Here is a 576,716-nt window from a genome sequence, read left to right on the forward strand (position 1 = left end):
CCTCCCAGCCTTGGGGAAGGAAAATATTTCCAACTGGGGGGAAAAGATAATTTGCTAGCTCCATTAACTGGGGGAGCTCAGAACAGAAGCGGCTCCTGTCCAGGCATAAACCATCCATGGACCTTGAGCACCTTTCCCTTCTGCATGGACCTGGTGTGGGCCTATTTCGGGAGAATAGGCCCTTGTTGTCAAACTCCAACCATTTCAGTGGTGTGGTGGAAAGGTGGGTATTTGGCATTTGACATTGCTTTGTCTATTAAACAAGATCCTCACCTACCCATGACAGGGACCTAAAGACTGGTGGCTCCACTTGGGTCAATCAGCCACCCGTGACAGGGGCCCAGGGATAACTGGTACCTCCCAGTCCTTACAACAAAAACTTTGGGTGCCCATGGTCCCTCTGCAGAGCCCACCCACCAGCATGCTGTATGGAACAGAGACACGTTTTCCTCAGAGACACTTGGGGGTCGGTTCTCAGCCCCCTGCCTTGTTCCGAGTGTGACCCCCTGCTGCAATCAGATACGGGTATATACACCAATCACCCCTGCCCCTCTAAGACTGTAGGACAGAGCCTGTACCACACACTTGATGATCAGCTACCTGGAAACCTGAGCTGAATTCATACAAGAAAACTGAATGGACTCCTAGACTGAAATACCTGATAACAGCTCTAGCCAGCTGGGGACAGGACACCAGAGCTCCAAAGGCGAAAATAATCAAGCTAGCTCACTCAAGAAACCCACAGGGGTGTACCAAAACAAAACAAAGCAAGCAGCTACGACACAGTAAGCAAGCATAAACTAATACAGTAACTTATAGATGGTTCGGAGACAACAGTCAATATCAAGGCACATAAAGAAATGGGCCATGGTCACCTCAACAGGCTCTCAAAACAAAGAATCCAGGGATCTTCTAGATGAAAGTGCATTCCTGGAATTACCAGATGCAGAATACAAAAGTTTAATATACAGAACCCTTCAAAACATCAGGAAGGAAATGAGGCAATATGCAGAACAAGCCAAGGAACACACAGATAAAGTAACTGAAGAACTCAGAAAGATTATTCAGGAACATAATGAAAAGTTTAATAAGCTGGAAAAATCCATAGACAGACAGCAATCAGAAATTCAGAACATTAACAATAAAATCACAGAATTAGATAACTCAATAGAAAGCCAGAGGAGCAGAATTGAGCAAGTAGAAGCTAGAATTTCTGAACTCGAAGATAAATCACTTGGCTCTAATATATTTGAAGAAAAATCAGATAAAAGAATTAAAAAAATGAAGAAAACTTAAGAATCATGTGGGACTCTGTCAAGAGAAATAACCTACGAGTGATTGGAGTACCAGAACAGGGAGGGATAACAGAAAATACAGAGAAAATTGTTGAGGCTTTCTGGGAAGAAAACTTCCCTGATATTGTGAAAGATGAGAAGATATCTATCCAAGATGCTCATCAAACTCCACATAAGGTAGATCTTAAAAGAAAGTCACCAAGACATATTATAATCAAGCTTGCCAAAACCAAAGATGAGACAATTATAAGAGCAGCGAGGGATAAGAGAAAAGTCACCTACAAGGGAGAGCCAATAAGAATAAGCTTGGACTACTGGGCAGAAACCATGCAGCCGAGAAGGCAATGGGATGACATATTTAAAAAATTGAAGGAAAAAAATTGCCTGCCAAGAATCATATATCCATCAAAACTGTCTCTGAAATATGAAGGTGAAATTAAGACATTTCCAGGTAAACAAAAGTTGAGGGAATTCGTAAAAACCAAACCAAAACTACAAGAAATACTAAAGGGAGTTCTTTGGTTAGAAAATCAATAATATCAGGTATCAACCCAAGACTAGAACACTAGGCAGAGCAACCAGAAGTCAACCCAGGCAGGGAAATTAAAAAAAAAAAAAAAAAAGCCCAACACAGGGTAACGCCGATGTTATTATATAAAAGAAGACAACGTTAAAATAATAAAGAGGGACTAAGAAATGTAATCATACACCTTCCATATGGAGAGGAAGATACGGCGATACAAAGAAATAAAAGTTAGTTATAAATTTTGGAAAATAAGGGTAAATAATAAGGTAACCACAAAGGAGACAAACTATCCTACTCATCAAAATAAAATACAAGGGAAAAATACAGACTCAGCAGAAATAAAATCAACAACAACAAATATAAGGAAAGGAGAATATATAAAGAAAATCTACCCAGCACATAAAATCAAGTGGGAAAAAGAAGCTGTCAACACACAAAAAAAGACATCAAAATCATAGCACTAAATTCATACCTATCCATAATTACCCTGAATGTCCATGGACTAAATGCACCAATAAAGAGACAGAGAGTGGCAGAATGGATTAAAAAACAAGATCCGTCTATATGCTGCCTACAGGAGACATACCTTAGACTTAGAGACATAAACAAACTAAAACTCAAAGGATGGAAAAAATATATCAAGTAAACAACAATCAAAAAAGAGCAGGAGTGGAAATATTAATTTCTGACAAAATAGACTTTAAAGTTAAATCCATCAGAAAGGTTAAGAAAGGACACTATATAATGATTAAAGGGACAATACACCAAGAAGATATAACGATATTAAATATTTATGCATCCAATGACAGGGCTGCAAGGTACATAAAACAAACTCTATCAGCACTGAAAAGTGAGATAGGCAGCTCCACAATAATAGTAGAAGACTTCAACACACCACTTTCATTGAAGAACAGGACATCCAGAAAGAAGCTCGATAAAGACACAGAAGATCTAAATGCCACAATCAACCAACTTGACCTCGTAGACATGTACAGAACACTCCACCCAACAGCAACCAACTATACTTTGTTTCCTAGTGCACATGGAACATTCTGTAAAATAGACCACGTATTAGGTCATAAAGCAAGCCTTAACAGAATCCAAACATTGAAATATTACAAAACATCTTCTCTGACCATAAGGCCATAAAAGTGGAAATCAATAACAGGAAAAGCAGGGAAAAGAAATCAAACACTTGGAAACTGAACAATACCCTGCTCAAAAAAAGACTGGATTATAGAAGACAGTAAGGATGGAATAAAGAAATTCATAGAACCCAATGAGAATGAAAACACTTCCTATCAGAACCTTTGGGACACAGCAAAAGCAGTGCTCAGAGGCCAATTTATATCAATAAATGCACACATCCAAAAAGAAGAAAGGGCCAAAATCAAAGAACTATCCCTACAACTTGAACAAATAGAGAGAGAGCAACAAAAGAAACCCACAGGCACCGGAAGAAAACAAATAATAAAAATTAGAGCTGAACTAAATGAAATAGAAAACAGAAAAACAATTGAAAGAGTTAACAAGACCAAAAGCTGGTTTTTTGAAAAACTTAACAAAATTGATAAACCATTGGCCAAACTGACAAAAGAAAAGCTGGAGAGGAAGCAAATAACCCAAATAAGAAACGAGATGGGCGATATTACAACAGACCCAACTGAAATTAAAAGAATCATATCAGAATACTATGAAAAACTATATTCAAACAAATTTGAAAACCTAGAAGAAATGGATGAATTCCTAGAAACACACTACCTACCTAAACTGACACAAACAGAAGTAGAACAACTAAATAGACCCATAACAAAAGAAGAGATTGAAAAGGTAATCAAAAAACTCCCAACAAAAAGAAGCCCTGGTCTGGATGGCTTCACTGCAGAGTTCTACCAAACTTTCAGAGAAGAGTTAACACCACTACTACTAAAGGTATTTCAGAGCATAGAAAAGGATGGAATACTACCAAATTCATTCTAAGAAGCCACCATATCCCTGATACCAAAAACCAGGTAAAGATACCACAAGAAAAGAAAATTTTAGACCTATATCCCTCATGAATGTAGATGCAAAAATTCTCAACAAAATTCTAGCCAATAGAATTCAACTACATATCAAAAAAATAATTCACCATGACCAAGTGGGATTCATACCAGGTATGCAGGGATGGTTCAACATTAGAAAAACAATTAATGTAATCCACCACATAAATAAAACAAAAGACAAGAATCACATGATTTTATCAATTGATGCAGAAAAGGCATTTGACAAAGTTCAACACTCATTCATGATAAAAACTCTCAGCAAAATTGGAATAGAAGGAAAATTTCTCAACATAATAAAGGGCATTTATACAAAGCCAACAGCCAACATCACCCTAAATGGAGAGAGCCTGAAAACATTCCCATTGAGATCAGGGAGCAGACAAGGATGCCCTTTATCACCACTCTTATTCAACATTGTGCTGGAAGTCCTAGCCAGAACAATTAGGCTAGATAAAGAAATAAAGGGCATCCAGATTGGTAAGGAAGAAGTAAAAGTATCTCTATTTGCAGATGACATGATCTTATACACAGAAAACCCTAAAGAATCCTCCAGAAAACTACTGAAACTAATAGAAGAATTCAGTAGAGTATCGGGATACAAGATAAACATAAAAAATCAGTTGGATTCCTCTATACTAACAAAAAGAACATTGAAGAGGAAATCACCAAATCAATCCCATTTACAGTAGCCCCCAAGAAGATAAAATACTTAGGAATAAATCTTACCAGAGATGTAAAAGACTTATATAAAGAAAACTACAGTACACTTCTGCAAGAAACCAAAAGAGACTTACATAAGTGGAAGAACATACCTTGCTCTTGGATAGGAAGGCTTAACATTATAAAAATGTCTATTCTACCAAAAGCGATCTATACATTTAATGCAATTCCGATCCAAATCCCAACAACATTCTTTAATGAGATGGAGAAACAAATCGCCAATTTCATACGGAAGGGAAAGAGGCCTTGGATAAATAAGGCATTACTGAAAAAGAAGAACAAAGTAGGAGGCCTTACTTTACCTGATTTTAGAATCTATTATACCACCACAGTAGTCAAAACAGACTGGTACTGGTACAACAACAGATACATGGACCAATGGAACAGAATTGAGAATCCAGATATCAATCCATCCACATATGAGCAGCTGATATTTGACAAAGGCCTCAAAACAGCTAAATGGGGAAAAGACAGTCTTTTTAACAAATGGTGCTAGCATAACTGGATATCCATCTGCAAAAAAATGAAACAAGACCCATACCTCACTCCATGCACAAAAACTGACTCAAAATGGATCAAAGACCTAAATGTAAAATCTAAAATGGTAAAGATCATGGAAGAAAAAATAGGGACAATGTTAGGAGCCTTAAAACATGGCATAAACAGTATAGAAAACATTATAAAGAACGTAGAAGAAAAACTAGATAACTGGGAGCTCCTAAAAATCAAACACTTATGCTCATCCAAAGACTTCACCAAAAGAGTAAAAAGACTACCTACAGACTGGGAAAAAGTTTTTAGCTATGACATTTCTGATCAGAGCCTGATCTCTAAAATCTACATGATGCTGCAAAAACTCAACTGCAAAAAGACAAATAACCCAATTAAAAAGTGGGCAAAAGATATGAATAGACACTTCACTAAAGAGAACATTCAGGTAGCTAACAGATACAGGAGGAAATGTTCACGATCATTAGCCATTACAGAAATGCAGATCAAAACTACAATGAGATTTCATCTTACTCCAACAAGGCTGGCATTAATCTAAAAAACACAGAATAATAAATGTTGGAGAGGCTATGGAGAGATTGGAACACTTCTACACTGCTGGTGGGAATGTCAAATGGTACAACCACTTTGGAAATTGATTTGGTGCTTCCTTAAAAAGCTAGAAATAGAACTACCATATGATCCAGCAATCCCACTCCTTGGAATATATCCTACATGAACAGATATATGCACACCCATGTTTATTGCAGCTCTGTTTACAATAGCAAAAACATGGAAGCAACCAAGGTGCCCATCAACGGATGAATGGATAAATAAATTATGGTATATTCACACAATGGAATACTATGCATCGATAAAGAACAGTGAGGAATCCGTGAAACATTTCATAACATGGAGGAACCTGGAAGGCATTATGCTGAGTGAAATTAGTCAGTTGCAAAAGGACAAATATTGTATAAGATCACTATTATAAGAACTTGAGAAATAGTTTAAACTGAGAAGAAAACATGCTTTTGTGGTTAGGAGAGGGGGAGGGAGGGATGGTGGGAGAGGGGTATTCACTAATTAGATAGTAGATAAGAAGTACTTTAGGTGAAGGGAAAGACAGCACATAGTACAGGGGAAAAAAGGGGGGGGGGAGGTCAGTACAAATGGACTAAATGAAAACCCAAGAAGTTTCCTGAATAAACTGAATGCTTTGAAGGCCAGCGTAGCAGGGGCAGGAGTCTGGAGACCATGGTTTCAGGGGCATCTAAGTCAATTGTCATAATAAAATCTATTACCAAAACATTCTGCATCGCACTTTGAAGAGTGGCCTCTGGGGTCTTAAACGCTAGCAAGCAGCCATCTAAGATGCATCAATTGGTCTCAACCCACCTGGATCAAAGGAGGATGAAGAACACCAAGGACACAAGGTGATTACGAGCCCAAGAGACAGAAAGGGCACGTGAACCAGCGACTACATCATTCTGAGACCAGAAGAACTAGATGGTGCCTGGCTACAACCAATGACTGCCCTGACAGGGAACACAACAGAGAACCTCTGAGGGAGCAGGAGAGCAGTGGGATGTAGACCCCAAATTCTCGTAAAAAGACCAGACTTAATGGTCTGACTGAGACTGGAAGGACCCTGTTGGTCATGGCCCCCAGACCTTCTGTTGGCCCAGGACAGGAACCATTCCCAAAGCCAACTCTTCAGACATGGATTGGACTCGACAATGGACTGGAGAGGGATGCTGGTGAGGAGTGAGCTTCTTGGGACTATGTTGGCATCTCCTGCCTGGAGGGGAGATGAGAGGGTGGAGGGGGTTAGAAGCTGGCAAAAAGGACACGAAAAGAGAGAGTGGAGGGAGAGAGCAGGCTGTCTCATTGGAGGAGAGTAATTGGGAGTGTGTAGCAAGGTGTATATGGGTTTTTGTATGAGAGACTGACTTTATTTGTAAACTTTCACTTAAAGCACAATAAAAATTATTAAAAAAAACAATAACAATAATGGTTACTTGAGGGAATTAAAATGAGTCTAAAAATATAAACAACGATAATGGGTAAAATGGGGGGGGATAGTCATAATCAGAGTTGAAATGGTCTAAGGTCCTTGTATTACTTGAGAGGAAAGTAGAAATACCAACTTTAGCTTTTTTTTTTAATTTTAATTTTAACAATTACACACTTAAATATTTAAAAACCATTAAAATAATAAAAATAGAATGCATAACTTCCAACCCAGTAGAGGGAGAAAAAAGAGAATTTAAAAATGTAATTATTACAAGAAAAGGAAATGCTGAAGAGAAAAATAAGCAAACAGAAAACATAAAATTAGGTAAGAAAAACTAAGCAATAATATAAAAAAATGTGAAAAATAAAATTTATCTATTAAAACCAGATGTTATTAGGTTAGATTAAGAAAATCCCACCAAATCCAGCTACAAGTATACTCTGTTTAAAAGATGTTGTTAGGTGCTGTTGAGTCAGTCCAAACTAATAGAGACCCTATGTACAACACCGTGAAACACTGTACCTTCCTTACAATCATTGGTATGCTTGAGCCCATTGTTGCAGCCACTGTGTCAATTTATCTCGTTGAGGTACTTTCTCTTTTTTTGCTGATGCTCTACTTTATCAAGCATGATGTCTTTCTCCAGGGATCTGATTCCTCCCGATAACGTGTCCAAAGTACGTGAGATGTAGTCTTGCCATCCTTGCTTCTAAGGAGCACTGTGGCTGTGCAGGATTTAGAAAGAGATGTCTAGACTTCCAACATGGTTGCTTAGGCTGTGTAATGCAAACTCGTTTCACATCTCCTATGCAACCTTTGGAGCCCTGGTGGCTCAGTGGTTAAGAGCTCAACAGCTAAGCAAAAAGTCGCCAGGTCGAATCCACCAGCTGCTCCTCAGAAACCCTATGGGGCAGTTCTGTTTGGTCCTATAGGGTCGCTATGAGTTGGATTCAACTCAACAGCAACAGGTTTAATTTGGTTTTGATTTACACAACCTTCAAAGTTGAGTTGATCACTAATACTGTGAAAGTTTGGGTCTATTTGGGAAAACCCAAAGAAGCCCTAAACTCTTTATCTAGGATGATAAAGGACAAAAACAGAGACAGCATGTGTCAAAGGAAAAATTCAAGGATGAAGTGCCAGTTGGCTTCTGGATTACATTAAAATGTCTGAAACTTACTTGGTGGAAGTAGGGAGTCATGTGTTTTTGAGTAGAGGTTAACAAAGAAAATGGTGTTGTGGGAAAATGGAAGGTAGTGTACTGACTGCTGCATTAGTATAATATTAAAGTTCAATTAAAACAGAGAAATTGGTTTGGGCCAAAAGAACAAAAAAAGAAGAAACAGATGAGAAAGTCTTTTTCATAGAAAAATCAAACACATCTGATGTGATTTGGAGAATTGATACTTGGGGACAGAGCGTGGGGAAAGTTAAAGACAAGTTACAATCTGGGTGAATGATGTCTTTGGGAGCAAAAGGAAAGGTACAATAAATAGCAGGTTTTAGGGAAAAAAATAGAATTCAATTTTAGACAAGTTGATCTTGAGATGATAGATAGGAAACTGTATCAGTCAAGATTCTTAGTTGGAAGCAATCAAAACCAACTCTGATATAAGCAGCAAAGGAACTTTTTAAAGGGAGATTGGGTAGTTCACAGAATTGCTGGGAGATCTAGAGAATCAGGCATAGAGACTGCAAACCTGAAACAACACCCCAAATCATGAGATCACCCTCGGCCCTGCCTCTGTGTCCTGGACACTGCATTGGCCCTGGACTCAGCTGTCTTTAGCATCAGTACCATGCTGCAGTCAGACTTCCCAGTCCGTGTGTCCTTACATCTTGAGCTCTTGATTTAAGCAGCAAGTGGGCCTGAGTGGCACAGGCTTCCTAGCCCTACCTAGCTGCAAGAACAGCCAGGAAAGTGAGTACATGGCTTTCTCAGCTGTCATAGTGGGGTGCAGCTTGATTCCTATCAGAACTTATCATGTCTTGGAAGTGCCCCAAAATAGTAAAGAGAGCCATATGCTAGACAGCCCAAAGAGTATTTAAGTCCAAGTCCCCATAAGGGGTTTAGAGAGTTTGGATTGGTGTGCAGGTAAGAGGCTGGGGCTGGTAAGGTATCTCTGGACATGGGCTCCATTAAGCAGAGGGCCTAGGACATGATGGGGAGAGGAGGTAGCTAAGAAGTGAAGCTTACAGGAGATATTATTTAGGAGAAGAGAGCCAAAGGAGCGGTATCAGACAAGTTAGTCAAGAGAGGCAAGGAGAGGAGGGAGCTTCACTGGAGTGAAATAGGTCAAGTAAGAGTGAGAGTCATGGGGAAAAAAGTACTGGGAATGTATTGCAATATTTGGAATGAAGAGATCAGAGTTGGCTATTCCCGGCATTCAAACAGCTACAGGCAAGTAGTGAGTGGGAAGGCAGGAGGTATGGTCAACCCTTTTGTAAGCGTAATAAAACAGTATATACTCTACATTTGGAAGAAATTGTATTTGTGCTGTAAAATTATTCACATGCTCCATTAATGGCCCCTTAAGGGGAGTCTGGCTCTGGAGTGCTGTTTAGCAATTAGCTTTATGCATTTTCCTGAATACTTAATGTGTTTCTGGCCAGGGCCTGGGCAGTGAGGGGCAAGCCTTATCAATATTTGAAATCTCTAGTTAAGTATGGAAGTTCTGCACTGGTTTCTGTGGGTGGCCACTTGGTATCACAGGACCATAGCATGGTAGAGATCAGTTTACAGGTGAGACACCTGAAGTGCAGAGAGGCAGACGGTATTGTTCAGGGTCCACCAAGCCAGGTCAAGAAACTTCTGAATGCCGATCAAGCAGGAAATTGTATTTGAACTTAATCAATAAAAGGCAATTAGCTGTGCTCTTGGGGATGAGCTAGAAAGGAGGTGAGGCCTTGGGAACAGCATTAAGTTCCCAGGGTTTTCTGAACTTCAGGAGCTGCAGACCTGGCTGAGTGTGAGGGTGTGTTCAGGGCATGAGGGTCAGAATGTGGCTGGGTCTCTGCAGGTCAGGTCCCATTGGTTCCCAGTTGGGGCCCTCTTTATGTGATGTCATTCCTTACATGTTTCTCCGTTCCCTGCAGTCAAAACCCAGACTGTAGCAACATTAAATCAGTCTGTGACTTTTTAAACTATTAGAACGAACCCTTCCCCCAACACAAAACTAAAAAAGCAAAAACAAAACACAAGTATACCAGTTGCCATCAGGTTGATTTAGATTCATGAAGTTTTTAAAGCTGTGACCTTCTGGAAACAGATCACTAAGCCTTACTTCCCAGGTGCCTCTAGGTAGGTCCAGACCACCAACCTTTTGGTTAGTAGTGGAGTGCTTAACGCACTGCACTACTGAGCAACTCCCTTATGGACAATTCAAACCAAACCAAACCATTGCTGTCCAGTCAGTTCCAACTCATGGCCACTCCATGTGTTTCAGAAAGAATTGTGCTTCATAGAGTTTTTAGGGAGGGAAGAATTAAGTTTTCTGGCTGAACCCAATAAGTGCCACTTGTTCAAAGAAATGGTTCCAAAAGACATTTTAGGGGCAGGGAATGTCAGATTCAACTTTTCATCCTTGTAGGGCTAAGGATGCTCTGAATGGTAGATTTCCATGTTGAAACCTGGGACTACAGCAGTGATTCTCAAACTTTTAGAATCAGGATCACCTGCAGGGCTTATTAATACACAAATTCTTGGGTTCTACTCAGAGTGTCTGACTCAGTAGTCTGCTAGGGTTTTGGGGAGGGAGCCTTTCCTGATGAACAAGTTCCCAAGTGATGCTGATGCTGCTGGTCAAGGGACCACACTTTGAGAAGTGCTAGATGCAAGAAGATTGATAAGGGAGGGCAGGGCTCCTCATCAGCTATTCGTCCATTCCTTTGTTCATTAATCAACTCAACAAATGTTTAGTGAAGAACTGTCACACGTGTTCTGCAGTCGTTGGCTGGGCCTGGGCCCCCTCAACTATCTGATTTGCCCAGCAAACTGACGGCATTTCGCTAGGCAGGAGTGAACCCCCTCAGAGAAACATTCCCTTCTCTCCCACTCAAATAATCTCCCGCAGTGGTTTCGGTTTCCTTGTTTGGCCTAATTCGGTTTGGAATTGGAGCCCTGCTTCATATTTAATAGAGGCTTTGTTCTCCCTTCACACAATATATTGATTCTTATAATGGGGCCTTTTTGCTTTTTCCCAAACTACATTACCCACATTAACAGCTAGCTTAAAATGCCACTATGAAACCATGCAGGCCTTAGTGGAAGAGAAAAAAAGGAAATGAATCCCTCAGAGCTCCATCTCTTCCAGTAAGGCATTCTGTGGATGGGGAGGTCTGGCGGGGTGTGTATTTCCGCCTCTCATCGGCTACAATTCCCCAGAGTGTTCCGGCTAGCCGCCAAAGCTGATTCAGCTCTGCCTTGCAGACTAGGAATGCTGGGATATAGTAGGGGTGGGAGTCCTTGCTTTCTTTCTTTTTTTATTGTGCAGTAGGTGCAAGTTTACAGCTCACGTTAATTTCTCATATAAAAATTTATACACATATTGTTATGTGACCGTAGTTGCTATCCCTATAATGTGACAGCACACTCCCCCTTTCTACCTCATGTTTCCTGTGTCCATTCAACCAGCTTCTATCCCTTTCTGCCTTTTCATCCTTCCTCCAGACAGGAGCTGCCCATTTAGTCTTGTGTATTTTTATCTACTTGAACTAAGAAGCTCACTCTTCACGAGTATTATTTTCTGTTTTTTAGTCCAGCCTAATCTTTGTTTGAAGAGTTGGCTTCGGGAATGGTTTTAGTTCCGGGTGAGTCCTGGCTTTCTTATTCCACTCCTCACTTTTGAGCCATTAGTCGTGAGAGCCTGTGAATTTATATCTGTATACCATCGGGGTATTGGGCATTTGCCTCTTTGTTTTATTGAGAGGGCAAGAGGGAAGCCCAGCCCTGCAGAAGCTTCCACGTTGTCAATCAAACCTGTTTTTAGTGGATTTCTCTCTAGTTTCCTCACGATACTTTGCGGATCAGACCGTTGTGATCATAGGGATGGCACAGGACTGGACAATGTTTGGTTTTGTTGTGCATAAGGTCACCATGAGTTGGGATCCAACTGGAAGGCAGCTAACAACAGCAGCACCAACAACAATTTCCTAATTTCCGTGGGGTTATATGGCCATTCTGATGCTCCCAGCCTGTTCGCGTGACATTTTCATTAGTAGCAAGGAGATTTTGAACAGAGGTAACTACTTTTATTTGAGATTCTTTTTTAAAATTTTCTACTCCTTACAGGCAGATGCAGTGAGGAGAGAGGAGAAAGCATCAAAGGTGAGAAGAATTTGCAGAGGGCAAACCTGGTCCGGGCGACAGAATGCTTGCTCTGTGGGCTCTAACACTACAGCAGTCAGAGCTCTACAGGCAGTCAGAGCCTTCACATGCTGCTTGATTTAATTCAGCGAGGCCTATTTGTCGAGGGCCTGCCATGGGTGAGCTGTGGTGGCACACTTTGGATGGGCAGTCGAGTGGGGAGGCAGTGATGAAAACGTTAGGGTTTTTGCTCCCTAGGAACTCAAAGAAGTCAAGGCACAGACTTTTCACCGACATGTAAAACAGAGAGTGTTGGGTGGTACAGTGCCAGGGAGGGTACTATGGGAGTTGTTGAGAAGGGCCAGGAAGTGTGGGTATGTCCATCTGTGGTGCGGAGAGGTGAGAGCACCTCCATCAGGAGCTCAGCCTAAGAAGGTGAAGAATGTCTTCAGGGAATAGCAGAGTCTAGCTGCCTGAGGGATTGGATCTGAAGAGGGACAGAGTGAGAGGGAGGGGCTAATGTAATTGGGACAAGTGGTAGAGAATGTTGGATGTAGAGTTAAGAACTTTCAGTTTCACTCTGTATGGATCGAGTGTGGAAAGAATAAAGGGATAGAGGGAAGTTTGTCTAGGAAGAGAACTCTGGTAACCTCAGGTCAGATTTGTAGTGAGAGGGGGACAATACTGATGGGGAATTACAAACTGTGGCTAACAGACATAATCTAGGTGCCTAGGAGCACAGAAGACAGGAAGATCAGGTCATATAGGGCTAGCTTCATAAGAAATTCTCAGAAATACATAAAAGCAGAGAGAAAGGGCCAGCACAAAGAGAGGCAGACAGAGTAAAGGTTTTCAGGAGGCTTCAAGACTGCGCTATGTTTCCAGGGTCAGGGCCATTTTATCACTTGGAGTTGGTAGCAGAATCACTGTTAAGGTTTCATAGTATCTCTGTGATGAGGCCATTAACTACCAGAAAGATATTCATCCTGAGTTGTTTCTTCAGGAATAGCATGGACTTGCCCCTGATCTGGTAACACCAGTACCTATGCTTTACGACCAAAACTTTTTATGAGTGTGTGTGTGTGTGTGTATGCAGTCTGTGCCCCCAGAAGAGTCAGCAGGTAAAATGAGGTGGAGAATTTGACCTTATACCTCTTCAATAACCAAAGGGTCGGCAGTTTGAATCTACCAGGCACTCCTTGGAAGCTCTATGGGGCAGTTCTACTCTGTCCCCAGCTGATCCCACCAACCATTTTTAGAAGGAGCTAGAAAGTATCAGTATACTTACTGGTACACAGCATTGTTGTTAGGTGCTGTCGAGTTGGTTTCAACTCATAGTAACCCTGTGTACAACAGCATGAAACACTGCTTGATCCTGCGCCATCCTCACAATCATTGGCATATTTGAGCCCATTGTTGCAGCCACTGTGTCAATTCATCTTATTGAGAGTCTTCCTCCTTTTCACTGACCCTCCACTTGAGCAAGCATGATGTTCTTCTCCAGGGACTGGTTCTCTCCTGATAACATGCTTCTCAGGAGCATTCTGGCTGTACTTCTTCCAGGACAGATTTTTTTGTTCTTCTGGCAGTCAATGGTATATCCAATATTCTTTGTTAACATCATAATTCAAAGGCATCAATTTTTCTTTGGTCTTCCTTATTCATTGTCCAGCTTTCACATGCATCTGAGGTGATTGAAAATATCATGACTTGTGTCAGAAGCACCTTAGACCTCAAGGCGACATGTTTGCCTTTTGACACTTTAAAGAGGTCTTTTGCAGCTGATTTGCCCAATGCAATATGTTGTTTGATTTCTTGACTGCTGCTTCCATGGTATTGACTGTGGATTCAAGTAAATAGGAGTCCTTGACTGCCATAAATTCAAGCCAGATTCAGAAGAGAATGTGGAATGAGGGATATCATTACTGATGTCACATGGATCTTGGCTGAAAGCTGAGAATACCATAAAGATGTTTACCAGTGTTTTATTGACTATCCAAAGGCATTCAACTGTGTGGATCATAGTAAATTATGGGTAACATTGCAAAGAATGGGAATTCCAGAACACTTAATTGTGCTCATGTGGAACTTGCACATAGACCAAGAAGCAGTTGTTTGAACAGCACAAGGGGATACTGTGTGGTACACAGCAGGTTTTAGTAAATATCTGCTAAAGAAGCAAACACGAGTAGTTGAATCTCAGAGCCAATCAGAATTCAGAAGAGAAATTGAGTGTTATGATTTCAAATGCTGAGGCTGAATGCACACACATTTGTATGCACTGGTACACACACACACGCGCGCACACACACACACACACTCATTTGGTGTCTACCATTTTAAATGCCTCAGCACAACCATCAAGCCTTTAACACCAGGGAAATATCTTTGATTCTCAAGACCGAGATATTGGAGAAATGTCTCAACAGCATAAAAAGAACAGATTTTATTGTTGCCCTACACCAGAGGTTTTCAATCTTGGATACACATTGGAATCATTTGAGAAGTTTCAAAAAAAATACTGATGCTAGGTTCTGATTGCTGTCCAGTCAATTCTGACTCATAACCTTGGCCGTGAATTGAACCTGAGTCTCTTGCAAGGAAGGTAAAAGACTTTAGGGATGAGGAAAGGATAGAAACTTCCAGTCCTTGCTGCATTAGGGTGTACACAAGGAATACTTGGAAAGAAAAATAGGGAGAAGTTGATGCATTGAGGCAAAGTTCCTCAATACATAGCAGTCGTCTTCTTTTGCCCTGAAACAATGCTTTCTTCCAAAGAAACACAATTGTGGAGATTGTAATAAACATTCAACTGTAAAAATTAATACTAATGACTCTGGATTTGAAGTATTGGAAATATTTGGAGTCTCATAGCAACTTCTGAAGTGTTTCAGTGTGTCAAAGGACTTCTACTCTGAAACTTAAAAATGCCCCAAACAATTCCTAACAATGTGTGATGTTCATGGTACAAAATGACAGTCCCACTGAAAGTGAGGGGCTTGCATGGTGGGAATAAACTTTGCAAGACTCAGCCCTTGAAGGGCACCTAAAATGACTGCTACCACTCTGAAGCTGGCTAGACTCTAGGAAAAGATAAATTCTCCTTGCTGCAATTTCGGCATTTTTTTCCCCCTCAAACCTTGATTATTCCGTGTGAAATGATGCAGCAAGATGAGTGTTTTCTGTACAGGTTCATGCCAGTACTGAACACACTCACTGCTACTTTATGTATTTCTGGCCAACCCCAATAATCCAGTTAGGATAGATTTTTGAACTGCCGTTAGTGCAGATGTCCTACTTCAAGCACCAGCAGCAACAAACGTGTACTTCATGAGTAATCAAGGCAAGAAGATTGTCTGGACCATCTTTTCACAAGCTTTTTTAATGAGCAGTCACCACACCAGCTACGGGAAATATTGTGATGACCTTATAGCAGTGAAGATATCTCCTGTGTGGGCTAAGTTAACTGCGATAAATGAACTGCTTCCCTCCTGGAGACTTCTGCCCACATTTCTCCTTGTTCATTTTGTGTATAATGACAGCGATAGAGCCACAAGGGAGCCCCTGCGCTTTGATTTCCCAGGCTTCAAGATGCTATCCAATCAGGGAGAGCCCTTCACAACAATGGTGTTGAGACGGAATATCTTTTCAGCAGTGTTATATTTTGCCTTCTGTGTAGCTAATGGATTAATGCTTCTGACAAAGTCCAGATTTCCTAAAGGGATTGAGTCACAGGACTTTCATTCACCTTTCTGCACAGCTAGGAATGTCTTCCCCATTTTATTACTCATCATTCCTTACTCCCTTTGGCCTTATCAGAAACATTTCTCTCCCTTTTAATTTATAGATCCATAGAAGGCCAGGAGCAGTCCCACCAATTCACCGAATCATTCCTTAACTTCAAATGTCAGCCATTTCTAAAGGCAAAAGTGGCACCAGGCTAGGTTAGTGCCCTTGATGTTACTGGGAGGCATAACCAGTAACAGTGTAGTTGATTCTGACTTATGGTGACTCCATGTAGAGTAGACTGAGTAGAACTGTGCTCCATAGGGCTTTCAGTGGTTGATGTTTCAGAAATAGATCACCAGGCTTTTCTTCTGAGGCACCTCTGGGTTGACTTGAACCTCCAACCTTTCAGTTAGCAGCAGAATGTATTAGCTGTTTGTACCACAATGAAGGTGAAGGGGAAATAATCTTATTATTTTCTCTTTCTACTTATCTCTCAAACTTTTTCATAACTTGTTACCAAGAAACAAGATAGGCTTGTTTTGATTTTCTTTACTCTTTCTTCTCCTCTGACAGTTCCTTCACTTACATGTATACACTTGAAGGGCCAGAGGCTGAGGGAAAGAACTCTCAGTTCAAACCATCCTGTGGCATTTAGTGTGGGTATCACTGGTCTTCCTGCTTTCTCCTTTGACCCCCTTTGGTCATTGTTAACCAAACAGCCTGAGCAATTCTGTTAAAACCTAAGTCAGGTGATATGACTCCTTCACATAAAACCCTCCAAGGGCTTCCTTCTTCAGCATAAAAGTAAAGTCTTTGGAATGGCTCTAAGGCCCCATGTGACCAGTGCCCAGCTACCTTTCTGGTCTTAGCCTCTATGACTCTCCCGCTTACTCACTCTACGCTAGTCACCTGCTTGCCTTGGTGTTCTCCCAACATGCCAGATATTCTCCTGCCATTCCTGTACCTTCTGTTTGGAAAGCATTTACCCCAGAAATACGTGGTACACACTCTCTTCTTCAGGTATTTACTCAGATGAGTCCTAGAGTAACAATCTGTACTCTGGTTAATGTAAAACTGAGAGATTTATTGAAAGGAAAGAGACAGCTCGAGCTGGGACTAGTCTGAACTCCACTTGGTGGAATCCAGTAATCCAAGATGGCAACTCAGCAGTGATGTTTTATAGGAGGGGAACAATGGATATGAAACATGCTACTTGGTTGATATTTACAGATTTAGATCATTGAAAGGCATTACTTGATTGGTAGTAGATCATTTTAAGCCAGGAATTCCTGTGGCAGAACTTGTAGGTATATGACAGGGAGGGGGTCAACATGAATTTATGTCATCATTACTGGACAGTTCTCTCTTAGTATGGAAAATGGCTGACACTAGAGTGAAAACGAAACCAGCAAACAAGGAGTCATACCTAATCCTCAGACTGGCCATTTCAGATCTTATCAGTTACCTTAATCTTTTTTATTCTTTTTAATTCTCTTACACAGATGTCACCTCTTCATTGAGGCCTTCCTTGGCTATTCCATCTAAAATTGCCAATACTCTACCACACCCTTAGGATAAGACCCTCTCTCTCTCACCTTCTCTGCTTTGTTTGTTTACTTTTTCTTAGCACTTACCCCTAATATAATATGTGTTTTATTTATTTTTGTGTAGTATCTGTCCTCTAGACCAGAATGTAAGATCCATAAAGTGGAGATTTTTGTCTAGCCCCCATGCCTAGAACAATGCCTGACACATACGAGGGGTTCATTCGATGTGTTGAATGAGTAAATGAATCACATCACCTCATTGGTGGCTGGTGACTAGAATGCTTAAAAAAAAAAAAAAACAGCTAATAATGCTGAAGGCATTACTGAGTCCTTGTAGCATACGAAGTTTGTTGTGTGCCACCTAGTTGATTCTGATTCATTGTGACCTTATAGGACAGAGTGGAACGGCCCCATAGTGTTTCCTAGGCTATAATCTCTTTTTTTTTTTTTGTCCTTGGAATAATTCTTCTTCTTTTTTTTTTAATTTTATTGTGCTTTAAGTGAAAGTTTACAGCATAAATTAGTTTCTCGTTCAAAAATTTGTACACAAATTGTTTTGTGACATTGGTTACAATTCTCACAATGTGTCAGCACTCTCCCCCTTTCCATCCTGGGTGTCCCTTGTTCATTTGTCCAGTTTTTCTGTCCTGTCCTGCCTTCTCATCTTTGCTTTTGGGCAGCAGCTGCCCAGGCTCTGGGGAACATAGTTTCGGGGAGTTCCCCCAGTCTCTGTCAGGCCAGTAAGTTTGGTCTTTTTTTTGTGTGAATTTGAATTTTGTTCTACATTTTTCTCCTGGTCTATTGTGATCCCTGTCAGAGTGGTCAGTGGTGGTAGCCGGAAACCATTTTGTTCTTCTGGGATCAGGCTGGGGACGGCTGTGGTTGTGTCTTCATTCTCCTTTGCTCTGAATATGATGGTACAAATAGATGTACCTTAGATGGCCACTGGCAAGCTTTTAAGATCACAGGTGCTAGTCACCAATGTAGGACATAAAACATTTTCTTTATGAATTATGCCAATTGACCTGGATGTCCCCTGAGACTACGGTCCCCAGCACTCAGCTCCAGCAACTCGGTCCTTCAAGGTGTTTGGATGTGTCTAGGAAGCTACTATGATTCTGCCTTGGTCAAGTCATGCTGACTTCCCCTATATTGTGTGTTGTTTTTCCTTTCACCAAAATTGACACTTGCCTGCTATCTAGTATAGAGATTTCCCCTCCTTAGCCCTCCCCCTCCCTCATAACCTTTGAAGATTATTTTTTTGTGTGTAAACCTTTTCTTGAATTTTTATAAGAATGGTATCATACAATATTTGTCCTTTTGTGATTGACTAATTCACTTAGCATAATGTTCTCTGGATTCATCCATGCCGTGAGATGTTTCACAAATTCATCATTATTCTTTATCATTGCTTCCATTGTGTGTATGTACCATAATTTTTTCATCCATTTATTTGTTGGTGGGCACTTAGGTTGTTCCCATCTTTTAGCTGTTGTGAATAATGCTGCAATGAACATGGGTGTGCATATATCTATTCATGTGACAGCTCTTATTCTCTAGGATATATTTCAAGGAGTGGGCTTGCTGGATCATATGGTATTTCTATTTTAAGCTTTTTAAGGAGGCATCATATCGTTTTCCATAGTGGTTGTACCATTTTACACTCCCACCAGCAGTGCATAAGAGCTCCAACCTCCCCACAACTTCTCCAAAATTTGTTCATTTCTGTTTTTTTTTTTTTTTTTTTGGTTAGTGCCGGTAATGTCAGGGTGAGATGATATCTCATTGTAGTTTCTATTTGCATTTCATTAATGGCAAATGATTAAGAGCATTTCCTCATGTGTCTGTTAGCTGCTAGAAAGTCTTCTTTGGTGAAGCATCTGTTCATATCCTTTGTCCGTGTTTTAATTGGATTATTTGTCTTTTTATTATTGATATGAGAAGTATTCTATAGATTTTAGAGATTAGACCTGTGTTGGATATGTCGGAGCCAAATTTTTTTTCCCAGTCTGTAGGTTCTCTTTTTACTCTTTTGGTGAAATCTTTTGATAAGCATAAGTGTTTAATTTTTAGAAGCTCCTAGTGCATCTAATTTATCATCTGGTGTTTGTGCATTGTTGGTTATGGTTGTTTTCTATTTGTGCCATTTATTAGGACCCCTAACATTGTACCTATTTTTTCTTCCATGGTCTTTATCATTTTATGTTTGATATTTAGCTCTTTGATCCATTTCGAGTTAGTTTTTGTGTATGGGGTGAGGTATGGGTCCTGTGTCTTTTTTTTTTTTTTTTTTACAGACGTATATCCATTTTTGCTAGCACCATATGTGAAAAAGACTGCCTTTTCTCCATTTAATGGACTTTGGTCCTTTGTCAAAGATCAACTGACAGGAGGCCGGGCCGACATGGCAGAGCAGTCAGACACTTCCTGTGGTCCCTTTTACAACAAACACCCATAAAAACAAGTGAATCGATTATATATGATAACCTCGAAGCTCTGAACATCAAGGACAAGGTTGAGGAATCAGACTGAGCATCAGGGGGAGGAAGAAATGATTCAGAAGCAGCAAGGTATTGCCAGACATGACCTTGCGGGAATCAGCACCCTGGAGACCGGGATCGGCTGGAGCCAGTGGTCAGGTAGCCATGGTGTTTGGGACCCATTTCCCACACTGGGAGAGATTGAGTGGCAGAGAGTCTACTCACGCCTCCAGAATCAGTGAAAAGTGGCACTTAATCAGCAAAAGATAAGTACATCCATCTAAGCTACCGCGCAGAACAAAAAACACCCCTTTAGGAAAAACCTCTCTTCTGCTTACCTGTCCCCATCCCGCTGTGCACTGGATCCAAGCTGGCTTCAGTGATAGCCCCACCCCCAAGGCTGGAAGTAGGATGCATCACATGCCCTGAGCCTTTGTCTTGGCCTTGGAGAGGGAAAAATTAACAAACAATAAAAAATAATCTCTCGGATCCCTTAAGCCAGGAACTTAGGACAGAAATATATCCTTTGCCTAGGCACAGGCATAAGGGGTCCATGGACTTTAAATGCCTTTTACCCCTACATAGACCTGTGTGGGCCCATTTGAACAGCATAGGCCTTCGTAAGCCCAGTATAACAGGGTATATAACTGAAGTCTAACTTCTATTATTTCAGGTATATGGTGGAGAGGCAGTTTCATGACATTTGACACCACTCTGTCTATTAAGCAGGGTTCTCACCTACCCACATCAGGGGTCTTAGGACTGGTGGTTCCACCCATGCAACCTAGCCACCAGTGACAGGAGTCTAAGAATAAGTGGTGCCTCCCAGGCCTTACAGCCAACAGCATTGGGTGCCCATAGTCCAGCTGCAAAACTCACCCACCTACACGGTCTAAGGAACAGGGACATTGCTTTCCTCACAGACTCTCAGGGGTGGTTGTCAGCCTCCTGCCTTGCACAGTGCGTGACCCCCTACTGCAGCCAGATACCTGTGCTTACACCAATCACTCCTGCTCACCTAGGACTGTAGGTGGGAACCTGCCCTCATGCTTGGTGACCAATTACCTGCACACCTGAGCTGAATCCGTACAAGAAAAGTAAATGGACTCCTGGGTTAGGTGGGAGGGAGAAAGAAAAGAAAATTGAGAGAAAGAAAAAAAAGTGAGGTAGGAACCAGTGGGTGGGGCAGGGCAGATTCAAGGACCTGTTAGAAGAGGAGGGGGTGGTGTATGGGGCTAGGTGGGGGTTAGAAAGAAGAAAAAGAAAAAAAAAGGCTGTGCAGTGGGGGCGGGCAGGTGGTAATGGGGGAGACTCGGTGCAGTGGAGGGCCTGACTGCCAGTGGTGCTCTACCTGCAGCAATGCAGTGGGGAGTGGTGAGAAGAGGGGGCATGTGGCATACAGGGCTAGGTAGAAGGGAGAAAGAAAAGTAAGAAAAGAAAAAAGAAAAAAAAATTGGCAGCACCGTGGGGGCTGGCAAGTAGTGGTGGGGCAGACCTGGGAGCCAGTGGAAAGGGAGGAGAGGTGGCTTACAGGGCTAGGTGGAAGGGAGAAAGAAAGAAAGAGAAAATAAATAAAATGGCGATGTGGCAGAACCTGCCAGGTAGCTCCTATTGCAGATGACGGGGACTGCCTGGGGCGGGGGTGGGGTGGGGTGGGGTGGGTGGGTGTGGTTCTGGCTTCTGGCTTCTATTCACTGGAAGTGTGAGGGGTGAGAAAGTGTGTTTCTCTGGTTACCAAGTGCTCTGTGTCCTGTTGGGAGCTCCATGGAGTTGCCTTCGCATGCTCCTTGTCTGGGGGCAATTCTGGCTGCGTTTTAAGATGGTCTAGCTGTGCCGTACTAGTTGACAGGGGCCCTTCACTCTGTATCTCTCCTTGTTCTCTTTTTTCCATCAGTTTCTTCTTCCATCCGGTGTTTGATGTAGTTTTTATCCCTTTATTTGTTGATCAGGGTTCCAGTATTGACATTTGTATCCATTTTACTTAGTTTTTTGGGTCTTTGCTATAGAGTGGTGGTGTGCTGCATCTGTCTAGGTTTCCATGTTGGCTCCTCCTCCTCTCTTTTCTTGAATATTCATTAGAGAACTGATTTCTACATGCATACAAGGAAACTACCTGAGTTCAGAGAAAGAATCATATACCTCTATAACCTGACTTAGACTTTAACAGAATCACTCTGGCTGTTCTTTTAACAATGACCCAAGGAGGGTCAAGGGTGAAAGCAGGAAGGCCAGTGATATCCACATTAAATGTGATGATAGTCTGGTTTGACTGGAGAGTTCTTTCCCCTAACCCCTGGCCCTTCAATTTGTACGTGTAAGTTAAGGATGCAGAATGTTTCCTCATACCAGAAAATCCTTCTTGGCCCTTCAAAGTCAATCCTTGCCCACACTATACACATAAGAGACAATAAATTTTCTTATGTTTATCAACATACTTTAGTTTTACCTATTCTTGAATGTCAAATAAATGGAATCATATAGTGTGTCTGGGTCCTTTTGCTCAGCAAACTGATTTTGAAATTCGTGCATGTTATTGCATACTTATATAGTTTGTTCCTTTTTACTGGGCAAATCTTCTGCAAAAGATCTCTTTAAAGTGTTGAAAAGCAAAGACATCACTTTGAGGACTAAGGTGCTCCTGACCCAAGCCAAGATATTTTCAATCACCTCATATGTTTGTGAAAGCTGGACAATGAATAAGGAAGACTGAAAAAAGAATTGATGCCTTTGAATTATGGCATTGGCAAAGAATATTGACTATACCGTGGACTGCCAGAAGAATGAACAAATCTGTCTTGGAAGAAGTACAGCCAGAATGTTCCTTAGAAGCCAAGAATGGAGAGGCTTCATCTCACATACTTAGGACATGTTATCAGGAGGAATCAGTCCCTGGAGAAAGACATCATGCTTGGTAAAGTAGAGGGTCAGGGAAAAGAAAAAGACCCTCAATGAGATGGATTGACACAGTGGCTGCAACAATGGGCTCAAGCATAACTACGATTGTGAGGATAGTGCAGGACTGGGCAGCATTTCATTCTGTTGTACTTAGGGTCGCTATGAGTCGGAACCAACTCGATAGCACCTAAGAACAACAACATTGTTGAGTAATATCCCATTATATAAGTGTATGAATGGAATGCATTCTATCATATGGTTTGGTTTACTCATTCTTCTATTGGGAACTTCCCACCCATTTCTTTGCTCTTATAAATAAAGCTCTTATCAATATTTATGCACAATTTTTTTATGTACATACATTTTTGTCTTGGATGAATTATCTAGGAGTGGAATTACTGGGTCATAGGGTATACATATGCTTAACATTAAGAGAAACTTGCAGACTGGTGTCTTAAGTGGTAGCACAATTTCACAAACATACCAGCAATGCACAAGAGTTCCATTTGCTCCACATCCTTACCAGTATTTGGTGTTGTTGGGTTTTTTATTTTTACCCATTTTAATGCGTGTGTGGCAGTATGTTGGAGTCCCTGGGTGGTGCAAATGGTTAACATGCTCAGCTCCTAAATGAAAATTTTGAGGTTCAAGTCTACCCAGAGGTACCTTGGAAGAAAGGTTTGGAGAGTTCTGGAAAATTGGCCATTGAAAACCTGTGAAGAACAGTTCTATTCTGACACACATGGGATTACCATGAGTTGGGATCATCTTGATGGGAGATGGTTGGTAGTAGTATCTTATTGTAGTTTAATTCTTTTTTATCTTTGCTTCTCAGTTTAGGAGGTTTCTATCGACATATCTTCAAGTTTACTGATATTTTTTTCGACCATGTCTAGTGTACTGATGAGCCCATTAAAAGCTCTTATTTCTGTTACCATGTGTTTGATTTCTAGCGTTTCCTTTTGATTTGGAGATTTACTATATTTCTCTGTTTATATTGCCTTCTCTCCTTGTATGTTGTTCACTTTTTCCATTTGAACATATTAATCATGATGATTTTAAATTTCTAGTCTGGTAACTCTGAAATCTCACTTTTTCCATTTGAACATATTAATCATGATGATTTTAAATTTCTAGTCTGGTAACTCTGAAATCTCTGCTATATCTGAGTCTTATTCTGATGTTTGATTTTTCTCTTTGGATTGTGTTTTTTGCCTTTTAGCATGCCTTTTAATTTTTTTAAAAAGCTGTACGTGTTGTATAAAATAAAAAGAACTGAGGTAAATAGGCCTTTGCGAAGTTTTATGTTTAGGAATACTAATTAGTAAATTAGTGTTTACTGTTTGCCTTTGCCATGGGTGTCAGACGCTAAAAGTTCTTCTTTTTTCTTTGTTTTCTTGTTTCCTGTTGTTAAAAAAAAAAAAATTTTTTTTTTTTTTTAGAGACTACTGCTTAAGTAGAGTCTGAGTCTTTCTGTTGCAATCCCTTGTTATTATGCTGAAGCACTATTGATGTGATGGTAAGGTGTGGGGGAAGGGGAAGCATTCTAAAATACTATGATTAGATCTCAGTCTTTTAGTGCACTCGCTCGTGCCCCTGGGCTGTGCATTTCACAAGTTCTTCTCACTCTGGCCCCGCCCCCAACCCCTTAAGTGAGATATGAAGGCTAGAGGGGACTGGAGTAGGGTATTTCTTGTCCACAAGATAGTTTAGGCTTTGGTAAAGTTTGATTAGGCTCTGGTAACATAGTTTCTTTTGAGGGCAATCTTTTGTTAAGGAGAACAGAATGCTCCAGGTGTATTTCAAAATGCTTACTCTTTTCCACCCTCTGCTGGAAGCAAAAGGGGGTTTTTCTCAGTTAATGCCCTGAGAACCTGATGTGGCTCCTGGAGCTAAATTAAAACTCATAAAAAGTATGGAGATTCCCCTAAAGCTGAGTCCTCATTCTGGCTTATAGCGACCTGATAGGACAGAGGAGAGCTTCCCCATAGGGCTTCCAAGAAGCAGCTGGTGAATTAGCTTGGAGTCGTGACATTTGTCAATTACCTTTTAAGTCTTCCCACTTCATGGTGGTTCCAGTGGTGGCTTCTACTCCCAGCAAGCTGAATTTTTTTCTGTTTGCCCTTCTCTCCAGTTTTCCAGGAGGAATTTGCCTTTTGGTTTGCCCTGTAACCTTGATTTTCTGAGAGATCTAAGGAGAGTTGTTGATTTTTGTTTTTCAGGTATAATTCTTGCTGGGAGGGTGAGAATGATAACGTCCAAGTTCTTTATGTGTGCAACGGGAAAACAGAAGTTCTCTATTGTAGTTTTAATTTGTATTTTTTGACTAGTAATGATGTTGGTCAGAGTTACATGGGGATATTGGCCATATGTGTATAGTTCTTTGTGAATTGCCCTCTCTATTCAGTTCTGTCCTGAAGTACAACGCTGTCAGTGAAAGGATAATATCCATACACCTACAAAGAGCCCTGGTGGTGAAGTGGTTAAGAACTCTGTTTCTAGTTAAAAGGTTGGCAGTTTGAATCCACCAGTCACTCCTTGGAAACCCTATAGGGTAGTTCTACTCTGCCCTATAGGGCCCCTATGAGTCAGAATTGGCTCAATGGCAATGGGCTTTTTTTTTTTTTTTTTTTACAAGGAAGACCAGTTAATAAGACTATTATTCAAATTTATGCACCAACTGCTTATGCCAAAGATGAAGAAATTGAAGATTTTTACCAACTTCTGCAGTCCAGAATCGATCAAACATGCAATTGGTTCATTGATAATTACTGGTGATTGGAATGCAAAAGTTGGGGACAAAGAGGAAGGATCAGTAGTTGGAGAATATGGCCTTGGTGACAGAAAGAATACCAGAAATCGCATGATGGAATTTTGCAAGACCAACCACCCATTCATTGCAAACACCTTTTTTCAATGACATAAAGAGTGATTATACATACGGACATCACCAGATGGAATATATAGGAATCAAATTGGCTATATCTTTGGAAAGAGATGATGGAGAAGCTCAATATCCTTCATAAGAATAAGGCCAGGGGCCAACTTTGGAACAGACCTTCAACTGCCCTTATGCAAGTTCAAGTTGAAGCTGAAGAAAATTAGAACAAGCCCATGAGAGACAAAGTATGACCTTGAGTATATCCTATCTGAATTTAGAGATCATTCCAAGAATAGATCTGACACATTGAACACTAATGACTGAAGACCAGATGAGTTGTGGGAAGACATCAAGAACATCATACATGAAGAAAGCGAAAGGTCATTAAAAAGACCAAAATGCCAAGAAAATTTGAAGACAACTACCTGGCCAATCGATTGGAAGAGATCCACATATGTGCCTATTCCAAAGAAAGGTTATCCAACAGAATGTGGAAATCATCAAACAATATCATTAACGTTACAAGTAAGAAAAATTTTCTGAAGGTAATTTGAAAACGGTTGCAGCAGTACATCAACAGTGAACTTCCAGAAATTCAAGCTGGATTCAGAAGAGGATGTAGAGCAAGAAATATCATTGCTGTGATTAGATGAATCTTGGCTGAAAGCAGAGAATACCAGAAAGATGTTTATCTGAGTTTCATTGACTCTGCAAAGGAATTCAACTGTGTGGATCATAACAAATTATGGATAACATTGCAAAGAAGGAGAATTCCAGAACAATTAATTGTGCTCATGCTGAGCCTGTACATAGATCGAGAGGCAGTTGTTTGAACAGAATCAGGGGATATTGTGTGGTTTAAAATCAGGAAAGGTGTGCTTTAGGGTTGCATTCTTTCATCATTCACTCTGTATGCTGAGCAAATAATCCGAGAAGCTGGACTATATGAAGAAGAATGAGGCATCAGCATTGAAGGAAGACTCTTTAACAACCTGTGATATGCAGATGACACAAGCTTGCTTGCTGTGAATGTGAGGTCTTGAAGTACTTACTGATGAAGATCGAAGGCCACAGCCTTCAGTGTGGATTGCACCTCAACATAAAGAAAATAAAAATCCTCAATACTGGACCAATAAACAATATCATGATAAACGGAGAAAATACTGAAGTTGTCAAGGATTTCATTTTACTTGGATCCACAATCAACACTCATGGAAGCATCAGTCGAGAAGTCAAAAGACACATTGCATCGGGTGAATCTGCTGCAAAAGACTTCTTTAAAGTGTTAAAAAACAAAGATATCCCTTTAAGAATTAAAGTGCACCTGACACAAGCCAAAGTAGCTTTCAATAACCTCATATGCATATGAAAGCTAGACAATGAATAATGATGACCAAAGAAGAATTAATGCATTTGAATTATGGTGTTGGCAAAGAATATTGACTGTACCATGGACTGTTAGAAGAACGAAAAAAACTGTCTTGGAAGAAGTACAGCCAGAATGTTCCTTAAAAGTGAGAATGAAGAGACTTCATCTCATGTACTTTGGACAAGTTATCAGGAGGGATCAGTCCCTGGGGAAGGACATCATCCTTAGTAAAGTAGGGGTCAGCAAAAAAGAGGAAGACCTTCAATGAGATGGACTGACACAGTGGCTGCAACAATGGGTTAAAACACAGCAATGATTGTGAGGATGGCGCAGGACCGGGTAGTGTTTTGTTCTGTTGTACATAGGTTCGCTATGAGTCAGACCAAACCAGTAGTGCTTAACAACAACAATATATCAATATTAATTTATTGATATTGGTGGTTATTCTGCAGTTGTGTAAATGAGTGGCTTTGTTTATAGAAAATGCACTCTAAAGTATGTGGGAGTTAGGAAATTATGCCAGCAACTGATAGTGAGATGTTCAGGAAATATAAAGGTTTTGCATTATAATTTCAACTTTAAGTTTAAAAATTATGGAAAAATTACTCTACTTATCTGGAACAAAAGAGAAAGAAAGAAACCCAGGACTTAAAGAAGAAACTTGTTTACAGGACAAATAGTCTATACAAACTATAGCCTCATCTAATCTGAGACCAGTAGAACTAGGTGGTGCCTGGCTGCCTCTACAGACCATTCTAATCAAATTCACAATAAAAGGACTCTGATAGAATGGGAGAAAAATGTGGAACAGAACATCAAATTCATAAAACAAAACAAACAAACAAAAAACCAGATCTACTGGACTGGTTGAGACAGGGGACTCCCCAGGAGTATTGCTCCAGGATACTCTTCAAAGCTTGAACCAAAATTAACCCCTGTGGTCAACTTGTAGATAAAAAACAAATTGGCTCAAAAATAATGAATCTTACCCATAAGTACTATGCCTCTTTTAAGATCACCTACATGAGATCAAATAGTCAACAATTACTTTAAAACAAAAAGAATGCAAGGGGCAAGAGAAACTAGATTAATGGAAATTGAACAACCAGAATGGTAATAATGAGGATGTTCATGCATTGTAAAAATGTAACAATGTCGCTGAACAAGTTGTGTAGAAATTGTTGAATGGGAATCTAAATTGCTGTGTAAACCTTCACCAAAAACAAAACAGGGTATTGTTTTTTAAATATTATGGTAAATTTATTACAATGGAAACTAAATTTCTGATTGTCAATATCAGGAATATAAGGAAAAGAATCAGAACAATCAAGACAACATAAACAATAAAAATGACAACATAAGAAATAAGAAAGATTAGAACTGGTACACTCCCAGCCAGGAAACAAAAAAACAGGAAACACCCCCAAATACTTGGAAATTAAGCAATGCTCCTCTAAATAACTCAAAGAAGACATTAAAAGAAAGCATAGACAATACTTTAAACTTAATGATAACCCAAATACAACATACCAAAACTTGTGGGATGCATCTAAATAAGCGCTTAGAAAATTATTTATAGTTATTAAAAGTAGAGACATCACTAGAGATCCAACAGATATTACAATTATGATAATAAAGAAGTATTGGAGAGAATTGCAGAAGTGGAAGGCAGAGTTAGTGAGGCTGAAGATAAGATGCTTGGTACCAATATAAAAATCAGATAAAATAATTAAAAAAATGAAGAAACCCTAAGAATCATATGGGACTCTATCAAGAGAAATAACCTACGAGTGATTGGAGTACTAGAACAGGGAGGGATAGCAGAAAATACAGAAAGAATTGTTCAAGATTTGTTGGAGAAAACTTTCCTGGTATCGTGAAAGATGAGATAATATCTATCCAAGATGCTCATCAAACTCCACATAAAGTAGATGTTAAAAGAAAGTGACCAAGGCATATTATAATCAAACTTGCCAAAACCAAAGACAAAGAGAGAATTTTAAGAGTAGCCAGGGATAAAAGAAAAGTCACCTACAAAGGAGAGTCAGTAAGAATAAGCTCGGACAACTCGGCAGAAACCAGGCAGGCAAGAAGGTAGTGGGATGACTTATATAAAGAACTGAAGGAAAAAAGTTGCCAGTCAAGAATCACATATCCAGCAAAACCGTTTCTCAAATGAAGGTGAAATTAGGACATTTCCAGATAAACAAAAGTTTAGGGAATTCATAAAAACCAAACCAAAACTACAAGAAATACTAAAGGGAGTTCTCTGGTTCCAAAAAACCATACTTGCCAACGTTGAGTCGATTCCGACTCATAGCCACCCTATAGGGCAGAGTAGAACTGCCGCATAGAGTTTCCAAGGAGTGCCTGGCAGATTTGAACTGCTGATCTTTTGGTTAGCAGCTGTAGCACTTAACCACTATGCCATCAGGGTTTCAAAGGGAGTTCTCTGTTTAGAAAATCAATAATATCAGATGTCAACCCAAGACTAGAACAAAGGACAGAGCAACCAGATGTCAACCCATATAGGGAAATCACAAAAATAAATCAAGATAAAAAAAAAAGGAAGAAAAAATAGGGACAATGTTAGGAGCCCTAATACATGGCATAAACAGTATACAAAACATTATAAAGAATGCAGAAGAAAAACTAGATAACTGGGAGCTCCTAAAAATCAAACACCCATGCTCATCCGAAGACTTCACCAAAAGAGTAAGAAGACTACCTACAGACTGGGAAAAAGTTTTTAGCTATGACATTTCTGATCAGCGCCTGATCTCTAAAATCTACAGGATACTGCAAAAACTCAACTGCAAAAAGACAAATAACCCAATTAAAAAATGGGCAAAAGATATGAATAGACACTTCACTAAAGAAGACATTCAGGTAGCTAACAGATATATGAGGAAATGTTCACGATCATTAGCCATTACAGAAATGCAGATCAAAACTACAATGAGATTTCATCTCACTCCAACAAGGCTGGCATTAATCCAAAAAACACAAAATAATAAATGTTGGAGAGGCTGTGGAGAGATTGGAACACTTCTACACTGCTAGTGGGAATGTAAAATGGTACAACCACTTTAGAAGTCGATTTGGTGCTTCCTTAAAAAGCTAGAAATAGACCTACCATAAAAAAACCCAACAAAACCCACTCCTTGGAATATATCCTAGAGAAATAAGAGCCTTTACACGAACAGATATATGCACATCCATGTTCACTGGCAGCACTGTTTACAACAGAAAAAGATGGAAGCAACCAAGGTGCTCATCAACGGATGAATGCATAAATAAATTATGGTATATTCACACAATGGAATACTATGCATCGATGAAGAACAATGGTGAATCTGTGAAACATTTCATAACAAGGAGGAATCTGAAAGGCATTATGCTGAGTGAAATTAGTCAGTTGCAAAAGGACAAATATTGTATAAAACCACTATTATAAGAACTCAAGAAATAGTTTAAACAGAGAAGAAAATATTCTTTGATGGTTACAAGAGGGGGGAGGGAGGGTGGTGGGAGCGGGATATTCACTAATTAGATAGTAGATAAGAACTACTTTAGGTGACGGGAAAGACACAATACAGGCGAGGTCAGCACAACTGGACTAAACAAAAAGCAGTTTCCTGAATAAACTGAACGTTTCGAAGGCCAGTGTAGCAGGCGTGGGGGTTTGGGGACCATAGTTTCAAGGGACATGTAGGTCAATTGGCATAATAACATCTATTAAGAATACATTTTGCATCCCACTTTGGAGGGTGGTGTCTGGGGTCTTAAACGCTAGCAAGCGGCCATCTAAGATGCATCAATTGGTCTCAATGCACCTGGATCAAAGGAGAATGAAGAACACCAAAGACACAAGGTATTTATGAGGCCAAAAGACAGAAAGGGCCACATAAACCAGAGATTACATCATCCTGAGACCAGAAGAACTAGATGGTGCCCAGCTACAACCAATGACTGCCCTGACAGGGAATACAACAGAGAACCCTTGAGGGAGCAGAGCACTGGGATGCAGACCTCAAATTCTCATAAAAAGACCAGACTTAATGGTCTCATTGAGAGTAGAATGACCCTGGAGGTCATGGTCCCCAGACCTTCTGTTAGCCCAAGACAGGAACCATTTCCAAAGCCAACTCTTCAGACACGGATTGGACTGGAGTAAAAAAAAAATGATACTGGTGAGGAGTGAGCTTCTTAGATGAAAAAGACATGAGACTGTGTTGGCAGCTTCTGTCTGGAGGGGAGATGAGAAGGCAGAGGGGGCCAGAAGCCAGCTGAATGGGTACGAAAATAGAGAGTGGAGAGAAGGAGTGTGTTGTCTTATTAGGGGGCGATCAACTAGAAGTATATAGTAAGGTGTATATAAATTTTTGTATGAGAGACTGACTTGATTTGTAAATTTCCACTTAAAAAAAAAAACGGCGAACTAGGAACAGAAGGAATTTCCTCAGCCTGATAAAGGACACCTACAAAAATTGATATTGAACATAATACTTTATATTGAAAAACTGAACTCTGCCCTGTTATGACTGAGAACAAGGAAAGCGTGTCCTCTCATGCCACTTCTGTTCATCATGGTAAATGGAGGTCTTAAGCAGGGCAAGAAAAAAAGATAATAATAATAAAAAGTATGCAGATTAGAAAAGAAGAAGCAAAACTCTTTTTATTCACAGATGACATAATCTCTACCCCCCAAACCCAAGGAATCTTCAAAAAACTACTAGATCTAGTAAGTGAATTTATCAAGATTATGGGATACAAGGTCATTATACAAAAATCAGATGTATTTCTACATAAAAAAAAAAAGCAAAAGCTTGGAAAATAAAATATTTTAAAATTCTATTTACCATTGCATTTAAACATAAAGTAATATTATAAGACCTCTAAAACATAAATACTGAAAACCAAAAAACATTGAGAGACATTAAAGACCTAAATAGACATACAATGTATACAATTTTTAAGTCTTAGTATTGTTAAATATCAACTATTTGCAGGTTAATCCCAGTAGGCATCATTGTGGAAATTGACAGACTGATAATAAAATTTATATGGCAATTTAAAGGACCTAAAATACCCAAAACAATCTTGAAAGAGAAGAAGAGGCTGATTTCAAGATTTATTTAGCTACAGATTTCAAGGCTCCTCATCTAGCTACAGTGACCAACATATTGGTATGAAGATAGTTACATAGATCAAAGGAATAAAATAGGGAGTCTAGAAATAGACCCACATTGCATGTTCAATTGATTTTTTACCAAGACACCAAAGCAATTCAAAGGAGAAAGTAGTCTTTTCAACATACTGGAGTCAGCAGATTCCGTGTAGGAAAAAATGAACCTTGACTTACAGCTCACAACATACACAAAAATTAATTGGGGATAGATTATACTCATAACTGAGCCAGAACAATAATGGTTCTAGGAAAAATCATAAATGAATATCTTCACCACCTTGTGATGTGCAAAGATTTCTTAAACAAGACCCAGAGTGTACTATGCACAAAAATAATAGATTAAATGATGTGATGGTTAAGGTAGTATGTCAACTTGGCTAGGCCATGATTCTCAGTTTTTTGGCAGTTATGACGTAGCTTGGCAGTCATATGATATGTATCACCTCCATGATGAGATCTGATATAATGTGATCACCTCCATGATGGGATCTGCTGTGAGTAGCCCATCAGTGGAAAGGAAGTTTCCTTGGGGGTGCATCCTGCATCCGATATAGGTACACTTTGTGGCAAGGCTCTTTGGATTTTGCTTGCACTGGATCCTGTAGCTGGCTCCTGTTTGTTTGACCTCCGGTTCTTGGGACTTGAGCTAGCATCTTACCTGTGGTCTTGCCTTCTGATTTGGGGATCTGTCTGCCTTTGAAGCTTGTGAGCCAGAGCTCTTCTGTCTGACTTGCGGATTTTGGGTTCAGCAGCCCCTGTGGGCCTGTGAATAAGAAGTCTCCAGCCTGATCCATGGACATGGGGTATTTCAGCCTCTACAACCATGTGAGTCATTTCCTTATTATAAATCTCTCTATATATGTGTTTACATGCTTTACTTCTCTAGAGAAGCTAGCCTATGACAAACGGACTTAAAGAAAACTAAAAACTTTGATCATTAAAACTTACCATTAATAAAATTAATAATAAAGCCACAAACTGGAGAAAATATTGGAGGTACGTATTTCTAATAAGGGAATTGTATACAGAGTACATATACAGCTCATTCAATGCAATACTTAAAAAGACCAGGCACCTAGTCAAAAAATGAGCAAATTGTTGTTGTTAGGTGCCATAGAGTCGAACTCAGCAATCCAATGTACAGTGGAACAAAACAAAAAAGGATATAACCTTGAGGTACACCTTTCCTGATTTTAAACCACGAAGTATCCCCTTGTTCTGTTTGAACAACTGCCTCTTGATCTATGTACAGGCTCCTTGTGAGCATAATTAATTGTTCTGGAATCTCCCTCGCATAATTTGTTATGATCCACACAGTCGAATACCTTTGCACAGTCAGTAAAACACAGGTAAACATCTTTCTGGTATTCTCTGCTTTCAGCCAAGATTCATCTGATATCAGAATGATACCTCTCATTCCATGTCCTCTTCTAAATCAGGCTTGGATTTCTGGCAGTTCCCTGTCAATGTACTGCTACAACCATTTTTGAATTATCTTCAAAATTTTCTTTATATGTGATATTAATGATATTGTTTGTTAAATTCCACGTTCTGTTGAATTACCTTTCTTAGCAATAGGCACATATATGGATCTCTTCTAGGTGGTGGCCTGTTAACTCTCTTCCAAACTTCTTGGCATATAGACCAGTGAGCACTTCCAGTATTTGTTGAAACATCTCGATTGGTGTTCCGTCAACACCTGGAGCCTTGTTTTTTTGCCAATGCCTTCAATGCAGCTTGGACTTCCTCCTTTAGTGCCATTGGTTCTTGATCATATGCTACCTCTTGAAAGGGTTGAACCTCGACCAATTGTTTTGGTACAGGCATCCTGTGTATTCCTTCCATCTTCTTTTGATGCTTCCTGTGTCATTTGATATTTTGCCCATGGAATCCTTCAATATTGTAACTTGATGCTTGAATTTTTTTCAGCTTGAGAAATGCCAAGCATATTCTTCCCTTTTGGTTTTCATATTCCATTATAATACTTTACTTTGTCTTCTCAAGCCGCCCTTTGAAAACTTCTGTTCAGCTCTTTTACTTCATTATTTTTTTCCTTTAGGTTTATCTACTCTACATTCAAGAGCAAGTTTCAGAGTCTCTTCTGACATCCATTTTGGTCTTTTCTTTCTTTCCTGTCTTTTCAGTGGCCTTTTGCTTTCTTCATGTATGATGTCTTTGATGTTATTCCACAACTCGCCTACTCTTTGGTGCTTAGTATTCAACGCGTCAAATCTATTCTTTTTTTTTTTTATACTCAGAGTTGTACTTTGGAGCTCGTAGATTTGTTTTAATTTTCTTCAGCTTCAACTTGAACTTGCATATGAGCAATTGATGGTCTGCTCCACAGTCGGCCTCTAGTCTTGTATTGACTGATGATATTGAACTTCTCCTTTGTCTCTATGCAGTTTGATTCCTGTGTATTCTATCCAGTGAGGTCCACATGTATAGTTGCTGTCAAAAATGGTATTTGCAATAAATAAGTCATTGGTCTTGCAAAATTCTGTCATGTAAGCCCTAGCATCGTTTCTATCACCAAGGCCATATTTTCCAACTACTGCTCCTTCTTCTTTATTGCAAACTTTCCCATCATATATTGATATACTATTATCAATTAAAAAAAAATTTTTATCAATAGATATATTTAATTTAATTTAACATTTATATATTATTACCATCTAATTTCCCCCATGGAAATTTCAACAATGGTCCCAATAATGTCCTTTATGGCAAAAGAATCATGTCTTTAGAGTCCTTCAAACTGGAACAGTTTCTCAATCTTCCCAATGGTGATGCTTTTATTTATTGACTTGTGGCTTTGCATTCCTTCTCATGTTGCCCTTCTCACCTAGCATGTGTTCCACTAGCCTGTGCTGAGCTGCTGATATCACCACCACTCCATGACATGGACAACATTTTTACCCTGCTGGGGCTGTAACACTCCATGCTGGGCTGCTGTCCTCTCACTATTTTACTTGGTCCCATTTAATGTTTTCAGAAATTATTTCAGAAAGAAGGGAGACAGGAAGTAGAAGCCGAATAACCAAACCAAAAACCCAAACCCAGTACCGTCGAGTTTATTCTGACTCATAGCGACCCTATAGGACAGGGTAGAACTGCCCCCATAGAGTTTCCAAGGAGTGCCTGGTGGATTCGAACTGCTGACCCTTTGGTTAGCAGCTGTAGCACTTAACCACTATGCCATCAGGGTTTCAAGAAGCTGAATAGCAATACAGGAAGAAATGCTTGAGGGAGGTTTTTACATTTGAAACCTCTACAAATTTTCTTTCTTTCCTTTTTTTTTCCCCTTTGGTTACATTTTTGGTTTCCACTGGGATTCTTCCAGTCATAATTGAATTTTAGTGTGATCAGATTTCTGAAAATATCTCAAAATTTATCTCTTACTAAGGCATGAATAAGAGCAGTTCAAATGTATTTTTAAAAATTACTGCTGTGTTATACGTATAGATATAATTGTGTGATCAGATTATTATTATGACATATATTTGACTTATTGATGAATATACATAGCAGTTTATCACTGGAACACTTGTTTCTTCAGATAGTTTCACTGCAATAGTATGAATTTTCATGATATTTTATCTGGAACCACCAGGCTTTATTAGAATTAGGTGTATCAAATCTGCTAAGGTGTGATCTGATACTTTGGGTAGGATGCATAAGGCATGCAAGTCCACATGCTGATGTCATTACTGTAAGTCTGTGTTCTATAAACCCTGGAATTTTCAAAATTCTATTTTACATTATTCCCATCAAAAAAGGAAAAAAAAAAAGATGTGGTGTGTTTACAATGATAAATGTTGTACTATTTAGTTTATAGTGACAGAAGGGTTCTTTCATTTTGACTTGGTATTGATAAGAACTGAAATAACAACTTCACTATAGACGAGACCACTTAAATGTGTCCAAGGAAATACAAAATGAATCTATTCTCAGTTCATCCTTCCCTTTTCCAGATCCCCAAATTGCCTTTGGATAGTCTAAGGGGGGTTGTGATGGGAGAAAACTGATAATTTAACTGATTATGATTAAAATATCTTTGTGAATTTTGCAGATTTATATAACCATAAGAAAATTATGCCATGACCACCCAGTGCTTTGGTAGGGGACTGTGTAGGTGAGGGCCCCTGGAACATAAGCTTCATGGTTATCTGTCTTGGTGGGGCCTAGAGTGGGGTCTGTATTGCTGCACACATCATTGGAACCTTGGAATGCCTTTAACTATTATCGTATATTTCCCAGGCCCTGTCTTTGCATGACACCATGAGAATCTGACCTTAGATACAATTCATTCTCAATAAGTCCATGGCACTTAGGAGGAATGCAGAGAAGTAGTGAGAACTAAAAAGCATGCTGTTAGTTTGATGTAAAGGAGTAGAGTTTGGGCAGTCTTTTCCATGTAAATGATGTACCTCTCCAGTAAATGAAGATGAAATTAAATTCAACTTATGTTTAATTGAGAGCTGATTACATGCAAAGCATTTTATAGGTGATGTGGAAAAACATGGAAGTTAGACAAATAATATGAATTAACTAATCTTACTTGTGTGGCATGGCAAAATGATTGGTTAAATCTGGTTTGGGTGATTCAATAGAAAATATTATTTTGCAAATCAGGAAATGTAACTTTGCATTTGTAAGCCTTAGTCAGTACATCTTCTTGAGATGAATACTTATCAAAGAATAGATTATGAGTTACCATTTCAAAACTAAAATGATACTACATTCCAACAACTAACATGTAATGAAATCGTCATTGTTGGCCTATAGAGTAGACTTTCTAGGTCATCAAAATTTTGGCATTTAGCTTTCCCACTCATTTTTTCCTTCACTTCTGTCAGTGTGTCTTATTGTGGTGACTTACATGTTGCTGTGATGCTGGAAGCTATGACATCCGTATTCATAGACAGGCAGGGTCACCCATGGTGGACAGGTTTCAGCTGAGCTTCCAGACTAAGACAGACTAGGAAGAAGGACCTGGCAGTCTACTTCTGAAAAAAATTAGCCAGCGAAACACTGTCTGATACGGTGCTGGAAGACAAGCCCCTCAGGTTGGAAGGCACTCAAAATATGACCAGGGAAGAGCTGCGTCCTCAAAGTAGAGTTGACCTTAATGATGTGGGTGGATTCAAGCTTTCAAGACCTTTGTTTGCTGATGTGTCGCGACTCAAAATGAGAACAGTTGCAAACATCTATTAATAATAGAAACGTGGAATATACGAAGTCTGAATCTAGGAAAATTGGAAATAGTCAAAAATGAAATGGAACTCATAAATACCAATATCCTAGGCATAAGTGAGCTGAAATGGACTGTTATTGGTCATTTTGAATCAGTCATATGGTCTGCTGTACTGAGAATGATAACTTGAAGAGAAATGGCATTGCATTCATTATCAAACAGAACATTTCAAGATCTATCTTGAAGTACAACACTGTCAGTGATAGGGTAATATCCATACAACTACAAGGAAGACCAGATCAAAGAAGAATCAACACCTTTGAATTATGGTGTTGGTGAAGAATATTGAACGGACCTCCAGAAAAACGAACAAATCTGTCTTGGAAGAAGTACAGCCAGAATGCTCCTTAGAAGCAAGGACGGTGAGACTATGTCTCACATATTTCTGACATTTTGTCAGGAGGGATTGGTCCCTGGAGAAGAATATCATGCTTGGTAAGGTACAGGGTAGGTGAAAAGGAGGAAGACCCTCAATGAGATGGATTAACGCAGTGGCTGCAACAATGGGCTCAAACACAGCAATGATTATGAGGATGGCACAAGACTGGGCAGTGTTTTGTTCTGCTGTACATGGAGTTGCTATGAGTCGGAAAAGACTAGACAGCACCTAATAACAACAACTCATTATTCCGTGTCTTTCCTTTCTCTTGATATATAAGAGGCAGAATTAAATGTAATAAAATTAAATGGAAATTCTAAATCAATGAAATTAGGCCCAGCTATGAGGGATTGAATGTTTAGAGAACAAGGCTATTGCCTTATTCTCAAGCTTCCTCAATACTCAAATCCAGAATCCGTTTGGTGAGCTCTGCGTTGATAGGGCTTTATACTCAGCACTGCCCACATTTTAATTGGGATCCATTTAAGGATTAGCCACAGCCAGACCGTGCATCTGCTTCTAACATCCTTTCCTAGAATTCCGAAGTCTAGCGTTTTCTGTATGTATGTGCAGATGCGACAGAACAGAGAGGAGATGCCCAGGGGAGGCAAGGTTTCTGGGAACCCTCTCTCGGGCTCAGGAGAAGGCAGAGGAGAGAGCTTCTGTGAATGAAGATGAAGTCTGTGGACAGTACTGAGTCACGGTGTACTGGGCAGCCGCGTCACAGTCCTCCCACCCTTTCTCAGGACTTGGTGCCAACATATTTAATTTCGGGTGATATGGTATCAATAGTGGTCGTTTGAGACATAAGAAATTTCCTTTTTTATTTTTTTCATAGCATAATTTCTTTTAATTCAGACTTCTCCAAGACTACGGTTCTCATAAATTTACAGGCCTAGGAATTGGAAAATAATAGACATCTGTGTTTCATCCTAAATGAGACATTTCTATATCTGGAGTTACAGAAGGCTTCCTTTTTCCCAGAAAACTACTTCAGGGAGGCAAAGGTACAGACACAAGTGTGAAATTTGAGAATGTACTCTCTGTGCAGGGCTGGTATTTCACATGCTCTGCTAAAATGAAACTTCTTATCCATAGAAAGTAGTAATTATATCATAAGTCCTTAATGCCTTATTCTCCACAGAACAGACAATCCCCATTTTCTATGACCTTATATATTGGTAGGGGACTTTACCGTGGGGACTGAACCTTTAGAGCAAAAAGCCCAGCTCAGCATGGCACTACAGAAGACTCTATACTGCCCCCTAGTGCACAAAGTAAGAGAAACCTGCTCCCCAGGGACCAAGGAAGCCACAGCAGCAAATTGGTTAAGTGATTTCTTTTGTTGGGGGGAAGGAAGCTAGAGTGGTATTAAGTGAATGCAGAGCTGTAGAGGACAATTTGGTACTTCCATTCTTTAATTGCCCATCTCCCTATTTTGCAATGTCCTCTGTTGAGCTCAGGGTCCTTCATTGTTATTCACTCTAACCACCCTTCCCTGGTATGTTCTAAGGGTCCCTAGTTCCTCCCACTTTTAAGGAAGAAGCCACATTTTCCAGCTAACCTTGTTAAAGGGTCAGCCTCTGTCTCATCACACACCAGGCAGCTGTCTTTCTCTTGACAGCATTCCTCTCAGCTCTGTGTTCTCATTTGTGTTGTTCTTGTTAGTTGGCTTTGAGTCAGCTTGGACTCATGGTGACCCTAGGTATAACAGAACAAAATGGTGCCTGGTCTGGCACCATCTTCATGACTGTTGGTAATTGGACAATGTTCTCTTGTGACCCACAGGGTTTTCATTGGCTAATTTTTTTTTTTTCATTTTTAAAAATTTTTTTATTGTGGTGAAATATATATAGCAAAACATTTTCCATTTCAACCACAAAATGTTGTACAATTCACCAGTGTTAATCATATTCACCATGTTGTATAACAATCACCAGTATATGTTTCCAAATTTTTTCATTATTTTTAGTGGAAACTCAGTACCCCATAAGCATTTTAAACTTAACTCTGTTAGTACTTGATATATTCTGCTTTGGTTTTCTATCTTTTCTGCTAGATTGTACAACTCTGGAAGACACAGCAATGGTCTCAGTGATGCTTGTCTCACCAGCACAAAGCCTGCTAAGCATCTGGAACAAACAAGGCCTCAAAACAGTCTGTCAAATTCAAGTGGAAAGAAATATTTGCAACTAATTTTGTTGATAGTGGAGGTAAACATAGCTCAAGACATATCTTCATTAGTCTCCCTCTATGTAAATACCCATTAATTTCTGACTAACCGTTATTCTTGGAAAAAATTTGAACTGCATGAAGGACCTCACTAAACAGTAAAAGTATTAAATATTTTCTATTCATTTGATTTTTTCATTTTCTAAACTTCTAATTCTTTACCTTTAAAAAAAGTTTTTAATTATCTCTGTATTGCAAGTATACTTTTATTTCCTTTACTTTTTTTTAATAACTTTTATTGATCTTTAAGTGAACGTTTACAAATCAAGTCTGTCGATCACATATAAGCTTATATACGCCTTACTCCATACTCCCACTTTCTCTCCTCCTAATGAGTCAGCCCTTCCAGTCTCTCCTTTTGTGACAATTTTGCCAGTTTCTAACCCTCTCTACCCTCCTATCTCCCCTCCAGACAGGAGATGCCAACACAGTCTCAAGTGTCCACCTGATACAAGTAGCTCACTCTTCATCAGCTTCTCTCTCCTACCCATTGTCCAGTCCCTTCCATGTCTGATGAGTTGTCTTCGGGAATGGTTCCTGTCCTGGACCAACAGAAGGTTTGGGGACCATGACCGCCGGGATTCCTCTAGTCTCAGTCAGACCATTAAGTCTGATCTTTTTATGAGAATTTGGGGTCTGCATCCCACTGATCTCCTGCTCCCTCAGGGGTTCTCTGTTGTGCTCCCTGTCAGGGCAGTCATCTATTGTGGCCGGGCACCATCTAGTTCTTCTGGTCTCAGGATGATGTAAGTCTCTGGTTCACGTGGCCCTTTCTGTCTCTTGGGCTCATAGTTATTGTGTGACCTTGGTGTTCTTCATTCTCCTTTGCTCCAGGTGGGTTGAGACCAATTGATGCATCTTAGATGGCCGCTTGTTAGCATTTAAGACCCCAGACACCACATTTCAAAGTGGGATGCAGAATGTTTTCATAATAGAACATTGGCTAATTTTAAGAAGTAGATTGCCATGCTTTTCCTCCTAGTCTGTCTTAGTCTGAAAGCTCTGCTGAAACCTGTCTACCATGGATGACCCTGCTGGTATTTTAAATACAGGTGGTATAGCTTCCAGCAACACAGCAATACACAAGCCACCACAGTACCACAGACTGACAGATAAGTAATGGTGTCATCCCTAATTATCTCAAAGCTCATCCATACTCTGGATGGTGGTTAGCTAGGAATGAGTCAATGCAACACAGAGTATCACATGTTTCCAATGAATTTAAGCTTTCAACACATACGTAGTGTTTGTTGAAAAATCAGCCTCCTACAACCTGCTAGTATAATTAAGTCATTTTTGGAGCCTGGATTATTATGAATGTCCTAGTCCTCAGCATCTCTTTGCTTCCAGAACTTTACATTGCTCTTACCAACAGGCCATTGTTGTTATTTGGAAGGCAATTGTCATAAAAAATGAGACCTTATGTGCTGTGGAAAAAGCCCAGGAAGTTAATAAATAGGGAATCCTCTCTCTCTCTTTTTTTTGTTACTTCTACCATCTTTGATTGTTGGCACTCCAAGATCATATTGTCTATATCTGATAAGAGCAGTTGGCTATAAGGGCATTCTGATGATCCTCAAGTTATAGGGTACATTCTCACCTGCGTAAAGTAACATAATGCTTATTTATGGACACATACTGCAAACACAATCCACAATGACCATCTTGGTCACAAGAAAGACTGAATGGCACAGTGAATGTTTCAGCTCAGTATTGATGGGGACATGTTAGACATTAAAATTTTTTTTTTTTAGACATTACATTGTATTAAATACAGAATCTTATAATAATAGATTCTTAGACCTAGAAGTGACTTTACAAGTCATCTTGTCCATTCTCTTGCCTACTTTAGTGACCCTCAACAAACCACTTGGATGACCTCTGGACAACTCTAGGGTTGGAGACCTCACCACCTTTAGTGGTTGTTTGATCTGTGGTTGGGAAGCTGTATTTGTTTCCAATGCATAGGCCCAGTTTTGAGAGAAAACAAAAGCTCAAGTTCTCTCTTCCTCTGTATCTTCCCCACTAAATTCCCTAAATCCAGCTTCACTGTGAACCCTAATCCCAGCAACAAAAGGAGCTCTAGAGTGACAGAATATTTCTTCAGAGTTGTTAAATGCCACTTCGGCAATAGCATGGGGAGAGCAAAAAAAGCTGTTTCTGACAGTATGATTAGAGTTATTATCTTGAGGATGTTTGTACCTGGGGGGATGGGAGGCAGGGTGCTGGGAAAACCTGGTTAGGATGATTCAGGTTAGGATGATTCAGGATGTTGAAGTAAGAATCAGAGAGTTGATGAGCTATGTTCAAATGAGCTGCGTTCAATGGCAGAGATATGATTCTCATCCCACCTTGACTCCTGTTCCCTTTGATATTATTTGGGCTTGGGTTCTTAGGTCAACTCTAGAAGGTAGAGTGTCAAAAAGGAAATAAACTAATTGGAGATGAAAGGCTTTTGGATTTTGGTGATATGGGAAATGCCTGAATGGCAGTAACCAAGGTCACAGGGGCAGCATTCCTCCCCTTCCCCATTAGGTGACCATAAAAATGATTCATTTATCAAACAAATGCTCATTGATAGCCTCTTCTACACCAGGTACACAGCGATATGTGCACCAGGACAACAAAACTCCTTTTATAAGTTTTAAAGTAGATGCTTGCCTGAATTGGTTGTATTTTTGTCATTTGGGACTGTTAGTCATTTTTGGCAAAGAAAATCATCATGATGGGTCAGCCAGATACTGTAACTTTTTTCAACGTTAAGTAGAAATTGTCAGGGAAGTCATGACAACAAACAACAGCACTGGAAAGAGATAATCATCTTTAAGCTTAAAGAGTGAATCCCAACTTACGAAACAAAACTCATTGCTGTTGAGTAGATTCTGACTCATAGGGTAGAACTGCCCCATAGGGTTTCCAAGGGATGTGTGGTGGATTTGAACTGCTGACCTTTTGGTTAGCAGATGTAGCTCTTAACCGCTAAGCCACCAGGGTTTCTGTGAATCCCAACTTAGGTGACCCAGATATGAATGGTGAAGGGTGCTGGTTTTCTAAATTATTTTCCTGAGCTATGCGGCCCTCAAGTGAGAACAGCAACTCCTCCCTCCACGGCATTTAGATGATGCCTTCTTAGCTAGATGACCCAGCTAGCAGGTCAAAGAGGCTCATTGGGATCTGGTCAGACTGTGCTGTGTCAAGAAGCAAATCCTGAAGCTCATGCTTTCTGTAAAGAAGGAAAAAGCAAGAAACTGAACTAAAACCCAGTAAGTATTCATTGACCTTTTAGGACAAGGAAGAAGGAAAACATGGAACCAAAAAACTTGGGCAGCCGCACCTTGTGACTTCATCTTTCCAGTCCCAAGAACACTTTTTCCCATAGATTTTATGGAAGTATAACTAGAATGGTCCCCAGTGATGCCTGTCTCCTGATATTCATGCCCTTATGTAGTTATCTCCCCTTTGGGTATGGGCTGTACCCATTGATTGACTTCTAACGGATAGGATATGGCAAAAATGAGAGGAGGTCACTTCTGAGATTAGGGTACAAAAATATTTTGGCTATTTTTTGCTTGACCTTTCTTTCTCTATCACTTTCTTACTCTGATGGGAGCCAGATGTCAAGTCATGAGCTGCCCTGCGGATAGGCCCATATGATAAGGAACTGAGAGAGGCCATGAATCAATAGTGAAGAAGGAACTGAGGCCCTCAGTCCACCAGCTTGTGAGGTACCAGATGTTCACAGGATCTGGAACTCAGCATCATGAATGAACTTGAAAGTAATCCTCCCCCAGCTCAGCCTTCAGATAAGACCACATCCCTAGCCAGCTTCCATTGCATCCTTGTAGAAACCTTGAGTCAAGGGACCCAGCTAAGTCACTCCTGTTTAAGCTGCTAAATTTTTGAGTAATTTGTCACACACAGCAATAAACAACTAATGCAACCATAAATGTATAATTCAACAAATTTTTACAGCAACCATATCAAGAAACAAAACACTGTCAGTATCCCAATAACCCTTTTGTGTCCTTTTCTAGCCACTACACTTCTTCCAAGGGTAACCACCTGCTGTGGATTGAATTGTGTCCCCTCAAAATGTGTGTCAAGTTGACTAGATCGTGATTCCCAGTATTGTGTGGTTATCATTCATTTTGTGATCTGATGTGATTACTTATGTATTGTAAATCCTAACCTCTATGAAATTAATGAGGCAGGATTAGAGGCAGTTATGTTAATGAGGCAGGACACAATCTACCAAATTAGGTTGCATCTTGAGTCAATCTCTTTTGAGATATAAAAGAGAGAAAGGAGCGCAGAGGAGGGGGACCTCCTACCACCAAGAAAGAAGAGCTGGGAGCAGAGCGCATCCTTTGGTTCTGGGGTCCCTGGGCTGAGAAGATCCTAGACCCAGGGTAAGATTGATGACAATGACCTCCCCCCAAAACTGACAGAGAGAGAAAGCCTTCCCCTAGAGCTGGCACCCTCAATTTTAAATGCTAGCCTCCTAAACTGTGAGAGAGTAAATTTCTCTTTGTTAAAGTCACTCACTTGTGGTATTTCTGTTGTAAGAGCACTAGATAACTTAGGCACTGCCATCCTGAAATTTAACTCCATAGACTAGTTTTTGCCTGTTTTTGAACTGTAATTGAACGGAATCATACTGCATGTACTTTTTTGTGTGTGTGACTAAATTTTGCTCAATATGAGGTTTCAGTTCTTTTGTATTATATTTTATATTATATTGTATTTTATGTGTGCATTTATTTTATATTATGTTGTTTCTTTTAGTCTTATTGATGTGTATTATTCTGATGTGCAAATATACCACAATTAATTTATCCACTGTATTGTAGCAAAACATTTGGGTTGTTTTCATTTGGGGGAGGTATTAAAAAAAAATTTTTTTTTTTATCTTAAATGCTATGTACATTCTTATCTGTTGGTGAAAGATATTTCTGTAGCAAACATACCTCAAAGTTGAATTACTGATTTATAGTATGTGTTCAAATGTAGTAAAAAATCCAAACCAAACCCACTGCTGTCGAGTTGATTCTGACTCATAGCGACCCTGTAGGACAGAGAATTGTCCTGCAGGGTTTCCAAGGCTATTAATCTTTATGGAAGCAGGCTGACACATCCTTCTCCCTCAGAGTGGCTGATGGGTTCGAACTACTGACCTTTTGGTTAGCAGCTGAGTGCTTTAACCACGGCACTACCAGGGCTCCTTTTCAGATGTAGTAGATAGTGCCAAGTAGTTTTCCAAAGGGGTTGCACCAAGTCACACTCTTACCAGCAATGTCCAAGACCAATCTTTTATCTCACTATTGTGACAGAACTCTTTGCTGATTCTCAATTCAGCACAGGACCAAGTATGCCATGGGATTTTAATGGCATACTTTATGTGTATGATAATAATAATAACAATAAAGGTAACTTTGTGGATACCTAATTATCTGATGAATGATTTAAAAAAAATCAAGATACAGCCAGTCTCTTATTATTATTTGTTATTATTTTATATGTATTGAACACTAACAGAACAGGACAATAAGCCCTTGTTAGAATATATAGATGCTATACTTGTCCTTAAATTGGATTTTTTTTTTTTTAAAGGAGATAACAAGGACTGAAGAAAAGAAATGATGTAGAATGCTTTTGTATTATGTTTCAATATTTAGGTAATTTAAGTGAGCTCAGGCTTTTTGTTAACTTAAATTTCTCAGGCAATGGCTTTCATTTTTTGCTTAACATTGCTAATGAAGATATCGCTGAAGCCTATTGTTTTCATTATAGAGAGAGGTATAATGGTATTATACCTATTTTTCAATTTTGTGTCAGTAATAATATTTTGTTGATCTGTATGGGTTTTTAGTATTGTGCATTCCGTAAAGCTAATTGGGATATTATTGAAGATACCTAGCATTTCTTTTTAATGATCAGCATAAAAGGCAGATTCCTTTATTGGAGCCATAATTTTGAATTCATGGTTATAGTCAAGACAAAAGAATAATACTCATGAGCTCAGCCTTGTGTCTACAATAAAAGTAACATACAAAGAAGCAAGTTTGGTAGCAGCAGACCAACACCATGGGCATGTCAGCCTTGACAGGCTTGGTTTGGTAGGGAAATTCTTGGTCAGGGAGTGTGCTTGCTTCCATGCCATTGTCATCTGAAGATCACTGGAAGTTATAGATGTCTAAATTTGCAATATGGAAAATATTAGCCATAAGAGACTAGCACCACAAACAATAAAGGCTAAACAAATGAAAAAATATTATTAAAAGTAGGAAAATGAGCATGTCATTAGGGTGGGAAACCATTAAAAATTCATATCAAACACTATGGCTCAGAATATAAGGGCATAATATAAGGACTTTCTGTACCAGGTTTAAGAATCCCTTTTCTGAAGAAAAGGCATAGGATGTCAAATCAGGTACCCTTCTACTTTCTGAAAGAACAAGGAGGATATGTGAGAGATGAGGGTATGCCAGTGCATCCTGTTGAGATCTCAGGGAAATCACCTGGATATGGACCTTCTGTGGGTCTTTGACAGTATGCTGATGGAAGGATCTGCAAAAAGAGTTGGGTCCCAGTTGTGATCCAAAGGCCCTTGTAGATCAGAGCCTGGGCAGGAGAATGGCTAACTCATTATGGCCACTGGTGAGCAATGGCAACACATTTCTAGACAGCAAGACTCTATTCTAGGGTCATTGGCATCAATCGTGGACAAAGGGTGACTGATTTCCTGCTTCCATGAGTGGTTTCTCACTCATCTGAAACTCCTGATTTTAGGCCATTATTGGTCTTACCTGTCACAGTGGCTGCAAATTTTGGGTCTAGATAGAACTAACATAAAAATAAATTACTATATTCTATTTTGTTTCACATAAAAAACAGTTGCTATTGAGTCAACTCTGACTCAAAGAAGCCCCATGTGTGTCAGAGCCCCATGTGTGCTCCACAGGGGTTTTGATGGCTTATTTTTTTTTGAAGCAGATTGCCAGACTTTTCTTCTGAGGTGCCTCTGGGTGGACTTAAACTCCCAACCTTTCATTTAGTAGCTGAGTGCATTAACCATTTGCACCACCCCTGTTTCACATAATTGGAGTTAAATTGGTGTAAACCTGTGTGCAAATTAAGGCATTTTTGAATGTCGGGGTTGGGGAGGGGGGGAATGGAATGTAGGCTTGTGAACGGAATGCTGGGCCATTCCCAGAGGCTTCAGTTTGTGGGGAAGCCTAGTTCATGGGGGTAGTGGAGGATCTGACATCTCTTTGAGGTTCACGATGGGGTGGCTCCACTTTCCTAAATCTCTGTGAGAAAGGACTACCATCCTCATTGCGCCCTCTCTCATCTTAAAGTTTTCCCTAATGGCATTTAACTAAATCTTGGTGGAGAAGAGGGAGTTGAAGGGTCCAGAAAACCATGGCTTGAAAGGAAGAGTTAAAGGAACTGGCAAGATTTCAACAATTAGACATGGAAGTCCATGTGCTAGGTTTCTTCAAGAAATCTGTGGAGAGTTAGAGGAGCAAACAGATGTATCTATACATATCTATCTGCATATCTATATCTATCTAATCTACCTCTCTGTATACCTGTATCATGTATCTGTTTTCCAGAAAGAAAATATGATCTTTAAAAACACTGAGCATTGCATTAAAGAAGAGAATAATGTTAATGAGTGAGTTGCTTTCCTTCCTGAGATTGTTAGGCTAAGTGATCTGGTTAAGTCTCATGGCATTACAGACTACCTCAATCTTAGCCATTTAAAGCAACAACCATTTTATCATGTCTCATGATTTTGTGAGTCAGAAATTTGGGCAAGGCCTGGAAGCGTGGTTCTTCTGCTCAAGGTGGCATTGACTGAGGTCACTTAGTGATGTCCAGCTGGTGGATGGACCAATCTGGATTGCCCAAGATGATTTTCTTATTATGTTTGGTGCCTTAGCAGGGACAACAGGAAGGCTGGGCTCAGGTAGGACTGTTCACAGTAGCAACTCCATGTGGTTTCTCCAGCATGGCGGTCTCAGCGTAGTTGAACTTTTACATGGAAGCACAGGGCTTCTATGGAGACGATTTCAAGAGATAAGCAGTGGAAGCTACCAGTCTCCTAAGACCTGGGTCTGAGAACTGGCAGTGTTATTTCCACCACATTCTGTTGACCAAAGAGGTCACAGGACCTACCTAGAATCAAGGGGAGGAGATAAGATGTGGACATCTCTCAATGACAGAGTGTAAAAAATCTGTGGTCATTTATAACCTGCCACTTTAAGAAAACAAATTCTAAATCTAACTGTAACTTCTTTTCATGCTGCATTTTCTCACTTTTTAAACTTGCTTAAACCCAGATAGAAAAGAACCCTCTTTGTGTTATCGGCACTTGTTTTTATTAAAAGAAAATACTCATTTAGACCCCCTATGTTGGAGTCCTGGTGATGCAGTAGTTAAGAGCTTCGGCTCCTAAAGAAGAGGTCGGCAGTTCATAGCCATCAGCTGCTCCCTGGAAACCCTATGGGGCAGTTCTACTCTGTCCTATAGAGTTGCTATGAGTCGGAATTGACTCGATAGCAAGGGTTTCAGTTTGGTTTTTATGTCTGTTAGTTTCAGGTATGGTGAAACATTGCTTGTATAATTACTTAAGTCCTAAAGCAATGATTAGTGTGAACATTAATAGGAGTTCATGAATTGCACTAGCAGCCAGCTTACCAAGCGTCTTTTCTAGAGACAGAAGATGCTTAGTGTAACTCCTGGCAATTAGGATGAGCACAAATTCCTTGTTCTTCTTCCTCTGCAGCTGAGGTGTTTTGTCTTTTCCCTTATGTATGTGCTTGTTTTTATAAAGTGATTTTGGACAGACACATCACAAGTTTTTGTTTAATCTTATTTTCATTCTTCTGTAGACACCTAAGTACTTATGAAGGTAGAGCTGAGTCTGAATGAGTTGAGATGCTGAAAACAGAAGGCTAAACTTGCTCTAAGGTGGGAATGAGGTTCTCCAGAAACAATTAATTCCTTGGGTGCTAAGTTGGAGAGGTTTTCCTTTAAAAGAGACATGAGGGTGGACCCCAAGGTCTAGTGTGATGCCTGATGTTTAATAAATACTTGCTGAATTCATGCTTGCATGCATGTATTAGTGAATGATGGATAGACGGATGGTTGGAAAAAAGGATGGACAGCAGTTTGGAAGGATGGCTGGCTCTCTGGATGGTGAGGAGATAGGGATGGCGGGTTGGTTGAAAAGGTGAATGGGAATGGTTGGGCTGGTTGACTATTTATTGACTTTACAGTGACATTGGATGGGTGTTTATAAACAGTGATCTTCCACCTGGGATTTCGTGCCTTTTGAGTGTCAAAGAGTCTAGCACTAATTCTATTTTCTTCCAGATTCTCATTATAAATTGCAATATATTTTTATTTGTTGTTATACTGTAGCTCTTTGAAGAGGCTTGAAGTTGCTTTTTAATCCAACATCCTTAAAATTTGGGGGAGAAAACAAGAGATTTAAAAAGTATACCTGTTGACACAGCGATCCTATAGGACAGAGTAGAACTGCCCCATAGGGTTTCCAAGGAGCAGCTAGTGGATTTGAACTACTGACCTTTCAGTTAGCAGCCATAACTCTTAACCACTGCACTACTAGGGCTCCATTTAAAGAGTATACAGCGTATGGGTATTCTTGAAAACTCAATTAGCTTTTATTGTCTTCTCCTATCCCCAGATTGATTTGCCATGACATGTGGCTTCCTAGGTCTTATTAGCTTCTTCATCTACTGTTTGGCAATAATTGCGTTTACCTCCTGACTTGAGGTTAAATTATTTGAAATATATACATATATATTTGCATATATATAGTTAATTTACATATATAATATGGTATCTATTTGTCCATCTGTCTGTCTATAGTTGTGAGTGTCCTATTGTTAAGGTTTGTTTGCTACATTCCCTAGAAGTACTTTCTGGTAACACTAAGTATTGTTACCTTTCTTTTGTCATTGAAGGTCTAAACACAAATAAGAATTTGTACAGAAACAGAGAGGACTAGCACAGGCAGAAACTACAATTCAGGGTCTTTTCTGCCATTTGAGACACATTACTTGTTAGCATTGCTAGAATATTATTTTTAGAGCCATGGCATTACTAGATAGTGTGGGAATCCCAGTGTCAAAGGGATGGGCTGGTTCTAAGGCAGGGATTGCAGTAGATTTCATCTTGAGTGGCAACTTCATTCAGTTAGTAGTAACGGTCTGGAGTACTGTATTGAGAAGGATTATGAAGCCCAATCTGAGCTACAATTGATCAGTGATGTCTGCCATGAATATAGGATGCCCTATGTGTATTTGCCATCTCTCTTCTAAGACCATAACTGGTGTTCACCATGATAGGTATACATGCAGCATTGTCCACTGATGTACCACAATGATTTACGAGGTCACTCATGAGAAAGTGTCATGGATTGAATTGTAACCTCCCAAAATATTTGTCAATTTGGCTAGGTCATGATTCCCAGAGTTGTATGATTGTCTACCATTTTGTCATCTGATGTGATTTCCCTGTGTGTTGTAAATCCTATCACTATGATGTTAATGAGATGCATTAGCAGCAGTCATATTGGTGAGATCTACAAGATTAGATAGTGTCTTAAGCCAATCTCTTTTGAGATATAAAAGAGAGAAGTGAGCAGAGGGACAGTGGAACCTCATACCACCAAGAAAAGAGTTCCAAGGGCAGACTGCATCCTTTGGATCTGGGGTTCCTGCATGGAGCAGCTCCTTGTCCAGGGGAAGATTGATGAGAAGGGCCTTTGTCCAGAGCCGACAGAGAGAGAAAGCCTTTCCCTGGAGCTGACACCCTGAATTTGGACTTCTAGCCTACCAGACTAATAAATTTCTGTTTGTTAAAGCCATCCATTTGTGGTATTTCTGTTACGGCAGCACTAGATAACTAAGACAGAAAGTACAGAGATTTTATAGTTTCTGAAAGCTGTTTTTTGAACTAAATATGCAAACTTCTTCCTTCAGTGAATGTGGTTAATGATATATAGAGATGGAAGTGAGGGAAGCTAACTGTAACATCAATACCTATTAGAGTAATTCTCTTTAAAGGAGAAATGTTTGTATTCCCATCCAGGATGGGCTGTCTACTCTTGAGGGAGGAAGGTTTTTGGAACAGTGCAGCTAGTATTATGATATGCTGAAAATGAAGAGAGCTTACTTCTGTTGTGGATGCAAACATAATCAGGTTAACTTTATTTTAAGCTTCTATTACATTCTAGTTAATAAGAATACATGAAGTCAAGCTAGTTTAATAGTCTAGCAAAATGCATTTAATTTTAAAATTGGGTATTGGAAAGCTTGGAAAACGCCAAGAGATTACTTAATAGAGTTAGGTATGATGCGCCTATAGTGAGAACCACCTGATCTTCATGGATTCTTGGTGCTGAAGGCTCAGGAACAGCCTCAAAAAACAGTCTCAAAAGCCTAAAATTGTAGTTATACTGACCAGGGCATTCTGCTCTGCTTTCTTCCAACTCCCTTCTTCTGTCCATTTTTTTGCAAAGACTCATAATCTAGTGACCTAAATCACACCCTAGGCATATCAGTGGGAAATGCTGACCATAAATCAGCCTTGCAAATAAATACCAGGCAGCCTTGTCTCCTGGTGCATAATACAAATGCCGTCAGCAACCTCTGGCATTGGGTCTGAACCTATTGGCTATTTTCAAGGCCGACCCCATATTACTTTTTAGCCCCTGGGCGCTCAGTTGAGGTCTTGATGTGGGGCATGGGAAGGGCAAGAGAGTGGCTGCCAGTCCTCCCACGCGTCTGCTCACTAAATCTTTCAGCTCCTCCAACGTATTGGGCTTATTCTACCTCTGCCAAAGTACCTAGGCCTGCATTATAGTGCACAGGAGATGATTCCAGACAGAGAGATGAAGTACAATCACAAATTAAGGAGGCGAGTCCCTCATCCCTCCTGTCCCAAACCAGCCTCGTCACTTCCAAGTACTGTACCCCAGAAAGGGTTAACGTAAAGGATATTGGTTCCTGCTGATCAGGCCACAGTGTGAGGGCTCCTATAAAATGCATCATAAAACTACATTATTTAATAGATTTGAGTGTTGCTTTTTTATCTCCTCTTAGGTGATTAAGTTTCCCACAAATGCAATTTGTTAATACGGGCCACATCTTTGCACAAGGTAAATCTGTGAAATTTGGCAGGCAGTCACTTTGCTGCAGGTGCGAGATGAAAGACCTTTCCCTGGCTTTGCCAAGCAGAAAAATGATGTTGTGCGCAATTTGTGGGTGGGAAAAATATTCTGACACAGAGGGTAGAACCTGAATCCAAGAAAAAGGAATAGATTTCGATGGCCCAAATCACGTGCTTCCCTCCCTTTTGGGGAGTGTGTTACCCCTATGGGGCAGAATAAGGAGCCAGAAGTCTTGTTTTAAATGAAGCCTGGTATTGGGCAAACCCCTCAGCTAAAGGAAGTCCTCTGATATTTGAATTTGCAGCCATTTCAGATGATAAATGATGACCTTTACTCTTATGAGCTATGAGAGCTTAATTAGAGCTTAATTAAAGTTAATACTCAGAATCCTTTGGAAGCTGGCAATTAAAAACTGACTTTCATGCTGAATAGCCTGGGTTTGAAAAAGTGTGTCTTGGAATACATGGCACCCCTACTCTGGGGTCTTATCCAGTGCTATCTGGGCCTTTGCACCTAAGTTAAAGCAAGAGCTGACTATTTGTGTGTTGGAACATTCTTGGCCAAGACTGTAAGAGGCCTTCAGTGCTTTTACACAGAAGGTTGTCTTTGAATCTCCACACCCAGCTCGCCGTACACGTGTCTCAGGGTGTCACTGGTCATGCTGGCTATAAGCTTCCGACGGCCAGAGACCCAAGGTCGACACACTTCTTCCCACTGCACGGTGGCGTTGGGCCGGATTTCACTGAAACAGTAGAAAAGAGAGGACAGGTGTTACTCCCTGGAAGAGAAGACCCAGCTTCCCACCTTGGTCAGGTAGCAGTTTGAACCCCTGTCAGTCACTGCTCTCTGTTTCTCAGTTTATGGTGGAAGGGCTTGGTTGGCTGGTTTCGTAAATTCCAACACAAAGATCCCCCTTCCTGATGCTCTGCCAGAGCCCTCAGTGACCATACTATTGGCCATGGTGCCTTCCACTGACCTCCCAGTAGACATATCCACCCAGGGTGGGGAGTTGGGGTGAGCCCCTTGCAGCCATGAGCCAGCTGAACTCGAGCTTGTTCCCAAACCCTCCCCATCAGCCTCACCCATATGACCTACCTTCTGCCTCGTTCATGTTTAGTACTCTATTGCCTTCTGGGTTACAGTCCTGTATGAATCCCCCAGCTGCCTCGGTCTAGGACCTGACACATGATTAAGCTGTTACCAATCCCCTTGGGAGAGACTTGTTCCCAGGACCAGCCCCTGGAACATCACACTGCTTGCTGCCATCTGACTTTTTCTATCTTCATGTAAACCTTCATCTAATCCTGTTTCCACCATTGGGTCCTTCCATCCATGTATCTTTCTACTACTTGACTGTGGCTGCCAGTGCCCTAGAGCGTCCTGATAACTGGGCCAGCCTTTTCTGGTCCCAGTGTTCTCCTCATCCTCCCAGCCCATGCTCTGAGGTCCTCGTAAGCCTCCAGGCCAAGCCCAGTCCCAGGATGGCTGAGATTATCAGGCTCAGGGGGAACTGAAGCTTCTCTGGGGTACTTCACACATATCATCCCTTGCAAGCCTCCAGAGGAAGACAGCATAGGCGTGTTTATACGTATGACAGCCCAACAAGGCAGGTACTATTCTATACATTTTATAATTAAGAAAATTGGAGAGTTAAATAAGTGAAATAACTTTTCCAAGATTATATAGCTGATAAATTGACAGAGGTGAGATTTGAACTCCTGTTTATCTGATTTCCAAACCAATACAGGCAGTCCCAGGGTTACAAACAAGATCTGTTCCTGACTCTGTCTTAGAGTCGAATTTGTAGGTAAGTCGGAACAGGTACATACGGTTCTTATTTATTATCAGTTAGTCAAATGTTTTCTTAGCATATAGTAAATACCTTTCTATGCACATAAAACACTTCCAAACCACACAATGTATTCATGAGCATCACAAAGTAGCGTGTGTGTTCGTTATTATGAGTCATTGTATGAATGTAACCCAAATTTTTAATGTAATAGGCTTTATGACAGTCCGTTTTTAAGTACAAGTTATCAGGAAGTGGGACATTCATAATCTAAGGACTGCCTGCATTCTCTCTACTACTGCACATTGTACTTCACCTTTTCTGACCACTGTGCTTACTTTTTCACGTGTTTTTATTTCTCAAGCAAGATGTTCCTTTTCTTCAGTACTAAGAGCTTCCTACAAGGTGTTCTTTGAGAATCCCTAGGGTCTGCTTGCTGGGCCAAGGGAGAGCATGTGCTGGCTGGTCTACCATGGACCTCTGGGCCTGGCTATTTTCATGGAATTACTAAGACACAGCATGTCAGACTTGGAAGGGACTTTAGAAATCACTTAGTCCAAGTGTCCCATTTAACAGACGAGGAAACTGAGATCCTAAAGAGCCTAGGGACTCATCCAAGCTCACTCAGCCCAATGACCTAGACAGTGGAAGAGCTAGAATTAGTCAGTTGCATGTTCTTTCCAGATTCTGCTAGTACAATAGGGTGTATTCTATTTTGAATTTCATGCAAATCTGAAGGCCAGGAAGCAAAATGAGGGATTTTAACAAGACTTGCTGCATATCAAAAGACTTGGCTGCCTTCACACAGCACAATCTGTTCCATGTGCTTGGTACAAGGTAGCGTTTGTTACAAATAGGAGTAGTTCAGATGGAAACTCAGCTGGTTCTCAAAGTTACTCTATGGTTGCCGAAATTGTTGCCTACTGAATTTGCATTCCAATGGATTTGGGGACATAAAAAAAACAGTTGCCATTGAGTTGACTCCTGCTCATGGTGACCCTGTGTGTGTCAGAGTAGAACCGTGCTCCATAGGGTTTTCAATTGCTGATTTTTTTGGAAGTAGACTGCCAGGCCTCTCTTCCTAAGTGCCTCTGGGTGGACTCAAATTTCCAACTTTTTGGTTAGCAGCTGAACACATTAACCATTTGCCACACCCAGGGACTCTATATAAAGCTGCTGTAAGTAACAGTTTGGGGTGCTTAGAAGTTATGAAAATGGAAATTGTGATATATCTGCAACGATTAATACCAAGTGAATACTGACCTTGTTTCTACTATATGATAAATTTGGTATCAAAGTGAACACTATTATATGTGAAGTTTATTTTAATGATTATATCTGCCTGTCAGATGGAGCTATACAGAGAAGAGCTAATTGGGGTGAATGCATCCATTTTAATTGTAAAAAATCAAAGACATTGCTATCTAAATAGTGTGTCATGACCGTGTGTCTGTATAATGAGATTTTTTGTATGTGGTTAAAAGCATGGGCTCTGGAGCCAGAAAACTTGGGCCCAAAACTTGACTTTCCCACTTCTCCACTGTGTAACCTTAGGTCATTTATTGTACTTCTCTAAGTGTGTTTTCTCCTGCGTCGTTGTTGTTATTTGCCCTTGAGTTGACTATGACTCTGGTGACTGCACGTGTGCAGAGTAGAAGTGCTCCACAGGGCTTTCAAGGCTGCAGTCCTTCAGAAGCAGATCACCAGGTCCTTCTTTTGAGGCATCTCTGGGTGGGTTTGAACCGCCACCTTTTGTCTAGTAGTTGAGCACTTAACCATTTGTGCCATCCAGGGACTCCTTTTCTCCCCTGTAAAATGGGGATAATGCAGTGTTTACCTCCTAGGACTGTTGTAAGAATTAAGTGAATAATCCAAGCAAAGAGCCTCACATAAGACTGGCATGCAGTGACCATTCAGTAAATATTAGCTAGTTGTTGCTTTCTCAGTCACACCAGCTTTTTTCTTTCTTTATTTACAGGAAGACAAATGAGTGGTTCAGCTGCTCCTCCATCTCTCAGCAGCTTAATTTGTTGTTTGACAGAATTTACCAGATCAGCAGGTTATGGTGACATTGAGGCAAAGATAATTCTCAGGCTATGCCCAACCTTTAGGCTGAGTTGAAAGTAAAGGGAACAGTAGCTACGTGGCTGGTTTACTTAGTAGAGTCCCTGGGTGTGCAAATGGTTAGCATACGCAGCTGCTAACCCAAAAGTTAGAAGTCCAAGGCCACCCAGAGACACCTCAGAAGAAAGGCCTGACTATCTACTTCCAAAAAATCAGCCATTGAAAACCCTACGAGCAAAGTTCTACTCTGACAAACATGGGGTTTACCATGAGTTGGAATCAACTCAATGGCAACTATTTTTTATAAAATGGCAAATCAGCTAGCTCAGGCCTCAAAGCAGTGTTTATGACTTTGATGATCAGGCTGAGTCTTGTGTCAAAATCTCTTTCCCCAGATGGTATGTGGACTTGGCGGGTGGCTGGGGTCTGGGAGGGCCTGCCTCAGAGGAGTGGAAAAGTGGGAGTGAAGGATTGAGAGGAAGGTGTTATTGCCTCCAGATTAGAGACAAGGAAAGTCCATTTCGAAGACATCAAGTGGCTCCTCCCGGATTGTACAGCTAGTGAATGGCTGAGCCAGACTGCATTCCAGTGAGCTGATTCCTACCGTTCCCACCAGCACCCACGATGTGGAACTTCGGGACTGTGAGGGAAGTGGGACTCTGGGGAGAACTGAGGTCAGAAAAGGATGGCTTAACTTCAGGAACAGAGACATGTTGGGAGACACAAAGAAGATGCTCTGTGCTCAGAAAAGAGAGAAGAGCTGTTCAGGGGAGCTCTATGGAGAGACCCCAAAGGCCTCTGAGTCAGAGGTCAGAGACTGGAACGAGGCAGTCCTACTAGGCACCACCGAGTGCACTGGAGACCAAAGGAGCAGGGGCTGATGGCTGCCACTCTGGACTGGGTGGCGGTGGGAGGGGTTGCAAGGAAGGGGAACTGTCAAAGAGAGTCAAGAGGGCCCACGACCTGAGCTACCTGAGGCCCATCTGCCCTTGGGGGTGGGCTGTACAACCCTATCGTAGACAGAGCCTAAGTGAAGGGGAAACCTGGGTCCATATATTTGTGCCTGACCTAGTCTGCATCAAGTTAGAACTCAAGTGTCAGTAAAGCAGTAGCATTTCAGCTGACCATGGAGTACATTCACAAGAGAAGAGAGGAAAAGCCCCACATCTCAGAATTCCAGACATTAAGTAAGAAATCCTTCCTCTCTCATATCAGCAGCTAGTGGATAGGGAAAGGCACCTAAGGCCTTGGGAGCTCTCTCTGGGGCTACCCCAGAAATTGACTTTGACTCTGGCAATCTAAAATGTCTAAATTAATTGGATGTTTGCTAACTCTTCTTAATTTTTGTACTTTATAAATGTAGCTGTGCCAATCATTTTAATCAATTATATAAAAACTAAATCAGGAGACAAATGCATACACACCTACCTAGGTTGCTCCAAGATTTGAAAAACACTGACCTCACTATTGGTTTTCTCACCTGTGAAAGGTGGACACTGATAGTACTGAATAGGACGTGGAGAGGCTAGGATGAGTTACTATTTGTGCTGCACTTGGAACAGTGCTGGCACATGGTGAGTGCCAAGAAGTGTCAGACATGTCTTCTTGTCAATGCTGTTGTTATTATTCATCACCACCTTTGTGGCTGCTGTTTGCCTGACTCTCTGCAAAATAATTGAAGAAAGTAAGCTTCTCCTGCCTGTATGCAGGGAAACAATTCTCTGTCTGTAATCTACAATGATCGATTCAACACAGATAAAAGCTTTATGGTATTTCCCAATAGCTGTGCTATTTTTACCCTGGCTCCCTCAAGAAACACTTTGTGAAACAGCTGTCCTGCTTAGGGGTTTGGCCTGGACCATGTCATGCAGGTAACTACCTCAAACAGAAACTAAATCCTTGAGCTTATCCTCGTTCTTTGCTCTTATTCATAAAACTCCACGTGCTGATGTGCACAGATACAGATGGTCATACATGAAGATACAGGTGCATGTCTATATGCGTGTTTACTGATAGATTTATATACACGTGAAGATAAGATGCATGTCTGTGTGTTTACCAACAGATACATACACATGTGAAAATACAGACACATGTCTACGTGTGCATTTATTGACATAAATACACAGATAAATAAACACATGAAGGTAGAGAGGCACATGTCTGTGTGTGTTTACCAATAGATACATACACACACGTGAAGATACAGATAAAACCTATGTGTGCGTTTTCCTTCAGATGCATACACATGTAAAAATACAGACACATGTCTATGTGTGTGTTTATCCACAGATGAATACACATGTGAAGAAATGGGTGCATGTCTAATGTGTGTTTGCCCACATAAATATGCACAGAAAGAGAAAAGAATAAAACCATTTGCCCATATTTGGCAAGCGGGTAATATTGGAATAATCCTGTTTGCCTGGGGATAGACGTTGTGATGGATGATTCTCAGTAATGTGCTGAGCCATCAGGCTCTACCGGCCATTCATCATCTTGAATGCATGCAGGCAAATGGGATTATTATTACAATAAACTGCAACTACCCAGGGTTTGTCTTCTGTGTGTCTAACCCTCCATCTTTGTCCTACTCAGGAAACTGAAAATTTAAACCAAATTCACAAAGTCAGGGAATTTTTCTCTTGAAATAACTCACTGAACCTAATTTTTTAAAGGGAAAAGTGAATCTGGAAGATAAATTATTTGATGTTCTGGAAGTATCAAATGCAGAGACTTAAAAGCTGAGTGTCTGTGGCAGCAGAACCTGGGAGCATCTGAGGCAGGCGGGAGGCAAGGGGGAGCAGGGACATCAGGCATCTCAGAGGACAGGTGGCTTGAACCCTGAGCAAGGAACGAGACCCACACTGCTCTTCTTCCTGGTTTCAACTCCCTGCTCACCAGCTCCGCCTGCCCAAGCCCAGTGCTTTGAGCATGAGATCCCCTCAATTATGGGGCCCTGGAAGGGGGTATGGTGGGCAGGTGGGTGTGATGATCCCCTTGCCTACTCAAGATGTGTACCTTAGAAAGGAATACAGTCTTGAAAAGGGTTCCGGTTCTACAGAATTGCACTTTTAGGGGTCCAAGTTGTTACATGGATCTGTCCCTCTTTGATCAGATCTCAGCAGCACAAAGTACAGTGAAGTGTTTCTAAGTATCTGATGAGATGGAAGCATTGCTGGCTGGCCTAGGTCTTGGCTGTGTAGGTGTGTGCCTGAGTCAGGAGGACACAGAGCAAGTGGGGCGGGCTCCAAAGTCCCTCATCCAGCCTACGTAATATTTTGTGATGGTTAAGGTTGTGTGTCAGTTTAGCTAAGCCATGATTCTCAGTGGTTTGGCAGTTATGTAATGATGTAGACATTCTCCATGATGTGATCTGTTGTGATCAGCCAATCAGTTGTAATGGAAGTTTCCTCAGGGATGTGGCCTGCATCCAGTATATATATGGACGTTCTGACAAAACTCGCCCAGTTGCTCTGGATCCTGTATCCAGCCCATCATCATCTGACCGCCAGTTCTTGGGACTTGAACCAACAGCCTGCCATGTTGCCTGCTGATCTTGGGATTTTGTCAGCCTACACAGCCCATGAGCCAGCAGTGGCCTGCTGTCTGATCTCCCAATCTTGGGTTCATCAGCTCCTGCAGTGATAAGAGTCAGAAGAAGTCTCCAGCCTGATGCCTGACCCTCAGACTTGGGACTTGCCAGCCTCTACAACTGTGTGAGCCATTTCCTTGATATAAATCTCTCTGTCTCTCACTCCCTCTCTCTCTCTCTATATATATGCTTCAATGGTCTTGCTTCTCTAGAGAACCCAGCCTAAGACACATATATTTTCTGTTTCATGCTCTTTCCAATTTTTGACAGTTTCTGAGAAATAAGAGTCACTGGGTGGTGCAAACAGCACTGTGCTCAGCTGCTAATTAAAAGGTTGGAGGTTTCAGTCCACCCAGAGGGACCTTGGAAGAAAGGCCTGGTGATCTACTTCCAAAAAGTCAGCCATTGAAAACTGTGGAGCACAGTCCTACTCTGACACACATGGGGTTGCCATGAATTGAAGTCAACTCCATGGCAACTGGTTCTGAGAAACAGAGCTTCCATTGCCTGCGAGAGAGTCCATCCTGGATCTGGGTTCCCGTAAGTGATTGAGAATCTCTTTGTCTTCTTAGCTATAGACCTGTGTTTTGGTCTTAACTATGAATAGTACTTTAAACCAGAATATGGATGGGACATTTACTATGTCCATGTAGGGAGTGACCTCTTCTGTCATTTTACTGAAAAAAAAAAAAGCCACTTTTTCTCGTACTGGAGATGCCAAATATTAACAAAAAGCAGAGCCAAGGGGACTCAACCTACTGTAAGTCCTATACCTCCCAAGTGGTGGGCCATTGCCCTGTGTGTGGAGTCATCTTTTTCTAAAACACAGGATGTCCCTTTCTGTGGGCTGGTATGTGATCAAGGCAGCATTCTTGAAATCTGTACACTTTGGTGCAGCCAAGGAGCAAAGGTAGCTGGAGGTTTCCGGACTTACAAAGCTGCAGCTTGTCGTCTTCTGTTTGAGAATGAAAAATTGGATACAGCAGGGGGCTTTTTGGAAGAAGAAGCGTGTTTCACTTTGCCTAAGCGAATCTTGCATCTGATTAGAGTGGGAAGGTGCGAGAACGGGCGGGTGAGACTGTCGTCTCTGACGAAAGTAGGGCTATCTCTGCTGACCTCTCCCTCTAGCTGGGGTTGATTTCTAATTTAATTCTCTTTTCCTGCAACTTTCCTATTAGCACAGGAAGGTTGTTATGCTTCCTGCTTGCATTTTTTTAAAGCACTAAGATTATTTTCTCTGTTGTTGACTGCATCAGCCAGCATTAAAACAAAAACAAAACTCTTAAATGGTGAAGCAGAAGCTGTGAGCCCTGTATGCTGTTTGCAAGGAATGCAGGGAGCCCTCAGTGGACAAATCCTCTTTTACAGGTGGACCAGGAGTGAGTGAAACCTTGCACTTGTCTCCATAGACGGCAGAGTGGGGCAGATTCCTTGAAGGGCGCTGGGAAAATTCCTAACATATGCAGTCAAAAAGCAGTTTTCCAAGCAACAAAGTCCTCCACCTTCCTTTCAGTGCCTTACAAGGTCACCCCACAGGAAATGTGCTAGATTGATTGATGCTGACATGGACTTTTCTTTAGCAGGAATGAAAGTAATAAGCCTCAAAGATTGGGATCCATTCTGGGTGTCAGACTTGAAGAGCAGCACTGACAAATTGGAGTGTCCTGGGAGAGGGAGGGAGCTGAACCCCATTAGAAGCGAGAGGGATGGAGTCAGGGCAGGTGTTTGACCCCCAATAGAGAAGGCTTAAGGAAGCCGTGACAGCTGTTTTCAAACATTTGCAGACTGTTAGGGGGAAGAGAAATGGGTTTTACTCTGCACAGATCCAGATGACAAAACTAGGATTGTTGGTAGAACTAAGAGATAGAAAAGGTGCTTCCTAACACTTAGAGCTACCTGACCATGGAATGGGCTGTCTTGTTGAGTGATGGGCTCTTTGTCAATACATGTCACAGAGGTAGAGACCTATAGGGCATAGTCTGATGGTGCTGGGTGAGAAAAGGCTTAATTTCATTCATATTATTGCAGAGCCTGAAGTAGTATTTGATCACCTGGATGGGGAACCAAGTTGAGACCTTGTTAGCCTCAACCTTTTTCTACTAAACGCAACAGTTCTAGAGAAAGGTGCTTGGCTCGGTAAAATCTGTGAGGTGGGATTGGAAAGGAAGGGTCCCATGAAAAGAGGCATCTGTCAGCACAATATCTGACACATGGTAGGTACTCGATACTAGTAGAATTGATATATGAGGAGGCAGTATGACAGTCCCTGGGTGATGCTGATGGTTAATGCACTCAGCTGCTAACCAAAAGCGTGAAGGTTTGAGTCCATCCAGAGGTGCCGGTGAAAAAAGAATCTAACCCATTCCCATTGCCATCGAGTCAATTTGAAAAAAGAATCTACTTCTGAAAATTCAGCCACTGAAAACCCTGTGGAGCACAGTTCTACTGTGACACACATGGAGTCGCCACGAGTCAGAATTAACAGCAACTGGTAACTGGTAGTACGGCACAATGATTGAACACTGGGTTCTGGAATCAGCCACCCTGAATCTGAATCCTTGTTCTACTTTTAAAAGCTGCATAACTTGGAGCAGACCAGTCAACTTCTCAAAACCTTGAGTTTCTCAGCTACAGAAGGAAGATAATAATAACACCTACCTCATTAAGGTGGTTTTAAGGATTAAATGATGGAAGTGGGTCAAACCCATTTTTATTCCGTGCTCCACATAAATGGGCAATATGGGGGTAGTATCTTGTCAGGCATTTTCATGGAGGATTAGCTGTAAGCTTAGGAAGGAGTAAAAGAGAGACACAGAGATAGAGATAGACAGGTAGAGAGAGAGAGAGAGAGCTCTCCACAAACCCATCCCTCTCTCCTCACTTCCCACCCCTCAGCCCTTACCGGAACAGCTTTCTTCTTGGTCTCGTGAGTCCAGGACCATCCAGGTAAATCCAGACGTTTTGCAGAGTTTCCTTTAAAGGATTGGTGAACTCTACTGTCACAACCATGTCAGAACCAACTACTTTAGCTCCATGGACCTATGAAATAAATGAGTGAGGGGAGAAGGTAGCTCATTAGTAACAACCGAAACCTCTTTCTGCTCTCCTGTCTACCTAACCAGCTTCACATTTGCTTATGGTGTACAGTATGGGTACTTGTTGGCAATGGAACCAGTATGATGAGAGAACTTATTGCTCTGACTGGTGAATACTTATTGAGAAAAAGATGGAAAATTACTAACTAGAACAACACTTTTTTTCTCATTATAAATGCCAACCTAATTAGCATGCAGGTTAATAGCTGTAGCCACTGGGCTGTTCTTCGTCAGCGGGAGGTGGAAATCCATTTGGTGTAGAACAGATTTCTGTGGTGAGGGACACCAAGTGAACCATGCTTCTGAATGGGGCTCACGTTTCCTGCCAGGACTTGGAAAATTCCTGAATTCAAATGGTAGAATACACTCTGGGAAATCTCTACCTCTTTACTCTTAGGCACACTAGAAAGAAATATGTCGAAAGAGGAAATCCTTTCTTGTTGAACTTGAAGATGAAGAATCTGGATACTAAGACAAAGACTTTAATCTGGAGCCACCACACTTGAGTTCAGGAGAGATATATAAGGCAATTGTTGGAGAGTTGATCCATAACAGCTCTTGGCCACTGAGGCACTTCTGAAAACTATAGGGTATCTGGCAGAGCGTGAAGTGTGATGGCCACAGTTCCACGCCAGCTTTAACACTTACTAGCAGTGGGATCTTGGGTAAGTTACTGAACCTTTATAAGCTTCGGTTTTCTTGCCTCTAAAACTGGACTGATATTCCTACGGGATAATCTATGTACAATGCCATTATTATTATCAGCTCTTATGCTGTGTCTATGTACAGCACACTTGGAATTATATATCTTCCCAACACCAATACAATGTGTTGGAAAATGACCAGACAGCTATAGGAGGATTCGTTTACTTGTCTGGGGGCTGTGCATGCCAAACGAATGCACTTGTATAAGCTGTAGGTAACTTGGGAACAAGGTAATAATAATTGCTCTTCCCTCATGTGAAAGCGGTAAGCTGAGATAACTCATGTAAAATGGTTCATGTACTCTGTGGTATGTGATGAAGTCTCTGTCTGTTACAGCTTATACTTTTCTAGAGTAGCAATGCTCATGGAAATTTGTTTAGTTCATCTTATATTATAGCCCACTTTCAACTCGAACACCTAATACATATTTGCCCAATAATTATCTGCTTGATTAGTTAACTGTTTAAAAGTGGAACTTACTGGTTGTTTGAGTTTTCTGTAAAGCAACCTAGCCATTATTATACCTTGTTCTTTAACCAGTGTATGAAGTAGGAAATAGAGTCAGAAATAAGCATTTCTGATGAATGAAGGTAAACAGAAAGGACCTTTCCCGGAGAAGAGGACTCTTGTTTACTGATTCTGAGTCAAGAATAAAATCTCACGGCTTTACTCTTCACGCCATGGCTTGTGACTTACATCTGTGTCTATGGAATTTCTAAATGAAAATTTCAGCCAATTCCCTGTGTTTGTTACTATGTAAATTCCCGTCTCTTGGGATGGGATGGGTGAAGAGCTGGAGTCCAGGGGGTTTAGGGCTGGAGCAGACAGTGACCGCAATGGTGACCACAGTATGTATTGTGTACGAGGCATGGTGTTCAACGCTTGGACCAGCGGTTCTCAACCTGACATGCACAACAGAATCACCAGGAGAACTTTTAACACTACTGTTGTCTAAACTCACTCCACACAACAATCAGAATCTCAGGAGGTGGAGCCTGTGATCAGTTTAAGCACCCTGCTGATTTCTAAGGCCCAACCAGAGCTGAGAACCTCCGTCCACATACTGCCTGGAGTAAACCTCACAGCAACACTACGGATGGATCTTATAAGCTCTAAGTAACAGAGTTGCTATGAGTTGGAATCAACCGGATGGCAACAGGTTTGGTTTGGCTGGGTTAAGTAACTTGGGAACAGGTCCTCTGGGCCCCAACCATTTGTGTCAACTTACAAATGAGAAAACTGTGGTTTTCTCATTTGTAAGGGAAATAAGTCACTTGCACACTGACTCGAAACTACTAAGTGACCTGGCTGGAACTCAAGTTCAAGTCTAACTACAGAACCTGAGCTCTAAGACGCTGAGGCCAGAAGAGCTGGAGAAACCAACAACAAAACAACCAAAAAACATTTTGTAATGAGGTCCAAAATGCCAGCTGCGGGGGGAAGGAAGATTTCAATTGGTGGGGAGTGTCGGAGTTTGGAGCCACGATGATGAGACTGAGCATAAATAAGGTTCAGTGGGGAGGAGACTGGCTGAATAATTGCCAAACTGGGACATGAACCACAAGTTACTTGTATGGGCTGGTTGGGACATGGGGTATGGGTGGATTGGCCTAATTTGAAGGCTGTGATGGAACCAATAGGGTTTCTCAGCCTTGGCACTATTGACATTTTGGGACAGATCATTCTATGTTACGGGGAAGTGCCCGCCCCGTGTATTGTAGGATATTTAGCAGCATCCCTGGCCTCTACTCACTTGATGCCAGTAGCACCCAGTTGTGACAATCAAAAGTATCTCCAGCTATTATGAAATGTCCCCTGGGGGGCAAATCTGTCCCAGATTGAAAATCACTGGTATAGACAAAACATTTGGAAGACAGACGGAAATTGTCACTTTATTCTAAGATGTCCTGTCGCTCTATCAATTTAAACGTTGGAAGTATAGAATAGTACATAATTAGGATACTTTACATGGTACCTTGGTTCAGTTCCCAAGTGTGCCCAATATATTTTTTCTAAATTGAAAAAAAAAATTTTTTTTTACACACCTTTGGATTTAAAAAAATACAAGATGAGGATAACATTTTAAAAAAGCTCTGTAAACTGGAGAAAGTCAGACTAGTACAGATATACTATTGGCAAACGCATTTGCTATGCTCACTTTAATTCTTTCTGGGGAAAATGTTTTGGAGCCTTCTGTCTTCTCTATGATGCCCTATTACAACAAGTCAGGGGTTACAGCTCCCTAAGAAAAATCTGGTAATAGCTATCGATCCTTCCTCCACACAGTGACAAATATAGAACGAGGGGATTCATTCACTGACCCTTGAAGACTATCCCTGGCCTTTAGGACCTCATGCACTCCAGGTTAAGAACCCTTTCCATACTGGTGGGCTAGCTCTACATAGACTGCTATGGTGTGGAAAGCAAAGTGCCCCCTTCCAGGTCACTGATGACAGTGAATCAGATATTTTTGTATTTGAAAAGCTGGCCCATGGGTGTAAGCCTTCAGGAATAGGCTTTAGATATAAACATGTTTAGAAGATTAAATTTTCTAGGATAGTTTCAAGTGTCATGCCTAATTGGAGCCCTGGTGGCACAGTGGTTAAGAGTTATGGCTGCTAACTAAAAGGTCGGCAGTTAGAATGCACCAGCTGCTCCTTGGAAAACCTATGGCAGTTTTACTCTGTCCTCGGTCGCTGTGAGTTGGAATTGGCTTGAAGGCAACATGTTTCAGTTTGGTCATGCCTAATCAGTTTGCTTCCAGATATCATCTCTGTAATTAGCTCCTGGCACTGGCTTGTAAATACTGCCCAGGCTTCCCTGATCCTGAAGGGGGAAGAAAGCTGGGGAGGGTGGACAGATGAAAGGGGGGTTTCAGGTTGTGGTGTTTTCCTTTTAGGGCTTTGAGCCAATTCGTTCTCATAGAGACTGTGTAGGACAGAGTAGAACTGCCCCAAAGAGTTTTCCAAGGAGCTCCTGGGGGATTTGAACTGCCGACCTTTTGGTTAGCAGCAGTAGCACTTAACCACCGTGTCACCAGATTTTCCGTTCTCTGCTTGGGAAATTTAAATGCAGCTATTCCTTTTCCTTCCCCCACTTCTGAGGAAAAGGAAGCTTACACAGTTTTTTCATGTGTATTGATTTAAGTAATGCACTGTGCTGGGGTATCTGTGAAATGCCGAGCATTGTGGTGATTTCGGGGGGAAATGTCTGTTTGCATCTAATTCTCTTAGGAATCTGCACAGCTCCTACTTTTATCATACTATAGAAATAATCCCATATCAGCATAGTTATACTTTCGATTTTCTTGCTCTCATAAAACCCTGAGTAAAGAGAGCCTTTAGGCAATGCCGAGGTTAGATCAAGAAGATTATCCATTAGTCAGGTCAGAAAAAAGGACAAAGCATAAGCCATACTCAGTAGCATCCCAATTTTTTCCCATACATTTGATGGCACTTTTTTTTTCTTTTTAATAATCTGTTTAAAAATCTGCTTTTTAAAAATTGACACATAATATCACGCTTTTCCAAGTTAAACACCATTCACAAATATTGACATGCTGTTTCATGATAATGAGCAAATACTCTGATTCTTTAGTAAACAAGAAAGTTCCTAAAACACACACACTTATGCACACTTTTTGGAATAAGTGACTTGTTAGGAAATCACAAGGTATTTTCCACTGAGTATATACCTTCCAATACGTGTAACTGTGTTCAAAATTGAAGCTGAAATGAAGGAAAACATTTGAGGAAAAATAAGAAAGAATTTAGTTGGCAGTGTGATTCACCTGATTCCTTAGTTCATACAACAGTCCTTATTTTAAGTGTTTTCAATCATGTGTTACATGTATTATTAGAAACTGAACTTTTTTCTGCTGCTCAGTCTATGGCCCATGCTAGTAACAAGCAATTGATTGTGAACTAGGATCACCTGCACCAGTACTACTGCTGCTTCCAACTACCAACTAACCTTTAGGTTAGCATTTAATAAATAATGCTAATGGTTTTACTATGGTCAGGCAATGTTCTAAGTCTGTGCTGTCCAATATGGTAGTCACAAGCCACACATGGCTCTTTAAATAAAAATTAATTAGAATTAAATCAAAGTAAAAATTCACTTCCTCAGTTGCATCATTCACATTTCAAGTGCTCAATAGCCATATGATGCTAACGGCTACCACATTGGACAGTGCCGTTAAGTGATTTACATACACATGTTCACAACCCTATGAGGTAGATGGTATAAGTCTTCATTTCATAGAAGAGGAAACGAAGGCACAAAGAAGTTAAATAACTCATTCAAGTTCACACAGTAAGTTGGACAAGTGATACTTGAATGCCAGAGTCCTTGCTTAATAAGACCTTATACTGTGGTACAAACAGCATACTCAGCTGCTAATTGAAAGATTGGAGGTTTGAGTCTACCCAGAGGTGTCTTGGAAGAAAGGCCTGGCCATCTACTTCTGAAAAATCAGTTATTGAAAACCCTATAGTGCACAGTTCTACTCTGACACACGTGGGGTCACTATGAGTTGGAGTTGACGCGATAGCATCTGGTTTATACAGACTCTTAATACTGAATAATAATAATGATGATGATCATAATAATAACGTACATACATTTAGCAATTACTTAGTAATTCAAGCAGTGTATTTATCATTTTACTTACATTGTCTTACGTAATCCTCTCTATAGCCCTATTGACGTGGAAACTAAATTTTAGAAGAGAAATAAAATGCCGAAGTTATAGAGCTAGTAAGTTGGCAGAACCCGGACATAAATCTAGGTCTTTCTGACTGCAAAACATGAATCTTTAAACACTCCCTACTCTGTGATCTCTGACAGCAGAGAAGCAAAAATAGTAACACTTCCTGCTGGAAATAGTTTATTTTCTGAAATCCATTAAAGAATAATTTATGCATTACCTCCTTATGTTCTCACTAAACCACCAGTTGAGGACAATGATTAGAAGTTCACCCTGAACTAAATTTGAAAATACATACCTCTCAACTCTTTCTTTTTGACTTTTTCAGGGAGGCATCAGCATCATATGCCAGAGTGAAATGTGACGGGGTATCCTGGGGGCCTAGATATATATTAATTCATGATAATAGCATTTTCTATTTAGGGTGAAACAGAGAGATCATTCTTTAAGATGACCAGTAACCCAAATATAGTGGGATTATACAGAAAGGTTGATGGGATTGGTTATTCTTGATGGTTTTCTTTTTGTGTGTATCTCTTCTTAAGATTAAAAAAAAAAAATGTTGCTGTTGTTAGGTGTCTTTAAGTCGATTCTGACTTATAGTGACCCCATGTACAACGGAATGAAACCTTGGCTGGTCCTGAGCCCAATGGTGCAGCCACTGTGTTGGTCTTTTCTTTCTTTTCTGTCTTTTTAATGATCTCTTACTTTCTTCATGTATGCTGTCCTCAATGTCATTCCACGGCTCATCTGGTCTTCAGTCATTAATGTGTCAAATCTATTCTTGAGATGGTCTCTAAATTCAGGTGGGATATACTCAAGGTTGTACTTTGGCTCTTGTGGACTCATTCTAATTTTCTTCAATTTCAACTTGCATGTGGGCAATAGATGGTCTGTTCTACAGTCGGCCCCTGGCCTTGTTCTGTGGATTTGGTTTCTTGGGTACTGGAGAAAAGGACCATATGGGAGAAATTGATCCCTTCCACCGACACTTTTTAAAGAGGAAGTGGAGAAGTCTCTTACCTGGCCTCCTGTACCCCAGTCTGAAAGCCCCTGAGTGAGGGACCTCATCCTGAAGGGCTGTGGAGATGGGGTAGGGAAAGGGTGTGACCAGAGCTTGCCATGGAGTCACGGAGATCAACAGAGAGGTCAGGAAAGAGAAATGTGCTTGGCTGAAGATCTTGAGAGGGGAAATGTTTCTCAATGCTGAGTTTTTATTGAATAGAATTTTCTCCATTCTTGGCATGGCTGCAACTTATGTACTACACAGCATGGCCACCAAAGAACCATTTGTTGAATGAATTAATAAGTGAATGAATGAATGAGTGACTAAACAAAGGGTAAATACTGGAATGTTCTTTTAGCCAACAGAACAAATAATAAGGAACAAATGAATGCTAATAAAAAACCTTGGAAACAGTCAATTGTTCTCATCAAAGTTAAAAAAAAAAAAACCACAGTTGTAATTTTTGATTGCATATATGTAGAGCGGTTGTATTTCCTCCTACTGAAATTGTCCCTAGTTTATATATGACGGATTAGTTCTATCAGTGTTTGATGATGCCCTGCAGAGGATGCAGGGCTTTTCCCGCATGATGGTACTAAAGGGTGCGCCTGATTTCAGCTGTGAGGGCACCTGAGCTGTTTTAGAGTGGCACTTGCAGGGGCTAGTTCTTCCCCAGATACTGAATGAAAGTCACCTGAGTACCATATGAATCCCTCCCCTGTCTCCCCACAGCCTTACACCAGGCTCTTCAGACAGGCCTCCCTCTGATGAAGGTTCCGCTGAGAACCATGCGTACTCTCAACATGTGCTGATCACGTTCGAGAGATACTGCAACACCAGGCCAGGGTCACGTTTGCCTGAGGTCAGAGGGCCGGACACTGCCCGAAGCACGTCTCAGGTTGTGACTGCTGGATTCCCAGGCAGAGATGGGACTAGAGAGGGAGGGAGCGGATATCTATTTGTAACTACTGGATCCTGGGGAGTCCCTGGGTGGTATAAACAGTTAAAGTGCTCAGCTGCTAACTGAACAGTTGGAGGTTTGAGTCCACCCAGTGGTGCCTCAAAAGAAAGGCCTGCCATCTATTTCCCAAAGTCAGCCATCGAAAACTCCATGGAGCAGAATTCTACTCTAACACACACGGGGTTGCCATGAGTCAGAGTTGACTTGACTGCAACAGGTCTTTTACCAGGTCCTGGGACTAGGCCAAGCATTTTTACATACGTTATTACAGATGTTTGTTCTTACGACTTTGTGTTTTATGTATTATTGTAATTATTTCATAGTTAGAGTAGTATTACAATCATTAGTATTATCTACTTTGCCAAGAGGACACTGAAGCTCAGAGAGAAAGCGAATGTGTCGTGTATGTGGGTGTGCACGCATGCGCCAGAAAGCAAAAGGACAGGAGAAGAGAAAAGTCATAAGTAGGCATGAGTGGCAGAAGCTAATAGTAAGAGTTGGCCTTTACTGAGTACTTACTATGGTAAGAGCACTGTGCTAAGCTCTTTGTGTGGGTTGCTTCAATTATCCCTCCCAGCAACCCAATGAGGTCAGTACCATTATTGGCCCCATTTTACATATGAGGTGGTGAAGTAATTAGCCCAAGGCATCTCAGGTAGGATTGTGGACTTGGGTGGTCTGACTCCAGCATCTCTAAGCCACTGTGCTATTTCGCCTAACAAAAGGGGCTGTGTGCACACCTCTGGTTTCCTTGCTTGCATGAAAACCAAAAAACCAAAAACATTGCATAGCGACCCTGTAGGACAGAATGGAACTGCCCCACAGGGTTTCCAAGGAGCAGCTGGTGGATTTGAACTGCTGATATTTTGGTTAGCAGCTGTAGCTCTTAACCATTGTGCCACCAGGGCTCCCTTGCTTGCACGAGGGCATGAAAGCTATAAAACCTTCACTGCTAACCGTGAATGAGAGAAAACCACCAGAACTCTGTTTCTGCATTTAGGGCTACGGGTTCCAGACAAACCAGTCCCTAGTTTGAATTCCCTCTGTTGCCCCAATCCTCTCAAAAAACAGCCGTTCATAAGAAATTTGCTGAAAGATCTTTCCTAACTTAAAGCATCTTATAACAATCAACACACAGGAAGGCAGAGGAAAATTCTATGTCTGGTTTTAATAAAATATACTTTCCTTATCAAAATATTTTGATAGCATGGCAAAGGAGATGTGTGCTCATTAAAGTTTAATGAGTCGTCTCTCCCTGCCATTTTCCATAAGAAGATTACACACTGTGACTCATGCCTGGTGGGTGCCAGGAATAGTTAAATGGGTGCACAGTGTAACTCAATCCCAATCTTTATTGGCACAGAGATGAATGAAATCCCAGACTGGATCCATTAGGATACACAAACAGGTAGCCACCAACCTAAATGCTTTGGTTGACAATGAGTTTTTCACTGTTTCCGTGGTGGTAACCAAGACTTGGACTTAGACAAATGGGCCAGTTTTATTGTAGGTTGACCTACATTTGCTCTGAAACGGAGCTAGGTAAGATCAGCAGGAAACCGGTTGCCAGGCAACTCCAGTGGGAAGTGGCACCCTGTCCCAAGGCTGAGCCGGGGGCTCCCAGAAGAAGATAGTGCCCTGGGCAAAGGTTGTGAAGAGAAGGGAGAAAGTAAAGAGGTTCCAACTTTTGGCAGGGCCAGTTGACAATAATATTACATTCATGCTCTAAAATTTAGACTGAAGCTTTTTCATCCACAGAGTCAATTACAAAGCTCTCATCCTAAAATTTTAGGCTTCCCTCAAAATGGCCCCAAGCTGCCTTTCTAGGCTCATCTTTAAAAGGCCGGTTGCCCTTGAGTTGGCTCTCAATCTTCCAAAGGGTTTTCAATGCTGATCTTTTGCAAGTAGATCACCAGGCCTTACTTCCAAGGTGACTCTGGGTGGACTCGAACCTCCAACCTTTCAGTTAGAAGCCAGATGCATTTACTATTTGTACCCCCTAGGGACTCTGGATCATCCATTAAGCCACTGAATCCTCATAACAACCCTATGAAGCAGGTATTAACATTATTTTTATTTTGTTGTTGTTGTTAGGTGCTGTCGAGTTGGTTCCGACTCATAGCGACCCAATGTACAACAGAAAGATATACTCCCGGTAGTTTACCATCATCACAATTGTTATTCTTGAGTCCATTGTTGCAGCCACTGTGTCAATCCATCTTGTTGAAGGTCTTCCTCTTTTTTGATGACCCTCTACTTCATCAAGTACGATATCCTTCTCTAGGGACTGGTCCGAAGTATGTGAGATGTAGTCTCACCATCCTTGCTTCTAAGGAGCATTCTGGTTGTACTTTTTCTAAGACAGATTTGTTTGTTCTTTTGGCGGTCCACGGTATATTAAATATTCTTCACAAACACCACAGTTCAAAGGTGTCAATTCTTCTTCAGTCTTTCTTATCCATTGTCTAGTTTTCACGTACATATGAGACGATTAAAAACACCATGGTTGGGTCAGGTATGCCTTAGTCCTTGTGATGGTTAAGATTGTGTGTCAACTTGGCTCGGCCATGGTTCTCAGTGTTTATGTGTAATTACTCCCATGATGGGATCTGCTGTGAGTAGCCAATCAGTTATCCTTGGACCCCCGTCGCGGGTGGCTGGGTGACCTGAGTGAAGCTACCAGTCCTTACGCCCCTGATGTGGGTAGGTGAGGGCCCTGTTTAATAGGCAAAGCAGTGTCAAACATCTAACACCCACCTCCTCACCACACAGCTGAAACAGTTGCAGTTTGCCAATAAAGGCCTATTCTCCTGAAATAGGCCCACGCAGGTCCACGCAGGGGGGGAAAGGCATTCAAAGTCCATGGACAGTTAATGCCTCGACAGGAGCCGCTTCTGTCCTGAGCTCCCCAGGTTAGTGGAGTTGGCAGATTGTCTTTTCCCCAATTGTGAATTTATTCCTTCTCTAAGGCTGGGAGAATGGCTTAGAGCACACAACAGGACCTATCTCAGGCCCAGGGAAGCTGACAGCCACTGAAGCTGGCTTGGGGGCTGAGGGTGCAGTAAAATATACGCAAGTACTTAGCTTTTGCTGAGAGTGCAGTTCTTCTCTGGTTCTAGAGGTGTGAGTAGGCTGTGCCGCTGGCTCTTTCTCCCTGAGGAAACTGCAGCCAAACAGTCCCACCAGCCTACCACAGTCTGAGGGTTCCCAGTGATTTAGGTCCAGCAACTCCTCTCCGCTCCTGAATCGTCTCTCCCTCCCCCTGCCACTCAGTCCATTTTCTAACTTTGCCTTTGATGTTCAGGGCTCTTAAACTAAAAACCAAACCCACTGCCTTCGAGTTGATTCTGACTCATAGCGACCCTATAGGACAGAGTAGAACTGTCCTGTAGTGTTTCCAAGGAGTGTCTGGCAGATTCAAACTGCCGGCCTTTTGGTTAGTAGCTGTACCACTTAACCACTACGCCACCAGGGTTTCCTCAGGGCTCCTAGCCTGTCATAAATATAATTGTTTCACTTGTTTTTTCAGGTCTTTGTTGTAAGAGGGTTCACCGGAAGCATCTGACTACTCTGCCATCTTGGCCCCGCTTCCCCATAAGCCATTCCTTTGATATAAATCTCTCTATATATACATTTATACACTTTACTGGTTTTACTTCTCTAGAGAACTCAGCCTAAAACATTTGGTACCAAGAGTAGCTCTAGAGAAACAACACTGTAAAAATAAGTTTTCTAAACTGTTTCTCAAGTCTGGCTAGTCTTAAAGGTATTGATGACTCTGCTTCCAGCAGTAAAAAGGACACTGCTAATCCATGGCATGAGGTGGCAATACAAATACAAAAATATCACCACCAATAGATCAAGTATTGTTGAAAGGCGAGGCTCTGGGTGAACACATGTGTGATATATTTCTACAGTTTTGTCAGCATGAGAAGTATAAGAAAGCTGGTTGTTGTTCCTACTTTGGCTAGACAAACTGGTGAAAGAGATGCACCCATGTCTTCAGAGTCAAAGCTCAAGTGCTGCATAAATAATCTCAAAGTTTCCACTCGTGCTTTGAAAGAAAGCCTTATTACTTGTAGTAACGGAGCTGAAATTGCCGAAAATCAAACCCAGAGTCTTATTGTAAGATGGCTGAATTACAATTCTGGCTCAATTGCCAAGTTAAAGTAAGGGCATTGATTGGGAAGAAATGGGATCCTGAAACTTGGGATGGGGACATATGGGCAGATAATCAAGAAGCTGGAGACACTGAGCCCCTAAATTCTGTTGAATTACTCCTGCCAACAGAACCACTCCCATCCGAAAAGGTTACTTCATGTTTGCTAAACTACCCTGACCAGAAAAACCATTAGCCTCTCCACTCCCATCTAATGAGATTGGCCCTAGCCTAGCTGCCTATAAAGAGCCCTTGCCTGAGTCATTGCCTGGGGCATGGCCTGGGGCAGATGCTTTACAAGATGATGCTGAATGTCCTCAAAAGAATTCTACACTACCAATTCTGACTTCAAGACCTAACTCCTAAAAAAAAAAAAAAAAATAACTCCTAGGGAGCCCTAAAAGGTGAAGTTCAAAATGTGACCCAGGAGGAGGTACGCTACACTCTAAAAGAACTGCTTGACTTCTAATCTGTACAAACAGAAACCTGGGGAATATGTGTGGGAATGGCGATTAAGGGCATGGGATAATGGTGCAAGGAATATAAAGATAGATCAGTCTGATTTTATTGATATGAGTCCACTAAGCACAGATTCTTCATTCAGTGTTTCAGCTTGAGAAATTAGGAAAGGATCTAACAGTTTATTTGGTTGGGTTGCTGAAGCATGTATTACTCAGTGGCCTACACTAAATCAAGTTGAAAAGTACCAGACCTGCCTTGGTATACTATAGAAGAAGGTATCCAAAGGCTTAGGGAAATTGGCATGCTAGAGTGGATTTAACAGGTTAGACCCACAGACCCACACATTGAGTGCCCAGAGGACACACCTTTTACCATAACTGTGAGGAACAAATTTGTGAAGGGAGCTCCAGTATTCTTGAAGACTGCTGTGATTGCTATTTTATGTAAATCAGATTTGACAGTGGGAACTGCCCTAACTGAATTAAGACACCTAACTACAACGGGGCTGATTGGACCCTGTGGTGGTAGGGGCCAAGCGGCGGCATTCAATCAACAAAGACAAGGTGGGTGTGGTTACAGTAATGGACAGCAAAGTCAAAGCAGTAATCAGAATAGTCTGACTTGTATGGACTTATGGCCTTGGCTACTTAGTCATGGTGTTCCCAGGAGTGAAATAGATAAGAAATCTACTATTTAATTGATCTGTACAAATGGATGAATTCTAGGTCAGGTGAACAGCAGTCTAATTCGAATTGCCAGAATAGACAGTCACAGTCTCTCGATCCATTCCCAGATTTGAGCAAGTTTACAGACCCACAATTCCTTGAATGAAGGGGAGGCCAGGTCCCCTTGAGGAAGGACTCCAACACACTGCTAAAATTTATTACTGTTAATCTCTCTCCCATCCTTCCCCAAAGGGATGTAGGGCCTTTTACAAGAGTTACTGCTCACTGGGGAAAAGGAAATAATCAGGCTTTTTGGGGATTACTGGATACTGGCTTTGAACTGACACTAATTCCAGGAGAACCAAAACATCACTGTGGCCCACCAGTCTGAGCAGGGGCATATGGAGGTCAGGTTATTAATGGAGTCATGGCTCATGTCTGTCTCATAGTGGGTCCAACTGGTCTCTGAGCCCATCCTGTAGTGATTTCCCCAGTTCCAGAATGCATAATTGGAATAGATACACTCAGCAACTGGCAGAACCCCCACATTGGATCCCTGACAAATAGGGTAAGGGCTATTATGGTAGGAAAAGCCAAGTGGAAGACATTAGAACTGCCCCTACCTAGGAAAACAGTAAACCAAAAGCAATACCGAATTCCTGGAGGGATTCAAGAGATTACTGTCACCACCAAGGACTTGAAGGATGCAGGGGTGGTGATTCCCACGACATCTCCATTCAACTTGCCTATTTGGCCTGTGCAGAAGACAGATGGATCCTGGTGAATGACAGTAGATTATCAAAAACCTAACCAGGTGGTAACTCCAATTGCAGGTGCTGTTTCAGATGTAGTTTTATTGCTTGAGCAAATTATTATATCTCCTGGTACCTGGTATGCAAGTAATGATCTGGCTAATGCCTTTTCTCCATACCTGTTTCGAAGGTCCATTGGAAGCAGTTTGTCTTAGCTGGCAAGGCCAGCAATACTCCTTCACTTGCCTACCTCAGAGCTACCTCGAGGTAGCCCTATGTCATAATTTAGTGTGCAGGGACCTTGATCACCTTTCCCTTCCACAAGACATTACACTGGTCCATTACATTGATGATATTATGCTGATTGGACCTAGTAAGAAAGAAGTGTCAATGACTCTGGACTTTTTAGTAAAACATTTGTGTGTTACAGGGTGGAAAATTAATCCCATAAAAATTCAGGCACCTTCCACCTCAGTTTCCACCTCAGTGAAATTTCTAGGGGTTCAGTGGTGGGGGGGCACGTCGAGATATTCCTTCTAAAGTGAAGGATAAGTTATTGCATCTGGCTACTCTCACAGCTAAAAAGGAGGCAAAATGCTTAGTGGGGCCCTTTGGATTCTAGTGAGGCAACATATTCCTCATTTGGGTGTGTTACTTGGGCCTATTTATCAAGTGACTCGAAAAGCTGCTAGTTTTGAGCAGGGCCTAGAACAAAAGAAGGCCCTGCAACAGGTTCAGGCTGCTGTGCAAGCCACTCTGCTACTTGGACCATATGATCCAGTGGATCCAATGGTGCTTGAAGTGTCAGTGGCAGATAGAAATGCGGTTTAGCGATTTTGTCAGGCCCCTATTGGTGAATTACAGATCAGACACTTAGAATTTTGGAGCAAAGTCCTGCCATCTGCTGCAGATAACTACTTTCCTTTTGAGAAACAGCTTTTGCATTGTTACTGGGTCTTAGTAAAGAATGAATGCTTAACCACGGGAGACCAAGTCACCATGTGGCCTGAGCTGCCCATCGTGATCTGGGTGTTGTCTGACCCACAGAGCCATAAAGTTGGATGTGCACAGCAGCAGTCCATCATTAACTAGAAGTGGTATATATGAGATCGGGCCCAAGCAGAACCTGAAGGCACAAGTAAATTGCATGAGGAAGTGGCCCAAATGCCCAGGGCCTCCACTCCTGTCACATTTCCTTCCATCTCCCAGTCTGTACCTATGGTCTTGTGGGGAGTTCCTTATTATCAGTTGACTGAAGAAGAGAAAACTCATGCCTGGTTCACAGATGGTTCTGTGCGATATGCAGGCATTACTTGAAAGTGGACAGCAGCAGCATTACTTGAAAGTGGACAGCAGCAGTACTACATCCCCTTTCTGGTAACTCCCTGAAGGAGAGTGGTGAAGAGGAATCCTCCCAATGAGTGGAACTTGGAGCAGTGCAGCTCATTGTTTACTTTGGTTGGAAGGAGAAATGGCCAGATGTACAACTGTATACTGATTCATGGGCTGCAGCCAATGGTTTGGCTGGATGATGAGGGACTTGGGAAGAACATGATTAGAAAATTGGAGACAAGGTTTTATGGGGAAGAGGTATGTGGATAGAATTCTCTGAATGGGCCAAAGAAGTGAAGATATTTGCATCCGATGTGAATGCTCACCAAAGGGTAACCTCAGCAGAGGATGATTTTAACAATCAAGCAGACAGGATGACACATTCTGTAGAAAACAGTCATCATCTTTTCCCAGCTACTTTCATCGTTGCTCAATGGACTCATGAACAAAGTGGCCATGGTGGCAGGGATGGGGGTTATGCATGGGCCCAGCAACATTGGACTTCCACTCACCAAGGCTAACTTGGCTACAGCCACTGCTGAGTGCCCAGTCTGCCAGCAGCAGAGACCAACACTGAGTTTCCAATGCGGTACCATCCTGAGAGGTGATCAGTCAGCAACCTGGTGGCAAATTGATTACACTGGACCACTTCCATCATGGAAACGGCAGTGCTTTGTCCTTACTGGAACAGACACTTACTCTTGATATGGATTTGCCTTCCCTGCATGTAATGCTTCTGCCAAAACTACCATCTGTGAACTTACACAATGCCTCATCCACCATCATGGTATACCACACAGCATTACCTCAGATCAAGGGACTCGCTTCACAGCAAATGAAGTGTGGCAGTGGGCCAATGCTCATGGAATTCACTGGTCTTACCATGGTCCCCATTATCCTGAAGGAGCTGGCTTGATAGAACAATGGAATGGCCTTCTAAAGACACAATTATGGCACCAGCTAGGTGGTAATATTTTGCAGGGTTGGGGCAATGTTCTCCAGGAGGCTGTATATAATCTAAACCAGCATCCAATATATGATGCTGTTTCTCCCATAGCCAAGATTCATGGATCCAGGAATCAAGGGGTGGAAACGTGAGTGGCACCACTCACTATTAGCCCTAGTGACCCACTTGCAAGATTTTTGCTTCCTGTCCCTGTGACCTTATGCTCTGCATGTCTAGAGGTCTTACTTTTAAAGGGAGGAATGCTCCCACCTGGGGAGACATGACCGATTCCATTGAACTGGAAGCTAATAATGCCACATGGCCACTTTGGGCTTCTTATGCCCCTGGATCAACAATGAAGGGAGTTACCATACAGGCTGGTGTGATTGATCCTGATTACCAAGAAGAAATTGCATTGATATTACACAATGGAGGTAAAGAAGAGTATGTCTGGAATGCAGGAGACCCCTTAGGACATCTCTTAGTACCACCATGTCTTGCGATTAAAGTCAGTGGCAAACTACAGCAACCCAATTCAGACATGATTACTAAGGGCCTAGACCCTTCAGGAATGAAGGTTTGAGTCACCCCACTAGGCAAAGAACCACAACCAGCTAAGGTGCTTGCTGAGGGCAAGGGGAATACTGAATGGGTGGTAGAAGAAGGTAGTTCGTATTACTAGTTACAACCATGTGATCAGTTGCAGAAATGAGGAATGTAATTGTTATGAGTATTTCCGCTTTGTATGTGTGCGTCAAATATTTTTGTTTTCTTCACCTATGAAATATAAGATGTAAATGGGGCTAGGGCATTTTTAGTTGTACAAGTGTTAGTTGTATCATGTAAGGCACAAGTATGACTTTATAATTGTCTTTATTCAGAGATTATGTATGGTTTAAAGAGATGCATACATGCACCAAGTTGACAAGGGGCGGACAGTGATGGTTAAGATTGTGTGTCAACTTGTCTGGGCCATGATCCTCAGTGTTTGTATATAATCACTCCCATGATGGGATCTGTTGTGAGTAACCAATCAGTTGAAAGGGAGTTTCCTTGGACGTGTGGCCTGCAAATATTCTGGCTTTTTGCTCACTCTGGATCCTGTGGCTGCCTCCTGTTTGTCTGACCTCTGGTTCTTGGAATTGGAGCTATCAGCTTATCTGCTGATCTCGGGATTCGCAGCCTTTGAACAGAGCCCTGCTCTCCGACCTGCGGATCTTGGGTTCACCAGCCCCTGCAGCTATGTGAATCAGGAGAAGCCTCGCGGTCTTGCCTGCCATTCTTGTGATTTGCAATATTCACAGCCTGTGAGCAAGTGCCCTGCTTTCCAACCTGCTGATCTTGGGTTCGCCAGCCCCAGAAGCTATGTGAATTGGGAAAAGCCTCTATCCTAACCCACGGGCTTGGGACATTCCATCCTCTACAATCACAGGAGCCGTTTCTTTGATATAAATCTCTCTATATATTTATACACTTTACTGGTTTTGCTTCTCTAGAGAACCCAGCCTAAGAAAGTCCTCAAGGTAACATCTTTTCAACACTTTAAAGAGGTCTTTTGCAGCAGATTTGCCAAAACAGTGCCTCTTTTGATTTCTGGACTGCTGCTTCCATGGGTGTTCATTGTGGATAGAAGTAAAATGAAATCCTTGACAACTTCAAACTTTTCTCCATTTATCATGATGTTGCTTATTGGTCCAGTTGTGAGGATTTTTGTTTTCTTTATGTTGAGGTGTAATCCATACTGAAGGCTGTGGTCTTTGATCTTCATCAGTAAATGCCTCAAGTCCTCTTCACTTTCAGCAAGCAAGGCTGTTGTCGTCTGCGTAACACAGGTTGTTAATGAGTCTTCCTCTAATCCTGATGCTCCATTCTTCTTCATATATAGTCCAGTTTCTCAGATTATTTGTTCAGCATACAGACTGAATAAGTATGGTGAAAGGACACAACCCTGACACACACCTTTCCTGACTTTAAACCACGCAGTATCTCCTCATTCTGTTTGAACAACTGCCTCTTTGTCTAAGCACAGATTCATCATGAACACAATGAAGTGTTCTGGAATCCTATTCTTCACAATGTTATCCACAATTTTTTATGATCCACAGAGTCAAATGCCTTCACATAATCAATAAAACACAGGTAAACATACTTATGGTATTCTCTGCTTTCAGCCAAGATCCCTCTGACATCAACAATGATATGCCTTGTTCCATGTCCTCTACTGAATTTGGCTTGAATTGCTGACAGCTGCATGCTGATGTACTGCTGCAAGTGTTTTTGAATGGTCTTCAGCAAAATTTTACTTGTGTTTAATAGTAATGATATTGTTCGATAATTTCCGCATTCAACTGGATCACCTTTCTTTGGAATGGGCACAGATATGGATCTCTTCCAGTCAGTTGGTTAGGTAGCTGTCTTTCAAATTTCTTGGTATAGACAAGTGAGCGCTTTGAGCACTGCATCTGTTTGTTGAAACATCTCAGTTGGTGTTCTGTCAATTCCTGGAGCCTTGTTTTTTGCCAATGCCTTCAGGGCAGCTTGGACTTCTTCCTTCAGTACCATCAGTTCTTGATCATATGCTACCTGCTGAAATGGTTGAACATGAGCCATTTCTTTTTGGTATACTGACTGTGTATTCCTTCCATCTTCTTTGGGTGTTTCCTGCATCAATACCCACCTTACAGGATGATAATGAAAATTAAATAAGAAAATACAAGGGAAGTGTTCAATATAGTGCTCAGTAAATCAGAGCTGCTTTCAGCATTATCATCATGCATGCGCTTGTCTCATTCTTCCTCTTGAATAGAAACCAAGGGAAGGGGAGGTTCCTATCCTCCTGTTTTTTTTTGTCTCTCACTTTGTTTCACCCTGTGCCCGGCACCTTCATGGATAATAGCCCTAGGAGGTGCAGTCAGCTGTGGGTCTGTCTCGGGCTCAAAGAGATTGAAGGAGAGGTTCTAGAATTTTCCTAGAATATGGGGATATGTCCTAGATAACTCTGAGCCATTGCGGTTTTGCAGTTTTACTACAATGAGTATCCCTCCTCTCCCCTCCCCTGCCCTGGGGCCTCCCTCTCCCTATGTCACTCAGGGTGGACACTCACAACTGTAGGCATGGCTCTGTATTTCATAACTCCAGTCCATAAGCAGATATCCAGGTCCCCACTCCATGAGCCAGAGTTTCCAGAATCAGGGCCTTTCACAGCTCAGTGACACCTGGGTGGCTTTTAGGATATGAGGTACTCAGTCCAGACATATCTCTTCCCAGGGTCAGATTTAGTTTGTCCTTGGAGCTATTAGATTTCCTGAGGGATGATTTATGTAAAGATGCCTTGTCCCTTTCCTGAGCTAATCCATCACTGCCCAGGACCAGAATATGTGTCTCATGTTTGAATCCCAGCCAAATGGCCCTACCAGCCCCTCCTCTAAGTACACTTTCTCCACAACAGCATCCCCAGTACCTCTGTCCAAATAAAAACAAAACAAAACAAAGCGACTCTTTTAAAAGTACAGATCACGCTCTCCCCTGCTAACCCCCAGGTTAGTCAACTTGTCAGATAAGGTATTTTGATTCTGCTCCTGGGGAGTGAAAGTGCTCTTTAAATAAGCCCAGAAGATGACTAACAAATAATCATTCAAATTAATAATGCCTAAAAGATGAAAGTTATTAGTTTCCTTTATACATCCAGTTTATTATCAGCGGTACAATTAAATTCTGTGTTAGGCTGTGGTTTGAGCGCTTCATAGCTTGAAGAGGCTCTCTCCTGAGACCTTGGCAGGGACAAGCTGCTGGTTCATTTACAGGGAAAGCACGTGGGCCTGGCCCCTGGTGGGATTGGTCCCAGGGCTGAGTTCACTGTGAGCCCTGCTCCTGTGGGCTGAGGGAGGCATGGAGGAGGGCTGACACCTGTCTCGGGAGCCTGCCGTGATGAGCAGCCTTCCCACTCACGGATGGCTGGTCCTGGAGGTGGTCTATGGTGCCATATGGTATTGAATGCATGTCCTCTTGGGCTTTACTGAGCCTCTGGGGATCCCAGCACCCACTCTCATTCTTATCTTGTCTCTCAAGGCCTCTCGTGTACAGTGTGTGACGGGTCTGCCTGTGGGTGGTTCTGGGGCCAGAGAACCAGACACCAGGTGGTGCAGGCTTTTCTGGAGATGGAGCACCTGGCACTCTGTTCCTCAACAGGCACAAGTGTTTGAGTTTGGCCAAGCCTTGCCGAGGGCCTGCATGCGTGGCTGTCTTACAGGACCGTCCACATAGGACCAGACCACGCAGAGCAGTGAGAAAGCTGGCTCAGCCTGACTCACAGCAGCCTGCGGGACCTGGACAAGCTTGCAGAGCCTCTCTGCTCCTTAGTTGTCTCATCTGTAAAGTGCAGATACTAGTACTGCCTACCTCGTAGGGCTGCTGTGTGTTGAAAATGGAATGATGATGGATATGAGGTGCTTTGACAACAGTGCCTGGAACCTAGTAAGAATGCAATGAAAGCGGCCATTTTGAATGCTTCATTCATAGGAACTACCTTTACAAATGACTCACAGCAAAGGTCCTTTAAGAAACAAGACACCCCCACCCTAGGGCCATTTAAAATATGACACATTTGATACAATTTTGACTTATCTACCTCCTTTCAGAAACACTCCTTAGAGGACCTGTGCTAACCACTCCTAGCCACTTCAAGAAAAATGTTCTCCAGAGTCGAGGAGCAGTCTCTAACCACACGGTGCCACACCCCAAAGTCCCTGCTGGAGGCTGGGTGAGTAGTGTCTCAGGCACGTGGCCACAGACACTGCCAGAAGCTACAGCTGTGCTCCTGAGAAACAGGAGTAGACCGGCCACCATATTCATCCTCCATTCCTGCCCACCCATAACTCTCCTCTGCCAAGTCCCTTGAGCCCTTTGGCAGAGATTTCTCGTGGTCCCTGGCGAGGCAATGTTAAATCTACTAGCCAAACTATTCCGCAAAACTGTTGGCAAAACTGCAGTATAAGAAGTCAGAAAAGTGGTTATCTTGGTGACAAGTGGGTGGGAGAGGGTCTGTTGACTGGAAAACACAAGAAAAAAATATCTGGGATGTTGAAAATCCTCTATATCTTATTCTACTGGTGGTTACAAGGGTGCATAAAAAAAAAAAGGGTGCATACATATGTAAAAAGTCACCATCCTCAAGCTGTATATTTCAATTTGTGCATTTTACTGCATACGGATTATACCCCAATTAACAATATTTCTAGCCAAAATGCATTCAGGAGATTATCTAGGCAGTGCATCCGTCACACGCTCTGCTTGGCCCACTTTATTCTGAGACACTGAGAGTTCTAAGTCTCTGCATTTATCACACATCTTTATCTTCCTCCACAAGTGTTTATACCCACAGGTTATATTTGTATCTGCAGCCACATCTATATATTTAAATCTGGAGAAGAGAGAAGAGTGTTATATGTGCGTGTCTATATAAAGGCTGGTTTGCTTCTTTCAAAGAACAGGAGGATCCTGGATCTGTTTTTCAGAACAGAACACTCACTTTTCTCACGTTCACTAAGCCTGGATACCTAATCCACAGCCTTGTCTGTGATGCAAACACTGACCTTGATGATGACCTTGGGGATTGTTAGCACAATGGACTTCTGCTTGGCCAGGATATCCTGGGTCTCGTTGACACGGGCTGTGACGAAGAAGTGCAGGGAGGCCTGTTCCAACAGCTGGCCCATGTACTCGCCGGCTCTGACCAGCACCTCCTCCTTCTTGACTGGCAGGGGGAGAAACAATACACCAGCCATCAAGACCTGAAATGGGATCTATCTTATTTTCCCCCCAAGTTCTGCCCTCTTTCCCACATTCACACAGCAGCATCCAGGGACAAAGCAAAGGTGAGGGGCGAATAGAACAGAGTCAATTGGGGACAAGCTCTCCTGCTTCTTTGTCAATGAAAGAAGGTGCTGGAAACTTAATATTCAGTAAAGCCTTGCTAGAAAAGATGTGTCAAACTTTCAGAACAAAGCTTTTGGTGTTGTAAAATAGAATGCCACCACAAACCAAAAAAACAGCTGCTGTCAAGTTGTATCCAACTCAGGGCGACCCCATGTGTGTCAGAGTAGAACCATGCTCCATAGCGTTTTCAATGGCTGATTTTTTAGAAGTACATCACCAGGCCTTTCTTCCAAGGCACCTCTGGGGGGGTTCAAACTGCCAACATTTCAGTTAGTAGTCCAGCACTTAACCATTTGCACCACCCAGAGATTCACAAAGATGTTTAATATTGAGGAGCCAGGAGTTTTTAACTGTAGCTGCTTGGACTTGGGCAGAGGGCAACCCCACGAGGGCAGATGAGGAGTAGCCAAGGGCACTCAGGTGTTGCTGACCTCTTAGAATAAGCAGCATCTCACCCAGCCACGGAGCATACTTGGGGGCACAGCTGCGAACTGTGGCAGCCTTATCCTTGCAGCCACCACGTTTTCTCCCCAGCTTTTTCTGTACCTCCCTGCATCACGTTTTTTCTGTTTAAGAGAAAGAAGCTGTTGAAACCAGCTTTCATCAGAAACAGTCAGCCCTCTCCTCTCCCTGTCCTATTTGCAGCTCAAAACAAGATACTTGTGCCAAATGCTTGTTTCTGCAGATCACTGGTGCTGCTTTTTAGGTATTGGGGACAATGGGCCAGTGAGGGAGTGGCCCTGGCTCCCTTCCAATCACCATCTGGGCTGAGGACCGGGGGGCAGGGGATTCTCGCTTGTGGCTTGGCCACTGCGATGAGGCTCTGGCTGCCCTGCCTGCTTTCTCTCTCCTACTTCCTATAGCTCATGATTCTAAAGTGCAAAGGGCAGTCCTTGGCCAGGCCTCTGCACGGTGCAGCAGGGCTGCCACCTGGGCAGAGCCAGGCTGCTGATGACGCAGTGGCAGCCGCAGCCCAGGATGGGGGGCAATGACTCGCTCCTCCATCCTCAGCACAGAGCACAGCCTCTATAAACATCTCCACCTCTTCCCTGTACAATTCAGGGCTTCTGCCAAAGATCCCTCCTTCAGCTCCTCTGTGGAAGTTATCAAAGGAAACAGCTCTCCTGGCTGTCAGTTTAAAAGGCAGAGAGAAGCCCGTATTAGCCCTGGAGACTGAGCACCAGGCCCCTATCAATGATGGAACACTGTGCTTGGGGGAGCGTAGGGTGGTGCTCTTGGGGGGTGGTGACCCACCAGGACTCACCTTGGCTCCCAACCAAGGGTGTGTCAGGCCATCTATGACCCGTGGCTGGGGCTCTTAGACCCTGGGGTTGGTCTGTGGTGACGTACCCTAGGCCCTGAGGACCAGGAGACCAGGGAGGCCTGGGCAGCACCTCACTGCAAAGACTCACCACAAATGAGCAGATGCCATGAGTGCCTCCAGCCCTGTAATAATGGAGTAGTTCTCCAACTCGATCCACATTACAATCGCCCAGGGACACCGAGGAACCTGCTGTGCAAGATTCTATCCCAGACCAATCCAGTCAGAGTCCTTAAGGTTAGGGCCCAGGCAAGAGTATTTTAAAAATGTTCACCAAGTTCTAATGTGCAGCCAGGGCCAAGAAGCACTACACCAGCAACCAGGTGAACGCCACAGAACCAGTCCTGCCCAAAGCCTCAGTCTAAGTGGAAAACGGAGGCTCTAGGTGGTGCAAATGGTTAACCTGCTTGGCTGCTAACTGAAAGGTTGGAGGTTCGAGTCCACCTAGAGATGCCTCAGAAGAAAGGTCCAGTCATGTGCTTCCAAAAAATCAGCCACTGAAAACCCTATGGAGCACAGTTCTATGCTGAAACGCACGGGGTCGCCATGAGTTGGAATCAAGTGAACGGCGACTGGTTAAGTGGAAGGCATGGGCCTTTCCATCTCAGACCTCGCTACTCCAAGCCTGCAGTCCCCAGAGCAGCAGCACTATCATCTTCTGGAAGCTCATCAGAAGTGCAGGCTCCATAACCCCTCCCAGCCCTGCTGACTCATGCTCTGCACTTTAGTAAGATCCTCAGATGATGCTTGCTGAAGTCTGAGAGTTTTTGAGCTGTAGGTGGTTCTGGCAGCAGATGGAGTGGAGTTAGGGCAGAGTTAGGGAGGAGTTAGGATGGTCTCAGTTTTAAAACTGAAAGTCCTGGTAACCCCCTTGATCCCCGGCAAACCAGAATGGGTGATTGCCCAACACAGTGGTTGTCAACTGGATGCGAATTTGCCCCTACCAGGGAACATGTGGCAATATCTGGAGACATATTTGATTGTCACTATTGGGGGTGTGTGCTACTGGAACCTAGTGAGTAGAGGCCAGGGCTGGTTCTCAACATCCTTATAAACAAAGGATGCCTCAACAAAGAAGTACCCCATCCAAAATGCTGGTAGTGCAATGGTTGAGGAGCCCTGTCCTAGGCTAGGAGGAGTTATTAAAATGCATTGTTTCATCCTAGACAAGTGCTAAAGAACTGGCCTGATTCCTGGGGCAGTTCTGTTCTATTCAGAATGTTTTGAAGCTATGACCTTGTCTTGACCTTGGCCCCCAAATTCTGGCTTTTTGAATGACCCACTCATTTTGCTTTTTTTGGATCTGACCCTGGTCCCTGCTTTCTCCACAGCTCCCCTAGCAATTAGTTGTCCCCATGAACGAGGCTATGGCTCCAAGTGGAGGACGATCTGGGCTGAGCATATGTGGCCTGTTTTCACTTGGCCCCAGATTGGGCCTGATGGAGTAGCAGAGTGACAGGCTTTGAAGAACATGCATTTTGCCTCTAGCTCCCTCTAAAAAAAACACTAGCTACGATAATTAAAAAAAAAAAAATAGAGGACTTCCTTTGGCTATTTCTAGAGGCATATATTTGACCACTGGAAACCCTGGTAGCGTAGTGGTTAAGTGCTACGGCTGCTAACCAAAGGGTCAGCAGTTTGAATCTGCCAGGCACTCCTTGGGGGCAGTTCTACTCTATCCTATAGGGTCGCTATGAGTCAGAATCGACTTGACGGCACTGGGTTTGGTTTTTGGTTTTTTTATATTTGACCACTAGGTTCCTTTAGGCTGGTGGGATGTGCCTGCTCTCTTCCTACCAGTCTTTAGAGAGGTTCTCGCTGCCTTCACAATCTCAGCAACAGGACTTCTTTATTCTTTGAGATAGCAAATCCCCAAGATCATAGAACTAAAGAAACTGGGCTGTGCTTCAGAGCCCAAGAGAACAGTGTTCCTGAAATAGTATGTTATGTAAGTGCTGTGTTTTGCCACTGAACAAGAAATTGTTCTAGATAAAGTTTATTAAACGTGGCAAGAGAAAGAAGAATAGATTTTCACTATGTGAGTGGTGGAGCTGGGATGCTGCCAACATCATTTACGGTGTCTGGGGAAAGCCAGGGGAGACACAGACTGGAGCTGCCTCATCTCTTCCAAAAAGCAAAGAAAACTAAATATATCCAAGTGGAAATGATAGCACCTTTGAAGGTACTGGAAGGTTTAAGTTATTCAAATCTTCCAGCTGACTCCAGCCCACACATTCCCTTTAATCATCAATCTGGAAAGTATGCCTTCAATTCTCCTTGGAAAACTTTCTTTTTAATAGGGCCACCCAGAAATGTATATCTTTGACCTGCTTGATCAAGGTCTGGAATTATGTTTCTTTCTGCAATGTACACAGCAGTTCACTGCATATGATTAATGCTGTTACCTGCAGGATAAAGCACAGAAGTCTGCTGTTCCCTTCAAGGTATACAGGACAAGCTCTTGGGATGAGCTCAGTGGGTGGGAACTGTGTTAATACTGAGCCAGGCTTAGGTTTGGCCAGCTGTTCCCAGATACATGACTGAGAGGGATAACAGACCATGCTGCTCTGTCCCACTGCGGCAGTGCTGGTTTAGGGGGAGAATTCTCACTTCCCTTGCAGGAAGCTCTTTCAGTGCCTGACCAATGAACCTCATGCGCAGCCCCCACCCGTCTTCACTGGAAGCTTGCCAGTTGCTATGATGCTGCGCAGGTTTTGAGGGAGCTCCAATGACTACCCACCCAACTTGGAAATACAGTCAAAATCCTTACAAGAACCTACAATTCTTTACATGGTTTGCATCTGGCACTGTCCCCCTTGCCGCCTCTGCTCCAGGTCTCCTTGCCGATCATTGAACACATCAGACATACTCTTGCCTTAGGGCCTTTGCACTTATGGTTTCCTCTGATATCCACAGGGTTCACTCTGCCCTCTGTCAGGTCTCTGTTAAAGGTCACTCTATTAGAGAGGTTTTACCTGACCACCCCTGCCCCCCAGCACTCTTATCCTCCTTAACCGGCTTCATTTTTTCCATTGGACTTAGCACCATCAACACACGATACACTCACTGCGTGGGTGTTTATCGTCTGGTACCCCTCTGGACTGTAAACTCCACGAGTGCAGGGACTTCTGTTTTATTTGTTGCTATGTCTCCAGCACAAAACAGTACCTGGACTTGCAAAGCATTAAATAAAGGTCTGGGGAATGACGCAACAACCGTGGGACGTAAGGTAGCGTCATCTCCATTTGCAGAGGAGGATTTTGTGCTCAGATGGCGAAAGTTACTTGCTGAGGGCCACACAGCTAGGACGTGGCACAGTCACAAGGAATACCCAGATTTGTCTGATTCCAAAGCTCAGGCTCTCTACGCCCCATGTGTCTAACTGTTCTACAAAATGATGACAGCTGATCTCCTCCTGAGTCCTTAATACTGACTCTTCTTTTCTGTAAGTATTATCTTTCCTACCCCTAGGGAGGAAACCCTGGTGGCGTAGTAGTTAAGAGCTACGGCTGCTAACCAAAAGGTCGGCAGTTTGAATCCATCAGCTGGCTCCTCCTTTTAAACTCTACGGGGCAGTTCTATTCTGTCCTGCCCTGCAGGATCGCCATGAGTTGGAATTGACTTGATAGCAACTTTAAAAAAAAATTTTTTTACCCCCAGGGATAGGAAAGGTGCTAAATTTTCCAGTTTCCAAAGAAAGTATTAGGGTGATTTAATTATTACCTTCATTACTGAATCCAGGAAGATTTACTTCCTTCAGTTTTGGTTTGGTTTCTTGGAATTAGGATTTCAGGAACAGTTCCCCATTTTTCTGGGAATACCAAATCCAGAAAGCTTAAGAACAATCGATAACATGTGATTCGGTTATCCCAGGGGTGCCTATTAGTCTTGCTTGTCTCTGCTTTGTAAAAATTGTTATTTGTAGACTTTTTTTTTTCTTTTTGAGTCCACCAATGAAGCAGAGCCACATGCCAGATCAACAGAAACCCAATGTCTTGAAAGTGTTCACCCTTCCCGACCTGCTTGATCTAACTTGACATGTTCTGGCTGTAGCCCAGGTTCTTCCACCTGACTTTCTGCCAGTTGTATGACCAGCTGTGGTGCCCACCAATACTAGTACCCCAGGGAATGCAATTAGTCAAACTGCAATCCCAAAGGCAGGCTTCAGTGTTTTGATCCCAATATTGCTTCAAATATTCTGAATTTTTATAGTGAAAAGAGTCCTTGGAAGGGGATGTATGCAAGGGAGGCTGGAAGAAACCAAGGATGAGAAAAAGGCACCAGGAGCAATGGCAGAGGGAGCCAAGTCCTTTACAGCTCTGGGACAGCACACCCTCTGAATCTGTTCTCCTCTCCCAACATCTGGCTCTGTCCTGGCCCTACATTTTCAGACACATCATTTTTAAGAAACAAAGAAGGAGCCTGTATGCAGAGCCTACTTCTCCCTTTGTTATGGATTGAATTGTGTCCCTCCCACCCCCACCCCTCCACAAAGACATACTGAAGTCCTAACCTCTGTACCTGTGAATGTGACCTTGTTTGGAAATAGGGTCTTTGAAGATGCTATCGATTAAATTAACATGAGGTCATACTGGAGTAGGGTGGGTCCTAATCTCATCTCAGTAGCCTTGCAAAAGAGAAGAGACACAGAGAGACAGACAGAGGAAAAAGGACCCTGTGAAAATGCACGTGTACTCCAAGGAATGCCTGGGGCTACCAGAAGCTGACAGAGACAAGAAAGTCTTCCTCTAGAGCCTCTGGAGGGAGAGAGACAAGAAAGGTCTTCCTCTTGAGCCTCTGGAGGGAGCATGGTCCTACCAACACTCTGAAATCGTACACTGTGAGACAACGATTTTCCGTTCTTATAAGCCACCCACTTTCTGATACTTTGTTAAGGCAGCCATAAAAAATTAACATACCCTGTCTTCTAAATGGTCAATCAAAACACACACTGCTTCTGGGCAGCCCCCCAAAGCCTTTCCTAACTCGAGAGAGAGGAACCCCCAGGAAGCCTGCTTTCTGAGATGGGTCCTGCAGACCAGAGCTTCATAAACTTTCCTGTGTGGGTGAATGCCCGGGGGAGCTTGTTAAAATGCAGATTCCCAGTCAGCAGGCCTGGGGAGCAGCCTCCCATGGGATGCTGACACTTCAGCTGTTCTGATTACTTTGAGTAGCAAGATTTTAAGATACATTTAGTTTTCACAAGTTACCTGGGGCTCTAGGCTTTGAGAATTTCAGTGTTTGCCTCCATACTTGGGACTTAAAGACAAAAGTTGAGGCTTTTCTAGAATAGGTGGGTTCTCCCATAAATGAGTTCACTCTCCTTAGCTCTGGGGGAGAACTTTCACTTTGACAGAATGTTATTGGGGCAGGGGGAGGTCATCCCCGAGGTCACAGGGAGTCAGTTGAGAAGTTCTGGAGAGAACCACACCCTTTAACTTACAGGATAAAGGCTCCAGCACCACATCAAATGTCTCCTTCTTGAATTCGACCTTGGCGACACCGGTGTAGAAGGTGATGTTGCCCGAGAGATAGGCTGAGATGGTGTAACGGTTGGGGCTGTTGTTCTGAAAGGTGATGGTAATTTTGAAGTCTTTCCCCAGCACAGCATTTTCCACTCCAAAGTTCATGTCAACCTTGGACCGTGGTTTCAGGATGCCTTCTGTGTTGATGCGTTTTTTAGCTCCATACATCAGGGCAGTTTCTAGGGCCAGCCTCTCTTCTTCTTGACCTAAGATGAATCCAGAGAGAGTGACAAGAGCAGATGAGACCCATTAATGAGAAAGGAGCATTAATAAGCTCATGCTGCATGCTGGGCTCTGAGCCATGCCTCATTGGGCCCACAGCTTCCCTTTGAGTAGACGTTACTATTCCCACATTATAAATGCTGCAAAACCGGCTTCCAAGAGTCAGTGACCTGCCCAGGTCATGGAGTTAGTAAGTGGTGGTGCTGGGCTCTACCCAGAGAGGCTGTTGCTCTAAGGGCTTTATCTCCAATGCTACTGTTTTAGGGTCCAACAGGCATAACAGGCAAAATCTAACTCTTCTTGAACTGTGGGGCCAATGTGCTTCCCTCTATGTGGCTAGGATTTTGGGATCTCTAGGTGTAGATTTTGGAACTCGTCCTACCTTCTGCAATGTGTATTTTCTCCTGTTCATGATCATCCCTTCAAACTCCTTGACCCCTCCCCAAACAAGACCTGTCTTCCACTTGGGGCTGCCCCAAAAGCTCCTTGTTGAGCTGACTCCAGGTAGCTCCTGCCCTCTGCCTCCACCCTCCTCTGTGCTGTTTGCCCCACAACACTCAGATCTAGGCAGCTGCCATTGAGCTGACTCTAACTCATGGTGACCCCATGTCTGTCAGAGTAGAACTGTGCTCCATAGGGTTTTCAGTGGCTGATTTTTCAGTAGACAGCCAGCATTTCTTCTGTGGTGCATCTGAGTGGTTAGGAACCTCCAACCTTTCAGTTAGGAGCCAAACAAGTTAACCACTGGCACCACTCAGGGATTCCTACTCAGATCTGGCAAGGTGATGACAGAAGTCCCTGCAACAAGGGCTCTCAGGTCAAATCCCCTCGGGGAATATGCATTCTCTAGCGCTGCTCCCTGGATCTCCACAAACTTCATTAGCCTACCCAAAGTTCTGTGATTAAGCCCTACAGCAAAGAGACTTGCTTACTTTTCTTAAACCCATGATTTCCAGAACTCTGTTGACAGTTGACGCAGAACAGAGTTTTTGGAGGAACTATTGGCACCTGGCTGTGCACTAAAGTTTCAGTGCAGTTTAAGACATGTGTGCTGCTTTGAGGAAAATGTCTGTGTAGGTTTTCCAAGGTGGTAGTGGTGGAGATGAAGGGAGAGGGAGGAGGAGAAAGGCTAAGTGCTGGAAAAAGAAAAAGATAGCTTTGTTCAGGCAAGGAAGTGGGAAATGCAAGGCAGGCCTGGTAGCTTGCTGCCCAGATGCTGACAGACTAGGTAACGCTCTTTACCAAGCTCAGGTCTTGGAGGTGTAGAAGGACAGTAGCTGTTCTCTTTTCCACCCTAAATATCACTGAGCATATCTTAGTGCATTGAGGATGGTAAAGACAAGGGCACATTTTTTGGCTTGTAAAAACTAGTCAGGGAAATAGCAAAAAAACCCAAAAAACAAAAAAAACACTTTATGCTTATAATTATGCTGATTTTAAGATAGTGGCTTCCATGTTGCCTAGTTAATAATGAAAGGCAATGGAGACTGAGAATATCATCGGGAGCTAACTATATGGTAAGTGCTTGCTGTCCCCTATGTCAATTAATCCTCACGACTACCCTGCACAGCAGGCACTGCTACTCGGTGGGCCCTGTTGTGGCCATCACTTTCCTTCCGTGTAAAATGAGGGGGCCTACCTCCAGGGTTGTCAGGTGGATTAGAGAGGATTTGTGCAGATTGCCTGGGCATAAATCCAAAACCAAACCTGTTGCTGTTGAGTTCATTCCGACTCACAGCGACCCTATAGGACAGAGTAGAACTGCCTCATGAGGTTTCTAAGGAGTGCATGGTAGATTTGAACTGCCAACCTTTTGGCTAGCAGCTGTAGCTCTTAGCCACTATGCCACCAGGGCTCTACGTGGGCATAGTAGATGCAAATAAATGGAGGCTCCTATTCCTCTGCAATGGTGGAGACAATGCCAGCAGGTGTTGCAAACAAACATGAATGTGTGTGTGTGCATGTGCGTGTGTGTGTGCGTGCATTAACTATTTTTCTGTTGTCAAGACTGCAAGAATGTGTCGGAAACAACTGGTCTAGTTCTACCATTGGCGACAGCACATACTTACAGATCAATAGGAGTGAGATAACAACAAAGGGAAGGAGGGGCTACAAAAATAAAAGGGCCATGAAATATTTTAGCAGAAATCATTTGGCAAAAGAGCTTAGCGAGAGAGAGCATTAACGATCGCTGGTTTGGATGGGGGCCAAATGTGGGTTCAGACAGAGTGCGGGGCAAACTCCAGCAGCAGGATCAGAGAGGGGCTACTTTAGGGGAGGAGCTGAGATGGTGGGAAGTCCCTGGGTGATACAAATGGGTAACATGCTCGCTGCTAACTGAGAGCTTGGCAGTTCTAGTCAACCCAGAGTCACCTTGGAAGAAAGGCCTGGTAATCTACTTCTGAAAAAATCAGCCGCTGGAAACCCTATGGAGCACAGTTCTCCTCTGACACACATGGGGACAACCCGAATCCTGGTCCTCTCCTCTCATCACTAGCACATCACCTGATTTTTTTTTCCTTTTCACAGTACTTGTCACACCACACTGTGTGGCAGTATACTGCCCCCACCCCCCACAGAAATAAGCACTATGAGAACAGGGACGTGGTCTGTCTCATTCACCTCTGTGTCTCCTGGACCCAGGTCCCACCTGACAGAGGCTCTGACTGTCTGAGGTCTGGAGAAGCACTTTGCTTTCAGACAGAGACAGATCATTTGCCTTTGTGTTGTTATTAGTGGCTGTCAAGTCAATCTCCAACTCAGGGCGACACCACACACAACGGAATAAAACACTGCCCAATCTTGTGCCACCCCATGATCAGTTGCAGATCAGACTGTTGTTTATTCGTAGGGTTTTCATCAGCTTAATTTCAGAAGTAGATCGCCAGGTCCTCTTCTGAGGAGACTCTGGGTGGATTTGAACCGCCACCCTTTCAGATATCAGCCGAGTGCATGCTACATACCTGATACAATTAAATTCTCAGAAGTAATCATGGAATAGAGGGAGGGGATGAATATGAGAAATATTTCAGAGGAAAAATTTAGAGAATTTGCTGATGGACTCTGTGTAAGGAATAAGGAAAAGAGGAGGGCTAGGCCAACTCTCAAATTGCTAAATTTGTGTGGATTGTGGTTTTCTTCACTAGGATAGGGATTGCAGGAGAAATAGATCTAGGATAGGGGAGGGAGGGGAGAGTAGGTGACATTTGGGACAGGGTGAGTTTTAGATTTCTGTGTTGGGTTTAAAAGTGAAGTCTGGGCTGAAGACGTGGACTCGGGGTGACAGCACATGTGTGAGAGTGAACAACAGCTATGGAGAAAGAACAAAAAGTGGTGGAAATATCCAGTGATTGAATTCTAGGACGAAGGAACAGTGAGAAGGTGGGTAAAGAAAGGCAAGCTTAGAGCTGCAGAAAGAGATAGAAGAAAGAGTCAGGTAAGTGGGGTTAGAACCAGGAGAAAGTGGTATCATAGACACAAAGAGAAGAGAGAACTTCAAGAAAGGGAAGTGGACAATAGCATTGAGAGGTGTTGAAAGGTCAAATAAGATAAAGTCCGAAATGCATTTGTTCTGTTTGGTGATCAAGTAGTCACTTGCAGCCTTGAGAAGAACAGGTTCAAGGACATGGTGGTAGCGAAAACTAAATAACAGCATGGAATGAATGGTAAAGGAAGGCAATAGGACATCATCCCTAGTCTAGGCAACCATTCCAAGATGGCTGGCTGTGGAGGAAAGAAGAGAGAAGGAAGAGGCAACATTTGGTGGGAAATATATTGCTGAAAGGTTTTTGCTTTTTTTTTTAATATAAAAGGTTTTTGAGCACGTTTGAATGCTAGTGGGAAGGAGGCAATAGAAAAGATGAGGCCCCAAGGTTGGAAGACACTCAAAAGATGACTGGGGAAGAGCTGCCTCCTCAAAGTAGAATTGACCTTAATGACGTGGATGGAGTAAAGCTTTTGAGACCTTCATTTGCTGATGTGGCATGGCTCAAAATGAGAAGAAACAGCTGCAAACATCCATTAATAATTGGAGCGTGGAATGTACAAAAACACAAGAGACAGGGAATAATTGATGGAGAAAATCAAGACAGGTGCTTTGCTACAGGAAAAATTTGAAGAATTCTGGTTTTCAAAACTTTATAGTTTCTTAATCTTATATTTTGAAGAAAGTTATAAAATGAATTAAGTTTTAGTTAGTTGAAGTGAAAAGTGACCTCTCCATAATTTAATTAAAATAGTTGATCTCTATATTGATAATCATTTCTTTTCTATGTTTTTACTCATGTCCATGTTCTAGTGGCCACACAGCATTTGTGGATTGGAGAAATTGTTTGGGAAACTCAGTAGTGTGAACCAGGGTGGCAACTCTACAGTCATGAATGTTGCTGACCCTTTCCTTTCTGCCCAATGCAGACATCAATAATCAATTACCCTTTCCCACCATATTCAGATGCAGCCTCAGCATCCTTCTCAAAGTAGCATGCCACTAAGTCATTGCCAAAGCTAGAATGTGAAACGTATATGCCAACCTGAGTAAAAGGCTAATTAACCACTTGAGATCAAACTCCAGCCCCAGAAGCAGAGTACACTGAATCTTACAGTTATCTGAGAATTGAAGGGTTCCTGGTTAGGCCAGGAGACTCTGTGTGGTGCAAACAGTTAATGTGCTTGGCTGCTAACTGAAAGCGTGGCAGTTCCAGTCCACTTAGGGGCGCTTCAGGATAAAGTCATGGCAATGTACTTCTAAAAGGTCACATCACTGAAAACCCTATGGAGCACAGTTCTACTCTGACACGCATGGGGTGGCCATAAGTTGGAATATACTTGACAACAACCTGTTTTACTGGTGGTTGAGTCAGACCACTGCACCGTCCTTCTTCTGGAGCCTAGTCTTCTTGGAGGTCTGGTCATCAGATGCCTTCCTCATTTGAAATTGGCACATTTTTTATGTTTTAATCTGCTGCCCATCCCTGGCCAAGCTTGACTTCTCTTTCGTGAACCAGTGTGTGGTCCTTCCTCTCTTGGCATCTGACCCTGTCCCATTTTTAATTTGGCCTTCGCTGGCACCTCCTCAGCTGACAGCTCATAGCAACTGAGCTCTGCTACGTGGTTTAGACAAGACATTTGGTGGCTTAGTCAGCTCGCCTACTGCTTCTCCTAGCTCCCTGTACGCTTGCCTTTTGTTCATTACACTATTTAGGACTTCTTCCAAGTAGGAGAATTCATACTGCAATACCTGCCTTGCCATCTTTCCCTTGAGAATCCTTCCCCATGCTTCACCTGGCCAATCCCTATTTTTCCTTTGGTCTCACTGAACCCATCATTAAATTCATCCAGAAGTCCTTCCCTGGTCCATCCTGGAATGGGTACCCCTTCTCTGTGCACCTGTAGCATCTGCACCCCCTGGCCATAGCACTTGTCACACAGCAAGGTCACCGCTTGTCTTCCTGGTTGTCTCTCCAGCTAGATGGGAAGGCAGGGGCTATGACTATCTCTCATCCCTAGACAGTGCTTGGAGTATACCAGTTACCAGTTGCGGCCGAGCTGACACCAACTCATGGTGACCCCATGTGTGCCAGAGTAGAACTGTGCTCTACAGGGTTTTTAAATGACTGATTTTTTGGAAGTAGATCACCAGGAAATTTCTTCAGAGACACCTCTGGGTGGACCTACACCTCCAACCTTTTGGATAGCATCTGAGTGTGTTAACCATTTGCACTACCCAGGGATTCCTACCCAGGGACCCCTGATTGCACTATTACTGAGCCGATTCCCATCAAGTTGATTCTGACTCATGAGGATCCCACGTGTTTCAGAGTAGAACTGCACTCCATAGGGGTTTTAAGGTTGATACCTTTAGGAAACAGGCCTCTAGGTCTTTCTTCCAAGGAGTCTCTGAGTGGTTTTGAACTGCCAACCTTTCGGTTAGTAGTAGAGTGCTTAATTGTTTGTACCACCCAGCGACTCCTCCTGGAATATAAAAAAAAACAAAAAACAAACCAAACCCTTTGCTGTTGAGTCAATTCTGAGTCATGGTGATCCCCTATGTTACAGAGTAGAACTGAACTCCATAGGGCTTTCTTGGCTGTGACCTTTTGGAAGCAGGTCTCTAGGCCTTTCTTTTGTGGTGTTGCTGAATGTGTTTAAACTGCCAACCTTTCAGTTAGTAGCCAAGTGCAAACTGTTTATACCACCCAGAGACCTTCTTGGAACATAGTAGGTGCTTAATAGCAAATTTTGGATGAATGAATAAATGCTGTAGCTAGTTTCTTTCAGTTATTTCTGTGGAGTTTCTTTTTCCCCCCATTCCAAACCTTTTTGCCTGTAACTCTATTCTGAAAGGATACTTTTTTTTTTTTTTTTACTTTGCTTATATTGTTTCTAACTTTCCTCTTAGGAAAAAAGCCAAAGAGAAAACAAAAACAAAAAAATACCCTTTGTATTTGTGATATGTAATGGCTGATAACCAACAGAAGGGAAGAATAAACCACTTCAGAAATACAGTAAAAATTCACTAGCTCAGGTGACAAAAATCTTGAATTTCTAATATTATGCACAGGAGTTCTCCATTCTTTACAGTGCAAATTACTTCTGTAAATAAGAGCTGGGCGACTGTCTAGAATATTTAAAACAAACTCTGCTCTCTGTAGCACTTCAGGAATGAATGCTGATGAATATTTGGGTGTATGCTAATTACTAGTCATTTTTATCCATTCACTAAAATAAATGCCTCTCCTAAGAACCTCTGCTGATGAATTATTTGCAAAATATGTTCCACGTTCTCCATTGAGCTATGCAAGGCCCTCCATATACTGGTGACCATTCACTGTGAGCAGCTTTGTCCGAGGCCACAGGGCACCTCTGAGCTTGATGCCTGAGCCATGTCTGTGAGCCCTACACAGGGGGCTAGTCCACCTCTGCACCTCTGCTGTGCTCAACCTGCCTGGAAAAATCAGCCTGCCTTTCTTTAACCATAGGCTGTAACTCCTCTCCCTGGGGTTGGCTTTCTCTGCATGCCCTGGCTGGGCTGAATGTCCTTATTCTCTGTTCCCAAAGCCCCTCTGCACAATGATCCTATTACTTGGCCCTGGATGGGAGGTGGGTCCTGCTCACTGCTGCAATCCCTAGCACCAAACACAATTCCAGGCACAAATTAATACAGGCGCTCAGTATCAACCAAGACGGAATTATACCCAATGCTTCTGTTTGAAACCGTCTATACGATAAAAGTTAACAAAACCACCTTAATGTTATTGAATGATTAAAATTGGCCTTTAACCTAACTGATCTGAATTGGTGAGGTTGTACTGTACTATTGTTGCTGTTAGCTGTCATCAAATCGCTCCTGACGCATGGCAACCCCATGCACAACAGAACGCAATGTTGCCGGGGTCCTGTGCCGTCCTCAGGATCAGATGTGGGTTGGACACCATCCCATTGTGATCCATAACGTTTTCATTGGCTGATTTTTGGAAGTAGACCACCAGGCTTTTCTTCCACCATACTATCAATATTGTATTCTCTATGCCATGGGGTTTCCATGAGAATTCAATGGAGCAATGTATATAAAAAATAGTTTGTAAAGTCCTAAACAAAGGTTAGTAGTTATTTAAATTTCTATTACTGAACTAAAATCATATTAGTTATCCAGTGTTTTCTAATAGGATTATTTTAAATTAAGGTCTCTTCATATTTTTATGTGCAAGGGCATGTCCATATCCTGTTATAAATAGACCTGACTTCAAACAAAATCATTTCACAAGCCACAGGAATGGAATTCTGCTCAAAACAAACCAGAAAGCAAAACTACAGTGAAAAATTGTGGGTGTGATGTATCTTCAGAGTTTATACTTCTGCCCTTGCTACCAAATGCTGCCAATACTGCTGCATTCCCTGAAACACTCTTTGTAGTGGCAGTGAATATGTACTAAATGAAATAGAGAAAGGAACTCGGGCAAAGAAATCATCCTGCAGTTGTAGTAAATTACCTTCCTGGAATTTATAAGTATCAGTAATGTCTTGTACGCCATCTCCTCCAATTTCTTTGGTCACAATTAATTTCCCAATGTGGGTGGAATCCACAGTTTCAACCACATGAGTGCCATCTTTTTTGACTGTAATGTAAACAAGATCGCTGTTGACCTGAAAGCAGAAAAGAAGAGGATTACCATTGTTAAATGTCCTTGTCACCCAAACTTTCAACTCTCAGTGATATCATCATCTAGAGATCCCTAGAGTATGTACAACCCTTTCTTCAAGAACAATGGATTCATAGGGCCAAACTAGTTTTCAAAATATTCTGAAGAGAATCTAGTTTAGATTAATCATCAGATTCTTCTAAATTAAAAACCTGTATGGCTGGCACTATTGGTTGTCAAGACACCAATTTCTTTCTCCCCTTTTTTCTTGCTGGAAAAGCCCACCCACTCAGGGAGAGCTGAAAATACCACGTCCCTTACTCTCTTTCCCAGATGTATTTTAAGCTAGCAGTGGCCATGTGACCTGCTTCTGGGAAGAAGAGCGAGTCTAATAGGTGGGTTCTGAAGAAGATTCTTCTTCTTCATGAAAGAAGAGAGGTACATGGGCTGAGAGAGCTGCTCTTTTCTTCCTGCTTTCAGATGTCATGTGAGGTAATACCTGCAGCTGCTGCAACCATCCCGGGAGAGAACAGAGAAACGTTGCCAACGATTTGAAGATGGCTGAGTAGAAAGGTGAGAAGCATTTGAGTGCTTGACAATGCTGATAATTGGCTAAGCCAACTTTGGGATTATATGAGAAAAATAAACTCCTACTGTTTAAGTCATTTTAATTGTGTTACTTGAAGCCAAAAGCATCTTAACTGAAAATATTATTATACTATCCAGGAGGAATCCAGGCAATTTTCTGGTGGTTCAGAAACTAAACCATATTATTTGTGGGGCTTCAAAATAGCATCTTGGGGCCACACTGGGTGACCCTCAACTCTTCCAATGCCTTGTTTTATCACCTTACTTTCTAGAAGCAATGCCTCATCTGAGCCTGAAAGCTGATATCCCCAGATTCCCTTATTACATTCTTTTTTAATCACCTTCTTGGGGGTTCCGCTTATTGGAATGGACGCAGGCAGGAAACACAGATGTCACTGCTGCCGCTGAAAACAGCCACTGATGTACTTACTACATGTTTTCCAAGCTCCTCTCTAAGCATCAGTTCCCTCCTTTTTTAAATAGGGTAATAACAGTTCCTCACGGTGTGACTGGCAGAATCAACTGAAATACATGCATGCCGATTATTTATCACCGCACCCAGCATATGGTAAATAATAAATAATGCGAGCAACTATAATATGTTATATTATAGTATTGTCAGATGTTGTTCAAGGTGCTGGGGACTGAATGGTGAACAAATAGATTCCGTCAGTGTCCTATACAGGGTTTATACTCTCTAATAAGGGTGGTTCACTGCATCAGAATCACCTGGGGAACTGTTTAAAAGTAGATGAGTGATGAAGGAGGTCTTGAGTGGACCCTAAACGTCTTAATTAAAAAAAAAATCTCTCAGACAGCTCTAATGTACACCCAGGCCTGAGGACCCCTGAAATATAGTACAAAGGTAAAGGGAAGGTCCAGCTCGAGATGCTATGGAGCCCCGGAGGCTGTGAGCGGAGGGTTGGCTAGGAAGTGACACCCACGTTGTAACTTGGAAGACGAGTAGGAGTTAGTGAGCTCAGGAATGCATGGAGCTCTGTTATAGGTGAAGGGGCTGGAAGGACAAGGGTTCCTTGGAAGGTATTTGGGAGAGGCCCTGGATTAGCTGCAAGAATTTGGATTCTGATCTTGGATGCATAATTTTAGAAAGTCACATTCACCCCTCTGAACTTCAGTTCCAGCTCCTATAAATTGAAAATAATTATACTTGTTCTGCCTATTTCATAGGAATATTTAAGAACTAAATGATATAGGGTATATCTGAAAATGACTTGTAAACTTCAATGTTCAGTAAAATACAATGGCTATTATTAGGTAGTGGGGAAAGGAAATGATATACACCCAACTTTTAAAGCTGAGGTTAAAGAGAACAACTTTTCTCTACTTTCTCACAGAATGTTCTGAATTTACATTAAGTTCAACCCCTACTAAGGAGAAAATAACCAACCTCTTGAATACCCGCAATGTTTTGGTGACTTTCTATAAGTTACTAAATTTAAGCCTCACAACAGCAACCCTGTGAAGCATGTATTTTGACCCCGATTTTACTGATGAGGACACCATGACTCAGTGAGGTCAAGCGGATTGTTTGTGGTCACATGGCTGGGAGCCAGTGGAGCAGAAATCCAAACCCTCAGTTGGTCCACAGCCTGTTCCCTTGACTTTCACACCACACTGCCTCTCCCACTCATGGTCCCTGGGGACCATAAGCATCAGCCTGACATAAATGGTGAGATAGTCCCACACTCGGGGCTCAGGTTTCTGAGGGGTGACCAGTGGTGGCCCCACTTCTCAGGCAGGGTCCCCATGTCTGGGTGGTGCTAGCTGTATGTGAAAGGCTGACATACGAAATCAGGAATCAGGACAAGAGAAGACAGAGCAGGTACCCAAGGAATATTTGTAATTTGGGGAGGGAGGTAATGTTTAAAAAACTTTAAATGAGCTGCCTGAGAATTTTGGCGTTTCCTCCAAAGGGCCAGCAAGCACAGACAGCTACCTCCTTCACTTGCAAATTATAGCAATGATGATGATAAATATCCTCGTAATAACAAACCCTTACCACAGTTTATGATTTTCCAGGGAGACAAGGCTAAATATGAAAGCACCTAAACCCTTTGCTCCCCTTGAGAATGGCTTAGGAAATTTACATAGGATAAAATCTCAGGTCAGTTCAACACGACCATGCTTTGTGGCGAGAGGAAAGGAGAGCCGTATTTATGGGATGACTTTTGTATATGTATGTTGGGGCTGGGGGTGGGAAAAATGCTCTTTCCAAGTGATGGTGGCAAGCTTTTCAGCTTCAGCCGCTAGTATGGTGGATCTCCATCCTGATTGCACCTTAGACTCACCTGAGGAGCTTCACAAAATACCTGTGAGGCCCCACCCAGGACGGATTGAATCACTACATAGAAGAGTAGAACACGCAGGGTATACAGGGAAGAATATAGAATTTGGGAAAGTTACTAAATCTTTCTGAGCCTAGGTTTAATAATACTTTCCTTGCTGGGCTGGTGGAGTCCCTGGGTGGTGCAAACTATTAAAGTGCTTGGTTGCGAACCAAAAAGTTGGAGGTTCAAGTCTACTCAGAGGTGCCTTGGAAGAAAAGCCTGGGGGTCTACTTCCAAAAAATCAGTCACTGAAAACCCTATGGAACACAGTTCTACTCTGGCATACCTGGGGTCACCATGAGTCAGACTCAACTCTATGGCAACTGGTTTGTTTTTGCTGGGCTGGGAGGTAGATTAGCACTACCTCTGCAAGCCCTATGTTTAAGGCTAATTTCTTCTCTTTCTTTTGAATGCAAAGGGGTCTTAGCCATTGACTAGTCCTACCCCTGCATTTGAGGGGGCTAAATTCATGCAGATCCTCTGTATCCAACATGAAATCTGGTGCTATTTTCACTACACCACGTCCCTGCCCCTTGGTCTGACACAGGCACTCTTATGCAGAAGGGGGCCCAGACCCCGGGAATTCAGCAAAACTAGGCTGTGGCAGCAAGTTAGAGGGCATCTCTCTGCAAACTTCGCTTGTGTCCATAGAATGTGAGGATGTGTCTGCTGCTGGTAGAAGCTACGCCAGAATCGCTCGTTTTCAGGACCCCGGACAGCGTTTCTTTTGGGCTGTTCATTTGCTTCCGAGTAGAAATAACTACACGCTGTGCAGAGAAAACGCTGCTCCTCAGAGGACTAGGAAGCAGTGGGTACCTGCCTCTGCCAGGAGGCCCCCTGGCATGACAGCCATGTGCCCACCCCCTGCTCGCCATTCCTCCAGGTGTCTGCAGGTGTCAGTCGTGCTGTCAGGCCCCAACGTGCACTCTCTGCTGATCATGCATACATGTTACAGGTGTACCTCATTTCACCACCACGACTGCAAGCCTTGAGGGTGTGACTCTGGCTCCTAGCTCTCTGAGACACTGTCCTTAGCAGTGTATTTTGCACCAGCTCTTGCCTGCTTGCTTGATTGACTTATTCATTCAATAAATATTCATGGAAGGTTACTATGTGCCAGGCCCTGCTCTCAACAATGAGGATACAGCAGAGCCTACCTTCATAGAGTTTATATTTCAGACAGGGGAGAAATAATACACACTAAGACAGGGTAAGAAGGTAAAAACAGGGAAGATAGTGATAAGTCAGGTGGGGGTGGGCTAGTGAGGAGGAGGTGACTTGAGTGAAGTAAGAAATCATGCGAATTGGGGTGGGAGTGGGGGGACAGCATTCCTAGTAAAAGGAACAGTATGTGCAAAAAACCCTGAAACAAGAGTGTGCTTGGATATTTCCAGAAGAGCAAGGAGGCCAGTATGCCTGGAGGGAAATGAGCAAGGAAATGTGGGGGAAGGAAGCCAGCGGCCAGATCGCATACAGTCTAATGAAGATATATTTTCAGTTTTTTTGTAAGCAGAAAGGGAATCTATTGGATGATTTGGCACAGGGGTGTGACATTTTTGTTTACATTTTTAAAAGATAATTCTGGCTGATTTGTGGAGAATAGACTGAACTGGGTAAGAGAGAGAGTAAGAGACAGGAGGCAACTTCATTAGAGCTCAGTGCAGTGGGCCAGAGGGTAACAGTGAGATCAGGGAAGTGGTTGGGCTCATACTTTTGAAGGTATTACTGGCAAGATAAATGAGGAAGGTTAAGAAGGGGCACCGAGATGATTCCAAAGTTGTATTTGTTTTTTGAATGAATGGATGAATAATTTTAGATCAAAATAAGACATTAAAAACTGCCCTGCATCTAATAAATCCAAAAAAACCAAGCCCACTGCCGTCAAGTTGATTCTGACTCATAGCGACACTATAGGACACAGTAGAACTGCCCCAGAGAGTTCCCAATGAGCACCTGGTGGATTCAAACTGCTGACCTCTTGGTTAGCAGCTGTAGCACTTAATCACTACACCACCAGGGTTTCCCTGCATCTAATAAGTGGAAGTAAATAAGCTACAACTTTTGAGTTGGGAAAGAAGAATCTGCAGGGAAGTGTCTGTACAGATGGTCTACAGAGAACTGCGGGCCAAGAGCTGGAGATGGCATAGCTTCTGGAGCCATGGGGTGGCTACTGTGGCCCTGAGAAGCCAGTCATTGCAGCTGGAAAAGCGGCAGGGGAGGGAAGGCAAGAGAGCGTGGGTGTGCAGTGCGTGAGTGTGTGTGTGTGTGCGTGTGCATGCATATGTGTGTGTGCACATGTACGTGTGTGTAGTGCGTGTGCACATATTGCATAAATGTTTGTGTGTACACACCTTCACATGTGTTGTGTGTTCAGTGTATGTGTGCACATGCGTGAGCGTACATGTGTGTAGTGCACTGCATGCAGATGCATGTGGTGTATGTGCAGTGCACGTGTGAGTGTGTGTAGGGCTAAGAAAGACAGGTTTTTTGGAGGGATGAAGAGGGATGACAGAGCCAATTAGAAGAAGCTAAGATAAAAGGGAAGGGGCATCCCCCGAGTGCCTCATGAACATGATGTTCAGAAGACAATTCCAGACACTTAGAAATGTTCTGTGTTCTTCTCAACCCTTCAGAAGTCCCAGGCCACTAAGAGTTGGGGAGAGAAAAGGCAGATGGGCCTTGAGAACTGAAGGAACCCACCACATGATGAAACCACGAGAAGGGACGAGGTTAGCTAAACAGGCTTCAAGTCCTGAAAGAAATCTAGACATGGGAAGGGTAAATTTCTGGAATGGAGGGCAAGAAGAAAAGTGACAGAAGACAAGAGTCTTCCCATATGTAACCCTCGTATTCTAGGAGTCTGTTTTCACTCAAAAAATTAGTCAGTGAACATACTGTATGATCTGGCCCGGAAATGAGTAAAGAATGAGCAAGAAAGTAAACCTGCTGAGAGGCATCTCCTGCTGACGTACCTGGGGTAGCAGGGAGCACGCTCACACAACTGGGAGAAGAGACAGAGAGTGCACCATCTGAGTCATGTAGATCTGCCTTAAAGTTAAATACTACGTTCCCCTGGGGTTCTACTTTAGGCCCCCTTGAGAAAAGACTCCTCATACAGTTTTCAACAACATGATCTTATAAATGGCTCGGCCCTGGAGCTCAGCCCGAGCTGGAGCAACAAATCATACACTGTCAGACAGGTCTCCACAGTGGATAAAGAGGAATAATTATAATCTTCAAATGCTGATGACATTCATAGCACCCAGATCTATATTTAATAATAGCAAAAGGCATTTACATTAACAGCTATTAGGCAATTCACTTGTGGAGGGAAGTTCTCCCTCTCTTTTCCTCAGCAGCAATAAGGCATAATGAAATTATAAAAATAAGGCTTTGTGAATTTTACAGTGATTTTCCATTAAGAGGTTCTTGTAGCATCATAAACCTTAAGATGGTAGCTCAGGAGGTTTGTATAAGTCTTTGAATCCCAAAGTGAAAGCAAGGGATACAATTCCAAATACGGAATGCCCATTCTCCCAAGGGTTCTAGCGACCATAATGGTAATTCCTGTGGAAGAAACCCTCTTCCTGTGGTGTATTTCAAATTTCTGACTTTGCAGATTAAATATCCACACTTATTTTACTTCCTAAATTTTTCCTGCGCCTGCCTCCTCCTTTCATTGCTCTTGCCATTTGTTTAGTTCAGGCCTCTCCATCTCAGGTGTGGAGTAATGTCCCAGCCTTCTAGCTGGTCTCGCTACCTCTAGTGACATTCCCATCTGATTTGTGATCCAGAAGGCTGCCAGTGATCCAGGAGCTGGCTCACATTCCTCCCCAATGAGAACCCTCTTGCTTACAGGGTGACACCCACATTTTTCCCTGCCTTACCCCCTCAGCCATCATCTCTGACACTCCAGTGAGCTGCCCAGGTTTCTGTCTCCCACACGCCATCCAGTGCCCACCTGCCTGAAGAACTCTCCTCTGCCCAAAACACCTTGCCTCCTCTGGCTTCTTTCTAACCCCCTTGTCTGAATAACTACTGAGCATCCTTCAAGATTTGCATTGGGTAAATCTGTTGCAAAGGCCCTCTTTAAAGTGCTGAAAAGCAAAGATGTCACCTTGAGGACCAAGGTGCGTCTGACCCAAGCAATGGTGTTTTCAATCACCTTATATGCATGTGAAAGCTGGACAATGAGTAAGGAAGACTGAAGAAGAATTGACACCTTTGAACTATGGTGTTGGTGAAGAATATTGAATATACCATGGACTGCAAGAAGACTGAACAAGTCTGTCTTGGAAGAAGTACAACCAGAATGCTCCTTGGAAGCAAGGATGACGAGACTTCGTCTCACATACTTTGGGCATATTATCAGAAGGGACCAGTCCCTGGGAAGGATATCATGCTTGGTAAAGTAAAGGATCAGTCAAAAAGAGAAAGACCCTCAATGAAATGGGTCGACACAGTGGCTGCAACAATGGGATCAAGCATAACAATTGTGAGGATGAAGCAGGACCCGGCAGTTCTGTTGTATATAGGGTGGCTGGGAGTTGGAACCAATTTGATGGCACCTAACAGCATAACAACATCCCTCCAGACTCAGTACAGGCACTAATTCCCAGTACAGGCTGCTAATCAAAATTTTGTAGGTTTATGTCCACCAAGAGGCATCTCAGAAGAAAGGCCTGGTGATCCAGTTCTGAAAAATCAGCCATTGAAAACCCTACAGAGTGCGGTTCTACTCTGACACACAAATTGACTTGATAGCAACTGAGTTTTTCTGGATTTTATTATGCTATTGTACTAATATTTACTAGCTAGAAGATTATGGAAAGTTTATTTAACTACTCTGTGCCTTAATTTTCTTTTCTGTAAAACGGGAAGAATTATAATACCCATTTTTAAAGGCTGCTAAGAGTATCAAATGGTAGGCAAAGTGATTACACAGCATGAGCTCAATACGGGGTAGCTGTTATTTCAGTGTTTATTGGTCCAACTATAGCTGGCTAAGTCCTGTCTCTCAGCCTTTCCTGTAACTCGCCCTGAACCTGTTAGCCTGCTCCTTTACCTGACATGGTTTACATTTAATGTGATTTTCAGAACTCCCTTTGGCGTATTCTTTACAGCCTCATCTCCTTCAAGTCCCCTCCTCAGATTTTCTAGAATTTCAGACCCCTTCACCAAAGTGTTCCCATGAGGCCATTAAGTGGGCTGCATCCCTCTCTCCCTCCCTCCTTCCTCCTCACTCTGGCAGCTCTACTTTCCCTCAGCAGTGATGGCAGGAAATGCATGGCAGTTCTCAGACCAAGACCTCGGTTGGTGTATTTAGATTCTGTGTTACAGGGCTTACTGGGCTAGTCCAAGAGGGAAGCTGTATGCACAGACATTTCAATCCATGAACTCTCTCCATCAACTTTCAGCCGAGTGGTTTAGGAGCTCTGGTGGCACAGTGGTTAAGAGCTAGGCTGCTAACCAAAAAGTTGGCAGATCAAATCCACCAGCTGCTCCCTGGAAACCTATGGAGCAGTTCTACTCTGTCCTATAGGATTGCTATGAGTTGGAATCGACTTTATGGCAAAGGATTTTTTTTTAATTCATTTAATCATCTTATTTCTTAGTGGCAGTTGATACCTATTTTATGGATATAGAAAACTGAGCTAAGGTTAGTAAATCATTGCTTTCAGGGGGAAAAAGGAAAATAATAGGTAAGAACTGCACATAGAATTAAGAGCCTTTAGGTTGGAACGATGCCTAGTTAACTCCATAAACAGACAGCATACATTGTGTACACGGGAAATTTAGAAGTAATAACCCAGCATGGTATTCTTTCACGTGTTAAGCATTCCCCTGCTGCTTTTCACTCACCTCTGCAAAAACAAAGGGTGCATCAAACTGGAAGCAGACATGGCCGTGCTTGATGGCTTGAACAGAGGCTGGGCCACACCGGTACATCCCTACAGCACACAGAGGGAGGAGAGCGTGAGTAGCCCATCTCTGGTTCTATATGGACACAGCGCAGTTCATAGCACTGGGGATGGCTCTTCAGAGACAAGCGTTTCACAACTTCATCATTGATTTAGCCCAAATGCTCTTGACGGGTGGAGAGGGCGGAAAGCCAAAACATTTAATGAAGAGGGTTTGGTTGGAAATACTTCCTCAAACTAAAATGTGAAGCCATATTAAAAAATATGAAGGATAACACTTTTCTGCATTTATTCTGCCACCAACAAACACATACCCAAGTGTACTTTGGCCAAGCTGTTGTCTTACCTAGTGTTTGTCTCTTTTTTCAACAAGTCTCTGAAATGTTGGAAATGTTGATGTGTCCTCAGGGGTGGTGTTTGTTTTTTATTTTGAGTTTTGTCTTTAGTCTTTGGAAATTATGACTAATTTCTAGCCACAGTTGAAGTCAAGTTTAACTGGAGAATGTGGCATTCATCACACACGTTGACTAACGACCACCATGGATTCAGGAAGTCAGCAGTTTTAAGTTTACTTTTCTAATATTCTTTAGACTTTAACCCCTATCTTTAGTTGATAAGAGTAGCTGCCATTAGTTACCTCTATAACATAAGCCATCTCATGACATATAATCCAGAACACCAGGAAGTGTTGAACTCTCTTTTCAAATCCAGTATTATAATAAGGTTTCACTAGGAATATGAACTGAAAGTTTATGTTTATCCCTAGGTGGTGGAAATGGTTAAAGTGCTTGGGTGCTAATTAAAGGTTAGAGGTTCAAGTTCACTCAGAGGCAACCTTGGAAGAAAGGCCTGGCTCTCTACTTCTGAAAAATCAGCCATTGAAAACCTTATGGAGCACAGTTCTACTCAGATACACAAAGGGTGTCTCCATGAGTTGGAATCAGCTTGACGGCAACTTGTTTATGCTTTCATATGTCTATATATCCAGATCAAAGAATCCTATCAACACCTGAGGAAATAAACATAATCATGCCCCCAGCACACAGACTTTTTTGTTATTTTTTTTATTGTGCTTTAAGTGAAAGCTTAAAAATCAAGTCAGTCTCTCACACAAAAATTTATATACACCTTGCTATATACTCCTAATTGCCCTCCCCCTAATGTGACAGCTTGCTCCTTCTACTCTCTCTTTTCATGTCCATTCCGCCAGCTTCTGACCCCCTCTGCCCTCTCATCTCCCCTCCAGATAGGAGATGCCAACATAGTCTCAAGTATCCACCTAATCTGAGAAGCTCATTCTTCACCAGCATCTTTTTCTAGCCATTGTCCAGTCCAATCCCTGTCTGAAGAGCTGGCTTTGGGAATAGTTCCGGTCTTGGGCTAACAGAAGGTCTGGGGGCCATGACCACCAGGGTCCTTCTAGTCTCAGTCGGACCATTAAGTCTGGTCTCAGGCTGATGTAGTCTCTGGCATATGTGGCCCTTTCTGTCTCTTGGGCTCATAACTACCTCGTGTCCTTGGTGTTCTTCATTCTCCTTTGATCCAGGTGGGTTGAGACCAATTGATGCATCTTAGATGGCTGCTTGCTAGCATTTAAGACCCTAGACACCACTCTCCAAAGTGGGATGCAGAATGTTTTCTTAGTAGATTTTATTATGCCAGTTGACTTAGATATCCCCTGAAACCATGGTCCCTAAGCCCCCTCCACTGCTACACTGGCCTTCGAAGCATTCTGTTTATTCAGGAAACTTCTTTGCTTTTGGTTTAGTCCAGTTGTGCTGACCTCGCCTGTTCCTGTCGCCTAAAGTAGTTCTTATCTACCATCTAATTAGTGAATACCTGTTTCCCATCCTCCCTCCCTCCCCTCTCTCTTAAACATCAAAGAATATTTTCTTCTCTGTTTAAACTATTTCTCGAGTTCTTATAATTGTGGTCTTACACAATATTCGTCCTTTTGCAACTGACTAATTTCACTCAGCATAATGCCTTCCAGATTCCTCCATGTTAGGAAATGTTTCACGGATTCATCATTGTTCTTTCTCGATGCACAGTATTCTATTCTGTGAATATACCATAATTTATTTATCCATTCATCCATTGATGGGCACCTTGGTTGCTTCCATGTGTTTGCTCTTGTAAACAGTGCTGCAATGAACATGGGTGTGCATATATCTGTTCGTGTAAAGGCTCTTATTTCTCTAGGATATATTCCAAGGAGTGGAATTGCAGTTCTATGTCTAGCTTTTTAAGGAAGCGCCAAATCAATTTCCAAAGTGGTTGTACCATTTGGTATTCCCAGCAGCAGTGTGTAAGTGTTCCAGTCTCTCCACAGCCTCTCCCACATTTATTATTGTCTGTTTTTTGGATTCATGCCAGCCTTATTGGAGTGAGATGGAATCTCATTGTAGTTTTGATTTGCATCTGTCTAATTTTTTTTTTTTTAATGGCTAATGGTGCTGAGCATTTCCTCATGTATCTGTTAGCAACCTGATTGTTTTCTTTAGTGAAATGCCTGTTCATATCCTTTGCCCATTTTTTAATTGGCCTATTTGTCTTTTTGTAGTTGAATTTTTGCAGTATTAGGTAGATTTTAGTGATGGGTTGCTGATTGGAAATGTCATAGCTAAAAACTTTTTCCCAGTCTGTAGGTAATCTTTTTATTCTTTTGGTGAAGTCTTTGGATGAGCATAGGTGTTTGACTTTTAGCAACTCCCAGTTATCTAGTATCTCTTCTGCATTGTTAGTAATGTTTTGTACTCTGTTTATTCCATGTATTAGGGCTCCTAGCATTGTCCCTATTTTTTCTTCCATGATCTTTATCGTTTTAGATTTTATATTTAGGTCTTTGATCCATTTTGAGTTAGTTTTTGCGCATGGTGTGAGGTATTGGTCTTGTTTCTTTTTTTTGCAGATGGATATCCAGTTATGCCAGCACCATTTGTTAAAGAGACTGTCTTTTCCCCATTTAACTGACTTTGGGCCTTTGTCAAATAGCAGCCGCTCATATTTAGATGGATTTATGTCTGGATTCTCAATTCTGTTCCATTGGTCTATGCATCTGTTGTTGTACCAGTACCAGGCCATTTTGACTACTGTGGCAGTACAATAGATTCTAAAATCAGGTAGTGTGAGGCCTCCAGCTTTTTTCTTCTGTTTCAGTAATGCTTTTCTTATCTGCAGTCTCTTTCCTTTCCATATGAAGTTGGTAATTTGTTTCTCCATCTCATTACAAAATGTTGTCGGAATTTGGGTTGGAATTGCATTGTATCTATAGATCACTTTTGGTAGGATAGACATTTTCACAATGTTGAGTCTTCCTATCCATGAGCAAGGTATGTTTTTCCACTTGTGTATGTCTCTTTCGGTTTCTTGAGGTAGTGTCTTGTAGTTTTCTTTGAATAGTTCTTTTATGTCTCTGCTAAGATTTATTCCTAAGTATTTTATCTTCTTGGGGGCTACTGTAAATGGTATTGATTTGGTGATTTCCTCTTCGATGTTCTTTTTGTTGGTGTAGAGGAATCCAACTGATTTTGTATGTTTATCTTGTATCCTGAAGCTCTGCTGAACTCCTCTATTAGTTTCAGTAGTTTTCTTGAGGATTCTTTAGGTTTTTCTGTGTATAAGATCATGTCATCTGCAAATAGAGATATTTTTACTTCTTCCTTACCAATCTGAAAGCCCTTTATTTCTTTATCTAGCCTAATTGCTCTGGCTAGGACCTCCAGCACAATGTGGAATAAGAGTGGTGATAAAGGGTATCCTTGTCTGGTTCCTGATCTCAAGGGGAATGTTTTCAGACTTTCTCCATTTAGGATGATGTTGGCTTTGTACAAATGTCCTTTATTTTGTTGAAGAATTTTCCTTCTATTCCTATTTTGCTGAGAGGTTTTTTTTTTTTTTTTATCAAGAATGGGTGTTGGACTTTGTCAAACGCCTTTCTGCATGAATTGATAAGATCACGTGGTTCTTGTATGTTGTTTTATTTATATGATGGATTACCTTAATTGTTTTTCTAATGTTGAACCATTCCTTCTTACCTGGTATGAATCCCACTTGGTCATGGTGAATTATTTTTTTGATATGTTGTTGAATTCTATTGGCTAGAATTTTGTTGAGGATTTTTTGATCTAAGTTCATGGGGGGTAGTCTGTAATTTTCTTTTTTTTTGGTATCTTTACCCGGTTTTGGTATCAGGGATATGCTGGCTTCATAGAATGAGTTTGGGAGTATTCCATCCTTTTCTACACTCTGAAGTAGCTTTAGTAGTGGTGATGTTAATTCTTCTCTGAAAGTTTGGTAGAACTCTACAGTAAAGCTGTCTGGGTCAGGGCTTTTTTTTTTTTTTTTAATTGGGAGTTTTTTAATTACCTTTCCAATCTCTTCTTTTCTTATGGGTTCATTTAGTTGTTCTACCTCTGTTTGTGTTAGTTTAGATAGGTAGTATGCTTCTGTGAATTCATCCATTTCTTCTAGTTTTTAAATTCATTAGGTACAATTTTTCATAGTAATCTGATGTGATTCTTTTAATTTCAGTTGGGTCTGTTGTGATATCATCCATCTCATTTCTTGTTTGGGTTATTTGTTTGCTCTCCTGTTTTTCTTTGTCAGTTTGGCCAATGGTTTATCAATTTTGTTAATTTTTTCAAAGAACCAGCTCTTGGCCTTGTTAACACTTTCATTTTTTTTTTTCTATTCTCTATTTCATTTAATTCTGCTCTAAATTTTATTATTTGCTTTCTTCTGATGTCTGAGGGTTTCTTTTGTTGCTCTCTTTCTATTTGTTCAAGTTGTAGGGATAATTCCTTGATTTTGGCCCCTTCTTCTTTTTGTATGTGTATATTTATTGGTATAAATTGACCTCTGAGCACTGCTTTAGCTGTTCCCCAAAGGTTCTGATAGGAAGTGTTTTCATTCTCATTGGATTCTATGAATTTCTTTATTTCATCCTTAATGTCTTCTATAACCCAGTCATTTTTGAGCAGGGTATTGTTCAGTTTCCAAGTGTTTGATTTCTTTTCCCTGCTTTTTCTGTTATTGATTTCTACTTTTATGGCCTTATGGTCAGAGAAGATGCTTTGTAGTAATTCAATGTTTTGGATTCTGCTAAGGCTTGCTGTATGACTTAATATGTGGTCTATTCTAGAGAATGTCCCATGTGTACCAAAAAGAAAGTATACTTGGCTGTTGTTGGATGGAGTGTTCTGTATATGTCTATGAGGTCAAGTTGGTTGATTGTGGCATTTAGATCTTTTGTGTCTTTATTGAGCTACTTTCTGGATGTCCTGTCCTTCACTGAAAGGGGTATGTTGAAGTCTCCTAAAATTATTGTGGAGCTGTCTCACTTTTCAATGCTGATAGAGTTTGTTTTGCACATCTTGCAGCCCTGTCATTGGGCACATAAATATTTAATATGGTTATATCCTCGTATAGTTTCCCTTTAATCATTATATAGTGTCCTTCCTTATCCTTTCTGGTAGATTTAAAGTCTATTTTGTCAGAAATTAATATTGCCACTCTTGCTCTTTTTTAGTTGTTGGTTGCTTGATATATTTTTTTCCATCCTTTGAGTTTTAGTTTGTTTGTGTCTCTAGGTCTAAGGTGTGTCTCTTGTAGGCAGCATATGGACGGATCGTGTTTTTTAATTCATTCTGCCACTCTCTGTCTCCTTATTGGTGAATTTAATCCATTTACATTCAGCGTAATTATGTATAGTTATGAATTTAGTGCTGTTATTTCGATGTCTTTTTTTTGTGTTGTTGACAGGTTCTTTTTCCCACTTAATTTTTTGTCCTGAGTAGTTTATATATTGTCTTTTCCTCATATTCGTTGTTGTTGATTTTGTTTCTGCTGAGTCTGTATTTTTTTCTTGTGTTTTATTTTGACGTGTAGGATAGTTTGTCTCATTTGTGGTCACCTTAATATTTACCTCTATTTTTCTAAATTTAAACCTAACTTTTATTTCTTTGTATCGCCTTGTTTTCCTCTCCACATGAGAGATCTATGACTATATTTCTTAGTCCCTTTTTATTGTTTTAATGTTGTCTTCTTTTACATGATAACATCGCTGTTTCCCTGTTTTGAGTGTTTTTTTTAATCTTGATTTATTTTTTTGATTTCCCTATATGGGTTGACATCTGGTTGGCCTGTCCAGTTTTCTTGTCTTGGGTTGATACCCGATATTGATTTTCTAACTGGAGAACTCCCTTTAGTATTTCTTGTAGTTTCGGTTTGGTATTTATGAATTCCCTAAACTTCTGTTTATCTGGAAATGTCCTAATTTCACCTTCATGCTTGAGAGACAGTTTTGCTGGATATATAATTCTCGGCAGGCATTTTTTTTCCTTCAACTTTTTATGTAAGTCATCCCATTGCCTTCTTGCCTGCATGGTTTCTGCCGAGTAGTTTGAGCCTATTTTTATTGACTCTCGTTTGTAGGTAACTTTTCATTTATCCCTAGCTGCTCTTAAAATTCTCTCTTTATCTTTGGTTTTGGCAAGTTTGATTATAATATGTCTTGGTGACTTTCTTTTAAAAGCTACCTTACGTGGAGTTTGATGAGCATATTGGATAGATATCTTCTCGTCTTTCAAGATATCAAGGATGTTTTCTGCCAACAAATCTTCAATAGTTCTCTCTGTATTTTCTGTTATCCCTCCCTGTTCTGGTACTCCAATCACTCATAGGTTACATCTCTTGATACAGTCCCACATGTTTCTTAAGGTTTCTTCATTTTTTTAAATTCTTTTATCTGATTTTTCTTCAGATATATTGGTGCCAAGTACTTTATCTTCAAGTTCAGAAATTCTGCCTTCCACTTGCTCAATTCTGCTTCTCTGACTTTCTATTGAGTTGTCTACTTCTGTAATTTTATTGTCAATCTTCTGAATTTCTGATTGCTGTCTGTCTCTGGATTTTTCCAGCTTATTAAATTTTTCATTAAGGTCCTGAATAACCTTTTTAATTTCTTCAGCTTCTTTATCTGTGTGTTCCTTGGCTTATTCTACGTATTGCCTCATTTCCTTCCCGATGTCTTGAAGGGTTCTGTATATTAATCTTTTGTATTCTGCCCCTGGTAATTCCAGGAATGCACTTTCATCTAGAAGATCCCTTGATTCTTTGTTTTGAGAACTTGTTGAGGCAATCATGGTCTGATTCTTTATGTGACTTGATATTGACTGTTGTTTCCGAGCCATCTATAAGTTATTGTATTAGTTTATTTTATGTTTGTTTACTGTGTCATAGCTTCTTGCTTTGTTTTGTTTTGATATGCCCAAATGGGTTGCTTGAGTGAGCTAGCTTGTTTATTTTATCCTTTGGAGCTCTGACGTCCTGTCCCTAGGTGGCTAGAGCTGTTATCAGGTATATCAGTCTAGAAGTCCATTCACCTTTCTTGTATGAATTCAGCTCAGGTGTTCAGGTAGCTGATTAACAAATGTTGGCACAGGCTCTGTCCTACAGTCTTGCGGGGCAGGAGTGATTGGTGTAGGTACCAGTATCTGGTTGCAGCAGGGGGTCATGCTGTGAAAAAGGCAGGGGGCTCTTCATCCCCTATGTTTCTCTGAGGAAAGCATGTCCCTGTTCCCTAGAGCACGCAGGTTCTGCAGACCATGGGCACCCAGTGTTTTTGTTTGTAAGGACTGGGAGGTACCAGTTATCCTTGGACCTCTGTCGCAAGTGGCTGGGTAACCTGAGTGGAGCCACCAGTCCTTAGGCCACTGATGTAGGTAGGTGAGGACCCTGTTTAATAGGCATAGTGGTGTCAAACACCAAATACCCACCTCTCCACTGCACAGTTGAAACAGTTGTAGTCTGCCAACAAGGGCCTATTCTCCTGAAGTAGGCCCACACATGTCCACGCAGGGGGGAAAGGTACTCAAAGCCCACTGATCGTTTTATGCCTAAACAGGAGCCACTTCTGTCCTGAGCTGCCCAGGTTAGTGGAGCTGGCAAATTATGTTTTCTCCCAATTGCGAATTTATTCCTTCTCCAAGGCTGGGAGGGTGGCTCTAGGTGCTCAACAGGGCCTATTTCAGGCCCAGGGAAATCAGCAGCTGCTGAAGCCAGCTTGGGGGTGGGGGTGCAGTAAAATATACGCAAATACTTAGCTTTTGGTGAGAGCGCTGTTCTTCTCCGGTTCCAGAGGTGTGAGCAGGCTGTGTGGCTGGCTGCCTCTCCCTGAGGAAAATGTGGCTGAATGCTAATATCAGCCCGAGGCAGTCACTCCCGGGACTGGTGCCTGAGGGCTCCCTGCGATTCAGGTCCGGTAACTCCCCTCTGCTTCTGAACCGTCTCTTCCTCCCCCTGCTCCTCAGTTCATTTTCTAACTTTGCCTTTGATGCTCAGGACTCCTAGCTTGTCATAAATATACTCATTTCACTTGTTTTTTTCGAGTCTTTGTTGTAAGAGAGCTTGCTGGAAGCATCTGTCTATTCCACCATCTTGGCCCCGCCTCCCCAGAATTTTTAAAAATCATGTTAAAGTAAAATGAAGGCCTATGATCTGATTTTATAAAAATCTGGGAGAGGTCATAGCTGCCGCAGCTTAGCCTAGTTTGCAAGTTAGCAGGCAAATACCCTCATGCCCAAATTTTGAAAGGAATCACACAACATCAAAAGGAAATCAGGGTCTGAGGAAAGAATTTACAAAACAATCTGTAATTATTTTCTGAGTTCCTTATTTTCTCTACTGCCTTATATCTTATCACTGTGTGTCTGGGAGGGCTGAAGTATATTTTATAGGCTAGTAAAAATGCCTGCACAGATACTTTTTCTCTTGTCTTCAAAACTGCTTATCAATGCAGGAGTAGATGAAGTATATATGTTAAGTTTTATGTTCTTTTTTAAAAAGTTATATAGTAATCAGGATAAAGCTGACTATTGGAAAGAAATTAAAGTTGATAGGCAGGTATTCCATGCTGTTTGTGTACGCAGAAAGCATACTTCTGATGTTGGTATGCAATGGGAGTGTTTTCTGCATGTCAAATGCTATCATAAAAGCAAAATAAAGATCAGCAGTGAAGCAGTTTCCCCAAGAGAGGATGTAGCCTTACCATCACTGTTTTCCTGGGGGGTGCTGTCCACGACTTGCCAACCACCAAATCCAACAGGAAGGTCAGGCCTTGTCATCCAGGCCTCATTCCAGCAGTGGTAGTTCCTTAGAAAACACAACCAACCAAGAGGTTAAGCTTCCCACCATAGTCAGTGCTCTAAGACATCAGCAAGTCACTCAGAATCCTAGGGATATGTTATCTACAAATTACTGGAATGTATTAAGTTAATTTGGGACTCCCAGAGACCTGCTGGGAAACTAGACTTGAGTTTGCTGGGCAAATTCATTTCCATTGACACACCCTGGGGAAACTCACGGTCTGGATGCTGCTTTTCTTCTGTGACTATTGGCTTCAAGTTCTCCCAAAGATATTTGAATCAGTGCATTAACAGTTTTGATCTCAGCTATTCTTTGCTGCCTAATGAAAGTAGAACTTACTGTGTATTGAAAGGGTAGAGAAGAAAATCGAAATAGAAGGACATATATCTTTGTCTTTCTTTCATATTGCTTGGATTTATAAAAAAAAAAATTACTTTGAAATATTTAAGTAGTAAAGTACTTTATGTTTACATCTCAGACCATTGCCATAGAAAGGACTGCATTAACTACTGACTATAGTTCTCTATAATTTGTGGCAAATTTTCATTTGGTGTTAAATGAGAAGAAAAGGTTGTCAGGGTCAGTATCTCTTTAGCCTTTATCAAAGGTGAGTGACCCATGAGCTAAGGGCCATGCAAAACATTTTAGGACTTTGTGTATGATCCTCGAAGCCAGAGCATGAAATAAAGTATCATCACAAATTGTATTATTATGTCCTTGGGAAGACCTAAAATTTTATGACAGTACAGAAGCAAATGAGAACACATTAACCTATCAGCACTGTAGAAAATGTTCATATAGAAATAATGACTTAACGATGGGATGAGGTGATAACAGCAATCTTCCTTTACTTTATAGCACTGATGAAATCCACATGCAACTACTATCCATCCTTTCCCAAAACATCTTTCAGTGTCAGTAATTTATTCATATTCCCACTTCTCTCTGAGTTCAGCTCATTGATGATTGGCTCAGTTAAGATGTTTTGACACACATGTATGGAGTGGTACCATGTACCAGGCACTGTGCTAGGCACTAGGTATTTAAAGTTGATCAAGACTCAGGTTCTTCCTCACAAAAAACAAGGGGTAGAGAGAAATACATAAACCAACTATTAAAACTTTTATAGGTGGTGCAAATGGTTAACAGTCTTGGCTGCTAACTGAAAGGTTGGAGGTTCAAGTCCAGCCAGAGTGCCTTGGAAAAAAGGCCTGGTCATCTACTTCCAAAAACTCAGCTTTTGAAAACTATATGGAGCACAGTTCTACTCTGACACACATGGGTCACCATGAGTTGCAATCTACTCAACGATAACTCTTTTGTTTTTCTTGTGTGTGTGTGAGGCTTAAATGAGATAATACTATGAAGCAAACAGACAGTCGGGTAAAGCGCTTAGAATAGGGCCTGCCAGGTGGTAAGTGCTCAAAAATGGTAACTCTCAAATGTTTGTTAAAATTATCGTTTCAAGTGATGCATGCTAAAATGGAAGTTCATTGGTGGGACAATGGGATCTCAGTAAAGAAAATTTCCAGGTACTAAGGAAGGAAGGAACTCTGGTTGCATAGTGGTTAAGAGCCACAGCTGCTAACCAAAAAGTCAGCAGTTCGAATCCACCAGGTGCTCCTTGGAAACCTTATTGGGCAGTTCTACTCTGTCCTATAGGGTTGCTATGAGCTGGAATTGTCTTGACGGCAACTGGTTTTTTTGGTTTAAGGAAGGAAGGCTTCACAACAGAAGTGATGATGTGAGCTGAGTCCTCAAAGACAAGTGGCAAGTGGAAAGAAAAGGAGTAAGGACAGTGGGGATGTGAAATGGCTAATATAGCACATTTGGGAACTGGAAGCTACTTGTTGTGGCTCAAGGGTCTCATGTCTGCATATTTGTGTGTATGGGTAGAGAGTGATGACAGAGGAGGGTGGACAGGTCCTCACAAAACTAACAGGTAGGGGTGGTACTTACTATGTGCTGGGCACTGTTGAAAGGACTATGTCTACTAACACATCTGATGTTCCCAGAACTCTGTGAGAAAGATACTATTATTATTATCTCCAGTTTAGAAGCGAGGGCACTGAAGCACAGAGAGGTTAAGAACCTTGCCCAAGGTTACACAGCCAATTAGTGACAGAGTTCCAGGGTTCATGCTTTTACACACTGAGCTATGTCTGCTATAGGCGAGGATGAGATTGTGGGATACTTTTATCCAAGTTAAATATTTGGGCTTTATTCTTAGGCAATGAGAACTCATTGAAATAATTTAAGAAGGAGAGTTAAAGTTACAGATCTCCATCTCTGTGGGAGATGGATGGAGAGGCAATACTGGAGACAGAGCCAAGCCCTGCGCCCCAGCAGAGGCGCTGCTACGGTCTAGAATGTATCAAAGGGGTGTTCACTACAGGGGAGGCCTCTGCTGGGGAGGGAGAGAGCCATCAGGAGGCACAACCTGCTGGCGTGTGGAAATGTGAGGGAGCTGGATGAGTGGGGGAAGGCTGTCGTTTCTGGGGAGTATGATGGCCCCATTCACCAAGACTGAATAGAGGGGGAAGAGCAGAAGATGTGTGTTGGGGTGGACGTGATGATGAGCAAATGGCTCAGTTTTGGACCTGGTGAACTTGAAGTGCCTGTGGAAAATCCAGGAGATGAAACCTCAGGGGCCTTTTTATATACACATGACACTCAGAATTTAATGGATCCTTGATTGTACATGGAAGGGGTGAGGGCAAAAGATGAAGAAGGAGGGCGAATGGGAGAGAGGCAGGTGGGTTTCTTTCTTGAGAGTGATCTAGTTTGTGAGAGGGAGTAAAAAAAGGGCAATGGCAATTTTTAGGAGAGGAGAGATCAAGGAGTGGTTATGGAGGCAGAATCCAGTAAAAAGGGAACAGATAAAGATTTAAGGGTGAGGGTATAAAGGAGCTCAAATACCAAGGATGCAGCAGGATGGGGTCAGGACCACCAGGCGTGCACAGGTGTGGGAAGCAAGGTGTGTGTCAGGACCACCAGGTGTGGACAGGTGTGGGAAGCAAGGTGTGTGTCAGGATCACCAGGTGTGGACAGGTGTGGGAAGCAAGGCGTGGGCCAGGATCACCAGGCATGCACAGGTGTGGGAAGCGAGGCACGGGCCACAGATCACCAGGTGTGCACAGAGTGGGACGTGAGACATGTGTCAGGATTTCCAGATGTGCACAGGCGTGGGAAGTGAGACTTGTGTCAGGATCACCACGTGTGCACAGGTGTGGGAAGCAAGGTGTGGGCCAGGATCACCAGGAGGGTACAGGCATGGGAAGAGAGGCATGGGCCACAGTGGGAGGGAGGGGGTGCAGACGCGCATCAAGGGGAACACGTGGAGGAAGACGCGGTAGGACCCCTCCCACCTGAGAGCCTCCATCTTTGCTCTGAAAACTGGAAGGAAGGCCACCGTGAGTGTTAAATGATGACTCTGCTCGCTTCCGTCAGAACAGTAAAGGCAGCACCATCAGGCAGAGAGGTTCAGAGAAACAGCAATAACAAATTTGTAATCCCCAGCAGACGCCAGTGCTTGCCGCCTATACAACCTACGGTGGAGGGCAGCCCTGGCTTTGGGTGTTAACGCCACCACCCTAGACTAATAGGCCCCGGGACATCCTTATTTAAATTCAAATATCCTTGGCAAGGTTAGCCTTGAAAAAGATAAATATGCTTTGCATTTCAGATCTCTGGTAAAGACTTCTCTTTGAGGATAATATTTCTTTTCAAATGACCAGGATGGGGAAAGCCTTCGTTCCTCTCGCTACGGTATCTAATTAGTTACACGTGACCTTTTTCAGCTTCACTTATGCCTGAGATGTTATCTGTGTATTTAGGGCGGAATAGTTCAATAACCCACCACCTATCTGACAGTTTGTCGTACTGTGCTGGCTTGCATGTTGCTGTGACGCTGGAAACTATATCACCAGTACTATTTCAAGTATCAGCAAGGTCACCCATGTTGAACAGGTTTCAGCAGGGCTTTCAGACTACGACAGACTAGGAAGAAAGGCCTGGCAATCTACCTCTGATAATTAGCCAACGAAAATCCTATGGATCTCAGCCGGATGGAGTTCTATATAGTACTAAAAGATGACCCGCCTAGGTTACACAGTGGCCGCAATAGTGGGCTCAAACATACCAACAATCACAAAGATGGCAGAGGATCAGGCAACCTTTTGTTCTGCTATACATGGGGTCACCGTGAGTCAGAGCCAACTCCATGGCAACTAACAAAATCAGCATGCATGTCTGCATATCCCAAATTCCCCAAGAAAGGAGCTAATCTTTACAGACATTTCTTAATGCCATTTGCCTAACCTTCCAGTTTGGGATATACATACACTGCTTCCTGCAATATTACTTCATATTTTAAAGCTTCTTTATCTAGATCCATGAAACTCTTGTGATTTTCCTCTTATTATGAAATTCTACCTAGAATGCATGAATCCACTTGCTGGTCCTGTTTTGCACCCCACCCCAGCATAGAGCAGTGCCTGGCACACAGGAGGGCTTGCCGGGCACACAGGAGGGCTTGCTGGGCACACAAGAGGGCTCGACGGGCACGGGCTGGTTGAATGGTGAGGATATCTCCAAGCAAGGCAGTGGGAATGAAGCCTTTGCTTGTTTGTTTTTAAGATTTCATAGTTTCTCAGAGCCTTCATTGGAAACTCGAGGTCCCACACTCCGGTCACAGCATACACTGTCCTTGTAAAGTTAAAAATATGATACACCTCCAAAGTGACCTAGTTTCCTGGCTGCCTCTTTCTAAAGAAGCAGCGTAGACATTAAAATAATGCCCCATTTCATTCAGTTGTTTAATCAGGATGTCAGGATGAAAAACAACAAAAAAAATTTTTATAATGATGAGGAAGACAAGTGAAGAACACATCTTTGTTTTCTTTGACTTTCTGTATATTTTGTGCAGTGACAGCTAGTGATTTTCAGAACTCATTTTAAGTGATTTTTAGAACTCAGCAGAATTGGTACAAAGTATGCCGAGAATCTCTCCCAAGGCCAGGCTTCCTTAAACGAGCCAGCACCAGGCAGTCCTGGAGGCCTGGGAAGGGGTGCCACAGTGCTGGCTTAGTTTATTCTTTGACTCCTTGGAATTGACACATGGGACATAATCACACAATTGCAAAGGCAGGTACATACGAATGATCATCCTAGCATAATTTATAAGAAAGAAAAATCAGAAACAATCTAACTGTCCATATGTGATTAATTATTTTGAAACACAAAATAGAATGCTATTCAGCCATAAAAACACAGAGCTATACTTAGTAGGCCAACCACCCATCTCTCAGTTTATTGTACTATGGTGGCTTGTAGGCTGCCATGATGCTGGAAGCTATGCCTCTGGTATTTCTAATACCAGCAGGATCACCCATGGTGGAGAGGTTTCAGTGGAGCTTCCAGACTAAGACAGACTAGGAATAAAGGCCCGGTAATCTACTTCCAAAAATTGTCGTTAGTTGCTGTCAAGTGGATTCCAACTCATAGCGACCCTGTGTACAACAGAACGAAACACTGCCCTGTCCTGTGCCATCCTCATGATCGTTGTTATGCTTGAACCCATTGTTGCAGCCACTGTGTCAATCCATCTCATAGAGGGTCTTCCTCTTTTTTGCTAACCCTCCAATAATTAGCCCCCAAATAAGGAAATGAAAACCCTATGGATCACAACAGAACACTGTCTGATACAGTGCTGGAAGATGAGCCCCCTAGGTTGGAGGGCACTACACAGTAGTCACAACAACGGATTCAAACGTGCCAGTGATCATGAAGATGATGCAGACTGGGCAATATTTTGTTATGTCACACATGGGGCTGCCATGAGTCAGAGCCAACTCGGAGGCAACTAACAGCAACAAAAAATATTTACCAGGCAAGAAAGATGGCCATGCATATTAACTTAAAGAAACCATGCTACGGAAGACCGTGCACAGTGTATGCACTCACTGCGTATGTGCAGCAGACGGAATTCTCAGGGACCCCCACTGACACTTGCCCTTGCGTAATTCCCTCCCCTCGGGTGCACAAAACCTGTGAATATGATGGCAAAGGGGATTTTGCAGAGGCAATTGAAGTTACTAATCTGTTGACTTTGAGTTAATCAAAAGTGAGATGATCAGGGTGAGCCTGACCTAATCACATGAGCCCTTTAAATCTGAGCCTAGAAATCAGAGACAGGGATTCCAAGGAGCAGAGGCATTCTCCTGCTGGCCTTGAAGAAGATGGGAGCTGCCGTAAATTCTACAGCTACAAGGAACTGAATTCTGCCAACAGCTTTAATGAACTTGGAAGAGAACCCTGAGGGTCAGAGGCAACTGCCGTCCTGAGCAGAGGGTCTGGCTAACCCATGTCCAAACCCGGACCCACAGAAACTGTGTGCTAATAAATTTGTATTGTTTTAAGCTGCTGAGTTTGTGGTGATTTGTTACGCACCAATAAAAAATGAAGGCAATACACGAAGAGGCATATTAAAGGACGCTTGTCAAAATGTTCTGAACGGTAAGACAGTGGATGCTTTCTACTTTTGTATTTTTTTCTGCACTGTTTAAAATTTTTCACAATAAACATGTATGAATTTCCCAAGAAAATATTAAGAGGACTTTTTTTTTTTTTTAATTAAAAGAAGGCAGAGCACAGGTCTACCACTTATCTGTCAGTTTGTCATAGTGTGGCAGCTTCTGTGTTGCTGTGATGCTGGAAGCTATGCCACTGGTATTTCAAATACCAGCAGAGTCACCCATGGTGGGCAGGTTTCAGCGGAGCTTCCAGACTAAGACAAAGTAGGAAAAAAGGCCTGACGATCTACTTCTGAAAATTAGCTGGTGAAAACCTTAGGGATCACTACAGAATATTGCTTGATATAGTGCTGGCAGGCCGTGATGTACTCAAGCACATCAGGGGTCATGAGGATGGCATGGGACCAGGCAGTGTTCCATTCTGTTGTCAGGAGTCAGAGCCTACTCTAAGGCAGCTGATAAGAGCAACAGGGCACAGCTCAAACCTGCCCCATTTGACTGGCTGGTGAGGTGACACCCTCAGGCGCTGAGGTCACAGGATGGTGGAGAACTGGACAGAGAACACACCTTACACACCTTAGGCCAAGATGGGCTGCCAAGCTCTGTGTGCCACATGTTCAAAGAAAATAAAGTGGCCAATTTAAGCAACAAGTCCTTTAATGCCTTTAACTTGCCTATTAAACACTCCACAGGGTCCTCTCATTTACAGTCTGTCCAGAAAGTTTTCAGAGAAAAAGAATTCTTAAAAGGGAAGAAAGAGACATGGGCTTGTCACTTTGTTCCTGTGGTTTTGCTAGGGCTCAAGGGATAGCACAAATAAGACAGAGCGAAAGTCCTGGAGGAAATGGCTGGGAAGAACTTCAAGTGTAAACCAAGGGTTTGGATTCTTTTATTGCAAAATGGCAGGGGTAGAAGAAAGGCAATCATTCATCCTGTAAATGATTTGTGTGTTGGTAGCAGACGGCCACAGCCCACCTCTCTGGTTCTGCAGATAGACTCCTAACACAGGCAATATTGGTGACAAAATGACAGCACACTTTGAAGTCAGGGACGGATTATCCAATAAGCAAGGTAAGCACGGGTTTACTTGTGCTTACTTACTAATCTGTAGTGCACAATTTCACCTGTTTGATGTGGTGAAAAACAGGTGAAATTGTGTAATACAGATTAGTAAGTAAGCACAAGTAAACCCGTGCTTACCTTGCTTACTGGTTAATCTGCCCTGTTTGAGGTTCTTGTGCTCTAACCAATCCAATAGCGGAGGGGAAGGTGGTGGGGGTGTCGTTAGAAAGAAACAGGGAGAAGCTGGTGGATTCTGAGGCTTATGTAACAAGACATTCAAAGTGGAAATGAAAACCTCGGTGGAGAAGAGACTTGTCAGTTAGGAAAGGTTATTAGACAAGACAACAAAAGGGAATTATTCAGAGAAGGAGGCACGCTGGCGAAATCTGTCATGGAGCTGAGACTTCAGAATGCAGCTGTCCACTGTCGGGATGCTGGTGTGCTGGAACCAGATGCCCAATCAGGTGGATAGCTGGCCAGTCCCCCTGTTCTCACTGAGGCTCAGCGGCTGCTGTTCCCTCAGGTTGGGGGCCACCTGGAGAAGCTGCAGGTAACCAGTCATGCATAGCCTCATTGTACAGTGATGCCATGAGGGATGTGAATGGAGGATGCTGAAGGTGACCTAGCTTAGTAAAGGACATTGTGTAGGGACCAAATGCCTACCAAGAAAAAGCAGATGTAATAAAGGTGTCTACTCTTGCTTGTCCTTTGAAGGAACAGGGGTCCACAAGGCTCATCAGTAAGAGTCTCAGTTTAAGCACAGTCTGCTGTAGCATAAGAGATGCCAATGGAAGGTGTTACAGATGGAAGTGGACTTGAGGATACACTTAAATCCCGGAATGAAACTGTGAGATGTATATGTGCTAGGGGTGATAAGCAACATGATAACTGCTCAGGCACAGACAGGAACCAACCAGAAGTTTTGACCAACCAGGAAGGATGTTGGCTCTAAATACTAGTATAGTCCTACCAGGGTACACCAGTCCATACGTGTTCAATCACATACATAGTAAACTACTCTTTAACAAGTTTCCATTCACAAAGGTTTCTAGGAGTATGTATTTCCTTGGTCCTGAGAGTACAACCTTTCTACTCTCTTTTTAAGCTTCCGGGTACAGGCTTCTTGAATATTTAAGAGGATTTTAGGTGTTTATTAACATTAATTTTTGAAAATTAGAGGGTAACCATGTGTATTTCTTTTTTCTCCTTTCACTGTTTTCCTGCTTTTTATTTTTTTTAATTGTGTTTTAGATGAAAGTTTATAGAGCAAATTAGTTTCTCATTGAACAGTTAATGCACAAATTGTTCTGTGACATTGGCTGCCAACCCTGTGATGTATCAACACTTTCCCCTTCTCCACCCCAGGTTCCCTGTTTGCATTCTTCCAATTTTCCTGACCCTTCCTGCCTTCTAGTTTCTGCTTTTGGGCCGTTGTGTCCATTAGTCTTGTATACATGATTGAGCTACGAAGCACGTTTCTCACATGTGTTATTCTTGGCCCTTTAGACCTCTCTAATCTTTGGCTGAAGGGTGAACCTCATGAGTGACTTTATTGCTGAGTTAAAATGGTGTCAGGGGCCGTACTCTCAGGGTTTCCTCAGTCTCTGTCTGATCAGTAAGTCTGGACTTTTTTTGTGAATTTGAATTTTGTTCTACATTTTTCTCCCACACTGTTCAGGACCCTCTATTGTGAGCCCTGCCAGAGCAGTCGGTGGTGAAAACCAGGCACCCTCTAGATGTTCTGGGCTCAGTCTGGTAGAGGTTGGGATTTTCATATGTTTATCTTTTAACTTGCTATTTCTGCTGAATCTTTCTATTAGTTTACATCCCTGGTTAGGTTTACTCCTAAGTATTTTATTTTTTTAAATGATATTTCTTTCCTGATTTCCTTTTTGTAGTTCTCTTTATTGGTATATATAGGAATCCAACTGATTTTTGTATGTTTACCTCGTGTTCTGCTGCTCTGCTGAATCTATTAGTCCTGCAGAGTCTTGAGGGTTCTCTATGTATAGTATCATATCATCTGTGAATAGGGTTAATTTTACTTCTTCCTTCCCAGTTTGGATGCCCTTTATTTCTTTTTCTTACCTTAATGCTCTAGCTAGAACTTCCAGCAGAATGTTAAATAGGAATGGTGATAAAAGGCATCCTTGTCTTGTTCCCATTCTCAGGGGGAATATTTTCAGCCTTTCTCCACTGAGAATGATGTTGGCTGTTGGTTTTGTACAGATGCCCTTTATTATTTTGAGGAATTTCCCTTCTATGCCTATCTTACTGAGAGTTTTTGTCAGAAACTGGTGTTGGACTTTATTGAATGTCTCTTCTGTGTTGATCGAGATGATCATGTGATTATTTTGTTTTATTTATGTGGTAGATAACATTGATTTTCTAATATTGAACCATACTTTACATACTTGGTATGAATCCCACTTGGACAGAGTGTATTTTTTTTTTTTTATGATGCTGAATTCTATTGGCTAGAATTTTGTTGAGAATTTTTGCATCTATATTCATGAGAGATATTGTCTGTAATTTTCTTTTTTTGTGGTGTCTTTGCCTGGTTTTCGTATCAGGGTTATGCTGGCTTCATAGAATGAATTTGGAAGTATCCCTTCCTTTTCTCTGTTGTGAAATAGTTTAAGCAGTGCTAGTGCGAGCTTTTCTCTGACTGCTTGGTAGAATTCTCCAGTGAAGCCATCTGGGTCAGGACTTTTTTCTGTTAGGAGTTATTTTATTACCTTTTCAATCTCTTATTATTGGTCTGTTCAGATTTTCTACCTCAGTGCGTGTTTAGGTAGGTAGTATGTTTCCAGAAATTTGTCCATTTTCTCCACGTTTTCAAATTTGTTGGAGTACAATTTTTAATAGTACCGTTATGATTCTTTTTCTTTCATTTGGGCCTGTTGTAACGTCCCCCATTTCATCTCTTATTTGGATTCTTTGCTTCCTCTCCTGTTTTTGTCTTGTCAATTTGGCCAATTGTTTGTTGATTTTGTTATTCCTTTCAAAGAACCAATTTTTGATTTGTTCATTCTTTCTGTTGTTTTTCTATTCTCTATTTCACTTATTTCTGCTATGATCCTTATTATTTCCCTTCTTCTTTTGGCTGTGTTCTTCTTTTGCTGTTCTCTATTTGTTCAAATTGTTTTGTTAATATTTTGATTTTGTCCCTTTCTTCTTGTGTGATGTGTACATTTATTGCTATAAATTGACCTTTTGACCACTGCCTTTGCTGTGTCCCAAATGTTTTGGTATGATCTGTGTTTATTCTCATTTGATTCTAGAAAATTTTTTATTCCATCTTTGATTTTTCTATTACCCAGTGGTTTTTAAGCAAGGTGTTATTCAGTTTCCATGTATTTGATTTTTTCCCCCTTGGTCTTCCTGTTACTAATTTCTACTTTTATGGCACTGTGATCAGAGAAGATGCTTTGTGTTACCTCAACGTTTTGGGTTTTTCTGATGGTTGCTTTGTGGCCTAAGATGTGGTCTATTCTGGAAAACGTTCCATGTGTGCTGGAAAATAATGTATACTTTGCTGCTGTTAGGTGAAGTGTTCTATACATGTTTATGAGGTCAAGACAGTTGACTGTAACCTTTAGATCTTTATCTTCGTTGCGTTTCTTTCTAGATATTCTCTGTTTTACCAAGAGTGGTGTGCTGAAGTCTCCTACTATTATTGTGGAACTGTCAATTTCTCATTTCAGTGCTATTAGAGTTTGTTTATGTATTTTTCAGCCTTGTTGTTGGGTGCATAGATATTTATTATGGTTATATCATCATGATGGATTGTCCCTTTAATCATTATATAATGTCCTTTATTGTCTTTTATGGTGTGTTTTGCCATAAAACCCACTGCCATTGAGTTGATTCAGACTCATAGTGACGCTGTTGGACAGAGTAAAACTGCCCCATAGGGTTTCCAAGGAGTGGCTGGTGGATTTGAACTGCCAATCTTTTGGTGAGCAGTTGAGCTGTTAACCGCTGTACCACCAGGGCTCTTTAAAGATTAAAGATTTTGCCTTAAAGTTTATTTTATCTGAGATTAATATTGCCACTCCTGCTCTTTTTTGGTTGCTGTTTACTTGATAAATTTTTTTCCATCCCTTGATTTTTAATACATTTATGTCTTTGTGTATAAGGTGTGTCTTTTGTAGGCAGCATATTGATTGGTTATTTATTTATCTATTTTTAATCCATTCTGTCACTCTCTGTCTCCTTAGAGGTGCATTTAAGCCATTTACATTCTGTGTGATATTGACAGATGTGAGTTTGTCGCTGTCATTTTGCAGTTTTTTTTTGTGTGTGTGGTGCTGACATTTTCTTTGTTCCTCTTACTCTCCTGTGCTGAGTTCCTTTTGTTTGTGAAATTTCCTTTCATTTTTTTTCATTATTGTAGATTTTGTGGTTACTGAGACTATGTTTTTCTTCTTTATTTTAAATGAGTATGTTTGTTGACTTTCATTGTGATTACCTTGAAATTTACTCTTATCTTCCTAAGTTTGAATCAGTCTTTTATTACTTGATGTCTCCTTCACTCCTTCTCCATTTGAAAATTCTATACCTACATACTTTGTTGCAGTGGAATGGCTTTGTGCATCTGACTAGTCTGCCATCTTGTTTTCTCTCTTTTAATGATGTGTTTTATTTTTCCTTTGTGACACCAGCAAATGGTAGAGACAGAAGTTCAAACTGAAATTGGCTTAAAACAAACAAATAAGCAAACAAACAAACCACTCAGGAGGTACAATCCATCCATCCACACGAGCCATATTTGCTGTCACTAGTTACTAAAAGGCCCTCTCTGACCTCTGCTGGTTCTCCCTGCAGCATTTATTTTGAAAATTAATCTCCCTTTACCTCTCTCTCTGGCATAAAAGTTAGGAATTGATACCTCAAATGAATATGAAGAAACAATTGGATTTTTTTTTCATAACTCTGAAGTATAAAAACTTCCTATTATAAATTTTGGCAAAGTTTATCCACAATTATTGTATAGAAGGTGTCCTGAATTGAATTATGTTCCCCCCAAAATGAGTGTATCAGTTTGGCTGGGCCATGATTCCTGGTATTGTATGATTTTCCCATATGTTGTAAATCCTGCCTTTATGATTTTAAATGAGGGAGAATGGGTGGCAGTTGTGTTAGTGAGGCAGGACTCAGTCTATAAGATTGGATTGTGTCTTGAGACAATCTCTTGATATATAAAAGGAAGAAGTGAGCAGAGAGATGGGGGACCTCATACACCAACAAAGCAGTGCCTGGAGCAGAGCGTGTCCTTTGGACCCGGGGTTCCTGTGCCTGAGAAGCTCCCTGACCAGGGAAAGATTGAGGACAAGGACTTTCCTCCAGAGCCAACTGACAGAGAAAGCCTTCACCTGGAGCTGAAGCCCTGAATTTGGACTTTTAGTTTACTTTACTGTGAAGAAATAAATTTCTCTTTGTTAAAGCCATCCACTTGTGGTATTTCTGTTATAGCAGCATTAGATGACTAAGACGGAAGTTTTTTTTTTTCCCCAGTTCAACCAACAGGCTTATTAGGCGCCAGTTTCTGTTTTGCGTTATAAAGCTGTTTATATGTATGATACTCTAAAATTGATGGCACTTACTGATATAAATTTTTCTGGAGGTCTTAATCATCAAAAGTAATTAAATTACATTCTGTATAGCTTTGGTGCTGAATACTTTACTCAGTTCTTATTATTTGAAAATGGGTAATCTTTGAATGGTATGTATGAATGACTATCTCTTAGGCAGAATTTATGATTAACCAGAGCATGACATTCTCTTATGATGGAAAATACCTTAGTGTTTCCTATTTGGTTTATTAGATGGTTCCCACTTTCTTCCCTATTCTGCCTAGTTTCCTGAGACGTTATTTTAATGACCTCTGACTTTTTAATTTTCAAACTCCCTCTTTGCTCATTCTTAACTGAGACTTTAGTAGAATAGGGGATCCAGATACTTTTTGGAGATATTCAGTCTAGGTAGGCGCGCGATAGGAACGGGAGGAAGGACTGGTGCAGTGATTTTCAACCTTCTCAGATACAGTGCTGCTTCCTAATTTAAAAATATTTTTAACACACCTTTTTAATACTGAAGTGGAATTCACAGATAGCTTCCTACACACATGATTTCTAAATGATCAACATAATGCCCTGTAGTGCACAGAAGAAATAAAAGGATGCACATAAAAATAATATGTATTTCAATAAGTATATCTCAGGAAGATCAAACTAGATGCCGAAGATATTCCTTCAAAATTACATTCCAAGAGATTGGAAACTCCCCCACCCCCCTTTGGAACCACTTGAGTTGTGGTTAAGAGTGGGCTCTTGGGAAGTACTTTCAGAAAAGTAAGGACCTCTGAAAATCCACTCCTCTGTAAAAGCAATGGTGTAGTGTTGGTGGTATAGTGGTATAGCTGCCTTCCAAGCAGTTGACCCAAGTTCAATTCCCGGCCAACACAGTGGGTTGACATTGGAAACTCTGGTGTGTAGTGGTTAAAAGCTATGGCTGCTGACCAAAAGGTTAGCAGCTCAAATCCACCAGGTGCTCCTTGGAAACCCTACAGGGCAATTCTATTCTGTCCTATAGGGTCGCTATGATTTGGAATTGACTCAATGGCACCAGGTTTGGTTTTTTGGTTTATAAAAGCAATGAGGATACTAGCATATATGATCAAAATCAAGTTTTCCAGACTCTGGTAATTAACCAAAGGTTGTAATAATCTGAGGAGTGTTTATTCAAGAAAAACAGCTGAATCTCAGTAAGAACAGCAATATTTATGGCATTTTAAAATTCCTACCCCTCTCTCCATAATTTTTGGTAGTCTTGAAATCTAACAGTCTTCCAGCTATGGTATCTATTCAACCCTGCAGCAACTAATGAAAAGGAGAAAATTGGTTTGGAACTTGCCAAAAGTTCCACAGAATTGCCATTATTTAACTTGTCTAGCACCTCTCTGAAAAGCCCTATTCTCTGGGCTTGTTTTTATTTAACCTGACTCAGAACTCATTCTGTGCAAACAGCTTTATTCGTAGAGTGTTTGTTGAAAACAATTAGAAGTAATTGTTTAACATTGCAGCACCTGAAAGGGTGATACTAGTTGGAAATAACAAGAGGCTCCCCACCCTCCAATTAAAAAAAAAAAAAAAAAAAGCTTGGAAAAACTGGGAATGAGATGCCAATAGGGGAATTTGAAAACCACCAACATAGTCCTGGGGATCTAAAAGGCCATGTGCAGGGCTGTGCACATGCTCAGGAGGGACCTGAGAAGGCCCTAATCTCTCAACTCTGGCTGATCTTGAGGATTTGTGCAAGCTAGAAGTAAAAGCTAAGGCTGAATTGTAAACTGCTTGCTGGAGCACTGAAGATATACCCCAACACACACAGAGCCCCTTAGCAAAGGTAGGAGAGTTATTGATTTGAGGAATTCAAGGAAATCTCTGTACAATAATCAGCTGACCACTAAAAGCTACTGTTGCTAACCAAAGGGTCGGCAGTTTGAATCCACCAGGTGCTCCGTGCAACTATATGGGGCAGTTCTACCCTGTTTACATAGGGACACTATGAGTTGGAATCGACTTGACAGCAATGGGTTCGGTTTTTTTGTTTTGGTTGACTGAGCAGATGCTTCAATAACTGTACATGACAAAGAATACTGATTTTCTAAAATTAATCCAGAAAACCTACTAAAAAACACACTAACAATAACAATAACAACAAAAACAATAAACATCAATAACAGCAGACCCTGGTTTGAGAAAATCTGATTTGTAGACTTGCCATGTGTCATAGATTGAGTTGCGTCCCCTCAAACTATGTGTATCAATTTGGCTAGGACATGATTCCCAGTATTGTGTGATTGTCCACCATTTTGTCATCTGATGTGATTTTTCTGTGTTAATGTAAATCCCGCCTGTATGATGTTAATGAGGAGGGGGTAGGTGGCAATTATGTTAATGAGGCAGGACTCAATCTACAAGATTGGATTATGTCTTGAGCCAATTTCTTTTGGGACATAAAAGAGAGGAAAGAGTAGAGAGACAGGGGGATCTCATACCACCAAGAAAACAGTGCCAGGAGCAAAGAGCGTCCTTTGGACCTGGGGTTCCTGCGTGGAGAACTGGACAGACAGAGAAAGCCTTTCCTTGGAGCTGACGCCCTGAATTTGGACTTCTAGCCTGTGAGAAAATAAATTTCTCTTTGTTAATGCCATCCATTTGTGGTATTTCTGTTATTGCAACACTAGATAACTAAGATACCATGCTATATTATTAAAAATACCCAATTTTTATCAAAATTTTACAAGCCAGACAAAGAAACAGAAAAGTACGGCCCATACACACATATACACACAAACCATCAAAGAAAACTGTCACTGAGAAAGCCAAGACATTGAGCTTATTAGACAAATATTTTAAGTCATCTGGTTGGAGCCCTGGTGGCATAGCGGTTAAGAGCTCAGCCGCTAACTAAAAGGTCAGTAGTTTGAATCCACCAGGTGGTCCTTGGAAACCCTATGGGGACAGTTCTACTCTGTTCAATAGGGTGGCTGTAAGTCAGAACTGACTCAACAGCAATGGGTTTGGTTTTTTTTTTTTTTGGTGGTCCAGTGGTTAAGAGTTCAACTGCTAACCAAAAGGTTGGTAGTTAGAGTCCAACAGCTGCTCCTTAGAAACCCTGTGGGGCAGTTCTATTCTCTCCTATAGGGTCGTTATAAGCTCGATTCAGATTATAAATATGCTCAAGTAATTAAAGGAAACCATGTCTAAAGAACTAAAGGAAAGCATGAGAAGGATGATTCACCGAATAGAGAATATCAATGAAAAAACAGAAATTATAAAAGGAACCAAATGGAAATTTTGAAGTTGAAAATTACAATAACTGAAATGAAAACTTTACCAGAGGATCTCATCAGCAGGTTAGAACAGGCAGAATAAAGGATCAGTGAACTTGAAAATAGGTCAATTGAGAATAAGAGAAAGAAAAAAGGATAAAGAAAATTGAACAGAGCCTCAGCAATGCGTGGGATACTCCTAATGGTAGTCTCAGAAGGAAAGGAGAGAAAGAAGGGGGTAGAAAGATTATTTTAAGAAAGAATGACTGAAAACTTCCCAAATTTGACAAAAGACATGAATCAACATACCCAAAGAGCTCAATAACTCCAAGTAGGGTAAAACCAAAGACATTCACACCAAAACATATCATAATCAAACTCTCAAAAACCAAAGATAAAGAGAGAATTTTGAAAGCAGTAAGAGAAAAGTGAATTGTTACATACAAGGATGCTGAATAAGATTAAATGCCAATTTCTTCTCAGAAACCATTGAGGCCAGAGTAGGAGGGATGACATATTAAAATACTGAAAGAAAAGAACTTTCAACTAAGTATTCTATATCCAGCAAAATTGTCCTTAAAAAAAAAAAATGAGGTCAAAATTAAGACACTCCCAGACAAGCAAAAGCTGAGAGAGTTCACTACCACTAGACGTGTTCCACAAGAAATGCTAGCTCAGATGAAGTGGACAAATCCCTGGAGACATAAACTACTGACATTGACTCAAAGGGAGAATAAAAAAACTGAATAGACCTATAACAAGTAAAGACACTGAATAATTTAAAAACTTCCTGCAAATAAAAGCCCAGGATCAGATGGCTTCACTGGCGAATTCTATCAAACATCTAAAAAGAATTAATATTGATCATTCTCAAACTCCTTCAAAAAATAGAAGAGGAGGGAACACTTCCCAACTCATTCCCTGAGGCCAGCATTACTCGGATGCCCAAACCAGAAAAGGACACAAGAAAGAAGGAGAAAAGAAAACCACATACCCACATCCCTTATGAATACAGATGTGAAAATATATCTACAGATTCAGCACCAAACAAACAACCCACTGCAGTCAAGTCGATTCTGACCCATAGTTACCCTATAGGACAGAGTGGAACTGTCAAGGAGCAGCTGGTGAATTTGAACTACAGACCTTTTGGTTAGCAGCCAAGCTCTTAATCGCTGTGCTACAAGGGCTCCAGATTCAGCACAGCCCCTATCAAATTCCCAGCTGTCTTTCTGCAGAAATTGACAAACTTATTCTAATAAGGCATATGTAAATGCAAATAAATATTTGGTGTCAGAATAGCCAAAACAATCTTGAAACAGAAAAATAAATTTGGAGGACTCACACACCACCATTTCAAAACTTATTGCAAAGCTATATTAATCTATCAAGGTAGTGTGGTATTGGCATAAGAACAGACAGAGATGAATGGAATAGAATTCAAAGTCCAGAAATAAACCCTTGGATTTATGGTCAATTAACAACAATTCTTGGCAAGCGTGCCAAGACGATTCGAGGGATGAAAGAATAGTCCACATGCAAAATAATGAAGTTGAATCTCTACTTCTCGTCATATAAAAAAATTAACTCAAATGGATCCTTTCCCTAGATGTAAAAGCCAAAACTATAAAACCCTTAGAAGAAAACAGGATCAAATCTTCCCGACCTTGGGTTAGGAAATGGTTTTTTAGATATGACATCAAAAATACAAAAAGAAAAAAAACCCCACCAAAACAAACCCATCGCCATTGAGTTGATTCTGACTCATAGCAACCCTACAGGACAGAGTAGAACTGCCCCACAGTGTTTCCAAGGAGCGCCTGGTAGATTCAAACTGTCGACCTTTTGGTTAGCAGCCATAGCTGTTAACCACTATGGCACCAGGGTTTCCTCAAAAAAATATGAGCCGGACAAAAAAGAAAAAAAGAATAGATGAATTGAATTTTATCAAAATTAACAACTTTAGTGCTTCAAAGGACATCATCAAGGAAGAGAAAAGACAACCAACAGAGTGGGAGAAAATATTTGCAAACCATATAACTGGTAAGGGCTTACTATCCAGAATTTATAAAGAACTCTTTCACCTCAACAACAACAAAAAAAGACGAACAACCCAATTAAAATGAATGGGCAAAGGACCTGAGTAGACATTTTCCAAAGAAGATATACAAATGACCAATAAACATGAAAAGATGCTCAATGTCATCAGTTGTTAAGGAAATGCAAATTAGACTCACAATGAGCTATGACTTCACACCCACTAGGATTGATTGCCATCATAAAAATCAGGAAATAACAAGTGTCAAGGATGCGGAGAAGTTGGAACCCTCATACATTGCTGGTGGGAGGTAAAGTGGTACAGCTGCTGTAGACAACAGTTTGGCAATTCCTCAAAAAGTTAAACACAGAGTTATCACATGACCCAGCAATTCCACTCTTAGGTTGATGTCCAAGAGAAATGAAAACATATGCTCACACAAAAACTTTTACAGGAATGTTCATAGCAGCATTATCCATAATAGCCAAAAAAAAAAAAGGAAACCACCCAAATACCCATCAACTGATGAAAGGATAAATAAAATGTGATATATCCATACAATGGAATATTCTTCAGCAATAAAAAGAATGCGGTACTGATACATGCTACAACATGAATGAACCTTGAAAACATTATGTTGAGTGAAAGAAGCCAGTCACAAAAGGTCACATATTGTACGATTCCATTTATATGAAATGCCCAGAATAGGGGAATCCACAAAGACAGAAAGTAAGTTAGCAGTTACAGTTAGGGGGGAGAGAGATTGACTGCTAATGGGTATATGGTTACTTTCTGAGGTGATAAAAAATGATCTGGAGTTTTATAACAGTGATGGTTGCACAGCTCTTTGAACATGCTAAAAACTACTGAATTGCACACTTTAAAAGGGTGAATTTTATGGTATGGGAATTTTATATCAATTAAAGCAAAAACAAAAACAGTGTCGTCGAGTTGATTCCAGCTCATAGTGACCTTATAGGACAGAGTAGAACTACCCTATAGGACAGAGTAGAACTGCCCCATAGGATTTTCAAGGCTGTAAACCTTTACGGAAGCAGACTGCCACACCTGTCCTGAGGAGTGGCTGGTGGGTTCAAACTGCTGGCCTTTTGGTGAGCACAGAGCTTTTTATCAATAAACGCATTAATAAAAAAAAGAAATGGGCACTTGGGTTTGTAATCAAGGCTCTGCCACTTTTGACCAAAGATAAATCACTGTGCCTCAGCTTCGTCATCTGTAAATGAGGATAATAGTAGCAATCACCTTAGTGGGTTGTTAAAAAGATTAAATGAGTTAATAGATGCCATCACTTAGAGCAGAGCCTGGCAGGAAGTAAACAGACCATAAATATCAGCTATTTTTATTCTTACCCAAAACCCTTCTTAAACCCACTGCCGTTGAGTCGATTCCGACTCATAGCGACCCTATAGGACAGAGTAAACCCTTCTTAGGAGGAGGCAAATAATTTTTTTGGTCCCTTCTTCAAGACTCTGGTGTGTATTCATGGGCAGATTCTCAGTCCTTCAACAGCTGCTCTCGTGACCTAGCTCCAGGTGACTTTCCTAAAAACATTGTGCCTGGCAGAAATGTGGTTAACACAGTGTCTTAGTCATCTAGTGCTGCTGTAACAGAAATACCACAAGTGGATGGCTTTAATAAAGAGAAATTTATTCCTTCACAGTAAAGTAGGCTAAAAGTCCAAATTCAGGGCGTCAGCTCTAGGCGAAGGCTTTCCTTCTCTGTCGGACTTCTCATCAACCTTCCCCCAGACTAGGAGCTTCTCCACGCAGGGACCCCAGGTCCAAAGGACACACTCTGCTCCTGGCACTGCTTTCTTGGTGGTATGAGGTCCCCAACTCTGCTTGCTTCCCTTTCTTTTTATCTCTTGTAAGATAAAAGGTGGTGCAGGCCACACTCCAGGGAAACTCCCTTTACATTGGATCAGGCATATGACCTTAGTAAGGGTGTTACAATCCCACCCTAATCCTCTTTAACATAAAATTACAATCACAAAATGGGGGACAACCACACAATGCTGGGAATCATGGCCCAGCCACATTGATACACACATTTTTTGGGGGATACAATTCCACCCATGACGCACAGTGATCAGTCTGAAAATAAGTATCATCAGTAACTGCTAAGAATTGATAACTTTGAGGCTCCATGTGGTAATTTTACAAAACTTTAAGTGTCTTTATGCATTTTGGTCTATATTCAGAAATTTTTCCTACTTTTTTATTTGTGATCCACTTTTGGAAATTCTGTTTTCCACACAGAATGATTAAAACTCAGGATCACATGACAATCCAAGTCTAACAACAGAGCACTAGTTGGAACACACTGAGTGTCTATAACAGCGTACCAGGTGGAACAGTCTAAATTTCAAAAATGCACCTACAATGTGCAAACCCCCACCCCAAGTGCTGGAACTGCAGTGAGAACTAAGATTAGTGGCTGTGCCACATGTCAGGGGAGGCTCCCAGGGGCACAAGCTTGTTAATTTCTGCTCTAAAATTTTCTTTGAAAGAGTTTTGTTTGTATATTCAACAAAACCCATTGCAGTACACAGAAGTTTTTGCATTTGGAGTTTAAAAACAGAACAAAACAATAACAACTGTACTCTTCCCAAAAGATATTGAAGGAAGTTGGACCTTTTTTTTTTTTTAAGATCCAAATGCACTGAAGCCAGCCAAACAACTGCAGAAATTTACTGCTGTGCTTTTGATTCCTGGTTAGTTGATATGAAGCCAGTTTGCAAAGCAGCACCTATATAGGAAAGAGCCTCAGATGAGGGGCTGGCCTTGTGCAGATGAGCAGGCCTTCACACAAAGTGAAGGAGACCTGCCAAATATTGGAGGAAAGGCCTGGCTTGAAGAATACCAAACCAAAACCCAGTGCCGTCGAGTCGATTCCGACTCATAGCGACCCTATAGGACAGAGTAGAACTGCCCCATAGAGTTTCCAAGGAGTGCCTGGCGGATTTGAACTGCCAACCCTTTGGTTAGCAGCCGTAGCACTTAACCACTGCACCACCAGGGTTTCCGGTTTGAAGAATAGTGAACTTTATTTTAAAAAGACATTTTCGGGGCTGGAAAGGACCCATAGCTCATTAAGACCAAACTCTTAATTTACATGTGAGAAAATTAACACTTTCAAGACCCAAATTATTTTCTGCTTTCAATTTTTTGTTGATACCACGTGCTTTTATTAACGGAAGCGTGCTGAGTTATTGAGTGACACTGAATTTTTGGTATGGATTTTTTTTTTCTTTTGCCCCCTTCAATCCTACCCTCCAAGTCCCCAGGGACGTACGTTGTTCCAATAATTCAACCCTGGAAGCCACCTAGAGTCCAGAGGGACAGATGGTGTCTCAAAGAAAAATTTTCAAAATTTCTTTCTCCTAGATACCCAAAACCCACACACCTCATACAATACCCTGCAGAAACGGTAATTTGCAGTGCATATGCCTGTTTTTTCAGTTTCAAACAGTTACACAGGCCCCTGCTTTGTGGCAGCACACACAGTCACTGGGAAGGCAACTTCCCAATGAGTCTGAGAAGCAAAATATATGGATGGGGAACCGTATATCCCACTGGTCGTTATTAAGGCCCGGAGAAGTTGAGCAATTTGTCTAAAGTCACCCAGCTAATTTGTGGCAAAGCTAATCATATTGCCTTGCCCAATGAGAATTGAAGGAAGACTCATTAACAACCTGTGTTACACAGATGACATAACCTTGCTTGCTGAAAGTAAAGAGGGCTTGAAGCACTCACTGATGGAGATCAAAGACCACAGCCTTCAGTATGGATTACACTTCAACACAAAGAAAACAAAAATCCTTATAACTGGACCAATAAATGACACCATGATAAACGAAGAAAAGACTGATGTTGTAAAGAATTTCATTTTACTTGAATCTACAATCATGGAAGCAGCAGTCAAGAAATCAAAACACGCAATGAAAATGAACAAATCTATCTTGGAAGAAGCACAACCGGAGTGCTCCTTAGAAGCGAGGATGGTGAGACTGTGTTTCACATGCTTTGGACATGTTATCAGGAGTGATCAGTCCCTGGAGAAGGACATCATGCTTAGTAAATAGAGGGTCAGCAAAAATGAGATGGATTGACACAGTGGCTGCAACAGTGGGCTCAAGCACAGCAACGACTGTAAGGATGGCACAGGACCCAGTAGTGTTTCGTTCTGTTGTACATAGGGTCGCTATGAGTTGGAATCAACTTTACACCTAACAACAACAACAACGAGTAGAAAGAGAGAGGGACGGGAGAGAAACAGAGAGACAGAGACAGAGACAAGTTACATGAATAGTTTGACTGGGCTTGATGTGTTTTCATGAAGCCATGGGGAAAAACAGAACAAAACTTGTGATTTCTTTCCACTTGGATCACCGGTAATTCTCAGGTTGTGTAACTTTGAGCTGAAACTGATAATAAAAATTCACTAGTTCACAACTATTTAAAAAAATTGAATTGAAAGAGCCACTTTAACCAAACCTACTTAATTTCAAATGAACAGAAGATAAAGCAGATCAAGATTCTTGTTAATTGTTTTAGCACTCAGACTGTTTTTACAATTATCTTTAATATCATGCAAAATGTTTATAACTCTGAGTTAGGCTGCTATTTTCTGCCAATTTGCAAGTTAGCTGGACTTTACAAACAGACTGCTGGGCTTATGGCCCTGAGTATGCATGTATGTGCTCAGCCCACTGCTCCTCACAGACCACCCACCCCCCTTGGAAAGGCACTGTCTGGAGGGGAACACTTTCTCTGACTGAAAGGGGCACAGGAGGTGAGTGGTCTCAAAGCTGGACAAAGAGAAGTCACAGTGTCAGTGATCAAGGCAGCTGTTGTTTCCAAGATGGAATCTGAAGTCTGTTGATTGGTGGACCCTCTAAAAACTTAGAGAGCAAGGGGTAGGTTTTACTTAAAGGAGGGATGGGCTGGTGCCAGGACTCTAGAGGGTGGGGAAATAGGGACAGGAGGAGGTAGAGGGATAACAGCAGGCTATTCCATCCTCAAACAGCATAGCTGCCACTGCTCATTGCGGGCAGTGCATGGGGCATTGGCCCCTCTAGGAAGGCAAGGTCAAAAAGCCAGGCCCTTTTCTTGTGTAGTACACAGAGGAGTGGCAAGGGCTGGATCAAGAGCATGAGAATAAGTTCAAATACTCAACAACTATAGTCATAATACTATATGATACCTCCGATGAAACTCTACGTACTACCGGTCCTCGAAGCACATTGCTCTCTGGCTGTCTCAGCCTCTGAGACTTTTAAAGACATACTCTAGGTGTCATCTGGGGGCCAGGGCCATTTTCTAGTCATTCTGTCCTTGGACAGCACAGCCAGAAGATGGTCCGTTGCTGCTTCTCATGTAAGCAGCCTTTCCCCTTTCCTCTATCTCTGCGACTCATGGTTCACATAATACAAAAACACCAAACCAAACCCACACCGTCGATTCAATTCGGACTCATAACGACCCTAGAGAACAGAGTAGAACTGCCCCATAGAGTTTCCAAGGAGCACCTGGCGGATTCGAACTGCCGACCTTTTGGTTGGCAGCCATAGCACTTAACCACTGTGCCACCAGGGTTTCCGCAGGTTCACATGATAGTGCACCTTATATTTTTTATAGACTCTCTGGGTGGTGCAAACGGTTAAGTGCTTGATGACCAGCTGAAAGATTGGCAATTGGAACCCACCCAGAGGCACGTCGGAAGAAATGCCTGGTGATCTGCTTCCAAAAGGTCACAGCCTTGAAAACCCTATGGAGCATAATTCCACTCTGACATGCGTGGCGTCGCCATGAGTTGGAATTGATTTGACGGCACCTAACAACAGCAACACCCACATGTTTGTAGTTAGAGCTCCTCAAGGGCAGAGACGCTGATTAAGTCCTCTCTGAATCCTTAGCATCTGGTGTTAAGACAATAAGTGTTTGGTGAATGATTAAATGATATTTATTCAGTTAAATAAGCATTTACAATTTTCACCAAAAATGCCATTATTAAAAGTACCTGCCCCAGGCCCTGCACTTTGTTACATGCGGGCAAAACAAAAGTAGGTAAGACATGGTTCCCCCCAGGGGGGTTGCATTCAGGTGGGGAAAGACAGGCATGTAAACCAAAAGGTTGGTACAGCCCCTCCACCCAGAATCACAGAACTGACAATGTCCTCCCCCGCAAAGGACAAAGGGTAGTGCCTTCATTTAGAAGGAAAGAAACCTTTCATTGAAACGCCTTCCTCGGCCCTAGTAAGTGCCACCAGCCCTTTCCTTTAAAATTGGTTCTATTCCTACTGTGACTTTCATATAACAACCTGGCCAAACTTAGCTATTCCAAGGTGAGGCCTATCTGCTAGTGTTTCCCTGGCTGTCTGAGTTAGCCCTGGTCTCCCCTCCTCAAAGAGCCCTCATATCCCTACTCATTGTTTTGACTGCAGCTGAACACTGAGCAAGCATCTCCATTAAACTGTCCACAGTGATTCCCAGATGCCACCTCAGAGGTGACACATAACTCAGTGCCTATCAGCACTCTTTCCAGGAGATGCTACCTTGCATTGCTACCCCAGGGTCCTTGACTCTGCTCAGCTATGCTCCTCAGGCCCTCCTTGTCTGGCTCACTGAGGAGCCCAGACTTTGAAGATACTTTCTACAAATCAGCCTGTGTGGGCATGATGCTCTCAGAGTTCTGAGGCAGAGTTGTCAGCTGCTTCTTGTTAGCTGCTATCCAGTCAGCCTGACTCAGGTGACACCACGCACAGTGGAATGAAACGCTATCCAGTGCTGTTGCAACCCCACGATCGGTTTCAGATCGGATCTTTGTGATCCACAGGGTTTTCGTTGGCTGATTTTTGGAAGTAGATTTCCAGGCCTTTCTTCCTAGTCTGTCTTAGTCTGGAAACTCTGCTGAAACCTGTTAAGCATTGCAGCAACCAGCAAGCCTCCATGGACAGGTTGGTGGCTGCACATGAGGTGCATTGGCCAGAAATCAAACCTGGGTCTCCTGCATGGAAGGTGAGGACCGTTATCACTGAACCACCACTGCCTCCCTAGGTCAGAGGGTACACTTCAGCACACAGAGAATCTAAGGGGCAAACAGGAAGCAGATAAATAAGCCTCAGCCTTGATGCTCTGTGACAACAGTGGAAGGGCGAAATTGCAGGGGGTCTCTCTTGGCTCTGGAGTGCCTTGAGCATGCCCTCTCCCACATTCCTGACCTCTCCCTCTGACCCTCCATCCTGGCTGGTTCTGCTTCTGGCACACTGGGACATGGCTGAGAAGTGGAGGAGAGGAGGCCTGGGTAGTTGAGACCTAATGGGACAAACTAATTCACCGAAAACCATGTATTGTGTGGGCTAAAATGCTGAAGAGACAGTAGAGACCACAGAGAGAAAAGTGAGCTGGAAGAACTCAGAGAGGTTTCATGGAGGATGGAGCTCTGAGAGAGATTTAAGGGAGGAAGAGGAGCTAGGCCTCAGGGGGAGGAGGGTCCATGAGAGGAGGAACCACACACAAACCCAGAAGGAGAAAATGCTGGTGGGTCAGTGGTCCGGAGCTCACAGAGAGATGTGAGTCTCTGGGCCCTGGGTGAGGTTAACCGCTCCTCAGACCCTTGCCAGGAAATTCATTTGGTTGCATTTTGCTGGCTTATGCCACAATGACCTCTCAGGGTCAGATGATGCCCACCTACAGCTCAGGCAGCCCTGTTTCTTCCCAGGAATGATCTGTCTCCGTAGGCCCCACTGGGCACGCCCTCTGGGCCTAGCACTGTGCTCAGTACTTTACCTGGATTACTGTGCCAATCTTCACAGGTACCCAGGGGTGGATTAACAACCGGTAAGCATGGTAGCTACCAGCTTACAGTAAGCAAGATACGCTGGGGCTTAATCGTGTTTACTTACTAATTGTGTTTACTTACAATTTCACCTGGGTTTAATTGTGCATACAGATTGGCAAGTAAACACAATTAAGCTTGTGTGTAGCTTGCCCACTGGGTAGTCTGTCCCTGTGGCTATCCCATCAGGAAACAGTAGCTGCTAAGATTGCCCTCATTCCGCTGAGGAGGAAACTGAGCTTTAGAGAGGTGAAGTCAGATATTCAAGGTCACACAGTAAGTACCTGCCCCAGCCAGAGCTTGACATGGGGTATAACTGTGGTGACAGCATACTGGTAGGTGTGTCCAGGGACAGTCCCCAGCTTCCTCAATCAAGGAAGGCCTTAGGAACACATTTGGTTTCCCGCAGCATCCATAGCTTCTAAGGTGCCCCATTGTTTGCTTTTATTGAAAAAATACCCCAATGTTACAGAACAGCATAGTCATCTTCGGACACCGGGCATCCTTCTTCCTGACTGCTCAGTGTGCTTAGGTCAATGGCAGCATATTGCCTCTAAGAATTCCACGGCTACCAGCTCCAGCTGGGAGACTAATAACTAAGGCAATTAGAACGGCTCACATTCATTAGGCACCTGTTATACTCGGCTGCGCTGAGTGAGGTAGGAAATGTCGTCTCCACTTTAGAGGACAGAGAGGCACAGAGAAGTTGTGTCTTGCTCAAGGTCATACAGCTGGTTAGAAGCAGAGCTAGGACTTGAACCCAGAGCTGCTGGACCCCTTGAATAACTGTGCTCAATTGTTTGGGGGTGTCCCAGGGTGGAGCAGCAGTCATCATTCATTAGTCAATCAGTCATCTCATATATTGAAAACCTACTACGGGCAGAGCAAGGGAAGGGGGAGGGTCCTAGGGTGCTGGATTGCACAGTGGAGGACAGGGCAAGCTCTCAGGCAAGGGGACATCATCCTAAGGTGATAGGATATTTGAGGAAGGCGTGTAAAGAGCAAAGCAGTGCCTGGGATAAGGAAAGGAACCAGAGCTCAGCAGGGAGCTGAAGGGAAAAGGGTTGCCAAGACCAAGACCTATCAGCTTCACGTTTTGCCTCAGTTTTGTTTAGGGGCTAGTGGGATTATTTATTGGGGTGCCCAGTGGGGATTTATGATGGTGGGTATTTGGATCAAGGCACAGGGAGGAAGTGCTAGAAATTGCAGCTGGCTCCAAAGACCTGAATGTGTGTGTGTGTATGTGTGTGTGTAAGGAAGAGATATGGATGAAGAATGCCAAATAATTCTCATTTTGCCACTTCAGACTGTCACATGGGCGTTGGGGCAGCTATTTTGGTCTGTTTTTGTCATTCCATATACACGCAGGGCCACTACACTGTAACTCCCCAGAATAAATTGCTGTTCAATTTACAGAGGTGAGGTTTTTCTCTTGCCCAAATTCTCCAGCTTACCACTGCTCAGCTCATTGCCTTCAAATGAACTGCACTATGTTTTATTCATAGTGGCACTTTGCTACTAGTTCAGCGATTTCTTTCTTTCTTTCAACATTCTCAAATGAGCGCTTATTGGTACTGGTGAGTTAATACTACTCCTACAACCACGCTCCGTTCCTGTCACACAGGAGAGTTAAGGCACTTCTAACTTTTAATTTCTCTTAAAATGAGCTTGTAACTTCCTGTCATCTCCATTTGGATTTTTTACAACTGACAGTGTTTTAACTTTATTACTTGTAAAGAACAACCTTATGGGACGTATCTTTGGCTTGGAAATCCCATCTAGTTCAATGCCTGGCAACAGCTGAAATTATGTCCCAATATAGACCTTCGTAAATATCCTTTCAATTTGGACTGTCAGGATTTTTTCCTTCTTTTCAGTTTATTGTTTTGGATAGAGTGGGTCCCACGGAAAAAGGATATTTCTCCAGCTGCTCAGGGCAGTAAAAGAACCATGTGGTTGATATTTGGCAACAATTTCCACTTTACTACCATTTCTATCTCTGAATGAAAGATGAAGGCACAAAGCAAGGAGAACAGCATCTTTATACTCAAAGAGCAATCAAATGTTGAAAAGGCAAATTAGGGTTGCGATTAAGGGTCAGATGCATTTTGGTTCTATTCCCAGTCTATCATATATGTGTCCTTGAGCCAATTACTTTAACCTTTCTGGACCTCAGTTTCCTCATCTGTAAAATGGTGATATTAATAGCACCCACCTGATAAAACTGTTAAAAAAATTAAATATGATCACGCACACCCAGTTCTGATACATTGTTGTTGTTAGTCGAATTGACTCAGACTCATGGCAACCTTATGTACAACAGCAAGAATGCTGTCCAGTCCTGCGTTACCCTTACAGTCACCGGCATGTTCAAGTTCATTGTTGGGGCTAATGTGCAAATCCTTCTCATCGAGGGTCTCTCTCGCCCTTGTTGGCCCTCTCCTTCACCAAACATGATGGCCCCCTCCGGTGACTGGTCTTTCTCAATGACACGTCCAAAGCAAGAGAGGTGGCCAATGTTCAGTTATGATCCATAGGTTTTCTTTGGCTAATTTTTGGAGGTTCATCATCAGGCCTTTCTTCCTAGTCTGTCTTAGTCTGGGAGTTCTGCTGAAGCCTCTTCCCCTGGCTGACCCTGCTGGTATTTGAAATACTCATGGCACAGCTTCCAGCATCATAGCAAAAGGCAAGCCACCACAGTAGGACAAACTGACAGATGGGTGGAGGAGTCTGGTACATAGCACAAGCTGAATAAGCATCAGCTGTATTACTCTTAAAGCAAGGACATTGGGAAAGCTTGGCTTTAATATTTGTGTCACCAACCATAATATTAATATTCTAAGGTAGAGAGAAATTAGTATAGGCACATCTAGCAGATAGAACCATGGCTTTTTTTAGTGGCTGCTCTTCAAAAAAAAAAAAATTTTTTTTTCGCACTTGGAATGACCCATCTTTATTCCTAGGAACCCAAACTGCCTATTCAGTAACATTTCTAATTCATTAGCTAAAAACAATCTCTGACAGACATTTCTACATATGGCATTGAAGGGTCCTTGAAATAGATGGGAAAGAAACATCAGCCTGAGTCTGTCTTGTGGTAGATATGCAATGTCACTTTAAGTTGATATCAGCAAATGCCCTTGTAATTCGCACTCACCACACTGAATCCTTCGTGAGCTTGGAGTTCACATTCCCATCTTCTTCCAGGAAGACATCCATTTGCAAATTGGCATCATTATCGTGGGCTGAGAAATAATTGGTAACGACTCTTGCTGGTATCCCCAGGCATCGCAAAACTACAGGGAAGAAGGGCAGACCATGACTGAAGACATCACCAAAATTAAGAGATATGTAGTAAAAATCCCTTCTTATCAGGGCATTTCTTCTTCACCAACATGAAAAGTCCCTTTGCACATCTTGTCCTCAAATGTTCGATACTGAATGGGGGGGATTGTTATAAAGCATGGGGGTTTCAGAGAGAAACCTTGAGTGTGAGTTCAAAACTGCAGTTGGCTCCAAATGAAGTCAATCGAAATAGAATCCCTACATCAGGGTTCTCATTGTTTAGTTTCTAACCATACAATCTTCAGAGAAGTATTGTTTTAGTTAAGCTAATGGAACTATGTTCCTGAAAACAAACAAATAAGCAAAACAGCTAATAGAAAGTCGGGAATTTCTAAGGCAAGTCCTTAGTGGGGTTTGCTCCTGGAGCTGGAGTCCGCTCCTGTGGCACTGCGTGGAGGGTGACACCATAGATTCATTTTAATTGTTAGATAATAAATTACTTGGATGCATCTCTTCCCATATGTATTGATTAAACTTAATTCAAATGCCCTCCCTAGCTGCCAGGACTCCAGCCATCAGGGCTCATTGAATATAATTCAGCTGACAATTTTAAGATTAATGACTTGGCTTGTCTTTTCTTCTCGGAATAGTTTAGCATTTTTAACCAAACATACTCCACCTCCTTCAACAGAATAACCTTGGAAGTTCGCACTTGAGTCTGGTGGAAACTTAGGTGTCGTCCTCCTTAAATGACTTCAAACCACAATGGCTTCCATCACTTTCCTCCCACTCTACTGATTTACAGCCCCTATTCCTGTCAGAAGGAGCCCTGATGACACAGTGGTTAAGTGCTCAGCTGCTAACCAAAAGGTAGGAGGTTCGAACCCACTAGCTGCTCCACGGGAGGAAGCTGTGGCAGTCTGCTTCTTTTGGAAACCCAATGGGGCAGTTCTACTCTGTCCTATGGGGTTGCTATGAGCTCTATTTCTGGCTTAATTCTAATTTACATTACCACAGAGTGAGAACCATTGCTCTGAGTTTGCGTTTCTTCTAACTGTAATGGAGGTGAAGCTCGACTCAGAGGCACCAGTACCTCCTCCCGCAGTTTCCCTCCTCAGGTTTACTCTCATTTCAACTTCTCCGCAGTGTGCTTCTGCCTTTCCTCCTTAACTTGCCAGTGAAGGAAGTTTTCAGGAACAGATCTCATGACCCTTTGATACAAAAGGCATGAATGGATGTAAGGTGTTTACTATTTTATCTGGTTCCAAACCCAGAGGAATTACTCTGGGATGGTGAAACTTTAGGTAGGGGAGGACTTGGGGCATTAGGGGGTCCTTTCTGTTTTCCAGAAATCATTTCTTAAGAGTCACTGCTGGTGTCAAACAGCGTCCACATAGTCTTGGCTTGGGAGCCTCAAGGAAGGGGGACTACCTCCAACCCTCAGGCCATCATGAAGCTCAAGCTTCCATCTAGAACTTCAAAGACCAGCACTTCTAGGAGACCAGTACTTTTGGCTTTTATTGTTCTTTTAGTTCTTGAGTATACTAAAATGGATAAGAATATAATTTTATTCAGCTTGATGCCATGGGGAAAAACCAAAACAAGACTCATAGTTTCTTTCCACTTTGATCCCTGATGAATTCTTAGGCTGTCACAAATTTGAGCTGAAATCGATAGGTTTCATAGTCATTTAAAAAAATGGCCTCACCCTGACCTCCAGCCCCTACTTGGCTTTTCTAATTTAAAAACTGCTAACTAGATTGGATATCCTTTGTTAACAAGTGGGTAGAAAGGAAATTCAGACTTGATCTTAATGTTTTCTCCAAGACTGTAGAAATGGCATGTGAATGAACTTCATTACTAAAGATGAAAAAAAAAAAAAAGATGAAGGCATGCGGAAATAAATGCATTTTAAAAAACATTCATTGAATTAACCATAACATTGTCTGGGCCTAGAGGGGCGAATGCCGTTTTGAAAAATGAGGTATGAGGCAGAATAGAGTAATTCTGGTCCCATGTGTTTTCCTCTACAGATTGGATATTGGGTGGATTAAAGACCAGAAGGGAAACTGGCAAGGTGCAGGTTGTTCATTAGGTTCTGATATTGGATTGCTCAGGGGCATTGAGACTCAGTTATGTAACTAAAAATGGAGTTGAGACCACTTGCTATGACCCCTTTCATAGCTGGGCAAAAATTAAGAGGGTATATTTATGAAACCTCGATAACAAACAATGTACAAATAGCCATATTTATAACTTCTAAAAATAAGCCATATGTGTTTTTCTTCTTATTTATTATTAAAAATTTACTATTTAAACATTTTTAAATGTGGGAGGGGGGTGACTGAAAAGAAAATGTTTTATCCCTTTCTCCACATTCTTATTTGGGCTCTGGGACCCTCCATTTCTCTGGGTGTTTAGTGATGTATTATATGGGAATAGTCCATCATTCTTTCTATAAAGATTTTGTAGTAAAGAAGAAACTATGAGCATATTTGACCCAGTGCAATTTAATTATGCATTGACTTCATCCCAGAATACTCACTCATAAACTCTACAGAGGGGCTGATAGGTCTCTTTGCTAGGTTTTCAATAAAATATCATGGAATAAAATCTGGTTTACACTAAAAAAGATACTCAATTGAATACTTACATGTGTTAAATACACCAGCGAAAACCCAGCACTGGCCATATCGGACTGGACTCTTGGAGCTTTGGTATTCCAATAGGATGTCAACACTTCCGGTCCAGGCTGATGGGGGTACGCCATAGGCATAGATATTGTCCCAGGATCCAACGAGGACGCCTTCATCATCTTTGGCATTAACCTAAGTGAGGCCACGAGTGGTGAGAAGGAAGAAAGGTCACTTAGATGAGTACTCTCCAGACTATGCAGAGAAACTCCCAGTGGGCAAGCTAAGGCTTCCAGTGTCTTCCATCTGTCCTGCATGATGAACATGGTTCTATTTCTTATTTAATTCCCTGTTCTGCTGTCATGAAAAAATGATACAATGACTAAGTATACAAAACAAACCCCTTGCTGTCTAGTCAATTCTGACTCATAGTGACCCTATAGGGAAGAAAAGAACTGCCCAATAGGGTTTCCAAGGAGCAGCTGGTAGATTTGAACTGCTGACCTTCTGGTTAACAGCTGAGCTCTTAACCACTGTGCGAACAGGGCTCCAAGTGAGCAGCAGTAACAAAATAACCAAGACTATCTCTTAAATGGCATATTACTGTAGTAAGGTTAGGTTGAACAGCAGATAGGAAGAGTTGTAGAGTCTTCTCCATAAGACTGGGAGAAGATAAACATAAAAAACTTGGTTTGTGACAGAAAAGTGAGGAAGAGAGGAAGAAGGCATATAAGAGAAGGAAGCTCAGGCAGAGGGTCTTAGCTTGGTCGAAAGAGAATTCAAAATGGACAAGTCAGGAATCAGTGGTCTAATTTTAACTTCTATGGTAGGGAGCGGCAGACTCCAATGAGTTGATAAAGCTAACAGATGCCATCACAGAAACCATTAAGGGTTAAGAAAAAAGAGATTCACACATGAACCTTTCAGAGTTTGTTTCAAAAAAGTTAAAGAAGTATTTTCTTTATGATTGTTTAAAGAAATTAAAGTTTTATAGTTTTGTTAAAAGGTATTTCCATGTATATAAAGGGCCTGGGGTATTATGGTTTAAATATGGGAAGACTTAAGCAGAGAAGCCAATATTTGTGAAAACCTTCCTACACATTTGGACTGCAGTCATCTGGTAGAGCAGACCTGGAGTACAGGGACAGAGACCTCGCATGTTTCAACAATAAAGCAAAGGCAGTGAAGTAACAGTTTGGTGGCATCGTGTCATTTTTTTTCTGGGGTACTGCTGAATCTGTATAACTTTCATCACGTTTAATTATAGTCAGAACGTCTAGGTGGGGAGTGGTGGGAGCTTTTAAAAAACTCATGCCACACCAACAACGTATATATGTTGACATGACAATTGCTTAGTCTATGGGCCAGCAGTATTGACTTTCCCCAGGAACTTGTTAGAAATGCAGACTCTCAGGTCCCTCCCCAAACCCACTGCATCAGAATCTGCATTTTAACAAGATCCCTGCTAGTGCACATTAGCTTGAGAAGCACAGATTTATAGTTTGCCTAAAAGACACTATTAAGAATGATTGAAACATGTGTGTTTGGATTATGAAACCATAGAAGAAATGTTAAAATATGGTGAGTTTGTATATGTTCACTGCACCATAAACTAATAACTCAGCCTCAACATGAGCCCAGGCTCCTCTCCTAGGCTTGCTGAGTTTATTTGTGTAGGAGTCTGTTTTCCCCACTGGTTCATGAGTTCCTCGAGAACAGAGATAAAAATCTATGTCTTTGAGATTTCTAGCAAGTATTGGCAAATGGTAAGTGCTCTATAGTTACTGAATAATCAATTTTATATTCAATGAGCATATAGACATTACAGATTCGAATAAGACAAGATCTTATCTTTGAAGAGACATGGACAGGAAACAAATCAACTGGAAGTAGTTACTGATATTAAGAGAGAAAGATGTACAGGTAGAGTGGGGGCCCAAAGTAGAGAGTAATCAGTTATATCAGGTTGAAGGGAGTGATGGTGGTCAGGCTTCATAGAGGAGATGACAAGCAAGCTAGATCTTCAGGGGCTGAGAGCCACGGAGGAAACAGTTTGAATTACTGCTTGGTGCCATGAAACAATATGGCAGGTTCAGAGACTTGCTAGCAGCTTTGCATGAGTATCATATAAGTAGGCAACATTAAACAAAATACTAGAAGAAAATACTTAAGATGTGTAAGCACCTTCTGCTGTGAATGACAAGCCCTCCACTGACACACGATATTTACTGTAGCACTGATTGGCATTTCCCAAAGACAGTTCTTCTGGGGAGCGTTCCTTAAAAAACTGCCATTCAGTTCTGTTTAACCCATTGCCATCGAGTGGATTCTGACTCATAGTTCTATTCTGACACACTATTTTCCCCCTTTGATGTGTCTAGTCAATTTAAAGTGACAGAAAGTTCTGGTAATTACCCAATTAATTTATTCAATGTAGAAAGCAATTATTTGGAGGCTTTTGAAGGACCTTGTTCAGCTAATTGCAGACTCATGCTTTTGATGTAAACTTTTGACTTCAAGCTGTAGCTCCATGACATGACTGAGGTGCAGCAGGGCTTAGCCAACCCTGTTGGCCTATTCATGATCCGTGCTTCTCACGGCAGTTGAAGCGATTATTAAAAAGTCTGTATCTATCATAATGAAGCTTAAAGAGTGACTGGGTAGGCTATTTTGTGATATGGTCATTGTGAGTAGGTAGATTCAGCTTTAAACTCACATTAACATCCCACTGTCTTTGATGAAAAGAACAGGGTCTATGGATCTATAGGTAACAGGTCCTAAAAAGTGGTTCTGAGGATGACTGTTAAACAGCTATTAATTGAAAGGGCTATTTATAGCATAAGGCCGAACCCAATCAGCTAACAGCAAAAGAAAGGAAAAAAAAAAAAAAGCTCTCTTCTTTACAGACCCTTTAATTGTTAATGCTAGGCTGTTGCTGGATAAATCACAACTCTCATTTATTAGCACCTGACCAGATTAACTGCTGGTTTCTAATTGGAACATTGATGTCTGGGGAGACCAGGCACTGAAAGAGGTGTTTAGTAACAGATGTAAAGGGTTAAAATAATGTCTCTTTTCCTAGACAATTAGATATGCCTGGAGGACACTTCAAGGGCAACACATACTGGTTGTTTTTCATGTCACAACGAGCTGTTTGAATACTCCATCATGAACTCAGAGTTTTACCAGTGGCAGAATGAAATGTCTTGACCTTGAGTCAAGTAGACAATACGAAACTAGGGCTATGGACAGGAAGCATTATTCAACTTCATTAAAGGCACATTAAACTGCCCCCCCAAAACACTTACAAAATAGAAAAAGTAAAAAACTAGCCCACCAAAAGTCACTAACCGCAACCTAAGTCACATAACATAACGCAATAAATTTCAAAATCTGGTGCCAAGAAAAGACAGGAGGATTATGGCATGGAGGAGAGGGGCAGCATGACTCAGCCCCTAACCCTAACCACTACCTTTTCAGAAGCCCTACTGGCAAGTCAACAAAGTCCTGAGATTTCTCACTTATTTCACAATTGGGAGAGAGAGAAAAACTGAATAAAAAACTCTAATATTTTTTTCTGTTCTGACCAGAATAGTGGAAACAACTGCTGTGGAGAAATAGATGTAAAAGCATCTTCACCTCTGATAGAGGCACAGACTTTGCGGGTAAAATGGGAAAATGATACAAAGTCTGAGAGTATCCTGCATGGGAATGAGATATACCATCAATTAGATGTAGTGGATTCTGGAATGCAAAATTTACAGAATCTTAAAAGAAAGATCAGAGCCCAAGTTTACTAACAGAGACTTCACATCGTTTCAGTTTTTCCAGTTTTCCCAATTCCATTCTTTCTCAGGTACTAAAGATTAGATACAATGAAATACATGAACCTCAAAATGTAGTTTGGAGGAGAAAGCAAACTAATCTCAGGCTGAGAAGAGAGTCAAGATTTTAAGATAAAAAAAAGAAAAAATGTTTTCTTTTTTTTTATCTTAGAGAAAATAGAACATCTGGGGAAGAGCTGTACAAGTATGAGCATGACTAAAAAAAGAAAAGAAGCAGTAATGGGGAAGAAAGGGAGGGAGAGAAAGAGAGAACTCACATGAGAAAGAGAAAGAAAAAGGCGTATCTAGAAGAAAATAAAATTAAAAAACAGAAAGAAATTTCTCTTAGGACATCACAGAACTAAGGGAACAAACTGAGGACCAAAGCACACCACAACAAAACTAATAATAAATTCGAACTTACAAGAAACAGAATAGACACTGCTGGAAATAAAATTAATGGCATATGAGAAAAGAGTGAGATAATCAAAGAAAATGCTAATGAAAAAGACAGTTGAAATTATTTAGAGAGAAGCTAATAGTTATGGAAGACGATGATACAACATAAGAACAATTAGTGTCCTCAAAATAGAGAACTCAACAAATGAAACAAAGGATATATTCATGACATAATGTACGTAAATTTTACTTAAGTGATGCAAAACTGAATCTATAGGTTAAAACAGCAATCTTTGCTCCAGGAAAATTTGGTGAAGAATGTTCATTGTCTAGATATATTTTAATTAAACTATAGGAAGTTAAGATAAAGAAATAATTGTTCAATCATCTAGACCAAAAATGAAAATTAGCTACTAGGAGGAGAATCAGGCTGTCTTCAGACTTCAGCTGATTGGGATTCCAATAGCAAAATCCAGGTGAGCAAAATTTACATGGTCCTGAGAGACAGAAAGAGTGAGCCAAGAAAATTATGCACAACTAAGATGTCATGCAAATAAAAAGTAAACAGCACACATTTTCAAACTTGAAGCATCTCAAGGAAATAGTAACCTTCTTAGCAAAACTATTTGAAAAGTGATATCATAATAATTAAAGCCGAAACAAATAAAGAACCCAGGGACAGAAACTGTGGTAAAAGAGCTTGTGACAAGAAAAAAAAAAAATTAATATAAATTTAAACAGCTTTCAGAATTATAGACACAGAATGAATATGAATTAAAAACCTCGATAATGTAAAAATAATAACTAAGAAAAATTAAATGTGAGGGGAGAAAAGAGGTGAAGAGGAGTGCAAGTACCAATGGTTTAATGTATTGATCTGCCGGGGTTAACTGATAACATTAAAATTAAAGCATAACTTAGAAAAATAAATACTTTGATCTTTTAATGAATTTGGTATCTTAATAATCTTAGGAGAATCTGTTAGGATATACCTTTTAGTAAAAAGCATTCATTTGAAATTCAATGTATCTTCAATTACAATTCAATTTTTTTCTTCCGTTAAAGTAAAATTTAATGTAAGTGAATTAAGCAAATTTAACACCTTTAATCAAAATAAAATATAATTTAAATTAAATAAATATAACTTGTTTAATTTAAATAAAACTTAAATGTCAAAAGGTATCATGCTATTTAATACTTTTAAATTAAATAGCATGATACCATTTGACATAAAGACAAATAGATCAATGGAACACAACAGGAAGCATAGAAATAGACCCACAGAAAGGTAGTTAACTGATTTTTGGCCAACGCGAAAGGCAATTCAGTTGACAAAAGTGGTCTTTTCACAAATGGTGGTTGAACAATTTGGTATTTATATGCAAAAATAAACTTTGTTCCATATCTTGCACCATATACAAAAATGAACTCAAAATGAATCATAGATCTAAATGTAAAACCTAAAAACTTCTGGATATCCTGGTGGCATTAAGAGCTATGGCTGCTAACCAAAAGGTCAGCAGTTCAAATCCACCAGGTGCTCCTTGGAAACTCTATGGGGCAGTTCTATTCTGTCCTGTAGGGTCATTATGAGTCAGAATCGACTCGACAGCAGTGGGTGGTGGTTGTGGGTGTATAAAACTTCTGGAAGAAAACACAGGAGAAAATCTTTGTGACTTTGGATTAGGCAAAGATTCCTTAGATATAATACCAAAAGCATGATCCATAAAAGAAAATATTTATAAATTTGAATTAATCAAAATTTTGCTCTTTTGATCTTTGCAATGCACTGGGAAGAGAATGAAAAAATAAGCCACAGACTGAGAGAGAATATCTATAAATCACATATCTGAATATGTGTATGACTATTGTATCTAGAATATGTAAAGAGGCCTCAATACCACATAATAAAAAAAATTCAAATTTTTAAAATATGGGCAAAATATTTGAACAGATTCTACATCAAAGAAGATGAATAAGCAGCAAATAAGCACATGAAGAGATGCTCAACATCATTAGTCACTGAGGAAATGCAAATTAAAACCACAATGAGACACCATGACACACCTACTAGAAAGTCTAAAATTAAAAAGACTGATCATACCCAGTGTTGGAAAGGACAGAGAGCAGCTGGGGCCCTCATACACTGCTGGTGGGAAAGTAAAATGGTACAATCACTCTGGCAAAAGTTTGGCATTTTCTTAAAAAGTCAAACATATGTACCGTATGACTTAGCCATTCTACTCCTAGGCATTTATCTAAGAGAAATAAAAACGTAGGTCTATAAAACACCTCTACATGAATGTTTTTAGCTTTATTTGTAAGAATCCCAAACTGGAAACAGCCCAAATATCCACCAACAAGAGAATGGATAACCAGATTTTGGCTCATCCATAGAATAGAATTTAAAAAACCCCAGTGCCATCGAATGGTACTCAGCAATAAAAGAAATAAACTGCTGAGGCACGCGCCAGCAGGGATGAAGCTCAAGATATGAGACAAGCCAAAGTACATACTGTATGGTTCCATTTATATAAAATTCCAGAAAATGCAAACAATGCACAGAAAGCAGAGCAGTGGTTGCCTGAGGGTGTGAGGAGAAGCAGGAGGAGTTAAAGGGAGAAATTACGAAGGACACTTGTGGGGTTAATGGGTATGCTTTTTATTTTGATTGTGGTAATGGTTTCACAGGTGTATATACATGTCAAAATTTATCAAATTACACTTTAAATATGTGTACCTTATTGTATGTCAATTATATCTCAATAAAGCTATAAAATGTAATATCTTTTAAACTAACATCAATAGTACAATACCATTTGTGATTTTAAGCACTGTATCTATTTAAATATCTATATATCTAGTTCCTAAAGCATAACGATTGTGAGGATGGTGCAGGACTGGGCAGTGTTTTGTGACTCCATGGCACCTAACAACAACATGTATCTAGTCGGAGGAGCCCTGGTGGCACAGTGATTAAGTGCTTGGCTGCTAACCTATAGGTCCACAGTTCGAGAAAAATGTGGCAGTCTGCTTCCATAAAGATTTAGTCTTGAATTGTGGCAGTCCTTCTCTGTCCTATAGGGGCACTATGAGTAGGCATCAACTCAACGGCAATGGGCGGATTATATTTAGTTGGAATGATGCGAATCAAATATCTGGTTTTTCTTCAAATGTATTAGTGCCAAGTGCTTTATCTTCAAGTTCAGAAATTCTGCCTTCCACTTGCTCAATTCTGCTCCTCTGACTTTCTATTGGGTTGTCTACTTCTGTAATTTTATTATCAGTCTTCTGAATTTGATTGCTGTCTGTTTATGGGTTTTTCCGGCTTATTAAATTTTTCATTTTGTTCCTGAATAATCTTTTTAATTTCTTCAATTTCTTTATCTGTGTTCCTTGGCTTGTTCTGTATATTGCCTCATTTCCTTCCTGATGTCTTAAAGGGTTCTGTATATTAATCTTTTGTATTCTGCCTCTGGTAATTCCAGGAAGGCACCTTCATCTAAAAGATGCCTTGATTCTTTGTTTTCAGTGCTTGTTGAGGCAACCATGGTCTGTTTCTTTATGTGGCTTGATATTGACTGTTGTCTCCAAGCCATCTATAAGTTATTGTATTAGTTTATTTTATGTTTGCTTACTATGTCATAGCATCTTGCTTTGTTTTGTTTTGATATACCCAAGTGGGTTGCTTGAGTGAGCTCGCTTGATTATTTTCTTCTTTGGAGCTCTCACGTCCTGTCCCCAGATGGCTAGAGGTGTTATCAGGTATATCAGTCTAGGAGTCCATTCACTTTTCTTGTATGAATTCAGCTCAGGTGTTCAGGTAGCTGATCATCAAGTATGTGATACAGGCTCTGTCCTACAGTCTTAGAGGGGCAGGGGTGATTGATGTAGGTACCGGTATCTGGTTGCAGCAGGGGGTCACACTCTGAACAAGGCAAGGGGCTGAGATCTGACCCCCACTTGTCTCTGAGGAAAGCGTGTCCCTGTTCCCTAGAGCATACAGGTGGATCAGTTCTGCAGACAGATCATGGGCACCCAATGTTTTTGGTTGTAAGGATTGGGAGGTACCAGTTATCCTTGGACCCCTGTCATGGGTGGCTGGGTGACCTGAGTGGAGTAACCAGTCCTTAGGACCCAGATGTGGGTAGGTGAGGACCCTGTTCAATAGGCAAAGCAATGTCAAACATCAAACACCCACCTCTCCTCCACACAGCTGAAACGGTTGGAGTCTGCCAACAAGGGCGTATTCTCCTGAAATAGGCCCATACAGGTCCAAGCAGAAGGGAAAGGTACTCAAAGTCCACGGACGGTTTATGCCTGGACAGGAGGTGCTCCTGTCCTGAGCTCCCCCAGTCAGTGGAGCTGGCAAATTATCTTTTCCCTGAATTGCAAATTTATTCCTTCTCCAAGGATGGCTCTAGGTGCTCAACAGGGCCTGTTTCAGGCCCAGGGAAATAAGCCACTGAAGCTGGCTTGTGGGGCGGGGTGGGGGCAGCAGTAAAATACACACATGTACTTAGCTTTTGCCGAGACTGCTGTTCTTCTCTGGTTCCGGAGGTGTGAGTAGGCTGTGTGGCTGGCTGTATCTCCCTGAGGAAACTGTGGCCGAACACTAGTACCACTCCACCGCCGCCCCTCCCGGGAATGGTGCCTGAGGGCTTCCCACGATTCAGGTCCGGTAACCCCTCTCTGCTTCTGAACCGTCTCTTCCTCTCTCTGCCCCTCTGTTCATTTTCTAAGCTTGCGTTTGATGTTCAGGGCTCCTAGCTTGTCATAAATATACTTGTTTCACTTGTTTTTTCAGGTCTTTGTTGTAAGAGGGCTCACCGGAAGCGTCTGTCTATTCTGCCATCTTGGCTCTGCCTCCCAAATCAAATATCAATAATGGTTATTTCTGGGTGGTGAAATTTGGGGTGATTTTTGTGGAGAAGATTTTTTAAAACTTTATCTTTAAAATATTCTGCACTTTATGAATACTTTTTAGAGAGCAGTATCATTTTTGTGTGTTTTTTTAATCATTTTTTTACAAAAAAAAGATTTTTCGTATAAAAGACTGGAAGCAGATATGTCAAGATGCTAACTGTTAATTTTGGCAGTGAGAATATATATATAATGATTTTTTCTTCTTTATAATTTTTTGGATATTTAAAATTTTTCCAAATATTTACCCTAAGATATATCGTTGTTGCTGTTAGTTGCCATTGAGTTGGCTCTGACTCATGGCAACCCTACATACAACAGAATGAAACATTGCCCCATCCTGTGCTGTCTTCATGATCCAGTCCATTGTTGTGGCCATTGTGTATTCTGAGTGCCTTTCAACCTAGGGGGCTCATATTTCAGCCCTATATTAGACAGCATTCTGTTGTGATCTGTAATATTTTCATTGACTTCTTTTTGCAAGTAAGTTTCCAAGCCTTTCTTCCTAGTCTGTCTTAGTCTGGAAGCTCCACTGAAACCTGTCTACCATGGGTGACTCTGCTGGTATTTGAAATACAGGTGCCATAGCCTCCAGCATCACAGCAACATGCGAAGTACCATAGTATGACAAACTGACAGACAGGTGGTGAACCCTAGGGGATAGCATACTAAAATTTTTGTGTGTGTGTTAGAGAAGTTGCCTGGTGGATTGGGCTGCCTCTCAGATTTCAAGGTTTAGGTTCATGAGGAGTGGTTAGACTGAGCTGTTCAAATGTGGGGAGGGGCAGAGCCAATGCTCTTTGAGGGCTGAAACGGGAGTGGCCTTAACTTTCAGGAGGTGGATTGATGGGGTCTGGGTGGTTGTGGGAAATCTAGACAGAAAATGTGGGGCCTTCTGGGTTGTTGTTGTTAGCTGCCTTTGGATAGGCCCCCAGCTTATAGGACCCCACATACAACAGGATCAGACCATTGTGACTCATAGGGTTTTCACTGGCTGTTTTTTGGAAGTAGATCACAAAGCCTTTCTTCCTAGTCCTTCTTAGTCTGGAAACTTCACTGAAACCTGTTCAGCATCACAGCAACAGGACAGACACTACAGACAGACAAGTGTAGGAGACCGTTAACCCATTTGTGCCTGATTGTACATATAGTGACCATCAACTTTTTCAGCCTCTGGGGTTTATTGGGAAGCTTCTGTACCACTGACAGTGCATGCTACCACAAGGCAGGAGCCTTTATTACTATTTGAAATCAAAGAAACTGTCATGTGCCACCAATTATTGCTTTACAGGGTATTGTATGAGGTATCTGAATTTTTGGTAGGAAAAAGAAATTTTGAAAAATTTTAGTTACTGTTTTTTTTGTGTGTGTGTGTAGTTACTATTTCTTTCCATTTCTTTTTAAATACGTAAAGGCATCTTTCTCCTGTGTGCCCATTTTATATGTCTACGATGAAATGACTTCTCTGTATTATAAACTTATTATATTCTCTTAAAATTCATTGCTTAAGAGTTATGCTCTCATAAAGGCTAGGAGTTCTGTAACTCTTTTAGAAAATAATTTTATACTTAATCCTGCCTATCACAGTTTCTAAAAGACCACTGGATATAAATTCTTGGTAACATGTACTAGCATCAAAAGTGGGGAGTTAAGTTGAGGCAGGAAAAATTATTCCTGTTATAAGATTCTTTCCAGATTTTGTGGACCATAAGCCCCCAGCTACAGCCCAGAGGTGATCCATCTTAATCATAGGTGGAAGTGGAGAGTAGATGTCAAATTGTGCCCCATGGCACTCTAGGGTTCTGCAAAAGAACCTCAGTGGTCACTGTGTTGGTGGGGGATAGAGTAAAGGGTGGTCAGGAGAGGCTGAGTGGGGTGGTAGGAGCTTCAAGCATGACCTCTCTTCAATGACAACAGGTCCACATTTTCTCTTTTCCACATTTGAAAAAACAGCTCTGAGAAAACGTGGTCTAGGAATGTGGGAATCTGTTTATTGCCTGCTCTGCTATTAACCAGGGTACGTGGTGAGGACAGAGGAGAGATGAGCTGAAGATGAAGTGCTCTTAGACAGATTATTCCATGCGCAGGCCTTCCAGCAAGTACACAGGAGAGAAGATAAATGGGGTAGCAGAAATCCTATTTTCTCCCTTGCCTGGCTCTTCATGGTTAATTCTTTCGGGATTTCACAACACTTAAAACAGCCTTGGTCACACACTTTGGCCCAAAGGAAAAGAAAGCTGTTGAGAGGATGGTCTGCCTTTATATCTCCCATGTGGGCTGCTAAACAGAGGCCTTGGGCCCAGAACACTCTCTGATAAGAAGACTAGGAATTGGATATCTTTCTCTCTCATAGTCCCTCCTTATCAGAGAAGCCTTCCCCCAGTTCTATGCACACAATAACTTTCTCTGTTTCTTGCTCATGTATGGGCACCACCTGGTACCTGGCCAACCCCAGTCCTATATCTGTTCCCAACATGGAGGGAACGGTGTCTCTCGGTCTGTGTCACAGGAAGGGTGTGTACAGAGCAGTCACCCTGCACTAGCTGCAAGGGACAACTCGCTGGCCATGGGAGACAGGTGATCCCAAGTAAAGTGATCTCACTGTGTCTCTTCTTTGGTGAGTAAAGCGTTATCCCATGCACTAGCAGAGTGTGTGGTTTGTGTCTTTTGTTGGTGACCTTGAACCCTGCTCCAACAAAAGCCATCACTGTCTCCAAGGCTTGTCATAGAGATGGCCTTAACGAGCTGCTTCCTGCCTTGGAGCTATGGGAAATCAATGTTACTCTCTCTTCCTGGAATGCTCTTCCATACTCAAATCCCCTCTTTACCCAGCAAATGACTACGGATTCTTTAAAACTCAGCTGGTTTCAATCTGGAAGTCTCTACCTATCACCTTGATTTAGATGTCCTTCCTCTGCTTGCACAGTACTTTTTGCTTAGTGCTATCCTCTTGTGTACGTCATTGTACTGTGTCATTGATTTCATTGCCTTTGTTCCCACTACCAGACGGTAAGCTCCTGGAGGGAAGGCATCGTAATGTTTTGACTTTGTATTTTCAGTGCACCCACAGAGTGAACACTCAGTAAAGTCTGTTCAATTAATGGATGTTGTATTAGTATAGGGTGTGTGCAAGCCACCTTTTAATATTTCTTTACCAGATCAAAGTAAATTGGTTTATCAAAATGCCAACAAATATTTGTGTTGAAATTGACAAATTGTTTCTAAAATTTATATAGAAATGCAAAAGATCTGAAATAATATCTTAAAAATCCAGATTGGAAGACTATCTAATTTCAAGACTTCCTATAATGTTACAGTAATCAAGACAGTATAATATTGGTATCAGAATGGACAAATAGACCAGTGGAACAGAATAGAGAGCCCAGGAATAGATACTCAGGTACACAGTCATTTAATTTGCAACAAATTTGTCAAAACAATTTAGTGGGAGAAATGGCAGTCTTTCTAACAAAGGAAAACCTTCCTAACAGTCTTTTCAACAAATAGTGCTGGAACAAATGGATAAACAGGGAAAAATAAACCTTGACCCCTACTTCACACCATGCAGAGAGATAACTCAAGATGGTCCATAGGCTTAAATGTAAAAGCCGAAATTATAAAGCTTGTGAAAGAAAGCAGAGGGGAATATCTCCATGACCTTGTGCAAATAGCATATTTCTTGGAAAGGACTCTAAAAGATTGAAAAAAAAAAATGGACTTCAAAAAACATAAACACTTTTGTTCCTTAAAATACACCATTAAGAAAATGTAATAGCAAGCCAAAGTCTGGGGAAAAAAATACCCTCTATACATATATTAGACTTGTAGCTAGATTGTGCATAGAGTAACTACAACTCACAAATATAAAGACAAATAATCCAATAAAATTGGGCAAAGACTTGAATAGACTTGAATGAAAAGAAAGATATATGAATGGCCAATAAATGGGCGGAAGGTACTGAACACCATTAGTCATCAGAGAAATGCAAATGAAAACCCCAGTGAGATACTGCTATACACCCACTAAAAAAAAAAAAAAAGAATGACTAAAATTACAAAGGCTGAAAACACCAAATTATAATAAGCAAAGCTGTGGAAAAACTGGAACTCTCATACATTATTGGTAGGCATGTAAAATGGTAAACCACTTTACAAAACTGGCATATTTTATAAAGTTAAACATATACTTACCCTATGATCCAGGCATGCTACCATCAGCTATTTATCTTAGAGATGTGAAGACATATATACACAAAAAGACGCGCATGTAGGAGCTAGTACATAATTGCTCATAGTAGCTTTATTCATATTAACCCCAAATTGGAAGTATCTCAAATGTCCATCAGCAGGTGAACAGATAGACAAATTGTGATATATTCATACAATGAAATACTGCTCAGCCATAAAAAGGAACAAACTAAAGATATATGCCACAACTGATTGAGTAAAAAAAAGCCCAAATAGTACATGCTGTATGAATCCAATTATATGAAGTTAAGAATAGACAAAACTGATCTATTGAAAGAAATCAGGATAGTGATTGCCTTTGGGGATATGAACTGACCAGAAGGGAGCAAGAGGGCAATTTCTGAGGTGATGGGATAGTTTATATTTTGACTGAGGTGGTGATTCTGCCATTCAAAACTCATTGATTGTATATGTAATATCCACACATTTCAGTGTATGTAGCTTGGCTTCAATTAACAAAACAAAACAAAACAAAAACAAACCATGAACTAACCCTAGTCCATATTGTGAAATGGCACACACATGTCCTTTAGTCTACATACACGATGCACAGCTCTGGCAGGGGAAGGTAATTAAATGCATTGCTTATGATAGCTATTACAACAAGGAATTATAAACCTTGTCTCCCTCAATAACTGAGGATCCATTTGGCCCAAACATATTTTACCAGTTGGCAATCATAAGAAAAATAACCAAACAAGGACCAAGAAAGGGAAACTGGGATTTTTAAGCTCTACAAGTATTGGCTGCTTTTCTCATGGCCATACCACCGCTGCATAGAACAGGGATGGTGGAGGACAGGCCTTTGTAAATACGTGAGTGAAAGACAAGGATGGAAGGGAGGGAAAACAGCAGAGCCAGAGGAAGAGAGAAGGGCGAGAATGTCAGGGGAGGAGAGCAAGGGAAGGAAAGAGGGCAGGAAGGGAACACAAGGTGCATCAAGCTGTCGGGCAGGTCCTAGAGGGTGGTGATGGCCTTGCAACATTTCCGTCCATCTATCCCGGGGTGTCTGCCCCGGAGACCAGAGCAGCACCAACACACAGCTTGGAGGGAGTGCTGAAAACATCCAGTGTTTCAGAAATAGCCTGTGTGATTACAAAACAGATGCAGTGTGGAAACCTCATTCCAAGAAGCAATTTGGGGAAAGCAGACATTTAGATTGACTATGATCATCACATTCGAGCGATGGCTCGTAATAAATGTCTGTTTTTCTCCAAAAATATGGACAGAGCAGGCATAAGAAATGTAACCTTAATAATTGAGAAACCAAGCTGTTTGCCCACAAATGAAAACTTCATTACATCGCTGGCTTTTACCATAGAGAAAAAAAAATGATGTCTGAACAATTCATTGTTCCCTCCCTACCCCTTCCCCCTCCCCCCGAAAGAGAAGGATGGACTCAGACAGGGCATGGAAAGGCAGTACATCTGTACCCAAGGAGCTCATGTGACAGGGAGAGAGGACAGGCAGAGGACAAGTACAGTGGAAATGTAACACTGTGTCTTTTACGTGGAACAGCAGGGTCAGGCAACCTGTGAGCCAGTTCCAGTTCTACAGAGACTCTGGGAAATAAATATACTTCACTTCCTGATTCCTCAGTCTTTCCATCTGTGCGTGGGTTATTTATGAAATAGATGTAATTTCTCAAAAGTGGCTATGAAGATAATTTCTGTTAGGTAAGTTCTATTTTCCCACCAACTTCCAATGTATTTGTCAACTGCTAAAAATTCTCAGTAAACAGAAATGAAAATCCCTGGTGAATAAGGTGACCTTACGGTATTACGTTTAGTTTGAAACATATCTGAAAATTTTCTGGCTTTCCACCTCCCCCTCACCATGGAACCCTAGGCCATTCCTGAGCTGCAGCAATGCCCCCTGTGCTTAGAGATACCCTGACTCCAACTTTAAGCATTTACAAAAATCTTATCAGGACTGGCATTTTCATATTTTACCTAGCTGGATGCAATGACATTCTTCGTTAACACTAACTGGTAGGTTTTCCACAAGGAGCCACGCCGGGAGCCCTGACACATTGAGATGTGTCACCACTGAAAGGTCATAAACAACATCAGAGGCCTCTGGCTTTTTCTGCCTTCACAAAATGAGGAATGTCACTTCTTTCATTCCTGGGCATGGATCATGAAGAAATAACCATTTGAAATAAAAAATCAGATAGGGTTGGAGGCCCAGAGGCTCTGGATGGGGACTCAAATCTATCATGAAGCCCACATCTAGCAGTGGTCACCAGCCCAGGACCCCTGACCTCCAGGAGCCTGCAAAGTTAGTAATGCTGGTGTGTGAGTTAGTTTTACTCTTCCAAAACACCAAATGGAAATAGCATTATTTATGCTCAAAAAGATGGCACTGAAACAGAACAACCAGAACAGAAATAATGAGAAGGTTCACACATCGTCAAGAATGTAACCAATGTCCCTGAACAACTTATGTAGAAATTGTTGAATGGGAACCTAAACTGCTGCGTAAGCCTTCACCAAAAACACAATAAAATATTAAAAAAAAAAAAAAAAAGATGGCAAGGAATCACATTTGCTGCGGTGGCACTGATTATCTGGTGCTGACTAGAGATCCTGATTGGCAATTATGTAAGTCTTTGACGCAAGCATGGGGAGCCAAATTATTATTAAATAATCATGCTTTTTTTAATAGATGAATTTTTTCAAAAAAATAAGATCCATATGGGGAAATGTGAAAAGGCTCTTGGTGGGGAAAAGTTGGGAATAATGGCAAAAAACCAAAAACCAAATCTAGTGCCGTCAAGTCGATTCTGACTCATAGCGACCCTATAGGACAGAGTAGAACCATCCCATAGAGTTTCCAAGGAGCGCCTGGTGGATTCGAACTGCTGATCCCTTGGTTAGCAGCCACAGCGCTTTAACCACTACGCCACCAGGGTTTCTGGGAGTAATGGCAAGGTCCTCAAATTTCCCCATGGTAGTTCACTCTAAGAAAGGGGATAGCAGCTGCTTTAGAAACTGAAGTCTATATGCTTTAAAATACAGCTGCTAGGGCGCTATGGTGTGATTGGTCTGTATGATCAGGAAGGAGACTTAATGTATTTATTTCTGACTTTGAGGTTCATTTGGGATGACCAAGGGGTAGAGTTTCTAACCCAAGTGAATTTTAAAATGTAATCTGAGTACTTTCATTCAAGGTTTATTGCATGAAGAGGCGTACTAAACGTGAAGCTACCCGTAAGATGCCCAAGTAAACAACTGCAGGAAAGTAAAGCTCACACTTCGTAGTAGCCAGTGTGGAGTACAGCTTGGCAAAGTATCAAAGCAGTGATGCCATTCCTATATGAAATGAGACCTTCCTAAATTCTAGGACAATGAGAAGGGGAGGAAAGATGCACAAAGTGAAAACTAACTTTGTGGTCAGCTTATCCACAGGATCGCAGGTCCTCGGAGACCAGAGCCCTGAAGCCTGCTTTGTCTCCTAGGTGCATGGCCATTCATCTTGTATTGGGCCCTAGGAACTCCAGGACCTGCCTCCACTTGTGGTCACTTTGATTTACTAGCTGGAATTCCAGATTGTTTTTATAGTGCTGAGTACATCGAACATCGATTGGTTAAAAAAAGTTCACTGTTGAGTTAGTTCCCATGAGGCATGGTCAGAGCAGGGTATTAATGAGGATTAATGAGGCCTTTGTGGTTCGATATTAGCAAAAGACTAGAGTTAAAAATAAATATGTACGCCTCATGGAAAGCTGGAGAATCCAGGCTGGCAACAGTATAAAGCACTGGAATTTTAAAACACGTAACTATATTGATATTTTTTTCTCTTCCCCCACCTTTCAAATTTTCCTATCAGTGTGATCTTTTTTTCTAATTATAACAGAATCAAAGTGTCATGGAGGCAAATAAGTGTAAACACTGGGACCCCATGGAAAAAACTTCCACGGTGGGGGCTTTGTTTTCGGAATTGCAAAACACACCAACTCCTAGAGTTCCACCATGGGGAAACGGGTTTCTGTGAATAACAGCAAGGTCTATTATTGCTATGGATCCTTGTCAGCCATTCTCCTACCCCTTGATCCAATCACCCAATACTTGCTAGATTGGTGTGTAGTCCTGGGAAGGTTGTGAACTAAACTTGACAGATTTCCTCTCCTATCTGACGTCATGCTTATTTTCATCAGAGAATTCATTATAATGTGCTAAAATTTTCTATTTCCTAGTCTGTCTTCTCTACAAGACTATAAGTTCTATGAAGGCAGGAAGAATGTTTTGTTCACAATTGTACCCCAGTGCCTAGACTGATAGATTCTCAGTAAATACTTGTTGAATTAATGAGTTAATACTAAATGCTTTACCACCATCAGCACCACTACTGCCATCACCACCATAACTACCATTACAATCATCATCACACCCACCTCCACCACGACCACTACCACTAGGACCCTCACCACCACTAGCACCACAGCCAGTTAGCTACCATCATCAACATCACTACTACCACCACCGCCATTGTGGCCTTCATCATCACCAGCACCAAAGCCACCATTGCCATCATCACCATCACTACCACGACCACCTTCACTACCATCATCGCCACAAATATCACCATCAACATACCACGTTTGGTACCTAATCCTCTTTGGGAGCTGCTTCTCCAGGGACTCATTGCCTTTGGCTGTTTAGAATCCTCTAATTCACACCTTTCTTCACTTATTGTCCTATTCAAAATTCACCTGCTCTGAGCCCCATTCCCTTGGGATCTTGTTCTTTTCTGGGAGGCAGCTAGTTAATTTGATATGGTAATTTTGTTATTTGTAATAATGTGTTATTACGGGCCCTCTAAGGTCTATGAGCTGAGAGTAAGGACAATATTTAGCTCCAGCTCAGCCACTTATTTGCCGTGTGCCTTTGACTGCATGAGGTAACTTCCAAGGACTTCCATTTCCTCCCCCAGAAGATCCCTGGAGAGTCTCCTGCATCTCACAGCCTGCTTCTACACACATTTGAACAGAGGTCTTCTATGAATAAAATCTTCACCCAGAGTAGCAAATCTGTGCAGGGGTGAAATATTGGGGAGTGTCACAGAGGACTGAGAACGCAGCATCTGCAGTGACCTTACCATTGTAGCAGCAGCTGCACCTCCTTGGAGAAGCTCCCAGCCCCGAGTTGCTGCCAGATCCAATCAGTCATGGGTAGAAACAGGCACAGGCAGGTAACCACCTCACAGTAATGCCAGGCTATTGTTACCAACTCCCCCTTTCCCCAGAACCATACTGTCCTCGTCACAACATGTCATAGCACAAACGGTTCTGATGGGCTAATTAGGAGCTCGGAGGCCACATCCAGTTTCTTTACAGCATTTTTGGGTTAGAAGTAGAATATTTTTGTTAATGTAAAATTTTTGTAAAATTCCCTGATCATTTTCCAGGTGGTGACTGTTACATCAGAAATGAAGTGGAAAGAAAGCAGCAATCAAGCATTACAATTTAAAGGAGGACGAACAACTTTCGGCAAGTTTTTTTTTTCTACTTCCCTTTTTTGTTTGTTTGTTTTCTCTTCTCCCTTAAATCAATCTGCAGTGTAGCTTTGGTAGAATGCACTGCTCAGTATTTAGAGGAGCCTCAAGAGAAGTTTGCTTATGTAAGGTTATCACATCTCAGGCCAACCCCCGGGCAGTGAGATTACAGTATTTTGGAGCTTTTCTTTCTCCTGGGGAAATTCAATAGCCCCAGGCTGTCCAGATTGTCATAAACTTTTCCTATTTTCACATAAAAGTGATGCAAACAACAACTCAAAAAAAAGAGCTAGAGAAAATACCAAATATATAAAGGCAAAAAATTTGAAGAAAAGAGCGCTGTTTTGAAGAATAAAGGGGTTTTCTTACTGCACTGGGAATAACAAACAAGGTTTGAGTACAGGGACAAGATTTTCTTTCACAGACAAAGAAATAAGACCTGGAGAGGTTAAGCTATTTGTCCTGGGTCACCCAGCAAGTTAGTGGCAAAGCCAAACAGAGGTCAGATCTCTCGACATAGGACCAAGACCCTTTCCATATGACATTGCCTTCCCTCTCCCTTTAGCAGAGGGATGAAAAATGCGGGTTTTGAAGGAGTTAAGGAGACAGATCCTCTATGTGGGCAAGAAGAGAGTGTTATTTACATTCTATAAGCTGAGAAATTCAGCCACGGAGTAACTTAATATTGGGGTCTGCAGGTGGGGGTGATTTTGACCCCCAGGGAATATTTGGTGACATCTGCAGACATTTTTAATTGTTGCAAGTTGCGGGGAGGGAAAGGACGCTGCTATTGGTATCTTGTTTGTACAAGGTGGGATGCCACTAGATATCCTACAGTGCACAGGACAGCCCCCACAACAGAGAATTATCCAGCCCAAAGTGTCAGTTGTACTGAGGCTGACAAACCATGGTGTATTGGCTTACTCAAGGCCATATACGCTGGACAATAAAGATTTTTATCTGGGGATTGTGCACGTACTGGGGATCTCTGTTGTCAGACATAGAAAGTTTGCACAATTTGAGCCATCACCCAGGCTAATTTAGCACCAGGCACCCAGCTACTCAGCAAACTCCTTGCCAATCTTCAGTGCGGGACTTTGTGGTGACCGTGGTAAGCAAATTGGTCTTTGGGGCCCTGCCATCTGCTCCTGCCTCCTGTCCTCCTGTCCTCACTCCCCTCTAAATCTTCAGGAGCCCAGCCAGGGCCACACAGCTTTATCCCCGCCCTTCTGGCAACACTCGCTCCCAAGAAAGTTCTGTCTTCCACCGCTTCCACCCTGGGATGAGGTGAAGTGGATATAGTAAAAATAAAAAGGTCTCCCGAAAATTTGCATGTCACAGTGTATCTCTAGTATTTGGACCTGTGAAAGAAATTTCAAGCCTCAGTGATTAGGCTGGGGAGGTCTTTGAGAAAGCTCCCAGGGTCTGTTCTATCAGAAGGCTGGGTCAGCCCTGAGGCAAACACACAGGCCTATCATCCTTTGAGTCCCAGCTGTGGCTAGACTCTCCCAGCATCGACACTTTCTTTCCGTGCTCCCTAAATAATCTTCTCATATTTGAAGACAAATCTTTAATTGAGAAATTTGAGGGCTTCCCCCCACCCCAGTCTTTGCTGAACTTCACTCTGCAATTTCCTGATAGATTTCTAGCATTTGTCTACAGGAGGGTAACGGCCTGAATGATCTGAAAACACAATTAGAAAAAAAAAAAAGTGTCACCTTTTTAATTTTCTTTTGAGGGTCAATATCTTAGTTTTTAAAATCATTATAAATGAATGGATTTTGGAAAGAGTCACAGAGCTAGTCCAAGGACTGAAGGAGGTAGTAGATGTGAAAGGGTTTTGAAAAAACTGCCAAGCATTTTGCATATGGAAATGGTAGAGATTGTGGAAACAGAAATATTCAAGCCACCCAGGTTCTCTAAGAACCGAAGCACTCCCACCCCTCAGTGCCCCCAAACCCAAAACCAAACCCAAACCAAACTGCTCCTCAAATAGACTCTCTGTATCCAGTTCTAAACCTTGTAATTGGGTTATACATTTTCAAAATTAGAACTTCATAGACTTGTTATGATTAATGAAATTTCAAGGCAATTTGCATTAGGATTATGTGCTTGATTCAAGACTTAAGAGCTTCCAGTTGGCCAAGCGCCAGTGGAGACAGTATTAGGTAAGCCGTCTCGTATTTGCTTCCCTCTTGCATGGGCTGTGCTAAGCAGCGATTTCTGGATTAGCAAAAATACACAAACTATGTGAGCAAGCTTAGGCTGAGGAGCAGGCCATTTGAGGATGCTTAAACAGGAATTAATTTATATTCGTCTGTTGCTAGCTGTTGCCTCCCTTTTCATGGCAAACTTATCATGGTAACTTCAAAGAAGAGGAAATGGGGAAAGCTTGTCTGTGAAACAGGAAAAATCTCTAGATTTATCTAGAATATGTTGTGATAAATTGTTCTCATAAAGAAATTCTTAAATTTTTTAGAACTCATTGTCTTTTCATTACGCAAACTAACAGCAGAAAAGGGTCAGTATATGGTAGATTTTGCCTTAACTTTTTAAGCTCCACTATTTATTAAATTTATATGTAGCTTAGTTACTAATAAAATAAAAACGTCCCTTCTTAAAAGCTGTCCAGAGATTACACCTCATATCATTATCAGATTAATATTTTCATATTAAAAATATTGACTTTATTTAACTCAAAAGAATACACAAACAAAACTTAAGGATAAAATTCTTCTCTAGAGAGAAGTTTTTAGAAACTTTAAAGATATTGGTAATAATATGATTTATTTTTTGTTCACGTTTTGATTATATGAAATACCACCTGGCCAAAGTTTCTTCAGGAATACTGAGCTCATGAATTGGATTTCATATACTTTTATGCACCAAGGAGATGACTGCTTGTGCTGTGTAGATGAGTGTATTCCAGGACTGCAAGGGCCTATGGGTCACACTGAATTCTCCTACGACACCTGAACCCTAACCTTCCCACTTATGGGAGCGCTATCACCTCTCTCAGCAAGCTATTCCACTGCGGGATCTCTGCATTCCCAAAGGTGTTTCAGGATCTTCCACAGAGAACAGCGTGGAAGGAAGAAAGTATCTGGACTTGAAGTCAGTAGAACTGGGCTCTACTGAGGCTTCGTCACTGACCTTACTCCACTGTGTCCTAAGTTGTAAAGTGGCATTAGTGGTGCCTACCTTATTTACCTCATGGAACTCCTGTGAATAATAAATACCCACGTATCAGCTATAAAGCGCTACGGTGAGGTATCATTGTAATAGAACCTAGGATTAGATAGAGCCATTTATTTCTTTATTCTTGCTATCAGTGTGAAAGTAGACAAAAGGTGGGTCTTGCATGCCTTTCATTTTCTTTTGTGTGCCTTTTGATCAATTGATCCATTGATTGATTATAGTCACTGACATTTTGTCATGGCCACTCCTCAATCCTGAGACAAGACAGTCTTGAGAATAACTGGTCTATAGTATCATGTAATCTATCACCATTTGTTTAAAGCTGAAGAAACACAGTGTTGAGAAAATAATTCTGTTCTAGAGCAGATGATAAGCTTAAAAAACTCCTAGAGCTATACGGGATGTCATAAGCCTGAATCCTACAAATGAAAGTTTATTAAGTGTTAGTCATCATTTCAACAGCTTAATGAACTAGCATCTATACTGAGGCAAACAACATGTGTTGTAGGTTTTAATAATCATTAGTTGTTGCTTACCATGGCAGACCCAACGCGGCTGACTTTGATGGGGTTTCCTCTACCAGAGAGGTCCATTTTTGCTCTGTCCATCACATACAGGCATGCATCAAGGATGCCATCCTCAAACTATCCAGGAAAAGAGAAAAGGAGAAACTGCTTAATGTACACTATGCAAACAAGGTATTCTCTGCTTAAAAATGCAACAAATCCACAATCTAATGAGTATATTTCCTATAGAGTAATCTCTCATAATATTTAGTATGAAGTATCAAAATGAAAGGAAAAAGACATCCTCTTTTTTTTTTTTCCATTACAACTAACAAGAACATAAAAGCAAACCATAAATATAAACAGAACTACTAGATAGCTGATCTTCTCAAGGAACATGGACTAACTTGAAGTTCTTCAGAAGGTTGTTCAAGCGAATTTAGACAATCTTTCCAAGATATCCAGTGTCCAAAGCAAAGCGAAGGATGATTTACCATGAATGAAGTCTTGAGACTTCAAAAGTAATATGAGTCATGAGTCCTCGTGCAACTTTAAAATAAACAACTCCCAGGTGTATTGCAGTGACGTATTTCAGGAATAGTTAGCTTGCATCTGAAATAGTACGAGACCTCATCTAATGAATGTCAGCCTAAGAGTCCCTTCTTCTGGGACAAGGTGGACCCCAGGGTCAAAGAGAGGGCACAGAGGCCTAGAGAGACTAGATTGTAACATCAAAGGCATTCGTGGTGGTCAGTTCAATTTGCCTAGAAAAAATTGCTAGCCACAGAAAATGCAAGAATTTTCTTAAAAAGGAATAGAGATGAGATAGTAATAAAAGGGCAAGTTTGAAAGGTTTCACCTATACTATAACTCAATATAGTAGGACATTTCCCTGAATACAGAAATCTTGCATATCGCCTATCCAAGTACTTGTGATAGAAACCACAATCTTAATAGCCAATTACCATGTAATTCTTTATTAAGTCCAGTTAGAATACCAACTCTGTGGGTACCCAAAACTGAAATGATAGATGCAGTAGCGGGTAATTGCACTAGTCCTTCAGGTATATAAATAACTCATTATTCTGGTTCTTATTAAGCAGTATTGCTCAGCTGTGTCTATGGGACATGGTAGAACCAACTGGAGAGTTAAAATATTAGTTGTATCCTGCAGACAACACAATTGACTTGTTACTTTGGCCGAAGGAACCAAATCAACTGATTTTTTAAGTGATATTAACTAGAGCAGTGCCTGTGCTCAAGGGTGGTTGTTTTTAGTTGCTGTTGAATTGGCTCTGACTCATGTTGTTGTTAGGTGCCTGTCGAGTTGGTTCCAACCCATAGCAACCCTAAATGTACAATAGAATGAAATATTTCCCAGTCCTGTGCCATCCTCACAATTGTTGTTATGTTTGAGCCCATTGTTGCAGCCACTGTGTCAATCCATCTCATCGAGGGTCTTCCTCTTTTCTGCTGACCCTCTACTTTACCAAACATGATATCCTTCTCCAGGGACTGATCCCTCCTGATAACATGTTCAAAGTATGTAAGGCGCAGTCTCACCATCCTTGCTTCTAAAGAGCATTCTGGTTGTACTTCCAAGACAGATTTGTTTGTTCTTTTGGCAGTCCATGGTATGTTCAGTACTCTTCTGACTCATGGCGACCCGATATACAACAGAACTCAGTGTTGCCCAGTCCTGTGCCAACTTCATGATCCTTGTTTGGTATGCTCAAGTTCATTGTTGTTGCCATTGTGTCAGTCCATCTCACTAAGGGTTTTCCTCACCTTCACTGGTCTTCCACTTTGACAAACATGATGTCCTTTACCAGATATTGGTCCCTCCTGATGACATGACCAAATTAAGTGAGTTGAAGATTTGGACAATATTCTATGATCCATAGAATTTTCATTGGCTTTTATTTTTTAAGCTTTGGAAGTAGATCATCAGGCCTTTCCTTCCAGTCTGTCTTAGTATGGAAGCTCTGCTGAAACTTCTCCTTCACAGGTGATCCTGCTGATATTTGAAATACTGGTGGCATAGCTTCGAGCATCACAGTAACATGCAAACTACCACAGTATGACAAACTGACAGATGGGTGGTGGGTTTCAAGGGTAACCATCATTACAATCAAAGGCATGCTGGTTCAGGAGTACCCTGGCCTTACTTGGGACACTTTTCCAGTACTACTTGCTACTCACCTTGCTGACTTTTCTTTTTATTGGCCATCTATAGCTTGTCACATTATGTCCATAAACAAAATCACACCCAAAAGCTAGGAGCTGAGGCCCCAAGGCAAGAGCATCAGAGAGTAGGCAGTAGTCAAAGGCTGTGTGGTCACCCAGGAAAGAGAGGGCTCTAGGGAGCCAGACAGGGACTCAAAAACAGTGAAAGAGAACATAGGGTATGAGCTTGGCAGGGCATGAGAAATGCAAAAGGGTAAGCTGGAGTCAGGGTGAGGGGCTAGTCTCAAAGATAGGTGGATAAGACAAGAGCACCAATGGTCATGCTGGAGTCGAGGGTGAGGCATCTAGAGACCACCCAGATGGAAGACAAAACAAGACACAGGAAAAAGAAAGCACCATGAAAGCAAGAAAGCACCCTGCAGGCAGGTGAAATTCCTCTCTGGATCCACAGGACAAGGATTCCTGATTCTGATCATCTTGGCCAAAACTCTGAGATATGAGAAGGGACACATTCCTCTCCTCTCATGTTGCTAATGAAAAATCATTTTTTAATCACATGTATTCATTTATGGAAATGTGATATCATTCATTTGATCCAATGTTGAATTATGGAATTGTGATATCACCCATTTGATCCAATGTTGAAGATACTACACTAAAAGAGTGTGAATAATTGAATATCTTAAAGGAAATACCATTTGATACTTTATAACCAGATAGTAGCTTGAGGTTGCAGCTGATGAGATGTCTCTAAATCAAAGCCCAGGGGGCCCTCCTTTGATGAACTGGTAACACTCCTTTCTAATTAGCAGTATCCTATATATACTAGCGGAAACCCTAATGGCATAGTGGTTAAGAGCTATGGCAGCTAACCAAAGGGTCAGCAATTCAAATCCACCAGGCACTCCTTGGAAACTCTATGGGGCAGTTCAACTCTGTTCTATAGGGTCACTATGAGTCGGAATTGACTCGACAGCACTGGGTTTTTTTCTTGGGTATATATACTAACAGTTACACAAAAGTGATTTCTTTGGGTCGGAGACATATCTTGCAGTACCCTTTGCATCATTATCAAAAGTCCATTCTTTATAAGGAAAGGAAAACCAGTCCATTCTAGATGGAATAGCAATGTCTTCGCTCATAAGATTTCAGCGTCCTGAGAGGCATTTCTCAATAGAGTGCCCTATTATCCACAGAATCGCTGAACTCCATAACGTTGTGATAACCGAAGATATGTGGTTTCATTTGATAAATTATGCAGCTGTCTCTAAAGGTCTCTACTCCCATGCTCTCTGTCTTGGAGTCTCAGATCCTGGAAAGCAGAAAATTGTGCTTGTCTAATATCGATGTATGTCACCTGCAGTGATTCAAGGAACAAAAACATTAAATAAGTGCCCTTGACAATGAGAAATTTTAAATGGCTCACCTGACCATAGCTCCAGCTTCTATTCTTGATGTCCTTGAAGTCTCCATGGAAAATAACCCCAATGTCATTCAGGACATACTCTTCTCGTTGTCTCTCATCATCCAGATATACAGCATCCTCTGCAGGAGGATTTAAACATAATGGCCATTACCATACCAACCTGTTTTCAAATACTCGCAAGTTTATTTATTATTTTCTAAACTGCAATTTAGTCAACTAAATGACAAAAAGAAAAAAAAAAAAAGGATCTTTTGTTTCACTAAGCAGAGCTCATTTCCCAGTGTGTAATTTGTGGTGATGGTGAACATAATCAGCACCACAAGCCAGTCTGTGAATGATGCCTGGTGCAAAATGCTGACACACTGGACTTTTCTTAAGTTTCATGCAGGATAATTAAATTCATATGTCTCATTAAACTTTTTTTTTTTTATTCTGGTACATCGGTAGTTTCAGAATTGAAAATTCTATGATGCTGAAACAAACCTATAACAGATTAAAAAAATTTTTTTCCAACCTGTTAATGTTAATAGAAAACTAGTCAAATTGAAAATTATTTTGAAAACAAATCCAGGGGACACTGGAAGATACTAATCAACTCGACTCCAACTCATGGTGACCCGATGTGTGTGAGCACAACAGCTCCACAGGGTTTTCAAGGCTGTGATGTCTCAGAAATAGAATTCCAGTCCTTTCTCCTGAGGCGTCACTGAGTGGATTCAAATCACCAACCTTCCAGTTAGTAGTCCAGCACAAAACATTTGTGATACCAGGGACCTTCATTGGAAGATACCATGTACCATGTCTGGTATGTGGGCCATCACTGGCAGAAGGAAGGAGGCTGGAGGCTATCTTTTTTTTAATGAACACTCCTTGTGGATGTGTTGGCAGGTGTGTGTTCGATCAGACTCTCTGGTTGGCTGTCTCTAGTGCAAAGACTTTTCTTCTCTGGGGCTATAATCTCAGGAGGTCATGCTTCCTGTCTACCCACTTAACAATTAGTCTGGTACTTATTCCAAGGCCAGATGTGAGAGAAGCAGAAGTATCTTTAATACAGACAGGACCATATAAGTGTGCATCACACTCAGATAAGCTTGTGTGTTTGGAAAAGAGTCAATTTCAGTTCTGATTGGGACATGGTTCCTTACATTTCTCTGGCCTAGGTCCTATCTGTCATTCCTATTACTTCATTAGGGATTTTCTTCCTCATTCCCTGAAAAGGCTTTGATCACTCTCTCTAAAGTAATGGTTCTCACAGCCATGGCTGCACATTAGAATCAGCTGGGGTCAGATCCAGATACAGGGGTCTTTTTTTCTTTTCAAGTCCCCAGTGATTTTTCTGCGCAGCTGAAGTTGAGAACAAATGCCATAGCCCCTTGCTAACTCCAAGTGTGGTTTAAAGATAAGCAGCACCTGAAAGCTTGTTAGAAATGCAGAATCTCAGGCTCCACTTCAGACCTGCTGAACCAGAGTCTGCATGTTAACAAATCCCCAAGTGGTTTCTATACACATTCAAACTTGAGAAGCGCTGCTCAGTCCAATCATCTGAGACCCCCATTCTGGGCTGTACGATCCTTTAGAATGAATCCTTTGCTGATTCCTTGGTCTCGTCTGGTCTCTAATACTTTCTTGTATCTTCCTCTTTCTGTTCTCTGCCTCTTGTCTACAATTAGCCTGTTCCCATGCAACTCTAAAGATATATATATATATATATATAAAACATATATAATATTATATACTCGGTGGCAAGGGTATGTATAATATCGACATCCAGTAAACTGCACACATTTTTTATATTGTTTCGCAAGGGCAGAGCCAACATGGAGCTATAGACAGACGCATCACGCCATTCCTCTACAGCAAAGACCCAAAAAACTAAGTAAAACAGATACAAATGTCAATCCTGGGACCCTAAGCATCAAATGAAGGGATAAAGAATTCAACCAAGCGCTGAATGCAAAAAGAAACTGACAGAGAACTAGGAGAGCTATGGAGTGGAGGTCTCCTACAAGCTAACGCAGCATGGACTCACCATCTCAGACCCCTCAGCCACCAAGAATGGTGGACAGGTAGTATGGGAAGGCAACTTCACGGAGTTCCCAGCAGGAGACAGAGCACCTGGTAGAGAGGGATACGTGCTTCCCCACCTCTCCCCTTCTCTCTGCATTGCCTCTACTGCTTTCAAGTAGGCCGTGGTCAGGCTGTGGGGGAGACACTGACACCTCACTGTTCCTTCAATGCCATTTTTTCACTGTTGTTTTTTTGGACTTCTTTTTGTTTCTTCTCTCTCTCTCTCTCATCTCCTTCCTTTCCCTTCTCCTACCCAGGTGGTGCCATGTGCTATCTCTGCTCCTTCTTGGTAGACTGTGTCGCACCACTTGGATGGGGAGCCACTTCCCTGGTGCGCACCGCCATGCTGGTGGGCTCCCTTGTGGCGTTTTTTCCCTCTCTGTTTCTTGACTCTTTCTATCTTCCTTCCTTTCCTTTCTCTCAGCCACCTGGCCACATGTGCTGTCTCTGCTGCTTTTTGACAGGCAGTGCCACACTACTCAGCTAATGAGCTGCTGACACATGGCTTCCCCAGTCTGCCCAGCCACACTGGTGGGCTCCCTCGGGGCTTCCCCCGCCCCTCAGTTTCTTGTCTTTCTCTACCTTCCTTCTTTTCCTTCCTCCTGGGCACCTGGCCATGTGTGCCTTTTTTTTTTTTCTTTATCTCTTGTCCTTCCTCCCTTTCCTTTCTCCCACCCACCTAGCTGCATGTGCTATTTCTGCTCCTTTTTGACAGGCTGTGCAACACCACCTGGCTACAAAACCACTGGCAGGCAGCTTCCCCAGGTCCACATCATTTTTTCTGGTTTCTGTTTCTCTCTCACTGTGTTTTCTTTCCCACACCCACTTAGCTCCACATATCACATCTTCCCACTTCCCTCCTCCCTATGTTTACTGCACTCTGAGCCTCTTGAGCACTATGCCCTTGAGCAGCACAAGTGTGGACCACCAGACCCTGCCCTGCATTGCCACCCGGTCCCACCCTGTTGGCCCCAGGATGTGCTGCAAACAACCCATCTCCACCCTTTCCCCTCTGCTGGACCTGCCCTGCTGCACCATAGCTGAGTAATTGGCTCTACCCACATGGACAAGGTGGTGCGAAGTATCAGCCCACAGACAACCAAAACAACAAAGAGCACCCATCCCCCTGCCCAGGCATAATAAAATAAAACAAAAAAGCAGGACAAAACAAATCTACAATCAATAAATGAGGAAATTAATTCCGGAATGTCCCAAAGACAACAGACAATATTAAAAACAGGACAGGATGGCTACAGAAAGCATCCAAAATAAAATACCAGAAGACCTCCTGGTAGAAGAAAAGGCACTGGGACTACCTAAGAGGAAATTCAAAACTCTAATAGCCAGGGGTCTCCAAAAAATGAAGGAAAATGCAGAAAAAAATAAGGAAAAAATAGGCAAAATCATGGAAAAGACAGACAAGACAATGAAAGAATTCAGGAAAATAATACAAGAATAAAATGTCAAATGAAACAAACAACTAGAAATCATACAAAAACAGCAATTAGAAATCCAAAAGATAAGCAACAAGATTTCAGAAATGGACAGTGCCATAGAAGGTTTTAGGAGAAAATTTGAAACAATGGAACACAGGATTAGCAAAATTAATGACAAGTCCTTGAATACCTCATTGTTTGAGGAAAAATCAGAGAAAAAGAATGAAGAAATCTTGAGAATGATGTGGGATATAATCACAAGCAAAAATTTGCCTTCCATTGGAGTTCCAGAACAAGAGGAGAAAATGAATAACACAGAGAGGATCATTGAAGATTTACTGACAGAAAACTTCCTTAGTATCATGAAAGAGGAAAAGCTGACCATCAAAGAAGCTCAATGAACCCCATATAGGATAGACCCCAAAAGAAAATCACCAGGACAAATCATAATCACACTCACTAAAACCAAACACAAAGAATGAATCCTGAAAGCAGCTCAAGAAAAATGAAAAATTACATACAGGGGGAAAAAATGAGACTAAGCTTTGGTTATTTGGCAGAAACCATGCAGTCAAGAAGACAATGGGATGACATGTGTAAAACTTTGAAAGAGAAAAACTGCCAAGCAAAAATAATATATCCTGCAAAACTCTTGCTCAAATATGATAGTGAAATTAGGACATTTCCAGATAAAAAGAAATTAAAAGAATATGTAAAAACCAAACCAAACTTACAAGAATTATTAAAGGGAGTCTTTCAGTTAGAAAATCAACAACATTGGACAACAGCCTGAAACTAGGACACAAGACCACATCAGCCAGATACCAACGTATGTAATGAACTCTCAAGGATAAAACAAACTCAAAGATTTACAACAGAGGTCAATCTGTAAATGACAACAATGTTAGGACAATAGAAGAGGGAGTAAAGAGTGTAGGTATAGAACTTTCAAATGGAGAGGATCAAGGCAATATTAAGTAAGAAAAGACTGGTTGAAACTTAAGAAGACAGGGGTAAAATTCAAGGTAACCACAAAGAAAGTTTACAAACCTACTCATCAATATAAAGAAGAAAACATATAGTCTCAGTAAACATAAAATATACAAAAACAAAAGAAATGAAAAAAAAAGAAAAACACAAACAAAAGGATTTCAGCACCTGAGAGTAAGAGAAACAAAGAAAACATCAGCACCATGAAAAAAGCACTATAAAATGACAGCAATAAGCGTATCTATCAATTATTGCACTGAATGTAATGGCCTAAATGCACCCACAAAGAGACACAGAGTGACAGAATAGATTTAAAAAAAAAAAAATCCATCAATATGCTGTCTACAAGAGACACATCTTAAAAACAAAGACATAAATATATTAAAAATCAAAAGATGGAGAAAATATGTCAAGCAAACAGCAACCAAAAAAGAGAAAAAGTGGTAGTATTAATCTCAGATAAAATAGACTTTAAAACAAAATCTACCATAAAAGACAAGGAAGGGCATTATATAATGATTAAAGGAACAATTCACCATGAAGACACCCATAATTAGTATCTACGTACCCAATGACAGAGCTCCAAATTACATAAAACAGACTCCAACAGCACTGAAAAGACAAATTGACAGTTCCTCAATAATACTAGGAGACTACAACACACCACTCTAGGTAAAGGACAGTACATCTAGAAAGAAATTCAACAAAGATACAGAAGATCTAAAGGCCACAATCAACCAACGTGACCACATAGACATATACAGAACACTTCACCCAACAGCAGCAGCAAAGTACACATTCTTTTCCAACACACATGGAACATTTTCCAGAATAGACCACATCTTAGGCCACAAAGCCACCCTAAACAAAATCCAAAACACTGATATAATACAAAGTATCTTCCTGATCACAATGTTATCAAAGTAGAAACTAATAAAAGGAATAGCAAGTAAAAAAAATCAAATATGTGGAAACTGAATAACACCTTGCTTAAAAACCACTGGGTAATAGAAGAAGTCAAAGATGGAATAAAAAAAAGTCCTGGAATCAAATGAGAATGAAAATACATCATACCAAAACCTTTGGGACACAGCAAGGCCGTGCTCAGAGATCAATTTACAGCAATAGATGCACACATCAAAAAATAAAAAAATGGACAAAATCAAAACATTAGCTACATAACTCAAACAAACAAAATGAGAACAGCAAAAGAAGCCAACAGCCACCAGAAGAAAGGACATAATACGGATCAGAGCAGAAATAAATGAAATAGAGAATAGGAAAACAATAGAAAGGATCAACAAAACCAAAAGTTGGTTCCTTTAAAGGAACAACCAAACCAACAAACAATTGGCCAAACTGACAAAAGAAAAACAGGACAGGACACAAATAACTGAAATAAGAAATGAAATGGGGGACATTACAACAGACCCAAATGAAACAAAAAAGGGTTGTAACAGTACTGTGAAAAACTATGCTCCAAAAAATTTGAAAACCTAGAGGAAATGGACAAATTTCTAGAAACACACTACCTACCTAGACTAACACAAACTAAAGCTGAAAATCTGAACAGACTCATAAGAAGAGAAGGGATTGAAAAAGTAATAATAATTTTAAAAAATCCAACAAATAAAAGCCCTGGCCCAGATGGCTTCACTGGAGAATTCTACCAAACATTCAGAGAAGAGCTTACACCAGTACTACTCAAACTATTTCAGAACATAGAAAAGAAAGGGATACTTCTGAATTCATTCTATGAAGCCAGCATAGGAGTGATACTAAAACCAGGCAAGGACATCACAAAGAAAGGAAATTACAGACCAGTATCTCTCATAAATATAGATGCAAAAATTCTCAACAAAGTTCTAGTCAGTAGAATTCAGCACCATATTAAAAAAATACTCCACAACCAAGTGGGATTCACACCAGGTATGCAATGATGGTTCAACATTAGAAAATCAATCAGTGCAATCCAGCACATAAATAAAAGAATCACATGATCATTTCAGTCAATGAAAAAGGCATTCAATAAAGTCCAACACTCATTCCTGATAAAAAAAACTCTCAATAAGATATGAATAGAAGGGAAATTCCTCTACATAATAAAGGACGTCTATACAAAACCAACCAACAGCTAACTTCATGAGAACAGGAACGAGAGATAAGGATGTTCTTTTTTCATTACTCGTATTTAACATTCTGCTGGAAGTCCTAGCGAGAGCAATAAGGCAAGAAAAAGAAATAAAGGGCATCCAAGTTGGTAAGGAAGAAGTAAAACTGTCCCTATTTGCAAATGATATTATACTATGCATAGAAAACCCAAAAGACTCTACAGGAAAACTACCAGAACTAATAGAAAGATTCAGCAGAATAGTAGGATACAACATAAACATACAAAAAATCAGTTGGATTCCTATACACCAATAAAGAAAACTATGAAAAGGAAATCAGGAAAACAATACCCTTATAACAGCCCCTAAAAAATAAAATACTTAGGAATCAATCTAACCAGGGATGTAAAAGACCCATACAAAGAAAGCTATAAAACACTACTGCAAGAAACTAAAAGAGACTTACATAAATGGAGAAACATACCAGGCTCACAGTTAGGTAGACTCAACATTGTGAAAATTTCTATTCTTCCCAAAGCAATCTACAAATACGATGCAATTCCAATCCAAATACCAACAGCTTTCTTTAAAGAGATGGAAAAACTAATCATTAACTTTATATGGAAAGGGAAGAAGCCCCGGATAAGTAAAGCACTCTTGAAGAAGAAGAATAAAGTAGGAGGACTCACACTACCTGACTTCAGAATCTACTACAGAGCTACGGTAGTCAAAACAGCTTGGTACTAGCACAACAACAGATACGTTGACCAATGAAATAGAATCCAGAACACAGATGTAAATCCATCCATCTAGTCACCTTGATCTTCAACAAAGGCCCAAAGTCCATCGAATGAGGAAAGGACAGTCTCTAACAAATGGTGCTGGCAAAACTGAATGTCCATCTGCAAAAAAATGAAACAGGACTCATATTTCACACCATACACAAAAACTAATTCAAAACAGATCAAAGGCCTATATATAAAACTATAAAGATCATAGAAGAGACAATAGGGTCAACGCTACAGGCCCTAATACACAGCATAAATAGGATACAAACCATAACTAACAATAAACAAACACCAGAAGGTAACTGGGATCTTCTAAAAATTAAACACTTATGCTCATCGAATGGCTTCACTAAAAGAGTAAAAAGAGAACCTATAGACTGGGAAAAAAAAAATTTGGCTATGACAAATCTGACAAAGGTCTAATCTCTAAAATCTACAGAAAAATCCATTACCTCTACAACAAAAAGACAAATAGCCCAATTAAAAAATGGGGAAGGATATGAACAGACCAAATTAAAAATTCAGGTGGCTAACAGACACATGAGGAAATGCTCGGAATCACTAGCCATTAGAGAAAAGCAAGTAAAAACTACAATGTGATACATCTCACCCTGACATTACCAGCGCACACACAAAAAAAAAAACAGAAAATAACAAATGTTGGAGAGGCTGCAGGTAGATTGGAACCCTTATGCACTGTTAGTAGAAATGCAAAACGGTATAACCATTCTGGAAAATGATATGGCACTTCCTTAAAAAGCTAGAAATAGAAATACTATAAGATCCAGCAATCCCGCTCCTAGGAATGTATGCTAGAGAAGTAAGAGCTGTCACATGAATAGACATATGTACACCCATGTTCATTGCAGTATTATTCATAATGGCGAAAAGACGGAAACAACCTAAGTGCCCTCAAGAAATGAATGGACAAACAAACTATAGTACATATACACGATGGAATACTACACAAAGATAAAGAACAATGATCAATCTGTGAAACATCTCACAACCTGGATGAATCTGGAGGGCATTATGATGAGTGAAATACATCAACCACAAAAGGACAAATATCGTATGAGACCACTACTATAAAAGCTCATGAAAAGGTCTGTACACAGAAAGAAACAATCTTTGATAGTTACAAGGGAGGGAAGGGGTGGGGAGGGAAAAAGATTAAACGGACAGTAGAAACGTGGTAACTTTGGTGAAGGATAAGACAGTACAAAAAACAGAGGAAGCCAGCACAACTTGACCAAGCCACGCTCCACAAAAACATCCAGACTCACTGAGGGACACAATTACAGGGCTAAGGGATGTGGACCACGGTCTTGAGCAACATCTAGCTCAATTGGCATTACGCTGCTTATAAAGAAAATGTCCTACATCCCTACTTTGGTGAGTAGCATCTGTGGTCTTAAAAGCTTGTGAGAAGCCATCTAAGATACTCCCCTGGTCTCATCCCGTCGGTGGCAAGGGTGAATGAAGAAAACCAAAGACACAAGGGAAAATTACTCTAAAGGACAGATGGAGCACAACTACCACAGCCTCTACCAGACTGAGTTCAGCACAACTAGATGGTGCCTGGCTACCACCCCTGACTGAGATCACAATAGACAGTCCCAGCCAGAGCTGGAGAAAAATGTAGAACAAAATTCTAACTCACACACACACATACAATACCAGACTTGCTGGTCTGAAAGAGACTGGAGAAACCTTGAGAGTACGGCCCCCGGACAGCCTTATAGCTCAGTAATGAAGTCACTCCTGAGGTTCACTCTTCAGCCATAGATTAGACAGGCCCATAAAACAAAATGAGACTAAATGGGTATACCAGCCAAGGGGCAAGGATGAGAAGGCAGGAGGGGACAGGATAGCTGGTAATGGGAACTCAAGGTCAAGAAGGGGAGAGTGTTCACATGTCGTGGGGTTGGCAACCAGTGTCACTAAACCATATGTGTATTAATTGTTTAATGAGAAATTAATTTGTTCTACAAGCTTTCATCTAAAGTATGGTTAAAAAAGACAAATGTAAGTAAAAAAAAATAAAATAAAATATATTGTTTCACAATCAAGATAATAAACCTATCCATCACCCCCAAAGTTTTCTTGCACTTTTTTGTAATCCCTCTCTCCTGAACCCCCTCCTCCAGGAATCTGCATCTGTCGCTGTAGGTTACTTCGCATTTTCTAGAATTTTATGTAAATGGAATCATAGAGTACTCAGGATAGTTATGCTGAGATTCATCCATGCTGTTGCATCAATACTTCCTTACTCCTGAAGTCAGTTTTATCCTCCCAGAAGAAGCCAGAGTTACATAAATGTGCCCCCGGCTCCCTCAGCCCTTGCAAGTGCAAACATCGATGCCTCTAAACTTCTGGTCTTGCCTTGTTGATTCCTGGAGGCAGATGCTATGGTTTTGACAACAATCTCTATACAGCAGGATGCCACACAAAATAAAACCTCAGCTTCATTTTCACGTGGAACCAAGTAGAGATAACACATAAAGAAACCACAAATGAGTTTGAGGTCAATATTTCTGAGTAAAAGCATGAAAGAATACTTTTACTTAAAAAGAATAGTAAACAAAATTATATATGAAAGGACATCAAAGGCACAGCTCTTCACCGAATGTTATCTAAACGTCCTGAAAATGAAAGGCTACTTTTGCTTTTATTCTTTTATAATAGTGGTTTAAATGATGTGACTTTATTGTAATAATGAGTGGCTTTACCATATGACCTTCAAACGCCTGTTTTGGGGATAGAAATATACTCTTAAGGCCACTGAGGTTTAGAAGTGCCATTTAGGAATATTTTTTAAACACAATATTTTTCGTATAGTATGAGGTGTTTAGGGACTTGCCCTGTAAGATATTAGAGACCATTATAAAGCTATAATAATTTAAATGACTGGAATAGAAATAGATTAATGGATCAAAATACCCAGTATAGATAGCATAAAAATAGGTGTTACTGAATGTATATATCCATCTATCTTTGAAACTATGATACAAGGAATATCATAAATCAAAGTGAATGACTGAAGTATTTGTTAAATCCAGCTGAGAAAGTTGACTATTTAGAAAAAGTAAATTTTCTGTACATCAAAATAAACTGGAAATTAAATACAAATGGCAGCATTTTAAATCTTTTTGATTAAATGCATTAAAGAATACTGGAAACTGTGCATGAAGTAAGGTGAAAATTTAAATGTAGAATACAAAGTCATGTAAAGACATGTACCAATTATGTAAAAAATATTGCCAAAAGGCTTGAAATAGTTTGATCAAGATGGCTGATTGAAGAAATTCTCTACCTATATAGTTGCTATAGGTTTCTTGAAATGACTGAATACATATATTGCAAAATATCTTCAATATTTGCAAAATAATCAAGAAATTCCTAGAATGAGAAAAGACAAAAATAGGAAAGCATGAGAAGAAAAGAGGCATGAAAGACAGATGCAAAAAGTAAAATATCTGCCTCAAAGGTGTTTTACAATAAGAAAGCATACAAGTAAAAAGAGAACACAAAGATAGGAGACAAAAATTCTCAGAGCTAACAAAGACTCATGGGGTCAACCTGAAAAGGACCACAGTGTACATGTTTGAGTAGTAAATGAAAAAATGACCTGACCTAGATGTAAAGTGTCTAAACGCCAAAAACTTCAAAGACAAAGCAAAGTCCTTAAAGACTTCAAGTTAAAAAAAATCTGTAACTATAAAAAACATTTTCATGAATAAAATTGGGTATTTTGATATTAGACTTTTCACAAGTAGTCCTGGATGCTAAAAGGCAAAGGAGTAATGCCTGGATTTCATCTCCAGGCAAAAAAGTTAAGGGATAAATGATTTTGACCTTAGCGTTCTATACCCAGCAAAACTGTCATTCAAATAAAAGGCAACATAAAGACTTTTTTTTTGTCATGAAAGAACTAAGAAATCTGATTACTTGCACATTTTCTCTAAAAGAAGTTTTCAACGATGTACACAGTGTACGTTACCTATAAAAAAAGTACTGCTGCATGACATAAAAAAATTATTAACAATATGAAATTAAAATTCCAGGTGATTTCAACATAAGGAACAGCAGGGGTTGGGTGGAATGAGGTAAATGAACGTTTGAAAAATATTATGTTCTGAAGGATACTATATACATTGCTTTATATATTAACATAACACTACAAATTCATTTATGTGACTCAAAATTTTCCATAAACATGTGAAAATATTATCAAACTTGCTCTAAATAAAAGAGGAAAAAATTAAAACTATAACTAAAACACTGTTTCCCATTTTTTAGATTGGCACCAGAAATTTGACAGCATATTCTGTTGGTCATATTGCGGGTAAAAATACACCTGCATTATATGGCTTGTGGGAATGCAAAATGGTACACACCAATAAAGGGGAATTTGGCAGTATCTAGCAAAGCTACATATGTATCTATCTTAGCCTAGAAAAATCACTTTGAGGGATTTATCCCAAAGATATGAAACCAAAAAAACAAAGTGTTATACACACAAGGCTATTTTCTACAGCATTATTTGTAACAGCAAAAGACTTGAGATAACCTGGAAGTCTGTACTTACTTAGGCAACTGGTTGAATGTTGTATGGTAATACACCTAGTGGTGTAAAAGTCAGCTGTATAAAGGCATGAGGCAAATAACTACATATTGTTATAGAGGGATAGCCAGGATCTATTATTAGATGAGAAAACAAAAACAAAAACGAAGGTATGCAAAACTGTGTATAGTTTACTACTTTTTATTTAAGAACGGGGAAATAGACAGATAGATAGGTAGGCAGACAGACATTTATATTCATACACATATATATGTATGTGTGTGTATAAAAATGAACTAAGTAATTGTTTTATAAATAACATAAAACAAAATGAAATAAAAAATTTTAAAAACAAAGAAATTTCTTAAAAAAAAAAAAGAAGAAGAAGAAGGCCAAAATGAAACAAATGAACCTATGTATTGCATTAGTGGCTTAACCACAAAAAATAATTATTTCAAGTTGGTTTAAAACAGACTAACTTCACTATACATCTCTAGTAGAATATACCATAAAGAAAAGAAAAATGACAAAAAAAGTACTAAGTAATCATATTCTTAGTAATAATATTGGTAACACTATTTTGAAACTAATAAAAAATAAGTGAATATGTTAATGCCTTTAAAACCGAGATTTTCATAAGAGAAAAATATATAAATACAAAACCAAAGAAATGAAATTTAAAACCTGTAACCTTAAATTTAATTTGAAAATATTAGTATTACAGGAGAGGTCAGCACAACCGGACTAAACCAAAAGCAAAGAAGTTTCCTGAATACAACTGAACACTTCAAAGACCAGAGTAGCAGGGACAGGGGTCTGGGGACCATGGTTTCAGGGGACATCTAGGTCAATTAGCATAAGAAAATATATTAAGAAAACACTCTGCATCCCACTTTGGTGAGTGGCGTCTGGGGTCTTCAGCACTAGCAAGCAGCCATCTAAGATACATCAATTGGTCTCAACTCACCTGGAGCAAAGGAGAATGAAGAACACCAAAGACACAAGAGATGACCTCGAGAGTCAGAAAGGGCCATATAAACCAAAGACTACATCAGACTGAGACCAGAAGAACTAGATGGTGCCTGTCTACCACCGATGACTGCCCTGAAATGGAACACAACAGTGAATCCCTGATGGACCAGGAGAACAGTGGGATGCAAACCACAAATTCTCATAAAAAGACCAGACTTAATGGTCTGAATGAGACTAGAGGGACCCTGGAGGTCACGGTCCCCAGACCCTCTGTTAACCTAAGACTGGAACCATTCCCAAAGCCAACTCTTCAGACAGTGAGTATAAGACAGAAAATGATACTGGTGAGGAGTGAGCTTCTTGGCTCAAGTAGACACATGAGACTATGTGGACAGCACCTGTCTGGATGCGAGGTGAGAAGGCAAAGGGGGACAGGAGCTGGTTGAATGGACACAGGGAATACAGGGTGGAGAGGAGGGATGTGCTGTCTTATTAAGGGGAGAGCAGCTAGGAGAATATAGCAAGGTGTGTGTAAGTTTTTATATGAGAGACTGACTTGATTCATAAACTCCCACTTTTTTTTTTTTTAAAGCATAATAAATTAAAAAAATATTAGTATTATGTTATCATGTATCTTCTATTTAAGAATTATACTTCCTACCTCTGATCACTGGAAAGGTCTAGAGCCTAGATGATCATCTCTAAAATACCTTTTCTCTTTCTCCACTAAAAGGAATCAAAGCTCCTTAAAAGAAATGACTTATTACAGATGATTTCGTTCTGCTTGGATCAACAATCAACACCCACGGAAGTAGCAGTCAAGAAGTCAAATGACGTTTTGCACCTGGCAAATCTGCTGCAAAAGACCTCTTTAAAGTGTTAAAAAGCAAAGATGTCACTTTGAGGACTAAGGTGCACCTGACCCAGGTCATGATATTTTCAATTACCTCATATGCACGTGAAAGCTGGGCAATGAATAAGGAAGAGCGAAGAATTGACACCTTTGAATTATGGTAGTGATGAAGAATACTGAATATATGATGGGCTGCAAGAAGAATGAACAAATCTGTCTTGGAAGAAGTAAAGCCAGATGCTCCTTAGAAGCAAGGATGGTGAGACTTCATCTCAAGGACTTGGTACATATTATCAGGAAGGACTAGTCTCTGGAGAAGGGCATTATGCTTGGTAAGGTAGAGGGTCATCGAAAAAAAGGAAGACCCTCAGTGAGATGGATTGACACAGTAGCTGCAACTATGGGCTCAAACATAGCAATAATTGTGAGGAGGTGAAGGACCAGGCAGCATTTCACTCTGTGGTACGTAGGGTTGCTTTGAGTCGGACCCAACTCAATGGCACCTAACAACAACAATAACAAATGAAATAATGGATCTAGGCTAAAACCATTAGTTAAAAAGCTCATGGGGAATTCCATAATGAATGAGTAAAACCGATAAAATCTAAACCCACAGATAAATCTAAACATCACCAAAAGAGGGACAAGCAGACATTATGTATCTCCTGACGGGATGAGCGCCCTGGGAAATACACAGTATGACTTATGAAGCATTCCTGCCCACCCTTCTACTGCCCCAGTACCCACCTGAAGCTGAATCTCATCAAGTCTCTAGATCTAACTTATTATTTAACAGAATATACTGGAGTTAGAGGAATGTATTACATGGCATAAAGGGGCCACAATCAGGAAAATCCAGAATACGGGAAGTTATACATGACAAATGACTCAGTTTTAACAAGTTCACGGCATTAAAAAAAAAAAAAAAAGATAAATAAAAGAGATTTAAGAGACATCAATCAAATTTAATGCATACACCTTGATTGGTATGAACAAACTGTAAATAGATATTTCTAGACATTTGGGGAAATTGAATTAAGGACTGGATATTAGATAATACTAAGAAACTCTAGTTGATTTTATTAGCTGTAATAATGGCACTGTGTCTGTGTGTGTTTATTTTTCAGAGATGTATACTAAAATACATACAGGTAAAATAACATGATGATTGGGGCTTGCTTGCTTGAAAATTTCAAAGCAAAAAAATAAGGAAAAAAGGATATATAAGGCAAATGTAGCAAAATCTTGATAACTATATGTAGGTATTAATCATGCTATTCTTTTTAATTCATTTGAAATAATAAAAATAAATTTTAAAAGGAGCATAAAAGAAAACTTGAATAAATGAAAATACACAAAATGTTTCTACTTGGTTGTAAAGATTTAATATTGTAAAGACATCAGTTCTACCCAATACAAACCCAACCAAAATTCTACTCAGATTTTTAAAACTCTGCATGTTGAATTAGAAGTTTATCTGAAAGACAATGTGAAAAAATAGCCAAAAAGTTAAATGTTGAAAAAGAAGAAAAACTGAGGAACTTTCAAAAGATACTGTAAAGTTTGTGGTAAAAGGAACTTTTGGCCTCAATTCATCTTTTTCTAAGATGGACAGTATCCCCCTCTTGGCTTTGAGTTTGCTTTGGTTAATTGGGTTGAAATGTGCTTACATAGCTGAGCGTGTGCTCTTGAACCTCTGCCGTTACCACGAGAAAAAACATGGACACTGGTGCAAGGAGGCTGGGAGACAGACACAAGGAACCCAGTGGCTCCACAGACCCACAGTGAGTAGTAGAGCTTCTCCAGCTGCTTTAGGCTGAAGCAGAGTTGGCCAGGCAAACCCAGTCAAGGGTAGCCTGACCCAGCCAACCAACAGAGACTTGGTACTTATGGTTGGATGTCACTAATATTTTTTGGTTCTTTCTTATGAAGATTATAATTATAGCTAACTGAAACAAAGCTGTATTTAAACTAGGTGGTATTGGCATAGTAATATGGATGGAAGAGATGTAATTAGATTGCAGTGTATAATAAAGATGGCATTTAAAAATCAAGGGATAATGATAGATTTGATCAATAAATTGTTTTTTAACAACTGGTTATCCAGATGGGAAAATATTTCAGTAAGATTTCTTCTTCACACCATACACAAAATTTATAGGTAGATTTAAGAGGTGCAGGTGTGTGCTTCCTGCTAATCCTTAATTCATATAAATGTACCAGGTAGGAACAGCTAATTCAGAGAAGAAATGCAACGTTTAACAAATATATAATATATATAGTGCTCAACCTCATTAGTGATTAGATACATACAAGCTAAAATAACATGAAACACCAACAAAATACCGTATTTTGCCTACCAGGCTGGCAAGTATTAAAACAGTTGATAACATTCAGTGCCATTGAGGGTATGAAGAAATAGATATTCTCATATGATGTGGCTATATTATAAACTAGCGCAGCCTTTTAAAAGGTAATTTGACAGTATCTGTGCAAATTAAAAAAATATATAATTTGACCAAGCAGTGCTATTTCTAGTATTGTTGTTGGAAATATACACAGCAAAACATACACGACTTCAACAATTTCTACATGTACAATTCAGTGACACTGATTACATTCTTCAAGTCGTGCAACCATTTTCATCTTTCTTTTCTGAATTGTTCCTCCCCCTTTAATATAAACTCACTGCCCCATAAGCTTCTTATCTGACCTTTCAAGTTGCAATTTTCAGTTTGATCCCAAATAGATATTTCTTTCTGAAGAGCATGATCCTGAAGGCACCACCCATCTGTCAGTTTGTCATACCGTCATGGCTTTTGTGTTACTATAATAGTGGAAGCTATGCCATCAGCTTTTCAAATATTAGCAGAGTCACCCATGGTGGACAGGTTTCAGCTTTTTTTTTTCCAGACTAAGACAGACTAGGAAGAAAGGCCTGGTAATCTGTTGTTGTTGTTAGGTGCCGTCGAGTCGGTTCCGACTCATAGCAACCCCATGCACAACAGAATGAAACACTGCCCAGTCCTGCGCCATCCTTACAGTCCTCGTTATGCTTGAGCTCATTGTTGCAGCCATTGTGTCAATCCACCTCGTTGAGGGTCTTCCTCTTTTCTGCTGACCCTGTACTTTGCCAAGCATGATGTCCTTCTCCAGAGACTGATCCCTCCTGACAACATGTCCAAAGTATGTAAGATGCAGTCTCGCCATCCTTGCTTCTAAGGAGCATTCTGGTTGTGCTTCTTCTAAGACAGATTTGTTCATTCTTTTGGCAGTCCGTGGTATATTCAATATTCTTCACCAACACCACAATTCAAAGGCTTCAATTCTTCTTCGATCCTCCTTATTCATTGTCCAGCTTTCACATGCATATGATGCAATTGAAAATACGATGGCTTGGGTCAGGCGCACCTTAGTCTTCAAGGTGAAATCTTTGCTCTTCAACACTTTAAAGAGGTCCTTTGCAGCACATTTACCCAATGCAATGCGTCTTTTGATTTCTTGACTGCTGCTTCCATGGCTGTTGATTGTGGATCCAAGTAAAATGAAATCCTTGACAACTTCAATCTTTTCTCCGTTCCAGTTGTGAGGATTTTTGTTTTCTTTATGTTGACGTGTAATCCATACTGAAGGCTGTGGTCTTTGATCTCCACCAGTAAGTGCCTCAAGTCCTCTTCACTTTTAGCAAGCAAGGTTGTATCATCTGCATAACCCAGGTTGTTAATGAGTCTTTCTCCAGACATGATGCCCCATTCTTCTTCATATAATCCAGCTTCTCAGGTTATTTGCTCAGCATACAGATTGAATAGGTATGGTGAAAGAATATAACCCTGACATACACCCTTCCTGACTTTAAACCATGCAGTATCCTCTTGTTCTGTTCAAACAACTGCTTCTTGATGCATGTACAGGTTCTTCATGAGCATAATTAAATGTTCCAGAATTCCCATTCTCCACAATGTTATCCATAATTTGTTATGATCTACGCAGTTGAATGCTTTAGCACAGTCAATAAAACACAGGTAAACATCCTTCTGGTATTCTCTGCTTTCAGCCAGGATCCATCTGACATCAGCAATGATATCCCTGGTTCCACGTCCTCTTCTGAAACCAGCCTGAATTTCTGGCAGTTCCCTGTTAATATACTGCTGCAGCCGTTTTTGAATGATCTATAGCAAAAATTAGCCAATGAAAACCCTATGTATTACAGAATATTGTCTGAGACTTCAACTCATTTACCTTGAATGTGTCATCAGGAGGGGCCTATCACTGAGAAAGGACATCATGTTTGTTAAAATGGAGTGCCAGGGAAGACAAGTAATATCCTCAATGAGATGGGCTGATACCATGTCTGCAACAAAGGTCTCAAACACAGAAGGATATGAATATGGCGATGGACTGGGCAACATTTCATTTCATTATACATAAGTTCACCATGAATCCAAACTGACTCAATGATAACTAACAAAAACAAAATTCTACGGAAATACCTATACATATAGAAAATGTATAAGCAACATTTAATGTAGCATGGTTTGCTATAGTGAAAAATAGGAAATGATCTAAATATCTAATGAAATGAAAGACCAAATTAATTATGGCATGGCCATATTAAGCAGCCATGAAACAAAATATGTATATATGGATATGGAAAGATCGCCAAGATATGTTGTGCAAAAAAGTAAGTTATAGAGCATCATTATAGCATGATCCCATCTGTGGTTAAAAAAAAAAAATCCAAACTCTATATGTGCATATGTGGACATGTTGTTGTTGTTTGTTGCCATTGAGTTGATTATGGAGCATGGTAATCACAGGTGTTACAGAGTAGAACTGCTCCATATGGTTTTCTTGACTGTAATCTTAACAAAAGTAAATCACCAGGTCTTTTTTTGCATGGTACTTTACTGCTGGGTGGGTTCGAACCGCCAACCTTTACGTTAGCAGTTAGCACAAATCATTTGTGTCACCTAGGGACCTCATATATGGATACAAATATGTAAAAATTATTGCAAAGTATCTGGAAGGACAGACCTGTTAACATTGGTTTTCTTTGAGGAAAAGAGCAGGATTGGAGGGTTGGTGAAAGGGAATTTTCACATTTTACCATGCATTTATGTGTGTCTATTTGACAAGAACAATGTATTCAGTTAATCATCAATTAAAAATTAAAACCATTTACAAATATATCAAATACATGGAAATACACCAAAATGACAACAGTATGGTGTCCCTGACTTGTAGAACTCTGAGCTCTTTTTCTGCTTTCATTGTTTTTGTTTTCTAGAAGACTTTCATCATCAGAAAAAAAAAAAAAAAGTTGTTTTTAAAAAGGTGTTTGCATTTATGTGAACATATTTACTCAGAGGTATGTAAGTTCAATTTTGATGTATTAATTTTTCTTCTAGAGCTATGTAGTTGTGCTCTTTTATTATGAGCATCCTTATTAAATATCATCATATGATCATAACTCCTCCTCTTTCTTTAAGGCTCTGTGCATCCTTATTCTTCTCAGTACAGGCTGGATTAGGCTTGGCCCTTAGTGCTCTATGGATGCTGAGGTAACATTTATTCCACTTATGCAGGTTTTTTTTTTTTTAAGAAAAACATTTAACAAACATGTATATAACATTTACTAGTGCCAGAAACTTTGTTTACTTTGCTGTTTAAAAAAAAAATCACTCATTAAAATCTCATAACATCCCTATGAGGAAGGTATTATATAATCCCCATTTTATAGATGAGGAAACTGAGGCAGCCAGTACAGTAACTTTCCCAAGGCCACACTAATAGTAAGAGGTGATGTCAGGATTTGAATACTAAGCTGCCTCCCAAGTGGATATGACTCTTGAGTCCCAGAAGTCACTGGCTCTTCAGCATCCAGAGCAGTGTCTTGGGCGTAGTAGAAATCACTAAATGTCTACTGGAAGAAAGAGAGATAGGGACAGACAGATATCTGGAGCCTAGAGAGTGAGAGGGAAGTCCAAGGGAATGAAAGATTTACTTGTGGGCTTTGGGTTATTGTTGACAGGAAGTTATAAATTTTTGTAGCAACCTACGACCAGGGTGGAGTTCTGCAGCTCAGGAATGGGCTACCCTTTGCCTCCCAGCAGCTGAGTTAAATCTTGCCTCCAAACGGGTGAGCATATTAATCATGAATTCACAGCAAGGCAGGGGAAATCACTTGGGGAAGCCACAATTTTAATTTTAAATATATTTATGATTTGAAAATAAGATTGAAGGTGGGAAGCAGTACTTTCTTCCTCCTGTTTTTACTTAGATCTGTCACTTTAAAATATAGTTGTCCAAAGTTAGGTTAAAAGTTTTTTTTTTTTTTAAATATCACTATGGAAACTCCAAAACACTCCCTCGATTTGATAGGCTAACCAGAATAGGAAAACTTAATCATTTGCCTCTGGAGGTTTTTGTTGTTGGCTTTGTTTGTTTGTTTGTTCATTCTTTCATTTTTAGTTCGAATGAGAGGAGTAGTAGGTATCGACCAGCCCCAGGGAGAAAACTCTTCTCCACTTAGTAAAACAGAGACCTCTACTAACAGGAAAACTAAACTGGCAAATAACTCACTGTTCTAGAAAACCAACAATTTGAATTATTGGTAGGGGTGTATGCGAATGTGTGTGTGTGTGAATGTGTGTGTGTATGTGCTTGCTAGTGTGTGAGTATGGAGTTTGGGGATTGCACTTGCCAAACATATGAGGACTAAGTCTACATAGCTCATAGGAGTCCCTGGGTGGTGTAAATGGTTAAGGTGCTCAGCTGCTAACCTAAGGTTGGAGGTTTGAGTCCAGCCAGAGTGCTTTGAAGGAAGGTCTGGCAATCTATTTCTGAAAAATCAGCCACTGAAAACCTTGTGGAGCACAGATCCACTCCGACACACATGGGGTTGGCAGGGGTTGGAAATAACTTGACCGCACCTTTTTTGTTTTTTCCTAAATAGCTCATAGTTTCAGTGGTAGCATGATGGACCTACTGACAACTTTTCCATCTTAAGCAGCCTCTGGCGAACAACCACCTCCACAATAAAATTTAAAGGGAGAAAAATTATACTTGACATCATTGGGGAACACATTACAATATCTCTGTTCACTTCCACTGACTCTGCCAACAGAACAGACTTTCAAAATGCCTTGTAAATAACCACCCTTACAGGGTGCCTAGCAATTTATGTGAGGCAAGTAGTAAAGAAAGATAATCTCATTAATTTTACGGTTGTTCTCTTGGGAACAGTAGGAGAGTTACGAAAAGGAAATCGTGAGCTGAGGAAGTTTAGGACTTAAACAGGGCTGACTTCAGGCATACTGGAAAGTTACCACTTGCCTCCCAACATACAGAAAGCAAGAATTTATAACAAACATGTAGAAATAAATGCTGAGCTTATTGATTTTAGTACCTGTCTAACCTCTTTGGGAGAAGATGGGCTATTCATCACTACATGGGTTAATATATATATCTATATATAGCTTATTTACATGCTATTTTAAAGTTAAAGCAAGTCCACTTTCCATAGTCATTAACCTCAAGCCTAGCAAAGCAAACTCAGGGATCAGAGAAGATTACAGTGCTGGGAATGCTGTCATTCAAGTTATGTATGTGAAGAAACTGCTGAAGAGTTTAAATCAAGGCTTGGTTTTGTTTCTAATCTTTTAGAAGAAATAATGGCTTGGCCCCTGCAAAAATTCAAGGTGTGTCACCCTTTTAGTGAAGGGAGGGGTTTTGAGTGAGGGGATCAGGGATAACTTTTACTTGCCTCTCCTTTAAATAAAATTTAAGCATCCCTAAAGAAATTGATCAAACATGCAATCAAGATACATTGATAATGACTGGTGATTAGAATGAGAAAGTTGGAAACAAAGAGGAAGGATCAATAGTCGGAAACTATGACCTTGGTGATAAAAACCATGCCAGAGATAACATGATAAAATTTTGCAAGACTGACTTATTCACTGCAAATATCTTTTCTCAACAGCATAAATGGTGACTATCCATGTGGACTTTATTGGATAGAAAACACAGGAATCAAATTGATTACATCTGTGGGAAGAGACAATGGAAAAGCTCAATATCATCAGTCAGAACAAGGCCAGGGGCCAAGCGTGCAACAGACCATCAATTGCCAATATGCAAACTTAAGTTTAAGCTGAAGAAATTTAAACGAGTCCACAAAAGCCAAAATACGACCTTGAGTATATTCCACCTGAATTTGGAGACCATCACAAGAATAGATATGATTCATTGAACACTAATGACTAAAGACCAGAGGAGTTGTGGGATGATATCAATGACATCATATATGAAGAAAGCAAAAGGTCATTAAAGCGACAGGAAAGAAAGAAAAGATCAAAATGGATGTCAGAAGAGACTCCGAAACTTGCAGTTAGAGCAAATAGAAGAAATGATGAAGTAAAAGAGTTGAACAGAAGATTTCAAAGAGTAGTTTGAGAAGACAAAGTATTATAGTGAAATATGCAAAGACCTGGAAATAGAAAACCAAAAGAGAAGAACACACTTGGCATTTCTCACGCTGAAAGAACTGAAGGAAAAATTCAAGCCTCGAGTTGCAATTTTTAATGGTTCTATGGGCAAAATATTGAACTACACAGGAAGCATCAAAACAAGATGGAAGGAGGCGGGGCCAAGATGGCTGACTAGGTAGAACCTACCTCAGATCCCTCTTGCAACAAAGACTTAGAAAAACAAGTGAATCGATCACATACATGACAATCTACGAACACTGACCATCAAACACAGATCTAAAGAGTTGACCTGAGTGACAAAGACTGAGAACGAGCAACCACAGGGAAGCAATGACTGTTTTCGGAGCCTGGAGCCAGCATCCCAGTCAGAAAACCTTGGCAGCGGGCTTTGGACTGGGCACAAGGGAGCTGAGCACGGCATCCTGAGACAGCACAAACACGGGACACAGCCCTAGCCCCCAGAAGTGACCTCGGGGGAAGCCCAGCCAGTGCACGCAGGCAGCGCAGCGACAAGGCTGACAGGAGGAAAAGTCACCAGGAGGAAGCGACTGGTTTTGGGGCCTGGAATGTGGCATCCCAGTCGGGGAACCTTGGCGCTGGGCTTTGGACTGGGAGTGGCAGAACTGACCACGGCTTCTGAGACAGCACAAGCACAGGACGTGGGCCTGACCCTCGGGGGCAATCTCGACCCAGGCAACAGCACACAGGCTACACAACCCTCGGGAATCTCAGATAAAAAAGTCATCACCAAGCAAGACAAGTAACTTTGTCTATATTCCTGGGTGTGCTCTCTCCTATCTATCTGATCCCTCCCCTCTCCTTCCCAGGCAGCTTCATTAACACTGGAATTTCCTGAGCCAGAGAGTGAAGTGTTCTGCGGTTTTGTTGTTTTTTTTTTTTTTTTTTTTTTTTAGTCTTTTCCTAACCCATTCTCCTGGCCTGAGAGAGGCAGCTACAAAAAACCCAGGGACCAAAAATCCTTCCCTGACTTCCCGAAATTGGACTAAAAATACAGAACCAGCTCCAGCCAAGCATATGAGATCCACAGTCCTGGGCTCTCATCCCACAAGGAACAAGGTGGCTATTATAATGAAAAGGCAATTCTGATAGGGATCTGACTGTAATTGTTTTAGCGGATTACTGGAAAGACAAGTTTCCCAGGTTTGATATCTCTGCATATTCAACAGAGCCCTCACTGACCCACAATGGGGAACTGAGGGCTGAAGCTCCCCCCAGACCACCTACCCTCTTGCCATAGGGGTCTGAGGATGGTGACACCTACCAATCTGTAGAGGTACAAGCATTGGGTGCCTAAGCTACAGCTGCAGAGCCCACCCACCAAAGTGCTTTAGGAATAGAGACACACCTACCTCACTGGCACTTGGGGGAAGTCTGTCAGCATCCTGCCCCCCCTGGAGTGTGACCCCCCTGCTGCTACTAGAATTTGGTGCACACAACTATCACCACTACTTCTCTAGGTGGATAGGTGACAGTCTGCACCACACACTTGGTGACCCAAAATCAGATTCTACTCAAGAATAGTGAATGGACTCCTAGGCTTATATATCTGGTAACAGCCCAAACCAGCTGGTAATAGGACATAAGTGATTCAAGGGCTACAACAATCAAGACAGCACAATCTAGTAGCCCATCTACGCATATTGAAAGAAAACAAAACAAGATAAGACTCAGTGAGCAAATATAAAATAAATCATTACAATATCTTATAGATGGCTGGGAGACAGCAGTCAATATCAAACCACATAAAGAAGCAGACCATGATTGCTTCTACAACTCCCCAAATTAAAGAATCAAAATCTTTCCCAAATGAAGATACAGTTCTGGAATTCCCAGATGCAGAATATAAGAAACTAATTTACAGAATGCTTCAAGACATCAGGGATGACCTCATAAATGAAATAAGGCAATCTACAGAAAAAGCCAAGGAACACACTGATAAAGCAGTTGAAGAACGCAAAAAGATTATTCAAGAACATAGTGGAAAAACTAATAAGCTGCAAGAATCCATAGAGAGACAGCATTCTGAAATCCAAAAGATTAACAGTAAAATTACAGAATTAGACAACTCAATAGGAAGTCAGAAGAGCAGAATGGAGCAATTAGAATGCAGAGTGGGGGAGCTGGAGGATAAGGGAATTGACACCAATATAGTTGGAAAAAAATCAGATAAAAGAATTTTAAAAAAAGGAAGAAACCCTAAGAATCATGTGGGACTCTATCAAGAAGAATAACTTGCATGTGATTGGAGTTCCAGAACAGGGAGGAATAACAGAAAATACAGAGAGAATAGTTGAAGATCTGTTGGCAGAAACTTCCCTGACATCATGAAAGACAAAAGGATATCTATCCAAGATGCTCATCGAACCCCATTTAAGATTGATCCAAAAAGAAAATCACCAAGACATATTATCATCAAACTTGCCAAAACCAAAGATAAAGAGAAAATTTTAAAAGCAGCCAGGGATAAAACAAAGGTCTCCTACAAAGGAGAATCAATAAGAATAAGTTCAGACTACTCAGCAGAAACCATGAGGTCAAGAAGGTAATGGGATGACATATATAGAGCACCAAAGGAGAAAAACTGCCAGCCAAGCATCATATATCCAGTAAAACTCTCTCGCAAATATGAAGGTGAAATTAAAACATTTACAGATAAACACAAGCTTAGAGAAAAGCTACAAGAAATACTAAAAGAAATTGGTCAGAAAATCAATAATATCAGATACCAGCACAACACAAGGTCACAGAACAGAACATCCTGATATCAACTCAAAAAGGGAAATCACGAAAACAAATTAAGATTAATTTTAAAAAGGAAAAAAATACTCAAAACAGGGAATCATTGAAGTCATTATGTAAAAGATCACAATAATCAAAAAGAGGGACTAAATGCAGGAGGCATAGAACTGCCATATGGAGAGGAAAACAAGGCGTTATAGGACAATACAAGTTAGGTATTTACTTAGAAAAATAGGGGTAAATAGAGGTCTAACAATTCCATAGCTCAAAATAAAAACCAAGAAAAACATAATGACTCAGCAAACATAAATTCAACTACTATGAAAATGAGGAACACACAATTTACAAAGAAAAATGTCTCAGCACAAAAAAGCAAGTGGAAAAATGGAATTGTCAACAACACACACAAAAAGGCATCAAAATGACAGCACTAAACACACATACTTATCTATAATTACGCTGAAAGTAAATGGACTAAATGCACCAATAAAGAGACAGAGAGTCTCAGACTGGATAAAGAAACATGATCCGTCTATATGCTGCCTACAAGAGACACATCTTAGACTAAGACACAAACAAACTAAAACTCAAAGGATGGAAAAAAATATATCAAGCAAATAATAAGCAAAAAAGAAGAGGAGTAGCAATATTAATTTCTGACAAAATAGACTTTAAAGTTAAATCCACCACAAAGGATAAAGAAGGACACTACATAATGATTAAAGGGACAATTGATCAGGAAGATATAACCATATTAAATATTTATGCACCCAATGACAGGGCTGCAAGATACATAAAACAAATTTTAACAGAACTGAAAAGTGAGATAGACACCTCCACAATTATAGTAGGAGACTTCCACACACCACTTTCGGAGAAGGATAGGATTTCCAGTAAGAAGCTCAATAGAGACACGGAAGACCTAACTGCTACAATCAACCAAATTGACCTCATAGACTTATACAGAACACTCCACCCAACAGCTGAAAAGTATACTTTTTTTTCTAGCGCACATGAAACATTCTCTAGAATAGACCACATATTAGGTCATAAAACAAACCTTTGCAGAATCCAAAACATCGAAATATTACAAAGCATCTTCCCAGACCACAAGGCCATAAAAGTGGAAATCAATAACAGAAAAATCAGGGAAAAGAAATCAAATACTTGCAAACTGAACACTACCCTGCTGAAAAAAGACTGGGTTATAGAAGACATTAAGGAGGGAATGAAGAAATTCATAGAATGCAACGAGAATGAAAATACTTCCTATCAAAACCTCTGGGACACAGCAAAAGCAGTGCTCAGAGGTCAATTTATATCGATAAATGCACACATACATAAAGAAGAAAGAGCCCAAATCAGAGAACTGTCCATACAACTTAAACAAATAGAAAGCGAGCAACAAACGAATCCATCAGGCACCAGAAGAAAACAAATAATAAAAATTAGAGCTGAACTAAATGAATTAGAGAACAGAAAAACAATTGAAAGAATTAACAAAACCAAAAGCTGGTTCTTTGAAAAAATTAACAAAATCGATAAACCATTGGCCAGACAAGGAAACAAATAACCCGAATAAGAAACGAGATGGGCCACATCACAACAGACCCAACTGAAATTAAAAGAATCATATCAGATTATTATGAAAAATTGTACTGCAACAAATTTGAAAACCTAGAAGAAATGGATGAATTCCTAGAAAAACACTACCTACCTAAACTAACACAATCAGAAGTAGAACAACTAAATAGACCCATAACAAAAAAAGAGATTGAAATGGTAATCAAAAAACTCCCAAGAAAAAAAGCCCTGGCCCGGACGGCTTCACTGCAGAGTTCTACGAAACTTTTAGAGAAGAGTTAACACCACTACTACTAAAGGTATTTCAAAGCATAGAAAATGATGGAATACTAACTAACTCATTCTATGAAGCCACCATCTCCCTGATACCAAAACCAGGTAAAGACACCACAAAAAAAGAAAATTATAGACCTCTATCCCTCATGAACATAGATGCCAAAATCCTCAACAAAATTCTAGCCAATAGAATTCAACAACATATCAAAAAAATAATCCACCACGACCAAGTGGGATTTACACCAGGTATGCAAGGCTGGTTTAATATTAGAAAAACCATTAATGTAATCCACCATATAAATAAAACAAAAGACAAAAACCACATGATCGTATCAATTGATGCAGAAAAGGCATTTGACAAAGTCCAATACCCATTCATGATAAAAACCTTCAGCAAAATAGGAATTGAAGGAAAATTCCTCAACATAAAGGTCATTTACACAAAGCCAACTTCTTTTATACAAAGCCAACAGCCAACATCAGTCTAAATGGAGAGAGCCTGAAAGCATTTCCCTTGAGAACGGGAACCAGACAAGGATGCCCTTTATCACCGCTCTTATTCAACATTGTGCTAGAGGTCCTAGCCAGAGCAATTAGGCTAGACAAAGAAATAAAGGGCATCCGGATTGGCAAGGAAGAAGTAAAATTATCTCTATTTGCAGATGACATGATCTTATACACAGAAAACCGAAGGAATCCTCCAGAAAACTACTAAAACTAATAGAAGAGTTTGGCAGAGTCTCAGGTTATAAGATAAACATACAAATATCACTTGGATTCCTCTACATCAACAAAAAGAACATCGAAGAGGAAATCACCAAATCAATACCATTCACAGTAGCCCCCAAGAAGATAAAATACTTAGGAATAAATCTTACCAAAGATGTAAAAGACCTATATGAAGAAAACTACAAAGTACTAGTGCAAGAAACTAAAAAGGACATACTTAAGGGGAAAAACATACCTTGCTCATGGATAGGAAGACTTAACATAATAAAAATCTCTATTCTACCAAAAGCCATCTATACATACAATGCACTTCCGATCCAAACTCCAATCACATTTTTTAATGCGATGGAGAAACAAATCACCAACTTCATATGGAAGGGAAAGAAGCCTCGGATAAGTAAAGCATTACTGAAAAAGAAGAAGAAAGTGGGAGACCTCACTCTACCAGATTTTAGAACCTATTATACAGCCACAGTAGTCAAAACAGCCTGGTACTGGTACAGCAACAGGCACATAGACCAATGGAACAGAATTGAGAATCCAGATATAAATCCATCCACATATGAGCAGCTGATATTTGACAAAGGCCCAGTGTCAGTTAATTGGGGAAAAGATAGTCTTTTTAACAAATGGTGCTGGCATAACTGGATACCCATTTGCAAAAAAATGAAACAGGACCCAAACCTCACACCATGCACAAAAACTAACTCCAAGTGGATCAAAGACCTAAACATAAAGACTAAAACGATAAAGATCATGGAAGAAAAAATAGGGACAACATTAGGAGCCCTAATACAAGGCATAAACAGAATACAAAACATTACCAAAAATGACAAAGAGAAACCAGATAACTGGGAGCTCCTAAAAATCAAACACCTATGCTCCTCTAAAGACTTCACCAAAAGAGTAAAAAGACCACCTACAGACTGGGAAAAAATTTTCAGCTATGACATCTCTGACCAGCGCCTGATCTCTAAAATCTGTATGATTCTGTTAAAACTCAACCACAAAAAGACAAACAACCCAATCAAAAAATGGGCAAAGGATATGAACATGCACTTCACTAAAGAAGATATTCAGGCAGCTAACAGACACATGAGAAAATGCTCTCGATCATTAGCCATTAGAGAAATGCAAATTAAAACTACGATGAGATTCCATCGCACTCCAACAAAGCTGGCATTAATCCAAAAAACACAAAATAATAAATACTGGAGAGGCTGCGGAGAGATTGGAACTCTTATACACTGCTGGTGGGAATGTAAAATGGTACAACCACTTTGGAAATCTATCTGGCGTTTTCTTAAAAAGTTAGAAATAGAACTACCATATAACCCAGAAATCCCACTCCGTGGAATATACCCTAGAGAAATAAGAGCCTTTACACTAACAGATATATGCATACCCATGTTTATTGCAGCACTGTCTACAATAGCAAAAAGCTAGGAGCAACCAAGGTGTCCATCAACGGATGAATGGTTAAATAAATTATGGTATATTCACACAATGGAATACTACGCATCGATAAAGAACAGTGACGAATCTGTGAAACATTTCATAGCATGGAGGAACCTGGAAGGCATTATGCTGAGTGAAATTAGAGGAAAAGGACAAATATTGTATAAGACCACTATTATAAGACCTTGAGAAATAGTATAAACTGAGAGGAACACATACTTTTGTGGTTACGAGTGGGGAGGGAGGGAGGGTGGGAGAGGGCTATTTACTGATTAGTTAGTAGATAAGAACTACTTTAGGTGAAGGGAAGGACAGTACTCAATGCACGGAAGGTCAGCTCAACTGGACTGGACCAAAAGCAAGGAAGTTTCCGGGATAAAATGAATGCTTTGAAGGTCAGCGGAGCTAGGGTGGGTGTTTGGGGACTATGGCTCTAGGGGACTTCTAAGTCAATTGGCAAAATAATTCTATTATGAAAACATTCTGCATCCCACTTTGAAGTGTGGCATCTGGGGTCTTAAATGCTAACAAGCGGCCATCTAAGATGCATCAATTGGTCTCAACCCACCTGGATTAACGGAGAATGAAGAATACCAAGGTCACACGATAACTATGAGCCCAAGAGAAAGAAAGGGCCACATGAACTAGAGACTTACATCATCCTGAGACCTGAAGAACTAGATGGTGCCCGGCCACAACTGATGACTGCCCTGACAGGGAGCACAACAGAGAACCCCTGAGGGAGCAGGAGAACAGTGGGATGCAGACCCCGAATTCTCATAAAAAGACCAGACTTAATGGTCTGACTGAGACTAGAAGAATCCTGGCAGTCATGGCCCCAAACCTTCTGTTGGCCCAGGACAGGAACCATTCCCGAAGACAACTCATCAGACATGGAAGGGACTGGACAGTGGGTAGGAGAGAGAAGCTGATGAAGAGTGAGCTACTTGTATCAGCTGGACACTTGAGACTGTGTTGGCATCTTCTGTCTGGAGGGAAGATGGGAGGGTAGAGAGGGTTAGAAACTGGCAAAAAGGTCACGAAAGGAGAGACTGGAAGGAGGGAGCGGGCTGACTCATTAGGGGGAGAGTAAGTGGGGTATGGAGTAAGGTGTATATAAGCTGATATGTGACAGACTGACTTGATTTGTAAACTTTCACTTAAAGCAAAATAAAAATTATTTTTTAAAAAAAGAAGATAGAAGGAATACACAGAGTCATTGTACCAAAAAGAATTGGCTGATGTCCAACCATTTCAGGAGGTAGCATATGATCAAGACCTGATGGTACTGAAAGAAGAAGTCCAAGCTACACTGTAAGCATTGTCGAAAACCAAGCCTCCAGTAATTGATGGAATACCAATGAGATGTTTCAACAAGCGGATGCAGCACTAGAGGTGCTCACACATGTATGCCAAGAAATTTGGAACACAGCTAGCTACCAGGCCAACTGACTGGATGAGATCCATATTTGTGCCCCTTTTAAAGAACAGTGATTCAACAGAATGCAGAAATTATCTTACATTATCATTAATATCACACACAAGTAAATTTTGCTTAAGATAATTCAAAAGCAGTTGCAGCAGTACATTGACAGGGAACTGCCAGAAATTCAAGCTAGATTCAGAAGAGGACGTAGAATGAGGGATATCATTGCTAATGCCAGATGGATCTTAGCTGAAAGCAGAGAATACCAGAAAGACGGTTACCTGAGTTTTATTGACTATGCAAAGGCATTTGACTGTATGGATCATAACAAATTATTGATAACATTGCAAAGAATGGGAATTCCAGCACTTAATTGTGCTCATGCAAAATCTGTTCATAGACCAAGAGGCAGTTGTTCGAACAGAACAAGGGGATACCGCTTTGTTTAAAGTCAGGATAGGTGTGTATCAGGGTTGTATCCTTTCAGCAAAATTATTCCATCCGTGTGCTGAGCAAATAATATGAGAAGCTGGACTGTATGAAGAAAAAGGTGACATCTCGATTAGTGGAAGACTCATTAACAACTTGTGGAATGTAGATGACAAAAATACCTTGCTTGCTAAAAGCAAAGAGGACTTGAAGCACTTATTGATGAAGATCAAGGACTACAGTCTTCAGTATAGATTATACCCCAACATAAAGAAAACAAAAATCCTCACAACTGGACCAGTAAGCATCATCATGATAAATGGAGAAAATATTAAAGTTGTTACAGATTTCATTTCACTTGGATCCACAATCAATGCCCACAGAAGGAGCAGTGAAGAAATCAAAAGACATATCGTATTGGTTCTGTCTGCTGCAAAAGACCTCTTTAAAGTGTTCAAAAGCAAAGATGTGGCTTTGAGGACTATGGTGCTCCTGACCCAAGCCAAGGTGTTTTCAGTTGTCTCATGTGCATGTGAAAGCTGGACAATGAATAAGGAAGACTGAAGAAGAATTGATGCCTTTGAATTATAGTGTTTTTGAAGAATATTGAATATGCCAGTGACTGCCAGAAGAATGAACAAGTCTGTCTTGGAAGAAGTACAGCCAGAGTGCTCCTTGGAAGCGAGGACGGGGAGAGTTTGTTTCACGTACTTTGGACAAGTTATCAGGAGGGACCAGTCCCTGCAGAAGGACATCATGCTTGGTAAGGTAGAAGGTCAGCGAAAAAGAGGAAGACCCTTGATGAGAAGAATTGATACAGTGGCTGCAACAATGGGCTCAAACATAGCAATGATTGTGAGGATGGCGCAGGACTGGGCTGTGTTTTGTTCTGTTGCACACATTGGTCGCTGTGAGTCAGAACTGACTCTAGGGCACCTAACAACAAAACAAAGTGGGAAGACTTACGCTGGGCGAGGGTATTCACTCTTTGAGGAAATGGCTGCATCTGCAGAACAAATGTGACTCCAGACTGGCGTCATCATGGTATGTTTTTCCATCTCAAAGGAAATCAGAAGATGTTGGGATCCACAGCAGGCAGTGAGTGCTGCTGGTCTATTAGGAATCACTTCCTGTTTACAGAGGTTGTGAAATACTGCAGTATACAGCATTTCCAGAGTCTGTACATTTTTTTCTGAGAGGATTCAAAGGCACTGTTGTCCTAAGTTGTCCTAAAATGACTTAATAGAGGCAGTCTGGAGGCCGTGCCTTGAATCCTGTGAACTTCAGAATGGAATGAGTCCGTGAAACCCGAGCAAAAGGTTGTTGAAGAGTTGGACCGTTTACATTCCCTGCAAACATGTTGCATTGCATTACAGATTAGACTGGCTGGGGAGGCTTATTTGATGTGTGCTAATTTGGCAGTTTTGCTGGTTCAGGGCTTTTTAGTGTACTGAAATATCTATCTTCAAAAGATAGGCCGTTATTCATGAAGCAACTCTACAAAGAAAACGTCAGAGCTTCTTTGCTTAACATGTATCCTCTAAGGGAGTCTGTGCCCTTGCTGGCTGCATTAAAAACAAAAAAGTTGCACACAAAAATTCATTTGAACTTATGGATCTCAACGGAGTTTTATTTATTTATTTATTTGCAGGACTTTTTGAACGTGATTGGAACATCATAGGTACATCCTGGCTGGCCATTGAACTCTTATTTCTCTTGCATGATACCAGTGACTATGGTTTTAAAAACAAAGCTTACCCTGACAGAGTCAGGATACCCACGTTTTAGCCCCACCTTGTTTCCTAATTTTCTGTATGACCTTAAGAAATTTAAGTAATACCATAGAGCCTGCTTTCTCTCTTGAAATATGAGACTGATAATCCTCTCCCTGTCTCGCAGACTGGTGGTGATCTATGCACTTCAGTAAACTTTCACTGAGCATCAACTCTGTGCCAGGCAGTGTGCTAGGCTGAATGAGATAAGGATCCTGTTTTCTGAAAACATACGATCCAAGTAGACTGGCTAGGAGAATACTTTGAAGAGCATAAAAAGCTCCGCATACAGAGAATTACAAACCACATAAATTGGTAGATGAATGTGATTCTGGATTGGCCCCTTCCAAATCTGCTCCTCCCAGAAACATCTCATAAGCAGCTTTGGAGTCTTGTTCCTGGGGCCACGTATATGCCATTGAAGTGGATGTTTACTTTGAGTTCTTTGGGCTCCTTTTGACTACAGTGCAACAAAGCCACACTGACTGATACTTCTTTGGGACAAAAAGGATGAATGAACCTGTAACTGACTCGGACACTGGAAAGAGGGATACATACTATTTTATTAAGTAGAAAGTTGGCTTATATGATAAGGGCTTAAAATTTTCATTTGCTATTACTATTTTAGGCAAGCACTATCCTAGAGGCTACAGAGAATATGAAGAAAAGCCATTGATCCACTGCTCCCCATGAGGTCAGATGCCCCTGTTATATGTTCTTGTCATGCCCTGACTTAATTTCAGTACTGTTCATGAATGTAATTACTTTTTTATTAGTAGCTCATTTGTAAAGCTTTTGCTAGAAGTTCTATGAGGACAAGGAGTATGTCTTTTTCCCTGCCATATTTCCAGTACTTAATTTAGCATTGACCCTTAATGTTTGTGAACCAATAAATGATATTTTGTACTATATATAGGTAAAATTCTACTCTGTCCTATAGGGTCGCTATGAGTCGGAATTGACTTGAGGGCAATGAGTTTGGTTTGGTGGTTTTTTATAGGTAAAGGAGCCCTGGTGGTGCAATTATTAAGCCCTTGGTTGCTAACCAAAAGGTCGGTGGTTTGAACCCACTAGGTTCCCCTCGGGAGAAAAGACTTGGCAATCTGCTGCTGTAAAGATTACAGCCTAGGAAACCCTATGGGGCAGTTGTACTGTGTCTTATAGGGTTACAATGAGTCAGAATAGACTCAATGGCACACAGTAATAACAACATGCATAGGTAAAACCTGAAAACTAGTTGCCAGCGAGTTGACTCTAACCCATGGTGATCCATGTGTGTCAGAGTAGAACTGGGCTTCACAGGGTTTTTTTTATTAACAACTGACTTTCTGGAAGTAGATTGCCAGGCCTTTCTTTGGAGGTACCTCTAGGTAGACTTGAATCTCTAAGCTTTCAGTTGGCAGCCAAGTGCATTAACCATTTATGTCTTCCACTTAAGGACTCCACGTATGGGTACACGCTATGTATGTCACAGGCACCGGGAGAATACATACTATCAATATGTGTACACTGAATAAATTAATGGTTCTAGACTGAGGGTATAAATTCTGTTCAGGGCTCAAGTTACTGCAGGAGAAGGGGTGTTGGATATTATTATCCAGAAACATAAGTCCTACTGAAATTACTCCATTCTGTACTGAAGAGTCTAAAAGACCAGGTCTAATTACACAAGTAGATAGTATAAGGATTAATTTCATAATAAAACATACTGATCATATTTATTTTCTCTCTATTAAAAGCACCCAAGACAGTGGAAATTTATTGATTTCTTTAAATTAAATTGATTTCTTTGTCTAAAGGCAAATGCAAAAATCACTTTGAATGCAAAGTTAGAAGTACTAGATGTTAATTTAATGTCAGATGCTAAGAGAGAAATCTAAACACACCTATACACACTTACGCACACATAATATAGGTCTTTAACTTTTTTCAAGATGGTAAGATCTGAGATTACATTTAAAACTTATCTGTGATTATACGGTGGAGTGAACCTAAAAAGTATTTACATGGAATTATTAGTTCAATGCAGCACTTACTAAATGGCAAGTATGAGCCAGCTGGGGGCAGTAGTGGTTCAGTGGTGGAATTCTTGCCTTTCATGCAGGAGACCCGAGTTTGATTCCCAGCCAATGCACCTCACCTGCAGCCACCGCTCCCATCTGTCAGTGGAGGCTTGCATGTTGCTATGATGCTGAACAGGTTTCAGCAGAGCTTCCAGGCTAAGGCAGACTAGGAAGGAAGGCCTGGCAGTATACTTCTGAAAATCAGCCAATGAAAACCTTGTGAGTCACAATGGTCCATTGTGCACGGGGTCTCCATGAGTCAGGGGTCGACTCTACAGCAGCTAACAATGAGGTAGGGGAAACTCAGTTATGGGGAGTGTAGGGGAAAATGAGTTATCAAGACATGGGGAAAAGACTGATGAGCAACCAAATGTAACAGCTGAATACTGGCCCAGGGCATCAGGCACAAATGTCTGAAATTTCAGAACCCACTGTTTGTCACTAATGCTAGACTACCAATCTGAAAAACTGAATTTAAATAGTGAAATACACTCAATTATTCGGAGTTCCTAAGTGGTCAGAAAAACAAGATGAATTCACAATAAGTGCCCCACTCACTCCTGCTGTCTTTGTGGGGACAGTTCTGTCTCCAGTGCCCTGGAGAGAGGCTCCCTGATGGAATGGACCTGAAGCCCAGTTAGCATTTCTAGATTAAAAAAAACTAACCAGTAATTCTCTCTGCGTCCACCCTTGCCCTCGCAGTGTAGCATTGCTATTGATTGCCATTAATGATTTAGTGATTAAGGAGGACAAATTGCCTATGAATGCAAAGCAGGCTGAAGGGCCCCCAGGAGCAGAGCCAAGCATGCTTTTATCAATAAGTACCGTCCCTGCTGGTGTACTTCCCAGTGCTCTGTCTTCTCCCGCTCCAGACTTCACTTCTGCACGTGGGCAACTCTGTCAGCTCTGTCTCTCTCCTCCCTCTTTTGATGACTTGTGAGGACTGACTGGTTCTGTTTCTCTTGTTTTCTTTTCCACTTGGGCAATGGTCCCACCCTTCTCTTTTTACCTACTTTCCAGCTGCCAGGCCGTATCTATATGAGTCCCCCATTAGGAATTGGCATAAGCAAACACAAGCCGCAAGTGATTCTCAGACAAAGTGTATTTGGCAGGAGTGGGGGTGTTCTTCATACAGTTTTCCTTTCCAGGTCACACCCTGGATGCTTGGCTGGGAGGACCAACAGTGAGGAAGATGAGAAGACCACTTTCTATTTCATAAATAATCCCTGGAAGATCTCTGTGTATAGTAACATAAGGAGGTAAAAAATTACTATCTTAAGGGCTGGTGGTAGAATTTTCTGGAGGGAATGATCTTTGAAAAGTGTGCAACCCCAAAAGCATGATTGTTGAAAACCAAAAAAACCAAAACTCATTGCCGTTGAGCCGATCCGACTCATGGCGACCCCATAGGACTGAGTAGAACTGCCCCTTAGGGTTTCCCAGGAGTGGCTGGTAGATTCGAAGAGCCCAGCAACCCAATGAAAATGAACGGCCCTGCATGAGAGAAGAAAGAGGGTTTGTTCCTAAGAGAGAATGGGAGAGAAGAGTTTGGAGAACAAGCAGAAAAAACAGTCAAGAGAAGGACGATTCAGTGAAATTTTAAGAGTAAATTATACTTTCCTATTTTTTTGTGATTATTCTTGTGTGATTATTACCTAGAAAAGTGGTTCTCTAAGTGTGGTCCTGGCCCCATCATCAGCATCTTCTGGGAACTTGTTAAGAGATGCAGATTCTCAGGCTCCAGCCCAGACCTACTCCATCTGGCTGCTGCACAGAAATCCGTTTAAACAAGCCCTCCAGGTGGTTCCAATGTGCACTGAGTTTGAGAACCACTGAGTGAATCTTTCCTTCTCTCATCTTCTGCATCAAATTGCAATCAACATCCACCATGTTCACAGACACTTTGAGGCTGTTTTTGTTATTGCTGCTCTTGAATGTGAAGGAGGGTCAAGTTTCTCCCCTGGATTGGCATAGGTTTCAGCACTGTGGGAAATAGGATTCCCAGAAGCAGAGATGGCCATAGGGACAGAAATCCCCACGGGATCTGCAGAAATGTTGATTTCCACTGGCCAGGGAGCTAAAGGGATTATGGCGGTTATTCCTGTGTTTTGAGGAACAGGGCCCCACCTGTGATGCTTCTCCAGTAAGCTCACTTTCCAGTTCCTAAGTAAGATCTTATGTCTTCTCCCTCAAACCCCTGATAGTCCCTCCTCAGTCCTCGTTCTCAACAGATGACTTTGCTTTAGACATCACCCTCCTTCCACTGAATCTAGAAAACCTGCACCTTTGCCCACCTCCTTCTACTTCCCCACCTATTAAGGGCCCTTTGCCTGGCCCCTGGATGCCAGCCCCGCAAGGATTTCACTCCTAAGTCAGGGTTATTGGACTATCTACCTCCCGACTGTTTCTCCTGTAAAGTCAGTTGTGTCAGGTAACAGAGCTAACCCTTTTAGCTCTAGGAGAGTGGCCAGGTAAGTTGAAATGTATGCAGACAGGTACTGCATCTTACACAGACAATGTGATTCAGAAAAGCTGTGAACAAACCAAAGCTTGGGTAAATCATATTATTCTTTAAATACCCTAGGGTGCTGGGTAGTTATATGAAGCTCGTGGTTTTCCTTTTGTAATGCAAAGAAAGTCAATTAAAAAAACTCCTGATTTATTTATTTCCTTGGATGGATTTTTAAAATACAATTTTCTTACAATAAGGCCACCTGCTACTTACTCCGCTGTCCAAGGTTCCTTTGCTGTTTCCTTCTCACCAGACTCCTAAATGATTAAGGCTTACCTGTTGCCGTTGGGTCGATTTTGACTCATAGCCATCCTATAGGACAGAGTAGAGCTCCCCCATAGAGTTTCCAAGAAGCACCTGGTAGATTCGAACTGCTGACCTTTTGGTTAGCAGTCAAGCACTTAACACTGTGCCACCAGGGACCCAATTAAAGCTTAGATTTTTGATATCTTTAGGCTCGATATTATCTCCTCTTTCCTTCTTTTTCTACATTCTCTCCCTAGGTGAAGATAACTCCCAGATTTCCTTCTCTGTTCCTCACCTCACCTCGTTACCTACTTGTCATTTCCACTTGGATATCCACATATCTCCAGTTTAACATTTTCAAGCTCTCAGTTTACCTCTAGGCCTCCATGACCCTCAGTGTCTTTCATCTCTGTAAATGGCACCTTCGAACTGCACAGGCCCAGTCAACATCTCATGTTGCTGCTAACCTTGAACATCTGTCTCACTCGTGTTGGATAGGAGTGTTGGGTACAAGATAATGGGGGTGGGTGGGAAAGAAGTATAGGATTAGCTTGGTGCCATCTGTCAACACTATTGGAAAAGATAATTCAAAGCAAAGGTCAGTATGATCCAGGTTTATGTTATGTATAAATACAAAATATTATTATCTGTTTACTGTCTAGATCAGATCAACTCTGATAAAAATGCAGCTCTCCCAAACAAAGCTCATTCAAACTCAGCAAAAACATGGAGTCATTCTGAAAGATATTGCAGAGCAATGCATTGGGACAGGATGGTGTGAAAAGTTCCTTGCCCTATCTCAGCTTTTTTTTTTTTTTTTAATAATTTTTATTGTGCTTTAAGTGAAAGTTTACAAGTCAGTCTGTCACATATAAGCTTATATACACCTTACTCCATACTCCCACTTACTCTCCCCCTAATGAGTCAGCCCGCTCCCTCCTTCCAGTCTCTCCTTTCGTGACGGTTTTGCCAGTTTCTAACCCTCTCTACCCTCCCATCTCCCCTCCAGACAGGAGACGCCAACACAGGCTCAAGTGTCCACCTGATACAAATAGCTCACTCTTCATCAGCTTCTCTCTCCAACCCATTGTCCAGTCCCTTCCATGTCTGATGAGTTGTCTTCGGGAATGGTTCCTGTCCTGGGCCAACAGAAGGTTTGGGGACCATGACCACTGGTATTCTTCTAGTCTCAGTCAGACCATTCAGTCTGGTCTTTTTATGAGAATTTGGGGTCTGCATCCTACTGTTCTCCTGCTCCCTCAGAGGTTCTCTGTTGTGCTCCCTGTCAGGGCAGTCATCGGTTGTGGCCGGGCACCATCTAGTTCTTCAGGTCTCAGGATGATGTAAGTCTCTGGTTCGTGTGGCCCTTTCTTTCTCTTGGGCTCATAGTTATCGTGTGACCTTGGTGTTCTTCATTCTCCTTTGATCCAGGTGGGTTGAGACAAATTGATGCATCTTCGATGGCCGCTTGTTAGCATTTAAGACCCCAGACGCCACACTTCAAAGTAGGATGCAGAATGTTTTCATAATAGAATTACTTTGTGAATTGACTTAGAAGTCCCCTTAAGCCATAGTCCCCAAACCCTACCCTAGCTCCGCTGACCTTCAAAGCATTCAGTTTATCCCAGAAACTCCTTTGCTTTTGGTCCAGTCCAGTTGAGCTGACCTTCCGTGTATTGAGTACTGTCCTTCCCTTCACCTAAAGTAGTTCTTATCTACTAACTAATCAGTAAATAACCCTCTCCCACCCTCCTTCATTCCCCCTCCTCGAAACCACAAAAGTATGTGTTCTTCTCAGTTTGTACTATTTCTCAAGATCTTACAATAGTGGTCTTATACAATATTTGTCCTTTTGCATCTGACTAATTTCACTCAGCATAATGCCTTCCAGGTTCCTCCATGCTATGAAATGTTTCACAGATTCGTCACTGTTCTTTATCGATGCGTAGTATTCCATTGTGTGAATATACCATAATTTATTTAACCATTCATCCGTTGATGGACACCTTGGTTGCTTCTAGCTTTTTGCTATTGTAAACAGTGCTGCAATAAACATGGGTATGCATATATCTGTTCGTCCTACCTCAGCTTTTGTACATTTCACTCCCTGTTTCCTAAGATCTGAACGTGTACCCTCCCCCGCATCGATGCTGCTGCAACACTGACGTCTGCAATTTAAAATCTGCCCCATATTAAGTATGGGAGCAAGTGGAGGGGGGCAGGGGCAGAAGGGCAGAGGTGGGAATGGGGAGGGAATTCTGTGTGTCACTGAGGTTTTAAAATGAACTCAGAAAAACTGTTGAACTTGGCTTTTTTATTTGGATATGACTAGATAAAGTTTCTGCAGCAGACAGAAGACTCAAAATAGCAGTAAAGATTAAGTTGTATTATAATTAAAATGAAGTTACATGTTTGAACATCCAGAGGTATGACTTTTGAAATTTGTGCCTATTATGCATATAAACAAACTTATAGGATCCTTTAGACATTCAGGCTTCCTGCTGTTGAATTAGGAGATACAGAAGCAAGTTCCTGATGGACAAGGCTGAGTTTATTCTGTTTTCCTGAAGTCAGAGTCAGGGATCCTAATTGTTTTGAAAGTCAAGTTTAAGAAATCCTTTTTTTTTTTTTTTCTTAACAGAGCCATAGTATACACACGAGCAAAAAATCAACACGCATTTCCACAATTAACTAACTGTGCAACTTTGGGTATCTTTGACTACTCCCTGGAATAAATAAATGTATGGCAGCATTAACTTCACATGCACAGGTTTTACCCTCGTATTTGCACACCGAGGACAGGTTTTGCATAATATCTTTTTTTTTTATTATTTAAATAATGGAGAACAGTATATATAGGAAAGGGAAATGTCGTCTAGAACAATCCTGCTACCCCTCGGATGCACTGAAAATATGTGATACATGTCTATTCGTGAGAAAAATGGACACCCGTCCCTTACCTTCACACCAAGGATTGAAGAGGATGTACGTGTCCGTTTCTGGGTTCCGGCTGGTGCGGATTATGCCGTAGGGGGTCCAGACAGCAACGTACATGCGGAACTTGCCCACAATGCACCCTGGGGACGGCTGGACAGACAGCCGGACGGACTTGTCCTCTCTCGTGATAACTTTAGCGCCCCACTTTCCCTTCTGTAGCTCTGGGACAACAGGCACTGGGATGTAGGTGCCCTTATTTTCCTGAGGGTAGCGCCCTAGGAGGAGAAAGAACAAACACAGTGTTGAGTGTATTTCTCAAACCACTTTTGTGTGTACAAGGGGACAATACTTCACTAGACCTGAAATCGTAAGATTTTAGTTTGGGTTCCATTTCTGTTACCAACTAGCTGTATGATCTTAGATAATTTTCCTAACTTCTTTGAGTCTCAGATTTGTCATGTCTACAGAAAAACAGAAATACGTGCAGGGATTTTTGTTTATTTAAACAATGAACTCAAGTAAGATGTAGAAACACTAGTCTGAGATGCAAAAACAAAAAACAGAGTTTATAGGGTACTGTAATATTATCATTTTCCCCAAATTCTACCCTCTAAAGAGTTAGAATTGTTTTACTGGATGAAAGTCATTTTAGTTACTATTACAGATTGAATTATTTTCCCCCAAAACGTGTGTTGTAAATCTTAACCTCTATGCCTGTAGTTATAATCCCATTTGGGAATGGGTTGTCCATTATATCAATGAAGCAGAATTAGTGTTGGGTGTATCTTGAGTCAATCTTTTTGAGATACAGAAAAGATTAAAACAAGTAACCAAAAGTAGTAGAGATGGAGGAAGAGAGATGCCAAGCTACATGAAGATCACCCAGAAAGAGAAGCTCAAAGAGAAAAGGACCTTCTTCCAGAGCCAGCAAAGAGAGAAAGCCTTCCTTCAGAGACGACACCTTGAGTTTGGAATTCTAGCCTCCTAAACTGTGAGAAAATAAATTTTTGTTTGTTAAAACCACTCACTTATAGTAGTTCTGTTATAGCAGCACTAGATAACTAAGACAGTTACACAACACTATTTTCAGGGCCACAAGACAACTGGCTTTTGTTTATTCTGAATGTATTTTCTTTGTTTATGATGATACTACCTATAACAGGATTATACTTGTAGGATGTCCCTATGCAACTGTTTTCGTAGTCAACCTAAAATGTGTTTATTGCCAGTCCCAGTAGAGAGTTCATGGGCAAAGGGTAAGACTTCAGGCCCCAAAGGCAAATTATCTGGGTTTCAGTCCTGGGTCTGCTGCATAGTACCCTAGCAACTCATGGCAAGTTACCTGACATTTACAAATCCCCATTTTCTTCCCTTTTCCTAATCAGTAAACAAGGATAATAATCTACCTATCTCATAGAAAGATGAAATGAAATGAAAGATATAAGATGCTTTGCACATAATTTCTGACCCATGATAGATACTTGATCATTTTTTAGTGGTTGTTTTAATAGAAGAATAAACATCAGGGCAACTTGCCATATTCTAAGGCTCATCAGAGTTTATGGAGAAACCGTCTCATGGCAACTCTTATTTCTCTTCACTGCTGGCATTTTGGACCAAGTTCTTATTACACACTGTTAACGTCAGAGTTAATTTTACCAAGGGGCTCCCAAACATCAGAGTCTTTACTGTATATAGAAAGTCAACCTCCCAGCTTTCTTTAATCCTTATCTTCCTGCCTATAGGGCAATCAAATGCATAGGCATTTTTTTTATTAACTTTTATTGAGCTTCAAGTGAACATTTACAAATCAAGTCAGTCTGTCACATATAAGTTTATATACATCTTACTCCTTACTCCCACTTGCTCTCCCCCTAATGAGTCAGCCCTTCCAGTCTCTCCTTTCGTGACAATTTTGCCAGCTTCCAACTCTCTCTATCCTCCCATCCCCCCTCCAGACAGCAGATGCCAACACAGTCTCAAGCGTCCACCTGATATAATTAGCTCACTTTTCATCAGCATCTCTTTCCTACCCACTGTCCAGTCCCTTTCATGTCTGATGAGTTGTCTTCAGGGATGGTTCCTGTCCTGTGCCAACAGAAGGTTTCGGGACCATGACCGCCGGGATTCCTCTAGTCACAGTCAGACCATTAAGTCTGGTATTTTTATGAGAATTTGGGGTCTGCATACCACTGATCTCCTGCTCCCTCAGGGGTTCTCTATTGTGCTCCCTGTCAGGGCAGTCATCGATTGTGGCCGGGCACCATCTAGTTCTTCTGGTCTCAGGATGATGTAAGTCTATAGTTCATGTGGCCCTTTCTGTCTCTTGGGCTCGTAGTTATTGTGTGACCTTGGTGTTCTTCATTCTCCTTTGATCCAGATGGGTTGAGACCATTTGATGCATCTTAGATGGCCGCTTGTTAGCATTTAAGACCCCAGATGCCACATTTCAAAGTAGGATGCAGAATGTTTTCATAATAGAATTATTTTGCCAGTTGAGAAGTCCCCTTAAACCACGGTTCCCAAATCCCCGCCCTTGCTCCGCTGACCTTTGAAGCATTCATTTTATCCCGGAAACTTCTTTGCTTTTGGTCCAGTCCAGTTGAGCTGACCTTCCATGTATTGAGTGTTGTCCTTCCCTTCACCTAAAGCAGTTCTTATCTACTAATTAATCAGTAAAAAACCCTCTCCCTCCCTCCCTCCCCCCCCCGTAACCACAAAAGTATGTGTTCTTCTCAGTTTATACTATTTCTCAAGATCTTATAATAGTGGTCTTATACAATATTTGTCCTTTTGCCTCTGATTGATTTCGCTCAGCATAATGCCTTCCAGGTTCCTCCATGTTATGAAATGTTTCACAGATTCGTCACTGTTCTTTATCGATGCGTAGTATTCCATTGTGTGAATATACCACAATTTATTTACCCATTCATCCGTTGATGGACACCTTGGTTGCTTCCAGGTTTTTGCTATTGTAAACAGAGCTGCAGTAAACATGGGTGTGCATATATCTGTTTGTGTGAAGGCTCTTGTTTCTCTAGGGTATATTCCCAGGAGTGGGATTTCTGGGTTGTATGGTAGTTCTATTTCTAAATGTTTAAGATGACGCCAGATAGATTTCCAAAGTGGTTGTACCATTTTACATTCCCACCAGCAGTGTATAAGAGTTCCAATCTCTCCGCAGCCTCTCCAGCATTTATTATTTTGTGTTTTTTGGATTAATGCCAGCCTTGTTGGAGTGAGATGGAATCTCATAGTAGTTTTAATTTGCGTTTCTCTAATGGCTAATGATCGAGAACATTTTCTCATGTGTCTGCTAGCTGCCTGAATATCTTCTTTAGTGAAGTGTGTGTTCATACCCTTTGCCCACTTCTTGATTGGGTTGTTTGTCTTTTTGTGGTTGAGTTTTGACAGAATCATGTAGATTTTAGAGATCAGGCGCTGGTCGGAGATGTCATAGCTGAAAATTCTTTCCCAGTCTGTAGGTGGTCTTTTTACTCTTTTGGTGAAGTCTTTAGAGGAGCATAGGTGTTTGATTTTTAGGAGCTCCCAGTTATCTGGTTTCTCTTTGTCATTTTTGGTAATGTTTTGTATTCTGTTTATGCCTTGTATTAGGGCTCCTAGGGTTGTCCCAATTTTTTCTTCCACGATCTTTATCGTTTTAGTCTTTATGTTTAGGTCTTTGATCCACTTGGAGTTAGTTTTTGTGCATAGTGTGAGGTTTGCGTCCTGTTTCATTTTTTTGCAAATGGATATCCAGTTATGCCAGCACCATTTGTTAAAAAGACTATCTTTTCCCCAATTAACTGACACTGGGCCTTTGTCAAATATCAGCTGCTCATATGTGGTTGGATTTATATCTGGGTTCTCAATTCTGTTCCACTGGTCTATGTGCCTGTTGTTGTACCAATACCAGGCTGTTTTGACTACTGTGGCTGTATAATAGCTTCTGAAATCAGGTAGAGTGAGGCCTCCCACTTTCTTCTTCTTTTTCAATAATGCTTTGCTTATCCGAGGCTTCTTTCCCTTCCGTATGAAGTTGGTGATTTGTTTCTCTATCACCTTAAAAAATGACATTGGAATTTGGATCGCAAGTGCATTGTATGTATAGATGGCTTTTGGTAGAATAGAGATTTTTATTATGTTAAGTCTTCCTATCCATGAGCAAGGTATGTTTTTCCACTTAAGTATGTCCTTTTTACTTTCTTGTAGTAGAGTTTTGTAGTTGTCTTTGTATAGGTCTTTTACATCCTTGGTAAGATTTATTCCTAAGTATTTTATCTTCTTGGGGGCTACTGTGAATGGTATTGATTTGGTTATTTCCTCTTCGATGTTCTTTTTGTTGATGTGGAGGAATCCAAGTGATTTTTGTATGTTTATCTTATAACCTGAGACTCTGCCAAACTCTTCTATTAGTTTCAGTAGTTTTCTGGAGGATTCCTTAGGGTTTTCTGTGTATAAGATCATGTCATCTGCAAATAGAGATTATTTTACTTCCTCCTTGCCAATCCGGATGCCCTTTATTTCTTTGTGTAGCCTAACTGCCCTGGCTAGGACTTCTAGCACGATGTTGAATAAGAGCGGTGATAAAGGGCATCCTTGTCTGGTTCCCGTTCTCAAGGGAAATGCTTTCAGGTTCTCTCCATTTAGAGTGATATTGGCTGTTGGCTTTGCATAGATGCCCTTTATTATGTTGAGGAATTTTCCTTCAATTCCTATTTTGGTGAGAGTTTTTATCATAAATGGGTGTTGGACTTTGTCAAATGCCTTTTCTGCATGAATTGATAAGATCATGTGGTTTTTGTCTTTTGTTTTATTTATGTGGTGGATTACATTAATGGTTTTTCTGATATTAAACCAGCCTTGCATACCTGGTATAAATCCTATTTGATCGTGGTGAATTGTTTTTTTGATATGTTATTGAATTCTATTGGCTAGAATTTTGTTGAGGATTTTTGCATCTATGTTCATGAGGGATAGAGGTCTATAATTTTCTTTTTTTGTAATGTCTTTACCTGGTTTTGGTATCAGGGAGATGGTGGCTTCATAGAATGAGTTGGGTAGTATTCCGTCATTTTCTATGCTTTGAAATACCTTTAGTAGTAGTGGTGTTAACTCTTCTCTGAAAGTTTGGTAGAACTCTGCAGTGAAGACGTCCGGGCCAGGGCTTTTTTTTGTTGGGAGTTTTTGATTACCATTTCAATCTCTTTTTTTGTTATGGGTCTATTTAGTTGTTCTACTTCTGAATGTGTTAGTTTAGGTAGGTAGTGTTTTTCTAGGAATTCATCCATTTCTTCTAGGTTTGCAAATTTGTTAGAGTACAATTTTTCGTAATAATCTGATATGATTCTTTTAATTTCAGTTGGGTCTGTTGTGATGTGGCCCTTCTCGTTTCTTATTCGGATTATTTGTTTCCTTTCCTGTATTTCTTTAGTCAGTCTAGCCAATGGTTTATCAATTTTGTTAATTTTTTCAAAGAACCAGCTTTTGGCTTTGTTAGTTCTTTCAATTGTTTTTCTGTTCTCTAATTCATTTAGTTCAGCTCTAATTTTTATTATTTGTTTTCTTCTGGTGCCTGATGGATTCTTTTGTTGCTCACTTTCTATTTGTTCAAGTTGTAGGGACAGTTCTCTGATTTTGGCTCTTTCTTCTTTTTGTATGTGTGCATTTATCGATATAAATTGGCCTCTGAGCACTGCTTTTGCTGTGTCCCAGAGGTTTTGATAGGTAGTATTTTCATTCTCGTTGCTTTCTATGAATTTCCTTATTCCCTCCTTGATGTCTTCTATAACCCAGTCTTTTTTCAGGAGGGTATTGTTCATTTTCCAAGTATTTGATTTCTTTTCCCTAGTTTTTCTGTTATTGATTTCTAGTTTTATTGCCTTGTGGTCTGAGAAGATGCTTTGTAATATTTTGATGTTTTGGATTCTGCAAAGGTTTGTTTTATGACCTAATATGTGGTCTATTCTAGAGAGTGTTCCATGTGCACTAGAAAAAAAAGTATACTTTGCAGCAGTTGGGTGGAGAGTTCTGTATAAGTCAATGAGGTCTATTTGGTTGATTGTTGTAATTAGGTCTTCGGTGTCTCTATTGAGCTTCTTACTGGATGTCCTGTCCTTCTCCGAAAGTGGTGTGTTGAAGTCTCCTATTATAATTGTGGAGGTGTCTATCTCACTTTTCAATTCTGTTAAAATTTGATATATGTATCTTGCAGCCCTGTCATTGGGTGCATAAATATTTAATATGGTTATGTCTTCCTGATCAATTGTCCCTTTTATCATTATGTAGTGTCCTTCTTTATCCTTTGTGGTGGATTTAAGTCTAAAGTCTATTTTGTCAGAAATTAATATTGCTACTTCTCTTCTTTTTTGCTTATTGTTTGCTTGATATATTTTTTTCCATCGTTTGAGTTTTAGTTTGTTTGTGTCTCTAAGTCTAAGGTGTGTCTCTTGTAGGCAGCATATAGACGGATCGTGTTTCTTTATCCAGTCTGAGACTCTCTGTCTCTTTACTGGTGCATTTAGTCCATTTACATTCAGGGTAATTATAGATAAATAAGTGTTTAGTGTTGTCATTTTGATGCCTTTTTATGTGTGTTGTTGACAATTTCATTTTTCCACATACTTTTTTGTGCTGAGACGTTTTTCTTAGTAAATTGTGAGATCCTCATTTTCGTAGTGTTTGACTTTATGTTTGTTGAGTCGTTACGTTTTTCTTGGTTTTTATCTTGAGTTATGGAGTTGTTATACCTCTTTGTGGTTACCTTAATATTTACCCCTATTTTTCTAAGTAAAAACCTAACTTGTATTGTTCTATATCGCCTTGTATCACTCTCCATATGGCAGTTCTATGCCACCTGTATTTAGTCCCTCTTTTTGATTATTGTGATCTTTTACATATTGACTTCAGTGATTCCCTGTTATGAGCATTTTTTTTTTAATTAATCTTAATTTGTTTTTGTGATTTCCCTGTTTGAGTTGATATCAGGATGTTCTGTTTTGTGACCTTGTGTTGTTCTGGTATCTGATATTATTGGTTTTCTGACCAAACAATATCCTTTAGTATTTCTTGTAGCTTTGGTTTGGTTTTTGCAAATTCTCTAAACTTGTGTTTATCTGTAAATATCTTAATTTCGCCTTCATATTTCAGAGAGAGTTTTGCTGGATATATGATCCTTGGCTGGCAGTTTTTCTCCTTCAGTGCTCTGTATATGTCATCCCATTCCCTTCTTGCCTGCATGGTTTCTGCTGAGTAGTCTGAACTTATTCTTATTGATTCTCCCTTGAAGGAAACCTTTCTTTTCTCCCTGGCTGCTTTTAAAATTTTCTGTTTATCTTTGGTTTTGGCCAGTTTGATGATAATATGTCTTGGTGTTTTTCTTTTGGGATCAATCTTAAATGGGGTTCGATGAGCATCTTGGATAGATACCCTTTCGTCTTTCATGATGTCAGGGAAGTTTTCTGTCAGGAGATCTTCAACTATTTTCTCTGTGTTTTCTGTCCTCCCTCCCTGCTCTGGGACTCCAATCACACACAAGTTATCCTTCTTGATAGAGTCCCACATGATTCTTAGGGTTTCTTCATTTTTTTTAATTCTTTTATCTGTTTTTTTTTCAGCTATGTTGGTGTTAATTCCCTGGTCCTCCAGATTTCCCAGTCTGCATTCTAATTGCTCGAGTCTGCTCCTCTGACTTCCTATTGCGTTGTCTAATTCTGTAATTTTATTGTTAATCTTTTGGATTTCTACATGCTGTCTCTCTATGGATTCTTGCAACTTATTAATTTTTCCACTATGTTCTTGAATAATCTTTTTGAGTTCTTCAACTGTTTTATCGGTGTGTTCCTTGGCTTTTTCTGCAGTTTGCCATATTTCGTTTGTGATGTCTTGAAGCCTTCTGTAAATTAGTTTTTTATATTCTGTATCTGATAATTCCAGGATTGTATCTTCATTTGGGAAAGATTTTGATTCTTTTGTTTGGGGGGTTGTAGAAGCTGTCATGGTCTGCTTCTTTATGTGGTTTGATATCGACTGCTGTCTCTGAGCCATCACTGGGAAACTTGTTTTTCCAGAAAATCTGCTGACTGGGACGCTGGCTCCAGGCTCCGAAAACAGTTGCTGCTTCCCCGTATTTGTTCGTTTTCCATCTCTAAATCTGTGTTTGTTGTTCAGGGTTCGTAGATTGTTATGTATGTGATTGATTCACTTGTTTTTCGGAGTCTTTGTTGCAAGAGTGATCCGAGGTAGTGTCTACCTCGTCCACCATCTTGGCTCCGCCTCCCCAAATGCATAGACATTTTAAATAGGAGGAAATCTCTCGTTACAAACTTTTCCAAAGTGTTATACACATTTAATTCTTCTTGACTTAAAAAAATATTACAAATCTGACACATGTGAACCTGCAAATTATTTTGGTTGTAAGCAGAAGAAGCTTCGACAGCAAAACTTATTCACTTCATTTGGTTTATATTAAACAGATAGAGGATTCCACATTAAAACAAACAACATTACTGAGGTGTTCAAGATTCTTTGGGGGGTACATTGCTGTAGATAGAGCATGCTAAGAAGGTGGTTCCATAACTTACTGTGGTGTAATTCTGTGAGATGCTTAAACTTAATGAAAATAATAATTTGCAAAGTGGAAATCAGGGAGAAAGATAAGAAGCCCAGTGCTTTGCTATGTGTTGAGGCTATCAGTTAACCGCCACTAAAAATGAGTATCACATATAAAAAAAAAAAAAATCACATATACTTATCGTAAATTCAATAAAACCTTAACAATGATTTTCTGCCAAGATGCCACAGTGTCTCGGTAGTGCTTTTGGGAATACATGGGGCTTAGTAGAAGCCGCTACATAAATCCAGCTGCAAAAGCATGTTTGTTCCAAAGGTACGTCCATGCCTGTATTTTCTGTGTATATATCCTCCCTGTTCCTGCCCAAACTCGCCAATGAGGTTACCCTTTCTCCCAGAGGCCTTGCTGCTTTCTGGGGCCCCCATTAATGTTGAAGGGTAGACATCAAAGGCAAACTTGCCAGGTAAATGGAATCATAATTCATTGATTACAGTGGCTGCCAGCAGCTGTTGCCACTAAATAGTGCCTTGGATTTTAGAATGCACAACATTAAACCAGACACAAGCTTAGTAAAAACAAACTTTCAGAGATAAAAGTCCATGTAATAATGACAGATTTAAGGGGCGGGGGGGAAGGATGAATAGAATTTTAAAATGAATTCCATAAGCTTGCATCTCTGGAAGTAGCAAAGAACTAGCAGGGAGTATCCAAAGCCACTCTTCATACCTGCTATGTGCTGTAAACTTGTTTCATCTTTGTGTTGACATCTACTTTCGTTGAGTACATTGAAAGAACTAAGTCAATCACTAGTTTCCATTACTACACTTCAAATTATGACCTCAAAGATTCATTAAATTTTGCCTATCAAATTTATTTTAGTTATTAGAAAAGGTTAAAAAGAGCCATGTTTATTCAAACTAGCTTTGAACCCAATCACAGCCTAAAGACTCTAGTTTGAACATTTTTTATTCATGCAACAGTATTGCCTGTTATGTGTTAAACATTATTCTAAGTGCTAGAGATGAAGCAGTGAAGAAAACTGACAATTACTTCTGCATTCAGAGACCTTACATTCCATGGAGAAAGCCATGCATGTGGTGTCTATTACATGCCTGCTACCCTTTTTCACTATAATAGGCTGTGAGAGGGAAATCATTATCATCATCCTAATTTTACAAATCACAATGACTGTGAGCATGGCGCAGGACCAGGTAGTGGTTCGTTCTGTTGTACATAGGGTCGCTATGAGTCGGACCTGACTCGATGGTACCTAACAACAATTTTACAAATCAGGAAACTAGGACACAGAATCATCGATCAATTTGTGTAGAGTGAGCTAACTAGTAAGTGCTAAGAGTTGGAATTTGATTCCAGACAGTCTGGCTTGAAAGCCTGGGAGTTTAACCATTTAACTAGAACGTGACTGTACGTGTAGAAAATACTTTGGAGTTGGTGAGAACCGTGCTCAAGTTCTGACTCCACAGTTAACTGCTGCAACTTTGGGCAAATTGCTTACACTGTCTGAGCCTCCATTTCCTTATTTCCTTGCAGTTTAGTTCTGGAAATTAAAAAAATATGTAGATTTTATAATATAATGAAAGCTTTATGCCTGGCACAGAGTAGCGTCTGACTCAGGAGACATTTATTGTGTTTTAAACATACGTACTGCTAGAAAATAAAGGTAAAAGGAAGAAGAGGTCTTTTTCCCCTCTGGTTCTGAATCTGAAGAAAGAGGTAGGTGTCCCAGGGAAAGTTGTGTTACTTTTGCTGAGGGAAGTATAGAGACAAAATGGAAAGTAATTCATCTGGATTTAAATCCCAGCCCTGTGTGATCTCGGGTGTATTATTTACCCTCTCTTAACTAACACTGGAAACCCTGGTGGCATAACGGTTAAGAGCTTGGCTGCTAACCAAAAGTTGGCAGTTCGAATCCACCAGACACTCTTTGGAAACCACATGGAGCAGTTCTACTCTGTCCTATAGGGTCACTATGAGTTGGAATCTACTCAATGGCAAAAGGGTTTTGTTTTTGTTTTAACTAAAATCTAGCTGTATTCTGTAAAATGTGGATCACAGTGCTCATGGTTTGTGAAGGGGAGGGCAGCTCAACAAATAGCAGTTATTAATGTTATTGTTAATTCCCCACTTTTTGGGATTTCTGATTCCTTTAAGTGGTCCTCTCTCTACTCCAGGTGGGGGAGCTGAGATGGGTTCACCTATTGCCAACAAACCTATAGAATCCAAGTCTACTTTCAAAGGCAAGTTATTCAAGATTAAAAAGTCTTGAGCCAATTGATTTTTCTCTCAGAAGAATGAGTTCAGGTCAAAAAAAAAGGATGGCATTCATTATTAACCAAACATCCTTAATAATCCCAGAATTATCAGTAGTATCTCCTGAAATCTGTCATCCAACCATAATTTCTGACTTTCTGCATCATTGGTGGTCACTGTAATCTCCAGGCATCCCTTAGAGCAGAGGCCTGTGAGCCAACTGAGCCTGCTGCTGTTTTTGTAAATAAAGTTTATGTATTCTTGTGTAAGAACAACACAGTCGAGCAGTTGTGACAGAGACCATATGGCCTGCAAAGCTTAAAATATTTACTACCTGGCCCTTACAGTGAAAGTTTGCCAATTCCTGCCTTTGAGAATTTTATATTTTACTTATTTAAGGGGAGATTTATTATAGATGGGAAACCCTGATGGCGTAGTGGTTAAGTGCTACAGCTGCTAACCAAGAGCTTGCCAGTTCGAATCCATCAAGTGCTCGTTGGAAACTCTATGGGGTAGTTCTAGTCTGTCCTGTAGGGTCGCTATGAGTCAGAATCTACTCGGCGGCAGTGGGTTTATTATATATGGAGCCGTGGTGGCGTGGTGGTTAAGAGCTTGGCTGTTAACCAAAAGGTCGGCAGATCGAATCCACCAGCTGCTCCTTGGAAACCCTATGGGGCACTTCTACTCTGTTGTATAGGGTAACTATGAGTGCAATTGACTTGATGACAATGGGTTTGGTTATTACAGACACTCAACATCTAAGACTTGGACCTAAGAAGAAAATACCATCACCCAGTTTTTCCTCCCACATAGAAAAATGTAACTTAAGTAATATAAACCATCCACATTGCTATTAGATCAGTTTTTAGTTTCCTTAAAGCCTCCTAGTTAAATTCTTCTCAGCCTTAGAGGGTATTTCAAACATAGGAGGTTGGTCGTAGCTTTTTATTGATTTCACTACACATAGCTGAAATATTCAAGAATTTTAATACCGTAAAAGTTGTGTAGAGCTGTCAAGGCTGTTCATATAGATAGAGATGGAAATAAAGTGACAGGAATGTAGGTTTTTCTCCTCTGGGTCTTGCAACCACCCTGTAAGGAAGTTGTTATAGGTGGGAGACTGAGGCTCCATGAGGTTAAGTCACACACATAACATAAGGTAACTGGGAGAGGAGGAGACAGGGCTTAGATCAAGGCCTCTGCATTGCGAAGACATCTCCTTTTCTCTACATTATGGGCCTCCATGGAAGGGCAGGAAGGAGAGTGCTGGAAGGCATTAGGGAAGATGAAGGAAACCAAGAGAAGAATTAACGGATATGAGGCAAAAGCCACCACCTGTCAGTGGGTTGTACTGTGATGGTGCATGTGTTGCTGTGATGCTGAAGCTATGCTGGCAGTATTTCAAATACCACCATCATCCATGTTGGACAGGTTTTAGTGGAGCTTCCAGACTAAGACAGACTATCTGGCAATCTGCTTCTGAAAATCAACCAATGAAAACCTTATGGATCAAAACAGAACGTTGTTGAAATTCTTGCTTTGGACACGTCATTGAGAAAGACCATAGTGGGAGGGTATCATGTTTAGTGAAATATAATGCCAAGGAGAGTGAGAGAGATAGATTGATTGACACAATAGCCGTAACAATGGACTTGAAAATGTTGGCAATTGTAAAGATGATGCAGGACCTGGCAAAGTTTTGTTCTGTTGTATGTGGAGTCGCCATGAGTCGGAGACACTTGATGGCAAATGACAGTAAAAAACAGACAAAAGCAATAAATAAATAAAAATTTAAAAAAATAAGGCAAAGAGGAGTGAGAGGATATCAGATGCTTGAGAAAGTACGGATTAAAGAGGCTATAACCGGGTGGTGGGAAAGAAGACCTGTCAGTAAGGAACTTCCCAGATGGTCTCCGGGCTACAATGGGCTTGAGAGTCGGGAAGGTTTCTAAAGTGATATAAGCAAGTGACTGAAGACAGGAGCAGTGTGAGCAGCACTGCTGATGGACCTGGGCATGCCCAGGCCGGTGTGTGGAAAAAACAGACAAGTCCAGCAGGCATAGTTAGCGATTCCATTAATTCCAAAGTGAGGACCCATTTGCAGGCCTTTTCCTATTCACTGTGTGGAAAAGCTTGTTATTAATGTGAGACCTGACATGTCAATAGTACCTTGGGGTTTGTCAGCTGCTCCATTACACCATGTTTAATTCTGAGTGTAATGATTGCAGTGACAGCACTGGGGAGGAATTTTCCATGATTGAATTGTGAGTGAGGAAGTTGTGGCAGGATAGTATTTCATTTAGCTAAACAGCCTTTGCACCCCCAGGAGTCCGCGCCTTGAAGAAGCACAAGCAGGCGACATTCCAGAACATCCATTCCTCACCACCCATGACCGTCTGTCTATCAGCTGTCCTTTGCTAAATGCGGATGAGAAAGAGCCCACACAAGTGACTGCCGTGCTCATGTTTGCTGAGAGGGTGTAATGCCCGAATAGAAGCTGTTGTCGTTTTTTCCCCAACTTCTGTGTTAAAGAAAATACAATCAAGAAAAAGAAGAGCAGGAAATATCATATCCCACAAAGGATTCTCATTTTGTTTTTAATAATGTAGCATTTGAGATTAGATGGCTAAACATGAAACAAATATAATAATTACCAATTGCATTCTTTCACACTTATCTAAAATGGGTTCCATCCTCCCAAGTGATCTAGAAATTAACATATGTTCTTAGTTTCAATGCTTACTTAATTTGTAAATGATTTTTGAGGTCACAAAAAAAATACTATTTGTAAAGCAAAATTCACTTAGACCGTATGTATCTCTGTATCTGAACACCACACTGGCCCTCGTTTAGCGCCCCCCTTACGTGGACATGTGTCAATACAGAGGGCTATATACCTGCCTTAATCCCCCAGCCTGGAACTAAGAGAATGAAAACATTTAGCACCTTTAAGCTTTTGTTCTTTCCCTATCCTGGTTAAATGGGTCAGGGCTTTTTGCACTGTTTCTTCATATCTGTGCCATTCACAAGGGGGGGCAGGTGACATCCGCCTCCAACTCAGGCTGAGCCCTAGGTGGCCATGGGGGAATTTGCTTTCCACCTTTCTTTTCACACACCCAAGTGCTCATTGCACTGCAGATGTAACACCCAGTGGAGAAATGTGCTACATTTTAAAAATTAATTTTTTTAGTTAATTGAAGGCTTTGGAATTTTTTTACATTAAAAAGACAATGTTGTATGTGGTGATTCGGTCCCCAGATAGCCCGAGAAGGTCATTAGTCAGTACACGGTACAGTCAGCATGATTGGATATTGTTGCCAATAGAACTGATGGGCTCTCCCTTACTCACATCTAGGCTGTGGGAGAACATGCCCAGCATGGAGGAGGGGAAGGCACCAGTCACCAAAGGAGACAATCCTTTCAGTCATTAGCCCACTGGTGCTCTGACGTGAAGAAGCCCTCACTCAGGACACCCCATGTCGCCCATGTCTCAGGCACACGGTCTCTAAGTCCAGTGGCCATAGCCTGTGCTCCGCCTATGCTATGCTTATTGATAGTAAAACTTTCGGTCTTGTGAGCCTTAACTGATCACCTGAAAAGACCAAAATAAAACCTCTCCCCCTTAGTAATTCACTTGGATATCTATTTTTCTAATTAAACTGACCTGAAAGTCTTATCCTGGATATCTTTATAGCCCTATTGAATGTCACACCACCGAGCACTCAGTAGGTGTCCAGTGAATGTCAATTTGATGTAACCGAGGTTGTTGCATTTGTCAGGTCCTACCACAGAGTCTTTAGAAGTTCTGGGATAAGACACCTGTGGCAATCCAAGTGTCAATTCCAAGTGTCCCCTGCAAGAAATAAAAATTTCCAACTCTAAACTTTTTCCTTCGGAGAGTGTTTTCCATTCATAGATAAACACATTTTAAAGCTGAGCTCTGATTCCACCTAACTGCAGCCTTTCTTTAATAGTGTGTTCTTATAAGAGAATTGTCTCTAAGGAACTTAGGAATATATCATGTCTCCAGCTGGGAAGGTAAATTTCATGATGTTAATTCATTTTCCCATTTGATTCATTTGTTTTCCCCAAGATACACCTTTTGTGTTCAAAATAATCGATCTATTTCCAAATGGGCCCTGGAAGTATTACTGTGACAGAGTGATACATAAGGCCGAGTTGGAAGTGTGTATACAGTAGCCTTGTAAAGGGAAGCAAGCCTTGTTTTACAGTCTTCGAATGGAAGTGCATGGGGATCAGGATGAAACAAGCCCACAAATAACTTTTAGAAACATCAGGTTACCACCTACAAAAACAAACACCACCACCAAAATGAGACAAACAATAAGGCACAGAGATCTTGGATGACTACAACTAAGAGGAAGGAAAAACAAACGCTCAAAAGAAAAGCATTGGCGTGGAGCCAAGATGGCGGACTAGGCAGATGCTACCTCGGATCCCTCTTACAACAAAGACACGGAAAAACAAGTGAATCGATCACATACATAACAATCTACGAACCCTGAACAACAAACACAGATTTAGAGACGGAGAACGAACTAATACCGGGAAGCAGCGATTGTTTCCAGAGCCTGGAGCCAGCGTACCAGTCAGGTACGGCACAAGCACAGACAGCTGCTCCACCCCCCTGAACTAACCCCGGGAGGGGGACCAGCCGGTTCTGCGGGCGGCATGGGACGCAGCCGGTAGGAGAAGTCCCCGGGAGGCAGTGACTGGTCTTGGAGCAGGAAGAGCAGCGTCCCAGCCGGGGAAACCGTCTCGCCGGGATTTGGACTGGACGCAGGTACGGCATAAACACGGAGAGCTGCTCCACCCCCCTGAGCTAACCCCAGGAAGGGGCCCAGCCAGGTCGCGTGGGCGGCGTGGGACGCAGCCGATAGGAGAAGTCCCCGGGAGGCAGCGACTGGTATTGGAGCGGGGAGAACAGCTTCCCAGCCAGGACACTCGGTCACGGCACAAGCACGGGGAGCTGCTCTACCCATCTGAACTAACCCCGGGAGGGGGCCCACCTGGTTCGCGGGGGCGGCACGGCCACACGGCTGGAGGGACGAGAAGTCCCCGGGAGGCAGCGACTGATTTTGGAGTCGAGAGTGCACCATCCCAGTAGGGGAGCCTTGACGCTGGGCGTGGGGCTGGAAGAGGAGGATCTGACCGTGACTCCAGCGGGCCAGACGCCCCGGGGGCAATCTCCACACAGCCAGCACACATAGGCGAAGCGCCCACGGGAATCTCAGATATAATAGTCATTCCAAGCAAGACAAGCAACTCTGGCTATATTCTGAGGTGCTACTCTCCTACCTCTCTGTTCCCTCCCCCATCCTCCCCAGGCGGCTTCATTAACGTCCGAATAGCCTGAGCCAGAGGGAGAACTCTGATAGGGGTCTGACTGCATTTTTTTTTTTTAGCGGATTTTCTGGAAAAACTAGTTTCCCAGTGATGGCTCGGAGACAACAATCCATATCAAACCACTTAAAGAAGCAGACCATGACAGCTTCTCCAACCCCCCAAACAAAAGAATCAAAATCTTTCCCAAATGAAGATACAATCCTGGAATTATCAGATACAGAATATAAAAAACTAATTTACAGAATGCTTAAAGATATCACAAATGAAATTAGGATAACTGCAGAAAAAGCCAAGGAACACACCGATAAAACTGTTGAAGAACTCAAAAAGATTATTCAAGAACACAGTGGGAAAATTAATAAGTTGCAAGAATCCACAGAGAGACAACATGTAGAAATCCAAAAGATTAACAATAAAATTACAGAATTAGACAACGCAATAGGAAGTCAGAGGAGCAGACTCAAGCAATTAGAATGCAGACTGGGACATCTGGAGGACCAGGGAATCAACACCAACATAGCTGAAAAAAAATCAGATAAAAGAATTTAAAAAAATGAAGAAACCCTAAGAATTATGTGGGACTCTATCAAGAAGGATAACCTGCGGATGATTGGAGTCCCAGAACAGGGATGGGGGACAGAAAACACAGAGAAAATAGTTGAAGAACTCCTGACACAAAACTTCCCTGACATCATGAAAGACGAAAGGGTATCTATCCAAGATGCTCATCGAACCCCATTTAAGATTGATCCAAAAAGAAAAACACCAAGACATATTATCATCAAACTGGCCAAAACCAAAGATAAACAGAAAATTTTAAAAGCAGCCAGGGAGAAAAGAAAGGTTTCCTTCAAGGGAGAATCAATAAGAATAAGTTCAGACTACTCAGCAGAAACCATGCAGGCAAGAAGGGAATGGGACGACATATACAGAACACTGAAGGAGAAAAACTGCCAGCCAAGGATCATATATCCAGCAAAACTCTCTCTGAAATATGAAGGCGAAATTAAGATATTTACAGACAAACACAAGTTTAGAGAATTTGCAAAAACCAAACCAAAGCTACAAGAAATACTAAAGGATATTGTTTGGTCAGAGAACCAATAATATCAGATATCAGCACAACACAAGGTCACAAAACAGAACGTCCTGATATCAACTCAAATAGGGAAATCACAAAAACAAAGAAATTAAGATTAATTAAAAAAAAATACACATAACAGGGAATCATGGAAGTCAATAGGTAAAAGATCACAATAATCAAAAAGAGGGACTAAATATAGGAGGCATTGAACTGCCATATGGAGAGTGATACAAGGCGACATAGAACAATACAAGTTAGGTTTTTACTTAGAAAAATAGGGGTAAATAATAAGGTAACCACAAAAAGGTATAACAACTCTATAACTCAAGATAAAAGCCAAGAAAAACATAACGACTCAACTAACATAAAGTCAAACACTATGAAAATGAGGATCTCACAATTTACTAAGAAAAACGCCTCAGCACAAAAAAGTATGCGGAAAAGTGAAATTGTCAACATCACACATAAAAAGGCATCAAAATGACAGCACTAAAAACTTATTTATCTATAATTACCCTGAATGTAAATGGACTAAATGCACCAATAAAGAGACAGAGAGTCACAGACTGGATAAAGAAACACGATCCATCTATATGCTGCCTACAAGAGACACACCTTAGACTTAGAGACACAAACAAACTAAAACTCAAACGATGGAAAAAAGTATATCAAGCAAACAATAAGCAAAAAAGAAGAGGAGTAGCAATATTAATTTCTGACAAAACAGACTTTAGACTTAAATCCACCACAAAGGATAAAGAAGGATACTGTATAATGATAAAAGGGACAATTGATCAGGAAGACATAACCATATTAAATATTTATGCACCCAATGACAGGGCTGCAAGATACATAAATCAAATTTTAACAGAATTGAAAAGTGAGATAGATACCTCCACAATTATAATAGGAGACTTCAACACACCACTTTCGGAGAAGGACAGGACATCCAGTAAGAAGCTCAATAGAGACACGAAGATCTAATTACAACAATCAACCAACTTGACCTCATTGACTTATACAGAACTCTCCACCCAACTGCTACAAAATATACTTTTTTTTCTAGCGCACATGGAACATTCTCTAGAATAGACCACATATTAGGTCATAAAACAAACCTTTGCAGAGTCCAAAACATCAAAATATTACAAAGCATCTTCTCAGACCACAAGGCAATAAAACTAGAAATCAATAACAGAAAAACTAGGGAAAAGAAATCAAATACTTGGAAAATGAACAATACCCTCCTGAAAAAAGACTGGGTTATAGAAGACATAAAGGAGGGAATAAGGAAATTCATAGAAAGCAACAAGAAGGAAAATACTTCCTATCAAAACCTCTGGGACACAGCAAAAGCAGTGCTCAGAGGCCAATTTATATCGATAAATGCACACATACAAAAAGAAGAAAGAGCCAAAATCAGAGAACTGTCCCTACAACTTGAACAAATAGAAAGTGAGCAACAAAAGAATCCATCAGGCACCAGAAGAAAACAAATAATAAAAATTAGAGCTGAACTAAATGAATTAGAGAACAGAAAAACAATTGAAAGAACTAACAAAGCCAAAAGCTGGTTCTTTGAAAAAATTAACAAAATTGATAAACCATTGGCTAGACTGACTAAAGAAAAACAGGAAAGGAAACAAATAACCCGAATAAGAAACGAGAAGGACCACATCACAACAGAACCAAATGAAATTAAAAGAATCATTTCAGATTATTATGAAAAATTGTACTCTAACAAATTTGCAAACCTAGAAGAAATGGATGAATTCCTGGAAAAACACTACCTACCTAAACTAACACATTCAGAAGTAGAACAACTAAATAGACCCATAACAAAAAAAGAGATTGAAACGGTAATCAAAAAACTCCCAACAAAAAAAAGCCCTGGCCCGGACGGCTTCACTGCAGAGTTCTACCAAACTTTCAGAGAAGAGCTAACACCACTACTTCTGAAGGTATTGCAAAGCATAGAAAATGACGGAATACTACCCAACTCATTCTATGAAGCCACCATCTCCCTGATACCAAAACCAGGTAAAGACATTACAAAAAAAGAAAATTATAGACCTATATCCCTCATGAACACTGATGCAAAAATCCTCCACAAAATTCTAGCCAATAGAATCCAACAACACATCAAAAAAATAATTCACCCTGATCAAGTGGGATTTATACCAGGTATGCAAGGCTGGTTTAATATCAGAAAAACCATTAATGTAATCCACCACATAAATAAAACAAAAGACAAAAACAACATGATCTTATCAATTGATGCAGAAAAGGCATTTGACAAAGTCCAACACCCATTTATGATAAAAACTCTTACAAAAATAGGAATTGAAGGAAAATTCCTCAACATAATAAAGGGCATCTATGCAAAGCCAACAGCCAATATCACTCTAAATGGAGAGAACCTGAAAGCATTTCCCTTGAGAACGGGAACCAGACAAGGATGCCCTTTATCACCACTCTTATTCAACATCGTGCTAGAAGTCCTAGCCAGGGCAATTAGGCTAGACAAAGAAATAAAAGGTATCTGGATTGGCAAGGAAGAAGTAAAGTTATCACTATTTGCAGATGACATGATTATATACACAGAAAACCCTAAGGAATCCTCCAGAGAACTACTGAAACTAATAGAAGAGTTTGGCAGAGTCTCAGGTTATAAAATAAACATACAAAAATCACTTGGATTCCTCTACATCAACAAAAAGAACACCGAAGAGGAAATCACCAAATCAATACCATTCACAGTAGCCCCCAAGAAGATAAGATACTTAGGAATAAATCTTACCAAGGATGTAAAAGAACTATACAAAGAAAACTACAAAGCTCTACTACAAGAAATTCAAAAGGACATACTTAAGTGGAAAAACATACCTTGCTCATGGATAGGAAGGCTTAACATAGTAAAAATGTCTATTCTACCAAAAGCCATCTATACATTTAACGCACTTCCGATCCAAATTCCAATGTCATATTTTAAGGGGATAGAGAAACAAATCACCAATTTCATATGGAAGGGAAAGAAGCCCCGGATAAGCAAAGCACTACTGAAAAAGAAGAAGAAAGTGGGAGGCCTCACTTTACCTGTCTTCAGAACCTATTATACAGCCACAGTAGTCAAAACAGCCTGGTACTGGTACAACAACAGGCACATAGACCAATGGAACAGAATTGAGAACCCAGACATAGATCCATCCACGTATGAGCAGCTGATATTTGACAAAGGACCAGTGTCAATTAATTGGGGAAAAGATAGCCTTTTTAAGAAATGGTGCTGGCATAACTGGATATTCATTTGCAAAAAAATGAAACAGGACCCATACCTCACACCATGCACAAAAACTAACTCCAACTGGATCAAAGACCTAAACATAAAGACTAAAACGATAAAGATCATGGAAGAAAAAATTGGGACAACCCTAGGAGCCCTAATACAAGGTATAAACAGAATACAAAACATTACCAAAAATGATGACGAGAAACCAGATAACTGGGAGCTCCTAAAAATCAAACACCTATGCTCATCTAAAGACTTCTCCAAAGAGTAAAAAGACCACCTACAGATTGGGAAAGAATTTTCAGCTATGACATCTCAGACCAGCGCCTGATCTCTAAAATCTACAGGGTTCTGTCAAAACTCAACCACAAAAAGACAAACAACCCAATCAAGAAGTGGGCAAAGCATATGAACACACATTTCACTAAAGAAGATATTCAGGCAGCCAACAGATATATGAGAAAATGCTCTCGATCATTAGCCATTAGAGAAATGCAAATTAAAATTACGATGGGATTCCATCTCACACCAGCAAGGCTGGCATTAATCCAAAAAACACAAAATAATAAATGTTGGAGAGGCTGCGGAGAGATTGGAACTCTCATACACTGCTGGTGGGAATGTAAAATGGTACAACCACTTTGGAAATCTATCTGGCGTTATCTTAAGCAGTTAGAAATAGAACTACCATACAACCCAGAAATCCCACTCCTGGGAATATACCCTAGAGATACAAGAGCCTTCATACAAACAGATATATGCACACCCATGTTTATTGCAGCTCTGTTTACAATAGCAAAAAGTTGGAAGCAACCAAGGTGTCCATCAACGGATGAATGGGTAAATAAATTGTGGTATATTCACACAATGGAATACTACGCATCGATAAAGAACAGTGACGAATCTGTGAAACATTTCATAACATGGAGGAACCTGGAAGGCATTATGCTGAGCGAAATGAGTCAGAGGCAAAAGGACAAATATTGTATAAGACCACTATTATAAGATCTTGAGAAATAGTAAACCTGAGAAGAACACATACTTTTGTGGTTACAAGGCGGGGAGGGAGGGAGGGTGGGAGAGGGTTTTTTTATTGATTAATCAGTAGATAAGAACTGCTTTAGGTGAAGGGAAAGACAACACTCAATACATGGAAGGTCAGCTCAACTGGACTGGACCAAAAGCAAAGAAGTTTCCGGGATAAAATGAATGCTTCAAAGGTCAGCGGAGCAAGCGCAGGGGTCTGGGGAACATGGTTTGCGGGGACTTCTAAGTCAATTGGCAAAATAATTCTATTATGAAATCATTTTGCATCCCACTTTGAAATGTGGCGTCTGGGGTCTTAACTGCTAACAAGCGGCCATCTAAGATGCATCAATTGGTCTCAACCCACCTGGAGCAAAGGAAAATGAAGAACACCAAGGCCACACGACAACTAAGAGCCCAAGAGACAGAAAGGGCCCCATGAACCAGAGACCTACATCATCCTGAGACCAGAAGAACTAGTTGGTGCCCGGCCACAATCGATGACTGCCTTGACAGGGAGCACAGCAGAGGACCCCTGAGGGAGCAGGAGATCAGTGGGATGCAGACCCCAAATTCTCATAAAAAGACCAAACTTAATGGTCTGACTGAGACTAGAGGAATCCCGGCGGCCATGCTCCCCAGACCTTCTGTTGACACAGGACAGGAACCATCCCCGAAGACAACTCATCAGACATGAAAGGGACTGGTCAGCGGGTGGGAGAATGACGCTGATGAAGAGTGAGCTAATTATATCAGGTGGACACTTGAGATTGTGTTGGCAACTCTTGTCTGGAGAGGGGATGGGAGGATAGAGAGAGAGGGAAGCCAGCAAAATTGTCAAGAAAGGAGAGACTGAAAGGGTTGACTCAAGAGGGGGAGAGCAAGTGGGAGCAGGGAGTGAGATGTATGTAAACTTATATGTGACAGACTGATTGGATTTGTAAACGTTCACTTGAAGCTTAATAAAAGTTATTAAAAAAAAAAAAGAAAGAAAAGCATTTCATTAAAGACCTCAAGAACCTGCCCTCTTCATTTGCCTTACCAACGGAAGGTTGTTGTTGCTAGTTGCCACTGAGTCATCTCTGACTCCTGGTGACTGCACGCACAACAGAATGAAACATTGCCTGGTCCTGTGCCACCTTCACACTCACTGGTATTTTTGAGTCCATTGTTTCGGCCATATTTTGAATGCCTTCCAATGTAGGGGACTCATCTTCCAGCATTATATTGGACAATATTCTGTTGTGATTAGTAAGGTTTTCATTAGCTAATTTTCAGAAGTAGATTATCAGGCCTTTCTTTCTAGTCTGTCTCATTCTGAAAACTCTGCTGAAACTTGTCTACCTTGGGTGACTCTGCTGGTATCTGAAATATCAGTATCATAGCAACACACAATCCACCTCAGTCTGACAGCTTGACAGGCCGGTGGTGAGGTATCTATATCTCCACCTCTACCTCTGTCTGTATATCTGTATATCTATATCTCTATCCCAGATGTTTACTAAAGGAAGAAATCTTCCTGGCGATGTTTATCTCGTAGCTCTGACAAACTAGGTGTGATAGTTAAGGTTGTGTGTCAGCTTGGCTGGCGGTTGTATAATGATGTAATCACTTCCATGATTAGCTCTGCTGTGAGTAGCCAATCAGTTGAAAAGGAGTTTCCTTGGGGGTGTTGCCTGCATGCAGTATAGGTGGACTTTCTAGCAAGGCTCAAGGGCTTTTGCTCACTCTGGATCCTGCAGCTGGCTCCTGTCCATTTGACCTTCAGTTCTTGGGACTTATCAGCTTATGTGCCGATCTTGGGATTTATCAGCCTCTGCAGTCTGTAAGCCAGTGGCCTGCTAGTTTACCTGCCAGTCTTGGGGTTTGTCTGCCTCTGCAGCCTATGAGCCAGAGGCTTGTTGTCTGACCTGCTGATCTTGGGTTTGCCAGCCCCTGCAGCTATATGAGTTGGGAGAAATCTCCAGCCTGACCCACGAACTTGGGACTTTCCAGGCTCTATCACTGTGTGACCCATCTTCTTGATATAAATTCTCTCTTTCTCTATCTATACGTATGTATAGATGTTTCACTGGTTTTATTTCTCTAGAGAACCAAGCCTAAGACACTGGGGAAGGGCAAGGAAACTTCTCAAGGGTAAGGACTATTGTTTAACTATGTATGCCCAGAGGCTTGTACAATGTTGGAACATAGTAGGTGCTCAATAAATACTGGGTGAATTGAAGTCAGGTACTACTGAAGGTGTATTTTCCACCTTAACTTTATTTCTTTCGCTTTCCTTTCAAAAGGTTCCTAACTCACTAGAAATCTCTTTAGAATTGTTCCTGGTCTTAAGGCACATGAGGGTTATATGGTCAACCCAGCACATGAACAGAATGAGGGCTGGCCCAGGGTGCTGCCAATGGCACAGAGAAGAAAGGGAGGGTATGAGATAACATTCGGAGGAAACACATGGACATAGGAAAGTTTCTCCAGCTGTGAACACCAATAGAGCTCCTTCAATAGCAGTTATACACATTTTAAACACACCTAGAGAATGCCAAGCATTACTGGGATTACTGTCCATGTGGAACACGGTGTGGGGCGGGGGGAGGGTTTCTGAAATATCAATCTTTACAACAAGGTGGTAACTGCTATTCGCTGCTGTGGGAATCCGGAAGAGGAAGTGGCTATTGGTGCCTGAGGGAGTTGGAGCAGACTCCTCAGAGAAGCTGGCTTTGGAACATAATTGGAAAGGTGGACAAGATGGGGAAGAATCTTCCTAGCTGAGGGAATAAAGAAAGCATGATACATAAAGAAGAAGTCGGCCTAGATAGGGAAAGAGTCCAGGAAACCTGTGATGCCCTGCACGGGAAGTTAGACTGTATTCTTGGGAGGGGCTGGAGGTGAGATGGGAGCCTTTGAGAAGTGTTAAACCCTTAAGTGGCCTGATGTGTACAGAAAACCTACTCTGGCTGCTGTGTGGAGAATGGATAGGAAGACCAAGAGTGTAGTCAGAGAATCCAGTCAGAGGGCTGCAGAAGTACTCAGGTGAGGAGTGATGGTGTCCTCATAGATGACAATGGCTGACTCTGAGGAAAGCAAAGTGGAAGGGTGCTACAACTGCTAACCAAAAGGTGGGCAGTTTGAATCCACCAGGTGCTCTTTAGAAACCCTATGGGGCAGTTCTACTCTATCCTATAGGGTTGCCATGAGTAGTAATCGACTCAATGGCAACAGACAGGCCAGAGCAAAGAAAACCCATTATGCCTATTTTATTTTTATTTCTGAACATGACCACATGGCTGTGAAGAAGGTGGCTGTCAATGAGACATAATTCCAGAATTTATTCAGTCCCCAGGTATTTACTGAACCCCGTTTACATGGCTGACACTGTTTTAAGTACTGAGAATACGGCAATGTCAGCACAAACAAGAATTGCAAAGCTTACAGTCTAATGGGGGTAAACAGACAATGAACAAATACATATGTAATATGTCAAATGGCAGCAAGTGCTATGAAAAAATAAATAAAGTTGCCTAAAGGTGCAGAAAGTGATGGAGGTGGGGGCACTAATTTGAGAGTGAGTGGCCAGAGAGGGGCCCTCTGTTAAAGTTACATTTGAGTAGAGACAGAGAAGTGGTAAAAGAAGCCAAGGGAATGTTGGAGAGAAGAGCATTCCAGCGAGTGCTGAGATCCCGAGGAAGGAGCTGGACCAGAGGGAGAAGTGGGGACAGCAGTGGAAGATGAGGCTGAGACAGCCTGAAGACCAAGTGGGGCCTTGTGAATGCCGTCAGGACTTTGGATTTTATTTTTGATTGATGAAAGAATTCATAATTGGGGTGTTTTAAGTCATTAGAGTGTTTTAAGCAGCCAAGAGACATGGTCTGTCTTAAGTTCTTTAAAGGAAAGCATCACTCTGGTAGCTGTGTGAAGACAGTAGGAGAGCAATTGAGTTTGTGATGAAGATCTCTTGACTTTCACTAATATTCCCACTTTGCTTGTTGATAATTAAAATCCTTCCAACAGAGGACAAATTAGAGATAATGCTAAAATGCCTACATTCCTGGGAAATGCAGTATGTTTGCTTTAATTAGTTATGCTATGATGTAGAAATGGATTGCAAAAACCTTCCTAAAAGCTGGTTTTCACAGTTGGGAAGGAATTGGACTTTGAAGATAGAAAAATTTGTTCATGGAGATGATATAAAAATGTGGCCACTAGAAATACAAAGTTCATCTATGTCACAGTTGTTTCTGGGGCAATCTTTAGCCCTTCTCTGGCATGGCTTAAACAAAACTCTGTTGTTCCATCAATCAATCAAGATTACAATTGTCCAGGTTCTAGACATTGGGGAAGGATGTTGGTGTCACAAACATCCCTTTGGTTTTAGTTTGCTGGGTTTTCATGATTATGAACCAATCTACATACCAGCTTTCTGCCCCACCTCATTCCAATCATTATGTAATCCTTTCAACTGACAAAGGATATTTCCATACTTCTTGGGTTTCTGCCACCCTCACACTGGGCTCTGGAAGTGGGAAGTGGAGAGGGTTTTGGGGGGAGAACACACTTTGGACTGAACACAAGGATCACTGATCAGACACATGACAGGTGCAGCTTTGAGGCCAACCTCTTTCATGTTTTCAATCAACTTCGGGAAGTGTACCACAAGTAATTCTTTAAAAGCAACAACAAAAACCAAACCAATTGCCCTTGACTCAATTCCTACTCATGGCTACCCCATGAGTGTCACAGTATAACTGTGCTCCATAGGATTTCCAATGACTTTGATCTTTCAGGGAAACCCTGGTGGTGTAGTGGTTAAGTGTTACAGCTGCTAATCAAAAGGTCGGCAGTTAAAATCCACCAGGCCCTCCTTGGAAACTCTATGGGGCAGTTCTACTCTGAACCATAGGGTCGCTGTGAGTCAGAATCGACTCGACCGCAATGGGTTTGTTTACAAGTTTTGGTCATCTTTCAGAAGTAGATTGCCAGGCCTTTCTTCTGAGGCACTTCTGGGTGGACTCGAACCTGCATCTCCCAGGGACTCCAATTTTTTCTTCCAAGAACTGGATTTCCCTGCAAATGGAAACACTATGGAGTCAAAGCTCTATTTATTTGTGCTCTGTCCATCAGGAGAGCAGACAGAAGCCTGTAGGTCTGATGAGAAAGAATTATTTAATTAAAATCATGGCAACTGATTAAAAATAACGAAGTGTCATTGACCAGCAAGGATAAGATCAAAAGGTTTAGTTGAAAGTTTTCCCAGATAAACAGACCAACTGATGAAATTTTCACTAAAACAGTTAATTCTGGCTGATAATTTCAAGGTAACAATAATGGGAATAAGGACAAATCATTGGTAATTCTAACAAAATATTTGTCTTTGGAATGCAATATATATGAAGGCAACATTTAACAGCAAATGCTAAATGAGTTTGCCAATTAAACCAACCAATCCAAAACCCACTGCCGTTGAGTCAATTCTGACTCATAGTGACTGTATAGGATAGAACAGAACTGCCCCATAGGGTTTCCAAGGAGCAGCTGGTGAATTTGAACTGCTGATGTTTTGGTTTGCAGATAAGCTCTTAACCACTATGCCATCAAGTGCCATGCTAGGGAATAAGATGCAGTCCGTCTGTGGATAATCACAATACATGCTCAATAGACATTTACTCAGTAGACATTTACTATGAGCAAAGCAATGCCACTTAATCTGGAGAAGACAAGGGTAGGCATATTGAGATGTATCTGAAATACTTGCTGCTCTCAGTGAGTTTAGAATCAAATATCCAAGTTTAGACTTTAATTCAAGTCAAAACACCAACGCCACCTGAAAGTAACAGGCAAAAAGCAGTGAATTGTGGGGGAAGTCGGGAACGGCTTCGTTACATGCGTAACAGGAAGGTGAAATGTGAAGCCTGGGCAGAAGGAACAACGGGCATATTTGCATTTATTTGTTCATGTGCATATTTATGAGTGGATAAAATTTTTACTTTTTTTTAATTAATTCACTTACTATAAATGTTCAGAGTTACTTCATTAGCTGATCATTGCTCCCATTTAAAAGCATCATAAAAAGAACTGTATTCAAGCCTTGTTTGCACGTGTGACACAGATAAACTACAGAAGAGACCATGAACACAGTCTAGACACAAGGAGGTAAAGGAACTGCACACTGGGTTGGACCAGTGGAACCCTGCCAAGGGAGGCTTTTGAGAGAACACGATTGTTTTACTTGGTGTTTCTCCAAAGCCTTGGAATATACTCCAATCTTCTCTCATTTCCTTTAGTAACTTGCTACTCACTGATTTTCCTGAAATCTTTAATATAGGTCATTGTTAACTATCTCTTTATGTTTCTCCTTGAGTGAAGAGACTAGATATAAGGAGCTCTATTAAGGTATATTTCAATAATCCAGGTTGCTCAACATGAAGGTTTTTAGTAAAGAAGTAGCAGAAGGGATGGAAAGAGATATCATGGAATGTGAATCTTTGCGGCTTCATAGTTTATTGGAAATGGTGGTAAAAGGAGAGAAAGAAAAGGAAATTCACAGCTGGCAGAATGGTAGTGATGTTCCCTTAAATACATTCATTCATTCAAGATTAAAAAATGTATTCGTTTATTATCTTGTTTATATATTTAATTTAGTTTCTAACATTTTATTTGTATAGTCCTATTGGTAAAAATATTTTATATATTCATATATACTCTACATATACATTATATATAATATATATTATTTATATAAATTATTTAAATTATAAAATACACACAAAGATAAAATAAAATAGAAATAAACATAACTGGAGGTTATGTATATTCTTCTGTCTCCCAAAGTGTGCTCCACTTTAAAGATGATTGCCTCAGTCTCCTTATATGCAAAAGGTGGATCATAATTGTAATTACTTTATATGGTTGTTGTTAGAACTCCATTTCATGAAGGTTGTAATCAATGTCCCCCAAAATTGTGGGGACTCCTCCTAGCCCCCCAGAAATTATGACTATACCACCTTACTTGGAAAAAGGGACTTTGCAGAAGTGATTAAGGTTAGACCTCAAGATGAGACAATCACCCTGGATTATCTGTGTGGGACTGAGGTAACCACAAGGGCCCTTAAAAGCAGATAATCTGTCCTGGCTACGGTAAGAGGGAAACATGATTGAGGTGAAGATCAAAGAAATGCAGCCGGAGGAGGACTCAACCCACCACTGCTGGCTTTGAAGGTGAAGGAAGGAGGCCTTGACCAAGGAATGCTGGAGGCATCTATTAAGCTGGGGAATTAAAGGAAACAGATTCTCCTCTAGAGCCTCCAGAAAGGAAAGTATTCTGCTGACACCTTGATTTTAGCTCAGTGAGATCCATATTAGACTTAAGGCCTACAAAACTGTTATTGTTAGTTGCTGTAGAGTCAAATCTGACTCATCGATGACCCTATAAATTTGTTTTATTTTAAGCCACTAAATTTGTGGTAATTTGTTACAGCAGTCATAGAAAACCAACGTAAACACAAAGCATAGTATTGGCACATTTTGAAGACTCAGCACATGTTGGCTGGTATTACTATTGGGTGTACACCCACATCCACAGATATGAATTGGGAGAAACTTCAAGGATACGAAAAGTTATGGAGGTCAGAGGGCCACTGTAGCCATCGAAAAAAGTCTAAAAAATGGAAAATGAGATGAATGAGGTGGGATTAGGGAATACTGTAAGGAGGTAAAACAGAAAGAAGCACATGTAATGCCCAGATCTTGGTTCCTAAATACTACTTTCCACTAAAACAAACCATTTCTCCTTGAAGAAATGATTGATTCCAGGGATAAAATCAAACCAAACCCATTGCTGTTGAGTTAATTCTGACTCATAGCGACCTATAGTAAGATGGGGAAAATACAAGAGGAGTCTGAAATATCTTGTTGTGTCAGAATATAAAGAACCAAGGATACCAAAGCCAGTTGGAAGGGCCTTCCACTGAAAAACTCTAGGACAATTTGAACATAAAGAAAATGAGTGATAGGGGACTTCCTGGTTGATGAAAGACATCAGTGCATGTGGGAGGATAGTGTGTCCTTTTTGGGGGCATGAAAGCTTTGCAATGGGAACCTTCTCAGACCTCACCCTATGTGTATCTTCATTTATACATTTTTGCTATAATAAAGCTGTAATCCTCTGAATGTGAAAGTGATGTCCAGAACTGCAGCAGCCATCTTGTGACTGCAAGGCACCAAGGACAAGGACATCAGACAACACATTAAGGCTGGTAGAGCAGGAAGTTAAGAGAGCCTGGATGCCTGGGACATCACAGAATGGCTAAGTCAGTCTCGTAACCCCTTACCTCCTGAGCATAATATAGCCTTTCCTCTTAAGAAGCATCAGTTCTAACAAAGCATAGGACTAACTGGTGAGGAGCAGAACATCAGTGAGATGCTAGACCCACTGCATAATGTTGCAAACAAAATCCGGAGACTGAAGGAATCAATACATGAGTGGCTCCTTAGTAAATCATAGAAACACGGAAGATAGAGCAATCAAAAGGCCAGATTTACTGTGCCATATAAATCCAGGGGAAATGAGGCAGAGAGCGAAAAGAGATTTCTTTCTGACTTCCAAAGAAGATTTCCTTATGCTTGTGCCCTAAATAATTAGGACTGTGATTTTTTTCTTGAAATTTTATCTTGATGGTTATAAACACATGTGCTGTCTTTATGAATCATCTTTATTTTTAAAATTTGGCTAACACTTCACTCAAGTGTCTTTGACATGTTTAAAGCAATTTGTTTCACAAATATGAAAGTTAGAGAAGACTGAAATGACGGAAATGAAGCAATGGAGACAGTGTCATTTTCCATCACTTAGAAATATGTTACACAAATAAAAAAAGTTGTTTGATGGAAAAATGTCATCCTAGCTGTCCTCACTACTTCATTTCCATCACTTCAGTCATGGAAACATTGTTTTTGTCTCTTTTTGTGAAACTAATTGCTTCCGAATACTAAAGGCTCTTGTCTACCCAGAGAAGTAATTTTCTGGTGAACCTATAGCATATATGTCAGCTTAACTTTGACATGTGGAGCTTCTACCTTTGGGAGTCAGTTATGCGGTTGAGAAGGAAAGATATTTTCTCTTTGCATTTTTCCCTTTCAAGGGAACAGGACTTGAAATAGCATTGGCTCTTGTGACGTAAGTCCAAATGGAAAGCATGATGTCTTTATTGCAAGAGTTGATAGTGTTATGAAGATCACTGCTTTCCAAAAAATTCTGCAAATGCATTTCTCCCCATGTAACACCCCTAGTGTGAAGTGTTACACACATGTCATTTAGCTGCTGGATTGCAGGAAGTGTCAGCTCTCAAGAGTCTCTCATTCCATGATGTCTCATCCCTCTTTTCCATCCCCACTGTCATTCCCTTAAGAGTCCCTGGTTGGAGCAAACATTAATGCACTCAGCTGCTAACCCAAAGATTGGTGGTTCCAGTCCACCCACAGGCAGAAGAAAGGACTGATGATCTACTTCCAAAAAATCAGCCATTGAAAACTCAATGGAGCACCATTCTACTCAGTTGGAATCAACTCAGTGGCAGCTGGTTTTGTCTTGTTCACTCCCTTACTAAAGGCCTTCAGGTTGACTAGCCTGAATTGATACATTAATCAAGCTCCATATATCTGGTCTCTTCCCTCAAGGAGGAATCAGTGGAATTCAAATTCTGATTGTTGGCTGGTCCTTGTATTCCTCTTCTGATGTGGGCTTGGGATCTGGAAAGCTTTTGGAAGAAAGCTGGTCCACTGAATATGAAGCTAAGGCCAGGAATCCATCCCTCTCTACAAATTTTATGTGTTGAATGAAATCCAACCATGGCAATTTATTCATTTAAGATGTTAAGGAATTATTTCTTATAGAGAGTAAATGTGGAGGTGGGAGGAAGTACAACCAGTCTTATCTGATACGAAAATTTTAGGAAGAATGAATGCATTAGGCTCTTGCCATTAGCTGTTAACTGAGACCAGTTCCTTTCGAATGAGTTACCAAATGGCTCTTTTTATGGGGTAAAGTGTGGAGACCTTTGGCATCCAAGTACTGCTAGGGCAGGAAAGGCTGGCCCAGATGAAGTCTCAGCGTGGGGAGGACTAAGCCACTTACTGGGCAGTGTGAACCTTCCTGAAATACTTGGAAGGCCACTGCCTCCATTTCCTCGTATGCAAAATGCAGATTATAATTGTAATACCTCATATACCTAGAAAGAGAATGATTGGGAAGCTGGTTTCCACACTGGCTGAGCCACAGATTCATGTGACTTTGGCCAAGTTATTCCCCCATTTGCTCTAAGTTTCTTTCAGGGACTGCCTTATCTGAGTCCTAATCCTCTCCTAGTTGATCCAATTGAGCCTACAGCTAATTCAAGGCTGCTGCCCCTCCGGAACCTGGAGGGTTATAGAGTACAGTGGTAATACCCTGCACAACCCCCAAGAAGAGAGCCATGGAGAGAGACTCAGCTGTTCCCTGCTGGAGAGTAGAGATGGCTCCCTCTTGCTCACCCCCTTGGGTGGCTCTGGCTTCCTTGCTCCTGCAGTGAGGAGGTGGAAAGGATCCCACATTATTCCTCTAATAGCTCGCTGGAGTCAGCTTTCAGATCAGTCCTGCTCAGCCCAGGTCTGGGTGCTGGGTCTTCTTCTTGCTTCATCTTGAATGGTTGTCTCAGCCTGACCTGATATGCATCTGATGCACTCACCACTCCCGTTCCACACACCCAAGGCCAGATCAAAACTATAGCCCATGCAATCAAATGGCTCTTGGCTCCTGAGTCTTGCTGGATGGATTTGCTGCACACTGTGTGGGCATGTACACTGATTGCTAGCACCCTGTGATTGCTTCCCCTTCCTCTTCTACATTTCTATAGCTTTCTAGGAACTTCCTCTTGTCTCATTGCTGACATGGCACCCATATATCCACATTTGTTAAGGACAGTCCCAATGTGTGTCTGTTTTCCTAGCATCTCATCCAGTCAGCCCCTCTTTCAATCTCAGAAACTTACTGGTTTGAATGATAAATTACACTGTCACCTCACTGAGCTCCCAGAAGGCCTTTGGGGGCTGATCTGGCACAGGAATGTGTTAGAATCCCTTATTGGGCATGGGTAGATTGCAGATCTGACAAACAAGTGGGTTGGGCAAAATGATGGCTGTGATTCCTTCCAGCCCTAACACCTGTGATTCTATGAAATGCAGCAACCTTTGGATGACTTTGCTTTAACAATGAGCAAATGCACGCAGTAAAGCGTTCAGAGAGGCGTGGTTTTCAGTGCAGTGAGTCCTAATTGCACGGTGGGTGGGTAGTTTGGGCTCTTGTCTTCCTCCTCCAGTTCCCCCTTTCTGCCCTGAATACCAGCTCAATCCTTAGCATCTTCATTTCACCTGCTGTGGACTCATGGTACCCCACTGTCTTGCCTCTCTCTGGGCCCAGCCTCCCATGCTTTCCATCTTTTCTCTGAAAGCTTACTCTCTGAATATCTCCTTTCCTTACAATGCCACTCTCTGAGGGGTGTCATCTAGTTGCTCTGCAAAGCCAACCTGTGCTAATTTATTAAAAGGTGTTGGTTGGATGGTATCATCTCTCCCTATGCAGCATTTTCATTTTATTAGGGGAGCTTCAAATAACGTGTCTTCATTCAAAGGAGTAACTACAATGGGGGAATTTAACGTGCCATGTCAGGGACACCTTTCATGTCTCACCATCCAGATAGCTGCCCCTCTACCTGAGCTATAAACTCGGCAGATGGCAGTGCCTGGCACTGAATATGAGCTCAACGTATGGTTGGTGAATAACAACGTATGAATGAATGAATAGGGTTGAAAATCTACTTTCATTACAATTCCTCCCCAGAAGCCTTTATTATTTTAAATTACATTCGGTTTCACAGTTCAAAATGTGAGGATTTCTAACCTCTAGATCAGCAAGACAGCATGGATCATATCACCCCTACATCACCTCCCCATAGGCTTATTTGCTGAATGTTATGGATTGAATCATGTCCCCTCAAAATATGTGTTGTAAATTCCATACCTGTGGTTATAATCCCAACTGGGAATGGGTTTTCTTCATTATGTTAATGAGGAAGTATTAGTGTAGGGCATTTCTTAAATCAATCTGTTTTTGACATATAAAAGAGCATTTTAAGCAAACAAGCAAGCACAACCAGAGGGGAAGATACACGCCACGTGATCGCCAAGGATCCCAGGAATAGAAGCTCAAAAGAGGGAAGGAGCTTCACCTAGAATGGACAGAGACAGAGAGCCTTTCCCTAGAGCTGGCGCCCTGAATTCAGACTTCCAGCCTCCTAAACTGTGAGAGAATAGATTTATGTTTGTTAAAGCTACCCACTTGCCCTATTTATGTTATAGCAGCACTAGGTAACTAAGACAGTGAGTAAGTAAAAAGAAAGTAGGTGCCACTCAAATTTCCCTCAAACTCCCACTTATACAGAGACCTACAAGATTTATTGAGCCACTCTTAAAATGTTCTTGAAAACTAATAGAGATTTAATTGCATTTGGTCATGTTAATTGGATGCTGATCTTTGATAAAAGATAGTTTTTCAGGGCTTGCGTTTTATTCTGACGTGATAAAATGGGTTGCTTTGGAAGGATAATGATATGCTATGTGGAAAATCCAGATGCTGCAGTTCACCTCAACCTAAGCAGAGAAGATGATCTCTGAATTCTACCACCTGAGATACAAAGATTCCTGAATTGAGCAATACCTGGAGGCTAGGTCCATAAGGTAAGCACCTCCCTTATGGGCCTGCCAGACTATGCCTTCCTGACTACTGCAAGCTCTACAAAACTCAGGGAACTTGGAGAGTGAGTGGTACCCAGACCCCGACTACAGCCGGGAACCTGGATTCAGCTAGTATGTCTTTTTCATTAGAAACATGCGTGTACTGGCAGAAATAGGAGCTCCTGGCCTCTAAGAATGTCCTAACTCCCCGCCTGGAGGTTGTGTCCTTCCTATCCATCTTGTCATACTTCCAGTCCTTCAAGATTCATCTAAGGCCTGCCTTGTCTTGAGTCCTTACCCTTTAACTCAAGCCTGACCCTTTCACTCCTGACTGCCCAGAGCAGTGCCTGCTTGGATCACACACTTCGGGTAGAGAATTGTGTCAGTTTAGCACTTGACTACATACCATATGGTTGTGTTCTTTAATTGTAGAATCCTCCCTCACCCAACTATATACCCTGGGTGGTGCAAACAGTTAATGTGTTGGCTGCTAACAGAAACGTTGGAGGTTCCAGTCCATCCAGAGGTACCTTGGAAGAAAAGCCTGCTTATCTACTTCTGAAAAATCAGCCATTGAAAATGCTGTGGTTCACAGTTCTACGCTGACACATGTGGAGTTGCCATGAGTCTGATTCAACCAGATGGCAGCTATTTGTTCATTTGTTTAAAGACAGGGATGGTGTCTGAAACCCTTCTTCATCTCCCATAGCCCCTCACACGATGCTGCACACCACAGAGCTATCTACACCAGAAAGTCACTGAACCGGATGTGAGATGAGGTGTTTAAAGGCACTTATACAGGGATGGGAAGGAAGTACACAGGGAAGCTGAAGAAGCCACATCAAGACTCCCTGAAAAACCTCCAACAGGAAGGACAGTAAAGGAGCATCCAAATAGCTAAGCTAGGCTTCAGCAGGAGATGCGGAGCTCATTTGAACCGTGCAACTTCAGCTTCCTGGAAGCTGAAGGCACAGGCAGTGCTATACCAACCTCGTGAGGGTAATTCCCATTATTTCCCTGGCTATTGGGTAAATACCCAAACATTCATCCAAACGACAGTTGTATGTGTGTGAGAGGGAGAGAGTGAGAGAAACAGAAAGACAGACATAGAGTCAGAGCAGTCACAAGAAAGTAGTGGAACAGAAGGAGGGCTGAGACACTGAAAAGAGAGACAAGGTAAAAAAGACAGCAAAAATGAGTTACAGCTCTTCATAGCTTATCTTCTAATACTTGTCTGGCCCTGGCTGCTGTTAAAGTAGCACTTTATGAAGGTTAAACTTCCTTAAAGAGTACTATAGGAATTTAGCTTTCTTATTTTTTTTTTTTTATAGTTGCAATATTCAAAATAAGGCTGGTAATTGGGTCATCTTATTAGCAAGTAACTATCACTAAGGAGTTCAAAGAGCTTCCGAGTTGTTCCCTCATCAATCCTTAGAACACGCTTGTGGAGTAGCTAGCAGGCACAGAGGATGAATAAGTGGGTTTTCATTCCAGGCAGACGCTGCTTCTTTCCAGGGACTGGAGACTGAAGAGCAAGGTATGAAAGTGGGCACATTAGTTTGCATTAACTTTTTGCCCCCCACCCACCATTTTTACCCCTTCCTTCACACCCTGCAAGGATGTCTTAGATGCTCGTGCTGTATAATGACTGAGTTCAGATCATGAGTTTTTGAAAGAGCACAGTTTCAATTATGAGGGTGCTAATGAGCTTTTTTTTTTTTTAATGAGCCAAGCTTAAGAATTCTTGTAAGTGGCGGAGGTCACTGTGAGCTACAAGCATGAAAATAGAGAGGAACAAGGGCAAGGCAACTTAGAGAAATAAAAAAGAGAGGGGAGAAAGCAGAAGGAGAAAGGCTGGCATTTATGTGAGAATTCTCATTCCAACACCCAGAGCTCTCTCAAGCACTCTGTGTGGTGCACTTACAAAAATATTTCGGTGATTCTATTATCCTAAAGACCCTAAGCTTCGCTTAGCAACGCAAGCTCTGCAGGCTATGATGTGGATCACAGGCAGGCCGAGATGTACTGTAAGGCTTCTGCCACCAGAACAGGAATGACAATCCCTACTTTGACTAACCAACCTTCGTCACTTCAGCCTGAACTATGGGCAAGTCATTGTGAGCAGACTCAGCCTGTGGGTTGTCAGGGTTCCTATATTGACTAATTAAGCTGTCAGCATGGATGTTGCAAGGACACTGGTATTTTTGTTTGGAAGTTCAGTGACTGTTGTCTTTGCTTTGCCAGCATAAGAGAGAAACACAAGGGCAGTGACTTCCCATTTGCCTTTTTGAAAGTATTATTTAGTAAAACTCAGAGCCTCATCCAGTGCCACTGGTCTGATGACGAAGTCTTTAAGGACCCATTCTCTCTCACTGCCATTTCTTCAGGACCAGGATGGGGTGGGCCACCATAAAGGGGATATATAATAGTGGAGAAGCTGATCCCATAGAAAGCTTCTCGAAGAAGCAATGATACCTAAAGCCATGCCAGACTGGTGCCTGAGCAAGAGTCTCAATTTACAGGAGAGCTATCATGGAGATTGGGGGCAGTGGTCATTCAGTGGTAGGATTCTCACCATCCATGCTGGAGACCTGGTTTCGATTCCTGGCCAATGTGCCTTGTGCATAGCCACCACCTGTCTGTTAGTGGAGACTTGTGTGTTGCTATGACACTGGACAGATTTTAGCGGAGCTTCCAGACTAAGATAGATTAGAAAGAAGGACCTGGTGATAGACTTCTGAAAATCAGCCAGTGAAAACTCTGTGGATCACAATGGTCCTATCTTCAATCAGTCATGGGGGTGGCAACATTTCATTCTGTTATGCATGGGCTCACCATGAGTCAGGGGCTGACTTGATCGCAGCTAACAACAATGTAACAGGGTGATTAGAACAGAATAAATGAATTAATTCACCAAAATAATGCAATGGGGATTAATTTTACTCTTTTATTGCCAACTCAGTGCTTGGTGCTGTGCCATCTTTTAGAAGGCAGTGCTAAGGTGGAATGGACCACAGGGTCTAAGATTCCAATGGCCTGGGGAGAAGCTGGGGAGAGGGGATCCCCTCTCCACTGCATAACCCTAGACAAGTCACTTAACCTTTGTGAACTTTGGTCTCCAGATTTTTAATGAGATTTGTTCTACCCTCCCTGCTTCCCAGTTTTGTTGTGAAAATAAAAAGACGCTTTCGTTGTCATTGTCTACTTTAATGCGTTAACAGCAATCTGAAATTGGAAGCATTACATTCCAGGTTTTGCAAGTGGAAAAGCAGTAACTAAGGGGGTTCAGCAATTTTGTCATCTGTCTAAGTGGTAGATTTAGGATTCCTACTGGGGTCTGCCTGACTCCAAAGCCCTCCTCTTCCACCAGCTTGCTTCCTGACCCCTTAATCAAAGGAACTGGCATTCCTGAAATGACTCCACAAATGACCAAGGGCTGGTCATTGAAGTGGACTGTGATCCCTCAGACCACAGGAACATCACTTTATTACAGGTGAGCCTTAGTTTACTGTGCAAAGACTGTACTACTTACTATGAAATTACATACAGGTTCCTCTGGGAAAAAAGAGAGATAAAAATGATACAGAATGATGCAACAAGTATTTACCCTATCTTCTATTAGTAAGATTTTTTTTCCAAGTTTTTTATTGATGTTGTCAACAACAATCTCAGTCCTCCAATTAATCTTCCATATCTCTGTCCCAGTAATCTAAGAAGTAAAAAAATCAGATCTTGTTAATACCCTGCTTAAACCTTTTCCGTAGAGGCTCCTGGCTGTTTATAGAATAACCTCTAAACTTGTTATCATGGCATATGAAGTCATCAATATGTTCCCTAGTTTTCTTTCTCTACTAGACTTTTTTTTTTTTCTAGAATATACACTTTCTCCATTGCACTGGGTCAACTCCTATACATCCTTTGACATCCAGCTCAAATTTACTTCTTGGGAGACTCCTCCAACTACCCACAGTCAATCCCTTTCTTAAAGTCGCTTTCTAGGCATTTTGCCAAAGGGGCTAGCTAGCACTGTTCTCAACCTCTGCTGCTCAGGCTGCATCCCGAGGCTGTGAGCCCTTTAAGCACAGAGAATGAACACATCTTTCTACTCTATTCCCAGTACAGTGCTTTGCATATATAAGATGTTCAATAAGTGTTAAATAAGCTTATACAAAAGGAAACTAAACAGGCTCTATAGTAAAAGAAGTTGAATAAAAATCTGGAAAATAAGAGTTATAAATAATTTAAAAAGGGAAAGTAATCCTTTTGAAAAGAAAAGTTATTGAATGTGAATGCCAAATTGATAGAATTAATGTTTGGCACAAAACCTTAAGTGTCAAGAATACAAACAGACATTGAGTTATCATGACACACAGATTACAAAGCCTCTCAAGTCCTATCACCCTTCCACCTCAGGATTCTACAGAACAAAGGTAATTTGCAGCTCTAGTTTAATATGTCTGAGGGTGGGTTTTGCATTTTATTAAAGCATTTTATGAAAGTAAAAACGTGGTAGGGTGTTTGTGGTAAACCCACTCTGGAAGAAGATGGGCTAAACAAGGTTAGGTAGTGTTTGACTGTGGGCATCCTCAGAGCCTTTAATGCATGGATGTGTGTTGGACTCTCCAGGAAAGGACATGCTATGTGGCATGACCTAAATCTATTGGACCATACAACTTTTTTTTTTTTTTCCATTCAAGGAGCATTCCACATGACAAGTGTTCAGAGAGAACATACTCTGGGAAACACTGTCCTAGTTTCTTGGATGCCATCATTAATCACTTCACAGAGATGCTCAAAAGCGAACACATTGATCGTTGATACAGAAACACACAGACACAACAACTGAAGTTGCATCCTATGTAAACGTTGCTTCAAAATGGTGAAATAGGTAGTTTATTTTCAGCAAAATGCCTCCTCCTCCTTCAGACATCTGTTGTTCCTCCTGAATGTTCAATCTCTCATCTGATCTACTTTTTCTGAGTGGAAAGAGCGTGGGCTTAGAACTATTTCTCTTTATCTTAATAGCTTCATGATTTGGGGCAAGAAATTTCTAAACAGAGAAACTGTGCTATGTCCATCAAAATTGTGCAACAGTGTGGTGATTTTATCTGGGCTTTCTGAACCAAAAATCAATGGAATCCATAGTATTTAAGGATTTGGGTGAAGCTTTCAGGTGTAAGAAATGGGCCCCTAAGCTCCATTAGCACCTACTCACCTGCCCAGGCATGATGTTCAATTTCCTGTCCCTCTACTGAAAACATTTGCCCTTGCCTGTTTTTCACACTCTCAGAGGAAAAGGATTCTTCTTCCTAGTCAATCCCTCACCCATTCCACTGAGTTCTCTTTCCACCGCCTTCCTTCTCCTTCAGCCATCTGTTGTCCTTACTGAATGTCCAATCTCTCTCTCTGCTGGTTCCTGCCCCTCGACCTCTACTACGCTCAAGTACCTCCAATCCTGAAACACCCAAACAGCAACACCCCTCCTCTAATCCACATTCTTCTCTATTTATAATCCAGATTCTCCTCTTTTCTCCTTCGAATTTCTTTAAAGGTTAATCCAGATTTTCTAAGTCCACTTCCTCAATTCTCATTTACTTTCAGCCCATTAAAATTTGGTTTCTTTCCTAGTAACCAGTATTCCTCTGATTGTTGAGTCCAAAGGAAATTTCTTACCTCACTAGGTCTCCCTGTCAGCTTTGATGCAGTTGGTCGCTCTTCCCTCTTTAAACACCTGACTCCCTTGGATTTAGTGGCACTGCGCTCTCCTGACTGTCCTAGTTATTGGATCAGTCTTTGTGTTTGTTCTTCAGAGTCTCCTGCTCAACTTAACCCTTTAAAGTTGTTTTCCCCAGGAGTTGAGCCTCAGTCCACTTCTCATTTGATCTACTTTTTCTGAGTGATCTTGTCCATCTGTGTGTGTGTGATATCCAAATTTCCATACATCCAGCCCAAACCTCTTACCGGAACTTCAGACTCATATACGCAACTGTTTATGGGGCATGCTTACCAGGGAGTCCCTCAAGGACTTCAAGCCCAGCAGGTTTACTACTGAATCATGTTTATACCTCCACCGTTTCCTTGATGGCGGCAGTACTTACTTACACAGTGACTAGAAAACACTGACTTGGTTTGAATTACAGCCCCAGCACTTCCCAGGTGTGACATTGGGTAAGTTACTTAACCATTCCAACCCTCATTTCATCTGAAAAATGGAGATGACCATGCCTAGAGAGGTACTGAAAAATTAAATGGAACGAAGCAGAGCATCTGCCCAGCAGAGGTAAACTATCAATGGCAGCCACCATCATTATTCCCTACACTCCATTTTTTTTTTTTTTTCCTCCTCAACTCCCTGCATTCTCTATCTCATTTAGAAGTGCTAGCATCTATCATCAGAGTCACAAGGGCAGAAACTTGGGAGTTGTATTTGACTCTTTCCTCCTGCTCACTCCACACAGACTACCTATCACAAGTAGTCTAAATAAGGTGCTAAATAAGGGCCTGGGTGACACATTTTGTGCTCAACTGCTAACCTAAAGGTTGGCAATACAAATCCACCCACTGGTACCATGGGGGAAAAAAAAGGTCTGGAGATCTGCTTCCATTAATATTACAGTCCAGAAAGCTCTATACAGCAGTTCTACGCTGAGGTTGCTCTGAGTAGGAATTGACTTGCCGGCAACTAACAACAGCAATGAATATTTCTCAAATCCTGCTACCCTTCTCTACAACTACTGCCTTAATTCAGGCTCTCACTCCCTCTCCTCTGACCACTTTCTCCCCAGTCTTAGGCTCCTTCTCCTACCCTCAAATTGCCTCCATATGGTGAGCTGGAGTGAGCTATCCCAAATAAGATTTGCCCGTGTTACTCTCATCCTTAAAGCACATCAGAGTCTGACCCCCCAGTCAGCTTTCAATAAGTGCCAGTGACTGAAGGAATAAATGAAATAAAAATATTGAAATGTTGATGATATTTTGATGTTTTATGGAGTTAGTGATGCAAAATATGTGCAATTGGCACAGTCCTGAAAATTCTGGGTCATGTAATGACTGTACCATGAATGGCCTCAATGTTATCCTCAAGGGCCACTTCTTAAGAAGGCTGTGTTTTTAGCCTTACAGGTTGGCAAAGCTGGAAGGGGCCTGTGACAAACATCATTGGTTGTCTACCAACATCTGTTCTTAACAATCTCTTGCCGATCTTCTCTGAAGACTTGAAAAATGAAATATTCACTTTCATGGCTTTTCTTGGTCCCCTAGGTGGCTCAAACAGTTCAGCATCCAACTACTAGCTGAAAGGTTGGCAGTTTGAACCCACCCAGCAGTGCCTTGGAAGACAGGCCTAGTTATCTGCTTCTAAAGGGTCACAGCCTTGAAAACCCTGTGGAGCAGTTCTACTCTGCAAACATGGGTTCGCCATAAGTCAGAATGGACTCGATAGCAACTTATAACAAAAGCACCTTTCCTTACAGCTAAAGGTCGCAAATGAGACTTAAGTAGAAGTTTGCTGTGGAGCTTCTGGGAAAGTTTTTAGTCTTGGTAAAAGGGACAGGTTTTGACATCCTTTTCATCTTCTTTTTGCCTTAACCAGAAATATGAAGCCTGGAGCTGTGGGAGCCATCATGAGATTGAAGAGAAAGTCAAGAAAATCTCAGACGTGTCAGCCTTGACACCCTTGGGCTCCTATGATTGGACTCCACGAAGAAAGAACCTTGCTCACTGACTCTATGGTTATTTCAAAGTGCTCACCTGGTAGGGTAATGTCTGTCCTTTTGAGGGGGAAAACTGGTAAGGAATACAGCTGAGAATTCTTTTCTTAGAATGACTCTCCCTCAACAGTGTAACAAAGTAGGGGGCCATGTTAAAGTAACAGCAAATTAACACCAACAAGCTGTTTCCAAGTTTTCACAGCTCTAACTACAGGTTAGCAAAACCTACAATTAACACTCTGCTCCATGCATTTCAGGAGTTATCATGGCTGCAGGTTCAGAGGTGGAAGGAGAGAAGAGGCCCCATAGACTACCAGGCAAATTTTTCAGCCACACCCACCTCCTCAATTTCATTAACACCTCCCACCTAACTCACAAAGATAGCTGTGCTCTGCCAGCAACTAATGGATGCACAGAGACCATCTGCAGCAAATGTTTATACAGCCCTGGTGGAAATAATACACTAGTTCTAGGGTTCAACTTCTCTGTATGTAGAATCCAGCATAAAATGAGTTAATATGGGGCCATCCAAGAGAGTCTACTTAATTATAAAGAAAAGGAGAAACTTGATTAGAAGGCAGAGCCACTTAAACATAATTGCCATGACCTGTTTTCTAGTGTATTAACGCATCCCAGTTCATCTTAAATAAAGTCACAGGGAAAGAGGAAAGAACACTAACAAAGAAATGAATGCAAACTGGAAAAATGAAGTGTAAGTTTATTTTTCTGTATTTTAAATATAATAATAGCCCGCTCTAGGCAATGGATGTATTCTTTAAAAGTAGTAGTGTAATTGATTTTTGCTGATAAGTCTAATTGCTTTAAAAACCCTCAAAAAGAAATATTTAGAGAGATATTTCTATGTGTCATTTATTGTTTACAGAGTATTTGTATTTCTGTTGTTTAGATCCAGAGTTTCACAGTTTGAGTTTCCTGAAATTGAGCTGTACCTGCATTTATAAACCTTTGCACTTAACTTCATTTCTAATTCACATCCAACACTTGTCTCTTCTCATTATAGCAATTACTTTAAAAATCTAAGTTTCATGGTTTTATTCAGTTCTACTGAAACAAGTACTGCATTTCAAGAGACTTACTTCTGAGCCCCCGTGAGCATCCAACAATGTGTTTTTTGTTTTTTTTTTTTTAAGTCTCAGTACTACGCAGTGGGTGAAAACTGAGGTCGGCCTATAACTGCCTGAAAGACTTGAGGTGCAGTAAGCACAATGAAAAAGATAAAGCCCTATTATTGGTCCTTTAGAGGAGCCCTGGTGACATAGTGGTTAAGTGCTTGGCTACTAACTGAAAGGCTGGTGGTTTGAACCCACCAGCCACTCCAAGGGAGAAAGATGTGGCAGTCTGCTTCCGTCAAGATTTACAGCCTCAGAAATACCAGGGGGGCAGCTCTACTCTGTCCTATAGGGTCACTATGAGTCAGAGTAGACTCGGTGACAGTGGGTTTGGTTTTTTGGGTTTAATATGGTAATGTGCTTGATTTCTCATACACTAAACAGCAGAATGGTGAATTTTACCGTTTTCCATTTCTTGTACCTATAATAAATTTGGAAACAGAAAATCACCTAATGTAATAATGCCTATAATAGGCCATGCATGATGGAATAATACTTATCTCTGTTTGAAAGTACTTATTATGAGCTCTGAGAAGGGTTTAAAATACATGTAGGTTTAAAATATATATATATATTTTTATGTCAAAATCAAAGACATTATGCTGTATTTCCCTTTTTCCTGAAGCACAAAATTACTAATATGTCTTTTGTGAAATAGAAGACTTCAAATGCTCACTGTATTGAATGCTGCAATATTCTGCCCAGATCCTTCTCTTTCAAGACTGAGGCATTTATTTCTCCAGTTGCTGAGTGTTGGTGGCTGACAGCTCTTACTGAGTCACTCTCAGGGATCTGCTCTTGGCCATAGAAAGTCAACTACACTAAAGTTACAACCCTGCCCTGGGGATAGCCTGTAGCTAATGACCAGTCAATGCCCAATGCCATGTCTTCTCCTCACACTGGAACCACTCTGAAGATCCAGTTCAGCTGTAGAGCTCCCCATGTGATCCACTGAGACCTTTGTTACATCATGGCTCAATGACTCTCTCTAGCCAACATTGATCCCTTTACCCCATCACAAATGTTGATCTCAAGAGGGCACCCCATAAACTTTCTGCACACTAATCTCCTTCTCAGAGTTTGTTTCCTGGGAACCCAATCTAAGAACCACATTTTGTCATTCTCCCTAAGATGGTCATCATCACGATTATTTTCTGAACCATCTATGGAAGAGGGTCTCAGGCAAGTCCAATTCAGGGACAAGGCTTCCCTGGCCTCTTCTCAGTGCCCTAAGTACTTGGGTATAAAGGCAGAGATAAAAATGTCTTCATACCTTGAGCAGAAGTATGGATAGAGTACTCAAATGGTTATTTGTTGACATGCATTGAATATGAGCCATAATTCTATTACATATTTGTGAAGGGCATTTTAGTCAAATCTAGTCCTGGTACTCAAACAGGTGCACCCATGCACATGCACACAAGCACACACACATAAGAAAGAGATAAATGAACTTAAGGAAAGAAAAAAATATTATCTTAAAATGTTTAGAATATGAGCTGCGGATTAACTGTGGATCCCTTTTCCACAGAGAATACCTATTATTAAAAATACCTAAAAATGTGTATTAAAATAATAGCGTGCTCTCTAACTGTAATTAAATTGCAGTTATTTCATTTTGCCTAACATACAGGTATAATAATTTAGTTTTCCCTTCTCAGCCTATAATTGAGATAACAAACAATTCTATGTAGAACCCCAAGCATCCCACCCGTGTTGTTTACTCCAACTCAGGGATCTCTCTTTACCTCTCCTATTTCTGCTCTGGCTTCAACCCATTGCTTTCCCCATATTTATATTCCAATTTGCACTGTAAATGCAAGTAAGCATAAACTTCAAGTGATCAGGGGTCAGAGTTTTTTTTTCTTTTAAGAAAGTATCACTTATTTTTAGTTTTTGTTTTAGTACTTTTGGTTTCTTTATATATACATAGTCCTACTTTTATCAAGAAAGCCCCACGTGTCTGTCAATTTGTCGTACTGTGGGGGCTTGTGTGTTGCTGTGATACTGTAAGCTATGCCACCAGTATTCAGATACCAGCAGCGTCATCCATGGAGGACAGGTTTCAGTTGAGCTTCCAGGCTAAGACAGGATAGGAAGAAGGACCTGGCAGTCTACTTCTGAAAAGCATTAGCCATTGAAAACCTTACAAATAGCAGCAGAACATTGTCTGATTTAGTGCTGGAAGATGAGCCCCCCAGGTTGGAAGGCACTCAAAAGATGACTGGGGAAGAGCTGCCTCCTCAAAGTAGAGTCAACCTTAATGACATGGATAGAGTAAAGCTTTCAGGACCTTCATTTGCTGATGTGGCATGACTCAAAATGAGAAGAAACAGCTGCAAACATCCATTAATTATCAGAATCTGGAATATACAAAGTATGAATCTAGGAAAATTGGAAATCATCAAAAATGAAATGGAATGCATAAACATCAATATCCTAGGCATTAGTGAGCTAAAACGGACTGGTATTGGCCATTTTGAATTGGACAATCACATAGTCTGCTATGCTGAGAATGACAACTTGAAGAGGAATGGTGTTGCATTCATCATCAAAAAGAACATTTCAAGATCTGAAGTACAATGCTGTCAGTGATAGGATAATATCCATATGGCTACAAGAAAGACCAGTCAAATTTATGCACCAAACACTAGGGCCAAAGATGAAGAAATAGAAGATTTTTAACAGCTGCTGCCGTCTGAAATTGATTGAACATGCAATCAGAATGCATTGATAATTACTGGTGATTGGAATGCAAAAGTTGGAAACAAAGAAGAAGGATTAGTAGTTGGAAAATATGGCCTTGGTGATAGAAACAATGCCGGAAATTGAATGATAGAACTTTGCAAGACCAACGACTTCATTGCAAATACCTTCTTTCACCAACATGAACGGCGACTATACACATGGACCTCGCCAGATGGAACACACAGAAATCAAACTGACTACATCTGTGGAAAGAGACGACGGAAAAACTCAATATCACCAGGTAGAACAAGGCCAGGGGCCGAATGTGGAACACACCATCAATTGCTCATATGCAAGTTCAAGCTGAAACTGAAGAAAATCAGAGCAAGTCCATGAGAGCCAAAATATGACCTTGAGTATATCCCACCTGAATTTAGAGACCGCCTGAAGAATAGATTTGGCGCACTGAACACTAGTGAACAAAGACCAGACGAGTTGTGGAATGACATCAAGGACGTCATACATGAAGAAAGCAAGAGGTCATTGAAAAGACAGGAAAGAAAGAAAAGACCAAGATGGATGTCAGAGGAGACTCTGAAACTTACTCTTGAATGTCGAGCAGCTAAAGCAAAAGGAAGAATTGATAATAGTAAAGGAACTGAACGGAAGATTCCAAAGGGCAGCTCAAGAAGACAAAGTAAAGTATCATAACGACATGTGCAAAGAGCTGGAGATGGAAAACCAAAAGGGAAGAACACGCTCAGCGTTTCTCAAGCTGAAATAACTGAAGAAAAAATTCAAGCCTCCAGTTGTAATAGTGAAGGATTCTATGGGGAAAATATTAAACAGGAAGCATCAAAAGAAGATGGAAGGAATACACAGAGTTATTATGTGTATTTAGTCAATGTTCAACCATTTCAGGAGGTAGCATAGGAGGCAGGACCAAGATGGCTGACTAGGTAGAAGCTACCTTGGATCCCTCTTGCAACAAAGACTTAGAAAAACAAGTGAATCGATCACATACATGACAATCTACGAACCCTGACCATCAAACACAGATCTAAAGAGTTGACCTGAGTGACAGAGACTGAGAACGAACAACCACGGGGAAGCAGTGACTGTTTTCGGAGCCTGGAGCCAGCGTCCCAGTCAGAAAATCTTGGCACCGGGCTTTGGACTGGGTGCAGGGGAGCTGAGCACGGCATCCTGAGATGGCGCAAACATGGGACGCAGCCCTATCCCCCAGAAGTGACCTCGGGGGAAGCCCAGCCAATGCACGCAGACAGTGCAGTGACATGGCTGACAGGAGGAGAAGTTACCGAAAGGCAGTGACTGATTTTGGAGCCAGGAGTGCGGCGTCGCAGCCGGGGAACCTTGGCGCTAGGCTTTGGACTGGGAGCGGAGGAACTAACCATGGCTTCTGAGACAGCGCAAGCACGGGACGGGACGCGGGCCTGACCCTCGGGGGCAATCTCTACCCAGCCAGCGCACACAGTCGACACGCCCCTCGGGAATCTCAGATAAAACAGTCATCCCAAGCAAGATAAGTAACTTTGTCTATATTCCAGGGTGCTACTCTCTCCTATTTATCTGAACCCTCCCCACCCCTTCCCAGGCGGCTTCATTAACATTGGGATTTCCTGAGCCAGAGAGTGAACTGCGCTGCAGTTTTTCTTTCTTTCTTTTTTGGTCTTTTCCTAACCCATTCTCCTGGCCTGAGAGAAGCAGCTACAAAAAACCCAGGGACCAAAAATCCTTCCCTAATTGGACTAAAAACACAGAACCAGCTCCAGCCAAGCATAAGTGATCCACAGTCTTGGGCTTTCATCCCTACAGGGAACAAGGTGGCTATTATATGCAAAGGCATTTCTTACAGGGATCTGATTGTAATTGTTTTAGCGGATTACTGGAAAGACAAGTTTCCCAGGTCTGATATCTCTGCATATTCAACAGAGCCCTAACTGACCCACAATGGGGAACTGAGGGCTGAAGCTCCCCCCAGACCACCTAGCCTCCTGCCTTAGGGGTCTAAGGAGGGTGACACCTACCAATCTGTAGAGGTACTTGCATTGGGGGCCTGAGGTCCAGCTGCAGAGACCACCCACCAAAGTGCTTTAGGAATAGAGACACACCTACCTCACTGGCACTTGGGGGAAGCCTGTCAGCATCCTGCCCTCCCCGGAGTGTGAACCCCTGCTGCTACTAGAATCAGGTGCACACAACTATCACCACTACTTCTCTAGGTGGATAGGTGACAGTCTGCACCACACACTTGGTGACCCAAAATCAGATTCGACTCAAGAATAGTGAATGGGCTCTTAGGCTTATATATCTGGTAACAGCCCAAACCAGCTGGTAATAGGTCATAAGTGATTCAAGGGCTACAACAATCAAGTCAGCGCAATCTAGTATCCCATCTACGTATATTGAAAGAAAACAAAACAAGAGGTAGCATATGATCAGGAACCCATGGTACGGAAGGAAGAAGTCCAAGCTGCTCTGAAGGTGTTGGTGAAAAACAAGGCTCTAGGAATTGATGGAATATGAATTGAGATATTTCAACAAACGGATACAGGGTTGGAGGTGCTCACTCATCTATGCCAAGAAATATGGAAGACAGCTTCCTGGCCAACTGACTGGAAGAAACCCATATTTATGCCTATTCCCAAGAAAGGTGATCCAACCAAATGTGGAAATTATAGAACAATATCATTAATATGACACGCAAGGAAAATTTTGCTGAAGATCATTCAAAAATGGCCACAGCAGTGTATCGACAGGGAACTGCCAGAAATTCAGGCCGGCTTCGGAAGAGGACGTGGAACCAGGGATATCATTGCTGATGTCAGATGGATCCTGGCTGAAAGCAGAGAATACCAGAAGGATGTTTACCTGTGTTTTATTGACTATGCAAAGGCATTCGGCTGTGTGGATCATAACAAACTATGGATAAAATTGTGAAGAATGGGAATTCCAGAACACTTAATTGTGCTCATGAGAAACATTTGCATAGATCAAGAGGCAGCTGTTGAGACAGAACAAAGGGATACTAATTGGTTTAAAGTCAGGAAAGGTGTGCATCAGGGTTATATTCTTTCACCATACCTATTCAATCTGTATGCTGAGCAAATAATAAGAGAAGCTGGGGCATCAGGATTGGAAGAAGACTCATTAACAACCTTCAATATGCAGATGACAGAACCTTGTTTGCTGAAAGTGAAAAGGACTTGAAGCACTTATTGATGAAGATCAAAGACCACAGCCTTCAGTATGGATTGCACTTCAACATAAAGAAAACAAAAATCCTCACAACTGGATAAATGAGCAATATCATGATAAAAGGAGAAAAGACTGAAGTTGTCAAGGATTTCATTTTACTTGGATCCACAATCGAGAGCCATGGGAGCAGCAGTCAAAAAATCAAAAGACGCATTGCATTGGGTAAATCTGCTGCAAAGTACCTCTTTAAAGTTTTGAAGAGCAAAGATGTCATCTTGAAGGCTAACGTGCGCCTGACCCAAGCCATGGTATTTTCCATCGCATCATGTGCATGTGAAAGCTGGACAGTGAATAAGGAAGACAGAAGAAGAATTGACACCTTTGAATTGTGGTGTTGGCAAACAATATTGAATATACCATGGACTGCCAAAAGAACGAACAAATCTGTCTTAGAAGAATACAACCAGAATGCTCCTCAGAAACAAGGATGGCGAGACTGCATTTTACATACTTTGGACATGTTGTCAGGAGGGATCAGTCCCTGGAGAAGGACATCATACTTGGCAAAGTCAGCAGAAAAGAGGAAGACCTTCAGTGAGGTGGATTGACACAGTGGCTACAACAATGAGCTCAAGCATAACAAGGCTTGTAAGGATGGCGCTGGACCTGGCAGTGTTTCGTTCTGTTGTGCATAGGGTCACTATGAGTCAGAACCGACACAACGGCACCTAACAACAACAACTTTTATCAGTAATTTTCATAGATGATACATATCGTATCAAGCTTGTTTTTTTCCTCCTTTATTTTTTTTTGCTTGGTTCCCTCTCCCTTTTGCTCCTCCTTCGCTTAGTTTGGCCCCACTCCTTCTAAGAAACTCATATCAACATCTATGTGTGTCCTTCATACTCTTTTTAGTACTCAGAATATTACACAGATCTATGTACATAGTTTTTTTTTTTTATGTACATAAACAGTTACACACACGTATATGGAAGGCCGTTTGTACATTCTTCTGTATTTTCTTTTCTCATTCACTGTCTTTCTTGAAGTCATCTGGCATAGACATAATTCATTTTTTAAAAATAATAATACATTACGGGAATATATCACTATATATTCAACCATTCCACCATTGAGAAATATTTGTTTCATTTTTTTTCACTATACACAATATTGCAGTAAATATTACCTTTCCAAACCAGATCTTTAATCTATGGTATAAATTCCTAAGAATGGAATTGCTGGGTGAAAGGGCATGTATATTTTTAATATTAGCATATATTGCCAAATTACTTTCCAAAAAGGTTATAAAAAATTGCACATTTCTATCAGCAGTGTATAAGGGTATGCTTTTTCCACATAGCATCCAGGAACAGGTATTATAGTCTTTTTCAAATTTTTGCCAATCTTTTAGATGTTACACACTTACACCTCACTTATCGAGTATTTTGCTATCTAATACTTTGCATTTACAACAATACATCTTCTCCTCACTTGCCAACTATCTCATTATCTGACATTTTGTATTTACAACAACAGTAAAAAATCTTCTATCCAACTATTTTGCACATTAATGACATATGTCTGGCACCAATGAATGCTCAGGTGCAAGGAGAGAGTAGCGCTAGCTATGATGGTTATCTGTCAACTTAGCTGAACCATGATTCTCAGTGGTTTGGCAGTTATGTAATAATGTAATTTGGCAGTTATGCAATGATGTAATTTGGCATTTATATAACAATGTAGTCATCTTCCATTTTGTGATCTGATGTGGCCATCTTCCATTTTCACATAACACTGATTTTGCTTAATGATCTGGTCTTTGGAACCTAACCCTGTTGATAAGTGAGGTGAAGGTATAGTAAAAAATCTACTGCCGACTCTTTTGCACGTTAACAATGTATGTCTGGCAGTAACGAATGCTGAGGTGCAAGGTGAGAGTAATGCTGGCTGCAGCGGACTCGCTATGGTTGGTGTCACCCAATACGGTAACTCATGGTGTCACTCCCCCATGGACCTCCTCTCGTACCAGCCCCAGCCTGCACAGGGGAGATGTCTGGGCTTCTGGGACTCGCCCCCCAGTAGCAGGTGCAGGTGGCTCATGGTGACTCCCAGATACAAGTGGCATGGAGTGGCTACGGTGAGCCAGGAGATCTGGTGGCCTATCTGGGTATACAGTGGCCATGCAGGAATGGTCCCCATCCCCCCACTCTTCACTCTCATGCAGTCCCACCCTGGGTCTGCACCCACTGTGCTGGGGTCCTTTCAGTGTGACCAACCTGCCTGGCTCCAGAGAGCTGCGTTCTGACACCAGCCCTGAGCTCCAACTAGCTCCCAACCCAGCAAGCTGGAGAGCAGAGAGAGGAAGAGACCAAGGGAGTAGAAGGAATGAAGGAGAGGCTGCAGGGGAGGAGTTGGGAGAGAGGGCAGAGAAGGAGGGGAACAGGAGTGGAGAGGAGGAGGGTGTTGGAGTGGACCTGCCATGGTGGATGTGTCACCTGCCAGCCCCAAGATGCAAGGAAGAGTGCAAGGGGCACCCTGCATCCCCACGTCCCTGGTCATCTTCCGTTTTTGCATAACATTGATTTTCACATAATGAACTGGTCTTTGGAACCTAACCATGTCAATAAGTGAGTGGGTATACTTTGCTTCCTTGGTCTACTAATGAATTTAAGCTTATTTTCATCTGATTATTCACCATTTGGCTTTCTCTTTTGCAAATTGACTCTTCACAGCCTTTGCATATTTCCTATTGTTTGTATTATTAGTTTGTAACAGAATTTTTTCCTTTTGCTTTCTACGTTAACATTTTATCTGTTATTGACATTTTGAATATTTTTCCAGATTTATCTTTTGTCTAGAGAATTTGTGGTATTTTGAATTACATATTTATATTTTGTTCATTTATGGTACTTTGGTGTATGTATCATATTTTTACAGGAATAATGTGCACCTTCTGCTTTTGTTTGCAACTGCACCCTCCTCCCATGAGGTATTTTTGTAAACATGTTATGCTAATTGTTTTTACAGCAACATGTAAAAAATTGGTATAGTGGCGCTTATGAAAATATTTCACAGTGGGAGGACGTGGTTGGCAAACAAACATAGAAGGTGCATTTATTTGTGCAAAAATACAGTATTACAAGTATACACACACATACTTATAAGGTCTTTCTTTGACGGTTTTAGAATTTCCAGTCTTAGGTTAAGTGTTCTGACAAAATTGCCTTTTAGAGTTTTATTTTTACATTAATATTTATCCCATCTGAAAGTTAGTAGTATATATCATATGAAATGAGGGTCAATTTTTATTTTCTTTCAGTTGTTCTAGGATCATTTGTAAAAAAAAAAAAGAAAAAACCATACATTTCTTACTCCATTAAATCAACAACTATATTAATTGTGATCTATTTCTAAACTTTCTATTCTCTTCCTGCTATATATATTTTATTCTAATAGCTGGTTCTGATAGAAAATCTATTATTTTTCCTTTGTACAGTTTTTTTTGTTATTGTCAGGTATTCTTTAAAATAAGCTTTATGATTATTTTGTCCAAGGTTTCCCCCAGTCAAAATAAACAAACAAACAAAAAGACTCCATCAGGATCTTAGTTGGTAACGTGTAAAATTTGCATATTGATTTTGGGAGATCTTTTTTATTATTAATATTTTGAGACTTCACATTAAAAGACATACATACCTTTTCATTGATTTTTCATGTGTTTTAAGATTTTACCTGATTTATATAGGTTTCGTGTCTTGTTTTTTTTAGCTTTAGTCTTACATTATTTATAGGTTTGGTCACAATTATAAGTGAAATTTTTTTTCTTATGTTCATTTTTAGGAGTTTAGTGCTAGAAAAGAAAAAAAAGACTATTGATTTCTGTGTATTTATCTTCTATCTAGCCATTTTACAATTATTTTTATTAATACTGTGTTATAGATTGAATTGTGTCCTCCAAAAATATGTGTTGTAAACCCTAACCTCTATACAGCCCTAGTGGCACAGTGGTTAAGTGCTTGGCTGCTATCTGAAAGCTTGGCCGTTTGAACCCACCAGCCACTTCATGGGAGAGAGATAGGGCAGTCTGTAAAGATCACAACCTTGGAAACCCTATGGGGCAGTTCTACTCTGTCCTATAGGATCTCAGTGGGTAGGAACTGACTTGCAACAATGCGTTTGGGTTATATCTGTGGTTATAATCCCTTTTGGGAATGGATGTTCTCTGTTATGTTAATGATACAGTATAAGTGTAAGGTATATCTTAAGTCAATCTCTTCTGAGATATGAAAGAGATTAAAAAAGCAATCAACCAAGCAGAGATGGAGGAAGAGAGATGCCAAGTCACATGAAGATCACCAAGGAACCAAAGGATAGAAGCTCAAAAGAGACCAGGACATTTCTCCAGAGCCAACAGAGAGAGGAGGCCTTCCCCTAGAGCTGGCACCCTAAATTCAGAATTCTAGTCTCCTAAACTGTGAGAAAATAAATTTCTGTCTGTTAAGGCCACACATTTGTGGTAGTTCTGGTATAGCAGCACTAGATAACTAAGACATACTGGTAGTGCTTTTTTCCCTTAATCTATCAGGTTTTCTAGATATAAAACCAAACCAAACCTGTTGCCATTGAGTCCATTATGACTCATAGTGACCCTATAGGACAGAGAACTGCCCCCCATAGAGTTTCCAAGGATTGCCTGACCGATTCAAACTGTAGGCCCTTTGGTTAGCAACCGTAGCACTTAGCCACTACACCATCAGGGTTTCCACTATGCCACCAGGGTTTCCATACAATCATAGCATTAACAAAATATATAGTTTTACCTCCGATTTTTCAGTGTTTACAGTAGTTATTTCTCTTACATTGTTCATTTGTTGAAAGCAGTGCTTTAAAAAAAAAGGAACGATGATAGCAGGCACCCCTGTCTAATTTCTAATTTTTATTAAAATGATGACGTTTTTGCCACTTAGGGTGCCCAATCTGTTAGTTTGGGGTAAAACACCTTTATTATAATTGAGTAGTTTTCTTCCACTTTTGTTTTTCTGAAATGACCCTTGAATTTTATCATGTACCTTTTCAGTGACTATTCAGTTGATTGTCTGATTTTTCTTCCTTCATTTATTTATGTACATGATTACATGGTCAGACTTCCTGATATTGAACTACCCTTGCTTTTTTTTTTTGCATGTGTTTAATTGCAATTTTTGTAAATTCCTAAGAAAAGTTTACCAAAATGTGTCAAGTATTAATCACTATAACTTATAAAAGGGTTCCATGATCTCATGAATTTGAGAAGCACTGGACTAAGCAAAGCTAAATAATGGTACTTCCTAGAATCTTTAAGTCTAATACACATTGTGAATCTTCAAGAGAAGGGTAGAGTACAGCTTATTTATTGAACTTTATTTGATAACCTATTTTCCTCAAACATCCCATGGGACCAAATTAGAGCAGAACAAATTTTGGAAAATGCTCATATGGAGATAGCATGCTATAACGTGCAAATGTTTTCATCACATGAGGCCAATTAAATCATGAGGCACAGGCAATAAATCAAAGATCACAAGTATATGATGCCAAAACCATTAGTCTGAGGAAAAATAACTTATTTAACCAACATTTTGTACCAATTGTACTCACGTTTATTTATACTGCATTTTTGCCTGGGTAAGCCCAAATGATTGATGTTTCGGCATTAAACGGACACAGTTGAGAGCACAGAGTGGTCCAGAGACTGGACGTAATCCCAGCTCCAGCCAAATGTTAATCTGTGATTCCAGGAAATAATGCAGTTTCACCTGTACCCACCCTTCTCTACAGCGCAGTCCATGGCACCATGACTCAGGTTTGCATGTGGTACTCACCAATGACATACTCCACCCTGAAGAGATCCCTTCTGGGGTCATATGCACGATTGAAGTCTATCTGGATGTAGAAAGGCTGTCCTCGACGTACAATCAACTTGTTGTTGTCATACTTGTCAGTGTGGTGGTCCACCTTGTTGCTGTCCCATCTCTCCTTGAACAGGTAAACATTCACGACGTTCAGATAGTCTATGCACAAAGAAAGCAATAGAGGAAGAATGTTAGGTTTGGTTTAAATAGAAACTCAAAAACAAGATTATTTTTCTTGAAGACACTTGGCAGCAAGGTATGTTGAATAAAACTCTTTATGAGAGTCAGCCAACTTGCGAGTCAGTCTCACGTGACATTACTGCTTTTGAAGAAGAGTCTTAGACTTTTTCCACCTTATGGTGTCATTTCAGACCATAGGGCACTCACTTGGGGATAGATGAAGCAGTATTTATAATGCCTATCTTGTAGATCGGAAACCCTGGTGGCGCAGTGGTTAAGTGCTACGGCTGCTAACCAAAGGGTCGGCAGTTTGAATCCACCAGGTGCTCCTTTGAAACTCTATGGGGCAGTTCTACTCTGTCCTGTAAGGTCGCTATGGGTCGGAATCGACTTGACGGCACTGGGTTTGGTTTTTGTTTGATCAAGGACATTGGCTGTTTGCTGACAGACTTCTTGCCTTCCATGCACGAGACCCAAGTTTCATCTCTGGCCAATGCATCTCATGTGCAGCCACCACCAATCTGTCAGTGGTGGTTTGCGTGTTGCTATGATGCTGAACAGGTTTCGGTGGAGCTTCCAGACTAAGGTGGTCTAGGAAGAAAGGCCTAGTGATCTGAATATCAGCTGGTGAAAACCCTATGGATCACAACGATACAATCTGCAACTGATCATGAGGATGGCACAGCACTGGGTAGCATTTCATTCTGTTGTGCATGGCGTCAAATTAGTTGGTGGCTGACTAGATGGCGGCTAACAACAGTGCAAGCATCTCATAGATCTAGACACAGAAAAGCTAGGACCAGAGTTCAGGTCTCCAGATTCTCAGGCTCATGATGATATACTTTAGGTCTGATGCTTTCCATTGTGACCAGCGCTTCACTGTGTGACTGGCTAGGGATAAGTCGGAAACAGTCACTCCAATTTTATCATCTTTTAAAAGGGAAGAATCAAATCTGACATAGTCTCAAAGGGATGTTTCAAGGACAAAGTTGCCCATGAATCCAAAATTCTTCTCTTAACTAAGGAAGGTTCAAATAACCCCTTCTTCTGTAATTCTAAAACTAGAACTGGTCACTCAAAGGCAGGAAGCGAGGGGCAGGTTTGGAGAAAAGGCCCTAACACACCTATGTTCCATGTCGTGCTTCCCTAGCTACTAAATGACCAACCTACAAATCACGCCCTGATTTGCTTGACTCCAAAATCCACATTTTTTTTCCCTCTGATTTTTGGAATCAAGAGTGTGAATGTTGGCTATACATAAGGAGCCCTGGTGGTACAGCGATTAAGTGCTCAGCTGCTAACCAAAATGTCGGACGTTCAAACCCACCAGCCACTCCACATGAGAAAGATGTGGCAATTGGATTACCTAAAGATTACAACCCTGGAAATCCTATGGGGCAGTTCTCCTCTCTCCTAACGTTCGTTATGAGTTGAAATTGACTTGATGGTAACAGGTTTTTATAACTTTGCATAAATGACATAAACTCATTTCCTCGTTCATAAAATGTAGACACTAACATTTATTTCACAGACTCACATAGAGACTACCTGAGATCACTGAATGTGAAGGTAACTCTTAACTACTCAGCTACACTGTACTTTAGAAAATCTAGTCTAAAAACAGATTTCTGCATGTGTATTTGGAGTTCTAATGGGCCATCGGGAAGGGAAGGCTGGGGGTGGGTGGGCTCTCTGGATATGTCCTCGGTTGGAGCCATTTCACGTGGCCTGGTGCTCAGTGGGTTGTTCTGAGTGCAACATTACTGCAAACGGAGAACGCAAGCTGCAGTTTTATTTTTACCTCATCTCAGAGCCCAGCTACAGCACACGGCCCCCTGAAGGGCACTTTCTTTCCATTATGCTGTGGGCTGAATATGCTTAATTTTCTAGACCTCTCTCTTCCAGGCTGCCTTCCTTCTAAGTTCCCTGGCCTTATTGAAGTCACAATCCCCAGTGTTAAACCAGCCTAGGAGAAAACATAAGAATCATAAACATCGCAGCTGAAAAAGACCTTAGTAATCAACTCATCTGGCCTTCTTTCTTAACACAGTGCCTTTTAATAAGGTCTTTTCAACAACAACAAAAAAATTTCTAAGAACCACAAGTCCTCAGAAATGGGTTCAATCAATTTTCCATTCATTAGCACCACTGGAAGGAATATACTGACATTATAATTTCACAGAATCTCTGAGTTCAAAGGCACTTTCTGGAGCATCTGGCATACCTGCTATCTACTGCATGAAACATCTCCATGAAAGCGTCAGTACTTGGGATTCTAGCCTCCACGGGAACAGGGAACTCACCACCTGAGAGGGAAAACTGTCTCATTTTTAAGCAACTCTAATTATTTGAAAAATCCTCTTAAAACGAACTGACATTGGCTTTTCTATAATTTTTCTACCCATGAATCCTGGTTCTGACGTCTGGATAAATACAGCATATGTCTTCTATGCATTTCGTCTGGCACTCGTTAGATATTGAACGACTGCTGTCATGATTTCTCTAAGTGAAACATTCTCCATTTCCTCAACTGTTCTTTAAGAAATTATTTCAGGAACTTTTATTCATTACTGTTTTGGAAAACATTCCATTTTGTCAGTTTCTCTCTTGAAATGTAGTTCCCAGAATTAAGTACGTTACTCTGGTTGTAGTTTTTCCAAGAAAAAACAATGAGAAAGTCACTTCTTTCCAAATAAATAATATATTTCTATTATTTTGGCCCAAGATATCCTTAGTGTTTTCAATAATCATTCTTTAATGTTGCCAAAACCCTTAAAAATACATTCTGATGTCATTCCTACCAATAATGGATTTAAATTCAATTCAAACTCAAAAACCACTGCTATCAAGTTGATTCTGACTCATAGTGACCCCAAAGGACACAGCAGAACTGCCCTATTGGGCTTCCAAGGCTATAAATCTTTACAGAAGCAGACTGCCACATCTTTCTCCTGCAGAGCCGCTGGTGGGTTCAAACCGTCAACCTCTTGGTTAGCAGCCTAGCACTTTAACTGCTGAGCCACTAGGGCTTAAAAATTCAATTCAGACCCTGCAAATCACTCACCCATGCTGTTATTTGACCAGGTCTATTTATTTATTACTTATGCAATTGTTTTTTTCTGCTTAACTCATTTTTAGCACCTTACATGTGTTAATATTATTTCATTTATTGAATTTGGTTCATTGTTCCATGCTGTTAAGATAATTTTAGACCCTAAGTATGCATTCAATATATTTAATATCCTCTCTTGATTCCTGTCCACCATGAATTTTATCAATGTATTATTTTATGTTGTCAACTAAGACATGGCTGTGTTGTTGTGGTTGTGTGCTTTCCAGTGGATTCTGACTCATAGTGACCCCACGTGGCAGAGCAGAACTGCCCTACTGGGTTCCTTGGGCTGCCATCTTTATCAGAGCAGATCACCAGGCCTTTTCTTCTGCAGAGCCACGGGTGGGTTCAAACCACTGACCTTTCATTTAGCAGCCAAGTGCTTACCCATTGCACAACTGCCTAATAAAAATAAGCTAGGTAAATGCACAGTGTTAGGTACTAAAAAGTGAACAGATAGTTACAATACAGTACAATAAATACTCTGACAAAGAAGGGTACGTTACCAGCGGGGGATGTCTGGAAGGAGCCCCTCGCTCAGACTAGAAAGGATAAAGCAGCTCTCTGGAGGAAGTGAAGTATAAGCTGTAGTCTTAAAGATGAGTAAGTTATCCAGGTGGGGAGGTGGGGAAGAAATTGTGAAGCATGTGTGAAGAACGAGGCAAGAGAGGGCATGTTTTGTTTAAGAAGTTGGAAGATGATTGGTTGCCTGCGTATAGTAGGAGGAGCCACAGTGGAAGAGTAGCCTGGAGTCCGCCCATACAAGCCTGGTAGACCATGTTAAGGAGTTTGGACTTAATTTTAACTTCAGTTTTTCACCAGGCCTTCTTTCCACGGAGCCGCTGGGTGGATTCAAACCATGTGAGGCACTCAGGGACCTCTAATTTTAGATGCTATGTGTGTATTTTAGATGCTATGTGTGTTTATATATATTTTAAAAAACCAAGCCAAACCCGCTGCAGTCTAGTCCATTCCGACCCATAGCGACCCTATAGGGCAGAGTAGAACTGCCCGGTAGAGTTTCCAAGGAGCGCTTGGCGGGTTTGAACTGCTGACCTTTTGGTTAGCAGCCGTAGCGCTTAACCACTACACCACCAGGGTTTCTTCTGTGTGTGTGTGTGCGCGCGTGCGTGTGTGTGTGTGTATATATATATATATATATATATATAAAATCATGTCAGTTTGCTGTTTCAGGTCTTCATCGGACCCCCATTGAAAGATTACAGATATCTTGATATACATGTATATATGGCAGTCAAAAGGCTGCTGCAGTGTTCTGGGTGAGAGATGGTGGGGAGTCCAGTCTGCCGGTGGGAATGGAATGTGCTGGTCCTGGAACACTCCCAGGGCTTACCCCTCCCCTCCGCCCCATGAGGATTTGCCCCAGAATGTGTGTATCAGCTTTATGGCTTGCCTTCCCAAATAGGCAAGCCATAAAGCTGATACACTCATTTTCAGGAAACCCTGGTGGTGTAGTGGTTAAGTGCTACAGCTACTAATCAAGAGGTCGGCAGTTCGAATCCACCAGGCGCTCCTTAGAAACCACATGGGGCAGTTCTACTCTGTTCTATAGGGTTGCTATGAGTCGGAATCAACTCGATGGGTAGTGGGTTTGGTTTTTTGTTTGGTTTTCCCAAATAGCTTTGACTCTAGGGAAAAATAAATCTGGAGAGGGAGGAAACTCAAGTAATACTCCAGTACCTATGACAGTTGTAGTTCTCACTGCAAAATGTAGTTGGTGTGAGGTTTGAGTGAGGAAATGCATCCTGTGCTCCATCACAGGCCTGGCACGTGGCACATGCTCAATAAACGACAGCAGTGATGGAATTAAAATAGCACTGAGCATTTGGGCAGACACCTGGGGTGGATGAGCTGGCATATCAGGTATCTGAGAGGGCATGATGGAAGGCTGGAATTTGAGCAAGGGGAAGCCATCAAGGTAAGGAACGTCTCCCCGTGAGGCTTGTAGGAGTGGCCTTCCAGCCCTCTCCAGGCCAGCTTACCCCTCCCATCCACTGTCTTCTGACCACACAGGCTGGCTTTCCTTTCCTGAATTTCTTCAGGTGGGCAGAATCCTTTTCTCCTCTCAATTACCAGAACACTGATTTCTTTCTTTCTTTTTTTTTAATGTGCATTATCATAAAGCACTTTGTGTGTTTATGTAGGTGATTTAATCTATTAGATTATAAACTCCTTGAGAACGGGACTGTGTCTTAATCGTCTTGTCACTGTGCCTGGGCAATGTGAAAAATGCTATAGAAATATGCAAATATGTCATTTCTCACTTTATACAAACCCAATGCCTGAAAATTAGAGCTTGGAGTTGACTATTCATTTTAAAATGGATTTTTTCACTTATTATAGGATTAACCACAGGAATCCTTTAAATGTCATTTTTCAGACAATGTCATTCTCAATATATGCTCGTTTGGGGGCCATGTGTATTGCTGAAAATGGTGATACAGGTTTTTATAACACGAGGCCTCCAGATCAATAGTTTTGTTTCAGTTTGGAATAAAAATGTTCTATCTTCATACAGCCCGCTCTTAACTGCTCATAAGAAAGAGTAAACAAAACGGTGCTAATGAATCCCTTTTGAGTATAAAACTTACACCAAAAAAACCCACAAAAAAACCCCAAAACTCAATATAAAGAGATGCTTGTGGGTTTACAGTTCTTTCCTAGTGGAAAAAATTAGGTATGTATATATGAATGAGAAGAGCTTTTTTAAGATAGTGTAGGCTATATCATTATGCTTTTGACAACATTTAACTCTAAGCATGGAGTTTTAAAAAAATGTTATTTTTTCTAAGTGATCTTTTCATTCTCTATTGCAACATTACCCTAACAATTCAATGCCTTTAGGAAGAAAGAAAAAAAAAAATTATAGGAAATCATAGGAGTGCTCCAAGTGGGGAAGAACTAAGGCAGTGATAAGTAAATTTTCTCTGTGTAATCTCTTAAAGTAACAGTCCACCTTAAATTAACTTAGAAAAATATTTCATTTAAAAAAGAAAACTGGATAAAGGTATAGAAGATTAAAAGCTACCCTGAGAGGTAGAGAGTTTAAAGAAATAACATTGCAGACTGTGGTCAAATGCATAAAATGTAGAGAAGGGTAATATGCACAGTAGTTTATTCTTTAGAAGGAGAGAAGGGAGTGGCAGCCATGATGCCTTCTCTCAAATGTAATCTCCTAATTGGTTTATGGATTTATTGGGGGCTGACCCAGATTTTGGCCTTGGTGGTTCAGTGGTAGAATTCTTGTCTTCCATGTGGGAGACTCGGGTTTGAGTCCCACACAGTGTACCTTACACACAGCCACCACCTGTCTGTCAGTGGAGGCTTGTGTATTGCTATGATGCTGAATAGGTTTCAGCAGATCTTCCAAACTAAGATGGGCTAGGAAGAAACACCTGATGATTCACTTCTGAAAATCAGCCCTTGGAAATTCTATGGATCACAACGGTCTGATCTGCCGCTGTTCTTGGGGATGGTGCAGGACCGGCAGTGTTCTGTTCTGTTGTGCATGGGGTCACCAGGAGTGTGGGGCAAATGACAGCTAACAACAACAAGAGTCCCAAAAATTGGAGAAGGAGGTAACACTCTCCATACCACAGATTTTCTTCACTGCTCGTAGATTGTCACACCAGGTTAAGCCAAGTATCTGGGTCTTACAGTATCTGGTAATAGAAGGACTCTAAAAATGGTTGTCATAAAATATGGGCAGAGATATAAAAGTAACATAGTTCTTTCTATCCTCCAATTTCTTTAGCAGTGCCCTTTCCCACATAGTGGGCACTCAAACATTTATTAAGCTGGAATATTGATTTTTGCTTTGTTTATTGATTTGATGAGACTTAGTTTAGGTTGAAAGAACCCTCTCATCATCCAGGCTCCATTTGCCACAAACAGGAAATGAATTTGCTTCTTCTTTTTTTTTTCTTCTCCCTGTCCAAACCCACTTCTTGGAAAAATGTAGGAGCAGCTCATTGTTAAGCCACTTTTTTTTTTTTGTAGACATATTGTAGCTGGAAACTTGGCAGCTCGCTATTTCAGAGTGACAGCTTTCAAAAAGTCTACCTAATACAATTTAGCCTAATTCCAAACACATCAGAAAGTGTACTGTTTAGGAAAAAAATCTCTCCTTGCAAACCAGCTGCATTTTTCTCCTACACTTTCCCTAATATGAAAAAAAGTGGATTATTTTCTCCCTAGGTTGTAAAAATATTCTTCAGAGAATGATTATACCTGTCAGGAATGGAATCTTGAAATCAGTTTAATGTTTAGGTTCATATTCTAGGGACTCCCTGGTGAACTGAATTCTCTGTGCAATCTTTGGTAATATTATTACTAAACTATGAGCATAAATGCTACCCAGGAGGAAACAAGTCTGTTTACTGTGAAGAGAGCAACAGGATAATGGGTTCTTCCTCACACATCTTTTAGATGCCCAGAATACTAAAGTATCATTAATTGGAATGATTTTTTTTTTCCCCTTAAGCAGCAGTTTTTTTAACTGTTACTATTAAGATGTCCTATTGGGTCACTATGAGTTGGAAATGATTCGACAGCAATGGGTTTGGTTTGGGGTTTGGCATACCCTAGCTTGAGAGGAAACTAGAATAAGAAACAAGATACCAGTTGCTCCAGGATCTCCCAGTCATCTGGTCTACTTCGCCTCCAGCTTGAACTCTCTCCATAGTCTCCAAATATAGCCCCCCCACCCCATTTTCTCTTCTCCACTACAATTACCTTTATAAAACAATTCTGATTATGTCATTTTGCTACTTAAAATCCTTGCCAAGTACCATGTGATCTGCATGATGAAGGCTGAAGTCTTCCGGCCTGCTGCACCACGGTCCCTGCCTGTGTTTCCAAGATGACTGACTGCCTTCTCTTCCTGCCGGCCACACCGCACCTGTCGTTCTCCAAGGAGAGCTTTTCTTTCCCGTTCCCACAACTTGGCACACACTGTCCCCTGTGTTGGAAGTGACCTTCCGCACCCTTGTCTGCCTGGAAAATATCTGTTCATTTTTTAGACCCAACTCAGATGTCCCTTCCTCATGAAGCCTTCCTCACCCCTTTCCCACTCCACCCTTACCATTCTTCATTTCTTTCTCTGCTTTTCCATATGTTTGCACACATTTCTGTTATTGTATTCACTGAATTGCAATTATCTTTTGTCTGTTTTGTCTACTAGACTGAGAGTTGCTTGAGGCCAGGGACTGGCACGCACATCTTTGTGTCCCCAGAGAAAGCCTGGCCCAGTTTCTGACACACAGTAAATGTTTTTCCGGGAACTCAAAGAGAGGAAGGACTGATGTTTGCAACATTGTTTCTTAATCTCTGTTGGATGCCTGTCTCATCCTTTCAATTCCCCTGAATGCAGACAGGTTTACTCTGCACAAAGGGGAGATTGATAATTAACTGGTTTATTAGTTTACTTAGTTCTGACAAGGAGTGGTGGAGGAGAGGAGACTTAAGAAGGCACAAGACCTCATTAACCTGAAAACATAAATTCTACGTGACTTTTTAAAATAGAGACATGCTTGCTTTTCAATTTGAATTCATTGCATTAGACCTGTCAAATAAGTTTCACAATCACTGCTGCAAATGATCACATATTGTTAATAACACAGAGTCAAACCAGCCCGAGAATCTAAGGTTATCTTCTAGGACATGAAATTCCCAGCTCAACATAACCTTTGAGGACAGAAAGGCTGTAGAGAGATTTTCAGAAACACCATGCAGAGCGTGCACAGCAGTTTGTTAGAAATCAACGCAAATCCAGACCACCTGAGAGAGTCTCACAGTACGTTTCCTGGCTACAATCGAGTTCAAATGGGGACATGAAGGATCCCTAAAACCATGCAGGATGTCAAATGCCACCACTACTGACCAGTCCCAACTCTGGGGTGGTAGTGTCACCTCAAAAACTTCAATTTTTCTTCAAAAGTGTGGTGTTGTAGGGGAGGAAACTTGAGTTTATACATTTTGAAATACAGATTTTACTAAAACAGTTTTAACCAAATAGTCACCAAAGCCAACTAAGGGTGTTATACACACTCAGTTGAAAGCTGTATACAATGATAAAAAAAAAAACCCAAAACGAAACCCACCACCATCAAGTCAATTCTGGCTCATAGTAACAATATAGGACAGAGTGGAGCTGCCGCGTGGGGTTTCCAAGGCTGTAAATTTTTACTGAAGCAGACTGACACATCTTTCTCCCACAGAGCAGCTGGTGGGTTTGAACTGCTGACCTTGTGTTTTGTGGCAAAGTGCTTTAACCACTGCGCCGCCAGAGCACCTGTATATACAGTGACAGTCAGGGATTACTGACAGACTATTAAAAATGAAAAAACTTGGATTCTTCCTCTTTTCCTGGTCTTTTTTTTTTAAATTGTGCTTTAAGTGAAAGTTTACAAATCAAGTCAGTCTCTCATACAAAAATTTATATACACCTTGCTATGTACTCCTAGTTGCTCTCCCCCAAATGAGACAGCACATACCTTCTCTCCACCCTATGTTCCCTGTGTCCATTCAGCCAGCTTCTGTCCCCCCTGCCTTCTCATCTCCCTTCCAGACAGGAGCTGCCCACATAGTCTCATGTGTCTAATTGAGACAAGAAGCTCACTCCACACCAGTATCATTTTCTATCTTAGAGTCCAGTCCAATCCCCTTTTCCTGTTCTTATCTCTCTTTCCTTCTCCGTTTCACAAGAAGAAGTTGGTAAAGGGAAGAGCTATCAATAAAAAAAAAAAAAGAAGAAGAAATAGAGTTTGACTCAGGGCTCCGTGTTCTTCAGAGGCCAAGTCATCCTCAAATGGGTGATCAGGAGACAAGTCCTCTTGGGGGCCACTAGTGGCCACTGAGTGAACTGCAAGAAGATGTTATTTAAAATGAGTGCCTATGCCTTCCTGTGGGCAGTGTCAGTTCAGTGGTAGAATTCTCACCTTCCTTTGTGGAGACCCCGGTTCAATTCCCAGCAATGCACCTCAGGCTCAGCCACCACCCATCTGTCAGTGGAGGCTTGCATGTTGCTTTGAGGCTGAACAGGTTTCAGCGGAGCTTCAGAACTAAAATGGACTGGGAAGAAAGCCCTGGCAATCTACTTCTGAAAATCAGCCCATGAAAACTATGGCTCACACTGGTCTGGTCCGCAAAAGATCATGGGGATGGCACAGGACCAGGCAGTGTTTTATTCTGTTGTGCATGGGGTTACCATGAGTCAAGGACTGTAGCTAACAACAACGACATGCCTTCTACCGGTAAAAAAAAAAAAAAAAAAAAAGACTAAATTTGATCAATTTAGAGCCAGAACACCTGCATGTCTAAATGCTTTTAGAATCATTAAACAGAAATCTGAAATGTAAAGAAACCAAGAGAGGGATCTCCTTGTTTGGGCAGTTCATATGGTGGCTTTTATGTTTTCTATCATAGTCATCTGTGACTTAATGCTGTACTTCCTGAGGATAGAGACTCAATCCTCATAGCATGTAGCACTTAGCTCATTTGTGTGAGAAATATTAAATGAATGCATGCTTATAAAATCCAGACTCTGTTATTAATAATAAACTGATAATTACCTTAAAAAAACAAACACAAAAAACCTTAGGGCTGATGAATTAGTCAATTCTCCAGTGATTGACTGTGCTCATTCATTCTACAAATAGCCATGGCACACTCACACTGCCTTTACCAGGGCCTCTATGAGCACCCCAGAATGTCACCTATGACGATAAAGTAATAATGACTGATTTTTTTCCCAAAGTAATTCAGTTAAGCTGCCCTATGCCTCGAAAAATAAACAAAAAGCAACAATCCTGTGTATATATATATTTTTAAATTGACTTCCCTGCTCAAGTTCTCTGGCAGCTGTGGGGTCTTACTGGCAACATTTTGTTCAGATTTCAGATTTACAGGGCTACGGGCTGGACATATTCCGCTCTGAAACAAGTCTTCACTTGAGTGGCTTCCTGATCTTGTTAGATTACAATAATTTGTACATTCTGAATCAACGAACATTTTTTGGTCACGTGCTATGTGTCAGATACAGGCACTGTTCATGTGATCTTCATGACAACCTGTGAAGTAGGTGTTGCTTCTATTTTGCTGATGGAGAAACTGAGGCTTAGGGCCCTTACACAACTTGCTCTGGGTCCCCGGTGAGCAAGTGGCAAGTGTCTGATAGGAACCCGGTCTTCCCAACTCAGGACCAGGGTGCTCTCTGCAACACTGCATGCCCTTTTCTGGAGGTTCACATATGTCCTCACTGACCCGGGCCAGGGCAGCTGTGTCCCCTTCCTTTATCTGTTCTTCCTTCCTAATTCTTCCAGCACCTTGGCACCCCATTGCCAGGTCCAGGGTCTTCTCTGCCAAAAGGGATTTTGCTAGTAAATGGAATATACTAAAGTGATCTGCTTGGTAATTTGTTGTCTGCATGCTTTCCAACTATATTTACATTCTTTAAAAAACAAAAATTCCAAGAACAGGCAGTGAAGAATATCAACTGCTTGCTTTGGCCCTCAGTTCCAAGTCTCTTCTCACGCAGTGTTAGAGAACGGAGCGCTTAGCTGGGGAAGAGTGTTCAGAACTACAAGTTCTTCCTGGCCCCTCAAACTGAACTGCTCACTAAGGATGCCCTTCTGACCTGTGCCCACTGGCCCCACCCTCCACACAATTGGGATGGCGCCTAATGCGGTGGACTGGATGTCTCTTTCTTTTCATAATTTGATACCAAATTGTCTAGAGATGACACTATCACAATCAAACTGTCTGCAGTGCCTGGGCAGGTCTTTGGCTTTGCTGGATTTGTTAGCAGTCCACAGTGTCCTTTCTCTTTGCTCCTGATTTAACCCTTGCTGCCAAGAGGGCTGCATCAACCTGGGACTTTCCGCTATGAGATCTTTCTGAGGGGAATTGCCTGCAGAGCCACAGGGTGACCATGACCATTCCCAGCAACTAGATGTTTTCTTTCTGCTGGACCCAGCACAGGGCATCCTCAGGATCACAACTGGGTCCTACCCAGGTGTATATGTGCTAGTGACAAAATGTGCTCCCTGCTAGATGCCACTCAGGGAGGTGAGTCTGTCCCTGCTGGGGCCCAAGGGACCAGCGTCTATGTCTCCAAATCACCACTGGCACCTGTGCCCTGTCACAGCCGACAAGGTGAGTAGAGGTCAGGTCCCGCAGGATCAGGCAGAGATCAAGGCAGGGGAATCAGTTTGCCTCGCTTGCTCACCAGACAGCTTGGAGAGAAACAGAGGCTTCCATCACCATTAGTGTCAAAGTCTGGCACCTCTCAACAGCTCTGAACTTTGCAGCAGTGGATGGAGGAGGTGGGAGGGAGAAGGAAGGAGGTGGAAGCCAGACAACCCGAAGAGCCACAGTATTTTGGAAGTGGAGTCCTCCAGCTAGGGAAAAATCTTCAAAGCATAGAACAGTATGGCTGCAAGAGGCCTCCACTCACGCAACGCACTTATTTTTTAGAGGAAATAATGGAGAAGAAGAAAGACAAAGTAATTCCCCTAAGGCAACAAGGCTACTAAATGGCAGAACTGGAATAAGAGTCCAGGTCTCTGGTGTCTTCACCATTCAAAAGAGGTTTTCGGAGTCTTTCTTTAAAACAGGAGTCCCTGCGTGGTGCAAATGGTTAACATGCTCAGCTGCTAACCAAAAGTTGGAAGTTCTTGTCCACCCAGAGACACCTCTGAAGAAAGGCCTAAGGATCTGCTTCCAAAAAATCTGCCCTTAAAAACCCTAAGGAGCCCGGTTCTATTCTGACACACATGGGGTCTCTATGAGTCAGGGTCAATGCCATGGCAATTGGTTTGGTCTTCTTTAAAACCAAAGATGGAAGGAGCATCCATTTGTGGGAGGTCAACGGAGGCAAAGGATGCTCACCCAGTGCTGGGGCCAGGGATGGGCCTGGACTAGGCATACCACGTACCTTGCAGGCTGACACCTCGGGGCACCAGGCCCTGCAGCTCCATGGTGGGAAGGTCATCTTCTGCGGCATTGGAGTTGTTGGGTGGGACTGATCTCCTTCCTCCAAAGGTGGCCGTGGTTGTTTCTGACATTCTCAGTTTCACAAGCAACTTGGAGGAAAAACAGAAACATGGAAAAGGACATGTGAAATGAGTTACACATTTGGGACGAGCATTCAAAAATAAAAAGATGTATCTATTTGTGATAGAACTTGAGCAACACATTTCGAGTTTCACATAAATAAAAACTGAAACACGCAATGAGGATATTGTTCCCCAAGGGTCTCTGGGGGATTTGGTGTTTGTCCAAACATATGTAAAACAGAAGACAGAAGGCTTGTTTGAAGAAATGAAGAATGTAGACAGTTTTGGAAGGCAGGGTTTTTTGTTGTTGTTGTTCTAAATCTTCCTAAAGGCAGCAACATTTACTGCAGTATGTATGTACATGTACCCATATCATATAGATTATGAGACCTAAGCAACTTTTAAGAATAAACTCCCACAACCATATCCAAATAAGTGCTGTCCTCCAAAATGTTCATGTTTGCAATTCAATTCAACCAATGTTATTAAGGGCCCTGGGTGGCGCGATCAGTTAACGTTGGGCTGCTAACCTAAAGGCTGCAGGTTTGAGTCCACCCAGAGACTCCTCAGAAGAAAGGTGATCCACTGCTGAAAAATCAGCCATTGGAAACCCTGTGAAGCACAATCTACTCTGACACACATAGGGTCGCCATGAGGCTGTGACCAGGGGCAGATTACCCAATAAGCAAGGTAAGCATGGGCTTACTTGAGCTTACAAACTAATCTGTACTGAGCAATTCCACATGGGTTTCACCACATCTTTGAGGTGTTTATCTGCTGACTGGGTAATCTGTCCCTGTCTGGGATTGTAAATTCGAAAAGGGACTTTGATTCTGCAGGAAGGTTCTGTGGAGTTGGAAGGGAGACAGATGCCAGCCATATCTCGAAGCAGAATCTTTGATGTGGTGAAAAAATGTGAAATTGTTTACTACAGATGATCTGGTAAGCAAGGTAAGCATGGTGCTTACCTTTCCTATTGGATAATCCACCCCTGCCTGTGTCCCAGGCACTCAGGCTACATCAGAGAACAAAACATCAAGGATTTTTGTCCTCACGGGGCTTACAATCTAGTGGCAGCTAAGGGGGAGCCTTGTAACAATTCATAAGTAAACCAGGTAGTGTGTTAGACAGTGATATCTGCTGGGGAAGGAGAATGAAGTAAAGCAGGGCGAGGGAGATGCAGAGCTTGGGAGGTAGGAGGAGGTAGATTGCAAGGTTAAATCAGGTAGACAGGGCAGGCTGTGCATAGACAGCTCTCTAGACTGACCTGGTCAGTGGTGCTAACATTGCTATTGCTCAAGGCATGCTTCTCCTTCCTTTGGGGTTTGTGCAGATACAGGGCCAATTTAAACACTACACACCTCACTGTCCATGCCCAACAAGTATTTGTTGACCAGCTGACCCAATGAATGGGAACCTTGTCTCTGGCTCTAACTGAAGTCTCCCCCCTTAATCACCTTGATTACCCAGTCATGACTCCTGGTGACTCAGCTGTTTTAAAAAACCAGGCACGCCCTCAACAGATGAAGAGTTGCCATTGTAGAGGCAACTAGGGTAGATTGTTCCAGAAACAGGTTGAGCGATGGCAGCCTGGCTGGACAAGAGAACCACTTCCTAAGTTATTTGGTCTTATAAGGAGATAGAAGTCTTTTGGAAATGTAAGGACTGAATAAACAAAAAAACAAAAAAAACATTGCCATTGAGTCAATTCCGTCTCATAGTGACCCTATAGGACACGATAGATCTACCCCATAGGGTTTCCAAGTCTGTAAATCTTTGAAGCGGCCCTGGTGGTGCAGTGGTTAACCGTTTGTCTGTAATCAAAAGGTAGGTGGTTGGAACCCACAGAAGCAAAGTGCCACATCTTTCTCTTGCAGAGCCTGCTGGTGGGTTGGAAGTGCTGTTCTGTTAGTAGTCCAGTGTTTTAACCACTGTGCCACCGGGGCTCCAAAGTCTGAATAGGTATCCATAAATACCTATACGTATATTTATAGACAGTTTTCAGTGCACAGCAGGAGAGGAGGGATGAGAGAGAAAAAGTTCATAATGGAGAGAGCAGGAAAAGGAGTACCCTGGTGGGATATAGCAAGAGTGGAGTGCAGGACACACTGGGGTTGGGAAAGGTTGAGGGAGGTCAGGGCGGAGCAGTGCAGCAGCCTGTTGGGGAGAGAGAGCTTGAAAACTGAACAGCTAGGGAGCTCCAAGCATTGCTAAGTCAAGAGGAGCCTGCCCAGGCCTGGCTGTGTGAGTGCAGCTGGGCAAGGTGCCCCCTCTCAGCAGGTCTGGGGAAGGGAAGAAGCGGCAGTTCATACACAGAGGAATGGGGACGGGCACAGGAGTGGGGAGCCAACCTGAGCGCCCATTCCCAACTAAGCAGACACCTTACCTGGCTTCTCCCTGCAACCTCTGCATCCCCTGCTTAAGAGTCCCCTCCCTGAGGAAAGAGGACTTCTAATTCTCATTTTCTTCCTAGCAGGTAGCTTCAGGAAAGCTTCATGCAGGACCTGAGAGAAGTCCCTGCTGGGAAGTGGGGCTGAGGAGGTGCGGGGTTGAGAGCAAAAGGCTAAAAGAGGACAGTGGGGTGCCTCTCATCCCCACCCCCGGCACCGGCGGGATCGCCAGGGACACGGAAGTGCAGGCAGCCCGGGGCGCTGGCTGCGGGATGCTCAGGTGGAGGGGTAGGGGCTTACCTGTGGTCCCTGCCAGAGGGGCCCTGGGGCAGACCTGGCCGGTGTGTCTCTGGGCTTCCTCAAATGGACGCAGGAAAAAATGACTAGAAAGTTGGCTCTTAAATAACTTCCTAACAGCCCTCTCCCTCCTCCCCTGTCCCACAGGGTTTCTCCTCCCCCTTCTTGACAGCTAGAGCTAGCAAAGAGCTTCAAGGACTTCCCACTTACTTCTGCCTTTCTGTTCTGTTATCTGTTATCCTGGCTTGCTCTCCCTCCCCTGCCCCCTGACTCGCAGTATCTCAGCCCAGCTTGTCTTGGCCATCCCCACCCACAATTCCGTCCTGTGCCTCCCTCACTTGGTTCTGGGAGTGTGAGGCACCACACAGGTCCCTGCACCTTCCTTTTGGTCAGAAGGGCTGGAAGGGGTCTCCCTTTACAAAGTAATGTCTTTGCCATGCAGGGTTGAGAGGCTGGCTGGGTGGCTTGGCAGAAGAGAATTCTGTCCCCTGCAGACAGGTCACACAGAGAGTTGTGACCATGCATAAAGTAAGAGTAATATGTCCCTCTTGTGGAAATAAGGCTGTGGGCATAGGCTGTATTCTTGAATGATCTACACAGCCACAGCCACCACCAACCCAACCACAAGACTTCCTGCAGAAGGTGATGCCTGCCTATGAGGATACCACAAAACTATGTTGGTCTATCCCAAAATAATTGGAGAAAAAGAAAAGAGAATTTTCCTCCTGAAGTTTTCCATATTTTTTTGAGTCTTTGTATTTCTAAATACACTTTTTTTCCAACATGGCTCTTCCTAACCTTCTTTATGGTCTTCAAATATGTGACCCTGAAACTTGATCTGATTTTATAGAGAAAAAAAAAAATGCCATTGGTTGGAATTTCCCTCAGTTTTATGCTACTGAACCTATTATCTTGCCTGTACCGTCACCCATTTTTCCTTCTTTCTTTCTGTAACTAAAGCAGAAAATTTCCCCTCTCCTGGTCCGGGAGCAGTGGTAGTTCAGTGGTAGAATTCTCACCTTCCCTTGTGAGGACCCTGGTTCAATTCTTGGCTGATGCACCTCATGCAAAGCTACCATATGTCTGTCAGTGGAGGCATATACATTGTTATGATACTGAATGGACTTTAGCAGAGTTTTTACATTAAGACAGACTAGGAAGGAAGGCCTGGAGATCCACTTTGAAAATCAGCCAATGAAAACCTAATAGATCACAACGTTCAGGACTATTCCGCATTGCGCATAGGGTTGCCATGAGTTGGGGACTGACTGGAAGGCAGCTAACAACAACTTCTGGTCCAAGACTAAGTGCTCTGAGTTCCCTTCTACCTGTCTACAACGTCACCTTCTTATCAAGGACTTTACTGTACCATTTATCCACTCTTTCTCCACATCTTCAAGCTCCCTTTCTCTGGTAGCTAATTCCATCAGCATTTACACAATTTCAAGTCAAGTTTCTTCAATATTTTTTTAAAACTCTCCCTCCCAGCTATTGTTCCTTCTCTCTCCTCCCCTTCATTGCTAAATTTCTGCCATCTGGCTTCTGCTCCCATCTTTCTGCTGAAACTGTAGGTCAAGGCCATCGATGGACTGTGCCAAAGGGCACGATGCAGGACTTATTTACTGAACCTTTTGGAGGCATTTAGCTCTGATGGCCACTCTCTCTTTGGAGGCCTTTCCCTTGGCCTCTCTGGCATTGCACGCTCAGAGTTTTCCTCTAGTACTGTACAAGCTTCCTTGATAATCTCAGAAACTCCCATGGTTTTCCATTTCCATCTATATCCAAATTGAGATCTTTAGCCACCATAGTTTCCAGAACTTCAGATTCACCTGACTACCAGCCAGCTTCATTTGATGTGTCCCAGTGATAACTCAAACTCATCATTCTACAATTAAATATATAATTCCCCCTGAAAAACCTGTTCCACCTTAGGAGTTCCTATGGCAATAAATGCCATCACCCTGCATCTGGTTGCCAAGCCAGACATGTGGGCACCATTCTTGGCACTTCCTTCTTTCTCTCTTTCAACCCCCAAATCCAATCCTTCAATAAATATTTCCTGTTAAATCTCTTAAATATCTCTTAAATCTCCCCTTCTACACTTCCTATCCCAAAGTGTAGGCTCAGGCCACCACAGCATCATCTCTTGTCAATCACCAGAACCACTTCCTACCACCTCCACCCTCGGTCCTTCCCATCTGTTCTCAACACTGCAGTCAGAGCAAACTTGGTGGCACTCAAATCGGATTATTCTTTGCACAGAGTCCTTCTATGCCTGCTTCCCTTTGCTTGAAGGATAAATTCCAAACTTTAACTGACAAGGTCATATACAATCCATACCCTACTTAAATCTCTAGCCCACCTCTTTTCATTCTCTCTGATATGCTGCTCTACTCCCTGAGCCCTGCCCGGCTGACCACCCTCACTCTGCTCCAGCCACAACGAATTCATTCTCCTGTGCCCTTGCCAGGAGCATACTCCTCACTCCCCCTCTCTCCACAGGTCATTTCTAACTCACCCTCCAGATCTCTGCCTGAATTGCTGAGATGGCCTCCAAGGAGTATGCCTTGTCATCTCGCTCCTCACTCTGGTTATTTTCTGTTTCCTTGGCTGTGTTACCAATCGCCAATCTGACACAAAGGGTCCTTGTCTTTTCCTAAGTAAGAATACATACGAAAGACAAACTTTATCTTTAGCAAGCTTTATTCTGAGTCAAGCAAAAGGAGTCAGTGGTGTACTAAGCCTCTCCAAAAGACTGACTTGAAAAGGGAAGCAAGGATAGGGCTTATATGGGTTCCGTGGAGACAACAGAGTAATGACTATTTAGTGGGCTTCTTTCAAGGGGCGGGTGCTTCTCAAAATGGCGATGTATATTAATTAGGTTGCGCGGGCATCTGGAATCCAAGATGGAACCTGCTGATAGTCGAGATAGAGTCCTCTCGGCAGCCCTTGGCATCGTTTATTATGGGATATAGCAAAAGCGTACTGATCTTTGGCACTACATCGCCATCTTCGGAGGACTAAGGAAGGTTAAACCGTGGTCACTCTTCTTCTGTGCACGCTGAGCCTGTAAAGGAGGAGGGAACTAGAAAAACACTAAGAAAGAGATAGTAATTCATGGGTTGTTTCAAACTTATCATGTTGATAGGGTGGGTTCCTGTTTACCCAGCTTCCAGAGTGTAATCTTTTAACAGCTCTTTTGTTCTGCCAGCACAGTTAACTGTATCTGTCTCAGGTGTACCCACACTAGACTACTTGAGGGTAGGGTCTCTGACCAGAGTTCCTAGGGCTACAGAGGCTGCTGATCCTGCAGTTAACCATAGTCCATGCTTTCCATATCTTTGGCTGGCTGCTAGAGAAGGTGTCATTATACTGTTGTAGTTCTGGCAAACATCCAACCAAAGCGTCCAGAATTCCTAGAAGCCCTCGTTCATGTGGGGTTTAAGTGAGAGTGACCACCCTTGGATCCTTCAGATTAGATAGTTTAGGGGACACAGCTGCCAGGTCCCCTGGGCTTCCTGGCTGAGTTGCTGCCGTCAGGGCAGGCCTGCCACCCCAACCACCCTACACTATCACACTAGTGTCACTTTTGGCCTGAGGCTCATGGATCGTTCTGTGAACACTCGCATGTTAGATTAGCTTTCTAATTCCCCCAAACCACTGTTATGGATTGGATTGTATCTCCTAAACATTTATGTTGAAGTCCTGGCCCCTGTTACCTGTTAATGTTACCTTGTTTGGGAGTAACATCCTTGAATAAGTTGTCAGTTAACATCAGGTCCTATTGGAGTAGGGTGGGTCCTAATCCACTGTAAGCAAAAAGAAAAATGAAACCCATTGCTTTTGAGTCAATTCTGACTCATAGCAACCTTATGAATTCTATGCCTCATAGAATTTCCAAGGGGCTCCTGGTGGATTTGAACCTTTTGGTTAGCAGCCATAGTGCTTAATCACTATGCAACCAGGGTTTCCTCACTCTGAGTGGTGTTCTACAAAAGAGGAAAAGAGACACAGACAGAGAGGGAAGGTGGTGACGACAGAGTTATGCTCCAGCTGCAAGCCAAGGAATGCCTGGGGCAACCCGAAACTGGGAGACACAAGAAAGGAGCCACCCCTAAAGAGTTCAGAGAAAACATGGCCCTGCTGGACCCTGAATTCAGACTCCCAGCCTCCAGACCTGTGAGACAATGAATATCTGTTCTTATAAGCTACTCACTTTGTAGTGCTTTGTTACAGCAGCCCTAGGAGACTAATACAACCACCAACCCAACAGCATGAAAACTGCAATGGCTTTCCTCATGCTTAACAACTGGGGTTAATAAGAGCATCTGAGGGCCCTGAGCACCAGCCATGGATGGAGTTTGAAACCCATCAAAGTTACAGAGCGGTTCTTGACAGTCCTATGCCTTAGAAATCAGAGCCAAGGCTTCTGTCCATATGATGAACCTTGAGCTGTGCTAGAAAATGTGACCTCTGCAGAAGCAGCCTGGGTGCATAGACTCTGAGGCCCTTCAGGATGAGAGGTGTCTTTTACTGCTGAACTTCCCTTACCTGGCAGAGAGCTGGTACAGTGTTGGTATTTAAGAAATGTATTAGGTGGAGTATAGCTGGGAAAATGAAAACCACATTAGGTATTTTTAAAAGAGGGAATTTAACCAAGGGGATGGTTTACACAGGTGGTGGAAAAGACAAGAAGCCAAGCAGGGGAAGGAAAGTCAGCTAGTCAAATAGCAACAGCAGGGAGGGGTTGGTGCCATCACAGCACAAGGGCTGGCGTTATGCATCGTGTGGCAGGACCGGAGCTATGTGGGCCTGTCTGGGGCACTCAAGATTCAACTATTGCCAGAAACACTGGGTGAGGTCAAGAGAAAGAAGAAGAAATATTTTAGGTTGTCCTTTTCTCCTCTTTCACTTTCCCTCCGTGACTATCTTTTACTAAACAGGGACTAAAAGTAATTGACAAAGGAGCATGGGAAACAGCCTGAAAGTTAGCACTGCACCCTCATATCAGGGGTCCCCAAGACCAGCTCCAGATTCAACGATTCACACATAGCACATAGGCATGCTCATATTACAGTGAAAAGATACAAAGCAAAATCAGCAAAGGGAAAAGATACATGCAGTGAAGATAGGGAAACCAGGTATGAGCTTCCAAATGCCTTCTCCTAGTGGAGTCCCACAAAACCACCAAAAAACCAAACCTGTTGCCTTTGAGTCTATTCCGACTTATAGCAACCCTATAGGACAGAGTAGAACTGCCCCATAGGGTTTCCAAGGAGCAGCTGGTGAATTCGAACTGCTGCAGTGGTTTTGGGGACCTTTTGGTTAGCAGCTGGGTTCTTAACCATGGCACCACTAGGGCTCCAGAGCTACACAGGTTGCACTAAATTTCTCCAGCAACGAGTTGTGACAACACAGGTAAAATGGTATCAGGGACGCTCATTAGAGACTTAGTGCCCAGGGTTTTTATTGCGGCCTGGTCACATAGGCACCCTCTGCCTAGCATGTACCAAAATTCTATGCATAACCACACTGTTTGCACAAACAGTTCAGGCATAGTAAAAACCCTGTTGCCGTCAAGTTGATTCTGACTCATAGCAACCCTATATGACAGAGTAGAACAGCCCCATACAGTTTCCAAGTAGCGGCTGGATTTGAACTGCTAACATTTTGGTTAACAGTTGTAGCACTACAGAGTGCATAAGGCCTGCCTTGCCTTCTCATTTTTCTGCAAGAGGCCATGATCCCAAGGTCCCGTTGACTGAAACTTGTAGACATCTGCAATTTACACCCCATTGCCTTCCCACAGGGCAGAGAAAGAATGCCTAAAAATATCGCTTAGGGATCCTGGCTCCTGTTAGAAACAAGCAGCAACCTTTGGGAGTGATGGGAGGAGGGATTGCAAGTCTCTTTACCTTGATTCTTTCAACCTGAGGTGTCACTTCTATGATACAGGCACCCTTCTTTCCAGATAAACCGCCATCTTCCTCCTTCTTGGCAATACTCAAGAAGCAGACTATATTTGCTCAGAGGATGGCTTTTCCAGTAAACTCTATTTGATTTACATGCAAAACTTCACATCCCAAACAAACAAACTAACAAACAAACAAAAACTCAGTCATGTCCAGATGCTACTGGACTTTTCCAGCCAAACAGGACCTGTATTTTATTGGTTGTAGCTGAAGGTCCAGAACTGATGTCATACAAAGATGCCAAACCTTCTGACATGAGTGATAAGTCCTTCCCTTGCGGACACTTTCTCCTCAAGTGCCCTTGAGCCTGCAGGAGTAGGGGGAAAACTTTCCACTCCAGAAGGAGGTGGGGAGGGCAAGAGGGTGGGAGGATAGCTGGGCAGGGAGTTTACAATAATGTTCCAGCTGCAGTAGGGAGCAGTTTGTGAGGTCTAGCTTTTAGTGGCTTTCTACATCCATCCACATCTTTAAGAGGCCTCAGGGGAGTTTTCACAAAGTCTGACAATGACATTTAAAGCACTGGGAAGGAATTTACCGAAGTGCCATAGCAGCTGCCACTGCAGTAGGGCTTGGGGTCTACAAGGGGACTGTTTCTTAGACAGTCTCTTTCCCTTATTCTTTGTGAGGAGATGTAAATTCAGGCCTGTGACAGCTCCAGATGGCAGAAGTCTCATTGCTCTAGCTTCCCCAGGAATGGCCTCTTGCCTTCAGTCGGCCTTTACCCTGAACTTACCTCTCCCCTGAGCGCCAGGGCCTGACTGGGCTGCACCTCCTCGTGGCAGGCTGATCACAAGGATGAACAGAGGGAAGCTGTTATTTTCCTTAGGAGTGAATGACGTAACTAACGCACTCACCCGATTACGATGAATATCTGTCTTTAATGTGGACTTTTTGTCACTGGTAGTCAAATGGTTGCACTTACAGAACGTTCTTTTTCCACTAAGGAATATGTAAAATCAGGCTTAAAATGAGCAACTCATGTGTCCTGGATGACTTATAACTACGGCTAGGAGTGTGTCTGTGTCTGTGTGAGTGCGTGTGTGTGTGCTTTGTGAGTATATGGGTCAGTGTGTGAGTGTGTGTGTGTCTGCATGTGTGTATCTGAATGTATTTGTGAGTGTGTGTCTGAGTGCCTGTGTCTGAGGGCATTTGTGAGTGTGTCTGTATGTGTGTGTAAACATCTAGCTGAATGAATGTATGAGGGTGTGTGGGCACGGTCAGGGGAGGACTAAGGAAATGCTGAGGGTGTTTTGTTCATGCTGACTCTGGGAGGTGGGTTCAGCTCCAGAGAACACTCTCTATTGACATCCTAACTCCTCCAGGGTCCTGGTTGGACTTTAAAGTTTAAAGAGCTTCTGAGACCTTTTTAAACTTTAAAAGACTTTACCAAGCATGACAAAAGTCAACTAGATTGAACTTTCCTACTAATAAAGTCTTTTTAAATTTGGAAGGAGGGCTCTTCTTGTAACTTGTTGATTTATTAGAGACATCATGAGTGAGAAAGATGCCTTTAAGAAGTCACAGCCAGCACCCGTCACCCAGCCAGGTATAGGGTTAGGGCTGCTGGGCTCTGCTGACCCCTTCTTTACGTGGGTGGTGCCCAGCCTCTGTTGGCATGAGAGACTGCTGCAAGCAGAGGTACCACACCCACCTAGCTCAGGTTCTCTACTTCTCAGGAGAAAAGGTGTTTAAAGACAACAAAAATATTATGAGAAAAAGAAAGCAATTAAAATGGTAACATATCAAAGCATATGAACAAAAGGATCAACACAAGTGAAATCTAAGAGTAATTCCACAAATGTATTACAAATGTATTAATTAAAAGAGTAGTCATAGTTAAAACCACACCCAACCCCAGGCAAATGGGAATGCGCAGGAAATGATGTTGATGTTATTAAAATTGTCAGAGTGTGTAATCTTATGGCAACTACTTCAGTGTGTGTGTGTGCACATGTGTGTGTGTGCACACAGGTGCAGTAGGATCTTTGCAGGGTTTCCAAGTGTTGCAGGGCCATCAGCATTAAAATCTAGGTTCCCTCACTCACCACCCGTGTGACCTTAGGCAAGTTACCTAACCTCTCCATACCCCAGTTCCCTCACCTGTGATCAACCGTGTCTCCCTCTTAGATTATGTAGGCATATAAAACACTTTGTGCAGTTGTTGGCACAAAGGTAGCACTAAAGAAGCATTACCAAAAACAGCAGAAGTGAACTGAGCAGCATCGACTCATCCGTGATGAATATTTTAACTTTTTCTAATAATTGATATTGTTTACACTTTGTTATCAGGGAAGTAAATTTAAACTTGCCAAATAGCAATGATTCCAGATAACCTAAGGGAGGGGTTTATAATCAGCATTTACTGCAGCGGTTTCCAGTCCAAAGCTCCAGGGGTGAGGGTATGTAGTCCTTTCCTCTACCCTCAGCTTGAGCCCACTCCTGTGGGGCTGCTGGAGGCTGTCTGCAGAGGAGAGGGGCAGGCTCTCTGTGCTGTCTTTCTCTCCTCCCTTCCCTTTCCCTCCCCCTCCCCTCCCCTCTTTCCCTCCTTTCATCTTCTCCTTCTTCTTCTCTCCACTGCCTACCCCCGCCAAAAGGAGGGAGAAGTGCTGTGAATCCTCAAGTTCCTCAAAAACTCTCCAAAAATACTCTTTCCTGAAGATAATACAAAGCTTTCTTTCTGGTCCCTTTTTTATGCCTTCAGGGTGGCAGAAGCCATTAACCCCCTTTGCCATAGTTGACACCTCCCTATGGGCTGGGTGCATCTGACACCAGAATATTCTAGCAACTAGAGAATGTGCTCTCCTTGACAGGCAACTCTAAATTGTTACCACACTAATCCCTGCACCTTCCTCTTAGTTGTGGGATGGAGGAAGAGGCCAGCCAGGACCCAGGGAAGCAGAGAAGGGCCTCGGATAAAACTTTACTTCCTCATATGACACCATTTTTAGAATATTAGATGGAATTTCACAGTAAACTGTAGAAATGTGCTGATTTTAATTTTCAGACTCTGTGGCAGACAGCTGGTGCTTATCAACATCAAAGGCAACCTCCTTTCCTGGACACACAGCTAGACTACATTTCCCAGCATCCCTGCTGTTGGATATGGTCCTGTGACTGAGTCTTGACCAATGGGGTGTGAGCGTAGCAATGTGTGCCCCTTTCATGTGCCCACACAATCTCTCCCAAGTTTAATCCTTGTAAGGGCATAGAGGAGGGTGGAGCTTCAGGAGCAAAGGATTCCTCTCCCTTGGCCCGTATTCCACTTTGACGTGCAGGTGAAATACAATTTTATTGTGTTAAGACACTGAGATATGGAGTTTGTTTTCTTTAAAAGTTAAAAGAGAGATTGTTTCCGGCAATCTCTCTTACAACAAAGACCGGAAAAATCAAGTGAAATGATTATAACAAGCCAGGAGCCCTGAACATCAAAGGCAAAGTTAGAAAATGGACTAAGTGGCAGCGTGAGAGTGAGACCATTCAGAAGCAGAGAGGAGTTGCCAGATCTGAATTGCTGGGATTCCCTCAGGCAACATTTCCAGGAGGAGCTGTGGCAGACTGGTGGTAGTATTCAGCCACAGTTTCCTCAGGGAGAAGCAGCCAGCTGCACAGCTTACTCACACCTCCGGAACCAGAGAAGAACAGCACTCTTGGCAAAAGCTAAGTACTTGTGTGTATTTTACTGTGCCCCCCGCTCCCCCGCCCTCAAGCTAGCTTCAGTGGCTGTTGGTTTCCCTGGGCCTCAGACAGGCCCATTTGAGCACCCCAAGCCATGCTCCTGGACTTGGAGAAGGAATAAATTCACAACAGGGGAAAAGATAATTTGCTAGCTCCACTAACCTGGGGAGCTCAGGACAGAAGTGGCTCCTGTCCCAGCATAAACGGTCCATGAACTTTAAATACCTTTCCCCCCTGCATGGACCAGGAGAATAGGCCCTTGCTGGCAGACTGCAACTGTTTCAGCTGTGTGGTGAAGAGCTGGATGTTTGATATTTGACACAGATTTGCCTATTAAACAGGGTCCTCACCTACCCACATCAGAGGCCTAAGGACTGGTGGCTCCCCTCAGGTCACCCAGCCCCTGCATCAGGGGTCCAAGGATAACTGGTATCTCCCAGTCATTACGACCAAAAGCATTGGGTGCCCATGGTCCATCTGCAGAACCCACCCACCTGCACACTCTAGGGAAAAGGGATGTGCTTTCCTCAGAGACACTCAGGGGTAAGTTCTCAGCCCCCTGCCTTGTTCAGAGCATGACTCCCTGCTGCAATCATATACTGGTACCTACACCAAACACCCCTGCCCCTCTAAGACTATAGGACAGAGCCCGTACCACACACTTGATGACGAGCTACCTGGACACCTAAGCTGAACCCACACAAGAAAAGTGAATGGACTCATAAGCTCATATACCTGATAACAGCTCTAGCCATCTGGTGACAGGATGTCAGAGCCCCAAAGGTGAAAATGATCAAGCTAGCTCACTCAAGCAATGCATCTGGGCATGTCAAAACAAAACAAAGTGAGAAATTAGGATACAGTAAGCAAACATAAACTAATACAATAACTTACAGATGGCTTGGAGACAGCAGTCAATATCAAACCACATAAAGAAAAAGACCATGATCACTTCAACAAGCTCTCAAAACAGAGACTCAAAGGATCTTCTGGAAGAAGGTGCCTTCCTGAAATTACCAGATGCAGACTTCAAAAGATTAATATACAGAACTCTTCAAGACATAAGGAAAGTGATCAGGCACTATGCAGAAAAAGCCACGGAGCACACAAATAAAACAGTTGAGGAAATTAAAAAGGTTCTTCAAGAACATAATGAAAAATTTAGTAAGTTACAAGGATCCATAGAGAGACACCAGTCAGAAATTCAGAAGATTAACAATAAAATTTTACAGAATTAGACAACTCAATAGAAAGTCAGAGGAGTAGAATCGAGCAAGTGGAAGGCAGAATTGGGGACCTTGAAGATAAAGCACTTGACACCAATGTATTTGAAGAGAAATCAGATAAAAGAATTTAAAAAAATGAAGAAATATTAAGAATCATGTGGGTCTCTATCAAGAGAAATAACCTACCAGTGATTGGAGTACTAGAACAGGGCGGGATAACAGAAAATACAGAGAATTGTTGAAGAATTGTTGGCAGAAAACTTCCCTAATATCGTGGAAGATGAGAAAATATCAATCCAAGATGCTCATCAAACTCCACATAAGGTAGATTTTAAAGGAAAGTCACCAAGACATATTATAATCAAACTTGCCAAAACCAAAGACAAAGGGAGAATTTTAACAGCAGCTAAGGATAAACAAAAAGTCACCTACAAAGGACTATGAATAAGAATAAGCTCAAACTACTTGGCAGAAACCATGCAGGCAAGAAGGCAATGGGATGACTTATATAAAGCATTGAAGGAAAAAAATTGCCAGCCAAGAGTCATATAGCCAGCAAAACTGCCTTTCAAATAGGAAGGTGAAATTAGGACATTTCCAGATAAACAGAAGTTTAGGGATTTTGTAAAAACCAAACCAAAAGTACAAGAAATACTTAAGTGAGTTCTTTGGTTAGAAAATTAATAATATCAGGTATCAACTCAAGACTAGAACACTGGACAGAGCAATCAGATGTTAACCCAGACAGGGGAATCACAAAAATAAATCAAGACTAAAAAAAAAAAAAAAAAAGCCCTTAAAATGGGGAAACAGCAATGTCATTATGTAAAAGAAGGCCACATTAAAATAATAAAGAACAGCTAAGAAATTGTAGTAATACATCTTTCATATGCAGAGGAAGGCAAAGAGATATAAACAAAAGCTAGGTTTAAACTTAGAAAAAAGGGGGTAAATATTAAGGTAACCACAAAGGAGACTGTCCTATTCATTGAAATAAAATACAAGAAAAAAATAGAGACCCAGGAGAAACAAAATCAACAAAAACGAAAAAGAGGAAAAGACAATACATGATAAACTACTCAGCACAAAAAATTAAGTGGGGAAAACAGTCAACAGCACACAAAAAAAAGACATCAAAATAACAGCACTAAACTCATACCTATCCATAATTACGCTGAATGTTAATGTCCTATATGCACTGATAAAGAGACAGAGAGTGGCAGAATGGATAAAAAAACATGATCCGTCTATGTGATGCCTACAGGAGACACAGCTTAGACTTAGAGACACAAATAAACTAAAACTCAATGGATGGAAAAAAAAATTTATCAAGCACACAACAATCAAAAAAGAACCAGAATGGCAATATTAATTTCTGATGAAATAGACTTCAAACTCAAATCCACCACAAAGGATAAGGAAGGACAATATACCAGAAGGATATAAACATACTAAATATTTATTCACCCAATGACAGGGCTGCAAGATACATGAAACAAACTCTAACAGTGTTGAAAAGTGAGATAGACAGCTCCACAATAATAGTAGGAGACTTCAACACACCACTTTCAGTGGAGGACAGGACATCCAGAAAGAAGCTCAGTAAAGACACAGAAGATCTAAATGCCACAATCAAGCAACTCTACCTTATAGACATACAGAACACTCCGCCCAACAGCAGCCAAGTATACTTTCTTTTCTAGTGCACGTGGAACAGTCTGTAGAATAGACCACATATTAGATCATAACACAAGCCTTAGCAGAATCCAAAACATCAAAATATTACAAAGCATCTTCTCTCACCATAAGGCCATAAAAGTAGAAATCAGTAACAGAAGAAGCAGGGAAAAGAAATCAAACACTTGGAAACTGAACAATACCCTGCTCAAAAATGACTGAGTTATAGAAGACATTATGGGTGGGATAAAGAAATTCATAGAATCTGATGAGAATGAAAACACTTCCTTTCAGAACCTTTGGGACACAGCGAAAGCAGTGCTCAGAGGTCAATTTATATCAATAAACGCACACATCCAAAAAGAAGAAAGGGCCAAAATCAAAGAATTATCCCTACAACTTGAACAAATAGAGAGGAACAAAAGAAACCTTCAGGCACTGAAAGAAAGCAAATAATAAAAATTAGAGTGGAATTAAATGAAATAGAGAACAGAAGAACAAAGGAGTTAACAAGACTGAAGGCTGATTATTTGAAAAAATTAACAAAATTGATAAACCATTGACCAAAATGACAAAAGAAAAACAGGAGAGGAAACAAATAACCCAAATAAGAAATGAGATGGGCGATATCACAACAGACCCAACTGAAATCAAAAGAATCATATCAGAATACTATGAAAAATTGTACTAACAAATTTGAAAACCTAGAAGAAATGGATGAATTCCTAGAAACACTACCTACCTAAACTAACACAAACAGAAGTAGAACAACTAAATAGACCCATAACAAAAGAAGAGATTGAGAAGGTAATTAACAAACTCCCAACAAAAAAAAAGCCCTGGCCCAGAAGGCTTCACTGCAGAGTTCTACCAAACTTTTGGAGAAGAATTAACACCACTACTACTAAAGGTATTTCAGAGCATAGAAAAGGACAGAATACTCCCAAACTCATTTTAGGAAGCCAACATATCCCTGATACCAAAACCAGGTAAAGACACTACAAAAAAAGAAAATTACAGACCTACATCCCTTATGAACTTAGAGGCAAAAATCCTCAACAAAATTCTAGCCAATGGAATTCAACAACATATCAAAAACATAATTCACCATGACCAAGTGGGATTCATACTAGGTATGAAGGGATGGTTCAACATTAGAAAAACAATTAATGTAATCCTTCACATAAATAAAACAAAAGCAAAAATCACATGATTTTATCAATTGATGCAGAAATGGCATTTGACAAAGTCCAACATCTATTCATGACAAAAACTTTCAGCAAAATAGGAATAGAAAGAAAATTCCTCAGCATAGTAAAGAGCATTTTACAAAGCCAACATCCACATTGTCCTAAATGGAGAGAGTCTGAAAGCATTCCACTTGAGACCAGGAACCAGACAAGGATGCCCTTTATCACTACTCTTGTTCAACACTGTGCTAGAGGTCCTAGCCAGAGCAATTAGGCTAGATAAAGAAATAAAGGACATCCAAATTGGCAAGGAAGAAGTAAAAGTATCTCTATTTGCAGATACAATGATCTTATACACAGAAAAACCTAAAGAATCCTCAAGAAAACTACTGAAACTAATAGAAGAGTTCAGCAGAGTATCAGGATACAAGATAAACATACAAAAAGCAGTTGGATTCCTCTGCACCAAAAAAAAGAACATCTAAGAGGAAATCACCAAATCAATCCCATTTACAGTAGCCCCCAAGAAGATAAAATACTTAGGAATAAATCTTACCAGAGACATAAAAGACCTACACAAAGGAAACTACAAGACATTACAGCAAGAAACCAAAAGAAACCTACATAAGTGGAAAAACATAGCTTGCTCATGGATGGGAAGGCTTAACATTGTAAAAATATCTATTCTATGAAAAGCGATCTATAGATACAATGCAATTCAAATTCCAATGACATTTTTTAATGACATGGAGAAACAAATTACCAACTTCATATAGAAGGGAAAGAGGCCCCGGATAAGTAAAGCATTACTGAAAAAGAAGAACAAAGTAGGAGGCCTCACTCTACCTGATTTTAGAACCTATTTTACCGCCACAGTAGTCAAAACAGCCTGATACTGGTACAACAACACGTACATATACCAATGGCACAGAATTGAGAATCCAGACATAAATCCATCCACATATAAGCAGCTGATATTTGACAAAGGCCCAAAGTCAGTTAAATGGGGAAAAGACAGTCTTTTTAACAAACGGTGCTGGCATAACTGGATATCCATCTGCAAAAAAATGAAACAAGACCCACACCTCGCACCATGCACAAAAACGAACTCAAAATGAATCAATGACCTAAATATAAAATCTAAAACAATAAAGATCATGGAAGAAAAAATAGGGGCAATGTTAGGAGCCCTAATACATGGCATAAACAGTATACAAAACATTACTAACAATGCAGAAGAGAAACCAGATAACTGGGAGCTCCTAAAAATCAAACACCTATGCTCATCCAAAGACTTCACCAAAAGAGTAAAAAGATTACCTACAGACTGGGAAAAAGTTTTTAGCTATGACATTTCTGATCAGCATCTGATCTCTAATATCTACATGATACTGCAAAAACTCAACTACAATAAGACAAATAGGCCAATTAAAAAATGGGCAAAGGATATGAACAGGCACTTCACTAAAGAAGACATTCAGGTGGTTAACAGATACATGAGGAAATGCTCACGATCATTAGCCATTAGAGAAATGTAAATCAAAACTAAAACGAGATTCCATCTCACTCCGACAAAAAAAAAAAAAATTTTTTTTTTCTGGCATTAATCCAAAAAATCCAAAATAATAATTGTTGGAGAGGTTGTGGAGAGACTAGAACACTTATACACTGCTGGTGGGAAGGTAAATTGGTAGAGCCGCTTTGGAAATCGATTTGGCATTTCCTTTAAAAAAACTAGAAATGAAACTACCATATGATCCAGCAATCCCACTCCTTGGAATATATCCTAGAGAAATAAGAGCCTTTACAAGAACAGATATATGCACACCCATGCTCATTGCAGCATATTTACAATAGCAAAAAGTTGGTGCCCATCAACGGATCAATGGATAAATAAATTATGGTGTATTCACACAATGGAATATTACACATCAATAAAGAACAATGATGAATCTGTGAAACATTTCATAACATGGAGCTATCTGGAAGGCATTACACTGAGTGAAATTAGTCAGCTGCAAAAGGACAAATATTGTATAAGACCACTATTATAAGAACTCGAGAAATAGTTTAAACAGAGAATATTTTTTGATGGTTATGAGAGCGGGGAGGGAGGGAGAGAGAGGGGCTTTCACTAATTAGATAGTAGACAAGAACTATTTTAGATGAAGGGAAAGACAACACACAATACAGGAGAGGTCAGCACAACTGGACTAAACCAAAAGCAAAGAAGTTTCCTGAATAAACTGAACGCTTTGAAGGCCAGCATAGCAGGGGCGGGGTTTTGGGGAACATGGTTTCAGGGGATATCTAAGTCAATTGGCATAATAAAATCTACTAAGAAACATTCTGCATCCCACTTTAGAGAGTGGCGTCTGGGGTCTTAAACACTAGCAAGCGGCCATCTAAGATGCATTGCTTGGCCTCAGCTCACCTGGAGCAAAGGGGAATGAAGAGCACCAAAGACACAAGGTAATTATGAGCCCAAGAGACAGAAAGGGCCACATAAATCAGAGACTACATCAGCCTGAGACCAGAGAAATAGATGGTGCCTGGCTACAACTGATGACTGCCCTTACAGGGAACACAACAAAGAGCCCCTGAGGGAGCAGGAGAGCAGTGGGATGCGGACCTCAAATTCTCGTAAACAGACCAGACTGAATGGTCTGACTGAGACTAGAATGACCCCCGAGGTCATGGTCCCCAGGCCTTCTGTTAGCCCAAGACAGGAACCATTCCTAAAGCTAACTCTTCAGACAGGGATTGGACCGGGCTATGGGATAGACAATGATACTGGTGAAGAATGAGGTTCTTGGATCAAGGAGACACATGAGACTATGTTGTCACCTCCTGTCTGAAGGGGAGATGAGAGGGTACAGAGGGTCAGAAGCTGGCCGAATGGACATGAATAGAGAAGGGAAGGAGAGTGCTGTCTCATTAGGGGGAGAGCAATTGGAAGTATATAGCAAGGTGTTTATAAATTTTTGTGTGAGAGACTGACTTGATTTGTAAACTTTCACTTAAAGCACAATAAAAGTTAAAAGAAGAAACTTAGCCTACCCTACCAAATGTAAGTATCAAAATTTAATACCACTTAATTAAGCATTTTGTAAGATACTAGTGAATAGCTTTTGTTGCAGATACAAATAAAAATTGGTCAGAACTAAAGAAAATGCTTGAGTTTTTTAAAAACAATTTAAGGTCCGACAGGTGGGGTTTTCTGGACCAGTGGAGAGATTCAGGTGATCATTTAAAAAACACCACCCTGGACTACCTGTTCCAGACACGGATGAATGCATGTAGCAGGGGTGAGGAGGGTCACCAGTCTGGGGCAAGGACCTTGCTGTCTCATCTCTGTAATCCTTCAGCAGCTATCCCAGGGCTAGGCATAAAGTAGGTGCTCAGTAAATGTTGGACTGCAGTGGGTTTCCTTACAGGGTTCTCCTAGAAGAGATGTGAAAAGGTGAAGAAGGATTTTGTTGTTGTTAGTTGATGTCGAGTTGGCTCCAACTTATGACAATCTTGTGTATAATAAAACAAAAGATTACCTGGTCCTGTGCCATCTTCATGACTGCTGGTATGTTTGGGTCCATTGTTGCAGCTATGCGTCAATCCATCTGCTTGGGGGTTTCCTGTGGTTTTTCTGACCCTCTACTTTACTAGACATGATGTCCTTTTCTAGAAATTGATCTTTCCTGATGGCATGCCCAAATCAAGCAAGATGAAGTCTCACCATCTTCACTTCTAAGGAGCATTCTGGTTGTATCTCTTCTAAGACTGGCTTGTTCATTTTTCTGGCAGTCCATGGTATATTCAATATTCTTTGCCAACACTATGCCACCGGTATTTCAAATACCTACAGGATCGCCCATTTCAGAGCTTCCAGACTAAGACTAAGAAAAAAAAAATATTTCCATCGGGTTGATTCTGACTCATAGTGACCCTATAAGACAGAGTAGAACTGTCCCCAGAGAATTCCCAAGGCGTGGCTGGTGGATTTGTACTGCTGACCTTTTGGTTAGCAGCCAAGGTCTTAACCACTGTGCCACCAGGGCTTCAGGACAACACAAATTTAATGTGCATGGGGATGAATCTGTATGAAAGCCTAGGAGCCCTGGGAGGAGGGTTGTACATTGGGGCATGGAAGTGCTTTGTGTGCTTGGAAATAAGGGTGGCAGTCAGCATCGAGGCTGTTGGGAGGAGAGTATGGTTAAGAGCTGGAGCAGGCCTTGAGAAATCCCTCAACCCTTCTGGTGCTGTGTTGGCAGGTGTTATGTATACTATCATTTTTCGCCTGGCTTCCTGCAGTAGCCTCCTAACCAGCCTTCTGCTTCTGTTTCTGCCTTTGCCCTTGTCAGTCTATTTCAACAAAGCAGCCAGAGTCATCTTATAGAAATGAAATCAGGGCTGTCATCACTCCTCTCCCCTCCAACAAAGCTTCTGTCTCACTTAGAGTGAAGGTCATATTCCTTACAATGGACAACAAGGCCCTACCCACTTGAATTCCTCCCCTTTTCCTTCCTGAGCTGATCTCCTGTCCTTTCCTGATAACTGCCCCTTCTCCAGCTACACTGACCGTGGGTCCTTTAACCCTTAATCACACTCCTGCTTCAGGACATTTGGATCTGTTTTTCCCTCCACCTGGAAAGTTCTTTCCCTCATGCCCTCACCTCCCTCAAGGTCACCTGCTCAATGAGCCTTTCTGTGACCATCCTATTTAACCTTGCAGCCCCTTCCCTCCCTCGCAGCCACTTTCCCTTCTCTATTTTTCTCTACAGTAGGTTTCACGTTCTAGCATACTCTAAATTTTACTTATTTTAAGTTTTATCTCTTCCCACTAGAATGTAAATTCCATGTGGACAGGGAATATTTTTCTCTTGTGTTTACTGCTGTGTCCACAGTGCCTAGAACAATGCCTGGCACAGAGTGGGCTTTCAACAATATCTGTGGCATGACAGCTGGACATCGACGAGAGCAGCTTAATTTGCTGGGATGAGATCATCTACAGGGGTCCTCTCTGCAATTCATGATCGTCACAGAGCTGTAGATTTATAACAGGCTAGTTGTAGTTGTGTGTGGAAGGGTACACCCAGATCTATTTCTAAAGGAAGAAAACGAAAACCTCTTATTTTTAAGCTAAATAAGGAAGGCTAGAGGGAGGTTTTTTTTTAGAGGGAGTGGATCAGAGAAGGATTTTAGATAACGGGCAATGGTGGTTCAGTGGTGGAATTCTCACCTTCCATGTTGGAGATCCAGGTTCGATTAGCTGCCAATCCAGGTCATGTGCAGCCACCATCTGCCTGTCAGAGGTTTGCATGTTGGTATGATGCTGAATAGGTTTCAGTGGAGCTTCCTGATTATGATGGACTAGGAAGAAAGGCCTGGAGTTCTACTTCTGAAAATAAACCAGTGAAAACCCTATGGATCACGACAGTCCGACCTGCAACCGATCATTGGGACGGTGCAGAACCAGACAGTATTTCTTTTTATGGTGCATGGGGTACTCATCATTTGGGGCCAAGACTATGGCAGCTAACAACAACAATGCCAAATGAATGGACCAGCTATTGTGTGGAGTCCAGTTCTTTTTGGAAACCCAAAGGAATAGCCCCGGCCTGGGCATCTCACCAAATCGTTTTAATGAGGCTCCACGCATGTGGGCAGGAGGGTCAGCCCGGTACACTGCAGTCACTTGTCAGAGGGCTTTGCTGCTCCCTGGCCTAGCCACACAATGCACATTCTTGCTGATGAGTTCAGTACGAGACCCAGCCCTGCAGGAGTATTCTGGAGGGACACAAGAGCAGAGACAAACACCAAAGCTGGAAACTAGAAGAGGAGATTCTAGCGAGGCCTGGCAGGAAATGGAAAGGGCCTGATATTCCTCAGTGTCTTCCCCACAGCAGAACCTCTGGATAATGAGCTATAAATTAACAAAACAATTTGAAGGCCATTGCGCAACCCCACGTGTGGGCACTAAAAATCCAGCCAAAGAATGGGTCAGTTCTCTTTTCTTTGTTGCTTTCTCAGCGATTTCTGCAGTGAGGTTTGCAGATAACCGTGCCAAGTCCTTCCTGTGAATGTCTTTCTTGTTAGTGCATTTCTCCTATCGTGATGGTAACTCTAAGTTGTTAGAATAGCATCTGAAATATTAGCTATACCATAAAAAAAAAAAAAAAATTCATAGGGACATATATTATGACCCCCTGAAAACATTGCCTTCAACCCATTGTCTAATTTAAATAAAAACAATTATTTTAAATATATCTATTTTTAATAAATTTAGATATTGTGACAAGAGTCTCTGGACCTATGTTCTGAGAAAGATGGAACAGATGCCCAAGAATAAAAGAAATTATGTTAGGGGTCTCGAGTGGTTCATCCCGCCCTGTATTCTGTGCTTGATAAAGATCTAGCATCAACTCCAAAAGGAAGCCCTCTAACACCGAGGACTTCTTTAGTCCACTGTCCTTGATATTATCCAAATTCCTCCCTGATCAGACCAAAACCTGCTGCCGGTGAGTGGATTCCGACTCATAGCGACCCCATAGGACAGACTAGAACTGCCCCATACGGTTTCCAAGGCTGCAATCCCTACGGATTACAACTGCCTCATCCAGTTAAGTTCTACTGCTGCTAACCAAAAGGTTGGCAGTTAGAATCCACTAGGCCCTCCTTGGAAACTATGGGGAAGTCCTACTCTGTCCTATAGGGTTGCTATAAGTCAGAATCAACTTGATGGCTGTGGGATTTTTAGTTTTCATCCATAAGCCCCCTTGTCAGTGTCCGTGTCCTGTCCATCTACTCCTTCCTTGGTTCGTGTTGACTGGATCGTATGATTCTGACTTTTATTTCCTCCTTCCTGCAGGCAGTGTATGAAGGTTATGGGGACAGAACTCCTGGTACACACTTAGCACAGCAGAGAGTGGAGTAGAGTTATTGTAAAGCGTCAGGAGAAATATAATATTGTGTTTGTAACATACCGTTCTTTGTATACTCAAAACTCAAAGATCTCTATACATAAGTATAAATAAGGTATATATCCCTGAGTACGTGGAATGTTGGTGTTGCCCCCCCCCAAAGAATGTACCTCCTCTGGCCGTCTGGTCACAGGGCCCGGACTTCCCTCTCCTCTTCTGTCACATGGCTGCAGTCTTTTGCTTTGCAGGTTGTGATGTATTTAATGTGCTAGATCTCTTTATTTAATGGAACGCTAACCCTGGAGGCGTAGTGGTTAGGAGCTACAGCTGCTAACCAAAAGGTTGGCAGTTTGAATCCACCAGGTGCTCCTTGGAAACCCTATGGGGCAGTTCTACTCTGTCCTACAGGGTTGCTATGAGTAGGAATCAACTGGACGGCAATGGTTTTTTTTTTTTAGTAACTGTGAAAGTTGCAGCAACAATAAACAAGAACTTCACCTGTTGGCCCCACTGAGTGTCTTATTGTTGCAGGGTGGGGGAGGACCCCTGGTGGCAGAACAAGGGCTGCTTACTGCCTAGAGCCCGGTGGTTTCTAAATGGATTTTTAGTCTGCGAAATGGAATTGGTTTTAAACATGAAAGGCTGTGTTCACCTGTTACAATTGATATTCCATGGTCCAGCCGGCCTTCTTCGGGCCCACTGGGAAGGGGAGAAAGGAACCCTTTGGATTTCCTATTTTGCACCCTCAGTGGCCTAGAGGTCCTTGGTGGTTCTGTGGTGGAATTCTCACCTTCCGTGCAGGAGACCCAGTCCCACTGCCAGCCAGCACACCTCATGCACAGAGGAGGCTTGCATGTTGCTATGATGCTCAACACGCTTCAGCAGAGTTTCCAGGCTAAGATGGACTAGAAGATCTCTCTCCCACAGAGGAGCAGCTGGTGGATTCGAATTGCCTACTTTTCAGTTAGTAGCCGAGAGCTTAACCATTGTGCCACCATAGATCCTTCTTAATCATAAAGCTCATTAAAGCTCAGGTGTTTGTGACCAGAACCTTAATTGTGTGATATCATGTAGAATTGTGCTTTATGGAATTTGACTTTGTGGCCCAGTGGTTAAGCATTTGGCTGCTAACCAAAAAGTCAGCAGTTGAATCCACCAGCTGCTCCTTGGAAACCCTATGAGGCAGTTTATTCTGTCCTGTAGGTCACTATGAGTCAGAATTGAGTCAATGGCAATAGGTTTGGTATTTTTTAAGATGCATTCATGCATTGCTGTACTATACATTCACCTAGTTTACAGGCTTCTAGGGTAATATGTAACCCCTGGTGGCACAAATGGTTAAGCACTAGACTACTAACCAAAAGGCTGGTGGTTTGAACATTCTCAGAGGCATCTCAGAAGACAGGATGCCTGTGAAACACAGTTCTACTCTGTACACACAGGGTTGCCATGAGTTGGAACTGACTCAGTGGCAACTAACAACAGGTATATATGTCCCACTTACATATACATACACATACACATATGCATATACATATACATATATATCCTTATGCAGCACTCTGTACTTTCTTCCACTTGTCCTAAAACATCCTTCCTCAAACATGAAGCGTTCTTGAATAATCACATCCATTCATTCATTCTGTACTGTCTGATTTCCAAAGATAGCCCAAATTAACCATGCCTCCCAGTATTCATGCCCTTGTGTAGTCCCCTCACACCTTGGATTTGGGCTTTAACCAATAGAATGCAATGGAAATGACACTGTGCCAGTTCTCAGCCTAAGCCTTAAGAGGTCCTGGAGGCTTCCATGTTTTACTTTTAGGACCCTAACCCACCATGGAGAAGTCCCATATGCCCTCCTGGATTCCAGCTACCAAGTGGAAAAGCCATGTGGAGAGGTGGAGGCCGTGAGACTGCATGGAGAGAAAGAGGAACCCAGCCTTCAGCTGTCCCTGCCAACTTGCTACCCATCTTATGATGTGAGTGAACCAACTTGGAAGTGGACCCTCTAGCTCAGTCAAGGTGTTCCAGCTGATGCCATGTGGAGCAGAGACAACCTGCCCTGCTGAGCCCTGCCTAAATGATAAAACTGTAATGATAAATTCTAGGGAATGAGCAGCCCAAAGAAAGTGTGGAAAGAGCAACCATTTGAATTGAAACAATTAAGCAACCCTTTCATGACTCCAGGTACACGTAAGGACCACTTAAATTTTTGACTTCTCGGGTTTCTTGGGCTGCTAATTTACACTTACAATACGTGCTGCTGTCTGATCACTGGGAAGCACAAGGCCCACTTATATTCTTTACCTCTTGTGGATCTTGGGATTCCAGTGTCCCCTTTATAGTACATGCTGCTGTCTGAAGAGGACATGTATAGAAAATAGTTCAGTCTTGAAAGAGTTTAAATAGAGTGGCTGTTATTTTAAGCACCTAAGTTTTGGGATAGCTTGTTACGCACCAGTGGATAATTACGGCACGTTAATCCAACAAATATTTATCTGATACTTACTTTGGCCGCATGAATAAGAAAAGATATCTATCTTTAAGGAATATAGTCTAGATAGGAAATGACGTTAAAACCTAATCTTTTGGAATTCAGTCTACAAGCTTCTTTCCGTGATTTCATAGACTTCAAGATAATTTATTTTTTGCCCCCAAGATGAATATCCTATTTATGAACCTAATCTGGCTAATGTGTCCAAAAATATACATTAATTAATTCAGTAATTACAGTCGGTGGAATCTCTCTGATTAGTGAAACCAATAAGTATGGCTCACAAAAATAAGAAGTAAGGCTTTCAATGAATTGTGTATGGAGTGCTGGTTTTCGTTTTGTCTCTTGCCTTATACAATTAGCCACTAACATTACACTAAAGTTCCTAAAGCTGAGAGCCACATGAGGGGAGCACCAATAATTGCTATTATCTTTATTCATAACTCCAAGTATAAATAATGACTTATGCTGCCTATAACACCTAAGTGAATTATTCATATACCAACCAAACCAGTTGCAATTGAGTCAACTCTGGGTCGTGGCAGCCCCACGTGTGTCAGAGTAGAACTGGGGTTTTCAATGGCTGACTTTTCAGGAGTAGATTGCCTAAGCTTTCTTTTGAGGTCCTCTGGGTGAACTCAAACTTCCAACCTTGTGGTTAGCAGCCAGATGTGCTGTTTGTACCATCCAGGGTCTCCTATTCACACACAATAATCCCTATTTAAGTAACATGTGCCCAATTTCTTCTAAAAAATATTACTTAGGTAACCATTTATGTTTCAATTTACAGGGTTGCTCTTCCCACACTTTCTTTGGGCTGCTCATCCCTTGGTGTTTATGTTTATCGGATAAGCCTTGTTCTAAGTACAGAGAGAGTAGAGGGCAGGCACTGAGTGTCCTGTACCACCAGGCCTAGGAACTCATGCTGAAGATCTTGCTAACCAACACTGTTCCTCTCCTGTTCAGAGGACACCTGCCATGGATTGAATTGTGTCCCCCCAAAAATATGTGTATCAACTTGGTTAGGCCATGATTCCCAGTATTGGGTGGTTGTCCTCCATTTTGTGGTCGTAATTTTATGTTGAGAGGACTAGGGTGGGATTGTAATACCACCCTTACTCAGGTCACCTCCCTGACCCCAGGTAAGGGGAGTTTCCCTGGGATGGGGCCTGCACCACCTTTTATCTCTCAAAAGATAAAAGGAAAGGGAAGCAAGCAAGAGTTGGAGACCTCATACCACCAAGAAAAGCAGCAACAGGAGCAGAGCGTGTCCTTTGGACATGGGGTCCCTGTGCCTGAGAAAGTCCTCCACCAGGGGGAGATTGAGGACAAGGACCTTCCTCCAGAGCCAACAGAGAGAGAAAGCTTTCCCGTGGTGCCGACTCCCGGAATTTGGACTTGTAACCTACTAGGCTGTGAGAAAATAAATTTCTCTTTTTAAAGCCATCCACTTGTGGTATTTCTGTTATAGCAGTGCTAGATGACTAAGACAGAATTTGGTACCGAGAGAGTAGGGTGCTGCTCTAACAGTTACCTAAAATATGGAAGCGGTTTTGAAACTGTGAACGGATAGAGTTGCAACAGCAGCAAAGCACCAGCACAGCAGAGAACCTGCAGCGGCAGAGAAGTGGCAACAGCAGAGAACAAACAGCAGCAGAACCAGGAGACCAGTGTGAGACGGCGCTGGAGCCAACCCGCCGAGCAAGAGAGCTGAGTGCCTGTATGCAGGAGGCTTCCTGGTGAAGTGGGGTGCCTCCAGGCACTTATTGGTGGAGCTACAGAGCTTTGGAACACTTGCCCCAGCAGGGCAGATGCAGGTGTGAGGCCCAAGGAGCCGAGAGGCCAAAAAACCAGGAAGCAGAAGCTGAAGAAACTACTCAAGAAGTGACCTGCCTCAGTCTCAAATGGTATGGCCATGGGTGGAGCCATGGCTTCCGGTGCTTCTAAGGGCAGAGTTGCCACTCAGATGGCTGAGAAGAATGGTGCACCTAAAGCTGAGGAAGCAGAGTTGCTGTCCTAGTGGGCCTGGAAGGCAGAGTCGATGCTCAGGGCCGGGGGGCTTCCACTCAGAATCCCAAAATTGTGGCCGATACCTAGAGGCTGGAGGGCAGGGTTATAGTGTAAATTGTCTTAGAGAACAGAGGATTATTTTCAAAGCTTTGAGGGCAAATGTAATGTGTTCTGCTGACTTGCTTGGTGCCTGTTATCCCTTCTTTCCCTCCAGTTTCTCCCATTTGTAATGGAAATGTCTGGCTTGTGCCTGTTCTGCCATTGTACCTTTGGAAGCAGATAACTTGTATTCTAGATTTCACAGATGAAGAGGAATTTTGGATTCTGAACCTGGAGTTAAGACTTTTGCTATGATATGATGGGATGAATATGTTTTGCTTGTTGCAAGGATGTGATTTTTGGGAGGCCAAAGAGTGTAACGTCATGGATTGAATTGCGTACCCCCAAAAATATGTGTTATCAACTTGGTTAGGCCATGATTCCCAGTATTGGGTGGTTGTCCTCCATTTTGTGATTGTAATTTTATGTTGAGAGGATTAGGGTAGGATTGTAACACCACCCTTACTCAGGTCACCTCCTTGATCTAAGGTAAAGGGAGTTTCCCTGGGGTATGGCCTGCACCACCTTTTATCTCTCAAAAGATAAAAGGAAAGGGAAGCAAGCAGAGAGTTGGGGACATCATACCATCAAGAAAGCAGCAACAGGACCAGAGCGCATCCTTTGGACATGGGGCCCATGCACCTGAGAAGCTCCTTGACCAGGGAAAGTTTGAGGGCAAGGACCTTCTTCCAGAGCCGACAGAGAGAGAAAGCCCTCCCCCTGGAGCCGGTGCCCTGAATTTGAACTTGTAACCTACTAGACTGTGAGAAAATAAATTTCTCTTGTTAAAGCATCCACTTGTGGTGTTCCTGTTATGGCAGCACTAGATGACTAAGACGACAACTATGGGCAGCGCACTTACAGTGAAAAGTCTTTTAGAGTCTGAGCTTGGAAATATTGACACAGCCAACAAACCACTCAATACCCTTAGTCACTCCACCAACCTCTCCTCCCCTACTTGCTTTGCCTTCAGCCGTATAAACTTGGAAACTTGAGCAAGATCACACTTTGATGTGGAGATACTATTTCTCATTGCCATGGAGTTGACTAGGACTCAGCGACACTATAGGACAGAGTAGAGCTGCCCATTAGGGTTTCCAGGACTAAATCTTTATGGAAGCAGGCTGCCACATCTTTCTCCCACAGAGCGACCAGTGTCTTCAAATCGCCAACCTTTCAGTCAGCAGCCATGTGTATATCATAGATTAATAAAATCAAGATAATTAAGTCAACCTGAGACTAACTTGGCATAATTTCTTTCAGTACTTTGTCCCATGGTGATATTGATTTATATGATTTTCTATAGTATTAAACTTTATATATATATGTACTTTAATATTACAGCATTTATTTTATTTTATATGGGGAATAATCATTTTTATCATGTAAGAATCCTAATATATATACAAATATATATGCAATAGAATTATTCTGCAACAATGGGCTCAAGCATAACAACGACTATGAGGATGGCGCAGGACTGGGCAGTGTTTTGTCCTATGGTACACAAGGTCGCTATGAGTTGAAACCAACTCGATGGCACCTAACAACAACAACATTATATATATATTTTATTTACATAAATAACAAATAAATATCTGTGTGTGTATATATATGTTTATATACACATACACAAATACAAAATGGGTGCCATAGAGCTGAATAGCCTAGAGAAAGTTCTAGAAATCAGAAACATTTTACTTTAATTTTTAACATGTGTCTTCAAAATGCTTTCACCTAAAAAGGCCATAACATTTTCTATCAACCTTCTAATTGGGATCGATTATAGAAAACACAGTTGTGATTTTTTTTTTAATATATTTCATTGAATTTTTGGTGAAAGTTTTCACAGAAATTATGTTCCTATTTAACAATTCCTACACATATCGTTCAGTGACATTGGTTACATTTTCCGTACTGCAACAACACTCTCATTATTTCCGTTCTCTTTTTCCGCTTTTGTTATTCTTGCTTCCTGCCTTCCCCTGACATTTTCATCTTTGCTTTAGGGTAGATGTTGACCATTTGGTGTCAAATAGATAATTTTTTTTTTTTTAAATAAAAGAAGCACAGTGCTTACAGGTGTATTGTTTATTCTATGAGCCAATCTGTTACTTAGTTGAAAAGTAATCTCCATAATCAGTTCAGTTCAATTTGAGTTCAAAGTGTAAATGGTATCTCAAGGCAATAGTCTTGGGGATTCCCCAGGCCTCTGCTGGTCCAGTAAGTGTGTACTTTTTTTTTTTTTTAAAAAAAGATTTTTAGTTTTGTTCCATAATTTTCTCCTATTCTTTCCAGGGCCATCTATTGTGGCTCTAGTCAGAACGGTTGCTAGTAGTAGCTGGACACCATCTAGTTCTGATCTCTGGATAGATGAGGTCGTGGTTCATGTAGGCAATTGGTCCTATAGACTGGTTTATTCTTTGAGTCCTTGGTTTCCTTCTTTCTCTTTTGCTCCAGACAAGTACCTTAGATGGCCACTAGCAAGCTTTTAAGACCCCAGAAGCTACTAACCAAACTAGGATATAAAACATAAATTTTATAGACTATGTTGTGCCATCGACTGAGATGTCCTACAAGACTACGCTCCTAAGCCTTCAAATCCAGTAAACCAATCCTACACGGTGTTTGGTTATGTCTGGGAGGTATCTGTGACTGTGCCCCCATGTACCTTATTATGTGTATGAATATATGTGCAGCACACACAGACATGTATATAGATATGCCTGGACATATATGCTCACATATACACATTCATGTACTTTCCTGTACACTTATGTGCATACATATGTATCTATGTAACCACTCATGTATTTTTTGGTTATTACTGCCATTGTTGCCAAATTGTACATGTTATAGCACTTATCAGTAATGTTTCTTATTCTTGTGTATTTCTTAATGTCATCGTTTACCCTGGTTAAGTTGTGCTCACTTCATCGTCATTCAGTGTTTCCTTTCCTATTACCAAAAGTAACAAGTGTCTACTGCGTAAAGAGCGATTCCTCCCCTCCCTTTCCCATCCCTGGTAACCACCAAAGAACATTGATTTCTATATGTATACCTATTTTTGTCTTTTTATAAAAGTAGGATCATGCAATATTTGTCCCTCTGTGCTTGACTTATTTCATGTAGTATAATGTCCTCTAGATTCATCCATCTTGTACAATGTTTTCTAGACTCGTCATTATTCTTTATAGCTGCATAGTATTCCACTGTGTCTATATAACACATTTTGTTTATTCATTCATCCTTCGATGAGCCCTTAGATAGTTTCCAACTTTTTGCTATTGTGAATCATGCTACAATGAACATACGTGTGCATGTGTCTACCCATGTCACTACCGATAGATCTTTAGGGTATATACCTAGGAGTGGGATTGCTGGATTGTGGTATACAGCCGACCCTCCATATCTTCAGGTCGAGCATCCATGGATTCAACCAACCGTGCATAAAAAAAAAAAAGTTCCAAAAAGCTTGCAAAGACTGAGAAAGTGTTAAGTGTAAGAATTAACAACTATTTATACAGCGTTTACATTGTGTTAGGCATTATACCCCCACATGTCTGTCACTTTGTCATACTGTAGGGGCTTGTGTGTTGCTGTGATGCTGGAAACTATGCCACTGGTGTTCAAGTACCAGGAGGGTCACCCATGGAGGACAGGTTTCAGCTGAGCTTCCAGACTAAGACAGGCTAGGAAGAAGGACCCGGCAGTCTACTTCTGAAAAGAATTAGCCAGCGAAAACCTTATGAATAGCAGTGGAATATCGATATAGTGCTGGAAGATGAGCCTCTCAGTTTGGAAGGCACTCAAAAGGCAGCTGGGGAAGAGATGCCTCCTCAAAGTAGAGTCCACCTTAATGATGTGGATAGAATCAAGCTTTCAGGTCCTTCATTTGCTCATGTGGCAAGACTCAAAATGAGAAGAAACAGCTGCAAACATCCATTAATAATCAGAACCTGGAAGGTCTGAAATATGGATCTAGGAAATTGAAAATCATCAAAAATGAAATGGAACTCATAAACATTAATATCCTAGGCATTAATGAGCTGAAAAGGACTGGTATTTGTCATTTTGAATCAGACAATCGTATGGTCTACTATGCCAGGAACAACTTGAAGAGGAATGACGTTGTATTCACTGTCAAAAAGAACATTTTAAGATCTATTCTGAAGAACAATGCTGTCAGTGATAGGATAATATCCTTACACCTACAAGGAAGACCAGTTAATATGACTATTATTCAAATTTACGCACCAACCACTAAGGCCAAAGATGAAGAAATTGAAGATTTTTACCAACTTCTACACTCTGAAATTGATCAAACATGAAATCAGGATGCACTGATAATTACTGGTGACTGGAATGCAAAAGTTGGAAACAAAGAAGAAGGATCGGTGTTTGCAAAATATGACCTTGGTGATAGAAATGATGCCAAAGGTCACACGATTGAATTTTGCAAGACCAGCCACTTCCTTGTGGCAAATACCTTTTTTCAACAATATAAAAGGCGACTATACACATGGACCTCGCCAGATGGAATACACAGGAATCAAATCAACTATATCTATGGAGAGAGATGATGGAAAAGCTCAATATCATCAGTCAGAACAAGGCCCAGGGGTTGACTATGGATCAGACCATCAATACTCATAGGCAAGTTCAAGTTGAAACTGAAGAAAATTAGAACAAGTACATGAGAGCCAAAACACAACATTAAGCATATCCCTCCTGAATTTAGTCACCATTGCAAGAATAGATTTGATGCTTTGAACACTGATGACTGAAGACCAGATGAGTTGTGGAATGACATCAGGACATCATACATGAAGAAAGCAAGAGGTCATTAAAAATACAGGAAAGAAAGAAAAGACCTAAATGGGTGTCAGAAGAGTCTCTGAAACATGCTACATCGAGTAACTAAAGAAAAAGCAAAAACTGATGAAATAAAACAGCTGAACTGAAGATTTCAAAGGGCGGCTTGAGAAGACAAAGTAAAGAATTATGATGATGTGTGCAAAGAGCTGGAGATAGAAAAGCAAAAAGGAAGAACACACTTGGCATTTCTCCAGCTGAAATAACGGAGGAAAAAATTCAAGCCTTGAGTTGTGATAGTGAAGGATTCTATGGGGAAAACATTAAACGATGCAGGAAGCATCAAAAGAAGATGAAAGGAATACAGAGTCACTATACCAAAAAGAGTTGGTCAACGTTCAACCTTTTCAAGAGGCCATTTCATATGGTCAGGAACTGATGGTACTGAATGAAGATGTCCAAGCTGCACTGAAGGCATTGGTGAAAAACAAGGCTCCAGGGATTAACGGAATACCAACTGAGATGTTTCAACAAACGGATGCAGTGCTGGAAGTGCTCACTCATCTATGCCAAGAAATTTGGAAGACAGCTACTTGGCCAACCAACTGGAAGAGATCCATATTTATGCCTATTCTCAAGAAAGGTGATCCAATCAAATGTGGAAATTATTGAACAATATCATTAATATCACGTGCAAGCAAAATTTTGCCAAAGATCATTCAAAAGTGGCTGCACTAGTATATTGACAGGGAACTGACAGAAATTCAAGCCAAATTTAGAAGAGGACATGGAACCAGGGATATCATTGCTAATGTCAGATGCATCCCAGCTGAAAGCAGAGAATACCAGAAAGATGTTTACGTGTGTTTTATTGACTATGCTAAGGCATTCGACTGTGTGGATCATAACAAGTTATGGATAACATTGCAAAGAATGGGAATTCTGGAACACTTAATTGTGCTCATGGGGAATTTGTACATGGATCAAGAGGCAGTCCTTTGAACGGAACAAGAGGATATTGTGTGGTTTAAAGTCAGAAAAGATGTTCATCAGAGTTGTATCTTTTCACCATACCTGTTCAGTCTGTATGTTGAGCAAATAATCCAAGAAACTGGACTATAAGAAGAAGAATGGGGCATCAGGATTGGAAGAAGACTCATCAACAATCTAGTTATGCAGATGATACAACCTTACTTGCTGAAAGTGAAGAGGACTTGAAGCACATACTGATGAAGATCAAAGACCATAGCATTCAGTACGGATTATACCTCAACATAAAGAAAACAAAAATCCTCACAACTGGGCCAATAAGCAAAAGGAGAAAAGATTGAGGTTGTTAAGGATTTCATTTTAGTTGGATCCACAATCAACACCCATGGAAGCAGCAGTCAAGACGCATTGCATTGGGCAAATCTGCTGCAAGAGGTTTCTCTAAAGTGTTAAAAAATAAAGGTGTCACCTTGAGGACTAAGGTGCGCCTGACCCAAGCCATGGTGTTTTCAATCACCTCATATGCATACAAAGCCTGGACAATGAATGAGGAAGACTGAAGAAGAATTGACACCTTTGAATTGTGGTGTTGGCAAAGAATATTGAATATACTGTGGACTGCCAAAAGAATGAACAAATCTGCCTTGGAAGAGGTAAAACCAGAATGCTCCTTGGAAGCAAGGATGGCAAGACTATGTCTCACATACTAGGGACGTGTTATCAGGAGGGATCAGTTCCTGGAGAAGAACATCATGCTTGGTAAATTAGAGGCTCAGCAAAAAAGAGGAAGACCCTCAACGAAATGGATTGACACAGTGACTGCAACAATGGGCTCAAGAATAGGAATAATTGCAAAGATGGCGCAGGACCGGGCAGTGTTTCGTTCTGTTGTGCATAGGGTCACTATGATGGCACCAACTCGATGGCACCTAACAACAACAACAACAGGAATTAAAAGTAATCTAGAGATGATTTAAAGTGAATGGAAGGATGTGTGTAGGTCATATGCAAATACTATGCCATTTTATATAATGGGCTTGAGGATCCACAGATTTTGGTATCTGTGTGGGTCCTGGAACCAATCCCCTGTGGATACTGAGCAATGACAGTATTTCTATTTCTAGCTTTTTGAGGAAGCACCATACCATTTTCCACAGGGGTTGTATGATTTTACATTTGCAGTATCAATGGATAAGGGTTCCAATCTCCCCAAAACTTTGCCAGCATTTTTTTTTTTTTTATCAGTGCCATTTCTGCAGGGGTGATATGATATCTCATTGTAGTTTAGATTTGTATCATTTCAATTGCTAATGATCAAGAGCATCTTTTCATGTATTTTTTGGACGTTTGAATATCCTCTTTCGTGAAGTTTCTGTTCATGTCCTTTACCCACTTTTTAATTGAATTCTTTGTTTGTTGTTGAGTTGTTGAAATTTTCTGTATAATTTAGAGATTAGACCCTTATCAGATATATCATTCCTAAAGATTTTTATCCCAGTATGTAGGCTCTTTTTTTACTCTTTGATAAAGTTTTTTGATGAGCATTTTTAATTTTTAGTAGGTCCTAGAAATCTAATTTGTCTTCTGTTGTTTGTATATTTTTAGTTGTGTTTGGCAATCTATAACTGACAATAATTGCATCCCATAGTTTGTCCCTATATTGTCTTCCAGGAACTTTGTAGTTTTAGCTTTAACATTTAGGTCTTTGATCCATTTTGAGGTAGTTTTTGTGTATGGTGTTAGGTATGGATTCTGCTTCATTTTTCTGCAAGCAGACAGCCAATTTTGCCAGTACCATTCGTTAAATAGACCCTTTCTTTCCCCTTCAAAGGACTTTGAACGCTTGTCAAAAATCAGCTACCTATCGGTTTTTTTTTTTTTTTATTGATGGATGGATTTACTTCTGGGCTCTCAATATTTATTGGTCTACATGTCTGCCATTTTACTAGTACCAGGCCTTTTTTTTTTTTTAATTGTGTTTTAGGTGAAAGTTTACAGCACAAATTATTCTCTCAATCAAAAATTTATACACAAATTGTTTTGTAACATTGATTGCAATTCCCACAATGGGTCAGCACTCTCTTTCCTTTTATACCCAGGTTCCCCGTGTCCATTCGTCCAGGTTTCCTGTCCCTTCCTGCCTTCTCCTCCTTGCTTTTGGCAAGTGTTGCCTGTTTGGTCTCATATACTTGATTGATCTAATAAGCCCATTCCTCACATGTGTTATTGTTTGTTTTACAGTCCTGTCTAATCTTTGGCAGAAAAGTGAACTCTGGGAGTGGCCACAGTTCTGAGTTAGCAGGGTATCTGGGGGCTGTAGTCTCAAAGGTTCCTCCAGTCTCTGTCAAACCAGTAAGTCTGGTCTTTTTGTGTGTTTGTGAATTTAAATTTTGTTCTGTGTCTTTCTCCAGCTCTGTCTGGAACCCTGTTTTGTGAGCCCTATCAGAGTGGTGGGTGGTGGTAGCAGGCCACCATCTAGTTCTTCTGGGCTCAGGCTGGTGGAGGCTGTGGTTTATGTGGTCCATTAGTTCTTTGGACTACTATTTTCCTTTGGTCTTTGGTTTTCTTCATTCTCCTTTGCTCCAAATGTAATGGGACCAATAGCTGTATTTTACACAGCTGTTTGCACGCCTTTAAGACCCCATCCCATATGCTACTCACCAAAGTAGGATGTAGAACATTTTCTTTATGAATATGTTATGCCAGTTGATCTAGATGTCCCCCTAGTCCATGGTCCCCAGTCCTCACCCCTGGTAACTGGGTCCCTCAAATTGTTTGGATGTGTCTAGGAAGCTTCTATGACTTTGTCTTGGTCAAGCTGTTCTGACCTCCTCTATACCATGTGTTCTCTTTTCCTTCACCAAAGTTAACACTTGTCTCACTATCCAGTTAGTGATTTCCCCTCCCTACCCTAACACTCCCTCATAACCATCAAAGATTTGTTTTTTGTTTTTTTTCTGTGTAAACCTTTTATTGGGTTTTTGTAATAGTGGTCTCCCACAATATTTGTCCATTTGTGATTGACTTATTTCACTCAGCGTAATGCCCTCCAGATTCACCCATGTTGTGAGATGTTTCACAGATTCATCATTGTTCTTTACCATTGCATAGAATTCCATCGTGTGTATGCATCATAGTTTATCTTTTCATTCATCTGCTGATAGACACTTAGGTTGTTTCCATCTTTTTGATATTGTGAATAATGCTGCAATGAACACTGGTGTGCATATGTCTATTCATGTGACTGCTCTTGTTTCTCTAAGATATCTTCTTAGGGGTGGACTTCCTGGATCATGTGGTATTCCTATTTCTACCTTTTAAAGGAGGTGCCATATCGTATTCCATAGTGATCGTAACATTTTTCATTCTAACCAGCAGTGCATAAGAGTTCCAATCTCCCCACAAACCCTCTGACATTTGTTATTTTCTGGGTTTTTTTTTTTTTTTTTTGGTTTGTTTTTTTGATTAGTGTCAATAATGTTGGGGTGAGATTGTATCCCATTGTAGTTTTGCTTTGCATTTCTCTAATGGCTAATGCTTGTGAGCATTTCCTCATGTGTCTGTTAGCAGCCTGAATGTCTTATTTTGTGAAGTGTCTGTACATATCCTTTGCCCATTTTTTAATTGAATTATTTGTCTTTTTGTTATTGAGGTGTTGAAGTATTCTATAGATTTCAGAGATTAGACCCTTGTTGGATATGTCAAAGCCAAAAATTGTTTCCCAGTTTGTAGTTCTTTTTTTACTCTTTTGATGAGCGTAGTGTTTAATTTTTAGGAACCCCAAGTTACCTAGTGTCTTAGTTATCTACTGCTACTCTAACAAAAATACTAAAAAATACTTTTTGGTTTTAACAAAGAGAAGATTATTTCCTCACAGTACATAAAGTAGGCTAAAAGTCCAAATGCAGGGTGTCAGCTCCAGGGAAAGGCTTTCTCTCTCTGTCGGACTTCTCGCCAATCTCACCTTGGAGTAGAAGATTCTCTGCGCAGGGACCCCGGGACCAAAGGACATGCTCTGCTTTTTTGGTGGTATAAGGTCCATTCTCTCTGCTTGCTTCCCTTTCCTTTTTTTGCTTGCGAGATAAAAGGTAGTGCAGGCCACACCCCAGGGAAACTCTCTTTTCATTGGATTAGGGATATGATCTGGGTAGCGGTGTTACAATCCCACGGTAATCCTCTTTAGCATAAAATTACAATCACAAAATTTAGGACAACCACACAATTCTGGGAATCAGGGCCTAACCAAGTTGACACATATTTTGGGGGGACACATCTAGTTTATATTTTGGTGTTTGTGCATTGTTAGTTATGATTCATACTCTGTTTATGCCATGATCTTTATCATTTTAGGTTTTATATTTAGGTTTTTAATTTCTTTTGAGTTAGTTTTTGTGTATGGGTCCTGCTTCACTTTTTTTTTTACAGATGGACACCCAGTTTTGCCAGCACCATTTGTTAAAAAGACTGTTTTTTCACTATTTAATGGACTTTGATCCTTTGTCAAAGATCAGTTGATCATAGGTGGATGGATTTATATCTGGTAACTCGATTCTATTCCATTGGTCTATGTGTCTGTCATTGTACCAGTACCAGGCTGTTCTGACTACTGTGACTATATAGCTGGTTCTGAGATCAGATAGATGAGGCCTCCTACTTTGTTCTTTTTCTTCAGTAACGCTTTGCTTACCCAGGGACTCTTTCCTTTCCGTATAAAGTTGGTGATTCCTTTTTCCATCTTGTTAAAGAATGCTGTTGGTATTGGACCTAAACTGCGTTATATCTTTTTATTGCTTTGCATAGAACTGACATTTTCACAATGTTGAGTCTTCCTTTCCATAAGCATGTTAATGTTTTTCCATTTATACAGGTCTCTTTTGGTTTCTTGCAGTAGTATTTTGTAGTGTTCTTTGTACAGATCTTTTATGTCCCTGATTTGATTTATTTCTAAGTATTTTATCTTTTTAGGGGCTATTATAAATGGTATTGTTTTTCTGATTTCCTTTCAAAGTTCGCTTTGTTGCTGTATAGGAATCCACCTGATTTTTGTATGCTGATCTGGTATCCTGCTACTCTGCTGAATCTTTCTATTAGTTCTAGTACTTTTCTTATGGAATTGTTGGGATTCTCTATGTATAGTATCGTATCATCTGCAAATGGAATAGTTTTACTTCTTCTTTTCCAATTTGTATGCCCTTTATTTCTTTTTCTTGTCTTACTGCTCTAGCTAGGACTTCCAGCACAATGTTAAATACAGGTGGTGATAAAGGTCATCCTTGTCTTGTTCTCATTCTCAGGGGGAATGCTTTCAACGTCTATACATTGAGAATTATGTTGGCTGTTAGTATGTTGAAAAATTTCCCTTCTATTCCTATTTTGTTGAGAGTTTTTATTGGGAATGAGTGTTGGATTTTATCAAATGCCTTTTCTGCACTGGTTGAGATGATCGTGTGATTCTTTTCTTTTGCTCTATTTATGTGGTGGATTATGTTGACTGACTTTCTGATGTTGAAGCATCCTTACATACCTGGTATGAATCCCACTTGGTTGTGGTGTATTTTTTTTTTTTTTTGATATGATGCTGAATTCTATTGGCTAAAATTTTGTTGAGAATTTTTACATCTATGTTCATGAGAGATATTGCTCTGTAATTTCTTTTTTTGTGCGTGGTGTCTTTGCCTGGGTGTAGTATCAGGGTTATGTGGGCTTCACAGAATGTGTTCAGGAATACTCCTTCCTTCTCTAGGCTCTAAAGTAGCTTGAGTAGTACTGCTGTGAGCTCTGTTTTGAATGTTTGGTAGAAGTCTCTAGTGAAGCCATTTGGGCCAGGCCTCTTTTTTATGGGGAGTTTTTCTTTTCTTTTTTTTAAAATTACCTCCTTAATCTCTTCTCTTGTTATAGGTCTGTTCAGATTTTCTCTCTCGGTTTGTGTTAGTTTAGGCAGATAGTTTTTCTACAAATTTGTCCATTTTCTTTAGGGTCTCCAGTTTGCTGGAGTAGTTTTTCATAGTACTCTGTTATGATCCTTTTTATTTCAGTTGGGTCTACTGTAACGTTCCCCATCTCATTTCTTATTTGGGCTATTATTTTCCTCCTCTGTTTTTCTTTTGTTGGTTTGGCCAGTGGTTTATCAATTTGTCGATCTTTTCAAAGAACCAACTTTTGGTCTTGTTGATTCTTTTTATTGTTCTTCTGTTCTCTATTTCATTTATTTCTGTTCTAATCTTTATTATTTCCTTTCTGCTTGTGCCAGTGGACTACTTTTGCTGTTCTCTTTCTATTTGTATGAGTTGTAGGGCTAACGTTTTGATTTTCGCCCATTCTTCCTTTTTGATTTGTGTGTTTATTGCTATAAACTGACATCTGATCACTGCCTTTGCTGTGCCCCAAAGATTTTGGTATGATATGTGCTCCAGTGCACAGGTAGCTCTCCAGCCACTTTGCTGTAGTGGTGTCTGGTGGGAAAGGGATGAGGTAGTGTACAGGACTAAGTGGAAGGGAGAAAGAAAAGGAAGAAAGAGAGAAAAAAAAATACGTAAATCAAAAAAACTGGCTGCATGGTGGGGGCTGGCAAGTGGGGGCAGGTTGAACCCAAGGACCAGTGGAAATGGTGGATAGGTGGTTTACAGGGTTAGTTAGGATGGGAAAGAAAATAAAAGAAAGAGGAAAAAAATGACAACTTGGTGGGAGTTGGTGGATGTGGCGGAAGTGGGTCTGGACCAGTGGTGGGCTGATGGCATGCTGATGGGTCTTTCACCACGGCAGCATGGTGGGGCCCAGCAGAGAGGAGGGAGGTGGTTTACTTGACTAGGTCTTAGGGAGAAAGAAAAGGAAGAAAGAGAAAAGAAAGAAAAACAATAAATAAACTGGTGATGTGGTGGGGGCCAGTGAGCGGGGACAAGGTTGATCTGAAGTTGGAAGGGAGAGGAGGTGATCTAAGAGGCTAAGTGGGAGGGAGAAAGAAAAGAAATTAAAAAAAAAAAAGAAAAAAGCACAAAAAAGGTGGTGGCATCACCATAGATAGTAGGTGGGTGGGGCAGACCTGGGACAGTGGTAGGCAGGTGGCTCTCTAGCCACAGCTGTGAGGTGTGGTCCTGTGGATGGGGGGAAGGTAGCATACAGGATAGCTGGGAGGGGTAAGAAAAGGAAGAAAGGGAGAAAAAGAAATAAAATAATGGCTTGGTGTGAGCTGGTGGTGGGGAGGGGGAGGACCAGTAGTGGCAGCAGGCCAGTGGGTAGCTGTCCAGCTGCAGTGGTGCAGGTGTGACTTGGTGGAAAGGGGTGAAGTGGCGTATATGGCTAGGTGAGAAGAAGAAAGAAAAGGAAGAAAGGGAAAAAGAAAACATGGCGCAGTGGGAGCCGACAGGTGGGTTTGAGGCTGACCTGGTGTGGTGGTGTGCTGGTGGCTGTCTAGCCAAGGTGGCATGGTGTGGCCTGGCGGGAAAGGTAGAGGTCAGATGGAGCTCAGTGGGAGGGAGAAAGAAAAGGAAGAAAGGGGAAAAAGGAAAAATATATATAAAATAAAATTTCAAAATGGCACGGGGGGAGCTGGTAATAGGGGCATGGCAGACCTGGGTGGCAGCTGATCATTGACTCTCTAGCTGAGCGATGCAGCGCAGCCTGGCAGGAAGGGGTGGATTTGGTGTATGTGGCAGAAGGGTGAGGAGTGGGAAAGCATGTTTCTCTGGTTCTGGGTGCTCTGTCTCCTGTTGGGAGCTCCTTGAAGTTGCATTCCCGTATTCCCTGTCCTGGCCAGTTGCTGGCTATGTTACAAGATGGTGACATTGTGCTGTGTTAGCTGGCAGGGGGCTTCCACTCTGTATCTCTCCTCTTTCTCTTTTTCCTGTCAGCTTCTTCTTCAATTTGGTGTTTGATCTAGGTCTTTATCCCTTCATTGATGCTTAGGTTTCCAGGATTGAAGTTTGTATCTGTTTTAGTTTTTTGGGTCTTTCCTGCAGAGGGTCAACATGATGCATCTGTCTATGTTGCAGGCTGTTTTAATTACTGTGGCTGTATAATGTGTTTTGAGATCAGGAAGTGCGAGGCCTCCTACTTCGTTTTTCTTCAGTATTGCTTTAACTATTCGGGGCATCTTTCCATTCCATATAAAGTTGGTGATATGTTTTCCCATTTTCAGCAAAGAACGTTGTCAAAATTAGGATCAGAATTGCAATATATTTACGGATAACTTTAGGTAGTCTTGACATTTTCACAACATTAAGTCATCTAATCCATGAGCATGGAATGTTTTTCCATTTATAAAGTACTCTTTTAGTTTCTTCCATTAGTGTTTTATAGTTTTCATTGTATAGGTCCTTTATATTCCTGGTTAGGTTTATTCCTAGGTAAGTTATCCTTTTGGGGGCTATTGTAAATGGTATTGTTTTCTTGATTTCCTTTTTGGAATTCTCCTTGTTAGTGTAAAAGAATCCATTTGATTTTTGTGCATTGATCTTGTACCCTGACACTTTGCTGAATCCGTCTATTAGATCCAGTAGTTTTTTTGTGCAATCATTGGGACCATGTCATCTTTGAATAGAGATAGTTTTACTTCTTCCTTTCCAATTTAGATGCCTTTTGTTTCCCTTTCTTGCTTTATTGCTATGGCTAGGACTCCCAGTACAATATTGAATAAGAGTAGTGATAGTTAGCACAGTTGTGATTTATTGTGAAATTCAGTATTTGTGCAGAGCCTGCTTGGCCCAGCACCTCGTACTATACAAAGCACTTTCGTAACTGATATTTAAGTCTGAAAATGACCCTCTACAATATCTCTAGTCCACAAATAAGGAAACTGAAGCCTGGAGAGGCAAAGAGACCTTGCTCATAATCACACAGTTGGTTAAGTTACAGATCTGGGGCTCAAACTTAATGTGTTTTAATCAAATTCAGGGTCTCAGTTAAAATACACCTTCCCCAAGCTACCATCTCTTTCTTACTCACATCTTCCCTTAAAACCTACATGTTCCAGGTGTCTCTAGAGTTGGGCTCATACTGACCCAGGGAGACAACGATTGAATCTATCCAAATCGCCTGTGTGGTGACAGAGGCAAACAGGCACATGGCTCAGAGCTTTTTAACGTATGATGAAAGGGTGACATTTAAGTGTGGTGACTGGCATGTACTTACAGAACCATCCTGTGTGTAGGATGCCTCCCCTCTCCCACAAGTCAGTCAATTGCTGTTGTTAGCTGTCAGATCAGCCTTTGACTCATGGAGATCCCGGGCACAGTGGAACAGAACACTGCCCAGTCCTACACCAACCCCATAATTGGTTGCAGATAGTCATGGATTGAATTATGTCCCCCCAAAAATGTGTGTATCAACTAGGTTAGGCCATGATTCCCAGTATTGTCCTCCAGTTTGTGATTATAATTTTATGTTAAGAGGAGTAGAGTAGAATTGTAACTCCACCCTTACTCAGGTCACCTCCCTGATCCAAGGTGAAGGGAGTTTCCCTGGGGGGTGGTCTGCACCACCTTTTATCTCTCAAGAGATAAAAGGAAAGGGAAGCAAGCAGAGACCTGGGACCTTATACCACCAAGAAAGCAGCACCAGGAGCAGAGCGCATTCTCTGGACCTGGTGTCTCTGCACCTGAGAAGCTCCTCTACCAGGGGAAGATTGAGGACAAAGACCTTCCTCCAGAGCCGACAGAGAAAGCCTTCCCCTGGAGCCAATGCCCTGAATTTGGACTTGTAACCTACTAGACAGTGAGAGAATAAATTTCTCTTTGTTAAAACCGTCCACTTGTGGTATTTCTGTTACAGCAGTACTAGATGACTAAGACACAGATGGAAGTGTTGTGATCTATATATACTAGTTTTTATTGGACCCCTGTATAGGGTTGCTATAAGTAAAAATTGACTTGATGGCAATGGGTTTTTTGGTTTCTGTAGGGGCTAGGTAATCCGCTAGGTGAGCTGGTGATTCAGTGGGGAGCAAGAAATTGCCCTTTCCCTCAAGGGGCTTACAGTTGGCCCCTAAGCTCATTAGTGACAGGAAAGATCAAAATTTATCATCTATCCTGGGCAATTCCATCCCAATAACCCCATTCTGCAGGCTCTTTTTAAGACATGGCATTATGGAATTTTGCACAAACCTACTAAGTTCATTATGCTCTGGACACCTTAGTTACCCAGAGTGCGTTAGAACCACTCATTTATTCTGAATGTGATGACCATCTACTATCCCCATTCCAACTCTCACATCCACCACTTCTCTAACCTAAAATGTTCTTCAGCACAGGCAGGAAATATGGCAGAAGAATTCTTCCAGTCTAACAAATGATAACAGAAAAATGTTTTTTGTTGCTGGGCCTTGGCTATCAAAGAGCATCACACATGTCTGCCAGCTATAGTTCAGATGGTTTCTATTTTACCCAGCATTAATTTTTTATGAAATCTCTCCAGGGCCCAGGGGATCCGTAATTGGCTTTTAGTTCTTTATTCTGCACTGTCGTGCCTAATTGCTGAGATGGTTCCTTGATAAGACTCACATTTTAAGGTGGCTTTAATGTATTTACCAGACTTCTCATCTGCATGCAGGCATACTTTTTTGTGCAGAATTTTAGTCACGCTTTTCCTTGAGAGGGGAGGAGATGGAGGAATTATTATGTTAACTATACTTGCATTTCTTTGAGTTTTATTGTCTGTATTTCACTTCAGTGAACTAGCATACAAAGCATTGCCAATAATGAGCTTCAGATACTATTTTTTTTATTGTACTTTAGGTGAAGGTTTACAGAGCAAACTAGTTTTTCATTAAGTAATTAATACACATATTATTTTGTGACATTGGTTGCCAGCCCCACAACAGGCCAACACCTTCCCCTTCTCAACCTTGAGTTCTTCATTACCAGCTTTCCTGCCCCCTCCTGCCTTCTATCCTTGCTCTGGATTGGTGTGCACATTTAGTCTCGTTTTGCTTGTTTTGTTTTATGGCCTGGTCTAATCTTTGGCTGAGAAGTGAACCTCAGGAGTGACTTCATTACTGAGCTAAAAAGGTATACGGGGGCCATTCTCTTGGGGTTTCTCCAGTCTCTTTCAGACCAGGACGTCTGGCCTTTTTTGTGTGTGTGAGTTAGAATTTTGTTCTACATTTTTCTTCCACTCTGTCTGGTACCCTCTACTGTGATCCCTGTCAGAGCAGTCAGTGGTGCTGGCTAGGCACCGCCTAGTTGTGCTGGACTCAGTCTGGTGGAGGCTGTGGGAGTAGTGGTCCATTAGTCTTTTGGACTAATCTTTCCCTTGTGTCTTTGGTTTCCTTCATTCTCCCTTGCTCTTAATGGAGTGAGACCAGTGCAGTATTTTAGTTGGCTGCTCACAAGCTTTTAAGACCCCAGATGCTACTCACCAAAATAGAATGTAGAACATTTTCTTTATAAACTATGTTATGCCGACTGAGCTAGATGTTCCCCAAGACCATGGTCCCCCCAGCCAGATTCATTTTTTAATTGAAGTATGAAACTAAGAAGAGAAGGGATCCCTGGGGTACAAATGGTTAATTGCTCCACTGCTAGCCAAAATGTTGGCAGTTCAAACCCACCCAGAGGAATTTCAGGAGACAGGTTTGTTAATCTGTTTCCGAAAGGTCTTAGCCTTGAAAACCCTATAGAGGAGTTCTACTCTGCACACATGGGGTCACCATGAGTTAGAATCAACTCAAGGGCAATTAGCAATGACGACAACAACACTGAGAGTGCAAAATCTGTGGAGCAGAGAGGCGGTCTATTTACAATCAAGCCTGCCCTCAGTATGATACATGCTTATTAGGTTCTGTAGTGTATGAGGTCCGGGGCCAAGGAAGTTTTGGTGGTGCAAATGGTTAACAGGCGTACCTGCTAACTGAAAGATTGGCAGTTCGAGTCCACCCAGAGGTGCCTCAGAAGAAAGGCCTGGTGAGTTATTTCTGAAAAATCAGCCATTAAAAGTTCTATGGAACACAGTTCTACTCTGACACACACTGGTTTACTGACTCAGTGACAACTAGTTACTGGTTGTGTCAATGGGGCATCTTCCCTCCAGGCACCTTGGCCTGAGTTTGTATGGGATTCTTTCTGGATGCTTTAAAAACCCTGTGAGTGCACTCTCAGTCACCCACAGTACTCCCGCTGTAGTTCCCTTCACCCAAGAGCCTGTGGACTATTTAGAAAAGCATTGCAATGAAAACATGAGAGGCCTTGGAGAGGAGCTGGTTGTCAGGGTTTACACATCAAATAAGGGTTGCAATCTATTTTACTGCTTTCAGATTTTGTTTTTCTTGCCAGCTTCATGGGTTTTCTGAAAAATAGGGGGAAAAAAAAGGCATTTCTAAGCCTGGTCATCTGGCCCTACTTCCCTAAAGTAAAGCAAATTGAGGTATTTGGGATCTGCCGACTGCAGCTGATTTTCCTTTAATGGTGATTGCAGATGCATGCCCTGTGTAAATCACGTGCAAGACTCCCTTGAAATATAATTTCACACTCTCAACTTTTCCAATTGGTTTCTACTGTGAACAGAGCCTAGGTTTTGCATACGTAGCTATGTTTATGGGGGAAAAAGACTGTTCAGGCATTTTTGACAGGATGGCACAATTCCTGGTTTCCTGACTAGGCCACACTTGGTAAATGACTTTCACCTGAGGCAGTGGTGGTTCAGTGGTAGAATTCTAGCCTTCCATGTGGAAGCCCTGGGTTCTGTTCACGGCCCACTCACCTCATTGCAGCCAACACCCATCTGTCATTGGAGGCTTGAATGTTGCTATGATGCTAAACAGGCTTCAGTGGAGCTTCCAGACTGAGAAGGACTAGGGTGAAAGGTCTGATGATAGACTTCTGAAAATCAGCCAGTGAAAACCCTATGGATCATATCAGTCTGATTCACAACTGATCATGGGGATAGCACAGGACCAGGCAGCATTACACTTTGTTGTGCAGGGGCCAACTCTAGGGTAGCTATCAACAAGTGGCTTTCACATTGTGTGGGGCAGCTGGACGTTATCAGAGAGAATTCACTCACAGGCGCATCTGCTTTGATACCAGCCCTTTGTTAGGAATCAGCACTTCCCAGGGTCATTAGCTTCTCTTTTCTACAAGGCTTCCCATTCAGGCAGCGAAGGCACACTCATCATAGTCCATAAGCATTCCTGCTCCTTGAAGTCTCTCAAGTGGGTGAAGGCTGAATGTGTGGGGAGGAGATGCTGTTTAATGTGTTTTTACTCCACTTTCTCAGGTCAGAGAGGCGCTATTCAGCTGAGTTTGTTCAGTCCTTGAATACTAAAAGGCCGTGCTTCTATTAGAAGCTCTGCTTTGTTCAAAAGGAAGCAAATGGTTCAATTCTACAAGTACTCATTGAATATTTTCTGTGGCTGCAGAAGGTGCCAGGGGCTGGGGGTGGGGCCTGCCAGACTGTGGCCTGCAAGGGCTCCCCTGGACAGCTTCCCATTTTGCATTTTTAAAAAGTTCCCAGTGATGCTGAGGCTGCATCAGGGACCCCACTGTCTGAGACACCTGAATACATTTGCAGGGGTTCCTGGGAAGATATTCAAACACACTTGAGTGAGAAGATAAGACAACCAGGAACACAAACCAAATACAACCAACTCCCAAATGCATACTACAGTTGTTAGCTGCCATCATGTTGGCCCTGACTCATGCCAACCCCACGTACAAAGGAATAAAAAGTTGCCCTGTCCTGTGCCATCCCATGATTGTGGATTGAACCATTACAACCTATAGAGTTTTCATTGGCTGATTTGTGGAAGTAGATCTCTAGGCCTCTCTTCCTAGTCCATCTTAGTCTAGAAGCTCCACTGAAATCTGTTCAGCATCACAGCAGCACACAGCCACCACTGACAGACTGATGGTGGCCATGTAACCCAGGTCTCCTGCATGCAAAGTGAGATTTCTCTCATTGAACCACTAAAGCCCCCAATTGTGTCCTAGAGACAGGAATTGCCAAGGGCCTTTAGGAGGTCATGGGGACGCTGGGGACCCAAGATGTCAGGCCAGTTGCCACAGAGAGTGATTTCCCTGCCCCAGTGAGGTTCTGATGCCTATGGCTGCAGCCATCCAAAAGGAATCCTCAAGCCCCCTCCACCTGCAGACCTGGGAGTTTCTACATGAGGCTGGGGCAGGGGGGCAGGACACTTAACCCTAGGAGCCTCGCATGTGGCCCTGGCACCTCTGCAGTAATACAGGACACAAGAGGAGATAAGAGACAGGGCCTCCCATTACCAACACTAACATCCTGCAGGCCCTGGTTGAGGTTACCTCTTTCTCTGGCAAGGACTAAAAATGACTCCATAGCAAACCTCCCTAGGCACGGTGTTGCTGCTTTGCAGAACTACCCTCTGCTCTCACCATCTGTCTGCAGCTGCTTTGGCATCTTGATTTGAATGTCTATTTTTATCCTCCACCAGAGATGTTCTTCCTTCAGGTTTTCTGATCAGCTCCTTGATCATACATAACCTCTGAGTCACCCTCCTACTTCTGCACCTAATTAAATTCTCTAAATGAAGCTCATGTGTTGGACCATCTTTTCTCTATTTCTTCAAGTTGCTTAATTTGCTGCACTTATATTTATTTCTCATGGAAAAGTTCGACAGGTAAATCCATAACATATAAGATTAATCCAGCAAAACAAAATGGCCATAGGCACTCAACGTAAAATATTTTAGCATTTAAAAAATCCATAGCAAAGATTTATTGTTTACAATAAAAATAGGTATTATTCAAACAAATAATAACTCTGGAAACTAGAACTTTTTCAGCTTTGCTTCAGATATGTTTGGGCATATGTATTTTTTTCTGAGCAGAAAACAAATATCTTTGTATTTGTTACACAAGTCATGAAAAATTAGGTTATTGATATAATGATTCTGTGATATGTACTGAAATAGAGATTGCTAATTGTTATGGATTAAAACTGTGTTTCCCCTCAAAAAAAAATATGTGTTGAATTCTCAGCCCTTGTACCTATGGGTGTGATCCTGTTTGGAAATAGAGGTTTTCTTTTTGTTATGTTAGTGAGGTCATACCAGTGTAGGTTGGATCCTAAATTTAATCACTTCTGAGTTATAAAAACACCAGAATAGACACAGAGACACACAAAGAAGGAAGAAATCAACATGGCCAAGACATTATTTGGACTTTTAGCCTCCAGAACTGTGAGAAAATAAATTCCTGTTTTTAAAATTCATTGTCTTAGGCTGGGTTCTCCAGAGGAGCAAAACCAGTGAAAGCCATTCTTCCTAGTCTGTCTTAGTCTAGAAGCTCAACTGAAATTTGTTCAGCATCACAGCAACCCACAAGCCACCACTGACAGATGGGTGGTGGCTGCATAGCCCAGGTCTCCTGTGTGAAAAGTGAGATTTCTATCATTGAACCACTAAAGCCCCCAACTGCATCCTAAAGACAGGAATTGCCAAGGGCCTTCAGGAGGTCAAGGGGACTGTGGGGACCCAATCTGTCAGACCGGTTGCTGTATATATAAGTATATACATATAGAGAGATTTATTTCAAGGAAATGGCTCACACGATTGTAGAGGCTGGCAAGTTCTAAATATGTGGGGCAGGCCATCAGTCTGGAGGCTTCTCCTGGCTCACATGGTTGCAGGGGCTGATGAACCCATAATTGTAAGGTCAGATAGCAGGCTGCTGGCTCACGAGGCTGGCAAATCCCAAAATCTGAAGGTTAGGCAGCAAGCTGCTGGTTCACATTCCAAGAACTGGAGGTCAGATGATGACAAGTCAGATACAGGATTGAAAGAGAGAGCTTTGCCAGAACATCCATGTATATTGGATGCAGGTCCAGGGAAACATCCCTTACATCAGATCATGAAATAGATGATAATTACATAATATGAGAATCATGGCCTAGCCATATTGACACATAACATTGACCATCAAACCCCTTGTCAACTGACACCTGTACACAATCCTTAAACCATACATAATCGCTAAATAAAGACAGTCACATATGCACTTAACATGATACAACTAAGATGCATACAATGGGAAATGCACCAACCCCATTTACATCTTACATTTTATAAGCAATGGGGTAAGGAGGAAGGAAAACAATATTTGCACTCTTTCTCTCTCTATATACATATATATATATACACATATGCACACATATACATATAAGAAAACAAGGAAGAAATTCTCAAAACAATTACAGTTCTCATTTCTACAATTGATCATGTGTCATAAGTGGTATTTAGAACTACCTTCTTCTACCACTCATTCTATATTCCGTTTACCTTCAGCAAGCACCTGAGCTTGTCCTGGTTCTTAGCCTGATAGAGTGACCCAAACCTTCATTCCTGAATGATCTGGACCATTAGTAGTCATGTCAGAATTGGGTTGCTATAGTTTTCCACTGACTTTAATCACAGGACATGGTAGTACTAAGAGTCGCCCTAAGGGATCTCCTGTGTTCCAGCTATACTCTTCTTTACCTCCATTATGTAATATCAATCCAACTTCCCCTTGATAATCAGGACCAATCACACCATCCAGTACGGTAGCTCCCTTTTTATCTGTTGATACAGAGTCATGGGGAACCCAAAGTGGCCAGGTGGCATTCTTAATTTTGAGTTCAACTGAATTAGTGTTGTGCCTCCAAGTGGGAGCTTTCCTTCCTTTGGAACTAAGATCTCTAGACTTGTAGAGCATAGGGCTGTGGGGATAGGAAGCAAAAAATTTTATGAGTGGGTCACTAGGGATAACAGTAAGTGGTGCCACTCCCATTTCCACTCCTTGATTTTTTGACCTGTGAATCCCGGCTATGGGAGAAACAGCACCATATATTTGATGCTGGTTTAGAGCATATACAGCCTCCTGGAGAAGATTGCCCCAAATTGGCAAAGTCTTACCACATAACTGGCACAGTAATTGTGTCTTTAGGAGGCTATTGCATCCTTTTATCAAGCCAGCTGCTTCAGGATGATGGGGAACATGATAAAAAACCTAAGACCAGTGAATTCCATGAGCATGGGCCAATCACAGCACTTTGTTTGCAGTGAAGTGAGTTCCTTGATCTGAGACGATGCTGTGTGGGATAACATGGTGATGAATAAGGCATTCTGTACATCCACAGATGGTAGTTTTGGCAGAAGAATTGCATGTAGAGAAGGCAAATACATATCCAGAGTAACTGTCCATCCCAGTGAGAACAAAATGCTGCTCTTCCCATGATGGAAGTGGTCCAATGTAATCAATCTGCCACCAGGTTGTTGGCTGATTGCCCTACGAATGGCACCTTATAGGGGACTTAGTGTTCTCTGCTGCTGGGAGACTGGGCACTCAGCAGTGGCTGTAGCCAAGTCAGCCTTAATGAGTGGAGGTCTATGTTGTTGAGCCCATGCATAACCTCCAGCCTTGCCACTATGGCCACTTTGTTCATAAGTCCACTGGGCAATGGCAGGAATGGCTGGGGAAAGAGGATGACTGGTTTCCACAGAACACATCAGCCTATTCACTTGATTTTTAAAATCTTCCTCTGCTGAGGACATCCTTTAGTGAACATTCACATGAGACACAAATATCTTCATTTTTTGCCTATCCTCATACCTCTTCACCACAGCTCCTTGTCACCAATTTTCCAAACATGTTCCTTCAAAATCCCCCTGGCCATCAAGCCAAACCATTGGCCATTGCTGAAGGACTAGTATATAATTGTACATCTGGCCATTTCTCCTTCCAAGCAAATTAAATAACAAAGTACACTGCTCAGGGTTCTATCCACTGGGAGGATTTGCCTTCACCACTGTCCTTCAAGTAGGTCCCAGAATGAGGTTGTAATGCTGCTGCTGTCCACTTTGGAGAGGTGCCTGCATATTTAGCAGAACTATTTGTAAACCAAGAACAAGTTTACTCTTCCTCAGTCAACTGATCATAAGAAATACTCTATGAGGCCATAGGTGAGACTGGGAGAGCATAGGTAATGTGACAAGAATGGAGACCTTGGGCATTTGAGCCACTTTTTCATGCAACTTACTTGTTCCTTCAGGTTCTACTTGGGTCTGATCTCATATATACCACTTCCATTTAATGATGGAGTGCTGCTGTGCATGTCCAACTTTATGGCTCTGTGAGTCAGACAACACCCAGTTCATGATGGGCAGTTCAGGCCACATGATGACTTGATGTCCCATGGTTAAGTGTTCACTGTCTACTAAGGCCCAGTAACAAGCCAAAAGCTGTTTCTCAAAAAGAGAGTAGTTATCTGCAGAGGATGACAGGACTTTGCTCCAAAACCCTAAGGGTCTGTGCTGTGATTCACCAATAGATGTCTGCCAAAGTCTGCAAAAAACACATCTGTCTGTCACTGACATTTCAAGCACCACTGGATTAGCCAAATCATATGACCCAAGTGGCAGAGTGGCTTGCACAGCAGCCTAAACCTGCTGCAGAGCCTGCTCTTGTCCTGGGCCCCACTCATAACTAGCAGATTTTTGTGTCACTTGATAAATAGCTGGAGTAACACACCAAAATGAAGGATATGTTGCCTCCAAAATCCAAAGAGGCCACCAGGCTTTGTGCCTTCTTTTATTTATGGGACAGCCAGATGCAATAACTTACCCTTCACTTCAGAAGGGATATCTTGACTGGACCCCTCGAAATTTCACTCATGTGGAAGGCACCTGAATTTTTGTTGGATTAATTTCCCACCTCTAGCACACAAATATTTTACCAATAAGCTCAGAGTTATTGACACTTCTTTCTTACTAGGTTCAATCAGCATAATGTCATCAGTGTAACAGACTACTGTGACATATTATGGAAGGGAAAGGCAATCAAGTTTCCTGCAGACTAAATTATGACAATACACTAAAGGTGTGTTGCTGGCCTTACCCGCTGAAGGCGAATTGCATCTGGTGGTCCTTCAAAACAGGTATGGAGAAAAGGCATCAACCAGATCAATAGCAGCATACCAGGTAACAGAAGATGTATTGGTTTGCTCAAGCAATGAAGCCACATCTGGAACCACAGCTGCAATTGCAGTCACCACCTGGTTAAGTTTTCGATAATCCACTATCATTCTCCAAGATCCATCTGTTTTTTGCACAGGCCTAATAGGTGAGTTGAAGGGGGATGTGGCAGGAATCACCACCCCCACATCCTTCAAGTCCTTGATGGTGGTAGCAGTCTCTACAACCCCTCCAGGAATGAGCATTTCTTTTGGTTCACTATTTTCCTAGGTAGGGGCAGTTCTAATGGCTTCCACTTCGCTTTTCCTACCACAATAGCCCTCATTCCACAAGTTGGGGATCCCATGGGGGGCTCTGCCAGTTGCTGAGTATTTCTATTCCAATTATGCATTCTGGAATGAGGGACACACTGGACCCACCGTGAGACAGACCTGACCTAAGACACCATTAATAGTCTGACCTCCATACACCCCGCTATGATTGGTGGTGACTTTTTGTGTAGCCTGCAATTAGTGTCATTTTCAGAGCCAGTATCCAGTAATCCCCAAAATGTCTGATTATTTCCTTTTCTCCAGTGAACAGCCACTCTTGTAAAAGGCTATAGATTCCTTTGGGGAAGGCTGGGAGAAAGATTAACTGTATAAACTTTTGGCAGTGTATTGCGGCTTCTTCAAAGGGACCCAGGCTCTCCTTCATTCATGGGGTTGTTCCCCTGTAAACTGGCCCAAGTATGGAAATTGATTGAGGGGTTTTGACTCTTTATTCTGGCAATTTAAGTTATATTGCTGTTCACTTGACCTAGAATTCTGCTTGTATAGAACAAGCAAATAGTAGATTTTTAATCTGTTTCACTCGTAGGGTCATTATGACTAAGTAGCCAACGTCATAAGGCCACACTAGTCAGACTGTTCTGATACTCCTTTGACTCTACTGTCCTTTACAGTAACCACACCCACCTTGTCTCTGTCAATTGAGTGCCATGACTTGGCCCTTACTACCACAGGGTCCAATCAGCCCTATTGTAGTTAGTTGTCTTAATTCAGTTAGGGCAGTTTCCACTGACAAATCTGACTTACACAAAATAGCACACATAGCAGTCTTCAAGGATGTTGGGGCTCCCTTCACAAATTTGTTCCTTGCCTTTGTGGTAAAAGATATGTCCTCTGAGCACTCTGTGGGTGAGTCTGTGGTCGAACCTGATAAGTCCACTCTAACATGCCAATTTCCCTAAGCCTTTGGATACTTTCTTCTAGAGCATACCAAGGGAAGTCTGGCATTTCAATTTGATTTAGTGTAGGCTACCACTTTTTACCACTTAATCCATGCTTCAGTGAACCAGCCAAATGATCTATTAGATCCTTTCCTAACCTCTTGAGCTGAAACATTGAATGAAGAATCTGTGCTTAGTGAGCCCATATCAGTAAACTCAGACCGATGCAACTTTATGTCCCTTGCACTACTATCCCACATCTTAATAGCCATTCCCACACATATTCCCTGGTTTCTGTTTGTGTACATCAGAAAAATAAAGCAGTTCTTTTGGAGTGTAGCATACCTCCTCCTGGGTCACACTTTGTATTTCACTTCTTGGGGCTCTTAAGTCTAGTTATAGGTCTAGAAGCAACAATGAGAGGTAGATGTGGGTCCTGGGGACATTCATCAATGTCTTGTAAGGCATCTTCCTCAGATGATGCCCAAGACAACACACCATGGTCACCCCACGTGATATCTCAAAGACTCTTTGGGCAGAGCTGAGTTAATCTCATCATATGGGGGTGGCAAGTATAATCGTTTTCCTGGGCAAGGTTGCTATGCAAAGATGGAGCAACCTTTCCAGAATGGAGGGCTTATTCTGTTGGCATGGATAATTCAACGGAATTTAGTGGCTCAATGTCCCTGGCTTCCTGATTAGCTGCCTATATGTCCCCATCCCAAGCTTCAGAATCCCATTTCTTCCTAATTATTGCCCTCACTCTAACTTCATACAAAATTTGAACTTGGGAATTTATTGGCATCGTAATTCAGCCACTGTTTTAATAAGACTCTGGGTTTGGTTTTCAGCAACATCAGCTCTGTTACTACAAGGCATAAGGCTTTCTTTCAGGATGGAAATGACAACTTGGAGTTCTTTTATGTGACACTTGAGCTCTGAATCTGAAGCCCTGAACTCGTCTTTTTCTTTCATCACTTTGTCTAGCTAAAGTAGGTCCAACCTATACTTCTCATTCTGACAAAATTGTAGAAAAGTATCAGATATAACCCACAGCCTTGCCTATCACCAATATGCGATCTACTGGTGGTGATTTTTTTGGATATTAATATTGCCACTTCATTCCATGGATTAGCAGCATACTCTTTACTACTGGAGGCACAGTCATCAGTACCTTAGAGACTAGTTAGATTCAGAACAAATTTAGAAAATGCAGCCTTACAATTTTTTTTTTCAGAACCACTCTTGGCACCAAATATCTTAGGCTGGGTTCTCTAGAGAACAAAAGTAATAGATAGGTAGATAGTTAGACAGGTAAGTAGTTAGATAGGTAGGTTAGTAGATAGATAGATTAGATAGATAGATAGATAGACAGACAGACAGACAGACAGACAGACAGACAGACAGACAGACAGACAGACAGACAGACAGACAGACAGACAGACAGACAGACAGACAGACAGACAGACAGATAGACAGATAGATAGACAGATAGATAGATAGATAGATAGATAGATAGATAGATAGATAGATAGATAGATAGATAGATAGATAGATAGATAGATAGATAGATAGATAGATAGATAGATAGATAGATAGATAGATAGATAGATAGATAGATAGATAGATAGATAGATAGATAGATAGATAGATAGATAGATAGATAGATAGATAGATAGATAGATAGATAGATAGATAGATAGATAGATAGATAGATAGATAGATAGATAGATAGATAGATAGATAGATAGATAGATAGATAGAGATAGATGATAGATAAGTAGGGAGGGAGGGAGAGAAAGAGAGAGATTTATCTCAAGGAAATGGCTATGAGGTTGTGGAAGTTGATAAATCCCAAAGTCCATGGTCAGGTGTCAGCTAGAGACTTCTCCTGACTCACGTGGTTGCACTGACTGATGAACCCAGAATCAGCAGGTCAGACAGTAGGCTGCTGGCTTACAGGGCTTCAGAGCTGGCAAATTCCAAAGCTGGCTGGTCGGACTACAAGCTGCTGGCTCACATCCCAAGAACCAGAGGTCAGATGATGAAACAGGATCCAGAGCAAGCGAGCTTTGCCAGAACATCCATATATATATTGGGTACAGGCCATATTGTTGTTGTTAGGTGCTGTAGAGTCTATTTTGACTCAGAGCATCCCTATGTACCATAGAATGAAACACTGCCTGGTCCTACACCATGCTCACAATCATTGTTATGCTTGAGCCCATTGCTGCAGCCACTGTGTCAATCCATCTTGTTGAGGGTCTTCCTCTTGTCCACTGACACTGTACTCTGTCAAGCATGATGTCCTTCTCCAGGGTCTGATCCCTCCTGACAACATGTCCAAAGTATGTAAGATGCAGTCTCACCATTCTTGCTTCTAAGGAGCATTCTGGTTGTACTTCCTCCAAGACAGATGTGTTCATTCTTTTGGTAGTCCATGGTATGTTCAATATCCTTCACCAACACCACAATTCAAAGGCATCAATTCTTCCTCAGTCTTCCTTATTCATTGTCCAGCTTTCACATGCATATGATGCGATTGAAAATACCATGGCTTGGGTCAGGTGTACTTTAGCCTTTAAGGTGACGTCTTTGCTTTTCAACACTTTAAAGAGGTTCTTTGCAGCAGATTTGCCAACACAATGCATTGTATTTTGATTTCTTGACAAGTGCTTCCATGGCTGTTGATTGTGGATCCAAGTAAAATGAAATCCTTCACAAATTCAATCTTTTCTCTGTCATGATGTTGCTTATTGGTCCAGTTGTGAAGAATTTTGTTTTCTTTATGTTGAGGCGTAGCCCATTCTGAAGACTGTGGTCTTTGATCTTCATCAGTAAGTGCTTCAAGTCCTCTTCACTTTCAGCAAGCAAGGTTGTGTCATCTGCATAATGCAGGTTGTTAATGAGTCTTCCTCCAATCCTGATGCCCCATTCTTCTTCATATAGTCCAGTTTCTTGGGTTATTTGCTCAGCATACCGTTTGAATAGGTATGGTGAAAGGATACAACCCTGATGAACACCTTTCCTGACTTTAAACCACTCAGTATCCCCTTGTCCTGTCTGAACAACTGCCTCTTGATCTATGTACAGGTTTGTCTTGAACACAATTAAGTGTTTTGGAATTCTCATTCTTCACAATGTTATCCGTAGTTTGTTATGATCCACACAGCTGAGTGCCTTTGCATAGTCAATAAAACACAGGTAAACATCCTTCTGGTATTCTCTGCTTTCAGCCAGGATCCATCTGACATCAGCAATGATATCCCTGGTTCCATGTCCTCTTCTGAATCCAGACTGAATTTCTGGTAGTTCCCTATCTATACAATACTGCAGCCACTTTTGAATGATCTTCAGCAAAATTTTGCTTACCTGTGATATTAATCATATTGTTTGATAATTTTGCATTTGGTTGGATCACCTTTCTTGGGAATAGACATCAATATGGATCTCCTCCAGTCAGTTGGCCAGGAAGCTGTCTTCCATATTTCTTGGCATAGACGGGTGATCACCTCCAGCACTGCATCTGTTTGTTGAAACATCTCAATTGATATTCCATCAATTCCCAGAGCCTTGTTTTGGCCAATGCCTTCAGAGCAGCTTGGACTTCTTCCTTCAGTACCATTGGTTCCTAATCATATGCTGCCTCTTGAAATCGTTGAACATCGACCAATTCTTTTTGGTGTAATGACTCTGTGTATTCCTTCCATTTTCTTTTGATGCTTCCTGCATCGTTTAATATTTTCCCCATAGAATCCTTCACTATTGCAACTTGAGGATTGAATTTTTTCTTCAATTCTTTCAGCTTGGGAAATGCCGAGCATGTTCTTCCCTTTTGGTTTTCTATCTCCTGCTCTTTGCCCATGTCATTACAATACTTCATCTTCTCGAGCCCCTCTTTGAAATCTTCTGTTCAGTTCTTTTACTTCATCATTTCTTCCTTTTGCTTTAGCTACTCGATGTTGGACAGCAAGCTTCACAGTCTCTTCTGACATCCATTTTGATCTTTTCTTTCTTTCCTGTCTTTTTAATGACCTCTTGCTTTCTTCATGTATGATGTTGTTGATGTCACTTTACAACTCATAGGACCTTTGGTCATTAGTGTTCAACACATCAAATCTATTCTTGAGATAGTCTCTAAATTCAGGTGGGATATACTCAAGGTCATACTTTAGCTCTGGTTGACTTGTTCAAATTCTCTTCAGTTTCAACTTGAACTTGCATATGAGCAATTGATTGTCTGATCCACAGTCGGCACCTGGCCTTGTACAGACTGATGATATTGAGCTTTTCCATCATCTCTTTCCACAGATGTAGTCAATTTGATTCCTGTGTATTCCATCTGGTGAGGTCCATGTGTAGGGCATACTTCTGGGGAAACTCCCCTTAATCACATCATGGAAGTGATTACAGTATATCACAAAATGGAGGGTAATTACACTCATACTGAGAATCATGGCATGGCTCAGTAGACACATAACATTAACTATCACAGATGGTAAAAGTACCAGAATATTGGAAGATACTATGAGGAGTCCCTGGGTTAAGCACTTGACTACTTACTAGCTGAAAGGTTGGTGGTACCTCAGAAGAAAGACCTGGTGATCTGTCTTTTGGGAAGGTCATAGCCTTGGAAGCCGTATGGAACAGTTCTAGTCCGCACATGTGGGGTCTTCATGAGTCAGAATTGACTTGACGGCAACTAACTACAAAAACAACATAAGAGCTCCTGTAAAAAGAACAGCCCAGAATGAATCTGGGACTTTATCGTTCTGCCCCTTACTTGTGAAATACCATGACTCCAGTGATGAGAGAGAGCATGGAAGAATAATTGCCAAAGAAGCTCAATACACAAGAATCGGCATATTGGCACCTAAAAAGAGGGAAAGCACACCTAGGTAGCCCCAGCCCAATTTCTCACATCTATACTGTGGGACAGATGGAGAAACAAACTGACACCCGAAAGGTCACTGAAATTAATATTCCTGGGACAGAAATGCTTCCAACTGGGAGTAAATCCGCAAGTCACTGAAGTGTGGAGAGCTAATCCACATTATCATCTTCATCAAATATTTAGATATGGCATAGTGTTCATTGGAAAGAAACTAAAAGGATAAGAAAGGAAAATTTTGTTTTTATGGCTTACATATTCACAAGTTAGACACTTCATTAAAACATCAGAATTATTTTTCTATGAAAGCAAAAACCTCTTAGAGGGGATTTGAGAAACAGAGTAGATAGGGCTTTGCATTCAAAAGATACCACAGGTTTTATGCATGTCTTTATATGATAGCATTAGATAAAGTTCTGCTTAAACATATTACAGACAGTGGTCATGGGCCGGATGAAAATGCTTGATCTGTTAGCTCAGTGAAGGATTTTTTTTTTTTTTTTACATTAAAGATTCACGTTAACGACTTAGTTGCTGACCTGGAACAGATACCAGTGATGCTTTCCACCCTAATCTCTCCATCTTAGAAAATTGTATCAGGGACATAAACAAAAAAATTCCTCTAAACTGTATATAACTATTTTTAGAATAATTAAGTATAAGGCCTTCAAAATGTGGAGTTGGTTATTAGAATAAAAGTTATCCTGGGATCTATTCCAAATGCAATGAAATGTGTTAAGCGAAGCCCATGTTCACCTTTAAAAATGAAATTCCCTTCTAATAACTGTAAAATTCTGCACAACTAAGCAATGAAATCCACAAAACCATCCACAATAAAACCTCGTTCAATAAGACACAGAAGGTTATGTACAAAATAGTAGTCATCACAAATTAATACAGTTTTCTTCCCCCAGTACTATAGTTCTTTTTCAGAGCATTGGGTGACCTTTAAAAATTTTATTGATAAGGGACAAAACAACTACGCAAGACCAGAATGTTGAAAGGTATTCTATATCCTCAAAAGAAACTAAAGGGTACTGTAAACAAGTTATACCACATAACCTGCTCTTAAATACAAGTTATGGAATCTACTAGCTGCTGGAACCCCTATAGCAATGGAAAAACAATCAGAATTAGGTGTATTGTTTTTTTTTTAGTTAGGATGAAAAAAATAGGCTGGTGTTAAAAGCACAATAGATTTGAAATACTAATACCTTAGTTGGAATCACAGCTGTATTGCTTTTGGTTGTGCAACCTTTGGCAATTCATTTAATTTACTTTTTGTCTTGTGTTTCTTTTCTATATGCTTTGGAATTGAGATAGATAATCTTGAAAGACTTTCAACAGCTGATGCTTAGTATGGCTATGAGCAGTGATTCTTCCCTTTAGGAATTCCTGGAGTGCTTTGCTGTTGTTTTCTTACAACTTCTATTGGAAATACTCTTCCTTTCCCCTTCAGTATCCTTCCTCTGACAACATTCGCCTGGGAGTAATCAGTTTCTTTTGCCAGTGATTGGTCCAGAAATGAGAAGGTCACTAAAATTGGGGACAAGGAAATTAAGAGTTCTGGGAAAGTTTTTTCTTGTTGTTTCAGAAAAAAAACTTCTAGAAGCAGCTTCTGCTCTCTCTCTCTGGACCTGGTTGGGTGTTCTCTTAGTTACCTAGAGCTGCTGTAACATACAACACACAAGGCAAGTGGATGTCTTTAAAGAACAGGAATTTATTTTCTCACAGTTGTGGAGGCTAAAAGTCCAAATCATTATCTCAGCCATGCCAGTTCCATCCTTGGTTCCTTGCCTGTAGACAATTTACACATGGCTTCTGCCCCCTTCCCCCCATGTGTGTATAACTCTGTATCTAATCTACTCTTCTTATTACTTAGAAATGATTAGATTTACAGCCCACCCTGTTTAGGTATGATCTAATTAACATAGTACAGTAAACCCCACTTCCAAGCAGGATTACATCCACAAGTATAAGGGTTAGGATCCCAAAACATATTTGGGGGGAATACAATTCAATCCATAATAGGTGCAGAATGTAAAATGTTATCACATCTCTACCACTCTGGAGATGAAGTCAGTGCTTTGAGAAAGGCAGAGTCAGAGAAAAATGGATCCAGAGCCAGAGGACCCTACTTCTAGACTTCTGTCTTGATCATCTAGTGCTACTATAACAGAAATACCACAGGTGGATGGCTTTAACAAAGAGAAATTAATTTCCTCACAGTAAAGTAGGCTAAAAGTCCAAATTCAGGGCATCAGCTCAAGGGGAAGGCTTTCTCTCTCTGTCAGCCTTCTCATCAGTCTTTCCCCAGACCAGGAGTTTCTCTGCCCAGGGACTCTGGGTCCAAAGGATGTCCTTTGCTCCTGGAACTGCTTTCTTGGTGGCATGAGGTCCCCATCTCTCTGCTTGTTTCTAGAGATTGCCTCAAGACACAATCTAATCTTGTAGATTGAGTCCTCCCTCACTAACACAACTGCCGTCCATCCTCCCTCATTAATGTCATAGAGGCAGGATTTACAACATACAGAAAAATCACACAATATGGGGAATCATGGCCATGCCCAATTGACACACACATTTTTGGGGGGACATAATTCAATCCATGACAACTTCCAATAACATGAACCAATACCTTATGTATTGCTTAAGCCAGTTGGAGTTGTTGTTTTCTGTTACCTGCAGGCAAAGACATTCAAAATATCTATTTCTTTGCATCAGAAGTGTCCATTCATGCTGATCTTTCCTCCACCCTTTCAGCTTGCTGTGGAAGAGTGATAAGATTCCCCCACAAGATGTCCACTTAATCCAGAATCTCAGAATTGGAAATAACCTAAACTATGTAGTTCTTATGTACAGAAAATACATTTTGTTCATCTTTGATCCCCAGTCTTAGCACCGAGCCTAGTGTAGAGTAGGCATTCAATAAATGTGTAATGAATAAAAAGAAGCAATAACATTGGCAGCTAACATTTACTGAGTGCTTACTACTTGCTAAAAAACATTGCTGGAGTTATTCTTTTTAAATCTTCATAACCCAGTAAGACACCATCATGATTATCTCACTGACCAGATAAACCAAACCCACAGCCATTAAGTCAATTCTGACTCCTTTCCAAGGGACACTCACTTAACAAGTGGCAGATCCAGGATTTCATCATAGACTTTCGTGACTCAGAGCCCAAGTTCTCAATTTTTAATTCCAACTACTTTAAAGGTTTTCTAGTCCAGTGTCATTCAGAATGTGGTCCAGGGACCAGCTATAGGTCTGTAAACTATCTTCACCCTGTTTAATTCAACTGACCTTTTTTTATAGCAAGATTCTCCCAATGAAGGAAGCATACATATTCTCTGAATAAAGTCTAGTCTTCCTCAAGAAACGGGAGTTATCAACCATTCACCAACAATGCTGTGTTTAGAATGGTGTGCTCTTTCAGTTCACTATCTGAAATAAACCAGACTTCTTGTTACTGTTAGGTGCCGTCGAGTCGGTTCCAATTCATAGTGACCTTATGTACAACAGAACAAAACACTGCACAGTCTTGCGCCTCACAATCATCGCTTTGTTTGAGCCCATTCTTGCAGCCACTGTGTCAATCCACCTTGTTAAGGATCTTCCTCTTTTTTGCTGATCCGCTATTTTACCAAGCGTAATGTCCTTCTTGAGGGACTAGTTCCTCCTGAAAACACATCCAAAGTACATGAGACAAAGTCTTATCATGCTCACTTCTAAGGAGCATCCTGGCTGTACTTCTTCCGAGATACATTTATTCGTTTTTCTGGGCCTTCCCCCTCCCCCCCAAAAAACCCAAACCCGTTGCTGTCCAGTCAATTTTGACTCATAGAGACCCTATAGGACAGAGTGGAACTGCTCCATAGAGTTTCCAAGGAGCGCCTGGTGGATTCAAACTGCTGACCTTCTGGTTAGCAGCCAGAGCACTTAATCACTGTGCCACCAGAGTTTCTGTTCTTCTGGTGGTCCATGGTATATTCATTATTCTTTGCCAATGCCATAATTTAAAGGCATCAATTTTTCTTTAGTATTCTTGATCCATCGTCCAGTTTTCACGTGCATATGCGGTGATTGAAAATACCATGGGTTGGGTCAGTAGCACCTTAGTCCTCAAAGTGACGTCTTTGCTTTTTAACACTTTAAAAAGGCCTTTTGCAGCAGATTTGCCCGGTTCAATATATCATTTGATTTCTTGACTGCTGCTTCCATGGGCGTTGATTGTGGATCCAAGAAAAACAAAATCCTTGACAACTTCAGTCTTTTCTCTGTTTATCATGATGTTCCTTATTGGTCCAGTTGTAAGGAATTTTGTTTTCTTTATGATGAGGTATAATCCATACCGAAGGCTATAGTCTTTGACCTTCGTCAGTAAGTGCTTCAAGTCCTCTTTGCTTTCTGCAAGCAAAGTTGTGTCATCTGCATATTGCAGGTTGTTAATGAGTCTTCCTCCAATCCTGATGCCACGTTCTTCTTCATACAGCCTGGCTTCTCAGATTATTTGCTCAGCATACAGATTGAATAGTATGGTGAAAGGATACAACCCTGATGCATATGTTTGTTTGTTTATTTTTTAATCTACTCAGTATCCCCTTGTTCTGTTCAGATGATTGCCTCTTGATTTATGTGCAGGTTTCATATGAGCACAATTAAGTGTTCTGAAATTTCCATTCTTCCCAACGTTATCCATAATTTGTTATGATCTACACAGCCAAATGCTTTTGCATAGTCAATAAAACACAGGTAAACATGTTATTAGTATTCTGTGCTTTCAGGCAAGATCCATCTGAAATCAGCAATGGTATCTCTTATTCTACGTGCTCTTCTGAATCGGCCTTGAATTTCTGGCAGCTCCTTGTCAATGTACTGCTGTGACAGTTTTTGAATGAACTTCAGCACAATTTTGCTTGTGTGAGATATTAATGATATTGTTCTATAATTTCTGCATTCTGTTAGGTCACCTCTGTTTGGAATGGACACAAATATAAATCTCTTTCAAAGACCAGACTTGCTGACCTGACAGAGAATGGAGAAACCCTGAGAGTATGGTCCCCAGACACACTTTCAGCTCAGTAATGAAGTCACTCCTGAGGTTCACCCTTCAGCCAAATATTAGACAGGCCCATAAAACAAAACAAGACTAAAGGGGCACACCAGTCCAGGCACAGGGACTAGGAGGCAGGAGGGAACAGGAAAGTTGGTAATAGGGAGCCCAAGGTTGAAAAAGGAATGTTGACATGTCGTGGAGTTGTTAACCAATGTCATAGAACAAAGGGTGTACTGACTGTTTAATGAGAATCTAGTTTGTTCCGTAAACGTTCTTTGAAAAAAAAATGGATCTCTTTCAATCCATTGGCCAGGTAGCTGTCTTCCAAATTACTTGGCGTAGACAGGTGAGCCATTCCAGCATTGCATCAGTTTGTTGAAACATCACAATTGGTATTTCATTAATTCCTGGAGCCTCGTTTTTCGCCAATGCCTTCAGTGCAGCTTAGATTTCCTCCTTCAATACCATCAGTTCTTGATCATATATTACCTCCTGAAATGGTTGAAGGTTGACCAATTCTTTTTGTTACAGTGACTCCATGTATTCCTTCCATCTTCTTTTGATGCTTCCTGTGTTGTTCAATATTTTGCCCACGGAATCCTTTATTACTGCAACTACAGGCTCGACTTTTTCTTCAGTTCCTTCAGCTTGAGAAATGCCAAGCATGTTCTTCCTTTTTGGTTTTCTAAGTTCAGGTCTTTGCACATTTTATTATAATATTTTACTTTGTTTTCTTGAGCTGCCCTTTGAAATCTTCTGTTCAGCTCTTCTACATGTTCCTTTCTTCCATTTGCTTTCGCTACACTATGTTTGAGAGTAAAACAAGACTTACTATTTGATAATTACATATATACAGAGTTCATATGATGGGGCAAAACTTTTTTTCCTACTATTCCTTTTAACTTGCTATTCAGTCCATAAGGAAGCCACTTTGAGTTTCCTTCTCTTTCTGTTATTGCTTACTCTTCTTTCTTCTCCCCATCTCCTCACATACCCCTTAGTCTTTCTCCTCTTCTCTCCACCTCCCAAGGTCCCAGCTCTGTTCTTACTGAGGAAGATTTAGGTCCTTCAGATCCCTCAGAATGGAACATCTGCAGGACAAAGAGAAACAAAATATAACAGACCACCACTTTTTTTTTTAATTGTACTTAAATGAAGGTTTACAGAGCAAACTAGCTTCTCATTAAATAAGTAATACACATATTATTTTGTAACATTGGTTGCCAACCCCACAACATGTCAACACTCTCCTGTTCTCGACCTTGGGTTCCCTATTACTAGATTTCCTGTCCCCTCCTGCCTTCTCATTCTGGCCCCTGGGCCAATGTGCCCATTTTGTTTTATGGGCCTGTCTAATCTTTGGGTGAAACAGACCACCACTTTTTGATAATATTGACCACTTATTCTAGAATAGCTTCGGTTGTTATTACAGAATAATAGGTTTCTGTCTCTTTACTCATTCTATAAGAGAGCTGTTCCCCTCAAAGGCAAAATAGGGAATGAAAGGGATGAGAGAAAATAAGACTCCTACCCCATGGCAGATACACTCACTGGTGTGGTTACCTTTCCTCAACATGCTGTGGACTAGGGGAAAGGGCAGCTTCCTTAAGAAGCATTTGGGGGACCATGGACAAGGCCCACACACCTATCTGTCAGACACTAACGCAAAACTGATCTTTCACATACTCCCTGTCCAAGGTGAGAGGAGAAAATAAAGGGCCTGTGAACTAAAAGAAGGTATGGCCTTCCTCACTCTTTAGGACTGGGTTTTTTACTCAGAGGTCAACTGGCGCCCAGCGGAACAATAAAGGAAATGAAAAGACTTGTATATTTGTGCATTTTTCTGGGGAAAGGGTCTGTGGATCCAAAATAGGTTAATGAATACATGTCTTATCTCTCTGGCAAATGCAAGGAGACTAGTTAATTAAGTTGTTACATATTTTTTCTTTCCATTTATAGGCATATGGAGGCATTTATGGGTATATGAAGGCATTTATGGGTACATCGACGGGTTTTAAAGGCATATGACCATCATCTGTCAGTTCGTTGTGCTTTGGTGGCTTATGTGTTACTGTGATGCTGGAAGCTATGCTGCTGGTAACTCAAATACCAACAGAAACAGCCATGGTGGACAAGTTTCAGCAGAGCTCCCAGGCTAAGATAGACTAGGAAGAAAGGCCTGGCAATCTACTTCTGAAAATCAGCCAATGAAAACCTATGGATCACCACATAAGAACGCTGATAAAGTACTGGAAGATGGGCTCCCAAGGTTGGAAGGCACTCAAAATACACAGTGGCTGCAACAATGGACTCAAGCGTACCTACAATCATGAAGAAGGTACAGGACCAGGCAATGTTTTGTTCTGTTGTATGTGGGGTTGCCATGAGTTGAAGTAGATTTGAAAGCAACTAACGACAACAAAGATATATGATATTTATCTCATTTTTATAAAAATAGTACAAATTAATCAACAAAAATGTATAGCACTAAATTCTTTTTCATGGCCATAGATAACGTTCCTGTCTTCTTCCAGCTGTTTCACAGATACAAGGGCATCGTATGCGTGAGACAGGAAGGTTTTTAACAAATCCTTCACGCCTAATGGGAGAAAAACATGTGTCTTATTTTATGTAGGTGAATAAATTATGTTTGAATAGAAAGTTGCAAATTTGAAATTTACTTGGAGATGGCTAAATGAAGAGGTCAGACAAACTTGAAATCTTTTCTTATGTCTCTGTAACGATGGGCATAATGCCACAGGTCTGTTCTTGGCTTTCAAGATATATTTTGCTTTTCCCTTGAAAACTAAATTAGTTCTGAAAATATATTAATACAGGCCCTCATCTGTACTTTGCAAACAATTAAGAAATTAAGCTTGTTCCACTTTGAGCCATACTTTTCAAGAGAGAACAGTAAATAACAAATCTTAACTGAATTAAAAACCGCATGTTAGTTTGGTAGATGTGAGTTTAGATAATTATCATTTAAGAATTTTAATATTACTTTGGAAAGTCTTGTTTCTTAATATAGACATTTGCAAATAAACACATTGAGTCAAACATCAGTCAACTTACAAATTAAGAACCAGTTAAAACTATCTGCCTCCTTTGCCTTGAGTCTTAGATACCCAGAGCTTTGCTAGGTCTCACTGAACGCCTTTCACCTCTGATATTTTCTGACGTGCTTTCCAGAACTCAGGGACCGTGGACCATCTGGTGCCACATCTATGATTTATCATGACAGAAACCAAAGATGCTGAGAGTGCCCACGAGAAGGGCACACACTGAAAATACATTTTGTTTCAATAATAATCACTATTTGATTTGTGCTGTTAACTTTTCAGAGATCTTCCATAAATGCATAATACACAATCACGTTTAAATAGCCCCTGACCTTCTACAAGCCCTTTTACATGCATTATGTAATTTAGCTTTCACAATCAGTCTGTGAGATGGATAGCCTAGGCACTCATCTCCACATTTTTCAGGTGAGAAAACCTCAGCTCAGAAAGATGAAGGAATCTCAGCAGTTCTCACAGGTAGTGAGTGAGGAGAAACGCTAGAATTTCTCTAGCGCACTCTCCCCAGGCCTTGACATTACTCCCATCTAATGTCTCCTGTTGATCTCGCAACCACCTTTGCAGATAATTGGGAGACGAATATCATTACTAAGACGCATATTATCATTAGATCCATATTATAATTGAAATGTTGCCTCAGATTGGATAATAGTTTCTTCAGGGAGTCACTTCTGAGTTCCAAAGAGAAAGTAGTAGGGACTGATTTGAGTTCTATGGGTCCAGTATATCCCCAGGCCCCAGAAACAGAGAAACGGAAGATGCTTCTAAGGGTGGGGAATGTGAAGTAAAAGAATCCGCAGACCAGGTGGTGCTGGATCCACACATAACCAGGCATGTGACCTTGATGAAATCACTAGGGATGGGCACTAACTTTGTGGAAAATTGGGCTTAATTCTGGGGTGGGTGCCAAAATTACTTACACAGTTCTTTCAAAAGTCTTGCTGCCCAGATGAGGAAAGATTAACTTCCCTAGGAAATAGAATTGGGATATAAATACTAAGTTGGTATGGCTTCAGTGTCTTCACTGGCCTCACTGTTGTTATTGACTTTGTTGACTGGGATGACCTGTGAAAGTCTCCTCTAGCTCTCAAATTCTGAGTCTGTTCTGAATGCTATAGAATTTCACAAATGAACCTATCCCAGTTAATTTAATTTCCCTGTAATGTGGTTGTTTGATGATAATTTGAAATTTAAACAAGCAAGTTTTGAGACATCCTAGAGACCATGTGGCTCAATGGTAGTAGCTTGTAGTTGTGTTGATATTGCTGTTGTTACTTTTTAAAAAAATTTTTTTCTAATTATTTACTGGCATTTGATTTAAATGATTTAGCACCAAATCATGCATTTTGGAAGACAACTCATACCTGGCCTGTTTTTAATGCTCCCCAAATAGAACACCATCTGGCAATGGGAACAATGTCTTCTTCAATGAAGGTGAAGCTGACAAGTCCACTTTTTAGTTCACTCAAGAAGCCACTGAATATGGTCTCCAGCATATTTATATTTCCACCAAGTTTTAGAAAATTTTAGCTTCTATTTACTTAAGTATTTGCTTCTGACTTTCCTTTCCTTCTGGGATGTCCAATTTCAAATGCACGCTGCTAAACTTTTGCTATTGTTCCACTGATGTTCTGCTCACTTTTTTTTTTTTAATCGTTTATCTTTGTTCTTCAGATTGGACAATATTTATCTGTTTCTGTTAATTTGGCTCTTTTTTCTGTCATCTCCAAACTGCTATTAGCCCATTCAGTGAATTTTTTTTTTTAATTCAGAGATTTTTGTTGTTGTTCTAGGGTTTCCATGAGGTTCTTTTTTGTATTTTCTTTTCTCTGCTGAGATTTACAGTGTGTTCCTTCATTATGCCCATGCTTTCTTTTATGTTTATGAGCATGGTTATAATAACTTCTTTAAAATCCTTGTCTGGTACTTTTTTTCCTTCACACTCTCTACCCTTAAAACCATCCTTCCATTTCAATACCTTAGACACCTCAAGGCTAGTCTCCAATAATGATTTTTTCTCTTGAATTTGGGTCATGTTTTCTTGTTTCTTCATATGCATAGTAATCCTAAATTGCATCTGGGACATTATGAATGATACGTTGTAGGGACCGTGGATTCTGATATGTTTCTCCAAATAGTATTAATTTGTCTGCTTATTTGTTTCAGCAGTCAGTTAACCTGACTGAACCCAAGCTCCAAATTCTGCCCCCTCTAAGCTGGGCAGCAGCTGAAGTCTCTGTTCAGTTCTTTTAGTTTTAGATATGCTGCTTGGAGTCTTGGAGCCTATTTCATGTATGTGTGCTTCAGGGGTCAGTCAAAGGTTAGGGTAGATTTTATTTGCAGAATTTGGATCTCCTTCTATGATTCTCTCCTTTCTGAGGTTTCTCCCCTCACTTTCCAGTTGTTGTAGCAGTCTCAAACTCTGTCCTCAATCATAAGATGGCCAGTTTCTTGTAACATACTAGCTACCCCGTACATCACTGGCTGGAGCCTGCCCTTGGGTGAAAATATTTAAAAACAGGAAACTCACCTCCTCTCATTTTATTTCTTTTTCCTCTAGTTTCTACTTTTAGTCAGTCTCCAGGGACTTCAGGTCATTGTTATTTTATATTCCGTCTAGAGTTTATAATTGATTTCTCAGGGAGAATTGGTCTGAAGTGAGGTCCTCTTCCGTCACCAGAGGTGGGATTCGTAACCCCTTTATTTTAAATGACTTCTTTGAAGCATGATGAAGAACCTGACAGTGATTAGTCACATCTTTGAATTCAGAGCCCGGGTGGCCCAGTGGTTAAAGTACTCAGCTCCTAACCGAAATGTCTCCTGTTGGAACCCACCAGCTGCTCCACAGCAGAAAGATGTGACAGTCTGGTTTCCTAAAGATTTACAGCCTTGGAAACCCTATGGGGCAGTTATACTCTGTCCTACAGGATTGCTATGAGTTGGAATTGACTCAAGAGCAGTGAGTTTGAATTCATAAGCTAAAAGGATGTTATTCCATCTTAAAGCAAATTAATAGAAGGTCCTCAATAGAATTTTACAGGATCTTCATTGTTTGTAGAGGCTTCTCCACTCTGCTCCCTGAAAAAACATAATAAAAGTCTCTTTTGGCTCCTCTAAGAGAGTCAGTGAAGTTTGTTAGATCCTGAAAGCATATCTCTAGAATTCTACCAGTCATTGGGTAGATATTTAAATTTAATAAACCAGATCAACATATGGGGGATTTCTTAGATGACACGCTAAGGAGAATCCAATGAAGTTTCCAACTTCACTTCTCACTTGAACCAAAGAAATATCTCCAGCTAATGAAACTACATCATTTGTCATTATACATATCACAGAAAGCTAAGCAACTTTTAATAAAATTGGTTGGTCTCCATAACACAATAGTGGGGGAATATAGGGAATAGATCTAGCAAAAAAAAAATACATGTTCTGGGTAAGCTCCAGACCAGTACACACATAACCAACTCTTGCTTGTGCTTCAGAGGGTTTCATTGGTGCTCTGCAGGATATTTCAGGATAAAGTAGTTTTTGCAAGAAAAAGGCCCATCTTAAGTGTTTTGAAGTTGTTATTATTCATAATACTTAAAAGTCTGGAGTAACATATATTAAGGGTTCAGAATACGATGCTCAAGATAGAGAGATGCAGCAGTCCTCAGAAATAGACTACCATTAAAAAAACTAGAGGTTATGTCCAGGCTGTCTCCAGTAGCAGAGTTTCAATAAGTAATAATGTCACATTGGACAATTGTTGCTCACAAGTCACTTTATGAAAGTGTTTTTGGCTGCAAACAGTCTTCAAGAATTGTAATTAACTGACTTAACTTTTCTGGAAATTAAGCATCTTGACTTCTTTATAGAGAAATTTGTATTCATCAATGCAAGGAAGAATGCAGGATCACTGTTGAAAGGAATTTACACCTCTAAGAAGCCCTGGAGGTGCAGTGGTTAAGCTCCTGGCTGCCAATTGAAAGGTCCAGGGTTCCAACCCCCTTGCTGCTCCACAGGAGACAGGTGTGGTAGTCCATTTCTGTAAAGATTACAGCCTTGGAAACCCTATGGGGCAGTTCTACTCCATCCTATAGTAGTGTCGCTATGAGTCGGAATCGACTCCATGGCAAAGGGTTTGGTTTTTTTGGTTGGCGCAGACAGGATGGCAGTCTCCAGGCCTTGGCCAGTTATCAAACCAAGAACAATTTACGAAAACACACACTCTGAAACTTGGACCCCAATTCCTATCTGATTTCCTGTCCTAGAGAATAAGCTGAATATTAAGTAAGCCTCAAAAGCTACTTTTACTCCTTCATCCTAAGGCTTAGACAGGAGGCCAGCCAAGGCTCCTGCTCCTTTACCCCTCTTCCTGGAACCACATCCTGGGCTTGGTCTCTGGATTTTATCTCTCCTACTGTGTGAGAAGAGTGCACAAAAGACCAGAGATGGAAAACAAACAGTTCCTCCTAAGATAAGGGAACGGAAGTCCTCAATGTCCTACACCAGTTTCCCTTTACCTGGGCCCTGCTAAGGCTTGGCTTTCAAGTGTAAAGTTACTTCTTAAGGTAAAGACACACTCATGGTGGTGATATCACATCGATCACATGAGAGAAAAGAGAGAAGAGTCACATGGAGACACCATCTCGATGGTCCAGAAATAGTGTCCTAGGGGATGCAGCTGGGATAGATGCCAATGACCAAGACCTGTAGAGACTGTATACCTCTCAGTGATGTCTGTGCTGTATGCCTATGATCACGGGCCAGATAATTCTTGATGCCCAAATGGTAAGTAAGCCTCATCCATGAGGCATAAGAAAGTTCATGGGGAGGATAAAACTGTAAATCCACTGAGGGTTTCCCCAAAATAGACTGAGTTTAATGTGGAACTCATTCCAGCTCCATTTGAGTTGGCAGGATTGTGTTCTCCCATTCATAAAAATTGGAATCTCAGTAATAGAGAAAAAAAAAAGTTTTACTTTGTTACCTATTTGCACACCTTTTATTTCCTAAAAGTGAAATTGTTGTTGAGTCGATTCTGACTCATGGCGACCCCATGTGTATCATAGTAGAAGTGTGCTCCATGGTTTTCAAGGTTGCAACTTTTTGGAAGCAGATCACCACCTGTCTTCCAAGGTGGGTTTGAACTGCCAGCCTTTTGGCTAGCAATCGAGTGCTTAGCTGTTACGTCACCCAGGGACTCTTAAAAGTGAAATTAATGTTGCCTGTATAATCACTGGGAGCCCTGGTGGCACTGTGGTTAAGGACTCGACCGCTAATGAATCGATCAGCAATTCAAATCCACCAGAAGCTCCTTGGAAACCCTATGGGGCAGTTCTACTCTGTCCTATAGGGTCACTATGAGTTGGAATTGACTTGATGGCAACGGCTTTGGTTTTTGCTACATAATCAATTAGTTCTTGAGTGGTGCAAAGGGCTATTGTGCTTGCTGCTAACTGGTGGTTGGAGTCCATGCAGAGGTGCCTTGGAAGAAAGGCCTGGTAATCTACTTCCAAAAATCAACCACTGAAAGCTCTGTGGAGCACAGTTCTACTCTAATACACATGGGATCACCATGAGTCAGAGTCAACTTGATGGCAACTGGTTTTATGTAATCAACATTTATTGAGTGTTCATTATCTGCCAGATACTCTGCTACTTGCTTTCTTACAGCTTTTAAAAAAATTATGGCAGTTTTCTCCAGGGCTAGATACTGAAAAGAGAAAGTGCTCGGTCCTAGAGGATGCACATAACTAATTTTAATAGTGTCAAAATGCCCTTGAAAAGAACTATATTGATTTATGTTCCAGTGAGTGGTGTGTTAGAACACTGGTTTCCCCAGTTACATCAGAACATATTATCAAACTGAAATTGATTTTTAATCACATCAGTTTTTTTAAAAATCAGATCTCATTGTTTTCATTTCTCTTAACACTAGTGAAGATGAGCACACTTTAATATGTTTAATTAGACAGTTGTGTTTCTTCTGCAAATTATCTATTCATATTCCTTGTGCATGTATTATTGTGTTTCACTTAATTATTGTAACTTCTTATGTATTATAGTTATTAATTTCTTAATTGTTATATATGCTGCTAGCATTTTCTCTTAATTATAATTTATTGCTTAACTTTTTAATAGCGTCAGGTCCCTGGGTGGCACAAGCATTTTGTTCTCTACTGCTAACCTAAAGGAGCCCTGGTTGTGCAGTGGTTAAGAGCTTGGCTGCTAACCAAAAAATCAGCAAATCGAATTCACCAGCCACTCCTTGTAAACACTATGGGGCAGTTCTAGTTTGTCCTGTAGAGTCATTGTGAGTCAGAATCAACTCAGTGGGAATAAGTTTGGTTTTAGGCTTTGGTTTACTAACTTAAAGGTTAGCAGTTTGAATGTATGCATAGGTTCCATGGAAAAAAGGCCTGGCAACCTGTTTCCATAAAGATTACAGCCAAGAAAACCTTATGGAGCAGTTCTATTCTGTAACACATGAGGTCTCCAGGAGTTGGAATGCGTTTTCTTTTTTCCCCATAGAGGATTTTAATATTTATGAGTTCAAATCTGTAAAACATTTGTGTTTTGTCTTAAAAACCTTCCCCGCCTCAAAACAAACAACAACAACAAAAAAAAACAAACCGTTGCCACCGAGTTGATTCCGACTCGTAGCAACCCTACAAGACAAAATAGAACTGCCCCATAGGATTTCCAAGGCTGTAATCTTTATGGAAATGGACTGCCACATCTTTCTCCCTCAGAGTGGCTGGTGGTTCAAACCACCGACCTTTCAATTAGCAGCTGGGAGCTTAACCATTGTGCCACCAGGGCTCCTTCAAAACCAAAAAACCAAACCCAGTGCCATTGAGTCGATTCCAACTCATAGCGACAGAGTAGAACTGCCCCATAGAGTTTCCAAGGAGCGCCTGGCGGATTCAAACTGCTGACATCTTGGTTAGCAGCCATAGCACTTAACCACTATGCCACCAGGGTTTCCCCAGGGCTCCTTATCCCACCTCAATTACCTAAAAAGAAAGAAAGAAAAAACCTCTTGTATTTTATAATTTTGTTTTTAACATTTAGGGCTTTGCATCTGAAATTTATATACAGTGTGAGATAGGGAGAGAATTTAATTTTTTCCCCCAAATACATAGCCATGTGTGCCAACATGATTTGTTGAATATTTTTTTCTTTTTGGCTTATTTGCAGTGCCAACAGACCCTAGGTTGTTGTTCTATCTGGTGTTTTTTTCACTGATCTGTGGATCTAGCCCCCTGCTACCACCACATATTAAATTACTACAGCAAATATATATATAGACAATAATTGAAGTTGCATGAAGTTTTATGTTTTTTTTTTAATGATTTTGGAACAATGACTATCTTTACAATATTGAGTCTTCCCTTCAACAAACACTATCCTTCCATTTGTTCAGATTTTCTTTATATTCTTCATTCAGTTTTATACTTTTTTTGATAAAGATTTCTTGTAAGGTTTATTTTTCAGAATTTTGTAGTTTTTATTCTTACCATAATTTTTTTTTTTGGTCTTTACATATTCAACTGGTTATTGGTCATGGAAAAGTTATTTATTTTTTTTTTGTATATCGTTCTTGTAAGTGATCATTTTGCTGAAATCTTTCATTAGTTCATATCATTTGCCAGTTGATTTTCTTATATTTTTAGATTTTCAAAATATACTAATTTGCCATCTGCAAAAAATGAAAATTCTGTTTCTTCTTTACTACTACGTAAAACTTGTGTTTCTTTTCTTCTTTTATTGCACTGTCCAGGACCTCCAGAACTATGCTGAATAGTGGCAATCTCAGTAGGAATACTTTTCTTATTAGTTTAGATTTCAAGAAACAGAAATGTATCATCAACAGATATGAAAATTTTGAATCCTCTTGGCCTAGTGGTTAAGAGCTGTGGCTACTAACCAAAAGGCCGGCAGTTCAAATCCACCAGGCGCTCCTTGTATCTATGGGGCAGGTCTACTCTGCCCTGTAGGGTCGCTATGAGTCAGAATTGACTCGACGGCAACGGGTTTGGTTTTGTTTTGGTTCATTTAAATACTAAATTTCCATCTAAAAACATTTGTAGCAAATCTCACTTTGACCAGCAGTGTATGAGGGTATCTATCTAACTAGTTATTCAGCCACATTTTGTATCCAGACGGCACTGGGTTTTTAACTGGTTGTAAGAAATGAACCTAGTAATTTTAAAAATGGTTCTGATGTTGAAAAGACTATAAAGAAAATGGGCAAATCAGTATATCTTTCCAAAGATACTGACCAATATTCTGTGCTTATTTTGCAAATCAAGCCAGAGAAATAAATTTTTGATTGTGGTGGCTAGATACGTTGTCAAAATGGCTCAAAATTTACCTCATTTGAGCACGAAATGTACATTAACAATCACTGCTCTTGCCCAGTTATTGCAACACGTGCACTGCACCGCTCTATTGCTTTTGACAACCCGCTCTTTGTATTTGCATCCGTTAGAATTATAAATTTGTGGATTGGCATATTTACTGAACTGTTAACCTCTCATCATCTTCAAACAACTGACCAGGCTAAAAAATGCTACAGGCTCTGAAAGGCTCTATGCAGTAGGGTGCTGGAGAGGGAGTCTGCTAAAGAGACTGCCAGATATATTTCTTACTTTACTTCATGTTTCCACACAGGAGTCAGACCTGCTGAATTACAAATCAAGTGATAGTTCTTGGTTGCTTCTATCACAACCCTGACTTAGGCAAAGACTTTAAAAACAGAAATATCTTCTGGGCACCGCTTCTTACATGGACTGCCTATTTTAATCACAAGAGGTACCCATTTTTAGAAATCAAGAGCTGAATTAATGTAGGTTTTTTCACTCTTAAGGGATTTAGGTCAGAGCTGACAGAGCCAGAGCTGACAAGGCAATAGTTCGTTACTGGACATCATATTAATCCTCAGTATTTCTAGACCCACTTTTACTCCAGGCAAACATCCATCAAGTGTCTCCGTGATGGCTAAAAGACCCTGTTAGCTAAACAGGGCGAGCATGGCACTATAGTATTAGTGTTTTTATTTTTTAGATTACTGAGGCATAGTCTTGTAATTATTTCTCTTGTATTTCTACATGTTTTATGTTGATTCGCTTAGTGTACAGTTAGCTCACAGTAGTTTTTGTAAAAATGAAGAGCTGTTTAGTGAAGCCCCATGGTTCCCTTGCCAGTTTTATTGATGCCAACACAGCATTAAGAAAGGCTACTTAATAAAATAGGCACGGCCTTTAAAAGATTGCCGAGCCAGCTCATCAAAATGATTTAACAGAGCCGCACAGAGAAAGCTATCCTTGCATAGTTCTTTATTATCTGCTGATCATCAAACACAGAATAGCTACACAGACCCCAAATAACGGTATCTCTAAAACCATAAGAGGGGGAAAATAATCACTTTATACTGAAGAAATCTGGCAGACAAGCCCTTAGTGAAGTGACCAGAGGTCGGTTTAGTAATGGAACAAGTCACCATCATATGCCTCCTGAGGCATCATGTGTGCTGAGGAGACCACGACATCACTTTTTTGGTAATCCTGCCAAAATGCACCAACTGAGTCTAATGTGAGCAAACATCAAACACACCCAAATTGAGGGGCATTCTACAAAATATCCAGCCTCTCCTTCAAAAAGGTCAAGGTGGTAAAAATCAAGGAAAGATGGAGGAATACCTGTTGCTGATTAAAGACCACTAAAAAGACATGACAACTGAACGCAACGGTTTAGGATATTCTTTTGTTGTAAAGCACATTATTGGGACAATTGGTGAAATCTAAATAAGGTGTGTAGATTAGATAATAGAATTTTATCAGTGTTAATTTCTTGATTTTTTAAATATTGTGGTTATATAAACATAATGAATTCTTTTAACCTGTCCAGGGTCATCTGGCCACTCCTAGCTACAACAGAAAATGGAAAATTCAGTCTACCTGAAATTGTCAATGGACTGATTAAAATCAGGGTTCTAGTACTGGAGAAGAGGAAGAGAATCAATAGTAGGATGAAGCTAGTGGTCTTAGCCATGAAGTACATGTTCTCAGCGAAGTTCATTTGATTGTAAAAAGACAAGCTCACATAAGAAGATAACTGCGTTAAGGCTATACCAGGTGATCTCACGGATGGGGATGAAAATATATCCTGGCTTCTCGTGAACTCCACTGGGACATCAGGGCCTGAGCCTCCTCACTGTCACAGACTTCCTGGGCCCCATGATCTTTTTCACTTTCACCTGCCTCTACCTCAGTCTCGCCAGCTTCCTCTACGTACCCACCTCACATATGGCTCCAAACGGTATTCCCAGTTTCCAAGTCTGCATTGTGTTGCAGTTTCAGCTTTGACTATCAACTGTCTGTACTTGATACATCTCAGTTCACATCTGAGTGGTCCCACTCGTACTTTTGTGAAAGGACTTAAGTTGACCAATTTTTTAGGACAGTTGTCCACCCCGGTCTGATCATGCGTAGCTCGAGGGGAGAGGAGGCAATGTCACACAGTGTCCTGGATTCCCAAAAGGGTATGATTGGAGATTCTTCCAGGAGAATGAATGGTCAGGCTGAGAAATGACTGTGATTTCTAATACGGTGCCTCCTACAGACAGGACGCAAAATGAAGGATACTTCCTAGTGCCTTCACAGCAAAAACACCAACACAGAGAAGAACAGGCCCATTCATTTCCACAAGTAAATGCTGCTAGGATTGATTTTGAAAGCAGCAAATCAAGGAGCTAAAGTGGAAATGTAGAGTAAGCCTGATGAAGGAAAGTTATCCCCAATGAAAAACTGTCATTGGACTTTTTTTGAAGACCTTCCTATATTCAGAGACAGAAATGGGGCCTGGGAGGAGCAACGGGCAGTGAGTCAAAGCATCAGAAGATAAATTAAAAGAGAACAGAAACCTGTGAGTTGCCTCCCCCCTCCCGAGTAAGCTTTTGCCTTTGCTTACATCTTTTTCTTAGGCTCAGAAGGTCTGGGTAAATCTGACAGCTGTCATAAAATGCCATCTGTCCTAAGAAAATGGGTGCGGAGGTGGCTTTAACTCAGGGGATTTCCCCAGATGCTGTCAGCATGCATTTTAGGTTCCAATAGGAGCCAGATTAAGTTCCCAGCAAAAAAGAGGGTGCTCTACGAAACAAATCCCTGACCTTGTACTCGCACGGGGAATGAGTAGAAGGTTTGGATGCAGGAGGAGTGGTGGCTTTCTCGCACCTGAGAGAGAGGATAAGATGAAGAGGAATTGACGAGGGACTGTATACGCCCCACTCCAAGAGAGGCTAGGGGAAAAAGGAGGGTTATAGGAAAGTGGGCAGAGGATTGACCATCTGAGAGTCTGTCGGTATCTGGTTAAACAGATGGGTTAGTCTGTGTGGACTATAACTTTAGTCTCCCAGCCTAACCTGAGGCTGTTTACATTTAAATGTCTTTCTTAACTGACAGATTCACAACTGTCTGCACAGGCTCTTTTTAAGAAAGTTTTCCAGCATCTGAGGGGGAACTTTTTTAGCCTCCTTGCTCTTCACCGAGGGAAAACCCTGGTGACATAGTGGTTAAGTGCTATGGCTGCTAACCAAAGGGTTGGCAGTTCAAATCCACCAGGCACTCCTTGGAAACTCTATGGGGCAGTTCTACTCTGTCCTATAGGGTTGCTATGAGTTGGAATTGACTCGATGGCACTGGGTTTTTGGTGCTCTTCACCAGAGCTCTGGTGGCACAATGGCTAAGAGTAGTTCGAATCTACCAGCCGTTCCTTGGAAACCCTATGGGGTAGCTCTACTCTGTCCTATAGGGTCACTATGAGTCAGAATTGACTCAGTAACAATGGGTTTAGTTTATACATACATACGTACATACATACGTACATGCATACATACATACTCGTTCCTGTCAAACCAATTCTGACTCACGGTAACCTCATAAGTGTCAGAGTAGAACTGTAGACTCCTTCTCACTGTCACAGACTTCCAGGGCCCATTGATCTTCTTCAACTCCACCTGCCTTTACCTTAGTCTCACCAGGTTCCTGTATGTACACACCTCACATATGGCTCCAAATGGCATTCCCAGTTTCCAAGTCTGCATTACCTTGCAGTTTCAGCTTTGACTGTCAGTTTTCCGTACCTGATACACCTCAGTTCACACCTGAGTGGTCCCACTTATACTTTTGCAAAAGGACTTAAGTCGACAAATTTTTTAGGACTGTTGTCCACCAGGATCCATAGGATTTTCAAGACTGTGCTCCATAGGATTTTCAAGGCTGTGACTTTTCAGAAGCACGTTGCCAGACCTTTCATCTGAGAAGGCTCTGGGTGGGTTAGAACCATCAACTTTTTGGTTAACAGTTGAGTGTTTAACCGTTTGTGCCACCCAGAGACACCTTAATAAATATACTGTGGTGCATATTATGCATCTATTATGTGTATCTATATTTATTTTTTACTTAATTAACAAGCACCTATATGACAATTGCCATGCACACTTACATGAAGCATTGGTGGTTCAGTGGTAGAATGCTCGCCTTCCATGCAGGGGACCCGGACTTGATTCTGGCCAATTCACCTCTCCTGTAGCCACCACCTGTCTGTCAGTGGAGGCTTGCGTGTTGTTATGATGCTGAACAGATTTCAGTGGAGCATCCGGACGAAGACTGGTTAGGGCTGGCCTGGCAATCTGCTTCTGAAAATCAACCAATAAAAACCCTGTGGGTCAGAAAGGTTCAATCCACAACCAATCACAGGGATGGTGCAGAAGCAGCAGCGTATTACTCTGTTGTACATGGGTCACCATTAGTCGGGGCTGACTCGAGGGCAGCTAACAACATGTACACTTACATACCAGTTACTATGTTTCAGACACGGTCCTAAGCCCTTCCCAAATGATAACCCATTTAATCCTCAGATGAGTTCAAAGGCTGCAGCGTTTTTCTCACCCTAGCTTTCCAGATGGGGAAACTGCAGCATAGACAGGTTAAGTGAGAAGCTCATGGCCACACAGCTAGCATGGGATGGAGCCCGTGTTCACAGAGCCCTCTGACTCCAGCGCATCCCTGTGCTAATGCTGTACTCCATCAACCTGTCCACACCGCCTCCATTCCTCCAGTGGAAAAGGAGCTTGTGAGGGAGGATATAATAACATGTAATTGGACAGTTTGATAGTAAGCATAATTTTTAACATGTATAATTTTCCAGACTACAAAATCTCTAGGATAATTTGGGGGTATGTGCACCTACACCCTCTGAGCACTCAAGTGCAGCTTGGCAGAGCCTCTAGCTTTTCTGAAGGGAGTTACAGGTGCTGACAAATCTGCTAACTCTGCAACCAACTGTTAACTGTGGTGCAATTCACATACAGGGTGTGAGAAGTCAGAGGAAATCTGCAGTCACAGGATTTCACTTAAACTATACATTTATTTACCGCAGATAAAATTAGACTCTAAATCCACTTAAAAAAAAAACACAAGCTACCCAATGAAGAAAATAACAAGAACAAAAATATGCTTACCGTAAGGATAAATGTCTCATTTATTACATATCATAAAATTCTAGACCTCCACTTTAATCCCATTGTTACAGGTCATTACTGATCACTGTTGACCTGTGGTGTAGTTTCTGCCTGCTTTTGTTTTATTCTCACTTGTTAGGGAGTTTTACTTCATGTGTTAAGTTCTACATCAAAACTACGTCTCATTTAGCATTGTTTGGATATTAAGAATGTAGTCAGTGATAAAGATATTCAAGGGTTAAGATATATACATATATATTTTTTCATAACAGTAGCAGTTGCTTGTTCAGTGTCTTCAGGACCTTCTCAGATGGGTAAGAATAAGATTTTGAAACTGAAGACAGGTGTTCAGCCCTGGCACCCTCACCACTGCCCTTCCCTGAGGGAATTTCATACAGCAGAAATCCCAGTGTGGGAATAAGGGAGCTCATAGTGCTGAGAAGACTTTTCATGGGTTATAAGTTTCCTTCTCCACATAATGTCTGTTGACAGACTCCAGAAGAGCTGTTGCCTTCATGATGCTCACCATTTCCCTGGAAGATATAAAGAGAATACACCCAGGTATCCAAGACCCCCTTGGAGTACAGTTGCCCAATTTAGCAAATAAAAATATAAGATGGCCGGTCAAGTTCAAATTTGAGATAAAACCTTTTTTTTTTTCAGTATAAGTATATCCCAAATATCACATGGGATATGCTTATCCTAAAATACATCAAATTTACCTGATGATTCTGTTTTTATCTGTCAACCCTAGCAGGGAGGCAGTGATGGTGCATGTGGTGCAGTGAATTAACATGGCCCTTCTAGCCATGGTCTTTGTGACTGACACACAATGATCGAGTGGGACTACGTAAATAAGGTAAATGGAACCTGTGATGGGTGGGGTTATGTGTTCACTTGGCTAGGCCATGACTCCCAGTGTTGTGTGGTTGGTCTCCATTTTGTGATCTGATGTAATTATCCTAATTATCCTCCATTTCATGTGTTGTAAATCCTAACCTCTGTATGTTAATGAGGCAGGATTAGTGTGGGGTGTAACTCGAGTCACAGCCTTGCAGGAGGGCATGACCCAAGTCCGACCCTTACTCAAGTTACGCTCTTCTCTGGGGTGTGGTCTGTGTCCAGTGTACATACATGAGTGCTCTGGATGTGGCTGTCTCTCACTTTGGATCCCACATCCAGTTTGTGATCATCTGACCTCCAGTTCTTGGACTTGAGCCAGCGGCCTGCCATCTGACCTGCCTATTCTGGGATTCACCAGCTTCTGCAACCTTGCAGCCCAGTGGCCTATGGTCTGGCCTGATTCACCAGCTTCCACAGCTTTGTGAGCCAGTATGCAGTGGTCCAACCTGCTGATTTGGGTTCATTAGCCCCTGACGTGGGTCAGGAGAAGCATACGTCTGACCTACAGGTTTGGGACTTGCCACAACTGCATGAGCCATTTCCTTGATACGGTTTGTGGATTCTGTTGTAGAGAATTACGGAACGCCAAAACAGAAGGGAAAATGCTATGGGCAGGGGGAGTAGTTGATGTTAGAGATAATGGAATGGTACAGAAATTTGGAAAAGTTGGACATTTGGAACATCTTTAACCTCCACCTCAGAGGAATCAGCTTTGTGCTGATCCTTATAAAAGAAATGATTCGTTTAGCACAGATACATAAAGCACTTTTTATCATTGCTGATATTGCTTAAGCCTCACAAAAACTATGATAAGTAGGCAATTATCATTCCATTTTGATAATATTTGCCACTTTACCCTAGTGACAACCAAGTACGATAGTCTTTGCCTCTGTTTTGCCCAGGTGAGTATAGTGAACTAACATGTTTTTGCAATTAGGATATGAGCATATATGGGGGGGTGGTTTCTTTGCTCAGCCATGAGGGAGAGCGTAGTGTTAGTAGAAAGTGGGCCAGACCAGAAGTCAGAAGTGCTGAATTTAGCATTGCGCTGATGCCAGGCATATGCCACTGACCTGTAGGAAAGGGAGAAAAGGGAACTAAGATTTTAAAAGTGCTTACTATGGTTTCAGTAAAAATTTGCTGAAGACTATTCAGAAACAGTTGCAGCAAGGAAAATTTTGCTGAAGATCATTCAAGAACAGTTGTAGCAGTACATCAACAGGGAACTGCCAGAAGCTCAAGCAAGATTTAGAAGAGTACATGGAACCAGGGACATCATTGTTGAAGTCATGTGAATCTTGGCTAAAAGCAGAGAATAACAGAAGGCTGTTTACCTGTGTTTTATGGACTATGCAAAGGCATTTGACTGTGTGGATCATAACAAATTATGGATAACATTGTGAAGAATGGAAATTCCAGAACACTAATCATGCTAATGAAGAACCTGTACTTAGACCAAAAGGCAGTCGTTTGAACAGATCAAGGGGATTCTGCATGGTTTAAAAACAAGAAAGGTGTGTGTCAGGGTCAATCCTTTCATTACACGTATTCATTCTGTATGTGTAGCAGATAATCTGAGAAACTGGACTACATGAAGAAGAACACGGCATCAGAATTGGTGGAAGACTCATTAACAGCTTGCAGTACGCATATGACACCACCTTGCTTACCGAAAATTAAGAGGACTTGAAGCACTTACTGATGAAAATTAAAGACCAAAGCCTTCAGTATGGATTACACCTCAACATAAAGAAAACAAAAATCCTCACAACTGGACCATTAAGCAATGTCATGATAAATGGAGAAAAGATTGAAGTTGTCGAGGATTTCATTTTACTTGGATTCACAATCAATGCCCATGGAAGCAGCATTCAAGAAACCAAACGACATATTGCATTGGGCAAATCTGCTGCAACAGACCTCTTTAAAACTGTTGAAAAGCAAAGATGTCACTTTGAGGACTAAAGTGTGCCTGACCCAAGCCATGGTATTTTCAATCGCTTCATATGCATGTGAAATCTAGACAATGAATAAGGAACACCAAAGAAGAATTGACACATTTGAATAATGGTGTCAGTGAAGAATATTGAATATACCACACACTGCCAGAAGAACAAACATATCTGTCTTGGAAGAAGTACAGCTAGAATGCTCCTTAGAAGTGAGGATAGTGAGATTTGGTCTCATTTACATTGGCCATGTTATCAGGAGGGACCAGTCCCTGGAGAAGATATCATGCTTGGTAATGCAGAGGGTCATTGAAAAAGAAGACCCTCAACAAGAAGGCTGCAACAATGGGGTCAAACATAGCAACAATTGTGGGAACCAGGCAGAGTTTCATTCTGTTGTACATAAGGTTGCTATGAGTCAGGACCTACCTGACGGCACCTAACAACAACTACTATGGTTCTGCTTCACCTGTAAATTGGAATGATAATATCGACCTACTGATTATGATTTTTGTGAGGTTTAAATGATACCAACCATAACTGTGCCTTGTGTTGTTGTTGTTGTTATTTCTGTCGAGTTGGTTCTAACTCATAGCAACCCTATGTACTACAGAATGAAACACTGCCCGGCCTCACGCCATCCTCACAATCCTTGTTATCCTTGAGCCCGATGTTGCAGCCACTGTGTCATTCCATCTCATTGAGGGTCTTCTTCTTTTCCACTGACCCTGTACTTTACCAAGCATGATGTCCTTCTCTAGGGACTAATCCCTCCTGACAGCATGTCCAAAGTATGTAAGACACAGTCTCGCCGTCTTTGCTTCTAAGGAGCATTCTGGTTGTACTTCTTCCAAGACAGATTTGTTCATTCTTTTGGCAGTCCATGGTATATTCAATATTCTTCACCGACACCACAATTCAAAGGTGTCAATTCTTCTTCGGTCTTCCTTACCCATTTGTCCAGCTTTCACATGCATATGATGCGATCGAAAATATGATGGCTTGGGTCAGGTGTACCTTAGTCTTCAAGGAGACATCTTTGCTTTTCAACACTTTAAAGAGGTCCATTGCAGCAAATTTACCCAATGCAATGCGTCTTTTGATTTCTTGACTGCTGCTTCCATGGCTGTTGATTGTGGCTAAGTAAAATGAAATCCTTGACAACTTCAATCTTTCCTCTGTTTATCATGATGTGGCTTATTGGGCCAGTTGTGAGGATTTTTGTTTTCTTTATGTTGAGGTGCAGTCCTGAATGCTGTGGTCTTTGATCTTCATCAGTAAGTGCTTCAGGTCCTCTTCACTTTCAACAAAGTTGTGTCATCTGCATAACGCAGATTGTTAATGAGCCTTCCTCCAATCCTATGCCCCATTCTTCTTCAAATAGTCCAGTTTAGCGGATTATTTGCTCAGCATACAGATTGAATAGGTATAGTGAAAGGATACAAGCCTGATGAACACCTTTCCTGACTTTAAACCACTCAGTATCCCCTTGTTCAGTCAGAACAACTGCCTCTTGATCTATGTACAGGTTCCTCATGAATACAATTAAGTGTTCTGGAAATCCCATTCTTCACAATGTTATCCATAATTTTGTTATGATTGACACAGTTGTGTGCTTTGTATAGTCAATAAAACACAGGCAAATATCCTTCTGGTATTCTCTGCTTTCAGCCAGGATCCATCTGACATCAGCAATGATATCCCTGGTTTCACGTCCTCTTCTGAAACTGGCCTGAATTTCTGGTAGTTTCCTATCAATATACTGCTGCTTTGAATGATCTTTAGCAAAATTTTGCTTGTGTGTGATATTAATGGTATTGTTTGATAATTTCTTCACTCGGCTGGATCACCTTTCTTGGGAATGGGCATAAATGTGGATCTCTTCCAGCCGATGTGCCTTACAGAGTACAAAATATTACACAAATACAAGGTTTCATGATTATATTCAGCAGCTGGACCCTGTTTTGGTAGGAAGAAGGGGAGAAGGAAGAGGAGCAGGAATTCCTTTCTATTTCCCTTCCTCTTGACTCTATCTACTTGATTGTAAACTTCTACGTGTATTTTTTATATATTAAAGAATGTGATATCTCTATGGCTACATCGGCTATTACTAATTAATTCAGTTCAGGCTTCCTCTAAGTGAATTGCTCAGCAGAATTCAATATTTTGCTAACTTAGTTTTAGCTTAGAACAGCTAGGCTATTTCACAACTAACCAAATACATGTCAAAGAAAGTTAAGCCTTTTCATGCCACAGATATAAACTAGGCTAGTACAATGCAAGTTTCCTTAAAAATAATGTAATATAGGGTCAATATTCACCAAAGCAAAAGACTGAAGTACGTAAATAGCTTTCCAATATAAAGTATGGCTATTTTGGGAAACACACTTAGAGTAAGATGGCCTCTATTTGAGGACAATTCTGCCACAAATCACGTGATCTGGGGCAAGTCCTTTAACCTCTCTAAACCTTAAGTTTGTTATCTATACAGTGAAAATAATAACCTTCTAAGAGATGCAGCCAGAATGTTCTTTAGAAGTGAGGATGGCGAGACTTCAACTCACTCTCTTTCGACAAAGTCATCAGGAAAGACCAATCACTAGAAAACGGCATTATGGTTGGTCAGCAAAAATGGGGGAGACCCTCAGTGAGGTGGACTGACACAATAGCCACAACAAGAGACTCAAGCATACCAACAATCATGAACATGGCACAGGACCGGGCAATGTTTCCTTCTGTTACACGTACAGTGGCCATGAGTCAGAGCTGACTTGATGGCAACTAACAAAAACAACATTTCCTGTAGACTGTTGTGAGGATTAAATGAGATGTAATGTACAATTAAAATGTAAGTTGTTATTCTTGTTAATATATATTGTGTTCGTGATATCACAACTGAGATAGGATTCAAAATCTTTTAAAACATCCAAAATCATCAAAATCATGGCATTTTTCTTATCATCTGATTCTTTCCTTCATTTTTTTTGGCTGCATAACTCTTTGAAATAAATTGTCCCTGTTTTCTGTCAACTAAAATTTGAAGAGACTTGGGAAACTCATACACAACCTAGTTTAACAGTTCGGAAGTGTGTTGAACATTTAAAATAGGTCTTTTTTCCTTGAGGCTCCGAGGTCCTCAATGTGATTTTGGTGTGCGCAGATACACCCTAGGACAAGTCAGAATCAGCTTTGTAAAGCTTTCTGCTTTTCATAAGCAGATGAATATGCTCCCAGTGCAAACAAAGGAGAATTGCAGTGCAATTCAGACAAAGGGGTGTAACAAGTCAGAGGAAATCTGCTTGAGCAAGAGCCTCTTCAGGCACACAGTGAAGAACGTTCTCAGTTGCAAATGTCATTCCCCACCTCCTCCTGTAGGATTCAGCTGAGCAGGTGGGTGTCTGCCTTGCCTTGAACCACTGAGCAATTGGGAGTCTGGCTAATATTTATTATTCATGGAAAATGGAGCCAGTGCCCTTCAGACATTTGCAGAGTGACTCGGCGGTCGTTAATGAGGTAGGGGAAGTGATCCGTTGCTGGGTGGTCCCATTGCGTTTATTTGAACATGTGATCATTAGACTGCGCAGTCCTACCACTCAAGCTTCTGTGTGTCTTCCTGGGGCTCAGTGCCTGGAGTGCATTATACCCTGAAGAACGTGAAAATGCTTTAACTAACAACGGGAGTGGGCAGACCTGCTGGGTGCCTTCTGTTACCATTCCCAGGATCAAGGGTTGGGGCTGGTTTGTCACTCCCACCATTCTCATTATCAGAGTAAAACAAAACACTAAGGAACAATTTCATTTAAAAGTGACTTGGAAAGACCACTAAATATAAGAAATCTCTCCCTCTCCCTTCCTCCAGCTCAACTTCATAAGTAACCAACATCATACCAACACACACACACACACACACAGACTAATGTACACTCACACACATGCACACCCACGCACACACACAGACACAAACATGAACTTGATATCTACATTCCACATGCTCTGCAAGTAGCACAGTCCTCTGGGGTATAAAGTTAGAGAACCTGCCAAGTTGGCTTGGACTATGCATTCATTTGAATGTGTAAATTTACATTAGTCAGTCAGATAAGTGCTTTGGCTCACTAATTTAAATAAAATGCAGGCAAATTCCTTTCACGCAATCTAGCAGAGAAATGATGTTTTCTTTTGTTTTATCTAATTTTGAATTAGTGATTTCTACGTTGAATTCATTATATGTAAGACCATGTAGTATCCAACCCACCATCTGTCAGCTTGTCATACTGTGGTGGCTTGCTTGTAGCTGTGATACTGGAAGCTATGTCACTGGTATTTCAAATACCAACAGGGTCACTCATGGTGGACAGGTTTCAGTGGAGCTTCCACACTAAGACTAGGAAGAAGGACCTGGTGACCTACTTCTGTAAATTAGTCAATAAAAACCCTATGGATCACAATAGAATATTGCCTGATATAGTGCTGGATGACGAGCCCCCTAATTTGGAAAACCAAAAAACCAAACCCGTTGCCATCAAGTCACTTTCGACTCATAGGACCTATACAGGACAGAGTAGAATTACCCCAAAGGGTTTCCAAGGCTATAAATCTTTCTCCTGAGGACCAAGGAGTGGCTGGTGAGTTCAAACCGCTGGCCTTTTGGCTAGCAGCTGAGCACTTAACCACTGTGTCCAAAAGGCATTCAAAACACATAGTGGCCACAACAATGGACTCGAGGCTACCAATGATCATAAAGACGACACAGGACAGGCCAACATTTTGTCCTCTAGTACCTGGGGTCACCATGCGTTGGAGCCAATTCCATGACAACTAACAACAAAAATACCCAGCCGAAATTTGCAGTCAAGGAAGCCCTGGTTTGGGGCTTTCACGGCCAATGGTCAAAGTGAAACCCTCAGTTTTGAATCTCGAACTCCTATGTCCAGGACGGATTTGTTGCCACGTGTGAATGTGAACTTGAGCAGGACTCACTGCGTGTTCACGCACGGGCTGACCGTCCATGTTACCTACAGTTCAGGGTCCAGGCTGGCTTCTTGGAGAATAGAGTTATTTTATGACAAGGACTCTGGTTTGCACTAGAATTCAGAGCTCACTTACCAAAGTCCTTATTACTGCATCAACCTGTCCATCACTCAGCTTTTATTGAGCATCCGCTAGTGCCCCTCATTGATGCAACCCTAAGAAGCAGTGGGACATCTAGGTAGGGAGACAAGAGCAGCTCCTGAGACACATTCGCAGAAAAACTTCATGCTGCCATGTTGGGACTTTAACCTTCTCCAAAGTATACTATTTTCGCAGTCATATTGAAGAAATTTTATTTTTACCTTTCAGGGCAGGAAGTGGGAATGGATTAGATGGCAATCTAAGGAGACATTTTTTAATAGCCTTTTTATTTTAGTTTTAGATTTACAGAAAAATTGTAAAAGCATTACAGAGTCCCCGCATCCACCTATTATTACCATCTTACACTAGTGTGGCATGTTTGTTACAACTAATGAGCCAATACTGATATATTATGATTAACTGCAGTCCACACTTTACTCAGGTTCTCTTAGTTTTCACCTAACGTCCTTGCTCTGATCTCATCCGTGGTACCGGATTACACTTAGGCACCATGTCTCCTTAGGCTCCTCTGGGTTGTGGTAGTTTCTTAGGCTTTCCTTGTTTTGATGACCTTGGCAGTTTTGAAAAGTAAACCAGACAAATCAGTCACCATCAAGTCGTTTCCAACTCATGATGACTCCATGTGTGTCAGAGTACAACTGTGCACTGTAGGATTTTCAAGGTTGTGACCTTTGGGAAGCTGACCTCCAGGTCTTTCTTCCAAGGCACCTCTGAATGGGTTCAAACCGCTGACCTTTTGCTTAGCAATTAGCGCTTAACCATTTGCACCACCTGGGTCTCCCTTTTGAGTAGTACTGGTCAGGTATTCTGTAGAACACCCCTCAATTGGGATTTAGCTGATGTTTTTCTCATGACAGGACACAGGTTATATGTTTTTGGGAGGAAGACCACAGATGAAAACATCCTTCTCATCACATCATATCAAGAGCACATGCTATCAACATGACTTACCATAGACCCATTTTTTTTTCCTTAATCACCCAGAAGACAAGTGAATAAAAAAGTTTGAGAGCCACCATGAAAAAGTAAACCCATTAGAAAGTGATTGTATCCACAAATTCTCTGATCCATAGTGTGGGCCCTTCCGCTTGCTGCACCACTGCCAGCCTTTCATTTTACTTAAATGGTTTATGGACCCTAATATCTGTCAGGGAGCATGCTCTTTCCTTAGCAAACACCATCCTCAGTATTAAGATTAAATGTTGAAAATGCACAGAGGCTGTTAACTCTATTGCAGAGAGTATAGCTTCAACCTCACTCTAGAATATCAAGTCAATCTCACTGTATGTGTGAGAAATTTCACCATCACGTTTTTCACAAAAAGATAAACCTTTACATGTCTTTATTTGGAGGTGATTTCACATCTTAAATGTTCCTGTCACAGCTGAGTAGTTTTCGGTATAATTTTTCCTTAAACAAACAAACAAAAAAAACTGGTGGGATTGGGAACACCGGTATACTTCCTGAGCATCTACTATATAAAAAAATAGAGGCATTTTACTCCCTGCAGCCCTGCACATCAGGTAAAATTCTATCCATTTCACAGAAGAGGCAGTGGATTGATGAATGGGAAGCCAGCACATCTCGTTGACCCCATGGCCTTTCTATGGTCCAGCTACTCCTGCTGGAGTTAATAACGGTGTACTTTGAGAGAGGACAGACAGGGTTCTCTCTCATGGCTGAAATGCTCCCATTACAGAGGTGCAAGACTTTCGGTCTTGCAGAATTTCCAGGCCTTAGAATCTTCTAGAAAAATGCAAGTTTTTATTTTTTCTAGATATTGGCATAGCTTTATATGGTTGATCAAAATGTTCTTTATTCTATTTTTAGGCTATGGTTCTTGTTCCTTCTTGATAATGATGTTAAAACAAAGGTATTTATTATAATTTCTCATCAAAATTTATAGGCGTTGCTCACAGATTACGGTGAGGGTGACTTTAATAATAGAGTGAAATGGAAGGATGCTTCACTGTGATTGACAATTGATCAGTATCCAAACAGTCGCAGTATACGTGACAAAGTTCTAGCTCTTTCTACAATATATAAGGAACTTGTATAACTTAATAAGAAAAGGAGCAATCCGATAGAAAAATGAGCAAATACCATGAATAAGCAATTTTCAAATAAAGAAATAAAAATGGGCAGAAAGTATATGAAAACATATTAAGCCTCTTTACTAATCAAATAAATGCAAATGAAAACAATAATATGGTTTTTGACATGTCAAATTGGCAAAGATTAAAAATGCTGCTATCCAGAGTTAGCAAGAATGTGGAAAAGAATAATTTTTTTAAACCAATACCTAGCATAGGTTAAATGTACATTTCCTTTGATCCAAGAATTCCATTTCAGGAGATTTATCCTATAGAAATATTTATTCAAGTATGTTCAGTATGTTTACCAGAATGCTAATTGTACATTGTTTATAAATTACCAAAAAATAGAAACAACCCAAATGTTAATTAATGAAGGGTTGTTGAAATAAATTATAGCACATACATGTAATGGAAAACTATGCAATCAGTAAAAAGGATAAGGTAGAGCCCTTCTACCCACATATGCTTTTGAGTGAGAAAATCAGGTTGCTGAAGAGTTTGTATTTTTGACCCAGTTTATAGCTGCATGGAAACCCTGGTGGCATAGTGGTTAAGAGCTACAGCTGCTAAACAAAAGTTGGCAGCTTGAATCCACCAGGCACTCCTTGGAAACCCTATGGAGCAGTCTTACTCTGTCCTATAAAAAAAAAAAAATGTCGCTATAAGTTGGAACCAACTCGACGGCAGTGGATTTTTTTTATATCTACATATATCATTTTACCACATCTATCTTTTACATAGATAAGATGGGACTTTATAAGAAAGAGAACTCTGAACTCAGCATATTGTTAGTTCTTTTTTTTTTTTTTTAATAGCTGCTGTCTAATTGGCTCTGTCTCATGGTGACACCATGTACAACAAAAAGAAATGCGCCCAGTCCTGTGCCATCTTCACAATTATTGGTAATCAGTGCTTTTTTGGTGATCCATAGGGTTTTCACTGAATAATTTTTGGAAGTGGATAACCAGGCCTTCCTTCCTATTTTGTCTTAGTCTGGAAGCTCCACTGAAACCTGTCCACTGTGGGTGGCCCTGCTGGGATATGAAATACTGGTGGCATAGCTTCCAGAATCATAGTAACATGAAACTACCCAGTACAACAAACTGACGGACAGGTGGTTGTACTTGTTTGTGTGGCTCTGTAAATGGAGTTGCAAATGGACCAGCAATTTATGGAAATTTTTTAAGCAGAGTGAGGCTATTTTTTGCAGGAAGCTCAGTAATTCATTGAAAACACATTGGCCTGAGATCACTATATGTTATCATCTGAGCTTATGATGACTCCAGGGAATATTGAGACTGTGACACTTCTATGAAATGATTCATCAAACATTCAGGTGGCATTAAATGAGTGGCTCCAAATTTGATTAATGTTTTCCTTAATTTCTTTATCACACACTGAATGTTATAAGAATAAAAAATATAAATTAGTATAATTACATAAAATATTCCTATTTTATTTAACTTTAAATAATTACTATTCAACTGTAGTTATATGAGTCTGAAATGCCTCCTAAAGCTTCTTCCCTGCTTGTCAAGGTCCATTAAAGAATAAACTTATCACAGCCATGTTCAAATAATCTGATCCTCTAGAAATACTTCAGTTATGTTACACACATGAAAACAATGAGCTGAATGCAGTACTGTGCTCAGCCCAACAGGTAAATCCACTGCCTGAAAAAGCACTAATTGACAAAGAAGTAGGAATCCACCCTGCTGGGTGTGGGGCAGACCCACTTGGTGCCTCTGAGACCCTCAGTAGGAAATGAAGCTCCTAAGGGCAAGGGGGGGGGGTCCCTGGGTGACACAAATGGTTTCTACTTGACTACTAACCTAATGGTTGGTGGTTCAAACCCGCCCAGTGGTGCCATGGAAGAAAGGCCTGGCAATCTGCTTCTGTAAACATTACAACCAAGAAATCCCTATGGAGCAGTTTTACCCTGTAACACATGAGGAGAATCAACTCATGGCAATTTTTTTTTTAAGGGCAAGAGTGACAGTCACCCTCTTCCTGTCTGCAAAACCTAGATGTAGATGTCATTGTATGGTATTTTTTGAGCTAAACCTATGCAACGATACCCATCTTGATTTTCTGAGATAGTTTCAGGGCATAAAGTTCATCTTGTATCTTACGGATGTTTGGACTATTTTTGGCCCAGAAAATGACCACTCCATCCACACCTAAAATGTGATGCTAAATAACTAGTTCACAATTCCACAGTTTTGGAAAGCTTTCAAAAGGATGCCCGATCATGAGCCCAGGTATTGAGAATTAGAGTAGAAAATGTGGGCACAAAAATGCTTTGATGGGTATGCACAGAAATGCCACCTCAAACAGCACAGGCAGTACGAACAATAAAGGGAAAAGAGCAACAGATGAGACAGCTGTGGGAAATAAATCAGGTACATAGGGCGGCCTGGCTGGACCCACAGAGTGCTTTGAATAGCAGCAAGCTCTGGAAATAGCAGCAGAATTTAGACCAGTATACACACAGTCTGGTCTGTGGGCTGTTGGTCATGCCGTGCGGTCTTCTTGGTAACCTCCACTCAAAATGGTACCATTCTCTGTTACAACATCTTCCAGCCCGGCGTTCATTTTTTTAATCATTGCATAATATTTACAAGGAAAAAACACATACCAAGTTTTGAATGGTAACAGGCAAGCCCCAAAGGCTCCAAGCCTTGGACAGACCTTCAAAAGTCCAGCTCCTCAGGTGAAGGAGTCATAATCTGTTTGATCCTCTTTAAGGATCATATTCTGTTCTTTCTCACATAACAAGATCCAGGCTGACACACACAAAGCAGAGCAAAATTTCAGAGTCTAAGATAAAATCAAGCATCATGATTCACCCTTTTGTTTTTCTTATCAAAGAATTAAAAAAAAACCAAATTAGATACAAATTGCCACATGTTATTGTTGGGTGCCTTCAAGTTGATTCCAACTCATAGTGACCCCATGTGACAGTAGAACTGCCCCACAGGGTTTTCTTGGCTATAATCTTTACAGAAGCAGATTACCAGGCCTGTCTCCTACAGAGTCGCTGGGTATGTTTGAACTGCCAAACTTTGATTAGCAGCCAAGTTCTTAACCATTGAACCACCAGGGACCCTTTGACTCATAAAAAGGCCAAAAAACCAAGCCCACTGCTGTCGAGTTGATTCTGTCACCAAACTTGTAGGACAGAGTAGAACTGCCCCGTAGGGTTTCCAAGACTGCCACATCTTTCTCCTGTGGCTGGTGGGTTTGACCAGCTGACCCTTGGGTAATCAGCTAAGTGCTTAACCACTGCGCTATCAGGACTTCTTCTTTGGCACATAGTAAACACTAAATAGTTAAGGAAGGAATAAAGGAAGGCGTTTATTGGAGGGTGTTGGAACGTAACTATTGATCATATCTTCAATTCTCAGATTTCCGGCGGCATGAGTCAACTATCTGCCCAGTGAACATCAGAAAATTTCAGTGTTTAAGAAAGGGGGTGACGACATTCCTCTCTCTACTTCCAGCAAAATTCCGGGGATAGCAACAGCAGAGAAGAGAGTAAAACACAAGTTAAAGGCTGTGTGAAACCAGTATAATAAGCTAGAACTCAGCTTCTGAGCTGTGAAGATAGGCCTATATTACAAAGCACAGCACCAGGCTGAGAGTTCTACAGTTTTTGTACCCACAAGGGGAGAGATTTTTAAAAAGAAAAAGTACTGGTCTGCTTCTGTGGAGATAAAAATAAGGTTTCAGCAGTTATATATCAGTATTGCTGGGTGTCCATACCTCCATTCTCTCATGGACTTCTGGCCACCTCTCTGTGAAAAGCCATTGAGTACTTCAGCAAATACCTGTTGAGCAGCTAGTATGTGCTGGGGGGTGTAGGGATACAGTTGTGAGTAGAATAGTCATGATCCCTGCCTTAAGGAGTTGATGACCTGCTGAAGGGTCCTGGGCCCTCCCAGTGCTTGGCTTACTTGTATTCTGAGGGCCAATTCTGTTGGTTCCAGGACATCCACAGCTCTCCTTTCCCCATCCTGCTCGCCCTAAGGATGTCTCTTACCAATGGCCATACCCAGCCGGCAGTGCTGTCAGTGCCCCCAGATGCTCTGCTGCTCTGGTGGTTCCCATCAGACTCTGCTCCACAGTGGCAATGCACTTCTCGAAGACACAGAGAACTATCTCCAGGCTGCCTTTGCTGAGGGTGCTGGAGCCACTGGTGCCATTCCCATTGTGCAGACACTGCCAGCTTGACATCTTTCTTTCTCTATGGCCGGCCCACAAAGATCTTTATCAACAGCACTTTTAAATTCTTATCCTCTTTGATTAGGACAGATTGTAGAACAATCTGAGTTAACAGTGCCTCTAATACCCTGCCTTCTAATACTATCCTGCTTTCTTAGATTAAACATTTCTCTCCATGGCCTCCCTAGCTTGGGTCTCTCCCAGGAGACTTCTTGCCTTCTGTAGTTGACATCTTCTGTTTTTGTGTGTTCACTATCTCTTCCCTCTCTTTTGGTAACAGTGCCCTATTTTCGAATCATCCACTCTTCATTTGTGGGAGGGAGGGGCCCATAAACAAGGCCTGGGCAAGCCTAAGTATCCAATGTGATCGTCCAGGATGAGCTCATGAGCCAAAATATTCACTCATCATCCAACGAATATGTACTGAATTCATGCTTTGTGCCAGGTATGGTGCCAGAGCTGAGGAAAGCAGCAAAAGCAATCCTGCTCTCAAGGAGTTCACATTCTAGAGGGAGAAAAAAAAAAAAAAATATATATATATATATATATATATATATATATATAAAAGAATATATATATACACACATACATACATACATATTTATACAGGAGTCCCCTGGTAGCGCCAATGGTTAAGAGTTAGGCTACTAACCGAAAGGTTGGTGGTTCAAATCTACTCAGAGATGCCACAGAAGTAAGGCCTAGTGATCTGCTTCTGAAAGGTCATAGACTTGAAAACCCTGTGGAGCAGTTGCACTCTGCACACGTGGAGTTGTCATGAGTTGAAATTGACTCGACAGCAACTAACAACAATATATATGTTCTATTATATATAATAACTACATATATATAACCTACATATTATTTGTAATTACATATTATAAGTAACCTACATATTATATCGACTCGATGGCACTGGGTTTCTGGGACATATTATATATCATCTACATATTATATGTAACCTACATACTATATACATTATATATAACTCTGTTAGATGGTGACCATTGTTAAGAAGAAAAAAGAAGTAGGATATATAGAAAGAGAGTAACAAGTAATAGTAGGGATACTTCTTTATTATATAGAGTGCTCAGCAAAGGCCTCTCTGACAAGGTGATCTTTGGGCTAAGACTGAAGGAGGTGACCATATGGATACCTAGAGAAAGAGCATTCCAGGAAGAAGGACCACGAAAGGCCAGCAAAGGCCAGGAGGTAGGATTGTGCCCTCAAGCAACCTGAGGAAGCAAATGTGGTTGGAGCAGAGTGAGTGAGGTCAGACAGTGTAGCAGCCAGGTCACAAAGACTTACGGGCCTGGGAAGGGCTTTGAATTTCTTCTGAGTTAGATAAGAAGGCATTGGAGGTGGGAGTCGAGCAGAGGAATGGTATGATCTGATTTAGGTTTTAGGGTCATTAACACTCTGACTGAGGTGCAGCAAATAAATAAAAGGGAGCCAATAGGGGAAGTAGGGAGACCATTTGGGGGCTATTGAAGTAAAACAGCTAAAAGATGATGCTGGCTTGGACCAGGTTAGTATCAGTGGGATTCAAGAACATGGTTGGATTCAGAATTTGCTATCATGTTGGATGTGAGGTGGGAGGTAAACACAGTTAAGGATGACTCCAGAATTTTTAGCCTGAGTACTGGAGGAATGGAATTAGTTGTCTTAATTTTTTTTTTTAATAGGGATAGAGAAGTGTGAAGGAGAAGCAGACTTGTGGAGTGAGATTAAAGCTTTGGTTATGGACATTTCAATTTTGGAATTGACTCAATGGCAACAGGTATGGGTATTGTATTAAGCGTCAGCCCATGGAAGCAGCAGTCAAGAAATCAAATGACATATTGCACTGGGGAAATCTGCTGCAAAAGGCCTCTTTAAAGTATTGAAAAGCAAAAATGTCACTTTGAGGATTAAGATACTCCTGACCCAAGCCATGATATTTTCAATCCCCTCATATGCATGTAAAAGCTGGACAATGAATGAGGAAGACTGAAGAAGAATTGATGCCTTTGAATTATGGTGTTGGCCAAGAATATTGGATATACCATGGACTGCCAAAAGAACAAACAAATCTGTCTTGGACGAAGTACAGCCAGAGTGTTCCTTGGAAGTGAAGATGGCAAGACTTTGTCTTACATAATTTGGACAAGTTATCAGGAAGGACTAGTCTCTAGAAAAGGACATCATGCTTAGTAAAGCAGCAAAAAAAAGAGGAAGAGCCTCAACAAGATGTATTGACACAGTGGCTGCCAACAGTGGGCTCAAACATAGCAATGATTGTGAGGACTGAGCAGGACCAGGCAGTGTTTTGTTCTGTTGTACATAGGGTCAGTATGAGTCAGAACTGACTGGGTGGCACCCAACAGCATCAAGCATCAAGTGGAAATTTTGATTAGGCAGCTGAATATATGAGATTGGAGCATAGGAAGACATCTGGACTGGTGATCTAGAATTGGGAGTCCTCATCATATAAAGCCATAGCACAAAGTGAGACTAACTCGGTACTAAACATTAATAGGAAACCCTGGTGGCATAGTGGTTAACAATTCAGCTGCTAACCAAAAGGTCAGCAGTTCGCATCCACCAGGTGCTCCTTGGAAACCATATGGGGCTATTCTACTCTGTCCAAAGAGTCGCTACAAGTTGGAATCGACTTGATGGCAGTGGGTTTGGTTTCTTGGTTTTAAACTTTAAAAAATAAGAGACAAGAGGTCTGAGGACCTCTTCTAAAGGATTCTGGAGACTTTCAACATCCAAAGCTAAGCCAATAATGATTGTGTGGCAAAAGAAACTGAACAGAAGCAGTCAGCAAGAGTGGTACTCTGCAGATCCAGTAGAGAAAGTAATCAAAGACTAAGGAGTGATCAAATACGTCAAATGCTGTTGGCATGTCAAGTAAAACGATGCTAAGAATTGACTAAAAATTGAAGACTAGGTTTGTTAACATTGAGGGCATTGGTATGGTGACTATCTAATAGGGCACTGTGGAGACTCAAAGAGGAGGTTTATTAGTAATCTACTGAGGTACACAAAACTTAGCTGTTTAACACAACAACAAACATTTATTATCTCACACAGTTTATATGGGTCCAGAACTTGGGCATAGCTTTGTTGGACGGTTCTGGCTTAGGATTTCTTATAACAGTATGATGCTGGCCAGGACTACAGTCATTTGAGGACTTCACTGGGGTTATAAGATCTGCTTCCAATGTGACTCCCTCACATAGCTGACAAGCTGATGCTGGTTCTTGATAGGAGACCTCAGTTCCTTCCCACACGGACCTCTCCACAGGCAGCTTGAATATCCTTAAAACATTGTGGATAACATCCCCCAGAGCAGGCAATCCAAGAGAGTGAAACAGAAGTAGCAATGTCTTTTGTGACCTAGCCTCAGAAGCTACATATCATTACAGATACAATCCTATTGGCTACGCAGGTCAGCCATATTCAATCTGATAAGGAGCCACAAAACAGTGCAAAGAATAGGAGGCTAGGATGATTCAGTGTCATCTTGGAGTGTGGCTATCTTGGGGTGCTGTTGATGATTATAACAAGATAACAGATAAAAACAGGGACCATCTCAGGTAAACTGAGATGTATGTTCACCCTAGTCTTTGGTAATCTGGAGTACAGCAATTTCAGGGAGTGGAGTGATAGCAAAGAGACTAGACAAATGAAACTCAATTCTAGAACTTTTGCTCAACTCCTGGATAAAAAGGAACTCTTTCTCTACCTCTTTCCACTAGACTTGAAGCTGGTAGAATGGTGAAGTTAATATGACTGGTAGCCATTTTGTCATTAACTTGGGTCAAAGAACAAAGCCAACAGAATGATAAGCAGAGATAAGAGATGGAGATACATTCCTGATAACATTGTTTGAACACTTGGACCCAGCCAAGCCTAAAGCTTATGTTAACTGGAATGGCTATCATAGTCTCCCCATCACCTTAAAAATATTTAAGTTATTTATGAAATTTACAACCAAAATAACTTAGATTAATGCCATCCCTAACTAGATCTTTATTGAACATAATCCACTAGTTCCCCAGACTCATTCAGGTATGTCCTGAGTGCAGGATAAACACAGCTTAAGCTCAATTTGGTCTCCCTGCTACACTAAGTGAGGAAATTATTGAACAATATCATTAATATCACATGCTAGCAAAATTTTGCTAAAGGTATTTAAAAATGGCTACAGCCCTACATACGTGGGGAACTGCCAGAAGTCCAAGCTGGATTCAGAAGATGACATGAACAAGGGATACCATTTCTGAGGTCAGATGAATCTTGGTCAAAAGTAAAGAATACCAGAAGGATATCTACCTATATTTTATTGACTACATGAAGAAAATCAACTGTTTCGAATTATGGATAACATTGCGAATAATTGGAATTCCAGAACACTTAATTGTGTTCATGCTGAACTGGTACATGGATGAAGGTACAGTTGTTAGAACAAGAGGATAATGTGCAGTTTAAAATTGGATAAAGTGTGCAGTAGGGTTGTATTCTTTCACCTTACTTATTCATATACACTGAATTATTAATCCAAGAAGCTGGGATATATGAAGAAGAATGCAGCATCAGGTTTGGAGTAAGACTCATTAACACACTGAGATATGCAGATGACACAATCTTGCTGAAAATGAAGACGACTTGAAACACTTCTTAATAAAGGTAGAAGACTATAGCCTTCAGTATGGAATACTCTTCAACATAAAGAAAATGAAAATCCTTACAACTAGGTCAATAAACAAATGGTGATAAATGGTGAATAAATTAAAGTTGTCAAGGATTTCATTCTCCTTGGATCCACAATCAATGCCCGTGGAAGCAGCAGTCAAGAAATCAAATGACATATTGAATCGGGCAAATGTGCTGCAAAAGACCTCTTTAAAGTGCTAGAAAGCAAAAATGCCATTTTGATGACAAAGGTGCACCTGACCATGGTATTTTCAATCGCCTTATATGCATGCCAAAACTGGACAATGAAAAAAAGGAGGCTGAAGAAGAATTGACACATTGCAATTGTGTTGTTGGTGGAGAATACTAAATATACCGTGGACTGCCAGAAGAATGAACAAGTCTGTCTTAGGGGAAGTACAGCCAGAGTAAAAAAAGCTGCTGATAAATGAGGATGGTAAGACTTCATCTAGTTTACTTTGGACATGTTATCAGAAAGGACCATTCGCTGGAGAAGGACATTATGCTTGGTAAAGCAGAGGGTCAGTGAAAAAGAGGGAGACCCTCAATGCGATGGATTAACACAGTGGCTGCAACAATGGACTCAAATATAGCTGCAACTGTGCATATGGGCAACATTTTTTCTGTTATATATGGGGTCACTGTGAGTTGGAGCCAACTCAACAGTACCTAGCAAGTTACACCAAGAGGACTGCTCAGGTCATTTTCTTCAAGAGCTTTTACTTAAACTAGCACTGTAATTGGTGCTTATGATTATAATATGGACTTTATATGCAAGAGTATATATTGATATTGAGCTGGTATTACTATTTGCACAGTCCATAAAATTCAGTCTTTAAATGTTAAATCAAAAATACCCCCTGAAGTCTTCCTCAAACCAAACAATAGTTTAGCTTTGAATGTTGCCTTGAGCACTGTGCTCTTTCAAGAACTATCTATATGGGATCAAATTGACAATAGCAACTTGAAAGATTAGATAGTAACATTAGGGGGCAATGAGTTTACATTAATGGGGGAGGAACAGCTCAGAAAAGGAGGTGAGAATGGTTGCACAACTCAAAGAATGTAATTAGTGTCACTGAATTGTACATGTAGAAACTGAATTGGTGTATGTTTTGCGTGTATATTCTCAACAACAGCAGCAACAACAAAAAGTCCATCTTCAAAACAGGGATGCTATAAGTGTAGCTCTATGATGAAACACTGAAGGCTGTTCCTTAAATTGATCCAATGGCTTCAACCTTGTCCCAAGAATACTGCCAGCAGAAGAGGTGGACAGCCCATGCAGAAGCAAGCTGAAGTTCAGCCCTATAAAGGAAAAGAAAACGTCTATTCCTAAATCACATGCTACTGATGATGTTGAATTTTACCCAAGCCCTCAATCTTTTGTGTGTTAGAAAAAGGTTTACTGTAAACAATTGAGGGAGATGAACGTAATGAACTACTACTCTGTTTAAATACTTTTACAATAGGTGGCTTCCTTCCTTATCTCCTCAACTTTCCTCTCTCCATGGGTCTCTCAGGATCCATGTGGACTTCCCACCCCAGTGGTCAACTTTGTCAGTTCTCAGTTCTCTGCTTCAGCGGAGTAGGAGCTCTCTTCTCCTTGTGATGTGCCTCTTTTTACCATTGCAATCTTGCTTCCTTCCCTTCCCTCAGTTCTGTCATCTCTCTTTCTTGCAATCTTTTTTTTGAATAGAGCTATCCTTGCCTACTGTAACATTGTGTGTTGTAATTTCTTTCCTTTGACACTGACTTTTTTCTCTTACTTTCCAGCCTCCCTTTAATATCTTTTTTCCTTCAGTCATCCAGCAAGAACAGAATTGAATTTTTATACAGCCTCTCAGAATTCATATTACTTAGAGCATCCCATTTTGATTTGAAAACCAAAACAAAACTCTATAGGAAGTAGGACATAGAAGAAAGGCTGGAAGTGAATAGAAAAAGGTGATGGGGGTTGAAGTCAGCTTGCAGGCTCTCCCCTGCAGGAGGGGTGCCCATGCTGGGGAGTAGGGACTGCAGCCATCTGGAGGTTTCCCTGGACCAGTGTGTCTTTGGAATGCACACACAGGGGTAGGAACTGAACTGAGCTGTGCATGCAGAAAATTGAATGTGTCCATTGATCCAACAAGTCTAAATAAATTCTTGTTCTTGTTAGCCCAGTATTTAGTCCTTGTGGTCAATGAAGCATTGAGACAAGGCAGATTTGGTTGCTACTTGTCTTACTCCCCAACACTACCCAAATATGAAACACATCCCCAGGGCAGAACAAACCCCCTTAACTTTCAGTCACCACTTGCTTCAAATTAGGAAATGAGTTGAGAAGAAGGAGCAGCATGGAGGTGACATTTAATTTCAAAACTTTTCCCATTACTGCCACTCAACATTAGCTTGGCCCTTTCAAAGAACGCAAGCATTTTCTGAACATCTACTGTACATGGCATACTTTCTTATACATTATCTCACCTAACCTTCACAAGTAGGATTCTCTCCAAGAGGCACAGTGTACACAGAACACCTACATGTGGTAGAAACATTGACAGTGGCCAAAATGTGCTATTGGATAGAACCTAGAGCCAAGAACTGGAAGAGCCACGTTCCACCACTGCCCTTGATATGTGGCCTCAAGTCTACCATCTGTGCCTCAGTTTATCTAAAAATGCAATATACAACACCAAGGTAAACAGAGGATTGGTGTTATTGTGTTAAATGCAGCACTCTGACCTTCTTTAAAAAAATGTGTTTTCTAAAGCATGGTATGATAACTATTCAGTAAACAGGAATTTCATACTCTGATTTATTCAGTAGGTGTGTGGAGGATGATGTGAATTGAGCCCACAGCGATCCCCACTGTGTCCAGTGTTCCCAAATGACACATTCAATTAGAGATTATGTCATCATCTAAAATTAAATTTATTGAGACAGAATAGTTGACTTTAAGAGTGTGCTCTCTACAAGGGGAAAAAGCACATCAACATGCCATTCCTAACAGGCTGTTTTACTTCTTAATAGCTCACAGCATGAAGCCTGCCATAACTTTCCACAGCCATACTTACAGAGAACAAGACAGTGTCATTTCCTCTTTTGAGTATCAGTTTCTCCCCTTTGAACGGGGTTTCTCCACTTCCGCACTGTTGACATTTGGGGCTGGATAACATTGAAGGGTGTTTAGCATAATCACTGGCCTCTAACCTCTATATTCCAGTAACACTCGCCCCAAAGTTGTGACAATCAAATATGTCTCTAAAAAAAAAAAAAAAGTCTCTAGACATTGCTAAATGTCCCTTGTGGGACAAAATCACCCTCAGTGGAAAACCACTGCCTTAGAAGATGGATAATAATTGAACTGAGGCCATGTTAATTTAGATAAAACACACTCTTTTGTTCCCTTTCACTAAAGTCACTATAGAGACCATACTACTCCCAGCATGTACAGACAAAAAGATGTGCCTGCAAGACTGGACAACTTCAAATCCTCTAACACAAACACCCTTAGGTAAACCAACACATGACATAAGGTGATGAACAAAGTCAGTCTTCACCGCTGAGTTTTCCTTCCTCAGCTCACTTTACTTAGAGTAGCCCTTCTCCCTCTATTCACCAAACCTTTATCCATCTTCAACCAAAATATCCTGAAGTGGCCCCTACTGTCAGAAGATCCATGCCCTGCAAACTTGAACTAATCTGAGATACTTTAACTGAAGATACATTTCTTCTTTAAGCCTCTCCAAAAAATTCCTGGCCTTCCCCAAGCATCTCTAGGTAATCTTCTGAGCATGAAAGGAGGAAAGGGAACAATAAAGATGTTTGAAGTAAAGTACAAATGTAGCGGCATAATTAGAAATGGAGCAAATGTATTTATTCAGGATATAAGAGTTGGCTATCAAATAATGCAATGGATTCTCACAGATGACTTAGGAAACCAAGTCTCATTACTCTATAGTAACTAGAGATTTCAAATGCTGTCCCTTGGGCTTGAAATTCCCTTCTTACTTTTATTCATCAAGCTATATACCCTTTCCTCTAAAGCACAGTTCAGGTATTTCCAGGAATCTTTTCCAACCCTCTCCACCCTACTTGGGTTTAGATGGCTCTACCTAGGGTAGCGATCACACCTACTATAGTCCTTAGCACGGTCTATTTTTCTGAGCTGCAAATAGATAAATATGCTCTAGGAGCCAACAAGAACAATGAACATGTATAGGGTATCCTGTTATAATTGATTTCAAATTTATAAAACATTAGCAAATTTAATGACATATATGATTATTATAAAGATACACAGAATTTCAAAATAATCAGTTCTTAAAAATGGTGTTAGCTGCTCTGTCAAATAAATAGCAAATTTTTTTCTTCTAATTTGTTGTTGCTGTTAACCGCTGTCAAGTCAGCCCTGATTCATGGTGATCCCATGCACGACAGAACAAAACGCTGCCCAGCTCTACGCCATCCCCACGATCACTTGCGAATCTGGCCGTTGCAATCCACAGGGTTTTCATTGGCTTTTATTCTGAAGTGGATTGCCAGGCCTTTCTTCCTAGCTCATCTTAGCCTGGAAGCTCTGCTGAGATCTGTTCAGCATCACAGCAACAACTAAGCCTCCACTGACATATGAATGGTGGCTGTGCATGAAGTGCACTGGTGAGGAATTACACCTGAGTTTTCCTCATGAAAGACACGAATTCTACCACTGAACCACCAATGCCTTTTCTAAGTTATCTAATTCTGTAGTCACCATTGTTGTTGACAGCTTCTTAAATACCATCTACAAAATGTTCATCACACCTGGCATTGCACAGCAGCGCTCACACTCCCAGGTTTCCCTCACCCCAACTTCCAGCCCCACCATGTGCTTCACCCATGTGTGCCCTTCCCAGGCTTTCTCCCACAGCCTCCCCCCACACTTCTGTGCTGAGAGGTCCTGAGCAGCTGCTGCAAGAGGACAGGGCTCTGGGGAAACACAACTCTCACCTGCAAGAGCTTACAGTCTAGTGGGAAGAAAGGCAGGTCAACAAGTACTGGTAATACATGGTAGTAAGTATCACAGTGTGTGTACACCCAGGCTGCTGCAGGAACCCACAGGGAAGAATGCTGCTCCCAGCTTGGGGACTTGGGTCAGAGAAAAAGCCCTAAGGGGAAAAAAATGTTGCCATTGAGTTGACTCTAATTCATAGTGACCCTATAGGACAGGATAGAGCTGCCCCATAGAGTTTCCAAGGAGCAGCTGGTGGATTTGAACTGCTGATTTTTGTGTCAATAACTGAGCTCTTAGCCGCTGTGCCACCAGGGCTCCACAGCACCTGACTTAAATTTAAAGGGTAAGAGAAGTGGTGGGAAAGCATTCCATCCTGATGTTTGAATAATGGAGGATGTCAAGAAATGAAAAGCCCAGCGAGGATGACCTAATCCCCCCTCATTCAACATCTCCTAAAAATCAGGAGATGGGTTTACCCTCAAACACTACCACCCATCTATCAGTTCGTCATTCTAGGGTGGCGGGCATGTTGCTATAATGCTGAAATTTATGCTGCTGGTGTGTCAAATACCAGCAGGATCACCCATGGTGGACACAGGTTTCGGCAGAGCTTCCAGACTTAGACAGTCTGGGAAGAAAGGCCTGGTGACCTACTTCTGAAAATCAGCCAGTGAAAACCCTATGGATCAACAGAATATCGTCTGATATAGTGCTGGAAGATGAGCCTCCCAGGCTGGAAAGCACTCAGAATATTCCAGGAAATGTTTGGTTCTTTATGCATAAATAAGGTCACCATGAACTAGAACTGATTCAGCAGCAACTAACAACAAGCCTTAGACAACTTTCGGAACAACATGACTTGAGGACAAGCAGAAAGCCCCACAATATGTTCCTATCTGTTCAGTAGTGCCAGTAATTAACTGAAAGAACAAATATCCCACCCCACAATTAGAAATAAAATGCACTGGGAGAGGAAACTTCTTAAGGTTTAGAAAGCTTTGGGCAAATAATGCAAAGGTTGGGGTCATATATTTGTAGTTGCCCAAGGGTAGTAATTTTTAAATTTTAAGGGGCGTAATTTTAAGAATTTCCTAGGAAGCCTATTTAAAAAGCATGTCCCTGAGTTCTGCTGACAGAAAGTCTGGTTTAGGAGGTGTATCTGTTAGGGTCTCGTCAGGAAATGGAATTCATCCTAGATGGTTCAAATGGAGGGACTAAGAGGAAGAGGTTACTTACGAAAGCTGACAGGGATGCTGAGGCACCCAGAGGCCAATGACAGCAGAAAGACCTAACTGTTCGTAGGGCTGAAGGGGCAAAGAATGGATGCTGTGTTCCTGAGCCCAGTGAGGGCTGGAGCCAGGATGAAGGGCAGTCCAGCAGAAGCAGTGGTACTGGGGATCCAGCTACTTTGAGAGGTACAGAGCAAAGCAGGAAGGGAGCTGGAAGAAGTCTGCTGACCTCTTTCTTCTCTTTCCTCTGACCTTCCACTGGTGCTTCCCATTGATGAACCCAACCAGAACCTAGACAGCAAAGGAGCCAGGGATATATATAATAGGGGTTGCCTCCTAGGGCACAGAGCGGCCAGATAAATATGGACCACAGATCTGGGAGAAGCAAACAGAATAACCAGCACAATCAGTCTCGGTACTGCTGTGGACTCTGCATTTTTAAACACACTCTAGGAAAGCCTGCTGCGGGGGTCCCCAAACACATCTTGAGAATACTGTCTGGGGAAGGTGCCAGAATGTGAGAAAGTGCTGAGCAGCCTGAAGGAGGGTTGAAAGTTGAAGTGGAGAAGACCAAATTGTTTGAAATGGCTCTAGACACAATGTCCCAACTGTGGTTCACAGACTGGGGCTATTTCTATCACTTCCCAAAGAGAAAACGTATGTGAGGACACCGTCGAATCACCTACTGCCTCATCTCAGCAGGGTCTGTACCTGTAATGGATACAACTATGACTTCGGTGGAAAAGCAGGACCCTGAAATAGATATATGTATCTGGGAAAAAGAGAAGACCCTCAACAAGATGGGTTGACATAGTGACTGCAACAATGTGCTCAGATATAGCGACGATTGTGAGAACGGCACAGGACCGCGCAGCGTTTCATTCTGTTGCACATAGGGTCACTATGAGCTGGAACCGACTCAATGGCACCTAAAACAACAACATCTAGGAAAGTAAATTATTTCTTCTTTGCTGACCCACATGTGAGATCGAGCATATAAAACAGGAAGCATTGTTATTCTAAAGGTTGCATCCACTTTCAAGTAAGCTCTCAGATTAAGTAATAAGCCTACATGTGTTCTGAGAAAGTCAGATGCAACAAAAAGAAATTTCATAACATGTGTATGAAGTAATACAAATATACTGCTAGCCGTGGGCATGTAAGAAGTAGCTATTTCAGTAAATCGTAAATGCTGTGGAATTAATTTGAGGCTATGCTCCAATATGCATTAGGCATCAATTATACAATCACAGGGCTCATTTCTTGTTTGTTCATTTATTTAACTAACATTTACTGAATGCCTGTAACGTTCCAAGAGGTCATCTAGATGACAGGACCAGAGCAATGAACAAAACCCAGGCTCTTGTGCTGAAGTTACTAAAGTGCCAAACTCACTCAGGCTTAGCTCCTACCAGACCAGAAAGAGGATTTTGGAATTTAGCAGGACTCATTTGCCCCTTGCAGGATACAGTGGAGGTGCCAGTATTCTCCCAAGAGCAGGTATATGGCGTAACATTCTGGGCTGCGTCACAATATAAACGCTGCCCACCAAAGCTTGGTGAGCCAATTTCTTTTTTCTTTTTTTCCTGCTTAGAATCACACCTAAACAGTTATATCAGTTGTATTTTTAAAACTACCACTCCAATATTCACTTCCAGTCAAATAGTTCTGGAATACTAACTTCTAAAAAAAAAAAAAGAGATCATTTACGTTGAAGTCAGAAAACGCCTGGAATTGTCAAATTCCAGCCTCTTTTGTGTCGCTACAAGCAGAGAAAGTACATCTGCTAAGGCACTGCCACACCTCTCCTTGACCATGTTTATTTACCACTGATGTCTGAGCCTTTAACTAGGGTGAATAGTTTTAGCACTGAAACTCCCATGTCCCAGGAAACCTCTCAGTCCTGGGGAAACTAAGACACTTGTCATTGTACCTCTAACACGATAACCTAACCTGTGGCTGTTGAGTCGATTCTGACTCATAGAGACCCTGTAAGACAGAGTAGAACTGTCCCAGAGGGTTTCCAAGAAGCAGCTAGTGGAGTCAAACTGCTAAACTTTTGGTTAGCAGCTGAGCTCTTAACCACTGCACCACCAGAGCTTCTCTAACACAATAGTACCTTGTTGTTGTTAGATGCCTTCGAGTTGATTCCGAGTCATAGTGACCCTATGTAAAACAGAACAAAACAGCGCCCAGTCCTGCTCCATCCTCACAATTATTGTCATGCTGGAGGCTGTTGTTGCAGCCACTGTGTCAATCCATCTCTTTGAGGGTCTTCCTCTTTTTCACTGACTCTCTACTTTACCAAACATGATGTCCTTTTCCAGGGACTGGTTCTTCCTGAGAGATAACATGTCCAAAGTATGTGAGATGAAGTCTTGCCATCTTTGCTTCTAAGTACCAGTTTGGCTGTACTCCTTCCAAGAGAGATTTGTTCATTCTCTTGGTAGTCCATAGTATACTCAATATTCTTCACCAACATCATAATTCAAAAGCGTCAATTCTTCTTCTGTCTTCCTTATTTATTGTTCAGCTTTTGCACGCATATGAAGGCTATTGAAAACACCATGGCTTGGGTCAGGCGCACCTTAGTCCTTAAAGTGATATCTTTGCTTTTTAACACTTTAAAGAGTTCTTTTGCGGCAGATTTGCTCAATGCAATGTGTCATTGATTTCTTGACTACTGCTTCCATGAGTGTTGATTGTGGATCCAAGTAAAATGAAAACCTTGACGACTTCAATCATTTCTCCGTTTATCATGACGGTCCAGTTGTGAGAATTTTTTGTTTTCTTTATGTTGAGGTGTAGTCCATACTGAAGACTATAGTCTTTGATCTTCATCAGTAAGTGCTTCAAGTCAATAGTACCTAGAAATTCTTAAAACATGTCTTATGTATGAATGCCTGAAAAAATGACCTCCTTATTTGTCTCAGTTCCCTAAAAAACCTGTTGCTGTCAAGCCGATTCCAATTCATAGCGACCCTATAAGACAGAGTAGAACTGCCCCATAGGGTTTCCAAGGATCAGCTGGTGGATTCAAATGGTTGACCTTTTGGATTAGGAGCCACTGCACCACCAGGGCCCGATCTTAGTTTCCTAGAGCTGCCATAAAAAAAAAAAAAAAAAAAAATACCACAAAGCGAGTAGCTTTAAAGAACAGAAATTTATTGTCTTACAGTTTTGGAGGCTAAGAATCAAAATTCACAGCATCAGCAGGGCCATGTTCTCTTTGTCAAGTCCTCATTCCTTCCAGCTTCTGATAACCACAGGTGTTTCTTGTAGATTCGTCTCCACACAATGGTTTGCCCCTGTGTGGCTCTGTCTCCAAGTTTGTTCTCCCCTTTTATAAGACACCACTCAGAAAGAATCAGGACCCATCTTACTTAACTGATGACATTTTCAGAGAAAGGTCACATTCACAGGTCCAGGGGTTAGAACTTCAACACATCTTTTGGGGGGTACACAATTCAATCCATAACACCCACTCTCACCGCCACTAACTCGGTTCTCTCTAACACATTTTCTAACTGAAAAATAAGAAAGCAAGACTTTCATACCCAAGGATATTGACAATATTTATAACTACGTATAAGCTCCCAACCCATATAAGTTCAGCAGTATGCAATGTAGTTATTTTAGTTTTATAGAAAACATCAGGGTATGCATGCTCATTATACTCTATAACTTTCATCCAGTTAAATCTAGGTGGAGTGAGCAAATGAACTTTGGATAACAGATTTTGAAAATCTGATGCTTCAAAAAAAGCCCTGTTGGCTTTGGAGTATAATATGCCAGAGATGTTGGCTTTCTTCAAAGCAGAAGGAACGAACGTGTCCAGAAGTGTTGGTGTCACTTCTTCTCCAGATGGACAACAAGAGTCATGTTGTCTGTAATCATCACCATCACACGAACAGTGGAATCAAAGCAAGCTACATGTGTGTCATAGTTGAAGGCAGCACTTGCTTCACGACCTCACACTTCACCAGCCATCGCAGGGACCATGATGTGCCATTGTGCACGGGTTTTCCCAGCCCAGCTCACCATGACAGAGCCAGTGCCAGGCTCAGTCTCTCCTACTCCACGGCTTTATTGGCCATTATCCTTCATGACTTCAAGGTGAGACCTCAGCATGTAGTAAAAACAGCTCATTTACCACTCTTTCTCACGTAACAGGTACGTTTATTTCCCTTATAAAACAGGAATTACAGGTGTAAATGCCACCTGCACAGCTATTTCACTGCAGGGGCCCCCAGAAAAGAGTATCATATCCATAGGATGTGCTTTCTGAGGTCTAAACCAAGTGGAAAATAAAAAATAGCCACAAATTTATCTTCTTTTTCCCTTTTTCTTTTTCCTATGTGTCCGTATTTTTGTGATTTCCCAGACTCATTTGACTACACAAACTTATGCCAATCAACAGTCTTCAAGACTAATGTTTGTTAGAGAAACAGGTTAGGAAATACTGTCTTGAAACATTGTTTGAATAGAAATTGATCATTTACTGTGTCCTCCTCGTCTCAATGGAATGTTCCAGACCTATTTTATTAACTAAAATGATCTTATCTTACTTTGTGTGTTGGAGTACTGCATAGTGGAAGTTCATTGGTCCTCATCCCATCTTGGCCATGAAACTACTGCTTGAGCTCTTGACCTCTAAGATGGGGGTTTTGGATGAGGTACTCTTTAATGGCCTTAATTCTAATAATATTATAACTTAATTAGTACACACACACATTCAAACACACAGGCAAGCACACACACGTCCCATGTGTAGACATTAAGAGCCTTTCCCAGATTATGGTACGAATATGTGCCTTCTCGCTGAGCACTGGTGCTCTAAATCCAGTTGTATACACAATATGACTTGAACTGAATGTTTGGCTGGAAGACCCAGACTTGGACCCAAATGATACAGCTGACATAACTTTATCCCGCTCTGAAGATAATGAATACAATCTCTGTGATTGATCTTTTAACTACAGCCACATGGCTTATCTTTACTTCCTTATTGTGAAATCTGGAATAAAACAAACCATGTACTAGAGAAGACTGGGCTAAAGTGGACTTCTTCCCTTAGCTAAGATCCACAGAACACTCTGAGAATTTACGAGTACCCACTGAGCACTTACCATATGCTAGAAATGGTAAGAGATACAGGACCTCCTGTCCCCTGGGAACTCATGACATGAGGAGGATGAAGGACACACATAAATAGCTCCAATGTAAGCCATGTTGTGATGTGCTCTAACAAGCTTGGAAACAAAATGCTATGGAAGTTGTACCCATTAGGAATTGCATTTCATTGTGAGCAAAAGAACTCCGGATAAAAAATGGCTTAAACAAGTCAGGGATTTATTTTTATACAAGACTTCCAGAGGTGGACAGTGGCTGGTGGTGGTTCAGGGTCTTGAGGTCTCTGCAATTCTCTTGATGGTTCATGGGAGTTTTAAGGGGGCTTCTCTGGCCATTGTGTCCATCCTGGGCAGGAAGAAGAAGGAAAGGAGGAAAAAGCAAAAGGGCAAACTCCAGCTAAGTTTGCAGCCCATTTTAAGAGCTTTCTCCTCAAACCTCACCCTACAACTTCTACTAACATCTCATTGGCCAAAACTGTGCTGCATGACAAAAAAACAAACAAACTAGCACCAGTTGATTCTAACTCATGGCAACTGCATGTGTGTCAGAGTAGAACTCCACAGGGTTTTCAATGGCTGTGACCTTTTGGAAGCAGATCGTCAGGCTTTTCTTTTGTGGTGTGTCTGGGTAGACTCGAACCACCAACATTTCAGTTAGTAGTTGAGCATTTACCATTTTGCACCACCTAGGGACTCCACCATATGACCACCTGGTCCTAAGAGAGGCTGAGACTTGAACTTTGTAACTATGCATTTTGCTGCTCACCCCCCACCCCCAACAAAATCTAGAAGGAGAGGTGAAGGGGAGAATGGATTTTGTGTAGTTAGTACAAGTATGGAGTCTCTGGGTGGTGCACACAGTTAATATGCTTGGCTGCCAACCAAAGTTCAAGTCCATCCAGAGGTGGCTTGGAAGGAAGGCCTGGAAATCTTTCCAAAATCAGTCATCAGAAACCCTAAGGAGCACAATTCTACTCTGACACACTTGTTGTTGTTGTTAGGTGCCGTCGAGTCGGTTCCAACTCATAGCAACCCTATGCACAACAGAACGAAACACTGCCCAGTCCTGAGCCATCCTCACAATTGTTGTTATGCTTGAGCTCATTGTTGCAGCCACTGTGTCAATCTACCTCGTTGAGGTTCTGCCTCTTTTCCACTGACACTGTACTCTGCCAAGCATGATGTCCTTCTTCAGGGACTGATCCTCTTGAAAACATGTCCGAAATATGTAAGATGCAGTCTCGCCATCCTTGCTTCTAAGGAGCATTCTGGTTGTATTCTTCTAAGACAGATTTGTTTGTTCTTTTGGCAGTCCATGCTATATTCAATATTCTTCACCAACACCACAGTTCAAAGGCATCAGTTCTTCTTCAGTCTTCCTTATTCATTATGAGCTTTCACATGCATATGACGCGATTGAAAATACCATGGCTTGGGTCAGACGCACCTTAGTCTTCAAGGTGACATCTTTGCTCTTCAAAACTTCAAAGAGGTCCTTTGCAGTGGATTTACCCAATGCAATGCATCTTTTGATTTCTTGACTGCTGCTTCCATGGCTATTGATTGTGGATCCAAGTAAAATGAAATCCTTGACTTCAATCTTTTCTCCGTTTATCATGATGTTGCTTATTGGTCCAGTTGTGAAGATTTTTGTTCTCTTTATGTTGAGGTGCAATCCATACTGAAGGCTGTGGTCTTTGACCTTCATTAGTAAGTGCTTCAAGTCCTCTTCACTTTCAGCAAGTAAGGTTGTGTCATCTGCATAACGCAGGTTGTTAATGAGTCTTCCTCCAATGTTGATGGCCCGTTCTTCTTCATATAGTCCAGCTTTTTGGATTATTTGCTCAGCATACAGATTGAATAAGTATGGTGAAAGAATACAACCCTGACACATGCCTTTCCTGACTTTAAACCAGTCAGTGTCCCCTTGTTCTGTCAGAACAACTGCCTCTTGATCTATGTAAAGTTTCCTCATGAGCACAATTAAGTGTTCTGGAATTCCCATTCTTCACAATGTTATTGACACACATAGGGTTGTTGAAATCAACTGGACGGCAACTCTTTATTTTTACTGGTACAAAAATATAGGGCAAAGAGAGATAAAATTTATCTGGGATGCCTTATTCAATTTTATTAGTTACTGTGGGATGTGCACTGGGCCCAGAGGCAAGATTGAGTGGAAGGGCAATCTATACCTAGGGGTCACCACAAGGAAAGACAGAAGGCCAGAAACTATAAGTCATGTAAAAATGACTGAGGCTGGGGCTTAGGGCATATGGACAAGAGAGGAAAAGTATTGGAATATTGGTTAGAATAAGCAAACCAAACCAAATCCAGTGCCATTGAGTTGATTCTGACTCATAAAGTTATAAATCTCTATGGAAGCAGACTGCCACATCTTTCTCCCACAGAGCTGCTGGTGGTTTTGAACCACTGACCTTTTGGTTAGCAGTCCATCACTTTAACCACTGTACCACCATGGCTCCTTAGAACAAGCAAGTGGGGACTTATTAAGAAGGATCTTGAGATCTAGGCTACGGAGTTTGCATTTCATTCTGTGTGCAATGAGGAGGCAGCAGAGTGTTTGAGCAGGGAAGAACACTGTTAACATTATTCATTTTCAGCAAGCTAGCCCTCCATTGGCATTGTGTCAGATGCATTGGCAGCAGGGAAACTCAAGGGTGATGCCACTTTAGAGCAGTGGAAAATGAAAAACACACCCAGACTTTGATAAGGAGAAGCTTTATTCAGAAAGAAAAGGGGGAAAGGGACTATTCCAATAGTGAGAGGGGTCTATTGCAATAGGGAGAACACTCTGACCATAAGGTCAGCAAGGGTCCCAAAGAACTAAGGAAAAGGTGTTTTCTTAGGGTAAACATGGCTAGAAAAATCCCAGGTGTGAGGAAGTGGGATGAAAGGGTGACATCACAGGATAGTAAATCAGAACGTTTTACACTGAGGTCAGCCCATTCTCAGGAGGGGACCTTAGAAGGGGTAGTGTGTTGGCTCAGGTTGAGAGTGGGCCACAGTTCAGGTTTTTGGGGGAAGGATAGAAGCTTTACCAAAGTTTGGTTAACAAACACTATGTTTCTGATTAATCAAGCAGTTCAGCTACTCATTTATGAGGCAAGGATCGGGAATTTGGACGGTCTGTGTCTGGCCTCGGAAACCTGGTGGCATAGTGGTTAAGTGCTATGGCTGCTAACCAAAAGGTCAACAGTTCAAATCCCCGAGGCACTCCTTGGAAACTCTATGGGGCAGTTCTACCCTGACCTATAGGGACGCTATGAGTCGGAATCGACTCGACGGCAATGGGTTTGGTGTCTGGCCTTGTCACAGGTAAACAATGTCCTAGATACTACATCAGTGAGTAGCATGGGAAGGGTGGTGGCTCTTCGCAGCAAGCCATTTTCCTCAACACAAAAGGCGGGGGAATTTCTTTAACCATCACTGCTCTCTAGCACCCCGGTTCAGGTAAAAGGCAATGTTATCAGTAGGCAAGAGGTGGCAATGACCTGAGTTAGGGCCGTAGGGACAGAAATGCAAACAGGAGGTGGAGAAGGAGACAGGTCGAGAGGCACTATGGGGCCACATAACCAGGATCTGGGACTAATTTGCCGCAGAAGTGCAGATAGGAAGATTTGAAGGCGTGGTCCTGAGGTCTTTGAGGCGCGAGGACAGCATGGATGAGGTGCGGTTGGGAAGAAGAGGCAGACAGGGCCAGGTGGAGGAGACTGAGCTCAGTTTAGGACGTGGCACTCATTCTGAGACGGGTGAATGACACATCGTGAAGCCATCGCAAAAGCAGCTGGAAATATCTGTCCAGAGCATGGGCTTCACCAAGAGTTATCTCTTAAACAGCAGGGCCGGCCTACCCTCCAATTTGTATTTGAAAATCAAGAACAGATGCCATTGATTTGCACAGGTAAAATGGGTTTGTATAAAGCTTGCAAACTTGACTTGCTTGAAGTAGGCTTGTGGCCAAGCAACCCTTTATCCTGAGGAAATGTCATCAACACTACCATTGCTCTAGTGTCATTTATTATTCCAGTTATCTTTCCCTTTGCCAGTGAAGAATCTGTTAGAAAGCTTTTCTTGTTGGAATTAGCTGAGTTAAAAAAAAAATTTTTTTTTTTTTTTTTATTGTCTGTTGAATTTTAGGTTGCACTAAACCACGATGAGGAAAAGAATATCTTTTCATTTCAAGCCTGCCAAGTCCTGTACTTTGGGGGAGAGATTCACACATTCCCACGCAAATGCTAGTTCTTTCTCTCCCGGTCGCCTTCTCTGGGTCTCTGTTTCCTTTGGGCCATGTAGCACAGACAAGCCTGGGCTGCCCACTCCACTTCGGAATCCAGCCCTGCACAGAAATCCCCAGGCCTTCAGCTTTGTCAAGTTTTCTCCTCCTTTGTTTGGTGACTTGGGCAGCAATTGTTCCCAGGCACATGGGACACAGTCTCCTGTCCTCTCCTAGGGGCTCCCTCAGGGAATGCACTGTCTTGAGATTGGTTGACCTTGGCCAACAAACAGCTCTGAGAAAATCCTAAGCCTATCAAACTCAGAAAGCAAACAAAAAAACCCAAACCCATTACCGTTGATACTGACTCCTAGTGACCCCATAAGACAGAGTAGAACTGCCCCATAGGGCTTCCAAGGAGTGGCTGGTGGACTCAAACTGCCAAACTTTGGGGTAGCAGCCTGAGCAATTAACCATTGGTGCTAAGTTGTCAAGTTTTTTTTTTTTTTTTTTTTAAATGGACAATGTAATTCTGGAAAAAGATCATTGCATTCTCAAATTACACTGTCCGATACAGCAGCAACTAGCTTCATGTGGCAATTTAAGGGTAAACAGAAATAAGATAAAAAATTCAGTTCCTCCATCACACTAGCCACATTTCAAGCCCTCAACAACCATATGTGCCACCATTGCCACCACCAGTTGCCATTGAACTGATTTTGATTCCAGTGACCCCATGTATGTCAGTAAAAGCGTGCTCCACAGGGCTGTCGATGGCTGGGTTTTTGGAAGTAGATCACCAAAACTTTCTCCTGAGGCACCTCTGGGTGGATTCAAACCACCATGCTTCTGGTTAGTAGCTGAGCACTTAACTAGTCGGTGGCTGCCATATCGAACAGGCAGACACAGAAAGTTCCCATCTCCACGGAGAGTCAGTGCTGTTCCAGCTATTCCGTTTGACCTCTGTTTGTGATATGTGACTGCTTCTTTTCCTGATGTCCCTCCTGGATTCGATCTAATAACTATGAATCATTGGTTGCAAGGAGCATTTTAATTGTATTATTTTTATAATAGGTGTTGTCATGATGACACACAATAATAATATACCTGCCGGGTTTTTGACTGACTTTTTTATTTATTCTTTATTTCATGGATGTAATTTGCAAGTATAATTAACAGGTCTTATGGAAGGAAACCCTCAATGAGATGGGCTGACATAATAGCCACCACAACAATGGACTAAAAAATACCAGTGATCATGAAGATGGTACAGGACAGGGCAACATTTGGTTCTGTTGTACACAAGGTTGCCATGAGTTGGAGCTGACTCAAGGACAGCCAGCAGCAACAACAACAAATGGAATTTCTGAGCTTTATTCTTTCCAACTGCTTCTCAGTTCTTGACGATCATACATTTATTCTTAAATTCATTCACTAGATCCCCATTTTTAGAGAGTGTAATGTGTAAAGTGTAGATGATATAACATTATGGTTAAGACCTGGTGTCCACTGTCTATCTCTGTCCCCCATTTTCTCATATGTAAAATAAGGATAATAAACATATAGGCCTCATGAGGTTATGAAGGTTAAATGAGCAAAAACATATACAGGGGCTATTGTATACTATACAGTCAAAAATGTTATATGTTAATATTCATCCTATTTACTTTTGTAATTGCTGTTAAGGAGTGATATTTAAAGTCCCCAGACATGCAAGAATCCCTGTTTGGCTTTATCCACAGCACTGTCTTTTTTTCTTCTTCTTCTTCTTTTTATGGCCAATCATCCTACCAAGGAAATGAAGATGCAGGGCTGTGACTGTGGTTAGTGTGAGTATGTAGTTTCTTGCCAGAGCAACTGTTTCAACGGTTCCTGCAACATGGTGAAATTTCCTGTTCTTCATTTCACTGCTCATTTTCCATGGATAAAATCTATGAGTAAGCTGAATAGTGGCAAAATAGCAAACATGGAGTTAGACTCTGAAAATGCTTGCTCTTCTTTCACGAAAGAATGAAGCCTGTTCTAGCTTCCTTATAATAACAAGAGTAAAATCGATGATGAAAAATAACACCCTCTCTATTACTTGGGAATATTTTGAATTCAGGAGAAGTTTTTTCAAAGAATTCAAAGCACTTAAGGAATTAGATTCTTTCAAAAGCTTATGCTTTTCTATGGCAGGGGGTTAGTTTAGTGGTTGGGGTTACATTTAGGAAATTCTTTCATGCATTAAGGTTGCTTTCACTTTTCACCAGCTCTTCTTGCCTTTCTTTATCCCCTGGACCTGGCTCTGCCCCACCCATATTTCTGAAATTCCTCTTGGGAGTTTCTCAGGGACCTCAGTTTGGCCTCCCTGCTTCATTTGGCATTGCTAACCACCTCACTCCTTCTTGAAAATGTATCTTCAAATTTCATCACTTTGTTCCTGTGCCTGGCCTTTAGATCTCTCTAGATTGGACTGTACATGGATGTTATGTATCTTGGATTTATTAATAATATTCTGGATAAAGACATTGATAGTATGCCATTCACATTTTTGAATGCTGTAAAGCTGGAAAAGTTACCTAAAATGGTAGGTTACACAATAAAGAAAGCAACAGATTGGAACAATGAACCGGTTGAAAAATCTTGACCTTTGGTGTCTCCAAAACAACATCCAAGTTGAGGATGGAGAAAAAGAAATGTGGGTTAAGAGCAATGAAAGAAGGCTACAGGAGTCCCTGAGCAGTGTAGATGGTTCAATCTCACCGCTAACCTAGAGGTTAGAGGTCTACCCGGAGTCACCTTGGAAGAAAGATCTGGAAATCTACTTTTGAAAAATCAGCCATTGAAAATCCTATGGAGCACAGTTCTACTCTGACATACGTGGGGTCGCTATGAGTTGGAGTTAACCTGACGGCAATTGGCTTAAGAAGGTTATAAGTTTAATGAGTAGATTATAAAGTGAAGTTGGGGTATGGTAAGAGAAGTTTGGGTTACAGAACAAGGGAGGCTAACTCTCCTCATTGATGAATGAGGTAATGATCGATTTAAAGCATCTAGTGGATTGTATGCCTGACACATAGTATATGTTCAAAGCACAATAGTTTTCTTCCTTTTCTTGCCAGCCAGACCAGAGCCAGAGGTTGGTGAACTCAGGGTGCTCTAAGGTGGACCTTTAACACTAAGAGCTCTGAGGTGGCAGGCGGTGGGGGTGGGGGGGTCCAAATAGCGAGGAGATGGAATTCCATACCATGGGACTTGTGGACACAACATTGGGGGTGGGAGGTATGATGTCTGCCCTCATGTCACTAAAAGGCTTTCAGGTGAATTGGGATTGGATTTGTTCCCTGAGTCACCACTTGATAAAATGAGGGCTAGTAGGTGGCAGATATAGGGAAAGGCTGGGCTCAGAGAAGGACTTTCTGATTTAGTGAATGGGAGAGACTGCTGCCCAGCCTGGAGGGTTGAGCCTGGAGCCGCATTACATTACAATTAGGCTGCAATATTAAGGTCAAAACGAGTGGATGCTGGGCTCTCTTCCACCCTTGAGATGCCCTGATTCTTTTGGTAGGTTTAGATGGAGGTTCCATGAGAGCAGAAATTGAAACTGTCTTTTACACCATGGAATCCCATGCCTAGCATGACACCTGGCACATAGTAAACAAACAAATAATGATGTGTTGAGTGGAATGGAATTTTATTTCTCCCCATAAATGTACATCTGAGCTTCTCTCTCACTATGCTTTCCCTCTGAGACCTTCTTCAATCCCCTGGTTTCACATTTACTTCTCTGTGGGAAAGGCATCTCCAGGTAGGCCAGAGTCTTCTTGCCAGGTCCATATTTCCAATTTCCTGCTGGGTATTTCCAATTTGAAATGTCATTGTCTCCCTCAGTGGCAAGATGGCTAAACCCAAACTCCTCGTCCTGCCTTCCAAACCAGCTTTCCCTCCAAATTCTCTACTTCAGTGCCTGTACAACCATTTCTCCAGTCATCCAGCTTCTCAATGACAATGGATAAGTAAGCACTCAACATTCTGAACAAGAGACGCCAAGTACAGCTGGTGATCAGCCAAAATAGGGCCAATAGGATCTGACCAGTTAGGCTCATGAAGACCAAGGCCTGGGCCTGGTGTACCAGCCATTCCAGGTAAGGAAGAAGATAATTCTGTTCAGATATTAATTTCCATTTCCCTTTAATGAATGAATTTGTGATTATCACCTTCCCTTCATCAATAACAAGGAAACAACCTAAAGGAATGAAAGTTAATTCCATCCAATGTGGGTTGTTTGTTTTTCTATCTTGAGACATTCTTAAACTCCAGTTTACCCATTGTTGTTAAAGAGCTTAATATGGTGTCTAAATATAGTAGATGCATAGTGAGTATATGTTGACCAAATTGAGACAGATCCATTTTCAAGGGAGAATAAAAAAATGTGGGAACTCATTGAGTCCCACATCTCTCCTGGCATAAGACAATGGCGATTGAGCACTGAAAATATGGATGATCTAAATTGAGCTGTGCTGTAAGGGTAAAAGAAACACTGGATTTCAAAGACTTAGAATGTAAAATATCTCATTAATAATGTTATATTGATCATGTGTTGAAATGATAAAATTTTTAATATATTTGGTTAAATGAAATGCATTATTAAAATTAACTTCTCCTGTTTATTTTTAGTTTGTAATGTAACTTCCAGAAAATTTTTAATTATGTATGTGGCTCACATTATGTTTCTATTGGACAGGGCTGCTATGGACCCTTTCTGGGTGACATCTCATTCACCTCTAGTTGCATTTCTGCAATGAAGGGGAACCCTATTATGATGTACCAGTTCCATTGCAGGGTAGGAGCCTAGATAAAAGAATATTAAGCTGAATTCACTTTCCTATCATTTCCATCCATTAATCTCAGGCAATCCTCTCACCTTCCCCCCATGTATTGTAGCATAGGAAATTGTCTAAATTCTCAAGGTGCAAGAACCAGGAGCAGCACAAAGCTGGTTCCTGTGAGGTGGAGGTCAGACTCCACTCTCCAACTTCTTCACCAGGTGTTCCTCCCTACAGCACTCTCTACTTCTCTGCTGCTTAGATATTTTGTTGCAATGGCCACACTGAACTCACAGACCATATTCACAGTTATGTGGTTTATTAGCAAAGTAACAAGCTACAGTTTGGGATCAGGATCAACTTGGAGGTAAAAGGCTACAACTTATGATCAAGATCAGAAAGCACATAGACAAGGTTGGGAAGGCTCCCCTGAAGCAGAAGGCACATCCATCCCTTCTTCAGTGTAGGACAGCTCTCTCAGCTCCCCTTGGCCATGCAAGCAGGCAGGCCCATCTTTTGGCCATGCACGCAAGCAAGCCCTTCTCTTGGTCATGCATGCCCCCTATTGGCGGTGCAGGCCTCCTCTCGGCCATGCTAGCAGGTCCTTCTCTCATTGGTGCTAGCCTCCTAACAGCCCTGCATGCCCCCTCTTGTCTGTGCAGGTCTCCTCTTGCTTGTGCTAGCAGGCCCTTCTACAGCTGTTAGCCTCCTCTTGGACGTGCAGGCTCTTCTCTTGGCCGTGCTAGCCTCTTTTCAGTCGTGCATGCCCCCTTTCAGCCATGCAGGCCTCTCTGCTTCAGCCTCCCCACCTTTCACCTCTCCACTGCTAACTGGCCCAGCTCATCACCAGTGTAGCAGCTGGCACAGCTCTCTTAGCTGCTTTCCTAGCAGCAACTTTCTGCCATCACCACTGACTCTGCCACAGGGCCCCTTCTGAGCCTGTCACCACTGTCTCTGCTTCTGGGCACCTTCCGGGCTCCTTGCCATCTTTGATGTTATAGCCTTTGACCATGTTACAGCTCTTTTAGGAGGTTCCTTGTCTTCTCTCTCTGTTTCTTGTCTTTTCTCTCTTCTTGCCTCACAAAAACTCTGTGAGATTGGCTTCTTATATAAGCAAACTCCTTGCCAATTTCAAGGCATGGCCCTCCCAGCAGGACCACAAACTAACCACCCCAACTGACTTCATTGATCAACGCTGGCAGTTGGACTAGATAATCCCAAGTTCCTCTTCTTGCCCAACCATCAAGGAATTCTTAATCCTTCTCTGCTTTTCAGAATAATCCATAGCAACCTTGTTCCTCCTCCCACAAGACAGCCATTGGAATCCCTGCAGGTAGCCCTCAGATCTCCCCTTAGTCTCTTTACCAGCTTTTTTCCTACTCCTTGGCACCTCTGAGAGATTTGCAAAGTATTCCTTTTACAGCACTGTCATCAAATGCCTTGTTGGAGCCAGTTTGGGGGGGAGGTAGCTCATGAGGCTCCCAGGGAGGGCAGATGTTGCACCCTGTCTTGCAAGGCCTTCTGTACCACCTCCTGCACTCAAGGAGGGAGGTCAGGGAGTTCCCAGGACATGGCTCCCAGCCCCTAAGAGTCCAGGGCCCTTGGAAGGAGCGAATACACAATGAATCAGAGAAAAGAAACCTACTCATGGCTTAAAAAGGGGGAAATAGACATCTTGTTACAGAACAGAAAGGGAACCAGGCCTGGGGCTTATTGCTTAGCCCAGGATGAAGAAGCTGGAGCACTGCCATTCTCTCTGAAGCAGGGAGTCTCTGGTGACCATACAATCCTCGCTCCACAGAGTGAGTGCCTGGGAAGACCCCCGTCCTCCCACCCTTGGTTCTTCATGGTCTTCTGCCTGAGTTTTCTTCCAAACAGGGACATGGACATTACTCTCTCTCCTAGTACCCAGACCCTATAAGGTTTTCTTTTTGGCCATGGTCCATGTTCTCTGTACCCATCAGTTTAGATGGGCAGCTTTTTTTGCAGAATGACCTCAAAGGGCATTTCCTACCTAACATGTCAAATTGGCTGCCTATAATGCCTATAGGGTCTCTATGAGTTGGAATCGACTCGACAGCAATGGGTTATGGGTTTATAATGACACCACCCAAGCTGCATTCTTTTTGCTCTTGCAGGTTTTTAAAATTTTCTTTAATATTTTGGGGATTTTTTTTTTTAAAGAGCAAGCATTCTTTAAAGGTTTCTAATGGTAAGCCATGGTCAATGAACACGGTGATAGTAAGTCTCTTTCCTAGAAGTCAGCTGACGCTCAGCTTGGCAGTATTGCATTTGAGCTGAGCTTCATTGACAGAGGACGATGATCTATTCATGGTGTGTTTTGTTTTCACAAATGCCTGCATTTCCTGACTTTTCAATCACTTAAGAACAATTGCAACACCAAAAGGTAGTTGTTTGTAAACCTTTGTAATTGATGATAACTCTCTTACCACAGGATCTATATTGGTGATTCTGTGAAGACAGGGGACGTGTCTCCACTTCCCTAGTGTCCTCAACACCTTTAGTTTGCCTGGCACATAACTCAGGCTCAATACATGTGTATGAAATGAAGCAGAATCAATGTATGGGCCTGGGCTGTCTGTTCCTGTCTTAGTCAGCAGTGAAATTCAGCAGCTGGTCGTATTCCTTTTGGCAGCTCATTTACTATTTACTTGATGTCCACTACATGCTAGCAACTGGACCCAGAAAGCTTACATCCCAATGAAAAGACAAGTAACAGGCAGCTCTGATACTGTGTACTCTTACACACTGCTGGAGGGAATGTAAAATGATATAGCCACTTTGGAAATCGATTTGGAGCTTCCTTAAAAAGCTAGAAATAGAATTACCATACGATCCAGCAATCTCACTCCTTGGAGTATATCCTGGAGAAATAAGAGCCCTCACACAAACAGATACATGCACACCCATGTTCATTGCAGCACTGTTTACAATAGCAAAAAGATGGAAGCAACCAAGGTGTCCATCAATGGATGAATGGATAAATAAATTATGGTACATTCACATAATGGAATACTACACAACAATAAAGAATCTGTGAAACATTTTATAACATGGAGGAATCTGGAAGACATTATGTTGAGTGAAATTAATCAGTTGCAAAAGGACAAATATTGTATGAGACCACTATTATAAGAACTCAAGAAATAGTTTAAACACAGAAGAAAATAACCTTTGATGGTTACAAGGGTGAGGAGGGAGGGAGAGGGGATTCACTAATCAGATAGTATATAAGAACTATTTTAGGTGAAGGGAAAGAACACACAATATAAGCGAGGTCAGCACAACTGGACTAAACCAAAACCAAAGAAGTTCCCTGAATAAACTGAACGCATAGCAGGGGCAGGGGTTTGGGGACTATAGTTTCAGGGGACATCTAAGTCAATTGGCATAATAAAATCTATTAAGAAAACATTCTGCATCCCACTTTGGAGAGTGGCATCTGGGATCTTAAACGCTAGCAAGCGGCCGTCTAAGATGCATCAATTTGCCTCAACCCACCTGGAGCAAAGGAGAATGAAGAGCACCAAAGACACAAGGTAATTTATGAGCCCCAGAGACAGAAAGGGCCACATAAACCAGAGACTGCATCAGCCTGAGACCAGAAGAACTAGATTGTGCCTGGCTACAACTGATGACTTCCCTGATAGGGAACACAACAGAGAATCCCTGATGGAGCAGGAGAACAGTGGGATGTAGACCTCAAATTCTCGTAAAAAGATTCTCATAAAAAGACCAGACTTAATGATCTGACTGAGACTAAAAGGATCCCAGAGGTCAGGGTCCTCAGACCTTCTGTTAGCCCAAGACAAGAACCATTCCCAAAGCCAACTCTTCAGACAGGTATTGGACTGGACATAATACTGGTGAGGAGTGAGCTTCTTGGCTCAAGTAGACACATGAGACTACGTGTGCAGCTCCTTTCTGGAGGCGAGATGAGAAGGCAGAGGGGGACAGGGGCTGGATGAGTGGACACAGGGAATACAGGGTAGAGAGGAGGAGTATGCTGTCTCATTAAGGGGAGAGCAGCTAGGATTACATAGCAAGGTGTATATAAGTTTTTATATGAAAGACTGACTTGATTCGTAAACTTTCACTTAGAGCACACACACACACACAAAAACCTCTGTGCTCTGCTCTGCATTAGGAGTGGTGTGATGGTTAATTTTATGTGTCAACTTGGCCAGGCTGTGGTTTGCAGTAGTTTAGCCAAACAATAGACTAGTTGCTGTTCCATAATGTAATCTAATGTAATGTACTTAACCAATCGTTTGAAAGGAGAGTTCCTTAGAGTGTGGTCTGCTTTCAGACTATAAATAGATATTTTGGGAGACCTCAATTTCTTTCGACTCTGTACTCTGCCCATGGCCTAACCTATGGATCTTGGGATACAAGCCTGCAGGAGTCTCCCTCTGGCCTGCTGCCTGACCTACGGATTTTGGACCTGCCAGCCCCTGCAATTCTGTGGGCCAGCAGGAGTCTCAAGCCTGCCCACAAATGTGTGACTCCCTTGAAGTAAACTTCTCCCTCTTTATATCTCTCTGTATAGCTATCTTTGTCTATATATCTATATGTCACTAGGTCTGTTTTTCTAGAGAACCCTGACTAAGACAGTAAGACGGATGGTAAGGGATCAGCTAATACTCAGAACTTCAGCACCAGCAAAGCTTGTCTCTTATCTATAGCCAAGGTTCATTCTGATTGGTCAGAAGAAGAGAATCCAACCCATCTGGTGGGGGGATGGGGAGAACCACTGATAAGTACTGGAGGATTTATCAACTCCTGTGGAGCCAATAAGGGCAATAATCCTCAAATTTTAGCATTAGGATTAAAGCTACACAACACTGCATAGTGCATTTTGGCTGACCCTCTGACTTCTTAGAACCGAGACCCATCCTGCGTTCTCACTCCTGCCATTGCTGGCCCCTCACCAGGCCCTTCAAAGTTCATTCCCTATCATTTGTCCCAGCTCCTCCACTGGTAGCCACCCTTCCTGAGCATAGCGCCTTTTGTTCTCAGTCCTTCCTCAGGAATTATTTCTGAAGCTCACAATGGAGTTGGGGAGAAGCCACGTGGTACAGCGAAAAGCACTGGAGTTGGGGAGGCATTGAACATTTGAGTCACAATCCCACCTCTCTGAGCTGTGGGAACTTATCCAAATAAATAGCATCTTAATCTATAAAGTGAGGATTGTAATGTCTGTCTCACAGGAAACTGAAAGAGATGACAGGTGTCAAAATTGAGTTTTTTATGGTGATGGAAAATTTGGTAACAGATATTGGTGATACTTACAAGACGTGATTGATTCACTAAATTGTACATGTGAAAAATGTTAAATTGGCAAATATATATATTTAAAATAAAGAGGAAAGAATATTTTCCAGATATCAGTTTTCTGTGTACCACTTTCATTTTATTTGCCACATCCATATAACATTGTATTAGTATTATTAACTTATTATTTTTCTTTAAATAAAATTGAATTTGACCAAAAAATCAGTTTGTAAGCTGTAAAATCTTCTCCAAATGTTGGAGTCTCATATGTACTCTCGGAGGACCTGTGTGTGCTGATGGCCCACCCTTTCACAATGGTTCTATCTCACCTCCATGCACCATGAAATGACTCTGAGGTTTTGAAACTGGCAAACTCTTAGACTTTCCCATTAGACATCTCCAAAGGGAGTCCCACAAATAACCTTTGAGACTTTCTGACTCTTACTCGTTCCTTAGAACTCAGCTGAAGCACGAACTTCTCTTGGAAGCACTCTCCCTCCTCTTTGCTTCAAGGCAGAATCTGACATTCCTCCTTGATGTAAGAATGGCACCCAGAGCATGCCTCTATTAGAACATGCATGACACTGATTTTCTGGTCTGTCTCCTTCTGCGAATCCCTCGATTGTGGGAGCCACATCGTTTCTAGATCTTCAGTACACAGTGTTGTTGTTAGGTGCTGTCAACTCGATTCTGACTCATAGAGACCCCACATACAACAGAATGAAACACCTCCTGGTCCTATGCCATCCTCACAATCCTTGTTATGTTTGAGCCCATTGTTGCAGCCATTGTGTCAATCCATCTCGATGAGGGTCTTCCTCTTTTTCACCGACCCTTTACTTTACCAACCACGATGTCCATAAATCCATTGCAGTCAAGTTGATTCCGACTCATAGCCACCCTATAGAACAGAGTAGAATTGCCCCATGGAGTTTCCAAAGACCACCTGGTGGATTCTAACTGCCATCCTCTTGGTTAGCAGCCATAGAACTTAACAATTATACCACCAGGGTTTCCATGATGTCCATAGTAAATCCTTAATAAATATTTTTGCATTTTCTGAACAGCCTGGCAACACAATATGACCACAATAAAGTGGATCCTACTCCCTCAGTGGAAATGCACAGTCTGATGGCAGATACTGGCCCAGTGATGGCTTCTAGGTAGTAAGATGGCAGAGAGGAATCCCAGACATTGGTGATCTCCCTCATATATTCCTTTATTACAAGCCAATTTCACACTTGGTTTCTGTGTTTGGAGATGCAGTCAAATGTCAGAGCCAAATCTTGAAAAAAAGTAGGTAATGTGCTAGTCTAAAGAATATACTTTGAAATGATCTGGTTGTCCAAGACCTCATAGGGTGTAACACAATGTGATGATTAAATGCCTAGGCTTTGGAGTCCAACAGTCTTGGGCTCAAATCTCAGCTCCTCTTCTCATTAACTATACAATCTTAGGCAACCCTCTTCACCTTGATGGATCTCATTTTCCTCATCTTTAAAAGCTTTGTGCTCCTCACATATTTTTCTTGAGGGTTAAAGGAGATTATGCTATAAAGCAATTAGCACAGTCCCTGGCACATGGGGAGTGCCCAAGAACTGCCAGTGGCACTTCTGTTGTTATAATTTTCCTCATTAGTAAGTCATGTCTTCCAAACCTCTTCTCAGCATTCCCCAACACATCTGCCCAGTTCTAAGTGTTACAAAGTGTTACTCTACGAGACTCAAAGCATTGCAGATTTGCCTGTGAAGATATTGGCAAGACATACCAAAATTCCTTACCCTACAACAAATCAATATTGTTTCTACAAAAAAAAAAATCCCATCAAATGTCAGTGTCTTATGAACAAAACAGTCTCAGAAGTTCATTTTTCCCCCTCCCTGGTGTTCAGCTGCCCGGCTGGTGCCTCTTGCCCTGAATGATACACGTACCATGCAGGAGAAGAGTGTTCCACCATCTAGGTAGTTGCTATGCATGTCTCTTGCTGTTCTGATCAGGGGCATTTCCATGGAAACAGGAACATTTACTCCCTTCTCCTGCCTTTTCACTACTGCAGAACATGTGGCTCAGAGGAAGAAATTTCTTTTCCACTCTTTTCTTGATGCGATGAAAACCAGGCTACAGTGAGTGCCTTATCAAAGTTGAGCGGCCTCTCCCAGTTTTGTCTCCAAAGCAACACCTGTTCACAGATGTGGGCCATGTTTTGGCATCTGAACATCAACCACTGCACCAGCTCTATAACCTAGAGGTGCTCAAAAATGCTTGGTAAGAGAATGAGTTAGTGAATGAGTAAGCAATTAAGAAAACCAGCTAAGCGAATTATGTTAGCTATGAGTTGAACTACTGCTGGACATCAGGGAGCAAACCAGACCCTGTTTCTCTGGAAAAACACTTTTTCACTCTCTATTGTAACATACACACACACAAAGAGAACCTAGACAATTTAACACGCTACGCAATTCTATTTACATTTGTTTGGTGTTTTATAGCTTACTAGGCATTTTTAAGTTTATTTAACACCCAATACATTTTTATTGAAGAAAGAAAAGCAGTATAGAATTTGTAGCACTGTGGCTACAAGTTGGACAAGACACAGTTCTTGCCCAGTTCAAAATAATTCTGAAAAATAAATAGGACATATATTTAGATTGCCTACATTTAATGATGAGCAAACTGAAGCTTGCTCAGGATGGAAAATTGCTTCTCCAAGAACATACAGCTAGTCAGTGGGGGACTAGAACTTGAATCCAAGGCTGTGCTTTTTACCTATATCAAGCTGCATCTTTTACAATTTAATCAAATCAAAGAATATTGAAGGCATCTATAAACCATAAATATGGGGTACATAGGGTCGCTATGAGTTGGAACTGACTCGACAGGACCTAACAACAACAAGTATTTCAAAAATATGTATATTACACAAAAAGATGTTATGCATATCCAGTAACTCAAATACTCTGAACTTATTTTTTAAATGTAGCTTACCACCCATAACCTGGAAAGGAAGGAGTTGATGGTGTTTTAAGTGAAATCTAGGCAATTAAGAACTAACAGCATGAATCCCTAGAAGGCAATAGATATTAGATCAAACTTTTCATACGTGATTATTCATTATTTGGCTATCACATTAAAAAACAATACTTTGCTGAATCCTGAACTAATAGCAAATAACTGATGGAAATGCCAGTGAAGCATTTCAAACATAAATTAAATTGAAAAATATTGAACCTGAAAATCAAAATAATGTCCATAACTGCACGTCAGTCATTCCAACATTGTATTCATTTAAGCACATGTAATTGGCCAGGCACTCAGCAGATAGAAGACAGGCACTGCTCACATTCTAACAAGTACTGGCCAGTACTGCAGCCAAGTTAACCAAGGCCAGCGAGCTTGACGTTTCTGTTTGGTAACCAATACAGATTTAAAAAGTAAAACGATTCCTAGGGGAGCCATTTTCTAAAGAACCGCTGCAGAAGCAAATTTCACATTTCACCCTGTTGCAATCCCAAGTAACTGAAAGTACTGCTCTGCCACTTCTATTTTTGTAATGTCACACGCCCACAAAGAGTTCACAGGCAAGCTAGTTAGAGGAAAAATTGGTTCTGCCTTTACACCACTACCCTTGAAAGACAGGCATTTCAATTGCTGCTAAGGAAGGCTAATATACATAGTAATCAGAAAAAAGAACCAGATAACCAATTGACCAATCAATTAATCGAGCAATCAGATTACTGAATTCATTTTCAGAATATGAATGTTAGAATTGGAATATAGTTTCTTTGAATATGTTGTGGGGAGAGTTAGGTATTGGAAGAAGAAACAGGTAGAAGTCAAAGTGGAAGGTAATACTGGGTAGGGTTGATGGAGTGACTTGAAGAATCAGTTGGCAAAATCCTTCTGATCATTTCCTTCCTCCCACGTCAAACAGGCTCTGTCCCCACAGCTCCACTGAAACTGCTCTTGCCAAGATCTACACTTGAAAGGCCAAATTTTCTAATTAGAAGAGCAACTGGCTGACCCCATAGTGTGTCATAGATTTGATTGATCATCACTCAGATGTACAGCACCTTGTACTTAGGCAGGCAACAGCTCTAAAATGATTGACCCTGATACAGAAGAATTTTCTTAGCTCAGGAAAACACCATTTAGCCATTTTTATTCATTCATTAGTTGATTCATGCATTCAACAAATATTGTCTCCTATGTGTCATGCCTGGTTCTAAGTTCTGAGGATGTGACTAAGCACTTTGAATAAGACAGACACAACCTTCTTCTTATGGTGCCTATATTTTTGTTGTTGTTGGTTAAAAGCTTGGTTGCTAACCAAAAAGTCAGTAGTTCAAATCTACCAACCGCTCCTTGGAAACTCTATGGGGCAGTTCTCCACTGTCCTATAGGGTCACTATCAGTTGGGATCAATTTGATGGCAATGGGTTTTTTTGGGTTTGTTGTTACTTGCCGTGGAGTCAGCCCCTTTTGGGTAGCAGCTGACCCCATGCACAATGAAATGAAACACTACCCAGTCTTGCACCATCCCTGTGATCATTCGGGGAAGGCCATTGTGACCTGTATGGTGTCTGTTGGCTGATTTTTGGAAGCAGATCATCAGGATTTTCTTCTAGTCTGTTTTAGTGCACACGATTTGCTGAAATCCATTTACCATCACAGCAACACGCAAGCCGCCACTGATAGATGGGTGGTGGCTGCATATGAGGTGCATTGTCAGGGAATCAAACCCAGATTTCCTGCATGCAAGAATTACACCACTGCACCATCAATGCCTCTTCTTTAATAACATAGGACAGAGTAAAGTGAAGACAGCTATCTTATACTGTGTATTTGGGAAAGTCTCTTAGGGGAGGTGATATTTGAATGACATACAGAACTTCTTCATGGTCTATTTAAAGCCACTCTTGCCCCAAGAACAATATCCTCACTCATGTATCATCAAACTCTCCATCTCTATGGAGCCATTACCATATGCATATAAATGAACTATAATATCTCTCAATTAAAAAAAAAGGTCCTTCCTTGGTCTTATCTCCCTTTCCAGCATCTACCCCATTACCCTATTATCCTTAACTGCAAAAATCCACTAAAGAGATTTCTATACTTTTTCTCCCACCTCTCCTTCCATTCTCTCTTGAACCTGCTTCAAACAGGCTTCTGTTCCCCCACACCACTGAAACTGCTCTTGTCATGATCCTTGCTGACCTCCAGGTGACCAAATCCTGGGCCATGTATCCATTCTCACTTTACTGTCAGAGTGTGGCCCCTCTTCCCTGGCTCTCACCACCCCCATATACATGTACTCTTGACACTGTGCTGACCAGCTACTCTCTGACCAGGTCAGTTAGGGTTGGGCCAGATGGACCAGGGAGTCAGTGTCTCCAGCAACAGCATTCAGCCAACCACAGACGGGAGCTGGGGTATACCTGTACCAGCCTCCTTATCCCCTGATGTGGCCTGTACAGGCCCCAGTAGGCCTCCAGTTGGGCCTAGCTCACTTTCCCACAGTGTAACCTTCCCGTGAACACAATTTGCACGTCAAATCTTCTCCCTTCCCTGTCTCGCTTCCTTACTGCTTTACTGGTGCTGCTTTGAATCACCTCCCAAATAAATTGCTTACAATCTATTTCTTATTTCAGAATCTGTTTCTGGGGAAATCCATCTCTAGTAGATTGGTAGCAAAAATAGCTGCAATACGCCCTTCACTGTATTGTCTTTGCAACGTGTCTTTGTGTCTCCCACCAAGAGGCGAAGACTATTTCCTTATTTCTTGAATCTAGGCTGGTCTTGTGAGTTGTTTTACTCTATGAAATGCAATAAAGGTAACAGTGTACCAGGTCTGAGCATAGGCCTCAAGGATCCTTACAGGCTTCTGCTTGCTCTCTCAGAACCTTGCCTCTGTTATGTTAAAAGTCCCAGACTAGCCTGAAGAAAAATGAGGGAACATATGGAGTAGAGCAGGTCAGTTCAGTTCTTAAGAGCTATAAGAGAACACAACCAAGATCTGCAAAGCTGACCTGCAACTAACTCATTGCTCACTATAGGCACATAAAGTAGCCAAGCCAAAACCAGAGGAACTACCCAGCTAAGTCCAGCCTAAATTGTCAACCTGCATAATCATGAGCTAAGTGAATAGTTACCCTTTTAAGCCACTAAGTTTTGGGGTGATTCATAATGCACCAAACACTACCTGTTACACCTACCTAAAACATTTGGTTCCAGAAATAGTCCCAGGAAGAAAATCCAAAAAATAAAATTCTGGAATTGGCTTGCCTACCAACTAGATGGCAACAGCTATTCCATTTTTTGTGGTAAATGGGGGAGGTGATAATTCCTGATATGCAGCATCACAGATACTAAAACCCACAACTTTGGTGGACTGGGATGGGGTCCAGGTGAAAAGACACGCACTGGTTTGTACAAACGTTGAGCAGTTGTTTATCTGTTGTTAATGATCATTAAAAAAAAATTTTTTTTTTTTTTTAATGATCACAGAAGACCTGAAGAAAGAAAATGACAGTTCAGATCAGTCACCTATCACCAAGGTCTTTGTGAAAGCCAGAATCATACATGGCAATGTTTAGAGGGACCCAGTAGCCCAAGAACAGACTATCTTGAATAATTAGGCACAATATTTGATTGTGGCTATAATTTGTAGTGATACAGATCACCTCCATTAAAATTGGAACTCTGATAAGGAAGGAGTGGAATCCTGAGACGTGGGATGGAGACTTTTGGTTAAATACAGTTGAGAACCTTGATTTCTAAGATTTACTTGAATCAGCACAAATGTCCTCTTCCCTCTTGTTCAAGGAGAGCAGCCTCTCTTTACATGGAGACAAAGCAAAGACCTCATCTGGGGTGGATGATTTGTGAGATGGTATTTGTCCATCTCAAGATCTGGCCCCATCAGGCTCAAGTTTATAACATGACACAAGTGGAAATTACTGACTCTTCTTTGAAAGGAAAGAGATTATTCACCAAAAAAAATTGTAGAATCTGGCAAATATATGTAACAACAGGAAACAGAAGAATATGCCTAGGAAAAATCTTGAGCATGCTACACCAGGGTCCATTGTTTTAAAGGAGGTGCCCTTAAGTAATGACTCTGAAACATGACGGAAAGAATGCCAGTAGCTGTTTAAAGTCAAAGAGAGCATCCATCCCTCACTGACTATATGACACTGAACAATTTTTCTTAACCTCTCTGTGCCCCCAAAAATGTGTTGTAAATCCTAACTTCTGTGCCTGCGGTTATAATCACATGTGGGAATGGGTTGCCTTTGTTACCTTAACGAGGCAGGATTAGTGTAGGGTGTGTGTTGAGTCAAACTTCTTTGAGATATAGAAGCGATTAAACAAGCAAGTCAGGGAAGCAGAGACAGGGGAAGAGAGATGCCAAGCCACATGAAGATTGCCAGGAGCAGAAGCTTAGAAGAGCCGACAGAGAAAGCCTTTCCCTAGAGTCAGCTCCCTGAATTCAGGCTTCTAGACCCTTAAACTGAGAGAAAATAAATTTGTTTGTTAAAGGTATTAAATAATAATAATAATGCCAGTAGCTGTTACTCCAGTTCTTCTCCGAAGGAACTGATGGCTGTTTATCAAGTAAATATAAACTTGGGAAAGGGGGATGTCCAGATGTTTTAAAAGCAGTTGGATAAGGATCTGAACTGACATTGATGCCATGAAACCCAAAACACCATTATGGCTACTATACAGCCACAGTAATCAAAACAGCCTGGTACTGGTAAAAAGACAGACATAGACCAATGGAACAGAATTGAGAACCCAGAAGTAAATCCATCCATCTATGGACAGCTGATCTTCAACAAAGTGTTGAAGTCCATTCAGTGGGGAAGAGACAGTCTCTTTAACAAATGGTGCTTACAAAATGGGCTATCCATTTGCAGAAAAATGAAATAGGATCCATACCTCAAACCATACACAAAAACTAACTCAAAATGGATCTAAGTGTTAAAGCTAAAACAATAAAGTTCCTATAAGACAACATAGGAACAGAGCTAAGAGCTAGGGGGTCCTAATTTTTGGCATAAATACACTATCAAACAGAACTAAAAATGCATGAACAGTAGAATATAAACTAGATAACTGGGACCCCCTAAAAATTAAATATAAATGCTCAGGAAAACTTAACCAAAAGAACCTACAGACTGGAAAAAAAAATTTGGCAATGACTTATATCACAAAGGTCTAATCTCTAAAGTATATAGAAAACTTCAACAACTCAACAACAAAAAGACAAAGAATCCAATAAAAAAAAAATGAGCAAAAGACATGAACAGACACATCACCAAAGAGGATATTCAGGCAGCTAACAAACACATAAGGAAATGCTCGCTGTAATCATTATACCATACCCTTTGCATTCGAATTGATTCCAACTCATAGCGACCCAATAGAACAGAGTAGAACTGCCCCATAGAGTTTCCAAGGAGCGCCTGGAGGATTTGAACGGCTGACCTTTTGGTTGGCAGCTGTAGCACTTAACCACTACACCACCAGGGTTTCCATGTAAATCAAAACTATAACAAGATATCGTCTTACCTTTGCAAAAATGGCACTGATCAAAAAAACAGAAAATAACAAGTACTGGCAAGGTTGTAGGGAGATTGGGATGCTTATACACTGCTGGTGGGATTGTACAATGGTACAACCACTATGGAAAACAGTATGGTACTTCTTCAAAAATCTAGACATACTAATACCTTATGATCCAGGAATCCCACTCCTAGGTGTATATCCTAGAGATATAAGAGCAATAGACATATACACACCCATGTTCACTGCAGCATTATTTACAATAGCAAAAAGATGGAAACAACATAAGTACCCATCAACCAATGAATGGATAAACAAATTGTGGTACATACATATAATGGAATACTATGCAATGATAAAGAATAATGATGAGTCCATGAAACACAACATGTATGGATCTGGAGGACATTATGCTTAGTGAAATAATAGAGATGCATAAGGAAGCAATGCTCTTTGATGCTCACCAGGGATGGGAAGTAGAGGGAGGAAAATCACTTACTAGATAGTTGTTGTTGTTAGGTACCATCGAGTTGGTTCTGACTCATAGAGACCCTATGTACAACAGAATGAAACACTGCTCAGTCCTGTGCAATCCTCATTGCTATGCTTGAGTTGCAGTCACTGTGTCAATCCATCTCATTGAGGGCCTTCCTCTTTTTCAGTAACCCTCTACTTTGCTAAGCATTGTGTCTATCTCCAGGTACTGGTCCAAATTACATGAGATGAAGTCTCACCATCCTCGCTTCTAAGGGGCATTCTGGCTGTACTTCTTCCAATACATGTTTCTTAGTTCTTCTGGTAGTCCATAATATATTCTTTGTTAACACCATAATTCAAAGGTCTTCCTTATTCTTTGTCCAGCTTTCACATGCCTATGAGGTGATTGAAAAATAGTATGGCTTGGGTTCGGCACACCTTAGTCCTTAAGGTTACAACTTTTGCTTTTTAACACTTTTTTTAAAGAGGTCTTTTGTACCTCATTTGTCCAGTGCAATGAGTCATTTGATTTCTAGAATGCTACTTCCATGTGTGTTGATTGTAGATCCAAGGAAAATGAAATCCTTGAAAGTTCAATATTTTCTCCAATTATCATGATGTTGCTTATTAGACCAGTTGTGAGAATTTTTGTTTTCTTTGCATTAAGGTGTAATCCATCTTTATAAGTCAGTGCTACAAGTCTACTTCACTTTCAGCAAGCAGGAGTGTGTCTTCTGGGTATTGTAAGTTGTTAGTGAATCTTCCTTTAATCCTGATGCCTTGTTCTTCTTCATATAGTCCAGGTTCTTAGATTATTTGCTCAGCAAACAGATTGAATAAATATGGTAAAAGGATACACCCCTGACATGCACCTTTTCTGATTTTAAACCACGAAGTACCCTCTTGTTCTGTTAGAACAACAGCCTCTTGGCCTGTGTACAGGTTCCTCATGAGCACAATTTAGTGTTCTGGAATTCCCATTCTTCGCAATGTTATCCATAATTTGTTATGATTCACACAGTCAAATGCCTTTTCATAGTCAATAAAACAGAAGTAAACATCTTTCTGGTATTCTCTGCTTTCAGCCAAGATCCATCTGACATTAGCAATGACATTCTTAATTATATACACTCTTCTGAATCTGGCTTGAATTCCTGTCAGTTCCCTGTCGACGTACTGCTGCAACATTTTTTTTATCTTCAGGATAATTTTACTTGTTTATGATATTAATAAAATTTTTTGATAGCTTCTGCATTCTGTTGGGTCACCTTCTTTGGAACTGGCATGTATATGGATCGTAGACACTTGTTAATTCTGGTGAAGGTAAAGGCAATACACAACATGATGGAAGTCAGCCCAACTTGACCAAGGTAAAGACAATGAGAGGTATGTAAAAATAAAGGGCTACTGTAGTAAATGCTATAACACATACAATTTGGCACAATAGCAAAAACAAGCAAAAAATATGGGACTGGTTACACAGGTAGATACGTATGCTATATGGGTGTGGGAAGGTATATGGAAGTACATACATATACATATACAGGTGTATTTATAGGCATACATATACACGTTTTATGTGCTGCATATATATTCATACATACACATAGGGGGCATGGTTAAGGATACTTCCTAGACATATCCAAACACATCATGAGGTTGATTTATTAGTTTTGAAGGCTCAGGACAGCAGTCTTGTGGGACAACCAGGTCAATCAGCATAACTTAGTTTGTAAAGATAATGTTCTACATCCTAGTTTGGTGAGTAGCTTCTAGGGTCTTAAAAGCTTGAGAGTGGCCATCTAAGATACAACTGTTGGTCTTTTCCCATCCAGAGCAAAGGAGAGTGAAGAAAACCAGAGACTCAGGGAAGAATTTAGTGAACAGAACTAATGGCCCACTCAAACCACAGCCTCTTCTATCCTGAGACCAGAAGAACTAGATGGCACCTGGTTACCACCACTTACCATTCTGACCAGGGACACAATAGAATGTTCCAGTTAGAAAGGGTGAAAAATGTAGAATAAAACTAAAATTAATAAAAAAAGACCAGACTTACAGGACTGGTGGAGACTAGAGAAACCCCCAAGACTATTGCCCTAAGATGCCCTTTTAACCTAGAACTGAAGCCATTCCTGGAGGTCACCTTTCAGCCAAATAATAGATTGGCTTATAAAATAAACAATATCACCCATGAGGAATGTGCTCCTTTAAACAATCAACTAATTATACAAGACCAAGCAGTCAACATTTACCCAAAAGCAAAGATGAGAAGGCAAGGAGGGGCAGGGAAACTGAATGGATGGGAACAGGGAAGGCAGGATGGAAATGGTGAGAGTGTTGACACATTGTGGGGAGTGTAACAAATGTCACAGAACAATTCATATATGAGTTGTTGAATGGAAATCTAATTTCCTCGGTAAAATTTTACCCAAAACACAATAAAATATTAAAACAAAAACGCCATCATAGCACCTTGTTAGAGTTGGGGTTTACAAAGACCAGGGGATAAATGGAATACTGGTCAAAGTCTGCTTCACAGTGATTCCAGTGAGGTTGTGGACATACTCTGTGGACATTTTCTTGGTCCCTGATTGCATAATAACATCTGAAAGAACATTAAGTTTGTTCCTGACCTGTGGAATAAGAGCCATACTGACAGGAAAGTCCAAATGGAAATCTCTGAAAATGACCTCTCCCTCAGACAAGATAACACTGAATCCTGGGGAGAATAGCTGAGATTACTGCCATACTCAAAGGCTTAAACCTTGCTGAGGTGGTAGTTCCAATCCGATTTAACTATATTAGGCCAGATAGATCATGGTGGCTGATAGGGGAGGGGAGGGTATCAAAACTTAGTCAAGTGATAGCCCCAGTTACAGATGTTGTGCTGGATGAGGTACTTCTTCTAGATTTAGAACTAGTTCAATCCAACCTCTAGCACTCGGTATGTGGATACTGACTTGGCAAATGCATTCTTCTCTATGCCTACCAAGAAGGATATCAAAAACACTTCACAGGCACCTGGGACAGATAGTGGCACACATTTACAGTCCTTTCCTCTTCTGATCTTTGCCACAATGTAGTACAAAGGACTTTGATCATCTGAATGTTCCACAGAAAATCATGCTTGTCCACAGTACTGATTAAAAAAAAAAAAAAAAAAAATTTTATAGCACTGTATTAATCAGATATGGGGAGCAAGGAACTATAAGTATTCCATATGCACTGGTAAAACGTGTGTGTCAGAAGTCAAGGAAAACATCCTACAAAGATTCAGTGAAGTTTCTAAAAGCCATGATATCTAGGGCATAACAGGACAGACCCTCCAAGGTAAAGGACACATTATTGCACTTTGCATCTCCTATCATCACTAACAAAGAGGCACAATGTTTGATAAGCATCTCTGGAATTTGGAAATATCATATGCTTGAAAGTCCTACTCTAATCAATTTATTGGATGATCCAGCCAGCTGAAAGTTCTAAGTGGGCCCAGAGCAAAAACAGCTCTGTACAGGTTCAGGCTACAGGATAAGCATTCCTACTGTTGTTGTTGTTAGATGCTGTTGAGTTCGTTCTGACTCGTAGTGCCCTATGTGCAACAGAACAAAACACTGACTGGTCCTGCACCATCCTCACAATCATTGCTATGTTTGAGCCCATCGTTGCAGCCACTGTGTCAATCCATCTTGTTGAGGGTCTTCCTGTTTTTCACTGACCTTTTACCTTACCATGCATGATGTTCTTCTCCAGGGACTGGTCCCTCCTTATAACATGTCCAAAGCACTTGAGATGAAGTCTCTCCATCCTTGCTTCCAAGGAGCACTCGGGCTGAATTTCTTCCAAGACAGACTTGTTAGTTCTTCTGGCAGTCCATGATATATTCAATATTCTTCAACTACTCAGGCCATATGATTCAGCAGATCCAATAGTGCTACAAATATCTATGGTAGGAAAGAACCCTGTATGCATCTAATACAAATCTCAATAGTAGAGGCACAGTGCAGAGCTCAAAGGTTCTGGACCAAGGTCATGTCATCTATGTTCGAGAACTATTTGCTATTTAAAAAGCAACTCCTGACCTGCTATGGGTTCCTGATAGAGCTTGAGTGCCTGATTGTGGAATATTGAATGATTATGTGAGTGATACTGCCCATCTTGAACAGGAAATTATGACATCCACAAAGTCGTAGTATCAGTCGGGCTGAACAGCAATACGTCATTCAATAAAAATGGTGTATTTGAAATTGGACCCAAGCAGATCTGGAAAGCACAAGTTACTTACACAGGTGGTCTAGACACCATGTCACATATCCCCATTGCACTAATGCTATTCCCTCACTTCACAGCTATGTGAGCTGAAATATGAATTACTTGCAAACTACAGCCCTACAAAATAGTTGCCTTCATATACAATGGACAAAGCTGTATGCAGTATACCTGTCCCTCAAATTTGTGTGGAAGGAGTAATTCAAGGTAAAGGTAAAGCTATACATGGTCTCTAGGACATTGATAAACGGCTTGACTGGATCAGTGGTTAAAAAAAGAAATAGCAAGATTGAAAGATCAGAGAGAAGGAAACCTGGGGAAAAGCACGTTGGAAGGCCCTGTGGGGATGGCCACAATGTGTATGAGTTTTTGTGTCAATGATAGCAGCTCAGCCACTCAGTCACTCAGTCACTCAAAGGCAACAAAGTAGGTGTTATGATGGAGTCATAGCCATGGGATCCATTATCCCTATTTTATGCCATATCCCCCAGAAACCGTCAGGCTGGTAGAATGTTGGATGGGCTCTGAAAGAAACAGTGGATGGATAAGCTTGGCACAGTCCATAGGACTGAAAAGGAGCATGGTTCATTAGTGATACAGTATATGCTTTGAACCATTATTTGACCATTATATGGTGCATTATCCATGATAACTACAACCCCAGGAACCAAGGGGTCAGGAAGGAGTGGCCTCCCATAATCACTTCCAGTGACCCACTTGGAAAAAATTTGTGCTTCCTGTTCCTGCAATATTAGATTCATCTTGATTAGAAGTTCTGGATCACAGTGCAGGGAACCCAGAATTCATAGTAGGAATGCCACCTGGTAATTTTGGGTTCCTCGTCCCAATATCGAAATCAACTCAACAGCAATGGATTTGGTTTTTTTTTAGTTCATGCCAACATACAATCAGGCAAAGAAAGAAATTGTTATATTGATGGGCATAACCAACTTTTATTATCACTAGACTCTATGAGTTCTGGTGGATAAAAGAGAAAGGGGGTGTATCAAGAACTCAGGGTGCTCTTTTGTGCTTCTGTGATTTTGTGCTTATGTGATAACCATAAAGGGGAAGTTTCAGCAATCATGACATGACTGAGAACAGTAACCAGTGGCTCAGACTTCTCAAGTGTAAATGTCTGGGTTACCCATTGTACAAGCAACCTAATCTACCAAAAGTGTTGAATGAGGATGAAAGGAATTTAGAATGGGTAGAAGAGGAAGAGGAAGATGATGAATATCTATTATGTCCTTGGGACCAACTGCAGCAGTAGATACTGTGGCTTGTCTGATTAATCCTCCTATTGAAGTTTTGTTTTCGAAAAATTGTGACTGTCAACTTGAAGAATCAGGTAGACAGCATGAACTTAAGATGGGATGCAAGTTGATCAAAGCAGCACAAGTAGTAGACACTGTTGATGCTTTGCCCATATTTTCTTGACCTAAGCTGTTCCTTTATACACAGATGGCTTTTTACTACACCTGTGACCCTTTTCCTGAAGGTGCTCTGTAGTCGCAGAAGTGTGTTTGGTCTATGTGCAGGGCAAGCCTGAAGTGCCAGGAAGTTAGTTCCCTTAGAAGGAGACCTCAGCTAATGTCAGTTTAGAGTTGGATAAATAGCCCATTCACCTCACCTTCACGTGGCACAACTCTGAAGCAGGTTATATGTAGTTTTCCAGAAGCCTCTGGTGAGTTGAGCCTGGATTCCCCACAGTGGTTACCTGCTCATTAATATGCCCCACATTGGCTTCCTTCTCTTTGTTGTCTTACTACCCCCACCCCCAGCCCCAGTGGCTCCTTCCTCAATGAGTCCTACAATCTCCTTACCAAACAAAACCAAACCTGTTGTCATCCAGTCAATTCTGACTCACAGTGACCCTATGGGACAGAGTAAAACTGTCCCATAGGGTTTCCAAGGCTGTAATCTTTACGGAAGCAGACTGCCACATCTTTCTCCCATGGAACACTGGTCAGTTGGAACCACTGACCTTTCAGTTAGCAGCTGAGTGCTTAACCATTATGCCAGCAGAGCTCCTAACATCTCCTTAAGAGGTTGAGTATCTTGGGAAGGCCAGGGGAAAGGTTATTTCCTTGGTAATAAAATCATTATAAAATATTACAAAATATTTTTAAGAAGCATTAGAATATATTTTGAAACATTACTCCCAATAGAAGGTTTATAAGCAAGGCAATGACATGCCATGGCATAACCTATGTTTTACAGCAAAATTATGACTTCTCTTCAGAAAATAAACCAAAAGAGCCCAGTACCCCAGGCAGTAGCCCAGGTAAGCAATGATGGTATCTTGACCCACCAGTGGAGATGTACTTTCTTGTTAATTCCCGGAGTGGGGCTGAGTTTATCTAGTCCTCTTATATACAAGAGCCTGTGATTTTAATCTGGTAAGGTTATCTCTCTGCTACGAGCTTGTACTATGGGAATTGGCTAAAACAAATTTATCCATCCAGAGACAGATTTCTTAATATTGACTTCTTTGGAATCTGTCTTAGTCATCTAGTGCTGATATAACAGAAATACCACAAGTGGATGGTTTTAACAAAAAAAAAAGAAGAAGAAGAAGAAATTTATTCTCTCTCAGTCCAGTAGGCTAGAAGTCTGAATTCAGGGCACCGGCTCCAGGAGAACGTTTTCTCTCTCAGTCGACTGTGGAGGAAGGTCCTTGTCATCAGCCTTCCCCTGGTCTGGGAGCATCTCAGCACACGAACCTCAGGTCCAAAGGACACACTCTGTTCCTGGCACTGCCTTCTTGGTGGTATGAGGTTCCCATCTCTCTGCTTGCTTCCCTTTCCTTTTATCTCTTGAGAGATAAAAGGTGGTACAGGCCACACCACAGGGAAACTCCCTTTACATTGGATCACGGATGTGACCTGGTAGGGGTGTTACAATCCCACCCTAATCCTCTTTAACATAAAATTACAATCACAAAATGGAGGAAAACCACAGAATATTGGGAATCACAGCCTAACCAAGTTGATACACTCATTTTTGGGGGGACATAATTCAATCCATAACAGAACCATATTCTAGATTATTATTTTTTTACAGAACATTAATAAAAATATAAAGTTATGTAAAGCCCGTGTAATCTGTACTAATTTCTCAGGTCTTTGTAATGCCATTACCATCTTTACTATGGAGAGAATGTAACTTAATGGTTAAGTCAAGGAAGTGGAGCCCAGTAGTGTGGATTCAAATCTATGCTCCATCTCTTAGTACGCAGATGACTAACTTTCTGTGCCTTAGTCCCTCACTTATAAACAGGAGATGGTATTAGTATCTACCTCATAGGTTTACTGTGAAGATTAAGTGAGATAATCAACATAAAAAATGAATAACTAAACACTATAAAATATCCTGCAGACATTTAACATGTGAGAATATTCACAATTTTATGTCAATAGCTTTGAAAATTTAAATGGAATAGACAAATTCCTAGAAAAATATACTTCATCAAAACTGATTCAAGAAGTAAAAGGAATAAATAGCCCTATAACTATCAAGTAATTTTTTTTAATTGTGCTTTAGGTGAAACTTTACAGCTCAAGTTAGTTTCTCTTACAAAAATGTATATGCGTATTGCTATGTGAACCTAGTTGCTATCCCTATAATGTGACAGCACACGTCCCCTTTCCACCCTGGATTTCCTGTGTCCATTCAACAAGCTCCTATCCCTTTCTGCTTTCTCATCCTGCCTCTGGACAGGAGCTGCCCATTTAATCTCCTGTATCTACTTGAACCACGAAGCACACTCTTCACAACTATCATTTTATGTTTTATAGTCCAGTCTGATATTTGTCTGAAGAGTTGGCTTCAGGAATGGCTTCAGTTCTGGGTTAACAGAGAGTCTGGGGGCCATGTCTTCTGGGGTTCCTCTAGTCTCAGTTGGTCCATTAAGTCTGGTCTTTTTATGTGAATTTGAGCACTGCACCCCCACTTTTCTTCTATTCCTTCAGGGACTTTCTGTTGTGTTCCTTGTGGTTGGTGGTAGTGGGGCACAATCTAGTTCTTCTGGTCTCAGGCTGATGGAGTCTTTGGTTTATGTGACCCTTTTGTCTCTTAGGCTAATATTTTCCTTGTGTCTTTGGTGTTCTTCATTTCTATTTGCTCCAGGTGGGTTGTGACCAATTGATGCATCTTAGATGCCCACTCACTAGCTTTTAAGATCCCAGACGCCACTCACCAAAGTGGGATGCAGAATATTCTCTTAATAAATTTTGTTATACCAATTGACATAGATGTCCCCTGAAACCATGGCCCCCAGACCTCCGCTCCTGCTACTCTGTTCCTCAAAGCGTTTGATTGTGTTCAGGAAACCTCTCAGCTTTTGGTTTAGCCCAGTTGTGCTGACTTCCCTTCAACTAAGATAACTCTTGTCTACTATCATCTACTTAGTGAATTCTTTCTCTCTTTCCCCACCCTCATAACCATCAAAGATGTTTTCTTCTGTGTTTAAAACTTTCCTTCATTTCTTATAATATTGGTCTCATACAATATTTGTCGTTTTGCCACTGACTAATTTCACTCAGCATAATGCCTTCTAAATTCATTCATGTTATGAGATGTTTCGTGGATTCATTGTTCTTTATTGTTGCATAGGATTCCATTGTGTGACTATACCATAATTTGTTTATCCATTCATATGTTGATGGGCACCTAGGTTGTTTCCATCTTTTTGCTATTGTGAACAGTGCTACCATGAACATGGGTGTGCATATATCTATTCATCTGATGGCTCTTGTTTCTCTAGGATGTATTTCAAGGAGTGGAATTGCTGGATCTCATGGTACTTCTATTTCCAGCTTTTTAAGGAAGCACCAAATCAATTTCCAAAGTGGTTATACCATTTTACATTCCCACCAGCAGTGTATAAGTATTCTAGTCTCTCCACAACCTCTCCAACATTTATTATTTTGTGTTTTTTGGATCTGTGCTAACCTTGTTTGGGTGATATGGTATCTCATTACAGTTTTAATTTGCATTTCTCTAATGGCTAATGATTGTGAGCATTTCCTCATGTATCTGTTAGCCACCTGAATGTCTTCTTTGGTGAAGTGCCTGTTCATATCCTTTGCCCATTTTTTAATTGGGTTATTTGTTTTTTTGTTTTTGACGTTTTGCAGTATCTTATAGGTTTTAGAGATTAGATGCTGATTGGATTTGTCATAGCCAGAAATTTTTTCCTGGTCTGTAAGTTGTCTTTATACTCCTTTGGTGAAGTCTTTTGATGAGCACAAGCGTCTGATATTTAGGAGCTTCCAGGTATCTAGTTTCTCTTCTGGTGTTCGTGCATTGTTATTTGAGTTTTATATTCAGTTTATTCCATGTATTAGGGCTCCTAGCATTGTCCCATCGGAAACCCTAGTTGTGTAGTGGTTAAGTGCTACAGCTGCTAACTAAAAGGTTGGCAGTTCGAACCCACCAGATGCTCCTTGGAAATTCTAAGGGGCAGTTCTACTCTGTCCTATAGGGTTGCTATGAGATGGAATCAACTCTATGGCAATGGGTTTTGGATTTAGCATTGTCCCTATTTTTCTTCCATGATCTTTATTGTTTTAGATTTTATATTTAGGTCGTCGATCCATTTTGAGTTAGTTTTTACACATGGTGCAAGGTATGGATCTTGTTTCATTTCTTTGCAGATGGATATCCAGTTATGCCAGCATCATCTGTTAAACAGACTGTCTTTTCCCCATTTAACGGACTTTGGGCCTTTGTCAAATATCACCTGCTCATAGGAGGGTGAATTTATGCCTGGATTCTCAATTCTATTTCATTGGACTATGTGTCCGTCATTTTACCAGTACCAGGCTGTTTTGACTACGGTGGCAGTATAATAGGTTCTAAAATCAGATAGTGTGAGGCCTCCCACTTTGTTCTTCAGTAATGCTTTACTTATCTGGGGCCTCTTCCACTTGCATATGAAGTTGGTGATTTGTTTCTCCATCTTATTAAAAAATGTCATTGGAATTTGTATTGCGATTGCATTGTATCTGTAGACCACTTTGGGTAGAATTGAGTTTTCACAATATTGAATCTTCCTATCCGTGATCAAGATTTGTTTTTCTACTTTTATAGGTCTCTTTTGGCTTCTTGCTTTAATGTAGTTTTCTTTGTATGGGCTTTACATCTGTGGTTAGATTTATTCCTAAGTGTTTTATCTTTATGGGGGCTATTGTAAATGGTATTGGTGATTTCCTCTTTGAAGTTCTCTTTGATTCTCTTTGTTGGTATAGAGGAATCCAACTGATTTTCAAATGTTTATCTTGTATCCTGATACTTTGCTGAAATCTTCTATTAGTTCCAGTAGTTGTCTTGTGGATTCTTTGGGGTTTTCTGTGTATAAGACCATATGATCTGCAAATTGGGATACTTTTACTTGTTCCTTACCAATCTGGATGAACTTTATTTCTTTATCTAGCCTAAATGCTCTGGCTAGGGCCTCTAGCACAATGTTGAATAAGAGTGGTGATAAAGGGCATCCTTGTCTGGTTCCTGAACTCAAGGGGAATGCTTTCAGACTCTCTCCATTTAGGATGATGTTGGCTGTTGGCTTTGTATAAATGCCCTTTATTATGATGAGGAATTTTCCTTCTATTCCTATTTTGCTGAGAGTTTTTATCATAAACAGATGTTGGACTTTGTCAAATGCCTTTTCTGCATCAATTGATAAGATCATGTGGTTATTTTGTTTTATTTATGTGATGGATTGCATTGATTATTTTTCTAATGTTGAACCATCCCTGCATACCTGGTTTGAATCCCACCTAGTCATGGTGAATTATTTTTTTGATATGTTGTTGAATTCTATTGGCTAGAATTTTGTTGAAGACTTTTGCATCTCTGTTCATGAGGGATATTGGCCTGTAATTTTCTTTTTTTGCAGTGTCTTTACCTGGTTTTGGTATCAGGAATATGCTGGCTTCATAGAATGAGTTCGGGAGTATTCCATCCTTTTCTATGCTCTGAAATACCTTCAGTAGTAGTGGTGTTAACTCTTTCCTGAAAGTTTGGTAGAATTCTCCAATGAAGCCATCAGGGCCAGAGCTTTTTGTTGTTGTTGTTGGAAGTTTTTAATTACCCCTTCTATCTCTTCTTTTGTTATAGGTTTATTTAGTTCTACTTCTGTTTGTGTTAGTTTAGGTAGGTACTGTGTTTTGGCTGATCTCCGTCCTGATCCCCTGAAGAGCTGTGTATATTAATCTTTTGAATTCTACCTCTGGTAGTTTCAAGAAGTTCTCTTTCTCTGGAAGGTTTCTTGATTCTTTGTTTTGGTCCCTTGCTGAAGCAATCATGGCCTGCCTCTTTACATGATTTGATATTGACCGCTGTCTCCAAGCCCTCAATAAGTTATTATATTTAGTTATTTTATACTTGCTTTTTGTGTGCTAGCTTTTTGTGTGCTAGCTTTTTGTTTTGATATGACCAAATAGGTAGGTTGTGTGAGCTAGTTTGATTGTTGGCATCTTTGAAGCTCTCATATCCTGCCACCAGGTGGCTAGAGCTGTAACTAGGTATGTGAGCCTAGGAGTCCATTTACTTTTCTTGTGTGGATTCAGCTTAGGTGTCCAGGTCGTCGGTCACCAAGTGTGTGGTGCAGGCTCTCACCTACAGTCCTAGATGGGCGGGGAGATAGGAGTAAGCACAGGTATCTGACTGCAGTAGAGGGTCATGTGTTGAGCAAGGCAGGGGGCTAATGGTTGCCCCTGAGTGCCTCGGTAGAAGGCATGTCCTTGTTCCCTACAGCATGTAAGTGGGTGGGTTTTGCAGCTGGACTTCGAGCACCCAAAGCTGTTGGCTGTAAGAACCGGGAGGCATCACTTTTTCTTGGATCCCCGTCGTGGGTGGCTTGGTGGAGTGGATGGAGCCACCAGTCCTCAGGCCCCTGATGAGTGTAGGTGAGGACACTGCTTAATGGGCAGGGTGGTGTCAAATGTCTCAAAATCTGCCACTCTTCCTTGGATGTTACAGTTGAAAATAGGCTTCAAGTATATACCCTTTTGTACTGTGCTAATAAGGGTCTATGATGTTGAAATGAGTCCACACAAGTCTAGGTTGGGAGGAAAGGTATTCAAAGTCTGTAGACCACTTACGCCTGTGCCTAGGCAAAAGGGCTGTGCCTACCCTGAGTTCCCAGTTTAGGAGAGCTGGCAGACTATTTTTTCCCTATTTGTTAATTTGTTCCCCTCTCCAAAGCTCGGGGAGTGGCTTGGAGCACACAATGGGTCCTACTTCTCATCCAGGCGGTACAGCAATTGCTGAAGCTTGACCAGGACCTGAAGCAGAGAGGGAATGGGGCAGGTAAATGGGAGAGAGGTACTTCCCAAAGGGGGAAATGTTTTTTAGATCCACGTGGTTGGTTAGACACTTGTACTTATATTTCTCCACTTCAGTGCCACTTCTCCCTGTTTTTGGAGATATGAGCATTCTCTCTGCTGCTCAGCTTCTCCTGATGTGGAAAATGCATCCCAAGCACTACTGCTTGCCTCAGCCAGTGTGCGCCAGCTGATCCAGCCTGCAGGGGGCCAGCCAGGTCAGGTCTGGCAAATCTTCACTGCTTCTGAACTGTCTCTCACTCTCCATGTCTTTCAGTCCAACTCCCAAACTTTGTCTTTGATGTTCAGGGCTCCTAGACTGTCATATATAATTGATTCATTTATTTTTTGGGGGGGTTGTCCTGTGAGAGGGACCACAAGAAGTGTCTGACTACTCCGTCATCTTGGCTCTGCCTCTCCAAATAATTTTAATGAGTAATCCAAACTCTCCCAACAAAGAAAATTCAAGGCTATTTAGCTTCACTAGAAGAAAGAAAATACTTATAATTTTCTCATACTGTTCGTTGTTGTTGTTAGGTGCTGTTGTGTTGGTTCCAACTCATAGTGACCCTATGCACAACAGAATAAAAGACTGCCCAGTCCTGAGCCATCCTCACAATCGCTGCTATGCTTCAGCTTGTTGTTGCAGCCATTATGTCAATCCACCTCCTCGAGGGTCTTTCTCTTTTCTGCTGACCCCGTACTCTGCCAAGCATGATGTCCTTCTCCAGGGACTGATCCTTCCTGACAATATGTCCAAAGTATGTAAAATGCAGTCTCGTCATCCTTGCTTCTAAGGAGCATTCTGGTTGTACTTCTTCTAAGATAGATTTGTTCCCTTTTTTCGCAGTCCATAGTATATTCAATATTCTTCGCCAACACCACAATTCAAAGGCGTCAATTCTTCCTCTGTCTTCCTTATTCATTGTCCAGCTTTCACATGCATATGGTATGATTGAAAATACCATGGCTTGGGTCAGGCACACCTTAGTCTTCAAGGTAACATCTTTGCTATTAAACACTTTAAAGAGGTTCTTTGCCTCAGATTTACCCAATGCAATGCGTCTTTTGACTTCTTGACTGCTGCTTCCTTGGCTGTTGATTGTGGATCCAAGTAAAACGAAATCCTTGGCAATTCAATCTTTTCTCTGTTTATCATGATGTTGCTCGTTGGTCCAGTTGTGAGGATTTCTGTTTTCTTTATGTTGAGGTGTGATCCATACTGAACGCTGTGGTCTTTGATCTTCATTAGTAAGTGCTCCTAGTCCTTTTCACTTTCAGCAAGGAAGGTTGTGTCATCTGCATAATGCAGGTTGTTAATGAGTCTTCCTCCAATCCTGATGCCCCATTCTTCTTCATATAGTCCAGCTTCTCAGATTATTTGCTCAGCATACAGATTGAATAGGTATGGTGAAAGAATACAACCCTGACGCACATCTTTCCTGACATTAAACCATGCAGTACCCCCTTGTTCTGTCGGAACAACTGCCTCTTGATCTATGTAAAGGTTCCTCATGAACACAATTAAGTGTTTTGGAATTCCCATTCTTTGCAATGTTATCCATAATTTGTTATGATCCACACAGTCGAATGCCTTTGCATAGTCAATAAAACACAGGTAAACATCCTTCTGGTATTCTCTGCTTTCAGCCAGGATCCATCTGACATTGGCAATGATATCCCTGTTTCCACGTCCTCTTTGAAACTGGCCTGAATTTCTGGCAGTTCCCTATCGATATACTGCTGCAGCCGTTTTTGAAGGATCTTCAGCAAAATTTTGCTTTCATGTGAGATTAATGATATTGTTCTATAATTTCCACATTCAGTTGGATCACCTTTCTTGGGAATAGGCATAAATATGGATCTCTTCCAGTCGGTTGGCCAGGAAGCTGTCTTCCATATTTCTTGGCATAGATGAGTGAGCACCTCCAGCACTGCATCTGTTTGTTGAAACATCTCAATTGATATTCCATCAATTCCTGGAGCCTTGTTTTTTGCCAATGTCTTCAGAGCAGCTTGGACTTCTTCTTTCAGTACCATTGGTTCCTGATCATATGCCACCTCTTGAAATGGTTGAACATTGACCAATTCTTTTAGGTAAAAAATGTCTGTGTATTCCTCCCATCTTCTTTTGATATTTTTTTCCATAGAATCCTCCAGTATTGCAACTCGAGGCTTGAATTTTTTCTTCAGTTCTTTCAGCTTGAGAAATGGCGAGCGTGTTCTTGCCTTTTGGTTTTCTATCCCCAGCTCTTTAAACATCTCTTTATAATATTTTACTTCATCTTCTCAAGCTGCCCTTTGAAATCTTCTGTTTGATTCTTTTCCTTCATCATTTCTTCCTTTTGCTTTAGCTGCTCGACGTTTAAGAGCAAGTTTCAGAGTCTCTTCCAACATCCATTTTGGCCTTTTCTTTCTTTCCTGCCTTTTTAATGATCTTTTGCTTTCTTCATGTATGATGTCCTTGATGTCCTTGCACAACTTGTCTGGTTTTCAGTCACTAGTGTTCAATGCATCAAATCTATTTTTCAGATGGTCTCTGAATTCAGGTGGGATATACTCAAGGTCATATTTTGGCTCTCATGGACTTGCTCTGATTTTCTTCAGTTTCAGTTTAAACTTGCATATGAGCAATTGATGGTGTGTTCTACAGTCGGCCCCTGGCCTTGTTCTGACTGATGATATTGAGCTTTTCCCTTGTCTCTTTCCACAGATGTAGTTAATTTGATTTCTGTGTGTTCCATCTGGCGAGGTCCATGTGTATAGTCGCCACTTATATTGGTGAAAGAAGGTACTTCCAATAAGGAAGTCATTGGTCTTGCAAAATTCTACCATTCAATCTCCGGAATTGTTTCTGTCACCAAGGCCATATTTTCCAACTACTGATCCTTCTTTGTTTTCAACTTTTGCATTCCAACCACCAGTAATTATCAATGCATCTTGATTGCATGTTCGATCAATTTCAGACTGCAGCAGCTGATAAAAATCTTCTTTTTCTTCATTTTTGGCCCTAGTGTTTGGTGCGTAAATTTGAATAATAGTGGTATTAACTGGTCTTCCTTGTAGGTGTATGGATATTATCCTATCACTGACAGCATTGTACTTCAGGATAGATCTTGAAACATTGTTTTTGATGATGAATGCAACACCGTTCCTCTTCAAGTTGTCATTCCCAGCACAGTAGACTAGACAACTGTCTGATTAAAAATGGGCAATACCAGTCCATTTCAGCTCAGTAATGCCTGGGACATTGATGTTTATGCGTTCCATTTCATTTTTGATGATTTCCAATTTTCCTAGATTCATATTTCGTACATTCCAGGTTCTAATTATTAATGGATATTTGCAGCTCTTTCTTCTCATTTTGAGTCATGCCACATCAGTGAATGAAGGTCCCAAAAGCTTTACTCCATCCACGTCATTAAGGTCGTCTCTACTTTGAGGAGGCAGTTCTTCCCCGGTCATCTTTTGAGTGCCTTCCAACCTGAGGAGCTCATCTTCCAGAACTATATCAGACAATGTTCCATTGCTATTCATAAGGTTTTCCCTGGCTAACGCTTTTCAGAAGTAGACTGCCAGGTCCTTCTTCCTAGTCTGTCTTAGTCTGGAAGCTCAGCTGAAACCTGTCCTTCATGGGTGACCCTGCTGGTATTTGAATACTGGTGGCATAGCTTCCAGCATCACAGCAACACACAAGCCCCTACAATACGACAAACTGACAGTCACTGTTTAGGTAGTAAAAACTCATTTCCATCGAGTTAATTCCGACTCATAGTGACCCTATAGGACAGAGTAGAACTGTCCCATATTGTTTCCAAAGAGCACCTGGTAGATTCAAACTGCTAAGATTTTGGTTTTCAGCCATAGCTCTTAACCACTGTGATACCAGGGTCTCCTTAAGTAATAAAAAGAAGGAGGTATGCCTCAATTCATTTTTATGAGTCAAGAAAACCTTGATATCAAAATTCTGTGAGGATATTAAAATAAGAGAAAAGTCACAAGTTGAGCTCATTTATAAACATAAATTCAAAAACTCTTTAAAAATATCAAATATAATCCATAAACTTATAAAAAGAATACATCATGACCAAGTTGGGTTTATCACAGGAAAAAGGTTGGTTTAACATAAGAAAATCTGTTGCTATAATTAACCTCATTTGCATATTAAAGGAAAAAGTCTATATAAACAGCATTAATAGATGCAGAAAAAATCTGATAAATTTTAATATCCATTAATGATAAAATACCGTAGAAAACTAGGAACAGAATGGAACTTCCTTAATTTGCTGAGGGGGTCTCTTAGTCATCTAGCACTGCTATAACAGAAATACCATAAGTGGATGGTTATAAAAGTTTTTTTTCTCTCACCATTTAGGAACATAGAAGTCTGAATTCAGGGCGCCAGCTCTAGGGGAAGCCTTTCTCCTCTGTCAGCTCTGGGGAAAGTTCCTTGTCTTAAATCTTCCCTGGTCTAGGAACTTCTCAGCGCAAGGACCTCAGGGTCCAAAGAACATGCTCCCTTCCTGGTTCTTCATTCTTGGTGGCATGAGGTCCTCTTGTCTGCTTGCTTTTCTCTTTTATATCTCAAAAGAGATTGACCCAAGGTACAATCTAGCCTTGTAGATTGAGTCCTGCATCATTAACATAACTGCGGCTAATCCTCCCTCATTAACATCATAGAGGTAGGATTTACAACACATAGTAAAATCACATCAGATGACAAAATGTTGAACAATCAGACAATACCAGGAATTATAGACTAACCAGGTTGACACACATTTTTGGGGGACACAATTCAACCCATAACATTCCACCTTTTGGCACCCCAAAATTCATGTCCTTGCCGCATGTAAACCACATTCACCCCGTATCATAGCAAAAGCCTTATAAATCAACTCCAAGTCCTAAATTAAAAAAATCACCGTCATCTATGAAATCTAGAATACAAGTTTTCTGCTTCCAAAGTACAATGGCAGAACAGGCACAAGCTAGACATTTCCATTACAAATGAGAGAAATTGAAGGGAAGAAGGGATAACAGGCACCAAGCAAGTCAGCAGAGCACATTACATTAGTTCTCCAGTTTCTGAGACCATTTAGGCAATGGCCCTACCCTCCAGACTCTGGGTGTTGGCCACACCATCTGGATTCTGGGCGAAGGCCCCTCTGCCCTGGGCTTCAGCTCTGCCTTACAGACCCACTGGAATGGCAACTTTGCTCTCTCATTTGGGCAGCCCCATTCTCCTAGTCCATCTGGATAGCGACCCTTTCCCACGGCCCTGGCAGGCCCTGTTCTTCTGCCAACAAGTCTGGTCTTTCTTTTTGAGTTGGAGTTTTGTTCTACATTTTTCTCCAGCTCTGTCTGGGACCCTCTATTGTGATCCCTGTCAGAGCAGTCAGTAGTGGTAGCCAGGCACTATTTAGTTGTACTAGACTCAGTCTGGTGGAGGCCATGGTTGATGTGGTTCATTAGTCTTTTGGACTAATCTTTCCCTTGTATCTTTAGCTTTCTTCATTCTTCCTTGCTCCCAAAGGGGTGAGACCAATGGAGTATCCTAGATGGCTGCTCACAGGCTTTTAAGACACCAGGCGCTACTCACCAAAGTAAAATGTAGAAAATTTTCTTTATAAAATATGTTATGCCAATTGAACTAGATGTTCCCCGAGACCATGGTCCCTACAGCCCTCAGCCCAGCAATTCCATCCCTCAGGGAGTTTGGATGGGTCTATGGAGCTTCCATGACCTTGCCTCGTACAAGTTGTGCTGGCTTCCCCAACATTGTGTGCTGTCTTACCCTTCACCAAAGTTTCTTTCATTTATTGGCTTAATTTGAATAAATTTTTATTAGTCTACATTCCCTCTTCCACTGACTTAGAATTTATATGCTCTTTCTATTCTTTTTACGGTCCCTAAAAATTGCAGTGCTCATCCTTAACTTATCAAAATATAATTTGTATCAATATTTTTACACACTTAGATGGTTAGACAGAGAACCTACAAACACTTCAACTTCTCCCAACTTATATGCTATTGTTACTGTGTATTTCCATAGTTTACTTTTTAATTTAGTACTATTGCTGCTTCATAAGTCAATATTCACCAGATTCTTTGCTCTTTATTACTTCTTGCATCTTTAAAATTTCATCCTGCATCACTTTTCTTCTACTTGAAATGCAGCCTTTAGAATTTGCTTAGAATTTTCTTAAATGAGACCCTGCTGGTGCTCTTCCTTCTCAGTTTTTATTTGACAGAAAATGTCTGTATCTCACCTTTATTCTTCAAGGAAATATAATTTCAACAGGTATAGAATTATAGATTCACAGGTTTTTTCTTTCAAAATAATAAAGATATTCCACTGTCTTCTTCTTTTTTTTTTTTTTTTTCTTGCTTCCAGAGGTTGCTGTTGAGAAATCAGCTCTTATCCTAATTCGTTTGAGTGCACCTTTTTTATCTGGATGTTTTAAGATTTTCTCTTTGTCTTTCTACCATTTCACAATGGTGCATCTAGGTGTGAATTTATTTTTGTGTTTCAAATTCAGCTTGACACCTGTTTGGCTCTTAGAATCTGTGGATTGAAGTCTTTAATCATTTTTGAAAAATGCAAAATCATTTTTTTACATATTGCCCTTGCTCAATTTTTCTCTCGGTTTTTCTTTATGTTAAATGTAAGTTAGACCTGAGCTGTTCAACATAGTAGACACTGCACACACAGCTGCCGAGCCCTTGAAGTGTGGCTAATGTTACTAGAAATGTGCTGTGAGTGTAAAATATCCACTGAATTTCAAAGACTTAGTATAACAGCAGAATGTAAAATATCTTACTATTTTTTTTTAATATTTATTGCATGTCAAAATGATACTTTGGATATATTGGTTTAAATAAAATGTAATATTAAAATTAATTTCGCTTGTTTCTTTTTACCTTTTTGATGTAAAAAAAATTGTGGCTACTAGAAAAGTTAAAATTACATGTGTGGCTAGCAGTATATTTCTATATACATAGCAGTATATTTCTGCAATAATCTGTCTCACTGTGTCCTCTATATTTCTTACCCTCTCTCCTGTATTTTAGATCTCCCTGTATCTTCTGAAGGAGCCCTGGTGGCACAGTGCTCCATGGGGGAAAGATGTGGCAGTCTGCTTCCGTAAAGATTACAGCCTTGGAAACCCTAAGGGACAGTTCTACTCTGTCCTATAGGATCAGTTTGAGTTGGAATTGATTCAGCAGCAATAGGTTTTTGTATCTCCCTGATATATTATAAAAATTTTCCTCCAATGTATCTTTCAGTATATGCATATATTCAACATATCTAATATATTTTAAATTAGTCCTTACGTTTTTAGTTTAGTTTAGTTTTTAGTTTTATATTCTTCTTGTTTTTATGTCTGCTATACCACTTTTGAAGAGCTCTGGTGGTGCAGTGGTTAAGCACTCAACTGCTAACTAAAAGGTCAGTGGTTCCAATCCACCAGCTGCTCCCACAGGAGAAAGATGTGGCAGTCTGCTTCTGTAAAGAGTTACAGCCTTAGAAACCCTATGGAGCAGTTCTACTCTATCCTATAGGGTCACTATGAGTCAGATTCAACTTGATGGCAATGGGTTTGGTTTTGGGGTTTTGTAATACCACTTTTTGTTTTCCTTTAAACATTTATATGTTTTAAGCTCCTCTTCTACATCTTCAAACTTATTAAGCATAGCTATTTTATGATCTGTGTCTGATAATTCTAATATCTGAAATTATTGTGGAGTAGGCTCTCTCTGTTTTCTGTTATTTCTTCCATTGTTTGATCATGGACTCTCATTTCCTTGTGTACCTGTCTATCTTTGTCCATGATACTTGAAAAAAAGTACAAATAATTTGAGGCCTAGGATGGTGGTACCTTCTTTCAGAAAGAATATTTTTGCTTCTACCAGTTGTCTAGGTCATGACTAGTGCATGACCACTTTGATCTAAGTTCAAGTCTTGAGGTTCCCAGACCAGCCAAGGGAACAGAACTGGGCTGCAAGTCAACAGGAATGCTGGCTTGCTTCTTGTTCACTCTAACCCTGAAGTTAAAACCTTTGGGGGTGGGGAGCTGAGAAAAATGGTGAAGTGAGTTGATACTCCCATCTACTCCCCCAGCAACTAACACTGAACGACAAATAAAAACAAGCATAGACTGAGATCTTAGAACTCCAGACAGCAGCCGAGGAACTGGAGAATTGGTGTGAGTCCAGAAGCAGGGGAGAGGAGGAACAGGGTCATCACAGAAACTGAGAGTCCCTATCCACTAACACTGGGTGGGTGAGCTCATCCCAGCCATTTTTGTATGGGAGTGGGTAACACCCCAAGCAAGGAACACAAAAAAGAAGCTTATCTGACTTTTTTAAGATGGTGAAAACTGGCTGTGGGAGTTCACAGGCTGTGCAAGTGGGAGGGGGTGAAGGAAGACCTTAATGTTGTCTAAGAATACTATTGAACCTCACTGAGGTGCCTAATGGGCACTAGGACCAGGAAGAGCTGCAAGGGCAATGGCAAAAGAAACAGTCCAGACTGACTGGCAAGCAGGAGACAGCCTCCAGCAGGACACTATGTGTACTGGGTGTGCCAGGGTAGTGGTAATGGTGAGGGACAGAACAACAACAAAAAAAAAAACCTCACCATCACCACAGTAAAGTTGATCCCCACCATGCATACCAGCAGAGATGTCTGGCAAAAATCCACCTCCTGTGCATGCATATTGAATCCCAGAGGCCAAACATATAGATCTCTAGAATTTTTCCAAAATAAACAGAAAAAATTCAAAGAAAAGATAGTAAAATGGCTCAAGTTCAACAAAAACTAGTAAAAAACACAAAAGTACAAGAAAAGAAGGAACACTCAAAAGCAAAACATGAAGAAGAGGAAATTTTTCTTATGGAGGTGAGAATAGTGCAAAGAATTGATAATTTTGAGACTATGGTGCTAAATATGTTTTTAAAAAGCAAGAAACACACAGAATACAAACTAGTGGAGTTTAGGAAGCAAATAGAGGAACAATATGAGAGATTCAACTAGGAAATTGAAAACATAAAAAAAGAACCCAAAGAGAACTACTGGAATTGAAGAATAAAACATCTGAATTGGAAAAAGCAAGAGAAATACTCAACAGAGTTAAACAAGCTGAAGATAGAATATCTGACTTAGAAGACAAAATATCTAAACTCATTGAATTTCAAAAGAACCATGAGAAGAGAACAAAGAAAAGCAAACAAACCTAAAAAAAGATGTGGGATTCAATTAAGAAATCTAACATTAGAATTTTTGGAGTCACAGAGCACCAAGACACCAATAAAGGCATAGGAACACTTTTCCAAGAGATAATCAGAGAGAATTTTCTAGATCTGAGCAAAGAACCAAAGCTGCAAAATCAGGAAGCTACATGAACCCCAATCAGAACAGACACAAAAAAATCAACTCCATGACATATCCTAATAAAATTCTGGAAAACCAAAGATAAGGAGAGAAATTTAAAGCAGCAAAAGAAAAACTCAATTTCACATACTAAGTGTCTTTCATAAAAATCAGGGCAGATTTCTCCACAGAAACTCTAGAGGCCAGGAAACAATAGAGCCATGTATACAAAATACTGAACCAAAACAATCACCAATCAAGAATACTTTACCTAGCAAAATCATCATTTAAACAAGAGGAATAATCAACACATTCCCAAACAGAAGCTCTGGGAATTTGCCACTACCAGACCAGTTTTGCAAGTATTACTCAAGGGAGTACTCCAAGTGGAAAGGCAAGAATATTAAGAAGTAAGTACAAACTAAACCTATTGAATGTAGGTTGTACATTGATGTTAATGGAGAATTATCGACAGAAATTGGGACGGGAGGAGCATATCAGGAATAGATTTATTATGTGAAGGTAGTATGTGAACAGTTATGCTAGACCCTGCAGTAATTTTTAAGTCATTAATATAACATATGTGGTAACCACTAAGAAGTCACTAAGAAGAAACACTCAAGAGAAAAGAAGCAAGTTAACAAAAAGATTCATCACAAGAAAGCACTCAAATACAAACAAAAACAGAAAAATCAGTGTAAAAAATAAACAAGATAACAAAACACTCAAAAACAAATAACAAAATGAGTGAGGTAGACAATTCATTTTCAGTAATAACCTTAAATGTTAATGGTCTAAAATCCCCATACGAAAGGCAGAGAATAGCAGAATGGATTAAATAAACATAATCCATCCTTTTACTGTCTACAAGAAACCCAACTTAGACACAAGGACACGAAGAGACTGAAAATAAAAGGATACAGAAAAATATTCCATGCAACCAGTAAACAAAAAAGAAGAGGGGTGACCATACTGATATTAGATAAAATAGACTTTAAATCAAAATCTGTTACAAGACCTAAAGAAGGACATTACATAATAATAAAAGGATCAATTCAACAAGAAGACATAACAATTATAAATATGTATGCACCTAACAGCAATGCACCAAAATACATGAAACAAATTCTGACTAACATGAAAGGAGAAATAGACAACTCCACAGTAATATAGGGGACTTCAACATACCACTTTTAATTATAGACAGAACATCTAAAAAGAAAATCACCAAAGACATTGAGAACTTAAATAAAACTATAAGCCAATTGCACCCAATAGACATATATAGGACACTCCACCCAACATCAGAACGATACATACTCTTCTCCAGTGCACATGAATCATTTTCCAGAAGGGACTATATGCTAAGTCACAAAACAAATATCAACAAATTCAAAAAAGATTGAAGTCATACGAAACATCTTCTTGGACCATAACAATACGAAACTAGAAATCAACAACAGGATAAGTAAGGAAAAAAAAATGATATGGAAACTAAATAATACTCTACTAAAAAATTATTGGGTCATACAAGAAACCAAATGTGAAATTAAAAAATTCCTAGGATCAAATGAAAACACAACATATCAAAACATTTGGGATATAGCAAAAGTAGGACTCAGAGGGAAATTTGTAGCAATAAATGCCACATTAAAAAAGAAAAAAGATCCAAAATCACTAACTTAAACTGGCAGCTTGAACAAATAGAAAAGGGAAAACTAAAGCAACCAGAAAAATAAATAAATAAATAAAAACCAGGGCAGAAATAAATGAATTAGAAAATAGAAAAACAATTGAAAGAATTAGCAAGGCCAGAAGCTGGTTCTTTGAAAGGATCAAAAAAATAGACAAACCACTGCCTAAATGACAAAAGAAAAAACTCCAGAAGAGGCAAATAACCAAATTAAGAAATGAAATTGGTGACATCACAACCAATCCCTCAGAAATAAAGAAGATCATAAGCGATTACTATGAAAAATTATATTCCAACAAATTTGAAAACCTAGAGGAAATGGACAAATTCCTAGAAACACACTACTTACCCGAAATATCATAAACAGAGGCAGAAAATTTAAACAGACTCATCATAAAAGAAGAGCCTGAAGATGTCATCAAAAAACTATCACCACCACCATCAACAACAAAAACAAAAAACCCAAGACAAGATGGCTACAATGGGGAATTCTGCCATGCATTCAGAGAAGAGTTGACACCACTCCTACCGAACCTCTTCAAAAACATAGAAGAGGAAGGAACACGACCAAACTCCTTCTATGAAGCCAGAACAACACCAATACAAAAACTAGGCAAAGACATCACTCGCAGACACAGAAAAAGGAAAAAAAAACTGCAGACCAAAAAAAAAAAAATGAACATAGATACAAAAATTGTCAATAAAATTATAGCAAACAGGCTACAGCAATAAATCAAAAAAATCTTACACCATGATCAAGTGGGGTTTATCCCAGGATTACAAGAGTGGATCAACATTAAAAAATAAATTAATATAATTCATCACATAAATAAAACAAAGGAAAGGAATCACATGATGTTATCAATTGATGCAGAAAAGGCATTTGATAAAATTAAACACCTTTTCTTGGTAAAAATTCTCAGTAAAAAAGGAACAAAAGGGAAATTCCTCACCATAATTAACGGCATATATTAAAAACCAACAGCCAACATCATACTCAACAGAGAAAGGTTTAAAATATCTCTGAGAATGGGAACAAGGCAAGGATGCCCATTATCAACACTCTTATTCAACTGGAAGGAACTCCTAGCCAGAGTATTAAGACAAGAGAGATAAATAAAATGTGTCCAATTGGAAAAGAAGAAGTAAAATAATCACTATTTGCAGTTGACATGATCCTATACATAGAAGACCCTACAGATTCCACAAGAAAACTGCTGGAACTAACAGAAGAATTTAGGGACGTTGCAGGATACAAGATTAACACACAAAAATCAATTGGGCTCCTCTACACCAACAAAGACTATGCCAAAAAAGAAATCAAGAAAATAATACCATTTGCAATAGCTCCAAAATCAGTAAATTAACCCATCCAGGGACATAAAAGACTTATACAATGAAAATTATAAAACACTGCTACAGGAGATGTACAAAAATGGAAAGACACCCTGTGCTCATGGATAAAAAAAAAAAAAAATTTTTTCTTTTTTTTTTGTGCTCATGGATAGGAAGGCTTAATATAGTGCAAATGTCAATACTGCCTAAATCAATCTACAGATTCAGTGCAATTCTGATACAAACCCCCAACAACAGTCTTCACTGTAATGGAAAAACTAATGACCAAGTTCACATGGAAAGGAAAGAAACACCAAATAGCTAAAGCAATATTGAAGAAAAAGAACAAAGCAGGAGGCCTCTCATTCCTGATATTAAAGCATACTATACAGCCACTGTAATCAAAACAGCCCGGTACTGGTTCAATGTGAGACATATAGACCAGTGGAATAGAATTTAGAACTCAGAACTAAACCCAAACTCCTATGGACAACTGATTTTTGACAAGGGGTCAAAGTCCATCTAGGGGGCAGAGACAGTCTCTTTAATAAATGGTCCTGGCAAAACTGGATATCCAACTGCAGAAAATTGAAATAGGACCTATACCTCACACCAAACACAAAGTATATCAAATACATAAACGTCAAACCTAAAACCATAAAATTCCTGGAATAAAACATAGGGAGAAAACTATGGGACCTAATCTTCTGTAAAAATAGGATAATAAGAATTATAACAAATACATGAATAGAAGACAAAATAGATAAATGGAGTCTCATAAAAATTATAAACTTCTGCTCAAAAAAGACTATCAAAAAAGTAAAAAGAGAACTTACAGACAGGGAAAAAAATTCAGAAAAGAGTCTAATCTCCAAAATTTATGGAAAATTTCAACAACTCAACAACAAAAAGACAAAGAACTCAATTATAAAATGGGTAAAGGACATAAACATAACCTTCACCAAAAGAGACACGCAAGAAGCCAACAAATACATGAAAAGATGCTCACGATCATTAGCCATTAAAAAAAAAAAAACCATCAAAACTGCAATGAGGTACCATCTCACACCTACTAAAATAGCACTGATTAAAAAAAAAGAAAACAACAGATGTTGGCAAGGATGTGGGGAGATTGGAACTCTTATTCATTGCTAACAGGACTGTAAAATGGTACAACCACTATGGGAAGTAGTATGGTACTTAAAAAAAAATAGAAATAGAACTACCTTATGATTCAGCAATCCCATCCCAAGAAATATACCCTAGAGATCTAAAACTACTGACATGACCAGATATATGCACTCCTATATTCTTTTTTTTTTTTTTATATTCATCGGGGCCCTGGTGGTGTAGTGTTTAAGAGGTCGGCTGCTAACCAAAATGTCAGCAGTTCAAATCCACTAGTCACTCCTTGGAAACCCTACAGGGCAGTTCTACTCTGTCCTATAGGGTCTCTATGAGTTGGAACCAACTCGATGGCACCTAGCAACAACAACAACGTGTTCATTGCAGCATTATTCACAATAGAAAAACAATGGAAGCAACCAAAGTGCCCATCAATGGATGAATGCATAAGCAAATTATGGTAAATAAACACAATGGAATACTACGCAACCATAAAGAACAGTGATGAGTCCATCTATGTACAGGAAGGCATATACGAATAACTAAGCATATATATACACAAGTTTATGTGTGCTGCATATATTTTCAATTATAAAATAAAGCACATAGAAAGCACAGTTATGGATACTTCCGAGACACAAACAAACACTTCACAGAACTGGTCTACTTGGTTTAAGGGCTTAGGACCACAGTCTTGTGGGGCAACTCAGTCAATTCGCATAATATAGTCCATAAGGACCATGTTCTACATCCTGGTTTGGTGAGTAGAGTTTGAAGTCTTAAAAGCTTGTGAGTGGCCATCTAAGATACAACTATGGGTCTCTACTCATCCAGAGCTACAAAGAAAGAAGGAAACCAAAGATTCAAAGAAGAAACTGGTCTATAGAACCAATAGTTTACATGAACAATGATATCACCTAGCTTAAGCCAGAAGAACTAGGTGGCGCCCGACTACCGCTACCGACCTTTCTGACCAGGGACTCAATAGATGGTCCCAGATAGAATGGGAGAAAAATATAGAACAAAACTCAAATTCGTAATAAAAGGCCAGACTTACTGGACTGGTAGAGACTAGATGAACCCCCGAGACTATTGCTCTGAGATACTCTTTAAACTTGGAACTCAAACAACTTCCAGAAGTGACCTCTCAGCTAAATGATAAATTGGCTCACAAAATAAATATTTTCACCCATGAGTACTGTGCTTCTCAAAATAATCATTTGGATGAAAACAAATGGCTAACGTTTACCCTAGACCAAAGATCAAAGATGAGAAGGCAAGGGGGTACAAGGAAGCTAGATTAATGGAAACAGAACAATCAAAATGGAACTAATGAGAACGCCGATTTTGTGAAGAATATAACTAATGTCACTGAACAACATGTATACAAATTGTTAAATGAGAACCTAATTTCCTGTGTACACTTTCACCAAAAACACAAGCAAATATTAAAAACAAACACCTTTGGGGCCCCAGATTTAAGTATGAGTGGTGGTATATCAGAAACCCTGGTGGCATAGTGGTTAAGTGCTACAGCTGCTAACCAAAAGGTCGGCAGTTCGAATCCGCCAGGCCCTCCTTGGAAACTCTATGGGGCAGTTCTACTGTGTCCTATAGGGTCGCTACGAGTCGGAATCGACTCGACGACAGTGGGTTTTTGGTTGGCGGTATATCAGGCTTTTATCCTCAGGTTGGCTCTGGGTGTTGACTTTTTTTCCCCTTAACCTGGGAGTCTGCCAAAACCTCAACTCAGTTTTTCAGCTGTTTTCTTTGGATCAGCAAATGCTTTCACAGCAAAAGCTTCTAAGAGTTTTTTTTTTTTTTTTTCCTATTTCATTCAGCTTTTTTATTTGTTCTTAGCAGCAGGGTTTATTCAAATTGTCTTGTTCGTTATTACTGAAAGAAGTTCCCCATTTAAAGTTCTGTTTTATGTCTCAAGTTTACTGATTTATCTCATGAGTAAAATGGTAATAATAATAATAGTAACAATGCCACCCCACTTTTTTCTTGTGAATATTAAGCAAGATAAAGATTGTAAACTACATTGTTCTCTTTAAGCGATACTCTATTGTTATTTATTTATTTATACCATTGTGGCATTTGAGCCCTGTTTTTCAGAAACAGACTCTGAACTGAAATGACTATAAAGTCTCCAACAAAAACCACAAAATAATATTGTCTGTTTCCTTTAAGGATGTGTCCTGTTTTAGAATTCTCAAAAAGTGGGAAATGCTTTCTTAACAAAAGAATTCAATCTTAGTATCATAAATATATGAACAGGGTAGAAAGGGCTCTGAGTGACAACTGAAACATACTCTCCCCACATTAAAGGGGTAACTTTTCATTCTGTTTATGAGGATGGCTCATCTTCAATACCACGGGTACAAGAACAAATACAGTCTCTAATACAACAGAGGGAAAAAGCTTCATTTTTTAAGTTTACTTTCCTTAAAAGCTAAAATAAACCCAGGGATTTCCAAAAATAGTAGAAAGATCCTAAATTTAAAATCCTAAAACTACCTCAGAGATTAGCGGGTCCGTGAAAAGAAGCTCAATTCTGAAAACTCAAAAAATAGTTCAGTTTACACCAAGCGTGCCCAAAAGCCTACCCCAAACTAGTTGATGTACTGCCAAATTTATCAGCAGCCACATAAAGGACACTAATGCTGAGATCTACAGGAATTTTCTCCATACCAAAATATTATGATGATCTCGTATCTAAGCAACAGTGGCTTCTAAGAAGTATACAGCATGGTCCCAAGGCTAGGATTTTTCACCTGTGTCCAAGCACTTAACGTTTTATATATCCTAGATGCAGTTAGGTTGCTGGCTTTGGGTCCATTCTGATATCTGATGACATTGTTTTCACTCTGTTCCTAAACGTTGTTTCATCATTGAAACCAAGAGATTTCCAGGAAAAACAGTCTTTCCAAACCCTAAAAGATTTCATCTACAATGTGAAAAGAGGAAGATAACGATGACAAAACCAAAGGTCCGGGAGGCGGGGCCAAGATGGCGGACTAGGTGGACGCTACCACGGATCCCTCTTGCAACAAAGACTCAGAAAAACAAGTGAATCGATCACATACATAACAATCTACGAACTCTGAACAACAAACACAGACTTAGAGACGGAGAACAAACAAATACAGGCAGACAGCGAGCATTTTCAGAACCAGGAGCCAGCGTACCAGGCAGGTGACCTTCGGAGCCCGATCTGGGGCAGAGCCCAGGGGGGCAGATGGCACAGACAAGGGGCCCAGCCCTACCCCCCAAACTCATCCCGGGAGGGAGCCTGGCCAGTTGACGCGGGCGGTGTAGCAGTGCAGCCGGTGGGAGAAGCACCCGAGAGGCAGTGACTGATATTGGAGTGGGGAGAGCAGCGTCCCAGCCGGGGAGCCGTCCCGCCGGGAGTTTGGCGGGAAGCGGGCGTGGCGCCAGCATGGGGATCAGCTATATTTCCCTAAAGCGACCCCGGGGGGAGGCCCAGACGTTCTTGCGGGCGACGCCCACCCAGTTCATGCATGCGGCGCGGCGCACTTGAGGGAGAAGTCCCCGGGAGGAAGTGACTGGTATTGGAGTGGGGAGAGCAGCGTCCCAGCCGGGGAGCCGTCCCGCTGGGATTTTGGCAGGCGCGGGCAGGGCGTGAGCGCGGGGACCAGTTATATTTCCCTGAATTGACCCCGGGGGCGGGCCCAGCCGTTCTTGTGGGCGACGCTCACCCATTTCGCGCGAGGGGAGCAGCGCGCCGGAGGGAGAAGTCCCCGAGAGGAAGTGACTGGTCTTGGAGAGGGGAGAGCAGCATCCCAGCGGGGGAGCTGTCCCGCCGGGATTTGGCAGGTGCGGGCGGAGCGTGAACGCGGGGATCAGCTCTATATTCTGAGGTGCTACACTCCTAGCTCTCTGATCCCTCCCCCACCCTCCCCAGGCGGCTCCATTAACATCCGAATACCCTGAGCCAGAGGGAGAATTCAGATAGGGATCTGGCTGCATTTTTTTTTAGCTGATTACCTGGAAAAACTAGTTTCCCAGTGATGGCTTGGAGACAGCAGTCCATATCAAACCACATAAAGAAACAGACCATGACAACCTCTCCAACCCCCCAAACAAAAGAATCAAAATCTTTCCCAAATGAAGATACAATCTTGGAATTATCAGATACAGAATATAAAAAACTAATTTACCGAATGCTTAAAGACATCACAAATGAAATTAGGCTAACTGCAGAAAAAGCCAAGGAACACACTGATAAAACTGTTGAAGAACTCAAAAAGATTATTCAAGAACATAGTGGAAAAATTAATAAGTTGCAAGAATCCATAGAGAGACAGCATGTAGAAATCCAAAAGATTAACAATAAAATTACAGAATTAGACAAAGCAATAGGAAGTCAGAGGAGCAGACTCGAGCAATTAGAATGTTGACTGGGACTTCTGGAGGACCAGGAAATCAACACCAACATAGCTGAAAAAAAATCAGATAAAAGAATTACAAAAAATGAAGAAACCCTAAGAATCATGTGGGACTCTATCAAGAAGGATAACTTGCAAGTGATTGGAGTCCCAGAACAGGGAGAGGGGTCAGAAAACACAGAGAAAATAGTTGAAGAACTCCTGACACAAAACTTCCCTGACATCATGAAAGACGAAAGGATATCTATCCATGATGCTCATCGAACCCCATTTAAGATTGATCCAAAAAGAAAAACACCAAGACATATTATCATCAAACTTGCCAAAACCAAAGACAAACAGAAAATTTTAAAAGCAGCCAGGGAGAAAAGAAAGGTTTCCTTCAAGGGAGAATCAATAAGAATAAGTTCAGACTACTCAGCAGAAACCATGCAGGCAAGAAGGGAATGGGACGACGTATACAGAGCACTGAAGGAGAAAAACTGCCAGCCAAGGATCATATATCCAGCAAAACTCTCTCTGAAATATGAAGGCGAAATTAAGATATTTACAGATAAACACAAGTTTAGAGAATTTGTAAAAACTAAACCAAGACTGCAAGAAATGCTAAAGGAGATTGTTTGGCCTGATGACCAATAATATCAGGTACCAGCACAATACAAGGTCACAAAACAGAACGTCCTGATATCAACACAACTCAAATAGGGAAAGCACAAAAACAAACAAATTAAGATTAATTCTAAAAAATAAATAAATAAACAAAATAATACACATAACAGGGAATCATGGAAATCAATAGATAAACAATCACAATAATCAAAAAGAGGGACTAAATACAGGAGGCATTGAACTGCCAGATGGAGAGTGATACAAGGCGATATAGAACGATACAAGTTAGGTTTTTACTTAGAAAAATAGGGGTAAATAATAAGGTAACCACAAAAAGGAATATCAATTCCATAACTCAAGAAAAACGTAATGACTCAACAAACATAAAGTTAAACATTATGAAAATGAGGATTTCACAATCTACTAAGAAAAACATCTCAGCACAAAAAAGTAAGTGGAAAAATGAAATGGCCAACAACTCACATGAAAAGGCATCAAAATGACAGCACTAAAAACTTATTTATCTATAATTATGCTGAATGTAAATGGACTAAATGCACCAATAAAGAGACAGAGAGTCACGGACTGGATAAAGAAACACGATCCATCTATATGCTGCCTACAAGAGACACACCTTAGACTTAGAGACACAAACAAACTAAAACTCAAAGGATGGAAAAAAATATATCAAGCAAACAATAAGCAAAAAAGAAGAGGAGTAGCAATATTAATTTCTGACAAAATAGACTTTAGACTTAAATCTGCCACAAAGGATAAAGAAGGACACTATATAATGATAAAAGGGACAATTGATCAGGAAGACATAACCATATTAAATATTTATGCACCCAATGACAGGGCTGCAAGACACATAAATCAAATTTTAACAGAATTGAAAAGTGAGATGGACACCTCCACATTTATAGTAGGAGACTTCAACACACCACTTTCGGAGAAGGACAGGACATCCAGTAAGAAGCTCAATAGAGACACAGAAGACCTACTTACAACAATCAACCAACTTGACCTCATTGACTTATACAGAACTCTCCACCCAACTGCTACAAAATATACTTTTTTTTCTAGTGCACATGGAACATTCTCTAGAATAGACCACATATTAGGTCATAAAACAAATCTTTGCAGAATCCAAAACATCGAAATATTACAAAGCATCTTCTCAGACCACAAGGCAATGAAGCTAGAAATCAATAACAGAAAAACTAGGGAAAAGAAATCAAATACTTGGAAAATGAACAATACCCTCCTGAAAAAAGACTGGGTTATAGAAGACATCAAGGAGGGAATAAGGAAATTCTTAGAAAGCAACGAGAATGAAAATACTTCCTATCAAAACCTCTGGGACACAGCAAAAGCAGTGCTCAGAGGCCAATTTATATTGATAAATGCACACATACAAAAAGAAGAAAGAGCCAAAAGCAGAGAACTGTCCCAACAACTTGAACAAATAGAAAGTGAGCAACAAAAGAACCCATCAGCCACCAGAAGAAAACAAATAATAAAAATTAGAGCTGAACTAAATGAATTAGAGAACAGAAAAACAATTGAAAGAATTAACAAAGCCAAAAGCTGATTCTTTGAAAAAATTAACAAAATTGACAAACCATTGGCTAGACTGACTAAAGAAAAACAGGAAAGGAAACAAATAACCCGAATAAGAAACGAGAAGGACCACATCACAACAGAACCAAATGAAATTAAAAGAATCATTTCAGATTACTACGAAAAATTGTACTCTAACAAATTTGAAAACCTAGAAGAAATGGATAGATTCTTAGAAAAACACTACCTACCTAAACTAACACATTCAGAAGTAGAACAACTAAATAGTCCCATAACAAAAAAAGAGATTGAAACGGTAATCAAAAAACTTCCAACAAAAAAAAGTCCTGGCCCAGACGGCTTCACTGCAGAGTTCTACCAAATCTTCAGAGAAGACTTAACACCACTACTACTGAAGGTATTTCAAAGCACAGAAAATGACGGAATACTACCCAACTCATTCTATGAAGCTACCATCTCCCTGATACCAAAACCAGGTAAAGACATTACAAAAAAAGAAAATTATAGACCTATATCCCTCATGAACATAGATGCAAAAATCCTCAACAAAATTCTAGCCAATAGAATCCAACAACACATCAAAAAAATAATTCACCCTGATCAAGTGGGATTTATACCAGGTATGCAAGGCTGGTTTAATATCAGAAAAACCATTAATGTACTCCATCACATAAATAAAACAAAAGATAAAAACCACGTGATCTTATCAATAGATGCAGAAAAGGCATTTGACAAAGTTCAACACCCATTTATGATAAAAACTCTTACCAAAATAGGAATTGAAGGTAAATTCCTCAACATAATAAAGGGCATCTATGCAAAGCCAACAGCCAATATCACTCTAAATGGAGAGAACCTGAAAGCATTTCCCTTGAGAACGGAAACCAGACAAGGATGCCCTTTATCACCACTCTTATTCAACATCGTACTTGAAGTCCTAGCCAGGGCAATTAGGCTAGACAAAGAAATAAAGGGTATCCAGATTGGCAAGGAGGAAGTAAAGCTATCACTATTTGCAGATGACATGATCGTATACATGGAAAACCCTAAGGAATCCTCCAGAAAACTACTGAAACTAATAGAAGAGTCTCAGGTTATAAAATAAACATACAAAAATCACTTGGATTCCTCTACATCAACAAAAAGAACACCGAAGGGGAAATAACCAAATCAATACCATTCACAGTAGCCCCCAAGAAGATAAAATACTTAGGAATAAATCTTACCAAGGATGTAAAAGACCTATACAAAGAAAACTATAAAACTCTGCTACAAGAAATTCAAAAGGACATACTTAAGTGGAAAAACATACCCTGCTCATGGATAGGAAGACTTAACATAGTAAAAATGTCTATTCTACCAAAAGCCATCTATACATATAACGCACTTCCAATCCAAATACCAATGTCATATTTTAAGGGGATAGAGAAACAAATCACTAATTTCATATGGAAGGGAAAGAACCCCCAGATAAGCAAAGCATTACTGAAAAAGAAGAAGAAAGTGGGAGGCCTCACTCTACCTGATTTCAGAACCTATTATATAGCTACAGTAGTCAAAACAGCCTGGTACTGGTACAACAACAGGCACATAGACCAATGGAACAGAATTGAGAACCCAGATATAAATCCATCCATGTATGAGCAGCTGATATTTGACAAAGGACCAGTGTCAGTCAATTGGGGAAATAATAGTCTTTTTAACAAATGGTGCTGGCATAACTGGATATCCATTTGCAAAAGAATGAAACAGGACCCATACCTCACACCATGCACAAAAACTAACTCCAAGTGGATCAAAGACCTAAACATAAAGACTAAAACGATTAAGATCATGGAAGAAAAAATAGGGACAACCCTAGGAGCCCTAATACAGGGCATAAACGGAATACAAAACATTACCAAAAATGACAAAGAGAAACCAGATAACTGGGAGCTCCTAAAAATCAAACACCTATGCTCACCTAAAGACTTCACCAAAAGAGTAAAAAGACCACCTACAGACTGGGAAAGAATATTCAGCTATGATATCTCAGACCAGCGCCTGATCTATAAAATCTACATGATTCTGTCAAAACTCAACCACAAAAAGACAAACAACCCAATCAAGAAGTGGGCAAAGGATATGAACACACATTTCACTAAAGAAGATATTCAGGCAGCCAACAGACACATGAGAAAATGCTCCCAATCATTAGCCATTAGAGAAATGCAAATTAAAACTACGATGAGATTCCATCTCACACCAACTAGACTGGCATTAATCCAAAAAACACAAAATAATAAATGTTGGAGAGGCTGCGGAGAGATTGGAACTCTCATACACTGCTGGTGGGATTGTAAAATGGTACAACCACTTTGGAAATCCATCTGGCGTTATCTTAAACAGTTAGAAATAGAACTACCATACAACCCAGAAATCCCACTCCTCGGAATATACCCTAGAGATACAAGAGCCTTCACGCAAACAGATATATGCACACCCATGTTTATTGCAGCTCTGTTTACAATAGCAAAAAGCTGGAAGCAACCAAGATGTCCGTCAATGGATGAATGGGTAAATAAATTGTGGTATATTCACACAATGGAATACTACGCATCAATAAAGAACAGTGACGAATCTCTGAAACATTTCATAACATGGAGGAATCTGGAAGACATTATGCTGAGCGAAATGAGTCAGAGGCAAAAGGACAAATATTGTATAAGACCACTATTATAAGATCTTGAGAAATAGAAAAAACAGAGAAGAACACATACTTTGTGGTTACGAAGGGGGGAGGGAGGGAGGGAGGGAGAGGGTTTTTTATTGATCAATCACTAGATAAGAACTGCTTTGGGTGAAGGGAAAGACAACACTCAATACAAGGAAGGTCAGCCTAATTGGACTGGACTAAAAGCAAAGAGGTTTCCGGGATAAAATGAAAGCTTCAAAGGGCAGCGGAGCAGGGACTGGGGTCTGGGGAACATGGTTTGAGGGGACTTCTAAGTCAATGGGCAAAATAATTCTATTATGAAAACATTCTGCATCCCACTTTGAAATGTGGCGTCTGGGGTCCTAAATGCCAACAAGCGGCCATCTAAGATACATCAATTGGTCTCAACCCACCTGGAGCAAAGGCAAAGGAAGAACACCAAAGTCACACGACAACTAAGAACCCAAGAGACAGAAAGGGCCACATGAACCAGAGACCTACATTTTCCTGAGACCAGAAGAACTAGTTGGTGCCCGGCCACAATCGATGTCTACCCTGTCAGGGAGCACAACAGACAACTCCTGAGGGAGCAGGAGACCAATGGGATACAGACCTCAAATTCTCATAAAAAGACCATACTTACTGGTATGACTGCGACCAGAGGAATCCCGGAGGCAATGCTCCCCAGACCCTCTGATGGCACAGGACAGGAACCATCCCCGAAGACAACTCATCAGGCATGAAAAGGATTGGTCAGTGGGGGGGGAGAGAGATGCTGATGAAGAGTGAGCCAATTAAATTAGGTGGACACTGGAGAGTGTGTTGACAACTCTTGACTGGAGGGGGGATGGGAAGATAGAGAGAGAGGGAAGACGGCAAAATTGGCATGAAACGAGAGACTGAAAGGGCTGACTCAATAGGGGGAGAGCAAGTGAGAGAAGGGAGTAAGATGTATATAAACTTACATGTGACAGACTGATTGGAATGGTAAATGTTCACTTGAAGCTTAATAAAAATTAATTAAAAAAAAAAAAAAAAAAACCAAAGGTCCCCATCAATTTCAAGAGAAGGATCACTTACTTGGGAGCTCACATCATGGGCAGGGTGAAGGGTTCCGTGTGTGCTCTCAGTTCTCTTTACTATCTCTTAACCATCTTCCATCTGCTATCTCACTCCCTTCTAGATATTTCCATCACTCTCCTGCAGTAAATCCCAAGCTTTTAGCAACACTGTAGCGTTGACTGTAGGTAAGCTTGCGTTACAGTGGAAAAGTTTCACATATAAACTTAGTGAAAATATGTACTGATACCTAATAGTGGGCACTCAAACAGGCCTGTTGGATGATGATAATCTTATTATAATAATTTCTTCTTGTGCAAAATAAGAGAAAACCCTCATCACGTACAGAAGATAGGAAGAGACATAAACACAAAATGAATCCAATAGTCTCTGTGTAACCACTGAAGGTCACTTCATCAGTCCAGCACCACTTTAAAGTAGCCAGTCTTGGTCTGATTTTCCATAGAGAGTCCTCTTCCTACAGCCAGTGCCTTTTCTCTCTGGTTTTCCTTTAGCCCTCCATTTCCTATGTTTTTCTAACCATGCTGCTGGTACTGTATTCCAACGTTGCATCTCACTCTCTGGAACCTCAGGTTCCAAATTTTCCAGTCCTTCCCACCTAAACTACTGTCCTGTGTTTAGTTTTCCCGGATTCCTGCACTGTTCTGCTTTGATCTCTCCACACTGAAAGACTCTCTCTGGTTCCTATGTAAACATAAGCACTCCTCACTTTGCACAGTCCTCATATGCACAAATTTCAGTTACCACAGTTTAGTTAAATAACACCAGCCCTTAACAAAATGGTTCAATTTTCAGTTACTGTGGTATAATCGGAAACCCTGGTGGTGTAGTGGTCAAGTGCTACGGCTGGTAACCAAAGCGTCAGCAGTTCGAATCTGCCAGGCGCTCCTTGGAAACTCTATGGGGCAGTTCTACTCTGTGCAGTAGGGTTGCTATGAGTCGGAATCAACTCGACGGCACTGGGTTTTGGTGGTTTGGTGGTATAATCACTGTAAGTAACAGCACAAATTTCCAATTTCACTGCTAGCTCTTTGGTCCACAGGCCACTACATAAATAACATGCATGTGATGATAAGTGACCAACTACATCACTTCCTTCAAAGTCTGTTGTGATGGGTTACTACACATCTGTTATCAGTTCATGCACAGACAGCAAAGTACATAGCTGTGTTGCCTCCTTGTCTCTCAGTCATAAAGCAACATGACATTTTACAAAAATGAGTGATCAAAGAGGGAATTGACCAAGAAGATGAAATTACAGCAAGGAAACAAAAAGTGATAATGCTGGAAGTGAAATTCCAATAGAAAGTGAATGGAGTTACAGGAGATAAGGTTGACTGTGGGAATGTGGACACTGTTGCTGTTAGAGAAATTCTTGGTGTGTAGCCAGAGGAACTTACTAAGGGTGAACTTCTTGACATAAGAAGGATAAGTAGTTATGATAAAAAGAAAGGAGGTATCCCAGAGGAAGTCACACCAGCAAGAAACTTCACATTAAAGGAACCCCTGGTCAGCAGTTCAAATCCGCCAGGCGCTCCTTGGAAACTCTATGGGGCAGTCCTACTCTGCCCTATAGGGTCACTATGAGTTGGAATCGACTCGACGGCAGCAGGATTTTTTTGGTTTGTAGTCATTTGTTGGCTATTTACATGGTAGAGATTGAGTAGCATAATCCCGAAGCTCTAATCTTTGTAGTCACTTCTTTGTTGTTGGATAAGACAGTTGTCATTCGTGGGGTTTTTATTGGCTGAGTTTCAGAAGTAGTTTGCCAGACTTTTCTTTCTAGTACATCTTAGTCTGGATACTCCCCTGAAACCTGTTCAGCATTATCACAACACGCAAGCTACCAATGACAGACAGGTGGTGTCTACACATGAGGTGCATTGGCCAGGAATCAAACCCTGTTCTCTCACACAGAAGGCAAGAATTCCACCACTGAACCACTGCCCACTAGCCCCCAATAAATAAACTAAAAATAAAATAAAATAAAAAATCCCTGTAAAACAAAACATCAGTGAGAACCAATGAAAGAATGTAAACAGCTCCCTAGAGTTCAATGTACAGTAATTGAATATGTCCAACCGAATGAAAGAAAACCGAGAAAGTGGAAGTAGCTTCTAAAGCTAATTTTCTTCCTGCTGAGGCCGAATCTGGAGGTTGGGGAGTATATTTCTGCTAAAGGATGGCTCAGGCATCCCCAGAAGACCCAGGGGTGATGATGATTTCAGCAGAGCTTAAAAGAAATGGAAGGGGTGCTTATAGGAGAGGGAAAAGTGACTTCATATGCTCATCAGAGGCCCAGCAGATTAGGAAATTTTTTAAGGAGGAGCAAAAAAGGAGACCATTGAAAAGCTTCTTGCTCAACAGCATACATTTTTTTCCACATTTTATTTATTTTGCTGTTGTTGTTGAGAATATACATAGCAAAACATACACCAGTTTAACAGTTTCTACACGTACATTTTAGTGACATTGATTACATTCTTTGAGTCACGCAGCCATTCTTACCCTCCGTTTCTGAGTTGTTTTCCTCCCCCATTAACATAAACTCAGAGCCACTGTGTCAATCCATGTCATTGAGAGCCTTCCTCTTTTTCGCTGACCCTCTACTTTACCAAGCATGATGTCCGTCTCCAGGGACTGATCCCTCTTGACAACATGTCCAAAGTATAAGAGAAGTCTTGCCATCTTTGCTTTTAAGGAGCATTCTGGCTGTACTTCTTCCAAAACAGATTTGTTCATTCATTTGGCAGTCCATGGTATATTCAATATTCTTTGCTGACACCATAATTCAAAGGCATCAATTCTTCTTCGGTCTTCCTTATTCATTGTTCAGCTTTCACATGCATATGAAAACACCATGGCTTGGGTCAGGCGCACCTTAGTCTTCAAAGTGACGTCTTTGCTTTTCAACTCTTTAAAGAGCTCTTTTGCAGCAGATTTGCCCAATGCAATGTGTGGTTTGATTTCTGGACTGCTGCTTCCATGGGTGTTGATTACGGATCCAGGTAAAATGAAATCCTTGACAGCTTCAAACTTTTCTCCATTTATCATGATATTGCTTATTGGTCCAGTTGTGAGGATTTTCATTTTCTTTAGGAGCCCTGGTGGTGCAGTGATTAAGAGCTACAGCTGCTAACCAAAAAGTCAGCAGTTCAAATCCACCACCTGCTCCTTGGAACCCTATGGGGCAGTTCTGCTCTGTCCTGTAGGGTTGCTATGAGTCAGAGTGAACTCAGTGGCAACGGGGGTTTTTTTTTTTTTTTTTTTCACTGTAATGTAGATATTCTTAATTTAGGGCTTTTAATTAACTTTTTTTTTTAATTAACTGAGGAAGAAGGAAGGGGAACTTCATGAATTCCATGAAATGGTCTGCTGACTTTTAAGTGCTAGTGCACTATTCTGTTGCAAAAATGCATAACATTTACTAGATCCTCAAAGTAGTTCATATCCCAAAAAGGATCTTCTGAAATCTATTTGCTATTGTTGGTCTGATTAATTAACCACTAGGGTAATCTGCAAACTGACTGGCCACTGTACCTTGTACATCGCAACATGCTCACATTGAAGTAACTTGCCAGAGAGGAGGAACAAGATTGGAATTTCAGGGAAGCAAAAAACCTTACTCCTCTCTTTACATTTATCATTGTTACTATAATGTTTTTCTTGTGATGTCCATAGATGTTTTTCACCAGCAAATAAATCATGTTATTTACAAAAATTCCAAAGAAATGTAGGTGTAGGCAAACATAGGCAATGACGTCAATTTAACAAGGGATCATGAGATGAATTTTGCAAAAGAACTCATCCCCCTAGCAATCTCCTTCCCACGCTGTGTGGGGTAGAAGGCAGAGAGCAGAGGGAAATTTGGCACCAGTGGTATGCTGGAACCAGCTCCCACTGGCTCATGAGAGTTGGTCTATTATGAGTATCTTTTCTCAACAACACATTCAGTGACATAATGTCGGAAACTTGAAATGGCCGAGGTGGGAGTATTTATATAATGAAAAATAGCAAATGCTATAAATCAGCACTCTTTTTGTTGGATATCCAATCATTAAACATTTACCAATGTACCACTGATTAGTGTCTGTTATAGATTAAATCATGTACTCCTAAAATATCTGTTGAAGTCCTAACTGCTGGTGCCTGTGAACATGACCTTGTTTGGAAATAGGGTCTTTAAAGATGTTATTAGTTAAGTTAATATGAGGTCATACTAGATTAGGATATGTTCTAATTCCTTCTGAGTGGTGTCCTTATAAAAAGAGGTAAAGAGACACAGAGAGATGGACAGCGAAAGGATGGCCATGTGAAGAAGCATCTACAAACCAAGGAATGCCCAGGGCTACTAGAATCTTGGAGAGACAAGGAAGGATCTTCCCCCAGAGATGTCAGAGGTTTCCACGACACTGCTGATAATGCTGATTTGCATTTGTAGCCTACAGATCTGTGAGTCAATACGTGCTGTCCCTCTACAGCAAAGACCTGCAAAACTAAGTAAAACAGTTAGAAATACCAATTCTGGAAACCTAAGCATCAAATGAAGGAATAAAGTAGTAGCTCAAACACTGAATGGAAGAAAAAACTGATGGAAAACAGAGAACAAGGAGAGATATAGTGTTGAGGTCCCCTGCCAACTAATATGGCACATCTTGGAACACTGCCAGCAACGACCCCTGACAGGGAGCCTGAGAAGGCAACTTCATGGAGTTCCTAACAGGAGACAGAACATGGGGAAACCAGAGAAACACACTTTCCTACCTCCACACTTTTGGTAACTTGAAGCAAGAATCCGCTGATCAGGGTAGCCCCCACCGGTGGGGTCCACAATATAAGTTCCCCCCAAAGCCTGGCCCACCCCTTCCTCTACTGCTGTGTAGCTTTTTTTCCCTCTTTCTTCTTTTTATACCTCCCTCCCACCTAGCCCCTTACACCACCTCCCCCCCTTCCCACCAGCCCCTGCCTCACCACCATGGCTAGAGAGCCACCAGCCCACTGCCACCCCAGGTCCACTCTACCCTTACCCGCCAGCTCCCACCACACCACCATTTTTATATATTATTCCTTTCTTTTCTGTCTTTTGACCTCCCTCACACCTATTTCTGCATGTCACCCCTCCCACCTTCCAAACTCCCACCATGCTGCCTTGGCTAGAGACCGACCAGCCCATTGGCATCCCTGGCCCACCCGCACCCCACATGCCAGCTCCCACCACCCACCATTATTTTTTCTTTTTCTATTTTCTTTCTTTCCCTTTCTCTTCTCTTTTCTTTCTCCCTTCCACCTAGCCCTGTACATCACCTGTCCTCACTTCTCACTGGCCCACAGATTTGTCATGCCCCCAATCACCAGCCCCTACCATGCTGCCAATTTTTTTTAATTATTATTATTTTTCTTTTTTTTTCTCATTCTTCCTTTTCTTTTTCCCTTCAACCTAGCCCTGTATGCCACCCCTGGCCCCTTCCCACCAGCCCCCGCCAAACCACTGCAGCCAAAGAGCCACCAGCGCACTGCCACTCTGGGTATGCCCTACCCCTACCTGCAGCTTCCCACTGCAATGCCATTTTTAATTCTTTCTTTTCTTTATTTTTCCCATGTAGCCCTGTATATCACCTCCCCTCCCTTCACACTGGCCCCTGGGTCCGCCCCACCCCCACTCACCAGCAGATTCCATATTGCCACATTTTTTTCTTTTCTTTTATCTCTTTCTTCCTTTTCTTTCTCCATCCTGCCTAGTCCCATACACCACCTCCCCTGTCTTCCTGTCAGCCCCAGTCCTGCTGCTGCTGTTGGTAGAGATCCATTGGCACACTGGCCTGCCATTGCCCTGGGTCCATGCTCTCCCCAACCACCTGCTTCCACCACAATGTCATATTTTTTCTTTTATTTCCTTTCCTTTTATTCTCCTTCCCACCTAGGCCCATACGTCACCTCCTCTCCCTTCTGACCAGCCCCAGGTTTGCTGTCCCCCCACTTGCCAGTTCCCACCATACTGACATTTTTTTTCTTTCCTTTCTCCCTCTTACCTATCCCCTATGTCCTCTTCCCACCTGCCTCTGGGTCTGCTCCACCCCCACTCACTGGCCCTCCCATGTCACAATTTTTTTTCTCTTTTTCTTTTCTCTCTTTCTTCCTTTTATTTCTCTCTACCACCTAGCCCTGCACACCTCCTCTCCCCCTAGTCACCAGCCTCTGCTGCTCTGCCATGGTTAGAGAGCCATCAGCCCACTGCTGCTTCGGGTCCAACCTGCCCCTACCACAGGCTCCTTGCTGCACCACCATATTTCTCTTTCTTTCTTTTCTTTCCTTTCTCTCACCACCTAGCCTCGTAAGTACCTCCCCACCCTTCCCATCAACCCCTGGTTATGCAGTGCCCCCACTCACTGGATCCCATAGTACCCCCACTTTTTTCCATTTATTCTCTTTTTTTCTTTCTTACTCCTCTTTCTTCCTCCCACCTAGCCCCACACACTACCTTCCTCTGTTTCCCACTGGCCCCCACCATGCTGCTGCAAAAAGAGTACCACTGGTGCACTGGGCCACCACTACCCTGGGTCCACCCTGCCCCCACACACCAACCCAAATTGCACATTTATTTTTTTTCTTTCTTTCTTTTCTTTCGCCCTCCTACCTAGCTCTGAATGACACCTCCATCCCCTTCTCACCTGCCCACAGGTCTATCCTGCCCCCAACCACTGGGTACCACCACACAGCCCCCATATTTTTTCTCTATATTTTCTTTCTTTTCTCCCTACCATCTAGCCCCATGAACCACCTAATCCTCCTGCCTGCTGGCTTCTGACACATTGCCACAGCTAGAGAGTCCCTGGAGCTCAGGCCCACTGCTGCACAAAGCACCCACCAACTCTCCCCTCCTACCACTCGATCAACTGATGAATGGTGGAAATGAGGCTGAACCATTCCCCATTTGACATCTCCACGTAACTGGTGAGGGGTTGTGAATGCTCCCACAGTGCTGGACAAAGTCAGAAGGCAAACAGTGCCTTTCCAGTCAGCCCTCAGCCACCTTGACAAACCTTTGTATGGCTAAGTGGGCTTGGCCTGCCTGCGGCTGCCCTACCCACCTGAACAAGGTGGTGAAAGCTATCATGCCCATGCACAAACAAGCAGTGAATCATACTTGGTCTACCCACCCTGACATATCAAAACAAAAAAGCAGGATGAAACAAATCAACAAAGAAAGAAAATAATATCTGATGTCTTGGAGAGAGCTGACAATGTCAAAAAACATAAAAAGCAGAACAAGATGGCTCCAGCACATGACCAAAATAAAGAATCAGATAAACTCCCAGTAGAAGAAAAAGCAGTGTAACTACCTGGTATGGAATTCAAAAGACTAATATTTAGGGATCTCCAAGAGATTAGGAAAGAGATCAAGGAAAAGACAGACAAAACCAAGAAAACATAGCCAAAATCAAGGAAAACACAAACAAAGCAATTTAGGAAAATAATGCAAAAGCAAAATGTCAAAATAAATAAACAATTAGAAACACAAAAACAGCAACTAGAAATCCAAAAGATAAATAACAAAATTTCAGAAATGGACAACTCAGTAGAAGGTTTTAGGAGAAAATTTGAAACAATGGAAGACAGGATCAGCAAGACTAAAGACAAATCCATGGAATCCGCTTTGAGGAAAAATCAGAGAAAGAATGAAGAAAAATGAAGAAAACCTAAGAATTATGTGGAAAACAATCAAAAGCAAAAATTTGCACATGAAAGGAGTTCCAGAACACTGAGAGAAAATAGAAAACACACAGAAGATGGTTGAAGATTTGTTGGCAGAAACTTCCCAAATATCATGAAAAATGAAAAGCTGACCATTCAGGAAGCCCAAGGAACCCTTTTGGATAGACCCCAAAAGAAAATCACCAAGGTATATCATAATCACACTTGCCAAAACCAAAGACAAAGAAAGAATCCTGAAAGGAACTCAAGAAAAACAAAGTCACATAAAAAGGGGAAACAATAAGACAGCTGTGATTACTCAACAGAAATCTCGCAGGCAAGAAGGCAATGGGATGATATGAATAAAACCTTGAAAGAAAAGCTGCCTACCAAGAATAATATACCTTGCAAAACTCTCTCTCAGATACAAAGGTGAAAATAGGACATTTCCAGATAAACAGAAATTAAAGGGATTCATAAAAACCAAACCAAGCTTCCAAGAAATATTAGAGTCCTTCAGTTAGATAACCAACAACATGAGACAACAACTGAAGTCTAGGACACAGAACAGCATCAGCCAAATACCAACTTAGGTAAAGAACTCTCGATAATAAAACAAATCTAAAAGTCTTAAAACAGGGGAACAGAGATGTCAATCTGTAATTGACGACGATGTCAAAACAATAAAAGGGAGAATAAAATGTGTACATATGGAATTTTCAAATGGAGAAGAAGTCAAGGTGATATCAAGTAATAAAAAACTGGTTCAAATTTAGGAAGATAAAGGTAAAATTCAAGGTAACCACAAAGAAAGTTAATAACCCTACTTATCAGAATAAAAAAGGAGAAAAACATAAAGACTCAGTAAACCCAAAATCTGTAATAATGAGAGAAGTGAAAAGAAAATCCGTAAACAAAAGGAAGTAAGCAAAGGAAAGTAAGAGGAACAGAGAAAACTTCAGCACCACAAAAAAAGAACTACAATATGACAGCAATAAACTCACATATATCAATAATCACACTGAATGTAAACAGCTGAAATGCACCTGTGAAGAGACAGTGACAGAAGGGATTAAAAAACACAACTCATCAATATGCTATCTGCAAGAGATACACCTTAGACATAAAGACATAAATATATTAAAAATCAAATAATGGGAAAAAAATATATCAAGCAAACAGTAACCACAAAAGGATAGGAGTGGCAATACTAATCTCAGATAAAGTACACTTTAAGGCAAAAATCAATGAAAGACAAGGAAGGACATTATATACCAATTAAAAGGACAATCCACCAAGAAGACCTAACCTTAATAAATATCTATAAGTCCAACAACAGGGCTCTAAAATACATAAAACAAACTCTAACAGCACTGAAAAGAGAAATAAACAGCTCCACGATAACAGTAGAAGACTTCGACACACCACTCTCAAGACAGAAAATGTAGAAAGAAGCTCAGGAAAGATACAGAAGATCTAAAGGCCACAATCAACCAACTTGACCTCATAGACAAATATAGGATACTTCACTCAGCATCAGCATAGTATACCTTCTTTTCCAAAGCACATGTAGCATTCTCCAGAATAGACCACATTTTATACCACAAAGCAGCCCTCAATAAAACCCAAGACGTCGAAATAACACAAAGTATTCTGTCTGATCACAACTTCATAAAAGTAGAAATCAATAACAGGAAGAACAAGGAGAAAAGAAAAAAAAGGAAATACATGGAAAAAGAAAAACTCCTTGCTTAAAAACAACTGAGCAATAAAAGAACTCAAAGAAGGCATAAAAAAAGTCCTAGATCAAATGAGAATAAAAACACATCATACCAAAATCTTTGGGACACAGCAAAGGGAGTGCTCAGAGGTCAACTTACAGTGAAAAAGGCACACATCAAAAAAGAATGGGCCAAAAGCACAGTGTTAGCCCTAAAAATCTGTCAAATAGAAACAGAAGAACTATACAAGCTCATAGCCACCAGAAGAAAGAAATAAAGATTACAGCAAAAATAAATGAAAAAGAAGGAACAGAAAAACAATAGAATCAACAAGACCAAAAGATAGTTCTTTGAAAAGATGAACAGAATTGACAAATCATTGACCAAACTGACAAAAGAAAAACAAGAGAGGAAGCTAATAGCCCAAAGAAGAAATGAGATGGGGGGCATTACAATAGAACCAACTGAACATAGCAGAATACTATGAAAAATTATACTCCAAAAAAATTCGAGAAACTAGAGGAAATGAACAAATTTCTAGAGACACACTACCTTCGTAAACTAGCACAAACTGAGAAAGAAAACCTGAACAGACCCAAAAGAAGAGAAGAGATTGAAGAAATTAAAAAAAAAAAAAAAAATCCCAACCACACACACAAAAAAACCCTGGTCAGACAGCGTTACTGGAAATCTACCGAACATTAATAGAATAGCTCAAATCAGTACTATTTGAACAATTTGAAAGCACAGAAAAGGAAGGAATACGCCCAAATTCATTCTACAAAGCCAGCATAACCCTGACACCAAAGCGAGGCAATGACGCCACAAAAAAAGAAAATTACAGACCAGTATCTCTCATGAATATAGATGCAAAAATTCTCAACTAAATTCTAGCCAATAGAATTCAGCATTGTATCAAAAGGATAGCACATTATGACCAAGTAAGATTCAGACCAGTTATGCAAAGGTGGTTCAACCTTAGAAAATCAATCAATGTAATCTACCACATAAATACAACCAAAGAGAAAATAACATGATCATCTAAAACAGCACAGAAAAAGCATTTGATAAAGTCCACACCCATTCCTGATAAAAACTCTCAGCAACCTAGGAATAGAAGGGATATTCCTCCACATGATAAAGGGCATCTACACAAAACCAACAGCCAACATCACTCTCAAAGGAGAGAGGCTGAAAGCATTCCCCGAAATGGCAATAAGATACAGATGTTGTTTATCACCACGCCTTCCTAGCTAGAACAATAAGACAAGAAAAAGAAATAAAAGGCATCAAAATTGGAAAGGAAGAAGTAAAACTATTCCTATTCACAGATGATATAATCCTACACATAAAGAACCCCAAAGATTCTACAAGGAACTACTAGAACAAATAAAAGATTAAGTAGAGTGGCATGATACAAGATAAACATACAAAAAATCAGTTGGATTCCTATACACCAACTTTCAAAAAGGAAATAAAGATAACAATACCATTCATAATAACCCCTAAAAAGATTAAATATTTAGGGTTAAATCTAACCAGTGATGTAAAAGACCTATACAAAGAAAACTACAAAACATTATTGTGAGAAACCAAAAGAGACCTACATAAATGGAAAAACATATGCTTATGGATAGGGTGACTCAGCTTTGTGAAAACTCAATTTTACCCAAAGGGACCTACAATATAATGCAATCCCAATTCAAATTCCAACAGCATTCTTTAACAAGAAGGGAAAACTAATCACCAACTTTATATGGAAAGGAAAATGGACCTGGATAAGCAAAGCATTACTGAAGAAAAAGAACAAAGTAGGAGTCCTCATACTACCTGATCTCAGAACTTATTATACAGCCACAGTAGTCAAAATAGCCTGGTACTTGTACAATGACAGACACATAGGTCAATGGAACTGAATCAAGAACCCAGACATAATTGCACCCACCTGTGGTCAGCTGATCTTTGACAGATGACCAAAGTTCACTGAATGGTAAAGACAGTCTTTTTAACAAATGGTGCTGACAAAACTGGATATTCATCTGTAATAAAAATGAAACAGGACCCATACCTCACACCATACACAAAAACTAACTGACTATGGACCAAAGGTCTAAATATAAAACCTAAATCGATAAACATCATGGAAGAAAAAGTAGAGTCAACATTAGGGGCCCTAACACATGGCATAAATTCAATACAAACCACTACTAACAATGCACAAACACCAAAATATAAACTAAATAACTGGAAGCTCCTAAAAATTGAACACTTATGCTCATCAAAAGACTTCCCCTAAAAAGTAAAAAGAGAACCTGAAGACTGGGAAAATTTTTTTGACCACAACATATCAGACAAGGGTGTAATCTCTAAAATCTAGAATACTTCAACACCTCAACAACAAAAAGACCAGTAATCCAATCAAAAAATGGTCAAAGGGTATGAACAGACACTTGACCTAAGAAGACATTCAGGGGTCTAACAGACACAGATCACAGAAATGCTTGTGATCATCATCCATTACAGAAATGCAAATCAAAAATGCACTGAGGTATATCTCACCCCGACATTACTGGGACAAATTGAAAAAAAACAGAAAATAACAAATGTTGGAGAGGTTGCAGAGTGATTAGAAATCTAATGCACTGCTGGTACGAATGCAAAATGGTACAACCATTATGGAAAACAATATGGCGCCTCCTTAAAAAGCTAGAAATAGAAACACCATATGATCCAGCAATCCCACTCCTAGAAATATATCCTAGAGAACTAAGAGCCCTCAAACAAATAGACATATGCATACCCATGTTCACTGTAGCATTATTTACAATAGCAAAAAGATGGAAACAACCTAAGTGTCCATCAGCAGATGAATAGATAAACAAACTATGGTACACTACACACAGACAATGGAATTCTACTTAATGATAAAGAATAGTGATGAACCTGTGAAACATCTCACAACATAGATGAATCTGGAGGGCATTATGCTGAGTGAAATAAATCGGTAACAAAAGGACAAATATTGTATGAGACGACTATTATAAAAACCCAAGAAAACGTTTACACAGAAAAAAACTATCTTTGATTGTAGAGTGAGGGGAGGGATGTGAAGGGGAAGTCACTAACTAGTTAGCAGACAAGTTTTAACCTTGGTGAAGGGGAAAACAACACACAATATAGGAGAAGTCAGCACAACTTGACCAAGACAAACTCATAGAAGCTTCCTAGACACATCCAAACATCTTGAGAATTGAGTTACTGGAGTTGATGGCTGGGGACCATGTTCTCAGGGGACATCTATGTCAATTGGCATAACATACCTCATAAAGAAAATGTTCTACATCCTACTTTGTTGAGTAGTGTCTGGGGTCTTAAAAGCTTGTGGGCAGCCACCTGAGATACCTCCATTGGTCCCATCAAGCTTGGAGCAAAGGAGAATGAAGAAAATCAAAGACACAAGGACAATATCAGTCCAAAGGACTAATGGGCCACATGAACCATAGTCTCCACCAGCCTGAGCCCAGAAGAACTAGATGGTGCCCAGCTACCACCAGCCATCACTCTGACAGGGATCACAATAGAGGGTCCAGACAGAGCAGGAGAAAAATGTAGAACAGATTCACAAAAAAAGGCCAGACTTACTGGTCTGACAGGGACTGGAAGAACTCCCAGGAATATGGTCCCTGGACACTCTGCTAACTTAGAATTGAAACACTCCCAAAGTCCATGTTTCAGCCAAAGTTTAGACAGGCTGTGTTAGTCATCTAGTGCTGCTATAACAGAAATACAACAAGTGGATGGCTTTAACAAAGAGAAACTTATTTTCTTGAAGTCTAGTAGGCTAGAAGTCCAAATTCAGGGTGTCAGCTCCAGGGGAAGACTTTTACTCTCTTTTGGCCCTGGAGGAAAGTTATTCTCATCTATCTTTCCCTGGACCAGGAGTTTCTCTGCACAGGAACCCCGGGTCCAAAGGATGTGCTATGCTCCTAGTGCTTCTTTCTGGGTGGTATGAAATCTCCCCCTCTCTGCTCACTTCCTTTCCTTTTATCTAAGATATAATGTGGTGCAGGCCACACCCCAGGAATGTGAACTTAGTAGGGTGTTACAATTCCACTCTAATCCTCTTTAACATAAAATTACAATCACAAAATGGAGGACAATACTGGGAATCATGGCACAAGCAAGTTGACATGTATTTTGGGGGGACACAATTCAATCCATGACACAAGCCTATAAAACAAACAATAACACATGTGAGGAATGTGCTTCTCAGTTTAATTACATATATGAGACCAAATGGGCAACGCCTGCCCAAATGCACAGATGAGAAGACAGGAAGGGACAGGAACACTGGAAGGGTGGACACAGGCAACCCAGGGTGGAAAGGGAAAGGGGAAGAGTGCTAAAACAATGCAGTGATCATGAACAATGTCACAAAACAATTTGTGTATAAATTTTTGAATGAGAAACTAATTTGCAGTCTAAAGTTTCTCCAAAGCACAATAATCTAAAAGAAATAAATGTCTGTCCTTATAAGCTAACCAATTTGTGGTACTCGGTGATGGCAGACCTGGAAACAAATATAATGCCCTTTTGAGAGTTTCTACACCCATGGAGTAGGGTCAGATAGGAGCCTTTATAGGCCTTGCATATTAAAAGTATTATAATGTCCCTTTCCATAAATAGCTACTAAATAAAAGCCATACTAAGTTATAAAACCAAAAACCATACATTCTGAGTTTAAACACTTCTTTATAATTCTGATTGCAAAATTCTGCATGGGCTTAAGAAAACTGAACTTTTCCCCCTGATTTTTGCCCCTGGGTTGATGGTTCTCTAAGCTCATGCTTCACCTGTGCTATCAGCGTCCAGCAGAGCTGTGGACACACACGGGCTTTTATTTTGCTTTCTCAAACAACCAGCATATTCTTTACTGGGTCAATAGTCACAGTTCTTTGTGTTCAAGGTTTCCCAAACCAGCTGTTCGATTTTGTCACTGTTATACTGGGCAACTCAGGACCAGTTAGTTTACCAGCAAGTGACAAAATGGATCGGCTAGTCTAACAAGTCAGTCAGTTTTTCTTGCTGTGGTGACTTGCATGTTGCTGTGATGCTGGAAGCTACACCACCATATTTCAAATACCAGCAGGGCCACCCATGGTGGATGCATTTCAATGGAGCTTCCAGACTAAGACAGACTAGTAGGAAAGGCCTGGTGATCTACTTCTGCAAATGAGCCAATGAAAACCTTATAGATTACAACAGAACATTGTTCTACATAGTGCTGCAAGATGAGCCCCCAAAGGCAGTATAAAATAGCCACAACAACGGACTCAAACATACAATGATAGTGAAGATAACACAGGACCAGGAAACATTTCATTCCATTGTACGCAGGGTCGTCATGAGTTGGAGCTAACTCGAAGGCAACTAACAACAGCAACAATAACAATCTAACGTGGACGAGCCCTAATGAGGTGCCCTGACAGGACCCCTGAAGAGTCAGTCTTCCATTCCAGAAACAGCTAAGGGCCAGTGTCTTCCCACGTGATGCAGTTGCCTTGGAAAATAGAGTTAAAATACCCAGTGTGAGAAATCAGATTTCGCCCTGCTCTGACTTTGCGAGCTAACCCAGTGCTCTGAGCTTCCAGGGCAGCTCAGAGGCTAGTGTCTGTAAGACTGAAACACGTGATACTCTATATTTACACCAGGAAGATCTATCAATTGAACCCAAACGTCTCCTGGGTTACTGGTCAGGTTAGTTTGTATTTGCTCCACTCAAACTCCAGAATGGGAATAGATGTGCAGGGGATATATTGAGGGGGGGATCCAGGGTAATCACAGAGTATTCAGACCACAAGGCAGGTCTGACAAATATGAGAAGAGACAGGGAAGGAAGGAAAATTTGGGGTAGGAAAAGTCTTGGCCTGTAGTGCAGCTCCAAGTAAGGTTAGACTGGTGTGATGCTGAGTCCTCTGGTCAAAGACACCCACAGAATTTGAGTTCTTATCTCAATAGCATGTGGCTGCCTTAGTGCTTTTGCCATCTCAGCATGGCTACAAGCAGCCCAAGTGGAGCTGTCTCAGCGGGAGTGCAGGGGTGGATGCAGAGGGCAGCCACTGGGGCCCTCAGCCACTGGGGCCCTCAGTCACTTGTCCTTCCAGAAGCAGACCTGAGCGGTGCACATTCATGGCCACCATGTTGGCCATCATCATTCTTGTACGGATGCTACAATTACTGCATTGGCTTTTTCTTTTTAATACCAGGGCCTGTGATAGAGAAAATCCCTATGCGTAGGAGTATGAGAAATATGAGGCCATTTGTTATGTAAATCACACAGACCTGCTGATCCCCTGGAAAATGTTTGTACGTCAGACTAGAACTGAGAACTAAAAATAAGAAGAGGGTTTTCTAAGGCTATCTCTTTATTGACTTTAGCTTGGAGCCCTGGTGGCATGGTGGTTAAGAGCTCGACTGCTAAGAAAAGGTCAGCAGTTCGAATCCACCAGCCACTCCTTGGAAACCCCGTGGGGCAGCATTACTCTGTCCCGCATGGTCACTATGAGTCAGAATTGACTTGATGGCAACACTTTTTTTTTTTGAGGGGGTGGGATGTGAGGAGACTCTAAAGGTACAATGTATTTAGAACATGAACTTCATGGGACAGGAAACTGCAGGAATACCAGCTTAGGTAATCTGTTGTTTCATTCTGTGCTCTCACCTCACATAGGAGTGGAATGGCTGGGAACTGACAATGAGCTGACTGTGAGCCTTAGAAGCCTGTACTCCATATGTTATATTTTGTTTACTCCCCTTTCAGCCTGTCCTGGCATTAAACAAGGGCCTTTAGAAAGTTCTAGTCTTCAAATAAAATTCAAGAACTCAGAAAATAATTTTTGTTAGCTCTGGGGACAGAGTTTTAGAAAGAAAGCCAATGCAATGGTGCCATGGTAATAAAAAACAGCAAACTCAGAGGGAAAGATAAAATTTAGGAGGAATAGAGACAGATAGACTTGGCCATACTTTGTCTTACCTGGGCAGCCTCCTAGGAGTACTAACACTTTGGAGAGTCTGCATTTTGCTTTAATAAGGAAATCAATTCTCTTAGTTAGATTATAAAATGTATGCATATTAGTGAACCTAGGCTTGTTATGCAATACTTTCTAAACAGAGTTCCATAACCAGTATCATAGATTCAGGACCTCAACAAACTATTAACGCAGTCACTCAAAGGCAGCAGCTCCAGCCTGAGGTCAGAGACCTGGTTTACTTCAGGAGTATGAGTCTGAATTGACTCAACAACTGGTAGTAAAACAAACAAACAAAAAAACATTAGGTTATCCAGTAGAAACTAAGCACTCAACAAACGGTATCTTCCCACGTGCCTCTGCGGTTGAAGCTGAAGAGGTTATCTTCTTGGTTAGATATTCAGAAGAGTCAGAAGGTCAGGAAAACAGACTCTCTTATTCAAGTCTGTGAAGAAGTAAATGTTGAATAAACAAACAAATGCAAGGTACACTGAGTAGGTGAGAATGTAGACCAATTTCAGTCTCACCTTCTAACATTCTATACACCCAGTGAGATACAGAGCTGGGTCTCCAGCAGTGGGACAGAACAGCAGATATGGCCGAAGGCCTCTTCCCAAACCAGCTCAAGAAAGCAGGAGACGTAACAAGGGCACTTGATTTCCTCCACTTGCTTGGAACTGAGCTTTCATCCCTCCAGCTGACAGATTAGTGTTAATTCCTTATGTTTGTTAGTGTTTCATAGCTTTCAAAGCAATTGTACGTATGTTATCTTGTCCAAGATTCATAACAGACCTGTAAAATAGGAGCTACATGTATTGTCTCCAGGATACTGAGGCTCAGAGTACTTAATACATTCAAAGTCAAACATCAAAGGAGTGTTAGACCTGAAATAATGTTGATAAAGCAACAATAGAAACCATTTGTTGAGTGCTTATTTTTTACTGCATATCTAGCATTTTGTTTGTTTGTTTTACTGTCAGTTGTCATCTAGACAATTCCAACTCATTCGACCCCAGTGTGTTAGGGTAGAACTGTGATCCACAGGGTTTTCAATGGCCAATTTTTCTGAAGTAGATCACAAGGCCTTTCTTCCAAGTGGTCTCTAGGTGGACTCAAATCTCCAAACTTTTGGTCAGTAGCTGAGTTTGTTAGTTGTTTGTACCACTCAGGGACTCCTTTAGTGTTTTACATAGATTACCTCTCATTATTAAAAGAACCTAGCAAAGGAGGTATTCATTCTGTACCCTTGAGAGCAAGCAGCAAAGTGCTTTTCATATATAGACCCTCAAGGAACATTATCAGATTGACTGGTTGAAGAGAGGAAAGACAGATAATGTGCTGACTGAGTCTAAACTTATTAAACTTTTAGGGAAAGAATCAAAATTTTAAAGAACCGTAATTAAGCAGCAAACAGAAAAGGAAGGGAATTTCATCTAATTGGGAAACTTGAGTTTTCCCGCGTGCTGACTATTATATTCAAGCATACATTGTCAACTTTATTTTCACCATTTATTAAATCATAGTTGGTCTAACTCTTAGGTAGAGTTAGATATGCCATTGTTTGCATTCTTCAGATCCCCAAATCCTTCCCAATCCATCATCCTATAAGTGACATTCTACAATTGTAGCCTACAGGCTTGTAGTCTAAGCGTAATCTAATTAAAATAGAAAATAACCTTACAAGTAGTCCTAGTTTGACCTGTCAGCTATTGTTAACACCTTAGTGAAAATAAAGAGTATGAGCACAGGCATCAGTTAGAGAGGAAGGCAGGAAAGTAAGGTAATTGAGTCTCAACAGAAGGAAGAAGAAAACAACACAGAAAAGAGGCAGGACTCAGTGGTTAAGAGCTATGGCTGCTAACCAAAAGGTTGGCAGTTCAAACCCACTAGCTGCTCCTTGGAAACCCTACGGGACAGTTCTACTTTGCCGTACTACTGTCTCTATGAGCTGGAATTGACTCAACAGCAATGGGTTTGGTTTGGTTTTTTGGTCTGACAGATCTGGCCTGAAAGCAAATTCATGCACACTCACACTTCCAGTTATTTCACCCATTACTCCCTGTAACGAAGTGCATTGTGTACTCCCCAAAATATGTGTTGAATTCCTTATTCCTATACCTGTAAATATAACCCTGTTTGGAAACACGGTCTTCTTTTGTTATGTTAATGAGGTCATTCCTTATGTTTTTTCAGTGTTTCATAGTGGGTGGCTCTTAAATCTAATCACTTCTGAGTTACAAAAAGAACAGAATAGACACAGAGACACACACAGGGGAAGACAAACGCCAAGGAACACTAACAAAACCAAAGGACTGATGGCAGTCAGTCACCAGAAACTAAAAGAGAAGCCTATTAAAAGAATCAACATGGCTGAGACCTTGATTTGGACTTTTGTCCTGTACAGCTGTGAGAAAATAAATTCCTGTTCTTTAAAGCCAGTCAGTTGTGGTATTTCTATTATGGCAGCACCTGGTAACTAAGACACTCTCTTACAACTTCACCAAATTCTTATCCCTCCACTCCCCTCACTCTTACACACACAGAGAGAGAGAAAGAGAGATAAAAGAACCAATATTCTCCCAGGATATGACTCGGACACTAGGGAAAAATCTGTCCCTAGCATGGTTCACTCTACAATTTAATAAAAGTAAAACTACCAGCATGATAAAGCCAATGAAGCAAAACCTCCTAAAATTGCGTGGAAAAATAAAAGGGAAAAAAATATACTGACTTGGAAGACTTTTTCTCACTAAAATGGCTTAAAAGGTTCCTTCTGTTGTTCCTTTGCTGGGAAGGCTTAAATAGCGCACTCAACAAAACACCTGGGAGGGTTAGGGAAAGATATCCTTGGAAGAAGGGTTGGGGTTAAATATCCCTTGAGATGCTCTTCCATCTCCAAAAATAGAATGGCTTTGCATAGGAAAAAAGTTAGCTCTGTGTGAGTATATATGTATTAACGGACTGACGGTGTGTTCTATGGTTTGGAACGTGACCCTAGGAGTTCTTTTCCATTATTCTTCAAATCTCACTCTTCAAATCATAGCTTAAGCTTCTTGTTCTCCAGAAGCCTTCCTAGGAGTCTCTGGATGGTGCAAAACATTTAAGCACTTACCTACTAACCAAAATGTTGGCGGTTAGAATCCATCCAAAAACCAGTCAGAAGAAAGGCCTGTTGATATACTCCTGAAAAATCAGCCACAGAAAATTCTCTGCAGCACAGTTTTACTTTGACACTCATGAAGTCACCATGAGTTGGAGTCAACTCAACAGCAACTTGTAGAAGCCTTCCTAGTTCTTGAAAACCTAGAATGATTCCGCCCTTCTCAGAAATCCTAGTGTGCATTTGACTTATAGACTGATATAACAGAGGCAGCAAGTTATAGCTATTGTTCATGGAGCACTTGGTGGTGCTGTTTTGCTTTTAAGAGCCCAATAAGCAAGACTACGTAGTCCCAACTACATTTTGGGAATCACTTAGTCCCATCACCTAAGGAGCTGATTGGGGCATCCTGAGCATTCTGCTCTGAATCCTTACAGCCATCAGAGCTGCCCTTGGTCCGTTGGTTCAGCACACAATGAAATATTCAGGAAATGCAGCCTTAGTGGTACAAGGGTCTGGGACCTGGGAGCTCTGTGTGTCTGCCATTGGCGTTATAGTCCATTTGGTGCCTCCAGCCATACCAAGAGGGATTCAATCATAAAAAATAGATATGTTGGCAACTCCTGGATGCTGGGGAACATAGTTGCTTGGACTATTGACAAATTTTGCTAGGAAATTGAGCCAGGTATAAAGGCTGGGATGCAGCTTTTGGGACCTCACCTGGGTGCAGGTCAGTAGATATAGTGATCAGCCATGTCAGTGTACCTTGGATTGCCTTTGGAATGTACGGTTTTTAATTTTAAAACTAGAATAGTCATGGTCCAACTGGATTGAGTTGGTCACCCTAGCCCCAGAGAGCTAGGGCAGAGTAAGGATCCCCAGGAATGAGGACTATTTTCTGGTCTGTGGACAGAAGGCACACAGGAGGCCCACCAGCACAATACCGTGCCAAGGTTGGACCAGGAAGGAGGAGAGACACGTGAGTTGTGGAAGTATCTTCCTAAAGAATGAGATCCCCATACTACAGAGTAACTCTAGGCTGGTTTAGAAGGATTCTATGGCATCAATTCATGTCCATGATTGGAAACTTCCTGCATACAGTTCCCAATCAGGAAGGGATGAGGACATAACAGGAAGAGCCTCCAAATCCCCTGATCAATGATACCTAAAAACCAGCACTGGGGGCCCAGCAGAGGACCATGCTATTGACACCCCCAGGGTTCCCAGACAGCTGATAGTGCCAGCCCTTCATCATAGAAATGACTGCAGCTTGGGCTCACGAGTGTATGGAAGTTTCCCAGTGAGTACCTCCACCTGGAAGGTGGGTGCATCAATGAACACACCCTGAAAGCCCTAGGTGATCATATGTTATGGCTGGGTTTCTTTACCCAGAGTTCATTTCAGAGTGTGGGATCAGCCTTTGTGCCAGTGAGGAAGGTGGGATACCATAGGGCGAAATGTTTTGTGGCTTCATCCCCTTGAAAGTGAGATAGCTCCAAGGAGCTACAAAAGGTGCTTTAGGAGACAAGCATCGGCAACCAAGGTTTTCATCCCTAAGTTAGAGCCTCCAAAGTCCTGGTGCTATGCCATGAGCAATCAAAGTCTCCCAGGCATAATATTTAGCAATTTATCACCTTGCTCTCCCTGAAAAGGAAAAAAAAAAAAAAACCTGGCCACAGGAAAATCAGATCTCCATATTTCCAACATTTAGGAACCATTCAGGAGGTGGGAGAGACAACTGTTACAACCTACTTGTAGCCATCGGTCAGCTGTGGTTCTTAGGAGCACCCAAACTGAACGTGGGTGGCACAGCTCTAAAATGTTCTCTTCAATTTCTTCTAAATCTTCCACACACAATAAAACTTGACCACTTGCCAAGGCAGGGCCCAGCCTCCTCCAGCTCTGATTTCCAGTACCCAATACACCCTGGTGGCGTAGTGGTTAAGTGCTATGGCTGCTAACCAAAGGGTCAACAGTTCATATCCACCAGGCGCTCCTTGGAAACTCTATGGGGCAGTTCTACTCTGTCCTGTGGGGTCACTATGAGTCGGAATCAACTTAACGGCACTGGGTTTGGTTTGATTTTTTGGTAATGGTCAGAAGCTCCACATCTCATTTCAGGGTGATATCACCCTGCAAGCAACGTGCTTTTAAAAATTCTGGACTTTCACACACATCTTGAAGAAAACAATCCTTCTGGATTTTTGCTTCAAGTCGGTGACACCTTTGATGGTGCTGGGTAATTGAAAAGGGTATTTAAGAAGGTCTGGAGGCTTTCCAGTGCTGTAAGATTTGCAAACACTGTACGGAATCTGTAAGCAAACAGAACTTACAAAGAACCTCTCCCCTCTGGAATAATTCAAGGATCCAATTTGAGATTTTTAGTTTATTCTGAGATAATGCCAGAAGGCCTTGAAAATAAGAACAAAGTAGAGTGGGGTGTTGTGGGCTAAGCGGGGAGGGAAGTTGCTTTCTGGTAAAGAAAAAAAAGGCTGTGCTCTGGTTACTCATCTGGGATGGTCTGTGTGTGAGGTTATGAGACCTCTGGCAGGCAGTTAAAAAAAAAAGCAAAAACTGCTCCTGGGACACGGAAACATGCCTTGGCCCTTCTGTGCAAAGAGGAGGATTTCTGGACTCATCTTTTTTAAAAAAGTGTACCTCCTGAGAGTAGGCAGTCTGAATGATCGGGTTGCCCCTAAGTAATTTCTAGTAAAATCTGTGTGTCTGTGTGTGTATGTGCGTGTGTGTGGTGTTAAGTGTGTGAGTGTGTATGCGTGGTGTGTGTGTATGGGGTGATTATACGTGAACGTGTGTGTGTGCTGAGTGTATGTGTACGTGTGTATGTGGGGGCTCTGGGTTGTGTGAGTGTGAGTGTGTGGTGTGTGTGTATGGTATGTAGTATGTGCGAGTGTGTGTGTGTGGTGTGTAAGTATGTGTGTGTATGTGTGCATATGGTATGTGGTGTGAGTGTTGTGTATGTGTGTGTATCTGTTCATGTGAGTGTGTTGTGTTTGAGTGTGAGTGTGTGTATCTGTTTATGTGAGAGTGTGTGTTGTGTGCGTGTATGTGTGTAGTTCCTTGGTGGCACAAACGGTTAAACATTTGATTACGAACTGAAAAGTTGGGAGTTTGAATCCACCCAGTGGCCCAAGGGAGGAAAGGCTTGGCAATCTGCTTCTGAAAGATTACAGACATTGAAAAACCTGTGGAGCGCATTTCTACTCTGAAACGCATGGGGTTGCCATGAGTTGGAATCAACTCAACGGCAACCGATTTTTACTTTTGGTGTGTGAGTGTGTGTGGTGGGTGTGTGAGTTGGTGGGGGAGTCGCTGCACATTTATAAAACACAGATGCTTTTATTTAATTCATAGGGGTGAGAATCTTCACTGTAATTGAACTGCTCGTTTTCCTGCCTAGAAGCTATCACTAACACAGGCCCCAGGCAACCTGTGTACACACTTGTGCAAAGGTGCTTACCTGCCTTTGGAAGGGCACATTGTTAAAGGCAGTTCACCGAGGCAGCATTCGTTCTCATTCCATTTGCGAACACTGTTTAGAGATGCATACAGGAGCCACCCATCCCCACCACTATCCATCCCCAGAAGACTGCCTGTTACCATGAAGGCTCAGAGGAGCCTCTGCAGGACTTTTTTAAATAAACTTTTTTGGTTTTAGAATTATTTTAGATTTAAAGAAAAATTACAAAAATAATATAGGAAGTTCTCGTATGCCCCACATACCCAGTTTCCTCTATTATTAACATCTTACATTATTGTGGTTCATTTGTCCAGTTAATGAACCAATACTGATACATTATTAACTAAAGTCTGTATTCGGAGTCCTGGTGGTGCAGTGGTTAAGAGCTATGGCTGCTAATTAAAATGTTGGTGGTTTGAATCTACCAGCTGATCCTTGGAAACCCCAAGGGGCAATTCTACTCTGTCCTATAGGGTCACTATAAGTTGGAATTGACTCAAAGGCAACAGGTTTGTTCATTTTGTTTTTATACTTTATTCGGATTTCATTAGTTTTTCCCAAATGTCCTTTTCTTTTCCAGGATCCCGTCCAGGACACAACATTATATGTAGTTGTCATGTCTTAGGTTCCTCTTGGCTCTAACAGTTTCTCAGACTTGCTTTGTTTTTGATGACCTTGACAGTTTTGAGGAGTATTGGTCAGGTATATTGTAGGATGCTGCTCTCTTGGGATTTTCCTGCTGTTTTTCCCATGATTAGATGGGGATGTGGGTTTTTGGGAGGAAGACAGCAGAGGTAAAGTGCCATTTTCATCACATCACATCAAGGGCACTTACTATCAACATGACTTATCACTGTCAATGTTGACCTCGACCACTGGCTGAGGTATGATGGTGTTCACGTTTCTCCACTGTAAAGTTACTCTTTGGTTTCCCGTTTCTATTCTGCACTCTAGGGGGAAATCATTATGTACAGCCCACGCTCAAGGAGTGGAAAGTTTGCTCCACTTCACTGAGGGCTCAGTAACTACATAAATTATTTGGAGTTCTTCTCCAGGGACAGTCTATCTATGTATCTACCTACCTACCTACTTACCTATCTACTTATCCATCCATCCATCCATTCAATTATTTATTTATGTAAGTATAGGCTCCTGGATATTTATTTTATACTTTTGGTTATAATTTAATGCTTCTCTGTTTTATTGCTCAAACTGTTCTAACTTAGGTCATTGGGAGCCCTTTCAATTGGTTCCTGTGCTCTTTTGACATATTACCATAACTGTGGGATTTTGTTTTTTGTTTTTGTTTGAGCACTTCTTTACTTTCTGGCATTACAAGATGATCAAGGTTCATCTTGTATATTTCTTCCCTAGTTCTAGAGTCAGCCGTCTCTCCAAGGAGCCCCAGTTCCTTAGAGCATGGTGTTAGAAACCAAGATCTGGACACTAAGTATGTTCATTGCTTCTGGGGTGCATTGCTTCTAGGTCCTCTCAGCTGATAGAGCATGGAAATTCATATGTGCATACTAACCCTTGTATATAAAAACATCTATAAATATTTATTTAGCCATGTGTATCTACATCAAACCAAAAGTGAGCTCATACTGATGTCCCTTCTACGGGGTTTTAAAGTGTAAAATTCCCCTTCTTAAATATCAGATCTACTTCTTAGAAGGAACATTTCAGCAGCCTGTTGAACAATGGAAGGTGGATAACAGGCTTTTGCATAAATGTATCCCAGAAGGTTGAGTCCTTATTAAAGTAGTGGTAATGAATGTCTTGACACCTGGGACGTTCAACAGATACTGGATTAAGCAATTTAAAAAAAGAAAAAAAAATAGGCTCATTGTGAAGAACTTACTTCCACTAAACTGTTCCATTACTTTTTAGCTTGCCTTTAATTCCCTTTCTAAGCAAGTTTAAAAAGCTCTGCTACTGTTGTTGTTTAACTTACAGAGTTTCCAGACTTTGAACTTACCCAATTTTCCACACTGGGAGTCAGCATAGCCAGTGTTATGGATTAAATTTTTCCCCAAAAAAGATATGTTAAAGTCTTAACCTCTGCACAGGTGAATGTGACTGTTACAGATTGAATTGTGTTCCCCCAAAATATGTGTTGAAATCCTAACTCCTATACTTGTAAATGCAGTGTAGGGTAATGTAATTACCTTGTATACAACGTAATGTAATGCAATCATCTTTCACAGTGCAATCTGATGTAATGCAATTAATGAATCAGTTGCTGTCATACCAGTGTGGAGAAGATCCTAAAGCTAATCACTTCTGAGTGATACAAACCGTAACATGGACACAAATACATATTATAAGCGGGAAGGCAGATACGTCTACAAGCTCAGGAACTCCAACGATTGCCAGATACTAGAAGCTGAAATAGACAAAGGAGGAACTCCCCCTAGAACCATGCCCTGAATTGGGACTTTTAGCCCCTTGAACTGTGAGAAAATGAATTTCTGTTCTTTACAGCCAGTCACTTGTATTTCTGTTACCACAGTAATAGTAAACTAGGAAAGTGGCCTTGTTTGGGGAAACAGGACTTTATTTTACAGATTGTTGTTGTTGTTAGGTGCCATCGAGTCGGTTCTGACTCATAGCAACCCTACGTACAACAGAATGAAACATCATCTAGGCCCACCCCATCTTCACAATCATTGCTGTTTTAGCTCGTTGTTGCAGCCAGTGTGTCAATCCATCTTGTTGAGAGTCTTGCTCTTTTTCACTGACCCTCTAGTTTACCAAGTATGATGCCTTCTTCATGGGCTGATCCCTCTTGATAACATGTGCAAAATATATGAGATGAAGTCTCACCATCCTTGCTTCCAAGAAGCACTCTGGCTGTATTTCTTCCAAGACATACTTGTTCATTCTTCTGGCAGTCCATGGTATATTCAATGTTCTTCACCAACACCATAATTCAAATGCATCAATTCTTCTTTGGTCTTCCTTATTCGTTGTCCCACTTTCATGTGCATATGAGGCAATTGAAAATATCATGGCTTGGGTCAGGAGCACCTTAGTCCTCAGAGTGATGTCTTTGCTTTTTAACACTTTAGAAAGGTCTTTTACAGCAGATTTGCCCAATGCAATACATGATTGTATTTCTTGACTGCTGCTTCCATAACCATTGATTGTGCATCCAAGTAAAATGAAATCCTTGACAAAGTCAATATTTTCTCCATTCATCATGATGCTGCCTAATGGTCCAGTTGTAAGAATTTTTATCTTCTTTAAGTTGAGGTGTAATCCATACTGAAGGCTTTGATCTTCCTCAGTAAGTGCTTCAAGTCTTCTTCACTTTCAGCAAGCAAGATTGTGTCTTCTGCATATTGCAGGTTGTTAATGAGTCTTCCATCAATCCTAATGCCACAATCTTCTTCATATAGTCCAAATGATAACAAATGTTATCTGTTAAACTGAGGAAGTCGCACGGGAGTAGGGTGCTTCCTAATCCTAATCCCTCTGAGTCACATTTTATAAAAAAGAAGGACAGATACGAAAACAGGGTCACACACGGGGGAAGACACTATGTAAAGATCTGTCTATAAGCCAAGAAATTCCCAGGGCTATAGACTCTTGACTCTTTCAAGTCAAGGAAGGGTCTCTTCCTAGAACTGACAGAGAGACAGCATAGATAGCCCTTCCAATGCCCTGGATTTGGACTCTTAGCCTCCATAACTGTGAGAAAATATATTTTTGTTTTTTAAAGTCACCAGCTTTGTGGTGTTTTGTTATGGCTGCCCTAGGAAACCAACAGAGCCAGGTTTCCACTTCCAAGTCCAGCCTCCATGACCCACCAATTTCACAGAAATTTGCTCTCTGAAAGGAATGTGCTATGATAATTTCAGCAGAGAAAGTGCCTGTGGGTACTGCACTGAAGTAAAGAACACAAGAGCCTTGGATTCTGTGATGCTCGAGTAGCACCTGAAATCTTCTAACTCCAGGAGGAACAAAGAAAATCACCATCACCACAAAGCCAATTCCTATGAGGTAGAGGTCTGACATGCCTCTACTCTCCAACTTTTTTACCAATCCTAACACCAGCCTTCCCTCCCATGGCACTTTCTACTTCTTTGCTGGGTTAGATAATCTATTACAATGGCCACACAGGACTCACAAACTGTACTCACAGTTAAGTGGCTTATTAAGGAATGAACAGGGCACAACTCAAGATCAGATCAACAGGCTACACTCAGGATCACAATCAGGAAGCATGAGGCAAAGTGAAATGGAGAGCACATCCCCCTCCTTTTTCAGTGCAGGACAGCTCTCTCAGCTCATCTCTGCAGTACAAGCAAGCAAACCTTTCTCTCTGCCATGTTTACCCCCTCTTGGCTGTACAGACACCCTCTCAGCCCCTTCAGGACAGACTTCCTCTTGGCCATGTATGCCCCCTCTCAGCCACCTCAGGGCAAGCCTCCTATTGGTCCCCTCAGGATGGGCCTTTTGGTCCTACAGGCCTCCTTTCAGGCCCCTCAGGACATGCCTCCTCTTAGCCATGCACACCCCTTTTCAGCCATGCAGGCCTCTCTGCATTTGGCCACCCTGCCGTTGGCTTCTCCACTGCTAACTGACTCAGCTGATAGCCAGTGTAGCAGCTTTGTTCAACTCTCTTAGCTGTACTCCTAGCAGCAGGTTTCTGTCATCACTACTGACCGCTGCAGGGCCCCTTCTGGTTCTGTCATTGTCTTCAGTCTTACAGCCCTTGACCCATGTTACAGCTCTTTTAGGAGGTTTCTCACCTGTATTCTCCCTACTTCTTCTTTCTTCTTGCCTCTCTTGCCTTTCTTTCCTTCCCCTCTTTCTTTCTGAAACCTCTGTGGGGTTGGTTGCATATATACACAAATTCCCTGTCAATTTCAAGGCATGGCTCTCCCAACAGGGCCACAGACTGACCAATCCCCTTGGTGGACCGTAATCACTTCGTCTGAATAGTCTATTGTCACTTTGTTTGCGTAATCTATAGCGTATTGACCAATCCCCACAAGGTGCATAAAATAGACTAATCACAGGGCAGGCTGCAACTTAGAGCCAGACAAAACGTACCAAACCATAAGTTGTTTATAGCTTACCCAAGAGATATCAAGCAACCTGGACAAATGTAACAAACCCTTTGAGGTAGAAAACTAGGGCCAAGGTAATTCCTCAGGGTTTAGATGAAAAATCTCTCAGGATATTTTTCCAAAGAGCAGAGGCAAAAGGCCACATAAAGAAACTCATTTTACTACGGAATTCAACTAACTTGGGTTTCAAACACATAAATTCTGTGATCTTAATGACTCTGTGGTCTCAGTAATGTATATTTCCCTCATCTAGAAAAGGGGGAATGTATTGATCTCATAGAATTCTCCAAGTACTCTATGGGATAATGGCATTTGATCACCTTTTTCCTATTCTCTGTTATTTCCTATTGCCTTTAAAAAACAAAAACAAAAAAAATGGGATAGTGATCAGATTTCATTTCTTAACAAACCAGATATTAACTTGCTTCTCCATCCTTGTTTATTATTAATTGGTTTGTACTGAATGTCTTCCATTAGGAGAACATTTTGTATAAAATGGTTTTAAAAAACAGGATGAGGAAAAAGGGTGGAAGGCCTTAGAACCAAAGTCAAGTTTCAAGCCTTAAATTTTAAAGCAGACTTTCAAAATACCATTAATTTGTTTTCTCAGACACAGAGAAGGAAAACCAGCCCAGTTGAAAGCAGAAATGACTGACTCACAGACTCTGTAAGTTGGTTTCACATCGCCTTTTAGACAGTGAATGGGAGACAGTTCACGTCTAACTGCTTCTTAAATAAGCCAAACCTTTTTTTCAGGCAACATTTAATGCACATTTTGAAGTAACAGAGAAGTACGGTTTTAGAAGAGCAAATGGTAATATCATCATTATCAGTAATAAGATGGTTTCTGTTAAAAAGCCAGGTGTTGAGGTTGCTGTGGGAGCAAGCTGAGAAGGTCGTTAATTACCTAACCAACAGTGCACGTATATTAGAGGTTGGTGCTGGTGCAGGAACGGCACCACCTAAGATGTGTAAGCAACAAGGGGCTCACCATTTTAGGAAACACAGGGCCCTTGGTCAAATAGCATTTTTCCTTTCAGTGTTCCATGAAGTGTCAACAGTAAGAGAAAGGATGATTTTGGTTATTTTATATAGAAATGCAAAAAAGAGATTCAATATGTAATTTTGACTAGTTCAGGGGCCAAAGACATTAAGAAGTTTAAGAACCAACCTCTTCCCCTTGCACCCAGCTGAGACTTTAGCCAAGTGTGATTTCTAAAGCCTGAAGCCAAAAGATGTGGGTCAGGCAGCTGGTGAGTATCCTGAGGTCACTTCAAGTGGCTCGGGTATACAAACAGAGTTATATGTTAAAGGCTGTATGCGTGGAGAAACTGATTTTCTCCTTAAAGCTAAGAACAAGATGTTGTTAGCTGCCACTGAGTAGGCCCGGGACTCCCACGTAGAAGACAAAAATTCTACCACTAAATCACCAGTGCTTGGAGAACAAGATAAGGGTGCCCTATTATCAATAGTGCAGTTTCTGGGTGGTACAAAGAGTTAACTAGCTCGGCTGCTAACCCAAAAGCTGGAAGTTCAAGTTCACCCAGAGGTGCCTTAGAAGTAAGGTCTGGAAATCTACTTCCAAAAAATCAGCCATTGAAAACCTTATGCAACACAGTTTGACTCTGACACACATGAGGCCACCATGAGTCAGAACTGGCTCTGTGGCAACTGGTTTATTACCACCAGTGTTCAGCACAGTGTTGGTGAATGCTACAGGGAAATAAAAGTTTTAAAGATTGAAAGGGAAGAGATAAAACTGACATTATTTACAAATAATACTATCTATCTAAAAAAAATTTTTTTTTGGTATCTAGAAAAGCCAATATGTGCTGGGGGTGGGGAGAAAAGCCAATAGAATCAAGAGACTTGTAATAGAAAAACTATTAGAAGTAACAAGAGAGTTCAGCAAGATACCTGGATAGAAGTAAATATATCTCAAAACTTTTTTCTGTATTTAATTAAGTTGTCAAATTTATTTGCATAAAGTTGTTCATAATATTCTCTTACCATCCTTTCAATACCTGTGGTATTGGTAGGGATTTTCTCTTTAATTCCTGATGCTGACAATTCACGTCTTCTCTATTTTTTTCTTGTTCAATCTACCTAGGAGTTTATCAATATTATTGACCTTTTCAAGGAACCAATTTTAGGTTTCCTTGGTTTTTTCCTATCATTTTTCTATTTTCTAGATTACTGTTTTTTGCTCTTTATTTTTTTCTTCTTTCTACTGGCTTTAATTTTTTTTTTTTAATTCTTAAAGTAGAAGCTTAGATCATTGATTTAAATCTATCTTACTTTCTAATATAAACATTTAAAGCTATACCTTTATTTCTAAGTACCGCTTTAGCCACAGGGGTGGGTTAACCAGTCAGCAAGATACGTACGGGCTTACAGTAAGCAAGTAAGGTATGCACAGGCTTAATCGTGTTCATTTACTAATATGCAATGTACAATTTCACCTATGTGAAATTGTACATTACAGATTAGTAAATAAGCACAAGTAAGCCCTGCAGACCTTGCTTATTGGGTAATCCATCCCTATTTAGCCACATCTCACAAGCTTTAATAGGTTGTCTTTTTGTTATCATCAGTTCAAAGGTGACTGCGTCTTTTACCCAAGGGTCATTAAGATATATTTTTAATTTATAAATATTTGGCGTTTTTCAATAAATTTTCTTACTGATTTTTAGCTTAATCTTATTGTGGTCAGAGAATGTAGTCTGTTTTCTGTTCTTTGAAATTCTTTGAGACTTGTTTTATAGCCCGTATAACTTGTTTTGGTTGATGTTCCATGCATACTTGTAAGGGCTGTATTCTGAAATTCTTGCATCTAGTGATCTACAAAGTCATTTAGGTTAAGATGCTAGATAGAGGCATTCAAAACTTTAGTTTACTGTTCCATCAAATATTAAGAGAGGAGGGTTAAAGTTTCCAACTATAATGGTGGATTTGACTATTTTTCCCTTTGGTTCTGTCAATACTTCATGTATTTTGGAGCTGTTTTATTAGGTGGATACACACCTCAGATTATTGAATCTTCTTGAAGAATGAACTTTTATGATTATGACATATCCATTTTTACCTTTGGTAATATTTCTTGTCCTAAATTCTATTTTCTCTGATAATAATACAACTAGCCCAGCTTTCTTATGATCAGTGTCTTCATGGTAAATATTTTCCCGTTCTTTCATTTTAACCTGAGCCCTTATATTTAATGTGTATCTCTCATAAACAGTAAATTGTTAGGTCTTGCGTTTTGATCCAGTTTGACATTCTCTGAGTTTTAATTCCAGTGCTCAGTCCAATGTTATGAGCAGGTTTAAGTCTATCATCTTGCTATCTTTTTCTAGTTATACAATTTGTTCTTCCTTTCTCTTTTCCTCCTTTCCTGACTTCTTTTGTATTGAGTTTTTTTCCCCTAGTATTCCATTTTATCTTCACTATTGGATTATTAACTTCAGTATTGATTTTAGTGTTTTTAATGATTGCTCTAGAGTTTCCAATATGTATTTTTAATCGTTGCCTTGAATTAATACATGCCACTTCACAGATAATATAAGAACCTTAACACATTATCTTCTGTTTACTCTCTCGCTCACTCTCGCTTGTGTTGTTCCTTCTACATAGGTTATAAACCCCACAACACATTGTTCTTAATTTTGCTATAAACAGACAGCTATCTTTTAAGGAAATTAAGAAAAAGGAAAAAATTATTTATATTTAATCGTACAATTTATTGTTCCTTTCTTGAAGATCTGAGTTTCTATTTCATATCAGTTGCCTTAAGCCTGAAGAACTTTTGTTAACATTTCTTGTAGTGTAGGTCTGCTGGTGACAAATTTTCTCAGTTTTTACATATCTAAAAATGTCATTAATAGGCTTCATTTTTATTAATATTTTTACTGGACATAGAATTCATGTTAACAATTTCATTTTTCTTTCAATCCTTTAAAAATATTATTTCATCATCTTCTGGTTTACCTTGTTCCTTATGAGATGTTAGTGATAATTCCTGTTGTGTTTCACTTATATGTAATGTGTCTTTTGCTCTGCCCATAGTTTACCTATTGATTTAAAATACAGACAAAACTATGGTTACATGTATTTAATGTTTCCAAATAATCACTAGAGCCCCAACAATTTCCAATTGGGATATCTAATAGTATCCTCTTGAGGAACACACCCTGTTATGGATAGAATTGTGTCCTCCCAGTAGAAATATGGAAGTCCTAAGTCCTGCTCCTGTAAATATGACCCTGTGTGGAATTAGAGGTTTCCTTTCTCTATGTTAATGACTGATACTAGAATTGAGTAGTTCTTAAACCAACTCACTTCTGAGTAGTGTCTTATAAAAAGAGCAGAACAGACACAGACACACATAGGGAAGACAGATGCTATGTGAGGACTGATTTACTAGCACAGAACCACCACCAATTGCTGACAGATATCAGAAACTAGGAGAGAGGTCCCCAGAAGGAACTGACATGGCCAAGACCCTGATTTGAACTTTTAGCCTCCAGAACTCTGAGAAAATTAATTTCTGTTCTTTAAAGCCACCTACTTTGTGGCATTTTTTTTGCTACGGCAGCGCTAGGATACTAAGATACCCTCCCTATATGGTATAAATTTTCCACTAGTCCTAGAAATTTACTCTTTCCAGAGGAAAGAGTTGGTCCTTTCCCAATACCAGGCAAGGGCTAAGGTAGAGTCTTGTCAGTCTACCATTGCTGCTCTTTATCACTCTAACTACCCATGTTCATCTAAAAGCTTGTTGATTTTGCTGTGTGCCACCAAGTCGGAACTGACTCAACTCCTAGGGACAGAATTCCTTGGTGTTTGTATACTTTGTAGCATGCAAGTCCAGATTTTCAAACAGATGCAATCATTATTTGAGAGGGATATTCTCATACCTTTAGTATTAAGTCCAGTCAAGGCTGCCGCACACCTCTAGATCACAGCTTCAGAGTCAGCTCTTCTTGTTCATCTATACAGCTACTTCTCAGTATACAAACTGGTCCTAAAAAAAACGTCCTAGAAAGGTTAAATCAGGCTCTCATTTTGGCACCCAGAGCTACTGTTCTCTTTTTCTCCCCCATGACTGCTCCCTGTTTTGGGTGGGGTACTTTTTCATTCCCTCAGAACTATTGAAACTACTCTCCCTCCCATGTACACAAGCATAAGTGTGCAAATGTGCACACACACTCACATACACACACACACTTCACTTCTGATGCCTCAGGATGCCAAATAAATTTTCTGTTACCATCCAAATAGTAATTACAGCTGACAACTTACCATTAATCAACAGATTGATACTGGCCACATTAAACACACGTACACACAAATGTGTTGTAATGAAACAATGTATTTAAAGAACTTACAGTCCTTCCCATTTTGAGTTCCCACTAAAACTACAGGTGTCCTGAATTTGATTTTAAATATATATATTCCCAAAAGGAGAGTTTTTTGGTTTTTTTTAAATAAGTCCTTGATTATACATCAATTCCTTTCCACAGTGCTAAGGACAGAAAAATTCAAAGCTAATATGTCAGTACCAGGGACAGAATACCCAATAAACAAGGTACTCATGGGATTACGTGTGCTTACTTACTAATCTGTAGTGCACAATTTCACAATCAAAGAGGTAGTGAAACCCGTGTGAAATTGTGCACTACAGATTAGTAAGTGAACACAATTAAGCCTGTGCATATCTTGCTTACTTGTCAGTACCGTTGCCAACTGAAGATCAATTTGGGAGAAGAACAAACTATTACGTCAATGAAATTATATGTTTTAATTTTCCAAATGTGTATTCATGTATCCAATAGCATATTTTTCCATAAAAGTTAGACAGTACCTCACCAAAATCTCTCATTTTCAGAGTCTGGAGAAAGGGCGTGTTACTGTAGTCAAATGGCGTATTCAGGTCACATAGTGGTGAATCAAGAAAACAAGCCAAATATATCTGCCAATATCTGTCTGTGAGCACCCACAGCAACAAGTCTGGCCACATGTAGCCATCTATCTTTGCTGCCACCAGGTCTCTGGATCTCCTAATTTTACCCCCATCCTCCCTTGGAGAACCTACCTCCTGGCACACTCCTCAGAAACACAATCTCAGTTCTTCTTTCTGCCAGGATGACTTGGCCCATCTCAGGCATATTGATTGGAACTCAGTGGAAACTTTTGACTCGATTAAAAAAGAAAACACCCAGACACAACTTAAAAAAAAAAAAAACTTAAATTCTGTTCAGTGATCTGAGTTCGTGCCAGGATGGAGGGAACGACTTACAAATTCCTCCTCAGAAGCTGTCAGAAACATGACTTAAGTTTTCTCTGACTCATCTTTCTACAGGAAAGATGTGAACAGGCCCTGCATCAGCCCAAGAGAAGTCACAGAGTCATCTTTGATTCCACTTGACCCAGTTCAAGAAGGGCATGTTTGTTGGTTGTTGTGGAACACTATACAACTCCCGCAGAATCAGTGTATCTTTAACTCTCAGAGAATGGCAACTGGACTTTTCTTCTTCACTCTCTGAAGTGAATTCATCCCAAGGGCTCTGAAAACAAACAGGTGTTTTAGGAAAAGACACAGCTTCAAAAAAATCAGATCTTTGCTTCTTTTTTTTAATGTGTTTTTCATGATGAATCAACATCAACATTTTGGCATCAGTATCAATAAAAAGCACATACTATAAGAAGTGAAAACATAAAGGCGTCCTCCAATTCCTTAAATTGTTTACGTTGTTGTTAGTTGCCTTTGAGTTGGCTCTGATGTGTGGTGGCCTTACATACAACAGAGCAAAATGTTGCCCTTTCCTATGACATTGTCATGCTCATTGGCATGTTTGAGCCCAGTTTTGTGGCTGTTGTGTCAATCCATTTTATTGAGGGTTTCCCTCATTTCTGCTGACCCTCTACTTTACCAAACACGATGTCCTTTTCTAGCAATTGTCCTTTCCTCATGACGTGTACAAAATAAGAAAGCCAAAGTCTTGCCATTCGCACTTCTAAGGAGCATTCTGGTTGTATTTCTTAGTTTTTTTATAAATTGTCCTTCTGTATCCCATAGCATTGTCTTAATTTGTTTAAACATTAGCAGTCATCTTTTATTAGATGACTAGGTAGTAATCTATATGAGTGTAAACATGTCTGTATCAATACACTTATTACATTTATCATATACATTCAATGTATATAATGTTCAAGAACAGGCTAATACCTGTCAAAGAATCCAGGCTTCTTCTTGCATCTTAATTTAAATGTAGTATGTGAGCAGAAATGTCAATTCCAAGTCTGTGGTTTTTCTGATCACTAAGAGAGCTTACATATATAACGACTAACACAAGGCTAGTAAACTCACATCTTAAAGGAAAAAATTCCATATTCTATAACAAATTTATCAATGAAATAAACAATAGAATATTTTGCATGCTACTCAAATAGATGTTATGAATCAGGAAAATTATACAAGAACTTTGTACTTAATATTGAACCAATAAATAGAATGAATTTTCTGTCCTATCAAAGATCTCAGATAATGACCAGGACTGGTATAAATATAACTAAGATGTTTTCCCCTTTTGTCTATGCTCATGAGAGAGCTGTTTGTTCTCTGAGCTCCTATGACCATGGAACACAAATATTATTTTACTAGTGCTTTGAAAATTCAAAATACTTGGCAGGCTATGATGTTTTCCTCTTAAGGCTTATTACATACCATTGTGACTTATAGTCTATTTTAATTTCTTCCAGGGCTGAATCAAGGTTGTTTGATCATTTGTTTGTGTTCATGATTTCTAACCAATGAAGAGATGTTAATTTTAAGAATCAGTGAGTTCTTTATTGAGTGGGTAGGGGTTTCTGGAATGCAGAGTAAGGACTACAGGAAATCTGCTCCTCCCTAAAAGCAACAAAAACAATGTCAAAAATCATCAAAGTCGACTTTTTCAGAACCCTGGAAATTAACCAAAAGCTTGAAATGATTTGAGAATTTATTAAAAAACTGGTGAACCTCTCTAAAAACAGGGGCATTGTACTCCTTTAGCTACCTTACTCTCACCCCCTTCTCCCCAGTTACAAAGGAGCATTATGAACCATCAGCTTTACAGCCACTAGAAGGGACAGACTGGGTTTGGAACTCTTCAAAAACTCCAGGCTCCAGATTATTGTCACTATTTGACCCGACTTGCAGCTTCCTGAAAAAGCCCCACCTGCAGTCATTATTTACCTGCCTTGGAGGTCATTCTGCTGGACAATCCCTATTCCTGGGGCATTTGTTGTAAAAAATCAGTGGCAATTGTTTGGCATCTCAGCTGCCTGAGACTGCAATACCAGTTGGGCCAAACAAGATCCTGCCCAAAAAGCTTAAAAGGAAGAGATGGCTGTAGGGGGCTCTGAAAAGCTCTGACATATTCCTGGGAATATACAAGGCTGTACACATATGCAGGGCTGTGTGCATGCCACAGAAAGATCTGAGGGGGCCCCAATCTTTCATTTCTGGCTGACTTTAGACCCTTTAAAAGAGAGAAGTAAAGGCTAAGACAGAGTTATAAACTGCCTAACCATTGAAAGCATGTTCCAACACACACACACTGACCCTCAGGAAAGAGTGGAAGGCTTATTGATCTAAAGCATGTAAGGAAATATCTGACCAACTAAGCAAAGACTTCATTGTCTTCTCACTGCAGGTGATACAGACTTTATAGAATTAGTTAAATGTCATAAACAAGCAAATAGCAGCAACAATAAAACAACAACAGCAAATCCAGAGTTTGGGGGAGGGGGCAGGGAATCTAATTTTTAGAGTTGCTGCATTACCTTATCTAAAATGCCCAGTTTGCTGTGGAAGCCAGCATGACCTGTACAAGGCAAAGCCATGGTAGCTCCATAGACACATTCATACTCCCTGAGGAACCAAACTGCAGGGCTGAGGGTTGTGGGGTCCATTGTCTCAGGGAACGTCTAGCTCAATAGGCATAACAGAGTTTATAAAGAAAATGTTCTATATTCTGCTTTGGTGAGTAACATTTAGGGTCTTAAAAGCCTGTGAGTGGCCATCTAGGGTATTCCACTGGTCTCACCCCTTTGGGAGCAAGGAAGAATGAAGAAAACTAAAGACACAAGGGAAAGATTAGTCCAAAGAACTAATGGACCACATCTACCACAACCTCTACCAGACTGAGTCCAGTACAACTAGATGGTGCCTGGCTACCACCACTGACTGCTCTGACAGGGATCACAATAGAGGGTCCTGGACAGAGCTGGAGAAAAAAGTAGAACAAAATTCTAACTCAAAAAGAAAGACCAGACTTGCTGGCCTGACAGAGACTGGGGAAACCCTGAGAGTATGGCCCCTGGATACCCTTTCAGGTCAGTAATGAGCTAACTCTTGAGGTTCACCCTTCAGACAAAGACTGAACAGGACCATGGAACAAAACAAGACTAAAGGGGTGCACCAGCCCTGGGGCAGGGACTGGAAGGTAGGAGGGAACAAGAAAGCCGGCAATAGGGAACACAGGGTTGAGAAGGGAACGTGTTGACATGTCGTGGGGTTGTTAACCAATGCCATACAACAATATGCTATTTGATGAGAAACTACTTTTTTCTGTAAACCTTCATCTAAAGTTCAATTAAAAAAAAACAAGAAATAAAATGCCCAGTTTGCAAGAAAAATACCAGAGACATGCAGAGAAACAGGAAAGTAAGTTGAAACAAAGGAAAAGAACAATTTAAAAAAAAAGTTTGTAAGGGGACCCAGATATTGAATTGCTAAGCAAATACTTTAAATCAACTACTATACATACATTCAAAAAACCAAATGAAACCATGCCTAAAAAGTTAAAGGAAAAAAAAATAGTGTGTCCCAAATAAGGAATATTAATAAAGATATAGATACTATTTTTAAAAATGTGGAAATTCTGAATTTAAAAAGTCCAATAACAAATAAAAAAATACACTAGAGAAGCTCAACAGCAGTTACAAGCTGTACAAAAAAGAATGTGAAGGTAGGCTAATTGAAATGATCAAGTTTGAGGATCAGAAAGAAAAAAACGGAGAATGATGAATGAAGTCACAGAGATTTGTGTGATATCAAAGGTACCAACATTGCATAATAGGCATCCCAGAAGGAAAAGAGAGACAGCAGGCGGCAGAAAGAATATTTTAAAAAATAATGGCTGAAAACTTCCCAAATTTTATGAAAAAAACATAAATTTGCACACTGAAGAACTTCGATGAACTCCAAGCAGGGTAAATTCAAAGAAACCCATACCTAGACACCTCATAGTCAAAAACCAAAGACAAGGAGACAAATTTGAAAGTAGCATTAGAAAATCAACTTGTTATGTACAAAAAATTCTCAATAAGATTAACAACTGACTTATCAGAAACCATGGAGACCAAAGGTAGTGGGATGACATATTCGAAGCACTGAAAGAAAAAGATTGTCAAGCAAGAATTCTATATCTTTCAAAAAAACAAAGAATTCAGACATTTTCAGATAAACAAAAACTGAGAAAATATATTGGTAGCAGACTTGTCCTATAAGAAATACTAACGGGAAACTTACAGTCTGAAATGAAAGGGCACCAGACAGTAACTTAAATATACATGAAGAAATAAAAAACATCATGTCAGAGGGAAATAAGTGTATTTTTGTTTGTAATACTTTTCTTCCCCTATATGACCTAAAAGATTCCTGCCTGTATTAATAATCTAGTGCTGCTATAATAGAAATACCACAAGTGGATGGCTTTAACAAAGAGAATTTTTTTTTTCTCACAGTCAAAAAAAAAAAAAAATTTTTTTTTTTTAGTAGGCTAGAAGTCCAAATTCCATATTTTGGCCCCCCAAAATTCATGTCCTTGCTACATATAAGATACATTCACCCCATAGCAGGTCTTAAATCAACTCTAATTCCAAAATCCATAAGTTCTTCTTCATCTGAGAAATCTAGAATTCAAGTTATCTGCTTCCATAATACAATGGCAGAACAGGCACAAACTAGACATTTCCATTACAAATGGAGAATTTGGAGGAAAAGAAGGTATAACAGGAACGAAGCAAGTCAGCAGGACACGTTACATTAGCCCTCAAGGCTTTGAAAATGATCTTCTGTTCTCTGAGACCATTTATACAATAGCCTTGCCCCCCAGACTGTAGATACTGGCCACTCACTCCAGATTCTGAGTGGAGCCCTCTGGGCCTGGGCTTCACCTTCACCTTACAGCCCCACTGGGATGGCAACTCTGCTCCCTCAGCTTTAAGTATACCATTCTCCTAATCCATCTGAGTGGCTACTCCCCCCTTAGAGACACCAGAGGCCATGGTTCCATCCTTTGAAACCCCAGAGATCTAGACCATACCTTTTGAGACTGAGGCAGCTTGGCTTCCTGTGTTCCTTGGCCTCTCAGCCCTCAGGCCTCATGCCTGCATCTGCCCTGCTGGGGCAAGTGCTCCAAAGTTCAGTAGCTCCATCGATAGGTGCCTGGAGGCACCCCACTCTGCCAGGAAGCCTCCTGCACCCCACTCTGCCAGGAAGCCTCCTGCACACAGGCAGTCAGCTCTCTCGCTCTGTGGGTCAGTTCCAGTATTGTGTGGTGCTGGTCTCCTGGTTCTCTTGTTGCCAGTTCACTGGTGCTGCCAGTCCTCTGCTGCTGTTTCTCACCATCTCCACCTTCTCCAGTGCTAACAGTTCTCCTCACTTCCTTCTGAGTCTTCTATCCATTCACAGTTTCAAAACCACTTCCATATTTTAGGTATCTGTTACAGCAGCAACCCACTCTCTTGGTGTCAAATTCTGTCTTAGTCATCTAGTGCTGCTATAATGGAAATATCACAAGTGGATGGCTTTAACAAAGAGAACTTTATTTTTCTCACAGTCTAGTAGTCCAAATTCAGGGCATCAGCTCCAGGGGAAGTCTTTCTTTCTCTGTAGGCTCTGGGCTCATTAATCTTCCCCTGGACTAGGAGCTTCTCCACCCAGGAACCCTAGATCCAAAGGAGGCGCTCTGCTCCCAGCACTGCTTACTTGGTGATATGAAGTCCTTCCCCACCCCCACTCACTTTACTTTCCTTTTATCTCTTGTAAGATAAAAGGTGGTACAGATCATACTTCAGGGAAACTCCCTTTACATTGTATCAGGGATGTGGCCTTAGTAAGGGTGTAACAATCCCACCCTAAACCTCTTTAACATAAAATTACAATCACAAAATGGAAGACAACCACATAATACTGGGAATCATGTCCTAAGCAAGTTGACACATATTTTGGGGGGACACAATTCAATCCATAACACTGCCTGAAATAATAATTGGGGTTGAAGTTTATAAAGATATAATTTGTATGCCAATTATAGTACAGGGGAGGAGACAGAGCTAATCAGAGCAATGTATCTATGTGCTATTAATATTAAACTAATATTAATCCAAATTAGATTCTTTTAAATTAAGATGCTAATTGTAATCAGAAAAACCACTAAGAAAATAACTCAAAAATTACATTAAAGAAACAATAAGCGAACTAAATACACTAGAAAATATCTATGTAACAAAAAGAGGTACTAAAAGAACAACAACAACAAAAAGATACATAGAAAATACCACAACAAATATAAATCCTACCTAATCAGTAATAACATTAAATGTAAATGGATTAAATATTCCAATCAGTCAGAGATTGGTAGGATATATTTTAAAAAGCATAATCCAACCATATGCTATATACAAAAGACGTATTTTAGATTCAAAGACAAAAATACGTAAAAAGTAAAAGCATGAAAAACTTAAAACCATTTAAAGAGTAATCAAAAGAGAGCAGGAGTGACTATATTAATATTAGACAAAATAGAATTTAAAACAAATATTTTTACTAGAGATAAAGAAGGACACTTTATAATGAATAAAGGATCGGTCCATCAGGGTGGCATAACAATTATAAACATATATGTTCCTGACAACAAAATTCAAAGCACATGAAGCAAAAACGGACATAATTGAAGAGAGAAAGAAACAAGCCAATAATCCAACAAATAATATTTGGAAACTTCAATACTCCACTTTCAGTAAAGAGTACAGCAGCTAGATAGAAGATCAAAAGGGAAAACCGAAGACTTGAACATCACTTTGAAACAATAAGACCAAACAGAGATATAACAACACTCCACTGAACAATAGTAGAATACACATTCCTGATGTCAAAAGTTACTACTATCCTATAATAATCAAGATATTGTGGAATTTGTATAAAAATAAACATACAGATGAATGGAATAAAATTGAGAACACAAAAAAAAAAAAAAACCTTACATTAAAGTCAATTGATTTTTAACAAGGGTGCCAAGAAAATTCAATGAGGAAAGAATAGTCTTCTCAACAAATGGTGCCAGAACAACTAGATACTCACATGCCAAAGAATAAAGCGGTACCCCTACCTCACATCAGACACATATACATACACTTCAAATGGATTATAGATCTAAACCTAAGAGCTAAAACTCTTAGAAAAAAACAAAGGAGTTAATCTTCTTCACCTTGGACTAAGCAATGGCTTCTTAGATATGACACCAAAAGCAAAAGCAACAAAAAATTGATAAATTAGACTTCATCAAAATTTAAAACATTTTGCCAAAAATGATATCACCAAGAAAAGTGAAGACCAACTTAGAATGGGAGAAAATATTTGCAAACCATATATTTGATAAGGGATTTTATGCAGAATATGTAAAGAATTCTTACAACTCAAAAAAAAAAAAAAAAGGCAAATAACCCAATTTTAAAAATGGGCAAATATGAATAGATATTTCTCCAAAGAAGGCATATGAATACCCAATAAGCACATAAAAGGTGTTAAACATCATCAGTTATTAGGGTGATGCAAAAAACCATTTCACATCCATTAAAACGGCTATAATAAAGACAGACAACAAGCATTGGCAAGGATGTGGAGAATTGGAACTCTTGCTCATTGCTTATAGGAATATAAAACGGTGCAGCCACTTTTAAAGAAGAAGACAGACAACACAAGAGAATCATCTACAAACAAAGGAACACCAAGGATTTCAGGCAGACACTAGAACTGTCACTGAACCCGGGGAAGGTGGGTCCTTGTCTGGTGTGTTCAGACTTGCCAATGATCTGGAACGAGAAAGAGAAAGTAACTTTATTGCAATGCGCAGAGCAAAGAGCCAGGAGGAAGTTCCTCGGTTTCCACTCCCCAAGCTATGGGGAAGCAGAGTTTATATGTGATTTGGTCAGCAAGATGGCAGCCACGCAAGTGTACTAAAACCAAAAAAAAACAAACCCACTGCCATCCAGTTGATTCCGATTCATAGCGACCCTATAGGACAGAGTAGAACTGCCCCCAAGGAGCACCTGGCAGATTCAAACTGCTGACCCTTTGGTTAGCAGCCCTAACACTTATCCAGTATGCCACCAGGGATGCTGGGGAGGGAAAATTCAAGAAGGCAGGAATTATGGCATCCAGGAAACAGGAGGTGACATTGTTCTTATCAGACCCCTTGCTTTGGAATGGGGTCCGGATGATGATTTTCCCTGATTCCTTTCACCTGTTGCTGCATCCACTGTTGAGGTCAATTAATGGTCACAGCTGACCCTTCTGCACATGTGGAGCCAGCCAGATCTGGCTTGGGCTAGTTTAAGGCAGTCTTTTCTGACTAATGGAAATTTAGTTGCATTCATAGGGTCAGGTTACAGAACTATGAGAGAGGTTTACAGAAGAAATAGACATGACAGAGACTCTGATTTGGACCTTTTGTTGTTGTTAGGTGCTGTTAGGTCAATTTCATCTCCAGAATTGTGAGCAAATAGATTTCTATATTTCAAAGCTACCCTGTTTTTTAAATGCTACTTATGGTATTCTATTAAGTCAGCACTAGGTAACTAAGGGAAACGCTGATGTCCTAGTGGTTAAGAGCTATGGCTGCTAACCAAAAGGTCAGCTGTTTGAATCCCCCAGGCACTCCTTGGAAACTCTATGGGGCAGTTCTACTCTGTCCTATAGGGTGGCTGTGGGTCAGAATCGACTTGACAGCAGTGGATTGGTTTGTTGAGGTAACTAAAACACTTGGCACAGGTGTGACTAAGTTAAGTGTCTCAATATGAAGAAATTATCCTGGATTGTCTGAGTAGACCCAATGTAATCACAAGGGTTCGTAAAAGAGGGAAGCAGGTAGATCAGAGTCAGAGAAGGTCATGTGACAAAGGAAGCAGAGAGTGAGAGAGTTAGAGATGTGACAAAGCGGAGGTCAGAGAGAAAGATGATGTAACAATGGAAACAGAATGACGCCGTTGCTGGAAAGGGGCCATGAGCCAGGGAATATGGGTAAAATCTAGAAGTTGGAATAGGCAAGGAAATTGATTGTCCTCTATAGCCTCCAGAAGAAACAGTCCTGCTAACACCTTTATTTTAGCCCAGTGAAAATGATTTCAGACTTTCGATCTCCAGAACTATAAGATAATAAACTTAAATTATTTTAAACTGTTTGTGGTAGTTTGTTATAGCAGCAATAGGAAACTAATACAATAACCAAGATAAAGGAAAATATATGTCCAAGCAAGAACTTGTACACAAAATTTCTCACAGCATTGTTTGCAACAGCAAAAAACTGAAAACAACCTAAATATCTGTCAACTGATTAATTGCTAAGCAAAATGTGGTACACATACAATGAGATGTTATTTTGCAATAAAAAGCAATGAAGTACTGATGCGTGCTACCACGTGGACAAGTTTTGAAAACATGCTAAGTGAAAGAAGCCTGTTACTTATATGAAATATACAGAACGGCCATATACATAAAAATGGACAGTGAATTAGTGGGGGGATGGGGAGTGACTGCTAATGTTAATGGGATTTCTTTTTAGGATGATGAAAATGTTCTAAATTAGATTGCGGTGATGGTTGCACAATTCTGAGTATACTAAAATCTACTGAATTGTACCATTTAAATGGATAAATGTTATGCTATGTAAATAATATCTTAATAAAGCTGTTAAAATAATAATCTGTGACAAAACATAAATGCTCACGTTACTCTACTTGACAGCAAAGTGAATCAAAAATGTAGCAAAAAAATTATAGTATTAATTGTATCTCTCAACTGAGTTTTTAGTTTTACACTAAGGATTAGCTAACACCAGAGTGAATACTAATTGATTTATTTATTCACTCAGTAAAGGAATGCCTACTTTGTGCCATACGCTGGCTAGGCTCTGGGCCATGAGCACCAATGAAAGAGACTAGTGAGCTTGCCATTTTTTATATCTGGTTGATACAAGAGCAGTTGGTCTGCTATCTTACTCCTGAGCAATGACACGTCCTGAATATGTCAAATTTTATCGCTTCTATCATTCTTTAGGTAATAAGGCAACTTTAAGCTGTTGGTTATGGTGACCCCATGTGTGCAGCATAAAACTGCTCCACAGGGTTTTCAAAGCTATGACCTTTCAGAAGCAGATCACCAGACCTGTCCTATCTTCTGAGGTGCCTCTGGGTGGTTTCAGACCTTCAACCTTTCAGCTAGTAGTCAAACACTTACCCATTTGCACATGGGTCAAAGTAGACTTGACAGAAACAAGAAGCTCTTGATGCAGATTAGTTTAAACTTGCTTACTTTATAAGATTATTGACCAATTCTAAAATGTTGATACAGATTAGGTTTTCACCTGTTTACGAACCCATCTCATGACTCATGCTTCAGTATTTCAAACACAGCAGTGGTTGTTAAGTGGTAGAATTCTCACCTTACACACAGGAGACCTGGGTTTGGTTTCTGGACAATGTACCTCATGAACAGCCACCAACAATCTGGCCTGTTGCTATGACACTGAACAGGCTTCAGTGGAGCGTGTAGACTAAGACAGACTAGGGAGAAAGACCTAGCAATCTACTTCCTAAAATCAGCCAATGAAAACGCTATGGATCACAATGATCTAATCTGTCCTGCACCATCATAAGGATGATGCAGGGCTGGGCAGCATTTTACTCTGTTGTTCATGGGCTCACTTGACAGCAGCTAACAACCACATAGCAATATTAACCAGATGCTGACATTAATAAATATATAACTGAATTAAAGCTATGAATGAGATGTTTACAGAGTTAAGAGAACAATTATTACCTAGTCTCTTGGGTCAAGGAAGTTCTTTTCAAGAAGCTTAAATGGAGATTTGAAAGAGAAGGAGGAATAAGCCAAGCATAGAAACGAGCAGTAGAATATTTCATGAAGACAGAGCAACACTGTTAGGATCTTGAGATGGGAGGATACTTGCTCATTTGATGGAGAAGGCCATTGTAGCTGTAGTTTATGAGCAAAGGGGCAGTGGTAGGGTCAATCTTGCAGGACTAGAAGGCCATCTTGGCGAAGACTGTCAGTGGTTCCCGACTGTCCATTTTCAAAGTTATCATTATTAATATCCAGTTGAGCTGAATGTTCTTTTATGGCAGGGGGTGTACATTCTTTGCCAATTCCTCCTTTCAGTTAGTAGAAGGTGGATACCAGGCTGGAGACTAGGCAGCCATTTTTGCCCATGAGTGCCCAAATACATGAGCAACAAGGTAGGACACTAGGTCTCAGATACCGTGGTATATCAAATCCACCTTAGTCTGCCTCTTATTTCTTTTATGTGATAAAGAGGAAATTTTTCCTATTAATCTACTGTTATTTTAGGTTTTCTGTACTTCATAGTTAAACATACTCTTAATTAATTTACAGTTAATAATGTGCTTGTCACTCCTACAAGTCCTGGGAAGACTTAAAAAGGTTATGACATAATTGCTTTATGTTGTAAAAGATCATTTTGCCTGTTGCATGAAGAATTGATTGAAAGGGGAAATATTGGATATAGAGAGATCAGGTAGGAAATCATTACAATAATTTCAGCTAAAAGACTTTGGTGGATTTAGACTAATGCAGTGTCAGAGGAAAAAAAGGAAAATGAATTTGAGATATATGTAGGATAGAGACTCAACAGGACTTGGTTACTGATTATTGTGAGTGGTGAAGGACGTCTTTCCGGTAGGAAACACTGGAGGCGGAGCAGTCATGGCTAAAAGATGGAAAGTTTAAGTTTGGATTGGGAAAGTCTGAAATGGTGTGGCTATGTAAGTTTGCAGTTGCATATGAGGAAACGGAGTTCAGAGAGTAAGTTTAGGTTGGACTTGTGAATTTGCGTGTTGTGGTATGCTCCCAATGAAAACTTAACTTTAGGGAGTGGGTTAGCTATTGTTTTTCTTTCTGTGCTCTAATGGTATGTAAACTGCAAATCATAATCTACAGTTGTTCATGAAGTCAATATTTTTTACTTCATTTGTCTTTGTATTTAATAAAGTTGATTTAAAAAATCATGATGAATCACTAATAGAGGAATAACTGCATTTTAAATAAAATTTTCCATCCATTTTTAGGTGTATGTTGACAACTTCAGTATCTTCTTTGTTTATCATGATGTTGCTTATTGGTCCAGTTGTGAGAATTTTTGTTTTCTTTATGTTGAGGTGCAATCCATACTGAAGGTTGTAGTTTTTGATCTTCATCAGTAAGTGCTTCAAGTCCTTCTCACTTTCAGCAAGTAAGTTTGTGTCATCTGCATATCACAGGTTGTTGATTAGCCTTCCTCCAATCCTAATGCCACGTTCTTCTTCATACAGTCCACCTTCTCAGATTATATGCTCAGTATACAGATTGAATAAGTATGGTGAAAGGACACAACCCTAAAGCACACTTTTCCTGACTTTAAATCATTCAGTATCCACTTGTTCTGTTCTGTTTACTTAGATCCACAATCAGCGCCCATGGAAGCAGCAGTCAAGAAATGAAATGACGTATTGCATTGGGAAAATATGCTGCAAAAGACCTCTTTAAAGTGTTAAAAAGCAAAGATGTCATTTCAAGGCCTAAGGTGCACCTGACCCAAGCCATGGCGTTTTCAATCGCCTCATATGCATGCAAAAGCTGGGCAATGAATAAGGAAGACTGAAGAAGAATTGACACCTTTGAATTATGATGTTGGTGAAGAGTATTGAATATACCATGGACTGCCAGAAACAAGAACAAGTCTGTCTGGGAAGAAGTACTACCAGAAAGCTCCTTAGAAGTGAGAATGGCGACACTTCATCTCACGTACTTTGGACATGTCAGGAGGGACCAGTCACTGGAGAAGGACTTCATGCTTGGTAAAGCAGAGGGCTGTCAAAAAAGAGACAGGCCCTCAATGAAATAGATTGACACAGAGGCTGCAATAATGGGCTCAACCATAACGATTGAGAGGATGGTGCACGATTGGGCAGCATTTTTGTTCTGTTGTATGTAGGGTTGCTATAAGTCAGAACTGACTCGACTACACCTAACAATGATGTATATGTTACAGTTGCCAGTTGTTGAGTCAATTCCAACTCATGGCAACCCTATATGTGTCAGAATAGAACTATGTGCTGTAGGGTTTTTAATAGCTGGCCTCGTGGCTTAGTAGTTAAGAACTTGGCTGCTAACCAAAAGGTCGGCAGTTCGAATCCACCAGCTGCTCCTTGGAAATCCTGTGAGGCAGTTCTGCACTGTCCTATAGGGTCGCTATGACTCGATAGCAATGGGTTTTTTTGGAAGTAGATTGCTAGGCCTTCTTCTGAGGCATCTTTGGGTGGACTCCAACTGCCAGCCTTTCAGTTAGCAGCTAAGTGCATTAACTACTTGCATCACCCAGGGACTCCTAAACCAGCTGCCGTCAAGTTGATCCCAAACATATATAAATGCTTGAATATGAATAGAAAGATATACTTGTAAGCTCCATATGCTAAAATACTCTGTTATTTCTCTGAATTTCCAAATGCTTTGTCCAAGTTGCTACTTAAAAATTTCCATATGCTTGAGGACAGAAATCATTGTCATCTTTATGGTACCCACAGCATCAAGTACAGTGCCTGGCATATACTGGGGTGGTCAACAAATAAATATCAAGTGAATTAAAATGGAATTATACCTGGGAATGCTAAAAATTTAAGTCACTAGCATTCAAGGGCATCCAGATTCCTTTCCTTAGAGGAAAGATGAAGGACAGACTGAGGATCTCAGGTTGCCCTGGGCTATCAGAATGCTAACAAGGTGTTGAAAAGAAAGCACTAAAGTGACATCGGAAGGACAACATCAGAATATCTTGTACCCATTCCTGCTTCATTACATAACCTTAGGCTAGTCATTGAATTTTTCTGATTTCAGTTCTCTATCTATAAATTATCAAGGTTGTATTACGTGTTCTCTAAAGTGCTTTCCCTCTTGATTCTTCTCCTGCTATAAAGAGAAAAAAAAAATTGTGATTATTTACTTGACTTCACGTCATGTTTCTTTCTACATACACTACTTTGATACTATTACTCCACTCCTTAAAACCCTTAACGATACCCAGCTCCCTCCAAGATCAAGTTAAAACTACTTGGCTAACATTCAAGATCCTTGCTAATCTGAACTTTGCCTACTTTTTCAGCTTTATTGCTCACCAGTTTTCATTATAGCCAAACAGCATTTTTTTTTTGGTCCCCCAAATATTCTTTAAAAATTTTTGACTTTGCATCTTTACTTACAACATTCTGCCTACGTGTTGTTGTTCTTAGGTGCCATCAGGTCAGTTCCAACTCACAGTGGCCCCATATACCACAGAATAAAACATTGCGTGGCCCTGCGCCATCCTCACAATTGTTACTATATTAGAGCCCATTGTTGTAGCCACTGTGGCAGAGCATCTCATTGAAGGTCTTCCACTGTTTTGCTGACTTTCTACTTACCAAGCATGATGTCTGTCTTAGGCTGGGTACTTACTCTAGAGAAGCAAAACCCATGAAGCATATATATATGTGTGTGTGTGTGCGTGTGTGTGTGTGTGTGTATGTATTATGTATATATAGAGAGAGATTTATCTCAAGGAAATGCCTCACGCAGTTGAAGAGGCTGGCAAGTTTCAAGTCTAAGGGTCAGGCGTCAGGCTGGAGGCTTTTTCTGACTCACGTAGCTGCAGGGGCTGATGAGCCCAAGATCCACAGGTCAGACAGCAGGCTGCTGGCTCACAGGCTGTGACGGCTGATGAATCCAAGATCAACAAGTAAGACGGCAGGCTGCTGGCCCAAATCCCAAGAAACGGAGGTCAGGTGCTGACAAGGTAAAGGCAGGATCCAGGGCAGAGGAAAAACCAGGGAGCTTTGCCAGAAAGTCCATATATATTGGGTGCAGGCCACACCCCCAAAGAAATGCCTTTTCAACTGATTCGCTACTCATAGGTCTTATCATGGGAATGATTACATTATATCAGATTTCATCATGGAGGTGGTTATATCATTATATGACTGCCAAATTACATCGTAACTGCCAAACCACTGAGAATCACGGTACAGCCAAGTCACACTACCTCAATGATCACAATATCCTTCTCCAAGGACTGGTTCCTCCCGGTAACATGTTCAAATTATGTGAGATGAAGTCTCACAATCCTTGCTTCCAAGGAGAACTCTGACTGTACTTTTTGTGAGACAGCCTTGTTCATTCTTCTGGCTGTCCATGGTATATTCAATATTCTTCACCAACACCACGATGCAAATGCATCAGTTCTTCTTAGGTCTTCCTTATTCACTGTCCAGCTTTCACATGAATACTAAGTGATTGAAAATACCATGGTGTGGGTCAGGTGCACTTCAGTCCTCAGAATGGCATCTTTGCTTTTTAACACTTTTAAAGAGGTCTTTTATAGCAGACTTACCTGATGCAATACATCGTTTGATTTCTTCACTGCTGCTTCCATGGGTGTTGATTGTGAATACAAGTAAAATGAAATCTTTGACAACTTCAGTATTTTCTTAGTTTATCATGATGCTGCTTATTGGTCCAGTTGTAAGGACTTTTGTTTTCTTTCTGTTGAGGTGTAATCCACGCTGAAAGCTGCAACTTTTGATCTTCATTAGTGAGTGCTTCAAGTCCTCTTCACTTTCAGGAAGCAAGGTTGTGTCATCTGCATATCACAGATTGGCTGAGCAAATGAGCACAATTATAATATTCTAAGAGATTTCTCATAAATTACCTAGGTGTCCATTTTCTTGTTCCTTATAATATCATTACTGATGTTAGAAGGATCAGTCAAGACCACATCTGTTTTTAGAGTAAGTGCCCATGAATTTTTAATCCTTGAGCTCATGTGTTGAGAAGAATGATTTCAAGACACATATATATGTGAGTTTATGCTTTCATATATACAATATAATGTAATATAAGTAATATAATATATATAATAAAAAATATGCTTTCATATATATTATATTATATATATAATATATATATTAGGGGATAAAGTTTATATATATATAAACTCCCGTGTTAAATAAGCATGACTTTTGAGATGTACTCTGTACCTTGATGTTTATTTGGAGGGATTAGTCCTTCCTCTGACCCTCAATGCAAACTTAGGGAAGGCCTATGGTCTTTCTGGTTACTTTTAAAAACAAAAAAAAATTCCTACAGTCATTTTAAGTCAGAGAAAACAGTCTCAAATGAGTAATAATGTAATATTCATCTAATAATCAATCTAAAAACGTGATTTAAATTCGGGATTTGTCCGCTCTTTCCCAGCTCAGATCCGTTGTAGGTGGGACGACATCACTGGGACAGGGTTGTTGTCTGGCTTCTTCTTCCATTCTCTTAACTCTTCACCCTCCAGGGTTAGAGCCCAGAAAAAGATCCAAGGAAAGGGGAACAGTAAGGTTCTTACTTTATTGATACTGTAGTGAGTTGATACCAGTGCTCTCTTGTCTTGACAAAAGATTAAGCTGAATCTTTCCTCTTGTGAGAATTTTCATGGGCTCTTCAGAAACCCCTTCACTTGTTCCTGGAGAAAGTTCTTCTACCCTTCCATTGGTGCTGGAAGATGCGTCTCTGTTCCTGCTCCTCACTTGCAGCTTCTTCCTTAGCTTCTGAAATATGCCCATTCTTCTCGGGCCTCTTTCTGCTGAGCTGGGCCCATGAGCTGGACTGGAGTTGATCCCACATTGGTTTTCTCTCACATATGGCCCATATCTGGACCCCTCAAACTCTGGAAGGATAGACCACTCCCAAACAGCAACACTCTCTCCTTAACTCAGAGCTTCTGGTCCAACAATCTCCTACCCTTTAGATTTTTCTGGTTGGATTCAGGTGCTGGTCCATCAAGTCCCCAAACTTGAGGGGTATACTGACGATGTCTAGGTGATCTTCTTAAACCCCATTGTATGAACATTAAAGCCGAAAGCCCTCCCACTGTGGAAGGGGGAACTTACCATACTCCAATAGCACTCTCCAAATCTTCAACCCAAATCTCCTTATTTAACTCCAAAAACATAACCCTTTTATAAAACGGCAGTAAGACTTAAAAGGGTTGTGTCACTGTTAACTGTTTATTTTTTTGGCTCTGATTCTTCCCCTCCCTTTTGAATCTCTTATCTCAGTGCCTCAAACAACACTTCCATTTTAACATTCAGTTATATACATATGGACTGCTGCTGAGGTCAAATCGAGAGAGCAGAGTCGAAGAGCAGCTTTATACTTTCATACTGTTCTGATTTTTTAACAACTTTGACAGTTTTTGTAATAATTTTTAAATAAAAAATTTTCCCTTAGAAAAAAAATTTATTATATATTCTAATTTGTAATCTCTCTCAGAAATGTTTGTTTTCATTGGTTTATTGTGAAAATAAACTTTTTAAAGTTGATTTTTCTGCAAGGAACTTTCAAAAACTAAGAAACATAAAAAAGATGCAATGAGCAACAGCTCCCATGAAATGATTCGCAGTAATTTTTCTGCTACCAGGATGAGAAGGAAGAAAATGACCGCTGGCTTGGCTATCTCTGACATTATCAGACAGCTTATTTGAAGTATACAGCAATTTAAATAAAAAACTCTTAAGTTTTCCATCTGGAAGAGATTTCTCATCTCACTATTGCTTGCAATAAAATCTCTGGATCAATGCAGTTCAAAATTCATATACTTTTTAGAAGCAATCTAATTTCTGAAGGGCAAAAGGTCATTCCACCTTATCCACCCCCCACTTGCCCCTCTGTTACTAGGCATAGAACAGGTGCTCCATGAACATGCAGTACAGGATGTTCAAAGAGGAGCCTGGTTCACCCCTCCCCACACCTCCAAATTGCCCTACTGATGGGACCCACAACATCTGGATTTCTGCCCTGTCTTCTCCACAGGCCCAGCACCTGATAATTGTTCCCAGCCTGGACCCACAGGGAACAATCTTATTAAAGACAAACTATCATTACCTCTTTTGATTTTCTAATACCGAAACGGGGTGTGCTTTACCATCCTCTTTTTGTATAAGTGGGAGAAGAAATGAGTAGACTCAGACATATTTTTCATAGCAGTTCCGAATGGGGAATAAGGGCCCCTTCTGAACTGGAATTCACAGAACTGATTTACTGAATATGGTGAACCACAGTAACATCATAGAGCAATTATGGAATCACGAGGAGCAAGAAAACACTGCCTTGGCTGCCTCCCTCAAAATTATAAAAAGCCAGGTGCTATTTCAATCCATGCCCCAGGCTCTAGCTCACACCCGTCTTGGGATGGGTGATAAATGCCTATTAAAACCACAGGCTGTGAGTGAAGATGTCTGCCTTCTGCTCCTCGTGGCTCCCACCCACCCAAGCAGAGGTGACATCAGCAGGCTGTGGTTTGTGGGATGGTTGCTAAAATTGTGCCACCTCCCAAACAAACCCAGTGGTAACTCCCAGCTCTTGGGGACAAGGCTCACCAGCTTTCCAGGTGGAGCCCAGCCTCAGTAACCACCACAGACCCTGAAAGGGGATGAGAGTGTATGAGAGAAGTCTCCAAGAATGGGGTTTATTTGGGTCAGAACAGGGTCCACAAGATGAAGGAGCCAAGTGCTCGAAAAGAAAAGTATGGCCAGAGGACACTTGATATTAGGGGATAGTCCTCTTTGATTTTAAGTGTCAATCCACACATACTAAATCTTACCACCTCTGAGGATTAAACAATGAAACATCTCTCTATCGAGCTTTGGAATAATATGGACTTAAAAGTATCTGGGTGTGTCTTAGGCCAAGATCTCCTGAAGCATGCCCTAAGATGAAGTTTCAAAAGATTTATTAGGAGTGTTTTCAGAAAGACAGTAGCTGGGGGGCAAGAGGAAGAGGCAGGGAAAGAGCATGTCCCACAGAGGGTAAATTTGGCTCTCTCCTCCAGGGGGAGCTGTAGAGATGGTGCTGTCATACTTCGGAGGCCAGAGGGCAAGACAGCTGGCATATGTACACCTCTGCACTCATCTGTCACCAGACACGGGTTGCCCTGGGGGGCAGGGTTATAAGTTCCCAGGCACTTCCAGTTCTCAGAGTATGTAGAGGAAGCAACGCGAAGAGGTCAACAAAGACCCATGAGTGCACCCAGAAGCCACTGTTCAAGAAAATGGCAAAGGGAACTCAGGGTGCTGGTGGAGCAGCCACAGCATCTGCTGCAGATGGGGTCATTGCCTGCAAAGTCAGCCTGGTGGTTTGCTGTTCACAAAAAACAAAGATCTGTGCTCGTCTTTCTGAGAGCCCCTGGTTACTTGTTAGAGCCATTCCAGATATAACTGCCCTCTTCCTGTAGGCTTAGAAAAAATTCTCAGGCTGTCCTTCCTCTACTGTAGTTTTTCAGTATTTATTTATCTCCAAAAAAAAAAAAAACACCTGTTGACATCGAGTCGATTCTGACTAACCAGTGAGGCCCTTTTATCAGCTCCCTTCCTTCCTTTCTCCTGTTCCTCCCTCCTTCCCTTTCAACCTTTCTCCTCCCTTTCACTCCCCATCCTGCTCTCTCACACTTCAATGCCAAAAACATTGTCTTACCTTGGGCTGCTGATGATTCTACATAAAGACCATGGTTCTGGTGCTAAAAACTCATTGACACAAAAAAAGGCAACAAAATACTTATGAAATATTATTTCAGCTAAAGAAAACTTATTAAAGGGGGAAAAATCCCTGAGTTTGCTGAAGGAGTAATATTTGCTTCCAAAATTTTACTTAAACTCCTTAAGGTTGAGTAAGTTGACTGTTTTACTAAGTTGTTACTGGTTGTCATCAAGTCGATACCCACTCATGGCATCTCCATGAATTAAGAATAGAACTGCTCAATAGGATTTTGAAGGGTGTGACCTCTCAGAAGCAGATTGCCAGTGCTGCCTTTTGAGGTGCCTCTGGGTGGTTTCACACTGCCAACCTTTCAGCTAGCAGCCGAGTACTTCACAGTTTATGCCACCCAGGAAGCAATAACATTTAAAAAAAAAAAAATGCTGCTTAAGTGCTTTGGGATACACTTCTATTTCTAGAGCTATTTGTTTATTTAGTGCTGGCTTTCTGTTTCAGTTAGAAACCATATGAAAATATTTGATGAGGCTGGCTTCTTAAACAAAGTAAAACCTGAGAGTTTCAAATATATTTTTGAAGAGTTAATTGACTCCACCATGCATATGGCAGTTTGTCATACTGTGGTGGCTAGCATGTGGTTGTGATGCTGGAAGCTATGCCACTGGTATTTCAAATACCAGCAGGGTCACCCATGGTAGACAAGTTTCCCCAGAGCTTCCAGACTAACACAGACTAGGAAGAAGGAACTGACAATCTACTTCTGAAAAATTGGCCAGTGAAAACCTTATAAATAGCAGCAGAACATTGTCTGATACAGTGCCAGAAGATGAGCTCCTCACCAGGCACTCAAAATACTACTGATGAAGAGCTGCCACATCAAAGTAGAGTTGACCTTAATGATGTCGGTGAAGTCAAACTTTTGGAACCTTCATTTGCTGATGTGGCATGACCCAAAATGAGAAGAAACAGCTGCAAATATCCATTAATAATCAGAACCTGGAATGTACGAAGTACGAATCTAAGAAAACTGGAAGTGGTCAAAAATGAAATGGAGCAAATAAAGATTGATATCCTGGGCATTGGTGAGCTGAAATGGACTGGTATTTGCCATTTTGAATCAGAAAATCCTATGGTCTACTACTCCAGGCATGACAAATTGAAGAGGAATGACGTCACATTCATCATCAAAAAGAGCATTTCAAGGTTTATCCTGAGGTACAACGCTGTCAGTGGTAGGATAATACCAATGTGCCTACATGGAAGATCAGTTAATACGACTATTATTCAAAATTATGCACCAACCACTAATACCAAGGAAGAGGAAATCGAAGACTTTTACCAACTTCGGCAGTCTGAAGTTGATCAAACATGCAATCAAAATGCATTGATATTTACTGGCAATTGGAATGTGAAAGTTGGAAACAAAGAACAAGGGTTGGTAGTTGGAAAATAAGACTTTGGTGATAGAAAAGTTGCCTGAGGTTGTATAATAGAATTATTCAAGACAATGAGTTATTCATTGCAAATACAATTTTTCAACAATATAAATGGTAATTATACATGTGGACCTCACTAAAAGGGGAAAAAAAAAAAAACAGGAATCAAACCTGTAGAAAAAGACGATGAAAAAGCTCAATATGACCACTCAGAACAAGTCCAGCGGTTGACTGTGAAACAAACCATCAATTACTCACATGCAAGTTCCAGTTAAAGCTGAAGAAAACGAAAACAAACACATGAGAGCCAAGTAAGACTTTGAGTATATCGCACCTGAAAATAGAGACCATCTCAAGAATAGATTTGATGCAATGAACACTAAAGACCTAACACTAGATGAGATGTCATACGTGAAGAAAGCAAAAGTGCATTAAAAAGACAGGAAAGGAAAAAAGACCAAAATGGATGTCAGAAGACACTCTGAAATTTGTTTTTGAGCTTAGAGCAACTAAAGTGAATGGAAGAAATGATGAAGTAAAGGAGCTGAACAGGCTTCAAAGGGTGGTTCAGGAAGACAACGTAATGTGTTATACTGAAATGTGCAAAGACCTGGAGTTAGAAAACCAAAAGGAAAGAAAACGCTCAGAATTTTAGAGTTGAAAGAACTGAAGAAAAAATTCAAGCTTCGAGTTGCAAATTTGAAGAATTCTATGAGCAAAACATACAACAATGCAGGAAGCATCAAAAGAAGATGAAAGAAATAGTCGCTGTACCAAAAAAAGAATTGGTTGATGTTTAACCATTTCAGGAGGTAGCATATGATCAAGACTGATGGAAGAAATCCAAGCGGCACTGAAGGGATTGGTGAAAAACAAGTCTCCAGGAATCAAAGGGATAGCACTTGACATATTTTGACAAATGAAATTAGGAAGGCAGCTGCCTAGCCAACTGACTGGAAGAAATCCGTGTTTGTGCCATCCTAGAGAAAGGTGATCCAATAGAATTTGGAAATTATCAAGCACTATCACTAATATCAAGGCCAGGTGCCAACTGTGGAACAGAACAACAATTGCTCATATGCAAATTCAAGCTATAACTGAAGAAAATTAGAACAAGTCCACAAGAGCCAAAGTACGACCTTGAGTATATCCTACCTGAATTTAGAGGCCATCTCAAGAATAGATTTGACGTGTTGAACACTAATGAGAGAAGACCAGACTAGTGGTGGAATGACATCAAGGATATCATACATGAAGAAGCAAGAGATCACTAAAAAGGCAGGAAAGAAAGAAAGGCCAAAATGGATGTTGGAAGAGACCCAAACTTGCTCTTGAACATCGAGCAGCTAAAGCAAAATGAAGAAATGATGAAAGAAAAGAACTGAACAGAAGATTTCAAAGGGCAGCTTGAGAAGACGAAGTAAAACATTATAATGACATGTATAAAGAGCTGGGGATAGAAAACCAAAAGGCAAGAACACGCTCAGCATTTCTCAAGATGAAAGAACTGAAGAAAAAATTCATGCCTCTAGTTGCAATATTGAAGGATTCTATGGAAAAAATATTAAAAGACTCTGAAAGCTTCAAAAGAAGATTGAAGGAATACACAGACATTACACCTAAAAGAATTGGTCAGTGTTCAACCATTTCAAGAGGTAGCATATGATCAGGAGCCGATGGTACTGAAGGAAGAAGTCCAAGCTGCACTGAAGGCATTGGCGAAAAACAAGGTTCCAGGAATTGACAGAATATCAATTGAGTTGTTTCAACAAACAGATGCAGCACTGGAAGTGCTTATTTATCTATGCCAAGAAATTTGGAAGACAGCTTCCTGGCCAACCGATAGGAAGAGATCCATATTTATGCCTATTCCCAAGAAAGGTGATCTAACCGAATGTGGAAATCATCAAACAATATCATTTATATCATATGTAAGCAAAATTTTGCTGAAGATCATTCAAAAGCAGCTGCAGCAGTATATCCACAGGGAACTGCCAGAAATTCAGGCCGGATTCGGAAAAGAATGTGGAACCAGTGATATCATTGCTGATGTCAGATGGATCCTGGCTGAAAGCAGAGAATACCACAAGAATGTTTACCTGTGTTTTATTGACTAAACAAAGGCACTCAACTGTGTGGATCATAACAAATTATGAATAACATTGTGAAGAATGGGAATTCCAAAACACTTAATTATTGTTCTCATGAGGAACCTTTACATAAATCAAGAGGCAGTTGTTTGGACAGAATAAGGGGATACTGCATCATTTGAAGTCAGGAAAGGTGTGTGTCAGAGTTGTATTCTTTCACCGTACCTATTCAATTTGTATGCCGAGCAAATAATCTGAAAAGCTGGACTATATGAAGAAGAACAGGGCACCAGGATTGGTGGAAGAGTCATTAACAACCTGCATTACGCAGATGACACAACCTTGCTTGCTGAAAGTGAAGAGGACTTGAAGCACTTACTGATGAAGCTCAAAGACCACAGCCTTCAGTATGAATTATACCTCAACATGAAGAAAACAAAAATCCTCACAACTGGACCAATAAGCAACATCATGATAAACGGTGAAAAGATTGAAGTTGTCAAGGGTTTCATTTTATCTGACCACAATCAACACCCATGGAACCATCAGTCAAGAAATCAAAGGACACGTTGCATTGAGCAAATCTCTGCAAAGAACCTCTTTAAAGTGTTAAAAAACAAAGATGTCACCTTGAAGACTAAGGTGCGCCTGACCCAAGCCGTGGTATTTTCAATCGCATCATATGTATGTGACAACTGGACAATGAATAAGGAAGACTGAAGAATTGCTGCATTTGAATTGTGGTGTTGCAGAAGAATATTAGATACACCATGGACTGCCAAAAGAATGAACAAATCTGTCTTGGAAGAAGTACAATCAGGATGCTCCTTAGAAGCAAGGATAGTGAGACTGCATCTTACATACTTTGGACATGTTGTCAGGAGGGATCGCTCCCTGAAGAAGGACATCATGTTTGGTAAAGTAGAGGGTCAGCAGAAAAGAGGAAGACCCTCAACGAGATGGATTGACACAGTAGCAGCAACAATGGACTGAAACATAACAATGATTGTGAGCATGGCACAGGATCGGGCAGTGTTGCATTCTGTGGTGGATAGGGTTACCATGAGTCAGAACTGACTCAGCGGCACCTAACAACAACAACATCATTAATATCACACACAAGTAAAATTTTGCTGAAGATAATTCAAAAACTGTTGCAGCAGTACATCGACGGAGAACTGCCAGAAATTCAAGCCAGATTCAGAAGAGGACGTGGAACGAGGGTTATCATTGCTGACATTAGATAGACCTTTCCTGAAAATAGAAAATACCAGAAAGATATTTACCTGTGTTTTATTGACTATGCAAAGCATTCGACTGTGTGGATCATAACAAATTATGGATAACATTATGGAGAATGGGGATTCCAGAACACTTAATTGTGCTCACGAGTAACCTGTACATAGACCAAGAGACAATTGTTTGAACAGAACAAGGGGATACTAAGTGGTTCAAAATTAAAAAAAAAAAAGTGTGTGTGGGGGTCATATCCTTTCACCATACTTATTCAATCTGTATGCTGAGCAAATAATCTGAGAATCTGGACTCCGTGAAGAAGAACGAGGCATCAGGATTGGAGGAAGACTAATTAATGACCTGTGATATGCAGATGACACAACCTTGCTTGCTGAAAGGTAAGAGGACTTGAAGTGCTTACTGTTGAAGATTAAGGCTACAGCCTTCGGTATGAATTACACCTCAAGATAAAGAAAACAAAAATCCTCACAACTGGACTAATAAGCAACATCATGATAAATGGACAAAATAGTGAAATTGTCACGGTTTTCGTTTTACTTGGATCCATAATCAATGTACATGAAATCAGCATACAAGAAATCAAACATCATAATACATTGGGCAAATCTGCTGCAAAAGGCCTCTTCAAAGTATTAAAAAGCAAAGATGTCACTTTGAGGACTAAGGCACACCTGACCCAAGCCATGATATTTTCAATCACAGCACATGCGTGCAAAAGTTGGACAATGAATGAAAAAGACTGAAGAAGAATTGATGCCTTTGAATTATAGTATTGGTGAAGAATACTGAATATACCATGGATTGCCAGAAGAATGAACAAGTCTGTTTTAGAAGAAATACAGCCAGAGTGCTCCTTGGAAGCAAGGATGGCGAGATTGGTCTCACATATTTTGATGTTATCAGGAGGGATCAGTCCCTGAAGAAAGACATCATGCTTGGTAAGGGAAAAAGAGAAAGACCCTCGATGAGAAGGATTGACAACAGTGGCTGTAACAGTGGGCTCAAACATAGCAACGATTGTGAGGATGGTGGAGGACCAGACAGTGTTTTGTTCTATCGTACATAGGGTTGCTATGAGCTGGAACCAATTCGATGACACCTAACAACAACAACAACGGATGCTAGCCAGAGATCAGAGCAGTATCCTTCTACTTGTACTCACACGATATCAAGAAGAGATTAATAGTCATAATCCCTTTCTGTTCTCATTAATATCTGCCCCTAATTTTAAAAATACCAATAAAAATACAGTAGAAGAAGTGAGTATATTTGGAAACCCTTATTACGAAAGTTACAGAGAAGGCATTAGCAGTGTCTTCTAAGTTAGAATCCAGAGGATTAATTCATGAAACAGGCTGAGCCACAGAGACATCAGCTGAAAAATGACTGACTTTGTTGCCTCTCTACAGATACTAAAAACCCAAGGGCCACAGAACAGCTAAGACTCCTACTTTTAACAAATTAGCTTTGGGAATCAATGGGTAAAAAGAAACATAATCCTTGGCTTTGCTTATTTTTTCATCATGCTCTGGACTTTTAGTTTGAACATATCCAAGGAATATAATTTTATCTTAACCATAAAAGTATAGATAAAAAGAAGTAATCAGTAATTAAATGCCTACTCTAGAGGGAGACGGAATAAATAAGACATGGATCTTGACTTTTGGATGCTTATACACTAAGGAGATTAAATCATACACTCATGAAATAATTCTAGAGGAATGAATATCAACAAGTGCAAAATATTATTGGCATCCCCAGAGTGGGAAAATAAATAAAATCCAGTGCAAAGACTCCTTACAAGAATCAGGAAACCTTGACTGATAACAAGACTACAGTCACAGGCTAAAACAGAGTTTCTTGAGGCTGTCTTCATTCAGGCTGAAAAACAGGACTGGAAGAATTTCACATTCTTTACCTGAATTTACTATATTCCTATAGTTATCCAAAAACCATTTTCAACCATATGTTTTCAGGAGTTTCTGAACTTAAAAGGTTGACCCAAAGTCTAAAAATCTTCTTAATCCAAGTTCATATAGACACGTTCACTTGACTTTCATTTGGGCAAATTCTATCGAATGAACAGGAATGGTGGGGTGAGTAAAGGGAATACCACCAGGATGTGGTAAGAGGGTTAAGGAACTGACTTTATGGGGGAAATGTTGGTGCCAAATCAGCCAGAGGAGACCCACAGTCCTCATCTCCACCATCCCAGAAAGAGTCATGCCAGGGTGAGTGATGCTCCTGGACACAACCATACCTGTGCTCCAGGGAAGGGGCACTGCCCCTGCTACTCTACCTTTTTAGAGTGAAAGTCAAAAGCCTGGGTGTAAGGATAATAATACAGGACTTTGGCACCAGACCATCTGTCTATAAATGCCAGCTGTAGGCAAAGTTGTCTGAGAACATCAGCTTATGCACTTGGTGACCTTGTGAGAAGCTGGATTCAGGCAGTTGCATTCGGGCCACTGGAGAACTAGGAGCCATTGAGCTTCTATGCATTCACTGCACAATCCCCCTAGCGTCTCACAGTAGAAAATGTTGTTGCTGTTTTTAGCTGCCAGCAAGTTGTCTCATGATGACCCCATTCATGGTGGGATCAGACCATTGTGCTCCATAGAGTTTTCATTGGCTGATTTTGAGGAGTAGATCTCCAGGCTTTTATTTCAAGTTCACCTTAGTCTGTGTCCTAGTCATCTAGTGCTGCCATAACAGAAATAGCACAAGTGGATGGCTTTAACAAAGAGAAATTTATTTTCTTACAGTCTAGTAGGTTACAAGTCCAAATTTAGGGTGTCGGCTCCAGGGGAAGACTTTCTCTCTCTGTCGGATCTGGAGGGAGGTCCTTGTCTTCAGTCTTCCCCTGGTTGAGGAGCTTCTCAACACAGGGACCCTGTGCCCAAAGGATACACCCTGCTCCTGGTGCTGCTTTCTTGGTGGTATGAGGTCCCCAACTCTCTGCTTGCTTCTCTTTCCTTTTATCTCTTGAGAGATAAAAAGTGGTACAGGCCACACTTCAGGGAAACTCCCTTTAACCTGGATCAGGGAGGTGACCTGAGTAAGCGTGGTATTACAATCCCACCCTAATCCTCTCAACATAAAATTACAATCACAAAATGGAGGACAACCACACAATACGGGGAATCATGGCCTACACAAATTTACACATATTTTGGGGGGACCCAATTCAATCCATGACAGTCCAGAAGCTTCACTGAAACCTGTTCAGCATCATAGCAACCCACAAGCCTCCACTTACACATAGGAGTTGGCTGAACATGAGGTGCATTGGCTGGGAATCAAACCCAGGTCTGCATGGAAGGTGATAATTTTACCATCAGAAGAAAACAGGGCACATTTATTTAAAAGAAGTAATTAGAAGATACTTCATAGCTTCGTAAGAGAGGCCAAGAAAAGTGCTCTATTCAAGTTTTGATCCCAACAGTCAGTACATGTTCATTCTAGTTAACGTTTCCTGAACAGTAAATGGCACAGCACCAGGGCCACTGTCTAGCTGTTCGCTTCCTTGGTGGTTTGATGAGCCAATGTCACAACAGAGACTCAGCTATCACAGCACCTTGGTTCTGGTCTTTGTATTGGACAATTTGGTAACTGAGTTCAACACCATTATCTGTTTATCACCTCTCTGCATGTTCCCTGGTGGGGGCCAGGGGAGAGGGAACCTACTGAGACTGCTTTAGGCAGCATACATTAAAGTAATTAATGATGACAACAGTAGTAGACACTTACTGAATATTCACTATATGTCAGGCACTGTAACAAATACCTCATCTACATTATTATATTTAATTCTCCTGATAAGCCAGTAAGTTGATTATCATACAAATCACATTTTACTATAAAGAAAATTGAGTGGAAAGTGAGGATTCAAGCCCATACTCGGAACTACTTTGCTATTTAGTCTTGATGTAATTTGGTAAAGAAGACACAGGTGATCAAAGTTAGCCATAAGTAGTTATGATTGGTGACCCTCATCTCTTTTATGTCCCCAAAATGAAAGCTCCATGAGGGCATGGATTTTGTCTACCTTAAACCTTATGGATCACAATGGTCTAATCTACAAGCCATCGTGAGGATGGTATGGTACAGGACCAGGCAGCATTTCACTCAGTTATGCATGAGGTTGCCATGAGTTGGGGGCCAATTCAACAGTGCTAAGAGCAGCCCTCTAGCCTCAGTGATGAGATCAGGGCTCAGCATGAAGTAGGTGCTCAATGAAATCATACAATGAATGAGCCCTGCCAAAGTTTCCTCTTACCTGCTCAAAGAGGAGTGTACAGAGTCCACTCTACAATGGCTGGTGGGAGATAAAAACAGTTAAAGAACAAAGTCCACCTGTAGGTTCCTGCCACCTTCACCTCTTGTGACCTCTCTTCACCACCACCTGCTGGTTTAGCATTTTTACCCTTACCTCTTTCAGCATCAATTCTTTGGTGTAAAACGAAGAATAGTGAACTTATAATTAGAAAAGTCTCCATTAAGCAAATCACTTGAGCTGTCTTGGATTCTGATGGAGATAATAATCTCTAATAGGTGCACCTGGTGGAATCGAACTGCTGACCTTTTGGTTAGCATCTGTAGTTCTTAACTACTACACCACCATGGTTTCCCTCTAATATACAGGGTTGCGAAAAAAAGTACAAACATTGTCTTAGTTATCTAGTGCTGCTGTAACAGAAATGCCACAAGTGGATAGCTTTAATAAACAGAAATTTATTCTCTTACAGTCTAGGAGGCTAACCAAACCAAACCGGTTGCTGTCAAATTGATTCTGACTCATGGCAACCCTATGGGTCATAGGAGGCTAGACATACGAATTCAAGGTGCCAGTTCCTGGGGAAGGCTTTCTCTCTCTGTTGGTTCTGGGGGAAGGCCCGTGTCATCAAATCTTCTCCTGGTCTAGGAGCTTCTCAGCACAGGGACCCTGAGTCCAAAGGACACACTCAGCTCCCAGTGTGTCTTTCTTGGTAGCATGAGGTCTCCCTCCTCTTTGCTTGATTTTCTTTTTTATATCTCCAAAGTGATTGACTCAATATACAATCTAATCCTGTAGATTAAGTCCTGCCTCACTAACATAACTGCCTGTAATTCTGTCTCATTAACATCATAGAGGTTAGGATTTATGACACATAGGATAATCACATCAGATCACAAATTGTTGGACAACCACACAATACTGGAACTCACAGCCTAGGCAAATTGACATACATTTTAAGGGGATACAAGTCAATTCATAACAAACATCCAAGTCAAGTATATGAGTACATGTGTTATGTGTTATCACTGACTAATTGTTGCAAAGGATCTGATGAACTCATTCAAATGGAAGTGTTAATTAGTGACAGGTATTTAAGCTGTAGGATGTAAGCTGCTCTCAGATCAATCTGAAAAGACAACTATCAGCTCTAACTATATATATGGTCTACCTATAATATAGTATAATAACTATACACATGGTCTACCTATAATCCCATTTCTCTTCCACTACTAAACATAAGACCATCTGGGAGCCTAACAGATAGACCAGGCACCAAGGAGTGCTATAGTGTTCAATCACCTTAGTAGGCACTCCGCATAGGCACCCAGAGTCGAGAGAGACCATTTAGACCTGAGAAATTTAGCCCATCAACATAAATTACTTCTAACTTGTCCCTACCACCACTCCCTCCCACACATACACATTGAAAAAAGAAATGATGCTAACAGAAGTTTTCTTTGACTTATTCGAGCCCTGTCAATAACCCTCAAGAACCAAAAGACACATTGAGAACTTAGGAGGAGAAAAAAATGTTTTGCTTGATTTTTTTTTACTTTTCCTCTGATCAAACAGAGAAGCTGCTTCTTTGCTTAGAGGGACTGGGGCAAATTCCACTGCACATTCAAGCGAGCGCTGGGTGATGACTATGTACACCTGGGTCAGTTGTAAACAGCTGTCGCTCCCTGGTGAATCATGCACTGCAGACACCCAAGCAATCCCATCACCCAGACACTGCCCACAGGTCACCAGGGCTATTCCTTCTCAGCTTAGACACTAAGTTTTTGTTCCACAGGATCATAGCCTCCTTAACATTAAAGTTCTTTGCCCACATTGCTCAGAAAGTAGTAGATGGCGTTTGATTTCCTTTCCCTCTGTTGTTCTGATTCATCCCTGCCTCACACTCCACTCATTTGGCTGGAATCTCATACCTGACACATATTTGCTCTGAATTCATCCACTCTGGGGAGCTTCCCCATTTCCTAGTTTTCTAGCTGGCCTACCTGTTCCCACCTCTTACTCTACCAAGCATGAACCCTAATTTGTCTTATAAATGAGAAAACGTAACCACGTTTCCTGCTTGAGTCATATTTTATTTCCAGTGCTTATAGCTCAGGGCATCTCAGCCAGACCTACCACATGGCCCCAAATAAAGCAGCACCTGGCACAGGTGACTAATGCCAGAGTGTGTGTTCTGCCAGGGTAATGGCATTGGTAGAGTCATGTGTGAGTAACACAAACACATTGAAAATGAACTGGTTTTGGGACCAGTGCTATATTACAATGAAGAAGTCCACATGAAAATGTATCAAGTCCAAGGCTAGGTGCTCACCCATCACTCACCCTCATAAAAGACCAAGAGTGTAAAGACCAAATGAATGCCATGATTGAAATAGCTTGTTACCTGGCATTCAGAACTGGGAGGAAACCCTCAAGATGAAAAAGAAGAACAATTAGCCAAGTTATGAAACGCTACACTCACAACAAACCTCTGGGGCCTCTGCAACCCACAAACACATGTTGATGTTTCATGCAGAGGACTTGAAAAAACACAAGTGGTCATTAACCCTACTCCTAGCTCCTCACCCTGAGCAATTATCTCATTTTAAAGACCCCTGAGGAAGGATATTTCACAAAGTAGCTCCGCAGGTAACATTCATACTAGGCAACATCAACATTGACATGCTATACTTATTCTCATAGTCAACCCATTTCCTTCTCCTAAAGAGGTAATCCATGACCTGGTAAATATAATTAATGTCACTGAATTGTACACACAAAAAAATGGGTGAAATTGCAAATGTTTTAGTATGTATATTTCACCAGAATAAAAACTAAAATAAATAAGAAATGACTCCGACCAAGGGAAAATTTCCTAAGAGAGTTCTGGCAGAGTGGATCAAATAAAACATTTATTTGTGATTTAAAAAAAAAAAAGTTAACCCTTAGAATACTTAAGAAAAGTTCTTCCTTTCAAGACCATGCATTGCAGCTTCATTCTATTTTCCTCCTCTGATTTTCCTCAGTGGCACTGGGGCCCAGTTTTTCATCATGAATAACATTCTTTTATACTACAAATCACAATATTACTCTGTCTTCAGTCCTTTCTTCTTTCAGTTTACTTGTTCAAATTCTTGACTCTTTGCTTCTGAGACTTTTTTCTCAAACCTCATCCTCACCTTCATTTCTTGGATTCTGTACAATCTGTTTGATGATGTTATGATGTGATAACCAGAGGTTGACAGAACATTCTAGTAAGTTCTATATAGTTTGGAAATAATGAGTCTCTCTTGAGTTACTAAATTTTTTATTCCTATTAGTCCTTCCTTGGACACTATTTGGTTTTCTAAAATTTGCACATTGTTTATTCACATTCAGCTGTTCGGGGTGCAGGTACCAAACACTATATGGCATTTCTATTGGTTCTACACAAGAAATGTGGGCTACTCTGCAAGGCGATGATAGAGATGAAGCTTCATCTCTTCTCTGCTGCCAAATGCTAACTGCCCACTTATTCTTTACTGACAAACTGCCTCTCAAAAAGATTTAAAATTCATTCATAAATTCACAACAATGAAGTGTTGCCTCTTGAGTGAGTCGCATTTTAACAGAGTCCGAAGCATTCAACTAAAGCAATGTGTCTTCTATAATGGAGACGTGTGGAGGACAAAAGTAGAAAGGCCTTCTCTCTAAAGTCATGCTGACTTTGCCTCCACACTATGCCACTTCCACCCAAGTGTCCATGTGGCTCCATTCCCTTTAAACAAAGTTAGTCCATGCACACAAAACTTCACTGGACCTTGTAAGAGACTTCCCTGAATGTCAATGTTCTCTTTGCTCTACTTCTGCTCCTCTCACCCTTCCTGGTCTCAGGACGTCACACGGGGATTGCAAACATGGTCTCAATTTTCCACCTCTCTTTGTATTCATGCCCTTTGTAATGAAACTTTTCATCTCCTCCCAACAGGAAGTAGAGTTTACTCTCTCATCCTTTGATCTGGGCTGGCCTGGTGAGCTATTTTGAAGTAGAAATGACCATGTGCCAAGTCCAAGCCTAACCCTCAAGAGGTCTGACATGATTCAGTTTTCTCTCTCTCTCTCTCGACCCTGCCTCTATTGTGAGGACAAGAACTGAAGGATAAGAGACTACATACAGCAGAGCTGAGTTATCCCAGCTGAAGCCATGCTAGACCAGCCAGCCCCCCAGCAAACTGTCTGCTAGCTACAGATACATGAATGAGTCCAGCCAAGAGGAACCAATCCTGGTCCTGATTAATGGAGCACCCAGCTCCATTAAACCTAAGAACTAATGAGAAATAAGATATGGTTGCTGTTTTAGTGCACTAAGTTTTGGAATGGTTTGTTATACAACAACAGCTAACTAATACACAGCCCATGCCTTAGTGCCTGTTCTCTGGTTTGTCACTCTGATGGATAATCCAGTGAGAGACTTTCTCTCCCAGATTCGATCCCTGAAACTGCTTCAGAGTATGACATCTCTTCTCTGACTGCTAGTTTCCTGCTCTGTAATTTTCAATCAGCATACCATTGTGGCTCCATCCTTTTCCATACTCAACCTCACATGGCAACGGATTCAGTCTCCAAGACTTAGTGATTCCTCACCATTTCCCCTCCAAACCAAAAAAAAAAAAAAACTACCAAATCCATTACTGTCAATTCCCACCCATAGTGACCCTAGAGGACAGAGTAGAACTGGCCATAGGGTTTCCAAGGAGTGGCTGGTAGATATGAACTGCCAACCTTTTGGTTAGCAGCCATATCACTTAACCACGGCACCATCAGAGCCCCTGAAAAGCTGCTCTTCTTCCTGCATTTTCTACTCCTGAGGACCTCAACTCCAACTGCCCATCAATCACCCAAGCCAAAATATCAAGGACCAACCCAAGACTCCTTCTCCCTCATCCTTTTGAGACCATGTCCTTCAGTTCTAACTCCTTGCTATCTTTCTTTGCCATCCATTCCTTCCTCTCTATTCTCACGGCCAGGAAGGGCTTAGGCCACCAGCAGTCGGTACCCACATGACAAGCTCTCAATAAATATTTGCTGAATGACTCTGAAGAATGACTGCCCCATCAACTCATCCCTCCCTGTAAGCAATACAGTCAACAAAGAGAAGCTTGTGAAACATCATTGCTTTACACCTCTCCTGCATTCTCCAAAATCTACAGCTCTGGTCAAAGCTTCTCTTATTGCCACAATTAAAAAATTTTTAAACAGTAGATGTCTTAGTTACCTAGTGCTGCTGTACCAGAAATACCAGAAGTGAATGGCCTTAACAAACAGAAATTTCTTTTCTTACAGCTCGGGAGGCTAGAAGTCTGAATTCAAGGTGCTGGCTCTAGGAGAAAGCTCTGTAGACTCTGGGGAAAATCCTTGTCTCTTCAGCTTGTTTCCTGGTTCCCTTGGAGATCTCCATGTGGCTTGGCATCAATCTTCCCCCACCTCCGCTTGCTAGCGTGCTTTTAATCTTTTATATCTCAAAACAGATTGACTTCAGACACACCCTACACTAATCCTGTCTCATTAACATGACAAAGGAAACACATTCCCCAATGGTATTATAACCACTGATACGGGGTTAGGATTTACAACATGTATTTTGCAGGGAACACAGCTCAATCCATAACAGTGGTTCACATGATGAAAAATCTTTACGTATGAAGGTTTCATTAGTTTTTACTACTAATGACAATGTGTTGAATACATTTGCATTTGGTATATGAGTATTATACAGGGCTCAAATGTAAGGCAAATGCCCTAGTTTCACGAAGACAGTTTATTCTACGTAACTTAAATAGTTCAAAACCATATCATTAATCACATTTGGCTTCACACAGGGGGGTTACCTTACTTCTGCCCCTGCCTGGGCCACAATCTCGCATATACTTGACCATGGCAGCAGACAGTTAAGAGAAGAGGTTGTATTCTTTCAGGTAGATGGATGGGCAGCTCCCTGGATGTAAAGCCTTACTGATGTCTGAGCTCCAAATTCCCCAGATGGACCTGTCACCAGCAAGACATCAGAGATAGGTCTTCCCTGGTATTCAAGGTGCAGACCCTGTAGATAAAGTTCTGTCTCCTCCTCCTTTCTCAGCATAATGTTTGCTGACTGCTATGATCAGGACTTTGCTGGAAGCAGACTACAAGGAGTCACAACCCTTGTTGGGAAACAAACATTGATTATCCCAAACTGGCTCCATGGGCTATGGTTAAATCCCAACATGCATGAGTCTGTTATACTAAATAATAATAATAATATTCCTGGCACTCCTAAACAATGACTGCAGGGTGGTGCCCAAGCAAGTAAGAAAGCAAAATGAAGACTTATGGCAATGGGCAGAACACAAGCGGAAGCCACAGCTGCCCCCCACCCACCCTCAGAGTCCAAAGAGTGCTGCCTTCCACTTAGTTATGCACAGGGGTGAGCACCTTCTCTCCCAGAACTTTCTGTTTCATAGTGTTGCTCAGATTACTCAGAACTTCCCACATTTTTTTTCAATAATCTGCACAATAATTCTATGACATAAATATCATTATTATTATTGTTCCCATTTTATTATGAAGAAATTAAGACTAAGATAAGGTAGTAGATTGCTAAATATTGTAGGTAATGGTAATAATGGTCACTATTTATTGACCACCTTCTGTTTCACATTTATTTTCTTCTAGACTCATTAAAACATTGCCATGTAGGTTATATTCACAATCTTTTACAGAGCGGGAGACAGATCCAGGAATAGCAAGTCACTTGTCCAAGGTTACAAGCTAAAGAGTATCAGACCTGGGTTTGCACCCAAGTCCATTTGACTCAAAACCTGTGTCAGTTGATTTTAGCTGACATCCTTCAATTTTCCTCAGCCCAACCTCCTTCACAGCCTATGAGAACATAAGACTTTATGCAAGGACCTGGAGTTGGAGTTTTATTCTCTTGATCCCATTCACAGCCTTTCTTTCCTCTTCCTCCCTGAGAGGGGGCTTGCAGTTATAACAAACTCTTTTGCAGCTTGTTGTGTTAGGCAAATTCTAACCTTGTGGCCACAATTTGACCTGCCAAAATGTTCTCCAGAGGAAGAGGTTGACCCTGTTCTCTAGGTTGTTCCCACCTGGACCTTTTCATCACCACACTATCACTGAGCACAGCTTCCTCGTGGGTTTTTCCATTGGACTTACCTGCATTCTTGCAGACCGAAGGAACTTACTGCTCCCTCTTGCAACAAGAGACGCTTATTCAAAAAATAAAATTCTTGGTCTTTCCCTAGACCCTCTGGTTCTTGACACTGCTGGTGGCTAAAAGTTCAAAACAAAAGAAACTGTTCAATTGAGCACCTGCTAATGCTAGTCATTGTGCTAATCACTTCAATATTTCTTACATAACTCTCACAACAGCCTCCTGAAGTAGTTCTTATTGTCCTTATTTCGCACATTAAGTCAAGAAACAAAAGAATTTCTTGTGGTCAGACAGTTAGTAAAAGGCAAACTTGAGATTCCAACCTGGATTTTCTGATTATAAGTCCAATGTTCATTTATTTACTCATGATAAATAGTCATGTAATTGTAGTAACATGTATTGTTTAACAGGGGTAGTGGTGGCTCAGGAGTAGATTTCTCGCCTTCCATGTGGGAGACCTTTGGTTCCCAGTCAATGTACTGCTTGCACAGCCATCACTCGTCTGTCAGTGGAGACCTGTGTGTTGCTAAGATGCTGAACAGTTTCAGCAGAGCTTCCAGACTAAGATGAACTATAAAGAAAAACCTAGAGATATACTTCTGAAAATCATCCAGTGAAAACCTTACAGATCACAACAGTCCAATTTGCAACCAATCAGGAAGATGGAGCAGGACCAGGCAACATTTTGTTCCATTGTGCACAGGATCCCTATGAGCTGGGGCCAACACAACAGCAGCTAACAACAAGAGAAATTGTTTTGTTTTGGTTTTTTGTTGTCAGTTCCAACTCATAACCACCACAACAGAATGAAACACTTCCTAGTCTTATGCCATCCTCACAATTCTTGTTTTGCTTGATCCCATTGTTGTAACCACTGTGTCAGTCCATCTCGTTGAGGGTCTTCCTCTTTTTCACTGACTTTTTACTTTGCCAAGCATGATGTCTTTCTCCAGGGACTCATCCCTCCTGATAACATGTCCAAAATATATGAGAAACAGTCCTGCCATCCTTGTTTCTAAGGAGCATTCTGGTTGTACTTCTTCCAAGACAGATTTGTTCATTCTTTTATCAGTTCATGGTATATTCAATATTCTTTGCCAACACCACAATTCAAAGGCATCAATTCTTCTTCAGTCTTCCTTATTCATCATCCAGCTTTCCTATGTGTACGAGGCGATTGAAAACACCATGACTTGGGTAAGATGCACATTAGTCGTTTAAGTGACATCTTTGCTTTTCAACACTTTAAAGAGGCCTTTTGCAGCTGATTTGCCCAATGTGATGCGTCTTTTATTTCTTTTTAATAATTTCAATTGTGCTTTAAGTGAAGGCTTACAAATCATGTCAGCCTTTCACACAAAAACCCATATACACCCTGCTACACACTCCCAATTACTCTCCCCCTAATGAGACAGCCCACTCCCTCCCTCCACTCTCTTTTTCGTGTCCATTTCACCAGCTTCTAACCCCCTCCATCTTCTCAGGTCCCCTCCAGGGAGGAGATGCCAACATAGTCTCAAGTGTCCACCTGATCCAAGAAGCTCACTCCTCACCAGCATCCCTCTCCAACCCATTGCCCAGTCCAATCCATGTCTGAAGAGTTGGCTTCAGGAATGGTTCCTGTCCTGGGCCAACAGAAGGTCTGGGGGCCATGACCACCGGGGTCCTTCCAGTCTCAGTCAGACCATCAAGTCTGGTCTTCTGAGAATTTGGGGTCTGCAACCCACTGCTCTCCTGCTTCCTCAGGGGTTCTCTGTTGTGTTCCCTGTCAGGGCAGTCATCGGTCGTAGCCGGGCACCATCTGGTTCTTCTAGGCACAAGCTGATGTAGTTGCTGGTTCATGTGACCCTTTCTGTCTCTCGGGCTCGTAATCACCTTGTGTCCTTGGTGTTCTTCATTCTCCTTTGGTCCAGGTGGGTTGAGACCAATTGATGCACCTTAGAGGCTGCTTGCTTGCGTTTAAGACCCCAGACGTCACTCTTCAAAGTGGGATGCAGAATTTTTTCTTAATAGATTTTGTTATACCAATTGACTTAGATGTCCTCTGAAACCATGGTCCCCAGACCCCTGCCCCTGCTACGCTGGCCTTCGAAGCATTCAGTTTATCCCGGAAACTGCTTTTGGTTTAGTCCAGTTGTGCTGACCTCCCCTGTATTGTGTGCTGTCTTTCCCTTCACCTAAAGTAGTTCTTATCTACTATCTAATTAGTGAATGCCCCTTTCCCACCCTCCCTCCCTCCCCCTCTCGTAACCACAAAAGAATGTTTTCTTCTCAGTTTAAACTATTTCTCAAGTTCTTATAATAGTGGTCTTATACAGTATTTGTCCTTTTGCAACTGACTAATTTCACTCAGCATGATGCCTTCCAGGTTCCTCCATGTTATGAAATGTTTCACAGATTCCTCACTTGTTCTTTATCAATGCGTAGTATTCCATTGTGTGAATATACCATAATTTATTTATCCATTCATCCGTTGATGGGCACCTTGGTTGCTTCCATGTTTTTGCTATTGTAAACAGTGCTGCAATAAACATGGGTGTGCATATATCTTCTGTTCATATAAAGGCTCCTATTTCTCTAGGGTATATTCCGAGGAGTGGGATTTCCGGTTTGTATGGTAGTTCTATTTCTAACTTTTTAAGAAAACGCCAGATAGATTTCCAAAGTGGTTATACCATTTTACATTCCCACCAGCAGTGTAGAAGTGTTCCAATCTCTCCACAGCCTCTCCAACATTTATTACCTTATGTTTTCTGGAATAATGCCAGCTGTGTTAGAGTGAGATGAAATCTCATTGTAGTTTTGATCTGCATTTCTCTAATGGCTAATGATCGTGAACATTTCCTCATATATCTGTTAGCTATCTGAATGTCTTCTTTAGTGAAGTGTCTATTCATATCTTTTGCCCATTTTTTAATTGGGTTGTTTGTCTTTTTGCAGTGTCATGTAGATTTTAGAGATCAGGTGCTGATCAGAAATGACATAGCTAAAAACTTTTTCCCAGTCTGTAGGCAGTCTTTTTACTCTTTTGGTGGAGTCTTTGGATGAGCATAAGTGTTTGATTTTTAGGAGCTCCCATTATCTAGTTTTTCTTCTACATTCTTTATAATATTTTGTATACTGTTTATGCCATGTGTTAAGGCTCCTAACGTTGTCCCTATTTTTTCTTCCATGATCTTTATCGTTTTAGATTTTATATTTAGGTCTTTGATCCATTTTGAGTTAGTTTTTGTGCATGGAGTGAGGTATGGGTCTTGTTTCATTTTTTTGCAAATGGATATCCAGTTATGCCAGCACCATTTGTTAAAAAGACTGTCTTTTCCCCCATTTAACTGTTTTGGGGCCTTTGTCAAATATCAGCTGCTCTTATGCAGATGGACTTATGTCTGGATTCTCAATTCTGTTCTATTGGTCCATGTATCTGTTGTTGTACCAGTACCAGTCTGTTTTGACTACTGTGGTGGTATAATAGGTTCTAAAATCAGGTAAAGTAAGGCCTCCTACTTTGTTCTTCTTTTTCAGTAATGCCTTATTTATCCGGGGCCTCTTTCATTTCCATATGGAATTGGTGATTTGTTTCTCCATCTCATTAAAGAATGTCCTTGGGATTTGGATCGGAATTGCATCAAAGGTATAGATCGCTTTTGGTAGAATAGACATTTTTATAATGTTAAGTCTTCCTACCCACGAGCAAGGTATGTTCTTCCACTTATGTAAGTCCCTTTTGGTTTCTTGCAGAAGTGTACTGTAGTTTTCTTTGTATAAGTCTTTTACATCTCTGGTAAGATTTATTCCTAAGTATTTTATCTTCTTGGGGGCTACTGTAAATGGCATTGATTTGGTGATTTCCTCTTCGATGTTCTTTTTGTTGGTGTAGAGGAATCCAACTGATTTTTGTATGTTTATCTTGTATCCCGACACTCTGCTGAACTCTTCTATTAGTTTCAGTAGTTTTCTGGAGGATTCCTTAGGGTTTTCTGTGTATAAGATCATGTCATCTGCAAACAGAGATACTTTGACTTCTTCCTTGCCAATCTGGATGCCCTTTATTTCTTTATTGAGCCTAATTCCTCTGGCTAGGACTTCCAGCACAATGTTGAATAAGAGCGGTGATAAAGGGCATCCTTGTCTGGTTCCCAATCTCAGTGGGAATGTTTTCAGGCTCTCTCCAATTAGGGTGATGTTGGCTGTTGTTGGCTTTGTATAAATGCTCTTTTTATGTTGAGAAATTTTCCTTCCATTCCTATTTTGCTGAGAGTTTTTATCATGAACGTGTGTTGAACTTTGTCAAATGCCTTTTCTGCATCAATTGATAAAATCGTGTGATTCTTGTCTTTTGTTTTATTTATGCGGTGGATTATATTAATTGTTTTTCTAATGTTGAACCATCCCTGCATACCTGGTATGAATCCCACTTGGTCATGGTGAATTATTTTTTTGATATGTTGTTGAATTCTATTGGCTAGAATTTTCTTGAGAATTTTTGCATCTACATTCATGAGGGATATAGGTCTATAATTTTCTTTTCTTGTGGTATCTTTACCTGGTTTTGGTATCAGGGATATGGTGGCTTCATGGAATGAGTTTGGTAGTATTCCATCCTTTTCTATGCTCTGAAATAGTAGCAGTGGTGTTAACTCTTCTCTGAAAGTTTGGTGGAACCCTGCGGTGAAGCCGTCCAGACCAGGGCTTTTTTTTTGTTGGAAGTTTTTTGAATACCTTTTCAATCTCTTCTTTTTTATTATGTGTCTATTTAGTTGCTCTACCTCTGTTTGTGTTAGTTTAGGTAGGTAGTGTGTTTCTAGGAATTCATCCATTTCTTCTAGGTTTTCAAATTTGAGTATAGTTTTTCATAGTAATCTGATATGATTCTTTTAATTTCAGTTGGGTCTGTTGTAATATTGCCCCTCTCATTTCTTATTCTAGTTATTTCCTTCCTCTCCTGTTTTTCTTTTGTCAGTTTGGCCAGTGGTTTATCAATTTTGTTGAGTTTTTCAAAAAAACAGATTTTGGTCTTGTTAATTCTTTTGATTGTTTTTCTGTTTTCTATTTCACTTAGTTCAGCTCTAATTTTTATTATTTGTTTTCTTCTGGTGCCTGTGGCTTTCTTTTGTTGCTCTCTTTCTATTCGTTCAAGTTGTAGGGATAATTCTTTGATTTTAGCCCTTTCTTCTTTTTGGGTGTGTGCACTTATTACTATAAATTGGCCTCTGAGCACCGCTTTTGCTGTGTCCTAAAGGTTCTGGTAGGAAGTGTTTTCATTCTCATTGGATCCTCTGAATTACTTTATTCCATCCTTAATGTCTTCTATAATTCAGTCTTTTTGGAGCAGGGTATCGTTCAGTTCCCAAGTGTTTGATTTCTTTTCCCTGCTTTTCCTGTTACTGATTTCCACTTTTATGGCCTTATGGCCAGAGAAGATGCTTTGTAATATTTCGATGTTTTGGATTCTGCTAAGGCTTGCTTTATGACCTAATATGTGGTCTAGTCTAGAGACTGTTCCATGTGCACTAGAAAAGATAGTTGGTTGCTGTTGGGTGGAGTGTTCTGTATATGTCTACAAGGTCAAGTCGGTTGCGCCATCTAGATCTTCCATGTATTTATTGAGCTTCTTTCTGGATGTCCTGTCTTTCACCAAAAGTGGTGTGTTGAATTCTCCTACTATTATTGTGGAGCTGTCTATCTCACTTTTCAATGCTGATAGAGTTTATGTGTCTTGCAGCCCTGCCATTGGGTGCATAAATATTTAATATGGTTATATCTTCTTGGTGTATTGTCCCTTTAATCATTATATAGTGTCCTTCCTTATCCTTTCTGATGGATTTAACTTTAAAGTCTATTTTGTCAGAAATTAATATTGCCACTCCTGCTCTTTTATGATTGTTGTTTCCTTGATATATTTTTTTTCCATCCATTGAGTTCTAGTTTGTTTGTGTCTCTAAGTCTAAGGTGTGTCTCTTGTAGGCAGCATATAGATGGATTTTGTTTTTTAACCCATTCTGCCACTCTCCGTCTCTTTATTGGTGCATTTAGTCCATTTACATTCAGGGTAATTATGGATAGGTATGAATTTAGTGCTATCATTTTGATGTCTTTTTTTGTGTGTTGAGTTTCTTTTTCCCACTTGAATTTATGTGCTGAGTAGATTTTCTTTATATATTGTCCTTTCCTCGTATTTGTTGTTGTTGATTTTGTTTCTGCTGAGTCTGTATTTTTCCCTTGTATTTTATTTTGATGAGTAGGATAGTTTGTCTCCTTTGTGGTTACTTACTATTTACCCCTATTTTTCTAAATTTAAAACTAACTTGTATTTCTTTGTATCGCTGTATCTTCTCCGTATGGAAGGTGTATGATTACATTTCTTAGTCTCTATTATTTTAACGTTGTCTTCTTTTATATGATAACATCGCCATTACCTTGTGTTGGGCTTTTTTTTTTTCTTTTCTTTTTTTAATCTTGCTTTGTTTTTTTTTGGATTTCCTGTCTGGGTTGACTTCTGGTTGCTCTGCCCAGTGTTCTAGCCTTGGGTCAATACCTGATATTATTGATTTTCTAACCAAAGAACTCCCTTTAGTATTTCTTGTAGTTTTGGTTTGGTTTTTACAAATTCCCTCAACTTGTGTTTATCTGGAAATGTCTTAATTTCACCTTCATATTTCAGAGACTGTTTTGATGGATATATGATTCTTGGCAGGCAATTTTTTTCCTTCAATTTTTTAAATATGTCATCCTTCTTGCCTGCATGGTTTCTGCTGAGTAGTCCGAACTTATTCTTATTGGCTCTCCTTTGTAGGTGACTTCTCTTTTATCCCTCACTGCTCTTATAATTGTCTCTTTATCTTTGGTTTTGGCAAGCTTGATTATAATATGTCTTGGTGACTTTCTTTTAAGATCTACCTTATGTGGAGTTTGATGAGAATCTTGGATAGATATCTTCTCCTTTTTCACAACATCGGGGAAGTTTTCTGCCAACAAACCCTCAACAATTTTCTCTGTATTTGCTGTTATCCCTCCCTGTTCTGATACTCCAATCACTCGTAGGTTATTTCTCTTGATAGAATCCCACATGATTCTTAAGGTTTCTTCATTTTTTTAATTCTTTTATCTGATTTTTCTTCAAATATATTAGTGCCAAGTGATTTATCTTCAAGTTCAGAAATTCTAGCTTCTACTTGCTCAATTCTGCTCCTCTGACTTTCTATTGAGTTATCTAATTCTGTAATTTTATTGTTAATCTTCTGAATTTCTGATTGCTGTCTATGGATTTTTCCAGCTTATTAAACTTTTCATTATGTTCCTGAAAAATCTTTCCAATTTCTTCAGTTCCTTTATCTGTGTGTTTCTTGGCTTGTTCTGTGTGTTGCCTCATTTCCTTCCTGATGTCTTGAAGGGTTCTGTATATTAAACTTTTGTATTCTGCATCTGGTAATTCCAGGAATGCACTTTCATCTAAAAGATCCCTGGATTGTTTGTTTTGAGAGCCTGTTGAGGTGATCATGGTCTGCTTCTTTATGTGACTTGATATTGACTGTTGTCTCCAAGCCATCTATAAGTTATTGTATTAGTTTATGTTTGCTTACTGTGTCATAGCTGCTTGCTTTGTTTTGTTTTGGTATACCCCTATGGGTTGCTTGAGTGAGCTAGCTTGATTATTTTTGCCTTTGGAGCTCTGGTGTCCTGTCCCCAGCTGGCTAGAGCTGTTATCAGGTATATCAGTCTAGGAGTCCATTCACTTTTCTTGTATGAATTCAGCTCAGGTTTCCAGGTAGCTGGTCATCAAGTGTGTGGCACAGGCTCTGTCCTACAGTCTTAGAGGGGCAGGGGTAATTGGCGTATATACTGGTATCTGATTCCAGCAGTGGGTCACACTCTGAACAAGGCAGGAGGCTGAGAACCAACCCCCAAGTGTCTCTGAGAAAAATGTGTCTCTGTTCCCCAGAGCATGCCGGTGGGTGGGTTCTGCAGAGGGACCATGGGCACCCAAAGTTTTTGTTGTAAGGACTGGGAGGTACCAGTTATCTTTGGATCCCTGTCGTGGGTGGCTGGGTGACCTGAGTGGAGCTACCAGTCCTTAGGTCCCTGTTGTGGGTAGGTGAGTACCTTGTTTAATAGGCAAAGCAATGTCAAACATCAAACACCTACCTCTCCACAGCACAGGTGAAATGGTTGGAGTTTGCCCACAAGGGCCTATTCTCCTGAAATAGGCCCACACAGGTCCATGCAGAAGGGAAAGGTGCTAAAGGTCCATGGATGGTTTATGCCTGGATAGGAGCCGCTTCTGTCCTGAGCTCCCCTGGTTAATGGAGCTAGCAAATTATCTTTCCCCCCAGTTGCAAATTTTTTCCTTCCCCAAGGCCAAGAGGACGGCTCTAGGTGCTCACAAGGGTCTATCTCAGGCCCAGGGATTCAGCCACTGAAGCTGGCTTGGGGGTGGGGGGATGCGGTAAAATATACACAAGTACTTAGCTTTTGCCAAGAGCACACCGTTCTCCTCAGGTTCCGGAGCTGTGAGTGGGCTGTGTGGCTGGCTGCTTCTCCCTGAGGAAACTGCGGCCAAACACTAGTACCAGCCCACCGCCACTGCCGCCACGGCCACTCCAGAAATGGCGCCTGACGGCTCCTGGCGATTCAGGTTTGGTAAGTCCTCTCCGCTTCTGAGTGGCCTCTTCCTACCCCTGCCCCTCAGTTCTTTGTCTAAGCTTGCCTTAGGTGCTCAGGGCTCCCAGCTTGTCACAAATATACTCATTTCACTTTTTTTTTTTTTTTTTTTTGGTCTTTGTTGTAAAGAGGGCTTGATGGAAGAGTCTGTCTATTCCGCCATCTTGGCTCCGCAGTATTTTGATTTCTTGACTGCTACTTTCAGGGGTGTTGATGGTGGATCCAAGTAAAATGAAATCCTTGACAGCTTCAATGTTTTCTCTGTTTATTCTGATGTTGCTTATTGGTCCAGTTGTGAGGGTTTTTGTTTTCTTTATGTTGAGGTGTACTCCGTACTGAAGGCTGTCATCTTTGATCTTCATCAGTAAGTGCTTCAAGTCCTCTTCACTTTCAGCAAGCGAAGTTGTGTCATCTGCATAACACAGGTTGTTACTGAGTCTTCCTCCAATCCTGAACCTCGTTCTTCTTCATATAGTCCACTTCTTGGATTATTTGCTCAGCGTACATATCGAATAAGTATGGTAAAAGGACACAACCCTGACACACATCTTTCCTGACTTTAAACCACACAGTATCCCCTTGTTCTGTTCGAAAGACTGCCTCTTGATCCATGTACACCTTCCTCAGGAGCACAATTAAGTGTTCTGGAATTACCATTCTTTGCAATGCTATCCAAAATTTGTTATGATCCACACAGTCAAATGCCTTTGCATAGTCCATAAAACACAGGTAAACATCTTTCTGCTATTCTCTGCTTTCAGCCAGGATCCTTCTAACATCAGCAACGATATCCCTGGTTCCACATCCTCTTCTGAATCTGGCTTGAATTCCTGGCAGTTCTCTGTCAATGTACTGCTGCAGCCACTTTTGAATGATCTTCAGCAAAAGAGACCTACATAAATGGAAAAACTTGCCATGCTTATGGTGATAAGTAGACTCAACATTGTGAAAATGACAATTCTACCCAAAACAATCTACAAATACAACGCAATCCTGATCCAAATACCAACAACGTTCTTTAAAGAAATGGAAAAACTAAGCACGAACTTTATATGGAAAGGGAAGAGGCCCCAGATAAGTAAAGCACTATTGAAGAAGAATAAAGTAGGAGGACTCTCACTACCTGACTTCAGGACCTACTATAGCTCTGGTAGTCAAAACAGCCTGGTACTGGTACAACAACAGATACATTGACCAGCAGAACACAATTGAGAACCCAGATGTAAATCCAACCACCGGCGGTCACCTGATCTTCAACAAGAGCCCAAAGTCCATCAAATGAGGAAAAGCCAGTCTTTTAACAAATGGTGTGAGCAAAACTGGATATTCATCTGCAAAAAAATGAAACAGGACCCATACTTCACACCATACACAAAAACTAATTCAAAATGGATCAAAGACCTAAATATAAAACCAAAAACTATAAAGATCATAGAAGAAAAAATAGCATCAACGCTACAGACCCTAACACATGGCATTAACGGATACAAACCATAACTAACAACGCACAAACTCCAGAAGATAAGCTAGATAACTGAGATCTACAAATTAAACAGTTATTTTGCTCATCAAGATTTCACCAAAAGAGTAAAAAGAGAACCTACAGACTGGGAAAAAAAAATTTTGGCTATGACAAATCTGACAAAGGTCTAATCTCTAAAATCTACAGGAAATTCCAACACCTCTACAACAAAAAGACAAATAATTCAATTAAAAAATGGGCAAAGAAAATGAACAGACACTTCACCAAAGAAAACATTCAATCGGCTAACATGAGGAAATGCTTGCCATCACTAGCCATTAGAGAAATGCAAATCAAAACCACAATGAGATACCGTCTCACCCTGGCATTACTGGCACCAATCAAAAAAATAGAAAATAACAAATGCTGAAGAGGCTGCGGGGAGATTGGAACTCTTATGCACTGTTGGTGGGAATGCAAAATGGTACAACCATTTTGGGAAATGATATGGTGCTTTCTTAGAATGCTAGAAATAGAAATACCATATGATTCAGCAATCCCGGTCCTAGGAATATATCCTAGAAAAATAAGAGTTGTCATACAAATAGACATGCACACCCATGCTCATTGCAGAATTGCTCACAATAGCAAAAAGATGGAAACAACCTAAGTGGTCATCAGCAGATAAATGGATAAACAAACTGTGGTACAAACACACAATGGAGTACAATGATAAAGAATGATGATAAACAATGATAAAGAACAATGATGAACCTGCGAAACATCTCACAACATGGATGAATCTAGAGGGCATTATGCTGAGTGAAATACGTCAGTCACAAAGGACAAATATTGAATGAGACTGCTAGTGTAAAAAAATTCATGAAAAGGTTTACACACACACAAGTCTTTGATGGGTATGAGAGAGGGGAGGGCAGGGCGGAAAAACACTAAATAGACAATAGATAAGTAGTAACTCTGGTGATGAGTAAGTCTGTACACAATGCTGGGGAAGCCAGCGCAACTTGTACCAAAAAAAGAAAGAAAGAAATACTCATAGTCATAGTACCCAAGTTCTCCTTCTAAGTATTTTATCATAAAGAAATATTCAGAGGTAAAGTTAAATATGAATGCATAAGTTTATTCTCAACAGATTTATTTATACTTACAAAAATGGAAAGCAACTTAAGTGACAGACACTAACCAAAATAGTTATATAATTTCTTACTTTGCATGGCTTAATTTAATGTAATCACACTTTTGAAGATCTATCATGACATTTAATGATATGAGAAAATGCTCAGACTAAAATAAATGGAAAATGCACACAGAATATGAAACTATGTGTAATTACAACTTTGTCCAGAATAAAGAATGAAAAATTTATACATATACATTGAATAAAATGTAAAGGAATAAAACAAAATGCTAACTTGCTGTTCATCTCTTTGTAGAAGAATTATGATTAATTTTTTTCTTAAAATTTTCTGTATTTTTCCAACTCTCATCAGTGAGCTTCTGACATTACTGTAAAATAGAAACAATAAATACGTTATTTTAAAGAAACTAAGTCCTACCATTATTGAAAATAAGCAAAAGCCAAGAGGACTCAAGTCCAAAGGGCTGCTGGGGACACCCCTTTCTTTGCTATTCCCCAACTCAGGGAGCAAGGGAGCCAATGTTAGAGAGTGGAAAGAGCTAACCAGCCTGCTGTGTGACCTTGGATAAATCACATCACCTCTCTGGGCCTCGGCTTGCTTTTCTGCAGCATATAAAGCCTTGATCAATAAGTTCTGCCCCAAGCCTGAGCTCACAGCCTCTCTCAGTGGCTTCTGTACAGAAATGCCTTCCAACATGCAATTAAACCTTGCCTCCCCCAAGACTGGATTGAAAAAATATGTATGAATTACTCTCTAGGTTAGAAATGGATCTCTGTCTGGAAACAAAGAAGCACAAACAACTCTGAGAAATTAGAGTCCATTATCAGACACTCTAGAAGCAAGCTCTGCCTGGTGGTAACTGTATCTGCAATAATAAGGGCTGTAAGGGCTACTTTAGGCCATTTGCTACATGAATCGATCATCATTAAGGTCCAGCAGCAGAGTGGACGTGGAAATGAGCCCATATTTATCAATGGCCGATTAGTGCTAAGATCCATCAAGAAGCTCATGGTGGGAAGGCAACACCCCAACAGGTGGTCTGAGTCTCTCTGTCAGCTCACATCTGAGAAAATCACTTGGAAGCTCCGGCCTACATTTCTGTTTAGGGTCCCTAGTAGGGTTGCTATGAGTTGGAAACGACTTGACGGCAACCGATTTGGTTTTTGGTTTAGTAAGGTTAGTTGAGGTAGCAGTGGCTCAGTGGTAGAATTCTTACCTTCCACGTGGGAGACTTAGGTTCAATTTCTGGCAAATGTATCTCATGCACAGCTACCGCCTGTCTGTCAGTGGGAGTTTGCATGACTCTATGATGCTAAACAGGTTTCAGTGGAGCTTCCAAACTAAGACGGACTAGAAAGAAAGGCCTGACCATCTACTTCTGAAAGGCAGACAATGGTCTGATCCACAACCAGTTATGGAGATGGCACAGAAATGGGCAATGTTTTGGTTCATTGTGCATGGGGTCACTGTGATTCAAGGGCAACTCAACAACAGCTAACAACAGGAAGTAGGGTTTATTTATCTTAAATAAGGCCAATGTAGCTGGCTACCACATGTCGATTTCATGTAAATCACTGAGTACAATTGTTAACGGATGATAGGAAATTTGAGTTTTCCCTGATATAGGACATTCTTTAATTTTCATTGGTTATCATTCACCTCCGTCTTACCTGTGATAACAGCTGGTGTGATGATAGCTAACACTAAGGTAGTATTTACCATGAGCCAGGCATATTCTAACCTCTTTACATACTTGAATTTATTCCTTACTATGAGTTTTTTTTCTTCATGAGGAAGGATGTATTCCTGTTCTACAAATGAAAAATAGAGGCACAGAGAGGTTAAATAACATATCTAAGGTCACACAGCAAGTGGCAGAGCCAGCACTTAGACGGAAGCAATCTGTTCTGGAGCCTATGTTCTTAACCATGGCTACTACCCGTTAAGAACTTACAAAACTGGACTAAACATTCTAACATTTTTAGAACTTTGTATTGACAAAATCCCTTTGGAAAGTAATTTGGCAACATGTATCAATGGTCTCAAGAACATCCACACATCTGACCCAGCAATTACACTTTGAGGAATTCTTTCTTAGAAAAAAAAAATCTGAACTATATAAAGCCTTCATGCACCGAGCTGTTTATGGCAGCCTTATTTAAAAGAGCAAGGAAAAAAGCTAAATTTAAACAAAAGACTACTTAAGTAAATAACGTTATACCTGTATGTAGTATGTATCCATTAAAATAATGTGAATAGTTTATAATAACAGAAAAACGCTTCTGTTATAACGCTAAGTGAAATCTGAGAGATAAGGCGGTCTATAGGGTACCTGCCTAATAGATTATTAAATAACAGAAAAGGGAAGAATTACATCAAAAGGTTCACAGCAGCCCTTTCAGAAGAGTTGTGTGTTTTTTCCCTTTCCTTCTTCCTACTTTTTTTGATGTTCCAGTTTCTATAATAAGCATAGATTACTTTTGTAATATAAAATGGGAAACTGAAAATCTAAAAAGCAAATTACAAGCAGCATTCTTAGGGAAAGTCTTTTACCAGAGGAGCTAGGATAGAAAGGAAGGCTAAAGCAAAGGAGATTTCTCCCTTCTAGGGCAGCAGAATTCCCTTCTCATTGCTGTATTTTTCATTTGGTAATATCGAATACTCCAGACCAAGGAACTAAGGGCCCTCCCCGAAGGGCAATATAGTCACATAGCCTGGAGATTGGCTAACACGTACTGAATTCTTTCCACAGGCCATTCACTGCACATAGCTGGCTGTACAAGCACTGCCTCATTTAATCCTCACATCAACCCTAGAGGGGCAGTGGTGGCTCAATGGGGAATTCTCACCTTCCATGAGGGAGACCTGGGTTCAACTCCTGACCAATGCACCTCAAGTGCAGCCACCACTCGCCCATCAGTGGAGATTTGCATGTTAGTGCCGTGCTGAACAGCTTTCAGCAGAGCTTCCAGACAAGGAAAGACTAGGAAGGAAGGTCTAGTGATCCACTGATGGAAATCAGCCCTTGAAAATTCTATGGGCACAATAGCCTGATCCCATTGTGCGTAGGGTCACCATGAGTCGGGAGCTGACTAACAATGAAGGCTGACAGAGCTGACAACAAAAACCACATAGCCGCTTAGATAATGAGTGGCCACCTGATCTGTCCAATGGCCTGGCCAAGTTGCCACACACCCAGCCTTCCAGAGATGACCTCCTATCCCTGTGTGGATTTCAACCTGGCTGAGAAAATGTCACTCAAAGGCTCTATTCCCAAAGAGTTCATTCAAAGGTGAGAAGGGAGGTGATTGTCTGGGGCAGTAGGAGTTCCCCTTGGACAATCTGTCCCCTGAACAGCATGGGGAAAATGGGAAAGGCAATGTTAGAGAGTGAATTGTATACTCCAAAATGTGTGTTGGAATCCTAACCCCATACCTGTGGGTGTAATCCTGTTAGGAAACAGGATGTCTTTGTAGTGTTGATGAGGGCATATTAGTGAAGGGTAGGTCCTAAACCTAAACACTTCTGAGTTATAAAAAGAGCGATTAGACACAGAAGTGCACATAAATGGGGGGAAAGAGATGCCATGTGAGGATCACCAAGGAACCAGGGAACACCGGGGCTACAGAAGCTAAAACAGACAAGGATCTCCCCCTAGAGCCTATGCCCTGAATTGGAACTTCTACCCTCCCGAATTGTCAGAAAATAAATTTCTATTCTTTAAAAACCACAAAATTATGGTATTTGTGTTATAACAGCACTAGGAATCTAAGACTAGTAGTAAGTTACAACCCAGGCTCTTAAGCTCAGAGATTTCCTAGAATCTCTCTCTCTTGGAGACTTTAGCATTTATTATTAACTTTTGAAATCATTGATTGCTCTTCTTTTCTAATCTGTTAAATTCACTTCAGGGACTTAAGACTGAGGAGCCATATCTTGTGCTACACAAATGTTGAATGAATGAATGAATAAGCAAGTGAGATAATACACAGCATAAACAAACAAATGGAGAAGTAGATATACAGGGAAATTTAATAAGTGATTCCAACAGAATCTTTCTTTCTAAGGAAAAGGCTTGGAGCTGTTCTCTTTGAAGCACTTTCCTTGTTTCCCAGGCAATGCCACTTAGTGCAATTGACTCCACTTTGCAAGGCGGTGGCTTAAGCCTCACCTTTTCAGCTATAGATGATGACATCTCAAAAGGGAAAAAAAAAAAAAAAATCATTAGGCTGAGAATCAAACAAACAGAAATTAGATTGACCTAAATTGATGCCTAGAGAAATAGCTTTCCCTCTGGACAAACGCTAAAATGAGAACCTACTTGATTTAAAGGACAGACTGCCCTCCAGTTCAGGGAATCAAGAAAGTTTTAATCTACATCCAAATCTTTGCAATACCCCCTACTTCTCACTTCCTTAAATAGAGACTCCTATTTGTGTCTATAACCACATAGCAACCAGAATAGTCTTGTGCTATGTTTTTTTATGAGTTAGGGCACATAGCTCAAAATTTGGGACCAGCTGAGCTAATACATATCATCGAGTGTAAGACAACAGTCCCACCTTTGACTGCTAGGACTGGGTAGCTGAAAGGGTTATATCCCTTTGTCATATACATACTCATACCCTTCTAATGAGCTAGAGACCAGGAACATGTTTAGTCCTCTGACAAGGGAAGGTGTATCTCTGCCTATGACCTAATGGTTCACAGTCAGTCACTGAAGACCAAAAGAACAGACAGGCTGGTCCCTAGGACCCCTGGCTAAGGCTGTTTCCTGGACTGGGCTCTCACATGTCTGCTCTCAAGGTACCACATCCATGCTCTAGGGCTCCAGTGAAGAGCAGATCTGGGTCAGCTGTCCTGGACAGTAATAAGGGTGCTCCACTGCAAAGAAAGGACTCATCCATGAGGTAAAAGGTGGGTGAGACCCACGCAGCATGGTCATCTAACAAGTATGCATTCATTCATCCACCACGATTTTGAGAGTGCCTCCATGACCTAGGCACCAAGTCAGGTGCTGAGGACATTAAGATGCAGCTCACAGTCTACTGAGAGAAGCAGAGACATACTGCAAGGCACAGAGACAATTACGACGCACACAGTAACGGTGGGTGGTGGCACCTAACCTGAACTGGAAGATTAGGAAAAAAAAAAATCTCAGTGAGGGGATGGCTAAGCTGTGTCCTGAAACTCAGTGCACCCCTAAAGCAGAGACCTGGGAGCCCCTAACATTCAGAAAGAGAAGTAAGAAGCACTGTCTATACGTGTGTGTAGTATGAATCCACCCACGTTTCCAGGGCTGCTAAGGGTACAGCTGCTCTATGCAGGAGCATTCGGAGTCCCTTTGGGCCTCTGGAACTGTGAGACACACAGGCCTCAGGTGGCAGACTAGCTTTACGGCCCAGAATTAGGTCATTGCCATCGCGCCCACAAAGCAGGTAGGGCAAATTCCCATAATGCCAGGCCCCTTGGCAGCATTTGCAGGAACTTGCAGCTCATTGCTGAGGAGACAATATAATTAAGAGTTGTAAGAAGGGAAAGGCAGAGTTTAACTTGGTGATTTTGACCAAATGCTTTATTGTTCCCTCAGGTAGCACTGCCGCCCAGTATTATGCCTCTGCCTGTTCTTTCCACTTACTGAAATAAAAAGAGTTTGGATTCTTAATTGGCTAAAGAGGGTTCTTGTGCTTGGCTGATCATGTGTGCTTTGGATGGAGGTGGGAAGACCTTCAGATGCATTAGAGGCTATGTTCAAGCCTGGTTAAATTAACTGTGCCAGCTACATACTTGTTAAAATTGACCAAAACAAGATTGTGGAGTTTGTTGTAGAGAAAATGAAACATTTTTACATTACAAAGGTGGGTAAATCCAAAGATCTGAGTTGGGCTTGAGGGTTTATAAAACAAGGATTCTATGGGAATTGGGGAAGAAATTAACTGTTGGCCTCAAGTCCTTCCAAATGTGCTATCTCAGAAAGGCAGTGGTGACTGTGCAGCTTGCAGTCTTACACAGAGAGCACATTCGGGAAGGAGAACGTTCCATCAGAAACCTCCCGGGCTGGGGAGCCCAGGAAGATTAATGACTCAGGCCTACGCAGTGACCGGAGAACTCAGAAAGGCCTGAGGAGAACCATGAGGCTATCTGCACATTTTTCTTTTATTTTTCTTTCCCTCTCCAACCAGCCTGGGAATATCTTATGACTAATTTTAGAACCCACTCTGAATTCATAGCTTGGAGCCCCGGCCCAGACTGAAACTTCTGACTGCCGTGTTAGTTAACAGATGCCTCTTAAACATTAAGAAAAAAAACCTTCTTGAGCAATGAGTCTCAAGTAGCATATGTACGACTAAGGTTCCAGTGAAGCAGAAGCCCTAGGATTATATTTCCCTTAAAAATGAACAGGAGGCAAAAATTAACTGGAGAAGACAAGCCCATGTTTTATTAAACAGATAATATTCAAAACGTGGTCCTAAAACTCCCAAATGCCGTGCCATTTGCCCCTCCCCCATGTGAATCCTGCAAAGAACACAGATGGAGAAGTCTCTTGGGTTTCAGGGGCATCCATTTTGAGGGGATTTTGAAAAGCCCCGAAGGCCAAACCTGCTGACAAGCTACCCATCAGCTCATGAAGGAGGCTCAGAGCCAAGAGCAGCCAGCAGCCAGCGCAGCAACGGAAAGCTCTCTGCACCTGCCGTCTGGTGGGGTGTGATCTCGGCCAGGAGATTTCCCAGGACTTCATCTTTCTGCGATGAAGAAGGGCAGTGTGGGGGAATCCCCCCTGAACACAATGGAAAACAAAACAAAGGATTTTATCTTTTAAAACACTGGTTTCTGTATCTTTTTTTAAAAAAAAGTCAAAGGAAGAAAACATCAGTTTTCCAGGGAGACACACTGGAAGGTGCAGCTTCACAGCTTCCAGGAGCCCGAGCTGGAGACAAAGGACAAGTCCATTTTTTCCCTCGGGCAAAGCAATTACCATATTTCCCAGTGTCGCATGCACTTGTCACTTCTGACATGCAGGTTTGATTAGTGAGAGAATGAGCAGAACAATGAACCCTTAACACAGGGAATACTGGAAACAGATCAGCACTAGGCACGTGGGTAAACACTCTGCTTTGGCACTAGAAAATTAAACTTTGCAACAAAAATGCTTTGTCGCAATCCTACCTCCACCAGTGAGAAAGAAAAGAGGAAAGGGACTCTGGGGCATATCTCCTCACAAATGCACTGACGAAAGATATTTCTGGAGTCCATGTTTACAGGTGTTCTCCGGGACAGCGGGCCAAGAAGAACAACTTTGGGAAAGAAGGCTTGGGGACTGCTGGGAACTCATTTTGTTTCATGTTTTTGTGACACAAATTTTCTACCTGGGCTGAATTGTTACAAGCAGCCACATTGGAGACAGAACACAGGTGTGAACCTAAAGAAGCCATTCAACATGGCAGTGGGAGTCAGAAGGAAATCATATTAAGAATGAGAAAGAAGGTATTGAAAGCCACCGTAGCCATATTTCTAGTCTAAAATATTTTCCCTGGAATGGCCCAGATTAGCAAACTCAAACATCTTCCAGTCTGGTCTCAGGGAAACACATTCCAAGTTGCTTGGCAAAGGAGACTCTGAACCTCAAAGAATAAGGCTGGTTACCTGTTAGGGGCCCTCCCAAAAGAGAGCTGGTATTAAAAGTCTGGACCAGGCCAGCTCGCTGCAGTCATGAGAAGGGAAAGTGTCCCCAGTCTCAGGAGTAGTGGGACAGTGCCAGGGAGCTCTGGGTGCCATTCTGCCAAGAGAAGCAGTGATGGTTCCGGAAAAATAAAAAACCAGCTAGTGAAAAGTGGACGCTAATGAGGACCCAGGGAGAAAGGGAAGAGACGGCAGCTAGGGTGGGTGGGTGTGATGTGGCTTAGTACAGTACCAAAAGGAGGTGGGATTGCCACCACCCTGTTACAGTTATCACCCAAGGCTTTGAATGGAGCTTAAAGAGACAAGAATCCAAACTGAAATATTGCACTTTGTTCATCTTCAGAAGTAATTTGTATTTATGAGGTCCAAAACAAGGAATTATCCCTTTTTTTTCCCCTCCTCTTATCAGATGGAAATAGCTGACAAAGAGGGTTAAAGAAACTTCATACACCAGGGAGTGGGCTGGGACCATGTGAGGAAAGGATAAAGAATGCAATAAATTGACTTGATTAAAGTGAAGAACTTATATTCATCAAAAGACATCAATACGAGTGTAAAGACAGGCCCTAGGCGGGGAGAAGATGTATGCAATACATATATCCAGCAAATGACTTTTTGTCTAGAATACATTTTTAACTTCTACAAATCAATAAGAAAAAGACAATCTGGTTAAAAAATAAATAAATGAGCCAAAGATTTGAAACAGCACTTCAGAAAGTAAGGTTTCCAAATAGCCAACAGCATATGAAAAGTTGGTCAACATCATTACTCATGACAGAAATGCAAATCAAAACCATTAATTGAGATACTAACAAATATCCCTACACACACACACACGCACACACATAAATGACCAAGATTAAAAGGACTTAAAACACCAAATGTTGACAAGGATGTGGAGCAACTGAAACCCTTATACACTGCTGCTGGGAGTGGAAAATGGTACAATCCTGGGTGGTACAAGCAGTTAAGTGCTCAACTGCTAGCTGAAAAGTTGGTGGTTCGAACCCACCCAGAAGACAGGCCTGGCATCTGCTTCTGAAAGGTCACAGCTTTGAAATGGCAGTTCAATTCTGTAGAACGGCAGCTCTACTCTGCACATGTGGAGTCGCTATGAGTCAGAATTGGCTCCATGACAACTAACCACAACTTTTAGCATACTGTTGGCAGTTTTATATAAACATAAAACATGTAGCTCTCTGACCCAGCAATTTTACTTGTGGGATATAGACCCAACAGATTTGAGTGTTTATATCCATCAAAAAAGACATGCACAAAATTGTTCATAGCAGCTTTATTCATAATAGCCTCAAACTGGAAACAACCCAGATGACCATCAGTGGTAGAATGAATAAATTTTAGCATACTCATACAATGGAATACTACAGAGCAATGAAGACGGAACTACGGCAAAACGGAACAGAATTAATGAAATCTGACATAATGTTGAATGAACGAAGCCAGATACAAAGGAATACATACTCTATGATTCAATTTATGTGATGTTTAAAAAAAAAAAAAAAGACAAAACTGATGTATAACGATAGAGGTCAGAATAGCAGTTACATTTTGGTGGAGTCATTGATTGTGAGGGAACCCTGGTAGTTCAGTGGTTAAGCACTGGGCTGTTAAATGAAAAACTGGTAGTTGGAACCCACCAAGTGTTAGTGGGGAGAAAGGTGTGACAATCTGCTCCCATAAATATTATAGCCTTGGAAATCCTGTAGGGCAGTTCTACTCTGTTCTATAGGGTCGCTATGAGTCGGAATTAACTCGACGGCAACAGGTTTGGTTTTTTGTTTATTGACTGTGAGGAGTTCCTGGGTAGTGCAAATGTTTAACATGCTTGGCTGCTAACCTAAAGGTTGGTGGTTGGAGCCCATCCAAAGGCACCTTGGAAGAAAGATTTGGCGATCTACTTCTAAAAAATCAGTTATTGGAAACCCTATGGAGCAGTTCCACTCTGACTCCAAGGCAATTTTTTTTTCTTTTAATTAACTGTGAAGGAGCATAAAGGAGCCTCCTGGGTGCTGTAAATATATTTTGATCTAGGTGGTGGTTATAATGGGTGTATGTTGTTGTTCCGTGCCAGCGACTTGATTCTCACTTATAGCAACCCCATGTAACAAGGTAGAACGGCCCCATGGAGTTTCTTAGTCTGTAATCTTCATGGGAGCAGATCACTAGGTCTTTTCTCCCACAGAGCTGCTGGTGGATTTGAACCGCAAACCTTTCAGTTAGCAGCCGAGCGCTTAACCACTGAGCCACCAGGGAGTATGTGAAAATTCATCCAGCTCTGCCATTAAGATATGCACCCTTTTCTGTATGTAAATTATACTCCCAGTGGAAAAGTTGGAAAAATGTACAGTGCTCTTTCTGTCTTCTCTGAGTCATCTGTGCAGGGCTCCATCTTCGGATTCACTGTTGCATGCAGAAATTATTTGCCTTGCCTCCTATTTCTCTACTCTTTGTAGACAGGGAAACCCTGGTGGTGTAGTGGTTAAGTCCTACAGCTGCTAACCAAAGGGTCAGCAGTTCAAATCTGCCAGGCGCTCCTTGGAAACTCTATGGGGCAGTTCTACTCTGTCCTATAGGGTTGCTATGAGTCAGAATTGACTTGGCAACACTGGGTTTGGTTTTGTTTTTTTGGTTTGCAGACAGGTATCGTGTCTTATTCATCTGTATTTCTCCATTGCCTAGCGCAGTGCTTGCTAGAGGAAAGTTACTCAGTAAATATTTGTTAAACTATTTCAAAATCACTCTAATTCAATGTCTTTTAGACTCTCGATCATGTAAATCCTTCATCTACTGTCTTTAGAGGTAAAGCTAGAAAGTGGGAACGAACCTAGTTAATTCGTTCCACTTGTCAAGATTTCAGATGACGAAAATAAGCTGAATTCTCCCACCTGCTCTCAGAATGGAGCGCATAGCACTGAAAAGTGGAGCTTGTTAAATATGTGCTTCCCCTGGTTTTACCCCCTGAAGTTCTGACTCACTTGGTCTGGGGTCCCAGGTGTGTACTTTTACCATACACTCGGGTAGTTCTGATGGTCCACACTGTGAGAAGCACAGGCTGAAGACACACGAACCTTCTGGTTTTGTGGAGGTTATAGGACTCTGAGCCCTAACTGAGTATGCGCAGGCTGACATGCCCCTTTGCTTAAGGGGAGACCACCAAAGTTTAGATTGTTCCCCCAAAGTACACAGTCTGGCTGGTCTTTCAAGACGGGAATTTTCTGAAAACACCTGGCCTAAGTGGCCCCCTACCATCTGTTAGAATCCATCTTTCTCTGGAAACCAGGAGGCATGTTTAATTCATCCAAGGCAGCCACTGCTGCGGCTGAATCCACTTCTGAGGCAACGTTCTACTGAGCATTGGGAAAACAAGGAGGCTTCCTGAGGCTTAATGAGAGGCTTTTCTGTTTAAAAAATGATATTAATGTAATTTTTTTGCCAATTTCTCTCTAGATAGAGGTCTTAAGGCCATGACACGGACTGACAAGAAGCCAAAAACTCCAAATTAAGACTGCCATCTTGTCCTCAGTTGGCATCAGTAAGTTGAGGCTGAGTTACCAGATTCAACTCTTTCCTTATGGAGAATCATTTTATCAGGTAAATGGTGTTCTCTGAAGAAAACATATAAAAACAAGGCAAATCCATCAGAGTAATACTTAAGTCTCTCTTCTCTAAGCATTGACATACATACATGTGTTTATGCTCCTTCCATATATAACATATCCAAACCAACCCAAACCCGTTGCCGTTGAGTGGATTCCAACTCATAATGACCCTATAGGACAGGATAGAACAGCCTCACAGGGTTTCCAAAGCTGTAAATCTTTATGGAAGCAGACTGCCATATCTTTCTCCCATGGCGCAGCTGGTGGGTTTGGAACCACCACACTTTCAGTTAGCACTGGAGTGCTAAACCCCTGCAACACCAGGGTTCCTCAAATACAAGCATCCCTCATTTTATTGTGCTTCACTTTATTGCACTTTGCAGACACTGCGTTATTTACAAATTGAAGGTTTGTGGCAACCCTGCGTCAAGCAAGTCTATCAGCACCATTTTTCCAACAGCATATGCTCACTTCTTGTCTCTGTGTCACATTTTGGTAATTCTCACAGTATTTCCAACTTTTTCATTATTACTATATTTGTTAAGGTGATCGCCATATAAGACGGTGAAATTAATAAATGTTGTATGTTTTATGACTGCTCTACCAACTAGATGTTCCCCTGTTTCTCCCCCTCTCCTTAGGCCTTCCTATTTCCTGCGACATAACAATATTGAAATTAGGCCAGTTAATAACCCACAATGGCCTATAGTGTTCAAGTGAAAGGAAGAGTCACACATCTCTCACTTTAAGTCAGAAGCTGGAGATGATTAAGCTTAGTGAGGAAGACATGTCGAAAGCAGAGACAGGTAAAAACTAGGCCTCTTGTGCCAGTTAGCTGCACTGTGAATGCAAAGGAAAACCCCTTGAAGGAAATTAAAAGTGTTACTCCAGTAACACATGAATAAAAAGAGAGCAAACAACCTTACTGCTGATACGGAAAAAGTTTCAGTGGTCTGGATAGAAGATCAAACCAGCCACAGCATTTCCTTAAGCCAAAGCTTAACCCAGAGCAAGGCCCTAACTCTCTTCGATTCTATGAAGGCTAAGAAAGGTGACGAAGCTGCAGAAGAAAAGTTTGAAGCTGGCAGACGTTGGTTCATGAGGTTTAAGGAAAGAAGCCATCCCCATAACATAAAAGTGCAAATGCTGACGTAGAAGCTGCAGCAAGCTATCCAGAAGATCTGGCTAAGATAGCTGATGAAGGTGCCTACACTAAACAAGAGATTTTTCAATGTAGATGAAACAGACTTCTATTGGAAGAGATGCCATTGAGAGGAAAAGTCAATGCCTGGCTTCAAAGCTTCAAAGGACAGGCTGACTCTCTTAAATTAGGGGCTAATGCAGCTGGTGACTTTAAGTTGAAGCCAGTGCTCATTTACCATTTGAAAATCCTACAGCCCTGAGGAATTATGCTAAGTCTACTCTGCCTGTGCTCCATAAATGGAACAACAAAGCCTGTACGACAGCACATCTGTTTACAGCATGATTTACGGAATACTTTAAGCCCACTGTTGAGACCTACTTCTCAGAAAAAAAGATTCCTTTCGAAATAGTACTGCTCATTGACGATGCACCTGGTCACCTAAGAGCTCTGATGGAAATGTATAAGGAAATTAATGTTGTTTCCAAGCCTACTAACACAACATCCATACTGCAGCACATGGATCAAGGAGTAATTTCAACTTTCAAGTCTCATTATTTAAGAAATGCATTTCTTAAGGCTATAGTTGCCGTAGATAGTTATTCTGCTGGTGGATCTAGGCAAAGTAAATTGAAAACCTTCTGGAAAGCATTCACCATTTCTAGGTGCCATTAAGAACATTCATGATTCATGGGAGGAGGTCAAAATATCAACATTAACAGGAGTTTGGAAGAAGTTGATTCCAACCCTCATGGATGACTTTGAGGGGTTTAAAACTTCACTGGAGGAAATAAATGCAGATATAATGGAAATAGAGAACTAGGATCAGAAGCAGAGCCTGAAGATGTGACTGAATTGCTGCAATCCTGTGATAAATTTTTAATGGATGAGGAGTTGCTTCTTATGGGTGAGCAAAGAAAGTGGTTTCTTGAGAAGGAATCTATTCCTGGTGAAGATTCTGTGAACATTGTTGAAATGACAACTAAAGATTTAGAACACTACATAAACTTAGTTGATAAAGCAGCGGCAGGGTTTGAGAAGATTGACTCCAATTTTGAAGAAGTTCTGCTGTGGGTAAAATGCTACCAAACAGCATGGCATGCTACAGAGAAATCTTTCATGAAAGGAAGAGTCAACCAATGAGACAAACTTCATTGTTGTCTTATTTTAAGAAATTTCCACAGCCACCCAAACTTCAGCAACCACCACCCTGATCAAGCATCATAGATGACGGCTAGCATTTTTTAGCAATACAGTTTTTTTTTTTTTAATTAAGGTATGTACATTGTTTTTTAGCCATGGTGCTATTACACACCTAATGGACTACAAAAACAAAGAAACCAAATCCATTGCCTTCGAGACAATTCTGACTCATAGCGACCCTATAGGACAGAGTAGAACTGCCCCCATAGGATTCCAGGGAGCAGTTGGTGGATTTGAACTACTGACCTTTTGGTTAGCAGCCAAGCTCTTAACCAATGTGCCACCAGGATTCGTAATAGACTACAGTACAGGGTAAACAGAACTTTTACATGTTCTGGGAAACCAAAAAATTCATGTGACTCACTTTATTGAGATATTCGTTTTATTGCAGTGGTTTGGAACCAAACCCACAATATCTCTGACGTATTGTATACATGTATGTGTGTGTATATATATATATAATAGATAAATAGATATATGCATGTGTGTGTATACCATAAAACCAAACCCTTTGCCATCGAGTCAATGCAACTCATAGCAACCCTATAGGGCAGAGTAGAACTGCTCCACAGAGTTTCCAAGGAGCAGCTGGTGAATTCAAACTTCCAACCTTTTGGTTAGCAGCCAAGCTCTTAACCACTGTGCCACCAGCACTCCATGTATGTATATAGTTGACGTACACATACGTACTTGTATATACATATATAATTGATATGTGTGTGTGTGTGTACACACATGGGGGCATTGGTGGTTTAGTGGTAGAATTCTCACCTTCCATACGGGAGACCGGAGCTTGATCCCTGGTCAGTGCACTTCACGCACAGGTACCCCACTCTGCCAGTGGAGGATTGGGTATTGCTATGAACCTAGATGGACTAGGAAGAAATGCCTGATGATCTACTTCTGAAAACATCCAATGATAACAATAGGATGATCTGCAACCAATCATGCATGGGAATGGCACAGGACCAGTGTTTGGTTCCATTATGCATGGGGTCACCATAAGTCAAGGGATGACTCAATGACAGCTAACAAACAAAATATACAACATCACCAAATAGTGCAGGCAGCGGTTATGACTTTATCGTAAGCGTGACTTCTAAAGCATCATTCAGATTGGGAACAATTACACTGGACCAGGCACTCCAGTAACGTGTATGTGTTGCAAAGCAAAACCATCCAATCGAGGATAGATAGATAGATGGACGGACGGACAGACAGATGGATGGATGGATGGACAGATGGATGGGCAGACAGGCAGGCAGGCAGACAGACAGACAGACAGACAGATAGGTAGATAGATCCCTTGCAAACACTAGGAATGTGTGTCTCGTACAAGTACATGACTGTCCAGGAATATTTAGCTCCTCTGACTGGAAAATAACAAATAGCTTTTTAGTTTTGCTTTGTCATCTATTTCTCGCTAATGCAGACAAGGAGAAATTTCTTGAAAAGCAGCTGTTAATGCATGGTGACAAGTGGTTTCCTGTGGTCTAGGAACAAGCCATCAATTACTGCCTTTTACATTCTTTTAAATTCCAGAGGCAGAGGAAGTCCGATAATTCTGTATTGGCTTCATGGTTGTTGAACAAAGAGGAGGAAACTTGCAATAAAACAGGTTTCTTTTTCTTTTTTTCTTTTGAATGAAGTTATAAACATTTTCTACATGAACACTACACAATTTCAGGAAGACTCTGAGCTTCAACTTGGCTGCCTATATCCCTTTGGACCACGAAAAATGGTAGAAATGGGAGAACTGGGGAAAATGTGAATTTTCCCAGTAGAAGGTCAATGATATTGTCTCACAGGAGGCCCTGGGTAAAGTGTTCTTTACCTCTCTAGGCCTTCCTTCCTCCACTGAGGGTCTTCTGGAAATGCTTTCTGGTTTCTGAAGTCTGACTTCATGTAGGTGGGACACATCCCAGAGCTACCTAAAGTCTTTGGGGAGGAAAAGCTGGGCTCTTCCCAAGAAAAATTTAGAGATAGGAATTTATCTTCTATGGCCTCAGCCTTTCAAATTCTTCCCTTCTCTCTCTCCCTCCTAATCATCTTTCCCCACTACCTCAGGCTTAGCCTCCATACCTGGGTCATTCCACAGCTGGAAGATATAAATAGCTGGTAGCAACTGCAAGTATTACCTCTCACAGAGAATTTTGATAAGGATTAAAAAAAAAGGATAAAGCCAAAAGAAATGCTCTATCTTTGGAATTTAAGGAGAAGGTAGAGGAACTGGGAGGGGAGAGAGAAGGAGAGAAGGGGAAAGGTAAGAGGCTGAAAGGATCCAGAGAGGAACAATGGACTCTACCACCCATACACAGCCTTCATCTTCTACTGCGTATACACAACCTTCATCCTCTACCACATATATGCAGCCTTCATTCTCTATCACATAACACAGGCTTCATTCTCTATCACGTAACACAGCCTGCATCCTCTACCACCCATACACAGCCTTCATCCTCTACTACGTATACACAACCTTCATTCCGTGCCACATATAGGCAGCCTTCATTCTCTACTCTGAAAGCCCTACTTCCTTCTTCTTGATGGCATTTATCACTATGTGAAATAATAAATTTATTCATTTCCTTATTTATTGTCTGTCTCCCTACTAGCATGCAAGCTCTGTGAAGTAGGGCCTTTGTCTTATATATCCCCAGGGACTAGAACAGTACCTGACATATCGTAGATTCTCAATATTTGTCAAGTTAATGAATGAACAATGTAATAGAGGGATGAGGAGCCAGGCTCCTGCAAGTTCACTATGCCTCCATGCCCATGGCAGTATCTACTCCAGGCTCAGAGACCTAGAGCCTGGGAGACCAATTGTCTATGCAGTGGGAAAACCAGTATGAGTTAGTCACCTTACCTTGAGCCACTTCCCAAAGGTTTTTAATATTTTATATGGGAGCAGGGTTATTAATTATCCTTTCAAGATCATCTCAGTTTGGCTTGTCCCATAACTTAGGCCACTGCTCCTCTCAAGGTGGTCTCCTCTTTCCTTCCAGCTCCCAGTAATCACTTTTGTGCTTTGTACCCGGGGCCTAGGAGTGGTAACAGCTCTGATGTTACTGGTCCTGAATGTCTGCACCATCCTGTGTGTTCCCTCTCCGCTCTCCTGCACCTAAAACAAATAGTCCTTTCACAAACAAACCTGCCTGAATTCCCTGAAGTTGAACTAGCCTCTGTTTCCTCATTGAGACTTTGGATAACACAAGGGAAAAAAGGAGAAAGTATAAGTGTAGTGAGTAGTCATTAAGATTCAAAATTTGCAAACATCAGAGAAACACCTGAGCAACCCTATGTAACCCATTTGACAAAGAATAGTGTGTCTTCTTGTACAAAATTAGGGAGTCCTTAGTCCAGATGGTCATTAGTGACACTGGATTCTCGTGCTTTTTTCATTAGCTTGTAAAGTTGTTTGATGGGGTTTAGAAATAAACATTCACACATTCCTAACACGGCAGCTCAATGGTTAAGCACTCAGCTGCTAATTGAAAGATCGGCAGTTCAAACCCACCAGCAGCTCCACAGGAGAAAAGACCTGGTGATCTGCTCCCAGAAACTCCTAGGAGACTCTATGGGGAAGTTCCACTTTGTCCTATAGGGCCACTATGAGTCAGAATTGACTTGACAGCATACGACAACAACATTTGTGTACACTTAGCCACTGCATTGTATTACAACTAAGTTATAAAACAACTTACCCCTTCTAATGAATGAAAACCAAATCACTACTTCCAGAATGCCAGAATGGCAAGTTTGGGAAAGATCAGCTCCTGGAATTATGAGTGGGACAGAGCAGGAATGGGAAAAGCAATTCTTTATAATTTAAAGGGCTTCACACATGTTCAAATCCCTGCCTGTTAAGAGTTAAGTTATAACTCACCGTAAAAATGGAAAGTTCCTCAGGTTATTTTTTTTTCTGGTTTGTTCTGTCCTTGTGGCCCTCTGTGTAGAAGGCAAGTAGTCTTGGATCCTATTTGTGCCAGACAATATGAGCAGCTGAATCAAGTATGTTGATCGCACTTCTGTTTTCAAAATTTCTATGTGTCCTCAGCCCACCAGTAAACAGCAGATGTGGCGGTGTGTTGACTAGACCAAATGCCTGGCCAGTGACCATGGATACTGCATGGAAATCTTCCATGAGGGCTGCAGGTACCAAAAGATGGAGGCCATGGTGCAGTGCTTTTGCTCCCACTGTTCCCCTCCTGTGAACTCCGTTTCCTCCTTGGTCATACCCAGCCGATCCTGCCTGTTGTGGAAAGGTCAGACCAAACACTCTCTCCTCCACAAGATCTATTCCTGCCCACAGGGACACCTCTCGTTTTAGAGGGCAGAGCACTCTTGCCCCACCCACCTGTCTCTCCCCTAGTTTGCTCATCCTTCAAGTATGCGTGTGTCCTTTTCCTGTCAAGGTTGTGAGTTCCTAGACTACAGAGGCCACACCACATGTTAGTCTTGAGTTAGATTCGCTGGGTGAGATAGATAAAAGGGATGCTGACAACTGTCAAGTGTGCCCGTCACTAGCCTTGGCCCCTCTAATGGGCCTACAGTACTTTCCCTGGGTCAGCCCTCCTGGCCCCTGGAGAGCTTTCTGCCCTCCTTCCCACACAGAGACAGATCCTCACCTGACTCTCTGACGTTGTCCCCAAGGGCTGACTCCTGACCTCCTGTCCACTCCCTGGCTTCCTGTCCGTTTGGACAGAGCAGCTGGCTGACCACCCTGACTCATGTTCTTCCTCAATAGTTCTCCCTCGCTGCTCCCTGGTGGCTTCTGCTCGCCCCATCTGTCTGTCCAAGGCCCATAACTTGGTGCCCAGTGTGTGCAGCAAAATTGTAGTTGAAGGAGATCATTGGGCCCGCTAAGAAGAAGGCACAGGCCACGGATAGGAAAGGAACAAGTGGCATGGGCCATGAAGAAGTGCCTGGAACATCTAAGAGAGGGAAGTGGAGGAGAGGGGCTCTCTTGATGAGAAAACTGAAGCACAGATTCTTGTCCACTCTCTACTTTTATTTCTCTGAAGATGGTTGTTCTCTGCCCCTCTGCTATCTGCATGGTATACCTGATAGATGGGGTAAGGATCTCTGAAAAGGGAATGAGGAATGAGCACAGTGGCCTCTTCGGGTGGAGTCTCTTGTTGGAAGTGTGCCTGCCCTGAGCAGCCTGGAGAGAAGCGTAGGGTGGTGGGTGGAGGCATTGGACCTGGAGTCACCTGTTGAACTGTTGCCTTTGAGCCGACCCTGACTTGCAGCAACCCAGTGTATGTCAGAGTAGAACTGAGCTCCAGGGGGTTTTCAAAGGCTGATTTTTCAGAAGTGCCACCAGACCTTTCTTCTGAGGTGCCTCTGGGTGGACCTGAACCTCCACACTTTTGCTTTGCAACTGAGTGTGTTAACTATTCGCGCCACTCGGGGATTGTGGGTTCAAACCTAGACTCCATGCTGTGATCTTGAGCAAGGTACTTTAACCTCTCTAAATCTCAGCTTCCTGATATGTGAATCTGCAGCCACCTGGTAGGGTCATTACAGGAAGTGATCAGAATAATTCCCCTAAGGCTGTTGTCAGCCTATCAGAAGCACTCGGCAAATTTTAACCACTGTTATAGCTGTTATTCCTCCTTTACTCCTCTTCCTAGAAGAAACAACCAAGAGGAGGGATTAGGCCACCATCCATAGCAGAGGGGCCCCAGAATCTCATCTGTTCAAATGGCACCAGGTAATGGGCAAGAATATTGTAAATCTAAAATTCCAAACATGCATAAATTGTTACTCTCTTAATATTTTTACTTTGGGGATTTGAATGAAGCCCTTAGTGCTCAATGTTTTTTGAGATTGGGTTTTGTGATAAGCCTTCTGCCCCTTTCGGGGGGGACGCTAGGGGTGTGGGAAGCCCCCTACCCGTCCTGGCCAGGCTGCTGAAATACACAAGAAATCAATAGGCCACAAAATGGAAACAATTCTGAACTCAATAAAAAAGTCCTCCTTTCCTGACTTAATGATGTGTTGACCTGTCTGAAGACCTTGCATGAAAATGGGCCATTGAGAGTGTCCCTGGGGCTGCTTAAGCCAGGAAGCTCCACACTAAGAGCAAAAGAGGCTTTTTTTTTTTTTTTTCATAAAAAGAAAAAAGGCATTTTTAGATTTGCAGTACCCTGTAATGTGCAAGTGAGGGAGTAGAAATTCCGTGATAAAATAAGACCATTTAGGAAAGACAGGGGAGGACAGGGCAGTGAGTTTTTTTCCAGAGTGAATGGACACACACACGCCCCAGGAAATGCCTTGCACAAACCTTTCTAGGAAGAGCGGGAACACAGAAGGGATATATGGGGGAATAATGAACACTAAGACAACCAAAACCAAAACCAAACCCACTGCCGTTGAGTTGACTCTGACTGATAGCAACCCAATAGAACAGAGTAGAACTGCCCCATAGGGTTTCCGAGGCTGCAAATCCTTGCAGAAACAGACTGCCACACCTTTCTCCCGCGGAGTGGCTGGTGTGTACAAATTGCCGACCTTTTGGTTAGCAGCAGAGCACTTTAACCACTATACCACCAGGGCTCCTTAAAGTTCATAACAGCATGGCCAAATCCAAGTCGTGTCAAAGGCCTTTACATAGTGTACACAACAACAAACCAGAAAAACCAAACCAGTTGTGGGCGAGTTGACTCCCCAACTCATGGTGACCCCAAGTGTGTCAGTGTAGAACTGCGCTCCATAGGGTTTTCAGTGGCTGATTTTTCAGAATTAAGTAGATTGCCTGGCATTTCTTCCAAGATGCCTCTGGGTGGACTCAAACCTCCAACCTTTTGGTTAGCAGCTGAGCACGTTAACCATTTGCACCACCCAGGGATGACTCAATAAATACAGTTTCCTAGCAGATTATCTAGATTAACCTACTGCATTTAAAACCACGGAGATACTGCTTAGATTGCGTTCTCATGTCAGAGTGAAGACCCAGCACTTCTTGCTTCCTGTCTTAAATTATGCAACCAGTGTGCCTCATGTGGAATGAGAGTGAAGTTCAGAATACAGCATAATCTTACTGAGATTGAAGTACCTTTTAATTAAACCTGTCACTCTGTTTCCAAACAGCCCATTCCAGTAGAAGTCACCGAGTAATTACACCCAATAGGGTACTGGTAACCAACACTGCAGGGATGTTTGTATTTCCCTTATCTCTCAAGCAGGGTCCATTTAGGACTATGCTATGTCTAATCCTTGCAGTAGTGTCGGTGTAATCCCAGGACTTGAGTCATTTACCCATTCAGGGTATAATCCCAGTTTAAAACCCTTAAACTCTTACAGGTCCACAGTGAGGGGGGGTCTGCCTGAGTAAGGGAGATGGGGTCGAATGAGAATGAGACAGCTCTACTTCCAGAGGGGTTAGAGGAGCGGAGAGGGATGCAGAGTTAGATAACAGGTCTCCTAAAAGATGCAGAAGGTTCCTGGGTGTTGCAAATGTTTTGTGCTCGATGACTAACCTAAAGATCGGTGGTATGAATCCACCCAGCGGCGCCTCTGAAGAAAGGCGTGGTTAACTGCTGGTAAAAATTACAGCCAAGAAAACCTCATGGAACAGTTCTACTCTGTAACACACGGGATCATCATGAGTTGGAATCAACTCTAAGGCAACAGATTTGTATTTTTTGCTTGTTTGTTTAAAAGACTCATAGCTAACCATAACTTCAAAGTTGTCAGTTATCCTTCCTCTGCTACGTAGGAATGGCCAGGAACCTTTTGACCCTTCTCTTTAATGTTCCAGCCTACTTAGCGTGGCCCTAGTGGGGATTCTCTGCTCAGTTTCACTGCTTGCCTCTTCTTTCCCAGCTGGTGAGGCTATGGACTCCAAGGCCAGTTGGCTCTTCCGTCTTATATTCCTACTTTATAAACTATACAGAGTTTCCTTACTCTGCAATTCTGATTTGATTCCAACTTGACCATACATACTTTTAGTTGATTTGTTGCTGTTGTTAGTTGCCATGGAGTCAGCCAGAGGTTGGTGGAGGTTGTTCCCATGCATGGTGAAACACTGCCCACTCCTACTCCATCCCTGTGATCAATTGTGGATCGGATGGTTGTGATCCATAGGGTTTTCACTGGCTGATTTTCGGAATTAGATAACCAGGCCTTTTTTCTTAGTCTGTCTTAGTCTGGAAGCTCTGCTGAAACCTGTTCAGCATCATAGCAACACGTAACCTCCACTGAAGGATGGATGGTGGCCAGGAATTGAACCTGTTTCTCACATGGAAGGTGAGAATTCTACCACTGTTATTGTGCTGTTATTCCCTATCAGGTCTCTGGTCTTCTCCTGGGCCCAGGACATTGACCTCAATGGATTGCACCAACCAGTTGGCCTTGCCCTAGTTTCTGGTTAGGTAGGGCTAATGAGAGGAACTGGCAGGAAACAGAAGAGTGGGAGGAGACCGAGGTCAGATCAGTATATTTCTTCCCATCGACCCCCATCCCCACCCTGCAGAGCAGGGTTGGGCCATGTCTTGGTGTATCTGGTTGCAGCACCTCTTATATGGCAGAGCTCAGCCAGGCTTCTTCAGCTCAGAGCTATCCGCCATTGCGAGTCCCCCAGTGCTTGACTGTCCCTTCCTGTTGCCATAACCCTGCACACAATTCTATAAATAGTGCCTTCCTTAAACTCCTCATTTAAACCCCTAGTTGGTACAGTTACCATTATTAATCAAAATTTACAAATTTAATGCTTAGCCTACCCATTACTGTCACATCAATTCTGACTCATAGCGACCCTATAGGACAGAGTAGAACTGCCCCATAGGGTTTTCAAGGAGTGTCTGGTGGGTTCAGACTGCCCACCTTTTGGTTAGCAGCCAAATTCTTAATCACTACGCCACGAGGGCTTAATGCTTAGCCTAACTACAAAAATCACACACACGTACACACACATGCGCACACACACCACGGCTTCTCTATGTGAAGAGACCATGGCTTTAGAATCAGGCACATCTAAATAGCCATGCCATTTCACGGCTTTGTTCATTTGGGTTATTTAATCTCTGTGAGCCTCAGTTTATTCCATATGAAATGAGGACCATAATATACATCTCGCAGAGGTATGATGAAGCTGAAATGAAATAACCCAGCACATTTATTGCGTGTCTGACTGATGGTAGGTTTCTTCCCTCATTCCCTCCTTCAGCATCATCCAAATAGCCATTTCTGTGTGGTTCTCACCCTCTGTCTTGCTTCTGTCTGCTTCTCTGACTTGTCTCCTTGTGTTGTCACTGGAGAACCAGGGCATTTCTTAGCCCTGTATTTGGGTGGTCCTGCTCACTTGTAAAACAACCTTCCCTTAAGGGCTCACCCGAGCCTCACTTCCTCCACATCAAGCAGGAAGGATACGCTATTCCTAGAGGAAGTCACCAAAGCAAAGAGATAGCTGAGGTGACTTGTGCCAAGTCACCCAAAATTCCAGGGCAGAACTGCTCTTGGCGATCAGGTCTCTTGATTCCCATGCTGGGGCTCTGTTTTGACCCCTGCTACCTCCCTTCTTTGAGGAGATTCCACCCAACACATGATTTCTCATTTGCTCTTTTGGGCATGAGATATGCCTGAGACTGATGAAAAAAAGAGCTTTTTTATCATCAAACACAGGCAGGGTGGGGTGGTTGGAAGTGAAGCCATGGAGGAAGTCACTGTGGGCACAAAACCAACCATGCCTCACGTGCAGTGGCTCAGGCGGAAAGAGTCTAACTGCTCAAATTGATGAACTGGCAACTAGACACCCAGCTGTGGGGTGTTTTCGTGCTGACAGAGAGCCCTGCATGGCTTGGCCAGGAGTGATAAACCAGAGAACCCATTGCTGATAAGGAACGTGCTCAGCCCTCCACCCTCAGAAATAGTGCCCCAGCAGACACAGTAACACATGATGGAACTGTGCTCCACAGAATTTTCAATGGCTGATTTTTCAGAAGTAGATCACCAGGACTTTATCCCAAAGCACCACTGGATGAACTTGAACCTCCAACCTTTCTGTTAACCATGAAGCATATTAGCCATTTACACTACCCAGAGATTCCAAGTAATAATTAGGCACCTACTAAGTGAAAATCACCACAAAGTCACCCAAAATCTGTTGCCGTCGAGTCAATTTCAATTCACAGTGTCCCTATTAGATACAGTAGAGCTGCCCCATAGGGTTTCCAAGGAGCACCTGGTGGACTCAAACTGCTGACCTTTTGGTTAGCAGCGATTGCTCTCAACCCATGGGTCACCAGGGCTCCATAAAGGCTCCAAGAAGTAAAATATTTAGTTGTAGCCTGGAAGGATCTTATCAGCTGGTTGGAGAGAGAAGAAGTTGTTGTTAGTTGCTGTCGAGTCAGCCCCTGACTCGTGGTGACCCCGTGCACAACTAAACTAGATACTGCCCAGTTCTGTACCATTCCCAGGATTAGTTGTGGGTCAGACCATTGTGATCCATAGGGTTTTCATTGACTGATTTTAGGAAGTAGATCTCCAGGCCTTTCTTCCTATACCATCCTAGTCTGGGAGCTCTACTAAAACCTGTTCAGTATCATAGCAACACACACATCTCTACTGATAGGCTGGCGGTGGCTGTGCATGAGGTGTATTGGCCAGGAAATGAATCGGAGTCTCCCACATGGAAAGCAAGAATTCTGCCACTGAACCACCACTACCCTTATAGATAAGTAGAGATATCTAAAAATAAACAGCTAAAAATCCCAAATAACTGACTGTAATTATCAAGGGATTGGTGCAGACAAATATTATGGATTGAATTTTGTCCCCCAAAAATGTGTATCAATTTGGTTAGTCCATGATGCCCCGTATCATGTGATTTTCTACCATTTTGTCATTTGATATGATTTTCCTATGTGTTGTAAATCCTATCTCTGTGATGTTAACGAACGGGATTAGTGGTAGTTATATTAATGAAACAGGACTCAATCTACAAGACTAGATCGTGTCTCAGGCCAATTTCTTTTGAGATACAAAACAGAAAGGGAGCAGAGAGACAGGGGGCCCTCTTGCTATCGAGAAAGCAGTGCCAGGAGAAGAGCATGTCCTTTGGACCCCGGGTCTGTGTGGAGAAGCTCCTAGACCAAGGGAAGGCTGAGTACAAGGACCTTCTTCCAGAGCCAACAGAGAAAGAAAGCCTTTCCCTGGAGGTGGTGCCCTGAATTCAAACTTCTAGCCTACTAGACTGTGAGAGATTAAACTTCTCTTTGTTAAAGTCATCCATTTGTGGTATTTCTGTTATAGCAGCCTAGATAGTCAAGACAATAAGGAATGCTAAAGTATCTTGGACAAAGAGATGGATGGATCTCCAAAAGTTGGTGAAGTAAAGAGAAACAATATGAAGGAGATGGCACTGAAGAGCTACAGCTGAAGACTGAATTTAGAGGGCAAGATTTTACCTAGAATAAAGTTCCAAAAAAGCTTGAGACTCTAGCCAATTGTAAAAGGACAGTTCCAGTGATAGAAGTGGAAACCCTGGCGGCATAATGGTTAATAGCTACATCTGCTAACCAAAAGTTTGGCAGTTTGAATCCACCAGGCACTGCTTGGAAATTCTCTGGGGCAGTTCTACTCTGTCCTATAGGGTCACTATGAGTCAGAATCGACTCCAGGGCAATGGTGGTGATAGAAGTAGGACGTCTTGACTCCTATAAAAACAGCAAGGGTATCTTTTGTCAGTTAGTACTGGCTCTCTCTTCTGCAGATGACATTGCTCTGGAATAGTACAAATGTGCTTCTCAATACCATCTGGCATTTTCTGGCTAAGAACAACTCTTGTGCTGAAATACAAAAAATGGTAGCAGTTAAAATAGCATAGAGAAAATGGTGGCTGCGTTTATTGACGTCTTAGCCTATATGGGTAGGAGTCAAAGTTATTTGGGCAATAACTACTAGACTTTACAGAAAACAGATTCATTTTTGTGATCCCTGAATCCCTGAAATGTCTTTTTCCAGTGGGTGAAAAAATTGTTCAAGAACTGTTGCTTTTGGGAGAAGTTAAAATAGAAATTAAATGGGCCCATGAAGAATAATAGCCCTTGATTTGTTTTTGGAGCAGGTGTGTGTGACTGTCCATCTCTTAATTCAATGGAGCAAACACCAACAGCAGTGATACTATCAGGAGGACCTTAGTTATTGAAAATCATGCAGAGCTTCCAAAACTAATTCCGTAAGTTAATCTTCTATTCATCTCATCATGTAAATATGACACCACATCTGGAATCAGAAAAAAGAAACACTGAAAATTTCTAAATCAGAGGCAGGGTGCACTGAGTTAACATAAAATCGCTTTAGTATTTACACTAGCTTTGACTAGAAATGACTAGACCACTGTGTTTTTATCAATAAACCAGTCTTCTGAGATGCAGCTCTGTGGGTAATGGACACAACTCAATTTCAGTCAATTAGATTCTCTCTTGTGGGAATATGGATTGGCACACTGAGAGATTTGGCTAGTTACTATCAGAAATCAAGACAAAGTCATATAGATGTGAGACTGGTGGCCATGTTGAGACATAAGAAAGCAGAGATCCCAGTCTGTGTGGGAAGAAGACTAAAGCTGTGCAGAACACGCAGCCTGACAGAACATCTGCAAGGGAGCTTTTCAGTTTGTATGGGACCTAGCAGAATCCCAACACTTTGTTTCTCATCAGTACTTAAAGAGGGAACCTAATAACCACTGCCAAATGGCCTTATCTGTGATGTCGAAGCCCTTACCCACAGTAACTCAATCCATGTAACTCCATGGGCCCATGTTTTTGGTTTGTGTATCTGTTTAGTTAAATGTTCATCATTCTCTTCAGTACTTTTTTCTTGAATAAAAGGGATCTTTGTAGCTTTTGGAAACCCTGGTGGTGTAATGGTTAAGTGCTACAGGTTGCCATGAGTCGGAATCGACTCAGCGGTACTGGGTTTGGCTTTTTCTTTTTTGGTTTGTAGCTTTCAGAAGCCCTGGTGAAGCAGTGGTTAAAGCACTTGGCTGCTAAATGAAAAATCAGAGGTTTGACCCCACCAGCCACTTACAGGAGAAAGATGTGACAGTCTGCTTGCATAAAGATTTCAGCCTTGGAAACACTATGGGGCAGTTCTTATTCTGTCCTACAGTGTTGCTATGAGTCAAAGTCAACTTGATGTCAATGGGTTTGGGTTTTTTGTGGTTTTGTAGCTTTTAAATGAATAGACACCTTAGCTGAATCCAAATGGGACCACACTCAGAGTACCATGAGGGATATTCTAAAATACCCTGAGGCTCTACTGTGGTAATGGTGTAAATGCCTTGGGCATTGATTGTAGCCATAAACTTTTCAGGGGATTTTTGTTCTACCCTCATAATGTTCACAGAAATTTCCTCATGAAGTAATCACTCTTCACATTCACAACACAGCCTCCAGGAATATCAGTTAGAGCTCAAGGATTATCCTGAATGTTGTGTAACACAATTTTGGCCTCAACATTTAACAAAGCATTGTGGAACGGGGTTTTACTAATTACTGATCTACCAGAACTAGAGGCTATTTTCATCTCATACTCATGTTCTTCAAGAGGTTCTGTCACAAATTTTGTGGTAACAGTCTCCAGAAAAATCTTCCTTGTACTTCCCTCATCCCTGTTCCTCTCAAATTCTTCCAAACCTGCTCTGCATTGGCTGCCACTTTGTATTCCCCATATAGTCCATTGGGTTGAACGTAGATACTATTCTTAACTTACATAGTACATACTATGAATGTACATGGTACACAGTACATAGTATGTTGAATGTACGTACACATCATTTTGTATCCATCACATAGTCCACTTTATGGTTGAATGTACATACTATGGCGTGATGACATTTTTGAAACCTTAACTGACTTTTTTCCTCCTGATATTTGTCTCCTTCTCCCTTTTTCTTATACTCCTATACACTCCTTCCACCCCTACTCAAATAGATAGGCTCATCTGGATTCATTACCTCAAGGAAGGGCAGAGACAGAAATGGTCTACTGGTTTTGCTTTTGTACTTCCTAAAGCCTCAATTGATTAAGCGTATTATGAGTCTGAATTGACTCCAAGTGTGACTAACAACAGCAACAACATACAAAAATGCCTCAATACAGTGCTTTAGAGATAGACAAAAGGCCTACAGATCTCTCAAGAAGTTGGCACACTCATACCACTCCAAGGGAGGACCTCAAAAAGGTAACCAAACCTCAGAGGGAGACTGTACCTAAAGCCCTGAATTTCCTTTCTGAGCAAATACCTTCCAGCAAAGATCTGTCAGCCTTTAAGTCAATGAAGATGTCAACATTGGCAATGTGGGTAGACTGGCTTCATTCCATATCCTGGGCTCCATGATTCTGTTGCAACCCTAGTAAGACAGGAGACCCAGTAACACCTGAGATTAAATTTTTTGCTCTCCTATGGGAATAGAGTTTTATGGTCAGAATTAGCTTCATGTAAAGGAAATAAGTAAAGTAGACAGTACACATTTTAAAACTGAGCCTTACACTTTCAGTATCTGTGTTCTGCAGTCTTGTACATCCAGCAGATTCTTGGTATAACCTTCGACCACCTGAGTGGGAATTGGTTTGTTTGAGTTCTTCTACAGATGCTCTGGAGCATGTATTTCCTGTGTGTTGGGAACCCTGCTGGCAAGAACACTCTCCCCCATGTATGAAGGACCAGATATCTTTCGGAACCTTCTTATTTAATATCTCTGGAACATGATATGGTGGTCAGAGAGACCAGGGTCTTTTGATGGCGTTAATAATATAGGCTGTTTTTAACTGATTATCAAAGATATTTAAGAGGGAGTCTGTACTGCTTGTTATTATCTAAATTTATTCCATTTTTTTAAATTTCTTTTAAGACATTATTTCTTTTTTTTGTTACTTAAAAGACCCTATTCTTACCTCTAGAAAGATCACGTTCGGCAGTAGGAAAAAAAATAAGAGATGATTACACTTTCAACAAAGAAAATCTGTTTAAAAACAAAATAAAACACACCACCACACCACCTTAGGGATAGGGAAATTTCTGGTGAAAGATGGTAGACTGAGCACATGAGTGTGCCATCTCTCTTGCCAAATATCCGACTAAGATGACAGTGCTTAAGTGCAAAAAGAAATATACTTGTAGAAATAAAGAAATTGAGGGGAAAGGTCTTCATAGATATTTCAATACAGGAAGCAGAAGGAAACATACTGATGGATAAAACAGAGTAGAGGAAGCCAAAGCACAAAAAGTAGTATAAGGGGGAATTTCAGAGGAAGCAGCTGCCAGGCACCCTAGCAGAATGCCAGGGAGGGTCTAGGCTTAGGGTTAGTGACTTCCCTCCCTATAGACAGAGCAGGGAGTATCAGCATTTTATCTCCTGAAGAGGGAAGGAGAATAACTGGAGACTTGTCTACAAAGAGATCAATGAACTGACTGAAGAAGGATGTGTATTTTAGTGTATGAGTTGGTCTAAGAGTAAAACTTTGGGCAGAACCAAGATGGCTGAGTAGTCAGATGCTTCTGGTGAACGCTCTTACAACAAAGACCTGAAAAAACAAGTGAAACAATTACATTTGTGACAAGCTAGAAGCTCTGAACATCAAAGGCAAAGTTAGAAAATGGACTGAGCGGCAGGGGGGAGGGAGAGACAGTTCAGAAGCAGAGAGGAGTTGCCGGACCTAAATCGCCAGGAACCCTCAGGCTGTGGCGGGCTGGTGGTAGCATTCCACCGCAGTTTCCTCAGGGAGAAACAGCAAGCCACACAGCCTACTCACACCTCTGAAACCAGAGAAGAATGGCACTCTCGGCAAAAGCTAAGTACTTGTGTATATTTTACCATGACCCCAGCCCTCAAGCCAACTTCAGTGGCTGTCAATTTTCCTGGGCCTCAGATAGGTCCTGTTGCGTACTATGAGCCATTCTCCCAGCCTTGGAGAAGGAATAAATTCACAATTGGGGAAAAGATAATCTGTCAGCTCCACTAACCTGGGAAGTTCAGGAGAGAAGCAGCTCCTGTCCAGGCATAAACAGTCCATGGACTTTGAATACCTGTCCCCCTGCATGGACCTGTGTGGACCTATTTCAGGAGAATAGGTCCTTGTTGGCAGACTGCAAATGTTTCAGCTGTGTGGTGTAGAGGTGGCTGTTTGATGTTTGACACCACTTTGCCTATTAAACTGGGTCCTCACCTACCCACATCAGGGGCCTAAGGACTGGTGGTTCACCTCAGGTGACACAGTCACCCATGACAGAGGTCCAAGGATAACTGGTACCTCCCAGTCCTTACAAGCAAAGGCATTGGGTGCCCAAGGTCCGTCTGCAGAGCCCACCCACTGTGCAGTCTAGGGAACAGGGATGCACTTTCCTCACAGACATTTGGGGGATGGTTGTCAGGCCCATGCCTTATTCAGAGCATGACCCACTGCTGCAACCAGATACCAGTACCTACACCAATGATCCCTGCCCCTCTAAGACTGTAGGACAGAGCCTGTAGCACACACTTGATGACCAACTATTTGGACACATGAGCTGAATCCATAAAAGAAAAGTGAATGGACTCCTAGGCCCATATACCTGATAACAGCTCTAGCCATCTGGTGACAGGACATTAGAGCGTCAAAGGGGAAAATAATCAAGCTAGCTCACTCAAGCAACCTATTTAGGCATATCAAAACCAAACAAAGCAAGAAGCTAGGATACAGTAAGCAAACATAAAATAAACTAATACAATAACTTGTAGATGGCTTGGAAACAACAGTCTATATCAAATCACATAAAGAAGCAAATGATGATCACTTCAACAAGCTCTCAAAACAAAGAATCAAGGGATCTTCTGGATGAAGGTGCATTCATGGAATTACCGGATGCAGAATACAAAAGATTAATCTATAGAACGCTTCAAGACATCAGGAAAGAGATCAGGTAGGAGATCGGGCAATACGCAGAACAAGCAAGGAACACACAGATAAAGCAGCTGAAGAAATTAAAAAGGTTATACAAGACCATAATGAATAATCTAATAAGCTGCAAGAAGCCACAGAGAGACAGCAATCAGCAATTCAGAAGATTAACAATAAAATTACAGAAGTAGACAATGCAATAGTCAGAGGAGCAGAATTGAGCAAGTGGAAGGCAGAACTGATGAGATTGAAAAAAAAAAAAACCCTTAGCACCAATATATTTGAAGAAAAATCAGATAAAAGAATTTTAAAGAACGAAGAAACCCTAAGAATCATGTGGGACTCTATCAAGAAGAATAACTTGCATGTGATTGGAATTCCAAAACAGGGAGGGATAACAGAAAATCCAGAGATAATTGTTGAAGATTTGTTGGCAGAAAACTTCCCTGACATCATGAAAGAGGAAAAGATATCTATCCAAGATGGTCATCAAAATCCACATAAGGTAGATCTTAAAAGAAAGTCATCAAGACAGATTATAATCAAACTTGCCAAAACCAAAGATAAAGAGAGAATTTTAAGAGCTGCTAAGGGTAATTGAAAAGTCACCTACAAAGGAGAGTCAATAAGAACAAGCTCAGACTACTCAGCAGAAACCATGCAGATAAGGCAGTGGGGTTACTTATATAAAAAATTGAAGGAAAAAAATTGCCAGCCAAGAATCATGTATCCAGCAAAACTGCCCCTTAAATATGAAGGTGAAATTAGGACAATTCCAGATAAATGGAATTTTAGGGAATTCATAAAAACCAAACCAAAACTACAAGAAATACTAAAGGGAGTTCTCTGGTTAGAAAATCAATAATATCAGGTATCAACCCAAGATTCGAACACTGGACAGAGCAATCAGATGTCAACCCAGATAGGGAAATCACAAAAGTAAATCAAGATTTAAAAAAAAAGGCTCAAAACAGGGAAATAACAATGTCATTAGGTAAAGAACACAACATTGGAACAATAAAGAGGGACTAATTTTTTTAAGAAATGTAGTCATAGAATTTTCATGTGGAGAGGAAGAAAACATCATATAAAGACATAAAAGCAAGGTATCAACTTAGAAAAATAGGGGTAAATGTTAAGTTAACCACAAAGGAGAAAAACTACCCTACTCATCAAAATAAAATACAACAAAAAAATAGAGACTCAGCAGAAACAAAATCAACAACAATAAATAAGAGAAAAAGACAATATATAAAGATGAACTACTCAGCACAAAAAATTAAGTACAAAAAGAAACTCAACAACACACAAAAAAAGACATCCAAATGACAGCACTAAACTCATACCTATCCATAATTACGCTGAATGTAAATGGACTAAATGTACCAATAAAGAGACAGAGAGTGGCAGAATGGATTAAAAAACATGATCTGCCTATATGCTGCCTATAAGAGACACACCATAAACTTAGAGACACAAACAAACTAAAACTCAAAGGATGGAAAAAAATGTCAAGCAAACAACAATCAAAAAACAGGAGGAGAGGCAATATTACTTTCTGACAAAATAGATTTTAAAGTTAAATCTACCACAAAGGATAAGGAAGGACACTATATAATGATTAAAGAGACAATATACCTGGAGTATATAACCATATTAAATATTTATGCACTCAATGACAGAAGTTCAAGATACGTAAAACAAACCCTAATAGCACTGAAAAGTGAGATAGACAGCGCCACAATTGTAGTAGGAGACTTCAACACACCACTTTCAGTGAAGGACAGAACATCCAAAAAGAAGCTCAATAAAGACATGGAAGATCTAAATGCCACAATCAACCAACTCGACCTCATAGACATATACAGAACACTCCACCCAAAAGCAGCCAAGTATACTTTCTTTTCCAACACACGTGGAATATTCTCTAGAATAGACCGCATATTAGGTCATAAAGCAAGCCTTAGCAGAATCCAAAATATTGAAATATTACAAAGCATATTTTCTGACCACAAAGCCACAAAAGTAGAAATCAATAACAGAAAAAGCAGGGAAAATGAATCAAACACTTGGAAACTGAACAATGCCCTGCTCAAAAAAAACTGGGTTGTAGAAGACATCAAGGATGGTAAAGAAATTCATAAAATCCAATGACAATGAAAACACGTCCAATGAGAACCTTTGGGACACAGCGAAAGCAGTGCTTGGAGGTCAATTTATATCAATAAATGCACACACACAAAAAGAAGCAAGGTCCAAAATCAAAGAATTATCCCTACAACTAGAACAAATAGAGAACAACAAAAGAAACCCTCAGGCGCCAGAAGAAAGCAAGTAATAACAATTAGAGTAGAATTAAATGAAATAGAGAACAGAAAAACAATTAAAAGGGTTTACAAGACTAAAAGTCAGTTCTTTGAAAAAATTAACGAAATTGATAAACCATTGGCCAAACTGACAAAAGAAAAACAGGAGAAGAAGCAAATAACCTGAATAAGAAATGAGATGGGCGATATCACAACAGACCCAACTGAAATTAAAAGAATCATCAGATTACTACAAAAAGTGGTACTCTAACAAATTTGAAAGCCTAGAAGACATGGATGAATTTCTACAAACACACTACCTACCTAAACTAACACAAACAAGAGGTAGAACAACTAAATAAACCCATTAAAAAAAAAAAAAAAAGATAGATTGAAAAGGTAATTTAAAACTCCCAACAAAAAAAAGGCCTAGCACGGAAAGCTTCACTGCAGAGTTCTACCAAACTTTCAGAGAAGAGTTAACACCACTACTATTAAAGGTATTTCAGAGCACAGAAAAGGACAGAATACTCCCAAATTCATTCTATGAAGCCAGCATATGCCTGATACCAAAAAGATGTAAAGATAGCACAAAGAAAATTACACACCTCATGAACTTCCTCAACGAAATTCTACCCAATAGAATTCAACAACATATCAAAAATATAATTCACCATGGCCATGTGGGATTCATATCATGCATGCAGGAATAGTTCAACATTAGAAAAACAATTAATGTAATCCACCACATAAATAAAACAAAAGACAAGAACCACATGATCTTATCAATCAATGCAGAAAAGGCATTTAACAAAGTCCAACACACGTTCATGATAAAAACTCTCAGCAAAATAGGAATAGAAGGAAAATTCCTCAACATAATAAAGGGCATTTATACAAAGCCAACAGCCAACATCATCGTAAATGGAAAGAATCTGAAAGCATTCACCTTGAGATCAGGAACCAGAAAAGGATGCCTTTTATCACCACTCTTATTCAACATCGTGCTGGAGGTCCTAGCTAGGTAAAGAAATAAAGGGCATTCAGATTGGTAAGGAAGAAATAAAATTATCTCTATTTGCAGATGACATGATTTTATACACAGAAAACCTTAAAAAATCCTCAGGAAAACTACTGAAACTAATAGAAGAGTTCAGCAGAGTATCAGGATACAAGATAAATATACAAAAATTAGTTGGATTCCTCTACTCCAACAAAAAAAACATTGAAGAGGAAATCACCAAATCAATACAATTTACAGTAGCCCCCAAGAAGATAAAATACTTAGGAATAAATCTTACCAGAGTCATAAAAGATGTACACAAAGAAAACTACAAGACACTGCTGCCAGAAACCAAAAGAGACCTACAAAAGTGGAAAAACATATCTTGCTCATGAATAGGAAGACTTAACATTGTAAAAATATCTATTCTACCAAAAGCCACCTAAAGGTACAAAGCAATTCCAATCCAAATTCTAATGACATTTTTTAATGAGATGGAGAAACAAATCACCAACTTCATATGGAAGGGAAAGAGGCCCTGGATAAGATAAGCATTACTGAAAAAGAACAGAGTGGGAGGCTTCACTCTACCTGATTTTAGAACCTATTATACCACCACAGTAGTCAAAACAGCCTGGTACTGGTACAACAACAGACACATAGACCAATGGAACAGAATTGAGAATTGAGACATAAATCCATCCACATATGAGCAGCTGATATTTGACAAAGATCCAAAGTCAGTTAAACAGGGAAAAGACAGTCTCTTTAACAAATGGTGCTGGCACAACCAGATATCCATCCACAAAAAAATGAAACAAGACCCATACCTCATGCCATGCACAAAAACTAACTCAAAATGGATCAAAGGCATAAATATAAAATCTAAAAAGATAAACATCATAGAAGAAAAAAATAAGGACAATGCTAGGTGCCCCAATACATGGCATAAACAGTACACCAAACATTATTAAGAATGCAGAAGAAAAACTAGGTAACTGGGAGCTCCTAAAAATCAAACACCTATGCTCATCCAAAGACTTCACCAAAACTGTAGAAAGATTACCTACAGACTGGGAAAAAGTTTTTAGCTATGACATTTCCAATCAGCATCTGATCTCTAAAATCTACATGATACTGCAAAAGCTCAATTACAATTGGCAAATAACCCAGTTTAAAAAATGGGCAAAGGATATGAACAGGCACTTCACTAAAGAAGACATTCAGGTAGCTAACAGATACACAAGGAAATGCTCACGATCATTAGCCATTAGAGAAATGCAAATCAAAACTATAATGAGATTCTATCTCACTCCAACAAGGCTGGCATTAATCCAAAAAATACAAAATAATAAATGTTGGGGAGGTTGTAGAGAGACTGGAAAACTTATACACTGCCAGTGGGAATGTAAAATGGTACAACCACTTGGGAAATCGATTTTGCGCTTCCTTAGAAAGCTAGAAACAGAACTAGCATACGATCCAGCAATCTCACTCCTTGGAATATATCCTAGAGAAATAAAAGCCTTTACATGAACAGATATATGCACACCCATGTTCATTGCAGCATTGTTTACAATAGCAAAAAGATGGAAGCAACCAAGGTGCCCATCAATGCATAACTGGATAAATAAATTATGGTATATTCACACAATGAAATACTATACATCGATAAAGAACAAAGATGAATCCGTGAAACATTTCCTAACATGGAGGGATCTGGAAGGCATTATGCTGAGTGAAATTAGTCAGTTGCAGAAGGACAAATATTGTATGAAACCACTATTATAAGGACTCGAAAAATAATTTAAAAAGAGAAGAAAATATTCTTTGAGGGTTATGAGAGCGAGGATGGGGGGAGGGAGAGGGGTTTTCACTAATTAGATAGTAGATAAGAACTATTTTAGGTGAAGGGAAAGACAACACACAATACAGGAGAGGTCAGCACAACTAGACTAAACCAAAAGCAAAGAAGTTCCCTAAATAAACTGAATGCTTCAAAGGTTAGCGTAGCAGGGGCAGGGATCTGGGGACCATGATTTCAGGGGACATCTAAGTCAATTGGTGTAATAAAATCAATTAAGAAAACATTCTGCATCCCACTTTGGAGAGTGTCATCTGGGGTCTTAAACGCTAGCAAGCGGCCATCTAAGATGCATCAATTGGTCTCAATGCACCTGGACCAAAGGAGAATGAAGAACACCAAGGACACAAGGTAATTATGAGCCCAAGAGACAGAAAGGGCCACATAAACCAGAGACTACATCAGCCTGAGACCAGAAGAACTAGACGGTGCCCGGCTACAACTGATGACTGCCCTGACAGAGAACACAACAGAGAACCCCTGAAGGAGCAGGAGAGCATTGGGATGCAGGCCTCAAATTCTCATAAAAAGACTGGATTTAACGGTCTGAGCGAGACTAGAAGGACCCCAGAGGTCATGGTCCCCAGACCTTCTGTTGGCCCAAGACAGGAGCCATTTCCAAAGCCAACTCTTCAGACACGGATTAGAGTGGACTATGGGATAGGAAATGATACTGGTGAAGAATGAGCTTCTTGGATTAAGTAGACACATGAGACTACGTGGGCAGCTCCTGTCTGGATGGCAGATGACAGGGCAGAGGGGGTCAGAAGCTGGCCAAATGGACATGAAAATAGAGAGTGGAGGGAAGGAGTGTGCTGTCTCATTAAAGGGAGAGCAACTAGGAGTATATGGCAAGGTGTATATAAGTTTTTGTATGAGAGACTGACTTGTTTGTAAACTTTCACTTAAAGCACAATAAAAATTAAAAAAAAAAAAAAAGAACAGTGAAGCTTTCCTGTTCTGGCATCTGATGGGAAAAGATGAAGCAGAAAGTCCAACTTAAAGCTGCTTCCCCATGTGTAACTCTTAAAACCTGCCAGTTAGTTAGCCCTGTATGTGAGCACAGAGTTCCTTGTCTGTTTTCCCATTCAGGGCAAAAGCCTATCAGTAAACATCTGATCAACACAAATTCAGAGGAAATCTAAACTGGACAGCTATCATTATCAAATTAATCCTTTATTCATGAATACGAGACATTTGAAGACAACTTCCAGTAGGGAATAGAAGAACCAAAACATACTATTTCTCAAGTAAACAGAAATAATTCAGGAACCCAGAAGAGATTTAAAAAAATATATTTAATGAATATCTTCAAAGAGGTTTGCAAAGATGTTGTATTTCTAAAACAAGAATAGTATGATTGAAAAGTGAACAGCCACAAAATAGTAAATAATTCCTGTAAATAAAAATATAATGTCTGAAATACAAAATTCAATAGAAGAATGGAAACATAAAGCCAAAAAACTCCCCTAGAGCATGGAGAAAATGCCAAAGGGATGACAAATTTGAGGGAAAAAATGACAAAATTCACAGGGGATTAAATCCTTAATGCAGAAACCCAGTAGTTGGTTAAGAGCAGTTGCAGAAAAAGAAAACAGAGAACATGGATGGGAGAATTTTTTAAAGAAATAATGGAGCATTTCCTCAAAATGAAGAAAGGCGAACCCTTACTTTAGATTTTATTGGATACTGAGCAGGATTAATGAAAAAGTTGCATAGCTAGCACATGCTCTTGAAATTTCAGAACACCAGGAACAGATGAAAAAGCCTCCAAAGAAGATGTAGGGAACTATCCAGCTTTTCCATTAGTCATATTGGATTCTGAAGATGTGCAAAATTCTAAGGGAAAAGTATTATGGACCCATAATTTTATACCCATTAAAACTATCAGTGTAATGGTAGAGCAAAGTAAAAACATTTTCATACATGCAAAGACCCAGTTTATATGTCATACTTTTTATCTGAGGAAGCCTTCTGAGCATATATTGCAGTAAAACCAAGGAGAAGACCAAAAAGATGACACAGAATCTAAAACTAGACATTCATCCAGGAGACCACTAAAGAGATAATAGCTGTGCTACTACCATGTCTAGAAAACAGTCCAGCTTAGTGCCCTGTGGGAGGAACATTATTATGGGGGGCAAAAAGGGGATAGAGGAATTCTGTATAACAGCATTGTTGAAATACATATAAGGGTATGACAATTTTTAAGTAAGAAAAAAAAGAATTCCAATTAGAAGCACCTGGTAACATTAAAAAAGAAAATCATGATCCCAAAATGAAATGAATAAAAATATGGCATAATTACGAGTGACTGATAAAGTGTAAGATCAGAAAGTCCATGTGACCTTGAAGGTAGGAACATCCTGCTCCGAGTGGCCCAAGAATCATGACATTAGACCTGTAAGAAGGAAATGTAATCATTAGCTCCTTACTCAGCTCTGCAGTCAACATTTATACAGTTTTAATAATGTCAATGCTGCTTATTAACTTTCCAGTTTTAGAATTCACCTAGAGATAAAGCACAGATAATTACGATCACAGAAGAGAATATAAATGTTATCAACTTTGATAAAGTAAAAGTACAGCAAAAGCTGACAGAAGACAGAAGGTGAAAGGGGAGGGAGTAAGAAATAGAAAGAAGGGTAAAGGGTTAAGATCTTGTAAGTGTTGGATCAGGTGATACTTTCTAAAGTTTATGGAATAAGAAGTAGAGACTTACTACAAATATTTATTGTTATAAAGGCAACCAACGGAAGAACTATAAATTATAACCATCAAAAATTGGAAGGAAGGGAAAATAGGAGGGAGGGCATGTGTGAAGAAAATAAATACTCATGTCATACAGCAGTAGGTCAATGCATCTTACTTAAGAGACCCAGTTAAAGTTCCTTATTGCAAAGAGCAGAACTCAGGATGACTAGTTTAAACAGAAAATAAATGTCTTAAAGGCCATTGGGTAGCTCACAGAATCCCCCAGAGAACCACAGTGAAGTAGTTTCTTTCACAGCCACATGACACCTAGCTCCACAACACTGCCAGAGATGTACAGGAGCGATGACATCAGACTCACAGAGAAGGAAAAGCAAACATTAGCCGCTTAGATGGCTTGGCAGTGAGCATTTATATACCTGCTCTAGCAAAATTCCTCCATCACCACCCAGAAACTGTCACAGACCCTCACAGCGACACTCAGGCCTGGGTGAAGGATTTCCTGCTGTTTTGGCACCAAGGACCTTGAAGCACTATTGCCACACTCACCAAAGAAAACACATTCCCTGCATACTAACTTCCCACTTTGCTCTCTTCTAAATCACAGCCCAGTATATAGATGTATCTGCTTGGCAAAGCCCAAGTCACAGGCCTGCTTCCTTCCAGCAAGGGAGGCTGGAAGAGTTTTGGCTTCTACCTCGGGGAGGTATGACCCATAACATGGGAAATTCTCCAAATAGAAAAAGGGTGTTTAAAAGTGTGATGGTTAATTCTTTGTGTTAACTTGGCTAGGCTATTGTTCCCAGCTGTTTGCTAAACACTAGCCTAGTGCTGTCATGGAGTAGTTACTTGTAATTA

The 576,716-nt window shown here is 41.0% G+C and overlaps 1 protein-coding gene across 1 annotated transcript; it reads right to left on the bottom strand.

The window, feature by feature from the left end:
* Positions 1-52,249: 52,249 nt before the first annotated feature.
* F13A1 (coagulation factor XIII A chain) lies at positions 52,250-288,027 on the bottom strand. Its single transcript, XM_049882606.1, has 15 exons — positions 287,940-288,027; positions 285,129-285,276; positions 271,852-272,040; positions 216,897-217,148; positions 176,406-176,524; positions 172,823-172,930; positions 150,219-150,393; positions 147,438-147,576; positions 117,848-117,951; positions 108,740-108,828; positions 99,792-99,945; positions 91,500-91,787; positions 84,393-84,553; positions 62,913-63,049; positions 52,250-53,304 (listed from the first exon to the last, which is right to left on the bottom strand). The coding sequence occupies exons 2-15, from the start codon at positions 285,256-285,258 to the stop codon at positions 53,151-53,153; spliced, it is 2,199 nt and encodes a 732-aa protein (XP_049738563.1). The 5' UTR covers positions 285,259-285,276; positions 287,940-288,027; the 3' UTR covers positions 52,250-53,150.
* Positions 288,028-576,716: the final 288,689 nt, after the last annotated feature.

The sequence above is a fragment of the Elephas maximus genome, chromosome 1 (genome assembly GCF_024166365.1).
Source record: "Elephas maximus indicus isolate mEleMax1 chromosome 1, mEleMax1 primary haplotype, whole genome shotgun sequence".
In the NCBI taxonomy this organism is placed as follows: domain Eukaryota; kingdom Metazoa; phylum Chordata; class Mammalia; order Proboscidea; family Elephantidae; genus Elephas; species Elephas maximus.

Coding starts and splice junctions, on each gene's coding strand:
- F13A1 (XM_049882606.1), bottom strand. CDS start 285,258: ATGTCAGAAACAACCACGGCCACCTTTGGAGGAAGGAGATCAGTCCCA. Junction 217,149..271,851: donor CAGGGTGGAGTATGTCATTG/GTGAGTACCACA, acceptor TTCTCCTCCTAG/GGCGCTACCCTCAGGAAAAT. Junction 176,525..216,896: donor CTTCAATCCTTGGTGTGAAG/GTAAGGGACGGG, acceptor ATCCTCCTGCAG/AGGATGCTGTATATCTGGAT.